Source organism: Petromyzon marinus, chromosome 4 (assembly GCF_048934315.1).
Source record: "Petromyzon marinus isolate PM22_M1 ecotype Great Lakes invasive population chromosome 4, UKy_Petmar_22M1.pri1.0, whole genome shotgun sequence".
In the NCBI taxonomy this organism is placed as follows: Eukaryota; Metazoa; Chordata; class Hyperoartia; order Petromyzontiformes; family Petromyzontidae; genus Petromyzon; species Petromyzon marinus.
Window position 1 is genome coordinate 1,558,974 of NC_133670.1, and position 489,524 is coordinate 2,048,497.

At 47.3% G+C, this 489,524-nt stretch overlaps 3 protein-coding genes across 9 annotated transcripts; 2 read left to right on the plus strand and 1 right to left on the minus strand.

Moving 5' to 3' along the window:
• The first annotated feature begins 226 nt into the window (after nucleotides 1-226).
• Nucleotides 227-114,941, plus strand: LOC116938842 (collagen alpha-3(VI) chain-like). The gene is made up of 41 exons (XM_076054492.1): nucleotides 227-307; nucleotides 745-832; nucleotides 2,390-2,757; nucleotides 18,432-18,654; nucleotides 19,175-19,753; nucleotides 21,253-21,885; nucleotides 22,547-23,128; nucleotides 26,551-26,894; nucleotides 28,786-28,864; nucleotides 29,852-30,000; nucleotides 31,447-31,539; nucleotides 37,335-37,388; nucleotides 38,069-38,140; nucleotides 39,574-39,600; nucleotides 41,091-41,135; nucleotides 42,148-42,201; nucleotides 42,344-42,406; nucleotides 44,870-44,935; nucleotides 45,424-45,477; nucleotides 46,049-46,084; nucleotides 47,105-47,167; nucleotides 49,501-49,563; nucleotides 50,148-50,210; nucleotides 68,830-68,892; nucleotides 70,568-70,618; nucleotides 72,119-72,154; nucleotides 72,697-72,759; nucleotides 74,049-74,111; nucleotides 81,011-81,043; nucleotides 81,942-81,978; nucleotides 91,054-91,553; nucleotides 94,821-94,917; nucleotides 96,628-97,224; nucleotides 97,553-97,625; nucleotides 98,919-98,950; nucleotides 99,471-99,746; nucleotides 105,284-105,553; nucleotides 107,951-108,220; nucleotides 112,301-112,351; nucleotides 112,649-112,825; nucleotides 113,425-114,941. Exons 2-41 carry the CDS (start codon nucleotides 748-750, stop codon nucleotides 113,490-113,492), a joined length of 6,552 nt encoding a protein of 2,183 aa, XP_075910607.1. The 5' UTR covers nucleotides 227-307; nucleotides 745-747; the 3' UTR covers nucleotides 113,493-114,941.
• A 63,535-nt stretch (nucleotides 114,942-178,476) lies between these two features.
• LOC116938841 (uncharacterized) lies at nucleotides 178,477-454,234 on the plus strand. Of its 7 annotated transcripts, XM_076054538.1 has the most exons (46): nucleotides 178,477-178,663; nucleotides 188,108-188,166; nucleotides 314,644-314,855; nucleotides 315,379-315,711; nucleotides 338,956-339,033; nucleotides 339,940-340,047; nucleotides 366,202-366,406; nucleotides 371,949-371,996; nucleotides 378,741-378,914; nucleotides 393,197-393,321; nucleotides 394,400-394,603; nucleotides 395,688-395,714; nucleotides 397,087-397,149; nucleotides 398,116-398,196; nucleotides 400,770-400,832; nucleotides 403,069-403,197; nucleotides 404,325-404,387; nucleotides 406,424-406,468; nucleotides 407,390-407,449; nucleotides 410,466-410,603; nucleotides 410,912-410,977; nucleotides 414,372-414,416; nucleotides 415,531-415,584; nucleotides 416,859-416,894; nucleotides 417,823-417,921; nucleotides 420,139-420,210; nucleotides 421,962-421,997; nucleotides 422,599-422,661; nucleotides 423,608-423,697; nucleotides 424,594-424,620; nucleotides 425,543-425,596; nucleotides 426,160-426,228; nucleotides 427,042-427,122; nucleotides 427,273-427,314; nucleotides 430,579-430,615; nucleotides 434,023-434,103; nucleotides 435,138-435,184; nucleotides 436,464-436,592; nucleotides 438,617-438,770; nucleotides 439,743-439,822; nucleotides 440,380-440,508; nucleotides 443,124-443,162; nucleotides 445,615-445,701; nucleotides 446,692-446,889; nucleotides 449,211-449,326; nucleotides 449,872-454,234. In XM_076054538.1, exons 1-46 carry the CDS (start codon nucleotides 178,656-178,658, stop codon nucleotides 450,095-450,097), a joined length of 4,380 nt encoding a protein of 1,459 aa, XP_075910653.1. In that variant the 5' UTR covers nucleotides 178,477-178,655; the 3' UTR covers nucleotides 450,098-454,234. The 7 variants fall into 7 exon arrangements, with proteins under 7 accessions (XP_075910653.1, XP_075910646.1, XP_075910614.1 ...); XM_076054499.1 differs by lacking the exons at nucleotides 178,477-178,663; nucleotides 188,108-188,166 and adding an exon at nucleotides 303,821-304,718; XM_076054518.1 differs by lacking the exons at nucleotides 178,477-178,663; nucleotides 188,108-188,166 and adding an exon at nucleotides 303,821-304,718 and having other exon boundaries at nucleotides 407,432-407,449.
• A 1,590-nt stretch (nucleotides 454,235-455,824) lies between these two features.
• LOC116938840 (caspase-8) lies at nucleotides 455,825-476,179 on the minus strand. Its single transcript, XM_032946551.2, has 11 exons — nucleotides 475,976-476,179; nucleotides 470,655-470,959; nucleotides 469,715-469,814; nucleotides 466,790-466,931; nucleotides 464,828-464,871; nucleotides 463,416-463,452; nucleotides 462,945-462,974; nucleotides 462,157-462,299; nucleotides 460,703-460,832; nucleotides 459,338-459,830; nucleotides 455,825-458,309 (listed from the first exon to the last, which is right to left on the minus strand). Exons 2-11 carry the CDS (start codon nucleotides 470,939-470,941, stop codon nucleotides 458,084-458,086), a joined length of 1,632 nt encoding a protein of 543 aa, XP_032802442.2. The 5' UTR covers nucleotides 470,942-470,959; nucleotides 475,976-476,179; the 3' UTR covers nucleotides 455,825-458,083.
• Between the last annotated feature and the right edge of the window lie 13,345 nt (nucleotides 476,180-489,524).

Here is a 489,524-nt window from a genome sequence, read left to right on the forward strand (position 1 = left end):
AAAGAAGTTCTACATACATATGTAAGGACAGTACGGGGCCTAATGGCCATAAATAAGGATTGCAGCTGAGGACAAGCAGGGTCAAGTGAGGTAACTGGGTGAGGAGTCACCGCGGGAGGGGTGGAACCCACGAGGTGTTAGTGAGGCTAAGAAATCTCTGACAGGAGAGAGTTCGGGAAAAGGGGTGTGGCCATGCCGAGGGGAGATAAAAAGGCAGCACGGAGTGGGGCTCGAAGCTGCCGCGGGGAGTCTGAGTCCCGACTGTAGTCGCTGTCATCGCTGTGGATCACCCTCATCGTCTTGGAAGGTTAGCGAAGGAAATTATATATCTACGCCATGGCTACTACATTGACGGCTCCTATATAATCAGTCAGCTATGTAGTGAACGTCATGTAGCAGCTACATAGTCACCCAGTTGTAACATAGTCAACCTGCGTCCATCTGATACACACGTCGGGTGGACTGTATTGTATAATGGATATATATATAAAACTTAAGAAGACAGCGTCTCTGAGTGCTACATTACACATACGTACGAGTAACCCTTGAAAAAAGTGCATCTTAGCTCAATGGGCTTTACTCGGAAAATAAACGCCTGATTCTAATATGTTTGCATGGCACTTGCTCAAGAGCATGTTGGAAAAAATAACATTCTTCATTGGTGACAATACAATCTCTACCGTATTTTAACACGTTGAAAGGACTGCTTGCAAAAGTTAATTGTGTATGCGTGTGTGTATGCAGGAAATGGAGGCAGGGATAAGGCTTGCGATGCTGGGATGCTTTGTGTTGGCTTCTCTCATGTCATCTGCTCAGTCCCAAATGTTACATGGTGAGGTCATCCATCACTGTATTTCCCTACAGCTTGCATCAATAGATTTTTTCATGGCAACATAATTAATGCCATTATTTTGTACTGTACTTTCAAAAGCAAATATTCTGTTCTACCACATTCATATTTCAAATGCTGCAACTTATCTTTTGTCATTTGATTAAATATTGTTTATTTTATTTCGTTAATAAGGCATGAAGTATTAATAACAAAAATATGTGTGTGTTTAACTTCCATTTTGTATCTCACGTAGAGCAAAACTTCTGAAAAATAATGAGAAAGACCTTTTGTAGATTTGCTCATGGCCCCATTCTCATAGCACAGTTTCCTCAAGAAGGTGCTGGCCTATTTCATATACACAGCCTGCAGTATTCTTAGCTCTTTCGGTAAAGTCACGTTGAAGGGAAACAATAGAATAATAAAATATATAAAACAATAAAAATTCTCACGACGTTTCGACCATAACACAAACGGTCGTCATCAGGTGTGTCGGTTTGCATAATGCATAATGCAAACCGACACACATGACTTTACCGAAAGAGCTAAGAATATGAATTACTGCAGTCACGAAAGCTTTAAATCAAAATTTTACAGCCTGCAGTAGTTTCTCAGTAGGGGGCGATGTTGCTGTGTGTAATTCCAATTGGGTCATTTGCAGATTAGTTTTCAAACTTGGCAAATTTGGACTGTGACACCGGACAAAGCGACCAACTCTCTTCGAATTACATCACAGGAAACATCGCCTTCTCAGATTTTTTCTAAATGTGTCCCATTACAGACCTTTCATTGATTGATTGAAGCAGACGGTGCGTAGTATTTTAGAGTTAATACACCAGCAGTAACGGCCACACGGGGGCCCGATGGGTGGATCCTGTTACCCACGTTCATCCGTGCATTTTCCTGGACTCCTTCAGCTGAAGTGCGAATAAACATAGATCGTAGGACAAATTCGCCGCCACTTCTGGGCACCTCTTACCCACGTGGAGGCTTGTGTTGGGGATACCGCATCCGGGTGACTCTTCTGGGAGAAAGTCTCTGATAATAGGAGCACTTTGCAGACACTTTGTGGGTCACTTTTTCCTATCCACAAGAGTGCTACGATAACAGGAAGACTCCAGCATACAGGTGATAAGAATGTGCGTGGCTCTCTTAGGGCGAATGGGCGGTACGAAGCGTGGATAGTAGGTAGTCGAAGTAGAGGATTTTTACTGATTATACATTGTTTATGAGAATCATAGAAAACCAAAGATTGGGGATTCTAGACACAGACCCAGCGTTTTGGCAATGGGAATGGCCATAGCAGCAGCAGCGCTGCACAACGCCGCACATGGCCTTGTCAGGGAGTGCGCGCAGTTTACATCGTCATTTAATCCACAATAATGCACTTCATTCAGCTCCAGTTGTCTTAACGTTTTTCAGATTATGTATGATGTGCCGCTTCCCGCGTCAAATGATGAGAGTTTTTGTAACTTGGACATCACCTTCAATTCCAGTAGCACAGTACTGTATATGTACTGTATATTAACCTAACACTTTGGTGACATTGTTTCGTTGCAGGATGCTTGAACGTAGAAGCTGACCTTGTCTTCCTGGTCGATGGTTCCTGGAGCATTGGAAGAACAAATTTCGAGGAGATCCGAAACTTCTTGCTGGCCATTGTGAGAGGCCTGGACGTCAGGCCCGAGAAGGTGCGGGTGGGCCTCGTCCAGTTCAGCTCCGAGCCGCGCACCGAGTTCCAGCTCAACAGCTTCTCATCCCAAGACGCCGTACTGGACGCCATCGCCAAGCTGCAGTACCAAGGGGGTGCCACCCGCATGGGCATGGCGCTCGACTTTCTGATATCCAACCATTTTGTAAATTCGGCAGGCGGCCGAGAAGGAAGTGTGAAACAGGTCATCGTTTTGATCACAGATGGAACCTCTCAGGTAAGACGGTTCGGAAAACTGAAACAGCTTAACGTATATTTGTGAAGGAACTTTTTGTTTTATTTAGTTGTTGCATGATAAAGCGCTCGTGAGTGGCCTTGAGATTAGGTTTATTGGAATTGCACCTTCTTATGGCTGGGGATGGTCTATCCATACGATGCTCCGATGAAGTGTTTCTCGTTTGAATGACCCTGAAGAGGCTGACTTGAAACTTGACCGGGATTTGAACTTGAGTAAAACACTCTACCCACAGTTTTCTACGGCTGTAAAATATCACGTAGCAATAATAATGTATTGATCTTAAGGCAGTAGGGTGGCGCAGAGGTAAAACTTGCGCCTCACAGCAAGAAGGGCCTGGGTTCTAACCACGATTTAGGCACCTGTATGTGTGGGATTTTGCATGTTCTCCTTTCACGGTTCTGCAAAGGTTTCCTCCCGGGTTCTATGATTTCCTTACCAAAAGCAAAAAGAAACACGTAAATGGTCTTGACAAAAACATGCCAATGTTGAACATGTACCTGCAAAATAATCGAGTTGGGATTACTTATAGCAGCAACATCACAACGTCGCTTCCTACTGCGAAACAGAGTCTGAAACAAGCGCGATAATAACAACGGTTGACCGTCTGACTTTGAATTGACGACCTCGGCTTGCCAGTTCAGTATATTGCCATGATAGCCTCCTGGACCATGCAACCATCCAAATTCAATATAGTTTGCTCCCATTGACATTTCATATGCTCAGCATGCTTTGAGACGTAGCATATACAATCAAAACAACAATTGGCATTTTTAAAAAAGTAACCTGTCATTAAATTTCAGCTGCTGATGCTCCATATATATACAGGTTGTTCTCCTATAACGTGGCGGTTGTAGTTGCGTTCCCGAAGAACACTGCATTGTGGTAAAATCGCATTTAAAATAAACTAGCGGGAAGTACCCGGAGTTGTCTGGGTCTTAAAATATTTCAAAACTACTCTTAAAAATCTAACAGCAGTGCGTACTGACTGTGGTGGTACCTGCTATGATTAAAGCAGTGCATACTGTGGTGGTACCTGATTTCACTGCAGCAGTGCATGCTGATTCTATAGCAGTATTTATCCACTGTATAGCACAAAGAACTCACCTGACAGAGTGGTGTGGTGAGGCCTAGTCCCGTGCAGAGCCTCCGGCCTCGCCTAGTTTGTCCAGCCGGCCGAGGTGGCACCTTGGCAGGCTGGGGCTGGGCTGCTACACCTGACCCCCTCCCCCCCCCCCCCCCCAGCCACGATCTCCCCGGCCGCTCTGCAGTAATATCTACGGTCTATAGTGGTAGCACCTAGCGACTGTATAGTAGTAATAACTGCACGCATCGGGGTGGGGGGTACATCACACAGTGAAGAATTAATGTCAGCGTTTAGTGTATTCTTATAGCATTTTTTACGCGAAAGAAAATGTCCCCCTCCCTCCCGCCAAAGGCGCGTGAGTTGGTATGGGCATGCACGCGTCATAAATAAATAAAAGGGAAGCGCATAAAAATCGCACTAAATCGCTAATTTTACTCATTTAAAGTTGACGGATGTGAAAAAGGAATAGCGCTTGCTCACCGTGGGGCTTACGGCGTGGTACCTGTCTATTTCTTTTTTACTTAAACCCCACTGTTGGAGAGGCAAATCGATCGCAAGCGCGGGAACACACACAAACCCACAAACAGATATTTTTTGGCTTTTACATATACAGATAATATACAGGGTGTTTGAAAAAAAATGGACCCGATTTGAAATTGCTATATCTCTGCAACCACGAACCACCCATGAATTAAACTCTTACCACTTGAAAGGATGGGGCATAGAGTTTGAAATGATTACTGCTAGATGCCTCTCCCAGCGCACAAACAGCCCGTAGCCTCAGCCATTAGCAAGACACACTGCCTCAATATTGGATAGCTAGCACGGGATCCTAAGACCCCCAGACATCACACCCTGCGACTTTTTCTTGTGGGGATACGTCAAAGACCGTGGTGTTTTTGTGCCACCATTAGCGACTAATCTGGATGACCTCAAAAACAGAATCACGGCAGCGGTGACTTCAGTGGAAGAAGACACTTTGAGAGGCGTTTGGGACGAATTCAACTATCGTCTCGATGTTGTCCGTACAGCAGGTGGAGGGCACATCGAGCATTTATAAAATCATTAGTAAAACGTGATAAATCATTAAACCATTTGTAACTTTTTGTGTAATAGTAACATGTTGCCATCGTGAAATATACTGCTTTGAAATTGGGTCCATCATTTTCAAACACCCTGTATAATACTTTTTTCGGTAAAGTCACGTAGGTGAAAATAAAGTAAAAATGAAAAACTAAATTAAATCACGACGTTTCAGAGGCAACACAGGTGAAACTGTTACAGCCAAAATCACTGTAGTAAGTGGAGAGAGCTAATAGAGATACGCGATTATATAGGGTAAGAGGGGGGGAGGAGCCAATGGGGACCGCAGGGTAGGGGGGGGGGCGCCATGTGGAGTCGGGGGGGGGGGGGATACACTGAGATAAGCCGGCGTGTGAACATGGGGGCGGAAGTTAAGCTGATAAATAAGAACGCTAAGTTCAGTCGATTGATAACATTTACTATGCAGGAGAGGGTGGGGGGGGGGGGGGGGGGGTGAGGATTGGGGTGCGGAGAATACGGGGGCGGAAGTTGAGCTGATTAATAGGAATGCTAAGTTAAGCTGATTGATAACATATATTTATTATGCAGGAGAGGGGGGAGGGTGAGTATTGGGGCACGGAGATTAGAGAGGCTTCGGGGGCACCATGTGGAGTCGGGGGGGGGGGGGGGGCGGTAAGCTGCATGTACCACGGAGGGGGGGGGGGAGAGTGAGATGGGGGACAATTTTGCACGATTAAAAACACTGTACGTCAAATTTCCTCGTGATGGTAGAGTGCAAAGCTGGGAGTAAAAGACTGGAAATATGGATATGAATATAAACTATAAGGCAGCCAACATTTAACTTGGTTGATGACATCCTTCCAATGATTGCTCAATTTGAATCCATCCTCTCAGTTGAAGTTATGTCTATGTTTGTATATCTGGATGGCTTCATGGACAAATCTTTGGTAGTATCCAGATGGCTTACAGAGTACCTTGGTATATCAATATCATGAGAACCTACCGCGTTGTAACAATGGTCAGCTACGGCAGAATAATTCGTCCTACCGTGTTTCAAATCTGACTTGTGCTCACGAATGCGGTCAGATACATGTCGTTTCGTTTCCCCGATATAACAATCACCACAAATGCAACTCAGTTTGTAGACACCAGGGTACTGTAAGTCAGGAATGACATCTTTTACGGATGGGATCAGATCACGGATTTTGTGTACTGTACTGAATTGGACCTGGATATTGTGTTTGTTTAGAATTTTGAAAATCCTTTTGGTAACGCCTGCTATGTATGGCAACATTAAGGTTTTGATCGGAGTCTCAGGGGGTTCATATTATTGGTTCTTTCGGTAAAGTCATGGAGAAGGGAAACAATAAAATAATAAATAAATACAAATCTCAGGGGGTTGTTTCTCCACGGTAGGAGAAACAGCTTTGCGGATAGTACGGTCCGAGTATCCATTCATCTTAACGGCCAGGTGTACATGTTCTAATTCACTGGCCAGGTGGTGTTGGTCAGAGATGCAGTGGGCCCTATGGTGTAGTGTTTTGATGAGGAAATTATTTTGTGCCGGATGGTGGTGGGAATAAGGCTTCAGATAGGAACTGTGTGGGTGGCCTTCCTGTAGACAGAATGTCCCAAAGAGCCATTGGACCTCCTCTCAAACAGAGCATCTAAGAATGGTAGCTTGCCATCCTTCTCCACTTCCATGGTGAATTTGATGTATGGATGTATGGAGTTAATGTGGTCGAGAAATTTGTTCAATGCTGGTAGGCCATGTGGCCAAATGACGAAAGTGTCATCCACATATATCTTCCATAGGAAAGGACACAAGGTGGATGTCTGGATGGCGTCTGTTTAAAATTTCTCCATGAAAACATTGGCTATCACTGGTGACAAGGGGGAACCCATAGGAGTACCCTCATTTTGTTTGTAGAAGGTACCATTCCAGGTGAAGTACGTGTTGGTGAGGCAGTGCCTAACCAGCGCAGGGACATCAGAGTTCAGTCCATGTTGGACTAAGTCTTCAATTATTGTTATGGTGTGAGGCCCTGGAACCTTGGTGAATAGAGAAACCACTTCAAACCTAAGAATATGAATTACTGCAGTCACGAAAGCTTTAAATCACTTCAAACCTGACGAGGACATCATCAGGAGACAGTGAAATGTCCTTAACTAGAGAGACCAAGTGAGTTGAATTAAGTACTGCTGAATTGGTCTTGCCAGTAAAGGGAAGCAGAGTATCCGATAGAAAACGGGCTAGTTTGTAGGTAGGTGAGTTGATTGTGGACACGATGGGCCGTAGTGGGGTACCTTCTTTATGGATCTTGGGAAGACCATAGAATCTGGGTGGTCTAGCAGCTGAGGATTTTACGGAGAGCCGCTTGACTGGTTTGATTAGGGAAGTCGAACTGGTAATGATCTTGTTGGTTTTAGCAGTAAGGCTGTTAGTCGGATCTCTATTCATTTTGGAGTAGCTGCCATCATTGAGTAGGTCCTGGATTTTGTTGTTGTATGTGGTTTTATCCATGATGACAGTGGCATTGCCCTTGTCGGCCGAGAGGATGACTATGTCATCCCTCTTTTTTAAATTTGCGAGTTTTTGTTGATGTTGCTAATGGGTTTCTTAGCATTTTTGAGGATAGTGGCTATTTCAGCTCTAGCAACGTCCATTGGGATGTGTTCTAAGCCTTTGAGGGCTACATCGACCCGGGAGATTATATCCTCCACTGGGATATGTTTAGGGGTAACTGCGAAATTCAGCCCTTCAGCTAGTACCGTTTTTAGATTGTCAGAAATTGGGATGTTACCCTGATTAGTAACAATCTTGTTGACATTTAACTTTGTAATGTGTGGCTCTGGCTTCTTCTTTGATAGGAGGTTGAATTTAGCGATCAGGTTAGCTTTACATTTGGTTGACAATGAATTAGCAGAGGAGGCTGTCATGTTGTCAACACGGTCCCAATCAGAAGGGGAAATTTTTTGTGTTAACATTAAATGTGATTGTAAAATAATCTTGTCTACATTATCGAGTTCAAATCGGAGCAATCTTATTTTCTCTGAGATTAGTGATAGGCTAGCTTTAAACAAAATCCATTTAGCGTTCGGTGAATACACAGCAGCAGATGTGAGTGTGAAAGCGATGGGTATTACCTTATTGTCGCGGCATCTCTTGAGGAAGGTTAGCGTCTCGATAAGCCCGTGACTTCTTGCCTCGTTGTCTGTTAAAAAACTCTAACAGGTAAGTGGAAATCCTCCCCGTCGAGGTTATTAATTCTAGATTTGAAGTGTTCGTGACTGCAAGGATCCATACTCTTTGTTTTTTTGGTAAAGTCACGAAGGTGAAAATAAAATATAAATGAAAAACAACTAAATTAAATCACGACGTTTCGGAGGCAACACAAGCTTCCGTCTTCAGGTGGAACTGTTACAGCCAAAATCACTGAAGTAAGTGAATAGAGCTAAATATAGATACGCGATTATATAGGGTACTAGTGATAAGTACCCGGCGTTGCCTGGGCGAAAAACGCAGATACACACGTGGATTTACACACAGACATCAATCCACACACATAGAAACACATCGACTTAGATGCACACACACACATATGGACTCACACAGACAGACATTGACTTTAGAGACACACACATGGAGTTACACACAGCAACAACAACAACAACAACCGCCATTCGCCACTAAGTGGCGGTGACGTCACCACGACGCTTGTGCCAGGCTATGTGCACCTTGAGGCCACGTGAAGTGTTGAACGCCCGCTGGCAGGAGGTCACGGGGCAGACCTAAGTGCCACGGGTCGACTGACTGAGATGACTGAGATGACTGGCTGATGCACCACCTGTGCCCCCTACTGTGCCAACCTGCTGTGCTTTAGGCACCCGGCACTCCGCTCGTTGTTGTGAGCGTTGCTCCTCCGCCCTCTGTTGTTGTTGGAGGGCGACTGCCTCCAACTGCCCAGTAGCGTCCTTCACGAGCCTCCTCCACAAAGGCCGATCTTGACACCGCTGGTACCAGTCATCGGCAAGTCCACTCAGCTCCACGTCCTCCTGTACCACATCACTCCATCTCTTCTCTAGCCCATGCCGCGCCCGTTTACCCCCCTTGATCCGGCCGAACAAAAGCTGTTTAGGCATGTGGTGGCTAGGGGCATGCGGGCTACATGACCCATCCAACACAACCTTGCCTGCCGGAGGAGCTCACCGATGGGACCTTGTCCAGATCTTTCAAGGATTTCTGAGCTCCTCACACAATCCAGTCTGGTTAAACCCAGGATGGATCGTAGGCAGGCTAGCCTAAATGTTTCTAACTGGCGAAGATGTTCCATTAGGGGGGTCCACGTTTTGCAAGCATAGAGAAGGGGGGGAATGACCGTGGCCAGGAAGACCTGAAGCTTAGTGCGGAGTGACAGACCAGGTAGCTTCCACACAGCGTTACGCAACCGATGAAAATATATTGCCGCTCGACTGATTCGGAGTGAGACCTCTGCTGTTAAACTGGAGCCGGTCATAAGCACACTGCCCAGGTATGGGAAACTCTCCACTCTCTCCACAACTGCCCCATCACCGATTGGGAGTTGTGGGGGTGGAGTGTCCGATGGTACAATATACCAGGGCAGGTGCTTAGTTTTGGTGGAACTATTGAAGGCTTCATGAACTACGTGGTCAAAATAGATGTTAAATAATGTGGGAGCCAGAGGACATCCCTGTCCCACCCCAAGGTGTACAGGGAATGGCTCTGACTCCTGGCCACGTAGTTTTACCTGGGCCCGCTCACCATTATGAAGGTCCTTAATGATCGTGAGCAAAGGATCAGGGACTCCGAAAGCACAAAGAACAACCCAGAGCCCAGGCCTACTGATGGTATCATAGGCCTTGACCAGGTCAATAAAGCAGAGATGTATGTCTTGTTGGAATTATCTATACCTCTGCTGTAGCAAACGGACAGAAAATATGGCATCTGTGCAGGACCGCCCTTTCCTGAAACCGCATTGGGGCTCCGCAAGCCTCTCTTCAGCATGCCTAGCAAGGCGATGTTGAATATTCCTTGCCAGGACCTTTCCCGGTACACTGAGGAGTGAGATGCCCCTGTAGTTGTTACAGTCTGTGCGGTCCCCCTTCTTAAAGAGGGTCCCCCTTCTTAAAGAGGGGGACCACCAGGGCATCCTTCCAATCCTGCGGAACCCGTCCAGTGGTCCAGACTGTTGTTATGATGTCATATAGGGCAGTCTGTGCACAAACGCCACCCTCCCTCAGCATTTCGCTTGGGAGATCATCTCTGCCCGGTGCCTTTCCTGGTAACAGACTCCGGATCGCCTTCAGTACTTCCTCAACAGATGGCACCTCAGCCAGCCACTCACAGGGGGAGACTTCTTCTAATATTTGAAGCACCGCAGCCTCAGCAGGGTCATCCCCACTTTGTGCCACGATGTTTTCCTGGCTGAGGGATTTCCCCTCTCCTAGGACCTCACAGAAATGCTCAGCAAATCTGCAAACCTGTTCCTGGGGGTCGGAGATTGGATCACCGTTTTTTCCCCTAATGATGGTAATAGGTGTGGTGCTGCAGGTTACTTTTTTGATGTAGTTAAATAGGGATTTGTAATCGCGGGCCACTGAGCCAGACTCCATCTCCTCAGCAACCCGCGACCACCACCCATCCTTGCAGCGCCTCACGGCTTTCTGAACCTCCGAGCGAAAGCTGCGGTAAGCCTCCTCATTCTCTGATTTGGGATGCTATAGCAGATGAGAGTGGGCGTGTCACTTTTTATCAACTATCCTGAACACATATTCTTGGTTCTTTCGGGAAAGTCACGTAGAAGGGAAACAATAAAAATCTAAAACAATTAAATTCTCACGACGTTTTGACAATCATCATCAGGTGTGAAAACCACAGCAAAAAAATTTGAAATTTTCTTGCTGTGCTCTTTGTTTTTTTCGGTAAAGTCACGTAGAAATTATAAAAAATAAAATTAGATAATAGCATACGACGTTTCGATTGCAACACAAGCAATCATCATCAGGTACAGAAGAGCTAAATTTAAGAGAGAGAGGAAACACATAACCGCAGATATATACAGTCCTTAAGTAGAGGGAATTAACACAGACACACCAGGGGATACAGAGATAGACGGAGCACACTAAATCAAACAGGGTTTAGCAAAATTTGGAAACTATATAAAGCAACACAGACGGTCGGTTAAAACACAATTAACGCATGGTCTGCTAGATTACGCTATTTCAAAGATTGCTGAATTGTAAGTTAAGTGTGCAATTTAAGAAAGTGATAGAGCACAGACCGTAAAGGGGAGAGACAGGCATACAGCGAAAAAGTAAAGCCGCATCTCTGTGACGACGCCTTAAATAGACAGAGACGGTGGGGCTGGGGCTCAGAGACAATGGGACGAAAATTAGCATGAAGAGAGCACATATCAAAAGATGGTGCGGGTAGGGCAAGAGTTGTCACACAGGGGGCTGCGGAGGCTGTCGCAGCGCCCACTCGGAGACACAAGGCACAAACACAGGCAGAGACAACACAGCGATACAAACACCAAGTCAAGACACAAAGGCAGATTCAAAAGCAGAGAAACACAAAGACACAGATTTCATACCTTCCCGTAAAGGTGGTTCGAACTTGATTAGGTGCTTTCGTGACTGCAGGAATTACGCTTTGTTTTTTTCGGTAAAGTCACGTAGAAATAATGAAAAATAAAATTATATGATAGCATACGACATTTCGATTGCAACACAAGCAATCATCATCAGGTACAGAAGAGCTAAATTTTAGAGAGAGAGGAAACATATAACGGCAGATATATACAGACCTTGAAATAGCGTAATCTACCAGACCATGTGTTAATTGTGTTTTAACCGACCGTCTGTGTTGCTTTATATAGTTTCCAAATTTTGCTAAACCCTGTTTGATTTAGTGTGCTCCGTCTCTATCTGTGTCCCCTGGTGTGTCTGTGTTAATTCCCTCTACTTAAGGTCTGTATATATATCTGCGGTTATATGTTTCCTCTCTCTCTTAAATTTAGCTCTTCTGTACCTGATGATGATTGCTTGTGTTGCAATCGAAATGTCGTATGCTATTATATAATTTTATTTTTCATTATTTCTACGTGACTTTACCGAAAAAAACAAAGAGTAATTCCTGCAGTCACGAAAGTACCTAATCAAGTTCGAACCACCTTTACGGGAAGGTATGAAGTCTATGTCTTTGTGTTTCTCTGCTGGTGAATCTGCCTTTGTGTCTTGACTTGGTGTTTGTATCGCTGTGTTGTCTCTGCCTGTGTTTGTGCCTTGTGTCTCCGAGTGGGCGCTGCGACAGCCTCCGCAGCCCCCTGTGTGACAACTCTTGCCCTACCCGCACCATCCTTTGATATGTGCTCTCTTCATGCTAATTTTTCGTCCCATTGTCCCTGAGCCCCAGCCCCACCGTCTCTGTCTATTTAAGGCGTCGTCACAGAGATGCGGTTTTACTTCTTCACTGTGTGCCTGTCTCTCCCCTTTACGGTCTGTGCTCTATTACTCTTAAATTTCACACAACTTACAATTTAGCAATCTTTGAAATAGCGTAATCTAGCAGACCATGCGTTAATTGTGTTTTAACCGACCGTCTGTGTTGCTTTATATAGTTTCCAAATTTTACTAAACCCTGTTTGATTTAGTGTGCTCCGTCTCTCTCTGTGTTCCCTGGTGTGTCTGTGTTAATTCCCTCTACTTAAGGTCTGTATATATATCTGCGGTTATGTGTTTCCTCTCTCTCTTAAATTTAGCTCTTCTGTACCTGATGATGATTGCTTGTGTTGCAATCGAAACGTCGTATGTTATTATCTAATTTTATTTTTTATAATTTCTACGTGACTTTACCGAAAAAACCAAAGAGTAATTCCTGCAGTCACGAAAGCACCTAATCAAGTTTCTTGCTGTGGTTTCACACCTGATGATGATTGCTTGTGTTGCAGTCAAAACGTCGTGAGAATTTTATTGTTTTATATTTTTATTATTTGATTGTTTTCCTCCTACGTGACTTTACTGAAAGAACCAAGAATATGAATCCCTGCAGTCACGAAAGCTTTAAATAAAAATATCCTGAACACCTCCTCTGTCAGCCACAGTCTCTGGGGAGGTCTGGACCGCGTAACCAAAGCAGCCATTGAAGCTGCATGAGTCACAGTCCTAAACCTCGCCCATTTACCCTCAACATCAGGAGGAGTGGTGGACGATGCCAACCCCAGCCGCAAGCGATGATGAAATTCTCGCTTGCAACTTTCATCAAATAACTGAGACCAGGCCACTTTAGGTTGGAATGGGGTCCTGGATGTACACCCACCACCGGAGTGAAAGAATGGCAGGCACATCTAACAGATGACTAGTCGATGGTCAGAGGGCAGATCAGCTCCACGGTAGGTCCTGGTGTCAAGGATATGGGCTTGCATCTGCTGGTCCGTCACTATGTAGTCCAGCAGATGTTTTTGCTTGGATCCGGCATGCATCCATGATGTTGTGTGGATGCGCCGATGCCGGAACAGCGTGTTGGTAATTACAAGCCCATGGGCTGCACAAAAATCTAGCAGCCTCCTAACGTTGTTATTGAGCTGATCTGGCCCATGCCCTCCAATCACTCCAGACCAGGTGCCAGCATCATTGGCATTGAAGTCACCCAACAAGATGACTCTATCCCGAGAGGTCACTTTAGCCAGGACCTGTGGCAGGAGGCCGATGAGTCAGGCATCTGACTCATCGGCTTTGCCTGCAGCCCTTCACGGATGTTCGTCTTCGGTGGGGGCATAAGTAACCACAACCACCACTCCTCGCCTCCGGTTGATGGGAAGGCGAGCCCAAAGTAGCCTAGGGCTTACAGCTTCCCACACCTCACCGCCACGCTCCCACGCCCCCTTCATTATTTTGTTCAAAAGAAGAGCCACACCCTGTTGTTTGGCAGTCTCCTGCCCCGAGTAGAGGACTGTCCACCCCTCATGGTGACAGGAGCCAGAACCGGTCCACCGGACCTCCTGAATGCCACAGAGATTCATGCGGTACTGGTCCAGCTCCCGACAGAGGAGTGGCAGCCTCTCCTCCGCAGTGAGCGTTCGAACATTCCACGTGGCCACACGAAGTGGCTTTTCGTTGTTTCTAGAGGAGCCCCGAGGGTAAAGATTCAATCTCCTGACTCCGCCAATTGGGGTTTGGCCAGGAGACGTCATAGATGCCTGTCCCCCTGGGGCCTCCGTCACACGCTTATTAGTTACATATTTGAGTCGTGGTTTATTGGTAATTAATTGAAGGTGTAGGGGTTACCAGACCCTCGCACCAGTCCAGAGCCCCCGTTTAGCCACTGTGGTCACAGACGCCATGAGAGGAGAGGCCAATCGGAATTGGCCCTCCCCCCACAGCACTGTCCACGACAGAGTTGCCCGTCCGGCACCGCGAGGAAGTAGAGGGTTGTTTTTGCCGGACACGTCAATGTACACACACACATTGACTGACACACATAGACACACAAATGCACATTGACTTACACACTCAGATGGAGCCATGCACACACATGGACTAACACACACACATGGACTAACACACACAGAGCGACTGATACGCACAAAAATGGACTGACATGCACACTGGGACTGACACACACACAATCACTTGGACGTACACATACACATCGGCGTTGTCCGTTCGAAAAAGACAGACACACACATGGACTTAAACACATGCATGGACCTACACGCATACACATATGGACTCAAACACACAAACATCGACTCACACACACACACGTCGACGTGCAGAGCAATCCCCGATGATGGCACAGCTATCAGCATCACAGTACTATGTATGAGTAAATAGCGTGATGTGAGCAATCGAAACAATAAAAATACATAAAAGAAAAAAGCTGAAAGAAGTGGAAATTAAAGAGCAGCAGTACGCACAGGTACAGTGAGGGAAACAAGTATTTGATCCCCTGCTGATTTTGTACGTTTGCCCACTGACAAAAAAATTATCAGTCTATAATTTTAATGGTAGGTTTATTTGAACAGTGAGAGACAGAATAACAACAAACTCCAGAAAAACGCATATCAAAAATGTTTTAAATTGATTTGCATTTTAATGAGGGAAATAAGTATTTGACCCCTCTGCAAAACATGACTTAGTACTTGGTGGCAAAACCCTTGTTGGCAATCACAGAGGTCAGACGTTTCTTGTAGTTGGCCACCAGGTTTGCACACATCTCAGGAGGGATTTTGTCCCACTCCTCTTTGCAGATCTTCTCCAAGTCATTAAGGTTTCGATGCTGACGCTTGGCAACTCGAACCTTCAGCTCCCTCCACAGATTTTCTATGGGATTAAGGTCTGGAGACTGGCTAGGCCACTCCAGAACCTGAATGTGCTTCTTCTTGAGCCACTCCTTTGTTGCCTTGGCCGTGTGTTTTGGGTCATTGTCATGCTGGAATACCCATCCACGACCTATTTTCAATGCCCTGGCTGAGGGAAGGAGGTTCTCACCCAAGATTTGACGGTACATGGCTCCGTCCATCGTTCCTTTGATGCGGTGACGTTGTCCTGTCCCCTTAGCAGAAAAACACCCCCAAAGCATAATGTTTCCACTTCCATGTTTGACGGTGGGGATGGTGTTCTTGGGGTCATAGGCAGCATTCCTCCTCCTACAAACACGGCGAGTTGAGTTGATGCCAAATAGCTTCATTTTGGTCTCATCTGACCACAACACTTTCACCCAGTTGTCCTCTGAATCATTCAGATGTTCATTGGCAAACTTCAGACGGGCATGTATATGTGCATTCTTGAGCAGGGGGACTTTGCGGGCGCTGCAGAATTTCAGTCCTTCACGGCGTACTGTGTTACCAATTGTTTTCTTGGTGACTGGTCCCAGCTGCCTTGAGATCATTGACAAGATCCTCCCGTGTAGTTCTGGGCTGATTCCTCACCGTTCTCATGATCATTGCAACTCCATGAGGTGAGATCTTGCATGGAGCCCCAGGCCGAGGGAGATTGACAGTTCTTTTGTGTTTCTCCCATTTGCGAATAATCACACCAACTGTTGTCACCTTCTCACCAAGCTGCTTGGCAATGGTCTTGTAGCCCATTCCAGCCTTGTGTAGGTCTACAATCTTGTCCCTGACATCCCTGGAGAGCTCTTTGGTCTTGGCCATGGTGTAGAGTTTGCAATCTGATTGATTGCTTCTGTGGACAAGTGTCTTTTATACAGGTAACAAGCTGAGATTAGGAGCACTCCCTTTAAGAGTGTGCTCCTAATCTCAGCTCGTTACCTGTATAAAAGACACCTGACAGCCAGAAATCTTTCTGATTGAGAGGGGGTCAAATACTTATTTCCCTCATTAAAATGCAAATCAATTTATAACATTTTTGACATGCGTTTTTTCTGGATTTTTTTGTTATTCTGTCTCTCACTATTCAAATAAACCTACCATTAAAATTATAGACTAATCATTTCTTTGTCAGTGGGCAAACGTACAAAATCAGCAGGGGATCAAATACTTTTTTCCCTCACTGTAAAATGAGAAGCAGGCTACAGTCTACAGTCGACATTAAAAGCTGCAATACGGGCAGCAGCTGAAAAAGCAGAATACAGTCGACATGAAAGGCAGACAGCAGGCCACATGACAGACTGGCAGTAGACCATCGCAGCGTCATGAAAACGCACCTAAAAAAGGGAATATTTAGCAGCCTAATAATGAAAAATTAGTTTTGTGCACACAAACATTATTGCTGTAATATCTGCCAACGTATTTGTTTAATAATAGTAAACAATAATACTACCACATGATAATTGCTTGTGTTGCAGTCGAAACGTCGTGAGAATTTTATTGCTTTATATTTTTATTATTGTATTGTTTCCCTTCTACGTGACTTTACCGAAAGAACCAAGAATATGAATCCCTGAAGTCACGAAAGCTTTAAATAAAAAAATAATACTACCATAATGCCATCCAAGGACATGACACTGTGAAGAAATATCCGCAGCGTCATGAGTGTATTTATTGCATGTTAAACGCGTGAAAGAAAATGTCGCCCGTGAGCTCGACCGAACGCGCATCACTTGGCAAGGTCGCGCAATAAATAAATAAAGCTAAATCCCACTAAATCGCTAATTTAACTAATTTAAAGGTGACGGATGTGAAAAAGGAATAGCCTATTCCCACCGCGGGGCTTAGGGCGTGCTGGCTGGCAAATTTGTTTCCACGTAAAGTCCACTGTTCGAGTGCCAAATCCCTCGCAAGCGCGCGCGGAAACTTTTATATATGAGAAGAAGGGGGGAGGAGCCAATTGGGACCGCAGGGTAGGGGGGGGGCCGTGTGGAGTCGGGGGGGGGGGGCGGTGATACGCTGAGTTAAGCTGGCGTGTGAACACGGGGGCGGAAGTAACACATTCCTGCAGAGGGAGCTGGTAGGAACGTTGGGTTGCTCGGTCAGTGGCCAGGGTCAACGGCGGCACCACGTGGTGTATTCCGCAAATATGCCCGACTGTGAGGGCTGGCACAAGCCGGCGTGAGTAGGTTAAACGTTGAGTTTTATAAGGGCACCACGGGGTGACCAGCCCCTCCCCACCCAGCCCTACCCCTCCCACCCAGCCCCACCCTCCCCACCCAGCCCCTCCCCACCCTCCCCACCCAGCCCCTCCCCACCCTCCCCTCCCAACCCAGCCCCACCCTCCCCACTCAGCCCCTCCCCACCCAGCCCCTCCCCACCCTCCCCTCCCCACCCAGCCCCACCCTCCCCACCCAGCCCCTCCCCTCCCTCCCCTCCCCACCCCTCCCATTTTTGGATGCACGACGGACGGACACAATAATCCCCTGTGGGCTGGTGTAACCAGGAGGTTCCTACGAGTATAAGCTGATAAATAAGAACGCTAAGTTAAGCCGATTGATAACATCTATTTATTATGCAGGAGAGGTGGCGGGAGGGTGAGTATTGGGGCACGGAGATTGGAGAGGCTTCGGGGGCGCCGTGTGGAGTCGGGTGATAAGCTGCATGTACTACGGGGGGGGGGGGGAGTGGGATGGGGGACAATTTTACACGATTAAAATCACTGTACGTAAAATTTCCTAGTGATAGTAGAGTGCAAAGCTGGGAGTAAAGACTGGAAATATGAATATAAACTATAAGGCAGCTAAAGTTTAACTTGGTTGATGACATACTTCCAATGTAGGGTAAAACACAGTCTGCGATAACACGTGACATGCGTACACAGGCTGAACAAAGGCTGAGGCGCGTGAGTAGCATCTAGAAGCATCCAGCAGCATCCCACGTTGTGTAATGCTACGCAGTAATCCTACTCACGTGACGTAGTCCTGCTCGATCGCGTTATACAAAAAATGTGTACCCTAACACCATTCATCGTGTGATGTCACATTCGCGTCATGAAAAGAGCACGTGTTTTAGGAGAAACAGAGCGTACGCATGGTGATATTTGAAGCGCATTAAGAGAACGACTCATGATTCTGAACGTTGGGTAAGCCCTTGCGATTTCCACCTGGCAGGATGACGTGAGGCAGGCTGCGAGCATCTTGATGCAGAGAGAGGTGACCGTCATCGCGCTGGGCGTGAAGCAGGCGGACGAGTTGGAACTCAAGTTGATTGCAGGTTCCAAGGTCTTCATGACAGACGATTACTCGGCTCTGAGCAGCTTCTCTCAAGAGGTTTTGATTGAAATCTGCTCTCAACCGGACGCGTTGGTCGTGAGAAGTCAAGTGACTATGGACCGTGAGTTGCTTGTTCGTTTATTGTCTTGCATTATTACATGTTAACCTACGAGGCACCCCCCCCCACCCCCGTGAGTCAATCCCCCCCCCCCCAGCGTGTCACCCCCTCCCCCCGCGAGTCACCCCCCCCCCCCGCGAGTCACCCCCCCCCCCATGGAGTCAGTCACCGCCCTGGAGTCACCCCCCTGGAGTCACCCCCCTCGAATCATCCCCCGCGAGTCACCCCCTCCCCCGTGAGTAACCTCCCCGTACGAGTCACCCCCCCTCGCGTGAGTCACCCCCCCCCCATGACTCACCTCCCTCCCCCCGTGAGTCACCCACCCAGCGAGTCACCCCCCCCCCTCGCGATTCTATCCACCCCCCTCGAGTCACCCCCCTCCAGTTACCCCCTGCAAGTACCAAGTACTATGGCCTACGACACAATGTTAACTTCAAAGACATTTTTGAGCAAAAATGTGCACCGTGTCACGATGCCCGCAAAATCACGTCGCTGCGGCCGTTGTGTTTCGTGGCTGCTGCAGCTTGCGAAATGAGCAGACCTGCCGACATCGTCTTCCTGATGGGAGGAGAGAAGAACGCCCCGACGCTGCAGAAGCTGCGAGCCCTCCTCCTCTACATCATCGATGCCCTGAGGGTCGGTAGCAGCGAAGTTCGCGTCGGTCTCCTCCGTTACAACGCCGACCCCAAGAACGAGTTCTTCCTGAAGACGCACAAAAGGAAGGAAGACGTCATAAAGGCCTCCAAGTCTCTGCAAGTCAGAAAAGGGAGCCCGAAGCTCGGCGCCGGTTTGAACTTCGCCGCCAAGAATCATTTCACCAAGTCTGCTGGCAGCCGCGAGCTGGAGGGCGTGCCGCAGATCGCAGTCGTCTTGGCAGGAGCGTCACCAGACGACGATGTGTTGGCGGCGGCGGAGGAGCTCAAGGGTCAGGGGGTCGCGATCTTCGTCATCGCGACCGAAGACGCGGACATTGCCGAGCTGCAGAGAGTTCCCAGCCAGTCATCGTTCTTGCTCACCTCCGTCGACCAGGCCACGATTTTGCAGCAATTGTGCAAGTACATCGACCTCCACCTCGCACCTTGGCCACTGAAGCCGATGGGAGGTAAAACATGTTTAATGCCACACGCTTTGCTCGAATTGAATCATTCCGCATTTCCTCGTATACGCTGCAACATTTATGGTCATGTTCTTGCTAATTATTATGCTGCCTGTGATGCAATGTGGCAACACAAAGAAGTTACAAGGTATACTTCAAATATTTTTCCTTTTCGAAAATGTAAATTTTGTATTGTATTTACAAAGGGTACACTTGTCGATAACATCCAATGCTAAAGCGCTTATACATATTACCATATTTTCTTCGATTATGATTTTATAAGGAACATTTGTATTGTTTTAGTACTGTGCAATGTAAGCAGCTCCAATCACACAATAAAGAACAAATGCTCTATTGAAGGTGCCTATAAAAAGGACATATCTTGAAACCACATTGCGCTGACTTGCACGGACGCAGTGGTTACCAGTATTGGCTGCCACGGTACATCCAGGACGAGCATTGGGCACCACGTTTGGCAGAGTGACCTCGCAGTGATCAGAGCCTCGGTTCAACTCCCTACTCGGACACATTTCTGCGTGGAGTCTGTATGTTCTCCCCCTGATCTGCATGGGGTTTCTTCCGGGCTCTCCAATCTCCTCCCAAAGCAAAAAAAAACTGGTATCAGCCAAACATCCCAATGCTAAAAAAATCCTGCAATTGACTAATTTGGGATTACGCACAGCAGCAGCAGGAACATTGCTCCCTAATGTGAAAACTTGGCAGGACCCTCCTGAAAAAAGTGATGAGACTCGGTAAGGCTTTCCTGAGCAACCGAGCATCAGAACAAAAAAATAATTACAGTTTTGTTGACAGTGTAAGGTGCCCAGCATAGCAAATCTAATTCTATATTTCAGCACAGCTCCTTAGGCTCTCACTTCTCAGTTGGTGATATCTTTCTCAGATCGTGTGCGAGTACTGCATAAGCACATGAAATTCGAGGAGGATCTTACCTTGCTTCGAAATCCCGTTTAGTTGTAGTGCATCCGATCAATAATTTTCAGCAAAGTATAAAATAAATTTAAATACCGATTTGAAGTGTCTTTAAGTCCAGGCCGACCAGATGTGGAATGATCCAATTATTCATCCGACAGGAATGCGAAGCACGTTTCACGCAGCACTGAAAATGTTAAGCCACCGAACACAGACTTGGGTCTGCTTTTAAATGTTTTTTTAGTACTTGCTTACCACTTAGTAGAGGCTTGAGTACAAAGAGGAAGTGCTGACTCAGGTCGGCACAATGCATCGATCGATTAGGATCCGGCATTTAGCTAACGACGCGCGCATCCAAACGCGCGCATGCGAATCGTGCATTTTAGTTCCACGCGTGTGGCGTGTGTTATGTCATCGCGCCACCCCTGCCACCATCTGCAGCCAACAGAAGGCGCTACCATATGCCAGGATGTAAAAAATAACAACCTAGTATTCAGAATAATGTTATTTATTCGTCACCAATGAACAATGCTGTTGCAAAGTGAGCAGTTGAATGTGCTGTTCTCCCTTCTCAGATTACATGCGTGCCCCGCCAATGGACGTGGCCTTCCTAATCGACGGGTCATCATCCGTGGGAGAGATAAACTTCCGCTTCATCAAAAACCTTGTCTACTCCTTCGTGTCGGCGCTGCCCGTCGGCGTCGACAACGTCCACGTGTCCGTGGTGCAGATCGGCGGCGCGCCGCAAATCGAGTTTACGCTCGATAAGTACTTCGACAAGGAGAAGGTCCTCCGTGCCATCGAGGGAGTCACGCTTCAGGGCGGCACGGGAAAGATTAGGCAAGCTATCGAGCTCTCCATCAGCAACGTGTTCTCTCAGAAGGGCGGCGGCCGGGCGCAGAGCGTTGTTCCACAGCTGGCTGTGGTGGTGTCCGGCGGAGAGTCCGCGGACGACCTCTCCGGCGTGGAGGCCCTGCTGAAGCGCGCCGGCCTCACGGCATTCTGCATCGGCGTGAAGGGCGGCGGAGTGGCCAACCTGAACCTGATAGCGTCGTCGCCGCGTGACGCCCACGTGCACCTGGTGCAGTCGTTCCAGCAAATCCAGCGTGTCATGAATGAGGTCCTCAGCACCACGGTCGCAGAAGTAGAAAGGAAAATGAACAAAGTGATTGTCAGGTCGACGAGTACCTCCTTTAATCCAAATATGCGTGAGTGCTTTTGTACCCTTCCTCATGAATACACTCTACATAGAGCTTTTCATTGTCATTGTCTCGTGTGCGAAGCTGATAAAAAAAAACACAACTGTACTGTAAATGCAGGAGGTTGCAGTGATGACACACAGAGTGCTTGCCACAAACCACAATAGGTTATTAATCTCGAAAAAAAACTCTCACCGTATCAGCGCTTTCAGATGTGCTTCTGCGGCGGTCTGGAATGCTCTTTCTTCTGATATTAGGAAGCCACTGGAGCTATGTACTTTTAAATCTAGATTGAAAACTAATTTACTTTAGAACCACTTTTTGTATTTACTTTGTTGTCCTTCCCCCGCACATCCGATTAGTGCGGTTGGCTACGTACTGTTCAAGTTGCATTCAGCATTGTGTTCCAGTGCCACTTCAGGTCATCGATAAATATGTGATGTAAACACTCATGAATTGGTCGATAACACTTTGATGAATAGATGAATGCAGAGCTTATGGGGGAATTTGGCGCTGACCCTTTCCACTCATCTATAGTTCCTCATGCCTCTGAGCCTTTCTCTTCAAGAGCGAGCAACAATTGTGCATTATTAATAATAGTATGATATAAACTGGGGTTGTGAATTTCATGACAACGACTAACAGCATCTCAACGATGTTTTCACCACAGAATGCGGCATCATAGCCGACGTGGTGCTGGTGATCGACAGTTCGACCAGCATCAGTCCACAGAACTTTGAGAACACGAAAGACTTCCTCAGCAAGTTGGTGACGAACTTCAGAATCTCGGCAAATGCCGTAAACGTTGGCGCCATCCAGTTCAGCACCAACCCCACGACCGAATTCCTGCTCACAGATTACGATACGCGCGAGAAAGTGGTGGCCGCCATCCTCGCTATCAAACAGCAGGAGGGCGACACCTACACAGACAAGGCGCTGTGGCACGTCAAGAACAACATGCTGGGCGATCGCAAGGTGTCCAAGGTGGTGGTGGTGTTCACCGATGGCGACCCCACCAACAAATACAAGGTCCCCGCCGCGGCCGCCGCGCTGCACAACCAGGGCGTCAAAGTGGTGGCGATCGGCGTGGGTGATGTCCGCTTCGAGAACCTCAAAGTCATCGCCAGCGAGGAGAAGCTCGTGTTCCACCTCGAGAGTTTTGAAGACCTGCCAAACATTCGGGACGAGGTGGTGGGCAAGATGTGCATCGGGGATGAGCCAGCGCCAAGCACGACGCCTCAGCCGCCACCGAGTAAGTGCGGTGGTGATGGTGGTGGTGTCGCAGTGATGACCGCTCACGCCTCACAGCAGCTAGCAGGGCCTGGGTTCGATTCCTGGCTCGGTTGTCTTTCAGTGTAGAGTCTATTTGACGCATTAAAAAAATATAATGGTGTAGAGTATGGTGTGGTGTTTTTGCAGTGTAATGGTAGTGTAGAAATATGGTGTAGCAAGCAGATACTGGGTTCGATTCCTGACTGTTGCCTTTCGGCGTGGAGTCTACTTAACGCATTTTTTTACTATTTTTTTTTCATGGTGTAGTGTAGGAATATTTTATAGTGGTGTGGTTGTGTGGCGTAGGAGTGCAGCATAGTGGTAAAATACATTCATGTTGTGGTGTGGTGGAGTGAAATCTCTGTGTTTCAGGGGAGTAGTGTGTCTGGTGGGTGTCTACCGAGTGGTGAGGTAAGGCCCACTGAGCTATGTAGCTCGTTTTCAGAAGTGACCTGGCCGCAAATGGTAGTTCATCAAAGTGACTTATCATCATGTGTAAATGTATAGCAGCCAAATACTCAAAGCGGGTAATGTTGATTCTAAACGTGTAAGGAGAAACCGGAGAACCCAGAGAAAAATCCACGACCACAGGGAGAGCACGCAAACTCTATATATACAGGTGTCAGGGTCGTAATCGAACCCACGACCTCCTGCATACCAGGCAAGGTAGTTAACATCTTGCCACCACGGCGTCTGTATTTTCTCCCCCTGCTCTGAATGGGTTTTCTTTAGGATCTACGGTTTCCTCCCAAAGCTGAATAAAAACCGCTGAAATATTACGTGAAAATTACTCAAATGGGATCACACACAGCAACAATATCGCCCCCCTACTGTGAAAACTTGGCCAGGACCCTCCTGAAAAAGAGTCTTGAGACTCAGGCTTTCCTGGATAATCAAAACGGAATAATAATAACAATAATAATACATACTCTTTGGTTCTTTTGGTAAAGTCACGTAGGTATAAAATAAAATAAATCACGACGTTTCGGGCGCAACACAAGCGTCCGTCATCAGGTGGGGAAGCATGGTCTGCTGCTGAGGCAGACTGTTTTAAAAGGTTTGAAATGGGTGTAGCTCAAGGGTAATAAAGAAGTGGCCGGGGCTAGTGATGTTAATGTGAGACATTAGCATGTAACTGTAATATAGGAGAGTGGCCTCCTCGATGAGGGCACAGAAGTGGCTATGTTAATGTGAGAGATTAACATGATGTTAATGTGAGAAATTAGCATGTAACTGTAATATAGGAGAGTGGCCTCCACGACGAGGGCACGGAAGTGGCTATGTTAATATGAGAGATTAGCATGATGTTAATATGAGAAATTAGTATGTAAGATAGGAGAGCGGCCTCCTCTTCATGACCCTTGGGCTACACCCATTTCAAACCTTTTAAAAACAATTCTAGATTTAAAGCTTTCGTGACTGCAAGGATCCATACTCTTTAGTTCTATTCGGTGAAGTCACGTAGGTAAAAAATAAAGCAACAAAAATCACGACGTTTCGGCCACAACACAAGCGGCCTTCATCAGGTGAAGGGACCAGGCTGTCTCGAGGACAGCGCTGGAGTGAAACACAGCCACGCTCAGACCGCGACCTTTAAGCAGTGTGCGAGGAAACAAGGTGCCTTGACAAAGGAATTAGCATAAAATTAGCATTTGATTGGCCGACTTAGCATGATGAACGGTGTAGAGGTGGTGTACATGCGGGTGAACATGCCGGTTGGAAAAGGGGGTCGGGGGAGTTTACCTATTGATGGTGTGAAAAGGGAATTTTTAAGAACTGCGAAAGTTTGGGGTACCACTACTTGAAAAATATACTGTACCATTGAAAATTAGTTTAATGTTTGGTTCGATTTAGAACATCTTTCCAATGGTTGCTTAATTTGAAACCATCTTCTCGGTTGAAATTGTGTCTGTGTTTGTAAATCTGAATTGCCTCGTGAACAAATCTCTGATAAAAACCTGTGGGTTTGCAAAGAACCTTGGTATCGGAGAAAATTATATCGTGATCACCCACAGCGTTGTAACAGTGATCAGCTATGACAGAAGAATTCGTTCTGATTTGTGCTTGCGAATTCGGTCAGAGACATGTCGCTTTGTCTCCTCGATATAGCAATCACCGCAGGTACAACGCCGGGGTACTGTAAGTCAAATTGAGTTGTACCTGCGGTGATTCCTATATCGGGGAGACAAAGCGACATGTCTCTGACCAAATTCGCGAGCACAAATCAGATTTGAAACACGGCAGAACAAATTATTCTGCCGTAGCTGATCACTGTTACAACCCTGTGAGTGATCACGATATAATTTTCTCCGATACCAAGGTTCTTTGCAAACCCACGGGTTTTTATCAGAGATTTGTTCACGAGGCAATTCAGATCTACAAACACAGACACAATTTCAACCGAGAAGATGGTTTCAAATTAAGCAACCATTGGAAAGATGTTCTAAATCGAACCAAACATTAAACTAATTTTCAAAGGTACAGTATATTTTTCAAGTAGTGGTACCCCAAACTTTCGCAGCTCTTAAAAATTCCCTTTTCACACCATCAATAGGTAAACTCCCCCTCCCCCCCTCGCCAACCGGCATGTTCACCCGCATGTACACCACCTCTACACCGTTCATCATGCTAAGTCGGCCAATCAAATGCAAATTTTTATGCTAATTCCTTTGTCAAGGCACCTTGTTTCCTCGCACACAGCTTAAAGGTCGCGGTCTGAGCGTGGCTGTGTTTGACTCCAGCGCTGTCCTCGAGACAGCCTGGTCCCTTCACCTGATGAAGGCCGCTTGTGTTGTAGCCGAAACGTCGTGATTTATTTTATTCTATAACTACGTGACTTTACCGAAAGAACAAAAGAGTATGGATTCCTGCAGTCACGAAAGCTTCAAATCAATAATGATACAGTTTTAAGAGTTATAACATGTGTTGTTCACGTAGTAATGCACTGTTCACTGTTATGTCTCATTAACATTGAGGAGGGGGCAGTGACACGGCCTGGCAGTTAGCGCATTCACTGCTTGTTGCAGAGGTTTATGGTTCGAATCTGGCAGGCCGCCCTGGTTATTCCTGTTCGTGTAATAATCGTCTTAATACCCCACGCATTCTGCGTCGCAGTGGATGTTAAAAATCTCCTGACGTCATTCGCAAGAGTATTCCATTGTGTGCCTGCATCATGATAAAAAATTTGCCAAATTCAAAATTTTAGCTGTAAAAGACTCAGCTGAGACTATACAGCTAGCAGCAATCATTGCTGACCAATGCCCCAGGTCACTCTTGCAATTTAGACTAATTTCCTGGTCTCTATAGTTCTCATCCTGGTTACACAAAATCAACTTAAAAGAGTGACTTTTGTGCAAGTCTAAACGCGCGCGAATGCGCACGCCGCCACCACGCCACGTCTAGGTATGACGGAGTGCTCGGTGGATGTCCTGGTCGGGGTGGACATGTCTACGAACAACGCGGCGGACTACCAGAAGTTGATCAACCCCCTGAATGATGTGCTCGGGGCTCTTGGGCAAGTTGAGCGCGTCAGCTGCGACATGGGAAGCACTCTGCCCACCCGGCTGGCGCTGTTGGCGGCAGCGCGCAACGGAAAAACGCTCGTAGAGACCGGCTTCATGCCTTTTGGCAACACGTTCAGAGAGGCGGTTGAGAAAATCAAGACGGCGGGGCCTTCCTTCCTGAACGAGCAGGTCCTGGGAGCCGCCCTGGAAAAGATGGAGAAGGATAAATATTCCAGACTGAAGGTACGTCGGAGTCCCAAGGATTTACTACATCGGGAGGACCTCTTCGTTCATCAAAAACTCTGAACATCTCGTAAATATAATTAAAGATATTAAGCTTAACCGTAATGATATTTGGCGTCCTCTGGTCTTACACCGTTTGAGACGAGGCTGGAAAGAAAGCTGTCTCTGGTGTGGACCAATCAGTTTCAAAGACAATGCATATATTATCAGTGTTTTTTTGCATTCTGACCACAAGTATTGTTGTTAATGCAGGCGTAATTCCTTGAAAAAGGTGTTTTTTTGTTGCCAGATAAAAGGGGAAAAAACCTATTCTCATATTTTGGTACTGGCAATGGAGGTCCGATGAAGTAAATATTATTTTAACCGTTTGGATAGCTACCACCTTAGTGCTGCATGGAAGCGAATCATCAAACAATACATTATTTAAATGCATGCCTATAAACGGCTGCATACTTCAATAGGGATTCCCGTTGTTACGCTATTTTAATACACACAATAGACAGGAAGGACAAATCAAAGGGCTCGAATTATCCCCCCCCCCCACTTTGCACAAGAACGCAGAAGTGTGGTCACCACTACTCTCCTCAGAATATTCGAATCAAAATCTTGATTTATCCAGGATAAATCCGATCAGCTATGAAGATCCTTTTCACAGATATCCAGAAGGGGCGGGTCAGAAAGTTACATAAACAAACAATACAAAAACACGATAGGAGTGCAAAGTATAGGAACAATGAGCGAACCACTAAAAATAAATAAATAGATATAGTGTATAGGTAAAAATTGCATGAGTGCGCCAATTCTCAAGCTTGGGAAAGGAAGCAAAACAGTAACAGTCCCAAACCATACCAAGACAACAACACACAGTCCCTCAATAAAATTGCACATTAAAATGTAACTATCGATATATGGGTAAGGATGAAAGTTACGAATCATATTTTGCAAATGCAGTTGTATCCACCACTAATATTCTGCCTTCGGATATTTTTTAAAGACAGATTTACAATGTTAAGGGAAGAAACAATGTTGTTTCCAAAACATTGGTACTGCAATGGCAAAGGCTTTGTCACCTATTCCCATTCTTGTTTTTGGGATAGTTAAAGGCAATTAGGTGGACGTCTGGGTGTGTCTTGAGTTAGACAATGGGGTTAAGGAATTTGCTAAGTTTAGCATAGATTTGCAATAAGGTTTTTTTTATGGATAAACATGGTCCAATGTAGATTTCTTATCAGCTCCTATCGGCTGTGACCCCGTGAGCTGCGACTGCTGCTATTCACAGCCAGAACTATTTGGAGGGACTCTTATTATCCACGGAGTAAATAACTGCCTGTTGAGCAGAGATAGTTTGCGGATAGAAGAAAAGTCGCCCACACGTGAAGCTGCCGTGTGTGTTAATCAGCGGCACAATGCTGCTCCCGCCAGTCACATCCGTTCCTCGTGGTTCTCTCCAGGCTCAGAGTTGCATGGCACTGTGGGATGATGATGATGATAGCGAGGCTAGTGATTGTTATGATGTTGGAGATTGACAGTGATGGTGATGATGGATTGGTGATGATGGATTGATGATGATTGTTTGACGATGATGATTGATTGCTGATGGTGTTGACGGATTGATGTCCCCGATAATGATAATGGATTGATGATGATTCGAGATGATGCTCATCAATTGATGATGGGTTGCAGATGATGTTGATGATTTGATGATGTATTGATGTTAATAGATTGACAATTATGTGTTGATGATGATGTATTAATGATGGATGATTGACAATGGTTGATGATGTTACTTTTGACATGTGCCATTGCTGGGCTGTGTGTCACTGTACTTCATTTTTTAAGCGACGTGGATCCCCACCATTTCCCCTTCGGCTGGTGTGTGCTCTGCGTGCAGGTTCTCATATATTTCACGGATGGATTGGATCAAGACTTGAGCAAGATGCAGAATATCATTAAAAAACTACACACCACAGGCAAGCGCTTGATTCTCTTTGGCACCGACAATTGTTGTCCGCATGCAGGTGCCGCCTCCTGAAATGTTTTAGCCTGGGCACTGCTTCCCCTAAAATCTTGATGATGAACGTGTGATGCATTGTTATGGGCCAACCAGTGGACGCGTGTGATCTTGAGCCCAAGCAATGCACTCCACAGTGCGATGCTGGTGCGTCTGTCGATCGTGGGGACAAGTTGTCATCGTTTGCAAATACACAAGCTGTGGCCAACAGAGCCATGCAATCCGTAGCAATAAGGGGACAGTTGCCTTGTATCGGAGTTAACTAGGTGTGTCTCAGAAATGTGAAACATGACAGATCTCTGCTAGTGCAAAGGATCTCTGCTATAAAATTAGCAAAAGGGCAGTCGTCGTCTCCATTAGTGGCCCTGGGTGAATCGGGAAATGTCCACATTGTCATGGTGGGGCCATTCCTTCCACATTATAATCAATGTTGAATTCCCACATGAAATGATATTCACTGTATTGATTATGATGATGACGATGATGACGATAGGCAAAGTAAAGCCTCAAATAGGCGGTAGGCTAGCGCACTTGCGCCTTACTGCAAGAGAAGCCTGAGTTCGATTTGCCTTTCTGTGAGAAGTTTGTATGTTCTCCCCCTGTTCTACAAAGGGTTTCCTCTGAGTTCTCCGGATTCCTTCCATAGCAAAAAAAAAAATGTAACTGGTATTGGGCAAAACATCCCAAAGTTAAAATATTACCTGAAAATTGTTCAATTGGGATTTCACACAGCACCAACATCATCCCCCACCTGCTAAAACTCGGCAGGACGCTCCCAAAAAGGAGTCTTGAGTGAGGCCTTCCTGAGCGAACGGGCGTAATAATGATGTGTTGCGAGCTCGACAGTCTGAACGGATGACTCGTTGCATCCTCACACTGGGCCATTCTCGACCGTGTTGTAATGGCGGGGTGGGGGTTTGCATGATGGCGCTTCTGCTGTGAGCAGGCATTGTGAAGGCCTTCATCACGGTGAGCCTGCAAGGTATGGCCCAAGAGGCCGATATCTCCAAGGTGGAGTTTGGCCGTGGGACGCGGTACAATCGGCAAATCGTGCTCGCTCGCTGGGACCTGCAAAACGAGCTGGCTGTGGAGCTCGTGAGTGGTTTTGACTGGGAGGCACTCCCACGTACACACACACAAATACAAATATCCCCCATATAGCTTCAACAAATTGTTGAGGCAAGTGCTGATAGCGAGCACCTATGAAGGCCGGCACGGCACACGAGGGGGTGGGTGGCCAGCGGCATGCCCGAGCGCCTTCGTCTCCCCAGTGGAGATGTTTTCACACAGCACCAGGTACTCATTTGAGGCTAAGTCTAGTGAGTGGAGGCCTAGAACCGGTTCAGATAATTGTCATTGGTGTTGCCCGTGAGAGCGAAAAATCAAACTCTGGTCACGGGGTTCATAGCGCCGCGCGCTAACCGCTGCGCCACGGTTCCCTCCAAACACACACACTATACTCTTGGCTGATGGATTCATTCCAGTTTCTAGTTTGCCAAAGCAAACAAAGCAATGTATTGGCGTGGTAATCGCCCACGGAGATGAAAAAGTATGTTGGACAAGTTAACCGTGGAGTTAAATAAGAACATGGTTGGCGAAAGAGAGATGGTGCAAAGCAACAACAAGGCCCCCCTAAAAGGGTAGCAAGACATTCAAACGTTGTAGGTAACATTTCACAGAAGTAAAATAGACACATATATACACACAGACACCGCACACATTTCTTACGAAATCACCCTGAAGTCTTTAAAACAAACTTTCCAACTGTGTTTTGCTCAATACATAACTAGCAATAAAAATGCATATATAGATATTCAAAAGCCTTTCCTGTATGATAATGAAAACATTTTTATATGCATTAGTCTTTTCTGAGTGAAAAGGCAGATTATAATGCCATTTAACAGAACATAATTTTTCATTTTTATGGAAAAAATCAAGTCATATTTGTCTTTCTGACAACACACGAATCAGGCTGCACATCTCAGAGAAGCTCTAAACTCACCCGTTTCCCTTCCGCTCGCGTGAATATGACATGAAATTAAAATCGCTCATCTGATTTGCAAACAACTTACTGTCAGGTAAAGTGTTGGTAACCTGTCTGTTATCAGCTGTTACCAAGTATGGTCATCACTGGCAATGCCCAGAGTGCTGGACACAACTAAAACCAGCCTATGTAGAGATCGTTTTTAACTTTACATTTTTTTTACTTGCAAAAATGTTGACCTCGCGTTCGTATTTACATGGCAGTGAAGTGTAAGTCGTCGTTTAGCAAATTCAATCTTATGCTCAAAAACATCTCAGGCAAGCTAAAGTTTCGCTCATCAATGTGAGAGGGAGAATAAACTCAAGTTGGCTTAAGCAGCCGGAGTAAAAGCTCACAGATAATGAGAACCACTCCTTAGTTATCTGAGCGCCCACGCGGCTGCGAACGGGATATGCCGACCTTGATTGCCGACTACGTAGCGATGTAAGTGCACTGCTCAATCTTGCCGTTGAGGCTGTTTCCTTTCGCTGTGCCCGCTGCTCTCCCCCCACCCCCAGAACAGCGTGGCGGAGCGCATCTGCTGCGGAGTGATGTGCAAGTGCAGCGGGCAGTCGGGCCCGCGCGGTCTACAGGGGCCGAGAGGCCCGCAGGTACGAGGAGGTTCTGCTGGGGGCCGGCCGGGTAGCCGGGTGGCTGGCCGGCATGGCAGTGACGGCCAGATGCCACTGCAACTCCGAGCATCGTGGATAATTCTTAGCGGTCCTCTCCGAACTCGAGCTGGCGTGGCTGGAGACAGGCTGGACGGGAGCCTAAATGCTACGTCTTGCGCTGCCAACAAAGAGGACATTGCAGATGTTTTTACGAAAACCATACAATGCGAAACTGCTTGCTACAAAACTTGCTACAACTTGCCCAGATTTATATAATTTGTGGTAAGATGGGCAATGAAATACTTTTTAAAAAGTTTTTTCTTTTAAACTGAAATGCACAACAGCAGTTCGTAGGTCTGCATCCAAGCGTGTGAATCCATGAAAGCATAGAGAGTATCCACACGTACATTCTTTGGAGATCTGCATAGCCTAACGCAACACGAGGCTCCCTTATACTGGCTTTCCAACTTGTGCTGCCTTGCCAGCTTGTTTATATATTAAACTGAGCAGTGTGGTGAAGTGTGGTCAAAACAACCCCATGACAGCCGTGGCATGGGGAAGCTTTGGTGTGGAAAAAGGCTGTCATTTATTATGATTGGTCTTTTCATCTTATTTAAATGAAATTGTTCATTTGGAATGTGTGTATTTTATCTTTGCAAATACGCTCTCCATTTAGACTTTTGCCTTTTATTTCAGTAAAATCCAATTTTTTGAAAAATATTCGATTGTTTTTTCTGAGAAATAGCTTTGGCGAAAACGTGGGTACTTGTTATAAATTTGTATTTTATTACTTGTTTTACGCAATATCAATGGACTTTATTATCTACGATCGAAGATTATATCTCTGTGACGAGTTATAGTTCCATCTTCCATCTCTCCCTCAGCATGACCACATTTTGCTGTTTTTAAGACTCTCATTGCTTGACATCTAAATTTGATGGCGCTTTTATTTTTGTTTTGTGATCTCTGATTTATTTATCTTCTCATTCGTACAGAGTTTGGTGTATTGACCCTTCAGTTTTAGCGTCTGTATCTACTTCCTCAGCAAGTCTTGTGGGATTTGAGATCATTTGTCCTCTGCTGGTGAACCTTCCCCCTCCGTCACCATGCTAGTTTATTGCGTTGTCCGTGGAGCACACGGTAAGCTGAGGAGCTGGGAATTATGGATGAGGAGAGAAAAGTGTAATGTCCTCGTCATTGTCCAGAGTGGGTCAAGTTTCTAGCCCGCAATACGGGCTACATGCAAGCTTCGGAATTTAAATCATTCTCTGCTGAAAACGTTGGAGTGGATAAGCAGACGGGATGAATGAGTGATTTTAAAGTTCATGAAATATTTTATTTAAGCCATAAACCAGGAATTGTGACCACTTGGCTCATTTTAACAATTATATACCATCTGAGGTAGAAACAGTGTATTGTGGGGGATGGGGGGGGGAGCTGATTACAGCATCACGAACTGCCCATGGAAACAGCTGGAGGGGTTGCTGCCATATGAACACATGGTACAGATTAAACAACCCATTACTCCGGGCCCCAGCGTAAACACACAAAGAGTAAAAAAAAAGCAGCCTTTAAAGGAAGGAAACCTCACATCGTTGATGGTGGAAATCGTACCTTTATGAAAGTTAAATCCCATTGAAAATTATTACCAAATGGCTGCGCAGACAGCTGTGCCCATCGCCGGCGACAAATGGCATCGCTGAGGTGACCTCGGGATTCACCGCTGAGTAGCCGCACGCATCTGGTCCGCCGGAGTGGCGTTCAGATTGAATGCTCTACGTGCTGTACACGATTACCAGCTAACGTGAACTCTCGCTTTCGCACGCGTGTTTTAACAACAACAAAAGCCGTTGTCTCTTTGCAAAAATAACTGCATCCCGATTTTCGTCGAGTTTGTTTCTGCGCTCTTGCAGACTTACGACTTTTTTCTGCAAATTCCATTTTAAAAAAAAACGGTTCCACCAAAATTCAAACGGCGGTTTCTGGCCCTCTTTTAAAATCTGTGGGGGATGGGTTGAGCCCTGCTCTGCAGAACGTGGTGCAACCGGCCAGCACTTGGCTGCTGAGGAACAGCCAGGCCCTCCCTGCTGATATCGGCACGCCTGCTGCGACAACCGGACAGGCCCAACGATTGGTGTCTGCTCCACCCTGGCCCGCTACTCTCGTGCTAAGCCACACCAACGTAGGGCTACTTGAAAACAATAATGATGACAAGTGAAGGTTTTCATGAAAGTGATGATGCTGCTGCTTCAACTAACTGATGATCCATCAACTGGCAATTCTACAAACCCACAACGCAAATTCTGCGTTGATCCATCAAACCTTATCACACATGGTACTGCTTTAAGGCATCTGTGAAAAAGAGCTTCATAGCTCATCGGATTCCCCCAGGATGAATTGCGATTCTCAATCTGAAGGCTGACTTGACCTAGGGCACGCTCAGGACCGCTTGGTTCAAAGATCACTCGCCAATCATGTTAACAGTGTCCAGGGCTCGTAGCACAGCAATCTAACCACTGTGCCGCCACTCTCCTCCCACACTTGCACGCAATCACAGGCAATGGCTTTGCAAAGGGCTCTCTAAATTTGTATTGCTCAATGTGAAGGATAGAGATTAAGGCAGTGTTAAAGACAATCTCCAATTAGCATGATTGGCTATGTACGGCACGAGACAAGTTCAACGTACATGCATAATTGGGCACCTGAGTGTACCTCGCACAAATCTGCATTCAATGCTTTGCCCCAGACTTTTCGGGATGCTCCGTCAATCGAAGTTTTTAGGGATGGTCTGAGATCCATCTGTGTAGGGTTGTTTGCCTCGAAGTTTGAGTGTAAAGGGTTGTTAATGGGATTATGTTGTAAAGCGCTGTGAGGCATTGTGTGATCGGCACCATATAAAACTGAGCTTTTCCTTGCCTACTAAGACAGCATGCTGGGTTAATAGAAATGCCTGTATTGTTTGTCAGAGCGTTGACAGGCCAAGGATGCTTACGTTTTCAATGAGACAAAAATATCAGTACATCTACTGCCCTTTTTTCAGTGCACTGTTGGACGAAGGCCTGTCGATGCAATGTCAGTTGTGGGGGTTCTTTGTCCATAGTTGACCTTGCTGGTCAGCGCGGTCTACTGAAAGCGGGGATGGTTTGGTTCTTGTATCACTCGCCAGTGACGTTAGCCGTGACCGGGACTCAATCTCAGACGGGCAGGTTCATGAGGCAGTGCTGCCGTTCCCCCCCACCCCGACACCGCCTCCACCGCTCAGTGACTTACATTCATAGTCCTGGAGGTTGTGGGTTAACCAGGAAAATACATTACGGAAAGTGGGTTCCTGAATCTGTCTGTGTGCACGTTGGACTACAGTATTGTCCCCTGCATGCATGGGTTTTATCTGCGATTCCTCCCACGTGCAAAGCACTCTTAGAAGCAAGACGTCTCTCCTCTTCTGAATCATCACCATTTTATTCATCCCAAATCTATGATCTTCATCATGATGTACATGTGCATTTGAATCATTATTATCATCATATGTACATCATCAGTTGTTCTTCCGATTCAGTTCTGATGACGTACACGCACATCATCGGAACGGAATCTGGAGTAAAAGGCCATGCGGGGGGGAGCTTGTGGCACAGTTTGGCGCCAGTTATCATACATTGCGGTCGTGTCGCTACAGTGCTGACCACGTGTGCGTTCCAAGATTGAGGAGTTAATGGGACCTGCCCTGCAGGCGTCTCAGAATCGGAAAGGTATAATAGCAACAACAAAAGCATTACAATCATGATCGATGTCATCAATATCATCATATCGTCCTCATATTCCTTTTCATATCGGCATTTACATCGCCATTGTGCGCGTGAGCCTCGATTCCAGCATTTGGTGGAAAGTTCAGGGAACCTAAACATTTCTGTACAAAAGCTGAGAAATGGTCGCACCAAACTGATTGTTTACCCCGGAAAGCCTCACTGAGTCTTAAGACTCTCTGTGAAGAGGGTCCTGCAAAGTTTATTTTCGCATTAGGGAGCGATGCTGCTGCTGTTGTCATCCCAATTAAGTTATTTTCAGGCAATATTACAGTGTTGAGATGTTTGGCCAATACCAGTGACATTGTATTTGTGTTTTATTTTTTATTTTAGCTATGCGAGAAAACTAGGGAACCTGGAGTAAACCCATGCAGAAGAGGGGACAACATCTAATGTTATATAGAGTTATATAGCAGCGCCTTATTCCAAGGCGCTTTACAACAACTGTAAAATTCTACCTAAGGTTTTATTGGTTGAGATAATAAAGAGTGGAGTTTTTATTAAAAGTGGTGGTGTAGTTATGGTGACAGGACAGGTGCGAGTGATAAAGCATGGATTGGGGTAGGGGTCGTGATAGGGGTAGGCCTGGTCATAGCTGCTGGACAGGGAGAAGCAGTAGTAGGATGGGCTCTGGAGAAGAGATGGGGGGGGGTTCTTTTAAGGAAGGAACAGAAGCAGTTAGAGAAGATGGTTGTTTTATGTGCATACAAACACCACACAGAAAAACATCCAAGTCGTTGAGTTTACAATGTTGTAAACATTTGTAGCACTTACAGATGCATCTGTGTGGATTGAGCCTCTCGGCACTCCGCGAAAACAAGCCACGGCTGCGAGATGTTATCCACCTCGCCTGCTATACCGGAGGTCTTGCGTTCAATCCCGACCCTGATTCCTGTATATTTGGAGTTTGCATGTTCCCCCTTGGTTGCTTTGACTTTTCTCCGAGTCCTCTGGTTTTTCCCTACACATTTAGAAACGGAGTATTTGTCTGCTATACATTTCCACGTGATAAGCCACTTCGTTGAGCTATAATTGGTGGCCAAGTCGCTTCTGAAAAAGAGCCACATAGCTCAGTGGGCCTTACCCGGTAAAATAAAAACATAGTAAGCCATATCTGCCAATCGTGAATTGGATCATTGCGCGTATTTGCCAGAAATTTTCCGCACATCGGCTGAATCCTTCCTCAGTTGTTGTTCTCTGTAACCCCGACAACCTGGGGGCCATTGCACAAATTTTCCATGAGTAGTGGCGGACTGCACTGATCTACAGGAAATAGTGCCACGTTATTTGTATGACCCTTCGGTGAATGTTTATCTTACAACACATGACCTCATTACTGAATTATCCCTTTGAACCAATCAAAATCTTTACAACAAATACCTCTCGACTGTCATTTATAACAACCCAAGGCAGTCATCGGTGGAGGTGTGAACATTTCCAGAGAGTGTTGTATTGTATTTTTGGTTGTCACAATGGGTGACTGCTGCTATTGGCTTTGTACGCTAACCCTCCGGTTGAGTGGCGATGTGGAAGAGGGCTCGGCTCACAATTAGAAGATTTTGAGTTCAACTCGGCCCATCAACCATCTGGGCTTAGTTAAAAATGCGTACCACTAAGTGGAAAGGAAACCATTTTCCTCTGAAAACAATGGCCCCTACCTTGGGAATGTATCTGCACAAATCGCTGCCTTAAATATTTGAACATTGACTTTCATACTCCTTGGTTCTTTCGGTAAAGTCACGTAGGTATAAAATAAAATAAAATGACTTTACCGAAAGAACCAAAGAGTATGGATTCCTGCAGTCACGAAAGCTTCAAATCAAGATTGACTTTCATATTTTCTTTGATTTACTGTCACCTCTGCTGCAGAGAACTGTGAAGTGGCGTTGCTGTCCCGTTTATATTGACAGCCTTGTGAATGCAATATTTAAATTAACCACCTGTGTGTGTGCGTGTCATCGCTAGTAACACATGTGATCGCCTGTCGTTTTTTAGGGCAACGTTGGACTACAAGGTTTCCCTGGCCACCCCGGGGAGGAAGGGCCCACTGTGAGTAAATGCTCATGAGCTCGCCTTTAAAGCAATCAGCCTTTCTCTGTTATAATGTTCCTTCATTTCAACCATCACCGATATATAAATATACACTGGCCCGACTCCACGGGACACCAGGGTGGGCCCTGCACCAGCGCACGTCCCCTAGGCCCAGACAAGTTCACTCCCCTCAGCGCTAGGCCCATGCTATGGTGCCCCCCCCCCCCCCCCCCACAGGCTCCCACATCCCAGAGGAGCTAGGGCTAGGCCTGACGATGACTAAACTATAAAAATACGTATTCTTTGTTGTGGTTTACGTTGTGTTCACGTTTCCTACGTTGCGTGTTAGGTGCCATGCCTAACAATTGACACGGCCTCGTGAGAGTGCATCATTTCAGCAGCGTTGTTGGTTCAATGTAAAGCGAGCTGTGGGCTCATTTTGACATTCAGTGTTTCATCAGCTTGATTGACTCAATGCTGTACACTGCCAAATGCTATAGGTAAGGGTCCCCTGTCTAAGATATGGTTCCTGGTTTGACGCAAAATTATAAATGCATAACAGTAATTTGCGTTGTCGTGGATAATTAATCATTACCCATGACTGCTCAATACTTTATGCAGTCATGCAAGGGGATTGACCTGCTGTGAGGTGATTGTACAGAGTGTGTGAAGACGTCTTTCTTGTTTCCCTCTGGCAGGGAGAGAGAGGCCAAGTCGGCTTGAATGGAACCCAGGGCTTCCAGGGCTGCCAAGGTGTCAGGGGTCAGAAGGTACAGGAGGACCGGGAGGACTTTCCCTCACGCTGGTGCCCTCGGTTTGTTTTGCGCCGAAAAATGTGCGCGGCCTGTACGGAGGACTTTTCTGGGCACAGGCCCGGCACCCACTGAGAATGTACGTATGTATTTTGAACTTCTTTCGCACCGTACATAGCCAGCCGTGCTAATCGGAGGTGCGGGGGAAGGACAACAGACTTAACACAAAAGCAGTTCTAAAGAAATGAGTTTTCAATCTAGATGATTTCAAAGTATATAGCTCCAGTGGCTTCCTAATATCAGAAGGAAGAATATTCCAGACGGCCGCTGAAGCGCATCTGAAAGCGCGCGATGCGGTGATCATCTTTTTTCTATGGCTAGCCAAAAGCCGCTGTTGCGAAGATGATGTTTTATGCTCCTTGATGAGATCAGCAAGGTATTGTGGTTCATTTGTGGCAAGCACTGTGTGCGTGTGTAATGAGATAGTGACATCTACTGGTTGGTAAAGGGAAGCACGGATAGAGGCACCATTATAAACATTATCCAATCCCCAAGAGGAAGGTATCTAGGCCAAAGGTGAAGGGCAGGGCAGGCCGAGAAACTCCGAGAACCGGCTAGAAAGTTCCACGAGAGGGCGTGGCCGGAGGCGGAGCCTAGCCGTGCCTGCGGCAATACAAGCGGAGGCAGAGCCTAGCCGCGCCTGCGGCAATATAAGCGGAGGAGGAGGAGGACTCCGGGTCGGTGTGTGAAGTCTTGGGTTCAGACTGCGTCGCTGCTCGCCGTCATCTCTCTCCATCGTTCGGCCACGTGGCGGATCTCTGGCGGAGCTCCACCACCCTCCCCGGCACGGCGTCAGCCAGCGGCGAGACCGGGAGCGGACGGGCAGAACCCGTCGTGTGATCGGCCGTGTGTGTAGTCTGTAGAATGTAATATCTAAGTGTGTACTTGGAGAGGAAGCCGATAACTTCGGCCTGTGCCGTGCCGTACGTGGAATAAAGAAGAGTACCCTCTACACGACGTGTCGTGGAAGTCGCTCATTATACTTGTAATGAGTGCATTAAGCATTGCCCTCACATTCATCAGCTGCCGGTGCCACAGAATTATAAAACCCGAGACGGGGCTCGGCACCTTTCTCCACCGGAGCCACGGCACGGCACTGCTCTGTGACACTGGCTTGCCGTGTGTTGAGATTAGTTTCAGCGATAATTAAAGTCTGAGTGGCGATGGAGAGGTTGTGTTATGGTAACAATCGTGCTCATGTGTGTGCACAAGCTATATGTTTCGTGCGGTATCCTGCCGTTGCTATGCTGACGCTGGGGGTGAGGTTATGTTTGGAAATGTTACATCTTGCAGAAATGTGCAACCGTAAAGCTTAAATGGGTGCCCTTGATAATCGGTCCATAGCATTGCTTGTGGTGAGAAGTGAAATAATGCCCTCGTTTCTTTTTCAGGGTTCACCAGGGACGTCAGGACAGTTGGTAAGGATCACCAGTATTAACAGTGTTGATGGCGTAAACTCATCACGTTCTCATGAGTATATTCTTGGAGTCATTAAACACTGTTTTTAAGTGGGAAGAAGCGATACATCAATCTTTCGTGTCCTCCCTGTCATCTTAGAGCATATTTTGGAAGTAAAACTCGTTGTACTAATCCATAATACAGGTTTTTTTTGTGGTTTAGATCTAACCCAAAATACGCTGTAAAATCCATAATACAGGTTTTTTTTTGCATTAGATTTAACCCCAAAAAACGATTATGGATGATATTGGTCGTGAAAGCCTTCGTTGTACCTATTACATCTTAAATGCAGGATATGACTATGTACAGGTTATTGTAACCGTATCAGAAATTCTACAGATTTTTTAAAACCGTTTCACAACGTTACCACTGCTCCCTCAATGATATGAATTTAAATGTAATAAATCATTGCACGTCAAAAAAGTGAATTGCTGGGGGAAAAGAAATCCCCGTCTCACGTTAAAGATGTTTGCACAGATACTGTGCGACCGAGCCCTGGTACACAGCATCTGCTGGAAATACAAATTCCACTTTTTAAATCATGTGACCATATACTCTTCATTATAAGACGCTCCGGAAGGTAAGACGCATCACAATGTTTGTTGTCATTTTGAATAGAATAATATTTCAGGAAATGTGACAGACATCTTGGGAAAGTCGGATTGGAGGATATAAAATACGAAGTCATACAAATATAGATTGGATGCTGGGAAGAAAGAGTCTGGAGAATGTTATGTTTTAATTGCCTCTGTGGAGGAAATAAAGTTATTCAAGTCTAATCAAACAAAGACTAAGATACCCCAGACTGTTGTGGCAAGTGCTGTTGGCGAGCACCTATGAAGGCCGGAACGGCACATGACGGGGTGGGTGGCCAGAAACACGCCCGGCTGAATTTGTCTCCCAAGTGGCAGTGTTTTTACACATCGCACGAGGTACTCAATTAAGGCTGAGTCGACCTAAGGGAAGCCCAGGACCGGTTCAGATAATCGTCACAGGTGATGGCTATGAGCGGGATTCGAACTCTGGTCGCTGGGTTTGTAGTGCAGCGTACTATCCGATACACTACTTCCACTCCCCACCAAGTCTGGTCTCGCACACACACATACACTGGGTTTTATACGCACCTCCAACTTTTTATTGCATCTTATAATGCCGAGAATATGGTACCGTACAGTATTGTAGATAATGTTTAGTTGCCTCCTCACAGAGGAGAATAGTAAACTACAGGAAATGGCATATACATACCGTATATCGTTTTGAATGTAATTGCAAGTAATTTTATGGAATTTATCATGGGCAAGTCAACAACAATGGCTTAAACAAGCACGTTGGCTTTCCCAAAAGTATAATAGCCACGCTCTTTATCTACAAATATAAAACGATCTTACTTGTATGCATGAGGCTTTGTGAAATGAGAACCTCCACCTCACCGCTTTGTTTTGTTTGACAGGGAACACCAGGTGAGCATGCGTTGGATGGGATTAATGGCCAAGACGTAAGTCTTAGCAGCACACCACGTGCACCATTACAGGTGTTTCTTGAACGTGCTCGAGCCGTATTCAACGAAGGTGCAACAATATTATCTCGTGGCGATGAAGAAAAATGTAAAAATGCATGCAAGAATAGGCTTTGCCCTTTCTGGAATTAATACGGGAGTGTTAAGATGTTCAAACACCAAATAAGACACCTATTGCAAGGCATCAAATTTGCATTAACCGCACATTCTTGTGGCAAAACATGCAAACAAACGCGCCTTGTCTCACTAGTGTCAGGCCAGAAAATGCCAAAAGGTGAACCATACAAAGGCAGTGCGAATATCAGAGCATTCATAGCTCGAGTTGAGCAGTTATATCTATGGGACCTTTTTGCCAGGATGAAAATTATGAAGTAAGAATCAGCTTTACCATCAAACAGTTTGCATGTTTTACCAATGGCAAAACATGCAAACTGTTTGATGGGAAACTTGAATTTTTTTCTCAAAGCCAGGATAAAATAATCATGCACGTTCATGCGATTCATCACAATGTCCAATGGGGGTTTGTCCTTAGAAGTATTACTTTTTTATAATGAGTGCGCGACTATCTGATATGGCTCGGATGAGGAAGATGGATAGTAACAGAATATAAAAATCGGCTTAATATAAATTCATTATAACATCTTTTGCTCTGACTGGATTTCCTTTTAAGAGGGTTACAGTGACCCTCGACTACATACAAACATAGCTCATGCATTAATGCCTTAGACCTGCATTTATAATCATAGGCAGGAGCATCCTAGTGACATCATTGCAGCGATCGATTAGAACGCTCAGGCGCGATGTTGTATGATGCCAACAGAGCGCACCTTGTCATGATCATAACATGTCAAAAGTAACTTCTTCTCACCCAGAGACTCACAGCTAAGCTACGCAACAGAGTCGCTCTTTATTTGGGGCTCTGTCATTCGCCACTGTGGTGGGCCCCCCTCCTGCCCATGCATAACGAGACCTCCACGTTGCACCTTTTCAGGGGGAGCGAGGGTTCCCTGGAGTTCCTGGAATCAAAGGCAGTATGGGAGGAGTGGTAAGACAATGCTGCCATCTCATTCCGACGACATCGAGATTACCTTGAACGTTATTGAATGGTCCGTTTTTTTATCATTGAATGGACTTTGCCAGTCAGTAAATGTGGCAATGTCGTCTCCGCTTCCCAATCCCCACCGCAGGGATCACAAGGACCTACAGGAGATGATGGAGCGCGGGGTCACCCGGGATTCCGAGGAGATGCCGTGAGGAAAACACTGCTCATAGACTCAAAACTGCCCATAGACTCAACACTGCCCATGGACACAACACTGCCCATGGATTCAATACTGCTCATCGACTCAACACAGCCCATAGACTGCCTGTAGACTCAACACTGTCCATATACTTGTAGTGGTCGACTTCACACGGACAACTTCTTCTTTTCTCCGACACAACTTTTATTACAAACTCTCCACATTACCCCTGTGGATTCATCATTTCTCTGCTCGCTCGCCGCGCTCCCTTCCCTCTCTCAGTCTCTCCGCGTCGTCCCTGTCTCTCCCTTCGTCGCCCGTTGTCTCTGTCTCCCTCCGTCGCCCTCTGTCTCTCTCCGTCGCTGTCTCTGTCTCTCTCCGTCGCTCGCTGTCTCTCTCCGTCGCTCGCTGTCTCTCTCTGTCGCTCGCTGTCTCTCTCCGTCGCTCGCTGTCTCTCTCCGTCGCTCGCTGTCTCTCTCTGTCGCTCGCTGTCTCTCGCTGTCTCTCTCCGTAGCTCGCTGTCTCTCTCCGTTGCTCGCTGTCTCTCTATGTCGCTCGCTGTCTCTCTCCGTCGCTCGCTGTCTCTCTACGTCGCTCGCTGTCTCTCTCCGTCGCTCGCTGTCTCTCTCCGTCGCTCGCTGTCTCTCTCCGTCGCTCGCTGTCTCTCTCCATCGCTCGCTGTCTCTCTCCTTCGCTCGCTGTCTCTCTCCGTCGCTCGCTGTCTCTCTCCGTCGCTCGCTGTCTCTCTCTGTCGCTCGCTGTCTCTCGCTGTCTCTCTCCGTAGCTCGCTGTCTCTCTCCGTTGCTCGCTGTCTCTCTACGTCGCTCGCTGTCTCTCTCCGTCGCTCGCTGTCTCTCTACGTCGCTCGCTGTCTCTCTCCGTCGCTCGCTGTCTCTCTCCGTCGCTCGCTGTCTCTCTCCATCGCTCGCTGTCTCTCTCCATCGCTCGCTGTCTCTCTCCTTCGCTCGCTGTCTCTCTCCGTCGCTCGCTGTCTCTCTCCGTCGCTCGCTATCTCTCTCCGTCGCTCGCTGTCTCACTCCGTCTCTCCGTCTCACTCCGTCTCTCCGTCTCACTCTGTCTCTCCGTCTCACTCTGTCTCTCCATCTCACTCTGTCTCTCCGTCTCACTCTGTCTCTCCGTCTCACTCTATCTCTGTCCCACTCTGTATCTCTCTCTCGCTCTGTCTCTGTCTCACTCCGTCTCTGTCCCACTCCATATCTCTCTCTCGCTCTGCCTCTGTCTCACTCTGTCTGTGTCCCACTCTGTATCTCTCCCTGTCTCTCCTTGTCTCTGTCTTGTCTCTATCTCTCTCTCGTCTCCATCTCTCTCCCTGTCTCTGTCTTGTCTCTGTCTTGTCTCTCCTTGTCTCTATCTGTCTCTGTCGCTCCTTGTGTCTGCTTGTCTCTGTCTTGTCTCTCCTTGTCTGTCTCTCTCTGTTGCTCCGTGTCTCTGCTTGTCTCTGTCTTGTATCTCCTTGTCTCTACTCCACTGCTAGCCTGTTCTGTCTCTTATGTCTTCTTTCCGTCTCTCCCCGACCTGCTCCGTTCCAGTCCCAGCGACAACAACAACTCCGCTCTCCCGTCCCCCGAATATATCTCCGTTCCCATCAACTACCAATTAATTAGGCGGCGTGCCCACGACGCCTCGTGTCCCTCGCACCTGTCCCTATCACCCCCCCCCCCCATCTCCAGACACTTAGGCGCCACTCTGCTCCTGACAACAACACCCGGCCAATCACAGCCATATATTGCACCAACTTAATTTGGCCGTTTCTCTCTCACCGTTCCCCGTTGCCGCACCTGCCCAGCCCGACATGACCCCACTGTCCATAACTCGCGCGTCTTTACCATCCACCCTGTATGCACGTGTTAATCCACTACATACTCAACACTGCCCATAGACTCAATACTGCCTATAGACTCAACACAGCTCATAGACTCAACACTGCCCATGGATTCAACACTGTCCATAGACTCAACACTACCCCTGTACATGAAGCAGTCCCCCTCCTTAACCTCCTTCCATACCTCTCTTTAAGCGTCACCTCTTGCCCATCACCCATTCCCTTCCTCTTCCCTGCCCTCGTCACTCCACTCCATCCCATCCCTCCCCTCTAGCCCTTTCATGACCCCACGTGCCCTCTGTTACGGTCATTAATTCCTAGGCCCTTGCACTGCCCTTGTCATCAAAATCACTCGATTTTTGTTATCGCTTTTATACTTTGTTATTGAGCGCTGTGAGTTAAGGGATGCTCTATAAATATAAAATTGGAAGATGAGATAAGCATGAGCAAGTTACTGAATCACAGACGTGAAAAATAAAGTTGGCGTTTGTCCCTGACCGTCACCTTGCTGAGAGTCCCCAGGTCCTGCAGTGCACCCTCAGCACTGCAAGGTGCCCCGTCACTCGGGAGCGGCGGTGGCGGCATTGTCGGAATGTTCATTTTTCCCTCCGGGATTTTGGTGTCCGTAGGGTGAGCCTGGAGTGGCGAACAATAAGCAAGGTCCAAACGGTGAGATCGGATACCCGGGACCTCAGGTAAGAACATTTATTTTTATTAGAGTTCATAACGATACCTGTTCACCTCTTGGCATTTTAGTCAAGATAAGTGACTTGCATCTCATCTCACACGTGTGAAAGGGCACCAACCCCCCATGGGCAGCTGTCCCTGTGGGCACAAGGTGACTCAGCACCTGGTCTGAGGCATCAGTTTGCCAGCAGTGGGGAGGCAATAATTGCTCTGCATGATCCTAACCGAGTAATGTGCGGTGTAATATTCAAAGTTTGGACCTTGACCCTGGCACACGATGGCCTACTCTTTCCAATGACGTTACAGGAATTTTTTTTACGTCCGCCGTAGAGCAGACGGCACACATTTTACGGTAAAGCTGCACCAAAGTAGTGACCAGGGCGGCCTGCCGGATTTCAACCGCGAACAGCAAGCGGGTGAGTGCGCCACCGCTGGGCCGTGTCGGTGCCCCATCCGATGTTTCTTACGCTGAGTTGCACTGTGAATGCACGCGCAGGGTGATATTGGCAAGAATGGATCAGATGGACAACCCGGTGATGCTGCATCAGTGGTGAGTGACACGTCTTCATGCCACAATATTGTCCATGTATAATTGTTTTCTGCATAACTTTACATTTCAAACATGTCAGCAGAGTTGTCTAACCCCCAAATCTTCCAAAGTGGTTTATGCAGTCCATCAAAACACATTCTCTTAATTATGATATTTCTTGAACTATTTCTCACAAGCTCCTGAACCCACAATATCCTCTTATCTTCAACATCTCACCTCCAATTTAACACCTTTGCAATGGCTACAAACATTTTAAAGGAAGATGCAAAGCATAAACCAAATAGCTACCAAAGTTGCTTGCTGCAGCTTGCTCTCTCTGTACATCTATTTAGTTATCGCGGGGTTAGTTTTGGCCCTTTGCGGGTATACACGGAAGTATCACTCGAGAAGCTTCTCAAGTGATAATTGCCAATGTGATTGGATAAAATGTATTTAGGATTGGCGTTGGGGAATATACGCTTTGTGTGCAGACAATTCCTAAACATGAACATGCTATTTATATTCAAGAAGTTTACTACGTTAAATATATTTCACGTAATATGTTCTAATAAAATGTCAATGTTTTACTCAGGGTCTTAAAGGAATGCGGGGTCCACCAGGAGAAAAGGTAAACCGATTATTCGTTACCATTCACATGCTGCTATTAAGATATTATTATTCTCTGGACATTCGCTGATGTCAGGAGCTTAAACGTTGCACAGAGCCACCCAGCGTGGTTGGGGTTGCGCTCACCTCCGTACCCTCGCCGGTGCTCGTGTTGTGTCACTGTCGTGTGTCTTGGGATCATTTTTCTACGCTAACGTGGGTTTGCGATATTCACCGTTTGAGATTCAGCTTGCACGAATGCTGCGGTATAAAATAATTACCATTCACTTATCTATTCATATCAGAGTTTTTATAGTGCGCTTTAATTACGACGGGATTAAATTACACGACTGACCCCCGACCTTTGCATGGGAGATGCGTTACATCTCGACACCGGTTGCAGAGTGAATGTCTCAAGGGGGTCTCGCTACCCCTTCCCCACTCCCCCTGCCTTCACGAACCCACTGACCAGTGTGGTGAAGTATGATAATTTTAATTCGCAAATTGTAACGGTCACTCTCACAGCGAGCGAGAATGATTCAGATGTGTAAGGCAGCCAAAACTGTTTAAAAATTGGTACGTTACCAGGTAAGGCCCACTGAGCTTTATAGCTCTTTTTCAGAAGCGACCTAGACACAAATGACAGCTCAACCAATTAGGTTATGTGGATTTTATAGCAGCCAAATACTCTAAACACATGTTTATAAATGTGGAGGGAAAAGCCGGAGGACCCGGAGAAAAATTCACACGACCTGTATACAAGGCAAGGTAGTTAACATCTTGCCACCGGTGCCAACATTTGCCCAAGCTCTATGGCCCTATATTGGGTTGTGTGGCCAACTCCATGACTATTTATGATCAAACAGGCCCCACGACTGAAAGGACCGAGAAGGCCTTGATCCAACAGTGGATTGTCGCAAACGTTGGAAATTATTATTTAAATAATAAAATCGCTGCATTTCCCGCAATAATGTTTCAACGAGTGTGCCAGCTTTTCAGAAACCCACACGTAGACTTCGCAATGAATTTGTGTGCGCTGCAGGGCGGACGTGGGGATCAGGGAGGAGCAGGCTTGCCGGGCATGAGGGGAACTGTCGGCGTGCAGGTAATGCCACTGCTCCTGTGCAATGCACCGTCCTCTCTTGTAGCACGCAGCTTCTACCCGGGAACAACTACTCCCTGGGCTCGTGTGCACTCCAGCACCCATGCACTTACCCTTTACATTATGTTATATTCTTGCCTATGGCAATATAACCAGGAGCGAAATGCCAACGTCAAGGTCTGCTAGCCACGAGAGGGCTTCAGGAGAGAGCCAATTAGTACGGTTTATCGCCGAAACAAAACTTGCCAATTAGTTACTAGTTCAGCACACCGATGTGTTGGAGAGTAAACCTACAACATTTACAATCAAATTATAATGAATTGGCTGTCAGGTGGTGGTGGGTTAAGAACACATTTATATTTAAGCAATCAAACCCATTAAAAACCGTGATTATAAATAAAATTGGTCGTGAAAGCCGACGTGTTAAACAGAGTTTGTGTAAGTTTGCTGTTCCTCAACGGATGACTTTTGCTATTCCTCAATGGAGGCATAGAAAAAAACGACACGACCTTTCTCTTGAAGCACTCTCGTGGCAAGCATGCATATGTTACACAGGTTAATATCGCATTATCTTGGTATCTTCTTGAGCAAACAGCAGATGAACCATCCAATAAAAAATTGAAGTGCACAACCTGCAGTGTAAACAAAAATCCTCTCGTAGCTGGACTCGAGTAAGCCATAATTAGGGGTTGGACCTTAATTGGGAGTTAGACAACATGATAGGTTAGTCAGAATGAGTGGTTAGACATAATTAGGGGTGAGAAAGGATTGGGGGTTAGACAGAATTAGGAGTTAGACAGAACTTGGGGTTCGACAAAAAGGCTGTCTGGGAGGGGAGAACGCTGAAAAGACACAAAACCCTGCATGCCACATGGTCGTCTGGTGATGGTGATGTGCTGTTTTCTTTAAATGATTCTGAATACATTTGTTTTATATATGTTTGTTTAGCTAATGAAAACAAATAGAGAAGGTTAATGACAGCGCAACTCCATCCACTTTAGCGATGTAGACAAATGCAATTGGTTAGCTTGCACCCTTGGGTGTGTGAATAATCAAAACGCGATGAATTGAAGACAGAGTTGAGAAGGGTTATCCTGGGCAGCCTTTTCTATCACAAGAGTGAAGAGTTGATTGCAATGATTCAGGTGTGGGATAGCAACATGTTTTAAAAGTCAGGCATGCAGCTTAGGGGGGGGGGGTGTTCTCAGTGACAGCTCAGCTCTGGCTCGGCCTCCCAACGCTCAGCCTCAGCTCAGGCTTGAGACGCTCGGTGGTTTCAAAGTCGCACGAGCGAGCGGCCCGGCCATGGCCTGGCTCAGGCTCAGCCTCCTGGGAATCCTGAGCGCGACTGGTGACCTTGCCCTGAGCTGGCTCGAGTTAAGCGCCACGGTGGCTCTGAGCCATGGCTCACTTGAGCCAAAACCTAGCCTGAGCCGAGCCATGGATAAAAATGTATAAAGGGCTGTCTCCATCTCTTTTCCACGACACCGCTGTGGCGTCTCTCTCACTCTCTGTGTACTGTGAAAGAGGGCCATTGCCCCGAATGTCACCTTCGTATTTACTTTTCCTTTTAAGGCCACAGTGTTGTTGTTGTTGTTGTTGATGAATGTGAGGGGTTTGTTTTGTTCTTTGTGCTTGTGCATCACCGTCAATGCAGCAGCATCACCGAATGATTTGTTGTATTTATTGTAAAGAAGCTTCAAATTTCATGCGTGACAGCTCAGGACACAGCCTCGGTTGTGTATCTAGGATATTAAGCACTGAACTTTTTGTAGTGAGTTTAGTAGTGATAAAAGTTTACATCCATGTGTAGTAGTGGAATTCAGTGACATGTTTCCATTGCAATGGTGTCAAGTCTATCGGAAAAACACGCGGACTGCTCGAAGAATCAGGGACCAGCTGAGTTGGAAACGAGATCTATCGAGAGTGAGACTTGCTCCTTGAACGTGAAAAATTCTTCGAAGCATTATTCTCAGTTAACTGGATGAACACTTCATTTGCACCGGGGATGGTCGCAAAACTGTGAATTAAACTCAAAGCTCGTATTAACAAGGGAGGCTACGTTAAAAATGTGAAGGGCAGCTAACAATCCAAGTGAGTATTTTATTTTGATTTAAAGCTTTCGTGACTGCAGGAATTCATATTCTAGGTTCTTTCGGTAAAGTCACATAGAAGAGAAACAATAAAATAAAAAAATCTAAAAAAATATAAAACAATAAAATTCTGAGAATTTAATTGTTTTATATTTTTATTATTTTATTGTTTCCCTTCTACGTGACTTTACCGAAAGAACCAAGAATGAGTATTTCATGTCTAAAAATGTCTTCTCTTTGCAGGGAGCCCAGGGTAATCCTGGACCTCCTGGCAAGAGAGGGGACCCCGGATTCCGTGGTCCCAATGTGCGTATCATCGCCACGCTTGCCAATCATCCCAGACACATTCGCAGTCTTACACGGCTCCCGGCGGACGTGTTAGGTTTACTAACTCGCAACACCCATACGAGGCATTGAACACCAGTTATGTACTTGTTCCTGTGACGTGAGTATTGTTATTCATGTAAATATTTGTTTAGATTAGATTGAGTGATATGCTTACATTGTAAAATAATGGCAAGAAAAATCTAAGTCGGTGTCGTGGTTATTCTTGCTGTGTTTTTCTTCTACCGAAGCCAGGTGACATCCAGTTTAGACATTATTGACAATTGATATGTGGACACGATATGTAAATAAGCAATGCCTGGAAGCCCAATGTGCCAGTAAGAATGCTATTCTGTGACGCCTGCCTCGTGAGCTGTATTGCAGTCACAGCATGTAGTGCTTTCGCAACATGGAATATATAAAATGCATAAACATGTGGAAGTCATCTTTTATAATGTAATTGTTATTGCAGATGTTGAGCTTTATTAACTGACATTTCTATCGCTAAGGCGCACGTTCGCAAGTGGTTTATGTGCACGTGTCCGTCTGTGTCTTGTCGATGCAAGGGTGTTCCTGGGACGCCTGGAGTCGGTGGAGATCCTGGAAAAGCAGGCCCAAGAGGCTTGAAGGTGAGAAGTGTACACACTGTCCCCACGGTAACACAAACTACAACCCAAACGCACCTTTTTTTTAATTAAATGTACAATAGTTAATATTTGAATGCAATAAAATTGCAATTTCAGTATTGATTGTTGTAGTGTTTGTGGTATCTGAATTATGCATATGCACATAAAACTTTTTAAAATTCATGTCTAGACTGCCCGGGCCTGTACTGACAACGTTTTTGTTTGTGTACATGGCGGAAGAACTGAAATAATAATAATCTAGCCAAATTGTTAACATACTTAAATTTTGATTTGACGCTTTCGTGACTGCAGTAATTCATATTCTTAGTTTTTTCGGTAAAGTCACGTTGAAGAGAAACAACAAAATAATATATATTTTTATTGTTTTATATATATATTTTATTATTTTGTTGTTTCTCTTCAACGTGACTTTACCGAAAAAACTAAGCATATATACTTAAATTTGTTTCATGCACACTTATTTTACAACATATAAAACCCCCACTAAGCATTCACAATCTTGTGTGTTTCATGAACTTCCTTTGTCTCAGTCAGTAACTGCAAACAAATGATGATGCAAACGAATACAACACGATAATAAGTACATTGAACTTCTTTCATGCCATACGCAGCCAAGCTGGAAGATGTTTTCAAACAAGACGCGAAAATGTGTAGACAGCCTTGTGTGTCTTTCACAGCGCACAGCCAATGCAAAATAACGATCAGCATTTCCTGAAGTGCATTGAAATTATTTGGGTGATTGCCATGAGCAGCTTTAGCTGGGTCAGCTTGCCCTGTGTCTTACTACTCTGTCCTGGCCCTGCAGCGCATCGATTATGCGAGCCACATGCAAATGATGATGATTGTGGTAGTTACCGGTGAAACGCCACGGTAATCAAATTGTTAATGTGGGTTTACTCTCCAGCACACCGATGGACTGAACTAGTAACAAATTGGCATGCTTTGTTTATGTGATAAGACTGGCTAATTGGCTGTGTCGGGTGGTGGCAGGTTTAACGACACATTTATATCTAGGCGACCTAACCCAACAAAAAACTATTATAGATAATATTGGTCGCGAAAGCCACCAATATTAAACTGAAAGAAGTTAGTTTCCCTATCGTTAAAATCTGAATCGGAAGTTTATTTCCCATGGAGGTCATTTCCAATGGTGACTCGGCCGGCAAACAACAGGAATAGGAATAGGCGACAAAGCCCTTTGCCATTGCAGCCCCAACGTTTTGGAACGACCATTGTTTCTCTCCCATTTAACATCGTAAATCTTCCCTCAACAAATATTCTGAAGCAGAAGACGAGTGCTGGTTACAACCGCTTTTGCAAATGTGATGTGCGTGACTTTGATCCTTACCCGTATATCGATAGTTGAATTTTGATGTGCTATTTTATTGAGGGACTGTGTCGTTGTCTTGGCGTGGTCTGAGACTGCCGTTGTTTTGCTGCCTTGCCCAAGATTGCATTTGGTCTTGAAAAATCGCCAGGAATTGATTTACTTGTGCAAGTTGTACTCCTATGCTTTATTTATTTGTATTTAGATGTAGTGCCTTAGCTTTCCTTTATTTTTCACTCCTATTGTGTTTGTTGTTGTAACTTTGTGACCTGCTCCTACTGGACATTTGTGAAAAAAAAGCTTTGTAGCTCGTCGGATTCTTCCAGTCTAAATAATTATTAACATTCTGATTCATACTCTTTGGTTCTTTCGGTAAAGTCACGTAGAAAATAATAATAGATCACGACGTTTTCGATCGCCACACAAGCGATCGTCCTCAGGTGGGATAGAGAAACAGGCTGCTAAAACAAGTCCTTATATATCAATGCCGTAGCAATGGAGTCACCATTGGGGGGGACCAAATCTTCCAGGGTGTCTGGGGGTCCCAACCCAGAAAAAATATCTAAATTTGAAAACTTATTTCCTGCCTAAAATATATTTAAAAAAATCACTAACACATGGGATGGACTTTTTATTTATTTTTGGCAATGTCTAATAGTGTATTGTATTACATTGCTCTGTTTTTACTTTTTTATTATTACATTAACTCACTGTCTGTTGTTGTATCCTCAAATCTTGTAACTCAATTTTTACCCACTTCGCAATGTGGTATCGACTGCAAACTTGGTATACTTATGTCATACTGGTGACAATACTATATTCTATCATTAAAAATAAAAATATATATTTTTAAACATTCTTTTTTATATTCTTGGTTATTTCGGTAAAGTCACGTAGAAGGGAAACAATAAAATAATAAAAAATAATAAAAATATAAAACAATACAATTTTCACGACGTTTCGACTGCAACACAAGCAATCATCATCAGGTGTGAAAACCACAGCAAGAAAATATAACGTCGTGAGAATTTTATTGTTGTATATTTTTATTATTTTTTATTATTGTATTGTTTCCCTTCTACGTGACTTTACCGAAAGAACCAAGAATATAAAAAAGAATGTTTAAACATATATATTTTTAATTTTCTTGCTGTGCAAGAAAATTTTCTTGCTGTGGTGAGAATTTAATTGTTTTATATATTTTATTTTTATTTAATTGTTTCCCTTCTACGTGACTTTACCGAAAGAACCAAGGACATCAATCCCTGCAGTCATGAACGCTTTCAATCAAAATTATTTTTCACGTTATGTTTCGGCTTGAGTCTAATTGTCCACGGTCAACTGACGTTGGCTGTAAATCACCACGGCCCCCTTACGTCATGGCAAGCTTCGGGGCCACTTCCTGGAGTCGTGGAGTTCTTCCATTACTAGTATGGTACATATTTGAAGCTTTCGTGACTGCAAGGATTCATACTCTTTGGTTTTTTCGGTAAAGTCACGTAGGTAAAATAAAACAACTAAATTAAATCACGACGTTTCGGAGGCAACACAAGCTTCTGTCTTCAGGTGGAATAGTCACAGCAGAATATCTGTGTCAAGTGGACAGCTCTGAGACAGCCGGGATTATATACAGGTTAAAGGGGGGGAGGAGCCAGAAAGGGACGTGGGTGGGGGGGAGGGCTGAGTTAAGCCAAGCTGTTTCTCCCACCATACTGACTGACAGTACCCCGGTGTTTACAAATTGAGTTGTACCTGCGGTGACTGCTATATCGGGGAGACGAAACGACATATTTATGACCGAATCCGCGAGCACAAATCAGATTTGAAACACGGCAGAACGAATTCTTTGGCCGTGGCTGATCATTGTTTCAACACAGCGGGTTCTCATGACATTGTTTTCTCCGATACCAAAGTTCTCTGCAAACCTCCCGGTTATGACCAAAGATTTGTCCATGAAGCCATCCAGATATACAAACATAGACACAACTTCAACCGAGAGGATGGTTTCAAATTGAGCAACCATTGGAAAGATGTTATAAATCAAGTCAAAGGTTAGCTGCCTTATAACTGTACAGCCATTTCCATCTCTCAGTGGGTTGTATGTCAAACTTTAGCTGCCTTATAATTGGACAGCCATTTCCATCTCTCAGTGGGTTGTATGTCAAACTTTAGCTGCCTTATAATTGTACAGCCATTTCCATCTCTCAGTGGGTTGTATTTCAAACTTTAGCTGCTTTATAATTGTACAGCCATTTCCATATCTCAGTGGGTTGTATGTCAAACTTTAGCTGCCTTATAATTGTACAGCCATTTCCATCTCTCAGTGGGTTGTATGTCAAACTTTAGCTGCCTTATAATTGTACAGCCATTTCCATCTCTCAGTGGGTTGTATGTCAAACTTTAGCTGCCTTATAATTGTACAGCCATTTCCATCTCTCAGTGGGTTGTATGTCAAACTTTAGCTGCCTTATAATTGTACAGCCATTTCCATCTCTCAGTGGGTTGTATTTCAAACTTTAGCTGCTTTATAATTGTACAGCCATTTCCATCTCTCAGTGGGTTGTATTTCAAACTTTAGCTGCCTTATAATTGTACAGCCATTTCCATCTCTCAGTGGGTTGTATGTCAAACTTTAGCTGCCTTATAATTGTACATCCATTTCCATCTCTCAGTGGGTTGTATGTCAAACTTTAGCTGCCTTATAATTGTACAGCCATTTCCATCTCTCAGTGGGTTGTATGTCAAACTTTAGCTGCCTTATAATTGTACAGCCATTTCCATCTCTCAGTGGGTTGTATGTCAAACTTTAGCTGCCTTATAAGCACCTGAAGAAGGCTACTTGTGTTGTGGCCGAAACGTCGTGACAATTTTGTCTTATTTTGTTTTATTGTTTTATTCTCATTCTACGTGACTTTACCGAAAGAACCAAGAAGATGAAACGACACCACATCGAGGGAAGGAGAGAGACACACACAGAGAGAGACACATAAAGTGACACACACAGAGGGACACACCCAGAGAGAGAGAGACACAGAAAGACACCTACACACAGAAACATACACACAAAGTGACACAGAGAGAGAGAGACACACAGAAAGACACACCTACACACAGAAACATACACACAAAGTGGCACAGAGAGAGAGACACACAGAAAGACACATCTACACACAGAAACATACACACAAAGTGACACAGAGAGAGAGACACACAGAAAGACACACCTACACACAGAAACACACACACAAAGTGACACAGAGAGAGAGACACACGCAGAAAGACACACCTACACACAGAAACATACACACAAAGTGACACAGAGAGAGAGACACACAGAAAGACACACCTACACACAGAAACATACACACAAAGTGGCACAGAGAGAGAGACACACGCAGAAAGACACACCTACACACAGAAACATACACACAAAGTGACACAGAGAGAGAGAGACACACAGAAAGACACACCTACACACAGAAACACACACACAAAGTGACACAGAGAGAGAGACACACGCAGAAAGACACACCTACACACAGAAACATACACACAAAGTGACACAGAGAGAGAGACACACAGAAAGACACACCTACACACAGAAACATACACACAAAGTGGCACAGAGAGAGACACACACGCAGAAAGACACACCTACACACAGAAACATACACACAAAGTGACACAGAGAGAGAGACACACAGAAAGACACACCTACACACAGAAACATACACACAAAGTGGCACAGAGAGAGAGACACACGCAGAAAGACACACCTACACACAGAAACATACACACAAAGTGACACAGAGAGAGAGACACACAGAAAGACACACCTACACAAAGAAACATACACACAAAGTGACACAGAGAGAGAGACACACAGAAAGACACACCTACACACAGAAACATACACGCAAAGTGACACAGAGAGAGAGACACACAGAAAGACACACCTACACACAGAAACATACACACAAAGTGACACAGAGAGAGACACACACACGGAAAGACACACCTACACACAGAAACATACACACAAAGTGACAGAGAGAGAGACGCAGAAAGACACACCTACACACAGAAACATACACACAAAGTGACACAGAGAGAGAGAGACACACACACACACGCAGAAAGACACACCTACACACAGAAACATATACACAAAGCGACACAGAGAGAGACACACACACAGAAAGACACACCTACACCCAGAAACATACACACAAAGTGACACAGAGAGAGAGAGACACACACACAGAAAGACACACCTACACACAGAAACATACACACAAAGTGACACAGAGAGAGAGAGACACACAGAAATACACACCTACACACAGAAACATACACACAAAGTGACACAGAGAGAGAGAGACACACAGAAAGACACACCTACACACAGAAACATATACACAAAGTGACAGAGAGAGAGAGAGAGACACACACAGAAAGACACACCTACACACAGAAACATATACACAAAGTGACAGAGAGAGAGAGAGACACACACAGAAAGACACACCTACACACAGAAACATACACACAAAGTGACAGAGAGAGAGAGAGAGACACACGCAGAAAGACACACCTACACACAGAAACATATACACAAAGCGACACAGAGAGAGAGACACACACAGAAAGACACACCTACACCCAGAAACATACACACAAAGTGACACAGAGAGAGAGAGACACACACACAGAAAGACACACCTACACACAGAAACATACACACAAAGTGACACAGAGAGAGAGACACACACAGAAATACACACCTACACACAGAAACATACACACAAAGTGACACAGAGAGAGAGACACACAGAAAGACACACCTACACACAGAAACATATACACAAAGTGACAGAGAGAGAGAGAGAGACACACACAGAAAGACACACCTACACAGAAACATATACACAAAGTGACAGAGAGAGAGAGACAGACACAGAAAGACACACCTACACACAGAAACATACACACAAAGTGACACAGAGAGAGAGACACACACAGAAAGACACACCTACACACAGAAACATACACACAAAGTGACACAGAGAGAGACACACAGAAAGACACACCTACACCCAGAAACATACACACAAAGTGACACAGAGAGAGAGAGACACACACACAGAAAGACACACCTACACACAGAAACATACACACAAAGTGACACAGAGAGAGACACACACATACACACCAGTGACGTGCGGTGAGGTCAATGGCTGGGGAGGCACTCGCTAGTGTCAGAGCCGGATTCACACACTGAGGGGGGCGTGGTCTCACGGAGGGGGGCGTGGTCTCACGGAGCGGGGCGTGTTAGACACGTCCCCCTCAGTGAGGCAGATGTGATAGCTGCCTCCCCTGGTGCTTTTTCATTGCAGTTTCATGACGAGACCAGCGAGCCTAAATATCTTAATACACATACGTGAAATAGGTTACCTGGAGTATGGAAAGCGAGGACATGAAATTAAGGGGTCTACAAACATTACAGTGGTGACATACTGAGATAGTAACAGGCACGCGCTTATTGCCCGCGTTCCATCCAGTTACTGAGGGGTTGCGCAATCAGAGGGAGGCTGAGCTCGTCGCTGCCTCACCTCTCGTCTCTCCCTGTATTTGCAGCGGAGCTCCGGAAATTTGGCGATTTTGACTATAAAAATGATTCGAATCGTACAGAAACAAATCAGTGGAAAGATCTTAATTGTTATTTGTTTTTTTTTGTAACAGCTATTTTCATTGGAGTATGACAGGTGAGGCTCTGCCTCCACTGACTGCACGTCCCTGATACACACAAAGAGACACAAGCGAGAGACGTAAGGAGACAAACACACAGAGAGAGAGAGACACACACACACACAAAACCGAGAGACACAAAGAGACACACACACAGAGAGAGAGAGAGACACACAACATCACAGCAAGTTAGCCGAGAGGGAGGGGGGGAGTTCCGTATCGGGCAAGAGGGTGGGGGCTAGAGATTGTGCCCAAGCGAGTGGGACATCCAAAGATGGGAGCCGAGATGGGGGGGGGGGATGAGAGAGCTGTGAGTCCGGAGGAGTGGCCATTGTTTTGTGAGATGTTAGCATTCAGTCTGCTCAACTCAACTGCTTTAACGAGGGGGACAGCGTCACGTTACCGCCAAACCCAATTAGGCGGTATTTTCGAACCTGTGTGCAACTAATTGGACGTTCCACGTGTTATTTATCAAGTTGCATGTTCAAAAAATTGCCATGCACTTACACTGCACATATGCTTTGATAATTATTTACAGTTTTTCAGTTTGTTATGATGGCTAAAAACTGTAAAAGAACATCTCTTTACGGATGTTTACATCAACTTGGTTCTACACATCTGGCAGTGCATTTTATTGGCCTTGCAAGAAATGGTCCTGCCAATTTTTTTTTAAATGTGAAACCATTCCTGCTGGATTCCCAAAGCAGCCTATTCCGAAGGGAAAACTCCCTTCCATACATTGTGAGTGTTTCAACGTAACATAAGAATAAGGTTATTTTTTATATTCTTGGTTCTTTCGGTAAAGTCACGTAGAAGGGAAACAATATAATAATATAAAACAATAAAATTCTCGCGACGTTTCGACTGCAACACAAGCAATCATCATCAGGTGTGAAAACCACAGCAAGGTCCTTTAAGCCGTGGCGGAATCTTGGACCGCAGATATGAATCTATTATCTTCTGTCAATGTGTGTTTGTCACAATGAATAACTATGCCACAGCTGTCATACATTAGCTCTATTTCAGCGACTTGTCTTCGACTGTACGAGTAAAGAAAATAAATAACGTGCCCAATGATTATTGCTGAGAAATTGGATGTAGCCTCGCCGTAATGTTTACATTTCACTGTAATGGAGGTTTTTTTTTTAATGGGGAGTGAAACCCGTTTCAGATTAATTTGTATACACACAGGCTTCATCAACAACAGTTGCTTTGTGAGCACTGATGAGTAGAGAAACTGAAGTTCACAACGCCCCCACAGTCTGCAACAACTCATAAATTCTGCAGGAGCGGAAATCCGCAAGTTCTTGCAGAATGTTAAGACTTTCGCAGTGCGGCAATTAAAAAAAATGTATATTTTCATCATAGTGTCTCACAACACTGACATACACCAGGAGACACAAGGATATACAGAGACACAAGGAGATACAGAGACACAAGGAGAGACAGACGGAGATACAGACACACAATGAGATACAGAGACACAAGGAGAGACAGACGGAGATACAGACACACAATGAGATACAGAGACACAAGGAGATACAGAGACACACGGAGAGACAGACGGAGATACAGACACACAATGAGATACAGAGACACAAGGAGATACAGAGGCACAATGAGATACAGAGGCACAATGAGATACAGAGACACAAGGAGATAGATACAGAGACCCAATGAGATACAGAGACACAAGGAGAGACAGACGGAGATACAGAGACATAAGGAGATACAGAGACACACGGAGATACAGAGACACAAGGAGATACAGAGACACAAGGAGATACGGAGGCACAAGGAGATACAGAGACAAAGGAGATACATAGACACAAGGAGATAGATACAGAGGCACAATGAGATACAGAGACACACGGATATACGGAGGCACAAGGAGATTCAGAGACACAAGGAGAGACAGAGACACAAGGAGAGAGACACAAGGAGAGACAGAAGGAGATACAGAGACAGAAAGAGATACAGAGACACAAGGAGATACAGAGACACAAGGAGAGACAGAGACTCAAGGAGAGACACAAGGAGATCCAGAGACACTGAGATACAGAGACACAAGGAGATCCAGAGACACTGAGATACAGAGATACACAAGGAGATAGAGACACAAGGAGATACAGAGACACAAGGCGAAGATATAAATACTCATTAAAGGCCGAGCCGACCTAGGGGAGCCCTAGGACCGGTTCAGATATTTTCACCAATATTAACTGTGACCGGGGAGCGAACTTAAGTCACCAGTACGCTAACCACTATGCCACGCTCGTATTTATACACACGTGATGGTGTGTTAACTTATCTATACAGGGACTCCTATACTTACGAACGAGTTAGGTTCCAGAGGTCAATTCGGAAAGTGATGTGTTCGTAAGTCTAACTTTACTCCTGTCATGTTGTACGGCATGTACACTAAACACGGGGAATAGCTTTAAAAGTTGTCCTGCAGATGTAGATACCACTGGTTCTTCACGTTCTGCAAGATCTAGATGCCCCTTGTTCTTCATGTTCTGCAGATGTAGATGCTAGTTCTCTTTGGTACTCGTGTTTCCTCTCTATTCTCTTGAAACACTTACCAAGAGATGTCTGCACAGTTGCTCTCTTCTTTTCTCCATAAATGAACTTGTATCCTTTTAAAAATTTCCAAACAGTCGAACTATTCATCCCAAAAGCAGGCGCAATGTTTATAATTTTCTCCACCTCTGTCACATTTCTTTATAATGTCCACTTTAGTTTTCATTGTAATAGTGCGCCTATTCTCATTACCACCCTCAACACTTTCACCACCCTTAAGCTTGTGAGACATGGTGGGGGTTAATAATGTTCGTGAAAAGCAGAGAGAACGACATAAAATGGCGGTGGCCCAGGTAAAAATGCTGGGAATGCTCGGTAATGACACCGGACAACCACCGCCATATATTGCGCGACAGTTAAACGTACGACTCTCGTACGTCCAAAAAGTCAACTGGACATACAGACAGGTTTGTTCGTATCTCTGAAAGTTCATAAGTCGAGTGCTTGTAAGTAGAGGAGTCCCTATATTGTATAAAGATCCCCCATATAGCCTTAACAGACTGTAGGGGCAAGTGCTGTTAGCGAGCACCTATGAAGGCCGGAACGGTACACGAGGGGGTGGGTGGCCAGCACCACGCCCGACCGCCTTTGTCTCCCTAGTGGCAATGTTTACACACCGCACCAGGTACTCATTTGAGGCTGAGTCGACCTAGGGGAGGCCCGGGACCGGTTCAGATAATCGTCACTGGTGTTGGCCGTGGGCGGGAATCGAACCCGGGTCGCCAGGTTCATAGCGCAGCGCGCTAACCGCTACACTATCGCTCCCCACTATATGGTTCTTCGACACACACATTCACGCATATGGCACGTATATCGACACGCACATAACCCAGTGACCTGTGTTCGTTTGCCATGGCTAACATCAGTGTGAGTGATAGCCAAACCCATGCTGTCATTGAGTAACTTCCTGCACTCACCCGCAGTGACTGGAGCTGGAGAAGTGTGGCCATACCCTACTAATGTAATTCCTCGCATGTGCCGAAAAATGTGAAAAAGCGTCAAATACGCAACTCTGTATGAATCCGGCCAGGAGTCCTGGAATCCCCTAAACAAAATCAAGGCTCCCTCGATGGTCTAGCTTCTCGGTTTGTTATATAATAATTTGCATCACCATACTCGCATGCTCTGCTCCAGCTCCTCTTGGATGGGGCCAGGAGAGCTGCGGTGTGGGGATCCAGCATCGCAGTGATTTAGCGCTAAGCACAATGAGTTTTTGTAATAGCTGGGATTTTTTTAAATAGCTGGAGGGCAAGCCCTTCCTACAAACGGGATTATATTCCCCATCAGCTCAGTCCCCTATATTCAACTCTTCTCCCCTTACTGGTTTATCCACCATCGGCACCACCACGCCTCTGTTGACGACTCTCAACACTCACCAAACACTGTTCACCGAATGGGACTGTGACCAGATAAGAGATACCATCTAATGAGGGTCAGGGGGATGTTCTGGCGCCTAGGTGGCGAGATGTTAACTACCTCGCCTGGAATTGCAGGAGGTCGTAGGTTTGATCCCGATCTTAAACGCCTGTATATTTGGAGTTTGCGTGTCTCTCTCCCTGTGGTCGCGTGGATTTTTCTCCGGGCCCCCGGTTTGTCCCTTCACTTTAGAATACACATTCGTATCGAGTATTTGCCTGCTATAAATTTCCGCGTGATAAGCCACTTCGTTGAGCTATCATTTGTGGCCAGGTCGCTACTGATAAAAGAGCTATATAGCTCAGTGGCTCTTACCTGGTATAATAAAAAAATAGTTTAGTTAAAAATGTGTAAATATAACTTGGCTCGGCCAGAGGGACATCTGGTGCCTTCGCGCCGCTAGCATCAAGCCGTGCTCCTCGCTTGGCCGGTTTTGCCACATCAAATCGACGTTGTTTCTGGTTCGACGTACGTAGTCACCTCAGTTAAATACAAAGTTTTCCCTCTTGAGCGTTTCGAGGCTCTCACGTGTTTATAGTATCACATACGACAGCATTGAGAAAAATGTATACACTATATTTTAGTTTTTTTTTTTAAACACGTTTATTAAGCATATTGTACAGGAATTATGTTGAAGCGGGAAACTAAAGTAACACAAATCGAAGTTTGAGAAAGGTTTGTGATGCATACAGTACAGAATTGTGTGCATTGCAGTTTTTGCTTTCATTGGCAAGGGTTCCTTTGCATGCTGTTTTACAAAGCCTGTACCATTTCTGGCATCGTGTTCTCTCTCGTGCCATTTGGGATATTGTAACCATGTCGTAAAGAGCTCCAGATGTTCGGCCCTGTGTCTATTCTTGAAATCTCTCATTCAAAACACAAGAACCAAGATGGGCAAAAAAAGAAATGAAACTAAATTAAATTTTAAAACCTGCACATCTGCAATGAAATCAACAAGTGGTGATCAGCAGCTGCCTCGTATCTGATGCGGCTCAGTTTGCGCAGCAGTGGGGTCAGGATCGGAAAATGTTGTGAGTTCCAGTAATTATTCACGTTAGACCGAACCCATCATTCCCGTGGGATCGACGAAATAAGGGCCCAGCTGGTCAGGACCACTTATGGAAAAGTCAGCAGCGGTCATCAAGTAGACACACTGGCCACAGGCACGTACGGAATTCCTATTCCTGGCTCGCTTGAAAGAGCTTGGATAACTTTGTTGAGTGTTTACCTTGGATACATTAATAACAGAAGTGGATGTTTTACCACGCTTCGCAACAGAGACTATTTGTATTACAGTATCATGTACTTGCCGTGCACACAGATTAATAACAACAAACATTCCGGGCATGAACGCTTTGAGAATGTGAGCTGCTACTTTTACTTCCTGACGAAGCTCCCAGCACGTCAAGCGAAACGTCGGACACCGTGCCGAAAATCATGCGGTACGAATCGAGAATACATCGGAGAGCTCTGCCAACGCAACCACAGTGGTCATGTTTTGCCAACTGGACATCTGCGAAAAAATTGCTTTTTTAGCTCAATGGATTCCTCCAGTATGAATAAATATTGTGATTCACTTTTTCAGGCTCTTCGTTGGTCAACTCTGGGATGTTGATGCTGTCAGCCTTAATTGTTTACCAACACACACACAAAATGCTAGAAATGACAAACACAGTGCCCTTTAATCTTTGGTTCTTTCGGTAAAGTCACGTCGAAAATAAAATCAATAATAGAATACGACGTTTCGGTTGCAACACAAGCAACCATCATCAGGTAAGAATGAATTATGAAACAGACACGGCAACAACATAGGCAGACACACATGCAGAGAGAGAGACACACAAAGACACACCGTGCGAGACACACACCAAGACAAACAGAAGGACAACGACTCTGTGCCGAGGCCTTAAATAGAGGGGGGGAGGGGCCGGAACAGAGAGAGGACTGCGGAGGACAAATGAGTGGAGCAGTGTGGAATTCCGGACCACAGAGGATAGATAATGGTTTAGAGCAAGAAAATCGAAAGTTTGAGAAAGCAAACTGAGTAAAATTAAGAAGTGCAATGCAGTGCAACACAGAGGGTCGGTTAACACACAGTTAACGCATAGCCTGGTTGATTAACGTTCTAACAAAGATTGCTAAATTCGAAGTTAAGTGTGGAACAGACAACCAAGGAGAAATTTAGAGAGAAATAGGAAGTTTGACAACAAATTTAGTAAAATTAGAGAGTGTAACGCAGAGTCGGTTAACACACAGTTAACGCACAGCCTGGTTGATTAACATTCTCCAAAGATTGCTAAATTAGAAGTAAAGTGTGAGTTGTGAGTAGTAAAGTGTGAGTTGTGAGTAGTAAAGTGTGAGTTGTGAGAAGTAAAGTGTGAGTTGTGAGAAGTGTGAGTTGTGAGTAGTAAAGTGTGAGTTGTGAGTAGTAAAGTGTGAGTTGTGAGTAGTAAAGTGTGAGTTGTGAGTAGTAAAGTGTGAGTTGTGAGTAGTAAAGTGTGAGTTGTGAGTAGTAAAGTCTGAGTTGTGAGAAGTGTGAGTTGTGAGTAGTAAAGTGTGAGTTGTGAGAAGTAAAGTGTGAGTTGTGAGAAGTGTGAGTTGTGAGAAGTGTGAGTTGTGAATAGTAAAGTGTGAGTTGTGAGTAGTAAAGTGTGAGTTGTGAGAAGTGTGAGTTGTGAGTAGTAAAGTGTGAATTGTGAGAAGTAAAGTGTGAGTTGTGAGAAGTGTGAGTTGTGAGAAGTGTGAGTTGTGAATAGTAAAGTGTGAGTTGTGAGTAGTAAAGTGTGAGTTGTGAGTAGTAAAGTGTGAGTTGTGAGTAGTAAAGTGTGAGTTGTGAGTAGTAAAGTCTGAGTTGTGAGAAGTGTGAGTTGTGAGTAGTAAAGTGTGAGTTGTGAGAAGTGTGAGTTGTGAGAAGTAAAGTGTGAGTTGTGAGTAGTAAAGTGTGAATTGTGAGAAGTAAAGTGTGAGTTGTGAGAAGTGTGAGTTGTGAATAGTAAAGTGTGAGTTGTGAGTAGTAAAGTGTGAGTTGTGAGTAGTAAAGTGTGAGTTGTGAGTAGTAAAGTGTGAGTTGTGAGTAGTAAAGTCTGAGTTGTGAGAAGTGTGAGTTGTGAGTAGTAAAGTGTGAGTTGTGAGAAGTGTGAGTTGTGAGAAGTAACGTGTGAGTTGTGAGAAGTGTGAGTTGTGAGTAGTAAAGTGTGAGTTGTGAGTAGTAAAGTGTGAGTTGTGAGTAGTAAAGTGTGAGTTGTGAGTAGTGTGAGTTGTGAGAAGTGTGAGTTGTGAGAAGTAAAGTGTGAGTTGTGAGAAGTGTGAGTTGTGAGAAGTGTGAGTTGTGAGTAGTAAAGTGTGAGTTGTGAGTAGTAAAGTGTGAGTTGTGAGTAGTAAAGTGTGAGTTGTGAGTAGTAAAGTGTGAGTTGTGAGAAGTGTGAGTTGTGAGAGGTGTGAGTTGTGAGTAGTAAAGTGTGAGTTGTGAGTAGTAAAGTGTGAGTTGTGAGAAGTGTGAGTTGTGAGAAGTGTGAGTTGTGAGAAGTAAAGTGTGAGTTGTGAGTAGTAAAGTGTGAGTTGTGAGTAGTAAAGTGTGAGTTGTGAGAAGTGTGAGTTGTGAGAAGTGTGAGTTGTGAGAAGTAAAGTGTGAGTTGTGAGTAGTAAAGTGTGAGTTGTGAGTAGTAAAGTGTGAGTTGTGAGTAGTAAAGTGTGAGTTGTGAGTAGTGTGAGTTGTGAGTAGTAAAGTGTGAGTTGTGAGTAGTAAAGTGTGAGTTGTGAGTAGTAAAGTGTTAGTTGTGAGTAGTAAAGTGTGAGTTGTGAGTAGTAAAGTGTGAGTTGTGAGTAGTGTGAGTTGTGAGTAGTAAAGTGTGAGTTGTGAGAAGTAAAGTGTGAGTTGTGAGTAGTAAAGTGTGAGTTGTGAGTAGTAAAGTGTGAGTTGTGAGTAGTAAAGTGTGAGTTGTGAGTAGTGTGAGTTGTGAGAAGTAAAGTGTGAGTTGTGAGAAGTGTGAGTTGTGAGTAGTAAAGTGTGAGTTGTGAGTAGTGTGAGTTGTGAGTAGTAAAGTGTGAGTTGTGAGTAGTAAAGTGTGAGTTGTGAGTAGTAAAGTGTGAGTTGTGAGTAGTAAAGTGTGAGTTGTGAGTAGTAAAGTGTGAGTTGTGAGTAGTGTGAGTTGTGAGAAGTAAAGTGTGAGTTGTGAGTAGTAAAGTGTGAGTTGTGAGTAGTGTGAGTTGTGAGTAGTAAAGTGTGAGTTGTGAGTAATAAAGTGTGAGTTGTGAGAAGTAAAGTGTGAGTTGTGAGTAGTAAAGTGTGAGTTGTGAGTAATAAAGTGTGAGTTGTGAGTAGTAAAGTGTGAGTTGTGAGAAGTAAAGTGTGAGTTGTGAGTAGTAAAGTGTGAGTTGTGAGTAGTAAAGTGTGAGTTGTGAGTAATAAAGTGTGAGTTGTGAGTAGTAAAGTGTGAGTTGTGAGAAGTAAAGTGTGAGTTGTGAGTAGTAAAGTGTGAGTTGTGAGTAGTAAAGTGTGAGTTGTGAGTAGTAAAGTGTGAGTTGTGAGTAGTGTGAGTTGTGAGTAGTAAAGTGTGAGTTGTGAGAAGTGTGAGTTGTGAGTAGTAAAGTGTGAGTTGTGAGTAGTAAAGTGTGAGTTGTGAGTAGTGTGAGTTGTGAGTAGTAAAGTGTGAGTTGTGAGAAGTAAAGTGTGAGTTGTGAGAAGTAAAGTGTGAGTTGTGAGTAGTAAAGTGTGAGTTGTGAGAAGTGTGAGTTGTGAGTAGTAAAGTGTGAGTTGTGAGAAGTAAAGTGTGAGTTGTGAGAAGTGTGAGTTGTGAGTAGTAAAGTCTGAGTTGTGAGAAGTGTGAGTTGTGAGTAGTAAAGTGTGAGTTGTGAGAAGTGTGAGTTGTGAGAAGTAACGTGTGAGTTGTGAGAAGTGTGAGTTGTGAGTAGTAAAGTGTGAGTTGTGAGTAGTAAAGTGTGAGTTGTGAGTAGTAAAGTGTGAGTTGTGAGAAGTGTGAGTTGTGAGAAGTAAAGTGTGAGTTGTGAGTAGTAAAGTGTGAGTTGTGAGTAGTAAAGTGTGAGTTGTGAGTAGTAAAGTGTGAGTTGTGAGTAGTAAAGTGTGAGTTGTGAGAAGTAAAGTGTGAGTTGTGAGTAGTGTGAGTTGTGAGTAGTAAAGTGTGAGTTGTGAGTAGTAAAGTGTGAGTTGTGAGAAGTGTGAGTTGTGAGAAGTAAAGTGTGAGTTGTGAGTAGTAAAGTGTGAGTTGTGAGAAGTAAAGTGTGAGTTGTGAGAAGTGTGAGTTGTGAGAAGTAAAGTGTGAGTTGTGAGTAGTAAAGTGTGAGTTGTGAGTAGTAAAGTGTGAGTTGTGAGTAGTAAAGTGTGAGTTGTGAGTAGTAAAGTGTGAGTTGTGAGAAGTGTGAGTTGTGAGAAGTGTGAGTTGTGAGAAGTAAAGTGTGAGTTGTGAGTAGTAAAGTGTGAGTTGTGAGTAGTAAAGTGTGAGTTGTGAGAAGTGTGAGTTGTGAGAAGTAAAGTGTGAGTTGTGAGTAGTAAAGTGTGAGTTGTGAGTAGTAAAGTGTGAGTTGTGAGAAGTAAAGTGTGAGTTGTGAGTAGTAAAGTGTGAGTTGTGAGTAGTAAAGTGTGAGTTGTGAGTAGTAAAGTGTGAGTTGTGAGTAGTGTGAGTTGTGAGTAGTAAAGTGTGAGTTGTGAGAAGTAAAGTGTGAGTTGTGAGTAGTAAAGTGTGAGTTGTGAGTAGTAAAGTGTTAGTTGTGAGTAGTAAAGTGTGAGTTGTGAGAAGTGTGAGTTGTGAGTAGTAAAGTGTGAGTTGTGAGTAGTGTGAGTTGTGAGTAGTAAAGTGTGAGTTGTGAGTAGTAAAGTGTGAGTTGTGAGTAGTAAAGTGTGAGTTGTGAGTAGTAAAGTGTGAGTTGTGAGTAGTAAAGTGTGAGTTGTGAGTAGTGTGAGTTGTGAGAAGTAAAGTGTGAGTTGTGAGTAGTAAAGTGTGAGTTGTGAGTAGTGTGAGTTGTGAGTAGTAAAGTGTGAGTTGTGAGTAATAAAGTGTGAGTTGTGAGAAGTAAAGTGTGAGTTGTGAGTAGTAAAGTGTGAGTTGTGAGTAATAAAGTGTGAGTTGTGAGTAGTAAAGTGTGAGTTGTGAGAAGTAAAGTGTGAGTTGTGAGTAGTAAAGTGTGAGTTGTGAGTAGTAAAGTGTGAGTTGTGAGTAGTAAAGTGTGAGTTGTGAGTAGTGTGAGTTGTGAGTAGTAAAGTGTGAGTTGTGAGTAGTAAAGTGTGAGTTGTGAGTAGTAAAGTGTGAGTTGTGAGTAGTGTGAGTTGTGAGTAGTAAAGTGTGAGTTGTGAGAAGTAAAGTGTGAGTTGTGAGTAGTAAAGTGTGAGTTGTGAGTAGTAAAGTGTGAGTTGTGAGTAGTAAAGTGTGAGTTGTGAGTAGTAAAGTGTGAGTTGTGAGTAGTGTGAGTTGTGAGTAGTAAAGTGTGAGTTGTGAGTAGTAAAGTGTGAGTTGTGAGTAGTAAAGTGTGAGTTGTGAGTAAACCTTCCCCGTAGAGGTGGTTCAAACTAGATTCGTGCCCTTTGTTTACAGTCATCACAGGAAGCTATTCACCCATCCTGTAATCCACGATATCATTTCCAATCGATTGTTGATTGGCAACTCCCTTGTGCCTGTTGTAAAGTGAGACCTGGAATATACTTCAGTTCGAGCTAATAATGGGCATTCCTAGTGACATGTCTATGGTATGTTCTGCGTTTACGATTATTAACAATCAGTGGAGGTATTACCACACTCGTGTAACAATCACAGAATAACAGCATATTAACCAAGAGCTACGTGATGGGCAATTATTAAAAATGTTTCCACAAATCTGGCTGTCGCCTGATGAAGCTAGTTGTAATTACTGGTGAAACGTCGTATTCAGATTTTAAATTTTCTGGATTTTCTCTCCAACACACTGGTGTGCTGTACTAGTAACGAATTGGCATGTTCTTTTTAAGTGACAAACCTTACTAATTGGCTGTGTCGGGTATTGACGTGTTCAACGACATTTATATTTGCACGATATAACCCAAAAACTATATTATGGATGATATTGGTTGCGAAAGCCTACCCGTTAAACTAAAAATGTGTGTTTGGCAACAGAATATGCAACGTGTTTGTCCCATCACACAACTGATTATCTCTGTTTATCTGCCGGAGTGATGCGCGTGCCACCATAGGTACACATATCAGCATCTGAACTCCCACTGTTTCCATTTAACTGCGATCGTGGTCTGTTTCCCAAGCACAGCTCGAAGATCCTCATTCCGCATGTGCCATATGGCACTTCTTAGCGATGGGCCGTGTTTTGTTGCATCCTATTTTTTGTGGCTTGTGGTGTCCTCTGCGATCATTCAAGTGTATGTGATTAAAATTTTGTTTTTTGAAGGAATCAATGATGGCATTAACTTGATCTAAAATGAAAACAGGATAACTGTATTCAATTTAAAGCGAGATGAAAGCCCTGTTAGACATAAACATGTACATGTTTTAAAATATATATCTCTTGAGGATCTTTTCTGTCCCACAGGGTCAACAAGGAATTCTCGGAGACGTGGGTCCCAGTGGTCTCGATGGAAACCGAGGGTCGACTGTGAGTGACGGTCCAAACCTCGCCACCTCACCGGCCTGCCACGCTCCTCATAGCCAGGCCACAGCAAGCCCAGCGTGTAGCCAATGCGGTCGCATCTGCAACTACAAATAATAAGAACGTTGCTCAGGTTCCGAAAATTAAACTTATTTTAATTATATATTTTTTTATTCACTTTGATTTTATTATAATTTTTATATCTCCGTGACTTTACCGAAAGAACCAAGGAATATAAAAACCTATTCAATTGACATTAGCCACACAAAATTAGTCGTGGATACAAAATAAGAGGCCCGTATTCTTAGTCACGGCTCAGCTCAGGCTTGGCCCAGGCTCAAATGAGCCGGCTCAAAACCACCATGCTTAAATTGAGCTGGCTCTAAGCATCGGTCCCATGTGGCTGAGCCTGAACCAGGTGGTGGCTTACCTCTTATCCCCTCGACTTGGTAACCAACCGAGCGGTTTAGGCCTGAGCTGAGCGTGAGCATTCGAGGCCGAGGCAGAGCCATGACTAAGAACACAGCCCCAATTTGTCTCTCTGCTTCCAAGCGAGCATTGTGGTGTTGCACACCCCATTTGGAAGACCTGGGTAAGCGATGCAAATGAGGTACCCTATGCCAATATCAAATCGCAAAAGGACTACCAATGTCAAATTCCCACACAGTTATACTCCTATTATTGACCCTGGAGGGATGATAAGCTAAGTTGACTCATGTTTAATGCTCTATAAATATCTTGATGGATCAAACCGTGTTGGTCATGGGGATTGTTTTATCATATTTCACCATGCCAGTCAGTGAAGATTGGTGAAGTGGTGGTGGGGGTGGCGAAGGGGTGGTGGGGCAGGACCAGCCAAAGATTTTAACTCGCGGCCTTTCACCTGTGACTCAAGGGTTGTAGACGCATCTGCAATGAGAACTGTTATGGCAGAGAGCTTGCAACAAAGATGAAAAAAGTGTTGTCCTGAATTCGTCCTAAGGCATGTGTGCTTGCATTTGTAACGAGTGCAGTTTCAGCAAACCGGTTTCCAGCTCAAGTGAAACAAGCACCACATAGTGCAGCTGGGAGAGAGGGCCTCCTCTCGCACTGACATCCGAAGCCATTCAATTCTCCAGTCTTATTTTGGGGGCTCTCTCCTGACGTAATATCGTGTTTGTTACGATTACGCTCAGTTAGCCAGCAACGCCGAGTCTCAAATCTCTTTTGAGGAGGGTCCCGGCCAGGTTGTCGTAGCAGTAGGAGGAGATGTAGCTCTGTGTGTAATGCCAGTTGAGTAGTGTGCGGGCCATTTTTCAGCATTGGGAATATTGGCCAAATACCAGTGATGTTGTTTGTTAACCTGAGCACTTAAGTCTGTGCCACTGCGTTGCCAGAAACAATCGAGTGTGCACCTCGTTGTGGTTGGGAGTGTTGGAGTTTTAGTCGGTCACAAAATCCCCTCGTCTCAATTTGTGCAACTGTGGGTTTAAAGAGTTGAACAAGCTAGCCTGTGTTTGGACGTTACTAATGTGTTCCAGTTTAGTTGTAATTATAATGAAAATATTAGAGGCAAATATTTAAGTACAGTATTGATTTTATCGTAAACGTGTAAGGAAAAACAACACAATTTTTTACGTTCAACTCACTGAAAATGTATTGGTTCACTCACATGAAGATTAAACATGACATTGTCTTTCAGGGTTACCCAGGGGCAGACATGATTGGACCCAAGGGAGGTGTTGGCAAAAAGGTATTGACTACTCATGCACAACACTGCCATAAGATATTTCTATTGGCATCAAAGTCTTGGTCTCTTAGCCATGGAGCAAGGTTTAATGTGTAAGCCCAAGAAGGATGCAGTCCAATTTTTCAGTGGTCTTTTTCTTCTATATAATGTGTCATATAGTCACGGTGTTGGTTACAGCAGGGATGCATTGCTTACTCATTTGTATACCTTTATTTTACTTAAAGCTTTTCCTGTTTACATAGTTTAGAGACTGCCATAACCATTTTGGCGAAGCCCAGATAAACACAATCGCCCGCTCACCCTGCCTGCAGTAGCCATGCGAGCAGGCAGTGTTTGGACGAGGAGTGGTGTACTTACTTTGCACGCGTGGTCTTACATCTTTACAAAGACTTGTGGAGAGCTCTATTTTTGGGGAGCGGTGGGACAGCGGGTTAGCACACTGCGCTGCGAACCCGGCGACACAGCGTTAGATTCCCACGCAAGGCCAACTTTGGTGGCGAATATCTCAACCAGTCCTGCGCCTCCCCTAGACCGACTCGGCCGTAAATGATTGCCTGGTGTGGTGTACAAACATCAGCACTGAGGAGAATGGCGGCCGGGCATGGTGCCGGCCTTCGTAGGTGCTACTTACTAACAACACATGTCCCAACAGTCTGTTAACAACTATATAGGGGATCTTTGCCTTATTTTGGTGTTACATTTATTGAGGACTAAATATAAACAAATGAACGTTGTGTTCTTAATGACATTTCAGAGCATGCCAGCACTTTGTGTGTGTCCCAGCTCACGTAAAATTTGGCCAATTGCCTTCACCAAACCTCAAGCTATTCTCGGAAAATATTCTCAACTTTTCATAGCAAACTTTTCCGCTACACCGAGTATCTGATTACAGAGCTCTGGAGTTCCTCTAAGAAGGTAGGTCCATCTTTTCTGATCAGAAGCACAGAATTCTAAAGACATCAATGCCAGCATCGGTCGGTGAGAGCAGCGCCTCGTATCTCAATCGAACGCGACGCTGTTATTGTGTTTAAATTATCCCAATCCATTCACTGTTTTGATATCGTACGTTTGCCAAAAAAAACTTTAATTCACAGCATTGTATTGCAATCTCTGTCTTAAATTGTTAGCATGGTTATGTATGTGCTGAAAAATAAGCTGGAGCAATTTTACAATTCATTGGAATGATACTTGAAAACTGATGAGGTGTGGAGGCATGGATACACATTAATAAAAAAATGATTGCCTCTCTTATGCACAATGTTGATTCGACACTCACATAAAGGTCTGGATAATAAAGATGCCTACATATTGAGATGTTCTTTTCACGAAAACTCAAGAGAAACATTTCACGAAGAAAGCAAAGTAGGGCGAGTTGCTTGAACCATCAATGTGATGCGTGCGTTAACCGCGCCTCCAATTAGCACGGTTGGCTATGTACGGTGCAAAAGAAGTTCAACATACGTACATACATACATACATTACCTGTTGCCATGTGTCTCACAGGGCGACGATGGCTTTCTGGGCTACACTGGCATCCAGGTAACGAGGCGCGCCTTCATCCAGTATACAGTCATTACACTTTCCAGCTAAGGTTAAAAAAAGTTTACAGGGCAGTGCCTGGATTTGACTCCTGACTCGAGGGTGGGGGGGGGGGGGGCTCTCTGCATCGAGTTTTTATGTTCTCCCCTCGATGAGCTCGGTTTCCTCTGGAGTTAGCTGGGTTCCCCTCCATAACTGGAAGTAAAAAAAAATGTACACACACAATGCAAATCTCGGTTAAAATTGGCAAAAGTTTGACAAAAAGGATTAACCACTATTCACTGGCAAGAAATCATCACCCCCTACTGGCAGACTAATTCCCATCGTGAGCCAAGTGTTGTGATCTTGTGCTGCACAGGGACAGCTACCAATAGAGGGCTTTGCACTCTGAGACGTTTCCAGTAAACATAATCAACTTCAATATGAATGCAAGCTCGTTCATTAAGGTCATTCACAGTTGCAATGCATTACATGTGGAGAGAAGCACATCAGTTCCTAGCTTTGATGAATCCTGCATCACGCCATTACCCTGTTCCCTGCAGGGTAATGTTGGTGACGAGGGACCAGGAGGTGACGATGGACCCAAGGGCATCAGAGGTCGCATGGTAACAAACGCAGAGACATGCTGCCTTAAAACCAATCTCATTCGCTTTCATTTTGCCTGCCAATCCAAAGGCATCACCAGGTTCCATGATTCTTCAGATCTGTATAACTTCCAAAAATCATTACCATCATCTTGTTAATTTATCCTTATCACGAGTACCGCTCTCATCGTTCTCATCGTCATCATCAATGAGTCCGATTCAAAACGCGCGACGAGTGGCCAACAAGGCCCCAGCGGAACCCGAGCGCCATTCTGCACAGACGTGTCTCCAGCCACCTCTTGACGGCCGCCGCCACCGCCGCCAACCACGCGCTGCCTACAGCCACAGGGAGCTTATTCCATTCACGAGCAGCGGAGATAGATAACTAGCATAGACCATTACCATCATCTTCGTACATGATCGTCACCAGCATTATTTATCATCTTCTACATCCTCTTCTTCATCATCAGAAGAACTGTCATCAACAAATATGGCCAATTACTAAACTAGCAGACCTGGGTGCAGGACGGAGCAGCTCTCGCACACAACAACAACAGCCGTCATTGGTCACTAAGTGGCGGCGACGTCACCACGGCACCCGCGTCATTTCAGGTGGACTCCCGAGGCCACTTGGAGTGTTGAAGGCTGGCTGACATGAGGTCACGGGACAGACCCAGCAGGTGCTTGCGATTGGCTGACTGAGCAACTGCCTGTGACCTCCACACGCGCGTACCTGCGATATTTGTGCAACAAGAGCCTGATTGGTCGGCTCGGATGTCAGCAGTTCCTGTCGGTACTCTGCCGGCCCGCTCGGGACCTTGCGGGAGTTTCTAGTGAATGGGGCCGTGGCGAGTCATGATAAATGTCGGCGCCTGAATTTTACGGAAGGGATTTTGCGCAATTCATGCGCTACGTTGGAATTCCGCCCATGTGCTCAAGCTCAATGCATATCTCTGTTTCATAAACACAATATCACAATTATAAATATATATTTTAAAACTCAGCGTCTGGGATATTGTACATTATCCACACATCGAATGTCTGGCTTTTCCGATAAACGATGTTTAAAAAATGTAAATGTGGCTGCTCTGTGTTTTGGCTGCAACTAGCTGCTGCTGTGTCCTGTCACCTATTTGCCTAGAATAATATTTAAAATTGCGGGACCAAAGCATTATTTTTCTGTTGTTACTGCCCGCATCCACTGATTAGCCATGCAGAGCACAAGCTACAGCCTCACATACGGCTGGCTGTATGTGGGGATGTCTGTCTCTTGGGTGCTGATCTCACATGCTGGCAACACTGTCCTGCAGGCAAATTCGGGGAAAAAAGGCTCTCCAGGAGAGGGAGGGGAACTGGGACCACCTGGTCCACTGGTAAGTCAAGCAACTGCAACAAAGCCCTTTCGCCTACAGAAACTACTCGACGCATTCATCAATAACACTGCCTCTGCATCGCCAGGATTCAAAGAACTGAACGCTTGTGGCCCGTTTGCACGTTTAGACCGCCAACTCTTCAGAAAACGTGTCCACCTTAGCAGACAGCAGTGAAACGAAGACACGTGGCAGCAGGGGTATGTGGCAGCAGTGATTGTACTTTACTGATGAGCCCAAATGAGGATGAAACCAACCCACAGTTGAGTCATTGTTTTTACTGTTGCCTGCTGGGATGGTCACGTTTTCTCCACTTGTCGAGTTGGTGGTGAAAAAGACAAAATAGCCGCATGCTCAGTTCTTGTGAGCTGGTGGTCTGGATAAGGCTTTTCTCATAAGTTTACAGATTTTAATGATCCATGCAACCTTGTACACAAGAGCCTCCAGTGGTTTCCTAATATCGGAAAGAAGAGAGTTCCAGACGGCCATAGAAGCGCATCCGAAAGCCTAAGTGTACCACCACGTGCTGCTCCTGGTTAGTCTCTCCACATCCATTCTAGACCACGTGACCAAAGCTACTGGGTCGTCGGATTTCCCCAAGCAGCGGTGCGATTTGACTCGGCCGTCCTCTTATTGCTCCACGTCTAATTGAAGCCGGTCCGGATGCTGTCAGTGTTCCTCACACAAAGCTAATTTCTATACTTGCAATGCTTTTCATTGGTCAGATCTTCTAATTTTTCCAGTATATATGTAGTGGTTGACTTGACGCAGACAACTTTATTGTTTTCTCCGACACCACTTTTATTACAACTCTTCACATTACGTCTGTGACTCCGTCATTCCGCTTAGCCGCAGCTCGCTCGCCGCCCGTCTCGCTCACTCTGCTTCCTCCCCTATCCCTCACTGTCCCTCTGCGTCGTCCCTGTCTCTCTCCGTCGCTCGTCGTCCCTGTCTCTCTCCGTCGCTCGCTGTCTCTGTCTCTCTCCGTCGCTCGCTGTCTCTGTCTCACGCTGTATCGCTGTCTCACGCTGTATCTCTGTCTCACGCTGTATCTCTGTCTCACGCTGTATCTCTGTCTCACGCTGTATCTCTGTCTCATGCTGTATCTCTGTCTCACGCTGTATCTCTGTCTCACGCTGTATCTCTGTCTCTCTCCCGCTGTCTCTGTCTCACGTTGTATCTCTGTTTCTCTCCCGCTGTCTCTGCCTCACTCCGTCTCTGCTTGTCTCTGCTTGTCTCTGCTCCACTGCTAGCCTGTTCTGTCTCCTATGTCTTCGCTCCGGTTCTCATCGACCTGCTTCGTTCCAGTCCCAGCGACAACTCCCCTCGTTCTTCCCGTCTCCCGAATATATCCCCGTTCTCATTACCAACCAATTAATTAGGCCACGTGCCACTCACGCCCCGCGTCCCCGCACCTGTTACTCTCCCCCTCTATCCCCAGACATTCTGGCGCCACTCCGCCCTTGACAACAACCCCAGCCAATCACAGCCGTACATCTCTTACCAACTTAATTGGCCCGTCATTACTTCACAGTTCCCCGCCGCCGCATCTGGCCGGCCCGACGTAACCCCACTGTCCATAACTTGCGCGTCTTTACCATCCACCCTGTATGCGCGTGTTAATCCACTACATCTATACAGAGGCACACGTCATGATGGTTTTGTACACCTTGACTTTTGTTTCTATATAAACATGGGCAGGGACTAGGAAAATCCATGTCACATGGCACACATGGGAAATGTTGTGATCATGAATGAGATTCCACATTTCCCATATCAGGCACTTGGTTATGTCCTGTTTAACACGTAAACTTTCACGACCAATATCGTCCATAATAGACGTTTTTTTTGGTTTAGATATATAAGTGTGTCGTAAAAACCTGCCACCACCCGACACAGGTTCTGTTCACGTGACAACCCTTACTAGTTGGCTGTTTCGGGTGGTGGCGGGTTTCTACGTGACTTTACGGAAAGAACCAAAGAGTAATTCCTGCAGTCACGAAAGCTTCAAATCAAGTTTGACCCACCGCTATGGGGAGGATTTCCACACAACTCACACTTAACTTCAAATTTAGAAATCTTTGGAAGAATGTGATCAACCAGTTAAAGTGTTAACTGTTGTGTTAGCCGACTCTCTGTGTTGCATTGCATTACATTTCAAAGTTTACTAGGTTTTTATTTAAAGCTTTATTTTTCGATTTAAAGCTTTCGTGACTGCAATGATTCATCTTCTTTGGTTCTTTCGGTAAAGTCACGTAGAATGATAATAAAATAATAAATTGATAAAATAAAATAACGCAATAATATTCTCACGACGTTTATTGTTTCCCTTCAACTTGACTTTTACCGAAAGAGCTAAGAATATGAATTTACTAGGTTTGTTTTATCGAACTTCCAATTTCTCTCTCCCTGCCACTCTCTAAATTTTACTAGGTTTGTCAAAACTTCAAATTTCTCTCCTACTGCCGCTCTCATTGACATGCTAATTTCTGTGCCCCCCCCCCATCTCTATACAATGCCGCGTCACAGAGGCGTTGTTTCTCTGTGTGTCTCTCTGCGTATGTGTCTCTCTGCGTATGTGTTTCTCTCCCCCATGTGTGTCTCTCTCTGTGTGTCTCTCTCTCTGTGTACAGTGAGGGAAAAAAGTATTTGATCCCTTGCTGATTTTGTACGTTTGCCCACTGACGACGAAATGATCAGTCTATAATTTTAATGGTAGGTTTATTTGAACAATGAGAGACAGAATAACACAAAAATATCCAGAAAAACGCATGTCAAAAATGTTATAAATTGATTTGCATTTTAATGAGGGAAATAAGTACTTGACCCCCTCTCAATCAGAAAGATTTCTGGCTCCCAGGTGTCTTTTATACAGGTAACGAGCTGAGATTAGGAGCACACTCTTAAAGGGAGTGCTCCTAATCTCAGCTTGTTACCTGTATAAAAGACACCGGTCCACAGAAGCAATCAATCAATCAGATTCCAAACTCTCCACCATGGCCAAGACCAAAGAGCTCTCCAAGGATGTCAGGGACAAGATTGTAGACCTACACAAGGCTGGAATGGGCTACAAGACCATTGCCACGCAGCTTGGTGAGAAGGTGACAACAATTGGTGCAATTATTCGCAAATGGAAGAAACACAAAAGAACTGTCAATCTCCCTCGGCCTGGGGCTCCATGCAAGATCTCACCTCGTGGAGTTGCAATGATCATGAGAACGGTGAGGAATCAGCCCAGAACTACACGGGAGGATCTTGTCAATGATCTCAAGGCAGCTGGGACCATAGTCACCAAGAAAACAATTGGTAACATACTACGCAGTGAAGGACTGAAATCCTGCAGTGCCCGCAAGGTCCCCCTGCTCAAGAAAGCACATATACATGCCCGTCTGAAGTTTGCCAATGAACATCTGAATGATGCAGAGGACAACTGGGTGAAAGTGTTGTGGTCAGATGAGACCAAAATGGAGCTCTTGGCATCAACTCAACCCACCGTGTTTGGAGGAGGAGGAATGCTGCCTATGACCCCAAGAACACCATCCCCACCGTCAAACATGGAGGTGGAAACATTATGCTTTGGGGGTGTTTTTCTGCTAAGGGGACAGGACAACTTCACCGCATGAAAGGGACGATGGACGGGGCCATGTACCGTCAAATCTTGGGTGAGAACCTCCTTCCCTCAGCCAGGGCATTGAAAATGGGTCGTGGATGGGTATTCCAGCATGACAATGACCCAAAACACACAGCCAAGGCAACAAAGGAGTGGCTCAAGAAGAAGCACATTAAGGTCCTGGAGTGGCCTAGCCAGTGTCCAGACCTTAATCCCATAGAAAATCTGTGGAGGGAGCTGAAGGTTCGAGTTGCCAAACGTCAGCCTCGAAACCTTAATGACTTGGAGAAGATCTGCAAAGAGGAGTGGGACAAAATCCCTCCTGAGATGTGTGCAAACCTGGTGGCCAACTACAAGAAACGTCTGACCTCTGTGATTTCCAACAAGGGTTTTGCCACCAAGTATTAAGTCATATTTTGCAGAGGGGTCAAATACTTATTTCCCTCATTAAAATGCAAATTCATTCATAACATTTTTGACATGCGTTTTTCTGGATTTTTGTTGTTGTTATTCTCTCACTTCTAGATTTGAAGCTGTCGTGACTGCAAGGATTCATACTCTTTGGGTTTATTCGGTAAAGTCACGTAGATAAAACAAAATAAAACAAATTTTTTATTTTATTTTATCTACCTGTCTCTCACTGCTCAAATAAACCTACCATTAAAATGATAGACTGATAATTTCTTTGTCAGTGGGCAAACGTACAAAATCAGCAGGGGATCAATTACTTTTTTTTTCCCTCACTGTGTCTCTCTCCGTGTCTGTGTGTGTCTCTCTTTGTATATGTGTCTCTCTCTGAGCTTGCATTCATTCACACCTGATGACGGTTGCTTGTGTTGCAATCAAAACGTCGTATTCTATTATTTCTTTTATTTTATTTCTACGTGACTTTACTGAAAGAACCAAAGAGTAATTCCTGCAGTCACGAAAGCTTCAAATCAACCCAAAAACCTCTATTATGGATGGTTATGTCCTGTTTATAATCAAAATCAAATGTGCTCCCACATTGGATACTTCGATTAGTTGTGTAATCCCTACCGCGCAGTGCAATAAGTTAATCTCTTGTTCACTTGACTTTGTTGTTGGCTTTTGAACTGTGGAAGTCATTATCGTAGCTTCACAGCCATTCTGATGGAATTCAGAATCTTTATTTGGAATGGAGGAGGAATCCGATGAGCTATTAAGCTCTTTTTCACAGATGTCCAGTATAGATGGGTCAGCAAATGGAGATACAACCCAAACAACCAACATCTACAATATTCTATCAGGTTTTTTTTTGGTGTTTACATAGCGTCACTCATACAAATTGGACCTCACAGTCGCTGAGCAACAATAGACTAAGCCGGAACGCAGCAGCCAAGCGGTGAGCCGGTGTTAACAATGGTCCAAGCTCTGCAGTTCTTTATTTAACAACATGTTTCCATACAATTAATGAGTGTTTACATATTGGAGGAAATAGGGAACAACCGGAGAAACGCCACTTGTGAGGGTGTAACACTCTCCTATAGAGAATGGAACGACGATGTTAGTCTCCACTTTGCTGTATCACCTCTTGGGAAGCCAGGCTATAACACCGCCACTCCTAAGGAAAGGGAGCTAGCAACATTTGTGCGATCCACAAACCAGTGCTGCCTCTACAGCACTGCATTTACAGGCATGTCCACCCACCAGCGCCCGGCTAATGTAGATTCATACCTCGGCTGTGCTCAGGGCTGTCCAACACACATTCTAATCTCTCATGAATGCGAACAAAATATGTAAAGTTTATTTCAAGATGACTGCCATGGTGCACTCCCGTGATGTCATAGTGGTCTTACTATTGTAAATGGTGTGCAACGGTGGCGAGATGTTAACTTCTTCGCCTGGTATAAAGGAGGTCGTGGGTTTCATCCCGACCCTGGCTCCTGCTGTATATTTGGAATTTGCGTCTCTCTCTCTCTCCCCGTGATCGTGTGGATCTTCCTCCGGGTCCTCCGTATTTTCCCTCCACATTGTGCGTTTAGAGTATTTGGCTGCAATACATTTCTACATGATAAACCACTTCATTGAACTATAATTGGTGGCCAGGTCGCTTCTGAAAACGAGCTATATAGCTCAGTGGGCTTTACCTGGTAAAATAAAAAAGTTAAATTTTGATTTAAAGCTTTCGTGACTGCAGTAATTCATATTCTTAGTTTTTTCGGTAAAGTCAATAATATTTTATTATTTTGTTGTTTCTCTTCAACGTGACTTTACCGAAAAAACTAAGAATAAAAAAAAGTTATTTTAATAGTAAATGTCTCACCTCAGCACCACGCGTGGTTTCAGCTCGTCTCGGTTGAGGGGGACCAGTCAAGTTGCTGTGGTGGTGGGGGGGGGGGCACCGTAACAACAGTGGGCTGGCACTAAGGAAAGTAAACTTGGCTAGGCCTACCTGACATTTGGCGGAGCAGGGCCCACGCCAGTGACCTGCTAGCACCGGCCCTGCTCAGGACTGTCGTCACTGCAGCACATTTGGTGTGTGCTGGGAGCCGGGCATGTTAAACTCATGGTGCTCCGTGCACCAGAGAAAAAAACAGTAATGGCAGCATGTATAGAATACACACTTGGACTGCCACATTACTGTGGATTTATGTTGCTTGGACATCTAAGTAAAACGAAACTGTTAATGAATGCATTAGCTCCGCCTATTCGTCTGTAACATGGGGGCACGATAACTCTCATGAGGATGGTGCTGTACAAACAAAACCTTTTTTTATCAAGTTGTGTTGCTATTGGTACCAAATATATCAAATGGTTGTCCAAAATTTGAAGACAAAAAACCAGCACTAAATGAGAGGCTTGAAAAAACGATGTCAGGACGTATTATTTCGTACGAACAAAAACACGTGAGACGAATGACACCGTCGCGGAACGTGGTCGATTTGTACCGTCGTTACTTTAATGGCACTTCAATTTATGTCATCAACATGTTCAAGACGTGGCACCAAAGCAGACGAGTTGAACAAAAACAAACGCGGGCCATGAGCCTGGCCGTGTAGCGGAGTGCCCACTGCCGACCTGCATTTTATTTTTCATTTTTTTTTCTCCATTTTATTTCCAAAAGAGAGTACTCTGTTGGAAAAAAATGCAGCAGACTCACCCATCACGCGGCTCATCGTGCTGTCGTGATGAGCACTGAGGCGGCGACATCAGCAGTGTCACATAGTTCAGCGGTACCTAGCGGCCCAACGTACGTTGTCATTTTCTAAAGCGCAATGGATCTATTTAAGCTTGTCTGATACATGTACGCTGTCTGTCATTCATGTTTCAGGGACTCAAAGGAAAAGCAGGCCATACGTTGTCGGTAATGATTTTGCAATAGCATGATACATTCCCTATGTATAAAATGTCGTTTTACTTCCAGCATGATGACACACTGAATACAATTTTTATTGTTGCTCTAAAGTGCAAATATCCAAACCCTAGATCTCATTACATACGTGGAAACCAGCTAGAACAGCAGTTTATGAAAACACTTGTGCACAGATTTGTATTGTTATGTGTGGGGGGTCTAGCAATTTCAGTGACCAACCTGAACATCAACACCTAAAGATATATAAGATTGTCACGACGGCTGAGAATTGCCATGGTAGGTGATAAAGGTGCTTATTCAGGACAGTGATTGTGGACCTGCGGTCGTGCGTTCATTGTTCGTTGCAGAGGTACGTGGTTTAAACTCGGCAGGCCACCCTGGTTTCACTACAGTGGTGTGGTATTAACCCTAAAATATTATGCGCTGTCTGCTTCACAAAGTGAACATTAAGGAAACCGTGATGTTATTGTGTTGCCGGCATCACGGTCCAAATATGCCAAACTTGATAATAACCTGAAAATTACTAAATTGGGATTAAACGCAGCAGAACCAGCAACATCGGCCCCCTTCCTGTGAAACTACTGCAGACCGTGTCCGTGAAACACAGCGCCTCGGTGATGGCCTTGCGCTTACGAAATTGATAGTGCCGACACCCAAACGTGCCTCGGTCATTGATTCGCGAGACAGGTTTGCGTGGCCGCGTGACTCCGTGGCGCAGACAGCCATGCCATGCCCGTGGCCTCGCAAACGTTACGCGACGCTCGGCGTGAACGAACACGAGCGAAGGACAAGGGGTGCCCACCCCTCGCTGTCTTGCTGTTGAACGAAGATGAGCACGGTTTCACCACCACCTCTATCAATGTCTGTCACGAACGCTCGTGTGTTGCAGAAGTGCGACGTGAGAAATTTCGTCCGAGACAGATGCCGTAAGTAGTGCAGCACGTGCAGGGCACAAACTAAGCATCATGCGGCGACACACACTTTTTTGTCCGCAACAGTAATTTTAATACTCTCAACACTTTGGACATCTCCTTTGGCACCATTGCATCTTATGGCAAGTTTTGTTTTAATTATTTTTTTAATTATTTTTACTCGATTGTCACGAGCACTCAATTCAAATGTTTTTTTCCCCCTCTCACACTTCATTCCATGTCTGAAATAATGTAGCGATTTCCTCTGTTGCCAAGCATGAGAAATGTATTTACCTTGCACAATGGTGACCTTTGGCTCTGTGGACGATTTCCCTTTTTGATGCCGTCGGATTGAAAACCCACTCTACCCCCTCTGGCAAAACCTTCCCAGCGGCTGGTGCTTGCTTTGGCCTTATTTTGACTTAGAAAGGTCAGCGTCCCCTCATTATAGGACCGAAAGATGCACGGGACATGTTGGGCCAGGCTTAGTAAGTAGCCCTGCCACTATTGCTTTCATCGCTAAAACTAGGATCCGTTATTTCTGAGGCTGTGCATGCAGGTTATTTACACGCATCTGTGACCGGATTTTTTGCTACCATTTTTAATTTGTATGTAAATAATGTATTGTTTATCCTGTTTGCAGTGAGCTCTGGCTTGGGTTTCATGGAAATAATATTCGTTTTTGCTCTCGTTTGCACATTCTCACCGTGCAATGTTCTGTAACTGCCGCTACTGCCGACAGTCTTGAGCTGTGGTCTACGGGTCTTTATATAACTCTGAATCTCAATGCAACTCTATGAGTCTCTATGTAACTCTATAGCTCTATGTAACTGTGTAACTGCAATGTCATGTAGCTGCCGCCACTGCCGACGGTGTTTGGCTATGGTCGTCCGGGTAACAGAGCTGCCTAGCTCAATGCGCCTCACCGGCTGAAATAAAGGTCGACTGAGTGTGAACCAATTTTTAACATAGCACCACAAACACTTGAGATTTATAAGAGCCTTAATTTAATCTCCATGCATCATGGCTTGTTTCACCCCTGTTTACATTTATAACAACAGTGATTTAAATAACAATCAATTTTTGAGTAACAGGAGCCATTGTATTTAAATATTAGGATGTAGTTTAACACGTAGGCTTTTGCGACCAATATCATCCATAAGAGTTTTTTTTGGGTTAGCTCGCGTAAATATATAAATGTGTCGTTAAACCCGCCACCACCTGACACGGCCAACTAGTAAGGGTTGTCACGTAAACAGAACATGCCAATTCATCACTAGTACAGCACACCGGTGTGTTGGAGAGCCAAGTCACAACATTTACAATCTGGGTACGATGTTTCGCCAGTAATTACGACTAGCTTCATCAGGCGACAGCCAGATTTGTGGAGAAGTCCACCTGTTTTGTTCCTTATATAGAGGCGTAGATGTGGTGACCACACTTCTGCACTCTTTCGCAAAATGTGGGGGGGGGGGATTAATGAGTCACCGTACATTATGCATGCGCATTATGCGAGCCCTTTGATCTTGTCCTTCCTTTCCATTGTGTGTATTAAAATAGCCATACCAATGGTAATCCCTATTGAAGTATATGCATGCACTCTTTGGTTCTTTCGGTAAAGTCACGTAGAAAGAAAATAAATTAAATAATAGAATACGACGTTTCGATTGCAACACAAGCAATCGTCATCAGGTAAGAATGAATGAGAAAACAAACATATTAAATACTCTTTGGTTCTATTCGGTAAAGTCACGTAGGTAAAAAAATAAAACAATAAAAATCACGACAACACAAGCGGCCTTCATCAGGTGAAGGGATCAGGTTGTCTCGAGGACAGCGCTGGAGTGAAACACAACCACGCTCAGACCGCGGACCTTTAAGCTGTGTGCGAGGAAACAAGGTGCCTTGACAAAGGAATTAGCTTAAAAATTAGCATTTGATTGGCCGACTTAGCATAGAGGTGGTGTACGTGCGGGTGGACTTGCCATTTGGCGCGGGGGGGGGGGGGGAGGAGGAGTTTACCTATTGATGGTGTGAAAAGGGAATTTTTTTTTAAGAGCTGCGAAAGTTTGGGGTACCACTACTTGAAAAATATACTGTACCATTGAAAATTAATTTAATGTTTAGTTCGATTTAGAACATCTTTCCAATGGTTGCTTAATTTGAAACCATCTTCTCGGTTGAAATTGTCTCTGTGTTTGTAGATCTGAATTGCCTCGTGAACAAATCTCTGATAAAAACCCGTGGGTTTGCAAAGAACCTTGGTATCGGAGAATATTATATCGTGATCACCCACAGCGTTGTAATAGTGATCAGCCACGGCAGAAGAATTCGTTTTGCCGTGTTTTAAATCTGATTTGTGCTCGCGAATTCGGTCAGAGACATGTCGCTTTGTCTCCCCGATATAGCAATCACCGCAGGTGCAACTCAATTTGTAAACCCCGGGGTACTGTAAGTCAGGAATGACATCCTTCACGGATGGGATCAGATCACGAATTTTGTGTACTGTATTGAACCGGACCTGGATCTTGTTTGTTTAGAATTTTGGAAATCTTTTTAGTAATGCCTGCTATATATGGTAGTGTGATGGTTTTGACCGGAGTATCAAGTGGTTATTTCTGTATGGAGGGAGAAACAGCTTGGCGGATGGTACAGTCAGAGTATCCATTCCTTTTGAGGGCCAGGTGTACATGTTTTAATTCACTGGTCAGGTGGTGTTGGTCCGAAATGCAATGAGCCCTATGGTATAAAGTTTTGATGAGAGCATTATTTTGGGCTGGGTGGTGGTGGGAATTAGGTTTCAAGTAGGAATCTGTGTGGGTAGGTTTCCTGTAGACAGAATGCCCCAATGAGCCATCAGGTCTCCTCTCAAACAGAACATCTAAGAATGGTAGCTTGCCATCTTTCTCCACTTCCATGGTGAATTTGATGGCGGGATGTCTGGAATTGATGTGGTGTAGGAAAAGGTTCAGAGCTGGGAGCCCATGTGGCCAAATGACGAAAGTGTCATCCACATATCTCTTCCACAGGGAAGGTCTGAGGGTGGAAGTCTTGATGGCGTCTGATTCAAATTTCTCCATGAAAATATTGGCTATCACTGGTGACAAGGGGGATCCCATGGGGGTACCCTCATTTTGTTTGTAGAAGGAGCCATTCCAAGTAAAGTAGGTATTGTTGAAGCAGTACCTAACCAGTGCAGGTGTGTCGGGGTCTAGTCCATGTTGGACCAAATTTTCAATTATTTCAATGGTATCAGGCACTGGGACCTTGGTGAACAAAGAGACCATATCGATGCTGACAAGGATATCGTCAGGGGACAGTACAACGTCTTTGACCATAGAGACCAATTGGGCTGAGTTAAGTACTGCTGAGGCGGTCTTGCCAGTGAAAGGCAGCAAGGTATCTGACAGAAAACGGGCTAGTCTATAGGTAGGGGAGTTGATCATGGATACGATGGGTCATAGTGGGGTGCCTTCTTTATGAATCTTGGGAAGACCATAGAATCTAGGGGGTCTTGCAGCAGAAGGTTTCTGGGAGGGACGTTTAGTTGGGTCGATTAGGGAGGTCGAACTTGTGATGATCTTGTTGGTTTTTATCACTAGGCTATTGGTAGGGTCATTTTTATTAAACTTAGAAATATAATGCAATACAACAGAGAGTCGGCTAACACAAGTCAACACCCTACCTGGTTGATTACGTTCTTTGAAAGATTGCTAAATTTGAGAGAGAGACAAGACACAGACACGGAGACACACAGACAGACACACAAGCAGAGAGAGACAACACAGAGACGCACCGAGAGAGACACACCCACCTAGGCACACAGAGAAACAACGCCCCTGTGTCGAGGCCTTAAATAGAGAGAGGGGGTGGCGTGGGGCAGAGAGAGAGGGGGGGGGGGTAGCGAAATTAGCATGTCAATGAGAGAGTTGTGTGGAAATCCACCCCGTAGTGGCCGGGGGAGAGAAAGAGCAAATGGACCTAAGACAAACAAGCCTGGAAAATTTTAGAGAGAAATAGGAAGTTTGAGAAAACAAACTTAGTAAAATTTGGAAATGTAATGCAATGCAACACAGAGAGAATCCACATTTACAGTTTGAGTACTTTTTGTGTCGTAAATGTGGATTCACTCTTCAACACACCGGTGGGCTAAAGTAGTGAATTATTTGTCTTTTGTCAACGTGACACTTTTTTGCTGATTGGCCGTGTCGGGTGGTGGAGGGTTACGACACATTTATAAATAAACGCGATCTAACCCAAAAACCGTTATTATGAATAATATTGGTCGCGAAAGCCTACGTGTTAAACCAACACAGAGAGTTGGTTAACACACAATTAACGCATAGCCTGGTTGATTACGTTCTGCCAAAGATTGCTAAATTAGAAGTTAAGTGTGAAATTTGAGAGAGAGACAAAACACAGACACGGAGACACATAGACAGACACACAAGCAGAGAGAGAGAGAGAACACAGAGACACAGAGAGAGAGAAAACAAACTTAAATCCTCCTCGTAGAGGTGGTTCAAACTTGATTTGAAGCTGTTGTGACTGTTTCTCTGTGTGCCTATGTTGTGTGTCTCTCTCTGTGTGTCTCTGTGTTGTCTCTCTCTGCTTGTGTGTCTGTCTGTGTGTCTCCGTGTCTGTGTCTTGTCTCTCTCTCAAATTTAGCAATCTTTGGAAGAACGTAATCAACCATGTAGGGTGTTGACTGTTGTGTTAGCCGACTCTCTGTGTTGTATTGCATTATATTTCTAAGTTTACTAGGTTTTTTTCTTATTCATTCTTACCTGATGACGAATGCTTGTGTTGCAATCGAAACGTCGTATTCTATTATTTACTTTATTTTATTTTCTAGGTGACTTTACCGAAAGAACCAAAGAGTAATTCCTGCAATCACCAAAGCTTTAAATCAAGTTTTTATAGGCATGCATTTAAACAATGTATTATTTGATGATTCGCTTCCACACAGCACTAAGTCGGTAGCTATCCGAACGGTTAAATTTATTTATTATTTATTTTTATTCCGATAGATTATCTAATTAGTATTGGCCAGTAGTAGCTAGTTTTGCACAGACTTCAAAATTATCAAAATGAATTGAGTGTCCTTGTTGGCACGCGTGTTCTACTACTACGGACGAATGATCGAGCTGATCATTCGTCTTGTTTGCCCAACATAGCATTTGCCACAAGTGCGGTTAATCCTGTACACACCTTCTGTTGATAGCTTCGGTAATACATCTTTTGTACCAGATATTCTTTTTTGTATTTTATGTACCGTGCCAAATCTGACCGCACAGAAATCTGCTCTTATCAAGACGCTCATCCATCAAGCTAAGAAAGTGTCAGATGGTGACAGTCTGAGAGTAAAATTGAACATGTTAAAGAAGCGCTGCAAATGAACGATTACAATTATGCACAAATCAACAGGGCATTGAATGCCAAAGCCAAATTAAATAACACGAGCATTGAAACTGTCCAAGTAATTAAAACGATCATATTACTGTACACTGCAGGAGTAACTGAATAAAATAGCTAGATGTTTGGAAAAACAAAACATCTGAGTCAGATTTGGCACGGTACATAAAATACAGAAATTAATATCTAGTACAAAAGATGTATTACCGAAGCAATCAACAGAAGGTGTGTACAGGATTAACTGCACGTTTGGCTAATGCCATGTTGGGCAAACAGGACGAATGATCAGCACGACACTAAAGAACATCAAATACATTTCGATTTAAAGATTTCGTGACTGCAGGGATTCATATTCTTGGTTCTTTCGGTAAAGTCACGTAGGAGGGAAATAATAAAATAATAAAAATAAAACTAAAAAATTATCACGACGTTTCGATTGCAGCACAAGCAATCATCATCCCTTCTACGTGACTTTACCGAAAGAACCAAGAACATAAAATAAATATTAAATACTCCCAAATACAACTGTCAGCAGTAGCAGAACACGCGTACCAACAAGGACACTCAATTGATTTTGATAATGTTGAAGTTATGTGCAAAACTAGCTACTACTGGCCAAGACTAACTAGAGAATCTATCTAAATTTAAATAAATATTTTTTTAACCGTTCGGATAGCTACCGACTTAGTGCTGCATGGAAGCGAATCATCAACTAATACATTGATTAAATTCATTCCTATACAGGCCACCATACTTCAATAGGGATTACAGTTGGCACGGCTATTTTAATACACACAGTGGACAGGAAGGACAAGATCAAAAGGCTCGCATAATCCGCATGCATAATTTACGTTGGCTCATGAATCCCCCCCTCACCACTTTGCGCAAGAGCACAGAAGCGTGGTCACCACATCTACGCCTCTATATAAGGAACGAAACAGGTGGACTTCTCCACAAACCTGGCTGTCGCCTGATGAAGCTAGTTGTAATTACTGGCGAAACGTCTTACTCAGATTGTAAATGTCGTGGCTTGGCTCTCCAACACACCGGTGTGCTGTACTAGTGATGAATTGGCATGTTCTGTTTGTTGGTTTTTTTGGTAAAGTCACGTATGTAGAAATACAATAAAATTATATTAAAACAAAAAAAACAATCACGACGTTTCGATCACAACGCAAGCGATCTTCATCAGGTGTCAAGAACAAATCATGGAGGTAAATACAACAAAAAGATGAGAAACGAGAATTCAACAAACCTGAAAAAACATTATGTGAAGCACATCCAGTCAGGCCAACAACACAGTTAAACACTTCCTGGCGGACCACGAATTTCAGAAGTGTTAAATTTCGTGTTCAACCTTTGGATTGCACATGCCAGCATAGATAGAATGGAAAATACGAGGTACACGGTCGGTAGAAATACATATACAAGTCCACCAAGAGGTAAGGAGGGAGGAAAGATGGACGGGGAGGCAGAGAGATGGGGGGGGGGGGGGGGGACGGAGGGATGAACAGAAGCTTAAATAAGAAATACGGTTGGAGGGGGGAGGGGCCAGAGCAAGAGCGGCAGCTCAAACACGCACATCTTACACATACAAAACGGCAGCTCAAAAAAGGACCACCTCTTGTGAATACAAACTGGCAGCTCAAAAAGGGCACATCTTACACATAATTACAACGGTAACTTCCCCGTAGAAGTGTGTGTGTGTTATTTTATTTTATCAATTTATTATTTTATTCTCATTCTACGTGACTTTACCGAAAGAACCAAAGAAGAAAAAAAAGGACCACCTCTTGTAAATACAAAATGGCAGCTCAAAAAGGGCACATCTTACACATAATTACAACAGTAACTTCCCCGTAGAAGTGTGATAATAAAGTATTAAAGCTTTCGTGACTGCATAAAATGACTCATTGTTTTTTTCGGTAAAGTCACGTATGTAGAAATACAATAAAATTATATTAAAACAAAAAACAATCACGACGTTTCGATCACAACGCAAGCGATCTTCATCAGGTGTCAAGAACAAATCATGGAGGTAAATACAACAAAAAGATGAGAGACGAGAATTCAACAAACCTGAAAAACCATTATGTGAAGCACATCCAGTCAGGCCAACAACACAGTTAGACACTTCCTGGCGGACCACGAATTTCAGAGGAGTGTTAAATTTCGTGTTCAACCTTTGGAAGATCGCTTGCGTTGTGATCGAAACGTCGTGATTGTTTTTTGTTTTAAAATAATTTTTCTTATTCTTAGCTCTTTCGGTAAAGTCACGTTGAAGGGAAACAATTAAATAATAATATATATAAAACAATAAAAATTCTCACGACGTTTCGACCATAACACAAACGGTCGTCATCAGGTGTGTCGGTTTGCATGACTTTACCGAAAGAGCTAACAATATGAATTACTGCAGTCACGAAAGCTTTAAATCAAAATATAATTTTTCTTGTATTTCTACATACGTGACTTTACCGAAAAAACCAATGAGTAATTTTATGCAGTCACGAAAGCTTTAATACTTTATTATCACACTTCTACGGGGAAGTTACCGTTGTAATTATGTGTAAGATGTGCCCTTTTTTGAGCTGCCGTTTGTATTTACAAGAGGTGGTCATTTTTTGAGCTGCCGTTTTGCATTTACAAGAGGTGGTCCTTTTTTGAGCTGCCGTTTTGTACGTGTAAGATGTGCGTGTTTGAGCTGCCGCTCTCGCTCCGGCCCCTCCCCTCTCCAACCGTATTTCCTATTTAAGCTTCTGTTCATCCCCCCCCCCCCTCTCTCTATCTGCCTCCATGTCCGTCTTTCCTCCCTCCTTACCTCTTGGTGGACTTGTATATGTATTTCTACTGACCGTGTACCTCGTATTTTTCATTCTATCTATGCTGGTATGTGCAATCCAAAGGTTGAACACGAAATTTAACACTCCTCTGAAATTCGTGGTCCGCCAGGAAGTGTCTAACTGTGTTGTTGGCCTGACTGGATGTGCTTCACATAATGTTTTTTCAGGTTTGTTGAATTCTCGTCTCTCATATTTTTGTTGTATTTACCTCCATGATTTGTTCTTGACACCTGATGAAGATCGCTTGCGTTGTTATCGAAACGTCGTGATTGTTTTTTGTTTTAATATAATTTTATTGTATTTCTACATACGTGACTTTACTGAAAAAAACAATGAGTCATTTTATGCAGTCACGAAAGCTTGAATACTTTATTATGTTCTGTTTGTGACAACCCTTACTAGTTGGCTGTGTCGGGTGCTGGCGGGTTTAACGACACATTTATATATTTACGCGATCTAACCCCCAAAAAAACCTCTTATGGATATTAGGATGCATTTTGCAAACCTCATTTCTGGAATGAATGTACTATTTATTCATGAAAAACAAGACAAGCTTAACTGATAACCACGGAATTCCGTTACAATTCAATCGAATAAAAAACAAGATAAGCTTCAAGTAATGTAAAAAAAACATCACCACTGTCTAGGGATTTTAACGTGACAATTTTAAACTGCATCTCTGTGCCAGCGCTATGATTTGTTCAAAGCCACAGCATTCCTTCTCAGTAGGGTGATTATGGGTTTGTGTTTGCAGCATTGATTAAAAAAAAACTCCACCGCATGCCCTAACAATGCCACGTTAAGACCGCCATTGCCTTGACTGTATCCGCAGCGTGCTGCAAGTCCGACTGCCCCATCTATCCCACGGAGCTGACCCTGGCGATTGAAACGTCTTCCAAGAGTACAGAAGCACTTTTCACCACGACCAAAAACCTCATAGCAAGCTTGCTGAGCAACGTCACCATAGCCGCTGCGACCTGCCCAAAAGGAGCCCGCGTTTCTGTCCTCCTGTACGACTCGGAGGTTCGAACCAAGATCCGCTTCGGCGAGTTCACCAACGGGAATGCTCTCATAAAAGAGATCGAGCAGCTGCCGTTCAAAAAGTCAAACAGACGAGCGAACCTGGCCAATGCAATTCAAGTTGTGCATAGGAATACGTACAAGAGGGTTCGCGGGGGGTCCATGATACAGAAGGTGGCGATATTTTTCACCGTGGATTCCGAAATGAACAACTACGACACCAACATAGCCATATTCAACATGGCCGTCAATCAGATCAACGCTGTCGTATTTGCCTATGAGCCATTGCCAAAATTGCTACCCGCTCTGCAGGTAAGGCACCGCTTTACGTTCCTAACGGGTTGTTGCATTGTTGTAGCCTGCCAAGAGAGTAGTGGAGCACACTGTGGCATTGACGGCAGCCTGTGCATGAAAATGCAAAAATAATGAATTATTTGCAAGCATATGATGCTTAATAGGTGTTTGCTAATAGTATTTGCCCCACCTGTGTGTTAAAGGCTGTATGTAGTGGTCTTTGTAAGCCTATGATGATTGTGCGTGTGTGGAACATTCCACCAATAATATCACTCCATGTCCATCTGTAAAGTCAGAATCACATCTCTATACACTATTTTTATATATGTACTAGCTTTACTACCCAGCTTCGCCCGAGACTTGGATTCTTGTCTTGGATTAATACACGGCCTACGCGGAGGGTGGGGGGGGGGATGCGTGACGTAAGCAGGCACACTGCGTGACGCATCACAGATGTGACGTCACCGCTCACTTGCCGTGCAAAATGCATTATTGCGCCCCCCCCCCCCAAAAAAAAATATACAAAAGTCTATTTTTATACTTTTTGAATTGTGTACAGTCTGGAAGCTACCCATATGCCAAAATTAAAGTTTGTTGCATGTCGGGAAGTATGCTAAACATTTCGAACAGACACATATTCACAAATGTCCCTTTTATATATAATTTAATTTCCAACCTTAATCGTAAATATATTCACAGTATACTCATGTATTGTGGGTCTGCATTCCCTCACTTCAGTTGTTGCTTTAAGTCACTTACATTCCACCCCTTCTCTGTAGACCACAGAAATATTACATTTAATCAATGTAATATTGACCTGGAAGAAAACCTTAAATCTACACTGCTCACCATTCAAATGTAGAAAATCACTCAAAATGCATCTCTAATATTACTACGACCTTGATTTGAAGCTTTCGTGACTGCAGGAATCCATACTCTTTGGTTCTTTCGGTAAAGTCACGTAGTTACAAAAATAATAGATCACGACGTTTCGATCGCAACACAAGCAATCGTCATCAGGTGGGACAACCACAGCAAGAAACAACTGCTGAAGTAGGCGAGAGATCTGCCGTGGCACGAGGTTATATAGTAGGCCTCGGCAGTAGGGGGGGAGGAGATGGGGGCAGAGAGGGGGCGGGGCAGAAAGTGGACCCCGCGGCAGCACTTGGAGAGATCTGAGAGATCGGCTGCAGGGGGGGAGAGAGAAGGGGTTGTCCCACCTGATGACGGTTGCTTGTGTTGCAATCGAAACGTCGTGATCTATTATTTTTCTGCCTACAGTGAGAGAAAAAAAGTATTTGATCCTCTGCTGATTTTGTACGTTTGCCCACTGATAAAGAAATGATCAGTCTATAATTTTAATGGTAGGTTTATTTGAACAGTGAGAGACAGAATAACAACAACAAAATCCAGAAAAAGGCATGTCAAAAATGGTATAAATTGATTTGCATATTAATGAGGGAAATAAGTATTTGACCCCTCTGCAAAACATGACTTAGTACTTGGTGGCAAAACCCTTGTTGGCAATCACAGGGGTCAGACGTTTCTTGTAGTTGGCCACCAGGTGTGCACACATCTCAGGAGGGATTTTGTCCCACTCCTCTTTGCAGACCTTCTCCAAGTCATTAAGGTTTCGAGGCTGACGTTTGGCAACTCGAACCTTCAGCTCCCTCCACAGATTTTCTATGGGATTAAGGTCTGGAGACTGGCTAGGCCACTCCAGGACCTTAATGTGCTTCTTCTTGAGCCACTTCTTTGTTACCCTTGCCGTGGGTTTTGGGTCACTGTCATGCTGGAATACCCATCCACGACCCATTTTCAATGCCCTGGCTGAGGGAAGGAGGTTCTCACCCAAGATTTGACGGTACATGGTCCCGTCCATCGTCCCTTTGATGCGGTGAAGTTGTCCTGTCCCCTTAGCAGAAAAACACCCCCAAAGCATAATGTTTCCACCTCCATGTTTGACGGTGGGGATGGTGTTCTTGGGGTCATAGTCAGCATTCCTCCTCCAAACACGGCGAGTTGAGTTGATGCCAAAGAGCTGACCACAACACTTTCACCCAGTTGTCCTCTGAATCATTCAGATGTTCATTGGCAAACTTCAGACGGGCATGTATGTGCTTTCTTGAGCAGGGGGATCTTGCGGGCGCTGCAGGATTTCAGTCCTTCACGGCGTAGTGTGTTACCAATTGTTTTCTTGGTGACTATGGTCCCAGCTGCCTTGAGATTATTGACAAGATCCTCCCGTGTAGGTCTGGGCTGATTCCTTACCGTTCTCATGATCATTGCAACTCCACGAGGTGAGATCTTGCATGGAGCCCCAGGCCGAGGGAGATTGACAGTTCTTTTGTGTTTCTTCCATTTGCGAATAATGGCACGAACTGTTGTCACCTTCTCGCCAAGCTGCTTGGCAATGGTCTTGTAGCCCATTCCAGCCTTGTGTAGGTCTACAATCTTGTCCCTGACATCCTTGGAGAGCTCTTTGGTCTTGGCCATGGGGGAGAGTTTGGAATCGGATTGATTGATTGCTTCTGTGGACAGGTGTCGTTTATACAGGTAACAAGCTGAGATTAGGAGCACTCCCTTTAAGAGTGTGCTTCTAATCTCAGCTCGTTACCTGTATAAAATATAAAAGACACCTGGGAGCCAGAAATCTTTCCGATTGAGAGGGGGTCAAATACTTATTTCCCTCATTAATATGCAAATCAATTTATAACATTTTTGACATGCGTTTTTCTGGATTTTGTTGTTGTTATTGTCTCTCACTGTTCAAATAAACCTACCATTAAAATTATAGACTGATCATTTCTTTGTCAGTGGGCAAACGTACAAAATCAGCAGGGGATCAAATACTTTTTTCCCTCACTGTACGTGACTTTACCGAAAGAACTAAAGAGTATTACTACTTCGATTTAAAGCTTTCGTGACTGCAAGGATTCATCTTCTTTGGTTCTTTCGGTAAAGTCACGTAGAATGAGAATAAAATAATAAATTGATGAAGGCCGTTTGTGTTGTGGCCGAAACGTCGTGAGAATATTATTGTGTTATTTTATTTTATCAATTTATTATTTTATTCTCATTCTACGTGACTTTACCGAAAGAACCAAAGAAGAGTATTACTACTACCATTCAACTTGTATGTCAATATTTACACACTTTCCTGTGAAAGTAATCATTTGTGATCAGGCCTAGCAACTGGCTTCCTTAGGAATGCTGCATTCATAACATTGTTTTTAGCATCTTATAAATGTTCGTGAGCATTTTCGCTTGTATTTTTTATACCAGATCGGACTGCCAACTTCGACCGTCATTCAGGTTCCGAGGAATAAGGTTCCATCGCAAACGGAAATTGATAAAATTCTTAAAAGCACTATTTGTCTTGGTAAGTAATTTATTTTAGATGTTATCTTACCTTGAAGTGTGGCAGGGTGGCACAGTGGCAAAGTGCATGCCTCAGAAACAAGAAGCACCTGGGTTGGATTCCTGACTCGTATGTGGAGTCTGTATGTTCTTCCCCTATTCTGCATAGATTTTAAAATAAAAAAATAATATTTTACCAGGTAAGGCCCACTGAACTATATAGCTATTTATAGCAGCCAAATACTCTAAACGCATCTTTCTAAATGTGGAGGGAAAAAAACGGAGGGCCCGGAGAAAAATCCACACGACCATGGGGAGAACACGTAAACTACAAATATACAGGCGTCAGGGTTGGGATCAAACCCACGACCTCCTGTATACCAGGCGAGGTAGTTAACATCTCGTCGCCGTGGTTCCCTGATTTCCTCAGAGTTTCCTCCCGTAGCTGAAATAAAACCCCACATAATGTAACTGAAATTAGCCAAATATCCCAATGTTGAAAACTTACAGTGAAATTACTCAATTGGGATCACACACAGCATCAGCATCGCCCCTTACTGCAAAAAACTCGGCAGAACTCTCCTGAAAAAGAGTCTTGAGACTCAGTGAGGCTCTCCCAGGAAAACAACCATCGTCATCGTAGTGATAATCACGTAATTGAAAAGTGGTGTCTCATTAGTTTTTCACTTGGTTGTACTGCAATACAAAAATATTGATTTACAACCATTTCCCAATGCGCTGCTGAATGAAGGTCTCTCCACACGATGTTAGTCATGGGGGTAATTTCGCCAGACTTCGCCACACTGGTCACTGAGGGTTGGTGAAGGGGTTGGGGGGGATGCTCAGGATCGGTTCTGATATCACTCACCACTGATATTAGCCATGGCCTGGAATCAAACTCAGGTCAGCGCATTTTGAAAACTACTGGCCCACTGCCGCTGTATCCCTTTGGATAAGAACTGAAGGCATTCTAACCAGTATGATGAAGCTGGGCAGTGGTGGCTACACACACGGCCCGTCATCCAGCACTGTGGAGGCAGCGATTGTTTGTGGATCACCGCACAAATGTTGTGAATCCCTCTTCCCGTGGGCGTCGAGAATAAGCTTGCCACAAATTAACCAAAATACCTTGCTGAACTCATCATACAAAAGTCATCCTCGCAGCAGCTTTTGGCTAACCATCGAACAAAGATGGGGTCACCGCATCGCGTGCTTTCAGATGTGCTTGTGCGGCCGTCTGGAACGCTCTTCCGTCCGATATTAGGAAGCCATTGGAGCTATGCGCTTTTAAATCTAGATTGAAAACTAATTTCTTTATAACTGCTTTTTGTGTTTAGTTAGTTGTTCTTCCACCATGCGGTTGGCTATGTAAGGTGCAAACGAAGTTCAACATATATCGCAGCCTTTCTTGTGCTCACCAGGAGACTGCGGTATCGCAAATGTGGACTTCCCCAGTTCCCGTGTGGGATACATTGCAGCCCCCTAACACACACGTGGGTCTTCTCTGGGTGCTCTGGTTTCCTCCCAGATGTAAACACTTAATGACTGGCCCATACCACCTGAATATTTAAAGGACCGCAGAGCTTATGGGGGAGAGGTGGGGGAATTAATCCTTTCAACTGATATTATGTATTCTGGACTTGGTAAGGATTGTGAAAGTTATTAAAATAAATGATTTCATTGCCTACAAAGATTTATACTGAAATAACCTGTGCATTTTTCCACATTTCAGACGTCTGTGCTCCACCACTAAAACCAATAGAAATACTGAATGTAGATTTAGCTTTTGTGATTGACAGCTCCGAATCGATCCGTCCTCCTGATCATCAAAATATTAAGGATTTCCTCAAACTTATTATTGACCAGTTCGAAGTGGTCCGAGGCAATAATAGCACTCGCATAGCATTACTTCAGTATTCGCCTCCCACTCTCGAATTCGATTTCACCTCCAGCTTAAAGAAGGAAGACATGAAGAAAAAGGTGGATGCAATGGTTCATTTAGAGAGCAATACTCTCACTGGCACTGCTATTAAGTATGCGCTGGACAACATTTTCCCCATTGATTTGCCTAACCCTCGCAAAGTTAAGGTTATATTTGTGCTCACGGACGGAGAGACGAATTTAAAAGATCAGAGTATATTGCAGAGGGCTGTTCTTGAGGCCAAATGCAAAGGAATTGTGATTATGACTGTAGGTGTTGGCAACTACAATCAGTCAGAGTTAGATTTCATTTCCAGCAAGCCTTCTACTCTGCATTCCATTCGCGCTGCTAGCTTCATTGAACTGCCAAACGTTGAGGACGTCATGAAGTTGTTTAAAGTCTGGTCAGGTAAGATACGTCTGCTTTATATGTGCAAGTTGCTTGCTTTATACGTAATCGCGTTTAATTATATTCTGTGTACCATGTTTACCTGATGACTCACACATGCCCTTGAGCTCTTTATAATGGAGTATTACACGTACTAAACAACACAGCATTTGTTTTATATGTATACTCTGTACTCTCATATTTTTGGTGCCTGCCATTGGTGAGTATTTGATATTTACCATTGTACAGTCTGCATCGGAAATGTAAACGTGTCATGTGTTACATTAAGGGGTAAATGCGCATTTAGACTTTTTACAGCACTTGTGCACAATGATTCACTATTACGCAGGAAATGTCATCAAATACCCAGATGAAGAAACACAAAAGAAGTGCACGGAGCTTTACAAGTCTCAAGCTGACAAGTGAGCCCTGATAAGTTTGAATAACTATTGCCTGCATTTGGTATTAACGCCATTCTTATCGTGCAAGGCCATCGCGAAGCAGGGCGCTGCCATGTTGCAGCAACATGGTAGTTTCACAGCGAGGGGCGACAGTTTCCAAGTGTGTTCCCAATTGAGGAATTTTTTTGTTGGGTAAATTTCGAATTTGGCCATAACGCCAGCACACGACGGCCTCCTCGTTCAAATGACGTCAGAGGATCTTTAACGTCCACTGTGAAGCAGACGGCGCATGGTGTATCCCGTTTAGCACACCCGCAGTATTAACCAGGATGGCCAACTGGATTCTCACCACGGACCTCTGCAACCAGCGGCAAATGCGCTACCACTGGGCCAGGTCGCTGGGCCAGGTCGCTGCACCAGGCCCCCTGGCTAAAGCTAACCCTTGCACCTGACAAGCCAGAGAGAGAAATGTTGAAATGCTGACAATGCAGTGTGTTTAAATTACATAAGATATTCCGTAAGAATGTAGGTTAGTTACGTGAGACTCCCAAATTGGAACTATCAGGCGATAAGCGATAGTTTTCATACAGCCAAAAAATTCACGTGTAGAATAATGATTATAAATGCTACTTCCGGCTGGTTGGTGCTATGGTGACAGTGCATAACTCACAATTTGAAGGTCACGGTTTATATTTCCAACCTCAGCCAACGGTTGACTTGGCCTCTAATTCAGTCAGGGCTGATAAAATGAGTTCCACTTAATGGGAAATGAGCAGTGGTTGTCCTCAGGAGAGACCGGGTCCCTGCCATTGACTCAGAGCTCAGGGCCCACCATGGAGATAATCTCTGCCTACGCGAGTGTGGAGTCACTGGCGCCAACTGCATCATGGTTGTTTGGGGGCTTGTTCTTCTATTTCTACACCAACGAGGTCTCTGAGATTATCGGATCACCTTCTTCTAAGTACTCCGACGTTACGGCTCTGTTACTGGGGTGATGGGGCTTTTGCCAGTGCAGCTCCCAAGCTTTGGAATGCTTTGCTTTGCTAATGAGACAATCAGAGTCGTTAGATGTATTTAAGTCTGTCTTGAAAACTCACTTCTTTAAACTGACCTTTACGCCCTAGTGCTGCCCATTTACACTGCAGGTTCTGTTTATTTCCTGCTTTCCATACATGGGGCACATTAGGATCTACATATGAAATGCACCTGACAAATGTATGTATTATTATCATAGTTGAATACTCAATGCCAATAACTGGAACACGGAGGAAATATTTTACACTCTGAACCTGGATTTTTTGTGTGTGTGTGCAGTGGCTATCAGGATATTAAGGTGACCATATCAGGTACGGTGATATATTTTTTAAACCTTTCCTTAAATTCTATAATTCTACCCACGATACTGTATTTTCATTTTGAGTTACGGTATATAAAAATGCACCTAAATTTTCTTTTGAGCATTTCAAACAATAAAATCCCGATTTTTCATAAGATGGCAGAGGATGCAGGTTGTGATGTAACACGCCTTAAGAGTTAAACATCCTGTTATTATAGGAAAATAATTGTAATAATTTAGTACATTTGGTATTCACGCCATTTGGAAGGCTTGGGGAGGACTTCCTCCAGCGTTGGTTTGATTGTCGCTGATGTTAATGACGATAGGTTTTAGATTAATTATATGCAATAACTTTACTTTGGTAAGAAATTGGTGGCATTTCTTTGTAACATATTGCTTAAATATTCCTATAATGGCAGACGTTAATCTGTTGTAAAGTGTAAGAAAGAAAATGCGGGTGATATTTCTCACGCGGTTCACGGTAATTCACCCGGCGAGCGTCATTGGAATGCACGTCTTTACCACCGCAGAGGACACTCCTGGGAAGGATAACGCCGTTCAGCAGATCACGACAAAGAACATCACGGAGAAGAGCTTCGTAGTGTCGTGGATGGCGGCCAGTGGCGCGTCAGAGTACGAGGTGGTGGTGATCGACGTGGACACACGGAAGCCCATCCTGAAGCAGCGCACCGTGGCCACTGAGATGCTGGTGTCAGACCTGGAGTGTGGCCACGAGTACACGGTCATTGTCAACTCCATCCGGCAGAGGCAGCATATCGAGAGATACATGGCGAGCCAGGCCACACGTATGGCCGACACATCACCACCACCATTCGCTCGCTCGCACACACCCAAAGGGAATGTGACAGCGTGTCTGGTTTCTGGCGGTGGATCTTAGGCATGTGACGATGTGTCGATTTCACCCCGTCAAAATAGATTTCCACATCCATTTTGTATGTATAAATGTTGAACTTCTTTCGCACCATATACGAAGCCAACCATGCTAATCAGAGGTGCGGGGAAAGGACAACAAACTAAACACAAAAAGCAGTACGTACACGTATGTGACTTTACCGAAAGAACCAAAGAGTATGGATTCCTGCAGTCACGAAAGCTTCAAATCAAGAGCAAAAGCAGTTTTAAATATATACAGCAGTCCATTGCACATTGAAATAGTGTGCGTGTGTGTGTGGCTCAGTGGTTAGCGCGCTGCGCTACGAACTTGGTGACTTGGCCACCAACACCAGTGACGATTATCTGAACCGGTCGTTGGCCTCCTCTAGTCTTAACAAAGGTCTGTTAAGGCTATACAGGGAATCTTTGTCTTTATGCAAATGATATGTGAATATTACATACATCTACAAACCAGAAAGAATAAACAACATGCAAAATATGTTGTAAGAATGGGACTAAGAGAATAGATTCATTTAATTTGTATTATTATACTTTGTATTACCCAAGAAAGCCTCACTGAGTCTTAGGACTTTTTTACGGGGGGGGGGGGGGGGGGTGCAGCTGCCTGTAATCCCAATTAAGTAATTTCCAGGTGATTTTCAGAATTAGGATGTTTGGCCAAGAAACCCATACAGATCAGTGTGGAGAACACACAAACTCTACACAGCAAGGCGCTCGAGTCAGAAGTCGAACCCAGGCCCTGTGTGATGTGAGGCTGCTAGTGTTACCGCCGCACCACCCTGCCGCCCAGTGCAAAAATTGATTGTGACAACTTCTTTGGTTCTTTCGGTAAAGTCACGTAGAATGATAATAAAATAATAAATTGATAAAATAAAATAACACATTAATATTCTCACAACGTTTCGGCCACAACACAAGCGGCCTTCATCAGGTGAAGGGGGCGAGACTGTCTGGTAGGACAGCGCTGGAGTGATTGGGACTGGTAGGACAGGTAGGACAGCGCTGGAGTGATTGGGACACTCCTGGGAAGGATGATTGGGACAATTCAAGATGTTCGCGAGTGGGGGTGAACTATTAGATGCCTCGTACAGAATGTCCAGCTAGTTGGATGGACTTTTGAGTCGAGGTGATGCTGCGTGGCTGGGTGGGCAAATTGTTTGAGACGTTGCTTCATCTTTGGAGGCGGCGGAGCAGGATTCCTCCTGTGACCGAGCAGGATACCCAGGCACATATGAAGAACTTCGATCGCAGGCACCCTGGTCTTCACAGGCAATGCGTGCAAATTAAACACAGCCCTTGGGGGCCCACAGTGAATTATATCTCAAATGTGGTAGAACTGGAGCTAGTGGGGAAAGCCAGCCATGTCCATCCACAATTAACTGTATAAAAGTTCAGGTGTGGCCACAGGAGCAGCCAAACCTTTATTCTTAGCCTCTAAGGATAAAGGTTTGGCTTTGGTTAGAGTTCGAGTGGCAGCCAAAACAACACTCCGTCTCCATCTACCATTGTGACGGAGCGATAAAATCCGCTCGGGTGCAGGAGCTTGATGGATCGTTACACCATGAGAGCATGACACGTGGTGATACCTTGCGGCGGTCTTCATCCAGCAGTACATGGAACATGGTTGCTGATGTGTGTCTGGTATATACATTTAGTATTCTGTATTCCATTTATATTGGCCTTTCACTGCTATGCACTTGGAATGCCTTATTATTGTCTGTTGGGAGCTGTTGTCAGTGGCAACAAATTAGGAAATTGGAGACAACTTATTTTCCATGCTGTCTGTGTACATATGTAAAAAAAACATTACCACTTTCTGCCACTCTGTTATGGGAAACGACAAGTGCGCTCTACTGTCTGGGACAAGGCCTAACCTCTTGTTAAAACTTCCTCGAGACCAACAGACAGCTAGACTCACATGAGTCAGTGTACTCCGAGAGCAGCAGGTTTACTGGCACAGGGTCTCGTTATCCTTGAGAAGAGCGAGTGTCAGAAACGATGCAATTACTATCTCTCAGACTGAAGGTTTTTGTTGCCTTAGGTTGGCGGTTGCCATATTTCTGAAAGTTGTATCTTATAAAACGTTGGCAGCGCGGTTGACGAAAAAGGGAAAATATGCTGTTGACATTTAACTAAACCACATTGAGTGCATTCTGAGATAATTTGGCATGTTCACTAGCTCGCCCTGGATTCTGACAAAAAATGTAGATGGATTTCACAATAGATAATTCGTGAGAAAAACGTGGATTCTGAATTTTGAAGAGTCGTAAGAGCCCAAATTACCTTATGGAAAACGGTAATTTTCCCATTGCATATCTAGGAAACCTTGCTATCTTCTCACTCCACATTAAAGAAATTCAACAAAACGATGTATTTCAGATGGTTAGAGTGGTGTTGTGTTTCGCGATATCCTGGTGGCTCAGGGGGTTAATACCCCCACACCTCCAATTAGCACGGTTAGCTATGTACGGTGCAAAAGAAGTCCAACATACACACGTACATGGGATGCCGTGTTCAGCGTGCGGATACCCATGTTGTCCAGCACAACCAGTCGAGAATCCCCCCGGTCACCAATGTACAAAATAATCTGAAACAGTGCCAGCGCTAGCGGCGTGCCGATGTGGGCCCTGCACCACCAAATCTCCTTTTGCGCCAACCACGCTCACTCTCCTGAGCGGTCATCACTGCTATACTGGTGCCCCTCATCCCAGAGGAGCTGGAGCCTGACCTTATCACAAAGGGTTGGTTTTCCTCTTGGCTCAGGCTATAGCTCAGTGAACAAGTACAACACGATTGGCCTGTTCAGGGAGCGCGGAGGAGCGCCTCGTCCTTAGCTGGGTTTAGAGGAGCCAGTGGCAGTAACACATTAAGTAGTGCGGTTCTCTGTGACCAAAGAGTGCCTGACTGATGTGATGTGCTTCCCGACTGCAGAAATTTTAGGATGTTTCTTCGCCCTTATAGTTTGATTCCCATACAATACTATTGCTAACAATTAAAATACAATTCTAGATTTGTAGCTTTCGTGACTGCAAGGATCCATACTCTTTGATTCTATTCGGTAAAGTCACGTAGGTAAAAAATAAAACAAAAATGACGTTTCGGCCACAACACAAGCGGCCTTCATCAGGTGAAGGGACCAGACTGTCTCGAGGACAGCGCTGGAGTGAAACACAGCCAAGCTCAGACCGCGACCTTTACGCTGTGTGAGAGTAATTAAGGTGCCTTGACAAAGGAATTAGCATAAAAATGTGCTTTTAATAGGCGGACTTAGCATGATGAAAGGTAGGGAGGGGGTCGACCTGTACAGGCTGGTGAGGGGGCAAGGTAGCGTCCACATGCTGGTGGTGTGAAAAGGGGATTTTAAGAAGCTGCGAAAGTTTAAGTAGTGGTAAAGTTAAAGTAGTGGTATACTCTTTGGTTCTATTCGGTAAAGTCACGTAGGTAAAAAATTAAACAAAAATCACGACGTTTTGGCCACAACACAAGCGGCCTTCATCAGGTGAAGGGACCAGGCTGTCTCGAGGACAGCGCTGGAGTGCAACACAGCCACACTCAGACCGCGACCTTTAAGCTGTGTGCGAGGAAACAAGGTGCCTTGACAAAGGAATTAGCATAAAAATTTGCATTTGATTGGCCGACTTAGCATGATGAACGGTGCAGAGGTGGTGTACATGCGGGTGAACATGCCGGTTGGCGCGGGGGGGGAGGGGGAGCTTACCCATTGATGGTGTGAAAAGGGAATCCTTAAGAGCTGCGAAAGTTTGGGGTACCACTACTTGAAAAAATATACTGTACCATTGAAAATTAGTTTAATGTTTGGTTCGATTTAGAACATCTTTCCAATGGTTGCTTAATTTGAAACCATCTTCTCGGTTGAAATTGTGTCTGTGTTTGTAGATCTGAATTGCCTCGTGAACAAATCTCTGATAAAAACCCGTGGGTTTCCAAAGAACCTTGGTATCGGAGAAAATTATATCATGATCACCCACAGCGTTGTAACAGTGATCAGCCACGGCGGAAGAATTCGTTCTGCCATGTTTCAAATCTGATTTGTGCTCGCGAATTCGGTCAGAGACATGTCGCTTTGTCTCCCCGATATAGCAATCACCGCAGGTACAACTGCTAATTTTTATGCTAATTCCTTTGTCAAGGCACCTTGTTTCCTCGCACACAGCTTAAAGGTCACGGTCTGAGCGTGGCTGTGTTTCACTTCAGCGCTGTCCTCGAGACAGCCTGGTCCCCTCACCTGATGAAAGCCGCTTGTGTTGTGGCCGAAACGTCGTGATTTTTGTTGTTTTATTTTTTACCTACGTGACTTTACCGAATAGAACCAAAGAGTATGGATCCTTACAGTCACGAAAGCTTTAAATCTAGAATTAAAGTAGTGGTACCCCAAACTTTTGCAGCTTCTTAAAATCCCCTTTTCACACCAACAGCATGTGGACGCTGCCGTGCCCCCTCGCCAGCCTGCACAGGTCGACCCCCTCCCTACCTTTCATCATGCTAAGTCAGCCTATTAAATGCAAATTTTTATGCTAATTCCTTTGTCAAGGCACCTTAATTACTCTCACACAGCTTAAAGGTCGCGGTCTGAGCTTGGCTGTGTTTCACTCCATCGCTGTCCTCGAGACAGTCTGGTCCCTTCACCTGATGAAGGCCACTTGTGTTGTGGCCAATACGTCGTGATTTTTGTTGTTTTATTTTTTTACCTACGTGACTTTACCGAATAGAACCAAAGAGTAATTAAAATACATTGATAAGCATAACACAGATGTGTATTCTTGGAATAGGCAATCCTGTATGCCTCGTAGTTGCTATGTCAAGTAAAAATGGTCAATGAAACGTTAATCTATAACATTGCTATGACATGGGTTTCATACATAATACCTGAAACTCTTTCTTGTGGCGCCGTACCTTAGCGGCAGCTTATTTGGCTGCCATCGTGTCCATCCTTGACCGTTCTCTGCCCTCCTCTTCATTCCCGCAAACGCCCCATCCTTCAGCTCCTCTAGCATCCCATCCTTCAGCTCCTCTAGCATCGCATCCTTCAGCTCCTCTAGCATCCCGATCCTTGGCCTCCCCTCTCGCTCTGATCCCTCCCATTCCTCCCTCTGTAACATCTTTCACCAATGTCCAATCCAGCTCTTCTCTCGCCTTCTGATGGCATCCACTATCATTGTTGTTTTGTTGATGCTTTTCAAGATTGCGTCATTGTTCTTCTTCTCTGTTCAGCTTACTTTCTGCTTAACACATTATTTATTCGTACATTAGGATATTCATTACACTGAACGATCAGCACACGGCGAGGTTTCTAAACAACGTCGCAAATCTGCAACGATAAGTACCCTGCTGCTGCTCTTACGCGGGCCATCGTCTCTGCGTTTGCAGATTGGCCAGCAAGCTTGTGCGGATGTTATGTGCTTCGCAGGGATGTCTCCGCCCGAGGCGGTGGTCTTGCATGCCGTCGGGGAGAAGAGTGTCACTGTCCGCTGGTCCCCACCGCGGAATGCTCGTCCCTCCTCGTACAACGTGTACATTCAGAAGCTCCCCGATGGCGAGACGTGGAGCGTGAGCTTGGATGCCGAGCGTGAGGTGCACACGTTTGATGGCCTGGAGCGCGGCACTCTGTATTTCGTGGCTGTGACGGCGCTGAGCGGTCATTCAGAGAGCCAGCCGGTCGGTGTGCATGCCCACACAGGTATGCCAGCGGGGACTTTCCATAATGACTTGTCGACACTGCGGGGGTATCGACTGTGCAGAATTCATTAAAATGATTCAAGAATTTAAAATAGCACTTTGATAATTGCATACAAGCCTGTTTAATCAACTGTACACGTAGGTTTTCGAATAAAGCTTTCGTAACTGCAGGGATTCATATTTTTGGTTCTTTCGGCAAAGTCACGTAGAAGGGAAATAATAAAATAATAAAAATAAAACAATACAATTCTCACGACGTTTCTATTGCAACACAAGCAATCATCATCAGGTGTGAAAACCACAGCAATAAAATTTTCACACCTGATGATGATTGCTTGTGTTGCAATCGAAACGTCGTGAGAATTTTATTGTTTTATTTTTATTATTTTATTATTTCCCTTCTATGTGACTTTACCGACAAAACCAAGAATATGAATCCCTGCAGTCAGGAAAGCTTTAAATCGAAATTTGGTCTCTGGCGTGTCAGATATCCCAGCCTGAGAGCACCGATTGTGGCATCTCACTTACCTTATCCGCTCATGTGCACAATCTGCATGATGCCAGCGCACGGCCTGGAGAATCTAGTCTATAAACATACATATTTTTTAAAGCTTGTTTGGCCATGAAAATATTAATCCCAGTACATATGATTTATGTATATTATGTTACGGCCCTTTTCTGACCATAGTTCTTTTAGCATGTCATCTACCCTTCTGCTCGTATATCTCTCCAACTTGCACCTCTGATTAGCATGGTTGGCTAGGTACGGTGCGAAAGAAGCTAGACATACATACATAGTCGCGACAAGTTATATGGAACCCTTACAAAAATTATTTTCTCCGAATTCCTTTCAACGAACGTAAATTATGGGTTTTCAATATAATTTTTTTTATTGTTTGCAGAACTTTTATCATTATTAACATTGACAGTAGCAAAGCCCTTAATTTATGACAGGATTGCATATTTCAGTAAAGGTTATTACAGTAATTGTGTGGTAAGTGTTGAACTTACAATGTTATCATCAAACAAGTAAACATTTCACAGCATTGAAGTGCAGAGTCCAACCACGTACATACAGACCAGAAGCGCTCGGTTACATTTATTAGCTTGGAGTTACAGAGGCGTTGCTCCATCGTAAGCTCAGTCTTGCATGACGATAGAGGGCACACAAACTTACAGAGAGGGTGATTGATACATTTGGTATTGGAGTGACAAGTGAGAGAGGTGAGCATATCCATTGGAGTTCACAGCACGGAGATGGAAATAATGAGTACCTTTAAAAAGTAATCTCAGACGTGGTAATGCAAGAGCCCAATTGGTGAAACTACACATTAGCTTGACTTGAACTTTACAAATAAACCTGGCGAATTCGCAAAACGAAGATTAACATAAAACAAATCTGGGTCGGCGCACAGCTGATTTAAGCCAACTCTAAGCAACATTTTCAAATGCCTGGAGGATCAGCTAGATGCATGATTGGAATTACATTTAGGAACAGAAAGAGGAACATGGAAGGGAGAACATACACAGGGTAATGACGTAATCCAACCTGTGAAGAAACTTAAGTGGAGCCTTGGGCAGGACGCGTTGCTAGAAGGGGCAATGGCCGGTTAAATCGGAGGATGACGGAGTGGCAACCAAAGGAGAGAGCGCATCTGAGAGTGAGGCCGTGACGTGGATGGAGTGCTTACAACGGATTATTTGATGGAATGGTATATAGCAGGTACAAAGCAGAATTACAGCAGGTACATAGCGGGGACACAGCAGGTACATAGAAGGGACAACAGGTACACAGCAGGACCATGAGGGGGCGAGATCCAGCAGTTGAATGATTATGGCTGACGAATATTGAAACTAACAGCTATCGATATATTTAAATGTGATTAGGCTGCTGTATGTTTGGATTGCATTTTTTTTATATATTTCTAGCAATTAAGACGGAAATAAATTCATATAACCACTTTCAACGTACAACAATCTATACCGCATTGAATACTGTTGACTCTTTTTGAGTAACAGTTGGTCATTTAACCTGCACTTGTAAATTAATTTGGTTCACATGCTTATTTCATACTAATCCTACGTTGTCATTAGGAGTAGTGTTTTACTTAATACTTAAGATACCATTTATCCCAATTTCTCGCACAATATTGAATAATCTTTAGACTTTGATGACTCATTATCAATCGCAAGCACTCGTTACAATGCTTTTCACAAAGCACAGAATCCATCAATGACCTGCTAAGATTGATGTGGAGAAACACTGCTTGCATGCGTGCCTTGACGAGATGTCTTGCATTGTCTCTGACACAATGCCTTTGTCCATGGTAGCACATGGATGGTCCAGCATGTACTTGGAATGGACAGCATGCCCGTGCGGATGTTATGTGCTTTGCAGGGGTATCCTCACCAGGGTCGGTGGTCTTGCATGCTGTAGGGGAGGAGAGTGTCACTGTCCGCTGGTCCCCTCCCCGGAATGTTCATCCCTCCGCGTACAATGTGTACATTCAAAAGCTCCCTGGTGGCGAGACGCGGAGCGTGGAAAAGGATGCCAAGCATGCGGCACACACTTTTCATACTCTGGTTCCCGACACGTCCTATTATGTGGGAGTAACTGCTGTCTATGGGCACGCAGAAAGCAGGCCCATCTGGATACATGCCCAGACAGGTACTACTTGCGGATCTTGCCGTACAAATGTTGACCATGAAACGTAAACCGCCGTGTATGAAGCAGAATACATTTTTCGACTTTAGTATTGGCGTTGAACTGTGCTCGCAAGAATCCCGGATTTTTAGGTAGTGGGACGTGCCTCGTTATATTTTTGCCACGTTGTGACCATCGGGGGGTAATGTTTTGAGTGTGGCAATAAATTAGCAGAACGTTGCCAATTCGACCAGTCGCTTTACAAATACAGTAGTCGGTTAGTTATGGCTTCAAATGTTCCTAAATACGGTTACAACTCCGCATTGTTTGAAGCATTGCCCGGGGAGTTCGTCCCACTACCTATTTGAGTTTTGTTGTATGTATGGTCAGTGCACCACTGCGAATATGTATGTTTGTATTTTTACATAATGTATGTTGAAAATACTTTGCTGAAACACACGTGATGTTAAAATGCCCATCTCCAGTATAACAATATCCTTTTCCTTGTCATCAGCGACCCTCTGATATCTCCAACACTTTGGGTTTTCAAAGTTAATATAGAAATGTTGTCAATTAAAATCGATCTGTAGAATTCCACATTCATGAGATATTAAACAACCCATTATGACCAACATGGCTCTACATTATTTCACTGTTAGGTGGAAGAGCAAATAATTTTGTAAATCGCGTGGTGGTTGAAGCGATTTAAAGTTGTTCATTTGGCACTTAAATGTGCGATTCCAAGTAAAATGTGAATGAAAATGTCAACCAAATATAACGATGTTAAATAGCAATACAACCTTTTGGATAACAGAGCTCCTAGGCTGATGTGCTCCAATAGAAGTTACGTAAATATTGACCGGGTTTGGCTTCTTTTAAAATGACTTTGCACTGTTCAAAACAGTGTCTCTTTCCTCTTATAGATGACCACGTGCACTCCAAATAAAATGCCACACTTTATACCAATTTTCAATCAGAAGGAGATTATGCATAAACAACTCTGCACCTGCGTAGTAGAAATATCCGGGGGAATAATTGTTCCATAACTGCCATTAGTCAAAATTGAGGTATATTTATTATCGAAAGTGTTATAAAACTGGCTCAATTAAAATATTCTAATTCTCAAAGGATGATAGATGTATCCCTGCGACAACATGAAAATGTTTCTGAAAATGTAATCACGATATATTCAACATACATTTCAGAAACCGAAGCCAGAATGTATTATTAATTTGGGGATGAACCCAGTTCTAATCTCCAGGATATAAAGCATCCTGCTCACACCGAGTTTCACTTCAGCTGTGAGCGATGGGGAGATCTAAAATAGCAAATATATTTCCTTCAACAACTGAAGACCGCGCTCTGAAGACTGGATTAAGGTGTCTATTTGTTGAAACACCGGGAGAGGCTTTCCCCGAAGTTAAATCACAAGGAAGTGATGTTTAAGTTGAGAGGATAAGCAGCTATGCGGCCTCATGTCGAGAAACCGAAGAGAGGGACGGAATGAAAGTGTTTTTGTCGAGGCTCAGCAGCATACCACTTGATCCCTTACTGCTACTACACTTGGCCCCTTACTGCTACTACACTTGACCCCTTACTGCTACTACACTTGACCCCTGACTGCTACTACACTTGACCCCTTACTGCTACTACACTTGGCCCCTTACTGCTACTACACTTGACCCCTTACTGCTACTACACTTGACCCCTGACTGCTACTACACTTGACCCCTTACTGCTACTACACTTGACCCCTTACTGCTACTACACTTGGCCCCTTACTGCTACAATACTTGACCCCTTACTGCTAATTCACTTGACCCCTTACTGCTACTACACTTGACCCCTGACTGCTACTACACTTGGCCCCTTACTGCTACTACACTTGGCCCCTTACTGCTACTACACTTGACCCCTTACTGCTACTACACTTGACCCCTTACTGTTCCTACACTTGGCCCCTTACTGCTACTACACTTGACCCCTTACTGCTACTACACTTGGCCCCTTACTGCTACTACACTTGACCCCTGACTGCTACTACACTTGGCCCCTTACTGCTACTACACTTGACCCCTGACTGCTCCTACACTTGACCCCTGACTGCTCCTACACTTGCACGGCAGAGGGTCGTCACGCCCTCCGGCCCGGCTAGCCACTCTCAGCACTCTCTGCTTACTGGGTCATAGAGGGCCCGTTTCCGTCTTGATGTGGCGTGGCCAGGTGTGAAGAGGCAGGTAAATTGGACATGCTTACAGTTGCCGCCTGCTGCTCTTGCTCCGCGCCTTGACGTGATGCGTAGCGGGGGGAGGGGGGGCAACGTGAGCCGGATAGTTCTCCGGCATGTTATTTACAAGAGCGATATAATCACCATCAAAATGTAGATGTGGCTTCGACCCCCTTGGCCACTGACAGAAAAACAGCAGATGGTGCGGTAGCGCAACCGATGGTTTTTGTGGTTTCGTCTCTTCTGCTCGGAACGTGTGTGTGAGAGCCGTAGTGGAGGGCCGGGCCACGTGCTCAGGCCTTGCATCGAGAAGACCGCACCTTTAGCGCAGTCGAAGCCGGTGAACGGGCTGTCTATTGACTGCATTACCAAAGGTGCCTGGTACATCTTGACATGATCCTGTCGATGGCTGGGCAGAAAAGGGACAGGGCGATGATGCAACCGTGATGGACGCCGGACAAAAGTGGATAAATGAGCAGACTGTTACCGATTTGAACACATGAGGTCGTGCCAGGCGAGAGATCCGAACCAGCTGGTGGTGTTCCAGTGGCTCTTGGGGCCTTCCACAGTGCTGCCCTGGCAACGGAAGTTAATTCTGCCGTCATGTCAATGTATGCCACTTGAAGGGGGGTTTTTGAACTCTCGATGCAGCTAGGCGACAAGAGGCAAGGCAGGAAATGCATTTAAAGTCGATAAACGCTTTGTGAACTCTGACCGCTGTGGGCAGCAACGCTGCTGAAGAAACGCTTTCAGCTTGGCCAGCAGGACACAAGGAACCTTGGAATTGACAGTCGCGATTCAGTCGGTAGCTCACGCGAATTGACCTTGGTTCCTTTCCCTGTCACGGAAAGGTGGATGGTGCCTTGCTTAAAGTTAGCTGGCAGAAGCAGATGGCGCTGACTTCCGCACGCTCAAGAAAAGATCATGGAAAGCAAAACTTTCTGGCTGTCCTGCACACTTGAGTAGCTGGAGAGATGCGATGCGGGCATGCAAGCGCGTCCGTTGCCCAGCTTTTTGTTGGCCTGCCGCACTTCTTGCAGTGTTGCTGCATCCTCAGAAATGGTTTAGGTTGGGTGTGGTGCCAGATGAGCAGACGTCCGATTCAATAGAGGAAGCGTGCGGGCAGACGGTTGTGCATATTCTGGTAGTAGTCACACTTGCAGTCCAGGATTTATTTTTTCACTATCCTGCATGCACAGCGTGGCGCTCAGTGCCACCTCACGTCCGCTTAGTGACACGGTAATCTGGGCGTCGTTTGTTATGCTGTATGCCATTCTCAAATTCATCCGCAAGCCTGGCCGTAGAACACTTTGGGTTCAGTCTTTTCCTTCTTCTTGAACAACTCCTGAAGTCTACGTCCCCCTTCCATGACCGATGAGGTGTTATGGAGGTCTTCATAAGATGCGCTTCTGTGGCACGTCTGGAATTCTCTTCTGATATTAAGAAGCCACTGGAGCTATGCACTTTTAAATATGGATTAAAAACTAATTTATTTTAGAACTTATTTTTGTGATTAGTTTGTTGTCACTCTCCGCACCTCCGATTAGCACGCTTGGCTACATATGGTGCAAAAGAAGTTCAACATACATCCAGCAGTGGATTGACAAAGAGCTGAACATTGTTACTTTTATTACGGTGAAAATATGGATAACTATTCTGTTATGAAACGATGATTCTAAAACCAAATACAATTAATACTTTACGACTGATAGAGACATTGGTTTTTAAGATGACTGCATACAGCCAGAAGATCTGACGTTCCATATGAGGCTTGCCATGGTCATAGTTTCGTCTGTAAAGTTTATTTTTGAGAATCTCTGCAAAATGTGTTCTCATGCAGCGTTGAATGCCGTATAAGTCGAGTTATTTTATTGCAGAGAGTGCTGGATCTGCCCAAGTACAGCAACATGACTTTACACCCAGTGCAGGTATGAATTTTTGTCAAGTTCCAAATACTTGACTCCCGTTTAAAATTATTTCGTATTTAAACCATAGTGCATTTCAATAATAAATACTGGATGTACATCAGGCGATTAAAATCTGAAGTAAACAAATCTCACTCTAAACCCATTGGTTGCAACGCTGTAGTTAAAAAAATTAGAGACCTGATGTGAAGTAGATGCAGCCTGCATCTGCTTTCAATCTGCCTTCACCACATTTAAAGCCAACACATTTAAGAGGTATGTAACATTTTATATAGGCTCATGAAATGTTGTCTTTCTCAGTGCATTCAGATATCTGCTCACTTCCATTGGACAAAGGCAGCTGCTATGACTACTCAGTGAAGTGGCATTACGACCAGACGCAGAGAAGCTGTATGCAGTTTGTGTACCGTGGCTGCACGGGCAACGCCAACCGCTTCGACTCGCACATGGAATGCGAGTCTGTATGCCTTACCACCGGTGGGTTCCCCACAGACACCTCAATCCACACCTCTACTCAAACAATACTCATTGTACAGTCTCCACATATCGGGTAAAACTGAAACGACGGAAGGTCAACAGTTGGGGCACGGCAGAGTTGCATGAGTGCCACCCAAGTTTGACATGAGGCATATTTGGTCAATTGAGTGTTGCCAACTGTGCTACCATCTGTATTGTGGACGTGTGAACCTCATTGCACGTTATTACACACAAAGTGGTTGTCATAATTGAACCAAACCACCTTGCTGATCTCGTCAACGAGCAAAAACCATGATCATGCAAACTCCGATCATCCTCGCAGCAGCGGCTTTCGGCTGGCTATCGAACAAAGACGGTCACCGCATCGCGCGCTTTCAGATGCGCTGCTGCTGCCATCTGGAACTTTCTTTCCGATATTAGGAAGCCACTGGAGCTATGCACTTTTAAGTCTAGATTGAAAACGAATTTCTTTAGGACTGCTCTTAGTGTTTAGTTTGTTGTCCTTCCCCCCGCATCTCCGATGAGCTGGTTGGCTACATACGGTGCGAAAGAAGTTCAACATACATACATACATATCAACCTGTCCGTGTTATTTCCAGGTCTCGTGGGAGCAGGGACACTCCGCGGTGACATGGGACCACAAGCCGCTCTTGTAAAGCACAGCTGAAAAGTGTTCTAATAACCTGCATAGCAGTGAACACAAAGTGTTACACGTTTGTGATATCAAATTGTTTCTGTGCCTGTTGTTCGTATCTCGGCTCAACGTATCCCCACTGATTAACCAAAGATATAGGTGCTATAATTCTTAAGAATTACATAATTATTTTAAAGTTAAAATTTTTACTTCTAATTTTCTAGTTATATACACATTCAGAGATTGGCATATCAGTTGCCTCGGACTCTCACGTTTTATGACTGCGTGTTGGACTCTGATGCTATTTTACATTTAAAAAAACGACTTTACATGAGCACAATACAAATTAGGAACTGCCCACATGGTCTTCATTGTATCTGTGTAAACTGTCCATTTTTATTGTGCTGTTTTTTTTTTAATGGCATACGTGGGATTTACCTAAAATTACTAGGCGTTTAAAAAAAATTAACTAAGTTAATTATTTTTATTATGATTACCCAGGAAAGACTCTGAATTTTGAGACTCTTTCTTCAAGAGGAGCCCCTGCCAAATTGTTCGCATCAGGGATGATCTCGCTCCGTGTAATCCCAATTCAGTAATTTTCATGTACATTTGTAGCATCGTGAAATTTGGGCCAATGCCAATTACAATGTTTTTTTTTGTTTTTGTTTAGCCATAAATTTAGCAATATCCAGACTGTTTGTCACAGAAGCACCCATGAGATAAACTGGTCTCTGTTATCAGAAACACCGCAATGCCATTACATTTATTTACGAACTGAAAAGTGTATTTATCAAGTTCCCGAGACACGACAACAACAAAGGGCTTCCTTCAGGGTGCAGGAGATTGAGATCGATGGAATCTGTTCAGGGTGTTTAAGCAATAGTATAACTTAACCGTGAAATAAACGATACAACTTTTAAAAATCCTCATACTTTTTGGAGTCATTATCATACGGACAAGCACTCCTGAATTAAACCACTTTGCGAACGCTGACAAATCAGCGGTTTCTTTGAGTTGTGGGTGGACTGCAGTAAACAACAGACTAAAGTACACATTTAGGAGCATATCTCTCGTGTCCCTTACCTATATGTATCCTGCTAAGATGTATAAATGTGCTGCATATCCGTAATACAGACAATCTCCAGTGCACGTTTATCATTTCCTGAGGAATATTTCACGTAATTCCTCTTGGTGCCAAGATTTCCCTCGTCTCTGCCAGCATCTCTTGCTACTCGGCGTAACAAAATAAATATACCAATGGTTTATATTGTTGGCTGGCGTAACACTCGCTCAGTTTTTTTCCCAGTTCAACAAAATTGGGTAAGATTTGAATGTACAACTATTCCCACGTATGTTACAAGTTGTATTTGTGCACTGTATTTGAGGGAAGAAAATAAAAAAAATGCATTTATATCAATGCAAAAAGTTTTTTTTTTATTTGAATATTAGCTTTATGAAATAAATATTGAAATAATTCGCGACGACCTCATTCATTTAGTACATTTGGTATTTTGCGCCGTTCTTATAGTACAAGGCAATGAAGAAGGAAGGTACTGCTGTGCTTCACAAACACAGCCTACAACCAGTGTCCAATCATTTTCAGATGGGGGGGGGGGGTCACTTTCACCATCATCACTGTGAGGGCCGCCACACATTTGTAACCATTGGGGTTTGACAGCACGATGGTGGGGTGTTTTCAAATTTGTGTATTGTCGGCAGCCGTACTAAAGGCCACCGGTGCCGCCAGTGGCCCGCGGGCTTTGAAATGAAAAACACTGCTCTACAGGAGGTTCACAGTAGGGGGCCTTGTTGCTGTGTGTCATCCCAATTTAGTTCTTTGCAGGTAATTTTCAAATTTTACATCGAATGACATCACGTGATGATTAACGTTCACTGTGAAGCAGTATTTCACATTTAAGGTGCACCGAAGTTATAACCATGATGTCACAGGATATTTGACGTCCACTGTCGAGCCACACCGTAGTAGTAACCATGGTGGCCTGCAGAATTTGAACCGCGAACCTCTGCAACAAGCGGGCGAACGCCCTCCCGCTCGGCCGTGTCACCGCCCCGCAGGGAATTGGCGTTATTCCTGGTTGGGTGGTGCAGTTGTTCAAATCGCAGGTCAGGATCATCTCACCCATCAAACCCCCAGGGTTACCCAAACGGCTACTACTGTGAGAAGTCAACACTCGATTGACTTGTCCCTGCAAATACGCATGTGTATTTCACACCCCTACCCAAAGCGGAGTTATTATTGCTATATGCTCAATAAAGGAATGACGGGATATTTTTTATGTGATACTGCTCATTAGAGAAGAATGTGAATATTTCATGCCAACGATGTCAATCTGTTTTTATGAACGTGTTGTGTTTTTAACTGTCGGGATAGCTGCTGTTAGGGTGCACCTTGAAGTGCACTTACCCTCAATTCCTGAAAACACTGAAACTCAGAGTATGGGGAGTCACGCCACAGCATTAATACTTTATTTCTGGCGGCTATGTTGCAGTCGTGTAAGTTAGTACTTATCTGATACAGATTCTCTACAAATCCTCATGGATCCACAAATTATGGGAAGAAATGTGGATCTTGTTGACAAAAATAGGATTTGCAAATGTAAAACAAATCAGACCAGGTGTCTCAGCGGTAGAGCGAGCGACTCATAAAGTTGCAAGCTCAAATCCTGGTTTGGGATTGATTAAACCCATCATCCCTCTGGGGTCACTAAGCTTCGTACCACTTTGTGGGGAATGCAACAGTGTTTTTAATACGGATAGACTCGTCCCCATAATATGAATGTGGAATATCCACCATTGGCTTGAGGGCTGTATACAGAGATCAGCACCGAACGCCTCAATGTTCATTGAGCAAAATATCACTGAGATCAGAATTTGGACAGGCTTTTTTCTGTATATTAGTTATATTTACACGCTTGTCATTTTGATGATCCATGTCACATGGATCAGCCTGGTCTCTTGAGTTCTCACGTGGTTAAACAAAATAAAATAGAAACGTGACAGATGTTAAGCAAATTCATAATATAAACCAATGCTTATTTTCTTGGACTCCCACGTCTTACTTGGGCTTGAATTGATACCTAAATCTTGTGTCCATGAATAATTATGAGCGTGTGGTAATATCTCTTCATGTTGTCACACCAATCGGACATTTTACTGATACAGTGTCTAACACTCAATGTGGGAACACGTAAAATTCCCACACGCTGATGTAGCAGCATAAAGATGGCATGTGATTTTCAACTTAACTTTAAGGATGTATTTATATCACTGCTCCAAAACAACATTTAAAACGGGCCGTAAATATTGAAGTTCATTGTAAAACAATAAGCTTTTCCATGTGGAACCAATTATTTCACGATAAACATTGTTGATCTTGGATTCATAATGGACTCTTGCCAGAAACATTTTGGAGCCAACTAAAAGCAACACTTGGTCACCACAGACCACAATGTCGCCAGCACCGTTGCTGAGAATTCAGTAATCACTGCCAAAAGCAAATGGTGAGAACAGCTGTAGACTCAATCGTGATATGGAAAATGTGATGAGATTGCATCCAGATTGCAGCTTGCCAGAGGGTTCATCTTTTAAGTCATTGTCCACTGTCTCATCATACGTTCCTCTCGTTATTATTTTGCTCGACGGACTACTCTTTGATTCAAGTTAATGCGCCATTGTGTTCAAGGCGATACAAAAACGCATAACGGGTGGGGCTCACCGTGCGGCGGCGACGCTTTGGTGGCCGAAATGGAGACCGCGACGGAGCATCGGCAGCACGCCTATGCGCACTTCTCCTTCATGAATGGGAAATAAACTAAACTTGTTTTTATGTTGCCAGGTAAGGCCAAATTAACTATATGGCTCTTTTACAGAAGCGACTTGGCTACAAAAGATAGCTCAACGAAGTGGTTTATCACGTGGAAATGTATATCAGCCGAATACTCTGAATGCACATTGATTCTAAATGTGGAGGGAAAAACCAGAAGACCTGGACAAAAATCCACGTCACCAAGGGGAGAGCATGAAAACTCCAAATATACAGGCAGCAGGGTCGGCATCGAACCCACGGCCTGCATACCAGACGAGGGAGTTAACATCTCGCCACCGCAGAAATTAAAGACAAGCCGCAATAGTGCGATAGTAGCCATGCAATCCAAACTATGGACTGTTCAGTAAACCCATAGAGGCACATAGACACTCAAAAAGAGATACATTAAAGACAAGCCACAGTACTGCAATTGTGGCCATGCAATCCAAACTATGGACTGTTCAGTAAACCCATAGAGGCACATAGACACTCAAAAAGATATACATTAAAGACAAGCCACAGTAGTGCAATTGTGGCCATGAAACCCAAACTATGAACCATATAGTGCACCACTGTAGTCTGCGTTCTTTCAACAGAGAACAGCAATACTACACGAACTATCTCCCGACGCCCTCTGGTGGGGAGCAGTCCTCGACATTGACATTCGGCTCCGGAACAAATTGCCATGCACAAGAATATAATATATTTATTATGATTATCTTTGCTATGTTCAATGCGAATTGTGTACATTTCAGGTCATTTCTTTACAGCTTTTGGATGTTTAGCAAATGGCAGTTACATTGTTTTTGGCCATATGAGGAAACCCATGCAGAACAGGGAGAGAAAATACAAACACCACACAAAGGCACCAGAGTCAGAAACGGAACTCAGGTCCTTAATACTGTGAGGCGTGAATATTTACCACTGCGCCAGCATGTCACTCCAGAAAAAAAGTGCATTGTGGGTAACGTGACAAATGAAGATCACAGCCATTGGTAGCTATGATCCTAAACACAGCACAAATATTCCAAGGCACCGATAAGAATGCGTTTCGGTTTCATCTAACTGCGTAAAGGTGGCATGTGATTTTTAAAGTAGAGAGAATAATCAATGTTTTGTTAATGACAAAAACTAAATACTCGAAATGGTCTCTCCGCTTGGCTTTAGAAATGCAGCCCTTCAAGCTTAATTGGTTCCACATTCAATGCTTTCAAATATATTCACCATTTGTTTACCGTGTTACAGTGGCATTGCATAACAGCGACTGTTTTGATTCTCGCAGTGCCATGGAATACCTTAAATGCATACAACTTAAATGTAGGTACATTTTAAGTTTGTGAAAATTGAAACCAAAAAGGTACACGTAATTTAAAATGTGTAGGTTAAACATGGCAGCCGTACAAGTATGACTTCACTTGGTATGCACATTTGGGGATAACAACTCTTGGTTCGAAAGGCAACTTTTCCAAACACCAGCTGCAGGGTTTCAGTGTAAGTGGTGGGTTTTTTGTGCGCTCAAATATTTCCATCTGACTCATTTGACCTGTTTGGGTGGCAGGGTGGCGGCAGTGGAGAGCCTGGGTTAACTTCCTGTCTCGGGCGTCTCTCTGAGTGTATTTTGTATGTTCTCTCCCTCTGTTCTTTGGGGGTTTTCTCCAGCGTTCCTCCAATAGCTTAACCTCCATTCCTCTCTTAAAGCTTCACCTCTTCTCCACTGTCCATTCTCTTCACTCCTTCCCGTCCATCCCCTACCCCTTCCTAACCCCTAGGTACCCCTCTATCGCGGTCACCCATTAACAGCCCTTGCACGCCCGTGCCGTGGAAATCGTTCGGGCCTTAACACTGTTGTTTTTAAACCTATGTCAAGTGCCTTGAGCAAAGGCGCTCTATAAATAAAATATTGCTAAACAAAACATAAAATTGTAGACAACTTACACTTATTTTGCCACAATGGTAAGAGGGACCGATCCGTTTTGGACAGTGAGGACAGAGCGATCATTTGAGTTAGAAATGAGGCCGTGCTTTGTGGTTGTTCCCGTTTTTCATTAATATTATTAAATAGTTGTATTGTTCAAAAGGCCATCCTGAGAACGATCATATTTGACTACACAAATTGGTAAGGTGCCCAATTAGGAAATAGACGACACAATGTATCCGAATCATAATATTCATTTATACTAGAGCAGTGGTTCTTAACCTGGGTTCGATCGAACCCCAGGGGTTCGGTGAGTCGATCTCAGGGGTTCGGCAGAGCCCCCGCCACGGAGGTCCGGACACACTTGAATTATTGTGTAAATTTGTGATGACACACACGGCCCGCTTGGCCATCACTGGCTGCAGATGATCATGCTACACTGCTTGGCCAATCAGCGCTGCGGGGAATTTAGTGCGTACTCAGTAGTCAACGTGTGACTGTTGTTGTCGTACGTCGTGTGATTTCTTTAATATTTTATCCATACTAACTATGTCGGGCAAAAGAAGAAAGTGGTCGGACGAATATGTACAACATGGATTCTCATGTATCACGGAACGTGATGGGAGTGAGCGTCCTATCTGCATGATTTGCAACGCCAAGTTGAGCAACTCTAGTCTTGCACCGGCAAAACTAAAGGAACACTTCTTGAAGCTGCATGGAGACGGGGAATACAAGAACACAACACTTGCTGAATTCAGGGTGAAGAGAGCCAGATTCGATGAAAGGGCCACTCTGCCTGCTCTTGGATTTGTACCTGTTAACAAACCGATCCTGACAGCATCGTACGAAGTTGCTTACCTGATCGCAAAGCAGGGCAAGCCACACACCATTGGTGAAACACTTGTGAAACCAGCTGCATTAAAGATGGCGAATCTGATACTCGGAACAGCGGCCAAAGGTAAATTATCCCAAATTCCCCTTTCAAATGACACCGTCAGTGACAGAATAGAAGACATGAGTAAAGACATCTTGGCTCAAGTAGTCGCGGATCTGATTTCAAGCCCGGCAAAATTCAGCCTTCAACTCGACGAAACCACAGACGTTTCTGATCTAAGCCAGCTTGCTGTTTTTGTACGCTATGTGAAAGACGACATGATAAAGAAGAGTTTTTATTTTGTAAGCCTCTTACAACAACGAAGGCAGCCGATGTGAAGAAGCTTGTGGATGACTTCTTCAGAGACAACAATCTTTCATGGGATATGGTTTCTGCAGTTTGTACGGACGGAGCTCCAGTCATGCTGGGAAGAAAGTCTGGTTTTGGTGCGCTAGTAAAGGCCGATGCACCACACATCATTGTGACGCATTGTATTCTGCACAGGCATGCGTTGGCAACAAAAACCTTACCTCCAAAAATGGCAGAAGTATTAAAAACTGTGGTGGAATGTGTGAACTATGTGCGAAAAAGTGCTCTGAGGCACCGCATCTTCAGTGAGCTGTGTAAAGAAATGGGCTCTGAATTTGAGGTACTTCTGCTCCATTCTAATATTCGGTGGTTATCCCGGGGACAGGTGCTGAATCGTGTTTTTGCCATGCGTGTGGAATTAGCCCTGTTTTTGCAAGAGCACCAACACTGCCATGCAGATTGCTTCAAAAATCCTGAGTTCATTCTCATTTTAGCGTACATGGCTGATATATTCGCAGCTCTCAATCATCTCAATCAGCAGATGCAGGGTGGTGGAGTCAATATCATGGAAGCGGAAGAACACCTGAAGGCTTTTCAAAAAAAGCTACCGTTATGGAAACGACGAACAGAGAACAATAACTTCGCAAACTTCCCGCTTCTGGACGACTGTGCAAGTAAGATCGAAGATGTGTCTGGAATCGGAGATATTTCTGTATCCACGGAACTGAAGCAAACAATTGCCACGCACTTAGATGAGCTTGCAAAGTCTCTCGACGGATATTTCCCTACAAGAGAGTCATATCCAGCATGGGTGAGACAGCCGTTCACGTTTGCTGTTGAAACAGCAGATGTCAATGATGAATTCCTCGACGAAATCATTGAAATTCAGCAGAGCCAGGTTCAACAGCAACTCTTCAGAACAACAACGCTCTCAACGTTTTGGTGTCGACAAATGAACAAGTATCCAGTTATTGCTAAGAAAGCCCTGGATTTTTTTATACCATTTGTTACAACATATCTTTGTGAGCAATCCTTTTCGAGGATGCTGGACATAAAAACGAAGAAAAGGAACAGACTTTGCTGTGAAAATGACATGAGAGTGGCACTTGCCAAGGTGAAGCCACGCATATCTGAACTGATCTCTCAAAGGCAACAGCAGAAGTCACGTAGATTTCCAGGTATGTAATTTGTTGTGAGTGTATGCATTGTGTTGGTTTTATTCTTTGAACAAGGTAATGTTCATGCACGGCTCATTTTGTGTACCAGTAAAAAACATCTATGTCTTGAATTTGAAAAAAATAACATTTTATTTTTCACTAAAGAGGGGTTCGGTGAATGCGCATATGAAACTGGTGGGGTTCGGTACCTCCAACAAGGTTAAGAACCACTGTACTAGAGGAATCCGATGAGCTACAAAGCTCTTTTTCACAGATGTCCAGTAGGGGCGGGTAAGAACGTTACAATACAAAAATAAAAAAACACAATAGGAGTGCAAAATACAGGAAATAGGAGTGCAAAGTACAAACATCTCAATGCTCGAAAATTGCCTTAAAATTATTCAATTGAGATGATACGTGCAAACATTTCCCCCGAATGCAAAACTTGGTAGGACCCTCCTGAAAAAGAGTCTTGAGGCTCAGTGAGGCTTTCCTGGGTAAACAAGCGGAATCATAATATATTTATATATGTTGAACTTCTTTCGCACAGTACATTAATCGGTGAGGGGGGAAGGACAACAGACTAAACACAAAAAGCAGTTCTAAAGAAATGAGTTTTCAATCTAGACGATTTAAAAGTGCATAGCTCCCATTCAATAAAGCTGGTTTTCATTCAAACCAGTTAACGAGGGGTACTAAGCATACAAAATATGAAACTTAACGGGAGGGAGCAGGTACAAGTCATAGTTTTGAAGCCCCAGCACTGGGGTCAAATCCAGAGTGTAACCCGTTTATAATAATGGAGGGAAGAACGTTCCAGACGCCGCAGAAGCAGCACATCTGAAAGCGCCGTGCGATGCGGTTGACCCGTCTTTGTTCGATGGTTCACCCAAAAAAAAATGAAATGTCAGCATACTTACTCGCACACACCACAACCCTGACTGCTAACCCTCTTCAAACCCCGTCCTCACAGCTGTTACAAATCAGCATAGCACACAGCTTCATAACCTCCAACAACGTACCTCCCTTGCAATGAACACCACATTTCCTTTGACCTCCACGTGCCCCCTCTTATAGCAAGGTTTGTGGTTGGTTATGTTTGTAAAATGTATACAGGCTGCTTCAAAAAAATGTGAACACTTCTGAGAATTTGCAACAACACCACAAGAATTGTGACTCGGGGCTCTGGAGACCACCTCTGGAGAACATTCCAGGCACGCGTTGACAATGATGGCGAACAAGTGGAGACTCTTTGACTTTTCGAAGCTATAACATACATTTGTTATCACGTTACAGTGGATTCTCCGTTCCTTTTGCCATTAAAAACGACAGGCCCATATAAGTATTACCATTTTTTGAAGCGCCCTGTAGTGCAGACGATGGCGCTCCCAAGCCTGCCATTGTCCGCGAATAGGGGCCTGGTTTTCGCCTCAGAGTTTAACCTTTGGTTGACGGTTTTCTCTTCCCCTCAGAGTCGAATTGTGTCCACAAAACAACCCCCCTTCACCGTGAGTGCCTGGTACTGCACGTGCTGTTGATTATTTATCTTTTTCTGGTGTTTTTTTTCTGCCCCTACGGCACTCGCCACGCTTGCAGGCTGCTCGTGTACACGGGCCTAGCTCTCCCAACTACCCCCCTCTCTTCTCGCAAAACTCTCTTTTTTCCCTTGATTTCACGTATTTTAATCTCTTTTCCTCGTCACTTTCGTTTCACTGGTGCTGCTTCTATATATATAATGGCACTTTACTCGTAAGAATGACCTCATCTGCTTCCCTTCAGCAGTAATCAGTGTCGAGGTCACAACAGCTGCATCTGCTGGCGCGAGTGCGTGGGTCCGGCGAGCGTTCTCGTCCCCTCGCACATGAACCGTGGTGGGGGTCTTGTTCCTGGCCAAGGTGGCATGCGTTGTGGGGACAGGCTTAAACATTTAGGGGAGCTGTTTGTGCAATTTACACCTCTGGCTTCCCCTGCTGTAAAAGTCCTCGTCTCCAACGCCCCACCCTTCCTCAAAAACGCCGATCTGCAAAAAAAGATGTACAGCGCTTTGTCAGAATCGTCTGCCGCATCATCGTGGTGCCCTTGCAGGGACGGCAACAGAAGCTAGCGCACATCAAGTCGTTCCAGCGCGAAACTTCATGATTTTGAATGCCAACAACACTGACCTCGATGGACGTGAACCTCAAGTGCACGGTGGACGGCCACGCCTACACCGTGTACGCGTCAACAGCATTGCGGCAGTGTTGCGTGTGCGGTGGTGTCGGTCACGCCTACAAACACTGACCAGAAAAAATACTGCGCAGCCTCTGCCACACAGCAGCAGCACCATCAGCAGCAGCAGCAGGCCACTGACTCGGTGGCCAACCGCGCAAAGCCATAAACTGACAGTAAGGACAGTTTCACCATCGTCGAGTCGCGAAAGCGTAGGGCAAACGGCGGCCCTGCCGCAGGAGGTCGCGGTGCCACGAGGCCCAAGTGCGCAGCCACCGCAGACGACGAGCCCGACCCACCAGATGCAGTGGATGCCGAAGAACGACCCCCAGTGAACGCCGTATTGGACGCCTCTGAGGGGGGTGCGACAGCAAATGCGGTCGATGGCGCCCTACGGGGGCTTGGCATGGTGGGAGAGGCACAACCGAAAGACGCTGGCTCGGCCGCCTCGGAGCAAGAGGGGCAGCAGGCCGGCGCCGCGTTTGATGGTGTCACAGCGTTGGAGGGCGCCAGCCAGCTCAACTCACCCAAGGAGGTAGCAGAAGAGAGCCACCAGGTTTCGGATGAGGCTCTGGCGCTTATGTCGACAGAAGAGGAGTCTTATTCTTGGTTCTTTTCGGTAAGAGGAGTCTGTCGAGCCACAAGCAATCGCGCACAGGGACTCTGACGACGAGTTGTCAGAATCCAATGAACATGAAAGCACGAGATGAGTTTCTCACAAATCAAGGGCGAATGTGAATATGCGCCCAATGTGATCTACTATTTTCACCTACAGAAAGTGTGGAGTGAAGATTGATGCTTTCTTCCCGGATGTAATGAGCTTCCTTAAGAGCTCGCAGAAAATTTACCAACAGCTCAGCAGCCCTTTTCCCGTGATGAGGGGAGTCAGACAGGGATGCCCTCTATCGTGGCTGCTGTACACCCTGTCTATTGATCCACTCCTACACCACCTGAGATAAACTATGTCTGGTTTCAAGTTTCTAGGATCTGAAAATGTAATCGTCTAGTACTCTGCATACTCCGAATGATATTTGCATGGTCAACGACGCGCAGGACGTCTCCGCACTCTGCTGGGCGGTGGCAGTGTACAAGAAGGCCTCTTGTGCCAGGGTGAACTGGCCCAAGTGGGAAGCTCTATGTTTGAGATCGCAGTGCGGCGTGCAATCTGCGCTCCTCCCAGGAGGGGTCAGTTGGCAGGCTGATGCAATCAAGTACCTGAAAGTCTACCTGGGGAAAGCACAAATCGCTCAGAACAGTTGGACCGAGCTGGCCGACAATTGACGGTAAATTGCTGGCATGGCACACGTTGATCCGCAGATGTCCTTCAGGGAGCGAGTGCTCATTAATAACCTGGTAGCAAATGTGCTGTGGCACAAGACCAAAGCCCTTCAGCCTTCGGACTGGCTACTCATGAGAGTGAACTGGTCACTCATGCACTCTGTATGGCACGGGAAGCACTGGCTGAGGCTGGGGTTTCTCTGCCTGCCAGTGGGTGAGGGCGGATCTCCTCTCTGTTTCAAAGAACAAATTTGACCTCAGGTCTTCGCTCATTTACCAGCTTCACATTCCCTATTGCCGTACAAAAAACTGGAGGAAGGGCCTTTGCTATGTATGCCCCCAGGGTCTGGAATGCTATTGCCAAAACTGCAACTTGAATCGCTACCAATGAGATATCTCAAAACTGCTCTAGAGGAGTTGTACACCCCTAGCTGCCACTGCTATTCATTGGCGTAAAATAAAATAAAATGTTTCGCTCCGGATGACGCTGGCAAGTATTATCTGTATTTTGATTTAGCGTGCTGATCTTAAAGGTGCATTGAAAAATCATACTCCGACTGATGCTTCTGTTGTTGTGGAGTAACTCATGCAGCCAGCTATGGCTCTAGTGTTTGGTGTTACATGTTATTTATGTAGTTTATTGTTAAAAATTCGGTCACGGTCCCTATGATCGCTGTTACATTGCAATTATGGCTTTATTTTTTGGTGATTTCGAAAAGTTATTTGGTTTGGACATGTATGTTTTGTTATAGTACGGAGTTAGACTGATGGCCTTAATCTAAGTTTTCTTGTGGTTGTTGTTGTTTGACTTGCATCCCACTGGGATTTTTGCACACAGCGTTGGTGTACTGTGCTTTTTCAGGAATATTTTGCTGTTTTTTTTCCATGGATTTTCTGTTTGCACAGTCACACATAATCACTTTAAGATGTTTTCTTGTTCGTGTTTTTGTTTGTTGTGGTTGCACCCGATTCAAGAGCCGAATGGATCACAGGGCTATACCAAATAAATAAATAAACTGAAACTGAAAAAAACCTGAAAAAAAACCGGTCAGGGCCTGGTGGGTGTCTCTGCCAGAGTGATGAACTTCAGGCGTATGCCCGTGAGGCGGCTGCTGTACGAACAGGGGGAGCTACCCTGGAAGTTGCCGGCCCTCAGCCTGATGAGAGACGCAGCAGGGAGCCTGGGGTGTGGAAAGGAGCTCATCTTGTTAGATCTGAGCCTGGTCGACGACACGAGCCAGCCAGGTTATTACCAGAGCCTTTTGGACACGTGGCGGAGCTTTGAATGGAGCAGGGTACGCATGTACTATGCCCTCAAACATTTCTTGAACGAGCCCTTGTTCTGCAATGGCCTCTTTAAAGGGATCAGCGCAGAGAGGACTTTGGCTCTATGTTTCACCTCAGTAGGGGTATTGACAGTCAGCAACCTCGTAAAGGGCCACCAGTGCAAGTGGAAGACCGCAGCTATGGTCGCCAGCACTGTGGGACTCCGCTCCATGCTCGCCGGTGAGAAGCTGCTATGGGACATGCTCTGAGCCATGCAGGAGCTGCGTTTGAAGCCCTGCATTTTCAGGACCTGACGAACCTACTAGACACAAAATGGAGAGATAATTTATCTCCCCTAATTGAGGTCGCCCCCCAGTGGAAGCAGATGTACAAGCCTCCCGTTGCAAAACGCTGCGGCAACCTCCAATGGAGGTTAGCGCACTGGATGGTGCCCTCGGCTGTGACTCAGCCGAATCTCCCCAAGGGTACCAGACTCTTGTGCGTTGTGGAGCCAGGGAAGATCTGGCCCACCAGTAATTGGGGTGTCCGCGGCTCAACCCAATGTTCCGCCTTTTGGGGTCCATTTGTAGGAGACTGGAGATGCCTTTTTACAAAAGCAGTTTAATATACCTGGCAAATAAGCGCCACAATCTTGCAAACTTCATCTGTGCCCAAGAAAAGTTGGCAGTTTACAAGACGAGGAAAATTATAGTGCAAAGGTGACACTGAAAACACTGACGGCTGCTCTGTGGTGGCAATGTTGAGGGGCCTGCTCAAGGCACAGCTCCACCTGCAGCACGCGTACCACTCCAATGACGACCTTATTCGTCGCGTGTGGTGTGCGTGACGATGTGGTGTTTGTGTTGTGCGTGGAACCTGCACTGCATGTGCCGCGGGTAGTGGTTCTGACATGAAGTTGATCTGCCCACTGACCATCGGCTTGCCATCCGTAAGATGTGCCTGCCATTCTTCCACTCTGGTGGTGGGTGTACATCCAGGACCCCATTTAAACCCACAGTAGTCTGGTCTCGGCTAGCTGATGAAAGTTGCAAGTGAGAATTTCATCATCGCGTTACAAGAAAATGAGCTGAGTGGACTTGTCGATGACTGGTACCAGAGGTGTCAAGATCAGCTTCTGCGGACGAGGCTCGTGAAGGACACTACTGTGCAGTTGGAGTCAGTCGCCCTCCAGCAACAACGAAGGGCAGAGGAGTGATGCTCACAACAACGAGCGGAGCGCCAGGTGGCTATAACACAGCAAGTTGGCACAGTAGGGAGCACAGCTGGTGCATCGGCCAGTCATCTCAGTCGACTCATGGAACCTGAATCTGTCCCGTGACCTCCTTCCAACGGGCGTTCGACACTTCCCGTGGCCTTAACGTACACATAGCCTGGCACAAGCGTCATGGTGACGTCACCGCCACTTTGTGGCAAATGTCATTTGTTGTTGTTGGTTGTGACGTGATGCTGTATTCGATGTGTTTTATATCGAAATCGGTTTCAGCGCTTTTGCTGCTGGCAGCAATAAAAGTGGTTTAAAGTCTAGTGTGTTTCGTTGCTCTGGGGACTGGGTAGATCGACGATGATTGATGTCCGGGTCGCCGCGTTGATGGCGTTCGTGACGATTTCTCACTTCACAGAGTAGGCCGCATGAAGGCTACCCACCTTCCAGTCCGGTGTGTACGGTAGTTGCACCGTGGCACTGTGATTGCGTTACAGCAGCCTGGATAGCACTGGGGGCTGTGCGGCATCCAAAGTCCCAGATCTGCTGCCCCCTCCACTCCGTCCCGTCCCTCCCCCATAGCCTTTTTCGTGACCCCCCACGTGGCACCCTGTTACGGTCACTCATTACTCAGTCCCTTGCACTGCCACTGCCGTATTAATCTCTCGATTTTTTGCGACTGCTTTTTAAACTCTGTTATGAAGCGCCACAGGCTAAGGTGCTCTATATGAATGTAAAATAAGATAGGGAAAGAAACGTATTTTCCCAGCCCGCCACCTCCCAGCAGCAAACCACCATCAGCCCCCATCCCCGGGCCCTCTCAACACCCTCGTTCACGCATGCACAGTAGGGCAAACGGACGCAGAAAAATAGATACATGCAAAGATCCCCCATGTAGCCTTAGCAGACTCGTGGCAAGTGCTGTTAGCAAGCATCTATGAAGGTCAACACGGCACATGAGGGGGTGGATGGCCAACACCACGCCCGATCGCCTTTATCTCCCTAGTGCTACTCATTTGAACCTGAATCGACCAAGTACAATGAATAAGGTACTAGTGTTAACTGTTCGCAGATATCGAACTCGGATGGCCAGGTTCATAGTGCAGCGCACTAACCAATGCATCACCACTCCCTACATGCAGACACACACAGAGACACACAGGCATAAACAAATATGGAGACAAACACGGAGAGACACATAAACGTAGACATTCATACGGGACACACACAGACATGGAGAGACACACATGGACACCAAGCCAAACACAGACACAGAGACATAGAGACACACAGAGATACGAAGACAAATACACAAATACACTCAAACACGGAGACAAGACACAGAGGCACAGACACGGAGACATGCAGTTTGGCAAGTTCTTGTCATGGGTTTTGGTAGCACAACTTCATGTCTTTGTTCTTGATATAACATCGGCATGAGTGAAGGATCGTGAATTCACTCTCAGCTACAACGCATTCCAACTCATCCACCCACCGACTCGGGCCCACAGTGTTTATTTGGTTTTGGTGTGTTGTGAAGATCGAGCGAACTCATTCAAAAGTGGACCGTGGCGTGTTGGAGGTTGAGGCACCGTTCTAGACAATGATGATAATTGCGATGTTTCTCTAGAAGATATGAGTTATCTCGACGTGGTCAGTGCAATTATTATCCACGTGAAGGTGTGGAAAAGCAGATTAACCACGATATATTTTACCTTGCTGCTCTCGTCAAGGAAAATAAACCATCACGTGAACTCCGGTCATCCTCGCGAGTGGCTTTTGGCTAGCCATCACACAAAGACGGTCACTGCATCCCGTGCTGTCGGCGGCGCTTCTGCGGCCGTCTGGAACATTATTTCGTCCGATTTTAGGAATATACTGGAGCAACGCACTTTTAAATCTGAATTTTTTTCAAACTGTTTTTTGTGGTTAGTTTGTTGTCCTTCCCCCACACCTCCGATTAGCACGGTTGGCTACATACGGTGCGGAAAAAGAGGCTCAACATAGACACATTTTCACTACATTGTAGTACCTGCAGGTATCTGTTCATCATAACCACCATTCATCAATCATGTATCTCCCAGAAGTACCTTATTCATTGTAACGTGAGTGAAAATAAGAGGACATTAAGTCGTTCCAATTTCACCCTGACCCGTGCATCTTTACACAAACAATAGAAGGCCAACTTCAGGCCAAGAGCAGTTATTTTATTGACCACCAATAGCACCACATAACTGGATAAGAGCAGTTATATTGTACACGTGTTTTGGTTGGAGGTTTAAATAATTGAAATGTTTTCCTGAATAAGAAATTCTAAAAAGTTGGATAGCTTTCCTTTGTAATTGATATCACTGGATCTTCAATTTAAGTGTCTCCTCATTTCTGTATAATAGTGAAATCTACAGTCCACTGTTGGACAAATATCTCCCCATGCCAGAATCAGACAAACAGGTTGTTTGACATTCATGATTTTAAATGGAATTCAGTTTTAAATCACATTTCCACTCTGCAGAAACTTATTCTTAATGTTAAGGTTGGAACGTGAGCAATAACCATAGACTTCATCGAAGCCGAATATAAATCTTGAAATCTACATCCTTAGACACGCAAACGACTTTAGGATAATGCACTGTTGATGTGTTCGCTAGATTTATCTGCGGTCTCCTTTAAGTTGTTTTTTCTTCCACCACGTCCGCGGACCATTCTTGTGACGCAGTTTACGGGCTGAATGTTTCTTACCCGCCTCAACAAATACAATAAAATCAAAGATGTACTGAAATACAATCAGCTGCATGGTGGTTGATGCCGCGTATTAAAAAAAATGTGTTTCAAATATCTCATTTGGAATAACATGCATTGGGAATATCAAAACATAACAAAATGTGTGGCCAGCTTCAGTGCCAGCTGCCTCAGTATCAGGATATACAGTATGGGATTTTTAAATGTTTTTTTTATTTGAGTAGCAAGTAGCCTAGCAAATGCTGCAAAGGGAATGTTCCCAAGCCAAGTCCGACACAGTGAAACTTGGCATGTATAATAGTACACTGTAGAACTGGAAACATTCAACTGGAATGTTGAATTTGTCCTATTAAAACATTGAGCACAATCACCTTGAAAGTGTCTTAAAATGAATCATTACAGTTTGGGTAAGCATTGCAATGTCAACACAATTTTGGAGTTCAAATACTGTACAATCAGATATAGAGATGTATGTGTAACAGTGGTATGGGAATGAATAGCTGAATTGGAGGGGGAGGGCAAGCGGGAGCATAGCAGATTCTTGCAAGAAAACAATATAAGGCCCGGAATTCACATGCAAAGCAGTAAATGATGGAGAAAAGAGAGTGAGTAAAAAAAAAACATTAAGGTAACATCTGGGAAAAATGTCATCCTGTTTTGGCAGAATAGTGACTGATTTGGCCCGTCGACCGAATTCCATCATTTGCCCTTCATCTAGCACCATCTCTGCCCAATGGGATCATATTCTGCCGCACCACATTCCACATTGTGCATTGCACCAGTGTGGGGAGGCCCACAGCACGAGCTGGAGACCGTGGAGTGGGCACAATGGCGGAGCAAGGATTTTCAGGCAGGGGAGGGGGCAACCCCTCCAGCAATGAAAAATTATAGGAGTTGTTAGTAAGGACTTGTCCCTTGTTTCTTATTCGACGCGTGTGCGGCGATGGCGCAGCCATCGATCGAGGGTCGAAATCGAACCGTGTGTGATCGGCATCGCGTTCGCTGAAGGTATGCCTTCAGGGAAGTCGTGGACTCTGTATACGGCACTATCACAAAGTGGCAGAAATTCTGCAACCAAAATTAAAATGGTAGCAATAAGTTCTCTGTGATGATGTTAGATGTTGCTAGTGGACATCCCGTCCGGCATAGTCCATAAATGCTCATGCATACACTCATAAGTACGAGCGACCTACATCAAATAACCTATACCCCACCAATCTTGATTTGAAGTTTTCGTGACTGCAGGAATCCATACTCTTTGGTTCTTTCGGTAAAGTCACGTAGGTAAAAAATAAATAATAAATCACGAAGTTTCGATCGCAATACAAGCAATCGTTATCAGGTAGAAAGATACAGCAGTAGAACTGCTGAACAGCAGAGGTTATATAGAGGTTTGAGGTGGGTGTCACCCAAGGGTAAGTAGGTGGGGTCAGAGATGGAAAGGAGTCCCATCGCCGCACGCACGTACAGCAGCTGCGTCAAAGGGAGAGATTGGCATGTTAATGTAAACGAGTTTAATGGAAAATGAGCCCCGTCGTCGCATACGAGCACCGTCGCTGCACGCACAGCCCCACTGTTTATACGTGTACAGAGTTCATGCGATGATACGTCAGGAGTGTGGGGGTCACGCAAAGGTCAAGGCACCATGGCCATAGAAGTAATTCAAGGGCGCTGGCAAGGAAGGTGTGAAAGTGTGATGGATATTGTGGGATAAAAAAAAACAAAAGATACATATTTGCAGATGTCATATACGGGGAAATAAATATTCACTGTGAGAATCTGTCATGAGACAGAGTAGATTTAGTTTTATTGGTGATAAATTGGACACCAAATGAGATTGCAGTTTAAAAAATGTGCTAATCTCCAAAGAAAAGCAAAAACACTTAAAACAATGCAAATGCGTATGTCTCGTTAACACCCAGCGATATTTTTCCCAACAAGAATCAAATTTTAGTTGTCTATCTCCGTAGAGAAGCATTTGACCCGTGTTAATCTCGTGTTTGACACTCCACACGATCACAAACCTACAGTGAGGGAAAAAAGTATTTGATCCCCTGCTGATTTTGTACGTTTGCCCACTGACAAAGAAATGATCAGTCTATAATTTTAATGATAGGTTTATTTGAACAGTGAGAGACAGAATAAAAACAAAAAAATCCAGAAAAACGCATGTCAAAAATAAGTATTTGACCCCACTGCAAAACATTACTTAGTACTTGGTGGCAAAACCCTTGTTGGCAATCACAGGGGTCAGACGTTTCATGTAGTTGGCCACCAGGTGTGCACACATCTCAGGAGGGATTTTGTCCCACTCCTCTTTGCAGATCTTCTCCAAGTCATTAAGGTTTCGAGGCTGACGTTTGGCACCTCGAACCTTCAGCTCCCTCCACAGATTTTCTATGGGATTAAGGTTTGGAGACTAGCTAGGCCACTCCAGGACCTTAATGTGCTTTTTCTTGAGCCACTCCTTTGTTGCCTTGGCCGTGTGTTTTGGGTCATTGTCATGCTGGAATACCCATCCACGACCCATTTTCAATGCCCTGGCTGAGGGAAGGAGGTTCTCACCCAAGATTTGACAGTACATGGCCCCGTCCATCGTCCCTTTGATGCGGTGAAGTTGTCCTGTCCCCTTAGCAGAAAAACACCCCCAAAGCATAATGTTTCCACCTCCATGTTTGACGGTGGGGATGGTGTTCTTGGGGTCATAGGCAGCATTCCTCCTCCTCCAAACACGGCGAGTTGAGTTGATGCTAAAGTTCTCCATTTTGGTCTCATCTGACCACAACACTTTCACCCAGTTGTCCTCTGAATCATTCAGATGTTCATTGGCAAACTTCAGACGGGCAAGTATATGTGCTTTCTTGAGCAGGGGGACCTTGCGGGCGCCGCAGGATTTCAGTACTTCACGGCGTAGTGTGTTACCAATTGTTTTCTTGGTGACTATGGTCCCAGCTGCCTTGAGATCATTGACAAGATCCTCCCGTGTAGTTCTGGGCTGATTCCTCACCGTTCTCATGATCATTGCAACTCCACGAGGTGAGATCTTGCATGGAGCCCCAGGCCCAGGAAGATTGACAGTTCTTTTATGTTTCTTCCATTTGCGAATAATCACAGCAACTGTTGTCACCTTCTCACCAAGCTGCTTGGCAATGGTCTTGTAGCCCATTCCAGCCTTGTGTAGGTCTACAATCTTGTCCCTGACATCCTTGGAGAGCTCTTTGGTCTTGGCCATGGTGGAGAGTTTGGAATCTGATTGATTGATTGCTTCTGTGGACAGGTGTCTTTTATACAGTTAACAAGCTGAGATTAGGAGCACTCCCTTTAAGAGTGTTCCTAATCTCAGCTCGTTACCTGTATAAAAGACACCTGGGAGCCAGAAATCTTTCTGATTGAGAGGGGGTCAAATACTTATTTCCCTCATTAAAATGCAAATAAATTAATAACATTTTTGACATGCGTTTTTCTGGTTTTTTTTGTTGTCATTCTGTCTCTCACTGTTCAAATAAACCTACCATTAAAATGATAGACTTATCATTTTTTTGTCAGTGGGCAAACGTACAAAATCAGCAGGGGATTAAATACTTTTTTCCCTCACTGTATCACCAGTTACGCCAACACAGAACAGGCTGATGACAAGAATGAAACACCAACATTTTCACTCAATATGTCCATCCTCTCAGTGTCAATATCTACATTTATTTAGCCTACTAACACTCTTGAGGTAATTATGTCTGTCTCAAATAGACCATGTATATATGTGTCTCAGCAGCTATATAATCTTATTCAAGTGCAGCATAACGTTATAACAAAACAGAATAACTTAAACCTGAAGCTGAAACGTGGAGTCCCAGCGATGCCGATTGTGCGAGTCAGTCCATTTGGGCCGTCGACCTCACTTCCAACCGACTCGAGGCCCTTAGCCAACCACAACCGAGCAAACACCACACGCACGGGACAATATGCAACGCACTCTGTAGATCAACTACATTATTACCAGAATAAACATGAACTAACAACACTTGACAACATTTAATGTAATAACTGTTAATTTGCTGTCGAGGTAAAACGCATTCCTCCATTCTTCAGCCCAGGTGGCTTCTTGAAGTTTAACCACGGGCAAGCTGATACTGAACTCCTGGCAGGGTGAGTCACATTACCTCGCTTTCCCAAACAGGTGAGTTGTTGAATTCGAACCACAGGTAAGCTGACGCTGAACTTCTGGCAGGGTGAGTCACATTACCTCGCTTTCCCAAACAGGTGAGTTGTTGAATTCGAACCACAGGTAAGCTGACGCTGAACTTCTGGCAGGGTGAGTCACATTACCTCGCTTTCCCAAACAGGTGAGTTGTTGAACTCGAACCACAGGTAAGCTGACACGAAACTCCTGGCAGCATGAGTCACATTAGCTCACTTTTCCGATCAAGTGAGTTGTTGAACTCGAACCACAGCACTGTAGTCTGCGCTCGTTCAACTAGAGGTGCTGGCAGGTTTTTTTTGCCGCTCCTGTTCCACTCGCATTTATCTTTGTCTTTTAACTTCATCTTTTTAATACTTATTTCAATACTTTAATGAAACGTATATTTTTTGCAAGTCGCCTAGTTTTTCAAGTTTTACCAAACACACCGCGCCTGCAGAACGCCGAACACACTGCGCCCCCCAGCGAACGCTGACCGCAACAGCGGGCCCACCGCTTCCAGAGGTGTGGGTTTTGGGGAATTGATCCTTGTGGCGGTACCCCGGGGTACCAAATGATACAGAATCGCCGAGGCAATTAAATATTTTATTTCTGGGACACTTTTTTTCCAGGGGTGTTACTTAACTCCGCGACTGGGGTACCAATCAATCCGAAATCAGTGCTACTCCACGATGTCGAAACGCCAAACAGCATAACAAAATCCGTTATCGAAAAATTCAACTTTGAATAGTGCATCGTGTACAGCTCGTCGAGATGTGTCGATTGCCGCATCGCCGACCATCAACAGACTTAAAATGACTGCATCACGGGCATTATGCGAGAGCCGGGTACTATGGTCCCTCGCGGTCGTGAGAAGGTTCAATTATTCTCCTATAACACGGTTGTTGCCTGGTAACACAATCCACTTTTCCATACTGGAAGAAACGCGGTATTTGCCGGAAACAAATTTGGGACCTGATCCTCTGCCTGAGAACTTTGTTTACTCTGCTGCGTAGGGCTGATTTTCTGTAAAAGCACAAAATAAGTGTGGTACTCAATCTGCTGCCTGGTAACACTGCTAGCTCAACACCGAACTGAAATACTACACCCAATGGAAATAAATTTGGGACTTGACCTTCTGCCTGATAGCACTGTTCACTCTCCAACATGCAACATGATATTGTATTTGCATACCAGAAATAGGTAGTTTGGAATTATGTTGATATACAGGTCCACAGTTCACATATGAATGCTGTCTTGCCCACAAGAAGTATGTGGTTGAGAATTCGGCTGGTAACGCGTCTCAACTTCAACACAGGCAAGGACTGTACTTGAATACCCAAAGCATGGAATTTGCATCTCCAATAAAACTGTGCTGACTGGAAATAAATCTGGGACTTGATCTTCGGCCTCAAAACACTGTTCCCTCTCCAACACTGGATATCATCTTCTTGGTTCTTTCGGTAAAGTCACGTAGAATGGAAATAAAATAATAAAAATAAGACATAATAAAATTCTCACGACGTTTCGGCCACAACACAAGTAGCCTTCTTCAGGTGAATGAACAGGACTGTCCAGAAGACAGCGCTTGAGTGAACATTGCTAAGCATGGATCGCGTCTTTTAAGCTGTGTGGGCAGAATTAACATATGAATTAGCATGTCACCCAGCACCACCACCAGATCGCAGGAGGGTGGCGGCTGGGCAGACAGAAAAGGAAGGTAAAAGAGCAGCCAAGGTGCGCTGCTCTGTCCTGTGTTGCGTTGTAACTCTGCTATAAACTGTAACTTATTTTAATGCAAAACGAAGTTGCCTCTGTGGTAGCAGCTATATTGGAGAAACCAAACGACATATCTCGGACCGCATCCGTGAACATAAAGCAGACTTGAAACACGGTAGGACTAACTCCTCAGCCGTGGCAGATCACTGTTATAATTCAGTGGGCTCACATTACATTGACTTCTCCAAGACGGAGGTTCTCTGCAAGCCATCCGGCTACCATGAGAGATTCGTTCATGAGGCCATCCACATATACAAACACAGAGACAATTTCAACCGAGAAGATGGATTCTGGCTTAGTAACCATTGGAAAGACATCATAAACCATTTAGGTTCTTAATTGATTGTATTTTACGGTGACCTTCAGACCACCGTCCATTCGCTGGCACTGCCTCTTAATACCTTTCACACGTCGGTCAATGGTATGGTTTATAGCATGTGGTATAATAGTATAACATTGTAATGTTTAACATAATTCATAAGGCAATATATAGTATCGTAATTGTATAGTGAATATACATCAGTATGGTATATAGTAGGGTTGATAGAATAAGACGTAGTGTAATGTTACAAGTCTAATACTTGATAGTCTAAAGTATAGGGTAGTGTATAGTAACGCATTGTATAATTCAAAGGTGGAATTTTGTCTATGGATATGATATTATACCATGTAGTTTAGATTGGAAGGTATAATATTGTACTGTATAGTAGTCCAGTTTATAGCAGAGTTACAACGCAACACGGGACAGAGCAGCGCACCTTGGCTGCTCTTTAACCTTCCTTTTCTGTCTGCCCAGCCGCCAACCTCCTCCGATCTGGTGGTGGTGCTGGATGACATGCTAATTCATGTTAATTCCGCCCATACAGCTTAAAAGACGCGATCCATGCTTAGCAATGTTCACTCAAGCGCTGTCTTCTGGACAGTCCTGCTCATTCACCTGAAGAAGGCCACTTGTGTTGTGGCCAAAACGTCGTGAGAATTTTATTTTATTATGTTTTATTTTTATTCTTTTATTTCCATTCTACGTGACTTTACCGAAAGAATCAAGAACATGAATCCCTGCAGTCAGGAAAGCTTTAAATCGAAACTGGACATCATGTTGTATTCGCATACCAGAATTTGGTATCTTGGAATACTGCTGATAACAGGTCTCATCTTCAACACGTATGAATGCTGTATCTGGCCACAAGAAATATGTAGCTTGGAATTCGGCTGATAACACAGTCGGCCTATCTTTTCATGAGGCTCCACTGTCCAGATCCTCGAGAGCACAGGGTATATTATCTGTACATTTTTGACAAGCAGCGGTTTGTTTTCTGCAACTTGCGAAGCTTGTTGTTGATTCCTGTTCAAACATCAGGTTCCGAACAAGATGGTCTCCCGTTGTCTTTGCCACCAAGACGCTCTTACCGCCCTGCCTCGCTGAACTCGGCCGTCTCTCTCCATGAAGGCAGTGGTCCCTGGATACGCTTCACTTTGATTGAGGCTGAGATTATTTAATAATTTAGAGGCACATCGGCTCACTGTAAATATTTTTCCTTTGAAAACGTTTTATCATTAAATTGCGTGCCGAACACAATTGCACTGCCTCCACTCCCTTCACCCACCCACCCCACAGGTGCTGGTGAGAGGGTGCGAGGGGCGGGTGGTGATGTGGCCTTATGGTTGTGGAGTGCGAGGCCACATAGTCCGGCAAAACAACCCCCTACCTCCTCGCGGTGACGGACGGGCAACTCTGTCGTGGACAGTGCTGTGGGGGGAAGGCCAATTCCGATTGGCTCCTCACCTCATGGCGTCTGTGACCACTACAGTGGCTAAACGGGGGCTCTGGACGGGTGCAAGGGGCTGGTAACCCCTCCATCTTCAATAAATTACCACTAAACCACGAATTAAATATGTAACTAATAAGCTTGTGCCGGAGGCCCCGGGGGGACAGGCGTCTATGACGTATCCTGGCCAAACCCCATTTGGCAGAGCCAGGAGATTGAATCTCTACCCTCGGGGCTCCTCCAGAAACAACGAAAAGCCACTACGGATGGCCACGTGGAATGTTCGAACGCTCACTGCGGAGGAGAGCCAGCCAATGCTCTGTCGGGAGCTGGACCGGTACCGCCTGGATCTCTGTGGCATTCAGAAGGTCCGGTGGACTGGTTCTGGCTCCTGCCACCATGAGGGGTGGACAGTCCTCTACTCGGGGCAGCAGACTGCCAAACAACAGGGTGTGGCTCTTCTTTTGAACAAAAGAATGAAGGGGGCGTGGGAGCGTGGCAGTGAGTTGTGGGAAACTGTAAGCCCCAGGCTACTTTGGGCTCGCCTTCCCATCAACCGGAGGCGAGGAGTGGTGGTCGTGGTTACTTATGCCCCCACCGAAGACGAACATCCGTGGAGGGATGCAGGCAAAGCTGATGAGTCAGATGCCTTCCATGATCTCCTGTCACAGGTGTTGGCTAAAGTGGCCCCTCGGGAAAGAGTCATCTTGTTGGGTGACTTCAATGCTCGAGTTGGTCATGATGCTGGCACCTGGTCTGGAGTGATTGGAGGGCATGGGCCAGATCAGCTCAATAACAACGGTAGGAGGCTGCTAGATTTTTGTGCAGCCCATGGGCTTGTAATTACCAACATGCTGTTCTGACATCGGCGCATCCACACAACATCATGGATGCATGCCGGGTCCAAGCAAGAACATCTGCTGGACTACATAGTGACAGACCAGCGGATGCAAGCCCATGTCTTTGACACCAGGACCTACCATGGAGCTGATCTGCCCTCTGAAAATCGACTAGTCATCTGTAAGATGCGCCTGCCATTCTTCCACTCCAGTGGTGGGTGTACACCCAGGACCCCATTCCAAGCTAAAGTGGCCTGGTCTCAGTTGTCTGATGAAAGTTGCAAACGAGAATTTCATCATCGCTTGTGGCCGGGGTTGGCATCGTCCCCCACTCCTCCTGATGTCGAGGGTAAATGGGCGAGGTTTAGGACTGTGACTCATGCAGCTGCAATGGCTGCTTTGGGCACGCGGTCCAGACCTCCCCAGAGACCCTGGCTGACAGAGGAGGTGTTCAAGATGGTTGAGAAAAAGCGACAGGCCCACTGTCATCGGCTACAGAATCCCACGTCAGAGAATGAGGAGGCTTACGGCAGCTTTCGCTAGGAGGTTCGGAGAGCCGTGAGGTGCTGCAAGGATGGATGGTGGTAGCGGGTTGCTGAGGAGATGGAGTCTGCCTCAGTGGCCCGCGATCACAAATCTCAATTTAACTCCATCAAAAAAGTAACCTGCAGCGCCACACCTATTACCATCATTAGGGGAAAAACGGTGATCCAATCTCCGACCCCCAGGAACAGGTTTGCAGATTTGCTGAGCATTTCTGTGAGGTCCTGGGGGAGGGAAAATCCCTCAGCCAGGAAAACATCGGGGCACAAAGTGAGGATGACCCTGCTGAGGCTGCGGTGCCTCAAATATTGGAAGAAGTCACCCCCTTTGAGTGGCTGGCTGAGGTGCCATCTGTTGAGGAAGTACTGAAGGCGATCCAGAGTCTGAGACCAGGAAAGGCAGCGGGCAGAGATGATCTCCCAAGCAAAATGCTGAGGGAGGGTGGCGTTTGTGCACAGACTGCCCTATATGACATCATAACAACAGTCTGGACCACTGGACGGGTTCCGCAGGATTGGAAGGATGCCCTGGTGGTCCCCCTCTTTAAGAAGGGGGACCGCACAGACTGTAACAACTACAGGGGCATCTCACTCCTCAGTGTGCCGGGAAAGGTCCTGGCAAGGATTATTCAACATCGCCTTGCCAGGCACGCTGAGGAGAGGCTTGCGGAGCCCCAATGCGGTTTGAGGAAAGGGCGGTCCTGCACAGATGCCATATTTTCTGTCTATCTGCTACAGCAGAGGTGTAGGGAATTCCAACAAGACCTACATCTCTGCTTTATTGACCTGGTCAAAGCCTATGATACCATTAGTAGGCCTGGGCTCTGGGTTGTTCTTCGTGCTTTTGGAGTCCCTGACCCTCGGCTCACGATCATTAAGGACCTTCATGATGGTGAGCGGGCCCGAGTAAAACTACGTGGCCGGGAGTCAGAGCCATTCCCTGTACACCTTGGGGTGTCAAGATCGGTCTCTGTGGAGGAGGATTGTGAAGGACGCTATTGGGCAGTTGGAGGCAGTCGCCCTCCAACAACAACGGAGGGCGGAGGAGCGACACTCACAACAACGAGCGGAGCGCCGGGTGGCTAAAGCACAGCAGGTTGGCACAGTAGGGGGCACAGGTGGTGCACAAGCCAGTCGTCTCAGTCAGTCGACCCATGGCACCTGGGTCTGCCCCGTGACCTCCTGCCAGCGGGCGTTCGGCACTTCACGTGGCCTCAAGGTGCACATGGCCTGGCACAAGCGTCGTGGTGACGTCACCACCACTTAGTGCCGAATGGCGGTTGTTGTTATTGTTATGGTTGTGGAGTGTGAGGCCACATTACCCCGTCCCTCGCACCCTCTCATCCGCACCCTTGGGGCGAGAGGGCTTCACCGCACCTGGCATAACCTCACTTGTTTTTCTCCCCTGGCTAGAGACAAGAGATCGGCAGTCATCGACTTATGAACGTTTCTTAAGTTTAACCGTTTGTAAGTTGGAACACAATAATCCAATAATGTACTGTATTTAAATGCACATACGGTCAGTGTTATAAAATGTGTTACTGTTCAACAGGGAAGCATTGTTAAACTCAATAATAAGATAAAATATTGTGCATTTGCATGTAATACTGTTGTACAATATTTCGTGCATGTAATACTGCAATAAATATGGCATAGTAAATGAAACAGAATAAAGTAACAAGTTGGAAATAAAATATTGTTTTATTTCGCTTACTTTGAGTCCCGATGTTGGCTTGCTTGTCAGAAGGGGCGCAATGAGACCTCACAATAGCGCACACAACGATGGTCCCCCATGTCGCTTTCGCAGAATATTAGCGAGGAGTGCCTATGAAGTCCGTCAGGCACACGAAGGGGTGGATGGCTAGCACCACGCCTGCCACAGTGGCAATGTTTACACACCACACCAGATACTCATCTGAGGCTGAGTCGACCTAGGGGAGGTTGAGGACCCATTCATATAATCGTCACTGGTGTTGGTCTTGAGTGGGAATCGAACTCGGGTTGCCGGGTTGGTAGCACAGCACGCTAACCATTGCACGACCTCTCCCCCACAAACACAACCGCCATTTGCCACTAAGTAGTGCTGACGTCACAACGGTGCTTGTTTAGGCTACGTGCACTTTAAGGCCACGCAAAGTATCGAATGCCCGCTGGTAGGAGGTCACTGGATAGACCCAGGTGCCATGAGTTGACTGACTGAGATGACTGACTGATGCACTACGTGTGCCCTCTAGTGTGCCAACTTGCTGTGTTTTAGCCGCCTGGCGCTCTGCTCGTTGTTGTGAGCGTCACTCCTTTGCCCTATATTGTTGCTGGAGGACGACTGCCTGCCTCCAACTGCCCAGTAGCATCCTTCACAAGTCTCCTCCACATTTCCATAGAAGAAACTTCATTGGGCTATCATTTGTGGCCAGGTCGCTTCTGAAAACGAGCTATATAGCTCAAAAGTGGGTCTTTCCTACTAAAATTAAATAGTTAAACAGTTTAAATAGTTCTCATGGTAAAAAATAACAGTATATAAAAACAAGTTTTTCAATGCACACACTTTTATTTGCACTCAAAAGCAGAACATTTATTATTTAGACCCCAAAATGAATACTATTTTATGCGGTGAACAAAAGTGTGTGGTTTTCTTAGTATATGTTAAACCTCGGATTGCGAGTAACTTGGTCTGCGAGTGTTTTGCAAGACGAGCAAACTTTTTAACTAAATATTAATTTGATAAACGAGCGAGGTCTTGCAATAGGAGTAGTATCGTATACGCTTTGTGTGCCGAGCGTCACGTGATCACAACTGATATACGAGTTCTTTGGATTACAAACACGTTTCCGGAACGAATTATGCTCGCAATCCAAGGTTTTGTATATGTTAAATTCAGCAATTTAATTTAAAGCATTTCTCGCAACAATAATTATAAAACATTTCCAATTAAAATAGCGATTCACAATAAAGGTTTTTGGGTGAGATCGGGTAAGTAAAAATGTGTCGTAACCCTCCACCACCCGACGCAGCCAGTAAGGTTTGTCACGTAAACAATGCGCCAATTAGTTACTACTTCAGCCCACCAGTGTGTTGTAGAGTAAATCCACAACATTTACAATTTTGATACGACGTATTGCTGGTAATTACATCCAGCATCATCGGGCGATTTGCCAGAATAGTGAAGCAATCCACCTGCTTCCGGTCTTAAACGGAGCAAGATGACGTCATCACTGAACCCATCAGGTGCAGAGATCAGAGGCAAAGGAGGGGGGTATTGCAATTATATAATACTAGTGAGAAGTACCCGGCATTGCCCAGGTCTTAAAAATATTTCAAAACTACTCTTAAAAAATGTAACAGCAGTGTGTACTGACTGTGGTGGTTCCTGCTATGATTACAACAGTGCATACTGTGGTGGCACCTGATTTCACTGCAGCAGTGCATACTGTGGTGGTACCTGCTATGATGACAGCAGTGCATACTGTGGTGGTACCTGCTATGATGACAGCAGTGCATAATGAATGTGGTGGTACCTGCTTTCACTGCAGCAATGCATACTGTGGTAGTAGCTGCTATGATCACAGCAGTGCATACCGACTGTGATGGTACCTGCTATGACTACAGTAGTACATGCTGATTCTATAGCAGTATTTATCGACTCTATAGCACAAAGTACTCACCTGACAGAGTGGTGTGGTGAGGCCTAGTCCCGTGCAGAGCCTCCGGTCTCGCCAAGATTGTCCAGCCGGGCGAGGTAGCACCTTGGCAGTCTGGGGCTGGGCTGCTACCCCCCCCCCCCCCAGCCACGATCCCCCCGCCCGCTCTGCAGTCATATCTACGACGTATAGTGGTAGCACCTAACTGAGATAGTGAAGAATTTACCTGAGCGTTTAGTGTATTTTTATCGGATTTTTTACGCAAAAGAAAATGTCCCCCTCACTCCCACCGAAGGCGTGCGACTTGGTATGGGCCATCCTCCCCACCAAAGGCGCATGAGTTGGTATGGTCATGCATGCGTCAGTAATAAATAAATAAATAGGCGCACAGAAATCACACTAAATCGCTAATTAAACTAATTTTAAGTTGACGGATGTGAAAAAAGAATAGGGCTTGCTCACCGCGGGGCTTACGGCGTGGTGCCTGGCTATTTTTTTTTACGTAAACCCCACTGTTGGAGAGCCAAGCACGCAACAACACACAAACGCACACACAATTTTTGACTTTTACATATATATGGACGAGCGGTAAGTACCCGGCGTTGCCCGGGAAAAAAAGACAACACATACACACATCGACTGACGCACAGACATCGACCCACACACATAGAAACACATCGACTTACACGCACACACACACACATACATAGACTCACAGACACATTGACCTACACACACACATATGGACTTACAAAGATAGACATATCGACTAAGACACACACACAGGGACTTACACACACACTTACACACATGGACCCACGCACACACATCGACTTACAGACACACATCGACTCACACATACATAGACTCACACACAGACATATGAACTTACACACACACACACATATCGACGCACACACACACACATGACTGTCACACATACACATTGCCATACACACATCAACTGACACACATAGACTCCCACACAAACATACATGGACTCATACTCTTTGGTTCTATTCGGTAAAGTCACGTAGGTAAAAAATAAAACAACAAAAATCACGACGTTTCGGCCACAACACAAGCGGCCTTCATCAGGTGAAGGGACCAGACTGTCTCGAGGACAGCGCTGGAGTGAAACACAGCCAAGCTCAGACCGCGACCTTTAAGCTGTGTGAGAGTAATTAAGGTGCCTTGACAAGGGTGGGGAGTGGGTAGGGAGGGGGTCGACCTGTGCAGGCTGCCGAGGGGGCATGGCAGCGTCCACATGCTGGTGGTGTGAAAAGGGGATTTTAAGAAGCTGCGAAAGTTTGGGGTACCACTACTTAAAAAAAAAAACTGTACCATTGAAAAATTAGTTTAATGTTTGGTTCGATTTAGAACATCTTTCCAATGGTTGCTTAATTTGAAACCATCTTCTCGGTTGAAATTGTGTCTGTGTTTGTAGATCTTAAAATCCCCTTTTCACACCACCAGCATGTGCACGCTGCCGTGCGCCCTCGCCAGCCTGCACAGGTCGACCCCCTCCCTACCTTTCATCATGCTAAGTCCGCCTATTAAGATGCAATTTTTTATGCTAATTCCTTTGTCAAGGCACCTTAATTACTCTCACACAGCTTAAAGGTCGCGGTCTGAACTTGGCTGTATTTCACTCCAGCGCTGTCCTCGAGACAGTCTGGTCCCTTCACCTGATGAAGGCCACTTGTGTTGTGGCCGAAACATCGCGATTTTTGTTGTTTTATTTTTTACCTACGTGACTTTGCCGAATAGAACCAAAGAGTATGGATCCTTGCAGTCACGAAAGCTTCAAATCTAGAATACATGGACTCACACACGCACATAGAGCCACACACACATGGACGTACAGTGAGGGAAAAAAGTATTTAATCCCCTGCTGATTTTGTACGTTTGTCCACTGACGAAGAAATTATCAGTCTATAATTTTAATGGTAGGTTTATTTGAACAGTGAGAGACAGAATAACAACAACAAAATCCAGAAAAACGCATGTCAAAAATGTTAGAAATTGATTTGCATTTTAATGAGGGAAATAAGTATTTGACCCCTCTGCAAAACATGACTTAGTACTTGGTAGCAAAACCCTTGTTGGCAATCACAGAGGTCAGACGTTTCTTGTAGTTGGCCACTAGGTTTGCACACATCTCAGGAGGGATTTTGTCCCACTCCTCTTTGCAGATCTTCTCCAAGTCATTAAGGTTTCGAGGCTGACATTTGGCAACTCGAACCTTCAGCTCCCTCCACAGATTTTCCATGGGATTAATGTCTGGAGACTGGCTAGGCCTCTCCAGGACCTTAATGTGCTTCTTCTTGAGCCACTCCTTTGTTACCTTGGCCGTGTGTTTTGGGTCATTCTCATGCTGGAATACCCATCCACGACCCATTTTCAATGCCATGGCTGAGGAAAGGAGGTTCTCACCCAAGATTTGACGGTACATGGCCCCGTCCATTGTCCATTTGACGCGGTGAAGTTGTCCTGTCCCCTTAGCAGAAAAACATCCCCAAAGCATAATGTTTCCACCTCCATGTTTGACGGTGGGGATGGTGTTATTGGGGTCATAGGCAGCATTCCTCCTCCTCCAAACACGGCGAGTTGAGTTGATGCCAAAGAGCTCCATTTTGGTCTCATCTGACCACAACACTTTCACCCAGTTGTCCTCTGAATCATTCAGATGTTCATTGGCAAACTTCAGACGGGCATGTATATGTGCTTTCTTGAGCAGGGGGACCTTGCGGGCACTGCAGGATTTCAGTCCTTCACGGCGTAGTGTTACCAATTGTTTTCTTGGTGACTATGGTCCCAGCTGCCTTGAGATCATTGACAAGATCCTCCCGTATAATTTTGGGCTGATTCCTCACCGTTCTCATGATCATTGCAACTCCACGAGGTGACATCTTGCATGGAGCTCCAGGCCGTTGGAGATTGACAGATCTTTTGTGTTTCTTCCATTTGCGAATAATCGCACCAACTGTTGTCACCTTCTCACCAAGCTGCTTGGCAATGGTCTTGTAGCCCATTCCAGCCTTGTGTAGGTCTACAATCTTGTCCCTGACATCCTTGGAGAGCTCTTTGGTCTTGGCCATGGTGGAGAGTTTGGAATCTGATTGATTGCTTCTGTGGACAGGTGTCTTTTATACAGGTAACAAGCTGAGATTCGGAGCACTCCCTTTAAGAGTGTGCTCCTAATCTCAGATCGTTACCTGTATAAAAGACACCTGGGAGCCAGAAATCTTTCTGATTGAGAGGGGATCAGATACTTATTTCCCTCATTAAAATGCAAATCAATTATAATCAACTACTTTTTTCCCTCACTGTACGCACACACACACACTCATGTACGTTCAGACACACACACATGGACTCACATGCACACATAGACCAAAACACACGCAGAAAGAAATGTATTTACACTGACTTACATGGAGCGACGCACACACAGCGATTAACGCACACGCACACCGACTGACACAAACACACAGACATATCGACTCACACACACAAACACATCGACTCTGACACACAGACTCACACAAACACACATTTACTCACACACACAGACACATCGACTTACACACACACATCGCCACAGACACGTACATCGACCCACACGCACACATGGACTTTGGCATTATTGTGAAAAGATGTAACTTAATTAAAAAAGAGTAGTTTTCTACACACACACACATTGACTAACACACACACATAGACTTACGCACACACACATCGACGGTATGCACTTTCACTACAGCAGTGCACACGGACTGTGGTGGTACCTGCTTTAACTACAGCAGTACAAACCGACGGTGGTGGTTCGTGGTATCACTACAGCAGTGCCTAGTGACTGTGGTGTAACCTGCTGTCACAAAGGCAGTGCATACTGACAGTGGTGGTACCTGGTATCACAAGAGCAGTGCATACTGACTGTGGTGGCACGTGCTTTCACTACAGCAGTGCATGTTGAATGTGGTGGTAGCTGCTATGATAACAGCAGTGCATACTGTGGTGGTACATGGTTTAACAGCAGTGCATACTGAATGTGCTGGTACCTGCTATGATGACAGCAGTGCATAGTGACTGTGGTGGTCCCTGCTATGACTACAGCAGTGCATAGTGTGGTGGTGCCTGCTATCACTACAGCTGTCCATAGCGACGTTGGTGGTACCTGCTTTCACTACAGCAGTGCATACTGACTTTGGTGGTACCTGCTATGATTACAGCAGAGCATACTGTGGTGGTAGGTGCTTTCCCTACAGCAGTGCATGCATACTGTGGTGTAGCTTCTATGATTACAGCAGGGCAAGCGACAGTGGTGGTACCTGCTATGATGACAGCAGTGCATAGTCACTGTGGTGGTACCGGCTAGCACTACAGTAGTACATGCTGACTTTTTAGCAGTATATATGGAATCTACAGCACAAAGTAGTGTAGTGTTGTAAAGACGGGTAAACTTCTTAGGAGGCACACTCTGTTTATTGTAACTGTTCCTTACACAATCCTTAACACACACAGAGGGATATTCAGTCCCCTCACCCGATACCCTAGGAAGGTACAGCCTCCTAGTTTGGCGGGACTTGCACGTCTACCACTAACCTCCTAGCTTTTGTTGGACTTGCACGTCTACCGCTAACCTCCTTGATACCTAAGGAGGTACAGCCTCCGGACTTGGCGGGACTTACACGTCTACCGCTATCCTAGCCTAGAGTCCTCCGGCTTGGACCTAGGGGAGGCTATCTGACCCACCGCTGGCCCGGTGGGTCCTCACCACTGGGTATGCCGAGCCTTAGCCCTCAAAAGGGCTGGAAGGCTGGTCCAGGGTCCTGGCTAGTCATCAGCCCAGTCTTCGTGTAGGGAGAGAACTCCCCGAGCTCTGTTGGGTCACCCTTCTTATACTCGTTCGTGGCCAGGTATAACCAATTCTAGATTTAAAGCTTTCGTGACTGCTAGGATCCATACTCTTTGGTTCCATTGGGTAAAGTCAAGTAGGTGAAAATAAAAATAAAATAACAAAAAATCACGACGTTTCGGCCACAACACAAGCGGCCTTCATCAGGTGAAGGGACGAGACTGTCTGGAGGACAGGACAGCGCTGTCCTCCAGACAGTCTCGTCCCTTCACCTGATGAAGGCCGCTTGTGTTGTGGCCGAAACATCGTGATTTTTTGTTATTTTATTTTTATTTTCACCTACGTGGCTACGATCCACTTCACCTCGTCTGACCCCAACAGTTATGTACCTCGAGGTAACGCTGCACTGACCCCTTGATACCTGGTGGCAATGCAGGTTACCGAACAGTGCGTAGTTAACACCTTTACATCACCCCCTCCTTCGGAAGCTCCAGCCGTCCCGGCTGCAACAATGCGAAACACCGAAATGCAATGACGGAAGAATTGTGAGTGTGCCTCACGAACAACAAGAACAAGAACGAGAACAAGAGAAAAACCCATATAAATACCCCCCTAACAACGTAACGTATATACAGGAAAGAGAGCATCATAAAAGCCGGCGAGATTTAGCGCGCGTGTGTTTCGCAGGGCCATCGTAGGGGATGGTAGGCTTCATCGGCGGTACAAGAGGAGGATGAACAAGAACATCCGGTGGGCCTTTAGGCATCTCCACGGGGACACCTGACGCTCCATGGTCCATCGAGGCCGAACATGGCCTGCACGGAGCTGTCAGTCCAGTGTCATCTGTGGGAGGAATGACACGCCTGCGCTGTGGGTTAGGCACCAACGGGGCAACATCCGGCTCGTCGGATGCGTCGCACACTCGGCCCCCATGTCGTGTGTGTTGTGGAGGGACGCGTGGCGTGACGAAGGGTTTCAACCGAGAGGGGTGAACGAACCAGCGACTCCGTCCCCAGCAAATTTTAATACATTGGGGACGCAGGACCTCCACCACCTCTACCGGACCCCGCCATGGCCTGAGGAGTTTTGCCGATGTGGACACCGGCACCTCGGGGCAGTGAAGCCATGCCCTGTCTCCCGGTGCCCACCGATGCGTGGACGTCCGAGGGTCACGCAGTCTCAAATTCGCTCATTGGCGGGAAGCCGAATTTTCAATGGCAGCCTCCCGTGCCTCGGCCAACTTACGGAGGTTGAATCGCAAGTGGGCTTTGATTTTTGCGATGGCTGTTCGATTTCCAGCCTAACGTCGGCAGGACGAAAGGCATCCCTGCTGTACATTAAAAAGAACGGGGAAAATTCCATCGCCGCGTGAGGTGCCATGCGGTACGTGGCGAGGACTCCCGGAACCTGCAAGTCCCAATCGAGGTGGGATTCATCGACCTGATGGCATAACATAGCGGTGAGAGTCCTATGCAGGCGCTCCACCATGCCGTCGGTTTGGGGATGGTAGGGCGAAGTGCAGACTTTCTTTGTGCCCAACAGGCGGAAAACCTCATTCAGCAGGACTCCTGAAAAATTTCTTCCCTGATTGATCAGCAACCATTCTGGTGCGCCCTTGTCCAGGACGTAGCCCTGAACAAAAGCGTCCACAACGGCTGCTGCCGACTGGTTGGGGAGGGCCCAGGCCATAGACCACCGCGTAAAATACTCCACCCCAAACAGAAGGTACTTATTACCCCGTGGCGTAGAAGGAAAAGGGCCCAAAATATTAAAAGCCACCAACTCGTTTATACGAGACACCGAAATGGGTTGCAGGGGTGGACATGCCGGTTTAGCCGGCGGTTTAAATTGCACGCAGTGGGTGCACCCCAGCAGAATGTCAGATACATCACGCAGCATGCCTGGCCAGAAAAATTGCAACCGCAACAACCGAATAGTTTTATGGACACCCAGGTGTAATAACTGCTCGTGCGCTGCCCATACGGCTTTACATCGCAAGGCGGAGGGCACAACGATTTTGTGTTGACACAAGTCAGCATCCCAATGCATCAGTAACCCACGCTTCATAACAGATGAATTAAATTTCCCCTGACGCGGAGCCGCATTATTCGCGTGACGACACAACCGCAACAATGACATGTCATCGTTCTGGTGCCGACCTCATTCGGCCAAAGTCAGCCCCAGCAAGTTGTCAGTGGTCGTTGGATCCATGTGATCTGACATCGGCGCGGAGGCAACGGGAAGGGCGGTGGACACCGTTTCGAGAGGCGCGACCCGCACAGGCGGTTTACAACGGCCCGAGCCCAAAAAGCACACACATTTTTGAGCCGGCGGGAGGCGAGACAACGCATCAGCATTTGTGTGTTGTGCACCCTTACGGTAAGTAACGTTGAAATCATAGTCCTGAAGGACTTCGAGCCACTGAGAAAGCTGGCCGGATGGTTAGTCACCCCGCAGAGCGTACTGTAATGCCGAATGATCAGATCGCACGGTAAAATGCTGACCATACAGGTACGGCCTGTATTTCTGAATAAAAAAAAAACAATGGCCAGCAGCTCACGTCGGGTAACACAGTATCTTTGTTCAGCAGGAGACGAGACTCTGCTACCATAGGCAACGACCCTTTCAATGCCATCAACTTTTTGGGACAGAACACCCCCAATCCCCGTATTGCTAGCGTCGGTGTCCAACACGAACGGTACGGAAAAATCGGGGTATGCAAGGGACGGTGCCGTCATGAGTGCGTTCCACAAGGAGTCGAACGCGGCCTGTTCTGCGTCCCCCCAATGAAACGCCACCCCTTTTGACGTAAGGGCATGGAGCGGCTTGGCAATCTTCGCGAAGCCAACAACAAAACGGCGGTAGTACGACGCAAAACCAATAAAACTACAAACATCGCCCGCAGATGTAGGGGTCGGCCATTGTTGAACACATTTGTTTTTTTCAGGGTCGGTAGAGATTCCCGAGCGGCTAACTATGTGGCCCAGATAGCGCACAGACTCACGCAGAAGGTGACACTTCTGCAGCTTGAATTTTAAGTTAGCGGCCCGCATTTTCAAGAAGACAGCACGCAACCGTTCGATGTGTTCGCCGAACGTGCGGCTAAAGACGATGACGTCGTCAAGATAAATGAGACATGAGTACCACTGGAGCCCAGCAAGGACCAGCTCCATGAGCCTCTGGAACATCGCTGGGGCCGAGTGGAGACCCATGGGCAATCTATTAAACTCAAAAATGCCCTGTGGTGTCCGAAAAGCAGTCTTAGGTTTTGACGCTTCGTCAAGGGGGAGTTGCCAAAACCCCGACAGAAGGTCCAAAGTGGAGAAATAGTGCGCCCCTGCCAGGGCATCCAATGACTTGTCCATACGAGGGAGAGGGTAGGCATCAGCTACCGAGATTTTATTTAGGCGCCGAAAAACGCAAAAACGAAGACTGCCATCGTGCTTTTTGACCAGCACTATTGGAGCACCCCAGGGACTAGTGGAGGGAGAAATGATATCGGCCTCCAGCATATCATCCACAGCCGATTTAACATACTGTTTCTCCGCCGGGCTAAGCCGAAACGGGTTTTGTCAAATTGGGGCAGCGTCACCAGTATCAATGTGGTGACGCAGTAGCTTGGTGCAGCCAATATCAAATTTAGATTTACTGAATACATCGGAAAATTCTCGCAGAAGAGCGCGCAATTTAATTTGCTGCGAACGAGACAGATCACCCGTGTCCGTGCAGAGCGCGTCCAACCATCTCTCATCCGATTCGGAAGGAGGTGGGACCTGCGGCGTGTCACTCACGTGTCCCGCGACTCCGGTCCCCAGTAGCACCGGGGTCGCGTGAGTGAGCACAGTTTTTTGAGGAATGACGGTTGTGGACAATCCGACATTCAAAACCTGCAAGAACGGCTCCCTCTCGGCTGCTACGAGGGTCTGTGCAGCCACCAAATCTAACCCCTTAGCAGCTGTGTTTGAAGGCCCCAGCAAAATGCCATGTGCCGAGGCATCCGGGGCTAGCGTTTTTTTTAGTCGCAAGGGCACGAGCATTTGTGTCCCTGGCGGAATGTGGACTGTGCTCGCCTGCACCAAGGCATTTGCTATGCGTGGATGTGAGGGTGTGGGCAAGAACGCCATCCGTTGACGCGACGGGAGTTTGATGCAGCCTTGATCTACAAGGATCTTAATAGGCATTTTTGCGAGAAATTCAGTGCCTAAAAAACACGGCACGGCGAGGGAAGAAGAGACCAAAATAGGCCCTGCCAATTTAATGTCACCAATCGAAATTTGCACGCGAATTTGCCCAATAATGCCCAGCGAACTGCCATTAGCGGCGAAACATGGGATAGAAACCCGTCCCAAGGGGCGGCATCGTACGGGCAGTATATTATAAATTAAATCAGAAATTATCGTAGCCGACGCACCAGTATTGACCAACACACGAAATTCCACACCCTCAATTGATCCGACAACCACGGATGAACCTGCCATCGCCGCGACTACCCTATGGGCCAACTTAGACCACTGCCCAGGTCCAAGTGGCCGTGAAGAACCCCCGGAACACCCCCCATCACACGCCGAATCGCGAGCCTTTCCTATGGTGCGTTGCGGTGTGTATGGTGTGAATGGGGGCCGAGCGTGAGAGGCGTCGCGACTTGCCTGACTGTGCCGCGATGTCGTGGGCGCCCTGTAGTCCTGGCCTCCGGATCCGGAGGGGCGTCGTCGAGGTGCACGGCAGTCGGAGGAGATGTGGCCTCGTCGGCCACAGTTGAAACACGTTATGTCGCCGCGTGGAGGAGGCCGACCCCGCTGCTGGTCGTCGCGGCGACCAGCATGGTCGGACGATCGCCGGCCCGTTGACCTGGTAGCCCTGAAGGCCCAGTCGGGGGAGAACTCGGCGTCCCCGTTCGAAAGCTCCGTTATCGAAGCCGAGGCGGCGATGGTCGATTCCGTGTGGAGCAGCAGATGTGCGTGGATGCTCCGAGTGGCTCGTAGCAAGCACATACTGTCGTCGTCCACCGCTTGGATGACGATGCGCAGCTCGCGCGCCAGCTCCAGCATCTTCTGGAAAATGATAGCGTGATGGCCTCGTCGTCCATGTGGGGGTAACCCGCTCTTGCCATCGCGAGTAGGAGACTCCTTAGGGCGGCGTTGCCTGTCGTAGAATCGGCTGCGGACGTCGGACGGCGGCCCGTAGACGTCGGACATCCGTCGGAGGGCCGATTGCAGAGTTGCCCTGTGTTGCCTGGGTATGGTGAGGAGCGAGGCGAGAGTGTCGTCGTCCAGATTGGCCGGTAGCGCTCGGAGCGCCTGTGCGTCCGACCACCCCACCATATCTTGGTGGCTCAGGAAGCGACGCTGGAACACCGCCCAGTCGCCACTTTCAGATGCGAATTCCCGGAAGATGGGCAGGCGCTGTTGGAGGGCGGACGTTGTCTCCTCCTCGGCTTGCACCGTCTCGAGTCAGAGATCAGTGATTGCTTGGCCGAGTGAGTCTACTGTACCCTGTTGGTACAGTGATGATGCGGCGTCCGCGGAGTATCTTGAATTTACAGCATCGCGCGCTGATGACGCTGCGGGTCGTAATTAGCCCCCAGCGTTCCCAGGATGCCCCTGGCTGCCGCTTCCGGCAGAATCACGTGGTTCCTCGGCGGGAAAATCAAAATGTCCACCTTGGCCGATGGCGGGAACATCTGCCGGCGGTTGATTCGGCCCGCCCGCGACCTCCGAGTTGATTTCATCGAGAATGGAGGCCGCGGCGTGTAGAAGTCGGGCGAGACGACTGTGTGCTGCCCAGAGTCCGTCCCCCATGGCAGGAGGAGCGACCAGCTGCTGAACCGGTGGCTGGGCGGTTGTCAACGTGGCAGCATTCTCAGCGGAGCTGGCGGTTCCCGCAGGTGAGGCAGAGTTATCTTCATTCTGGCTTCGCACGTGGGCCGAACTTCTCGTTTCCATTTCCAACCACTCCTGACACCAGTTGTAGTGTTGTAAAGACCAGTAAACTTCTTAGGAGGCACACTCTGTTTATTGTAACTGTTCCTTACACAATCCTTAACACACACAGAGGGATATTCGGTCCCCTCACCTGATACCCTAGGAAGGTACAGCCTCCTAGTTTGGCGGGACTTGCACATGTACCGCTAACCTCCTAGCTTGGTGGGACTTGCACGTCTACCGCTAACCTCCTTGATACCTAAGGAGGTACAGCCTCCGGACTTGGCGGGACTTACACGTCTACCGCTACCCTAGCCTAGAGTCCTCCGGCTTGGACCTAGGGGAGGCTATCTGACCCACCGCTGGCCCGGTGGGTCCTCACCACTGAGTATGCCGAGCCTTAGCCCTCAAAAGGGCTGGAAGGTTGGTCCAGGGTCCTGGCTAGTCTTCAGTCCAGTCTTCGGTCTTCGCGTAGGGAGAGAACTCCCCGAGCTCTGTTGGGTCACCCTTCTTATACTCGTTCGTGGCCAGGTATAACCAATCACACATTCCCATGTGGAACTGGCTGATTAGTTCTCCCTAAACTGGCTACGATCCACTTCACCTCGTCTGACCCCAACTGTTATGTACCCCGAGGTAACGCTGCACTGCCCCCTTGATACCTGGTGGCAATGCAGGTTACCGAACAGTGCGTGGTTAACACCTCTACAGTAGTAAGCTGATAGTGCCGTGTTGAGGCCTAGTCCCGTGCAGAGCCCCCGGGCTCACCTAGATTTCCCAGCCCGCCGAGGTGTGACCTTGGCAGGCTGGAGCTGGGCCAGTCCCCCCGGCTACGCGACAACAATGTGATGTAAGCGCTATAATAATGATATGTAGGGGCTCTATAGTAGTTGCAGGACATATTGGGGTATCATAGGGGTGTGGTGGGGAGAAGAGGACATCGCACAGTGAAGAATGTACGTGTTTGGTGTGTTTTTGCTGCATGTGTAAGGCATATGAAAATTTGTGGCGATTGTGTGTGCGTTGCTAGGGGCAACCCATGTGAGCAGTGCAATGTGTAATGAGATAAATGCTTAGAAGACTAATTTGTGGGACTTACGTCTTATATAAATGCATATAATACAAAAGTGTGCGAATAACCTCGTGGGCGCTCTGCGCAAGTGCAGCTGGCTGCGTTGTGACCCAGCGCGCGGCGAGGGAAATAAATAAGTAATAGCTAAACTAGGTAAATTAATTAATAACCTCTCCAAAAAACGCAAATTTTACTGATTTAAAGGTGACGGACGTGAAAAAGGAATGGCCTATTCCCACCGCGGGGCTTAGGGCGTGCTGGCTGGCAATTTTTTTTGGACATAAAGCCCACCGTTCGAGAGCCAAATCCATCGCAAACGCGCGCACGCGGAGACTTTTATATATGACTAGCGGTAAGTACCCGGCATTGCCCGGGCGAAAAAGACAAACACACACATCGAACTGCACACACAGACATTGACCCACACACACACAAAGACATCGACTTACACAGACACACATATGGACTCACGCACACACATACGTAGACTCTCACACACACATCGACCTAAGCACACATACACATATGGACTCACACACACAGACATGTACTTTAGATACACACACATTAAGTTACACACACAAATATCGACTGACACACACATTGACTTACACACACAAATATCGACTGACACACACACATTGACTTACACACACACATATGGACTAACACACACATGGACTAACACCCACACATATGGACTCACACACACACACATCGACTGACACACATAGACGCACACACACACAGTGACTTACACACACACATGGACCCACGCACACACATTGACTAACACACACATAGCGACTGACACAACAACAACAACAACCGCCATTCGCCACTAAGTGGCGGTGATGTCACCACGACGCTTGTGCCAGGCCATGTGCACCTTGAGGCCACGTGAAGTGTCGAACGCCCGCGGGCAGGTTACAGGGCAGACCCAAGTGCCACGGGTCGACTGACTAAGATGACTGGCTGATGCACCACCTGTGCCCCCTACTGTGCCAACCTGCTGTGCTTTAGCCACCCGGCGCTCCGCTTGTTGTTGTGAGCGTCGCTCCTCCGCCCTCTGTTGTTGTTGGAGGGCGACTACCTCCAACTGCCCAGTAGCATCTTTCACGAGCCTCCTCCACAGAGGCCGATCTTGACACCGCTGGTACCAGTCATCGGCAAGTCCACTCAGCTCCACGTCCTCCTGTACCACATCACTCCATATTTTCTCTAGCCCGTGCCGCGCCCGTTTAGCCCCCTCGATCCGGCCAAACAAAAGCTGTTTCGGCATGCGGTGGCTGGGCATGCGGGCTACATGACCCAACCAACACAGCCTTGCCTGCCGGAGGAGCTCACCGATGGGACCTTGCCCAGATTTTTCAAGGATTTGTGAGCTCCTCACACAATCCAGCCTGGTTAAACCCAGGATGGATCGTAGGTAGGCAGGCTAGCCTAAATGTTTCTAACCGGCGAAGATGTTCCATTAGGGGGGACTGACACACACACACATGGACTGACACGCACACTTGGACTTACACACACACATCGACGTACACACACACATCTAGCGTTGCCCTGGCAAAAAATACACAGACACACATGGACTTACACACACACACATGGACCTAAACGCACACACATATGGACTCAAACACACACACATCGACTGATACACACACATCGACTGACACAGCAATCCCCGATGATGCCACAGCTAGAACAATTTTCTCCCTCTGGCGAGCCTTAGCGAGGAGCAGGTTTTGTTTAGCAGTCCATGTATAGTATATGCCAACTTACTTGTTTCGTGATAGTAAACAATGAACCTGAGTTCTTATCTGCACACAAACATTATTGTAATATCTGCCAACTTATAAGTTTCATAATAGTCAACAATAAATGTGAGTTATTATCTGCACAGAAACATTATTGTTATATCTGCCAACTTATTTTTTTCATAAGGGTAAACAATGAACCTGAGTTCTTATGTGCACACAAACATTATTGTAATATCTGGCAACGTATTTGTTCATAATAGTAAGCAATTAACCTAAGTTATTATATGCACACAAACATAATTATTGTAATATCTGGCAACCTATTTGTTTAATAATAGAAAACAATGAACCAGAGTTCTTATGTGCACACAAAGATTATGATTGTAATATCTGGCAACGTATTTGTTTCATAATAGTGTAGTGTTTGACTTTACGCGGACAACTTCTGTCTTTCTTCAAACACCGCTTTATTTACATCATTCAACATGTCCTCCACACTCCACAGTATCCTGGTCACCACGGCAAGCTCGCTGTGCTCCGCCCGTCTCGCTCACCACCTTTGTCTCCCCACTATCACTTCACTTCTCCGCACACAGCGTCTTCGCACTCAGCGAGTCTCCATTCAGCAACTCGCACACAGCGTCATCGCACACAGCGAGTCTCCATTCAGCAACTCGCACACAGCGTCTTCATCGTCCAGCTCCCAACTCCAACCAACCTCTGTCTCTCTGTGTCTCCCCCAATTTATCCCCATTCTCATTATCGCTAATTAATTGGCCCGCGTGCCTCCGCACGCTTCGCATCCTCAAACACCTGTCCTTCTCCAGACATCCCCACGCCTCCTCACCCTTGACAACAGCCACAGCCAATCACCGCCGTTGCTGATCCTCTGTCTTAATTGGCCCAACCGTTACCTCATCATTTCAGCCTTTGCACCTGGCTATCCTAAGACGACCCACACTGTTTACGCCTTCTCCATAGGCTGACCCCAGATAAACCCACACTCTCCGTGTGATCATGCAATCGCGCAGTTTCCACAACACACATTCATACTCCACTACAATAGTAAGCAATGAACCTGAGTTATTATCTGCACACAAACATTATTTGTAATATTTGCCAACTTACTTGTTTAATAATAGTAAACAATTAACCTGAGTTTTTAGCGTAAGAAGCAAGGAAATTTGTGCTTAGCATAGACGTGGTGAGGCCTTGTCCCGTGCGGAGCCCCCGTCCTGGCCTACATTGCCGAGGCGGCGGAGGTGGCACGTTGCCAGGCTGGGGGCTCGGCCGCTACGTCCGCACCCCCCCTTCCCACCATCCCCCCGCCCGTGCAACAATAATGCTATATAAGCACTATAATATTATTATCTACGGACTCTCTAGTATTAACTGCACGCAACGGTGTTGGGGGGGGCGGGCGAAGAGGACATGACATTGTGAAGAAATAGCCGCAGTATTATGTGTATATTTATTGCATGTGAAACGCGTAAAAGAAAATGTCCTCCCTGAGCTCGACCAAACGCGCATCACTTAGCAGGGTCCCACCTCCACCCATTTGGCATGAGTTGGTATGGCCGATATCTCGCAATAAATAAATAAATGTCAACATCCCACTAAATCGCTAATTTAACTAATTTAAAGGTGACGGACGTGAAAAAGGAATAGCCTATTCCCACCGCGGGGCTTAAGGCGTGCTGCCTGGCAATTTTTTTTCGACGTGAACCCCACCGTTTGAGAACCAAATCCCTCACAGAGACTTTTATATATAAGGGGGAAAAAAGACGAGCGGGAAGAACCCGGCGTTGCCCGGGTGAAAAATATATTTCAAAACTTATCTTAAAAACCTTACATATACATACACAGATACTAAGGTATTATGAAAGCCCGATGGGCTGTTTGTGCATTTTCTGCACCAAATTTTTTATAAGAGGCTTGCACAAGTCCAAAAAGATATACAAAGTGTGGGGCAAATAGTTGATCTAAAAGGTTTCCGAAAGTTGTCGACCCCCCCCCCTCAGAAAATATATTTACACCCGTGTAGGTATATATACCTACACACCCTACATACAACAGAGTAAGTAGTATCTATTGACTTTGTTGTTGTATCCACTGACTGTACAGTAGTATCTACTGAGCCAGTAATAGTTACTGACTGTTTAGTAGTATTTACTCACCATAATGGTTTAGTATCTACTAATTCAATATAGCAGTATCTACCAACTCGATAGCAGTATCTACTATTACTACAGCAGTGCATACTGACTATGGTGGTACCTGCTATGATTGCAGCAGTGCATACTGTGGTGGTGCCTGCTATGATTACAGCAGTGAATATTGACTGTGGTGGTACCTGCTATGATTACAGTAGTACATACTGACTGTGGTGGTACCTGCTATGATACCAGCAGTGCATACTGACTGTGGTGGAACCTGATTTCACTACAGCAATGCATACCGACTGTGGTGATATGTGCTATCACTACAGCAGTGCATAATCACTGTAGTGGTCCCTGCTATGTTTACAGCAGTGCATACTGCTGTGGTGGTACCTGCTATCATCACAGCAGTGCATACCAACTGTGGTGGTACCTGCTTTCACTACAGCAGTGTACAGTGACTGTGGTGGTACCTGCTATCATTACAGCAGCGCATACCGACTGTGGTGGTACCTGCTATCACTACAGGAGTGCATACTGACTGTGGTGGTACCTGCTATCATTACAGCAGCGCATACCGACTGTGGTGGTACCTGCTTTCACTACAGCAGCGCATACCGACTGTGGTGGTACCTGCTTTCACTATAGCAGTGTATACCGACAGTGGTGGTACCTGCTTTCACTACAGCAGTGCATACCGACTGTGGTGGTACCTGCTATCACTACAGCAGCGCATACCGACTGTGTTGGTACCTGCTTTCACTACAGCAGCGCATACCAACTGTGGTGGTACCGGCTATCACTACAGCAGTGCATACCGACTGTGGTGGTACCTGCTTTCACTACAGCAGTGCATACCGCATGTGGTGGTACTCTCTATTACTACAGCAGTGCAAACCTACTGTGGTGGTACCTGCTTTCACTACAGCAGTGCATACCGACTGTGGTGGTACCTGCTATGATTACAGTAGTACATGCTGACTGTGGTGGTACCTGCTATGATAACAGCAGTGCATACTGACTGTGGTGGAACCTGATTTCACTACCTGCTATCACTACAGAAGCGCATACCAACAGTGGTGGGACCTCCTTTCACTATAGCAGTGCAAACCGACTGGGGTGGTACCTGCTACAATTACAGCTGTGCATACTGACTGTGGTGGTACCTGCTATGATTACAGCAGTGTATTCTGTGTTGTTACCTGCTATCACTACAGCAGCACATACCGACTGTGGTGGTACCTGTTATGATTACAGCAGTACATACTCTGGTGGTACCTGCTTTCACTACAGCAGTGCATACTTACTGTCGTGGTATCCTGCTATGACTACAGCAGTGCATACGGACTTTGGTGGGACCTGCTTTCACTACAACAGTTCATACCGACTGTGGTGGTACCTGCTATCATGATAGCAGTACATACCGACTGTGCTGGTACCTGCTTTCACTATAGCAGTGTATACCGACAGTGGTGGTACCTGCTTTCACTACAGCAGTGCATACCTTATGTGGTGGTACCTGATTTCACTACAGCAGTGCATACCGCATGTGGTGGTACTTTCTATCACTACAGGAGTGCAAACCGACTGTGGTGGTACATGCTTTGACTACAGCAGTGCATACCCACTATGGTGGTACCTGCTTTCACTACAGCAGTGCATACCGACTGTGGTGGCATCTGTTATGAGGACAGTAGTACATACTGACTGTGGTGGTACCTGCTATGATAACAGCAGTGCATACTGACTGTGGTGGAACCTGATTTCACTACCTGCTATCACTACAGAAGCGCATACCAACAGTGGTGGGACCTCCTTTCACTACAGCAGTGCATACTTACTGTGGTGGTATCATGCTATGACTACAGTAGTGCATACCGACTGTGGTCGCACCTGCTATCATGACAGCAGTGCATACTGACTGTGGTGGAACCTGATTTCACTACCTGCTATCACTACAGAAGCGCATACCAACAGTGGTGGGACCTCCTTTCACTACAGCAGTGCATACTTACTGTGGTGGTATCATGCTATGACTACAGTAGTGCATACCGACTGTGGTCGCACCTGCTATCATGACAGCAGTGCATACTGACTGTGGTGGAACCTGATTTCACTACCTGCTATCACTACAGAAGCGCATACCAACAGTGGTGGGACCTCCTTTCACTACAGCAGTGCATACTTACTGTGGTGGTATCATGCTATGACTACAGTAGTGCATACCGACTGTGGTCGCACCTGCTATCATGACAGCAGTGCATACCGACTGTAGTGGTACTTGCTTTCTCTACAGCAGTGCATACTGACTGTGGTGGTACCTGCTTTCACTACAGCAGTGTATACCGATTGTGGTGGTCCCTGCTTTGACTACAGCAGTGCATACCGACTGTGGTGATACCTGCTATGATTACAGCAGTGCATACTGACTGTGGTGGTACCTGCTATGATTACAGCAGTGCACACTGTGGTGGTACCTATGATAACAGCAGTGCATACTGACTGTGGTGTTACCTGCTATGATTACAGCATTGCATACTGTGGTGGTACTATGATAACAGCAGTGCATACTAACTGTGGTGGAACCTGCTATGATTATAGCAGTGCATACTGTGGTGGTGCCTGCTTTCAGAACAGCAGAGCACACTGACTGTGGAGGTACCTGCTATCACTACAGTAGTACATGCTGACTCTATAGCAGTATATATCTACTGTTTAGCACAAAGTACTCACCTGACAGTGTGCCATGGTGAGGCCTAGTCCCATGCCGAGCCCCTGGCCTCGCCTAGATTGCCCGGCCGACCGAGACTGGGCCGCTACCCCCTCCCCCTACCCCCCACCCCCACGCTACAATAATACTGTCTAAGCACTATAATTTTAGTATCTACTGACCCGATAATAGTAAGTGCACACATCCGGGTGTGGGGAGAGAGAAGAGGACATGACACTTTGATGAATTTACCTGAGCGTTGCGTGTCCATTTTTTTGCATTTTGAACGCGAATGAGAAATTGCCCCCACGCTCCAGCGACGGCGTGTGTGCGTTGCCAGGGGCAACTCCTGTCAGCGTTTTGCCCATGCGCAATAGCATGTTTTGTCCCGTGCCGGGCGGCAAAAGTAAATAAATAAAGAGAAATCACACAAAAACGCTATTTTAATACTTTACAGTTTACGGATGGGAAAACGGAATAGCCTATTCCCACCGCGGGGCTTAGGGCGTGCTGCCTGGAAAATTTTTTATCGACATAAACCCTACCGTTCGGGAACCAAATCCCTTGCAAGCGCGCGTACGCAGACGGACAGACAGACGGACAGATATTTCACGACAGCGACACTTACTCTGAATATCTCATCAAGTTCAACCTGCCTTAGAGCAAGAATGTGACACGTTTGTGGCATCCATGCCACGTTGACAAATGCTGTTTTGCTTGGGAATCCTGGATCTTAAAAACAGAATTACCGCATTTTGATTTTATGGTTTGCAAGCCATTGTTGGGCCAAATGCATGTGTAGAGGTGCTAACTACTCACTGTTCGGTAACCTGCATTGCCACCAGGTATCAAAGGCGCAGTGCAGCGTTAGCTCTGTGTGAATAATGGTTGGGGTCAGACGAGGTGAAGTGGATCGTAGCCACAGTTTGGTAAGAACCAATCAGACAGTTCCACGTGGGAATGTGGGATTGGTTAGACATGGCCACAAACGGGTATAAGAAGGGTGAGCGCGCAGAGCGCAGGGAGTTCTCTCCCTACACGAAGACCGAAGCCCGGGCTGAAGATAGCCAGGACCCTGGACCCAGCCTTCCAGCCCTTCTGAGGGCTCAGGCTCAGCGTATCAAGTGGTCAAGACCCACCGAGCCAGCGGTGGGTCAGATAGCCTCCCCTAGGTCCAAGCCGGAGGACTCTAGGATAGCGGTAGACTCGAGAGTAAGTCCTGCCAAGACAGGAGGCTGTACCTCCTTAGGTTAGCAAGAGACCTGTATGTAGGTCCCACTAAGTCCGGAGGCTGTACCTTCTTAGGGTATCGGGTGAGGGGACCGTATACCCCTTTGTGTGTTAGCGACTGTGTAAGAGAAGAAAGACAATCAACAGTGTGCCTCATAAGAAGTGTATTCGTCATTATAAACACGACACATGTTACATTATTTTAATAGGTTTCTTTCAGATAATGGACATCGCTGGGATGAGGTTAAGGGTGTATTGTATAGCTTTAACATTTATAGTATTCTATTGTGGGTTGTTTTATCTTGTTATACAGTAACCAATTAATACAATTTAAACATTAAAATTTTAACTATAAGCCGCATCACTTTTCAATAAGCAAAAATGTATGTAGAGACATCAAGACTACAGAGAGCAATATATCTCTTGACATCCCAATGTTTGGGGATGTTTATATTGTGTCAAACGACTAAGGGCCTAATTCAAGTATTCATTTTGGTTGTGATTCAATAACTTTTTTGCAGAATGGTGGCCAATTTCAGATACAATCAGAAACTTGTAGTATTTTACAATGTTTGTACAGCCAATTCGACAGTTTAATAAAATGTCCATGTGATCCACCAATTATTGCCTTAAAGGGACTGCAAGCAGTATGCGCACACCACAGCAGTCACTCATTTGAAGCTGAGTCGACCTAGAAGAGACTCAGAAGAGGTTGTGAAAATACTTGCCACCGATATGTGTGCCGTGGCTCGTAGTACATTCACAAATCATTGTGCTCCAAACCTTACACACACAAACATTAACAACAACAAAAGCTTCCCTTTGCCACTAAACGGCGGTGACATCATCAGGGTGCTTGTGCCAAGCTAGGTAAACTTTGAGGCCACATGAAGTATGGAAAGCTCACTTGCAGGTCATAGGACAGAGACAGGTGTTGTGGGTTGACTGAGATGACAATTGTCCACACACACAGAATAAAAGATGCACACTTACATACACGGACATTTGTACACGCAACACATGCCTATGCACACAAATACAATGATTCTCCATGTCTGTTAGACTTTTTAGATCAATTATGGAGTGGTGGGATGGGTGGTATGCAATAATGTCTTATGCACCCAGCGACCTGAATTAATGTACTGGCTCATGGCTAATGTGTCTCTCATCACTGGAATGACCAGCTTTAATTTTATTCGAACTTACCGCTTCCTGATGGCAGCACCATCACCCCCCTCAAATAACTTTCTCACCTACTTCACGGTCTCCCCAATGTGGCCCATCAGTTGGTGCTCGCAGGCAATTTCAACAGTTCAGACTCGACTGCAACCATCGTCGATAGTTTGTCTCGAGGCAATTTTGTCTGCCACAACCGGGTAGTCGCCAACGCTGACACAACCCAGGTATCTTCCACAGCCACCATGGGCACGTTCGATCTCTTCATTTAACCTGTCCTTGGCCGTTATCTCTCTCCAATCAGGTCAACCCAAGTCACATTCTGACCACCACATTATCATCACTTCTCTACACGCACGCAGGCTTCTCATGAAAACCGCTACTTGTGCAATCTCAAAGAACATCCATTTCCCTATCCTTCAGCATCCACTCGCCAACTCCATCTCCATCTTATCCTCTTCTTTCTAAACCCGGGTATTTGTGCCCATTATCTCGAAGCTGATCTGAGAGCAAAATTGGATGAAGATGGAACTTCTCAAACCTTGAACCATTCGGAAGTTATCACACGGTTCCCACTGCCCATTGTTGTATATATAGGCCTTTTTCCAAAATTGATATTAATAATGATTTTGCCGATATTTATATTTTTTAATCAATCGTGGTGTCACTTGGGGCAAAGGGGGATGATACAGCCCCCCTCCCCTCACACACAACAGGCCGCCGGAGATAAGCAATAAAAAGTAATAAGCCCAAAACAAAAAGAAGGGGGGGGGGGTTCCTAATGAGAAACAAAAAAAATTCCGACAGCTTCAAGCCTCGCCAGCTTCCAGGGCGGCGACAACCGGACAGAGCAGTTTAGGTTCTTTTAATTAACAGAAAGTCCAAGAAAAACTCAGTAACAAAAATAAGCTGACATTATAGGAATCTACACACTCATTATGATGAAAAAACAGACTACAATCTACATAGCGGGTTATTACTTCTCATACATAATATTAATACTAACGTTATTCACCTTAAATTACACTAGATCTTTCCGTTTATGTGACTTTACAAAAGCTAAAAAAATGAATTCCAGCAGTCGAGAAGCCTAACCGAAGCTTAGGTATACCTCTGGAACTCAGAACACCAAAAAATGACTCTAGTATAACAGTACGGATCTCAGGATACAGACGGGGGGATGAAATTAATAAACCCTAAAAAATATATGTTAAATCACAAATCTTAGGAAACATAAACCAAATAATATTTATGCAGTATTAAACCGAGGGTTATCGAGAAGGGATGAGGCGAAATAGGTCAGACTTACACAACCAAGATAAACTGTGTTCCACAGGAAAAGAGCCGCCCAACTGTCTTTGTCTTCCCGCAGCACGGGATAGCAAGGAATATAACACCCAGAGCGAGGGAATGACTCTATTTTATTGCAGGCGGGGGCATCTGTGTTCCACGGATGAAGGGATGGCTTGAGGAGGGCGACGGTGATCACAGGGAGAGACACAGATGGCTTAATAAATGACACACACACACGGACACACGTACAGCCCACCCCCCACAACACAGAGCGAGATCAAAGGAAGTTCCGGTCCTTTGTGAGAGGGCGAGCGGAGTAAGGAATTTTTTGCCATAAAAAGAGACACAAGCCAGCATTGACACAGCAGCTACCAGCAGCAGAAGACGGCGACCATCAGCTCGACAAGAAGACACACAGCAGCTCAGAAGAGGACAGCAAGCCAGCTCCAGGGCATGGCCTCGAGATGAACAATGCATGTGGTGCATCGCAGAGAAGAGGGGCGAGGTGATGCCCTGTGCTGAGTTCGGCATGGACTGACAGAGTATCGCTGAAGTTGTTCTCAGCGTCAAGCAATCAACCTCGAGAAAGGGCGGAGAGACGGAGAAAGAGTGAGCGCACAGCAGCGCCACCAGCGCCACCAAGCAAGGGTGCCAGCTGCCAGTGGACAAGCGTTGTGCCGACTCGGCTCATCCAGCAGGGGAAAGAGCCTGACCAGCCGCCCGTGAGCAAGAGTGTCAGCGACAGCGAGCGCGCCGTGGGTTCGACCCACACGCACGCCGACCAGCACCGGCTGGGAACCAAGACGAGAGCGAGGAGCTGCAGCCAGCGGACGAGCTGCGGGCGCTATCTGACGACGGGATCATCGCGCGCCGACGGCGAGCGTCGTGCCGACTCTTCCACCCAGCTGTGGACCGAAACTGTGGCCGCCCCGAGCAAGAGAGAGAACGAAGCCGTTCGTATGACCCTCCCCCACACTCACACCCGGCGTCTGCTTTACGCAAAGAATTGAACAAGTTTCGATTTAAAGCTTTCGTGACTGCAATGATTCATCTTCTTTTGTTCCAGACATACAGTACCCGGGCGTGTACAAACTAAAGTGCCTCTGTGGTAGTAGCTACATTGGAGAAACCAAAAGACATATCTCGGACCGCATCCGCGAACATAAAGCAGACTTGAAACACGGTAGGACGAACTCCTCTGCCGTGGCAGATCACTGTTATAATTCAGTGGGCTCACATGACATTGACTTCTCCAAGACGGAGGTTCTTTGCAAACCAACCGGCTACCATGAGAGATTCGTTCATGAGGCCATTCACATATACAAGCACAGAGACAATTTCAACCGAGAAGATGGATTCTGGCTTAGTAACCACTGGAAAGATGTTTTAAATCATTTCTGTTCTTAATTAATTATATTTTTACGATGACCTTCAGACCGCAGCTCCTTCGCCAGCATTGACTCTTAATATCTCTCACACCACGGTTAATGGTATGGTTTTACAACATGGAGTATAATAGCGCCTCGCAGCTGTCTCTCTCCCCCTCCTCTGTTCTGACCATGGACGAACTCGTCCGTCTGAACGGGGCCCGTAGCTATCCGTGTTCGATTTAGAACATCTTTCCAATGGTTGCTTAATTTGAAACCATCTTCTTGGTTGAAATTGTGTCTGTGCTTGTAGATCTGAATTGCCTCGTGAAATCGAACTAAACATTAAACGAATTTTCATTGGTACAGTATATTTTTTAAAGTAGTGGTACCCCAAACTTTCGCAGCACAGGCTGGTGCACTGCCGGTGCCGATCACTGTGCTACACCTTTCATCATGATAAGTCCGCCAATCAAATGCTAATTTTTACACTAATTCCTTTGTCAAGGCACCTTAATCCCTCTCACACAGCTTAAAGGTGCACTGCCGCGTGCTACACCTTTCATCATGCTAAATCCGCCAATCAAATGATATTTTTTACGCTAATTCCTTTGTCAAGGCATCTTAATCCCTCTCACATAGCTTAAAGGTGCACTGCCGCGTGCTACACCTTTCATCATGCTAAATCCGCCAATCAAATGCTATTTTTTACGCTAATTCCTTTGTCAAGGCACCTTAATCCCTCTCACACAGCTTAAAGGTCGCAGTCTGAGCTTGGCTCTGTTTCACTCCAGCGCAGTCTTCGAGACAGGCTGGTCCCTTCACCTGATGAAGGCCGCTTGTGTTGTGGCCGAAACGTCGTGGTTTTTGTTGTTTTATTTTTTACCTACGTGACTTTACCGAATAGAACCAAAGAGTATGGATCCTTGCAGTCACGAAAGCTTCAAATCTAGAATCGATTAAAGTCACAATGCTGCTCAAGAAACCAGGCCTCCACGTGACCACCCTGCAAGCTACCATCCTATAGCCAACCTCTTCACTGCTACAAACTCCGAGAATGGCTTACCCTGGCTATGTACGGTGCGACAGAAGTTCAATATACAGCTCAAGGTCCACCATACCTTCTCTCCAAACTCTTGCTCCTTCCAGTCCGCCTTCCGTCAGACCTACTCCACTGAGACTGCACTGAGAGGAGTCCCTGTTGACAATATCTCCATTGTGGACTCCATTTCAATCATCACACTCATTGGCCTCTACATTTGTGCAACTGTCGACACCATTAACCACTCTCTCGTTGGCCTTTCTAGAATCTGACTTCGATATAAGTGGCCCAGCCCTACAAATGTGTGAGCCTTCATCCACGGGATGCAAGCTTGTCATACGGATTCCCTCGGGGTTCTGTTCTCGGCTCCGTGTTGTTTGTAGACTGCACGGCTCTCATTGGTCACTGAACTGAGAGCTTTGGTGTCAAATTCCACTCCTATGCAGATGACACCCTACTCTTCACCTTTTTGCTTCCAGTTGTGTTGTCTTTTCCCCGTACCTCCGATGAGTACGGTTGTCTACGTACGGTGCGAAAGAAGTCCAACATACATGCATACTTCCATTGATTCCACCCGCACGTCGGGATTTGAGAGGCTCTCAGAGCCACGATCTCTCCTTGAATTCTTCCAAATCCGAAACGAACCTGATTGGCATCGGAGAGCGTCTCACCACATGCACACACTCCCTTCCAGCATATTCATCGCTGTCTGCAATATCCATTTCTCCAACCATTTCAAATTCCTTGACATCAGTCTCGAATCCCTCCCTTTGCAGCTGCACTAACCACGTCATACATGACCATAATACTGTTTATTGGAGTTGAACACGCGAAACTAAAAGACAGCTTGGATGTGATTTGCAAAATACACTTACCTGCTATAGCTATGTGCTCTGCATATCATTGAAAAAACCGTATAAAATAAAATGCGTTTCAACTGCAGATATTTCGTATTAATATTTGAGGTCTTAAAAGTGGCAAATTTGCATCTAGCCTTTTGGAAACATGTTTCTAAAAGATAATATTAAAGAGTACTAACTAACAGGCCGGTGGTAAATGAGCTCAGTCGCTCTACAGGAGAGCTCCCTTTATCTGCGACCCTATTTCCCATGACCTCTTGTACACCAAAACCTTGCCCATCGCGGATTTTCCCATCGCGAATTTGACCATTCGCTCCAAAATGATTGAGGTTATAGATCGACGATTGCGCCTCTGTGACTCGATCATTCGCGGTTGACTGCGAGATCTCCTGTACAGTTACATATCGTCAAGTACTCTCTCTCTCTCTACTTTTCACCGCACTGCTCGCGATGATGCTGATGAACACACGCGGCATCTCGTCTCCGTCTTGTCTCCCGGTGACCCATTGGGTGATTGTCGTGATCAGTCCTGTACGCTACATTAATATTTACATTTCTGTACATTGATTGTACGACTTGTATTCAGCACTGTAGAAAACATTCATCATAATGGACATTTCTTCCTGTGTCATGTTGGGCTTGATGTAGGGTAACATAAAACAAAGAGAGGGGGGTGTCGTATTACGAACCATGAACCCGAACCATGAACCAAGCCCTCGTTTTCCCATTTGAGTTTGCAGTTCGCGGATTTATGGCTGTTTTCAAGAACATAACCCCCACGATGGACAAGGTTTTGGTATTTTCACTGGAATGTAAAACTGATTTAATTAAAGTTTCCACGACATTGATCCTCCACAACAAGACGGATAAGTTATCCTGTATAGGAATTTAGACTTTCTGTGGTACAATAAATACTATATGTTAATCATGTGCAGGCGTACGACTGTTTGTTGTGTACATTACATATCATGAGAATAACGCATACGATAGTACGCAATGTAAAAAGTACCTTCATTGTATTCTCATTTGAGATACTGATTTATGTGCTTTTGTGCATGCTGTAAATGCGCCGACATCATCAAGAAGCAGCAACAGCACATGTCAAATAATTGTATTATTAATCTGAGATCAATTTTACCCGTTTATATTAAGACAATGAGATCAGCCCATTCATGTTATGATTAAGAGAAAAACACAATTCAGATACTCCATTATTGAGTGTACCAGTCGATCGGCAGGCCAGCATGGAAGAGTAGGCCAAATACATTCTACTGTTCGCCTTTTGGCGTTCTCTGCCCTGGGGCAGAGCCGTGCTCCCTCCACTGCTGCCCTGAGTCAGGGTCGTGCCCCGTCCACTGCTGCCCGGAGGGAGCCCCGTGCTCTCCACTACTGGCTTGAGGGAGAGCCGCGCTATCTCCACCGCTGCCGTGAGGGAGCCAGACTCTCTCTCTTCTGCTGCCCTGAGGCAGGGTTGTGCTCCGTCCACTGCTGCCCTGAGGGAGTGCCGTGCTACGTCCACTGCTGCCCTGAGATGTCGCGGGTGCTGCCCCAGAGCAAGGAGGCGCTGCTGCAGTCGTTTAACAAGCGGCTCAAGGCAGACGTGCGCTCCATCCTGTAAAACTTCACGGAGATCGTCGAGACGGTTAAGGGTCGTGAATGAAGAGTCCCCTGTGTGGGCTTCAGTGGGGCCGTCTGGTCGGGCCCGCAGCAGAGACACGAGAGGCCAAGAAACGACATTCCAGTCGTGGGCTGAGCTCAAGGAGGGCTAACTCGAGCACCATCCTGCGGCGGGGAAAGGAGATGGTGCAAGCGGTTCAGCCGAGCCCACAACAGCCAAAAATCTGCTGTCTGGGGGGGGGGGCGCTGTTAAACCCTAGCACATGGGCGAGAAGCCATGCATGTGTGACGAGTGCGGTTACACGTTTTTCTCACGCTCGGCCTACAAGTATATATATATTTCTATTCCACTTGTGTGTAAATCTGTGTATACCCCGGATATTTTAAAGATGGCAATTCTCCTGCTGTGTATCATACTGCTGTCCCTCCCGGCCATATCTAGTGCCACACTCAACTCTACAAACGGCTACCCTCGTTATTTTGCGTCAATACTTGTTGCTCGATTTGCCACTACACCAGCAAATGAAACAGCTCATAGACACTTCTACACTCGATCATTGTATCCTTTTAAACCCTATCTTTGTCCCATTACTTCACCAGCACTCATTCCAAACTTCATTCTGCTCTTAAAAATAACACCATCTGCGAGCTGCTGCTATTCGTCCAAGGTTTACCGCTCTTCATCTTTTCACAGAAAATACTTATGCAAACTGTTAATTCTACTTTTCTTATTTTTGGGTGGTATTGAGCTTCATCCTGGCCCAAATGAAAAGGACTCGTATAATTCTGTAGATTTTTCTGGCAGGAAAGGTGTTGGTGTTCTACATGTCAACATCAGATGGCTTGTGATTAAATTAAGTCAACTAAAACTAGAAGTGGCAAATCTTTACCCGGACATTTTTTGCCTAACAGAAACATTTCTCACTCCTGCCGTCAATGACTTGCAGATTACGATTTTAAACTACAACCTTTTTCGGCTTGACCGAGGATCTAAAGGAGGTGGAATTGCCATCTATGTTCGTAACACTATTGCATGTTCACCAGCTCACTCCTTGTTTAAAAAATGTTGCTTTGAAGGTTTGGCTCTCAGAATAACTCTCCCAAATAATCAACAGATATTGGTAGTGTGCTGCTATAGACCGCCTTGTGGGAAGGATGTTGAAGCTGCATCAGCACTAAGAGAGCTTTTTGGGGGCCTCCCTAGGGGTGAAATAGTTTTAGTGGGTGATCTAAATTGGAATTGGCTAAACCCGCCGGCCGTGGCCACAAATTTAAAGATGAATTTAACCTGTTTCAATTAATAAATGTCCCCAAAAGATCCAACCTAAAAAATCCGGGACAGTCAACTCTGCTTGACGTCCTATTGACAAATGCCCCTCACAATTTCGCACTGACTGGTGTTCTGGGTAATAACCTTAGTGATCACTCCTTCATTTTTGGGGTGAGATCATCAGCCATACCCAAAGCCCCCCCTAAAATTGTTGAGAAGCACTCTTTGAGGCACTTCAGCACTCAGGCATTTACAAATGATGTGCTTCACACGGATATTGATAAGGTCTGTGATATCCCCAACTTGACTACGGCTTGGGAGACTTTCAGGTACACGTTTCTCCAAATTCTTAACAAACATGCTCCGTTGGTTAGATTTAAAACTAAAGGCAACCGCTCACCCTGGTATGATCCTTTGATTACAAAGCTCATGAAAACTAGGGTCAAGGCTTGGGCATGTGCTCAGAAAAGTAATTTGGTAAATGACTGGCTAGAATACAGGATTTTAAGGAATAGATGCGTAAAAAAATACGACATGCAAAAAATGCCTACTTTTCCTCCACTCTCCTGGAATCACATGGAAATACAAACACAGAGACAATTTCATCCGAGAAGATGGATTCTGGCTTAGTAACCATCGGAAAGACGTTATAAACCATTTCAGTTCTTGATTGATTGTTATTTTACGGTGACTTTCAGGCCGCAGTCCATTCGCTGGCACTGCCTCTTAGTACCTTTCACACGACGGTCAATGGTATGGTTTATAGCGTGTTGTATAATAATAAAATAGTATAACAGTGTAATGTTCAACATAATTAATATAGTATCGTAATTGTATAGTGAATATACAGCAGTGTGGTGCACAGTAGGGTTGGTAGAATAATACATAGTATAATATTACAAGTCTAATATTTTATAGTCTAAAGTATAGGGTAGTGTATAGTAACGCATTGTATAATTCAAGGGTGGGGTTTGTCTATGGCAGTGTATATTAAGGTGTATAGTCGTGTAATTTAGAAAAAAGTTTAGTTGGAGGCATATCAATATAATGCATAATGTTAGAGCTTACATTGGGCTGTGTATACGATATTATACAATGTAGTTTAGATTGAAAGGTATAATATTGTAATGTATAGTAGTCTAATTTGTAGCATAGTAGTAACACAACACAGGATAGAGCAGCGCATCGTTGCTGTTTCTTCTCTCCCCCACCCCCCCTCCGTTCCGAGCATAGATAGACTCGTCCGTCTCAACAAACCTCGTCGCTTTCTGTGGTGCCAACCACAGTGGTGCTAACGTTGAAAAGAAAAAAGAAACCGCCACTTTTTCCGACATAGTTCCGACAGTTACATGCTAATCCCTCACACTAACATCATTGCTAATCCCCCAGTTACATGCTAATTTCTGACTTTAACATCATGCTAATCCAACACATTAACACAGCTACTTCAATGCTAAATTCTTCTGTTGATATGTAAACTCCTTAGTCAAGGCGCTCTGCTCCTCCCACCCAGCTTAAAAGATGCGGCCAAAGCTTGGCTGTGTTCACTGAAGCGCTGTCTTCCCGACAGTTTTGTCTCTTCACCTGAGGAAGGCTACTTGTGTTATGGCCGAAACGTCGTGAGAATTTTTATTTTATTATGTTCATTTTTATTATTTTATTTCAATTCTACGTGACTTCACCGAAAGAACCAAGAAGGTGAATCCCTGCAGTCACGAAAGCTTTAAATCGAGGTGTTATGATGTCAAATCACCAAACTGAAACCTTTTACAAGGTATCATGTCTGCATTAACCACAATGCTTGTGGTCAGAATGCAAACAAAAAACATACTCTGATAATATATGCATTGTCCTTGATATTGATTGGTCCACACCAGAGACAGCTTCCTTTTGAGCCTCGTCTCAAACGGTGTTTGGCGAGAAAGAGTAGAACCTATTCTTATTTTTCATACCTTCTAGAGGGGCTGTTTTAGAACATCATCTACTGAGGACGTTTCTGCCAGCAGTGGCGTGAGCAGGCAATCACAGTGCTGCGCCTTTACCTTTTAGTAGGTGCTGTGCACGAATTAATAAGCTGTCACGCAAACGATGTCAGCGAAGCAACAGCAGTGGATGCCCCCGGACAGGTCTGTCTCGCGTGCCGACCACCCAGTGACCGCCAGATGGTGCTGTACACACACGACGTGAACAGGACGTTGGTTTAAACTTAATGGCTGTGGTTAAATTTAGATACAGTGCCGGATGAAGCTAGTGCGGGACCTGTAGCATATGTTATAAAGGGGCCCTAAATAAAAAAAACACATACATATTAAAGCACAACATTTTAACTTGAACAGCAACGTAATTGTATTTTCATTTACCATACATCCAGATAATACGACAAATCGATAACCTTAAACACACAGTCGTTCATAAAAGTTGAAGGCAGTATAGTACTATTGCAATAGAAAAAGTGCAGAATCACTTTATCGAATTCATAGCTTGAACGCATTTAGCGCGGCTCCCTTAGCATATGTAGCTACTTTTGCTACTAGGATAATCAGGTACAGTAGAAGTCTTGGTTGGACTGATAGTAGCATCTGGGTACTAATTTGGTTCAGGCTACTGCTAGAGTTCGGCTGAATAACTTGGTTAGGGATAATACTCGGGTCCGAGGGGATAATTTGGTTAAGGCTATTTCCTTCATCCAATTGACTCTTTCGGTTCTAACAAGTACGTATGTTATTTTGAGTGTTTACCATGACTAAGGCAATTTGAAACACTGGCAGGTAGTATATAAAGTAGCTTGTTTTATATAATTACATATTTTAAGTTCTAGGCCATCTAAAGTGTTAGTTTTCTTTGATTAATGCAGCCTCCACTGGCACACACTTCGCATTAAATTCCACGTGTTTCGTCAATCGCCACACTGTACACCATTGCCAACGAGATGTTCCGTCTCAATGGATTTTTCCAGGTGAAATATTTGAGCAAATAAATGAAAGACGAAACAACATCAACAACCAGCTCGCATGTTTTAGATAGGTTCCTCGGCTACGCCATGCGCGATTTTGTAAGAAATTATACTTTCAATTTTAATTCTAGATTTGAAGTTTTCGTGACTGCAATGATCCATACTTTTTGGTTCTTTCGGTAAAGTCACGTAGGTAAAAATAAAAAATAAAGTTAATCAAATCACGACGTTTCGGAGGCAACACAAGCTTCCGTCAGCAGGTGTAACTAATTTTGCTGTGCTAGTTACATCTGATGACGGAAGCTTGTGTTGCCTCTGAAACGTCGTGATTTGATTAACTTTCTTTTTTATTTTTACATTTTAATTCAGTGGGTCACTATCTAATTTATATTTACTGAGCACCTTCACTCACAGCGCTTGACAAAGCTTACAAAACAATGACAACGGAATGATGTAGTTGACTCGGGTGGACAAGGATTGAGGAATGAGTGACAGAGATCGAGGGCACTTGGGGATCACGAAAGGGTAGGGGAGGGACGGGAAGGAGTGGAAGGAAGAAGATAATGGGCACTGCAGTCACTTCCCTAGAATAGGGCTCTGCCTGACAGACTAAACCGTGGTTTTAATATTTATACTTTCTAATGAAATAAATTATATTCATGTGGGGCAACCCGGAGCACACATACTGTGGGTGACTTTTGTCAGGAGCTGTCTGTTTTGGGTTGGGTCTCCCACGCATTGGCCAGAGGTCCGCAGCGAGTGATAACGCTCGGCAAAAAGCTTTGCCGGATGAAATGCTAATGTCACCATCACAATGCAAGCCAGGGACACAATTCACGGGCGGTTCGATGAATTGTCGCAATTCGTGGCCGCGATTCAACAATCTGTTTGTGTTTGTGTCTCGTTTTCACCGTCTCATTTGCATTCGGTATTTTTCAAGTACCTTTCAAACATTATGTCCGTTCTATAAGGGGCCGTCCATAAATGACGTCACGCACCTGGGGGGGGGGGGTCAGACATTTGTGACGATGTGTGACGAGGAGGGGGGGGGTTGAGAAATGTGACGTCACATCAAAATGCGCAACTTTAAATAAATGCAGACAACACGTTGTACTTAATGAAATAGACTTTTTGATAAAAGTTTTCTCCTACAACATCAGAGTGCAGTGGCACCTTAAATACGCACTACAATGACAATAGTTTAAAGCGATTTAATTTTTTTTGGGGGGCGCAGGGCTTTGTGACGTCAAATTTGAGGAATGGTCTGACTTTTTGTGATGCCGTGTGACGAGGGGGGGGGGGGGGTCAAAAATCGTCCAAAATCGCGTGACGTCATTTATGGACGGCCCCTAAGCCTACTCGCTAATAGAACTTGCCCAAACAGTGCTTTTAGTTTTATATATTTAAAAAAATCGATTCTTACACATGCTGTCCGCGCAGTATGTATCGTGATCCTCAAGGATGTACAGTGAGGGAAAAAAGTATTTGATCCCTTGCTGATTTTGTACGTTTGCCAACTGACAAAGAAATTATCAGTCTATGATTTTATTGGTAGGTTTATTGGAACAGTGAGAGACAGAATAACAACAAAAAATCCTGAAAAACGCATGTCAAAAATGTAATAAATTGATTTGCATTTTAATGAGGGAACTAAGTATATGACCCCCTCTCAATCAGAAAGAGATCTGGTTCCCAGGTGTCTTTTATACAGGTAACGAGCTGAGATTAGGAGCACACTCTTAAAGGGAGTGCTCCTAATCTCAGCTTGTTACCTGTATAAAAGACACCTGTCCACAGAAGCAATCAATCAATCAAATTCCAAACTCTTCACCATCGCAAAGACCAAAGAGCTCTCCAAGGATGTCAGGGACAAGATTGTAGACCTACACGAGGCTGGAATGGGCTACAAGACCATTGCCAAGCAGCTTGGTGAGAAGGTGACAACAGTTGGTGCGATTATTCGCAAATGGAAGAAACTCAAAAGAACTGTCAATCTCCCTCGGCCTGGGGCTCCATGCAAGATCTCACCTCGTGGAGTTGCAATGATCATGAGAACGGTGAGGAATCAGCCCAGAACTACACGGGAGGATCTTGTCAATGATCTCAAGGCAGCTGGGACCATAGTCACCAAGAAAACAATTGGTAACACACTACGCCGTGAAGGACTAAAATCCTGCAGCGCCCACAAGGTCCCCCTGCTCAAGAAAACACATATACATGCCCGTCTGAAGTTTTCCAATGAACTTCTGAATGATTCAGAGGACAACTGGGTGAAAGTGTTGTGGTCAGATGAGACCAAAATGGAGAACTTTGGCATCAACTCAACTCGCCGTGTTTGGAGGAGGAATGCTGCCTATGACCTCAAGAACACCATCCCCACCGTCAAACATGGAGGTGGAAACATTATTATTTTGGGTTGTTTTTCTGCTAAGGGGACAAGACAACTTCACCGCATCAAAGGGACGATGGACGGGGCCATGTACCGTCAAATCTTGGGTCAGAAACCTCCTTCCCTCAGCCAGGGCATTGAAAATGGGTCGTAGATGGGTATTCCAGCATGGCAATGACCCACAACACACGGCCAAGGCAACAAAGGAGTGGCTCAAGAAGAAGCACATTAAGGTCCTGGAGTGGCCTAGCCAGTCTCCAGACCTTAATCCCATAGAAAATCTATGTAGGGAGCTGAAGGTTCGAGTTGCCAAACGTCAGCCTCGAAACCTTAATGACTTGAAGAAGATCCGCAAAGAGGAGTGGGACAAAATCCCTCCCGAGATGTGTGCAAACCTGGTGGCCAACTACAAGAACCGTCTGACCTCTGTGATTGCCAACAAGGGTTTTGCCACCAAGTACTGTCATGTTTTGCAGAGGGGTCAAATACTTATTTTCCTCATTAAAATGCCAATCAATGCATAACATTTTGATATGCGTTTTTCTCGATTTTTTTGTTGTTATTCTGTCTCTCACTGTTCAAATAAACCTACCATTAAAATTATAGACTGATCATTTCTTTAGCAGTGGGCAAACGTACAAAATCAGCAGGGGATCAAATACTTTTTTTCCTCACTGTATATTCAACATGAATGTAACCTGCAGGACAGTGGTTCTCAACATATTTTGCTAATCTACCCCCCTTGTTGAATTTTGTTTCAACCGAGCATCCCCTTGCCTGACCTAACATGGTTCTGAGAAATAAATGTATGAATAATGAACATCAATATTTTAACCAATTCTTCATTTTGTGAGGTATCCTAGCGAGCTAGTAACTGCAAGGGAATACAACAAAATATACGATCTGCATGCGTGACATAATTTATTAGCGCTTGCTGGCAACTCTTGGAAACCGCATTGTTAGCGTTCAACGAGTTTAGGTTACCATATGGATTTAAATCTTATTCTAGCTATTATATATTGGCAGATTCATACGTGATTATTCACCAATGACTCTCGCGTATGATATAATGTCACACATTTATAAATCACCTCACGGTACCCCCTTGGGACATTGCCCATTATCCCGAGGGTTCCGCGTACTCCCGGCTAAGAGCCACTGCATGCCACGTGTCCTCGTGACGCCTCTGCTGACGCGTATCGTCGTGTGTGCGTGTCCACTGCGCGCCGTTAGGGGGAGCGATTCCCGTTCAGGGCCAACGTCAATGACGATTATCTGAACCGGTTTCCGGCCCTCACCTAGCTAGGCTCAGTCTCAAATGAGTACCTGGTGCGGTGTATGAACATCGGCACAAAGGAGACAATAATCGCCGAGCGTGGCGCTGGCCACCCACCCCCTCGTCTGCTATTCCAGCTTTCATAGGTGCTACTCGCTAACAGCACTTGCCCCAACCGTCTGTTAAGGCTATACGGGGGATCTTTGTCTTTCTCCTGCGCGCCACACAGCACTGGGGCGCAGTGGACAGCGACTCCAGCCCCCCGCCCACGTGCCTAAGCCCCGCCCCAAAACATTGAGCCCAGCCTACGCCTGAGACTACCCCGCCCACTCACCACCCTGCCCCGCCCACTCCTCCACGTGCTCCGCCCACTCATCACCTTGCCCCGCACACTACCCCCGTGTGCCTCGCCCACTTCGTCCCCCCCCGCTCTGCTCCCAGACCCCAGTGGCCCCTCCCAGTTATAACCCCCGCCCCTAGCCCCGCCTTCTTTAGATCAGTGCCCGGCCCCGCCCCCCTGCGCCCAACATGCGAACGCGCGGCTGGGAGAGAGCGGCAGCGGAGTCGCCGTCAACTTGTGGAAGAGGTGGAAGGGTTCCTGCTCCCTGCGCTCCACGTGGAGACTCGGACTCTCCCTTCCCTCGCTCTGTCGCTCTCTCGTGCCCGGGGGAGAGGGGGTGACACGGAGCGGGCAGCATGGCCAGGTGAGCGGCGGGGGTTGGTGGCTGGGGCGAGAGATTGAGTGGCCGTGAGTGAATGAATGGGGAGGGTGAGTGGAGGAGAGATTGAGTGGCCGTGAGTGAATAAATGAATGGGGATATGAGGTGCGTGGGGTAGGCAGGATAGGTGAGCAAGTTGGATACTGCCCTGTAGACTGGGAGGTAGAGATGATTGGTCTTGGTTGGAGATGAGAGTGGATGGGCGCTTCGGCTGTGAGGCGGGGAGTTGATGAGTGAGTTGGTGAGTGGATAGTGAGGTGAGCCGAGAGATAGATGGGGAGTTGAGTAGAGAGGTGAACGGGGAGATGAGTGAAGAGTTGGGTTCAGTGCTGAGTCGGCTGAGTATAGAGGTTAGTGTCGAGATGAGTGTGGTAAGTGAAATGTGAATGAGTGGAGGATGGAGTTGCTGGATGGGTGTGGTGTGTGGCGAGGGTGCGGTGTGGTGAGAGGGGTGTCCAGCCGGGTGATTGTGAACGGTCCGTTCATTTTGAAGTTTAAGCCGGAGTTCGTGGTGTTCATACCAGTGGCACAAGCTAGCGTCACACAGATATGTTCCGTAATGACTTGCCGTTATTGCATTGCATACATGAGGGCGTCACGGTGGCGAGATGTTAACTACCTCGCCAGGTATGAGAAGGTCTTGGGTTCGATCTCGACCCCGATGCCTGCTGTATGTATATTTGGAGTTCTCCCCGTGTCTACAGAACTCTCCCCGTCTCTACAGAACTCTCCCCGTCTCTACAGAACTCTCCCCGTTTCTACAGAACTCTCCCCGTTTCTACAGAACTCTCCCCGTCTCTACAGAACTCTCCCCGTCTCTACAGTACTTTCCCTGTGGCCGTGAATAATTTTTATTCGGGTCCTCCGGGTTTTCCCTTCGTAATTTAGAATCAACATGCATTTAGAGTATTTGGCTGATATAAAATTCCACGTGATAAGCCACTTTGTTGAGCTATCATTTGTTGCCAGGTAGCTTCTGAAAAGCTCAGTGTTAAAATAAAATGTTTTAAAAAATAGTACTGTAGTATATTATGAAATCCTTGCAAAAAATGTTTGCCAACACCAGCTACGCGTGGATGGAAATACCTACGCTCTGCACACATGTGCGGGCATATATGTTTTTTTCTGTACTTGACCAGATTGGTTCACTAAATTGTGGTTGCAATGCTTCCTTAACTGAGCTTGGGAGTGTGCATTGCCCTGCTTATCTGGGGAGTGTGAAGGCGAGTGGGCAGGGAAGTGGGCAGGGAAGTGGGCAGGGAAGTGGGCAGGGAAGTGGGCAGGCGAGTGGCAGGCGAGTGGCAGGGGCGTGGGCAGAGGCGTGGGCAGGGGCGTGGGCAGGGGCGTGGGCAGGGGCGTGGGCAGGGAGTCGGCAAGGGAGTAGGCAGGGGCGTGGGCAGGTGAGTTGCCAGGCGAGTTGCCAGGCGAGTGGGCAGGGTTAGTGGGCAGGGTTAGTGGGCAGGGGAGTGGGCAGCGGAACGGGCAGGGGTGTGGGCTGGTAAGTGGATAGGGGAGTGGGTAGGGGCAGGAGTACATGCGATTGATCTCTCTGTTTTTCACACTCTAAGTTATATAAATGGGTTTTTGTTGTATGTGATGCGTTCTTTTAGCCTTGTATTTTTGTCCTAGTTGTACCGTTTTGATGCACGACTTTTCCATTCGGAACTTGACCGTGTACAGTTGTTTTTGGATGGATTTGTTCGTGTTGTTTTTTTGCTGGAACCAGGTTTCCATGGTGTAACCAGGTCCTCATAAAAATTAGCATCTATTGCCCAATGGGTTTTACCTCTGCCAATATAAATCTAATAAAACCTAGGCGATTGGGCAAGGGAGTGGGCAGGGGGAGTGGGCAAGTGAGTGGGCAGGGGACTGGGTAAGTGAGTGGGCAGGGGAGTGGGGAGGGGAGCGCGTACGGGGATGAGCAGGTGAGTGGACAGGGGAGTAGGCATGTGAGTGGGCAGGCGAACGGGCTGGTTAGTGGGTACGAGAGTGAGCAGGTGAGTGGGTAAGGGAGTGGACAGTGGAGTGGGAAGGAGAGTGAGCAGTCATTGTGGTGGGTGTTTTTTTTCCAGCTCGGCCTTCTTCCTGGGCAGCACGAGCAATGACTGAGGTTGAGCTTGTGGGCCTCATTGTCCCTGAACCCAGACCAGTGGCTGTTGGCAGTCACATAATGTGTGAAGATTTCCCATAGTTTCCTACCCAGGTCAGTGTAAAGTATATTTAGACCAAAATAATTGTACTGAAGGATGCATTTCACTTGGGGAGTGGGCGGAACAATAGTTAGCATACTGTTTTATTAACCTGTTGACCTGATTTAAATTCCCGACCATTGCTAATGTAATTGGCGAGCAATATTTGAATCAGTGCTTCCCCCCCCCCCCCCGCCCGCCTCTTCACCAACCTGCATTGACCAGCATGGTGAAGTATGAACAAACAATCCCCATGCTCAATACTGCATGAAGAGGCCTTCATCCAGCAGTTGATTGGCACAAGGATGTAAGGAATTACAATTTGTTTTATATATCACTTGTCATTTTGTAATTTATCAATCCAATCATTCTACGTGAGTCTTAACACTTTTCGATGGCTGGTTATTTCGTTCTAATACCTGGGGCGGCAAACCAAGGTGATATATTAGGGGTATATACCCGTCAGCCCTTTTCGCAGACAGAACTTTGTCAAAACATGAAACAAATGTAATCTATTTGGTTGGTTTGCTACAATTTGTTAACACCTGGTTTAACATAAATGGTCTAGGCAGGTCTGTTGCACCAAAGTAGTTTCCTTTCTGCAAACAGGGCTTTGAGTTTTGTGTGAATGTCATAAACATTGAAAATGGTATCTCTTTTATTGTCTACACAAACACAATGACCCCACTAAAGATGGTGTCACATTCGGTGACATCGGTTTGTGGTCTAGCCCATGGACTGTGGCCTGAGTTCTTCATTTGATTCGGAGCAGCAAACGCGACATTAGAGTACGATGAGGTTTCACGAACGTTTTGTGCTTCCTGTTTCCTGGCAGATTGATCTACCTCAAAGTGTGCGTGTCGTGCTTCCTGGGCGGACAGTGTAGCAAACAGCTCTCACCCTTTGCTTGTGATGCTCAGATATCTGTTTCTCCTTTTCCAATTTTCTGCAAGAGTCCTATCACTCTCATGCTGTGTTGTCGCATACGACAGTATCTAGGCTGAAGTGTATGATGCATTGAAAACACATGACAAGAATGGCATGCATATAATGGACTTTTCCCTTTATACACCGAGAGGATATTAATTTCACATTCATCCCGCCCCCTATGTAAATGTGTGGGAGGATTGAGTAGTCCAGAATTGAGCCCATAATGTAGTGTACTGTGTATACACATGCTTCTGTTATGAGTAATTGCTAATGCAAGTAAGCTTATTATGCAATGATCCCTAACAAAGCACCACAGTTTTAAATCATCAGAGAGCGACCCTTTGTAATGCACGCTCACTGACCGCATGGGCGACCCTGCTCACATTGACAAATCGTGCTTTGTCACTTGTCTCACCTATGGAACTACGCATCCACTCTCCCAAATGCCGCTCGTCAGTGTCGAGATCAAGGGGTAAGGCCACGGCCATGTGTTCAAGATGATCGCACCAATTCTGACCCTTCGGTACAGAGTCTCCATTGTCGTCCCTTGGGTCTCCCCTCGCGAGAGACATCCGTGTCAGTGCGCTGTGTCACCTGGTCACGGATGAGGTTCACGTGTGAGACCTGGCGTTGGACCACATGTCCAACCATCGCTAGGCCACGTCGATGCGGGACAGCCTGCGGTGCCCGCGGTCCCCGCGCGTGTCGGGGCGAGGCGAAGCGTGGCGCCGTTGTTCCCGGTGTGAGCGTGCGAGCCCCATGCGGTGCGTGCATCAGACGAGTTCGCAACGGAGGATTTTTCAGGCATGGAACCAGGGACTCCCCCCAAATCCCCCCCACCACCCTCATCCCCTCAACCCCCTCGCCCGTCCGGTTCTCCATCCCCGAGTGTCTGCCACGATTCAGGGCCGCAATGCAATTTAATGATCGACACTTATTTGGTGTAATTTCTATCTTGGCGTGTGTTGTTTACCATTATTTTCTGTCTCGCTTGTGTGCTGTTTGCGAGTTATTCGACTTAAAGTAACATTGTCGTCTATTTGCCCGAATCCAAAATACAGTTATCTCTCGATTTCTTAAATCTAAATGGCTTTGCCCATTAATTTAATAATACAAATTAGGGATGTGATTCAGTAATTCCAACTCTACTCCTAACATAAAAAATATACACCAATATCACTGTTCACAATATAAAAATAATAGTCATAAAGAAGAAATATTAAAGCGATTGAATAATAGTTAATGAAAAATTACACAAATTTACCTTTTCAGTGAACTCACCAAAAGATGTGATGCATGTTGGAATGCCTGTAAAGGTGATGTGGAGGCGTCACTGTTGCATTGCAAGGGCACCGTGACGCTGTCGCGGCCTCCCGGGTAGCTTCTTGTTTGATGATCTCTAGGCGCGTGACCGCAGTGAAATTTCTTTAACACGGAAATTGGATTTCGTTTGTCAAAAAGTGTCCATAATTTGTCCATTTCGCGAATGCGAAATTTCGTAAACCGGACGTTCGTAAATCGAAGGATACCTGTAGTTGATTCTCACATGACGCACAATCCGTTGCATGTATCCTGAGTGTAAGAATTTATTTGGAATCATTAACCATTTTATCGTTGCATGCCGGTCACTTTCATAACGGCACCCATGACCTCACCGTCAGAAACGAACCACCAGATTACCGCACACAAGAAATATTCAACGTGGCCCAGCTCCCGTATGGAATTTGACCCAAGCGTGTGTGTCACGAGCGACCGGGCTTGGTAAAGCTGTGCATCACGGGGAATCCCAATGCCGAGTGCTTACTGTGAATGAAACATTCGTGTAAATTATATTTTATTCAACTTGTTGTTTACCCAGGAAAGTGTCAAGAAGTCACCAGTGACTTGTTCAGGAGGGTTTTTGCCATGTTTTCGCAGTGGAGTGCAATGTTGCTGCTGCGCAATCACAATTGATTTACTTGCAAAGTAATATTTTGCCAGAACCAGTTTTATAGTGTGGGGGGGGGGGGGGGGTTTAGCTGTGGTAGGAAATGAAAAACGTGATTGTAATTTCTAATTATATCGAAAGCAGAAGAGGATGCGTTGTATTGTACACAGTAACGGTGATGAAGCGGGACACGTATTGAACCGGTTTAATTTTTGTAAATGTTGAAAATTACGATTTTCTTTTCGAATAAAATCTCCTCAAAACCTCGTAACGGTGCCGTGTTTGATTCGGTCGTTGCCACGTTGCCCACGACGGCTCACAAGGCCCTCACAGCGTTCGCAGCGACCGTCCTCACGTCCTCATTCAATAATGTCAGATGCAGAGAATACAAATCTGTGAAGGAATGGACACAAATCTCTGGGTTTTATTTAAATTATGCAAAACTCTCGAAAATTACAAACACAGTGCTGTACCATATATGCACCAATATCACGAAAGTTACAAATCTAAGAGTGCTGTAGCATTTTATCATCTGGCCAGCCAAGAATCAAGGCATTGTTAACAACATTTCTCTTAATCTTGGCCAAAACGCCTGAAAATACTAACTTTTCAAATGTAACTGTGAATCTAAAACAAACCTCTTTCAAGACCACCCCTTTGATTGTCTCTCATATTTTTTGTTTGCGTTTAAAGTTCATCAGCGAAGCGTCTGGGCGAAGAGGTGAAACCTCTGATCTGGTATCGCCGCACTCATTGCATACCATGCCTGGTGGTGCGTGTGGTACAGCCTGTGTAGATGAAAGGACCCCGTGGGAAAGCGGTCGTATGTATTAACTCAGATGCGACTGACATTAATTGAAATGATGAAAAGTTTCCGGTTCATTGGAAGCGTGGAGTTAAATCAATGGGATATATATTTTTTAATGAAATAACCTGCACGTCGCTGTAATGGAAAATTATGCTTTTACAAATTGGCGAATGCTGGAGTGTGAGTTTGCTGGCACATGAGTGTAGATTATCGGATGCATTTTCTTAACAAAATACTCATGCAAACCATTCCTGTGTATAACAGAATGAATAGTCATGCATATTGGCCTCAATATACAATAATGGGACGGTCTATATGATGCGCATTTGTAAACAATTTGAATAATGACATAGATTAGCGAACAGCAAAGATGCATCAATGTGTAAACGTACTTCTATTATAAACGCCCGGCGTTCCATTTGTCCCGTCAACTAAATTATAAGAGCCTTTCAGAAGGGCCGATTCAAAAAGTGAAATAAAGTGGACCCCGCCCATAGATGTGGGGGTAAAAAGTTGATCCAACGGGTTTACAACAATTTTCGACCCCCCCCCCCAAAAGTATTTCTACATACAATATAGAAAGTAGTATCTGCACACATTTGGGGGGGGGGGTGGCGGGGGAAGAGGACATCAGTGGGGGCGATGGGCGAGGTGCGAAGTGCCTAGAAGCCCTCCACGGGAGCTAGAATAAGGCGGCCACAGGTCACCGAAATTCTAGTTTATAAAATCTTCTCGGTGTGAAATGAGAATCTGCAAAGAATGATTGATCGATAACATGAAAATGTGACCGTGACTTGGGCGCTGTATTTACCTATAATAATGATACATTTACATGTATTAATTGCAAGTAGCTTCTTGCAATGTCACTCTTTTGTCCATCGACTGCTGGATGAAGGCCTCCCCATCCCATGTCCGTCATGGGGCTTATTGGGCCCACACTTCACCACGCTGGTGAATGTTTGGAGGAGGTGGAAAGGACGCGTTTAGATATCGCTCGCCACTAACTTGAGCCGTGGCCAGGAATTGAACTCGGCGCGCTGTGCTCTTGACGCCGTGCTCTAACCACTGCGGCCACGCCGCATTCCAATCTCATAGCTTGGCGTGGAGTCTCTTTAAACAGCCACAAACGTTTGTTGGAGATATTGTCCACACGTTATAGAGCAGTGGTGCTTAGCCTTTACTGTTGTAGATATTGTCCACACGTTATAGAGCAGTGGTGCTTAGCCTTTACTGTTGGAGATATTGTCCACACGTTATAGAGCAGTGGTGCTTAGCCTTTACTGTTGTAGATATTGTCCACACGTTATAGAGCAGTGGTGCTTAGCCTTTACTGTTGTAGATATTGTCCACACGTTATAGAGCAGTGGTGCTTAGCCTTTACTGTTGTAGATATTGTCCACACGTTATAGAGCAGTGGTGCTTAGCCTTTACTGTTGGAGATATTGTCCACACGTTATAGAGCAGTGCTGCTTAGCCTTTACTGCACCACTTTGGTTCTTCAATCGTTAAAAAAGTATAACCTTAATAAACACATATGTTTTATTAAACAAAGTAGTTGTACGTACGTGCCCATGCTTGATTTGTGCTTTTTATTATTTACCTTCTGAAAAAATATGGCCATGTCTCGCACCCTCAGGAAGGGCATCTCGCACCCCCAGGGGGTGCGTGCACCCCCAGTTAAGAAGAGCCACTGCTGTAGTGTGAGTGTCTGTGTCTGTGGAGGGCTTTTGATTGGGAGGACCTTTGCACGGTTTCTGCCGGGAGGGTGGGGGGGGGCTTGTCCTCATCAGTGGTGCCTGGACCCCTGGCAGGGTGTCGAATGCTTCTTCATGGAATGTTCTCTTTTCACATTGATTGAGAACTGTGCAGCCGAAGTGATTCTGAAGGAATTCCAATATGTACGTATGTATGGCTGGCTGAAGGAATCCTGGGAGTATGTTAGTTTAATGGCCATAGTAAAATGCTGCTGCTTTTACTGTTGGGGACTGCAGAGCTCAACTTGAGAGTAATTGATTGGTCTGGTCTTTGTCTTGCAGAGGAGCCTTCCATGTTCTTTATAGCAATGCGTTAGTGTTGGCTGTCGTTATGGGGCGGCAGGGTCGCGCAGTGGCAACACTCATGCCTCACGGCAAGAAGGGCCTGTGTTCGATTCCTGATTTTAGTGCCTTTCTGTGTAGAATGTCTACATTTTCCCACCGTTCTGCATGACTTTCCTCGAGTATTCTCTGATTTCCTCCCGTTGATAAAACAGCAACACAGTGTAGATGGCATTGGCCAAAATCCAGAAAAGCCTCACCGAGTTTTGAGACTTTTTCAGGAGGGTCCTGTCAGGTTTTCACAGGTAATTTTTCAACACTGGGATTGTTTTTGGCCATTACCAGTCAGTTGTTGTTTTTTTACGAGGAAAAAACTGGAGAACTCGCAGTAATCCCATGTAGAAGAGAACATACACACTTGTCACCCGAGTCAGAAATCAAACCCAGGCCCTACTTGCTGAGACACGAGGGTCGCGACCACTGCGCCACCCTGGGATGAGTACAACATTGTTGGTGCTGCGGTTTCTCAATGAGTTATACATATATATGGGGTATTTTCCAGTCTAGACAGCTGTCAGGAACAGAAGAGAGGGAAAGCTGCAGAGACAAAAGAGTGAACATGCATGCGTGCACAATTTATAGTGTTCGGCGGTGGAACATTTATTCACTGCAAACGTAAACAGCAGGCCCCGATGTTATTCCAGCTATGTCCCAGAAGCACACAAAAAAACTTCCAGAGATAATACATCACCTATGTCCTTGGGTCAATAAACATGCTCCCTTGAATAAAATACACAGTCCTTGCCACGTTAGGTACAAGCGCGTGATGAGAGAGGCTTCCAGGTTGAATGTTTACCGCGCGTGTAATGCGTTAAGATCGTGAGTGAAAGTGCCTGTTACGGAAATAATAGTTGTGCAGGGCTCGCCGCTGTGGTGTGTCCTTCGTAGCCCGTGTGACACTGCACACATGTCCCAGCTTTTATTTTGCAGAGAGAACCCATTGCAGTTTGTTTTTGATTCCTCTTGGTTTCAGCTGGCAGGTTCGATTTGTTGTTACTGTTGAGTGTAGTGTGTTACTGCTTTCCTATGCCTTCAGGTTTTTTGGGCGTCTGAGTTTTTGGGTCTCTGTTTGAGTGTGTGTGGGTCTCTGTGTGAGTCTGCGGATCTCTGTATGAGTCTGTGTGACGATTATCTGAACCGCTCCTGGGCCTCCCCTAGTCCGACTCAGCCTAAAATGGGTACCCGGTGCGGTGTGTAAACATGAGCACTGGGAAGACAATGGCTGTCAGGCGTGGTGCTGCCTCATGTACCTTCACAGGTGCTCGCAAAAATGATGTCAAGGCTATGAGAGGTATATTCTGTGTTTGTATGGGGGATGCCTCTGGGATTTTCCCCATCGCTGCACGCAATGCTCGCACTCCAGGGAATTTCAACCCAATTGTCTCATATTCATTCGATTGGAGATTTCGAGCGCTGCTGTTGTGCTTTCTGCAGCAGACGCACGCAGGCTGACCGACTGCTGCCCGCTTGTCATTGCAGGTGGTTGCTGTTGCGGGTAGCGGTGCTGGCACTCGTGTCTACGGCTCGCACACAGCACAGTAAGTCTGCGCGAGCGGGGACAGGGTCTTTGCAGGATGCGGCTTCGTTTGTCGTCGAAGCCAAATTGCGGGGCGTCTCGCGCCACGTCATACGTTCATTGAAGCCGTCGCGTGCGCATCAAGTCGCCCTGAAGGACGGCGGCACGGCGGCGTCTGTGCGGAAGGTTTGACAAGGATCCCCACCGAGCCACTTGCGCGAGTTATCGAGGCATGAGATCAAAAACGTCGATCGTTAACGTTGCGCACATTTTAGGCGCGGCGATTTTGTTACGAACGATTCAACACGTGGGGACGTTTGCTGGTAAGCCGAATTCCCCCCCGTTCCCTTCTCAAAATGGATGTTTTTATTATTATTATTACTACTACTACACACTTTCTATTAACTCACTCTGTCTGTTGTTGTATCCTCAAATCTTGTAACTCATTTTGCACCCACTTCCCAATGTGGTATCGACTGCAAACTTGGTATACTTATGTCATACTGATGACAATACTATATTCTATCGTTACAAATTAAAAATATATATTTTAAAACAATATTTTTTATATGTTATGTTTCGGCTTGGGTCTAATTGTCCACGCTCAACTCACGTTGGCTGTAAGTCACCACGGCCCCCTTACGGTGCAAGCTTCGGGGCCACTTCCTGGAGTCGTGGAGTTCTGTCATTACTCGTACGGTACATTTCATTAAAGCGTGTTTTTAAAAAAGTTTTTTTTTAAAAATATGACTTATTTCAACGGTTTTACTTAAATTTTGATTTAAAGCTTTCGTGACTGCAGGGATTCATATTCTTGGTTCTTTCGGTAAAGTCACGTAGAAGGGAAACAAAAAAATATTTTTTTATTATTTTATTGTTTCCCTTCTACGTGGTCTTACTTAACTTGATTCCTGTGTCGTGGTCAAATCTTGTAATCAAAGTTTAGTCCACTTCCCGTTCTCCAATCAATTTTAATATTTTGCACACGTACTCAGATACGGTGACAATGCATGCCTGTATCAAAATGGGCATCAATGAATCAATTAATTCGCTACTTTAAAGCAATTGACATTTTGAATGGACGCCTTATTATATATTTGTGTAGGTAAAAAAACGCCGGGTCCCCTAAACTGTGGAATCGCCTGTTCCGTGTGACCTAGTAACGGAAGTAATCAATTACCGTATTTCAAGTAAGCGTCATTGACATACTTCGTCGACCGTGAGTTAAACGAAGTTGTTAATAAAACCGTTGCTGTAAAAAAAAAAAAAACACTTTTTTTGAAGTTTATTGTTCTTTCGGTAAAGTCACGTTGAAGGGAAATAATAAAATAATAAAATATATATTTAACGTGACTTTACCGAAAGAGCTAAGAATATGAATTACTGCAGTCACGAAAGCTTTAAATCAAAATTTGAGTTTATAGTTGTTGTTGATGGAACCTCGGCGTCGCGGCGAGGGTTACTTTCGGGTTCTGATCGTCGTCGTTGCCGTCCCGCAGGGGGGGGCTTTTCTTGACCTCCCGTACCTTTAAAAATGCCCACGCCGGGTGAGGCTCTACTCCTTGCGCCCGTGAGTGCCGGCAAAGTTACCGTGGCTCGTGGTGACACTGGCACGCCCGCGCTGCTGCCGCCGCCGCTTATTCAATATGCAAGGGAGAAACAGTTGTGTCAAAATGTGTTCATGATCAGCGATGAAAACGGTGGACTATGTGTTGTCTTTTTTAAGGGGGTACTTTTCGAATATTATTTAAGTGCCTGCATGTGGATGATACTCGTTTACTGTTGAATAGCTGCCGTGCTATTTGGCTCTGTGCTGTACTTGGGAAGGTGGCAACTATGAGCAGAGGTTCTGTGTGTTCAAGGCGATCGCAATACTGATTGTTACCATCGCCAGCGGTGCTTGAACACTCTGCTTCACAATCGCACCTCCGATTATTCCAGTTGGCTAAGTACGGTGGGAAAAAGAAGTTCAGAATCAGAATATGTATTTCTACTGGAGCAATCTGATGCGCTATAAAGCTCTTTTTCACAGATGTACAGTAGGGGCGGCTCAGACCTTAACAACAACAAGCAATACAGAAACATAGGAGTGCAAAGTATAGGAAAGGTAAAAAAAATCACTTATACAATGTATACAAATAAAACTAATCAATTATTTTTATCATTCCAGGCAAAGCTCAGTAAGCTATTAGCTTATTTTTCAGAAGCAACCTTGCCACAAATGATAGCTCAAAGAAGTGCCTTATTAAATGGAAATGTATAATAATCATCAGCATCATAACACTGGTGCGATGATAATTATGGTGACTTCATAGGGCTCACAGGAAGAAAGACTTCACGCAGCTACAGACAAAATGAACTCTGTAGCTCAGCAGAGTCTTCCTGCTTGCATAGAAACGGTGAGGTTCAGTGAGCTATATAGTTTTTTTTCAGAAGCGACCTGGCCACAAATGGTAGCCCAACGAAGTGGCTTATCACGTGTAAATTGATAGCAGCCAAATACTCTAAACGTGTGATGTTAATTCTAAACGTGGAGGGGAAAAACTGGAGGACCAGGAGAAACATCCACGCGACCAGGTTCACGGGTTCAGAACGGGCATGCCACCCTGGTTGTTATTCCTGTGGTGGGGCTTAATGTCAAATGCGTGCCGTCTGCTTCGCAGTGGACGCTAAAGATCCCATGACATCATTCGAAATGAGTAATAATAATTTGCATTTGCAAGGTGAATTTCATCTGTAGATCCCACCAATGCGCCGCCGCGTATGGAAAGCAGGAAATAAACAATTTGCAGGGTAAACGGCCAGAACTAGAGGGTAAAGGTCAGTTGAACGAAGTGAGTTTTCAAGACGGACTTCAATATAGCTAACGACTCTTATTGTCTTATTTGCAATGGCAAAGCATTGTTCCAAAGATTGGGAGCTGCACTTGCAAAAGCCCCATCACCCCAGGGAACAGAGCTTTGACCTTGGAGTCCTTAGAAGAAGGCCATCTGAAGATCTCATGGACCTCGCTGTCCACTGTGTGCTGGCATCGTGTTCCAGGTTTTCCAAATTCGAAAAAAATACCTGAAAATGTCTCAATTGGGATTGCACAGAGAGCAGCATCGCCTCCTGCTATGAAACTACTGCAGGTTGTCTGTGAAACGCAGTGGGGCCTTGGTGAGAGCCCTTGCTGACCTCTTCATAAACCATCATCACGCGGTCATCCTCGCAGCGGCGGCTTTTGGCTAGCCATCGAACAAAGTCGGTCACTGCATCGCACGCTTTCAGATGTGCTAGAACGCGCTCTACCTTCCGATATTAGGAAGCCACTGGAGCTATCCACTTTTAAATATAGATTGAAAACTCGTTTCTCAGAACTGATTTTTGTGTTTTTAGTTTGTTGTCCTTCCCCTGTACCTCCGATAAGCACGGTTGGCTACATACGGTGCGAAATAAGTTCAACGTACACACATAAGAACGGCGCAAATATAAAACGTTCTGAATTAATGTTTTTTTTTAAATTAAAAACTCCAAGCTCGGTAGCTCCAAATTTAACATGGAAATGAAGTGGCTCAGCGCTTCTAATCAGCCAAGGTTGTTGCTATACAGCTGCTTAGGGGGGCAGCCCGTTGGTGCTGCGAGTGGCAAGGGGCCTGGTCTGCCGCAGGCGACCCAATTAGGCGCTGCGCGTTCCCCACCAGCCCTTGCAGCCCCCATTTCAGCGACACATATTTACTGCGCTCCGTGATTTTTAACACATTTGCTTGTTGGAAATGTAACTTCCACGCATACCTGTTACGGGATGGGGAATTCGTTTGTTGAAAAGCACGAAGGGAGAGGAGAGGGGTCTTTGCCAAACGCGCTGATAATTTTTTTTATTTTATGAACGTCGCATGCGACGACTGCGTGCAGTCTAATGTGCGAACATATGTATGTTGAACTCCTTTTGCAACCATGCTAATTGAAGGTGCGGGGGAAGAACAACAAACTAAACACAAAAAAGCAGTTCTAAATAGGTGGTAGAGTGTGCTGAATGCCAAAAACCGCCTAGATTAAAATATTAAGTCTTTTTGAGAATCTAAGTTTACCTTCATACATGTGTTTTAGGGCAACAGTATTGGCATTATTCTCGTGATTAGCATTCTTTAAAAGTGATTAAAGACCCTGAAAATTAAGAGCCGTCTCAGGCGTGCGCCGGAAATTCCACAAATGTGACTTCGGGGATTGTGTCGCCGTGGGGCCGGCCGACTTCGCCGTGCGGTTTGGGTGGAGCTCTCATGACGTAAAACTCAGCAGTCGTTCAATACCTGACAGGGGTGGTGGGGGGCAATGAGAATGAATGAATGCATCACGGTGGCTAGGAGATGTTAACTACCTCGCCTGGTATACAGGAGGACGTGGCATCGATTCCGATCCTGATGCCTGCTCCCTGTGGTCGCGTGGATTTTTCTCCGGGTCCTCTGGTTTTTCCCTCCAAGTTTAGAATCAACATCACGTGTTTAGAGTGTTTGGCTGCTCTAAATTTGAACACGATGAGCCACTTTGTTGAGCTGTCATTTGTGGCCAAGTCAATTCTGAAAAAGAGCTACATAGCTCAGAGGGCCTTACCTGGTAAAATAAAAGTAGTTTAAAATTTGTATTTTAAATAGTTTTTATCGATCCTACGTGTTGTATATTGCGACCTCTATCACATAGCGGCGGCACAAGGTCACTCAAAACCTGGCTCTGCGATGGGCGCTAGTCTGACATTTTATGTATTTTGTATTTTCGTTTCGGGGGGGAATGGCGTGTGGGAGGAAACTTGAGTGTCCAGAAAAAAAATCCCTGCATGTGATTGGGATATCACTTGGACATCTGCAGAGTGGATTCAAGAATCAATTTGCAGTATCACTATCTCCTGGCCTCTCTGCGGGCTAAAGCTACAACCACCAGTATTCCCAGGTCGTCTCCCATCCAGATTAATCCGGTTTAACTCTCGAGATCTGACAAGGGTGGACGCATCCAATTTGACTTGGTCGTAAACTGAAGGAGAAGGTTTTGCTCTTTTGGAAACTTGGCCCCAACAGCAGCGTGCAACAGAGCAACAGAAATACTGCAGCACCGAAACACAGTCTCAATTTAGGACGGCATGCGTGTCTGACCTCGACTCATTCCTCGTGATTGATGCGCGGCCAACAGAGTGCACCACTCCAGCCTCCGCTCCAGACCTGCTTAACACATCCACAGCATTGCACACTCTGTGCCACGTTTCAACGAAGGTATGCAACTCCACGAGGTGAGATCTTGCACGGAGCCCCAGGCCGAGGGTAGATTGACAGTTCTTTTGTGCTTCTTCCATTTGCGAATAATTGCACCAACTGTTGTCACCTTCTCACCAAGCTGCTTGGCAATGGTCTTGTAGCCCATTCCAACCTTGTGTAGGTCTACAATCTTGTCCCTGACATCCTTGGAGAGCTCTTTGGTCTTGGCCATGGTGGAGAGTTTGGAATCTGATTGATTGATTGCTTCTGTGGACAGGTGTCTTTTATACATGTAACAAGCTGAGATTAGGAGCACTCCCTTTAAGAGTGTGCTCCTATTCTCAGCTCGGTACCTGTATAAAATACACCTGGGAGCCAGAAATCTTTCTGATTGAGAGGGGGTCAAATACTTATTTCCCTCATTAAAATGCCAATCAATTTATAACATTTTTGACATGCGTCTTTCTGGATTTTGTTGTTGTTATTCTGTCTCACTGTTCAAATAAACCTACCATTAAAATTATAGACTGCTCATTTCTTTGTCAGTGGGCAAACGTACAAAATCAGCAGGGGATCAAATACTTTTTTCCCTCACTGTATGATCTTATTGGTTCTGGGTAAAACATTCAAAGTGAAAGTTATCATTTGTAAAATGGATTACGATGCTCTAAAGGTCGCATTCTTTGACGTAATATATTTATGAATTCATTTCACTTTCAGTTGGAATTAATCATTCGAATGATAATTCAGCATTTAGTACGATTGGCACTTAATTTTTTACAGACGACATTAGTCTTCCAGTAGTAGGGGGCAGTGATTGCTATGTGTAATCCCAATTGAGTAATTTTACGGTCCACATTTTAAAAAACATTTTTTAGAAAAAATGTGGACCGTGATGCCAGCACGCGATGACCAACTCGTTTGGAATGACGTCGGGGGAGGGGGGGGGGCGGCACCCCATGCAATTAATATGCCCGCAGTGTTAACCCGGGCGGCCTGCCGGCATTCGAACCACGAACCACTGCAACAGCGCATGCACGCACGCATGCACGCTGAACTTCTTTTCGCACCGCCGTACGTGGCCAACCGCGCTGATCGGAGGTGCGGGGGAACGCGCTGCCCTCTCGTTGTCAACGCCGAATGGCCGTCGTGAGGGGCGGCGAGTGAGAGGGGCCCGCTCCCCTTCCCGCCGTCGGTGCGGCGGGAGGACAAAGCGGTCGAGGCAGGGGAAGAGCGGCCGCTCGAACAGCGCCCGCTTTGTGCTCGGAGCAGCGGCGAAACCGCCGAGCGGGTTTCGGACAGTTACGTGTTGTTGTTTTTTTTTGGTTTTGGTTTTTGCGCGTTAATTTTTTTCGTTTGGGGAAAAAAGGAAAAAGGCATCGTCAAATGTCGTAATGTTTGCTGTTTTAAAGCGTTAACTGCTTATGAGACCTCAACGTTGCAGTTAAAAGAGATGCAGCGGTGTTTAGCGCAGTGTGTACCGCATCCGTACGTGTGAATACACAGTGGGATCTATGAAGCTCAATGAAGACAGTTGCCTTTTGTACTAAAATAGTCTTGTTTGAATGTGGTATACAGTATCAGGGTTGACTGCACCCAGTATTTTAATGTCAAAGCTCATTACTCTGGATACAAAAGCAGGGGTTGAACAGTTCCGCATTGATTTATTTTCTTAAAATTCCAAATTAGGCGGCCTTTTGTAGTGTCCTTTTCGCACAGACTTCTGAAGACGCTTTGCTTGGCACACTTTTCCCCATTGTATCGTCGTCCGTCTTTAAAGGGCGGAGGGCCAACACGCATGCCAGGCTGGCTGTCATCGGGCACCGCGCGGTGGGGGGAACGTCCGTCTGTGTGTCGCCTGGACCACGTGCGAGGGAGAGGATCACCTCCATGTTTGGTGACTCGCCAGCGAGCAAACAATCGGCAGAAGCGGGCACGGTCCGTTGAGTTCACTTGACCCCGTAACTCCTTGCCGTGTGGCCCGGCCGTCGCGTGTTTGCGGACCGTGGAAGGATGCGAAAAATGCGCACCAGCCACAAAGAGAAATTATACCTGTAAATGACGAGCAGAAACGATTGTAACAGAATAATAGTGCGGGCTGGAAATGCGTGAGTTTCAAACAACACACAGAAATGTGTAGAAAGCACAAGGGCGTTGTGCCTACATGTCCACGAATGATAAATATAACTCAACCTTGGCAACACTTGGCGATGCTGCTACATGTAACCCAACTTGAGTATATATTTTTAAATAAAGCATTGCATCCCAATGCAGGTACATTTTCAGCATTGGGATGCTTGGTCAATAGACGTTACACTGTGTGTGTGTTTCTTTTAGCTGTGGGAGGAAACTGGAGAACCCAGAGGAATCCCATGCAGAGCAGGGAGAGAGAGAACATGCAAACTCTGCACAGAAATGAACCTGAGTTGGGTATTTCAAACCCAGGACCTTGTTGCTGTGAGGCGCGAGTGTTCACCACTGCGCCACCACTCCAAACGCAGTCTCGAGGTCTAAACTGCACGTGCGTGCGAAGTCGGTCAATCTTTATTTAACGTTCCAATATCGCCCTCAATAGCGTGGGCATCGGTGCACATTACAGCGGAACGGGAATGGTACAGGGGGCACAGCGGTACAGGAATGAAAAAGAATAGACCCGTCACGCCCTCAGCGGCTAACCCCGATTGAGCAGAGTAAATTGCAACCGTGCGCAGAATGAAGTGCAACTGTGCGCAACGAATCGCGTAAGAAAGTTAAGTAGTAAATAAAAATAAATGAAAAGTAAAGCGATGGATTTTTTTGTGATTTTATGTCTGAATAGGTGTGTGTCTTGCACAGAACTGCAGGGATGACGAAGGTTGGCTGCAGATGAGGGGTTATCTTACGCCCCAGGTATGACTTGAGACAGGATGGCGAACAGTATATTTTGGCACAGCTTTTTACTTTCCAGCCACAACAGCATTTTGAAGCGTGCCGATCAAAAATTGTCATAGTCATCGCCTGGGAATTCAATTTTTGTTTATTCTGAAACGATTGCCAAAACCTGTATAATGGAACCGCCGCTTGTATTTTCCACTGTGATGCCCATGTAGGCGGGCGGGTGGGTGGCCTTGCAAGGCAACAGAGCCCTCGCCTGTCACCGGCCGCCGCGTGTATCCCATGGAAAATCTCGGCCGGATTGCGCTTGTTCAAAGAGAACTCGCGCCGCAATCTCCGTCGCCAAGCGATGCGTTCGGAGGCTAGAGGATAGGGGCGCGCAGGAATGAGCCTAGTGTCAAGTGCGCGTGCGCCGTTCTCATTCGTGGCGGGCGAAACAAGCGAGCGCAACGCCGCCAGCCCGGCTGTGGCTCATCCCGGCTTGCGTGGTGAGGAGGAGGGGGGGGGGGTCCCAAGAGTTGCAGGGTTCAGGTGCAGGGGCCCCCCACTCAGTGGCCCGGATGCGGGCGGCAGGTGGAGCCAAGAGTTTGTCGCGTCGAGTGAACGCCGCTTCGTCGCTCCCGTGCTGGCTGTAACGAAGGTGACCCCCTACCCCCCATCGTCCCTGAAGGAGCCACTCTTACCACAACGTGGACCACACCCCTCCTCCTCCTCTGACAGCCGCGCAGCTTCACTGCGCTGCGACGCAGTGACCCATGGTTTATATTTAAGGAGGCGACGTTTCGGGCAATGTTCCTTCTGGTCGTTTTTTTGTGCCGTGAAGGAGCGCAATTTGACGAAACGTCGCCACCGTTATAATTCATTCCTTTTTGGGCTACGATGTTAATGATGATGATGCCTGTTTTGAGCGTTATGTTATTTGTGTTTGCTGTGCACCCCTGGTAACACGGTATCACCAATATCATTTGTTCACACTTTACACGTTTTCCATTTGGTATTGGTTATGGGAAAACATGTTCATATCTGGTCTCAGTGCGCATATTTGGTAGTTCTAAAATCTACATGTGTGTGTGAAACCCAGCCGCAGTAGTTCCAATGTTCTGGGAAAGCAGGTGGCTGTCTACTTGGGCTGAATGATTAATCGATTTCAAATCGAAATTGCTATTTGAAACAATGCGATTAGCAAATCGCAAAGGTTGCGATTTTTTGCGATTTGAAAAGTCCTATTTCTTTCTTATTGGAATTGTGTTATTTTTTTATTATTATTCTAACTTTAGTTATTTAACTTAACAATTGTTATATTTTATTGTTCGATTTCAATACAATTTTTTTAATAAATACATGTTGGAAGCAATTCATATTTTTTTAAGTTCTCATTCTTGCATGAGAATATATAGAGCAGTTAATATTTTGATGGTATCATGTGGTAATGCTCCATCACGTGTTTTACATCTATTACACAGAAAAATCGCAATTAGATATTTTCCCCAAATCGTTCAGCCGTACTCGCCTACTGGATCATGTACTCACACAGCGCCGGGCCACCCTCGCAAACGAGGACTTGTCCCGGTCCCTTGATCCCTCACCCGGGAACACGTAATGAGCATAAACCATCGCATGGGCCCTGGCTGCTACGATCTGTTCACATCGTTTGGCACTCACTACTCACGTTATCACAAATTACCAGAGCTTACAAACGAAAGCGGCAATTCTGCATTGCTGAGCGGCCGTACATCTCTTTTTTTGGTTTGCGCGGAGCGAAGACGTGCAGCTAAAGCCATGCAGATTCTCTGCTCTTGTTTGTTTTACCCGAGGTCATGTTAGACTGCATGTGGTTGTTATGCCATGTTCGTTGGCTATGATTAAGAGATGCAGATAGGCCTTCGCTTTGCACGCATATGCTTTTGAACAAGCAGGCACACACACAGTGTATGCTTGTGGTTGTGTGCCTCCTCTCGCATCTGCTCCACGACACACATGGGCAGTAGCCACACCGCTGTGCACCCTCGCCCATGCACGTGGACACAAACACTCCGGTACTCAAACACCCATTCCTTCACTTGGAATACAATATCATCATTTGGCGTCATTGCGGAGGATATAAGCGATGACAGATGAGCAGGCACAACGTCTCCTTAATATATTATAAATCCGTCTGTCCACGTAAAAAAATTACTAAAGTATTTTTTTATACGACCCATCAGCGCCACGGCCTTCTGGGAGTGCTTCATTTCTGCAGCGTTGATTCGGTACCGTACAAACTCTGGGACGGTTTCGACACGCACGCGTCTCATCAACAGTCAGGCTCACTGTATATCGAAACCGGTCCAGAGATGGCTTGTTTTGAATCAACGCCGCGGGAATTATGCATTCCCAGAATGCTGTGGGGCTGATGGTTGTGAAAAACATGTATTTTTTTATTTTTACATGAAGAGGCTGATATATCAAAAAGATGTGTTTTCTGCTTAGATTATAATGTTTGGTGCCCAGTGTAGAAGTTTAATGTAATAAACACTTTTATTTTTTGTGGACGGACAGACATGGGAAGGAGGCATATTTGTTGGGTGTCTGCTTATTTTTATTTTTGTATTACTTATACGTTTAATGCGCTTGCGTGGCCAGTGTAAAGGTAACGCATTCACGCGGCAAAACTGAGGATTAGCTCGCTCTTCTTGCCAAGTCATCGAAACGAGATAACATTTTGGACTCTTCGCTGCAAAATCTGAACAACAGGTGATAAACCGATGAGTCACTGGCCTGAGTGTGCATCACCAACGAACGTATCCTTAGGCTTTTGTTCAGACTCAGGTTGTCAGCAGTAAACGAAATTAATACTCTGTAAACGACGTGCCTGGATTGCCACGTTTAATGGTTTTAACACGAGCGGGCGACATTTTGCCGTAACAGCTTCTGGACGATGGTGCCCTCACCTGCAGGGAGGCTGCTGTCTGCATCCATGAGCCCTCTTTATCTGCAGCTCTTATCCATGGCTGCAGGGTCCAGCTGAACTGAGCCTCATTCCGTTACCCACCCCATTTAGCCTTTCTCGTCTGCAAATTGGTGGATGAGAGGAAGTCTGTGCGGTGGACTCACAGACTTTATGGTCCCAATGGGCCAGCTCATTTCTTCTATTATATAAGATCCCGGCATTGCATTTGTCCGTTTATCAGTCAACAAAATGTATTAAAATGATGAATGTTCCTGGTTCAATGGAAGCATGGAATTAAAACAATGGGATACATTTCATGAAATAACCTGCATGTCGCTATAACGGAAAATGATGATTTATAATTGGCGAATGCTGGAGTGCGAGTTTGCTGGCACATGAGTGTAGGTTATCGGGTGCATTTTCTTAACAACATACTCATGCAAACCATTCCTGCGTATAACAGAAGGACTATTCATATATATCGGCCTCAAGATACAATAATGGTATATATAATGCGCATTTGTAAAGAATTAGAATGATAACATAGATTTTCGAACAGCTAAGAGGCATCAAAGTGTCAACACACGTCTTCTATTATGAGCGCCCGATGATCCATTTGTCCGTTTGACTGTCAACTAAATTATAAGAGCTTTTCAGAATTCTTGAATCAGAAAGTTATAGAAAGCGGACCCCACCACAGATGTGGGGGTAAAAAGTTGATCCAACAGGTTTACAAAAATTGTAGACCCCCCCCAAACATTTTTTTTACTCCCCCCCTACATTTCTTGTTCATTTGTCGGCATATTTGCCTACACACCCTCGATGCAATAGAGTCCAGATTTCTGTTACAGGCAGGAGCTAGAATAAAGCGGCCATAAACAGAAATTTGTCTGACAATCCAGACATCAGCCTGGCCCAAATTTGTCTCGTTTGTGCCAGCCTTTGTGGCAGATGAAGCAAGCGTGAACATTTCCTGTTATCCATGGGTCCAGTTAATTCAAAGCATTCGCGGACCTGAGGTCATATTGATGACAGCGAGCCACGTTTATTTGGTCCACAGAGTTGCTCCATACAAACATAACAGCCCTGCACTCACCGCCAGCTCTCAATTGCAGGCCTGCAGCATACGCGTAAATGCATGCTTACATAGCTGAATGATTTAAATTGGTTGTTAGGACTGTATAATAGGAGTTGAAAAAAATAGTGATGGAGACACCGAATTGTTACTTTACAATTGATGCCTCTTACTCCTCTGCAAATGCTGCTATACTCAGCATTGGATGTTTTCTGCCGGCACCAATTCATTGCAGTTCTGATAACGCAGCTGTCGTGGAGTTTTCCGCGTTACGATGTGGCTTCCCCGTGTGCCCTGGCAACACAGACATCACATCCAGGGGGAATCGGAACTACCGTTCATCTTGACATCTGTCTGAGTCACGTAGTGGACACGTGTAATGTGGTGTTGGAGCATCCCTTTAGTGGACTTTGTAAGAAAATAAATACAAAGCAAAATTCTCTGTGAACAGCATTTGACCTCGGTACAGAATATCGTTTTGCTTCCTGGGGAGACCGGCTGGGTCTGATGACCTCCATCCAAGCTGAATGCCACAGCAAAGTTCCCGGGTCTTCTTCTTCTTCGTAGTCAAGTTATTGCAGTTCTGTAGTTAATATGGCCATTAAAACATCACTCAACTCACCAGTCCCATGGGAACACACGGGCAGCGATAAGAGTTCTGCTGTCCGCTAAGAAGAAGTGCGTTATCCAACTCAAGTGATAATTATTGAAGAGAAAGCAAACGCAACCCTCGTCACTGTGCCGTTATAATCGTGCAGTTATTATACCCTGTCGTCGAGACACTGCGACGTCTCTGAACCCCCTGCTTCCTTATCTCACGACTAAAAAAATGGACTGTAAACACAGCAGGGCAAAATATTTACAGCGTGAGAATGAGGAGGTGCACTCGAGGTACTGGCAAGAGACAAGGTGCAAAAAATGCCGGATCTGTCTGTGTCGCTGGCTTCGAGGGATTGGAGGTGAAGTGAATACAAATTGGCACGGCTGTCGGTCGGTGTGAGTAATGTTATCATCTCAGTGATGGGTATTTTTCCCAGTTTTAACTCTGCGCGTTGCCAAACCAGAACATGACACTAGAGTTCATTGTGCGGCATTTGTGTTCTTTGATTCTGTTGCCGAGCGACCTTTACCTGTTTCCTCCGAATCTTAAATCCTTGCGGGTGTCGCACTCAACAACGTGCACAACCCTCACTATCATGCGAGCATCGGATAGGATCTTTAACATTACATCATAGAGGGCAGAACGGAGTGCGGGTATTGAATTGTGTGCCACGTGAATTGTGTACCACGCGAATTGTGTACCACGCGAATTGTGTACCACGCGAATTGTTTACCACGCTAATTGTGTACCACGCGAATTGTGTACCACGCGAATTGTGTACCACGTGAATTGTGTACCACGTGAATTGTGTACCACGTGAATTGTGTACCAACACAGGTTGGGAGAGTGGCCCCGTGGTAGCGCTTGTGCCTTAAAGCAAGATAAGGCCTGGGTTTGATTCCCGACCCGACACCTTTGTGCGTAGTGTCGGTCCGCTCTCTCTCCCCATGTTCTGCGTGGGTTTCCTCTGGGTTCTCGGGCTTCCTCCCATAGCAACAAAAACATCAAACAAGGTAACTAGAATTGGCCATACATCCCACTTTCGGAAAACGACCGACAAACTTCTCAATGGAGATTACGCACAGCAGCAACATCGCTCCCTACTGCAAAACCTTGGCAGGACCCCCCCCTGAAAAAGACACCTTGAGACTGAAGTGATGCTTTCCTGGGCAACGAAGGGCTATAATTGTTAATAATATCAATGCTGTTATAGTAGGCAGCTATTTCAATGCGAAGCTTTTTATGCGTACAGTACAGTATAGAGCACTGCATCTTGTGCCTTTCACCGCACGTGATGCCAGGTCACTATCTCTGCTGGACGTTGTCAAAGGTGTCGCGCTAGCTCGTGGGCTCAGCATTTGGCTGCGAGTGCTCGGATTTAAAATGTGGCCGATCTGACCCCCATCGTGGCTAAACATTAGCGGCTAACTCAACGAAGTTTGTTAACAGAGGGGCACATACGTGCAACAGCCTCAACGACACAGGCAACGGTAATGTAAGACCCAAACGCGCCCACGCATTACTCCCCTCCACCTGGCCATCTGGACAGTCGGGTATAAGATGCTGTCCATTTCACTTTGGCCGTGGGTTCGGCCGAATACCCAAAATGATTAACTTGGCCAGTCCAAAAAGTGCAATTCATTACGATAACCATTGCAGATTACAATTACATTGGACGTTATCGTTGTGTGTCACGACCCCTGTGCCGTATAGCAGATCTATGGCATGGGAGACATTAACCGGAGACCCCTGATGTATGGCCTGAATATCTTATCTTATAGAGATGTATATAGTGCCTAAATTCCCAGGGGCCATGCAACAAATATAGAATTGTACATGAGTTGATAAAGAGTGGTTTGGTTATTAAAAGTGGTGGTGTAGTTATTGTGATAGTTAGAAGAGGTGGGAGAGGTTAAGGAGGGGTTGGGGTATGGTTACAAGTAGTGATAGGGGTAGTGTTAGTGATAGGGGTGGTGTTAGTGATAAGGGTTGGGGTAGGCATGGTCGTAGTTGGAGGGTGGGGGCAAGGGAGTAGCAGTAGCTGTAGAATAGGCTAGGGGAGAAGAGAAGGGCCTTAAGAAAGGCGAGTGAAGATGATTTTTATGTGAGTTACTGCTGGAGCCAGGCTTGTTCCTGTTTCAACACTCCACGCCTCCAATGGTCGACCATCAACCGAATCGGGACCGGGCACGGCCGATGTGGCCACCCGATGCATGAATGGCGCATCGAAGATTCGGCGGCCTGCGAGTAGTGCGGCCACGAATCCCAAACCATCGACCGCCGCATCGTAGACGAGGTCCACTCTGCTTCTGAACAGACAATTGCATCTTTAATCTGCTGCTATTAATCCATACGAAATGAAAAGACAGCTGGAGCGTGGAGGAGCGGCTGGCTAATGAGCAGAACATTGAAAAAGGCTCGCTTGAGCGACGTTCGGGCCAATACATTTCCTTAACCGCTACGTTTCTGTAGAGCTACCGCTGAGGTCATTGCATCTGTTGTGGGCCGGAGAAACGAACTCGGAACGCTTCGAGAGAACGCGCCGCAGCTCTGCCACCACCATTCTCTCGCTCTCTCCGCTTCCGCGCACGAGAGGGGGGTGGACGATCCTCCACGATCACTCGTGGCCGTCTTTCCCGAGCCCGAGCGCACAGATTAGGGCCATTCTAAACACATTCCTCATGCAAACCTGCCCAGGAGAAAAACGTGGCAAAAAAACGCAAACCGCAAGTTGAGGCTACATTTTCATGTTTTGATAATGTTTCAATGTTACGTGGTTCAATCTCCTCCCATGAATGTAACAACATCTGGCCTGCATTGACTTAAAGTCATACTGCTTTTCTGCTTGTCGGGGGGGGGGAGAGGTATTATTTAGTAAATTCCTATAGTGTTCAGTTTTTTTTTCCTATTGAAATATGATAGTGTGCTAGATAAGCACGAGTTTGGCAGAATGGATCTAAAAGCTGGTACAGCCGTGGTGCACTCGTCCTGCACTGCCAATGCGAACAAAACCTGCTGGCTGCCTTAGATCTGTTAACATTCCTTAGCCTTTTTTTTGCCATCGTAACTAACATTGTCACGTATCACACGAAGAAGACGAAGCACGATTATCTAAAAAGCGAACACGAGCAGTCAGATTGCATGCATGGGTCTCAGGCAATGTGATCAACGTCCTTTTGCCCTTTGAGAAAAATGTTTGCCAAGTTAGTTTTGGCATTCTCTGTGGTTGGTAAAATGAGTACTACTTCTTCGGCTATCCATCACGAACGACGATGACTGCAGAGACCAGCTAGCAAGCAGCATTTCCCTGCGCGCCGGTGGGATGAGAGGCACCGGCCCCTTGAGCGGAAGCATTGGCCGCACTGTGGCCCAGAGTGGCAGCTCGTCTGCTGAATGGGATTTGTGTTGTGCCATTGCTGCTGCCGGTGTTGATGCTGATAGGTTTTTTTTTTTTCCTCCCCCTTTTTTCCTTCAACTCTCTTGGCCTAGTCGGCCACAGCAGCCACTTCTCCACTGCTTACGACGAAACGAGTACCACTTAGTGAGGAGTGCACATTGTTTATCCCATGGGAATGTGGAATTCCCACCGCTGGCTCAACGGAAGGATGAGAGCCGCCCCCAGCGATCGTTTGAGGAAAGAGAAAACTTGACGTGACCAGGCCTGTCACGAGGTCCTCGTGTGCGCATCCTTGCAATTCAATCTTTGCCGTTCATTGCGAATGCAGCAGTCCCTTGGTTAACGCTTTTAATCCGTTCCGCGGAAACTACCGTTAACCGAAATAACTGGGAATCGAAATCGCTTATACATTGATAAAATAAGTAATAATCACTGAGTCTGCAAGAGAGCTGTTTCCACTGCCAAAACAGAGAACATAATGTTAAACAAAACCAGTCGAGGTCTAAACGCTCATAAATGGGCATCGCTGATTGGCTGAGGCATGCTCAGCCCACTTACGATTGGATGAAATTGGTACCCGCGTGCATAACGTAAACATACCGTTACATCAACATTTTAACGTTAGTCGAAACCATGGGTGTCACTATGGGATGCAAAAACGTTAACCGATGTCACTGTTAACCGAGGGACCACTGTGTGAGAGAATCCACGACGAGCAACGACGTGTGTGCGCGCGTCTTGGTGCAAGCTCCATCTACCCGCGAGTCCCTTCCACCGTGAGATGACACTGAGATGCGCAAAGGGGAAGCACACCAGGCTGATCGGTGCGTCGGTAGCACCGTGGCGTCTGGCATGGCCAATGGCTCTGCGGCCGGAGATGGCTCGCGCAGAAAACCCGAAGTATTCTGGGGAAAAATGTGAAGCATGACGGGGGGTTTGTGCAGCCATGCAAAGGTGGCGTTCTCTTCCTGACGGCTGTAGGAGACGAGGCTTTGCCTAGATTTGAAGTTTTCGTGACTGCAGGGATCCATACTCTTTGGTTCTTTCGGTAAAGTCACGTAGGTATAAAATAAAATAAATTAAATCACGACGTTTCGGGCACAACACAAGCGTCCGTTGTCCCACCTGATGATGGACGCTTGTGTTGCGCCCGAAACGTCGTGATTTAATTCATTTTATTTTATACCTACGTGACTTTACCGAAAGAACCAAAGAATATGAGGCTTTGCCTGTTACGTGTGCAGATGGACGCGTGTAAACGCGACTTTGTTGCTATTTGCCGTCAACCTTGGTACCCATTCTATCTGTTATTTCATCACGGTGCCTGCTGTCTCCCTCAAGCTGATGATCATTAATGTTGTTTCATTTTCACGTTGTGAAACAGGCCGTTGTCTGTTTAGTCATTGTTTTAACACCGATAATCTACCATGATACTGCATTTTGTACAAAGTTGGTGTTTTACACTTAATGGGCTCCATTGCATTCATGCAGTGCTCTTTGCTATAATATCAGGGCACCGACAACACATTTAACAGGCCGGACACTGATGATCAGACTCGTTAAGTCAAGACCTTTTGAGAAATTGCATTTAACAAATGCCATTCGATTGGGACCAAAATGTTATTTTGATGCAGCTAACATGGATTCTTATTTCTCCATTTGTCGTTACTGCTACATTCATGTTGCCTGCCAGGCGTCTTGGAAGAGAGCTAGGAATACCCACACTTTACCCCACCATGCACAAGATGCCTAACGTATAATTATGGTGAACCCATTAGTACCACTGGGCCAACAGAGGCCGGTGCATTTAGGAAACTTTCAGCCATTTTTTTTTACTGCCATGCCGGGAGATGGAATCGAATCGGCGACTTCTGGATTGCAGCTCCAGCGTGCTAATCCATTTCACCGCGGCAGCGTGTTTCTCCGCGTGCGAATGTATGTACGTTGAACTTCTTTCACACCATACGTAGCCAACCACGATAATCGGAGATGCGGGGGAAGGACAACAAACTATAAACACCAAAAGCAGTTCTAAAGAAAATGTGCTTTCCATCTAGATTTAAAAGCTCATAGCTCCAGTGGCTTCTGAATATAGGAAGGAGTGTTCCAGACGGCCGCAGAAGCGATGCAGTGACCGTCTTTGTTCGATGGTTAGCCAAAAGCAGCTGTGAGGATGACCGGAGTGGGCATGATGGTTTATGCTCCTTGACAAGATCAGCAGGGTATTGTGGTTCATTTGTGGCAAGCACTTTGTGTGTAATGATGAGTGCGTTCTTAGGACCCATGGGATATTCCCACACAAGTTGACTGTGCAGTGGTGATGCTTTGCTGTGAGTCCACTCTTCCACTCGCTTGGCTATAGCAATGTTTCCATACCGTGGAAACTCCTCCGTGCTTCCTGCTGATATCCCCAGTGGGGGCTTAAATGGCATGGGACATCCTCGTGCTAAAAACGATTAACAAAAATAAACACAGGTTTTATTGCTTATGATTTTGCCATGAAATCCACACGTAGGGGATTGTTTAACTAAATTTGTGACTATTATATAAGGCAAATTCTGAAAAGCCTCCATGAGGTATTATGGGCCAGATGACCTACTGGCTTTGCTAAAGCAATCATGTCATTTATATGGCCTGCAAAAGCATTGTTTAATAGTCTTACGATTGCTGACAATACAATACTTTGAATACAATTCTCAATCAAAGTCTTAACCTCCGCACATGTTGTTTCATTTAACGAGGAACGTCGTGGACCGGAAGAGGTTTCTGGTTTGCTCAGCGAGTGTGTTGTCTTAAACAGTCGCGCACACTTTATCATAGTTTCTGTGCAACGAACAGTCATGTCTGAATGTTGCACTCAGAGCCAAGGGTGCAGCGGGCTTGGCAGCTCCTTGCCGCTCGAGCATTCTGGCCATAGAGTCGAGGGGACGCTAACAGCACTCCCCCCGGCATTTTAAAGGCAGGTGGGTCTCCTGCCAAAGTCGATTAAGTAACTTTTTGAGAACCACAGTTTAATAAATCTCAAAGATTTAACAAATCTCGAGGATTTATGAAAGGCTAATTGCTCCTCCGCATGACCCCTATCTGTTTTTACACAAGCTGTACGCACGGGATTTTAAAGAGCAAATTCATTGCATGTTTTTTTTAATGTTTGAATAGACCACTTAAATTATGAGAAAGAACGCTATGTTTAGAATATAAGACGTGTTTATCATTTTGACTTGGAAACGCGATGTGTTACGGTAAGTCGAGTACACGGCCTGAAGAATGCTTCACGTGAAAGTGCTGCATTGTTGGACGTCCGTGTGTAGGTGGCTGATGCACAGTAAGCCTGTAGCGTTCCCCACAGTGGTGGATCTAATGGGGGGGGGGGGGGGTGGGAGATGGGGGCGATTTCCCTCCCCCCCCTCCTCCTTGAAAACCTAGAAATTGTTTTTTATAGATATTTACCAGAGAAAGAAAAGTGAATGTGTATTAATAATTTAGGGCCTAATTTAAACAACTTGAAATTTCAGGACCCCCCTCATCCTTAATATGTTTCTAGACCATTCAAACCGTTCGATCTCCAAACAGACATTGGTGATTGAATCGACGGACATGCAGCCGTGCGTCATTGTGGGTTTTGTGGATATGGCTAATAGCGCGCATAGTGCGCGGTAGACGTTTTGCTCTTCTGAATTACAGTGCTGTGACCTAGCGTGTCCATTATGCACCATTGTTGTGTGTGAACGAGCGCAGACCGGACAGGTAGCATAATACAAACTTCCACAAGGCCAACGGATGTCCCAATTTTATATATTTTTTTACTGCAGAAACAATGGGGAGCGGTTTGGAGCAGCTGCGTTTCCCCAGGGGACGTAACGTGCGTAGGGGTGCGCCATGGACTTACCTAACGGCAAGACGCGGTTGCCTCCTCTGCCTTTACGACAACGCTCCGTTCGGGTCATGGGAAATAGCCGTAACCTGCTTGGGGCATAATCGGTGCAGCTGACTTGTAATGTGAAGGATGACCGTGGGTGCTTCTCGCTATTGTGGTAATTGTAGATAATTTCCATCTAGCAGTAACAACAACAAAAACGTTTGGAAAGCCCGGCGACACCGCCCTTTGGCAACTTCTTTTGAATAGTTTAACACGCAGGTTATTCGCGATCAATGCCATCCATAATAGAGGTTTTTTGGGTGAGATTATATGTGTGGTCACCACATCTACGCCTCTATATAAGGAACGAAACAGGTGGATTCTCCACAAACCTGGCTGTCGCCTGATGAAGCTAGTTGTAATTACTGGCGAAACGTCGTACTCAGATTGTAAATGTTGTGGCTTGGCTCTCCAACACACCGGTGGTGCTGTACTTGCGACGAATTGGCACGTTCTGTTTACATGACAACCCTTACCAGTTGGCTGTGTCAGGTGGTTGTGGGTTTTAACGACACATTTTTAGATTCTTTTCAACATTCAGCCTTCGCTCTCAGTTGTCCCCCACCCCGTGCCGTGCTCGGTGTCGCTCTTTGCCGCCTGGCGCCTCGCGTGAGCATCGCGGGAGGTGCGAACGTCGCGTTTTAGCCTCGTGCTCACCTTGTCGCCGTTCACGGCTGCCGCTGGTGCAGCAACCTCGTTGATCCTTGCTAGAGGCAACTTGAAGAAATAGTCGCTGAGAGCTTTGAGACACGCACGAGTAGATTATTTGGTACATTTTTGCACTCGTTGATTTGCGCAAATTTAAAACCATGCAGAATTCACCTCTGCTTTTGAAGACCTATTGGGCTTATATTATAATTGTTATTTTCCTAATGCTTCCTGGTATTGTGAATACAATATGAAAGGCATTCCTGCCATGCTTGATCCATATGCGGTACTTGCCCGGTCGCCAATGAAATACATTGCAATTCATAAAATTGTTTTGAAATCTGTTACAAAGATTCTGCTGAATTGCTTTTTCCTGAAGTGGATGAAAACCTGTGGTCCCTTACCCTGCGCTTACCGTCATTTCGACTCTAGCAACATGCTTCCACTATTTTTGAAAAGGGCACGGTTCAAATGACGATGAATTAAAGTTGACATTTTGTTGTTTTACAACCTACAATTGGACTTCTTCAACAGCTGCGATTCGTTTGCCCTGAACTGAAGGTGTCACCACGGTTTGCCCGCGTGCTGTTCGCCGCGTGAATGGATGCGTTGCTTCGCGTGCTCGTTCGCGTTTTTGGCAGTGGAACCCCCCCTCTGATGCAGGGTGCGAGTAAGAGGAGAAAACAGGGCGTCGAAGAGTCCATTCACGTTCGTAAAAATGTGAGACTATGTTTAGCGATGTGACTACAGTGCATGGATCGTTTACTCCTTGACAAGTTTTTGCGCCGCGTAGGATTAATGCTTAATGTCACCGTTTGATGCTTTAAGCAAAACACAGCATGGTTAAAAGTCTTCCTTTTTAACTGCAATAAATATTACGAGTGCCATTAATGTAGAGACCTGCGAGTGTGGAGATTTTAGTGTTGGTCGGTTCGAAAAGTTGCCACCTTAAACCCGTGAATGTGTGCAGGGTCAAATGACACTTGGCACGAGAGGCGTTTATTTACTTAATTCAGTAATTATAATAATACACATTTACACGCACACATTCTATGTTTTGAGCTGACATTTTATCAATCATCTTCAGCAATAAACATCAGAATGTTGATATTTACTTTAGCTAATTTACGGTGCACACTATAATGCCACATTTACAATAACTGGAATGTTGTCCATGACACTGTATTTAAACAGCACAGATAATATGCGGTAATGAACAGATTGGTAAACCCCAAAAATACAATTGCATTACGAAAAAAAACACAATTTATTCACAGATTTGTGATGCTGTGCTTTTCATTGACTTCAGAGGCACAGAAACCACCAAGGATAAGGAAGCCAGAACCGGCGATCCCAACAATCGCTCAAGCTCTGTGGTCCTCCATTTGGACAGCGTGCACTGTGGCCTGTACTTGAGTTTGTGTTGCGAGGCTGTGTTGAGTGCTTTCCTTTCACCTGTCACACTGCAGCCCTCAACAGTCTCTCTGCGGCCACATGGCTTCTCGATGCCCGGTCCCTTTTGTCACCAGAGGCACGGCGTAAAAGTGCCTTGTTGTCCACTTGCTCTTGACAACTTGAGAACACAAACAAATTTGGTTCACGTGGGATGCGAATTAATCATTGCTGCATTTCCTGCATCATTTGCAATCAGTATCGGCTGCCTGTTTATTACTGAGCTCAAAATGTATGTCTCTTGTGGAAACATTGCCTTGAACTTATTTTTTTTGGGATAATTCAGGAATGTAAGCTTTGGCGGAGTGTTTTGATCTAAACTTAGGAGTGCATTTCTCAAGTTGATTCCCTGTAGAATTGTGACTTTGTGTTTTAAATGGTGATGCAGATTCAGCTCGTAAAATGAGCTGTTATGTTCACGATGCTTGAATTATCGTGCATATGAGAGGCAGTTGCTTGAGTTTTGAAAAAAATGATTCGTATGTGAACGATTATTAAAAGCCTTATTGTGACAAAGCATTTTTTGAGAGTAAAACCGTGTCCTCTGATCATGTCAGATCACGTGATCACGTGATCACTCGCGGCGACATGACACAGTGACGTACTATGAATTGACTCCACGATTCCTGGCCAGCGCGTGAGCTGTGATTGGTTGCGCTGTGGCACGCTCGGCCCTCTTTGCCTCCGTCTCCTGCGCGAGGGGTTTTGCACCGTCCTCTCGGGCCGTGTTTTGCTTTAACACAACCGGTATTTACGCCTCTAATGACCCAGATGGATTGGATTACAAATATCTATGTGGGCATAAATCATTTTCCTTCAAAGACACGTGGCGGATGCATACATGTGTGTGTATATTCAACTGTGGAAATTGGAAGCCAAATTCGCGCAATTTGGTGACAGATATTTTCATTTGGCAAATCTCAAGCATGCCCTGAAATGACCTCTTGCAGGCATGCTGCGTCTTTGTGTTACACAAACTGTGAGTGCAGAATCTACAAACCATGGATTTGTCACTCATGGACGGATAGATTATTTAAAGTTCAACAAGGTGAGAACCTGTTAGGCAAGCTAATGGCTCCCGAGAGTGTAAAAGAGAGGTACGTCCTTCCATATATGGGGCACCCAGTGGCAGATGGCAGCATCCAACAATTGGCGACTGTACTGATGAGTCCTAATGAGGATGAAACCAGGCCACAGTTGAGTCCTTTATTTCACTGGTTGCCCACCGGGATGGCCACATTTTCTCAACTCGTGAACACATTGTGGTGTAAACAACAAAAAATGGCCACACGCGTTCAGTTCTTGTGAGCTGGTGGTCTGGACAAGGGCAGATAGCTTGTGTGTGCGTGCAGTGCTGCACACCTGCGTGCGTGCCACTACCTCTGCACGTGAGGTACCCGTTGAGACATTGCAACGAATGTACAATAATAAACATTCTTCAATGCAGAAGGAAATGTATTATTACCGAGACGTATTTATACGTTTTCAGGCAGGGGGTAATTGCACGGTAAACGTAACCGTTTGCGCGCGTGCGTTTTCTCACCGTCACCAAAACTTAAACAAGCATGCGGGGGGGGGCGTGGGGGGGCGTTCATGCGCAAACGCGAGCTTAGTTGTGATCACTGCCGATAGAGGCAGAGCATGGGTCCTATTTAGTCCGGGGGATTTTACGAGATTTGCTTCCTTTATAGCTTTTGGCAAGCTTTCACGTGAAGCATAACATAGCGGCACTGACACCATACCTGTTGCCACAGGACGTTGGATTACCGAGCGTGCTTACCTACAAAACAAGCACGCAACGCTGCATGTCTGTCTGTGTAAAATACATAAGAAACAGGATATATGGACCATTGTCATTTCCATGACTGTGTATTTGAGTTTTGAACGAAGTAGATGTTCTGCAATAAACAACAATCAGAAGAGACATCACTGATGCCTCTGTTGCTCCTTCCGCTCCGCAGTGCAAGGCCACTTGCTGCTCGTTTGTTTGGCCCACATTCTCACCACTCCTACAAACCAGGCATTCTGCATCTTTGTAGTTTCACGTCCTCGTTTCGCAGGCTTGATACTCCCACTATGGTTTGCTTTTGCACGTGCTAAATGATATTCTGCGAGCAGATTTTTTTTGGGGGGGAAAGAAAACGAAACCTATGCACAGTGCAAAAACAGAACACATTGTCCCTTTGTGTTCAGATTTCTTTGCTTAAAAATAAATACTGTATAACGTCTCGCTTAATGCCACTGTGGCGAGATGTTAACTATCTCACCTGGTATACAGGAGGTTGCCGGTTCATTCTCGACCCTGACGCCTGCTGTATGTTTGGAGTTTGCATGTTCTCCCCTTGATTGCGTAGGTTTTTTTTTCCCTCCACATTTTGAAACATGCGTTTAGAGTATTTGGCTGCTATAAATGTACACGTGATAATTATAATACGCCACTAAGTTGAGCTATCATTTGTGGCCAGGTCGCTTCTTAAAAAGAGCTATATAGCTCAGTGGCCGTTACATGGTAAAATAAAATAAAAGTTTAGTTTATACTTTTAAATTTCGTCTAGTTTTTAGCTTAATAGTTTAGTTAATAGTTTTTAGTCCGCTTAATGCACTGGCACCATCATTCCACCCAGTGCCTGGTGATGTCCTTTTGTACATTTTATAGATGTGTGTTGCGTGGTGGAGCTGCGTGTTACCTCGGTCATGGAGAGACAGGAGTGGCACGTGCACTGCTCCCTCGCACGGCTTGAGCAGCGTGGCACCACACACACCACACACACCACTCCTCGTGTCACCACACACACACACCACACACACACACCACACACACCACTCCTTGTGTCACCACACACACACACCACTCCTTGTGTCACCACACACACCACACACACCACTCCTTGTGGTACCACACACACACCACTCCTTGTGTCACCACACACACCACACACACCACTCCTTGTGTCACCACACACACCACTCCTTGTGTCACCACACACACACACCACTCCTCGTGGTACCACACACACACACCACTCCTCGTGGTACCACACACACCACTCCTTGTGTCACCACACACACCACTCCTCCTGGTACCACACACACCACTTCTCGTGGCATCACACACACCACTCCTTGTGTCACTACGTGGGCCCCTTTAGGACTTCTGCCGGGGCCTAAAGCAGCCTACCCCCTTCCTCCCACCAATTGGAACGCGTGTCAGCAGGAATGTTTTTCAAGCTAAGGTTTGAATTGTGGCCGTGAATCATCGTTGGGGATTTGCATCTGCCATGTAAATGTCAATGCTGCTAACAACTTGGCGATTTCATAAGATAAAGAAGTAGGCGCACTGCAAACATCCATTGTGAGCGTGCAATAAGCCATGCGACCCATGAACTGGCTGAGTGGCGCTGCGGTTACATCATGGGCAGGGGTTAATTTCTTGTTGTGTTGTATTGCCGCCATTGTGTCTGAGTTCACATCTGAGTTCTCTCTATTAGATCCCTCGTCTCCCTTGCACCATAGCAGTGTTTACATAGGCGCTCATCATCATCATCAGCCATGGTCAATCCACTGCTGGATGAAGGCCTCCCCCAGCCGCTGCCACCTCTCGTGATCCTTTTCATCGCTCCGTCTCCTCGGTGGCCCGAGGCCCTCGGATGCGTTCCGTTTTTTTTCCGCTGGCACTCTGTCATTTTTATCTTTGACTGTCGGTGGTCATCTCTTCTCGCTATGTGTCCCACTCACTTTTCTTAACAGCTATTACGATATTGTTATTAACCGGTGTGTGTTCTCTAATCCATGTGCTCATCTGTCTGTCTCTCAATGCAATTGCAGGCAATTATTACCTCTGTGATATAAACTGGGTGGATTTGAGCTCAAAGCTTCCATATTGCAATACAAGCAGTGAAGCTTGAAGATGGTGATTGCTTGGTATGATATGCGATCGTTCACTGGTAGTTTGCGTGCCGTAAAATGTAAACAACACATTGCAATGTATGATTGCTATGCCTTATTATTGGAAACTCATTCCTCACACATTAGAAGTTTTTTTAGACGTGGTGATAGAAAAAAATTCTGACCATTTCCATCATGATCGAATAGGAGACGCAAGAAAGATGTTTCTTGGCTGACATATGTCAGTGCTATACTACCGCAGGAGACATGGCAATCAATGGTATCTACATGAAGTAAAACATTATAACTTTGTCATGTCCCAGTGATAACATTTCCAACGTTAGGGGCACCGTGGTGGCAAGATGTTGACTACCTCGCCCGGTGTGGGTTCGATCCTGACCCTAACGCCTGTATGTTCGGAGTTTGCATGTCTCTCTCCTCGTGGTCACGTGGATTTTTCTTCGGGTCCACCGGTTTTTCCCTCCACATATAGAATCAACATCACGTGTCTATAGAGTAGTTGGCTGCTATACATTTCCACGTGACAAGCCACTTCGTTGCGTTATCATTTGTGGCCAGGTCGCTTCTGAAAAAGAGCTATGTAGCAGCTCAGTGGGCCTTACCTGATAAAATAAATAAAAAATAGTGTAGTTTAGAAGATAAAAAACGTAGATTCACTTGCAGCACTTTGGGCCTGAAAGAGGGACATTGTTTTCCTGCAACACAGAGACGCGGGACTCAGCGAGGGTGTGGGGAACGTCGTCGTTCTCCCCAGATGTTTAACTTGGCAGAGTGACTCATCCCAAGGGGAAGTTGATCAGCACACAGCACTTTTTCATTTTCGAGGCCTCCCTTCCCATGGTGCAGGCTGGGTTAAGCGGGAATGACGTCACTGTGGAAATTGGAACGCATTATTGGAGCACCTGCTGTGCAGAGAAACTTGTAGAAAGCCACTGGAACAAACGGCTTGCCTATGGCATGTTCGTACGAACGGCTTGCCTATGGCACGCTCGTGCTAACCCCTTGCCTACCGCACGCTCGAATTAATCGCCTGTGTGCATGCGGCAAAAATGCTGACCGTTCTCCGTGCGCATGTGGACGTGCTGCCCATTGGCACCGGCCAAAAGTCGGTTATTCCCCCTTCGCGGCCTGGTAGTTCACAACAGTACCACAGTTCTATCCGTGATCCATTGTCATCGCTCGTTGTACAAAGTATTTTGTAACGCTAGGCAATGATGCATATTTTACTAAATACACATGTTTTAGTTTTGCTGCAAATAGTCATATCAACATTTTAATTTAGGATTCGAGGAGGTTTTAGATAGACATCAGCAGCTGGTCTTGAGGCCTCACGGAATGCACAATGGAACCTTCGGTGCAATTTTAACTCTTAAATAAATATTTATTCGTGGAGATCGTAGCAAACATGATTATTCCAGGAGACATTCGAAAGCCATTGCTCGAGCAAATCCGCTCGGATCTGCATTCTATTAAATTCCAAACATGACGTGCTCTGTTCTGGGTTGGCAGATTCAAAAAGACACGTTTCTTAAATGATAATGCTCTTGTATCGAGTCCGCTCCACGACTGGCCTGTCGGGCTGACCTCACAGATCTACAAGGTGAGTAGAAACTCTCGGCCGGCAACCAGGAGCCCACGTGTGGGGCAGGCGGGTGGCCCTTGCGTCGCGGCCTGTGCTGTCGGCACTGCGAGAATTTGTGCAGATGCTGCGCCAGTGCAACTGATTTGTTCTCGGCGCGCTTGTTTGTCCCGTAGAATGCGTAAAAAATTATATTCAGGATGAAAGGGGTTTCCCACTGAAATAACTTGCAGCTGGTGCTCATATCCAGGTTTACATTCCACATTCTTATGGCAGGGGCCAGTATATCCATAGGACGACCACTCTTGCGCTATTCGTGTTGTTACCCTAAAAAAAAATGGACGGCCCTGCGTCGTATCCATGATGGCCACGGCAGGTGCAGTCACATTTTCCACAAATGGAAAGTAAACATTCGCCAAAATTCAACTGCGGTGCACAGCAACAAACATAACTTGTGTCTGCTGTGAGTCTGTATGTCTATTTGTGAGCCCGTGTGTCTCTTTACGAGTCTGTGGGTCTGTGTGAGCCTATGGGTCTGTGTGAGACTATGGGTCTCTGCAAATGCTTGTCCACTGCAATTATTCTCCAAGTGCATGAATGGTGTTCACATTTGCTGTGCCAGCAGCTGAATGAAACAACCGGGACATGGAGTGAAAGTTTCTACTCAACTCGTATCCACGGGACAGAAGAGCCGTAGAAGGCTGAAGGACTGAGTTGACCCCCAAGTGAGATTTAAAGTAACAACCTTCCGACTCCATCCATAATATAGTTTTTTTTGGGTTAGATCGTGTAAATTAATAAATTGTCGTTAAACCCGCCACCATCCGACACGGCCAATTAGTAAGGTTTGTCACGTAAGCAGAACTTGCCAATTCGTTAATACAGCATACTAGTGTGTTGGAGAGCAAAGCCACAACATTTACAATCTTTGCTATTGGCCGCGAAAGCCTACATGTTAAACTTCCGACTCCGATCTGCACACTCCGATCACCGCACAGCCCGACCAAACCTTCGTCGAATATCTGCAGTTGGATTTTAAATACATCAGTTATTGTAATTAGCATTTTTTATTTATTTTAATAGATGAAATGCACGTTGGAAATTGTTAAAATACTTTGTATTCACATGTCATGGGCAAGTGACTGGACATTTTGAAATGAGTATATGGCCTGCCTTGAACAATGGAGTAGTTGATTTTGATTTGTACAATGCAGGGGTCTTGGGTCTTATTTTTAAACTGCAAGGGCCACGTTGTTAGTCATGGCTTGGCTCTGGCTCGGCCTCTATTGCTCAGGCTCAGCTCAGGCTGGAGCCACTCGTTTGGTTTATCTGAGACGCACGAGGGAACGGCTCAGCCACGGCCTGGCTCAGGCTCGGCTCCGTGGGAGCCACGCTCAAGAGCCAGCGCAAGTTAAGCACAGTAGCTTTGAGCTGGCTCACTTAAGCCTGGGTCGAAGCCTGAGCCGAGCCGTGACTAAGAATAGGAGTCTAAAACTGGCCTCAAGAGTGAACACATCTCTGAACTGGTCCGTACTCTGAGGAGCAAGATGTGACCACGCTATTTATCATTGCTGCATGGCATTTAGCACAGGGGCACTGTGAAAGTGTGCGTGTAAGTGGTTGTGGCACATTGAGAATGTCTCTCATGCGTTGAAGTGAAAGGCAAAATGCAAGCTGGTCTTCATTTTATCGCAATCGTTTTTTAGGCACTTTCATTTATTTTTCCTGCATTGCCAAGTATAAAGAGTGTTATTGAATTACAACAAGAAACAGATGATTAAAGTAGCAACAATGGTTCATGTGAAATTGGACAATCAAATAATTAAAGATGTATCCCTTTTTCAATCCACTGCTGGACGAAAGCCTCCCCACACCGTGTGAGTCATGGGGGTTGTTTGACCATACTTGACCGTGCTGATCAGTGCGGGTTGGTGAAGCGGGGTACCCAAAGACGCTCGGACATCACTCGCCACCGATGTTGTTTTAAAAGGCCGATGTCTCATCATTTTGCTGTGGCTACTCGGGGAAGGGATTCATGATGGCAAGAGAGGCTGTGGAAAGTGTGGCGGTGCATATCATAATTTGTGTGCAATTCAGTTCGTTGTGGGTATATCCATAATGCACATCAGGCCCATTGCTGAGCTTAACAGAAGCAGATGTGGGTGCCTCTGCCGATGAGTATCTAGGGAGCGCGTGAAATGGCTGGAAGGGACGAGGGAACCGTTTGTGTGTGGTAGGACGCGGATTGATCACGTCACGCTCAACCTGTACAAAATCACGTATTCAGTCCCAGAGTAATAGTGATGAAGTACTGAAAGATTAGTTTTTTTTTTTATCAGACGAACATTCCTCGACAAAGATAAAGTGCCTCTATGCTCAAATGAGTGTGGGGTGGTTCTCTCCTCTGTAGGGCGGCTCTGAGCCAGGACTGGCAATGAAAAAAAAATGCTTTGGCAGGGTGGCAGGGTCCATTCTCTCTCCGTTGGACACCCACTGCTGATCTCTACAAGTGGTTACACATTTTGATCAGTCTCGGAGAGAGATGATGGGCTGAGTTGACTCCCTGAACTGCGATGAGACTGTCCACTTGTGCATTGAGTGCATTGCCACAGCGCCCAATCAGGCCGAATGCTCGTGCAGTATCTTGAAAACCAAGTCAGATCTCATACAGCCTCACACTACCACATTTTTGTCGACAATAATCGCAGATTAACACTAAATACCCTCATGTACGACAACTAAGCTGCTAAACGTTTGTTTAATCCGATGAAAGAATTTGCCGCAGATTTAAAGAGTTGTACGTGTAACGAACCGTTACGATATATGTTCAGCATTTGCTGTGGAGATGAGTATCTCGCCTGGGAAAGTTAGGAAATCGGATGTCGATGGTACATAAACTGAGCAGTTTTTCTCTGCTTCAGACCCACATTCCATCTGCATTCAAGTACATTGAAGTGTATTTGTTAGACATTATAACCTGCTCACGTTTTCTTTGCAATAACTCCTGGATGTTATCTGCCTGCATGCATTTGACCATTTACTATCAAATAATCAAAAACTGCTCCCTACCCACTGCTAGGTGAAGACGTATGTATGCGTGTGTGTGAACTTCTTTCGTACTCCGTAAGTAGCCAACCGTGCTAATTGGAGGTGCAGGGGAAAGACAACAAAGACCACTCTGTGTTGTGAGTTTTGGCCATGTCGAATAGTTATTCACTTAACTTATGTGTGCATCAGCAGGCGAGTTCACGGTGATAAATGACAGCTGCTGGCTCCGGACAGCGTGAGGAGATTAGTGCTGCCCACTACTTGCTTGAGCATGTCAGACGTTTTACATCGAAGTAATAATATGAGTGTATCCATTACAAATAGTGCAGTCCCTGGAGATTTCACGATTTAATATATTTTAATGTTCGCCGCCTTTCCGAACTGCAGAGTACAATTTGTCATTGTTCTTCCTGAGTCGGAAAACAATCTTACTTGCCGTCCCTCGAGGCGGGGGTGCCATTATTTCCACAGAGCAAACCCGGACGTATTTCCCAGTCAGCACGAGGTCCCTCAATATTTGCGCAGTACCATGACTGTGGTAAGATTCGGTCAGTGCCAGATCTCGGCAAAAATATATTCCTGCCACCAGGACACAGTCGCCAATTCCACGGATAGGCCGGGTTTGACCCGGTACTGGTGGCGACCCGAGCCAACCTCTTTCCAGCTTGAAATGCCTCAGATGAAGGGGCGGTTAATGATAAAAAGTGCGGCTCTCCAATTGCTTGCTCACGCCACTGCTGGCCAAGATGGCGTCTAGCTAGAGAAGGAGAAGCCCCCTCTAGAGGAATTTCGGCTTACTTTTTCCCACTGGCCAGATGTCCTGGAACTGTGGTTGAACTCACCTACACCGCTGGGAGGACAGGAGCAGGGCAGGGTGGGGGGGGGGGTATTTTATTTTTGATTGCGAGAAAACGCAAGCACGGTACAATACGCCGATCGACATCAGAGGGGGGCAAGAAACGTGCGCCATCGTTTCAACTGCCAGCGCTGGAAAATTCGAATTGAATGGAACCGGCGACCTTGGGTTTGGGCCTCTGGCACAGGTTTCTTCTCACTTTGTCCACAGAGCCTCAGCCTCACTGTTGCTCCAGCCAGAAGTCTTCACACGGATAGAGGGGGCTCACTGGGAATACGCATCGGGAATGATCCCCACCTGCAGGATTAAGCAGTGAGACTGGAAATCCCCATTGCCACATATTACACAGACACAGACGATGTGAAATTCTAGGCTAGACTGCAGCCATGTACATAGCCTCGAAGGACAGGACAAGCGATGTTCTGGGCCAAGTTGTGCAGCATTGACCACGTGCACACGGCCTGTCCAAGACTTTCACTCACGTGGTGTTTCTCGGGGTGACATTGTATTTCAAGGCACCCGTTAAGATGTGATCAATACCGATGTCTGTGTACATTATTTTTTGCAGTGCATATAATTATTAAAGACTGTTGCATCCCACAATGGCTGTCGAACTTGAAACGTGCACAGACTTCATGGGAGAAGCCACAGATAAAGGCGGCCAGAACCGGAGCCAACAATTTCCCAAGCTCTGCGATCCTATATTGGGATATTTGGCCAACTTCACGCTTCGGAGCAACTAAACTAAACGGCTGCCCGTTAAGCAGAACGCCACATGCACGTTCTTACGTGTTCAATTGTCACTTTGAGCGCTCCCACGCGTTGCCAAATGTGCATGGTATTCTTGACGTGCGCATATGTGCTCGTGCGCCCGTGCCTCGGTGCATGTTCAATTGCATTCCAGCGTTCACCCGCTGCCAATATTTAAGCGGAGGAAAGCTGAGTGTTTGCGTCGCATATGTCCGCTTTGTAGCCCTAAGCGCACAAATTTGTACGGTGCAGAGAGGAGTGTCCACACGGCGCGGACGTTCCCACGATCGTGGCACGCCGCCGCCGCGGTGCAGCCACCGCAGCTTGCGACGGTCCGCGCGCTTTAATTATTTTTTTTAAACATTTTTATTACACAAGAGGCCCAATACAGAACGCACACGGTCGGGCGAGGGAGAACACAGCAAGCTACCTGCGAGCAACAAACGCGGGGCCAGGTTGCCCGCGGAATCGGGACTGGCAAAAGGTGACTGGACTCGCTGCCTTACGCTCGTCGGGATGACAAATCGGGAACGTGGTATTTTTAGATAGGGGGAGAGGAGGGGAGCAGGAACGTTTTTTGTATTATTGCTATGCTTGCATACCGAGGAGAGCCTCACTGAGTCTCAAGACTGGTGCTGGAGGGTTTTGTCAATTTTTTTGGGCTGTGTGAGATCCCAGTTGAGTAAAGTGCGGGTTTTTTTTCAAGCTTTGGGATGTTTTGGCCAATACTAGTTATGTTGTAAAATTTTGTTTTTATTTTAACTATGGGAGGAACAAGGTAATCCCATGTGGAACAGGGGGAGAGAACCTACACTCTCCACCGAGAAAGGTGCACGAGTTTGGGAAATGGCCAATACTAGTTATGTTGTAAAATTTTGTTTTTATTTTAACTATGGGAGGAACAAGGTAATCCCATGTGGAACAGGGGGAGAGAACCTACACTCTCCACCGAGAAAGGTGCACGAGTTTGGGAAATTACCCCAGGCCCTGATTGCTACGAGGTACAAGTGTTACCACTGTGCCATCCTTAGCAACTGATGGATGAGCCATCTGTGGGGTCCCCCATCGTGATTTCACTTGAGGGGTGCCAAGTCATGTGTCCTGCATTTGCTGATTCTGAATGCACGTTTTTTTATTTCTAATGTCTCTCAGGGTTCCCTGCTAAATGTGCTCCCTGATCAATAAAACTCCCCTGCTACTAGCTGCAGCCATGGCAGCGACAAAAAATGCAACAGACAGGACGGTTATTTGGTTTAGAATTTAATTTACTCCACTTCACTGCAACTGCAAGGAGGAGGGGAAAAGGGCATCCGAGTCACATTTCAAAACACGCCACGCCGTGTTTGTCAGAAAACATCACTGAAGAATTGTTTTTGAAAAGTATTGACATAAAAACCCGCAAAAACGCGCGATACGTAACGATGGAAAAATGCAACCATCGCGAGATGAGCACGTGACCCGCATGATATCACTCCGCTGACACGGACTGCCACCCGTGCGATTATGCTGGACCGTCGTCCACGTGTTGTGTACGCATTTGCCAAATGTTACGGGTCAGCCATACACGAGCTTTGATTCATATATATGGGGGCTTAATGTGATCAAATCAACTCTGCTTTTTGTATGAGGGGACACGTACCATTGGCAGCGATTACAAATTGTAGAAATTGTTTACATTCTGTAAAACAATATCTATGTAAAGCAGAGGGCCCAGCATTTTCTCAGTGGCTTCGTTACTTGGTAAATAGCCCGATGTATCGCTTGTTTCACCTCCCTGTCGACTATCGTTAAGGGCCGGGCCGTCCAAGGCATTGATGGGAACCAGGGCGCAAAGGACACAGAGGAACCCTTTCTTTAAGGGCCGGCATTATCACGTGCAAGTGTTGCCCCTTTTGGTTTTTGCGCGAACAATCAAGTGGAAGAAGAAATATTTGAGGGTGGCAATTAACCGAGGCTGATCACTTTGTGTTTACTGAGCTTACTTTGTTTCGTGTGGCCCATCGGGAATGTGTTCCTCGGCGGTGTTTGCCCACCACGGCGGTAGTTGTTGTTTACGTTTGGTTCACTCCTTTTGGTGGAAGCCTCAAAACTTGATCGAACAGCTGTACAAACACGGGGGAGATGTTTAGCGGCGGAAGGGGGCTGTGGTCAGGGGCCATCCATTTAGTACGTACGCATGGAGAGGGGGTTAACCCAAATGCGTTCGCTTGTGTATGGGGGGGGGGGGTCTACTGGCAATGTACGAATAGGAAACGGGGGGGGGGTGAAGCCTCGATAATAATTTGTCTACATTGGCCTTCAAATGAGTTAGATAGTCCGGCGGTGTGGACTATCTGTTTGCTTAAACACGTCAATCCTTGATCGTTTCTGCGTAGATTAAATATCGGCCATTCTATAGGATTCGGGGGGGGTGGGGGGGGGTGCGTCAGGTGTACGTAATCAGGTGTACGTACAGGGAGGGGGGGGAGTAAAGTTTTGACAGATTTTTGGGTACCTACTAAATGGATGGTCTCTTAAGAGATGCAGCTCTCTCTCTCTACTGCTGAAATCCTTCCCCCCCCTCCCATGAGGCACGTGACTCACGCTGCGTTCTATTTACGCTGTCGTGTGCTGAACGCGAGCACACGTACTCCAAAACTTCCCATATCAGCCTTCGCAAGATAACCGAATATCAATCGATATTTGGCAATAAATTCTGAGTGCCACGCATTTAACTTTGCGGTGGCGCGTTCGCTGCTTTGTTTACGGTGGAAATCCAGCGACCGCCCTGGGTATCGCTGCGTGTGTACGAACCGCGACAAATATGAGCACCAACCACTTCACTGTGGACGTCATTCGCAAGAGTAGGCCATTGTGTTGGCTTTTTGTGTTTAGTTTGTTGCCCTTTCCTGCATACCTCCGATTATCACGGTTGGCTATGTACGGGGTTGCGATAAAAGTTCAACATACATACGTCCATATCTCAGGGTCAAAACTTGCCAAAAATATGAAAATTACGTGCAAATGATTCAATTGGGATGATACACATGGCAATTAGTATCCCCTACTTTGCAGAGTGGGCGCCATCGTGGCAAGATGTTAAATACCTCGACTGGTATACAAGAGGTCATGGGTTCGATCACGACCCTGACACATGCTGTTCTCCCGATGGTTGCATGGATTTTTCTCAGGGTCCTCCGGTTTTTCCCTCCGCATTTAGAAACACGTGTTTAGACCATTTGATAAGCCACTATCAGTTGTGGCCAGGTCGCTTCTGAAAAAACTATATAGCTCAGTGGGGCCTAAACTTGTAAAATAAAAAATAAATAGTTTAGTTTAGACGAATGCCCCAGGTTACGCTTGCAAATTAAACTCATCTTAGTCTCTGGTTACACAAAACCAATTTGAACTTTAAAATCTGAACTCTCCTGCTGTCCTCCTTCGCTCTTCATCGTCCCACGCTTTTCCTGCCAACTCGCCCCTACCCTTCGCTACAAAGCCACCATCCTTGTTCACATCTGCCTTGTTATTTCGGGTATTTGAGTCGTCAATTTCATCAAGCCACCATGTATACATTCATGCATTTTGTAAGCCACATGTGCTGTGCCAATATTTCTCGAACACTTGGGCTGATAATAACTATGTTGCAGCTGTGATCAAAACATCTGTGAATACAATATAAGCTGGAATTGCCTAAAAAATGTAGTTATTTCCGCTCTCGTTAATTATATAATTATTCTACTTATTTTCCTGGAATAACTTTCCTGAATCTCAAGAAATTCGTTCAGGAGGGTCCTGCAAAGATTTCCCAGCAGGGGACGATGTTGCTGCTGTATAATCCCAATTGAGTAATTTTCAGTGTAATTTTTCATCATTGGGATGTTTGGCCAATGCCATTGTCTGAATAGGAGAGCCAAATATGGATTGCATGCCTCGGGAAAAAAAAGAGCCATATCAACGATAAAACGACGAGGATCGGCCGTGGGGGTGGCCGTGGCTGCGATGCGTCGACAATGTGGCGGTCAGGATTCCCAGGGAAGTTCCGGCGATGTGGCCAGAAACGGCGGTGGCGGCTCCCACGGCCGCTCCCCGGCCCTCGGCGCCGCCACCAGCTGCCCCACACTCCGCCACCAGCTACCCCACACTCTGCCACCAGCTGCCCCACACTCCGCCACCAGCTGCCCCACACTCCGCGTGCGTTCGCTCCCCTCGAGAGAAACAGCTCGTCCCACCGTGTCGCGAGAACCAATTATGAGGAGGGAACTTGACCCCAGCGGCGTGCAGCTTAGGCCCCCACTTGAGCTGGCCCAGCGGTCCTCAGGCCCAACGGATTGACGTAAGGCAGGTAATTTCACCAAAGTTTTGCGCGCTATAGTGTTGCTTTGGCGCCGTGAGGCGAGATGTTAACTACCTCGCTGCTGTATATTTGGAGTTTGCATGTTCTCCCAATGGTTGTGTGGATTTTTCTCCGGATCCTCCGGTTTTTCTCTACACATTTAAAATCATGTTGCGTTTACAGGACTGTATTTGGCTGCTATAAATGTCCACGTGATTAGCTGCTGCGTTGAGCTATCATTTGCAACCAGGTCGCTTTCTGAAATAGAGCTATACAGCTCAGTGGGGCCTTATCTGGTAAAAAAAAAATAGCTGCAGTGTTATAAGGGAAGCTCATTGTAGACACGAGGCCTTTGGAGCGCGTGGCCCTTCACTCCGTGTCAGCGGCAGGGTGTGATTCACTGCTGCTCACGGTTGTGAGACAGTCTCTCTCCGTGCTGCCGCAGGTCCAGCGCCCCAACAACCGTAGCCTCCGCAACACACAAGCGCACATTGTCGCACAAGCTGAGAGGAATGTTCAGCATGTGCACGTCACTGTTTGAAACTCAGATTATTTTCATACTCCTCTTCTCCAGCTGTCATCAGGCCACGATTATATTTTGGAAAAACCCGCCGGAACGTCTCGTGCCCTCTCCGATGCCCTTGTGGTGGAAGGGGTGCGCATCGCGCTGCACGTTCGCCTCGGATCCTTTCCCACGTAATTAAGCGAATGTGGACGTGGAATTGAAGAGGCCACGGAGAAACGTGCGCTTCTATTCCGTTGGCACGTTCAACATCGCGGATGCTACACTCGCTGGTGAAGTCAAGGGTGTGAGCAAGTGTGTCCCTCGTGGCACTTGATTTCACAACGAACAATACCACACGCTCTATGCATATCAGTCCTACTCGCTTATCCTCACTCCACGACTACCCAGCAGCCTTCCTGTAGGACCAGTCTTTCTTGCCTGTTCAAACCCGCATTAGCACGGTTGGCTACGTACGGTGCCAAAGAAGTTCAACATACATACATCCATCCCAGCCTCCTCACCTTGCCTGCCCATCCTCCTAGCTTCTGCATCATCGCTCTTTGTTGAGAGCCTCCTGTCTCCTGTCTGGGCCTCATAGCTTACTTCTACTATTTTTATTTTACCAGGTGAGGCTCACTGAGCGATATAGATATTTTTTCAGAAGCAACCTGGCCACAAATGATAGCTCAATGATGTGACTTATCACGTGGAAATTTATATCAGCAGCCAAATGCTCTCAACGCACGTTGATTCTGAATGGGGAGGGGAAAACCAGAAGACCTGGAGGAAAATACACGCGACCATCGGGAGAACATGAAAAAATATACATCAGGCATCAGGGACGGAATCGAACCCACGACCTCTTGTACACCAGGCGAGGTAGTTAACATCTCCTAGCCACCGTGGCACCCCTTGCATTTCCCATTCCCAACCGAGTGCCCTCCCAGCCCCAAACGGTTGTCCCGTGGCCTCGTGCCAGAGCCTCGCTCATCATCTCAGCCTCCCACTCGCGAGTCTCAGGCTTCCGCTGAGCCCTCACTTCTGTTGGGACCTCCTCGCTTGTAGCTTTCATCCTTCCTCTGTCGACTCACCTCTCTCTTGCCTGGGCTTCCTCCTCTGCCTTTCCCCGTTTCCCGCAGGGACCTAACTTTCTCCAAATGTATTTTCCAGCCTCGTGCTATTGTGACAGCCTGCCCATCACGGTGATTCATGCCCCATGAGTTACTTGCTTTGTTGTTTTGTTTTTGTTATTCAACCGATTTGAACGCTGGTTTGTAAACATCGGTTCCAAAAAGTTATGATTTAAGGTGTGTAACTTTTATTTTTGATCGTAAACCCTTGTGTATCACTTACATTATTTTTTTATTATTGATTCAGGCTGATTCAGAAAATGACGAATACTTTACTGAAAACAACAACATGAAACTTTACCGTCAACAAGGTACAATGTGTTCCCCCTGCGGAATTTCCACGAGTTAAGGCAGTAAGCTAGCGTAGTGGTAACACTGGTGCCTCGCAGCACACAAGACCCTGGGTTCGATTCCTGACTCGGGTGCCTGTATGTGTGGAGTTTGTAGCTTCTCTTTTCTGCATGCGCTTCCTTCTGCTTCTTTGGTTTCCTCCGAGTTAACTGGTTTCCTTCCATAGTAAAAAAACAACAACAACATAATGTAACTGCGATTGGTTAGTCATCCCAAAACTAAAAAAATACTCAAATGGGAGTACAGAGGCAAAGATCCCCCGTATAACCTTAACAGACTGTAGGGGCAAGTGCTGTTAGCGACCATCTATGTAGGCCGGAATGGCACACGAGGGGGTGGGTGGCCAGCACCACGCCCGGCCGCCTTTGTCTCCCCAGTGGTGATGTTTACACACTGCACCGGGTACTCATTTGAGGCTGAGTCGATCTAGGGGAGGCCCAGGACCGGTTCAAATAATCGTCACTGATGTTGGCTGTGAGCGGGAATCGAACCCAGGTCACCAGGGTCGTAGCGCAGCGCGCTGACCGCTACACTACCGCTCCCCACAATTGGGAGTACACGCAGCAGCAGCAACAGCAGCAACAGGAACATCACTCCCCCTCCTGTGTAAACTTAGCAGGACCTTCCTGAACAAGAGTCTGGAAACTCAGTGAGGCTTTCCTGGGTGAGTCACTCCGTTGTGTTATATATCATTGTCCAGTTTGTCCTGTATGATTACAGATCGCCGCAAGTGATATGTGTAGACATTCATTGTTTGAAACTCTCTTCTTCTAATGAAGTACTGCATGCCCTGCAAACTTAGCACTGACATCTTTGTTGTTTAACACGCTTCAAATACTTACTTTTGTTTTGTGGATTCACACAAAGTCTGCATTTGATGTCAGCCAAATGGTCATTCGAAATGCCATTTGTTTAGCCATGAGAACATCAGTAACCATACTCTTTGGTTCTTTCGGTAAAGTCACGTAGGTGTAAAATAAAATGAATTAAATCACGACGTTTCGATTGCAACACAAGCAATCATCATCAGGTGGGAAAACCACAGCAAGGAAAAAATTCAGCAAAAATTCATGGAAGGTTAGCGTACGGTCCAGCTTCACTCCGAGATAGGCCGTGTTGCACACTTTTGCCGCAGAAGGTCACTTTTAGAGTGCGCTTGGTGCTCCTCTTATTAAGATGAAATGCAGTGACTGTGTCGATATGTGGGGATTTGGCTTGAGCCTCCATTTCCTTAAATATTCCTTAATGTGTTTAGGTCTTTGTTCAGAGTCGATTCAATGTCGTTGAAAGTTGAAGTTGCTGCTTGCATTGCCAGGGTAAGGTCATCCAGATAGACAAATTTGCGTGACCCGATTGGCGGAATGTCAAGAGCATTGGCACGAGTGCTGAACCTAGTGGCAACCCACTATTGACGAACCAGGGTGAGCTACCTTTGTTGCCCATATAGACGCGGCAATGTTCATGATATACATCGTGATGTAAATCTCCTCCTTACACCAGACCACTTGTAGCCCCCCCCCCCCCTCGAGGCACGTAGCATTTAAATGTGTGGTAACGTCAGGATGCTTGCCAATCTCGGCTCTTCCCTCCAATATTACGAAGTCACTGGAGCTATGCACTTTAAAATCTCGATTCAAAACTTTTTTTTTAGAACTACTTTTTGTCTTTAGTTTGCTGTCCTTCCCCGATTAGCACGGTTGACTGTGCAGGGTGCAAAATAAGTTCAACATCCGTGCTATACAACAAAGATGATAACGAAGAAATCAGGATGTGCAGGCAATTCAAATGGTTTAAACTAGCGCATTCACAATTCATATTGGCACTTATTTGCAAGGAGGAGAGGGGATAAGGATGCATCTGTGAGACACTTATCTCAGAGAGCGCCGTGGAGACGTCAGTTTATTTTCGCGAGTTTAGTTGTGATTCGAAGGGGGGGGGGGCGATGACATCTGCAGTGCCGACAGTAATGGGGAGAAACATCCAAACAGCAGGGGCAGCTGAGGAGAAAGTGGGGCAAGATTCGATCTGTGGCCGGCGATGCGGTTACGTGGGAGTCGAAGACAAGGCTTGTGGCCTCTTCAGTGAAGCTTCTCACAAAGCTGAGATGAGAGATAGCAATGGGCAAGGCCTTGAAGAGTCTCGTGTACAATGGCAATCTCGAGGTGCATCTCCAGGTGGATTAGGAGCCAGTGTTGTGGATCAGAGCGTGTTTTGTCTCTTTCAAGTTCGCACAAATAGCCCAATGCAGGAAACAATTAAAATAATGTTCACACTTAAAGCCCCCCCCCCACCCCACCCGTTACGTCTGCAACCAATGGCATTTGAATACAACAGCAAATTGCTTGATGCAGCAAGTTTGTTTTCCCAGAGACAAAACACAGCTACAGGGCTCTGTAGGTGCTCTGTAAACATGTCCCGCCAGACACAGAGGCAATGAGCTGATAGCATCCGTCAGGGGTTACAAATACCAGCGTTTGTATTGTCTAAGTGGTCGCCAGAGGTCTCGTGCACCTATCCGATGTACACACGTGATGCCAAACCATTAATTTTATTCCACACACTCTCCGCTGCTCCCTCTTTCTCTCTTTTTTATCGCCGTTTTAGAATATTGCATTTTATTGGTCACCAGAACTACGCAAAAAATACCACAGAAACAATGGCCGCTTCCCTTGACTGTTGCGGATATAAAGTTAAGTCCAATGTTCCGATCCTGCCCGGGTACTGTATTCAGGAATTCTCAGCAACGTTTATGTCACTTTGAGGCCTGCGCTGAGCCTCTCCTTTGGATGAATCCGTGTCGCGGTTTTCTGAAGCGCTTTCCTCCATGCACGGAACAGAAGCCAATCTTTGCTGCACGCTGCAATAACAGCCTATTCATGGCGGGTAATTCTAGCCCTTAATCAGCCCTGTCACATGGCATAATCTGCACAATCGCAAGCATTCTCTTATACCTGGAAATCCTTCCACCCATCACACACGCTAATGCTCTCATATGCACACTGGGGGAAAAACCACCGCACACTGTGGTTTTGTGTGCAATACCTTCGCACACGCCGGCACGCATTGCCACACTCTTTTGGGGCTTGCGTGTGCGGCTTTTGTCAACGGAGTTGTTTTCGTAGCCGGCCGGACGGACGGACGATGGACGGAGAGGGCCGCGACGCTCGGGGAGGGGCGTGTGTGCCGTACCTGAAGGCCGACCGAGAGGGGGGCGCCCGTGCCGGACGGCCGGGGGCTCTGCCGGGCCATGAAAGGGGGGCCTCGTTTGAGGCCAGCGCCGACACCCGACACGCAGCCCACTTGCTCGGCAACAGAACCTGTTGGCATTGGCTGGGGCAACAGTATAATGCCGACGGGTGACTCGCCCTGAGCGTAACCCAACGACGATGAACGGTTTGAGTGCAACTCGTAGAGGTCGGAGAGAGAGAGGCCACTCACTGCGTTTCTCCGTGTACACCGTCTTCGAGCTGAATTTGAAAACGCAATGGTCGAGGTTTAAAGTGAGCTCGTGTCAGCTTATAAAATTGTAAAAATGTTGATTTCTCCTCGATACAATTGCTTAACCCGAGCTATTAATGCTTTGGCGTTTGCCTTTCGGCGTTCTTTACTTCCATAGCACAGGTGAGAGACAAAGCCATAAAGGAAGGCTGTCTCTGGTGTAGGCCAATCCGTTTTAAGGACAATGCTTACATCTTTATCAACGCATATATGTTTGCCACAAATCTGTGTAGTTAATACAAACATGATGCTTGTTATAGGTGTCTATTTGGTGTTTGAACATCTTAACACCTCCTGTATTTATGCCAGAAAGGGTAAATACTTTTATATATAAAGGTGAGGTCTTATTATGTTTATGTTATTATTGGTTGTTATTTTGTGCTATTATTGCCAAGGTATATGTTAATGCATGGCCCGCTAAATATATCTGCCGGCCCTATTCTGCCGTTGGTGAGGAGAAGGTTGCGCACCCTTGCATCACACGGAATCTACGTTGCTTGTAATAATAAACAACTCGGGGCGTGAAGGTGGCTCTTGTAATTTGTTGGTACAAGAGCCCTCCAAATGAATGTTTTTCATCAGAATTCTCCAAGCAAGACAACATTGTACTGGCCTTGATTTACACTGACCCCTTGCAAGCATGACCTCAGCCACTAAATATTGCCACTGAGCACCATTTATTGTAGTCATATCCTATTCATAAACAACGCCAGAACCAAATTTGGCCACGGCATTGTGCAGCAAATACAAAAAAGGATATTCTGCCTAAGCGAAGTTATATATAAATTACTGGTTGTATTTATTTGGGCGGCAGGGTGCTGGCGCAGTGGTAACAGACGTTGCCTCACGCCAAGAAGGACCTCGGTTCAATTCCGGATTTGGGTGGTGTTCTGTGTGGAGTCTGTATGTTCTCTCCCCCTGTTCTGCATGCTTTTCCTCTGGGTTTTTCAGTTTTCTCCAATAGTTAAAAAACCCTCATACAATGTAACTGCGATTGGCCAAACATCACAATGCTGAAAATTATCTTCAAACTACTCAGTCGTGAGTCCAGACAGTAGCAGCGTCGCCTCCTGTTGCGAAAACCCTCGCAGGACTCTCCTGAAAAAAAGTCTTGAGACTCAGTGAGGCTTTCTGACTAAACAAGCATCATCACAATAAAATAAATGTTGTAATATTTGTCGGTATAAGAACTTCCTTTTCTGAGCTCTAAGGGTTTCCACTTAGCCAAACAGCCACGAGGTATGGTATGTTGGTGGTTAACTGAAGGAATATTTTTCTCTATCCTAAGCCTTCATTATAATCCCGTGGATATATTAGGATAGAGTAACTGTGCTCAAGCCGGATGTATGTCTGTCTGTGCAGTTTCGTGTGACCAGATAACTAAACAGTGAAACCCTACAATAATAAAGCCAATCCATCATGCGTGGAGGCCTTGTGTATGTGACGCCGTTTGTCGTATCTTGAAAACTGTATTCCAGCATTGCATTTTTTTTTACCCTTCCCTGCTTTTACAAAAATGTGCGATAACGTCGACGAGTTGACAGCCGGTATCTAGACATTGCTTATTCACAAGTAAATTACAAGTAAATCATTTGTTCATTTTTTTGCGGTAATTGCACCGTCAAATTTTCGCCATTCTTTTCGATACCGTCTGCTCTGGCCACCGATAAATTCTTGTAACCTGAGATGTGACCCAGCATTTCTCTTGTCGCATTCCAAAACCGAATGCAAAAATCGGTTGAAGATATCTTTAATATCGCACACTGACCCGAGATGACGTTGTGGACTGTGAGATCCTGCTGCCGACCTACAAGGCACTCAATGGGTTAGCCCCGCAGTATTTAAAGGAACTTATCCATCTGTACACTCCAACGAGATCCCTGAGAACTTTTGTTCGTCTTCTTCTAAGGACTCCAAGGTCAAGGCTCTGTTCCTGGGGTGATGGGGCTTTTGCAAGTGCAGCCCGCAAGCTTTGGAACGCTTTGCCCTTGCTAATAAGACAGTCAGAGGCATTAGATATATTTGTCTGTCTTGTAAACTCACCTCTTTAAACTGGCCTTTAGCACCTAGTTCTGGCTCTTTACCCTGGTTCTGTTTATTTTCCACTTTGCTGAATCTACGGATTAAATGGAGCACTTTACAAGTGTAAATTATTATCACAGCAATACATTTGTATTTCAATTAATTGGCAACCATGGATGTAAACGTCAAAAGAATGCACACGTTGGCAGAGCCATGGGGCTCACTCGCCAGAGATGCTCACCGCAGAGGCTCACCGCAGGGCTTGTGTAACATAAATATTACTTTAATAAAAAAAAAACCTTGTAATACCAAAGAGAAACAGATTATAATTAATTGAAAATATGATGATTTTGCCTTCATGTGCCTCGTTGCACCTATCCTGTGACACCTACTGAACCGCCTGTATCGTAGGTGCGTGTACAGACTAGTAATACAGTTTTCACCGCAAACATACGTCCACTTCCCAGTGGACGTGAGAAATCCCGCGACATCATTCGCAAGAGGAGGCCATTGTGTGTCAATGTCAAATTACTCGATTGCGATATACATCGGAATTATCGCCCCCCCCCCCCACCACTGCAACACCTAGGTAACACCATCCTGAAAAAGAGTTCATCAGACTCAATGGGTGAATAAGCTTAATAATGCAATTGTCAAGATGCAGGCCTCTGAGCAATGTCTAATTTCAGAACGTGGGTCTCCGGTGCACGATTCAGCCGTGAGACCCCACAGCAAGCACCCAGAGCGAGCGTGGGTGGTTGGAAGAGAAGCATCCACAGCGGTGAACGGGACAGCCACCCTGCCACTTGCAGTTGTTTCCGAATGGGAAAGGCATAACGCTCAGTTGGTCAGCCATAAAATACTACGCGCCATCTGCTTCACGGTGGACGTTAAAGATCCCTTGACATCGTTCCAAACGAGTGGGGCCATTGCGCGGCCGATGCCATGGTCCAAATTGGCTCCTGATAACTCATCGGGTTTACACTCGGTAACGGCACTGCCTCCTGGGAGACGACACCCCTCCCATATCCGCCCCGTGCGATAAGAGTGGCGCGAATACTAAATTAACGAAGTTACAATTGATTATTTTTTTCATCATCATCATCATCTTCTTGTGGTTGTATACTGTGCCGTGCATAGTCTGTACACACAACTGCCGTACAGGCGGCTCAGGCTAGCACACACGACACGTCCCACAAAGGGCTGGCGAGGTTGTCCGTAGGTGTCACAGGATAGGTGCAAAGAGGAACACGAAGGCATAATCATTCCATTTTCAATTGCTTATCAACTAACTGTTTCTCAGTTTAACACGTAGGCTTTCGCGAGCAACGTCATCCATCATAGAGGTTTTTGGGGTTAGATCGCGTAAATATATTAATTGTACTAGTGACGAATTGGCACGTTCTGTTTACGTGACAACCCTTAGTTGGCTGTATCGGGTGGTGGCGAGTTTTAACGACACATTTATATATTTACGCGCTCTAACCCAAAAAAAAAACCTCTTGTGGATAACTGTTTCTCTTTGGTATTACAAGCAAGAAGGTTTTTTTTTAAAGCATAAAAGTAACATATATATGTTACACAAGCCCAAGCAAACAGGATGCTTAATTCGTATGCGGATTTTAAGCCGATCTTCCTGAGGCCAACGTGCAGCGCACAAGGATTCCATCCTGTTGCGGGTGTTTGTGCAGGGATATGATGAATGAGGGCCGTGCCATGCGAGGACTGCGGCATGGTAGGGGTGTAAATATACCGCGGATTTCTTGAGAAAAGAAACAAAGGAAGTCGACGCATCCACCCCCCCCCCCTCCCATAGGAGTGTCAGAGCGATGTCATATTTCTCGTAAATCCGACGGAGAGGTCGGGGGGGGGGGGGCTGCTCGAGCAGGCTTTGAATCAGAATCCTTTATTATTTAGACTGCAGGAGCAATCCGATGAGCTACGAAGCTCTTTTTCTCACAGATGTCCAGGTAGGGGCACGGGGGTGGTGCTCACCTCCATTCGCGGGGTCGTAAGTCGCTCGGTCACATTTGGGGAGGTTCTTTTTTAGACGGTTTGACAAAAACGGTTACCGGTTCGCTGCGCTGTACATAGTGTAGAAATGTCCAGAGCGACAAACGTGCCGTGTTCACCTTTTGAAACTGAGAAACGGAGGCAGCTGCCTTTGTGTGTTCAGTCTGTTGTCCCATCTCCCCGCTCCTCCGATTAGCACGGTTTGGCTACGTACGGCACGAAAGAAGTTCAACATGCACGCACTTACAGCTGCCCCCGCGGTGTAACGGGTCGGCGCGCTGGGTTTGCCATCCAGCGGCGGTCGGTTCGATTGCCACCTTTCGGCTGCTCGGCAGGTGAAACAATGGGACAAGTTTCTCATTCTTCTCCCATCCCCTCGCAGTATCAATGGATTCCCCACCGTCGATCAGCAGGTTGCGTCTGATGGGGTAAAGTGTGAGTATGCCCCCCTCTTCCCTGTCAAATTGCACTGGAAAGAAAGACAGGTTTCTGACTTACCGAACCGGTGATCGATCCTCATACCGGTTATCGGCTGTTGTTTAACTCCCCTGGTCTGAAGGCAGCGGTGGAATCTCCACATTTCTTGAAGTCAAAGGTAAAGATGCAACCCTGCGTTTGCTCGTTCACACCACTGCTGGCGGAAGGGCCTCCACTCGGGGAAGCTCTGGAGAGCCATTCTGCAGAGGGTATTTGGCCTACTCTTCTAGGGCGGCCACACTTCTTGGAAGAGGCGCGAGTAACCCCCGCAAGCGACCTGCAGGCGGACTAACTGTGGTGCACCCATTCACATTGCTGGTGAAGGGGGATTTAAGAAACTTGTACCACCGTTTCAACCACCGTGCCGGGGAGATGGAATCGAACCGGCGCCCTCCAGGCTGCACGCCCGGTGTGCTACCCACCATTGCACCACCGCTGTTGCTGCTCCCTTCACCTAGTCGATGTTAATTAAGTAAACGTTAATGGGCACCACCGTAATTGGAATCACCGCGCACTAAACAAAACCATTGCTTATTCATAATCGGTTTGCTGTTGGGAGAGTAAGCACCTACGGTTTACGTGAAGGCCTTTTCCGCATATGGTTGCGTGCCTCAGAACATGTGCATCAGTAGTCGCATGCGAACCGCAGTAACGGCAATCTAACTTTGGGCTCTGATGTCGAAGCCTTTAAATAGATCGTGCATCAGAAGCCAAACATAACCGCACGTTGCCAGCCGGTTTGCAGACAGACACAACAACGTCGGTGCAGCCTCCCAGCACCTTGTCAGCGCACCTCGTCCACGCGTGACTCCAGGTGCACCACCGCCTGCCACCGTCTCGTTCTCACGTGCCGCCTCCTTTGAAGTCTTCGTCGGTGTAACATTCATTTTCTCTGTAATCTTATCTCTGCTGGCTGGAAATGACAGCGAATTTCTCGCTGTAAATGTTTACGTTGCCCGATGCACAGGAATGACCGATGCAACAGACTACCGTGACAAAGAGTCGCAACAATTTATAACAGGCGATGTAGCAAGATATGGTTGATGTTGATACACTGCATTATTTAAATGTCTTTGTTCACTCTAGATTCAGCAGCGACCCTGTCCCTGATGAGCCGTTGTGATAGGGGCGCTGCGATGGCGAGATGTTACCTACCTTGCCTGGTATACAGGAGGTGGTGGGTTAGATCTCGACGCTGATGCCTGCTATATATTTGGAGTTTGCATGATCTTCCCGTGTCGCGTGGATTTTTCTCCGGGTTCTCCAGTTTTTCCCTCCACATGTAGAATCAACATCACGCGTTTAGAGTATTTGGCTATGATAAGCCACTTCGTTGAGCTATAATTTTTGATAGCAAGGTCGCTTCTCAAAAAGAGCTGTATAACTCAGTGGGCCTTACCTGGTAAAAATAAAAAGAGTTAAGTTTAGACATCTCCGGCCGTGTGGAGGAGGAGGGCAGCGCCCTGGCGCCCTGGCGCGGTGCTGCCCAGCAGCACGAGGCCTGCAACCCGGACACAACAAGCACACTGTCCACCACAGCCAGGAGTCTTTGTCTTTGTAATATTTTCCCCCATTTGATTCTGATCGTGATACCCAGGCGACTCTGGCAAATGAAGATATCCTGGTGTCTTGAACTCTCACCCGATAAAATGTATAAACTTGACTTGACTTGATATTTGACTTTGATTTAAAAAAAAAATAACCTTCAAACCGGTGCGTCTCAGAGTGCTTTATGCACACGATAAGTGACTTACAATTAATCTCATCTCAAACATTTCAAAGGGCACCCCCATTGGCAGCTCTCACTGTGTGGCACAAGGCGACTCAGCACCTGGCCTGCGAGTGGGCATTCGTCAGCCAGTCGGGTGGGTGGATGATTTCTTCCGTGCATTATCCCAATTGAATGACCGTGTGTTGTTAGACTAAATAGCCATTTGGATCTCTCTCAGATAAGGGCCGAGACCCTTTGCGGTAGAGAACGGCTCACCAAGTGGATGTTACGAGGCCCAATCACGGCCAGGAAGTTATTAAATTAATTCCTAATAAGAACCTGCCTTGTGACATCTAAATATGGCAGATGTGGGGACAGTGTTATATCATGGGGTCAGTGTGTGAGAATTTTGGACAAAAAGGGTGAATTGATTTCTGGTTGCACCAACTCTTGTTTATCAGATGAAGAGTAAGGAAAATAACCAAAACATTACGTTTTCTTGAGAATAGGTTTTCCCCTTTTTCTGGCAACAAAACAGGTGTTAAGATGTTAAAACACCAAACTGAAACCTTTTACAAGGAATCATGTATGCATTAACCACGTTACTTGTGGTCCGAATGAAAACAAAAAACATACTCTGATAATATATGCATTATCTTTGAAAATGATTAGTCCACACCAGAGATAACTTTCTTTGGAGCCTCGTCTCAAACGGTGTTAGACCAGAGGACGCCAAAAGGCGTACAGCACAAAGACAATGCCGCTATCAGAGTAATGAGAGCTCGGGGTGAGCAGCTACATCATGGGACCTCCTTTGCCAGTACCAACATAAGAGAATAGGTTTTCCCCTTTTTCGTCTTCTTCATTAACGTTAGACATTAACAAACATTAGCAAACATGCCGAATAGAGTTCAAATGTTGCTTTTGTTGTCACTAAGAGGAAATATGACTGAGGAAGCATGGAGAGGTGCATGCTGGGAATTACGCTGAGAGATGCATGCTGGGAATTACGCTGAGAGTCAAAACTTATCGCACGGATCCAGAGAACAAACACAAATCATACATCTAATTCACATTCATAGAACGCCTTCACTCTTGACGAGCTGCAAGCGACCTTGGGCCAGGACGCTCTGTGGCTAGAAGGGATGATTCCCCATAGACGGGCGATGGAATGTACTTCGACGGAGAGCACACGCCGCAGAGTACGACCACCGTGGAGATGGAGCGATGAGATCGGCTCGTGCGCAGCACGGAGGTGGCTTGTGATATCGCAGGACCACGAGGCTACGTTGATGGAGTGGGGAGGCCTTCATTCAGCAGTGGATAGGTAACGTACTACGATTATTTTAATCTCTTCCAACTCTTGTGGTCCAAACGTTGCACACATCGATGCCTCACAAACCCGTGCCATGTTTTGTCCTCATTATGACAAATTACAAGCCAAATGTCATCTGATATGTATGCCTGCTTGAAACGAATGGTATTTTATTGTTTACAATGGCAAGAATGTGTTCGAAGAGTGATCGGCAGATTTCAGTGTGATAAACATCAGAAAATAGCTTTAGGAGTCGGTGATTTGCAAGTCAAAAACCCACACACGCAATATAAATCTGCGTGAGATGCTCGTTAAGTAAAGCAATTGTTCATGAAGGTATTACCCCGTGGGTATGCAGGTTGCGTGTGTGTCGGGGCAAAGGGTGGCTCTACTCCCACCCCTTCGAAGGCACCTCGTCCGCACCACAGCGTCTATGTAACGTGCGAGCTGCTCGACGACGAATCTAATTGGATTCCTCCAGTCCAAATAAATATTCTGGTTGTGCTAATCTGCAGTGTAAGGATCACTGATCGTGATTAACCAAATTATTTGTCTGTCGCTGGCGCGAAATAAATTCTCGATGCAAGAATACCTCTCTTGAACCTGCGGCCGCACGACAGGCGCTGCCCGCGAGCACGTTTGGGGCACCCATGCCTCCCTCGCGCGGTGGCGCCAGCAAGACTGGGCACGCGGTGTATGTCCCTGTCCCTGCCCCGTGAAGGTACAGTGAATGTATTTTTGTGACAGAGGAAATGGCAATGCCAGCGCACGAGTCACAACGAAGGGCCACTTGTTGGTCACCCTTTCTCCACGCACACAACAAAAACACCGCATGCAATTTCCCACCAGTAAGTTGATGAATTATCGTGATTGGGGATTTCAGTCCAATTCTAAAATATTTTTTCGTATTTATTTTTCTTTGGGGTGAATGTTGCAGCCCCGAGTCGCTTTCAAGGGTCATGCGAACCAAGTGGCGGAGGAGGAAACCAGATAACCTGGAGGAAACCCGTACAGAACAGGGGGAGAGAATACAAACTGCACACAGAAAGGCGCCCGAGTTGGGAATCCAAACATGACCCTTATTTATCTATCTATCAAGTCGGAGCGTGAGTTAGCTTGTGCGAAAGATAAAAGGTTAATTAAACATGTTTTTCTTCGAGGGGTGTTCTTTATACTATCGCTGAGAGAAAAGGAAGATCTTGACATTTTGGCCGACCACCCTAAAGCTGTGATGTTGTCGTTATCGGTCAGTTACCCCGCAGGCAGGGCAGGGCAGGGTAGCGCAGCAGTGGCGAGACACGCCTCACAGCGAGGAGGGCCACGTTCGATTCCTGACTCAGGCGCCTTTGAGTGAAGTTTTTGTGTTCTCCCCCATGTCTGCATGGGTTTTGTTCTGGGTTCTCCTGGCTTCCTCCCATAATGAAAACACATACACATGTACTGCAGCTGGCATTGGCTAAACATTGCAATGCAGAGCAGTTTTGCCCCCTTCTGCAAAAAAATTGGCAGGACCCTCATGAGAAATGTATCTTGAGACCCAGTACAGTTTTCCTGGATAAGAAAGCATATTTAATAATACTAATAAGAATGTGCACATTTCCAGTTGGGCCAAGAGTAAGGTTAGGTTGAGCCACTGAAACGATTGTTTAAACCATTTCGGTGAACGACTCCATGCGCATGCTTTGGGCAATGAATCTTCATCTCCAGCAGCTTACAGTTAACATTGTGCGTGGCAGAATGGGATTTTCAGATTACAAGGGAATTCATGACATTCTGTACCGATCCTGCGTGTCATCTCAGGGGACAGCAGGTCAGTCATTTTGCCATGTGGGTGTCTTTCTCACAATGCCTGGATTTCACCGTCACCAGAGGTGGCTTTAAGCACGTTTGCCCGGGCAAGTCTCTGCCAGTGCATCAGCGCTGATCATGTGACAATCGAGAGAATGCTGGCTTTATGAAATTATTGTTGATTTATAGCTTCTGCATCAAAAATATTGGGTGTATAGACCAAAAACATTATATTTTAAATATTTTCATTATTATAAAATAAGAAAAAAATTAAACATAATAAAATCTAATGTTTTATTTTATTATTATTTTATTTCCATTCTACGTGACTTTACCGAAAGAACCAAGAAGATGCAAGCAACTTGATTCTGACATATAGTTTCTTGATGGCTAATAGATGTCTTAGAATTTGTTGTAATTCAAGTTCACAAACTAAATTAACCTAAATTTCGATTTGAAGCTTTCGTGACTGCAAGGATTAATCTTCTTTGGTTCTTTCGGTAAAGTCACGTAGAATGAGAATAAAATAATAAAAGGTGCCTCACTTCTCCCAACCATCTTAAAAGTCGCTACGAATCTTAACATCGTTCATTGAATCTCTGTCGTCCCGACAGTTCTGTACCTTTCACCTGAAGACGGCCGCTTGCGTTGTGGCCGAAACGTCGTGAGAATTTTATTGTGTTATTTTATTATTTTATTCTCATTCTACGTGACTTTACCGAAAGAACCAAAGAAGATAAATTAACCTATCCGGAGCTGCATATTAACCTATAAATAATTGTCTGACAATTTAGTCTGATGTCAGGACGTCTCCATGCACCTCATTCTCCCACGGCCTAGAGCGCAGTTTAATGATTAGCTTCATGTGGCCCCATTTCTGAGCCAATATTTCCCAGTGTTGGGTTCACTAAGGCATTCAGCTTTAGATAGTTAAACATTGAAATGTGCAATGTATGCTATGATTGGTTTCACACGTAGGCATTCGCGATCAATATTATCCAGAATAAAGGGTTTTTTGGGGGGTTAGATTGTGTAAATATCAATGTGTCGTTAAATCCCCTGCCACCCGACACAGCCAATTAGTAAGGTTTGCTACGTTAACAAAACATGGCAATTCGTTCCTCTCAAACACACCGGTGTGCTGTATTAGTAACTAATTGGCATGTTTTGTTTACGTGACAAACCTTACTAATTCTCTGTGTTGGATGGTGGTAGGTTTTACGACACGTTTATATTTACGTGATCTAACCCAAACAAAAACCTCTTATGCTATGATTGTTTGCACTTAATAACCAACAACACTGCCTCCGGCCATACATAATTATCTTAATGCCCTGACACGAGACTATATATTGTTACTATGCATTATAACCCAAGAAAGCCTCACTGAGTCTCAAAACTTTTTTATGAGGGTCCTGCCAAGTTTCCACAGTGGTGGGGTGATGTTGCTGCTGCTGCTGTGTGTCAAACCTCAGTGAATAATAAGAATAATTTACATTTGTAGGGCGCATTTAATCTGTCGTAGATTTCAATGCGCCACCTTGTATCCAAAGCAGGAAATAAACAGAACCTGCAGGGTACACCGGCCAGAACTATATTTAACGACTCTGATTATAGTTTTAGTAAAGGCAAAGCGTTCCAAAGTTTGGGAGCTGCACTGACAAGCCCCATCACAACAGGAACAGAGCCTTGACCTCGGAGTCCTTAGACAATCCGAAGATCTCAGGTACCTCCTTGGTGTTTAAAGATGGATCGTTTGAGTAATTTGCAGGGATTTTTTTTTGCATTGGGATGTTTGGCCAATACCATGCACATAATCTTACGGGGTGTTTTGCAGAACAGAGGGAGAACACGAACACTCCACACAGAAAGTCACCTGTTGGGAATTGAACCCAGGCCTTTATTCATAGCAATCATTATGTCTTGCTCACTGCCCCACCTCTGCTGTTCTCCTTTCCGCTCCACTCTTCTCCCTGCTCTACCTCTCTTGCCCCGTTCCTCTCCTCTCATTCCTCCCCCATGGCCTCTTACCCCTCACTCCGTCCGTTGTGCCCTTTCTCGTCATCTGCCCCCCACAGCGGCAGTACCATGTTTAATACCCCGAGTTATAGGTTGTAAAAGTATCAAAATAATATTGTGTGGCCGGTGATGAGACTGCAGAACGCCAAACAGCGAAATTGTCTGCTCGCATAATACAATGAAGTGCTTCTTCCACAGAAGCCATTGGACAAATACGCAGGCACGCACGCACGCACACGCACGCACCAACAAGCTCTGTACACGTACTTGTGCGCACGCAACCAATGAGATGGAAACATTCGTACCCATCCATAAAGAAAGGCTTTTCTTCTCAATGGGGACATTCCTCGCCATGGAATTTGCTGCCGGGAGAGGGTGAGGGGGGGGTCTGGACCGCCTGTTGAATTATCTCCAGAGAGGTCATGTGCACATCGTACAGCAATGGGGAGTTGACTGCGATGTACGAATTCCTCCCAGCACTGCCAACACTGCAGAGCTCGATGGCTCTGAGGAAGGGGATAATGCATACACAGCAGCACACACCGCTGGTGTGTTTACACGAGGGCTGGGTCACTGATAAAGCAGCAGTGCAATGGGGGAAAACTTAACAAGTTATTGTCCAAGCCTTGGGAAAGTGTTTAATTCCTTTTCTAGATTTAAAGCTTTCGTGACTGCTAGGATCCATACTCTTTGGTTCTATTGGGTAAAGTCACGTAGGTGAAAATAAAATAACAAAATATCACGACGTTTCGGCCACAACACAAGCGGCCTTCATCAGGTGACTTTACCCAATAGAACCAAAGAGTATGTTTAATTCCTCACAATCAGCTGTTGAGCCCTTACAACGTAGGGTATGTGTATCTGCAGAGTAAAGAATGTAACCGTGCTTTAACAACACGCTTGTGCCTGTGTCGCTTTGAGTGCAGTTTAGATTGCGTGCCTGAATGCACAGCGGCCCCGTAAGTGTGCATGTTTGCTCAGCGCGTACGGTTTCGCATTCGGTTTTACTTCACCTCTTTAGAATCTGCGTCGTTCCGTCACTTTCGTCGCTCCGAGGGAAGGGCGTCCTTGGGGGGTGCAGGGAATTGCTCGCTCTGTTGGTTCCCTCTGGAATCCATGCACGATTCCTAAAAACTAAACCATACCAGGGAAGGCCCAATGAGCTATATAGCTCTTTTTCGGAAGCGACCTGGCCACAGATGATAAGCTCAACGAAGTGGCTTATCGTCATGTGGAAATGTATCGCAGCCAAATACCTTAAATGCATGTTCATTCTAAATGTGGAGGGAAAAACCGGACGACCCGAAAAAAACATCCACATGACCACAGGGAGTGAGACACGGAAACTCCAAATATACAGGCGTCGTCAGGGTCGGGATCGGGCCCATGACTTCTTGTATACCAAGCGAGGTAGTTAACATCTCCTGGCCACCGCGGCGTGCACGGTGGCCAGGAGATGCTGCTCACCTGTAGAGAACACAAGACCCCTGTTTGCCTCTTCGGTTCATCCAAAATGTTTTTTATTGTTTGCTGTTAATTACCTTAATTGTATTTGTCATCGTAATGGCTATGTTTACATGTGTGAAACACAGGGCACATAAAACAAGGTGGCTAAATGTGGAATCCACATGAAGTTAATTATTTTTAAAACATTATTATTACACTTGCTTATCCAGCAAAGCCTCACCGAGTCTCAAGATTATTTTTAGGAGGGTCCTGCCAAGTTTTGTTTGGAGGCAGAGCTTGCTATTGTGTACACCAATGGAGTAATTGGCTGCTAAACATTACCACGTGATGAGCCACTTCGTTGAGCTATCATTTGTGGCCAGATCACTTTTGAAAAAAGAGTTACAGTATAGAGCAATGTGGGCCGTGCCTGGTAAAACAAAACATAGTTTTAGCCGTTTTAATTGCTTCAAAGTCATGCTTCTGTCCTTTTATTAAAAACTAGCCTTTTGTCCATCCAAGGATGGGTGTGTTGCATGGGTGTATAAGCGAAAAGCAGACTGCGACGTGATATTCATTGCATCAATTCGTGTGCAATTTGTAAGGCCGCGGTGACACAGACCTATTTCATTGTAAGGTTATAATCCCTTGTTCATCACGACGTCCTTTTTACTTTGATGTCTCAACAACAGCGTTAGGGAGATCACGTGACGTGAGGGTTCTGCCTTTGTAGTGAGGGTTGTCAGTTGACACCGAGGAGGGGGGAGGAGGCGCCTCGCCCCCCCCCCCCCATGTGGAGTGACGTCACCCGCTAATTATTATGATGGGGGGGGGTGTCCATTTGGAGAACGTCACCTGTTAATGATTATTAATGAGGGGGGCTGTTCGATGTGGAGTGACGCCACCTGCTCATGATTATTAATGAGGGGGAGGGTGCTCAATGTGGAGTGACGTCACCTGCTCATGATTATTAATGAGGGGAGGGGGGGTCGACGTGGAGTAACGTCACGAGCGTTGCACACCGACATGATTGGCTCATTATAGGAGGTAATAATAATGGAGGGGGGTCCATTTGGAGGAGGGCACCTGCTCATGAATATTAATGAGGGGGGCTGGTCGATGCGGAGTGACGTCACGAGCGTTCAGGACAGACATTCCTGGGTGATTATAGTAGGCATAGAGATGACATGAGCTACTCAACAAATGTCTGACTCCACCATAGCTTCTACTTAACTCGTAAGCGGCTCTGCCAACAGCGTTGCTTAGCTCCCCCTTTTAGCTTCGCGCGACACTGTTTTGTGTATTTCTATTCGCGTTAAAACAATAATAAACGTGACGTTAGCCCGAGACGCCCTCTGACGACATGGCGCAGCCGTTATGTGTTTTTTGCCGCTTGTTGCAGAGTTTCCTGGGTCAAACCTGGCAGGCCGCCCTGAGTCATTCCTGTGGGTGTATTCACCTGAACATTTTACGCGCCGTCCACTTCGCAGAAGGTCGGGAATACCAAATGTACTAATATCCGTAAGTAAAGTTCGTTTACAAGCGAATTTTGGACCAGATTACCAAACTCTTCGTAGGTGAAATTTCGATTTAAAGCTTTCGTGACTGCAGGGATTCATCTTCTTGGTTCTTTCAGTAAAGTCACGTAGAAGGGCAATAATAAAAAAATAAAGCATAATAAATTAAAATTCTCACGACGTTTCGGCCACAACGCAAGCAGCCGTCCTCAGGTGAAGAACAGAGCTGTCGAAAAGACAGCGTCCTAATGTGGCGGTGCTCTCGCGGGTGATGTTGCGGCTGCCGCCAGACCTGTTGGCTTGAGAGTTCACCTGCAGTCGCATGCACGTGACTCGGCTGCTCCAGGTCGTGAGCGCTGGGCCTGCTCCGTACAACACTGCTGGCTACCTATCACAGGCTCGCTGCTGCGCTTAACGCAACTGGAGCTAGGAGCCCTAACAAAAATGTGGTTTGCTTCCCATGGCCGCTGTCCAAGGGACCCCAAAATAACTGGGCCTTTTATTTATGTAAACACGAGGCAGTTGTGAATGGCTTGCTGGGATGGAGAGTGGAGCCATATAAAGTCAGGCATGCTAAGTTTTCAAAACACGGCTGTGTTTGTTATTAGAATATTTTTTGCAGTATAATTTAAGTCAACGTGAAATATATTTCCCATTTGCTATAATTTAAGCTCCGAGTCCGACGAGTTTTTCTCAAACACGAGCTCCTCAAAGTCAGCGAGTCCTGGACAGCGTCCCTGGCTTCGCAGCCGGTGCAGTGTGATGGATATCCTCTTCGTTTCTAGTGGCATGAGTGTTGTTTTCAATTTACTGCCCTGGGCCTGGTAAACTTTAAACTTTAACAGACCCGGCCATATCATGCATAACCGAAGAGTTGTGATCCCATGACCTCGTACAACAACAAGGGAATCGACATGGCATATCAGAGAGAGCTTCTAATCTTGCTGATTGGAAGCACTAATTGTTGTCCTTGCCTGCAGAGAGAGGTAATGCCACTGGGGCCAATCGCTCGCAGGGCGTTTTGGCGCTGCCGCTCACGGCTGCAGATGTGTCCGGGCTGAAGGAGGGAGCTTTTATTGTGACCGTTCACAGAGTTCATGAAGAAGGGCCCTATATTCTTGGTTCTTTCGGTAAAGTCACGTTGAAGGGAAAAAATTAAATATATATAAAACAATAAAATTTATATATATTTTATTATTTTATTTTTTCCCTTCAGCGTGACTTTACCGAAAGAACCAAGAATATGAATCACTGCAGTCACAAAAACTTTAAATCAAAAAGAAGGGCCCTATTTATTAAATATATGCTGTATTTCGAAGTCTGGTGGCATTTCCCACAAGGAAATAATTTGAAAAACGCCAACCACCAAATGTGGCGTTCACACAACTGCCACCGCAAACGGCACGCGTGCACGCGTGCCGTTTGCCAAATTGGCAGTACTTTAACAGGATTTAACTCCGTAATTAAGGCAAAATAAGCCATTGGAAAATTTTAATTACACCAGACCAGCAATGTCCTTCGAGGCCACTGACGTTGATTACACCGCAGGTAACTTAAATTTCAGCCCGTATCAGTTAGTATTATTGTTCGCCTTGATTGCTGCACGTAGGAGTGAGTGTATTCAAGCAGTGATGCGGAGGTGAATGCCAGGAATGTAAAGATCCCAGCAGTTGCTCGAAGTGACATTTGCTGGGAGAAGTTTCTTCGGTTCGAGCCTGACGATGAATGCATTTGGTATTCGCGTCACTGTTTTACCACAAGGCTTATGATGACAAAGGAAAGCCCTGCTGTGATGCCCAGACACAGTCTGCAGTAGTTTCACAGTAGGGGCGTGTGGGGGGGGGCTGGGCTGTTGCATAATCCCAATTTAGTAATTGGCAGGTACATTTTCAAACGTGAACCATAACACCGGCACGCATTGGCCTACTCGTTTCAAATGGCATTAGGGGGTCTTTAACGTCCACTGTAAAGTGGAAGGCACGTATTTTACGTCGATACACCCGCAGTCTTAACCAGGGCGGCCCGCCGGATTTGAACCGCAAACCCGCTACAGCAAGCGGCGAACGCGCTACCGCTGGGCCTTGTCACCGTTGGTGATCCACTACTTCCGTGTTGAAATGTTCTGACACCCCTGCTGTCTGCACGATGCATGAGTTTAGGTGTGTTAAAGGTGGGCATGCTATGTGGCTATGACAGCTGGAGTAGGTGAGGAAAGAGCTGCAATGTTAAGTGTTGGCTGCCCGTTTGAAATTCAAGATCCCCTTGGCGTCATTTGAAACGAGCAGGCCATTGTGTGCTGGCGACTCGGTCCTAATCTGTGCAATTTGAAAAATGACATCACAAATTACTCCATTAAAAACTATTACGAAATAGAATTTTTATTTTTTTATTTTACCAAGTAAGCTCCACTGAGCTATATTGCTATTTTTCAGAAGCGACCTGGCCACAAATTATATATATATTAAAAAATGGCTTATCACGTGGAAATTTATAGCAGCCAAATACTTTAAACGCATATTGATTCTAAATATGGAGGGAAAAACCAGATGAGCCGGAGGAAAATGTACGCAACCCCTGGGAAAACATGCAAACTCCAAATATACAGGCATTGGTTAGGTTGGGGATCGAACTCACGACCTCCTGGATACCAGGTGAGGTAGTTAACATCTCGCCACCGTGGCGCCCTAAATTGGAATAACACAGCAGTAACATCGCCCCCTACTGTGAAACTACCGCAGACCCTGTCTGCGAAACACAGCGGCGCCCTGCGCTGCAAGAACGGCACGAGCATGAATTGTGATAAATTATAAACTTAATTTGCCTGGAGAATTGTATCCATATTTTACTTTTATGATTGTGCAGCGTTCCCACTCGGAGTCTTGGTTTCGCGTGCCGTTGGCATCAGCAGCAGGCAAGGCCCAGCCAGCTAGGCCACCTGCACCCCCTGTGTGTGGAGACCGCATGCAGCAGCAGCAGCTGTTGTGGCAGCTGCTGCTGCTGCTGCTGCCCCACGCAGAATTGTGATGAGCCCCGGTGGGTTTCGGCTCAAAACAAATAAACTTAACAAATCAAGTTTGAGCAAACGGGTATTTAGCTATTTCATGTTTTTAAGGGATTCACTGCGAAAGATATTAATTTGAAAAGTCCAGTGAAGATCTCCATCCTGGGATTACCATAGTTTGTGCACATCCGTACGGTACGCTTATAAAAAGTAATAATACGTATTTAGTTATTTTGAAATTGCTTTTCGAATGTGACATGTGATGGGAATCCTCAATAACTTCCCATGGACATTTTGTGACTTGGTTTAAATCATTTTTACTTTGTTTAACTTTAAAATACAGACAATGCAGAAGAGTTGTGCAGCCATTGACGACGAGAAGCAATTTAAACCCTTTCATATGTGGCCCCGTTTACAGCTGGAATTGAGTCGAGTTTCCTGTGCAGGACAGCGTTATGAATGTGTTTTGTGATTCTACGCTTGGGCTCACAGATAAAGGCTCTCCCTAAAGGGACCGTGAATGATCGCATACAACTGACAGACAGGCCTTCGCCAGGGCTCACCACAGTGGTGAGATGTTAACTACCTCGTCTGGTATACAGGTGGTCGTGGGTTCGATCCTGATGCGTGCTGTATATTTGGAGTTTGCATGACTCTACCCGTGGCCACGTGGATTTTTCTCCGGGTCCTCCGGTTTTTCCTTCCACATTTGGAAACATGCTTTTAGAGTATTTGGCTGCTATACATTTCCACACGATAAGCCACTTCGTTGAGCTATCATTTGTGGCCAGGTCGCTTTTAAAAAAGAGCTATATAGCTCAGTGGGTCTAACTTGGTCAAATAAAAAATATATAATGACGTTTTTTAGTTTGGACAGTGCTTAAGCGATAATTTATGCCAAAATTTTGAATTTTTTCTTCACTGGAAATATTAACTGTTGAAAAAGTAACATCTGCAGATTGAAAACAACAGAAAGCGGTTGATCAAACTAGGGTGGGAATAATTCAGCCCCCTCCGCTGAATTGTCACAAATTCAGGGCCACGATTATTAATGGTTGACGATGCATAGACACAGCCCTCATGCAAACCCATGTTTTGCGCATTGCCTACATATTGTGAGAATGGACAAGGAACATTTGTATTATTTTTTGTCACAATGGCTCCCAGCGAAGGAGCAAGCATAGGTTAAGCCGTTGTCACTGATCAAACACAGTGGCCTAATGACTATTTGAGGTTTAAATGTTCAGCCCTATTAATCATTAAACGAGGCAATCAAGTTACATTTTTAAATGTGTGCACTCTGGGACAAGCTTAGACGTGACCTTGGATGCAGTTATAAGTTTACGTATGTATGGAGGGCTGGCCATTACTGCTTTAATAATAATAATGATTAATTGTCTAAACTTGTTTTTAGATGGGTCCTACATTGGGATGTTTGGCCAGTTTCATTTGAATTGGCGTTTTTCATGTGGCAGGAATTCAGAGTACTGTGCTCAGAAAACATATAAGGAGACGCACTTGAAAGTCTGCACAGATGGGTTCACAAATCCATTAACCCAGCTGCTAGCCCATGGCCACCTCTCAGCCCCGCAGATTTGGGAGTTCCACCACCTGTGTGTGATCCATCAACCCTGACCTGGAGTGGCCTGGATTAGCGGTGTGTGCCACCGCAGTGCGCCGTAACATCACCATAAACCGAGTCCGTGCCTTCAAACTAAACTACCGTAGATATGAAATACCTCGCCAGGTATACAGGAGGTCGTGGGTTCGATCGCAACCCTGACGCCTGTGTATTTGTAGTTTGCATGCTTCTCTCCCCGTGCTCGAATGGATTTTTCTCTGGGTCTTCCGACTTTTCCCCTTCACACTTAGAATCAACATGCGTTTAGAGTATTTGGCTGCTATAAATTTCCACATGATAAGCCACTTCGTTGAGCTATCACTTGTGGCCAGGTCGCTTATGAAAAATAGCTCAGCCGGCCTTACCTGATAAAATGGAAAAAAAAAACTAGTTTACAGATTTGTTTGGAAAATAGTTTAATAGTTTATAGTTTCAGTGACTTTCTAAAATATGTGTGGCTGTCAAACTCTATACTTCGGGGTTAAGCATAGCTTACACGAAGGGGTTTATCTAAATCTGTAAAGTAAGGCAATTATCCTCAATCCAAAATCTCTGAGTGTATGAATCCCCCCTGCAATGCGAAGAAGCTACCATCAAGCTGAAGCCACTGCTATTTGCTCTCTGGCCGTTATCACAGTGCCGTAAATCTCCCGTAAAATGCAAACACCAAAGGCAGAGCTGAGAACGTGACTTGGCATGCAGATGAGATAACAGATGGAATACGAAGCCCGGACTGTGTTTTACAACCTGCCATTGTGATTCATTTTCAATATATGTAATATATCATTCTCATCCCATTGGATTTTCTTAAATAAAAAAATGGTCAAGCATGCCTGATAACAAAGACGAGTATAAATGTGTGTTTATTTAGAATATAGGTTGCATACCAACCACCCGCTAGAGTAAACTAAATGCTATGTGCATGTCCATCACAAGCTGGGTATGTTGATGCCTAAGTCGCTTGCGAATGGAAGTGGTTTAGGTTGCGTGGTTGTGTTTCATCACTTACCCATGCATAACAGCATCTTCCCTGCCCTCGCCCCTCCACTTCTTCCCATCCCTCCCCTACCCCTCCATAGCCCCCTGCGTATCCCTCTGTCGCGGTCACCCATTCCTCAGCCACATGAGTGGAAGGTGCGGGCAGCCTTCACGCGGCCCATCTCTTGTTAAGTGAGAAATCACGACGAACGCCATCAACGCGGATACCGAGCATCGATCATCAATCTCTCCCACTCTCCAGGGTGACAGGACAAGTCCTTGCACGCCCTGCCATCTAAATCAGTCCGGCATTGTACCGTTTTTTTTTAAACTATGTTAAGCCCCTTGAGCGAAGGCGATCTATAAATATAAAATAAGATAAGATAAACTAATGCCAAAGTTTACAAAAAAAACATTTGTTTTGAGCAGGACACGTCTTACAGGTGGCTGTGGGTGTGCACTGATAAAGGGCTCTCTGTGCTTAATCGAGATAACAATATTATTTGTTCTCGTAGCACGCTGTTTTCGTGAAAACGTGGACTTGTTAACCACGTGCTTGCTCCCTCCCCTCCGTTTGTTGGGGGTGCGGTTTGCGTGGTCAGTATCGATGCTCCAGAGTGGAGGGGGGTTTTGTTGTTGTTAAACAACAATGCAATTAAAGTTCCACAGCAGCTCCAGCAAATTGCTGTGTCATCAATAATCGAGTGTCAGGCATACGATGTGACGAGTTCGTGTAGCAGCAGCCCTCTCTTTGGTGAATTCTTCTCATTATCGGCACCGTTGCTATGGACGGTTATTGTGCTGGCGTGTAAGCAACACGCTGTGTCGTGCCTTCCCCTAAAGGTGACTCTTTCTTGTTCGACAACTCCCATGGTATCACTCTTCGGAGGTCCTCTGCTCTCTTGTTTTTCCCATGAACTCCCGATGCGCTAAGACTGTGTTTATGCACATTTGTGCATTCTCGCTGATGTGGCTGTTTTTTTTAGGCCCTCGGATAAATGCTCGGGTTGTGCTTTTTCGACTTGAGATAATAAAAAAAAATCATAATCTCTGAATGCCCGCCTCTTGGGGCTTTTGCTAGATTTTTTGTGTTTTCACTTCACTGCTGCGAGGTGTGTACGTGATGAAAGGTGGAACATCCTTTTCCGAATGCAGCTCAGTTACATGGTCACCGTTTGGGTTCCTGGATGTCCATAATTCAGTGTTGGTATTTGCGAACGCGTTATGGTGCTTTATTATTACCTCTTACGCTTGTTTATCCGAGAAAGCCTGACCAATCTCAAGACTTTTTCTGGCGGGTCCTGCCAATTTTTGGCATTGGGGTGCAGTGCTACTGCGTGCACTCCCATCAAGTAAAAGTCGGATGTTTGCCCAGTACCAAGTTACGTGTTGTGTTTTTATTTCAGCCATGGGACGAAACCGGCGAATGTGGAGCGAGCCCGTGTAGAACAGGAATGAAGGGATGAGCTTGCCATCTATCTTGCGCTCTCTCACAGAACAAAACGTCCCACGGCGCAGACCCCCCCCTCGCCGCCCCCTCGATTGGCAGCTGTTCCTGTGTGGGGGGGGGTGGTGAAGACGATACAAACTCCGCACAGAAAGAGATTCAGGATTCAAACCCGGACCCTTTTAGTCTGAGGCGCGAGCGTTACCGCTGCCCCCACCCTGCCGCTCATGTCTGAAAAAGAGGTTGATTGTTAACTGCAATAGAGGTTTTTTTTTTGTTCAACTATTATTCTGTGTTTGGATGGCAACAACAGCTCCAGATGTGAAATGAGATTCGTGGGGGATTGTATGTAGCCAGGACTGGACCGACAGTCATGTTTTTCAAGGTCAGGAAGTAACACCCATGCGAGTAGGCGTATCCGTATGTTATGTCTCGATGTGCATGGCGTTTGTAGTCGTATCTGTGTCGATGTGTGTATGGCATTGTGTGGTGTCGAGCGGTGGTGCAGCGGTTAGCGCGCTGCGCTACGAACCCGGCGATCCGAGTTCGATTCCTGCTCACGGCCACCAACACCGGTGAGGATTATCTAAACCGGGCCTGGGCCTCCCCTAGGTCGACTCAGCCTAAAATGTGTACCTGGTGCGATGGTGTGTAAAACATCGCCACTAGGGAGACAAAGGCCGGCCGGGCGTAGTGCTGGCCACCCACCCCCTCGTGTTCCATGCCGGCCTTCATAGGTGCTCACTAACAGCACTTGCCCCAACAGTCTGTCAAGACTATACAGTAGAGGGAATTTTTGTTATGGGATTGTGTGGTGTCGAGTGATTGTGTAGTGGTTAGCGCAAAGCGTTACGAAGCTGCTGATACGAGTTCAATTCCCACTCACGAATTGTCAGAACCTATCCTGGGCCTCCGCTTGGTCGCCTTAGCCTTAAATGTGTGGTGGGTAAACATCAGCATTGGGAAGACAAAGGTGGCTAGGCATTGTGTTAACCCCCCACAACCTCATGTGCTGTGCTGGCCTTTAAAGGTACTCGTTATTATTAGTTTCCCAATCAGTCTGTTAAAGGAAATATGGGAGATCTTTATCTTTGAGTTTTTATGGTGTGCTGTGGGTATGATACATGTACGATGGGTGTGTGAGGAATTATTCACGTCAAATTAAAGTGTCTCCACGCTCGGAATGAGAACGGGGCAGTGCCCATCTTGGGGTTTGGTGGGCTTGAGACAGTGGTGGAAATTCCACATTCCTACGATGCACCTGTTGATATTTTGGTTCGATCCCGACCCTGAGCGTACGCCTGTATATTTGGAGTACGGCATGTTCAACCTGTGGTCGCGTGGATGTTTTTCCTCCGGTTTTTACCTCCACAATTTAGAAACACGCGTTTCGATTGTTTAGATTATTTGGCTGCTACAAATTTTTGCATAATAAGCCATTTCGTTGAGCGATAATTTGTGGCCAGGTCACTTCTGAAAAATAAGTTAATCGCTCAGTGGACATTACCTGGTAAATGAAAAAGGTTTTTTTTCGTGATTTGTTTACCTTTCCTATACTTTGCACTCGTTGTTGAAATGTTCTGACTCCACCCCTACTGGACATCTGTGAAGAGGAGCTTCAAAGCTCATCGGATTCCTCCAGTATAAATAAATATTATTACTGATGTTAAATAAAAGTTCATATACAAGCGCAATGTGAATTTCGAGTGCACCTGAGCAGGACCCTCGCTGGGAGGGACGATGGCCGGTGGTCGAGACTACGGACGGAGTGGCAGCCAAAGGAGCGAGTGCTCCTGAGAGAATGTCAAGCGTGGGAATTTGGGCGATGAGATCGGGTTTCGTGCAGGAGCTGAGTGGATTGCCTTGGGGGGGGGGGGGAGGCCTTCATTATGGCTGATGATGACAGTGATGAATCTTGTTCAAAGCTTCCCAATGTTTTCAGGCACCGCGTCATCTCCAACTGCGAGTCAATCTTTCCACTGTCACTATTCTAAAGAACAGCCCCTGCCCAAACATTGACTTGCTCTGTGCTGTTACAATGATAGTGGCTATTGCACCAGCCACCACAGCCTCACAGTTGATGTCCCTTTGCCACACCGAATGAATGATGGATGGTGCGCGCTCCCCACTCACTCTGTCCTTCCCTTACTCGGACAAGCGCCGCTGTGCGCTCCTCTGCTGTTCGCTCATCAACATCGATTGCTTTGCGGCTCGCAGATGGCAGTAAAGCAGTGGTCGATGAGCTGTCAGTTTTTTATATTTAATGTTTGTGCCTGTTTTCGAGGTCAGGTCACGCCCTCAAAACACACACACACACATACGTGCACTTTTTTTAAAGGGTTTATTTTTACAGATTTTCTTTGGTGCATTGCTCATCCTTCGTTGTACCACATTTGGTCGTGAGGCTATAAGCAGTGATGGTGATGATTCACATCTACAGGGTGCGCATGTGGCCTGGCCTCCCGAGATCGTGAGAGGCCATGATAAGCACCACCGGGGGAGAGGGGGAGGAGGATCGGGCCTAGTTTATGAAAGACAACTGCGAAGGCGCGGTGAGGGAACGTGGTGAGGGAGTGTGGTGAAGGAGGGGAGTGGAGGTTGCTGAAGCGAGCGGGAGTGGGGGCTGGGATAGGGGGGGCTCGGTACCGCGTATGGCTCTCTCTGCGGGCCCGCAAGATTCCTTTATGTTTTGGCAGAACGGTAGTTTAATGCGTTTAAAATGTGTCTCGCAGGGATATACAGAGCTTTGCCCTGATTTTGTGTCAGCTCAGCACGCGATTGAAAACGTTGTGACTCACTATACAGTTGAAAACTGGTTTATAGTTGCCGTTTTTTTTTTATCACGTGCCAATGTACATTTTCACACGAGTACACTTGTTTGAGGTCGTGTGGGTTCGCGTGTGTACGTTGTGCGTACACGCGCGCGTTTGTGTGCTTGCGTAGTTGCGGTGGTGTAACGGCTCACGCACTCTGCGACGAATCGCTGCCACCCAAGTTCAAATCCCCGCTCATGGCCACTGACGATTATCTGAACCGGTTCTGGACCTCCCCTAGGTCGACTCAGCCTCTAATATTGTGTAAACATCACAACTCGGGAGACAAAGGCGGCCGGGCGTGGTTGCTGGCGACCCACCCCCTTCACGTGCCGTTAGTGCCAGCCTCCCATTAGTGCTCGCTAACAGCACTTGCCCCAACAGTCTGTTGACGGCTACCCGGGGGATCTTTGCAGTTCTGCCGTGAAAGTGCTTGGACATGAGACACCGCGCGGTGCCCTCACTCTCCCAGCTCCCCCGCCCTGTGCGGCTATTCTAGTTTAATATCCGATACAGCGTCGGGCTAAATATTTCTTCCTATTTTTTTACTTCGTTTTTTTTTGTGCCATGCAATCGCATGTCGCGTGCGTTTATTGGCCTTACCGATTGTTACGACTGAAATTTGAAAAAAATATTTCGCGGGCAGGATTGGTGGCGCGGTGGTGACGTGCGCCGCGCCTCGCAGCAAGAAGCTCCCGAGTTGGAATCCCGACTCGGCTGCCTTTCTGCATGGAGTTTGTATGATCTCCCCTTGTTCAAGGCATGGGTTTCTTCCGAGTTCCCCGGTTTCCTCCCATAACTAGAATAACCCGCGCAATGTAATTCGTATTGGGGCAAATATCGCAATGCTGAAAAAAACTGCGTGCAAATTACTGAATTGCACGTAACGCTGCCGCTCCGAGTGAAACAAACTTGGCGGGGATTCCTTGGAAGGAGTAGAGTCTCGAGACCCAATGAGGGGTTTTCAGGGGAAACAAGCTTAACAGCAATAACCAACAATGATTATACGTCTACATTAGCTGGGCCTCTTTTTGTCAGAAAGAATGGCCGTGGAGCAGCTCAGTGTGTACGAACCGCCGCACGGGCAGTGGCAGCATCGACCCGGCGCCCTTGTCGGTTGTGCGCAGTTGTGGTGATGGCTCCGTATGTATGTGCAGTACGTTGAACTTCTTTAGTGCCGTACGTAGCCAACCGTGATAATCGGAGGTGCGGGGGAAGGGCAACAAACTAAACACAAAAAGCAGTTCTGAAAAAAATGAATTTTCAATTTAGATGTAAAAGTGCATAGCTCCAGTGGCATCCTGATATCGGAAGGAAAAGCCTTCCAGACGGCTGCAGAAGCGCATCCGAAAGCGCGCGATGCAGTGACCGTCTTTGTTCGATGGTTAGCCAAAAGCCGCTGCTTTTGTGTTGAAGGAGCGCGACCTGACAATGAATTCGTCCGGCCACCGGAAGCCAATGCGGCTCGGCGAGCACCTGATAGACACGGTCTGGATCTCGCAGCGGCCCCGTGACTACGCAGAGAATTGACACGTGCCAAAGACTCGGCGCAGCCTGGCTCGGCGCGACGCCGCGTCTCCGCCGCACGGCGTCTGCGCGGTGCATTCCGCCCGTCAGATTGGCGCACGGGGTCGCAAGTCGTGCCAGGAGTGCGTCCTCCACGGAGTGCCGGTGCAGATTCCGCAGCGCGATAATATGAAACGCGCGAGCCGCGCGGTGCCGTGAGTTTCCCCTGGCAGGTTAGCCGCGTCGCTGTCGGACCCGGTTACATTCGAACTCTAGCTTTGACGAAGGGTAGCGCACTGCCGCTAAAATGTTTACACTCGGCAGCAACAAGGGATAAGGCAGGATAGCGCAAGATTATGACTTCACGTGGGAAATTTGACTGGGATGACAGGAGCAGGCTTTTTTTTTGTTTTGCCAATTCCTGCACAACCATCATCAGCCGTGATGTATCCACTTGCGGGATGAAGGTCTCCCTATTCCATCACGATCCCTCACTATGCCTCACGATCATCTAGCGATGCCACAATCGATTCCGCTCCCGCTGTAATGCGAGCTGATGTCATCGCTCCGTCTCCACGGGAAACGCCCTCGCGCACTTTCCTTCCATTGGCTGCAGTTGCGCCACCGCCTCATCTACTGTCTTGTCCATTTATTTTTCTTAACACTCACGAGAAAGTGACCTTTTGATCCCAGACCGTCTTCAGTAACTGCCCCCGAGGTATGGACACCTTATTATTTTACCGTTATGTTTCTCCAGCGGTTAACTTCTCTTGTTCACCAAACGAGTGTGTGGCTTTTGTGTTGCTCATAACTTGTCTTAGGGTCCAAATTTGCAACAATATGTTTCCATTTCATGAATTTTTGTAGCTTCCACGCAATGCTTTTGTGACCTTTGCCATGGGGAAAATCTTCTTACGTTTATACCTTTTCCGTTTTGTCACCACTAATGTTCTGCAACAGCTTGAAAAGTTAGACATTGCCACAGAACTGATTTTTCATTGGCGTAAAGTTGCCGACCACTTTAAGAACTGATTTTAGTCATATTCATGGTTCTTTCGGTAAAGTCACGTAGAAGGAAAATAATAAAATAATTCCCTTCTACGTGACTTTACCGAAAGAACCAAGAATATGAATCCCTGCAATCACGAAAGCTTCAAATTGAAATTTGATTTTAGTTTAGTTTGTTGTCCTCCCTCCGCGCCTCTGGTTAGCACGTTTGGCTACGTGCGGTGCCAAAGAAGTTCAATATACATGCATAAGAAGCTGATGTTGATGTGGCAACTGCCCATTGCAGACCAAGCACGATTCACCACTCTGTGTGGCGTGTGTTAGGGGCGGTCAGTGCAGCACCGAGCCCTGCGGTTTGATCCCTAAAACCCTGGGAAACAGACGGCCCCTCTAACCTATTTATCGGTGACTCTGCCTGGTTAAATATTTGTACCTGACTGCAGTTGATGCGTGAAACGTTCCACGAAAATGCTCTGCTCTCTTGCATCGTGTGCGGTATCGAGTGATGGGGTAGAGTGTCACGGCAGAGATTTGACAGCCGAATGGTTTTGCGGTTTATTCAGTGGGCTAGGCAGGTTTCAGTTCGATACAGGCAAGAGACGGCAAGAGAGTGCGCATAGGCAGCAAGAAGTGCCAGATTTTAATTCCCCTACTCGGGCACCTTTCTGTGTGGCGTTTGTATTCTCTCTCCCCTGTTCTGCATGGGTTTCCTCCGGGTTCTCCAGTTACCCCCCCGCCCCCCCCCCCCCCAATAGATTAAATAAACATATACATTATAGTTTAACACGTTTAACCTTTATTATGAATATATACATTGTAATTGGTATTGACCAAACATCCCAATGATGAAATATTGCCTGCAGATGTCTCAATTGGGATCACACACCGCAGCAACACCGCCCCCTACTTCGAAACTGTGGCAGAAAAAAAAAGTTGTCTTGAGACTCGGTGAGGCTCTCCTGGTTAATCAAGCGTAAGAATAAAATAAAAATATGAACACAATAGACCCGTTGGTGAAGTGTTCAGAAGGCAGTGCAGGTGGTGTGATGTTTGTCTGAGGGATGAAGCAAGCACTCTAAAAGGGAATGCAATTGCAATGACATTGCATAGGATAAGGAATGACGCACGTGACTAACGACTCTGTATGGACAGGCCGTTAAGCTCGCATTGAGTGCATATTGAACAATTTGCGAAGTTTAAAAGACTCTGTAAGTTCTAGTGCGGAGATTCGGTGCTTCCGACTTCTTCTTGAGTCCCAGACAACAGAAATTAACTTTTTCTAGAGTGATTCCCTTGGCTGCCTGATTAGAGACTCAAGGAGAACACCACAATGCACGATTCAAACCCATGAAGGTTAAAGTGAATCTCGGCTAAAATTAGCATTAAGTAATTTCCATTTCCAATAGTGGTCCAGAATGAGTGGTGGACAGTCTTTGCAGATAATTTTGAAACATTCGGATGTTTGGCCAATGCCAGTTGCACTGTGCGTTTTATTATCTACAGGAGGAATCCGGAGAACCTGAAGGAAACAGGAGGAGAACATACAAACTCCACATAGACGGGCATTCGAGTTGGGAATTGAACCCAGATGTTTCTTGCTGCGATGCACAGGTGTTACCACTGCGGCTCGTGATCTGTGATGTAGTTTGGAGCATTTGATCTTCAGTTTGTTCTTGGCTTTGCATGAAATTAAAGGAAAAGAGATTGTCCTAACTAACCAACAAGTGTACGTTTCCACGTGGTGACATTCAGGCACGCCGAGCTAATTAGATACGGCGATTACGTTTCAGCTGCTTGCACAGAGCCTCGGAACTTGGTCGACACATTCATCACGCAAAGAGAACTCGGTCCGCCGAGACTCAGCCAGGAGTTCAACTCAGTCCCGAAAGAAGCGTTCCCTTACAAACAACTAGCTCTTCAGATAACTCGTGCCAAGAACCGAATTTCTTCCGTAGGAACTTCGCGACTGTAATTCCCCTACCCCAGAGAGAGCGTGCGCATTGAACATTCACTCCCCAGGCATATCATTCACATCAGGAATTCACTCCGCACAAAGAATGTTTCACATCAAAGTTCAAACACCGCTCGTCCCAACCAATGTGTCAGGCTATGGTCCAGCAGCATAATTGTTGCACTTAGGGGAAGGCGTAATGATTTTTTGTTTCATACAGCCTCTAAGTAGGGGGTAACATTTGCAATATAAAGAACATTTACTTTATACTTTTTTTTTCAAAACGTTCTGCTATGTTTACTCACATTATAATGTTTATTTCGTTATTGCTATTCAGCGTCCTTACCCAGGAAAGCCTCACTGAGTCTGAAAACTTTTTTGCAGGAGTGGGTGGTGGGGCGTGCTGCTTCTGCTGTTGCTTCTGCTGCTGTTGTGTAATCCCAATGAGTCATTTGCAGGTCATTTCTCAGCTTTGGCATGTTCTGGCCATTGCCGGTTACTGTACATTGTAAGAGTTTTTATTTTAGTTATGGAGGGAATCCAGAGAACCAAGAGGAAACACATGCAGAGCAGGGAGAAGTAAGAACCTACAAACTCCATGTAAAAAGGCACCCGAGTCAGGAATCAAACCCATGCCCTTCTTGCTGTGAGACGCGAATGTTATCGCTGCACCATTTTGCTGTCCGTTGTTGGCCATGCCATTGAAATACAGCAGATGTCTCATGCGTGGATGTCACAGTAATAGGCGTGCTGAGCAAGCATTGTGTGTGTGTGTGAGTTTGCTGTATGTCGTCAGTGTCATGAGCTAAAGTGCCGGGGTAGATTTAGCCCGCGCTAAGAATACAATTTCCGTCGCTGGGGTGATTCATTAGGGTTCCAGAGGGCTTGGTGTCAGGTCCTGCACAACCACACATGCACGGTATTTATTGACGCTGCAACATACTCCCTTAAGTGATAATTATGTCACGACTTTATTTTGAATAAAAAATTCACAGTTAAGGAACCAGATGAAAAGTTGAAATCAAGTACAGTGTTGAAAACAATTGGTGGGCTGTGGGTAGCAACCTGAATCATGAACAAGCAAAAAAAATCTGTTTCACGGAATGTAAAATACAATAAATAATATTTACGTCCATCTGCTGGGAGGTCTTCACAATGAGTACTTCACAGCAGGATTTGTTCAGGCAGGACCGTTATCAACTTTCCGAGTCTCATATCAGCAGGGTGTGCGCTTTGTCACACAAATACTGCTGTGTTTCCTGTTCTTATAGACAAAGAGCCACCCAAGAACGTTGTGGAGTTCATTTAGTGCAGCTGAGGAAAATTGTACAAAATAATTACGTGGCGTCTTGACAGATGGTAAATCATTAAAAAAAAAACAATGATTTGTTTCAGCTTGATAAAAAGTCACGTTAAATCCAGTGGATACGGCTATAGTGGGATAATGATATTTTATATGAATATGTAGCGTATACCGGACTGTGAGTTTGTAGAGGGCAGGGATAATGATGTAATTGTGATGTGTGCAGTTGTGGGCTGGATGCTCGTAATACTCAACAGGCGGGCCTTGCAAAACACAGGTCAATAACATCTCTGCCTCCTGCTAATTATTGAAAGAGACCTGTGACCTGAGACCATAACTTTTTGCTCAGGGGGGAGTTTAGCTGTAGTGCGAATATAAAGATATGAGATATCCATTAAAAACAACATATTTTCATCATAACCGCCCTGTAACACTCTCACCACATCAACGGTGGCGCCCACATCACAGCATAAGCAGAATTGTCTGCATCACGCGCACACACACACACACGTGTCAGACTCCCCGTATCCTGCATCACACACACGCGTGTACGCCGCTGGGTGAACATGGCTGCTGCTGCTCTCTGGCCGGTGCGGCTCGTTGGGCTCGCCGTCCTGCCGGCTTGTGACAGACAAATGGCCAGACAGATGGACATACAATACCAAGCCTCGCGTAGGGTTTAATGCTCTCGGGCTATAAATGTACTCCCCCACACCGCTGATGTATTTGTAGGTGTGTACACACGCGCCGTATCTGGCCATGTGCCACTGTGGCATGAGTGCTCGATTCACAGTTGGAACGCTGCGAGTTTCAAGTCTGTTCGGAGTCGTCGGCCTCTCATCGCTATGGGATCATAACATTTGTACCACTTTGTGGGAAGTCAACAACAGTGGTTGTGTTAAGGAAAGACTGAGCCCTGCCATGGGATTGTTGAGTAGCTGCTGCTGGCTGAGGGCCGTTAAAGGAGAGGAACACTGTCTCATGGACGTCCGTAATAAACACCTCGTTCGAGGTCCCAAACATAGCACCTCCTAGCTCTGACATTCCCCCTCCTACGCTGGTGAAAACTATCATCCCTCGTCAGGACACCAACAGACCAGTTCATACATCACCTTCATGATTAGAACATCAAAGACACAATTTTACAGCAGCGCATGTATGTACGTATGTTGAACTTCTTTCGCACCGTACGTGTCCAACCGTGCTCATCGGAGGTGTGGGGGAAGGACAACAAACTGAACCCAAAAAGGAGTTCTCAAGAAATGAGTGCAATTGTGGCCATGCGACCCAAACTATGGCCCATATAGTAAACCACTTTAGCCTGCGCTCCTTCAATGGATCAAAAGTAAAACTGCACAAACTCCTCTCCCCCTGAAGTCCTCTCATGGCGAGCAAACCTCGATATTGGCATTTAGCTCCTGAACGTATTGTCATTCGCAAGCGTAGGTAGAACTCCATCGTTAGCTTTTCCTTCATTCGGCATCAGCCCTGAAAAATTACGTAGGAGCATTCGTGAAGGCCAAGCTGTCCCCTTGCTCAAGTGATGCATGGTACAACATTCACATTGTGCGTCGCCCTTCCAAGTACTATCCTGGCTCCAGCCTGCTTAGTTTCCGAGACCTGACAAGCTGGGATACATTCCAGGTGGTTTGGTCATACGCACACACACGTGTGTATATATATAAACTTTAATATAATTTTCCTGAATTAGAACATTGAAATATTTTCCTTGGTGTGATTAAACTGCCAATTGAGTGTGCCATGTACAATAAGTGTGACGTATCCGTGAACAGCGAACACAGGGCCAAGAATCGGACGGTAAAACCAGGGGAAGGGGTGCCGGGGGGAGGGTCCTGGTCACGGCTCACTGAGACCGCCATTCTGGGTCGGATGTGAATCAAAATAATAGTATAATCGTATTGAACTCGGTTTTCTACGGCGCAATTGGCGCACAAGCCCTCAAAGCGCTTGAGAGGGAATGTACAACCAGGTGAGTTTTAAGGCGCGATTTTAGAAGTGTAACAGAACCAGATTCCCTAATGAACCGAGCAGGAAAACTAAACAACTACACTTATTTTACCAGGCAAGGCCCACTGAACTATGTAACTCTTTTTCAGAGCGACTTGGCCACAAATGATAGCTCAACGAAGTGGCTGATCGCGTGGTAATGTATAGCAGCCAATTACTCCATTGGTGTACACAATCGCAAGATCTGCCTCCTACCAAAACTTGGCAGGATCGTCCTGAAAAATAATATTGAGACTCGGTGAGGCTTTGCTGGGTGAACAAGTGTAATCATAATAATAATCATGTGGAGATTTATAGCAGCCAAAATACTCCAAACGCATGTTGATTCTGAATGTGCAGGGAAAAACCGGAGGACCCGGAGAGAAATCCACGCGACCACGGGGAGAGAGAGAGAGACAATCAAACTCCAAATATACAACAAGGCGCCAGGGTCGGGATCGAACCCACGACCTCCCTGTACACCAGGCGAGACAGTTAACATCTTTGCCACCGCGGGCGAGATGGGAAACTCCTGGCTGAACCCAGCTTCGTCTGAATGGACTCGATGCGGCTGAGGAGGGGGGCGGCCGCTGTGAGCCGCAGGTGGCAGGATGGGGGGGGGCCCAAGGCGCCCGAGGGCAGCACGGCCCTGGCTGCCTGTGACGGGTTTTTTTGTTGTAAAAAAAAGTCAGATTGATAACTTGAATAGAGAAAAAGTTTTTCTTTGAAGATCCTTGGGCTGCGCAAGTGTCACAAATTCAGAGCCAGAGGCAACGGATGCTTGTTGAGGTAGTGTTCGACCGGAAATGTTTGATGAAAATAATAGCATGGCGCAGTATGTTAACAGCGTATGGAAATATATATTGAGAATGTGAAATTTTGACATATACATGGCCTCCTACGTGATTGCTGTGTTATTTAATTGTGCACAGGCGTTTAAATCAAGGTGCTTTTCACAAAATGTAATGTTACATATGTAGACATGCATACTCTAAGCTGGTAAAAATATATATTGTATGTACACGTACAGCCCTTTTGTCAATCCACTGCTGGATGAGGGCCTCCCCACGCCGTGTTTTTGTGTGGGTTATTTATCAAATTAATTAAAATTGCCACGCGGTGCACGCGTTTAACAAGGCAAGAGTCATCATTTTTTCAGCTCACCGGTAATTTTAAATAATAATCCTCATAACCAACAATCCTCGTAACCAATTACGTGTACATATTTCAAATATTTAGTTTGTTCCATTGTTTAAAGAGTCTTAAGTGGATGAGTCAAGGGAGGAGGGTGATGGTGGTGGTCCATGGGCTTCAGTTTCTGGGAGGCATTGTATGTCTTATGAACTTCTTTCACACCCTACTTAGCCAACCGTGTTAATCGGAGGTGCGGGGGAAGGACAAAAACTAGACGCAAAAAGCAGTTCTAAAGCAATTATTTTCAATCTAGATTTAAAAGTGCATAGCTCCAGTTGCTTCTTAATATCGGAAGGAAGAGTGTTCCAGACGTCCGCAGAAGCGAATCTTAAAGCACACGTTGCGGTAACTGTCTTTGTTCGATGGCCAGCCAAAAGCCGCTGCGGGTAATCGTTTATGCTCGTTGACGAGATCAACATGGTCTCGTGGTTAATCCGTGGCAAGCACTTTGTGCGTAATGAGTGCGACCTTATAAGGAGCAGCACAGTCGGAGGAGGAGGAGCAGCAGCACAGGGGCAATGCGACTCCCATCCGGTTGCACAGTTTGTTCAACGAGGGCATCTGCCGCGTTCTGTCCCATGCCGCGCCGAGGGACAAGCGCGCGCCGCCCAACGCTTGCTTCCATTCGTAGCCCCTGGCCGAGGTGGGAGCCCCCCCCCACTCCCCCCCTTGTCTTCGCCGCTCCCTGCGAGTCGACGCGACCCACGGCCGCGGTCTTCCCTAGGCCGGCGAGCGCCGCTGGACGCGCGCGGGGGCCAGGCGCTTGGTGTGAGGCCGCGCGACTCGCGCACAGCCGGAGCCTTTGGCGTGAGTCTCGGGGGTCTGATTGGCTGGGCACCGATTCCTCTTTCTGTGGACACGACGGGAGTGCCATCCAAGACGATGTCTCCGAATGTGCCATAAATTACGCCGTGGGTTTCGAAGGGTTAGAGGTTCACTTGGAACGTCCGGCTAAGTGTTGGGCGAGTGTTTATTTGGGAATTGGTTTGCATGCGCCGGCTGCAGGGCCGCGATACACGTCGAATAGCGTCAACGTCAAAATGCGTTGCAGTACGCGGTGGGTCGAGACGCTGAGGTTTGCTTATGGAGAAAAGGGGGCTTTCTTTGTTGTTTTGGCCAGTGAAGCCATAATGGCAGTACTCAGTAAATGTCACTGAACAAAAAAATAGAGGAGCATTCTTTCCCTGAAGCGAGCAAGGGCAGTTTGCTGTTGAGGTACGAGAGCTTAATTTTGACTAAAGCTGAACACGCGTGAAGATGGACATAGTGGCATGGGGTTTGTTTTCACAGCGCGGGTGTTTGACGTGAAAACACGGCAATGGACAGAATTAGCGTAGTTACAGACAGACTCCTGACTGAGTCTTCTTATTCCTAATCTGACCTACAGCTACTCCTGCTGTAGGACAAGTCTGTGTTTACCTGCACAAACAAACCTTGGAAAATGCTCTTCTCCAATGGCTGCTTTGAATCAGTCCCTCATTCATTCTGATGGGGACGATCTCTGGATTGCACAGCTATTGTTGACTTCCCATTAAGTGGTCTTCCTTTTATGAACCCTGCAGGAATTATGGGCTGAGTTGATGCCTGACCAGGGTTCGAGCTATCCTCTTTCTGATTTGGAGCCGAGTGCCCTGCCACAGACAGCACAGCACGCAATCAAACAAACTTCTCCCGTGGACCCCACCAACCCCACATAACCCTCATGTCAGGCCCTGCCAAAGGCACAGCCGTCTCAAGGGAAGATAAAATTATATACATATCCCAGGCTTTGTCTCTCATCCATACCACAGAAGCCGGATCAAGTTACATTTTTATGTTTCCATGTTACATCAATGAGCCCAGATATAATTTTTAATAAATGGAATAAAAAAGGATAAATGTTTGCAACTGTAAACAAAAAAAAAGATTCTGTATTTCCGAAGCTGTTAAGTTTATCATTTCTAAACTCGGAAGGACTGAACTCGACAATGATCATGAAAGTGAAGCGTTGCAGCGTGTCTTGTTTTTCGTGCTGGTTTTTTTGAAACTCAATGGTCGGATTTTTTCATTCAGAAGTGTGCGTAGCTCACCGCAGCGCGGCTCAGAGAATTCCTGCTTTAATCGCGTCCGGATTTTCAGGTCAACGGTGCGTTATGTTAACCCGTGACACTGTGTGGAAATACTTGCGCTGCATGGGCAACATGAGTCCTGCACATCACCACAATGAATCGGTCTTACTCCACACCTCGTTTTTAGTTTCAGTTACGTGAGCATTGAATGTCATGGTAAACGCTGCACATGCAAATGGGTCGGTGGTGATGTTGGCCCTGCAGCCTTGCGAGGAGCCGGTCGGAGCGCCACGCGCGTACAAGCCTGCTCGATGCGCTGCGCGTACCTCTCGCCTATTAATGTTGACATTTAAAGTGCCGCTCGCGCTTCTGTTGGCTGCCGCCTTGTTGGCGTCACGTTTCAAAGCCTGGCACGAGTCGAGTTTTGGGTTGCTCAGGTGACCGATTCCCACGCCAGGGTTGTCGCGCCAGCACTCCTCTTAAGGTCGCGACTGGAGACGTGGGTTGGCACCGCACGCGAACTAAGCCTCTCGTGTTTTACGTTCTTACGCTCTGCTAATTATTCCGTCAAACCTCCGTAATTGTGTTTGCTCTGCTGTCCTTGGCGGTACGAACCGGTGGCAGAACTCCTCCGACATTGCAGTTGTTCAGGCCTGTCAGTTATCCACTCACAGTCTACACTAGAGGTTGGCGACCTGCCGGCTCCGGAGCCATATGTGGCTGTGTTTAAAGACTGCTTCGTGACGTTATTTTATTAAGGGCCACCGTCTCGTATTCACATTCATTGTGACTCTTGATATATTGAGGTTTTTTTATATCGAATTCGAAAAAAAATGCTCTTATTGTTATATTGCTTGCCGACCTCTGGTCTACACCATCTATTGCCTGATGTACCACGACGTTAATAACCCTCAGACCCCGAGAGGTCATCCATTTGGCCTTCCAACCATTCGCTGCGATCACACTGAAGAGTCCTTAATCAAAAGGGCCCTATTCAAGTGTAGATAACTTTCACCCATTATAATCACTCAGCCCTAGGCACATTTGTGCACAGGCAGTCGATTGTTGTTATTTGTTATTTATTCATGAATTTGCTCGTATGTCTATATTGTGCCTATATTGCGCGGTTGGGTTACGTAAGGTGCGAAAAAATTTCAACGTACATAAAGCGCCTACTCTCTTTTAGAAACGCTGAAAAATGTAAATATTGCTTTCTATAGGAAAGTCAAACTTTAAATGAAGTATTTGGCTACGTCTCTTCCCGTATTGCTTCAGAGACACGGCCTGCGGGAACGTGTTAATGTTGTCAAGGGAAAGTGTGAAGAGTGCTTTGCTTAGTCACCGATGCCAGTAACATATTTGGCACAAGCACCGAACAGAGACAATTGGACAAACCAAACGCGAGCAAACTCCAATACCCTCTTGCGGCTCCGTGTTAATTAAGAAAAAATTAATTGGCTGTAGCAGACTGAGCAACAGGAGGGACGCTCGCAGACGCTGTATGAGACAGGCGCTCAGTGAGTGAATTGTTGCAGTGTTTTGTTCCTGCAGACAAAGTAATCGTAAAGAATCCGACTGGCCGTAGAAGCCTTTGAGTCCCTGCTGCTGGCCAATTGACTTGCCCAACGCCGAACGCGCAATTCTTTCTGCGGGCCAGCGATCACGATGCCGAAAAGAACGCAGCCAACCAAGGTCGCGGTCCAGCGTTTGTGTTGCCCCGTTTCCAGGGCACGTTGAACACACGCGAGTCTCCTCCGGTCACGCCGGGATCCCGTGCCAAGGGCCGTGGGCTCCCACGTCCGTGCACGACAAGCAGGCCTTGAGTCATCATCGCTTCAACCGCACCGTGGCCCGGGATCACGGTTTTTAAAAGGGAGCTGTGCTCTGGCCAGGCACCTGAGGTGACCTTGAAAAAAACGCCGTGACGTTGCGTTGTGACCAACGCACGGGAAAACAAATGGCGTTCTGGCACGACGGTAAAATAATTCGGTTCTCTCAACCGGAGCTACATTAGTTGATAAGCAACAAGTTGCAACATTTATTTTTTGCTTTGTATGTAAAATATCCAAACCTTCCATTCGAGTGACTTTGGTAACGTTATATAACACGTAACATGCATTTACTTAACTTCCTCAGCCTTGCCTCGAACGCCGGCCAGTGAAGGTGCAGTCGAAGTGGGACAGTTGCTTCGGCAGATGTGGGGCGAGCAAGGGATGGAGGAATGGAACAGGAGGTCGGGACGGGGGGGGGGGGGACGAGCGAGGCTTAGACCACTGTCCCATTCGGCGCTAAGTGAGGTTCAGGCACACGTATGGTCAAGCATGGGCCTGTTTAAATGGTCTGAACCAGGTAACGAATGATGCACCGTTGGTTGGCACGGTTGGCTACGCATGGTGCGAGAGAAGTTTAGCACGTACGTACATCAAACCCCCACACACGACTCGTATATTTGGCACAAGTAAACCCATTTAAAAGTAAAGGACTGCTGTCGCTAATTGATACAAAGAAGACTTTAAGTAGTGGTTTCAGTAAGCACGGTTTATTAAGTTAACTGAAAGCCACTTGTGTCTGCTTGTGCAATTGGCCTTGACCGTAATTATCCATATCGGCTGTTTTGTAATAACTCTGCCACAATCTTTCTTTGTCCGTCTGTGAAAATGAACCTTAACTTTCAATATAAATTCAGAGGCACAGGGTAAAAGGGGTTGTCATTCGATTTTTTTACAATGTATGCCTAAAGACAAAACAACATTGTTCAATTCAGCATGGTCAATAATCTCCGGTTAACACGGATACATACCAGCAGCGTGTCACCTGCACACCTGCACAATGACCCTGAGACTGGACCGCACAGCCGCCTTGGTGTTCGCGCTGCTCCAGGCCGGCAAGGGCCTCGGCAACTCGGGAGCAGCTCCGCAGCTGGATGAGAACTGCGTGCGAGGCTGCGGTGACCCGGCAAACCGAGGGGATTCCCAGGCTATAAAAGCCTCTGGCTGTGGTGAGACCGCGTGCGTGCGCGCCTCCCTCGGCGATGGAGCCCGCGTCGGCTGAGAGCACCGTGGGGTCACTTCCCTCGCTGGCTCCAGCTGACAACTTGGAAACGGGACTGCACAATGTCATTGTCATTGTGATTGCTTTGGGGATCTTGCATTTAGACATTTCGAAAGCAGATCGATCTTAATATTCTTGGTTCTTTCGGTAAAGTCACGTAGATATAAAATAAAAGATAATAAAATTAAATTAAATAAAAATAATAAATTTAAAATAATAAAAGCCAAAGATGGATCTTTGCTTAAGAAGCAGCTTAACTGGTAATATTACGGGCGAGTCTGAGACAGCTTATGAAGGGGTTTATAGCGATGTCTCAAATGTGACTGATTAGAAAACTGACCGTTACGACCTCCAAAGGGGTATTGGAGTCGGTATTAAGAGATGCACTTATATTATTACATGTGTGTGACCTGAGTAACAGTACTAGGATTGGAGAGTTTATTTTAGTGTTTCCTTGTTTGGTCATTAAAAAAATGAGCTTTAGACCCTGCCTCTGGTGCACAACAGGCCACTCTTGAGAACGGTGTTCAATCAATCGTGTCTTCTCTCTTTCAAAGAGTTGGGCAGCCATGGAATCTCATCTTTTCCTGTTCTCTGTTCTTCTGAAGCACTTTTCGTGGATCGAGACCACTTAATTATCTGATGCTATCAAATCCATGTTTGTCTTTGTTGCCCTCCTTTGATGACGCATGTCCTTTTATTTTCACTTCGCAGGCTCATGTCACGCCCGGTCAATATCCTGCAGATCAATCTGCCGATTACGTAAGGAGAACCATCGTCCATCTCTGTTTAAATCAGATGGATGCGTGATAATGACCAATGGCTCGCAGTAACAGAGCTAGTATTTAATTTCTAGTGATACAGTCAGTGTCACGTGCCTCGCAATGAGAGAGCCACTCCAAAGTTTCTTGGATAGACAGCCACTCCAGGTTGTGGCCCAGCGTCTCGTGTGGGGGCGATGCTGAACTCAGCTAGCCCATATGTTCGGCTGGGATCTGTTTTGATAGAACAAAACAGGACCGACGGGAAAGCAAACCACTCGTATGCATGATGGATTTCTTTCACACCGTACGTAGCCAACCGCACTAATCGGAGGTGCGGGAGACTCGTGCCTATAAGCCAATGTGTGCATCTGATAACATGCATTCATATGTTTCGTATTTGCCATTCAATCCTAGAGTCATTTGTTCAGCACATTTTTACCAACATTTTTACAATTCTACCCATAATAGCTGCAGTGTACGGCGGTGGAAATATCTGCGCATCACGTGGTGGAAAGCAGTGAATCATTGGCGCAATTGTGTGGAGTTAAAACAGAGTAAACATACAGGAAACAAAATATCCGTGAACGCATCGCTGACTCTTGGCCATGGACGTGGAGAGGGCCAGCGAGTAATTACTGCCCCCTATGAGATGGCCCTTTGTGAGTGGTGGGGGTATTGATGGCGGCAGAGCCTTGCCCTTCAAGGGGGAGGCTTGACGAGCGAGCCACCCCACTCCGATGGGAGCCAGAGAAAGGCCTCTTGTTGTTGGGCGGATAGCACTTGGGCTGAAAGGGGCCTTTTGTGGCGGGGGGGAGATCCAGGCTTCACAATTACACAAGACCCAGCCACGTAGGCATGCCAGGAGACAGTGTGCACCGGCGCTATGAATGACAGCAATATTCCAAACTGTCGGCTAGGCGAGGGCACGACCATAGACTAGCGGCGTAATTGCATTCCTGGAATCCGCAGTGCCAGAGGCCAGATACACTTTAGGTGATCGCTGATTTATGACGAGGCATTGAACGCTTCATGAATATCTTTAAGGATTTGTAGATTTTCACGTGTTCGCCAAGGTGGTCATTGCAAGCGTGCAGTGGCCACAGGCCCGTTGCATCGTTTGGCATAGGCCAATGAATGGTCGAGTGAGCACGAGTGAGCGGGTTTCGCACGACACCGCCGTGTCCCAAGAGGACTGCGGTGCCTGGGGTAGGCCTGCGATCTTTTTGTTGGGATCCCCCTTTTGAAACGCGCCACGTCCAGAGAGCTAAGGGTTGGTACCGCCACATCGAGACCACACTGCAGGACGCGGCGGTGCCTTTAGGATTGCCACTGTTGCGACGGCCGCAACTGACTGGCGGTGGTGACGATCGGAAGGGCGCGGTGGGGGGAGGGGGGAGGATGAGGAATCGGCGTTGTCGTTTGCATGGAACCGTAAACGTATGCAGGAAATATATCCAACAAACAGTGGTGTTGATCGTCCATTCTCAATCCACTGCTGGACAAAGGTGTCCCAAAAATCGAGAAGTCTGGAGATGAAAGCCTTCTCTCTTCCCACGTATGCCTTGTTTTAATGTCTTCTTTGTTGCCGGTTTCCTAGGCGGAGTGTTTTTTGCTCAGCAGTTGCCATCCTTTGCAGCGGCACGTCCTCCCACGAGCCGAGCTGCTTTCTAATCCGATCGTTCTTCCCCTTATCTCTTTAAAGTTTTTTCCAAACACACGTCTCCCCTGCTGCTTTGAGCGGGTTTTCTGCTTTGTAACATTTATTATTGTCTGTGGCGGTTTTCATTTCATGTTTTGGACTGTCTCTGTGCATCGATTCATTATTTTATGTTACTCTTTAGGTCATTGGTATGGCCTATGGTGCTTTGGAAGCATTTGTCCCACACGATGATTGTACCGTTGGATCTAAACAATTTCCACCCCTAACGGTGTCACTCGTGTGGGCAGCTTTCAGCTCACAACTGATTTCCTCACATTGGTTCCCATCCATGCTTGTGAACAATCGCGTTTGTTATCCCAACCGAGAGGTGCCAAGGGCTGACAAACGTTGCCAGAGTTGGTGTAAAAGTGCCTAATTCACCAATACATTATTGATAAATAAAATATATATATATCATGTCTATAGCTACTTATCTATGCATCTTTACCTTCCTCCGGGCTTGCTGGAGTGATTATATCTCTTTGTCTGCCGCAGCTGTTGAGGTTGATGGTCACCGCATTCATGGAGTGCTTTTGCCAAAAGCACCAGGCAACTCGGCGGCTGTCACCAAACAGCTACCTCACCCTGCCCATGAGCCTCAGAGAGATCAAAACTGGTCCAGGGTTTCCCCGCTTAAATGAATGCTGTTGTCAAAACTTAAATCCAGAATAAAAGTTAACGTTATGAGAAGCGTTCAATCATATTGTTTTCCTCGTCCATGATCTGTTGGGACGGCGGCTCGTAATGATTTCGCATCAAGTTAACGTCCTTCCAAGTTTTACTTTGCTCTTCTGGGAATGACCTGGCTGACGAATTTAATGCAATGCCTGTGTATGGCAATGCGATTTTCGTCAGAGTGGATTCGATACAGCATATTTAATACACGTCAAGAAAGGTTCAGAACCAAGAGCAGTGAGCTCGAGCAGAAAAAGCAGAGGTGCAGGACCCCAGTGGAGTGCGTTTTATGTACAATATATGTATAACTTTTTTCGCACCGTACGTAGCTAACGTGCTAATCGGAGGTGCTGGGTAAGAACGGCAAACTAAACACGAAAAAGGCGTTCTAAAGAAACGAGAAGCGACAACGCTTGCGAATGGAGGCAGATTAACAAAGCAGAAGCGGTCACAGTTCAGCTCCATCTCCGATTTCTTCACCTGGGCTCCAGAGATGCACCACAATCCACCCCACAGCTTTGGATCCAATCCAGAATGAATATTGCCAATAAATGAAACGTGGGCCTTGACGATGAGGATGTATAAACGGTCGAGGCGCTTTTCAGTTAAGGTTGGCAACTCGTAAACGTTGGTGCATTAGATACATTTTAGATATTTTATATGTACGTCTATGAGAATAAGGAATGTTGGAAGGAGGGGGGAAGAGTTGGGTTGCAATAGTTCTTGCTGACCCGCCCACACTGGACATCCGTGAAAAAGAGCTTCATAGCTCATCGGATTCCTCCTGCAGTCTAAACAAAGATTCTGAATCGCCGGCGACATGCAACTCCCAAGTCTTTCCCCAAATATTCCCGCCGCCCCCCCCCCCCCCCCCCTCCTTGAGAATATGGACAGTGACATGTGGACTGTGTCTATCGGTGCCGTTGCTCGCGTGAACGTTAAGTTGGGGACGATGACGCGGAAGCAACGATCCAGATGAGGACGGGCCCTCCGTGCGCCCGCCGGTGCTCCGTGTGGCTCCAACGAGCGGCCACGCGACTCCCACTGCAGGCCACTTCACAAACGAGCAAAAGGGGCAGCCGGCAGCTGCACGGGGGAGCACGCAGAGCAGTGCTCTCGAGCGCAGGGACTTGTGCAGTGTGTGCGTTGAACTTCTTTCCGCACCGCACGTAGTCAACCGTGCTAATGGGAGGCGCGGGGGGAAGGACAACAAAATCGAAACAACACTAAGCAGTTCTAAATAAGTGCGTTTTCATTCTAGATTTCAGAGTGCGTAGCTCCAGTGGCTTCCTCATATTGGACGGATATTTAGGAAGCTACCTGCTCCCTCACTCGAGGGATTGCAAACTGTTAACCGTGAAGGAGGAACGCCCCAGCCTGGGATTGAACTGTGTGCAGCACCGCACGCTGCGTGACCGTGACTCGCGCATGAATGACATTCTTAAGCAGGTTATCCCTGACATGCCACCGTCTCTGGGATTTTGTTTTGTGTGAATTTCTTGGAAACTGTCACAATGATTGATTAATTGGAGCTGTTTTGTCAGCGCAATAACTACCAATCGAATGTGCATTTCTGAAAATGGTTACTGCAGAATAAGAGTAGTACACCAGATGGTATCCCTTATGTGAACATTCCCAACGAGGTTTTCTCGGATGTTTGAAATAAAAAAAAAGATCTTTCTGCTGAAACAAACTGTGTGAATGAATGTACATGCAATTATTTTCCAAGAAAAGTGGAGAACATTTCCACATGGTTTGGGCCGATTCGTTTAAGTCTGGTAAATAAGCAATGCACTGATACAGGTTAATATTTTTTTTGTGTTGCAGCTAATTTGTGCAAAGGCAGGGTCTGCAGCAGGATCAGCTGGGCACATGGTATCAGAGTCTACGTCTTCCTTGCATTTTTAACACAACTTGTAACACAACCTTGTCTATTGTGGATAACCCTGAAGCACAATATCATTATTATTACTACTACTTTTCGCAAGGAATCATTTACGGCCTTCGGCCAGGAATGTCATGAAAAAAATTGCACACGAATGACACATTCACGCAAGCACCTGATGCTCCGTATTGAAGTTTTGAAATGAAACATATTTTGAATTGTATTATGTAGTGGGGAATTTTTTTGTTTGTTATAAAAGTAAAATGGAGAATCCGGACGAGACCGATGCAGAACAGAGGAAGAATATAAACACTCTACGCAGAACGGCAGCCGCGTCGGCACCCGAATCCAGGCCCTTCTTGATGTGAGGCATGAACGTTGCCCACAAATATGAACACGGCAGGTTCACATTCACAGTTTCACACAAGTGCTTGTAGGAAAGAGTCGCGCAGTAACGATGTCACAAATATATAAAGCTCCACACCTTCATGAAGGCCCAGCCCCACTATCAATGACCGTTGATCAGTAGAACATGGGACCTTTCCTGCCAGTATCAAAGTATAAGAATACGTTTCACCCTTTACGGCAGTAAAACAGGTGTTAAGATGTTCAAACACTAAACAGAAACCTTTTTGCAAGGAAGCATGTCTGCATTAAAGAAGGCTGTCTCTGGTGTAGACGAATCGTTTCAAAGACGAGGCATACATTACGAGAGCATGTTTTTGTTTGCATGTTCACCGCAAGTATATGTGGTTTATGCAGACATTATTTTTTTGCAAAAGCTTTCTGTTTGGTATTTGAACATCTTCACACCTGTTTTATAGCCAGAAAGGGTAAGACCAATTTTTATACGTTGAGCAGTAGGCGAGTGTCTTGATCAGTGGTCCTACTCCACACCAAGACGTGATTGTCCCATTCGAGACATTTCCTTTGGAGATTTCCAATTGGTGCAAATTCGTGAGGCTTCTTAATACGTGTCAAATGTTCGCTCGACACGGTGCTGCGTGAGTAACGTTATGAAGTCAAGGCTGTGGTGACCGTCACAAGACGTCGTTTGTCACGTTAACAGACAGTCCATTGAGTGCGAGACAAAGGGGGGGCACACTGAAAAGATCAATATTTACCGTTTCTCAGGGCACTGTTACACCAATGGCACTCAACATTACCCCACGGAGATTTCCCCATGCTCTTCATCTACAGTGGGTTTACTTCGCGGTCCGTAGTTTGGGTTGCATGGCCACAGTCGCACTACTTTGGCTTGTCTTTAAATTCCCCCGCAAACCAGCGTCGTTCACGACGTATCTTGTTCGGACGGTCCTGTAGGTTATGTTGAGCAAACCAGGATTTTCTACGTTGACACCGGTAAGCGCAGGCATCCGTCATCCGTACCTGTTACACTGGAGAAGAAGATCCGATTTGCACGGTCAGCTACGTACGGTGCGAAAGACGTTCAGCATACATACGTAGATATGCAGATGTCATAAGTGGGTGGCGTTCAGGTGGGGCGGCAAGGTCGGTACCTGTGGTCGGGTAAAGACGATGTCCAAAGGGTGATTTGTGCGAGTGGTGTTGTGACCCCCTTCACGGCTGTGATGCAGCCCGTCAGAGGCAGGGAGGAGTGCGATCCCACAGATTTGTGCAAACTCCATAAACTAGTGGGCAGCACGGGTGGCTGGGATAGGGCAGCAATAGCAAGTGTGATCGAGATCGTCTCCGTGCGTGCCTCTTGAGTGCCATCCTCTTTTTAGGTGCGGTGTGTTTTTTCTCTGGGTCCTCCGGCTTGCCAGAATCTGAATCTTTAACTATAGCGTAGGAATCCGATGAGCTGTGCAGATCTTTTTCACAGAAGTCCATCCCACATGCAGAAAGGGAAATTGACCAAACATCCCAGTGCAAGACCCAGAAAGAGTCTAGTGAGTGTATTGATAGATAACGTCTTGATTTTTGGATGTATGTTGAACTTCTTTCGCACCCTACGTAGCCAACCGTGCTAATCCGAGGTGCGGGAATATTTTGTTTGGTCACGATCAAGAGTTAATTGCGGTGATCAATTTAATGAGTAACTCCGTACCTTGGCGTTGCTCGGTTACGCTTCTGCATCGTGAAGAGTCTGGACGGATGACAGGACGCTGACAGGATGCTGACCGTGCACTGCGAATGAAATGGAGGAGGAGGAGGAGGGGGGAACGGTAATGAATAACAATTTTTTGAAAGTAAAGAAAACGCTGAAAAACATTTACAATTGTGATCGGCAATAAGCGATCAAATGAGTGAGTGAATGAAGGCGTGAATGAACAACCTTCACTGGGGTGCAGCAGAGCCGCGTTCAGTCATCAAATCCTCGTTACCATTCCAGTAAATGGAACTCGCAGTCTGCAACATAACACGTTAAAAATGTGTTTAGTAAAACAGAAATTCGATGCCGGGGGTTGCTCGCAACGGCTGTCCTGGGGTTCACCCAGCAGAGCGCCACCGCGTGAGTTTAATTGCACTCCGGGAACCGCGCGCTCTTACATGGGCATTTAGTAACAGTCGTAATGATAATACTGGTAGGAACCTCCTGGTTACTACACCAGCCCACAGGGGATTATTGTGTCCGTCCGTCGTGCAACCAAAAATGGGAGGGGTGGGGCTGGGTGAAGAGGGGAGGGTGGGGAGGGGCTGGGTCGGGAGGGGCTGGGTGGGGGGTGGGAGGGGTGGGGCTGGGAGGGGGGTGGGAGGGGTGGGGCTGGGTGGGGAGGGGCTGGTCACCCCGTGGTGCCCTTATAAAACTCAACGTTTAATCTACTCGCGCCGGCTTGTTCCCGCCCTCACAGTTGGGCATATTTGCGGAATACACCACGTGGTGCCGCCGCTGACCCTGGCCATTGACCGAGCAACCCAATGTTCCTACCAGCTCCCTCCGCAGGAATGTGTTAATAATGATGATGCTGTAATAACGCGCCACGTTTGGTGTTCACGCCATTCTTAACACGAAGGAAGGCGCTGCGTTTCACAGACTTCGTCTGCAGGAACTTCGCAGGCGGGGGGGGGGCGATGATATTATTAATACTACGTGTAATCCAGCACCTGTATTGTGCCCTAATGTAGTTCTGTAGTAGTAGTACTGTAGTAATAATTGACAAGCCGTGGGAATTGGTGTTGCCAGTGTGTATTTTTTTCGGTGGGTTGGAGGGCCCACATGGGGTCACTTGTGTTTCGTTTGCCATGCCGTGAATCTTGGTCGAACGCTGTTGCTGTGAGGGTTTCTAACTTTTCATAGCGTATCTCCTACCAATCACGCAGCTGTTCAAGCTATTTTTTTAATGTGCTGCTGCATTCGCGTGCCCCCCCACCCACCTACCCACATCTCTCATTTAGCGCCAAGTGCTCTGCCAGAGCCACGAATGTTTCCAGACGCCCCCTCCTGGCTGACCGTCTCCTGTCCTGTGCCTGGCACTGAACGATTTGGGGAAAATATATAATTTTGCTGACAGATGTTGCGATTACATTTTTTAAGTCAAACTTCAGTTAAATATTCACTGTGTAATAGATTTACAACATGTGATGGAGCATTACCACGTGATACCATCAAAATATGACTTTACCGAAACACCCAATGAGTATGAACTGCTCTATATATTCTAATCAAAAGATGAGAACTTAAAATATATTAATTGCTTCCAACATGTATTTATTAAAATGTTTTAATTTAAATAGAACAATCCAACATAGAACAATTGTTAAGCTTCATTAAAAAAAAGTTAGAAGAATAAAAAATAAAACAATTCCAATAAGAAAGTAATAGGACTTTTCAAATCTCAGCATTTGCGATTTGCTAATCGCATTTTTTCAAATTGCGATTTCGATTTGAAATCGATTAATCATTCAGCCCTAGACAGGAGACCGGCGACTGGTTGCTCAGTCGCCATCGCCGCCGGTGTTGTAACGGAGGAGGCGGGGGGTTATCACCGAGGCTGGACTCGGATGCACCCAGGTTTTTTTTTATTGCTGCGAGCGCTGCAGCCTCTCGCTGATGTGCAGAGAGATGTGGCGATGGGGCCCTAGGGATGCTGGTGGCCCGTGTGATTTCACTCCCAACTCCTTGCGTTTCTGATGCCGTGGCTTGCAAGCGTGCCTCGTGCCTTCTTGATCAATTCCTCCAAAAGCATTGGACACGATCACGTGTCCAATGCGGTTGTCTGAGCTTGACCACCTGAACGTCAAATTGAAGTTGTTGCTCTGCATCTACATCAGCAGCCGTACGAAAGAAAATAACATGGTGCAGTTTTCTACGCAAATATATTCAAATTTACAACAATAGTTTTTGTTGGATAGAACAAACATAACATCTGCTGAAAAAAAAGTACAATTTCAACCATAATTGTTAAGGAATTAGAGGGGTTATTATTATTATTGCACATGGCCTTGTATTTATCTTGTCGAAAAAGTCCGGACTCGTAACGCAGTGCTCCATCACGTTGAAAGTTCCACTGGACCCACTCAACATTTCAAGCCGGATGCCCATTAAATAAAGAAGATGTTAGACCAGCGAAGGAACTTGCGTTTGGCACTTGAGTAAATCAACAATCGCGAGCCCTGCAGTGCAACTTTCACCCGGCATGGGGGAAGTACTGCTCGTGTATCCGTTTGCGACCGCTTGACACCTCAACAGAACATGCGTGCATTGGTAACGTCAAGTTTTAATGATAAAATCAAATTCAATACTACATCTGCTTTCAAGGACGTGTCATTCTCACGATGTTCAAGCGAGGTACCTGCAAGTTTGAAACCTTTTGCGAGCAGTTGATCACTGTCCACAAAGAAGGGCTCACGTGGTGGTTTATGTTTTGTTTTGTTGTCAAGGGAGTTGTTTGGATGGTTTGTGCGGGTTATTTATTTTACGCGATGCCTTTATTTAAAGAAAACACAAAGAAAGTTGGGCATGAACTGTGGGATGATTGATTACACCCACGAAGTGCTCTCCTGGGTATCACAGCTTCTCGTAATCCGGCGCCCAGCATGATATTGTTAAAACGTTCTGTGTTAGTCGTCCGGTGTTAGAAACTGACTTTTCTTTCTTTATACACGTAAAACATGAATGCGATTTGACAAATGGCACAACCCTGGAGAAGTGAGTCATTGCAAAAGTGTCATTCAGACTACTCAGCTAGAATTGTTATCATTATTCTGCTTGTTTACCCAGGAAAACCTCACTTGAGTTTAAGGCTATTTTTCAGGAAGATCCTGCCAACTCTTTGCAGGATGCGATGTTTGGCATTGCATGTTTTCTTTAAGTTATGGGAGTAAACCGGAGAACCCATGTAGAACAGGGGAAGAACATACAAACCCTCAGCAGAAAGGCGCCAGAGTTGGGATTCGAACCCAGGACCCCTCTTGCTGTGAGGCACGGCTGTTTGCACCGCGCCACCACCCTGCCGCCCGAGAACGAGCTGCAAACCCTCTCGCTACCACCCACAGCCGTTCCACGAGGATCGTACCGAGCGGACTGTACCGTGGGTTCCACGTGGGCTTGATTTGGGCAAGCCCTTCGCTGGGGGGAGCGCGGCCGTGCGTGCAGGAGATGCCGCGCGGTGAGTTGGTGCCGCGGGCAGTTTGCCGTTCCCCCGGTTCCCCCGGGAGCATCGAGAGCCCACCAATCAAAGTCCCCCCCTCCCCAGCGGCAGCTGCCCCCAAGTGAGTTCAAGGGGCGACGGTTGAAGATGCTCGCCGAGCGACCGAGCAAGCACTGCCGTCGTCGCCGAGGTGAAAATCATCGTCGCGAGTGCCGGGAGGCGTTGATACGTTTCGTGTGCGCGAGCCAGCATTGCCCTCCATTATGATTCTCACATTCCATTGAAACGTGAAATGTCAAAGGTTCTCTCTGAACTCACCCCCCCCTCCCCTCCCACCACGATCTGGATTTTTTTCCTTCTCCGGAAAGAGTTCAGTCCAATTAATCTGGATTAGCGGGCTTCATACTCTAGTCAGAAATTATGTGCAGCAATTAGAAATCTAATCTTTACTAAATGTCTCTCCGTGGGCCTCATTGTAAAGCGTATGATTGTTTTTACACATGCATGACGTTAGGAACACACACGCACGCGCGCACGAGTATTCCACTGAAATGAACACCCTCTACCAGGTAATCACATCACAAGAGGCACCGCGTAGGAGAGCTCGGCTCTCTTGGGAGGCAGGTTAATGAGTGTTCAGCAGATCAGCCTGTTTGCAGCGTTGCATATCCCTCCAGTTCCTAGAAACGCTTTAGAAGCGCCTTTGTGCCTGCCAATGTGAAACACGCCACTCAGTGTGCTCCCCGTTACGGCGATTTCATGCGGTTGCAGAATTGAGTGATTGGCTGCGTAGCCACAAATCCGCATCAGGGTGGAACAAGGTGACTGAAAGAAGGAGAGGTTCGCGGCCGCTCCAATTCTCTGTGCAATGGGCCGTCCGAGGTGAGGCTGAGCTTTTTTATTTATTTATTTCGGGTGATAGTTGACGTGGTAATGATTCTCCATTTACATTCCAGGGACGGTGGAAATCCGAGTGGTTTTTGCTCTCCCAAAGCACTATATTTAGGCGTCTAACGATGTTTTCGACTCGTCAATTAAAATAGATTATTATATTCACAGCACATTGCACGCGTTGATTATTTGCATCGAATGAACATTCTTCGCAAATGTTATCCTGCTGTTGCGTATAGAATGAACTCAACCGACGAGGCAGTAAATTCATCATCATTGTAAAAGTGAATTCAATTGTGCCCGCGAATTGTGACAGTTCGAATTGTCACTATTCGGCCAGCGCGTTCAACAGCTTCGTGACTGACACCAGAGCACAGTCAGCGATGTCACCGCAGCGAGCTCGTCGAAGGGAGCGAGCGCTCCGACTTCGCCAGAACCATCGCACCGGCATGCCTGAAGAAAGACACTTTTTGGAAGTATTTTTGTTCCCCATTTGACAACGTCAAAACGTGTGCGAGGCACGCAAAGACGAGGTATGGCGCCTCCGAAACTCTTCCTTTGTTTGGCTTTTGCTGTCATCTGAATGTACACAGACCGCCTTCGCCCTCCGGCAACAAAAAACGAGGCAGACGCTTTCATTCTCGTCAGGGCGTCACCGTGGAGCCTGCAGCCGTTTTTTTGCGTGCCACCTTGCGTGTGCCACACTTCGTGAGCCGGAGTTCACCTCGCGTCACCTCGGGCCCCGAGCGGAGTGTAAGGCGATCCTCACGTCAGATTGCCGTCACAAGTGCGCGCCCTAAAAAAAAAATATATACACAGGCGAGAAAGTAAAAAAAACGAGATCTCCGTTGCCCCCCGCAGCAGACGTCGCGCGGATTATTTGGCCCCAGCGCGTGATTGTTTGATCGCTAAGCCGAGTGTGCTGCATCCGAAAGGCAGTGGCCATGCTCCCATAGGAACTCGGCCGTGTCCTAAGCGACGGGGGCAGTCTGTGACTACAAGGCCGATAAAGTTTGTGTGTTCGCGTCTTGAAAAATGCACGCGGGCTGCACATAATGATTTTAATATACGAGCTCTCTTACCGCCGTCTAAATAAATACGGCACTGTAATCGCCTGCTAATCGTCACAAAATTGGTCCGCTTCCGTTGCGGGTGAGTTAAAACAAGAGTCGAGCCAGACTGCCGCTGCCCTTTTCGGGCGTTCGGCTTTAAATGCTTCGGAGTGAACACCGCGTGAAGTACAACACCCGCGTGTGCGAGTGCAGTGGGCGAGCGGTTGGTGCCAAATGTGTGACAAAAACGGTTGATTACAACGGATAGCCGGGGCTTTGTGCTGTCAGCGAGATCAAAGGAGGATCGCGAAATGTTGTTCATGACGAGTGAAAAAAAAACACTCGGATTTCCACCGTGGAAATGCAGAGTCGCTACCGCGTACTTTTAATCGGACGCCCATTGCACAGAGGATTTGAGCGCCCGCGGGACTTTCCTTCCTTCAGTCACCTTGTTCCACCCTGATGCGGATTGTTGTGGCTACGCAGCCGATCACTCAATTCTGCAACCGCATGAAATTCGTGAAGTTCAGGAAATGTGCGCCATGCCAGAGGCTGTTTACCCCGGCACGCACTGATTCACCACTGGCATTCCCCGGCGATTGCCAAATTAGCAGGATTCGCGTTCGCCGTTGGATTCAAGACTCAATTGTCATTGTTTTCGACTCGTTTTTACCATCCCGATTGTATCGTCTGTATCATTTGCTCTATCTCTTTTGTATAGTTTTTTTTGTTAGGATAAGTCGCCATTTAATGTGCATGTGAATTACTTATATCATAAATAATGCATTTGAAGACACCATGTGTGACCATTAGAACATCAACAGGCCGATGCCCACATCTCATAAGCGTAATGCGATTGTGACCATGCAACCCAAACTATGGGCCGTATGGTAAACCCATAGAGACACAGAGAAACTCAAAGAGATACAGCATATGAAAGACAAGCCACAGTAGCGCGATTGTGGTCACCAAACCTAAACTATATACCGTACGGTAAACCACCGTAGTCTGATCACCTTCAGCAAACCGACACAAACTCTCTCCCCTGTAGCCTTCGCGTGGCGAGCGGACCTCGGTCTTGACATTCAGCTCCTGAACGTATTGCCATCTTACGCAAGAGGAGAGCAGAATCCGTTCATGCATGATTTGCATCTTGCGATGAACTTCAAGCGACGCGTTGATGGCTGCGCGCTTCACAAACACTGCCCATGCCCTGCGTCTGATCTGCCTCTGCTTTGTTCTCACACTGCCGGCCGTGCTCTCGGCTGTAAATGCCAAATAGTCTGGACGTGGGAGTCACGAGTCTAATGCTGAATGGAATCTGCTGGATTTACCTCCAGACTTCCTACTTAATGCATTCTCGGCCGGAGAGCATTGATGTGAGACTCCTTTTAATCACATTATAAATGTTGATCCTAATCCTGCTATTATTATTATCATCTTTACACATTGGTTTTGACTTTTTGACACGTTAATATTTTTTAAATGTCTGGCGAAGCAGACACGTATGCGCTATTTCTACACTCACCAAGCTATGAAATGAAACAAATACTTGTACTGTTCCAGTATTCGTTTTGAAATAAAACTGAAAAGTATGAATTTCTAGTTTCCCTGAAAATTACTCAAATGTGGTTATACAGCAGCAGCAGCAACATCGCCCCCCTAAGGTGAAAACTTTTCAAGAGCCGCCTGATAAAGTGTTGAGGCTCAGTGAGGATTTCCTGTGTAATCAAGCTTAGCCGTAGTAGTCGTAATAATGTTGGCATGCGACTGCATGGATTTGAGCCCAGGGTTCGAGCAGTGTCAGCTTAGGGCTCTGATAGCCATGATGCACCCGTGTGTACGTTGAGCTTCTTTCACACCGTACGTTTAGCCAACCGTGCTAATCGGAGGTGCGTGTCGCGACGTATGCTCGAAGATCCGACCGTGTCCGTCCAGTGCTCGCCGAGCTGCATTGGCTTCCGGTTGCCGAACGAATAAATTTTAAAGTGGCACTCGTTACACACAAAGTGCTTGCCACAAATTAACGACAGTACCTTGCTGATCTCGTCAAGGAGCATATACCATCACGCAAACTCAAGTCGTCCTCACGCCGGCTTTTGGCTAGCCATCGAACAAAGACAGTGGTCACTGTATCGCGCGCTTTGTTCGGCCGTCTGGAACGCTCTTCCTTCTGATATCAGGAAGCCACCGGAGCTATGCACTTTTAAATCTAGATTGAAACTAATTTATTTAGAACTGGGTTTTCATGCTCTTTGGTTCTTTCGGTAAATTCATGTAGGTAGAAGAAATAATGGATCACGACGTTTCAATCGCAACGCAAGCAATCATCATCAGGCAGAAGAAATAGAATGGAAGCTGCTGATGCAGGCTGCTTTTAAAGGTTAGAGATGGGCGTAGCTTTTTTATGTTTAATTTGTTGTCCTTCGCCCACACCTTCAATTAGTACGGTTGGCTACGTACGGTGCGAAAGAAGTTCAACATACATGCAAGGACAACTAACTAAACACAAAATAAAATCAGTTTTGAACCACTTGGCCACCTCCACACGCATACCGTCTTTAGCACCCACATTTAAGCGAGACCTCTACGCTGATACATCCGAATGTTTCAAGCTTTTACAATTTTGGCCCCACATTGATAAAACATAGAACATGTGCAATGTATTTCCTCTGGTGAATATCAACATGCCAAATCAATCTCTTTGGTTCTCAAGGCGGGGGGGGGGGGGGATTGCCATTCCCGACCCCACCGAACCTGCAACTGGTTCAGGTGTCAGTATTGGGAATGATTCTGCGTGGCTGAGGGGGATGCCACCTTTGTAAAGACTGCTCTCCAGACACAGTCGCCCTCTCTTGGCACGGGGGTGGTGGTTTCCCCCCATGTAAATGCCAACGCTATTTCCCCCCCCCCCCCCCCTCCCGTTACGCCCGTGCCTTATGTTGTGTTTTGGGAATTCGCATTGACTTCTTTCTGTGGCCGACAGAAGTGGTCTACCAATCATTTTGGGAGTTGAGTATTTGGGGGCATTTGGCTACTGCTATACATTTCCACATTGATAAGCCATATCGTTGAGCTGTCACTTTTTGGCCAGGTCGCTTCTGAAAAAGAGTTATATAGCTCATTGTTGGCCTTACCGAGTAAAATAAAAAGTTATTTAATAGTTTTAGTTAAAGGCTCTCCTAGTGAGACCGCTGATTTTCTGGCAGAAAGATTCTGCCACTTTCTGTCAATGTAGCCACTTTTACATAAAACAATCCAGAAAACAGTGGTTCAACAGCGTCTGTTGCATAGCGAAAAGTTCAAATTTGACAATGCAAGCGCCATGAAAGAAATACACACGCTTACTGCGCGTAGATAAAAAGCCTATCTAATTTGTGACAGGTGTATTAAGGCTACCGTACTCGTGTAATTATGCTGAATCTTCTAAGTGGCGCTCTGGCGCAATGAATTCACCTCGCAATGGAAATTGTGAGCCCTGTTCTGGTCCGCGGTCACCTGAGCCCCACCCTCCTAACAGGATGACTGCGGTCGGCCTAATGAGACCAGTTGGTTGGAAGTCACCGGTGGCCGTACTATGCAGAAAATGTATCTGCCATACGACCGTGGAATTTGCAGCTCTGACTCAGGGCCACTGACGGATATAAGTACCGCACCACATTCGTTTGACCCTTTCAATGACTTAAGACACCCAGGGCTTAATTATCCACTGTAAACTCTGCACTCTGAATTCCTGCCCGCCCCATCAAAAAAATAATAGCACAAGGATTGTGACGCACGCTTGGAATGACAGAAAGAGGGACGCATGTTTTAGAGAACTTACGCAGGTTAATGACATCTCCCAAACTATTGAGAGACGTTGTCTTGGGCAGGACGCGTCGTTGCGGGAAGGGATGACGACAGAGGATGGTCAAGAATGACAGCGGAGTGGCAGCCAAGGAATGGAACGCCTCATAGAGGGTCACGGCCACCAGGGAGATGGAGCGATGTGAGATCAGTTTGTGCTCAAGTGCTCCGTGGATTATTCCTTGGCAGGATCGCGAGAGGTGGCGGCGGCAGGTTGGGGAGGTCTTCATCCACCGGTGGATTGATCATGAGTGATGATGACGATGCGTCATTGCGATGGATTAAAGTCTCATTGGGATAAACTGCAACACCGTTGGCTTTGCAGCACAAACCCACATGGGCAGAGTCTGACATTCATGTTCGCCCTGGCAACAGCAGCGATACAGAGACGTTAGCGGCTCATTGCTGTTACAGGGTCCTTTCTGAGTGCTTGGAGTCCACGTTGTTTCCAGCAGAGGGCAGTGTGGAGCTGCAGAGGCAGGCGGCTGTCCGCAACCGCCCCCCCCCCACCCGCCCATCATTCAAGGCACCCCGAGGTGCCTTTGCAGGCGGTCTCACTTGTTGATGAATTTACTTGGATGGGCAGGTTACAGTTGTTAGCTGTAAACTGGGCGGCAGGGTGGTGACGCAGTGGTAACACTTGAGCCTGACAGCAAGAAGCACCTGGGTTTGACTCCAAACTAGGGCGCGTCTCTGTGTGGAGTTAGTATTAATCATAATAAGTGTTTTTTAGGTGAATGTGGATTTACTCTCCAACACACCGGTGTGCTGAACTAGTAACTAATTGGCACGTTTTGCTTACGTGACAAATCTTACTAATTGGCTGTGTTGGGAGGTGGCGGGTTAGCGACGCGTTTATTATACTTGCACAATCTAATCCAAAAAAACCTTTATGATGAATAACATTCGTGTCAAACTGTTGTTTGTATTCTCTCCCCCTGTTCTGCAGTAGGTTTCCTCCGGGTTTTTTGGTATCCTCCCGTAGCTAAAACACACACACACACACAATGGTAAAACAAAAAAAAATGTGCTCCCGGTTACCGAGTCGAGAAAAACGCACAGCGACGTCGTCCTCGAATTGAATAAACGAAAGGTCTTGAGACTCGGTGAGGCTTTCCTTGGTGAAGCACAGCGAGAGCAGCAGGCCCACTGGGACGCACGGTCATAGAGATACGAGCCCTTTCAGACACACGGTCTATTGTTATCCACGTCTGCACTTAACACGAGCATATTAACACACTGAGAGACAGAGAGAGAGAGATGTCTATCAGTGTTACAACACTGCGCAAGGTCGCTTGCGTTGTCGGCTTTTACATGTGGCCTTACATTGCCATTGCTCAACTAGTCTGCTGTGGCAAGGCTTGTGGAAATGTGCATTCCAGAATAATGAAACCTGATGGATGCGACTGCAAGGTCATAAAAAAAAAATTGTTTGTGACCGCATAATGCACGTCACTCGTTGTGCCGCGAATTCATTGATTCTGAAGGTCATTTGTTTGGCTGGTCCGCCCCTGCCACCAACTCCGTGCCACCAACACCGTGCCACCAACGCGCAGACGCGTCTGCACACCCTGCCGTCCGCTGCAAGGGGTCATTCTCCACAGCTCAGTCTGGTTTGTGGATAGAGGGCAGTCAGTAGTCACTGCAAGGCTTCAGTCTGTAGCCACATAATATTAATTATTGCTGTTTATAATAAAAAAAGCCTCACTAGATCTCTCTGTGAGGAGAGTCCTCCCAAGATTGCACAGTTGGGGGGGGGGGGGCGATGTTGCTGCTGGGTGAGATCCCAATTGAGTGCAGGATTCCCTATATTCACGAGGGAAACGTTCATTCCGGAGATGCTCCTGAATAGAACATGTCATGGATAATTATATGGTCTACGAAAACCTATACTATTGATGAAGGACCTTAATTAAATACGTAAATAAGATTTCTCTCTCAGCACTGTATCTCATCACTTCATCACTTCACATTCTCTCTCAGCACTTTATCTCATCACTTCATCACTTCACATTCTCTCTCATCACTTTATCTTATCACTTCATCACATCACATTATCTCTCATCACTTTATCTCATCACTTCATCACTTCACATTCTCTGTCATCACTTTATCTTATTACTTCATCACATCACATTCTCTCTCATCGCTTTATCTTATCACTTCATCACATCACATTCTCTCTCATCGCTTTATCTCATCACATTATCACTTCACATTCTCTCTCAGCACTTTATCTTATCACTTCATCGCTTCACATTCTCTCTCATCACTTTATCTTATCACTTCATCACTTCACATTCTCTCTCATCACTTTATCTTATCACTTCATCACTTCACATTCTCTCTCATCACTTTATCTCATCACTTCATCACTTCACATTCTCTCTCATCGCTTTATCTCATCACATTATCACTTCACATTCTCTCTCATCACTTCATCACATCACTTTCTTTCTGTCTCGCTCAATGCAGCCGCGTTGCGTTCCAGATGCCATTAGCGCACAGCCAAAATCGTTGATCGTAAGTTCGTGAATAACGTGGGACATACTGTAGTTTTCAGGACATTTTTCAGCATTGGGATGTTTTAGCAAATTAACCTCATGGCGGTACCCCGGAGTACCATAGTACCCCGGCTCTCGCACAATGTCCGTGATGCAGTCACTTTTAGTCTGTTGATGGTCGGCGATGCGGCAATCTCGACGAGCTGTACTCACGATGCACGATGGTGCATCGGGGTTCAGCACAATCGTCCTCGCTGCGTTTCGACATCACGGAGTAGCACCGATGTCGGATTGATTGGTACCCCAGTCGCGGAGTGAAGTACACCCCCTGGAAAAAATGGTGTCCCTGAAATAAAATATTTAATTTCCTCGGACATTTTGTATTATTTGGTACCCCAGGGTACTGCCATTAGGATCAAATACCGGTTACATTGTGGTTTTTTTTTCTACGATAGCAAACTGAAGAACCCGGTGGAAACCCATTGGCAAATAGGATTGATTCCAGCAATCTGGTTTCCTCCAACGCAGCGTTAGTTAATGGGCTACACATCCCAATGGGAGTTGGAGCCTGGCATTTGGAAACCATTCTTGGAGCCTTCTTTCCCCGCGGACATCTCCGCGTCTTATTGCCTCGTCGGTTTAAGCGGAGCGAGCTACGTTGCAGAGGGAATGCTCCGATGAGATCCCTTTTGCTGAAATAAACGACTCTCGGTGTGAATGTACCTTCGCCCTTGGCTCCAGTGTTGCCGTGTGCCGGCGATTAGCCTCGGCCATTGCACGCGACGGGGCCCTGAGAGTCTCGTAGCAGCCACAGTGTAGGTCGCATCGCTCTTCACGTTGGGCCCTCGGGATGTAATCGTGGGGGTTGATGTCGAGCGTATGCACAGCCTCGCGCAGTGCCGGCCATCTCCTTTGCCGTGGCGGGAAGATGGAAGAATGTATTGTGCATATGTTGAACTCCTTTTGCAACATACGTAGCCAACCGTGCTAATCGGAGGTGCGGGGGGGGGGGCATGGGGGAGGGGAGTACAACAAACTAAAACACACACGCACACAAATCGAATGGATCACGTGCAAGTTCCTTGCTAGCTGTGTTAAAGCACCCAAAGGTGGCCCAGAGTCATCATGGTTGAGTTAGGCCATGCGGGGTCAGCAGTTCAATTCCCACAATTACCCGGCAATTTCTTCAGGGAGTCACCAACAAGCGACATATGTTGTGAGGTAAATGTTTAAAAACGTTGTCAAAACACAGAAAGAGCCCTATGGGTGGTGATGTCACGTCTCATATCCGAGATTTGTAAACGACCACCTGAGAAAATGTACATATATACATATATTTTTTGCTGTGTGATGATAATACATCTGGACATGCAATGAAATACAATACATTTAATTGGTTGTGCATAACTATATCCTTTGTATTTGATGGATCGTGGAATATTTTTCAACTGAGAGTCACCCAACTGCTGCCCATATTCAACCGTCCTCTTCCCTAAACTAAAACTAAACTGTTTATTATTTTAATAGGTAAGGCCCACTGAGCTACAATATACAGTGAGGGAAAAAAGTATTTGATCCCCTGTTGATTTTGTACGTTTGCCTGCTGACAAAGAAATGATCAGTCTATAATTTTAATGATAAGTTTATTTGAACAGTGAGAGACAGAATAACAACAAGAAAATCCAGAAAAACGCATGTCAAAAATGTTATAAATTGATTTGCATTTTAATGAGGGAAATAAGTATTTGACCCCCTCTCAATCAGAAAGATTTCTGGCTCCCAGGTGTCTTTTATACAGGTAACGAGCTGAGATTAGGAGCACACTCTTTAAGGGAGTGCTCCTAATCTCGGCTTATTACCTTTATAAAAGACACCTGTCCACAGAAGCAATCAATAAATCAGATTCCAAACTCTCCATCATGGCCAAGACCAAAGAGCTCTCCAAGGATGTCAGGGACAAGATTGTAGACCTACACGAGGCTGGAATGGGCTACAAGACCATTGCCAGCAGCTTGGTGAGAAGGTGACAACAATTGGTGCGATTATTCGCAAATGGAAGAAACACAAAAGAACTGTCAATCTCCATCGGCCAGGGGGTCCATGCAAGATCTCACCTCGTGGAGTTGCAATGATCATGAGAACGGTGAGGAATCAGCCCAGAACTACACGGGAGGATCTTGTCAATGATTTCAAGGCAGCTGGGACCATAGTCACCAAGAAAACAATTGGTAACAGTACGCCGTGAAGGACTAAAATCCTGCAGCGCCCACAAGGTCCCCCTGCTCAAGAAAACACATATGCATGCCCGTCTGAAGTTTGCCAATGAACATCGGAATGATTCAGAGGACAACTGGGTGAAAGTGTTGTGGTCAGATGAGACCAAAATGGAGTTCTTTGGCATCAACTCAACTCGCCGTGTTTGGAGGAGGAGGAATGCTGCCTATGACCCCAAGAACACCATCCCCACCGTCTAACATGGTGGTGGGAACATTATGCTTTGGGGGTGTTTTTCTGCTAAGGGGACAGGACAACTTCACCGCATCGAAGGGACGATGGATGGGGCCATGTACCGTCAAATCTTGGGTGAGAACCTCCTTCCCTCAGCCAGGGCATTGAAAATGGGTCGTGGATGGGTATTCCAGCATGACAATGACCCAAAACACACGGCCAAGGCAACAAAGTAGTGGCTCAAGATAATGCACATTAACGTCCTGGAGTGGCCTAACCAGTCTCCAGACCTTAATCCCATGGAAAATCTGTGGAGGGAGCTGAAGGTTCGAGTTGCCAAACGTCAGCCTCGAAATCTTAATGACTTGGAGAAGATCTGCAAAGAGGAGTGGGACAAAATCCCTCCTGAGATGTGTGCAAACCTGGTGGCCAACTACAAGAAACGTCTGACCTCTGTGATTGCCATCAAGGGTTTTGCCACCAAGTACTTAGTCAAGTTTTGCAGAGGGGTCAAATACTTATTTCCCTCATTAAAATGCAAATCAATTTATAGCATTTTTGCCATGCGTTTTTCTGGATTTTTTTTGTTGTTATTCTGTCTCTCACTGTTCAAATAAACCTACCATTAAAATTATAGACTGATCATTTCTTTGTCAGTGGGCAAACGTACAAAATCAGCAGGGGATAAAATACTTTTTTCCCTCACTGTATGGCTCTTTTTCAGAAGCGATCTGGCCACAAATGGTCGCTCAACGAAATGGCTTATCACGTGCTAATTTATAGAAGCCAAATAATCTTAAATGCAAATTGATTCTAAACGTGGAGGCAAAAACTGGAGGATCCAGAGAAAAATCCACACGATCACAGGGACAACATGCAAACTCCAAATATACAGCAGGCGTCAAGGTCGGGATCGAGCCCACGACCTCCTCTATACCAGGCATGGTAGTTAACATCTCGCCAACGTGTGTCGCCCTTGGTGCTACCTAGATGTGACGAATGAGCTCCTCACAAATGATGCAGCCACTGGAGCTATGCACTTTTAAATATTCTTGATTGAGAACTCGTTTGTGGAGAACTGCTTTTTGTCTTTAGTTTGTTGTCCTTCCCCCACAACTCCGATTAGCACGGTTGGCTACGTACGGTGCGAAAGAAGTTTAACATACATATTCAGCCTGGCTATTTACATAATGTGGTTGGTGTGTGTATAATAATTTTGGGGAAGCGGTAGTGTAGCTGTTGGCATGCTGCGCTCCGAACCCCGGTAGCTGAGTTTGATTCCCGCTCACGGCAAGCGTACATACAGGAGGTTTCATTCACGGGACACTCGGCTCTCTATAAAAGTGGGTCCTCTCCTCCAATCCACTAATCAAGCAATATTTTATTTTTGGCACGATTCTGGTGTTTTAAGCAAGGGCACATTTCAGCCTTCAGAGGTTTAACATCCATTTCCCATGGAGGATAAGACCTTCAGCAGGAACCGTGCGAGCACAGAGACTAAGGTCCCCGTATAGCCTTCAAGATGCTGTTGGGGAAAGCGCTGTTAGCGAGCACACCCACACGTGTATCGGCGCACGGTCTGTCACCATGCTGATAATGGAACTGGCTTGTGATAGAGAGGTTTTTTGGCAATGCACGGCGTTGGCTCGTAGCACCACTCCGTGAACAGTTGCCACCAGATGGTCCCAGGGCAGGTTGCTGGTTTCAAACCCACGTCTAAAGGGTCGTGTTGACATCACGGGAATGGGTGACAGAGCACTAGAGGGTGGTAACTGCCTTTCTAAGCTTGTCCTGGAATGGAGGTGAAACTCTCACCTGAAACAATACATCTTCACAAAGCCTCTCTTGACTCAGTCGTCTCGTGCACTTCAAGTACAGTCACTACATTTTTAATTGTTTTAACACAATAATAATGAGCTAGATTTTTTCACGTTTCCGTTGTAATCCCGTGCCTATAGTGCCTAGTTAACGCGTTCATTAAAGAATTAAAGATTTAAAAACATTTTGTATATTTTTATTTACCCAACTGAAATAAAGGTGAATGATGTTCTGCTGCCATCTTTCTGGAAATGTCGCGGCTCACATTGAGAAGTTCCGAGCGAGGATGGATTGAGTTGGGTTCATGCTGTTATTATTATTCTGCTTGTTTACCCAGGAGAGCCTCACTGAGTCTGAAGACTCCTGTTCAAGAGGGTCGAGCCAAGTTTGTTTGCATTAGGGGGCGATGTGGCAATGTGTTTAATCCCAATTGGGTAAATTGTGGGTTAATGTTGAGCATTCGGATGTTTGGACAATACCAGTTACATGGCGTGTTTGTTTTAGCTTTTGGAAACCGAATAACCCAGAGGCAATTCAAACAAAACAGGGGAAATAACATACAGGCTCCACACTGAAAGGTTTTCCGAGTCGGGAATCCAACCCAGGCCCTTTTGCCGTGAGACACGAGTGTTACCACTGCGCCATCCTGCCGTCCCAATTGATTGTTGACGTTGATCGGTGGATACAACAACAATCGTTAAAGGGTGGAGATGTCCGATCAGGTGGAGATGTCAGATCAGGTGGAGACTCACAGCAGTGCAATGAACTCCCTGACGTTATCCGTAAAACTGACTTTAAATTAACCTGTGGAAATATTCGTTGTATGATTTCACCTGTGCAGCAACACTATACGTTGCTTATACCCAGTGTGAGTCGAGCGTGAAGTTCTGTGTGGTGTACCTGCACGTAATGTGTAAGCAGCATACGACAAGACAAAGATCCCCCGTATAGCCTTGACAGACTCTTGAGGCAAGTGCTGTTAGTGAGCGCCTATGAAGGCCGGCACGGCACACGAAGGGGTGGTATGACCAGCGACACGCCCGGCCGCCTTTGTCTCCCTAAGTGGCGATGCTTACGCACCACACCAGGTACTCATTTAAGGCTTGAGTAAACCTAGGGGAGGCCCAGGACCGGTTTAGATAATCGTCACTGGTGTTAGCCGTGAGCGCAGTGCTCTAACCGCTACGCCACCATTCTATGTCTCACACCAACACTGTCACTGCCCTGGCTTTTAGGGTAAAGGACTCGCACCTCTCACTGCCCCTTGCACAAAACAAGTCTACCTCAAGAGGAATTGCTCAATAATAACAATAGTGTACTATTCGTGCCATTCTTATAGTTCAAGGTTGCCACAAAGGTGCTGTGTTTCAAATCAGAATCAGAATATTTATTCATACTGGAGGTATCCGATGAGATGAAAAGCTCTTTTTCACAGATTTCCAGTCGAGGCGGGTTAGAACGTGACAACAGCAACAGTAGACATACATAGTCTTCTGTATTTGACAACTAAGTGATTGAGTAATTTGCGGGCGATTTCTCAGATTTGGTAAATTCTGGAGCACGGCACGGGTACGGGATCTGTAACGTCCACCGTGAAGCGGACCGGCGGATGTTATTGTCGATACGCCGAGCACCATGAATGCGTGCAGCCCACCGGGATTCGAAGCGCAAACCCTTCGCAACAAGTGGCAAAGTGCTCCGTCTCTGGGCCCAGATCGGCGTCAAATATACCAAAGCGGGTCCCTCCTGTAAATGAGCCTTTACGCCCGTTGTGGCTTTTCTGGGCGAATAGGGGGGCAATTGTCGTTAAACGTGTCTCATACGCGTGCCCCGCTTCTCCATTAACACTCTGCCCCTGGCAATCTCCTTTCCAGTTCCGATCCAACTGGCAGCTCCCTAGCTCCCACCTCCCTTCCCTGTGAAGTCCCAGGTCTCTTTATCAGTGGTGTCCCCATTGCCAAGTCGACGTGGCGCAGAGCCAAATGTGAGCAAAAGGGGTTCCTTTGTGCACGGTCATTTATTTTGCCTGCCGTCATGGGCACGTCTCTGCGAGCCCTTCGTGTCGCCGAGTGCCGCGCGTAAAGGCCACAGGTAAGCGAGCAATCCTGGATGTACGGCCGCGTTTCATGAAACGATGACGCTCGACAACGCGCGGATCGCGTGCGCACGCGTACGTTGCACTTGAGCGTGCGTCCTTTCGCTTCTAGCCGTGGTCGCAGCGCTTCGATCGCCACTTGTTGGTACCCTCGGCGTGCCGAGGGTCGCTCTCCAGCAGACCGATTGCCGTGAAGCTGGGGATAAATTCCATTCCGGAATCTTGTTTTTTTGCCATCTCATCAATGCTGTTCTTGGTTTTCTTTCTCAGTCTTGTTCGTACGGATTTGTTCATTTTCCAATTTGATGTGTCCGTGTAATGTGTATGTAATTTGTAAATACTACTTTCTCAAGCACACAATTTGATTCACGTATTGTGAGTGTGAGAATCGATGAATGTATCATTTAATGCCTAAGATGGCGGAGTTGTAACATTCGTGCTAGTAAGAAGGGCATGGATTTGATTCCGAACTCGGGCGCCTTTCTGTGCGTAATTTGTATGTTCTCCCCCTGTTCTGCATGGGTTTAATCCGGGTTCTCCAATTTACTTCCATTGCTAAAAACGTGTACAATGTAACTTGGATTGACCAAACTTGGCAATGCAGGATCCTCCTGCAAAATAGTTTTTGGAATCATTGTGGCTTTCCTGGGTAAATAATTGTATACTAGTGGTACTGATTTTCGTGCATGTGACCTACAATTAGAAAAATGCAAGTTCAAATGCCGGTCATAGGTCGACTCAGGATATCATCCCTTTGGGGCTATTAAAACTAAGCACCGCCACATGCGAAGTCAGCAGTGATCATCATACGGAGGGACTGGGCCTCATTATTGAGACTGACTCAGGGCTGCCAGTGGAGTTGAGCATCAACCCACCGCGATGGGCCCCTACACTACTAAAATGTCCCGTAGGGCCATCTAAGGCACTGCTATGGTTGCCCCCCACGCAACGGCTCTATTGCCAGAGGAGCTGGAGGCGGGCCTGCCACCGGCTCGTCGCTCGTGTGAGCACAGAGAGACGGTTTTTTCACAGCTCCTGGACTGGCGGGCTGTGTGCACGTATGGGGGGACATTCGTAGAACTCAGCAGTGGGGTGGCAGCAACAACATTTAAATGAACCTCTGCTCAGGTCTGGATTTGTACAGAGAAGCGTGTGAATGATATATTGGTGCGATTCACATCATCCTTCTGGAGTTGTTAAAACGAGTACTGTTTTGTGAGGAAGTCAAAAGTGGTCATCCTGTGGAGCTGACTGGTTTCTGACACGGGAATGTGTAATGTCAACATTATCAACCAATACCGCAGGGAGACATTTAGAATTGGTGTTAAATAGTGTATATGGGTGAAGCATTGCATTGGGACATTGTATTTTAACTTTTTTTTATGTGCGGTATGGAACGCACGGGACCATGCCGTCAACCAATAGACCCCTCATAGGAGTTATTGTCGAATTAGTTGTTTTCTTGTGAGTTTGGTTTAACTAAATATATTGCGATAAAAGGTGCCATAACCACTCTGGTTACAAAGGAGGTGAGGTTAAGTAAGGATACATTTGCTTCGGGGTACGTCCAAAAGTGAGTGCTCGCACATTAGATCAAAGTGAAGGAGCAGAAAGTCAAATCTAGGAGCCTGGACTGGCTCCAGGCCCCCGTGTCCTCCTCAGATGGGGCGTGCGCCGATTGGCAGAGACACTTTTATAAGTTCTCAAAAAATGAGAGGGCTCCGAGACCTTTGTGGTCCCAACAGAGGGCCAATCGTTATGACTGCTGCGTCGCCGCGTATCCCATTGCGCCTGTTGTGAAACCGAGCGGTTTTAACGCATTGCACATTTCTCCATATCGCACGTTACACACAACTTAATTGCTGCCGTGCATCAGTATTGGTACCAGTGGGGCATTGCGGTGGCCGTGGCAAGGTTCACGAGTCCACCGCAGCCCTGTCCTACTCTCTGTAATGCTGACAGTGTCATTGCAAGCATTAATTTCAAACCCATTAAATTGTTTCTAAATATGGACCGATCATGTAGATTTATTATTATTGCAATTGTGACCGTGGTTATGATGCAGGCTACTGCTGGTGAAGTGGGCATTTTACACTCTCACTATACCACCAAGAGCTATGATGCTCTCTGACAGTGTGACCATGTGAATTAAATTAATATATCCATTTATACTTGTCTGACATTCGAATCGCATCTAGAATAGTTTATTTGTGGATCGTAAGTGAATGTTTATTTCTCAAAAAAACAAACACGCATCCTTTAGACCGAGAGAGCTCCAGATTGAGCAGTAGACTCAGACTTCTGAGCAAAGCAACAACAGCGATCCCTCGTCTCACTTTGTCTTGTCCTGGCACACGTGGATGCCACCTCCGCACGTCAGAGTGATTGTGGGTACACTATAGCGCTCTATGGGATTTGCCATACACGATAGTGCTCCCTGGGATTTCCCATGCACTACAGTGCTCTTTGGGATTTACCTGTATGGGAGCAAGGCAGGCCGATGTTCTGATGTTTGGATAAGTCGCATCGAGCCTGCGAATACGTGATTTTATTGGTGGCAGGGTGGCGCAGTGCTAATATGCGTGCCTCACAGCAACAGTAACCTGGGTTCGATTCCTGACACGGGTGCCTGTCTCTGTGAAGTTTGTATATTCTCCCCCTGTTTGGCATGGGTTTCCTCCGGGTTTTCCGGTTCGCTGCCATGGCTAAACAAACATACATTGTAACTGTTGTTGACCTAACCACATCTCAATACTAAAAAGTACCTGCAAATTACTTAATTGGATATAAACAAAGCAGCAGTATCGCCCCGTACTGTTAAAGCCTGGCAGGACCATCCTGAAATAGAGTCTTGAGACTCATACTCTTTGGTTCTTTCGGTAAAGTCACGCAGATAGAAAATTAATAGATCACGACGTTTCGATCGCAACACAAGCGATCGTCTTCATGTGAGAGAGAGAGAGAGAGGGAAAGATTAAGACTCGGTGAGGCTTTCCGAAGTAAACAAGCGTAGTAAATAAAACGAATATTCATACCCACATGACCCCATGCGCGTTTCCTGAGCTCGCTTCCTTTCCTCTACCAGGGAATCTGTAAATTATTTACACATTAAATGACGTGTGCTTTTACCATTTCTACTGTGTGAATCACGTTCCAATTTATGTAATCCCCTACAACAGGCACACTTAAACGTCACGCTGGGGAGTCACCATTAAGTGTCAGCACATGCCGTCACACGTATCCTGTTACAGAACCACGAGACCGCTGTCAATGCCTGTACACACTGCAAGTATAAATTACGATTTGGAAAATATCTGCCGAACAAAATAAGTGAAATTACAAACTCTACAAAGTTTACGTGTTTTGCGGTCACCGGTGACCAATTACAGTAATAACCCGATGTACAGTAGGTCTCCGCCTTTTGCGTCGTTTCGCAAACACGTCGCCACTTTATTAACACCGCTACCTGACTAGCGTCAACCCACACTTGCAACGTCCGTCCTTTCTCGTTATCCGTCGCCTCTCAGCCTTCGCCTCCACCAACTACCCTGCAAACCGCTTCAATTCACGTCGTTTCGATATTCGTCGTCGTCGCACCTGTCGGGAACGCATCCCCCCCCGACGTAAACCGGGGTATTGCTGCATCATCAAACCCACTGCACTCAGGAACCTGCTGTGAACTCGGTTAGGGTCCTGGTTGAGAACAGAGGTACTCGTAGATACTGGCTCACACTCTCACGCACACAGTCTTTCAGCGCACCGTCCTGAAGGTGCTTTTTATGTTCATTCGTCCATCGCAATTTAACATAATTTCTCCAGTCACCAGTTTGAGGTTCAAGTACTTTTTTGTACTTTTTTTATTTTACGAGGTAAGGCCCCCACTGAGCTATATAGCTCTTTTTTCAGAAGCGACCTGGCCACAATTGACAGCTCAACAAAGTGGCTTATCACATGGAAATTTATAGCAGCCAAATACTCTCTGACCCAGGGGTTGCTAACCAAAATAACAAGAAGAGCAAACTTTTTTCGAATTCGAAAAAAAAACCCTCCATATATCAAGAGGCGGTGGTCCTTAATACAAAACGTCACGAAGCGGTCGTTAAAGAGCCGGTTGCCGACCGCTGCTCCATACTCTTGATTGTAAATGTGGAGGGGAAAAAATGGAGGGCTCACAGAAAAATCCTCGCCGACCACGGGGAGGACATGCAAACTCCAAATATACAGGCAACGTCGGGATCGGGATCGAACCAAAGACCCCCTGTATACCAGGCGAGGGAGATAACATTTCGCCACCGCGGCAACCCTTCACCTTCCCCCCCCTCCCCAACCCGCCACTGGGTGGTGCTCATCCTCCGTTTGTGATCCCGGGGAGGCCACGCGGCCGGAGTAATCTTGTGCACCATTTTGTTGCAGAAGTTCGCGGGTTCGAGTCCGGCGTCCAACCCGGTTAGTACCGCGGTGCGGTGTTAACCGTAAAATACCACGCGCCGTCTGATTCACAGTCTACTTGAAACATTGATTAAAACGAGTGGCGCATCGCGTGGTGGCGTCGCGGTCCCAAAATCTTCCAAATTGACCAAATTAGAAAAATTACACCACAAGTTGCTCAACTGGGATTGCATGCAGCAATTATGGCCCCCAACTGGCAAACTGATGCTCAATATCAGCCAGATACTGAGTCACCTTTTTGCCCACAGGAACAGCTTCCATTGGGGGCGCCCTTTCAGATGTTTGAGATGAAATGCAAGTCGCTTATCGCGCGTAAAGCTCTCTGGGGTGCTCCGGCATGAAGGGTACGCTCGATCAAAAACGTCTCATTATTATTATTAACCAGAGGTGGGAATTCAACATTCATGTGGTTGGGACAAGTACCTCCACTGGTAGACGTCCCACAAAGTGGCACGCTTTCCATTGATCCCGCAGGGACGACAGATTTTGTTGACCGCCGACTGGGATTTGAACTCACAACCTCGTGACTGGAAGTCAAAGTGGTCTGCCACGGTGCCACTTGGCCGGCATATCACGCGGCCACAATAAGGACTCTGCTTACGCTTCCGTCATGGAAAGATGAGAAATGTTGACTGGGGCAGGCGTAGCACTACACCTCTGCACCTGCACGTAACACGAAGATGGCGCGTCGGATTTTTGCCGAGTTGAAGTGAAATGACCCAATTGTTAGAGTGTACTGCATAGTCATATTGGAATGTGAAGCAGCCATAACAGAGGCTTTGTCTCGGCCTGGCACAGGGGCCCTGTAAACTGTGGCAGTGGAGAGTTTCAGCCATCACAGTGTTTATTGTGGTGAACAGGTTCAACAAATTCCCTGGAGGGATTTGATGAAGAGAGGCGTTGCTGCTTGACGCGTCACCTCTTGGCACGTGACCTTTTTTTCCGAAATGGAAATGGAACGCACAGATCTATGCACGGTCGCCACTGGCGGTATCCTGAAAGCCGATTTGGGTTCTGAATGTAAAACAGTGTTTTTGCCATCTGAAGCCTGCACGGGGCAATTATTTACAAATACTACATTGTAACATGTTTGTTATGTTAAAGCACTCCGCAAAAGGCTGAGGTCTTTAACATCGTTATCGGGCAGGAGAGTGATGGTGCAGTGGTAACACTCATGCCTCACAGCAAGAAGGCCCTGGGTTTGATTCCTGACTCTGGCGGCGCATTTCTTCTCTCCCCCTGTTTCCAGTCTCCTGCCATAACAAAATAAAAAGCCCCAGACAAGATGTCACTGGTATTTGCCAAAACATCCCAATTATGAAAAATTGCCTGGAAAATACTCAATTTGGATTTCACACGGCAACATTTTCCCACGACTGTAAAAACTTGGCAGGACGCGCCTGAAAAAGAGCCTTGAGTCTCAATGTAACTTTCGTGGTTAAATAAGTGGACAAATAAAGGGTAGTATGTTGAGAAGGTAATGCGCTGGCACTGGTTACCCAAGTGACACCGGATCAACAGGATATCTCAGTTCGGTCAGGGTTATTAAATAACATAGGGCTGATTTTATGAAGACCGATCATTTTAAGACTGTATATAATATACAATGAGATTTATCGTTTTGAAACTGTATATGCATGCATGACATACCTCCAAAGATATTTGCGTCCTATAGGAAACATAATTTTCCAGTCTGATGAATAAACATGCAGAGGAGGAGAGGGGAGGATGTTTCTTGGCAGAAATTGGGCATGATGTGCATTCCAGCAGGTTGCATCGTGCCAACCTGGCCTGGCATCGCCACCGCCTGGCGGAGGCTAACACCGCCCAGTGGCCGTGCAGCTTATCGGCACACCTCACTTGCCAGCCGTGTGTGTGTGCCCTTCTCTAGAGAATGCAGGTGGTCAACTCACATTTGGGGGTTTGTCAACCGGTAACCATTTTCAGAATCGATTACCGGTCCTGGAAGTGAGAAACCTGGTAATCGTTTCCAGTGGAATGCCAGAAAGGGACGGATAGTTTGACGCTCACGAGAACGGACAAGCCGCGCTTGCGTGGTACATTTGCCGTTGTTTCTCAGTGAAGGCGCGCCTCTGCAATTGCTTAGGCGACTGCTGGCAAAAAAGGGCCTCCACTCGAGCAAGCTCTAGGGGGTAATTTGATCTTCCCTTCGCCGCTAACCAACACGTCCTCCATCGCACGCGACCTGCCGATCGACTCTGGCGAACCCGTTTATACTCCTGGGTGGACAGAGGCGGGTTTTTTTTAAAAAAAAACTCGTCCAATCCTTTGAACTTCCACCACCCGGAGTGTGCTGAGCGTCGCACCACTGTGGCTGCTCTTCTTCGTGACACGAGTGTATTGGCAACAGCAGCAAGAGGGTGCTGTGTCGGGAGAGGTGTACTCGGTACCGGTGGAGGAGGGCGTGCGGAGAGAGGACGTTGCCTTGACCTACATTAACGTGGAGACAGCCCCCCAGCCCAGCTCACCCACGTGTCTACTTGCGAGCGCTCTGGGCGGCCTCTCGCCACTCTGCATTGGACATTAGCAGCACTTTTATCTCGACATGTGTGGATTTCCACTCGCTTGTTTGTGCTGTGTGTCTTTGTGTACCCAACTTGGTTGCGGGCGGGCATTGGTGGAAAGGCATTTCATGTAAGCACGGAGCATATGGGGTTCCTTTATTTTATTTTATTACGCTGTTTTACCCAGAAGATCCTCAAGACTCTTTTTCAGGAGGGTCCTGCCAAGGTTTTCGCAGTAAGGGAGCGATGTCACTGCCGTTTCTGTGCGTAATCGCAATTGAGTAATTTGCAGGTAGATTTTTCAGAATTTAGGACGTTTTTGACCAGTACCAGTTGCATCGTGTATAGGGCTGCTTATTTGCGTGTGTTTAGCTATGGGAAGAAACGAGAGAGCCCGGATGAAACCCATGCAAGAACAGGGGAAGAGTCCACACAGAAAGGCGCCAGAGTCAGGAATACAACCCAGGCCCTTGCGTGCTGCTTTGAGGCACAAGTTTCACCACTCCGCCACCACGACCCTGCCGCTCAGGAGAGCGTGCTGGCAATGTCATGTAGCAGTCATTCGTGTTTGTCGCGAGGAAGCCATGTCCGTGGAAATGTTTCCGGACTCGCTCTCTCCGTTTGTGTCGCGGCTATTTTAATGCCCCTCGCGCTTTTGCTCGCACATCGGTTGGGGATTCATGAAATGCCCCCGAAGACGCCAGAAACACCTGGGGACACTCAAAACATGTGAACGCAAGTCTCCGGGTTTGTTTTGTGTGCACACTTTGACGTTCTGGTTAACAGTGCAAAGGTGCGCCGTGTGTGTTTGTGAATGCGACGCAGTGTATGCGTGTCTACTACCCCTTGACCCCAGTATGCGCAGCATGCACACGACTGCAATGTGACTCTCTAGAGTATGACGTCGCATAGCTGCGGTTCTTTATTGCGCATGGGAATGTGGCCTCTTTAAGCCACCAGAATTTTGGGCACGCCGTCGGAAAGGCCTTATCAAGATCTGGAGAGACGAGGTGTGTTGTCCCCCGGCGGTTGCGTCTCAGAGACCCAGGGAAGCAGGAGTCACTGGATCCACCGCTTCATGGGTCTCACTTGTGGCCGTGTGGCGGGAGTGAGCTCACCCCAGGTCTCACTACCCCAGGTCTCACTACCCCAGGTCTCACTACCACAGGTCTCACTACCCCAGGTCCCACTACCACAGGTCTCACTACCACAGGTCTCACTACTCCAGGTCTCACTACCCCAGGTCTCACTACCCCAGGTCTCACTACCCCAGGTCTCACTACCCCAGGTCCCACTACCACAGGTCTCACTACCACAGGTCTCACTACTCCAGGTCTCACTACCCCAGGTCTCACTACCCCAGGTCTCACTACCCCAGGTCTCACTACCACAGGTCTCACTACTCCAGGTCTCACTACCCCAGGTCTCACTACCCCAGGTCTCACTACCCCAGGTCTCACTACCCCAGGTCTCACTACCACAGGTCTCACTACTCCAGGTCTCACTACCCCAGGTCTCACTACCCCAGGTCTCACTACCACAGGTCTCACTACCACAGGTCTCACTACCCCAGGTCCCACTACCCCAGGTCTCACTACCACAGGTCTCACTACCACAGGTCTCACTACCCTAGGTCTCACTACCCCAGGTCTCACTACCACAGGTCTCACTACCACAGGTCTCACTACCACAGGTCTCACTCGTGGCCGTGTGGAGGGAGTGAGCTCACCCCAGGTCTCACTCGTCACCGTGTGGAGGGAGTGAGCTCATCCCAGGTCTCACTCGTGGCCGTGTTGGAGGGAGTGAGCTCACCCCAGGTCTCACTCCTGGCCGTGTTGGAGGGAGTGAGCTCACCCCAGGTCTCACTCGTCACCGTGTGGAGGGAGTGAGCTCACCCCAGGTCTCACTCCTGGCCGTATTGGAGGGAGTGAGCTCACCCCAGGTCTCACTCGTCACCCTGTGGAGGGAGTGAGCTCACCCCAGGTCTCACTCCTGGCCGTGTGGAGGGAGTGAGCTCACCCCAGGTCTCACTCGTGGCCGTGTTGGAGGGAGTGAGCTCACCCCAGGTCTCACTCGTCACCGTGTGGAGGGAGTGAGCTCACCCCAGGTCTCACTCCTGGCCGTGTTGGAGGGAGTGAGCTCACCCCAGGTCTCACTCGTCACCGTGTGGAGGGAGTGAGCTCACCCCAGGTCTCACTCGTCACCGTGTGGAGGGAGTGAGCTCACCCCAGGTCTCACTCCTGGCCGTATTGGAGGGAGTGAGCTCACCCCAGGTCTCACTCGTCACCGTGTGGAGGGAGTGAGCTCACCCCAGGTCTCACTCCTGGCCGTATTGGAGGGAGTGAGCTCACCCCAGGTCTCACTCGTCACCGTGTGGAGGGAGTGAGCTCACCCCAGGTCTCACTCGTGGCCGTGTGGAGGGAGTGAGCTCACCCCAGGTCTCACTCGTGGCCGTGTGGAGGGAGTGAGCTCACCCCAGGTCTCACTCGTGGCCGTGTGGAGGGAGTGAGCTCACCCCAGGTCTCACTCCTGGCCGTGTTGGAGGGAGTGAGCTCACCCCAGGTCTCACTCCTGGCCGTGTTGGAGGGAGTGAGCTCACCCCAGGTCTCACTCCTGGCCGTGTGGAGGGAGTGAGCTCACCCCAGGTCTCACTCGTGGCCGTGGGGAGGGAGTGAGCTCACCCCAGGTCTCACTCCTGGCCGTGTGGAGGGAGTGAGCTAACCCCAGGTCTCACTCCTGGCCGTGTGGAGGGAGTGAGCTCTTAGCCCCATTGGCTCATATCCGAGTTCGATCTCTGAACGCGTGAACCCCCCAACTCCCCACTCCCCCCCACAAGAAGCGCCGAGCCCGCTGTTAATGGTTAACTCCTCCGGGAGTCGTATAGGGGAGGGGTGGTGCGCAGTGTGTGGGGTGTTGCTCACGAGCAGGGGACGGTGGTGGCTGGAGGGGGGAGCCTGGCTGTGTGGGGTGGGGGCGGGCGGGCAGAGAGCACCGCAGGCCGTGCCCGACCGTGCGATTGGACAAGCGCGCAGGTTGGCTCCGTGAGATCACCCGGCCACTGGGGGAGGAGGAGGCCCCGCGCGTTGAGTGCGGTACAGCCGCGCGCGTGGTCTCTATCGACGCCCACCACCACCGCCCCCCCCACCTCCCCTCTCTCTACATAAATACGGCGAGAGGCGGCTGGGACAACTTTTGTCATCGTCCCAACTACTCTTGCTGGAATTCCAGAGAGGGGGGCCTGGCAGCGTGACGTGTGACCCCGAGTCCGTGAGCTATCCACGACGTTTTTCTTGGTTGCCGGTAGCACGTGACCGCTGCTGCGGATTTTGCTGCTGCCCTGTGATCCGTAACCGGTGTGTCTCGGGGAGATTATGGGTTTCTTTTTTTATTGACACCTCCAAAGTGTTTTGGGATTTATTCAACCCCACGCACGTCTGTGACATGGGCCGGTGGCTTTTCATCTTCTCGCTGTTATGAGAATGCCGCAAAGGTTAGGGCGCTACCTCGACTAAGTTCGTGTTGGTCTCAAATAGAACGAGGGGAAGAGAAAAAAATAGCCCCATCTCCTTTCCGTCCGCTTGTTGGATTCTCCGTTGACAATAATGGCGAGGCAGAATTTACTGTGCATCGCCGTCCTGTTGCTGGGATGTGCTGCTCCGCTGGCATCTGCACAGTGGGATTGGTTTTTCCGTGGCAAGAAGACGACCACAACGCTGGCCCCGTTCGTGTCCACCGCTCCGGCTGCGATCTCCACCGCTCAGGCTGCGATCTCCACCGCTCAGACGCAGTCGTCGTCCTCAGCCCAGGTCGGCGTGGGAACCACCTTGGCGACCTTGACCTCTGGTCCTTCGCTCGCCCCTGCCACCTCCTCCGCAAGCAGGAGCCTGCAGAAATCGAGCGTCGCCACAGAGGCTCCTCCAAAGCCACCCACGGCTGCGACGGAAACCCTCGCCACCCCTCAGGGGCAGGGCGGGACCCCAACCTTGGGGACAGAGGCCCACAGCAGCGAGCCCAGCGGTGCGGGCCCAACCACCACCCCACCGCCCACTCACTGGCTCACTGCTAACGCAAGTACAGGTAAACGCACCGCTGGGTAACCTCTGACCGGATAACGCAAAGTAGCAGCTCTTGGTTCTGAGCCACCCGACGTTTTCTTTAAGGGATTTGTACGGTTCCGAAAACGTTTTCCTAATCTTCACACTTTTGCTCGTCTCGTTCCTGTGCTTCCTAATGGTAACGTGATACTCTCACTTTTACAGCATGCAAGCTGTGCGTTTGAATAGAGCATACAACATGAGCACAACCTGAAACTCTGCCAACAGACACAAATAATCTCCTAAAGCACGTGCGGCCCGACACAGCTGATGGCATTGTTAGCGGAGGCATGGACGCCCACTATTCCCATTAACACGGAGGAAAAAGAATGACGTTACCGAAAGAACCAGGAATATTTATTTGATATTGACCTCTCTGTTCCTCTGTTATTGCCCTCTCTGGCCTCTTTGTGCGCTGTATCGAAGGACCATTGCCCCAAACGTCACCGATTAAATAATTTTCATTTTGTGGCAACACACTTTTTTTATTGACGAGTGTGTTGAGGGTTTTTTTTATGTTAACTGTGCTTGTGCACCAACGCCAACGGCATCGGCAGCAGCAGGAATTGTCGCAAGTTATTTGAAAGCAACATTTTTCAAGTTGAGTAAAACATTTAAAGTTGAGTAATATAGCGCTTACAATATGGAATTGAGTCTCGAGCAGCTACTACTGGTTTTGTGTAGCATGATTTATGCGCTTTATCTTTCAATAGCATCCATACTTTACTTGTCACACATAGTGTATCCACTTGCCTCAAATGCATTTACCTGACAAACACACGATGGATAAATATAAATACCTTTTAATCCTGTACGTGATTGACACATTTTTGTAAATTAATTTTGATCCACCTTATCAATTTTCCACGTAGAATGCATTTTATTGGAATAAGTGCCACTTATACAATGCTTATTTTATAGTGAACGACCAATGAGTGGATTTATAATGACGCTGTAGTTTAACTATTCAGCTTCAGAGCATGGGCCCGGAGTGGCTGTCACAGCCACATTCACGACCCAACTTCCCCCTCTTCAACCGAGCATCCACACTAATTATCACCCTCATTGCAGCAGCAGCAGCGAGTATATGATCCTTATGGTGGTATCCCGGGGTACCAAATAATACAAAATCGCCAAGGCAATTAAATGTTTTATTTCTGGGACACATTTTTTTTACAGGGGTGTTACTTAACTCTGCGACTGGGACACCAATCAATCTTAAATCAGTGCCACTCCGTGACTGGGATACCAATCAATCCGAAATCAGTGCCACTTCGCGACTGGGATACCAATCAATCCGAAATCAGTGCCACTCCGCGACTGGGATACCAATCAATCCGAAATCAGTGCCACTCCGCGATGGCGATAACGGATTTAGTTATCATAAAAAAATTCGTTATCGAAAAATTATACTTTGAATGGTGCATCGTGATCACAGCTCGTCGAGATGAATCGTTGCCGCATCGCCGACCATCAGCAGACTAAAAATTACTCCCTCACGGGCATTATGCGAGAACCAGGGTTCCAGCACCCCGGGGTACCGCCATAAGGTTCACATGTAGAGTCATGCAGAAGTGGCGTCATGTTTCCAGCAAGTGGATGTTGTGTGTGTGTGTTGCCTGCAACAGTCATCGAAACTCATTCACCGTCGTAAGGAGTTTGGCAAATGTGGAAATGTATCTCACCTGTGCACACCTGCTGGTTAGGTAACTTTTTTCGGGGGAATTTCTGTGAAAATGGTTGTCATGCATATTGACCGTATTATCTGTTTTGGCCTCGCCTTTTATTAATGATAAAGTGATTCAACTCGTGTGGATTTTTTTTCTCTTCAATACAAACGTTTGCAGAAGCCCATCTACTTGGCGTACTGGGAAATCAGACATTATCATTTGCATGTGGGGATACTGTTCTTCATGCCAAGAGCATCATTGCCAGTGCAATGAAGAGTCCGACATTGGCCCTGTTGGGCAACATATTCTTGTTATTATTTTTTTATTTGTAATTAGCTGGTTGATCTATGCATGTATGTATGCATTGGCTGATATACTGGTGTGAATGATGCACACGAACAAACGTGAATTGAATTAAAGGTTGCACAACATTCATGTCTCGCTGTCGCAGCTACCAGCCTGGTGGTGCCTTCCCACTAATCACTTCCAGACACAAAAATTTCCCCATTTACAACGACCGCGTTTTGACCAAAAACGTCACCGTTGGCACCCAGAAACAGTGCAGGCAAACAGGGCCACATCATTTCACAATTGCTCCCAGGGGGCCAAAAAGGCCAGATGATGCGAATGGGAGTTTGAAGCCCTCCTGTTGTTCATAGTTTCTGAACTAAGGCTAAGTAGTGCTGAAGCAATGAGAATTCTATGTTTTGTCGCATATATTTTCCTGGTAAAATGTCCATCCTTGTGAAGAAACCAGATGGCCCACCCAACACCTTTGGTTTCATTGTCACCTTGCGGTGAGGAGAAGAAGAAGGCGGCCACGCTGCCCGGTTTCATGGACAGGGATCCACGAGGACGCGAGTCGGCAGCCCTGCGAGCTTTAGCCCGGTCCGCGTCAGATCCCGGCGCGTAGCCTACGACGACGTCGTTGCCGCTGCGACATTGCCCCGCACGCGACACGCTAGCTCGGCCCGCCGCGGGTGAAGCCTCGGTTACTCCTGTGCGTGTGTCGTCGTCGTCCCTCCCCGACGAGCTCGGATTTTTGCCGCGTGCTCGTCCTCGCCGAGATGAGACTTCCCAGTCCACCTCAATCACAGCCAGGCACTCTACTAGGGCCGGCTGCTGTCTGCAGCGCCGTACCACTGCCGTCTCGCTCTCTTCCTGTGCACCCTCGCGGCTCCGCCGAGCTCCACCGAGCTCCACCGAGCTCCACCGAGCTCCACCGAGCTCCACTGAGCTCTGCTTGCCGTGCGCAAACCTCCGCCGGAACGTCGAAGACTCCCGCCAGCGATAGGCGCCTGGTGGACTGCCGCCGATTGCTGCCAGCGAAGCCCAAGTGCACGATGCCCCTTGGCTTTGACGAGGGCTCTGTTGTTGAGGTGGGAAGGTAAAGGCGCCGTTGGTGTCGCGTGAACTCCACTGGTGGGATCTGTCGGCGGGAGGGCATGCGGATTTCCTGGAATGGCACGTCTAACAGCTGTGTCGAAGCAACCGCGTTGTCCACTAACTCGTTCCACACGACTTCGCGGAGGGAGACGGCGTGTTTAGAATGTCAGATAAGCGTGGATGCAGTGGCGTTGACGGGGTCACTTTATCTTGGAGCGTTTTTTTTCTTTCCTGGGCGTTTGCTTTTATTGTGGTGTCTCCTGCATTCTTGGGCATACATAAATTACCGAAGAATGTGTTTGCGACTGTGATTTATCCTGTTGCGTTTGTGGAATCAATGCTCTTTCTTTATGACGTGAAAGCAATACGAATATCATGACTTAAAGCTTTCGTGACTGCAGAAATTCATATTCTTTGGATCTTTCGGTAAAGTCACGTAGATGGGTTGAAAGAAAATAACAAAAACTACGACGTTTCGATCGCAACAAAGACGGTCGTCATCAGGAGGAGTCGTTCAGCTTCATACATTGGCGCTTAAGCCAACATTAAAAGAGCTTTTCCGTGTTTTTTTTTACTCCCCATTAAACGGCAGGGAAATTATTAACATGTTAATTAAAATATCTTTGCAGCGCTTTGTCTTTGGTTCCGGAGGCGGCTCGCTCCCTACCTGAATGGAAATTCTTCAAAGGGGGCGCAAAAAGCCCCATGCATGGCTCGCCCTGTCGCGATTCATCACCAGTTTCCCGGCTCCCTGCGTGGAGGAGGGCCGCAGGCTGGGGAGCTGTGGGTTTGGGGTCACGAGTCAGTTTGTGTGTGGGGGGGGGGGGTGAACAGTGAATGACCATGTCTCCTGCTTTAATCCCTCCCCAGGGCTTCAAGGGATCACTCGATTGAAAGAGTTGATCAAGTGCAGCTGGGGTATTAAGAGGCAGGGCAGTGCTTTGTTGCCAATCGCACGTTGTTACTGTGATAAGTAGTTATTGTTCGTGTGTACCTGAGAAGGTTTGTTTCACAGTAATTGTAGTTTGAACTGCAGCGATTTTTAAACCAATTACCCGGACACATTTTTGCACAGTTAACTTGGTGTGATTTTATTACTTTAAGCACAGCCTCCGCTCTGGGGACCTCCCGCCGGCCTCCGTGTGACGGGTGGGCCTTTGTCTTGCCCTGGCCCCTTGTCTTGCCCTGGCCCCTTGTGTTTGAAATATCATTCTCCTTCTGATTCACGTGATACAAAAATAACGCCCATATTGTCGACCACACGATTCGTTATTTTTTTTTCATCAGACTTGTTTCTGCGGCCATCCCAAACATTCTTCCTTCCCATATTAGGAAACCAGTGGAGCTATGCACTTTCAAATCATGTAAATTGAAAACTCATTTCTTTAGAACTGCTTTTGGTGTGTTAGTTTGTTGTCCTTCCCCCGCAACTCCGATTAGCACAGTTGGCTACATGCGGTGCGAAAGAAGTTTAACATACATACATATCCAACATGGGTGTATAATCATTATGGGGAAGCGGTAGTGTAGCAGTTGGCGTGCTGCGCTTTTGATTCCCGCTCATGGCCAACACCAGTTATCTGCACCGGTCCTGGGCCTCCCTTAGGTCGACTCAGCTTCAAATGAGTGCCTGGTGCAGTGTGTAAACATCGCCACTGGGGAGAGGAGGTGGTCGGACGTGGTTCTGTAGACCGACCTTCTCGCATGCCGGCCTTCACAGGAGATATTTGTCTTTGTATAATCATTGCATTATTTGTAAACAGCTACCTATTATTTGCCTCCCCTTCGGAATGTTTAAAATAATTTGCCAATTTGATTGATGTATAAGGCAGACAGCAGCTGGACTTTTTTCATGTGCTGAGTTGAATGCGATAAACGGGTTCAGATTTCCACACAATCCACGCATTTATTGCATGACGGATTGGACTGTGTTGCCATGCAATTAGAACAGAAGTTTTTTTGTAAGAAAAAATAAAAAAATGGTTTGTTTTTTTATATCACTCCCGCTACGCCGGGGTATCTCAGTTCACTTCACGCGCGACATATCAGTGGACGTCGAGCGATCTAATTATTTTATAAGACGATCATTTTTTTGCAGACTGGAAATGAAATAGTTTTCGTAATTTTTTGCCTCTCAAAATTGTATTTATTTATTTATACTATTTCGTTTTCCAGCCTTTTTCCACCTAAGGATTGGCCGTGAACGTGCACAGGACATTTTTATCATAATAATTTTATACGTACTGCTTGAAAAAAATATAATGTTGCATAACAGTCACAACACTGATTGCTAAGGTGCGCTATAATCACGGTTGCGAGCCAGTTGTGTGTGTGTGTGCTCGTGTGCAAATAATGTGAAGGGTTTACGACTGCAACCTTGTAAGGTTGTGTGAACTTTTACCACAGAGTGCACTTCTAAGCAGAGAGCAGAGTTTATTTTTTGCTTTGCAACTGTGATAATAACATCTTACTGGCATGCTGTGAATTCTGTCTGCAAAAACCACGTGACAAATCATGAGCACCACTTAAAGAGCGGAGAGGGCAGTGGTGCTTGAAATGCGTAGCTGTGCGTCCCAGACGGCAGAAGAGGCACTCACGAAGGAGTGGGGCTCGACCACACCTTGTCGACCACACCTGGCCCGACCACACCTGGCCCGACCACACCTGGCACGGACCACACCTGGTCAACCACACCTGGTCAACCACACCTGGTCGGGACCGCTCGTTTTAACTCACGCGAGTGAACTTCGCCGCCGTTTCTCTCCACAACGCTGCGTCCGCCGAAGCATCGAGAGTAATGTGACTCGATAAACATTTTTCCAAAGTTGGGACGAGATATTTTGACCGAAGTGTCGTGGGAAAATGTTCTTTATTGAATTGCAGCTTAATATTTTGACGTGAAAGAGGATATGTAACCTTGCCCGTAATTCAGTGGCGCTCTGTGCACAGTTTTCACAGCCGGATCGTGTGCTCGGCGCTCAACTCTGTCGCTCTCTTAATTCGTACAGGCCTTTGAGCGGTGATGTCAGTACCTGCAGAATCTAAGGCACTGGCTTGTAATGATGTGTAGTACGTTCATAGAAAGTACGTCCTTAAACACGGCTTTTTCATTATCACCTATTCTCTATCCACCGCTGGATGAATGCCTCTACGTCGGCGCTGTCGTGCATGACTCAATGCAGATGCAATCCGTACGAGGTGACTGCGTTATGTCGATGCCACTGGCTCAACCTGTTTCTCAGTCATCCTTTCTGAGCGCAATGCTCTCTCTTCTACCGTTCAATCACAACGTTCGTTTCATCGCTTGTCACTTTGGCAGCACCGTTCGTGGCCGAGTCCACCTGGGTTTGTTTTTGTTGTTGGTCCCACGTTCTTCTTTTCGCCCTCGTCCATATTCGCCGCCTGTCTGTGACGATCTGCCCAGGTGCGCATCCCTTTTGATACCGCACCAGATTTTGTGAAAAGAAAAGTAAGTGTCCTGCCCTTTCGTTGGTCATGGTTCCAAGCTAAATGTAGCAATTGTTGTTGCACTGCGATTCACAACCCTCTCCCATGGGTGGCGTTTTCCTGAACTTATTGTAATTATTACATGCATATTATCCTCACAGTATACACAGTATATAACATGTATATTTTTTCTCATGGTATACACAGTTTCTAACATGTATATTGTTTCGATTTAAAGCTTTCGTGACTGCAAGGATTCATCTTCTTTGGTTCTTTCTGTAAAGTCACGTAGAATGAGAATAAAATAATAATTTGATAAAATAAAATAACACAATATTTTATCAATTTATTATTTTATTCTCATTCTACGTGACTTTACCGAAAGAACCAAAGAAGATGAATCCTTGCAGTCACGAAAGCTTTAAATCGAAATTTAACCACCTCTACGGAGAGGGATTCCACACAACCGTAAGATCATTCAACAGACTCCGGGATAAGAAGGCTCAACTAATCGAGTCTCTCACCTTTCTGAAGAGATGCCGCGACTCTAAGCTTAAAGGTCGCGATCTGAGCGTGGCTTTTTCACTCCAGCGCTGTCCTCCAGACAGTCTCGTCCCTTCACCCGATGAAGGCCGCTTGTGTTGTGGCCGAAACGTCGTGAGAATATTATTGCGTTATTTTATTTTATCAATTTATTATTTTATTCTCATTCTACGTGACTTTACCGAAAGAACCAAAGAAGATGTATATTGTTATCACAGCATACGTGACACAACTTCATTATACAGGGGGTGGAGGGGAGGTTGCAGTGGTGACACTCGTGCTGGCCAGCAACAAGGTGGCTCGGTTTGGTTCCTGACTCGGGTGCCTTGGTGTGTGGGCTTTGTAAGTTCTCCCCCCTGTTCTGCACGGGTCTCCTCTGGGTTATTCAGTCTCCTAGCTGGAACAAAACTACACTTTGAAACATTTCCTCTGATTGTGAAAACTTGTCAGGACCCTCCTGAATAAGTCTTGAGACTCGGTTAGTAATCGTGTAAATTACACGTCATAAGCTAGACTGTCGTGAAGTTCTCCATGAATAAGAATAACTTATAAATATAAATGTGAAACTCACTTGTCAAGCATTTTAAGACTAGATAATTGGAAGATAAGCTCTCTACAGCCACAGATTTATGCAGCAATGATTGAAACTCTAGGTGCAGAGACGCATAGGATCCTGGACGCGTTATAGATTACATTTGTTACAGCCTCTCTGCAGATGCTTCTGTTTAGCACACATGCTGTCCAGCCACATCACAATGTGCTTCTGGCTCTTGGGTTTTGCTAAATACTAGATGTCGTAAGTCAGACTTAAGAGTCCAGCAAATAATTCTGGCCGTACAAAGAAATCCGTGGCATAAGATGCGTCCCTCAGCAGCAGTAGCAGCAGCAGCTGTGGCTAAGTTCTGGCTGCGTGCGATATTCTTTGGAATCCCCTCGTGCGGACACATCTCGCTCCCGCTGCCAAGATCCACTGCTGGCTGGGGACTGTGTCCTGGACCGCACAGAGCGGCACGGACGTGTGTGTCCACCCCGCCTCAGAGCAGTGTTCAATAAAGCGCCATTCGCCCTTGGAAACGTTGAACTAGTCCCGACGCGATTCATATTCTCCAAGCCTATTTGCGTCCACGCTGACGATCCCCGAGCAGCGTCCCCCATTGTACGATAGGCGAACGCTGCTGTTTATGTTCAGAAGATCAGTGCATTATTACTTCTCTACGCTTGCAACTGGAACTTATTGTGTGTGATGTTTGGGTAGCAGAAATATCATTACTTGGCAATGTAACGTTTGTTTCACTTCAGTTTAACGATCAATGTGGAAACCATGGAGAGTTGCTGGGGGGTTATTTGGGTGGTGCGGTGGTACAGTGGTTTTACTCCTTCCACTGCAGCAACACGGTTTAGTTCCAACGGCCTGGGTTCGCGAGATGATGAGAGTCACTTTTTTGTTTGATGGCGTTGTGCAACCCAATGTTCTATTTTTTTTTTACCTTTCACTGACCAATATATGCGGATGTGGAACTTTTGATACGAAAATCGGTTGCAGCCAATGCTGGGTGCAGTAAAGAAATGGAAAAATAGGCCATTCAGCCAGTGTGGTTGCTCTGAGGCGTTTTCAATTTAATGTCTCGTGTAAGAAAAAATGTGTGTCTTATGTAAAGTTCTAATCTGGTCATAAGGAGCACATGAAGGGAAACTTACTGCAGACACTCATGCCAAGCATGGAAGTGCATTGGCTAGGGTAGTGCCATTTCATCTACCAGATTACATAAGCTCATGCATACCATTCACCCTAACCTATAAATGAGCTATGTGGACTTTGAAGGTCTAAGTAATTACGGAATAAATATATAAATTAACTGCCACATGACCAGGCTGAACTTTTCCAAATGTCATTGTGTGGTGTTAATCGGTGATCATGCTACCGTGGGTGACAGAGGTTTGCGCTCGACATTCAAGTCTAAATCACCGTATGACCCACGAGCGCGAATGCCTTGCACCTTGGAATGCTCTCTCCTGAGTGAGACGCGACTTTTAGGGCGGCAGAGTGGTGGCGCGGTGGCATCGCTCTCGTACTTTACAGCCAGAAGGGCCTGGGATCTATGCCCCGAATCGGAGCCCCTTGCTTTCCGTCTCTCCCCCTGTTCTGCGTGGTTTTCCTCTGCGTTTAACCGTTTTCCTCCCAAGGGAAAACAATACGTATATAATGGTAACTGCTTTTGGACCAAACCTCCTTAATGCTGAAAAGATTTATTTCAAATTTCTCAATTGGGATTACACAAGGCATCAACATCGTGGACGTTTGGCATGACCCGACTGTTAAAAGATTATTGAGACTCGGTGATGTTTTCCTGCCAGACTCATCTGTGTCACAGTGCACTACATGAGAACGGGGTGCACGAGAGAAAACGACGATTCACATAGCTACTGTCACATTGCTTTTATTCGATGGGAGAGAGCAACGGATGCGTTGCCCTCAATACAAATGCACGTTGATATATGAATGTATGCTGAACTTCTTTTGCACCGTACGTAGCCAACTGTGCTTATCGGAGGCGCGTTGATCGCTGGTTGTCCAATGTCCAAAGAAGCTGTTGGACCCATAGCTGTTTCCTTTGATCGTGATAGATTGTTCTCATCCTTGTAACCAGTTGTCTGAACAACGTCTGAACAGTTACTTGTTCGAGGTGTTGATTAACCATTCTATCACGTGCATTGTCTCATCCACTTTACATGTTTGAACGTCAATCAATGCGCGATTTAAAACTGCCTAAAGGTATTTTTTTAAACGCATTGGTCACCACCTGCCGTCACTTGCCCGTTCCATCTCATTGACCGTTCCCCCGCCCGTGCGTGTCTACGCAGACGACGCTTCTTCGGCCCACGGGATCGACCTCCTGAGGCTGATTGGAGACCCAACGCCCAAGTCGGTGTCCGTAGTCGCCGGGCAGGATGATCGCTCGGCCTTCTACTTCCACCGCGGAGCCGAAGTGGCCAAGCGATTCCAGGGCTTCTTCACCAAGCCTCTGCCCGCAGACTTCTCCATCTTGGTCACCATCACCCCCGCCACCAGCCAGGTGCCGACGCGCCGCCAGGCATTGAGAACTGCCACCCCTCGCGCATGCCCACCGTGCCCGTTCCCGTACGCCCGTCTGCACACACACGCCTTCCCGAACGTCTACCCGTTAGCTGAAATATCTCCGAGTCTGCTTATCCCCGTAGCTGTTTCTTTGCCTGTGCTCGCTAACGGCAATTGCCCCAAAAGCCTGTTGAAGCTATAAGGAGGACCTTTGTCTTGTTTCCCTGTCTGTTTGTCAATTTTTTCGCCCGACCTGGGTGTCAGCTTACTTGTGTCGACGATCGGCCATCTCCCTACACACGACTGCTTGTCGATAAATGATTCCACATTCTCGCATGTCTGTTTGCCTGTCTGCAAACCCAGGTCCCCATATGCCCGCGGCCTTCCTTCGACTCTCAGTGAAGCCTGCCCACGAGCCTGCGGGAACGCGTGAACGTGTTGTGGGAGACGCTTGCGGGCTGACCCCGGGGGGCGCGCACGCGTGTGTGCGTGTGTGCGTGTGTGTGTGCGCGGCTCCACAGGGCGGCTTCATCTTCTCGGTGATGGACGCCCTGAAGCAGACGGTCTACCTCGGCGTGAGCGTGTCTCCTGAGCGCCAAGAGCTGCAGCTGCACCTCACCTCGTCGCAGGAGCGCCGCACGACTCCCGTGGCCACATTCCGGCTGCCTGCGCCCGCGAAGCAGCTGACGCGCTTCGCCCTGCGCATCCGCGGCACCGAGGCCTCGCTCCTCGACTGCGAGGCCGAAGCCTCCGAGCAGAAGGCGACGCTGGAGCGGCCGCCGGGGGAGCTGCGATTCCCGCAGGGAGGAGGGTTCTTCTTCGTGCGGGGACGAAACGAGCAGCCGCGATACGAGGTCGGTGTTTTCCCTCCCCCTCGGTGGATGCGTCGCGCGCGGTGCCGACTCCCCCCGGGGTGGTTGGGTCAAGTGGGTGCGACGTGGTCTTCGCGGTTTTGTTTGCCGTCGCTCGGTTTTGCCGAACTCGCTCGTAACTCGGCTTACAGAAATGAGAGGAACCGGAGGTCGGCGTGCGGACGTGTTTTGGCGTTAGCGGTAGTAGTAGCGCCGCGTCTTCTGGTACTTGTTGTGCGGGACACATGGTTCCTCCGTTTGCGGCTCGGATTTGGAATTGGTTCCTACTTCAAAGGTTCTGGCTTCACATGAAATGAAACGTGGCCATGGAACATCTGACATCGTTTTGCTTTTTATTGACGGTTTTTTTTCTTGTTTGATTTTTTTCTTAGTTTTATTTAAATGTTCAAATGTTTTCGACTTAAAATACAGTACTGGAATAGGTGATTTTATATTTGCCCTTAATTTTGAAGAATTCTAGTCATTTTGAACTGAACCTGAACATGTTGTGGCTTGTTTCTTTATCACTAAAAACGTGTGTGCTCTCCACACCAGTGACAGGGTAAGAGCTTGATTACGTCATATTCTGTCTGGCATTCCAGTCAAACAACACTGCAGGCTGTCTCATCGTGAGTGAATCAATAGGCCTCTTGATCTTCCCAATGCTAGCTTTTCCCATCACTGACAGCACTTCTGTTCACGCGGAGCTTGGTATAGCTGAGTCGAGGGAAAGTTATGTTTAGAATTGGTTTTGTGACATAGTTGTCGATGACAAAAGTCGTCCACACACATGAGGACATTTTTACTCTTGGGTCAAGGTCAAGGTCAAACGTTCATCATGCTGGTGATGCCACTGCGTCCCCCGCCGCTGCTAGATCCTGCAGCTGTTGCAAAGTGGACACCTGTCCTTGGGGTCTGCTCTCGCAGTCTTCGAGCATCTGACGTTAGGCCTAGCCTATAAGTACCACTCCAATGCCCGTCTCGGTAACCTACCGTCATCCATCCTTCCTGCATTACATCATAAGAGTAATAACTACAACTTGTCACGTCCGCACATTTTGCGAAACGTGCCACTGTCATCTGTTCAACATTTGTACGCCGCTTGCTCTTGGGAGGTCATGCCAATTTTATCAGCAGGCCCCCCTCTTCAAATGTTGGGTTCAGTCTCCAACTGAGAACTGAAGGGAAAAGATCTCCACCCCCCCCCCCCCTTCAGACGATGCACTCCCTTGTGTAAGAAGCATTGTTTTTCAATGTGTACTTGGGGTACACAACGGGTTTCCACGAAGTTTAGGGAACTGGAGGCTGCTACATTTACCCGATTGTTAAATAAGAAAATTGAATCGAATTACTGGGCCTGATGGTTCATTCAGTCACGGTTACCTCTGAGCGATTGCCATTCCTAATGCAGAGTGGTGTTGTACGATGTCTATAATGATATTGTACATGTGATGCATTCTCTTCTTTGGTTCTTTCGGTAAAGTCACGTAGAATGAGAATAAAATAATAAATTGATAAAATAAAATAACACAATAATATTCTCACGACGTTTCGGCCACAACACAAGCGGCCTTCATCACCTAACCCTGATGAAGGCCGCTTGTGTTGTGGCCGAAACGTCGTGAGAATATTATTGTGTTATTTTATTTTATCAATTTATTATTTTATTCTCATTCTACGTGACTTTACCGAAATAACCAAAGAAGATGAATCATTGCAGTCACGAAAGCTTTAAATCGTGATGCATTCTGTTTGATTTTTTTGGCATTGGGTACAATTGTGAACAATAGCCATGTCAGACATTAGTACATCTAATCTGCATAATTATTGGTTCACTGCAGCGCAATCAGGCGAAAGCTCACTTAGATTATTTATTCAGGCCTTCTGACACATTATAATTGCGTAAAATACATCCTGTTATGAAATCCTAACGATATTTTTGTATCAATTTGTACGGTATTTACCATATTTATGCTAATATTTGAATTTAACTTTGGGCTTTATATATATAGTGTAGCCATACAATTAGTTGGGGTTGATGATGCTGTTAGTCTTCAAGTCCACTGAACACGTGTGCTTTCCTCATATTAGCAAGAGCATTTAACGAGGCTTCCATCACCGCGGCAGATTTAATATCACGCATTATGTTTTCGCTTTGTATAACAACAACAGCGTTATTATCGATGCGGGCAATAAGATGCCTGCTCTGGTTGAACGCTCGGCCAAATAGTTCGTTGCTCGGCCTAATTAATCATAGAGCCCCACAATTAGCCGGAGGGGTTTGCGAGAAGTTTCGGCGCTCGGGGTTTTCGGCAGCTGCGGTAAGTTGATCCGCGCGTTCTCACGTCCGCGTCTCTTCGTCGCGTGGAGGGGCCGTCGCTGTGACCGGAGAGAGTTCGCGGCGCCCGCTCGCTCACGGCGTCCCCGGGGGGGGGGGGGTGGCGAGCAGCCCACGCTGCCCGGCGCAGCTGTTGGAGGCACAAGGGAGTAAAAAGCGAAGTTGCGCTTGACAGCCGTGGCTCTCGGCGGGGGGAAATCTAAAGGGGATTTGCGCTCGGAGTTCTGTTAAAGCCGTAAGTATGCGGGGAAGCATTTTTTGTTGCTCATCAAAATACAATGCGAGTTCGTGCCGCATGCCCGGGTGCAGCAAGCAGCAGCAGCAGCAGCGTGCAGGCTAGGGCTTGCGTGTGTGTGTGGTGGGAAAAGTTGTGTGCGCGCTGTTACACCAGAAATGCGCCGCATGAATCGCATGCCCCCAGATTAGTTTTGGAAGAGTTTGCGGGGGAGGAGCAGCGCCTAAGGGGCCTCTCAAAATGCTTGATGCTGAAGGCTCATGGTGTAAACAGAGCGATGTTGATATCCGAGGCTGAACTTCAGAAGGGAGCATCGAGTGATTTTCAAAGCTGTGCTCACGGTCGTGCCCGAGTGGGCAAACACGGCAATGTGTACAGCACGCACGCTCGCACACGAAATGCACCTTTGTGCCCCGCATGCACTCGTGAACATTCACTTGAACGTACATGTGAGCAAATCACAAGTGTGCACGCAGATATGGGTGTTTTGGCGGCAGGTGATAAGATGTGTTTCCCAAGCAGGGTACAGAACTTGTGAAATATCTTAGCTGACCAACAATAATGTTATTTGATGTCGTTGGTATTATTAACTACATTGTGTTTTATATAATTTAACTTATCACATTTGTCAGCAAATGTTATCATTTAAAATTGTATGAACACATTTCAGTCATTGGATATGTGGCACCACGGTGGCGACATGTTAACTACCTCGCTTGGTATACAGGAGGTCGCGATTTCGATCCCTACCCTGATGTCTGTGTATTTGGAGTTCGCATTTTCTCCCAGTGGTGGTATCAATTCTTCCCTGGGTCCTCTGGTTTTTCCCTCCACATTTAGAAACATGCGTTTACAGTATTTGGCTGCTATAAATTTCCACAATGTAAGCAACTTCGTTGAGCTATCATTTGTGGACAGGTCGCTTCTTAAAAAGAGCTACATACAGTGAGGGAAAAAAGTATTTGATCCCCTGCTGATTTTGTACGTTTGCCCACTGACAAAGAAATGATCAGTCTATAATTTTAATGGTAGGTTTATTTGAACAGTGAGAGACAGAACAACAACAACAACAAAATCCAGAAAAATGCATGTGAAAATGTTATAAATTGATTTGCATTTTAATGAGGGAAATAAGTATTTGACCCCTCTGCAAAACATGATTTAGTACTTGGTGGCAAAACCCTTGTTGGCAATCACAGAGGTCAGACGTTTCCTGTAGTTGGCCACCAGGTTTGCACACATCTCAGGAGGGATTTTGTCCCACTCCTCTTTGCAGATCTTCTCCAAGTCATTAAGGTTTCGAGGCTGATGTTTGGCAACTCGAACCTTCAGCTCCCTCCACAGATTTTCTATGGGATTAAGGTCTGGAGACTGGCTAGGCTACTCCAGGACCTTAAAGTGCTTCTTCTTGAGCCACTCATTTGTTGCCTTGGCCGTGTGTGTTGGGTCATTATCATGCTGTAATACCCATCCATGACCCATTTTCAATGCCCTGGCTGAGGGAAGGAGGTTCTCACCCAAGATTTGACGGTACATGGCCCCGTCCATCGTCCCTTTGATGCGGTGAAGTTGTCCTGTCCCCTTAGCAGAAAAACACCCCCAAAGCATAATGTTTCCACCTCCATGTTTGACGGTGGGGATGGTGTTCTTGGGGTCATAGGCAGCATTCCTCCTCCTCCTCCAAACACGGCGAGTTGAGTTGATGCCAAAGAGCCCCATTTTGGTCTCATCTGACCACAACACTTTCACCCAGTTGTCCTCTGAATCATTCAGATGTTCATTGGCAAACTTCAGACGGGCATGTATAGGTGCTTTCTTGAGCAGGGGGACCTTGCGGGCGCTGCAGGATTTCAGTCCTTCACGGCGTAGTGTGTTACCAATTGTTTTCTTGGTGACTATGGTCCCAGCTGCCTTGAGCTCATTGACAAGATCCTCCCGTGTAGTTCTGGGCTGATTCCTCACCGTTCTCATGATCATTGCAACTCCACGAAGTGAGATTTTGCATGGAGCCCCAGGCCGAGGGAGATTGACAGTTCTTTTGTGTTTCTTCCATTTGCGAATAATTGCACCAACTGTTGTCACCTTCTCACCAAGCTGCTTGGCAATGGTCTTGTAGCCCATTCCAGCCTTGTGTAGGTCTACAATCTTGTCCCTGACATCCTTGGAGAGCTCTTTGGTCTTGGCCATGGTGGAGAGTTTGGAATCTGATTGATTGCTTCTGTGGACAGGTGCCTTTTATACAGGTAACAAGCTGAGATTAGGAGCACTCCCTTTAAGAGTGTGCTCCTAATCTCAGCCCGTTACCTGTATAAAAGACACCTGGGAGCCAGAAATCTTTCTGATTGAGAGCGTGTCAAATACTTATTTCCCTCATTAAAATGCAAATCAATTAAAAACATTTTTGACATGCGTTTTTCTGGATTTTGTTGTTGTTATTCTGTCTCTCACTGCTCAAATAAACCTACCGTTAAAATTATAGACTGATCATTTCTTTGTCAGTGGGCAAACGTACAAAATCAGCAGGGGATCAAATACTTTTTTCCCTCACTGTAGCTCAGTGCGCCTCACCTGATAAAATAAAAAAAACTTTAGTATTATAGCTGTTCTCCTCACTGGCGACCCAATTTAAACCCCTCCCCAGCCTCTCGCTTTAACGTTAACTTTTGACCGCAGTCAACTGTCGCACGACCGACGCACAGATTTCGTCCGACATTAGTGGGACGTAAAGGAGAATTACACCTGCGGCTGCAAAGTGGAACAAATGACAGAGTACGTGGCCACCTGCTGATGGCCCATGACGACCATTCAGTGGTTTCACCGGAGCGTTTTATAGTTCACGCAGTAATCTGTAATCAACAGACGGGCAGTATTTAGCCGGGGGGTAGAGATATTACGTAATTCTGCTTGTTGCCCGTGGCGTTGAGTTCACGCAGCACACATCGCACGCCGTTCTTGCGCGTTCATCACACTCGCCATGGGGCGGCTTCCCCCACTGCTTCTTCAAACATTTCATTGCTGCTGCGTAAACCCCCCCCCCACCCCCCAGGTGCCACCCACTTTGCCACTGTGACTTGCCAGGCGTGACAGTGCCAATGTGTCCCCTTGGCAGTCGTTTTCAATAAGTAGGGCTGCCCCGTTTTCAGCTTGAACCAAATCAGGTGCAATTACCTTTTGCTATGAACATGTTTTCTGGCTTTCAATGAAATATATCTGTGAAAACAATGTAACTTGCCTGACTTGCATTGATTGAATGAAGGACGATCTTATTCTTTCCGCTGTGAATGAAGTTTTTAAATAGTATTATAGAATCCAAAACTTGGCATTTTTCATTGTGCCATTTTCTGCTTAAAAAAAGAAATAATGCGTGTGAATACTTTGGCATTTGTGTCTGACTTTCTAACAATTACCTCGCCACTCACACCGATCTCATTCTCACCGGATACTCTCTCCATTGTTGTATTGCTGTGTATGGGTGCCGCGGGGTGGCGATCTCCCTCGCCTGGTATGCAGGAGGTCGTGGGTTCAATCCCGACCTTGACGCCCGCTGTATATTTGGAGTTTGCATGTTCTCCTCGTGGTGGTGTCGATTTGTCTCTGGGTCCTGCAGTTTTTCACTCCACATTTAGAATCAACACGTATTTAGAGTCGTTGTCTGCTGCTATACATTTACACGTGCATACAGCTCAGTGGGCCTTACCTGGTAAAATAAACTATTTTTAAAGTAAAAAATAGTTGAGTTTATAGTTACACCAAGATGGTGAATAGGATAAAAATGTATAGCTTATTCGGGGATTTTCTTTTATATTTTGAGATTCTTATATCACACTTGTAATATTACAACATCTTTAATAGTTTACTATGCAGAACACGGTAAATTTATGAAAATATTAAATTTCTGCAGATGCACTAAAGTTTGCTCCAGTCATAATTGCTAAGTAGCAAATCAGCCTCCAGGATTTACATCAATAAAGATCTGTGCATCGCCAGCAGTAAAGTATAATTACATGTAGTGCTTTGAGACTATGCACCTTCTCGTCCAACAATCTTGTCGCAACATTTATTTAATCAGAATCTTTATTCATCCTGGATAAATCCGATGAGCTACGAAGCTCTTTTTCACAGATGTCCAGTAAAGCCGTCAATTGGATCGGTTTCCACTTTCTGAGTCATATCAGCAGACTGTGGCCTATTAAAAGAAATGCTACTGACCTGCCTGATGTTACAGGCAAGAGCCCTGGACAAATACTCTACCCACTTCACGCTCACACAAGGATTTCAGCACTATCAATGCAAACACAATCAGAGATCGCTTTCTAAGTCATCCATAACATCACCATTCTATAGCTGGATTAAAAAAAAATGTAAGTCGTTGGTTCTTGGCATGTTTTCAGATATGCCGCACCATCAATAACCACCACGTTTTTATACCAAGCACCGTTTAGTGATGAATTACCTTGGAAAACTCCACTTTTCAGCCTGCAAGTAGGACACAATTCTAATTGCTTTGTTACATAAATTTGCCCAAAAAAGTCATCCAACTTTCAGACAGTTTTTTTTTGTTAGTGTACAACTCAATGTTGGTGTAAGCTGTGCAGTTACAGTTTAGTCAAAATAAAACAAGAACTCTTTTGGGGAGCTCTGAATAATAAGCGTAGAACCACGTGCCACCCAGCATTGGTGAGGAATCGTCTTGCCAAATTGGTTATGACCAATCTTAAGCGTAATGTGCATGGCAATTTTATGACTTTTCTACAGGAATTTTTGCGACAACGATGAAGCATATAACATAGGAAGGGAAAGTCCATAGTTCGAGATGCGAACCTCAGAATGTTCAAATGTTTGACACTTACACTCACCGAAAACATGCCCACGGGAGCGCAAGTGTCAAACATTACCGCCGTCCACGAGTGCCGGCCTGCAGGCCACTTCGGGAAGTGGCCTGCAGGTGCTGTGAGCACGTGACGGTGACAGGTGTCGTGCAGGCGTATACCGTGCGCGCTATTTTACAGAGTGCATTGTCCACTTCTGATATTTCCGATGGGAGGTGAGGTCATGCTGAGCGTGGCAATAAATAGCAATCGCCGAGCCGTTCCACGTGACCGCCGGGCACTGCCACCATGGCTCTAGGACGCAAATAAAATTGCGGTGTGCCGCTTGTTGTTGAGAGAGTGCTCGCAGAGACCCGGCGACGCTCGTCTCCCCCGGTGCGGCCTCGCGCACCCGGAGGCTCTCGCCGGCCGCGGAGATCCACGCGACGGGATCTGCCGGTGCCCAGGGCCACCCCAATGGCCGCTGCACACGGTTACGTCGACGACTCTAAGCACTGCGAGCGAGGCAGGCCGGTTTAGATGAAATGCAGGTTTGGGCGATAAAGGTGCAGTTAGCATTCGGGTGCCCCTCCCCGCCCATTCTGGCCCGAGGTCTCTGGGTCCTTAGATGACTATCGTTACTTATCGGGAGGTTTAATGGCATTGCTGGCATAACACAGTCGACGTGTTAATGATACCGAGTTTGATGGAGTGACACCGGTGGTATAATTGATGGCAAAGCGCGCCTGTGTCTGAAAGAGCATCCACGTTGTGAACTGCCGCGCCCACGTTCCCATGCAGGCGTGCGCGACCGCCATGGCACCTGTCTCCTTACACGCCAACGTTGGCTGGACAAAAACAAAGACCCCCCAGGGTACAGCCTTGTACAGACTGTTGGGGCAAGTGCTGTTAGTGAGAACCTATGACGAGCGGAACGCTACGCGAAGGGATGGGTGGCCAGCACCACACCCGGCCGCCTTTGTTTCCCCGGTGGCGATATTTACACACTGCACCAGGTACTCATTTGAGGCCGAGTCGACTTAGGGGAGGCCCAAGACCGGTTAAGATATTCATAACTAGTGTTGACCGCGAGCAGGAATCGAACCCGAGTCGCCGGGTTCGTAGCGCAGCACGCCAACCACTACACTACCGCTCCCCAGAGACAGAGAGACGCGCGCGTCCCCACCGCAGGGTTTCTCTAACAAGGCGGGTGATCGTCTTTGGGTTTGCGCATTTGGTTCTCATGTGGTGGCTTCCGAATGTCGACAAAGGGCCTCGTCGTCAGCTACTGAAACATCCGTGTGCCGTTCGCTCGCACGCGTTCGTGTCCCGGCGATGTTTACATGCGAAGCAACGTGGCAGTCACCGTGCTTTCCCTCGCGTCTGCTCGAGACACCAGGGCCCAGCTCACAGGTGGGGCTGCCCCTGTGTCTGCACCGTGGGGGGAAAAAAAAAACTAAGCTAAACAATATTGACCTTCTGCTCCAGCCAATTTCGGGTGAATTAATCATTTACGTTGGAAAACAAACATCAATGTAATTGCCACATCTTTTCATTAACCAGCTTCCCTTAAATTTTTAGACGGGAGCGCAAAATGAATCCCTGAGTAATGTAGATTGTTGAACAATTTGCGATCACTTCTTTTGCGCGTGTAAATTGTGCTGCACAATTATCCGCGTGAATAAACAAAAGGGGGCACATAACTGGCTCCCGAGACTCATTTACCCGAATCACTCGGAAGGCGGTCGTCTCCTTTGGATTCTCTCCGTCCACAGGCCCGGATACATCGCCCAGCATTCACCTGCCGCACCACGTAACACGCGGACCCACGCCTCGACGCGGCCGCTAGCTGGACGCGGTGCGAGCTTCAGTCGCGCTGTCCGGTTTTAGCTGCCGTGAGCCTTGTCCGATCATGTCCCGCTCCACCGTTAGCTTTGGGTTTGGTGCCAACTTGAGAGCGGCGGTGGATGCCCCCACACCCCCCCCCCCCCCCGCGAACTAATTTAAACTTCAGGATTGGTTCGGTTTGGAGCCATCGTCCCCAGGAACCTTCGTTGGCCTTGTTTGTACGTATGTTGAACCTTTTTCGCACCGTACGTAGCCAACCGTGCTAATCCGAAGTGCAGTGTGGTGGTGATGATTATGTATGTTGAACTTCTTTCGCACCGTACGTAGCCACCCGTGCTGATCCGAGGTGCGGGGAGGAAGGACAACAAAGTAAACACAAAAAAGCAGTTCTAAAGAAATGAGTTTTCAATCGAGATTTAAAAGTGCATAGCTCCAGTGGCTTCCTAACATCGGAAGGAAGAGCGTTCCAGACGGCCGCAGAAGCGCATCTGTTTGTCACTCATCTTAATATTTAGCTTTTTGTCAAATCATAAGAAAGCATGCCGCTTAAATTACTTTTATAAATAAATGGTTCGAGACATTTGTGGTCATGAATGTCTCGAATACCGATGAGGCTCACCTAATGGAGCCAGCTCTGTGGCAAGCAGTGCATCTCTCGGGCCTTGCGTTAATAACCTCACTGCTGACTGAAGGTTAGGTCAGCAATGAGGTACAAATAGAAAGAGCACTCAATGAAAGCAGAACTCTCAATTTTCCCAAGGGCCAAGCAAGGGCGAGCCGTGGGTGTAAATCTAAGTGCCACTGTTTAACGTTAGCACGCTGAGTGTTGGGACTGCGATTTAAGGATTGCAGGCCATTGATGAATCTCGTGTGTGTTATTTGCATTCCTCAAACACACAAACGGCCGGGTGTCTCATGCACATTGTTATATATTTGATGAGTTTGCTTATCCTGGCATTGTATGATTGTGCATGGATTCCCACATACTCTGAATTCCACATTTAGGAACATCAAATGTAACTGGTTTTGACCAAATATTCCACTGCTGAAAGATTAGCTATGAATGACTCCATTGGAATCACAACCAGCAGCAACATCACCCCCTGTCAAAAACCTGCCAGGACCCTCCTGAACAAGAGCATCGAGACTCAGTAAGGCTTTCCTGGGTAAACAAACTTAAAAATAACAAAAGTAACTTCAATTTGTATTCCTCAATATTTCCAGTGTACAACAGCATTCTCAGTTTTTCACTTACCTTCGTAACATTTGTTCGTTATATATGTTTTATTGAAAGTAGATTTTCTAGGAATTATACCACCCGTTTAGGTATGTGGGATGCCGTGAACTCCTGTAGCATTCCCGTGAAAGAGCAAGCGAGAATTTATTAGGCCAGGTTATTGTTCAGAGTGCCCTTTTAACAGACTGTCCTGAGGGTGGACATTCTTGTGGTCATGAGGTCAGTCCTTTATGACAGAGAACAGACCCACTAACTATATTTTTCCAAAGGCGATCCCATTTTCGAGCGTTGCTGCTGCGTGTGGCTCTATATTCATGGGGTTAAGTCACTCACGGGTTGCACGATTTATGTGGTTTTCTTTCACTGCAAGGGGACAGTCCCCCTTCAGTTTAAGGCAAAACAATAACAACGATTGGAGGACTTGTCAAGCGTGAATGGGGCCTGACGCTGCCGGCCAAAGCTTGCCATTGGGGCTCGGCTGAGAGAGAGAGAGAGAGAATAGAGACTCTCTCGGGCTGCCTGACTATATCTCCCCATTATTTAGTCTCAAATGTTACCGATCCCACATTGCGATTGTTTTTGAATTGCGATCTGTGTGTTCGACCATTTCTTGCCCCGCTTCTGCTTCATGACCCGCTGGTTACACGTGTGCGTGCTGGAATCTGTAAAGGACAGTATCCACATTGTTGACGTGCATTGTGTGTTGCGGGTAATATTTGTGACAACCGTCCCTCGAAGAATTTGAACGAGCCTCAAGCTCCCATTTAAGGCAAAACGAAGGGCATTTACCTAATATGGAAACTACTAAGTCTCTGCAATTATTCTGAATATTATCAACTGGAATGTTGAGCGCTTTATATAAACATTACACGAGTTGGATCAAGCTTTGGGGGTGGCGTTGTGTCAGAGCACTCTGCTCACAAACGGAAGTACGTGAGTTGGAATCTAAGTCGGGACGAAATTAGAGAGACTTGTCCTGATTTAAAGCTTTCGAGACCGCAGTGATTCATATTCTTGGTTCTTTCGGTAAAGTCACGTTGAAGGGAAACAATAAAATAATAAAATATATATAAAACAATAAAATTCTCACGACGTTTCGACTTTAACACAAGCAGTCATCGTTGGTTTTCACACCTGATGATGACTGTTTGTGTTACAGTCGAAACGTCGTGAGAATTTTATTTTTTATATATATTTTATTATTTTATTGTTTCCCTTCGACGTGACTTTACCGAAAGAACCTAGAATATAGACTTGTCCTGGTCAAAAAAACCTGGAATGTCCACCACCAGCTGAGATGTAAATGAGCACCCAACTCTCAGCTCATCTCAGAATGGAGAGACTGAATCTCGACTTGAAGCTTTGGTGACTGCAGGAATTCATATTCTTTGGGTCTTTCGGTAAAGTCACGTAGATAGGTTCAAAGAAAATAACAAAAAACCACGACGTTTCAATCGCGACACAAGCGGTCGTCATAATTTTTACACATACAGTGAGGGAAAAAAGTATTTGATCCCCTGCTGATTTCGTACGTTTGCCCACTGACAAAGAAATGGTCAGTCTATAATTTTAATGGTAGGTTTATTTGAACAGTGAGAGACAGAATAACAACAACAAAATCCGGAAGAACGCATGTCAAAAATATTATAAATTGATTTGCATTTTAATGAGGGAAATAAGTAGTTGATCCCTCTGCAAAACATGACTTAGTACTTGGTGGCAAACCCCTTGTTGGCAATCACAGAGGTCAGACGTTTCTTGTAGTTGGCCACCAGGTTTGCACACATCTCAGAAGGGATTTTGTCCCACTCCTCTTTGCAGATCTTCTCCAAGTCATTAAGGTTTCGAGGCTGACGTTTGGCAACTCGAACCTTCAGCTCCCTCCACAGATTTTCTATGGGATTAAGGTCTGGAGACTGGCTAGGCCACTCCAGGACCTTAATGTGCTTCTTCTTGAGCCACTCCTTTGTTGCCTTGGCCGTGTGTTTTAGGTCATTGTCATGCTGGAATACCCATCCACGACCCATTTTCAATGCCCTGGCTGAGGCAAGGAGGTTCTCACCCAAGATTTGATGGTACATGGCCCCGTCCATCGTCCCTTTGATGCGGTGAAGTTGTCCTGTCCCCTTAGCAGAAAAACACCCCCAAAGCATAATGTTTCCACCTCCATGTCTGACGCTGGGGATGGTGTTCTTGGGGTCATAGGCAGCATTCCTCCTCCTCCAAACACGGCGAGTTGAGTTGATGCCAAAGAGCTCCATTTTGGTCTCATCTGACCACAACATTTTCACCCAGTTGTCCTCTGAATCATTCAGATGTTCATTGGCAAACTTTAGACGGGCATGTATATGTGCTTTCTTGAGCAGGTGGACCTTGCGGGCGCTGCAGGATTTCAGTCCTTCACGGCGTAGTGTGTTACCAATTGTTTTCTTGGTGACTATGGTCCCAGCTGCCTTGAGATCATTGGCAAGATCCTCCCGTGTAGTTCTGGGCTGATTCCTCACCGTTCTCATGACCATTGCAACTCCAAGAGTTCAGATCTTGCATGGAGCCCCAGGCCGAGGGAGATTGACAGTTCTTTTGTGTTTCTTCCATTTGCGAATAATTGCACCAACTGTTGTCACCTTCTCACCAAGCTGCTTGGCAATGGTCTTGTAGCCCATTCCAGCCTTGTGTAGGTCTACAATCTTGTCCCTGACATCCTTGGAGAGCTCTTTGGTCTTGGCCATGGTGGAGAGTTTGGAATCTGATTGATTGATTGCTTCTGTGGACAGGTGTCTTTTATACAGGTAACAAGCTGAGATTAGGAGCACTCCCTTTAAGAGTGTGGTCCTAATCTCAGCTCGTTACCTGTATAAAAGACACCTGGGAGCCAGAAATCTTTCTGATTGAGAGGGGGTCAAATACTTATTTCCCTCATTAAAATGCAAATCAATTTATAACATTTTTGACATGCGTTTTTCTGGATTTTTTGTTATTCTGTCTCTCACTGTTCAAATATACCTACCATTAAAATTATAGACTGATCATTTCTTTGTCAGTGGGCAAACGTACAAAATCAGGAGGGGATCAAATACTTTTTTTCCCTCACTGTACGTGGCCCTGTATTGTAAGTGCATCTCACCTGATTTTGAGTAAACAAATTCAAACTCGCACATATCCATTTGTGAGTTAAAAAAACACTAAATCAGTAACACAAGTGGTGTTGCGATCGAAACGTCGTCGTTTTTGTTATTTTGTTATTTTCTTTGAACCTATCTACATGACTTTACCGAAACACCCAAAGAATATGGAGAGACTGACTTTACTGATTTAGTGTTTTTTAACTCACAAATGGGTATGTGTGAGTTTGAATTTGTTTACTCAAAATCAGGTGAGATGCACTTACAATACAGGGCCACGTATGAGTAAAAATTATGATTTTTGAGTATAAACAAAAACAATTCTGCCCCATTGCAGTATAAACAGGAGATCCTCAAGCCATGTGTTGGTGAATGTCCCTTTTCATCAGATTTTTTTGGTGAAAATGTGCCAATGCCTCACCGTCACCAGGCCACGGTCGCAAATCTCTCATCGCGAGGGGACGTGGCCATCCGCTCAGGGGCACAGGTGACCACACCTGGGCAATTGCTCTCGCCTCGTTAGCGCTCACAAAACGCACCGCCACTCCCTCCGAACGCCCCCTTTTGCAAAACCACGGCAGCTGCAGAAACCACCTCTGTGCTCTCGACCGTTCTGTGTGCACCCTCGCATGGAGATCAAAGCGGAGGGCGTTCCAGCGTTTTCTTTAAGCCTCGATGTTTCGTTATAACTTTCTCATTTGCAGAAAATCTCCTATCTTCATCTCTGAACCAATTTCCCATTTTTTCGTGAAGCATCAACGGTCATTGAAACCCCCCCCCCCCCCGTCAATCCACACACCTCGATGACCTTCGTAGTCAACTCTTCAGATCTCCTTCACATCCAATACTGAATCGCTGCCACTGTGGTTGACACACTTGCATTTGGGAAAAGGTAGGCGACTGATCATCGGCCAAATAGGCAACTATTCATCATCACCTCTGATTAGCACAGTTGGCTACATACGGTACGAAAGAAGTTCAGCATACACACATTTACAAAAAATGTCATTCTTATCAGGTCCCACGGTGTAAATAAGTGCAGTATCCAACTATTGCTATCCACTCGACCTCTCTGGCCTCTGTCTATGCAACGTCATCTATTATATATTTTGCTCTTCTAAGGCCACACAGTTGTTGATTAATATGTTCAGATCTTTTGTTCATTGTGCTCATGCACCACCGCCCATGTGGAATCTCAAAACATCTTAAAATCAATTATTACCCTGTTTCCCGTTACCGCTCTCGTTAAACAAGCTCCCACTTTCATCCTCTCTTCATTTTCTATCTTCACGCCATGGCCTTGCCCTCACGGCCTTGCCATTGCTAACTGTGCGTGTCTGTTATTCACCTGAAGTCGAGAAATAATTTCTGTTAGAGTTCATACGTATAGGTCTCCCTTATAAAATAATGCTTCTTTGTCTCAATGGACTTTTACATGGTCATAAAGATCTCCTTTTATATGGTTTTCTCTGGACCTCCCACGGTGGCGAGATGTTGATTCCTTCGCCTGGTATACAGGAGGTCGTGGGTTCCATCCCAGCCCTGATGCCTGTATATTTGGAGTTTGCATGTTCTCCCCGGTGGTCACGTGGATTTTTCTCCGGGTCCTCTGGTTTTTCCCTCAACTTTTAGAAATGTGTGTTTAGAGTATTTGGCTGCTATAAATTTCCACGTGATAAGCCACTTCATATGGCGATCATTTGTGGCAAGGCCGCTTCTTAAAAAGAGCTATATATAGCTCAGTGGGCCTTACCTGGCTAAATTAAAACTATGTATAGTTTAGTTGATTATAGCCATTCACCTCACTAGCGACCAAACCAAACCCCTTCCCAGACTCTCGATTCTCCGTAAACTTTTGACCCCGGTCAACCGTTGCACAGCCGACGCACAGATTTCCTCCTGCTCCCAGTGGGACGCAAAGGAGAATTCCACCTGCGGCTGCAAAGTGGAACAAATGACAGAGCACGTGGCCACCTCCTGATAGCCCATCACGACTATTCAGTGGTGGCACCGGAATGATCCACCAGCTTACAACCAACGCCTTCAGATGGCTGAAGAACCAAGACATTGATTGATGACTTGTATTGCTCTTCCAATACTCGTTGTTTATCTCTTTAATGTACCATATTGAAAGAAGAAGACGAAGATTATAGATGCTGGTTGAATTTGACAGAGCATAACATTCATAATTGTTCTCTGCAAATTCCCTATCCCTGCATCAATGTGATTATTCTGTTATCACTGTAGTAGTGTCTGATGTCTATATTGTCACTTGTATTTTAACCCAACATAAGAACAAACTGTTTTACTGCTAAGCCTGCTCTTGTGAACGATGCCACCAAATCCTTAGTATCTGCGACACAAGGCGAGTTTTCTGTACAGCTGCCGTAATTACAAGTCAGCAGAGCAAACCAAACTTCTCTCTCCATTCTTAAGGGGTCAGAGTTCATTGGGTACTTGACTATCTAGCTACCAAAACATCGAATCATCGTTAACCGGGCAGTGGCGGCGCATGCCTCTAATCCAGCACTGGGGGTGTGGGTTGTTGGATCACTGCACCAGTGTTGTGAAACTCTTTTCCCGTGGGCATCGAAGTGGCATACTCTGACTCGCCAGGAGAAGGCGGTACAACAAGTGAACTAATCACCGCCTGTTTCCATCTTTACGTGGGATAGAGCATTGCCCCTGTCATGCAAGGCATAGGTTATCTCCCAGGTGTGCCAGTTTCCACCGACTTGGTACAATAAACACAACTTATCAATACATTATTGATAAACCCAATCCAGGGCCCTCATAAAAAAAGAGTCCTATGACTCAGCGTGGGTTTGCCTGGATAATCAAGTAAAATATTATTATAACCAATGAACCCTACACTAAAATGTAAACTTCACCTCTGCACTGTCTCAATTTGTGCTAATGTTTCAAAACTATTATCATTAAATGTATTTTTTAGAAAAGTTTGGAAAATAGAATAGAAATTGAATTAGATAATCATGCCCACATTTAGATTGCGTATGTGTGACCACTAGTTTAATATAAATGTCTGACCTATATTAGAAATGCCTCTGACATATGCAACTCATGAAGGCATGCGTTATTAAATTATGAGCCAGACTTGGCATTGTAAACAGGCAGAAGTTGCTCGTACCAAATAGATAGAAAAATCCTCTTGCTTAACTGTCGGTCATTATTCCGTAAATCCTGAACAGATGCCAGAGACCAGACATCGAGAGACAGCCATGAAAATCTGTAAATGTCCTATTCACCGGGTCAGCTGACTTTCAGAACTGTTTACAATCCGTGACAACCTTTATCAATAAATGTGGTCTTTCCCAACTGTCAGTTTCTATTAATGGTGCAGTTTTTTTGCAGCGGTGTATTTATTCCAGCTCTCAGCTAGATATAATAATACAGCTTCATCTGGACCACCAGTCACTGTGTGGCAGCCTTTTAGGACGTTAGTTCATTGAGAAGCGTATGAGACACCATTGGACGTATCCGACCACGGGAGACTCTAATAATGAAACTCATCACACAATATAAAACGGTTGCACAGCACCGTCATGGAATGCAGAAAGTCGACATTTGTTGGGTCCAGCATGAATGGTTGCTGGTGCCAGGGACATGTTCATATGTGAATTTATTTGTGCTGCATTAAAAAAGGCAGCGCATGTGGTGCCACCGTGGTGTATGCAGAGAGGTAGAGAGATAGTGCAGGGGAAGGGGAGGTGGTGTTGTGGAATGTATGTATGTATGTTGAACTTCTTCCGCACCGTACGTAGCCAACTCTGCTAATCGGAGGTGTGATGGTGGTGGTGATGATGATTTAGGGCCTAGTTGACCACTGAATCTCTCCGGAGAGCTTTTCTTCGGGTGGCAATGGTGACTGGGGGTTGCCAGTGATTTTGAAGAAGATGCTGCGATACTTTCTCTGTTAATTTCACTGCCACGGCAAGTCTATATTAATTCTATCATCTTATGGGAAATGTTATTGTGTGGAATTTTAGCTTTTTTCCTTGATAAATGCATTATCTCACAAGTTATTATCAGAGACGAGGCAAACTTCATTCAGGCATCGACTAGGAAAGCACCACTGCATGTATAATGAGGCTGTGTTAGCTTAAATGGAATTTGCAATTAATCCAGTGGAAGGCACCATTCGGCTTGTTAAATTGAAAGGGTTTGAGTTTCGTTGTTCGGTATTGGCGAGCCCAATATTTACCACCTTGCACGTTCATGTTCATTCGATGTTACATTTTTGTTTTTTTTGCATTAACATGCGGGCCTCCTCTCCAGTCGGAGAGAATTTAAAATTGAAGGCTGCTGAAAAGTATGCACATCGTGGGACGTGTTTAAAAGGATATATCTTTCACTTTCGCATGCGCTCGTTGACATGTCCTTGCCGTTAATGATCTCTAGCCTGCATAACTGCCCTATAGATGTAGCTTCGCTAATTGAACGGTCTGCCCAAAGGTATTCAAACAGCAATGCGAGCCGTGTCGTACGATGACTTTACTCGCGCTTTAAAGTCTCATTATCAATAGCAACGAGTGTGGGAGTTTTTTGTATCAAACATGCACTGGATTCCTTTTGCGGGAAATTGTATCCCTGTAGGGCTGTCTCATTAACTTTCCACAGCTGCACGTAAAAACAAAACCTATTACCACAGTGGCTATTAAAGCGCTGCTAAGCAAGCTTTTTGGGCAAACACACCATTTCTATCCCTCATAAGGTTTCAGAAATGTTGTTTTGAAATTCGCTGTTTATGGAGGATTGTGTTTTTGGTAAATGCAAGAAGTACAGTGTTGCTTCTGTTTTCGAGCACAAGAAAGAGCCCTGCATTTCAAAATGGCAGTTAGTTTTGGAGGGACTGCGGAAAGGGCGCACAATCGTCAGTCCGTCGGTCGTATAATCTGGAATTTGATGTTCACATGGCGCAGAATGTTGACGGGGGTCACAGTTGTCAGTTGAAACATTCTGGCTCAATTACAGAAGGCGGCTGAGCTGTGTCAGGGAAAAGGAGACGGACAACAAGGGGGCAGTTGTGTGCTGCGGGGCGTATGCACGAGGGTGGGGATTGACACGAGAAGTTTGAAATCTCACGCGAAGGCCGCTGTTTAAAATGCAGCGGTACAATTCTGAGGGTAGCGCGAATGACAAAGTCAGAAAAGGCCACGAAATGCAGCGATGGTTTGCACGGGATCTATCGCCCTGCGCAAATTGCATTTTCAAGATGGCTGCACCCAACATGCACTGCAGATGACTTTTGGTGGCGTGCAATGCTCCGTGCGGTGATGTTGGTCGCAACATCCAGGCAGTCTTTCACTACGGAGCGTGGGACGAGTGAGTGACGGAGTTCCATAGCTTCGCCGCTTGGTCGACGGAGAATTATAATTTAGACAGCGGCAAAAAAAAAGCAAAAGTGGCTGTGCTCGCCGATGCTTCTACAAAAATGTAACGCGTAAATAATGAACTTTCAGACAGAAAGCAAATGCATGCCATCAGTGAATCGGAGGATCATTTATTCCATTTGCCCATGACCCTTCAAGTTCTGTTTTTTATGCACTGTATAATTTAACAGTAAATATACGCTGTATGTTTATTTTCTAAATAACACAGAGGCAGCCAGTCTTCTAAGTTTATACGGAGACTGCTAGGCCATTAGCTGCACAAAGCTGCCTTTATCCTCATGGTTAGCTGCCTGTGCTTGCATCTGCTGGTCGGTGAGGGAGCAATGTGGCTCCCATTCGCGTTGGCCACAAAGCCTGCAATAGCAGTGCACCTCCCCAGGGCCTGCGCATTTGCTCATTATGCTGCGTCTACAATTTATTGCATGAAAAGTTACAGCACGATGAACTAAACAACGTTTATTCTTGGAGATGTTTTTTTTCCGGTTGGGTTTTCAGGTTGGCGTTAACCCGCGAGATCCCTGAGCCTGATGCTTGAGCCTCGTGTGAGCTACGGAAGATGAGAAGCTAAACTATGAACTAAACAACTTTTTTATTTTACCAGGTAAGGCCCCACGGAGCTACGTAGCTCTTTTTCAGAAGCGACCTGGCCACAAATGATAGCTCAACGAAGTGGGCTTACCGTGTCGATATTTATAGCAGTCAAATACTCTAAACGTATGTTGATTCTAAATGTGGAGGGGAAAACTGGAGGACCCGGAGAAAAGTCCACGTGACCACGGGGAGAACACGCAAACTCCAAATCTACAGCAGGTGTCAGGGTTGAGATCGAACCCTCGACCTCCTGTATACCAGGCGAGGCAGAAAACGTCTCGCCACCAGGGTACCATTGAGGATGTCAGTGTGGCCGTGACACATTCAAACCTTTGGCACATTACCCATGATTCCTTTAAAATCATGATTGTTACGTTTGCTTACCTGGGAAAGCCTGAGTCTATTTTTCAGGAGGGTCCTGCCGGGTTTTTCACTGGAGGGGGAGATGTTTCTGCTGTGTGTAATCTCCAATTGAATAATTTTGATGGATTATTTTTTTGCATTGGGATGTTTGGTCAGTACCAGTTACCTTGTACGTTTTGTTGCTATGAAAGGAAATTGAAGAACCCAGATATACAAACTCCACACAGAAAGGCGCGAGAGTTTAGGAATTGAACAGGAGTGTTACAACTGCACCACCGTGTAGCCATGTAATATGCCACACATAACACACGGTATATGGTATAGATAACTGTGAAGCTATCGATCGTAATTATTCTCTGCATAAGTCCTCTTTCGGAAGAAGTCGGTTGCCAACTTGCCACTCATATAGAGTGCATTCACATCCAACCTGTATTATTCTGCACTCTAGTCTAATGTGTAAGCAATATACTGTATGTTGATCATGACTGAATGCTCTATCGTAGCCTCAACATGCAGTGTTTGCAAGCAGACTTGTATGTATGTTGAACTTCTTTCGCACGATGCATAGCCAACCGTGCGAATTGGAGGCTTGCATCCTCTCTGGCAGTGTTCTTCACTGCAAGGCCCGTGGCCACTGGCGGCCCCTGGTGGCCTTTAGTGCGGCCCCTGACCTGTGGCCCCAGACAATACACAACATAATGTGAAAGCACCCCTCCCCCCCCCCCCCCCCAAAATATCATCGTGCTGTCGAACCCCAACGGTTTCAAATGTGTGGCGGCCCTCGCTGATGATGTCTTTTCGGCGAAAGTGCCTCCCCCTCCTCCACCCCCTCTGAAGATTTGTGAAGAACGCTGCTCTATGAAGTTGCAGAGAGGACTCGCTTGTGGGAGTGAGGGTTTGTTCGTGGGATGTGCAGGGATGTGTTGTTGGTGTGTATACCGTCGGGTTTTTTCGCTGGCTAACTCATTAAGATGTGACAGGCAGTTCATTAGCGTTCTACGGGGCGGTGACGCGGCCCAGCTGTAGTGCGGTTTTTTTCCGCTTGTTGCAGAGGTTCGCGACTTGGGTCGAGCGGCCGCCCCCTGGTTTTTACTGCCCGTGTGTGTTAACCGAACAATGCTTCGCGACGCCTGCTTTACAGTGGACGTTAAAGATACAGTGGCATCGCGCAAAATAACGGCAAAAATCTAAAAATGACACTGCGAGTTACGTACGCACTTGGGATCACGCGTAGCAACATCGTCCCCTGCCTGTGCAACTCCTGCTGCAGACTGTGCCTGTGTAACACGACGCCGTCCTTCCTGATATTGCTGCGCTACAACAATGCTACCAATACCAAATGTACAAAATTATTATTAACTATATATTTAAATTATGTCCTAAGCTCTTGGGCTGATCTCCCAGTTAATGTCCCTCTCTCCCTTCCCCTTCCCAGCCCTGTATGAGACTGTGTTGTGTGGCTAGGAGATGTTAACAACCTCGCCTGGTGTCTAGGAGGTCGTGGGTTCGATCCCGACCCTGACGCCTATATATTTGGAGTTTGCGTGTCTCTCTCCCCATGGTCACATGGATTTTTCTCCGGGTCTTCCAGTTTTTCCCTCCGCATTTAGAATCAACACGCGTTTAGAGAGTATTTGGCTGCTATACATTTCCACGTGATAAGCCACTTCGTTGAACTAGAATGTTGTCAGGTCACTTCTAAAAAAGAACTGTATAGCTCAGTGGGCCTATGTGGTGAAACTTAAAATATTTTTGGTAGTTTTTAATAGTTGGTATACTGAGTTGTAATATCATAGGGCATCTTCTACTGATAGGGCACAACTCACTTATTTTTATTATTAAATTTATTGTGATGTCTTCACCTCAACGTAACACATGGCCACACTTTGTGAGGAGGTTAATTTATCAATATTTGCAAAGGAATATTTGTCAATGTTGATCCAAACATGCAGGGAAGAGAGTAAACAAAACCAGTAGATAGACATTAATGACCTGGTGGCTGGAGTTGGGAGTTCATTCTTACGTATGTATGATGTGGGTTGTGTAACAGGAGTTGTTGGGCACTGTTTTCCTGCAGTGTTTTGGTATGGTAGGTGTGCGTAATGCTTTAAGCATCCCAATGACTAAGCCGGATGTGGGTTTGCTCAGGCATGTATTTGCTTTGTTAAAATATAATTTGTATATACTTTGTTCACATTAGTTTGACTTGCACTGATCTGAGCAATAATTAACTTGGGAGGTAAAACATTGGCCTCCCGTCATCAGCCATTCCGCTTCTGCCACGTGGGGTAGCCAAGAGGTACCCAGAGCCCAGTGCTCTCGTGGCTTAGCGGGGACTTTGAGACCGGTTTGCAATTTTTGGATGAAGCCAACAAACATACATTTTGGCACCTAAATATTTCGGATTATCCCAAAACTCAAAAAAATGTGCGTTTTGGAATGATACGACAGGATGCCAAAGCGGTGTCGGGTAACATCGGGTGACATCACTTTCGTGAGCAAAAAATAAAAGTTTGACGATTATGTAATGTAAATGATCTGCAATGCAATCAACAATCGATATGAATTATATGACCATCGCACAATCACTAACAATAGCTTATGAGGCTGCCAAACTAGTGCCGAAGAAATCTGCATTCCAAACCACTGGGTTATTTAAAAAGAATATAGCTTTTAGGGTGAAAATCCCAACGAAGAGCAATGTGTGGGCTAGGACAATTTCTTTCACAGGCAGATGGAGCACAAGGGTGCTGTAAGGGTTGGCGAAGTACGGTGCGAAAGAAGTTCAACTTATGGGCAGCATCTCGCCACTTGAGAAACCCACGTGGTGGCTGGGCGAGGCGTTTCTCAGACATCTAGCATACACTTGATGTTCGTTTTGACCTATAGAAAAGGTACCTGTGGTTTCTGTCAAAAGCATGTAAATGACATGAGGAGCCAATTTACCGCACCCAAGCGACCTTCCCTTCCCACACACCAACACTCACACGCGTTATAAATCACGGTCAAAACGGATGCGTCTAGGAGGGCGTGTATCATTTAAAAAAAAACGTTTAGCGAGGTGCAGTTCGCGTTTGGAAACACGAATTTTTCAACTTGGGAAGTGCGAGCGGCCGGGTACGACGCTGAGCGGTCACCGTCGTTGCGCGTGTCGCCGTGGTGATAAAACGCACGGTCTCCGCGGAGACGCCGAGCGGGAGCGTGCGCCCGCGTCATCGCCGTGGCGACGGCAGCGGCGGCTCCTGTTGCCGTGACGAGTGTTTCTGCGCGCGCCCCGTGTCCGTGCGTACGCAGGGAGTCATCAACGACCTGAGGATCAGCACGGAGCCATCGGCGGCCAGGCAGCACTGCGAGGATGACGACGTGCTGGAAGTGAGTGCCCCGACGATGGCCCCAACAATGACCCTGAACGATGGCCCCAAGGGTGGCCCCCGACGATGGCCCCAACATTGACCCTGAACGATGGCCCCAAGGGTGGCCCCCGACGACGGCCCCGCGATGCGCCGCCCGGCCAACTTTCTCTCGGAACGAGAGGCGGTGGTCGGAGCGCCCGGTGACGCCCCTTCGTGTGCCTCGTGTGGGCCGCGATGTCGAATTCACCCGTCGGAGAGCCCTGCGTGCTGCAGCGCCGAGTTCGATTCACGGTCGCCAGCTAACCAGTGCGGAGAAGTTTTGGTCAAAGCAACCCCTACGACCGACACGGTGTGGGGAGTCCTTTACCCAGCAGTGGATTGACAAAAGGCCGTAAATTACGATTATATTTTTGTTCAAACAGTGTCCATGGCCTTGGTTGCCAAAATGACTAAGTGAAACAAACAAAACAAAAAGTACAGCAACCAAGCAAACACAAATCAGAACAAAAATTTTGCATCGCATGAGCAGTTGCAATTAGTGCACAAACACAAATCAATGCCAATGAATAGACTCCCTGCAGCACATATTGGCTTGGGAAGAATATCCCCAGACTGATCAGAGTACAGTTACAAAGTAGGTTACGGAAACATCAACCAGATATAAGGTGACAGTTGCACTAACATGTCAACAGACAAGGATTAATGTCAAAAGCAGGGCACAGCTGCAAGCTATTTAGCGACTGACCTATTCCAACTTGTTGTAGATCTCTTTTACGAGCTCGATGAATTCTGGAAATCTTCAAAATACCACGAAAAATACAAACGGTGCCGAGTGTTCCTGCCGGTAGTGTGAAACGGTGCCGAGTGTTCCCTCTGCGAGCACCGTTGTGTTTGGTGATGGGCTCGCTGTGCGGGACGTGTCCAGGCCTCTGGGGGTGACCAGAGCGGAGATGGCGACATCGATGGGGACACGCCCCCCCTGCCTGCACCGTCCATCGACAGCCCAACGCCAACCGCGCCCACGGTGCCCAAGGTGAGGATGCCCGGGGCAGAGAACAACTCGGACGTGTCGGCATCACACGTCGCCCAACCACCCCGTCGGTGGGGGAACAGACGAATGTATCTTGAGATTCATAAATGTTTATGCATTTTTTTCATTTCATGAAATGCAACAATCTTCTGAAAAATGATAATGATTCTAGCAATGCTCATTTGCATCAGTACACTCCGATACACGAGGTTAATTCGCAAGAGACCGCATCGGAATTTCACACTATAGTGTGCTGCTGCACATGTTGTACTGCAGGTGTGCATTTATAAAGATACTCGAGGGAAGTACCCGGCGTTGCCCGGGCGAAAAAGACACACACACATCGACTTACACACACACACAGACATCGATCCACACACACAAACACGTTGACCCACACACACACACATCGACTCACACACACATACATAGACTCACACACACATCGACCTACGCGCACACACATGGACTTGCACATGGACTTACACATGCACACATATTGACTAACACACACACATTGATTTACACACACACATGGATTTACACACACACATGGATCCACACATGCACATAGAGCCACACACGCATACACATACAGCGACACACACACACATGGACTTACACATACATGGACTTACACACACACATCGATGTACACACACACAAACACATTGAATTACACACACGCACATGGACGCACACACACATCGACTTACACACATACATTGACCCACACACACACACATCGACTTGCACACACACAGTGACTCAAGCACACATCAATCTACACAACCACATCGACCCACACACACACACATCGACTTACAAACACACAGCGACTCACACACACATGGACTTACACACACACATACATCGACTCACACACATCGAATGACACGCACAATATTTTTTTTAATTTTCACTTACACACATACATCGACTCGCACATATCGATTTACATGCACACACAATTTTTGTTATTTTCACTTACATACACACACATCGACTCCAAAGCACACATGGACTTAGACACACACATTATTATTGTAAAAAATACTAACTTCATTGTTAAATATTAGTTGTCTACACACACACACCACTCACACACATTGACTAACATACAACAACAACAACCGCCATTCGCCACTAAGTGGCAGTGACGTCACCACGATGCTTGTGCCAGGCTATGTGCACCCTGAGGCCACGTGAAGTGTCGAACGCCCGCTGGCAGGAGGTCACGGGGCAGACCCAGGTGCCACGGGTCGACTGACTGAGATGACTGGCTGATGCACCACCTGTGCCCCCTACTGTGCCAACCCGCTGTGCTTCAGCCACCCGGCGCTCTGCTCGTTGTTGTGAGCGTCGCCCCTCCGCCCTCCGTTGTTGTTGGAGGGCGACTACCTCCAACTGCCCAGTAGTGTCCTTCACGAGCCTCCTCCACAGAGGCCGATCTTGACACCGCTGGTACCAGTCATCGGCAAGTCCACTCAGCTCCACGTCCTCCTGTACCACATCACTCCATCTCTTCTCTAGCTCGTGCCGTGCCCATTTAGCCCCCTCGATCTGGCCGAACAAAAGCTGTTTCGGCATGCGGGCTACATGACCCAGCCAACGCAGCCTTGCCTGCCGGAGGAGCTCACCGATGGGACCTTGCTCAGATCTTTCAAGGATTTGTGAGCTCCTCACACAATCCAGCCTGGTTAAACCCAGGATGGATCGTAGGCAGGCTAGCCTAAATGTTTTCAACCGGCGAAGATGTTCCATTAGGGGGGTCCACGTTTCGCAACCGTAGAGAAGGGAGGGAATGACCATGGCCGAGAAGACCTAAAGCTTAGTGCGGAGCGACAGACCAGGTAGCTTCCACACAGCATTACGCAACCGATGAAAAGATATTGCCGCTCGACTGATCCAGAGTGAGACCTCTGTTGTTAAACTGGAGTCAGTCATAAGCACACTGCCCAGGTATGGGAAACAACTGCCCCATCACCGATTGGGAGTTGTGGGGGTGGAGTGTCCGATGGTACAAAACACCCAGGCAGGTGCTTAGTTTTGGTGGGGCTGATGGTAAGGCCCCACCTCTTAGTGGCACGCTCCAGTCTCAGCAGCAGCGTCTCCAACTCCTCCCTTGAATGAGCAGCTATTAAAAAATCATCAGCATACATAACATGGTTGAGCAATAGGGAGCCATCCCTTGACCACACCCGGGCATCGATCAGCCTCCCATTATATCTGTACCATATGGAGATTCCCCCGGTACAGCTATTGAAGGCTTCACGAACTACGTGGTCAAAATAGATGTTAAATAATGTGGGAGCCAGAGGACATCCCTGTCGCACCCCAAGGTGTACAGGGAATGGCTCTGACTCCCGGCCACGTAGTTTTACCCAGGACCACTCCCCATCATGAAGGTCCTTAATGATCGTGAGCAGAGGGTCAGGTACTCCAAAAGCACGACGAACAACCCAGAGCCCAGGCCTACTGATGGTATCATAGGCCTTGACCAGGTCAATAAAGCAGAGATGTAGGTCTTGTTGGAATTCCCTACACCTCTGCTGTAGCAGACGGACAGAAAATATGGCATCTGTGCAGGACCGCCCTTTCCTGAAACCGCATTGGGGCTCCGCAAGCCTCTCCTCAGCGTGCCTGGCAAGGCGATGTTGAATAACCCTTGCCAGGACCTTTCCCGGCACTCTGAGGAGTGAGATGCCCCTGTAGTTGTTACAGTCTGTGCGGTCCTCCCTCTTAAAAAGGGGGACCACCAGGGCATCCTTCCAATCCTGCGGAACCCGTCCAGTGGTCCAGACTGTTGTTATGATGTCATATAGGGCAGTCTGTGCACAAACGCCACCCTCCCTCAGCATTTCGCTTGGGAGATCATCTCTGCCCGCTGCCTTTCCTGGTCTCAGACTCCGGATCGCCTTCAGTACTTCCTCAAAAGATGGCACCTCAGCCAGCCACTCATAGGGGGTGACTTCTTCCAATATTTGAGGCACCGCAGCCTCAGCAGGGTCATCCTCACTTTGTGCCACGATGTTTTCCTGGCTGAGGGATTTTCCCTCCCCCAGGACCTCACAAAAATGCTCAGCAAATCTGCAAACCTGTTCCTGGGGGTCGGAGATTGGATCACCGTTTTTTCCCCTAATGATGGTAATAGGTGTGGTGCTGCAGGTTACTTTTTTGATGTAGTTAAATAGGGATTTGTGATCACGGGCCACTGAGGCAGACTCCATCTCCTCAGCAACCCGCGACCACCACCCATCCTTGCAGCGCCTCACGGCTCTCCAAACCTCCGAGCGAAGGCTGCGGTAAGCCTCATTCTCTGATGTGGGATTCTGTAGCCGATGACAGTGGGCCTGTCGCTTTTTCTCAACCATCCTGAACACCTCCTCTGTCAGCCAGGGTCTCTGGGGAGGTCTGGACCGCGTACCCAAAGCAGCCATTGCAGCTGCATGAGTCACAGTCCTAAACCTCGCCCATTTACCCGCGACATCAGGAGGAGTCGGGGACGATGCCAATCCCAGCCGCAAGCGATGATGAAATTCTCGCTTGCAACTTTCATCAGATAACTGAGACCAGGCCACTTTAGGTTGGAATGGGGTCCTGGGTGTACACCCACCACCGGAGTGGAAGAATAGCAGGCGCATCTTGCAGATGACTAGTCGATGGTCAGAGGGCAGATCAGCTCCACGGTAGGTCCTGGTGTCAAGGACATGGGTTCGCATCCGCTGGTCCGTCACTATGTAGTCCAACAGATGTTCTTGCTTGGACCCAGCATGCATCCATGATGTTGTGTGGATGCGCCGATGCCGGAACAGTGTGTTGGTAATTACAAGCCCATGGGCTGCACAAAAATCTACCAGCCTCCTACTCTTGTTATTGAGCTGATCTGGCCCATGCCCTCCAATCACTCCAGAGCAGGTGCCAGCATCATGACCAACTCAGGAATTGAAATCACCCAACATGATGACTCTATCCCGAGGGGCCACTTTAGCCAGCACCTGTGACAGGAGGTCATAGAAGGCATCTGACTCATCGGCTTTGCCTGTATCCCTCCACGGATGTTCATCTTCGGTGGGGGCATAAGTAGCCACGACCACCATTCCTCGCCTCCGGTTGATGGGAAGGCGAGCCCAAAGTAGCCTGGGGCTTACAGCTTCCCACACCTCACCGCCACACTCCCACGCCCCCTTCATTATTTTGTTCCAAAGAAGAGCCACACCTTGTTGTTTGGCAGTCTGCTGCCCCGAGTAGAGGACTGTCCACCCCTCATGGTGGCAGGAGCCAGAACCGGTCCACCGGACCTCCTGAATGCCACATAGATCCAGGCGGTACCGGTCCAGCTCCCGACAGAGGAGTGGCAGCCTCTCCTCCGCAGTGAGCGTTCGAACATTCCACGTGGCCACCCGTAGTGGTTTTTCGTTGGTTCTGGAGGAGCCCCGAGGGTAGATATTCAATCTCCTGGCTCCACCAATTGGGGTTTGGCCAAGAGACGTCATTGACGCCTGGCCCCCCGGGGCCTCCGGCACAAGCTTATTAGTTATATACTTAATTCGTGGTTTAGTGCTAATTAATTGAAGGTGGAGGGGTTTACCAGCCCCTCACAGCCGTCCAGAGCCCCCGTTTAGCCCCTGTGGTGGACACAGATGCCATGAGGGGAGGAGCCAATCGAAATTGGACCTCGCCCCACCGCAATGTCCACGACAGAGTTGCCCGTCCGGCACCGTGAGGAGGTAGGGGGTTGTTTTTGCCGGACGACTAACATACACACATCGACTCACACACACACACACATACATAGACTCACACACACATAGACCTACGCACACACACATGGACCCATGCACACACATCGACTTACACACACACATCGACTTACACACATCGACTCACACACACATCGACTATCGACTAAGACACACACACGGACTTAAACACACACACACGGACTTACACACACACATGGACCCATGCACACATCAATCTACACACACACATCGACCCACACACACACACATCGACTTACAAACACACATCGACTCCCACACACACACATACATAGACTCACACACACACATCGACCGACACACACACACATATGGACTTACACACACAGACATATCAACTAAAACACACAGACATATCGACTAACACACACAGACATATCGACTAACACACACACATCGACTCACACACAACAACCGCCATTCGCCACTAAGTGGCGGTGACGTCACCACGACGCTTGTGCCAGGCCATGTACACCTTGAGGCCACGTGAAGTGTCGAACGCCTGCTGGCAGGAGGTCACGGGGCAGATCCAAGTGCCACGGGTCGACTGACTAAGATGACTGAGATGGCTGGCTGATGCACCACCTGTGCCCCCTACTGTGCCAACCTGCTGTGCTTTAGCTACCCGGTGCTCCGCTCGTTGTTGTGAGCATCGCTCCTCCGCCCTCCGTTGTTGTTGGAGAGCGACTGCCTCCAACTGCCCAGTAGCGTCCTTCACGAGCCTCCTCCACAGAGGCTGATCTTGACACCGCTGGTACCAGTCATCGGCAAGTCCACTCAGCTCCACGTCCTCCTGTACCACATCACTCCATCTCTTCTCTAGCTCGTGCCGTGCCCATTTAGCCCCCTCGATCTGGCCGAACAAAAGCTGTTTCGGCATGCGGGCTACATGACCCAGCCAACGCAGCCTTGCCTGCCGGAGGAGCTCACCGATGGGACCTTGCTCAGATCTTTCAAGGATTTGTGAGCTCCTCACACAATCCAGCCTGGTTAAACCCAGGATGGATCGTAGGCAGGCTAGCCTAAATGTTTTCAACCGGCGAAGATGTTCCATTAGGGGGGTCCACGTTTCGCAACCGTAGAGAAGGGAGGGAATGACCATGGCCGAGAAGACCTAAAGCTTAGTGCGGAGCGACAGACCAGGTAGCTTCCACACAGCATTTCGCAACCGATGAAAAGATATTGCCGCTCGACTGATTCAGAGTGAGACCTCTGCTGTTAAACACACACATCGACTCACACACATATATTGACTCACACACAGACATCGACTTACACACACACATAGACGCACACAGACACATTGACTTATCGACTCATATACACACATATCGACTTACACACTCACATATCGACGCACACACACACATAGACTCACACACACATGGAACTACACACACACAAACATATGGACTTACACACACACATATATCGACTAATCACACATGGACTTACACACACATATCGACGTACAGACACACAGTGACTCACACATACACACATCGACTTACACACACGGACTTAAACAGACACATACACAGAGTCAAAAAGACAAAGATCCCCCATTTAGCCTCAACAGACTGTAGGGGCAAGTGCTGTTAGTGAGCACCGATGAAGGCCGGCACGGCACACGAGGAGGTAGGTGGCCAACACCACGCCCGGCCGCCTTTATCTCCCCAGTGACGATGTTTACACATCGCACCAGGTACTCATTTGAGGCAGAATCGACCTAGGGGAGGCCCGGGACCAGTTCAGATAATTGTCACTGGTGTGGGCCATGAGCGGGAATCGAACCCGGGTCGCCTGGTTCATAGCGCAGCGGGCTAACCGCTACGCTACCACTCCCCACACACATGGACCTTCACACACACACACACACACATATGGACTTACACACACATATCGACTAACACACACACATGGACTCGCACACATATCGACGTACACACACACATATCGACGTACACACATCAACTGACACACATCGACCCACACACAAACACATCGACTTACACACACACACGTCGACTTACAAACGCACATGGATTCACGCAGACACATTTCGACGTACACACACACATCGACTGCCACACATGGACCTACACACAAACACATCGACTTAAACACACACATACATAGACTCACACGCACATGGAACTACGCACACACATATGGACTTACACACATCGTCCAAGACACACACATGGACTTACACACACGCATCGACTTAAACACACACCGCACACACACACATGGAGGTACACAAACTGCGACTGTCACACACACACACACATTGACGCGCACACACACGGACTCGCACAGACACAACGCGCACACATATATGGACTCACACGCACACATGGACGTACACACGCACACTCTAACTTTTATATAGACTAAATAAGTTTGTAAGTACTGTAATAGTTTTCTATGGACGTGACTTTAGCGAAAGAAGCAAGGGAAAGGGGAAATGCACGCGTGTATAATAAATCATTAGGAGCGACCACGAGGGTGTTCCGCCATTTTGGTGCAAACATTTGCTGCAAGCAAGAGCGGCAAATGAATGAAAGTCAACGAATACAAAATGAACCGAACCTACCTGTAACTATGAGCAGACGCGCACCAATCATAACGTCACTGCTCAACCCCCCCCCCCCCCCCCCCCTACTGAGGGGGCAAGTGTAAATATCATAGAATGAAGACGTAATTGAGTATATTTATTGGCTTGCAGTAAGTGATATTGCGTGGTTGCTTATGCCTCAAGAGTATAGAAAAAGGCAATTTCTTCATAAACATTAGTTCATCCCTGTCATTAAATCTAACCTATAACAGGCAATTTGTAATGAGTAAACAGTCATGGTTTTAAATGTTTGAAGGGAGCTGTAAATCTGTGTGTTACCTTGCGCAGTGTCCACACGAAAGAGAATTCCCCCCTCACCGAACGCGTGTGAGTTGGGTAGGGTCGAGCACGCGGTAGCTAATAAATAAATAAGCAAAAACAGCACTAAATCGCTAATTAAACTACTTTAAAGGTGACGGCCGTGAAATTTGAAGAGCGCTGGCTCAGCACGCGGATTATTGCGTGGTACCTGACTACTTTCTTTAAACGTAAACCCCGCGGTCTGCGAGCCAAATCCTTAACAAGTTTCGGCCACACACGCAGACACACATACAGAGAGACAGACAGACAATGTCACCTATAGGTAAGATTGTAAACAGAGTGTCTCTTTTATGGGTAAAACTATTTGGTACATTTTCTTTTTTTGGGGGGGGGGGGCACAGTTTCTAAAGAATCCAATGATTAATCACACACACAAATCGAGAGGAAGTGCACTTCACATGGAAGTCGTTGCGTGGCTATAATTAACATTCTAGACGGTGCCTGTGAAATTTCATTGGTACAACCACCCCACCTGCAAACCCCAGGGCTGGTTTACACGGGCCCTAGAGATCACTGGGCTCTCCCTCACTCGCACTCACTGCTCACAGGTGCCCCAGGACAGAGAGCTTACTCAGCCTGGTAGGAGCTCCACATGGGGAATTGCAGTTTACAAAGGCCTACTTTTTGGGGCTGTAAACGGAAAACATGTCCACTGGTGTTGGACCAGATGACGCCTTTTGGCGTCATCTGGTCCCACACCAGTGGAGACTAGCCTCTAAAGAAAAGCCGTCTCGGGTGTGGACCAATCAATTTCAAGGACAGTGCCAATATCATTATCAGAGTTGTCTCTTTTTGTTTGCATTTTGACTGCTTGTGTTGTGGTTATTGCAAACATGATCCCTTGTATAAAGGTGTCAGTTTTGGTGCCAGATAAAAGGGTAAAAACCTATTACTATGGCAAACATGTCATTGAGACATTACAAAATAGATTGCATTGAAATTATACTATAAAAAATTATTCTATAAAAAATTATGCTATAAAAAATTATGCTATAAAAAATTATACTATAAAAAATAATGCCAGCAGCTTTTTTAATGGGTAAATCCCCGTGTGCCATCTGTGTGATTAAAAATAGCGCACGCCACTTTAGTTTTACATGGCGCTGCTCTGACACTTGTCTCTGCCGTCAATGCAAATTAACTCCTTATTACGGTATTTGTTGCATACCCGTCGGGCGCACACAGACTTGGACTCCTGCATATTGCGAGATTAGTTGGATGGGCCTTCTTTAAACAGCTGATTTTGTTTGCTTTTAGCAGAGCCCGAGTTTGATGTTCCGAATCAAAATCATTATCACTTTGACTTTACTAAATACAAGTGTCGTTGCGCTTATGGTGACAGCTGGAGTAAATGTAAGTGTCAGTATCGAGGACAACCACTCTGCCATGTAATCAGTATTACGTTCATAGCCTGTAAGAAAGAGTACTGCAGCACAGAGAAAAGCCTTTGGACATTAATTTCCGTTTTGGATATGCAGATGTAAAAGTGTGAAAAGAAAGTTGTTCCTCCAGTGCTTATTTCCAGCCTGGACATATGGACTGGAAACACGGTACAAAAATGTTAAATGGAAAAGAAGTTGAAAATCACACGATATGCATGGTAACAGACTTTCTTTGAATAACACACGACATATACATCAGAGAGCAAATAAACACACTCGTGACTTCACTCGCTGTTGAGAAAATCAAACAAAAAGCAGCTCGAATGAATAATAACTGATCAGTAGACTTGCTGATGGAATGGCGGAGGGACGAGTAGGGTTAGGGAGAGATGGGGCAACACAGTGATGTACGTGAGGACTTATGATGCATTGTTACTGTAATAGGGTGTCAGGATGGCACAGTGGGGACACTCATGGTTCACATGAAGAAGGTCACGGGTTCGATTCCTGACTGGTGCCTTTCTATGTGGATTTTTTTTTTATCTTTTCCTCCTGTTCTACATGGGTTTCCTCCAGGTATTAAAGTTTTCTCCCATAGCTATAACATCATAAACTGTAACTGGTATTGGCCAAACATCCTAATGTTGAAAGATTACCTGCAAACAATTGGAATCACACACAGCAGCAACATTACCCCCTTACTGTGAATAACTTGACAGGACCCTCCTGAAAAAGCCTTTAGACTCAGTGAAGCGTTCCTGGGTTAATAAGCATCATATATTCATCGGACAGGAAGTGATTATTGTAATAATTGGGCTCTGGGGTGGTGAGATGTTAGCTACCTCGTCTGGTATACAGAAGGTCATGGGTATGATCCCGACCCTGACACCTGTATATTTGGAGTTTGCATGTTCTCCCCATGGTCACGTGGATTTTCCTCCAGGTCCTCCGGTTTTTCCTTCCACATTTAGAATCAACATGTGCTCATAGTATTTAGCTGCTATAAATTTCCACGCAATACGCCGCTTTGTTGAGCTATCATTTGTGGCCAGGTCGCTTCTGAAAAAGAGCTATACCGCTCAGTGGGCCTTACCTGGTAAAATAAAAAGTAGTTTAGTTTATCATAGGATGATCTTCATCCGGCAGTAAATACTCTACTGGATCGGCAAAATGTTTGGAGCACACCAACCTTGTTCTTCGTCGTTCAGCGATTGCACACCGTTGTGAATCGGTGCAATTGTGGTGGGGCCCGTGGCCAGCATTGGGTGCTGTCGGCACAGTCTGTGCGGCCGTGGGCTGTGGTTATGTCGAGTCCACGTGGAGGAGGCACAGCCGCTGCGCTTGGAGGCAACACCACAGCTCCGTTGCGCAGCGACATGTCGTTTAAATGTTACTCGTCTGGTGAAACTTGGTTTCGGTCAAATCTTCATCCACACTCATATCACCTAACTGCCAATTTTATGAATTTACCACATCTACTTTTATGGTGAAAGACCCACCGCTGAAAATCCCTGGTTTTGACATTACGCGAAGCTCATGGCCCACCCTTAACCGCATCCGCACAAACCATGGCGAATGCAGATACCTGATGCACAAATTGAAAATGAAAAACTCTCCAGTGTGTGACTGTGGTCACCCAGAACAGACCATATAATGTATAACAACGCAATGCCCGATTCACAAACACGATGGAGACATCACAGCGATGATACAATCTCCGCTGCTCCTGATGTGGTTGTCTGGGTTTGACCACCTGAATGTGAAAGTATAGTTGTTGCTCTGCATCTACATCAGCAATGTAAAATAAGAAGATCTACTTTATTGGTGAATCATTGCTTTGCGGCTTAGTGGAGTACTCCAGACATTCCGTCTGGAAGAAAAGCAACGTTTAATTCGTGTGGACCAGCTTCTCGTAATCTCACCGAGCGTGGGTAACTTGAGGTTGCTATTATTTCCCAGTAGCCAGGGCTGGCACTGCATGTGGTTAATCCATGATGCCACGATTGTCGTGTCACGGTGCAATGTGCAGCCACAAAACGACACTTGGCAAACTTTGGCTTATACACGCTTGTAATCTCACAAGCCTGAATGGACATCGAAATTCAACGTCTCTGACTCTGCCAACTGTCTTGAAACCTTGTTAGCAAAGTCCTTTGCTGCATAGCACACGACTGCCTCGTGTGCGATTTGATATATGATATAAATATATACAGTACTTGCAATTGCTTATCATCTATGCAGGCCCCTACGCTTTTATTTATTTATTTTCTCTGTAATTTTGATGTGGCTGATGCCCACTTAGCTCATTAAAAAGCACATGGAAAGTTTGTTCGGGCGGAGTTCTGACTGGACTGCTATTTTCCACGTGTTCTTATTCAAGTACTTAGCCAACAGCTTCATTGGAATTTAAGGCGAGAACAGCATCTGTGGAAATAGGAAACAAAAACATTCCTCCACACAGTGCCCATGCACATACAGACTGCCCTTTGGACACGCATTTAACGGGGCTTGGCTCTTCCGCTACCGTCCTTCCTTCTTAGTCTTAGCTCTTTCGGTAAAGTCACGTTCCGTCTGTAAAATATGTGATTCCGGACATACAGTACCCTGGCGTCTAGAAACTAAGTTGCCTCTGTGGTAGTAGTTACATTGGAGAAACCAAACGACATGTCTCGAACCGCATTCGTGAACACAAAGCAGACCTTAAACACGGTAGGACCAACACCTCGGCCGTGGCAGATCATTCTTATAATTCAGTAGGCTCACATGACATTGACTTTTCCAAGACAGAGGTTCTTTGTAAGCCATCTGGCTACCATGAGAGATTCGTTCATGAGGCTATCCACATATACAAGCATAGAGACAATTTCAACCGAGAAGATGGATTCTGGCTTAGCAATCATTGGAAAGATTTGATTAACCATTTCAGGTCTTAATTGATTGTTCATGCTTACAGTGGCTTTCAGACAGCATACATTAATTTTTCGTCTCCCCCCTCCTCTTTTCAGAACATAGATGGACTAGTCCTTCTAAATAAATTGCCAAATCGCTGCGCGTGGCGCTGACGTTTTTTTAAATAAATAAATACACCGCTTAAAAATTAAAAAAATTAATGCAAACCGACACACCTGATGGCCTACGTGGTGAGAATATTTATTGTTTTATATATATTTTATTGTTTCCCTTCAACGTGACTTTGCCGAAAGAGCTAAGAATATGAATTACTGCAGTCACGAAAGCTTTAAATCGAAATTTCGTCCTTCATTCTGTCGAGATGCTCGTTGGCTGAGGCGTTCCGTTGCTCAGCGGCTCCGGAGTTTCCTCTGTTGCCTTTAACTGCAGTCGGTGCACTACCACGGCATGCTTGGTAAACATTTCCACTGGGCTTCTGAAGCGAGGGATATAAAACCTCGTTTGTCAAAGTAGGATTTGGAGAGAGTTGGCAAACTTGAGTCATTCTGGAGGAATAATTTGGCTGTATCTGAGATCTCCTTTTCAGATGACTTTTCGTCTAGCGATGAGGATCGTTAACAGGCTCGGAGCAGGTGGCGTGGATACGCACGCAGAGAACAACAGCCATCCCAGGCTGCGCCAATGGACCCGAACACTCATTGAAATATATAAACCCTATATGCCATGGTAGAAACCTGGAATCTGTCTCTTTCGAACTTCCCTCTTTGGAGAGAAGACCCGGTGGATCATGTGTTGTGACCCTCCGGAACCTACTGGGCAGCAAGGCAGGCAGGAAGTTCCATAGATGTAGCTGCTCAACCAGAGCTATGAACGCTTTGATACTTGTATTGCCTTTGTGCTGTTCACATTTTGGCATTCTGTGGTTCAAAGCTGGTGAGAAAAGGCCATAAAGAAGACTGTCTCTGGTGTAGGCCAATCAGTTTCAATGACAATGAATGTATTATCAGAGCATGTTCGTTTCCATGTTTTGCCACAAGTACGTGTGTTTAATTCAGACTTTGATGCCTTTGCAGTAGGCGTGTCTATTTTGGTGTTTGAACATCTGAACACCCCCTGTCTTATTGCCCGAAAGGGGTAAACGCATATTCGTATTATTTCACCATTAATTTTTAATGCTGGCAAAAAGGGTCCCATAGATAGGAGGTGGCCTCGCAGATGGTCGGTTCATTAGCCTGTCTGCTTGGGCCCTTTGAGTGTCTCACCCCCTTCGTGGGCTTTCCTCAATATGAAAAACACTTCTTAAAAAAAGATCGAATTGGCCCTGCCATCTCCATGCAGGATCCTTCTAAAGCAAGCTTGACACTCCGTGGTGGCTTTTGCTGGAGAAAGAAAAACTGACATTTATTCTGCTTTGGGAATTTGTATGTTGTGTGCATTAATGACAGCTCGATAGAAACAATGATGAATGCTAATAATGTTCCCAATATGGAAATGAATTCTCTGAACCCGCAATTAAATTATTATTCAATTTTTTTTTACAAGAAGGGGTGCGTAGGATGAAAGGCCCTAATTGTAATTATAATTTATTGATGGTGATGAATAGATCGTTATTGATGTAAATCCTGTGGGCTCATTTTCTTCTTAGGAATTATGATTGGAGCCAACTTTACAGTATCTGTGGAAATTGAATATTTACAGAAATTGACTGTGTGCTGTAAAGTTCATTGTTAAATATTATGTAATATTACAAGGGTGAAAAATGAATCTCAAAATAAAGAAATAAATCCCCTAATAAACTATAAATGATGATCCTATTCACCATCTCGGTGTAACTATTAATTAAACTATTTTTATTTTAAAACTATTTGTATTTTACCAGGTAAAGTTCACTGAGCAATGTAGCTCTTTATCAGAAGCGACCTGGCCACAAATGATATCTCAGTGAAGCGGCTTATCATGTGGAAATGTATAGCAGCCACATACTCTTAAAGCATGCTTCTAAATGTGCAAAGAAAAACCAGAAAACCTGGAGAAAAATCCACGCCACTACGGCGAGAACATGCAAACTCCAAATATAGAGTGTCAGTTTCGGGATCGAACCCACGACGTCCTGTATATCAGGCGAGATAGTTAACATCTCGCCACTGAGCAGTACACACGATATACAGCTCAATAAAATAATTATTAATAATATTCCCAAAATTGTAATGAATTCTCTTAACCTGTGCTATCAACGAGCACTGATATAAAGCCATGTGCGCTCATAGTGCACACACCCTGCCAAGTGGTGTTGCCTCTTCTGCCCCTCCTACAGCCTACCCTCTATGCATACACATACACCCTTTGGGAGGGTAACGTAGCTATTTCCATGTGCGCCATGACTGAGACAGCTGCTGATATGAATTTAGGGAGCAAACTGCAGCATGGCATGCCGGCTCAGATGGTTTGTGAGGGGCCTGTCCCGAGAGCACATGGTTCTCAGGCTGAGCACGTAGAACAAGATAGACATTCCCAGGGAATGGGAGAGGGGGCTTTGTGTCTGTGGAGGACTTAAGGGAGGAGCCGAGGCTTGTGCCAGCTTTTGGGATATACAGTTTGTAATTGATTACTTTGGTTTCTGTTTCAGGTCATGGGAAAGTTTTTAAACCGTGTTTTTTTTTTTAAAATAGGCCACTAGAAATGGCGTTTAGTATGGATGTATGCGATACAAATCACAATCAGACTCTTTATTCGGAATGGAGGAATTCGATGAGCTATGAAGCTCTTTTTTGCAGATGTCCAGCGTGGGCGTGAGTCAGGAAGTGCACCCCACGTGCCCTCTCCCACAGACACCTGTCCTCTGACCAGCAGCGCGTCCCCTCGTGCACAGCGTGCGTTGCGCGCGACTCTCCTCTGTGGTCGCCGTGCCGACGCTGGCGAGCTCGGTGCAAGCGCGGAGCTGTCGCCTCGCACTGCGAGCTGCATGCCGTGGACCGCACCGCCCGGGCGCCGTCCGCCACGTCTGCGTTGCGCAACTGTTTCCCGCCGCTGTGCAGTCCCTCGGCGGAGATGTGTTTCGTTTGCATTCTTTGACAGCGTCGCCCTTTCTGCACTAACATATATGTATATACATTTAGCGCGCGTTTAACATTTACTCGTACGATTATTTATTTGGTTTACTGAAGATCCCTCTGGGCTTCTGTGTAAGAACATGGGGAAAACAGATGCTGCGAGACCACCTTGCCAATTCATTCGCAGTAAAATGCGCACAAACTGTGCGTAAACGCTCGCAAGTTTGTCCATACATCTGGGGTGCCTGCTGTTCGAGGTAGATAGCAAGTTGGTCTAAATGTCGATTTAAAGCTTTCGTGACTGCAATGATTCATCTTCTTTGGTTCTTTCGGTAAAGTCACCACGTAGAATGAGAATAAAATAATAAATTGATTAAATAAAATAACACAATAATATTCTCACGACGTTTCGGCCACAACACAAGCGGCCTTCATCAGGTGAAGGGGGCGAGACTGTCTGGTAGGACAGCGCTGGAGTGAAAGAGCCACGTTCAGATCACTCCTCTCACACAGCTTAAAGGCCGTGATCTGAACGTGGCTCTTTCACTCCAGCGCTGTCCTACCAGACAGTCTCGCCCCCTTCACCTGATGAAGGCCGCTTGTGTTGTGGCCGAAACGTCGTGAGAATATTATTGTGTTATTTTATTTTATCAATTTATTATTTTATTCTCATTCTACGTGACTTTACCGAAAGCAAGTTGGTCCTTCAGGACATGACCCAGCTGAGTGGAGGCCTCGCAAAGCGAATGCTCTCTCACTAACTTGGGTTGCGTATTTCTGAAGGGAGGGCAGCACTTGCTTGGGACAATAACCCGATGAAAACACAACATCCACAAAAACGGCAAACACAAACTACGAAGCACAAGCGGCCGTTCATTGATCTTGCAGGAGTGGGATGTTATTTTCCAGAGTCATGGCCAGTTGGTCCGTAGACCACTGGACTGCCATCAGTCATTTCTGTGCGAGTCTGAATTGTTTGCCAGAAGAGCTCACGGCTGTTGAGGGGGCCCATTACATGAAGGAACAATTCTTCTCTGTTTTAAGTCATCGTCCACGAATTTGAGCGGCATAAATGGCACGTTGTGTTCACTCGCATGCACTGAATAATGTTTTAGTCTAAAAACTGAGAAATGGATCCCATAGGCTACGAAATACAGTTAGGCAATTGTACGGGAATTTTGTCTCTCATTAATTCAGTGCCCTTGTCACCAGCCTTTCGAGGCTAGCAAGTCTCATGCATATGTATGTATGTATATATGTATGTTGAACGTCTTTCGCACAGTACGTAGCCAGACGTGCTAATCAGAGGTGCGGGGGAAGGACAACAAACAAAACACAAATCTAGAGTTAAAAGTGCATAGCTCCAGTGGCTTCCTAATATTGGCAGGAAGAGCGTTCCAGACGGCCGCTGAAGCACATCCGAAAGCGCGCGATGCGGTAGACTGTCTTTGTTCGATGGCTAGCCAAAAGCCGCTGCTGCGAGGACGACCGGATATTGCGTAATAGTTTATGCTCCTTGACGAAATCAGTGAGGTCTTGTGGTTCATTTGTGATAGTTTATGCTCCTTAACAAGATCAGCGAGGTATTGTGGTTCATTTGTGATAGTTTATGCTCCTTAACAAGATCAGCGAGGTATTGTGGTTAATTTGTGGAAAGGACTTTTTATGCAGTAAAATGCAAACATTGCGTGCAGGTGGACGAGGTTTTTTTTTTCTTGCTCCATACATGTGGTGCGAACTCGTCGTCTTGAGCAAAATGAGCGTGCGTATGAGCGTGCGGCAAAGCGGTGCTTGATGCAAACAAACATCACGAGTTTGTAGCAACAAGCGATATCTTTTTACAGCTGCCCATGTCGTGAGTTAACGCGCATAAGTGGTGCGGTTCAATAAAAGGATCCAATGTTTTGAATAAAAAAAACGATAGCCAATAATAATAATAATGTGACATTTGGGCCTCTTGATTTCAGGAGCGTAGAAAGTCATCTCGGCAATGTTTTGAACCTGGCTGGGTGGCGCTGAGGCAGGTAAAATGAGGGCCATATTTGGGGAAGTCAGCAGTGCTTGTTGAGTGGATGTACTGCCTCCTGCCATAGGAACGTGGAATTTCTACCATTATCTCAGGCCCATTGAAACGTATATTGCAAAATGGTCATTTGAAAATGTAGAATAACATTAACCATCGCATGGTTAATTTTTGACATTTCTAAATGTTAACTTAGAATGAACAATCTAGATCTGAAGCTTTCGTGACTGCAGGAATACATACTCTCTGGTTCTTTCGGTAAAGTCACGTAGGTATAAAATAAAAATAAATCACGACGTTTCGATTGCAACACAAGCAATCATCATCAGGTGGGAAAACCACAGCAGTATTTTTTGCTGTGGTTTTCCCACCTGATGATGATTGCTTGTGCTGCAATCGAAACGTCGTGATTTATTTTGTTTTATACCTACGTGACTTTACCGAAAGAACCAGAGAGTATAGAATGAACACTGTTGTTTTGCACAGCACCTATCACCTGAAATTCTAATTACAGCTCCTAAGGTTAAACAAAGTGTCATCCAGTGCCATATTATTTTGCTTGACTTTGTGTTACACAACAACTGTTTGCATTAAAGTAGGTGTTGTAGTAAACGTGAACCCAACTGGACTATACGTAATCAACATTGGGTAATTTTATGGGCTCAGACGTGTTCTTACTGTAATGTTGTCTCAGTTTGTTGTCCAAAGGACCATACTAATATCGTCCGGGCGACAAGAGATTCAAGCAAAGTGGAGTTTACGAATGTTATTCTAACAGCTACACGTTGCATATTTCAGGACAGACATCCAGGAAGCACGTTGCACGAGTTGGGAGAGTGATTTCGGAGCTTTGCTGTGCGATTAAGGCATTGAAGTCGGTGCCAGAGCTCTCCGCGAGTTTCGAGTGCCTGGGTATTTTTTATTCACTTACTTTTCATCGAATCAGATCTCTCACGCGGAGCGAGTTGTTTTCCTCAGCCTGGTGGTGTCACCTGACTGGGCACAACACTGCTTTTGCGGGTGCTTGATCTAATGGAGTACAAGACCTTCGACGTTTATGTGCGATGACAATCGGATGGCCTCGATGCAATCCCTTCACGCAGCACGCCATTGCGTCGCCAGCCCCTGTGCCGTAGTTCACGGCCGTTGCGGCTCAGAGCTGCTATCACGTTGCGAGCGTTTGTTTTGTTTCACGAGGCGAGAAACTCAGGAGGCCTAAGGTATTCTCGTTTGACAGAGATGACCCCCCCCCCCCCCCGCTCACCAAAATGACAAAAGGAAACACCAATAAGGCATACTCTTTGGTTCTATTCGGTAAAGTCACGTAGGTAAAACAAATTGCTGCACCACTTGGTGCAGCGATTTTGCTGTGACTGGTCCCACCTGAAGATGGAAGCTTGCTTTGCCTCCGAAACGTCGTGTTTTAATTGTTTATTTCATTTTATTTCAATTTATTTTAATTTGTTTTACCTATGTGACTTTACCGAATAGAACCAAAGAGTATGAATCCTTGCAGTCACGAAAGCTTCAAATCTAGAATTAACAATAAGGCAATTAGACATTAGAGCTAAATCCACCAAAACATGAATCTGAGGTAAAAGAAACAAACACGTCACCGAAGAACTCATAAACGGTGCACAAACAAAAGTCAGTAATTAAATGTCATACATTTCGTTAAACAAAAGTCGGCTGGGACAATTAACTTAACATTGCTAGCAATGCTTCCCCGTTCACAAAGAGGGTTTGAATTACCTAGCCATAGTTTCCCCGACACGGCATAATAATTAGGTAATCGTGTTCTTCTGCTTTTTTGTGATTTAGTATCTATTGTTTCTTTACAAATACGGGCATGGAACAAATGCTGTAGGTGCGGGGGAGAATGGGCACGGTGATTTGGAGACAGCTCTAGTTATACACTTTGATCCCATGATAAGACTCATGCCCAATAAAGTTACATATTTGTTTTGCGCAATTTCCTTAGATTCAGAGGCGTGGGAAACCACAGACGAGCGCGAAGGCAGCCAGAGCCAGCGCAAGCAATTGCCCAAGCTCTGTGGCCCTATATTGGGATGTTTGGCCGACTCCGTTTATGAGTAATTATACTTGTGGGAGGAAACCGGAGAAAACCCACAGAGGTGAGTGGGGCAACACTCTATCCCCATACAGATGGAAACAAATGGAGATAAATCCGCGTGCTCTACTGCCATCTTCTGACAGGGTATGATGACCAAATGGCCCACTGGAAGGTCGGTTCGTGGCATTGGTGCGATCCACCAACCCCCGCCTCAGCACCGTACCTAGCCAACCGTGATAATTAGGGGTGCAGGGGAAGGGCAACAAAGGAAACACAACAAGACGTTCAAAGGAAGAAGTTCTAAAGAAATGTGTATAGCCAACACCGCCCAGCCGTAATAGTGTGCGTGGGTGCGCGTGAAGAGCGGTAGTGTAGTGCTACGAACCCGGCAATCCCAGTTACGACGATTATCTGAACCACTCCTGGGCCTCCCCTAGGTCGACTCAGCCTCAAATGGGTACCTGGTGCGGTGTGTAAACATCACCACTTGGGAGACAAAGGCGGCCGGGTGTGGTGTTGGCCACCCACTCCCTCGTGTGCCATGCCGGCCTTCTCACAAGCTCGCTAACAGCACTTGCCCCAACAGTCTGTTTCAGGCTATACGGGGGATCTTTGTCTTATATTGCCTCGGGGGAAACCGTAATCCTAAAGCAATAAAACGAGAACTTATTTCAAAGCCGGATGTGTTTTTGTCACCTTTAACATTGTTATGACACCAACCTTTGTACCACTGAATGTTACTGGTTGCATTACCTCTATCGCTGCACTACTTTCCACAAATTGCTAAATATCATATTTTTCTCGAGCATGTTGCCTTACAACATTCCACTGCTCTTATTTTTTGTTAAAAAATTATGTTAATACATGTAGAGCTTAGTGTGTTTTAAGGATCTTAGATAATTACGAGACTTGAATGGGTCCGGGGAGCGGTGGTGCAGTAGTTTGCTCACTCCGCAATGCACCTCGCTCCCTAAGCTCGATTCCTGGCCACAGCTAACAATGGCAGGTGAAATTCCAAGTGGCTGGCCAACATGGTGAATGAATCATGGTTCGTGACATGTTACCGAGTGCTAAGCGTTCCAAGAGCATCCAGATTGGGAAAGTTGGTCAAACGCTTACCGTTACCTTTGTAGGTAAACATAAAGTCACGTTCTTTCTACGTGACTTTACCGAAAGAACCAAAGAGTAATTCCTGCAGTCACGAAAGCTTCAAATCAAGTTGAATGATGGTACTAGTACAGCACACCGGTGTGCTGTACTAGTGACGAATTGGCATGTTCTGTTTACGTGGCAAACCTTACTAATTGGCTGTCGGGTAGTGGCGGGTTTAACAACGCATTTATATTTACCCGATCCAACCCCAAAAACACCTCTGTTATGAATAGATGAGGCATATATGCAAACCTTACCCTGTAAATTTTTGTCCAATGTCCATTCCAGACAGCCATTTGAAAATTGTTGGGTAGCAGAGTTGTGCAGCGGAAACGCTTCTGCCTTACAACGAGAAGGGCCTGGGTTCGATTCCCAACTCATGTGTTCCTATGTTCTCCCCCTTTTACGCTTGGGTTTCCTCCAGGTTTTCCGGTCTCCTCACAAACAATGTACATAATTGGTATTTGCCAAAATATCCAAAATGCTGGAAAAAATCACCTGCAAAAATTACTCAATTTAGATTACAAACAGCAGCAACATCGCCCCATCCGCTAAAACCTGGCAGGACCTTACTGAAAAATAGTCTTGAGACTCATGTGCAGATGTCCTGGATGTGTGTAACGTCCACAGAGGAGCACGTGCGCACGCCAGCCATAATTCCTTGCGCGGGAGCAGCTTTTAATTCATAATTTAAATGTTGACTTTAAACGTTTTGTAGATAATTTTCCTCCGTAAGCAACGGGGAAGGCAATGCAAACATGCCTATGTTTGGGGGGGGGGGGATGCAAGGCCACAACCGCCACTAGTCCACTCTCGCCTCGCCTCTATTTTGGGCAGCGCATTCTGAGTCCTTGCAAGGAAGGCTGGTGGGAGGGAAAATGGAAAAAAATGTTATTTTAGTCAGCAAGACCTCTGATCCCCCTTTGGCGTTGAAGTCAGATTGTATACATGCTGAGTCCAGCACCTCCACCCCCCCCCCCCCCGCGCGTGTGTGTGTGTGTAATCACGTGTGTGTGTGTAATCACGTGTGTGTGTGTAATCACGTGTGTGTGTGTGTAATCACGTGTGTGTGTGTAATCACGAGCCCTGGTCATTTTGTCACGAAGGTCGCGTTTCGGCTATGAAGCCGTCAGTCCGTAGCATTAGCTGTCGATTTAACAACAAAAATTATCCTTGTGTGACCGGATAAATCCTAATCGTGCTTGGCATGGGGAACCGGATTTCCCGGTATTGATTTGAGGCGTTATCAGATGGAGCTGGGGCAGCGTGACTGACAGAGCGTTGCGAGTTCAAATCGAATCACAGTCAGGGGTTTACTCAGCCCACAAACCTGGTGGGGGTCAATTAAATTAGTTCCACTTTGTGGGACATCCACGGTGGTTAGAGAGAGAGACTCACTCCACCCATACGAATGTGACCTCATTGTAGTTATTCATTGGCCACGTTTACACCGCAAGTGTTTGTCCAATAAATGTATCCGGTTAAACAAATGAAAGTGCAACTAGCTCGGTGAAACGGGATTAATTTTCTTACCTTATACTTTTTGCGTGAATTTACGAGATATGCTGTAGTTGGTTAAATTTTTTAACGCAAATCAACATCGTCCTCATGCGCACGCATTTAATGGAAACCGGCTTCTGCGCATAAAAATCGCCCACACAATCAATGTATCCATGATCAGATATCTTTATGTGACTCAAGAAAGCAGATGGGAATCCTAACGTTACGTATTATGAGCCTGGTACCTACAGTGTTGAGGTCAGAGGTGGCGGTACATGGTTAGCACAGCGACCCAAGTTTGATTCACGCCTACGGCTAATGATATCAGAACCAGTTCTGATCAACAAACCCCCGTGACCAACATGGCATGGAGAGGCATTCGCCCTATTGGTTGATTGAAAACGTCTGGAATGTACATTATTATATGTTTTTTTAAATACAGCACCGGGAACCAGTAGATGTTTAGTCTGCGAGAGGAATGCAAACACAATTTCCCTGACCCTTTTAGGGTTTTTTACTGAAGCCTAGGAATCTCAACATCGTCATTTGAACCTTATTATGGCAGTACCCTGGGGTACCATAGTACCCCGGCTCTCGCACAATGTCCGTGATGCAGTCATGTTTAGTCTGCTGATGGTCGGCGATGCGGCAATCGACTCATCTCGACGAGCTGTACACGATGCACTATTCAAAGTTGAATTTTTCGATGACGGATTTTTGTCTGCTAATGTTTGGCGTTTTGACATCACGGAGTAGCACCGATGTCGGATTGATTGGTACCCCAGTCGCGGCGTTAAGTTACACCCCTGGAAAAAAATAGTGTCCCAGAAATAAAATATTTAATTGCCTCGGCCATTCTGTATTATTTGGTACCCCGGGGTACCGCCATAAAGATAATTTGCCCGTGTGTTGTTCTCAAACTGTAAAACAAAAATGGGCTCAATTTGTTTTGTGGCTATAGGCCAGTGGTTCTTAACCTTTACTGCAAGCTTGCACCCTTTTGCTTCTCAACCGTTAAACATCTGATAATGTTGATAAATACACACAGGGGTTGATACAACAAAGTAGTTGTACTTACGTGCCCGTGCTTAATTTGTGTTTTCGATTGTTTACCTTCTAAAAAAAAATCTGGCCATGTCTCGCACCCCCGAAAGGGCATCTCACACCCCCAGGGGGTGCGTTGCACCGCAGGTTAATAATAAGAAGAAGAACCACTGCTGTAGGCCAGCAGGCGACTGCTGTAGGCCAGCAGGCGAATGCTGTTGGCTGGGTGTCTGCCATCGCCTTTTATACCTTTTGGTGGCATCACTGAGAAACACCCGTGCAGGCAGGGCTGAGAAGCAAGGGGCTCGTGTGGGAAAAGTGTCCTCAATATTCAGAGTAAACGTTGAGGTGTCAACGGCACCTCAATTTGATTGGTATGCAAACTTGAAAGGAAGCCCAATAGATTTATCTATAGGACCTATAAATGTTGGAATACTTTCATTGTCTTTGTACTGTTTAACATATTGGTTTTCGTGACCAATAGTATCTAAAATAGAGGGTTTTTTGGGGGGGTTAGATGGCAATAATATAAATGTTTAATAATAAAAAACAGCAGGCTGTACAAGCACGATGTGGATGCATAATGTATGTTGATCACCCTCTGAATAACCCAACCGGTAATGGATTGTAATTTATATATTTATATGCATACATTAATGCCCCCCGCCCCCTCTGGCCTTCACACCTGATTGGCTCACAAGTGACGACGTCACATTTATTCCTCTATTTAAGACCGAAACAGGAGGATTTCTCCACAAATCTGGCTGTCGCCTCATGATGCTAGTTGTGCTTACGGGCGAAACCTCATACTCGAATTATAAATGGTGTGGGTTTACTCTCCAACACACCGGTGTACTGTACTAGTAACGAATTGGCATGTTTTGTGTACGTCACAAACCTTACGAATTGGCTGTGTCAGATGGTGGCAGGTTCAACGACACATTTATATTTAGGCAATCTAACCCAAAAAAAACTCTTATTGATGTTTTTGTACTGTTTTTCATTTTCCCATTCTCTGGACTTACACTGATGAGAGATAAGGCCTTAAAGAAGGCTCTCTCAGGTGTGTATGCCAGTCAGTTTCTAAGACAATGCATATATTATCGGAGCATGCTTGTTTGCATTTTTTGCCACACGTACGTGTGGTTAATGCAGACTTGATGCCTTGCAAAATTTATCTATTTGGTGTTTGAACATCTTAACACCTACTGTGTTATTGCTAGAGAGGGTATCAAGTATCTTATTATTTTTCATCGCCCATTCGATTTTCTCTCGAGACGATGGCCGTCTTTTTCCTTTGGTCCACTCGTCAGGGAATTGTGAGCGGCACGCCCGCCTGCGTTGCAGGTGATGTGCGCCATCGCGCAACCAATTTACTGCACAGAGAATAACTGGCCACACTTCAACGATTGAAGGTTTTTCTTCGTTCATCATTTTTTTTTATTGAGTATTGAGAAGACTCGGCAAACAATTTAAATATTGAAAATTACAAGTTTCATAAACATAGCATCTAAAACCAGATGTGTTTAGAAATAAGAAATTCATAAGCTACATTCATCGTACACTTTATGCATACACATTGTTGAGGTTATTTGTCACTTTTATAAGATGATGCGTGAATATTCCGAAACAAATGCATGTTAACAAAATGTGACGTGTTCAAAATCTACTCCAGATTGTTATAAATGTATTTACCCACATATTGTAATTGTCCTTTTTAAATGTAAACATATGTTACTGAGCTTGCTTTAATCGTATTGTTTTTAGTTTACGGCAACATACTTCGAACCTTTTTAAACCTTTAAAAGTCACGTCAAATATCAACAACTGACTTGTTCACTGTACCGATTGGCCTGAGACGATCACAAACGCAATGTCAACAAAACCACAAACTTGGGCAGTTTTCTTCTCCTCCTGTCATTTTAACAATCGGTATCTTCAAAGAGAAAATGCTCTCAGGCGGTGGCCATTTTGAGGGTGGCCCTCCGGGCCATATCGACAACGTCCGGAAGGCACTCGCGAGTCACGTCAAGGGCGGCTCCTAATTGTGGGTGGGCCACCTTGAGAGAGGTTACGCGCGCCATCGGGTAATTTTGAGGCGTGTGATATCATTCGCCGTGGCCTTGGAGGTGACATCGCCTCTGATTTCTGTTTCTCTATTGCGGTAGGAGAAAAAAGTATCAGTTTTTGTTTGTGTAGCGCGATAGGATTGAATTGAGGGCCTCGAAGTGCAGCAGTTTTTAGAGGTCGGCCATATTTGCAAAAAAAGAGTAAGTATTAAAAGTCATATGATACTGCCTCTGTCGTTTCCGGAATATTCCGCATTGGCATATTGTAAGCCAAGGGAAATAGAGCAACAGAAATAAAGTACAGCGACGGCATCGCTCGCAGTAAATATAAACAGATGGAAAATCGTGTTGCATGTTGAGAGGCAAAAGCTTTTGAGATCTCTCATTGCTGTGGTTTTTTGAGTAACCCACATCATCAACGACCATTCTCTCAACACTATCAGTTCTTAAATAAGGGGCTTAAACAACGAAGTTGCATACGGTTGGTGAGATTATTCATTTCAATGGCACGTACAAGAAACTCGCCCTTCTGGTCCCTGCGGATAGCGAAGTGTGCGATTCCTCACGCTAGGAAACAACCCTCGCTCCCCCTGATTCTGTGCAGGGATTGAGAGAGTCAAAATTCAGCACCACAGTGTTCATGTTACACTTTGCATTGTCAACTTGAAATGAAGCGCTAAATGCGTGCAAAAATAATTGTGATTCGAATGTAAAAATTGCCCGCTGACATTTCACAAGACCAATTGTTATTGGGATGACCGTTCACCCAGAATGTGCCCTATCTCATCCAGATCTCGAAGAAAGTGAGCACAGCTTAGCCTGGATAGTGCCTGGATAGTTGACCACAATGCATAGCAGGTGTTGTGAGCACCAGTTGGGCAGTGCAGCAAAATGCATTGTCACATGTTACTTCTATGTCCCCACGTCCGTGCTCTGCCTTCACAAACCCACAATGAACATCGCGGCGAAGTATGGCCAAACAACTCCCATCACTTGCATGACATGGGGAGGCCTTCATTCAGCAGTGGATTTACAAAGGGCTACACTACCGGTTTCTCAATGTCCATTGAAATTAGGCCCACAATTCAACCGACGTGTTCAAACTCTTATTTTAATGTCATGTTCAAACTCTTCATTTGCTGTCAGTGACAAGTAAAAACAAAAACCTTTGTTGTTAATTTTCATTGAGCCCGTGGTGCAATGTCCTTCCCTTTGGCTGGCCCTGCAGGTCACGCTGCTGGAGGAGCCAGGAGAGAAGGAGGACTCCGAGGTGCCTCCCGGGCAGGGCCACATGGCCCCGAGCACCCCACACTACACGGACGAGGTGGAGATGAATCAGGTGGCGGGTGTTGAGAGCGGCCCGCCCGGCGTGCCAGTGCCCAGACAACCTCTCACCCCCAGCGCCCACGAGACCTCCGCCAAGCCAGCCGAAGGTATGGCGGAACTGGGCAGAGGCGTCAGGAGAATTTCCCCCGAGAAGCATCTCCTGCGCGCTCCGGCGAGCGTCGGCCGGTGCTGCTCGTCGTCGCATCTGGTGATGCTCAATCAGTGCCGGCAGTTCCACAGGTGTGGGAATGAATCTTGACTTAGAGCTTTCGTGACTGCAGGAATTCATACTCTTTTTGGGTCTTTCGGTAAAGTCACGTAGATATAAAAAAAAAAAATTTGCATATCATGACGTCGTTTCGATCGCAACACGAGCAATCATCCTCAGGTGAAAAAATACAGCAGGCGGACTGCTGAGGCAGGAAGAAATATAGCGAGAGAGCTACTGCAGCCAAAGGTTGTATAGGTTTGAGATGGGTACAACCCAAGGGTAAGTAGGCGGGGCTGGAGATGGAATTTGCAAGTAAATGTAAGATCGCAGAGCTAGCTATACCTCGGCCATTGTATTGCTCGAGATTAGAGATTAGCGTGTCAATGTGAGACGGCTGCCGCAGCAGCGGCTGTGTTAATGAGAGACATTCAGCCTATTAAACAACGAGCGCCACCGCTGCATCGAGGAAAATGGAGCAGCAGCTTTGTTAGTGAGACATTTAGCCTGTTAATGTAAAGGCATTTAACAAGGTAATGTAACTCAGAGAGTCGGAAATAACTGCTAACATAGGCAGGTAGGATGGAAGCATCACAGCTAGTTATGATTTTACCTGGTGAATAACGTCTTTCCAATGATTGCTCAGTTTGTACCCATCTTCTCAGTTGAAATTGTGTCTGTATATATGGATGGCTTCATGAACGAATCTTTGTTGATAGCCAGTGGGTTTGCAAAATTACCTTCGTCTTAGAGAAATCAATTTCGTGTGAGCCCACCGCATTAAAACAATGATAAGCCACGGCCGAGGTATTGGTCCTAACGTGTTTCAGATCTTCCTTATATTCACGAACACGGTCCGAGACATGTCTCTTAGTTTCCCCAATTTAACTACTACCGCAGACTTAGCTTTATTTGTAGACGCCGGGGTATTGCATGTCAGGGATCACATCCTTCACAGATGGGATCAGATCTCGAATTTTATGTACTGTGTTAAATCTAATCTGGATCTTGTGTTTGCTCATGCTTTTGGAAATCTTTTTTGGTGACCCCTGCTATGTATGGCAAGGTGATGGTTTTGATTGGGTCCTCAGATGGGTCTTTACCAACGATTGGGGTGACTGCTTTACGGATTGTGCAATCCGAATATCCATTCATCTTGAGGGCTTTACGGATTGTGCAATCCAAATATCCATTCATCTTGAGGGCTTGGTGTACGTGCTCCAGTTCACTGGCTGGGTGGTGATGGTTGGAAATGCAACGAGCCCTATGGTGTAGAGTTTTAATGAGGGAATTCTTCTGGGCTGAATGGTGGTGGGAGTCAGGTTTTAGATAGGCATCCGTGTGGGTGGCTTTCCTGTAGACAAAGTGTCCCAATGAGCCATCTGGTCTCTGTTCGATGAAAACATCCAAGAATAGTAACTTGCCATCCTTTTCCACCTCCATGTGAATTTGATGGCTGGGTGTATGGAATTGATGTGGTTGAAGAATTGGTTCAGAGTTGGCAGGTCATGTGGCCAGATGACGAACGTATCATTTACGTACCTCTTCCACAAGGAGGACGTAGGATGGCTGTCTGGATGGCATCTGTCTCAAATTTTTCCATGAAAACATTAAGTGTGGGAATCATTAATTGTCACAAATTGTGGTCATGGTTCAGATACGCTCCTGTGACTGTCTGGAACGCTATGCACTTGTAAACGTAAATTGAAAACTATTTTTTTTAAAGAACTGCTTTGTTGTGTTTAGTTTGTCCTTCCTACTGCGCCTCTGATTAGCACGATTGGCTACGTATGGTGCGAAAGAAGTTCAACATACTTATATACATGGTTCGATCTGAGAATGAATATCAATCATTATTTTAATAACCTCATTTTAATTATTTCATTTTGTCAATTGATTATTTATCCAAGGGAAGAATTGATACATTATTTGCATATACTGTTCTTAAATTGTAAAGAATAAATAATATTATACATGCACGCTTTGTTGTGCGTGTATCACGAGCGGTATGATTTAATCAGGGGACGTCGAAATCACTGCAGGCCTGACAAATGTGCCTCGTGATTTACCCCAAGTGTTGCAGCTTGGTCGATCGGTTTCGCAAGTACGAAGGGACACATGGACCCATTACCCGCACCCGGAACTCACAGCCTTTCACGTTGTGGGACAGGTGGCTCCTGCATGGGGCCTCTGTAGGGAGGTCTGAACGTTCATGTTCAGACCTCCCCATAGACTTGCGGGCCTCGAGTGATCTTCACTAATTTTTAGAAGGGGAGGCCACTTTTTGCCAATAAGACATTATCAGTGTGAGGATTGCCACACATTTTAAACCATTTAGGTTTGACAGCAGCACGGGGTGTTTTCGCATTTGTGTTTTGTCAGGGGCCACACATCAGGGACCGCACTCAAGTAAACGAAACTAAAAAAATAAACTATTGTTTATTTTTCCAGGTAAAGCCCACTTAGCTATATAGCTTTTTTTTCAGAAGTGGCCTGGCCACAAATGATAGCCCAATGAAGCAGCTTAGGTGGAAATGGAGAGCTGCCAAATACTCAAAACGCGTGTTGATTATAAATGTGGAGGGAAAAACTGGAGGACCCGGAGAAAAATTCTCGCGACCACGGGGAGAATACATGAACTCCAAATATATAGGTGTCAGCGTTGGGATCGAACCCTGTATTCTAGGCGAAGTAGTTAACTAGGTCCGTGGGCATTGCGATGAAGAACACTGGGTTAAGGGAAGAGGACTGCGGTAAAATACAAAGTCGTTTCAAAGGAACATGAAATACATTGTTACATTTTTAAACACATGGACATGATATTAGCAAGAGATGATGCCAATTATTTTTTTCACGTAAAAATAAGGAGCAAGGCTTTGAAATTCATATCGAACAACAACAACGGTACATTTGCATTATTGACAAACATAAATGTGAACTATTGGTGTGTGGTGTATGTAATGTTTTAAAGCAACCAGATATAATGGATCACTTTGGGTAATACCTTGCACATGTACAGCACCAAGACCCAGCTACAAATAACCTTCAACATTCTGAATGGGATCACAACGCATTTGTTGTAAAGGTTCCTCTACATACACTTGTACATTTTCACGTAATTTTTGTTACACACATTCACACAAACGAAATAGAGGTTACAGAGATCCGGGCCTTTAACAGACTGTTGGGGCAAGTGCTGTTAGCGAGCACCCATGAACTCCAACACAGCATACGAGGGGGTTCGTGGTCAGCCCCACGCCCAGCTGCCTTTGTCTCCCCAATGCATGTTTACTACACCAACGCACCAGATACTTATTCGAGGCTGAACCGACCTAGCGGAGGCCGAGGATTGGTTCAGATATTCGTCGCCGGTGTTGGCTGTTAGCAGGCATCGAACTCGTGTCGCCACTGACCACTACACTCCCCAGTTCCCACACTCCCCTCCTTCGTGACACATGCAGAAATGCAAACGTACATGCATAAATGTATATTACACCCATTAGCTCTGTATCGATTCACTTACCTTGCAATTGCATGCACAGTCACAATTCAGGATTGAGATTATATTCCAGAATCATTTTTTTTTAAACATGATGGTGCATTGCAGCACCTTGTGGCTGCAGGGTTCATCCAAGCAAATTGCATGCAACATATACAAGAACAGAACAAACCTGAACATCACACGCATGGTTCAATTCAGTCACCATAAGCGCATGAATCCCTTTCAGTGGATGAATACACGTATTGTTGCACCACCGATAGATAGACGCACACGCGCACACATACCTACGGATACATCGACAAGTACGGAGGTACCTTCATTTATAAAGAGTGGTTGCGATGATCTACCATTGTTATCGGTGTGCAGCCCAGAGTATGTCAGCCTTAGACATGTGAAAGACTACTAATCGGAAATGCAAACTCTCAAAAGAGGAAATCCTTCCACATGCATTGGCATGAGGTTTGTGGCCAGACCACACATCTACCGAACGCTGTGAGTTATCCATTTAAATACAGCGTGTTTATCCATCGGGATTTTGCAACTCAGAAGCTACTCGGTTAGTTTGAGTTGCCACAAAAAGGCCACAGCGGTTTGCTGCTTGGAAAAGTAGGTTATTGCTTATCTTCTTTACACCTCTTTGCCAGTGGCGACAATTCAACATTCCGATGCCAGCCGAGGGGGAAGGAATCTTTTTTTTCACGAGACCAGCTTTTTGGTGACTTCCCAAGAAGTGGAACTTGTTTTGTAAACCCCTCGCAAAAAGATGCGCTCTGGGCGGGCCCTCCGTGTAGACGGTGCGCCACGAATGCCAGAAACGAAATGCAGCCAAGAGCGGAGAAGGCCACGGCGTTGCATTGGGGATGAAGGAAAAGCCGCGAGGGGGGCAGCTGGGCGCTTAGCCAGCCAGACGATAACCCCCCGTGCCTTCACCGAGCCAACGAGCAGACCAGACGCGAGTGCCGAGTGGTGCTTACAGAGTGCACAGCGCCACCTGGTCGGGGCAGTTTTAAGTTGTGGCGCGTTCAACAAATTTAACTATTAAAAAAGAAATTTCACCAGGTATGGCCCACTGAGCTATGTAGCTCTTTGTCAGAAGTGACCTGGCCAGAAATGACAGCTCAACGAAGTGGCTTATCAAGTGAAAATGTATAGCAGCCAAATCAACTACACACATGTTTCTAAATGTGTGTGTGGGGGGGGGGGGGGGGGGGTAGAAAGACCCGGAGAAAAATCCACGTATCCACGGGGAGAACATGTAAACTCCAAATATAAATGTGTCAGGATCAGGATTTTACGTAGGACCACCTGCATACCAGGAGAGGGATTTAACATCTCGCCACCGTGGCGAGATGTTGACAGTGATGCAGAAGCACACACAACACCAAGCGCCACGGGCGGTCGTCAATAGCAGTGTGGCCTTAAAAGGAAAAATGTAGAATCGGTAACATTTATGCAAATTGGCCTTCATCCATAGCTCATCAAAGAGAGCATCATGCGCTGTGAAGAAAGGCCATTGCTCGGAACGTCGCCGATTTTATAATTTTCCGTTTAAAGCTATGGTGTTGTTACTCTTTGGGTCTTTCGGTAAAGTCACGTAGATAGAAAAATAATTTTGTAAAAAATCACGACGTTTCGATCGCAACACAAGCATGGTGTTGTTGACAAATGTGTTGAGTTTTTTTGGTAATGTATCAAATGACCTTGGTCTCATTGCTACACGGACACATATCCTAATGTGTCTATGTATGTTGAACTTCTTTCACACCATACATAGCTAACCGTGATGATCGGAGGTTCGTCTGGCCCATGTAAGAGTGGTGGTGCTGGTGTTGACGCGTCAATTCCCGCCCGTGCGGTTTAGACGCCGTTGTGCGCCGAGCGCATCCGAGATGGGCTGCGGGTGCCGTAACGGTGGGGGCGCGTGTGTTGTGTGCCCTAGGTGAAGATGCTGATCAAGGATCTGGCGTCGGGGAGCTTCCGGACACAGGTGAGGTATAGCAACACCCACACGCGGGGGTGGTGTCATTTGCAGAGCAGTCTGCCATGTTGCTGTGTGCTTATTGGTGGATACGGCGTTGACGTAGTCTTAGGAATCTGCCGCGGTGGTGTAGAGGCCGCCCCTCTGGACTTACAAAACCAGAGTCACGGTGGCGAGATGTTAACTACCTCGCCTGGTATATAGGAGGTCGTGGGTTTGATCCAAACCCTGACCCCTGTATGTTTGGAGTTTGCATGTTCTCCCCACATGGATTTTTCTCCGGATCCTCTGGTTTTTCCCTCCACATTTTGAATCAACGTTGAGAAAATTTGTCCGCTATAGATTTCCACGTGATAACCCAATTTGCTGGGCTTTCAATTGTTAGCCAGGTCGCTTCTGAAAAAGAGCAACATAGCTCAGTGGGCCTTACCTGGTAAAGTAAAAAAATAGTTTAGTTTTAGACGTTCTGGGTTCCATCCCATCCCATGGTGTGGCCGTTGAAACGATGGGACAAGTTTCTCAAACTCCCCCTCCCGACCGCCGCTGTCCACCCAGCAGCGTAAAGTGTAAAGAGACCATACGATCGGCTTGTCGAGGTGCGGTGGGGTTCAGCGTGGTGTACGCCCTCCCCTTCCATTACGTCTGGTCAACGAGGAAGAATAGACGAAGTACCCTCTAGAGGTCCCCTCATAGTGGAGGCCCTTTCTGTCGGCAGTGGCGTCGGCGAGCAAACACAGGGCTGCACCTTTTTGCCTTTTGCATAGTTGACACGGATACACTCGACGCCGTATTTGGCAAGACACTGGTGACTTTGAGCGGTGCGGCGTAGAACAACGTACGAACAACAGTGGACTGGACAGTGGCAGCATTTGAATGAAACCGACGCCGCCGCCGCCACGCTCGGCAGACTTGTTCGCACGATCGTGTTACGTGAGCTGGGTCCATTAGAGGAGCTCAACTGACACTCCTAATGCTGGAGGACGCTACGTCGAGGATCTGTTTTTGTTATTCCCATCACCTGGCAACCGCAGGGGACACGAACCAGATAGAGAGAGCGGTGGGTGGCACGGGAAGGATTTTGAGGGTTCTGGCAACAGCGGGATGCAATGTGACCCTCTGGCGATAAGCAGGAGCGGGAGCTGGAAGTGTCAATCGCAGTGACAATGAGATTGGGAAATTCTCCAAAGAGCAGCTTCTAGAGTCGAACATCGCACACGTTGGCGAGCCCGACGGTGGCCACAGAGCTCCCGTGTGCCGTGAGAATGATGGGGTTTTTTTAAAAGTCTCTTAGCAATCGATACACAATTAAGACATTATCGCATGTCGTATTTGCATCTCGTTTGATTCACTGGGCTGAGCACAGTGGTCACATGCCTCTAACCCAGTGCTTTGGAGGATATAATCAGTGGATCATACAGCTTTATTAAGCTCCCATACCTGCTCGGCTGCTAGGTGGCCAGGAGATGGCAGTACAGCAAATGGGGTCGTGAACCCATCTGTGCAAACCTTTTGAGTATTATCCCCTCGTATGCATGGCTTTTCCCTGAGCACTGTGGTTTCCTTCCAGAACACTCCTTCGGGGCAGCAGGGTAGTGCAGAGGTCACGCTTGCGCCTCACAGTGCCTTTCTGTGTGGAGTCTGTTCTCTCCCTATTCTGCGTGGGCTCCCGGGTTCTGCAATTTCCTTTTAATAGCTTAACATCAAACAAAGTAACTGGTATTCGCCAAACATCCCAGTGCTGAAACATTTCCCTGCAAATTACTCAACTGGGATCACACAGCAGCAAAATCACCCGCGACTGCGCAAACTTGGCAGGACCCTCTGTAACAAGAGTCCAGGATAAGCAAGCGTCACAACAATACAAAATATTGATAACTGGTGAAAAAAATGCAAGCATGAACATTTTAAACCAAGGCTACTCATCCGAAGCACTGTGAATTTTCTCCAGCATTTGCCGTTACACTTGGACGTCTTGCTGCGGCCTAAAGCGAGCGGTGAATTCTTCGGTGGGGAACCTCTCGGTTCATTCACGTAAATCGTTAGAAAATGTAAACGTCTCCCACGTTAAACGTTTACGCCGCGGTTGCCATCTGGCTCACCTCTTGAAAATAGATCTCAACTCCTGCTTATACAACACCCTGTCATGTAGGAACCCGATGTAGAGGATGACTGTGACACTTGCTCGTGAACATCCCTCCACAGGATCGCATGCCCAAAAGCCACACCCTCCTTGACCTGCCCACTACGTTACATCTGCCGACACGCATTCTACTTCTACATTTGCGAAGGAGTAAGAAACTCGGACTTTAGTCTGTCCGCAGCAGAGCGCGTGACGCTTCAGGGAGTTGCCCCGTTCAGGCGCCGCCCCGAACTCCGTCTCCTTGCATCCTCTTCCCTGTCCTTTCGTGAACTTTCCCCGACTCTCTACCGACTCTACACCGATCCCCTTCATCTCTCCCAACGGTCTCACAACCGACCCCTCATTTGCATTTGGTCCCCCCCCCGTGCTCATTCGAATTCACCCAGATGACCAATCGGATTTGAGTGGTTCTCCACCTTCCAATCGGATTGAGTTCCCAACATCGGCTCCTCCCCCTGTGACAGCTCCTCACCAATGAGAGTCGGGCGCACGACTTTGAACTCACGAGCCATTAGACTCGGCGAGTATTTATTTATTAATAGGGTCCTTTAGACATTTCTAGACTGAAATGGCTTCGCTGTTTTTATGGCAACTTGGGCAGTGATAAACGAGCCCGACCCTGCGCCAGCCAAGCTCAGGGTTTGATTCTCTTCGCTCGCGGTCGCTTACCTGGCATGCTGTTGTTGCTGAAGTGAGCCGCCCGCCGTCAAACAGGCAGCGGAAGAAAAAAAACCTCGTGACAAGATCAGACCTCCCGTTTGCGCTTGCATAGTCGTTCACATACGTCTCTAACGACCCTCAGCTTGAACGACGACATCGTGACCGTCACCTGTGTGCGACTGTAGTCCGTGCTGTGAGAGGCAACAGCCCGCTGTGCTCTAGTTTACCTAAATTACGTCCCGATTTTTCAATTCACTTTTTTTCATGCCCGACTTCGTTTTAAATGTAGAAACGTTCACCATTTCATTCAAATTTCACGCGGATCCCCGCCGTGATTCCCTCGGTCCGGTCTAGGACACCCGACTCAGCCTTCTTGACCACGATGCTCTTTGACTTAAGTCATCTTGTCATCCAGCGGGCAGCCTGGCGTTGTAAGAACGTCGCAGAATGCCAAACGTAAGGAATGATCGACGACTCCCCTTAGTTGCCGCCCCACGGGTGCCACCGTGCAGTCTGCCCTTCCCACGTGGCACACATACATGAGGGCCTGATGTGCGTTGACGTTTTTCCATCGCATGTTCAAATATAAAATGCACCGCGCAGGTGCTCCTGTAATTAAACGTCTCGTGCCAATGTGAGGTCCTCCCACGGAGCAAGCGGCAGCGACGAAAGGGAACGCGGAGCCCCGAAGCATCGGTTCCCAGGCCTGCTTCTCTCCGTTGACCCGGCGTCAGTCCCAGCGTGGCTCGCACAGACTTCCCACAACAAATAAACTTTGGTTGCGAGAGCCCCGTTCTCAAGTTCGGATGGGAAGGCTGCGGCAGATGCCTGGCTCTCATGATTTTTTAGCGTCCCCCCCCCTCCCTCCACCGCTGCCTCCTCCTCAAAGCCGATGCGCAGCTGCATTTGTGAAGCCTCCCACGGGCGCTCGCCTCTTGGTGCCCTGTGGGTTCCCTTCGACGACGCGCGGAAGTGCCCGATCTGGTGCGACCTTCTTATTGGTCACAGCGATGACTGGCCCGCATTTTTTATTTTTATTTTCGTAGTGCGTGAAACCATTCCGCCTGAAAATGACCGGGAGGCGCTTTGGCTTCGGACGTGACGAATCACCCACGCGCGACACGGTACCGTGTCGCGACGGGCCGCGGAGCAAGTGTTGGCCTCGCACCGTGATCGCTCGGTGCACGGCTTGCGTTGTTGCGCAGTGTGCTAAGATGCAAGAGCAGGAACGGTCATTCACTGAAGTAGAGACGTTATCATAAAATGTATTTATACTGGGGGAGGAATCCGATGAGCTATTAAGCTCTATTTCACATGTCCAGTAGGGGCACGGGGTAAGAACTGTACAACAACAAACAACACAAAAACACGATAGGAGTGCAAAGTAAGAGAGAGGTAAACAATTCACGCAAACACAAACAAATACAACCCTAAACCATCCCCATCCTACCAGGCAAAGCCCACTGAGGTATAAACTTATTTTTCAAAAGCGACCTGGCCACTAATGATAGCTCTACAAAGTGGCTTGTCATTTGAACATCTCAATGATGTGCGCAATGAACAACCACGAGCTGCCGAGGCTAAAATGAGTCATATTATGGACTTGCCGGATTTAGTGGAAATGTCCAAGGCTGAAAAGTTTTAGGAAACCTTTTGGATAACTCCCATTGCAAGAAAAATGCAGAATATCATTCAGAATTTAGCCATTTGTGCCATTTGTGCCATTCCTATAGCGCGAGGCTACCATCACGAAGCAAGGCGCTGTTGTCTATCACGGACACTGCTGTAGTTTTCACAATAGGGAGCAATGTTGCTACATGGCATCCCAATTTCACGGGATCTGTAATGTCCACTGTCAAGCAGATGGCGTGCATTTTATGGTGAATACACCGCAATAATAACCAGGGCGGCCCGACAGGTTTGAACTGAAGCGGCAAACGGGCTACCTCGGGGCACGTCACCGCCCCAGTGTAGAATTAGTGCCGCAGGGATTCCGTGCCTCTCTCTGTCTATCCTGCGGGTGCTGGAGTGTGTCTCGGGCACACGCCAGTGAACGGGTGTCTCATTAGCTGAAAAAGAAAAAAAATCCTCCTTGTAAAAGCAGCTGTCACCCTTCCAGAGTGTGTGCACGTGTGCGTGTGTGAATTCTTCTCAGTAAGGTGGAACCCATTGAGTGTGCCACAGGGTGAACTTTAAGGACGCAGAAATTGTAAGAGGTGAAATGTGACAACGACTCGTCACGCCGCAGGCCATGAAACAATATGATGGGACTGACTTGGAACTTGGGGCGACGACTTCTGACCACCGGCTCTGTGTACAATGCGGCATGCCGGCTATGAGACACGTGGTAATCGCTGTCACCCGTGGTGAGCAGATTGAGTGTAGCACTCTGAAGAATGCAGCTGTACCGTTGGATCTAAGAATTGCGATCTGTGACGTTAACGAGATGGAGTTGTGTTTGACGGAGCTCCCTTTTTACGCTGGGGCGTCTCGGAGCGCTTTGCACGCGGAGGCAACTTCCATCAAATCTCACCTCAACCACTTGAAAGGGCACCCACAGTGGCAGCTGTCCCCGTGCAGCGCGAGGTGACTCGGCACGTGGCCTCCAAGCGGGCGTCAGTCTGCCAGTAGGGGGCGATGATTGCTCCGTGTGATCCCAATCTGTCTGCATGCTGCACGACCGACCAAGTGTAGGTTTACGTGAATGTTTACATATGTACCTTTGGAGTGATTTATTGTCCGGGATATTTGTATGTATATATGTAGGGGATGCATCAATCAATATAATTAACAAAACACCAAAAGGGCACCGAAGGATCGTGCACCACCAACGGCAAGCCAAGAGGGACCTCCTTGTATGGTCAAAAGCTTTTTACAGCTGTCGTCATAACCATATATTTATATAGCAGTCACGTAAACCTCACAGCTACACCCGGGCTAAGAATCTCCATCGCCGTACACTACAAGTCAGCTTATGTGTGTGTATGTATATATTCGTCTTTGGGGAGCGGTAGCGTCGTGGTTAGCGCACTGCGCTACGAACCTTGGCTACCCGGGTTCGATTCCCACTCACGGTCAACACCGGTGACGAATATCTTAACCGGTCCTGGGTCTCCTCTAAGTCGACTCAGCCTCTTCAAATGAGTACCTGGTGTGGTGTGTAAATATCGCCACTAGGGAGACAAAGGCGGTCGGGTGTGGTGCTTGCCACACACCCCCTCGTGTACCGGCCTTCATAGGTGTTTGCTAACAGCACTTGCCCCAACAGTCTGTAAAGGCTATTCGGGAGCTCTTTGTCTTTGCATGTGGGAGTATGTATGTTGAATGTCTTTCACACCGTACGTAGCCAACCGTGCTAATCGGAGGTGGGAAGCGGTGATGCTGCATTGGACTGCACGCTGCACTAAGATGCCCAGCCACAGACACCATGGAATCCCATTAGGTCTGAACCGGTCCTGGGTCTCTTGTAGGTTGGAGCTGCCTTTAATGGGGCCTGGGCGGCAGGGTGGCGCGGTGGTAACACTCACGCCTCACACCAAGCAGGGCCTGGGTTCGATTTCACATTTGCATGTGGTTTCCTCCAGGGTTTCCAGTTTCATCCCATAGCCCCAAAATAATAATAATCGCACAATGTAACTGGTATTGGCCAAACATCCCAACGTAAAAATAAATACCTGCAAATCACTTGGCCCCCTACTGCCAAAAACCTGGCAGTACCCTGCTAAAAATAGTTCTGTGCGACTTTCCTTGGATAGCTATAGGAATAATCATGGAAACACCAGCACTCGGGAGACAAAGGTGGCTGTCCGCTAACTTCACAGGCAGAATGCTGGCCATAGCATGCCCCCTTATGTGTGGCGTGGCCTGAGTAGGAGCTCGCTCGGGGAAACTTGGCCCCTTTAGTCTGCTGGGCTACACCGGGGATCTTTGTCTTCGTTGCCGCGTGTCCGTAGAGCTTTGCACGCTGTTACCGGACAAGGGCCCTTGCAAGAGCCGGTTGCAGCGCTGGTTCTACAACCCCAAGAAGCACGGCTGCGAACAGTTTGAATACGGCGGGTGCCTCGGGAATCAGAACAACTTCGTCGCCATCCTGGAGTGCCTCAAGCGCTGCACATCGGTGCCAGGAGGTGAGCACAGTAGCAGGGTCTCTTTAAGACGAATGTTTACGCGCCGGCATCAATCACCTTTACACTTTGTATCCTCCTTCATGGCACTGTTTGGTTCGGGAATAATTAACTCAAACGGGGTAGTTAATGTCGTGCTGCGGGGATCTGCCCCACTTCCTGGCGAACTTTGGCACGTCGGCAGTTCACCGCATTCCCCAGGGCGCACTTCTTCTCCGCAAGGGGCCCTTGCGCACGTGGCGAGACGTTTAGTGCCAGGAGGACGTCAGCGCGCAGCGGGGAGTCGCGCGGCGACCGGAAGACTTAGCACCGCCGCCTCTGCCTGAGCCGTGACAGCTCTTCGCTGCCCTTAAAGCACGGGAAAGATGCTGCTGCTGCTGCTGCGGCACGGGTGGCAGCAATCGTGAGGCGGTTTCATCGACGCGGCAAGAGGCCCCGGTCGTGATCACAGGGGTCAGCGGTCCTCTAGCCGTGCCCTTTGCGCCTCACGTGACATCGCCGAGATTTTGGGTGTCGTTTTAGGTTTTTAATTTTGCACCGCTGTTCAAAAGCGCTTGCGATTGCTTGGGATGTGGACACATGGTGTGTCAGGCCAATGGCGAGGAGAGTTTCTCTGTGGTGAAAAAACCCAATTGTGACTCAAAAAACACATTGTGACATTTCTGGAAGGAAGGTGTACGATGGTTTTATAAAGAAAGTGACTGCTTTCTTCAAAATGTTACTTGTCCATCATCTGCTAAGTTCATTCTTTGGGCTGGTATGCAGCCTGTTATAGCCGTCTTTAGTTGAGCAGTTTACAACCTGTGCTGTGTGGATAAAATGGTTGAATAAAATGGGATAAGAATGGACTTTAAATTATGACCACAAACCACCTTTGGGGCACCAAACATATACAATTGTGAGAATCATACTGTATATAATTACTAAACAAAACTGCGGCACTGTCCATAAATGTATCATGAATTATTAAAGCAGTTTCATTAGGCAGCATGTGCTACAGCTGCACCATTAGCACTGTCAAAGACAAAGATCCCCCCGTGTAGCCTGAATAGACTGTTGGGGCAAGTGTTGTTAGCGAGCACCTACTAAGGCCGGCACGGCACACGAGGGGGTGGGTAGCCAACACCACGCCCGGCAGCCTTTGTCTCCCCAGTGGCGATGTTTTTACACACCACACCAGGTACTCACTTGAGGCTGAGTCGACCTAGGGGAGGGCCCAGAACCGGTTCAAATAATCGTCACCGGTGCTGGCCGTGATCGGGAATCGAACTCTGATCGCCGGGTTTGTCTGTGGAGCGCGCTAACCGCTACACTGCCGCTCCCCATCATTGACACTGTATGCACACACACACACACACACGTAGTCGTGTGAAGGTTTTATGGGAAACCTCATCTCTCAATATCTCAGCATGTTCGCCGTGGCAGCGGTTGGTACGCGTCATACTTATTGAGAGTCCCAGGTGGGCCCCAGCTTCTAGGCTAGGTGACCGTCTCAAATGCTCTGGCTAGGCGCTGTCGCAGATAGACTCAAGCTTTTAACATAGGAACCTGTTGCCAATATTCCAACGACCCTGTTGAAACCGCCGTGTAAATTATAATGGCTTCATGATGGACGCTGCCTTCATGGGTATCCTACCAGTCGTGGTCTGAGGCTAATTTAAAGAGCATAGATTTTGAATTGAAGCTTCCGTGACTGCAGGAATCCATACTCTTTGGTTATTTCGGTAAAGTCACGAAGGTAGAAAAATAAAATAAAATAAAAATATATCACGACGTTTCGATCGCAACACAAGCGGTCGTCCTCAGGTCGTCCTCCGTGACTTTACCGAAAGAACCAAAGAGTATGAACATAGATTTATCGCTATGTATTGTACATGTTTTGTGTACGTGATGTTTTCTAGGATGGTGAATTGGTATTAACGTATTTAATGTAAGCGATTATAGCCGCGCAGCCGGTACCGCATGCAGTTAACATTTTGAAGCCAGTGGTGCATTTCTGACAAGTTTACGCGATTTCTGTGCACATCAGTGTTCTGGCCAGAGAGTGGTCGCAGGCTCCATTCTCTCCTCCAAGTTGCTCGGACTTCCACTGCCCTCTTCATTCGCCCATACATCCTTCCTTGATTAACGTCGTCCGGCATCGTCGTCATTTCCCTTCCTCTTCGTCTTTTATCCAAATGATCTTCCTTCGATCTCTGCCTTCAACTCATTCCCTCTCACGACACCTGCCCACTCACCTCCTTCAACTCATTTTCTCTCGCTACCACCACCTGCCCACTCACCTCCTTCAACTCATTCCCTCTCGCTAACACCACCTGCCCACTCACCTCCTTCAACTCATTCCCTCTCGCTAACACCACCTGCCCTCTCACCTCCTTCAACTCATTCCCTCTCGCTACCACCACCTGCCCACTCACCTCCTTCAACTCATTCCCTCTCACTACCACCACCTGCCCACTCACCTCCTTCAACTCATTCCCTCTTTCTACCACCACCTGCCCACTCACCTCCTTCAACTCATTCCCTCGCACTACCACCACCTGCCCACTCACCTCCTTCAACTCATTCCCTCTCACTACCACCTGCCCACTCACCTCCTTCAACTCATTCCCTCTCGCTATCACCTGCCCACTCACCTCATTCAACTCATTCCCTCTTTCTACCACCACCTGCCCTCTCACCTCCTTCAACTCATTCCCTCTTACTTGCCACCTGTCCAATCTAGATTATCTTACAAATCGATCAAATTATTTCACGTTTCTTATCCCCCCCGCCCGAGTCGTGTACACAAATATTAACATACAGAGTCACTCAATGTCATGTTCTGGTACAGCAACGCGGATGCGCGCTTGCTGTCGTGACAGGTAAACCCCTCCTATGGCGTTGAGAATTGGAAGGAGCTTGTCACCTGGCGATACGTTCAGGGAATACAGGTGGTGGGGGGGGGGGGTGATGGTTCCGTATCAGTTGCACTTGCTCTTCCGCTGAGGGTTTTGCGATTGAGTCGCCAGGATCATGAGGCCGCATGTGATGATTTAGCGGCCAGAATACCGGGAGCAGCGCACGCTACTGAACGTACCCCGTGGTCTTTAAGATGTGCCCACTTTGACACCGGTGGCTCACCGACCACCCCTTTCTTCATACATGATTGGGATCTGGATCGGCTGTGCTATGCACCGTGGGTATCTGCAAGGCCTCGCTCACTATTTCCACTCTGGGCTAATGTTGCATGCAGGTGGATTCTGTTGGTGTTTGGGTTTCGAAAGCGTGGTGGTGGTGGTGGTGATGATTGTGATACTCCACTGATGGGCAATCACGAGACCAGTTCTTCAACTGTTTAGCACGTCGGCCCTCGCGACCAATATTGCTCACAACAAAGGTGTTTTTGGGTTAGATTGCATATATATAAATGTGTCGTTAACCCACCACCACCCGACACAGCCAATTAGTAAGGTTTGTCACGTAAACAAACGTGCCAATTAGTTGCTACTTCACCACACCGATGTGTTGGAGAGTAAACCCACAACAGTTACGATTCGAGTACGACGTTTCCCTGGTCATTACAACCAGCTCCATCAGGCGAGTTGCCAGAACTTTGAAGAAGTCTTCCTGTTTCTGGTCTTAAATAGAGTGGAGAAAGCGCTGAGGATGGAGCCACTGCCATCGCTGTAGAATGATCACGAGAATGACGGTGCGTGGAGAACCCCTAGAGGGAGAACTGCGTCGCCTCCTCACACCGGAGCCAACCAGCACCGCTGCACGCGTACCAAGCGGAGTAAACTCGTCCGCACGAATTCACAGTTTGGTGGTGCGAGTTCACGCTTTCGCAACAGGAGCAAATGATCCGAACCCAGCAGAGTGTACGTAAAAAGGATTACCGACAACTTATTAAGTAGTAAACTGTTGTTATTTTGCTTAGTTGCCCAGGGAAGCCTCACTGGGTCTCAAGACTCAGTGAGGAGTCTTGGGGCGCCACGGTGGTGAGATGTTAACTACCTCGCCTGGTATACAAGGAGGTCGTGGCTTCGATCCCGACCCTGATGCTTGTATATTTGTATTTTGCATGTTCTCCCCGTAGTCGCGTGGATTTTTCTCCGTGCCCTCTGGTTTTTCTCTCCACATTTAGAATCAACATGGGAGTATTTAGCCACGAAAAATCTCCACGTGATAATCCACTTCATTGAGCTGTCATTTGTGGCCAGGTCACTTGTGAAAGAGAGCTACATAGCTCAGTGGGTCTTACCTGTTAAATTATTATTTTTTAGTTTAGTTTAAGACTTGTTTTCAAGAGGGTCCTGCCGAGTTTTTGCAGTAAGGGGGTGATGTTGCTGCTGTAATCGCAGTTGAATAATTTGCAGGTTGTTTTCAGCATCGAGATATTTTCACCAATACCAGTGAGCTGGAATGTTGTTTTATTTCTTAGCTATGTGAGGAAAACTGGAAAACCCAGAGAAAACCCATGGAGAACAAGGGGAGAACACACAAACTTCGCACAGAACGGTGCTCGTGCTGGGACTCAAACCCAGGCTCTTCTTGCTGTGAGGCAGGCTGGGAAAAAAAAACATTAATTTAATAACACAACGAAAGGTGTGCATTGCACAGCAGCTCTCAGCCTGACAGTATCTCCATATTTGGGCCATATGGCAACAGGGAATACTGACGGACTTGTACCATGCTGATAAGTCCTAAAATGAGGACGAAATCGGCCTACAGTCGTCCCTGTTTCACCGCTGCCCGTTGGGATGGCAGACATTTTCTCAGCTCTTCGAGTCGGCAGTGTAGACAACGAAATGGCCACGCGTACAGTTCCCTTGCGCTGGCCGTCTGCGTAAGGCTTGACAGCTTGTGTTAAGTGCATTGCTGCACACTCTGGGCGTTGTTGAATCTTCGCTCTGCTCACAGTGCAGGGAACGTCAACGGTCAGAACCACTGTTGGCCAAACACACCGTATGCGAGCAGGCCGGTGATGTTGCGCTGGAACACGTACGTACGTGTGTACGTAAAACTTTTTTCGCACAGTACGTAGCCAATCGTGCTAATCGGAGGTGCCGGGGGAAGGACAACAAACTAAAAACAAAAAAGCAGTTCTAAAGAAATGAGTTTTAAATCTAGATTTTTAAAGTGCGTAGCTGCCAGTGGCTTCCTGATATGGCCGCAAGAGCGCATCTGAAAGCGCGCGATGCGGTGACTATCTTTGTTTTACGGCTAGCCAAAAGCCATTGCCGTGATGATGGTTTATGCTACTTGGACACGTGGCGGTACTGGGGTGAACGGGCGAGCATTGTGTCCGGAGGTGCTCCGTGACAAAAGGGGCCGTGCGTTTACGGTGCAGTGGTTCTGACCCACTGTCTATTCTTACGCTGCCACGTGCAGATTAGGACGAGTGTCCTTCAGTGCGTTGGGTCACGGGTGAGCGTAGTTTGGCAGCGCAGAGAGCAGGCGGGTGTTTGAGATCGGTCGTCCAAGCGTGGTTGTCGCACATCTCTAATCAAAGCGGGCTCTTGGGTAGGACAAGTTGATGGTCTCAGCCCAATCGTCAATGACTACGCAAACAAAAAGGACAATATATTGGGAGGGGGGGGGTTTCCCCCTTCATTTGGTTTAAATGTCATCTCTGAGAATTTAAAAAAAATGCCACGTGATGGACATTTTTCTCTGTACAGAGCACGTGGGAAGATGCACCCTCCCTCCTCCCCTTGTGTGTGTGTATAAAAATATCACTGAAGGGATTTCAAAAATACTCCTGCGATATCTGCTTCCACAGGCCATGGCTCTAACACATGGGCTTGCACAGCTACACGAGCGTTCCGATTGGATTCTTTGTCTCGTGGCATGACGCGGATAGCACAAGTGGAGTAAAAAAACCGAACCGTTATCTTCAAGTCCACGTGCCCAATGCCTCGCTTGTCAGTGCCACCTGAGGTCACGTAACTCTAGGGGTTCCAATTTCTTACGTGATGACCCCTGGATATTCGTCGGTTTCAAGTAATTTCACTCTTACCGTAGGAACTTTTTGCCAGTATCAAGGTATTAAACATGAGAATATGGTTTACCTTTTCTGGCAATACAACAGGTGTTAAGATATTCTTGGTTCTTTCGGTAAAGTCACGTAGAAGGGAAAGCAAGAATATGAATCTCTGCAGTCACGAAAGCTTTAAATCAGGTGTTAAGATGTTCAAACACCAAATAGAAACCTCTTGCAAGGAAGCCAGTCTGCATTTACCACGTATACTTGTGGTGAACATGCAAACAAACTCAATCTATGCATTGTCTTTGAAACTGATTGGCCTACTCCCGAGACAGCCTTCAAAGAAGGACAGCCTTCAACACCTGTTTTATTGCCAGAAAGGGTAAAACCTTTTCTTATTTTTCATAATTCACTCTTATTGGCCGTACAAATAAATGGGCACGACTAAAGTTAGGTGGTAGCAATTGTTTTTTTTTGCTGTGGCCCATGGACTATTCGAGAGTGTCAAGCAAAGCTGGGGTTATTCTGTAAATGTTGTGCGCTGCCCTCCAGTGCAAAAGGACGGTTGTAATCTTCTTCTAGCCCCAAGGCCATTCGGGCCATTGGGGCCAGAAGTCTGTTCCCTTCACGCAGCTACAATCTCGCTACAAAAAATAGTGACGCGTCCCGCGACGGTGCATTTTTCCGCGGCTTCTCGTGCGCAAAGTCGCTCGGTTTGTTACAAAGCCGGCATTTCATCGTCCACAGCCTTGCGCGCCTCGTGGTGCGTGCCATCGCTATTATTTGGCTGCTGGGTGGCTGGTCTGTCTCGATTGCTGACGCAGTCTCCCATTTGTTGTTTCCCAAGCCCGTCGGTTTGGCTCGCCGCCGTGTGGGTTGTCGCGGCGCACGCCATCACGCGCTTCCCAGCCAGCCTCTGCGTCGGGGTGGTTTAACAAATCAGGCAAGAGCTGACGGGGCAAGCCACGGGGCCAGCGCTGGCTGCACACGCTTCACGCACCCACCCAGCAGGCCCCAGCGCCCGGTCGCGAAGTCACACCTCGTCGTCACACCTCGTCGTTACACAGGCGCAAGGTGCAGTGCCACCACAAGATTATGGGGTGTGAATCTGTGAAGCACGACAAGAGTTGAACGGAGAGGCACGGAGCGGCTCATCAATTCACAGACTGAAATCGCTGTTCCTTGCGACCACAATACGAGCATCGTATACTGTGTGTCTAAAGAATAAATTTTTCACAATTTACTCAAAGTGTAGTGTTAAAGTACCTTGGAACAAAGCAAACACATTAAACAGTATGGATGGGCTGGAATATTATGACACAAATACAAAGCGGATAGTCCCAACCACACAATGAACTGGCCAATTCTCCTTCGACAGAGCCAACACAAATTTTATTGTTCCATCTACAATTAATAAATCTTTGTAACTCTAAATTAATTAATGTTACTCTAAATCTACAATTTATAATTGAGGTTCGTGGGTTAGGTCGTGCAAACAATGTGTTGTGAACCCTCCTCCACCCGACACACATATTTTTTACCCGACCTAACCGAAAAAACTCACTTATGAACCATAATCTTGGCCGTGAGAGCCTGCGTCCGAATGTAACCAAAATCTGTTATGAATCGCAGAAGCCTCTGTGTTAGGAGAGGTACCATTTTGTGCTTACGTTGTCACTGAACTGTTAGCTGCAGAGACCATGCCCGCAGCCACGGTGGCGATGACGTCGTCAGAGAGGAGGACTGCCTGCCCAAGCCCTGAGGCCTGCTTGAGTGAGGCTTCGTTAACCCATGGGGCATTGCTGCCTGCGTCGCTTGCAGCCACTCACATCAACCCCTGATGGGCTCTGTCCTGGCTTCAAAAGCGCGCTCTTTCTTAAGCAGACTGATCGAAAATATCCACACATTCGCTTCCCATCCATGCTGAGCAAACGATTCCACTAACTCGCGTTTCCATGCTGTGCAAGCGTCTTCTGTGTGTGCATGTATATGCATTTTCATATCAATACATGTAATGAGAACTTGACCTTGGCAGGACTCTCCCGAAAGAGAGTCTTGAGACTCGGCGAGGCTTTCCTGAGTCGTGAAAACTTCTGCTCTTCAGGAATTGTAAAGACATTTTATACCAGCGGTGTCAAAGTAATTCGACCTGTGGGCCATTGCTGCCAACTGGCCACAGCATTCAGGGGCATTCGTAAGTTGGCACGAGCACCACGAACTCTCCTGGCGCACCACACGGTGCCACGTGGCATGTCGCCCGTAACACGCCTGCTCTATGCCACGTGCATTGCGGCGGTGACGTGCACGGCCGTAGGGCCTTCCCCACTTGTTGCAGAGGCTTCGGGGTTCCCATCCAGAAAGCCGCGCTGGTGAATACCTGCGCGTGTACTGGCAATCGACGTTAAAAGATCCTGTCACGCCGTTAGAAGAAAAATAAAAAGGTCGGACATTGTGTGCTGGCGTCAAGGGCCCAAATTGAAAAATTGCTGTACGTGCAAATTACTGAACTTAAGATCCACGCACAGCAGCATCGCCCCCGACTGTGAGACGGCTTTGCAGGCGGCGTCTGTTAAACGCAGCGGCTTCCTTCGCCGCGGCAGCCCTGAGCTTTTAAAACGGCGATGAATACGAAATGTACTCGATTTTACATTCGCACCTTTTACATTTGTTAGTCAACTCGGCACATCAGCTCTGCTGTGTTGATATAATGAGTGCCACCTTGTGGTAGGTTCAACGTTATTAGTCCTATGCAGACTGGGCCCCACCATGGGGAATGTGGAATTTACCAACCTGCCTCAGGGCTGCCTATGGAGATGAGCACCTCCTCCAAGTTCTTGTTTTAGCACCGAGACGCTTTGAATTTTCCGTTTTTTTAAGGTGGCATTAGTGGTACGTGTTATGATAAAGATTAAGTAAATGGTATGGTTACAGGATATACTGTATTCGTATCATGAAATGAGCACGTGGTGAGGTTCGGCTTAAAAATGATGGTAAGATTTTTCGTTAGAATGTATGCTATTTAAATGGCTGCATTTTATAGTGGCGTTAAAGGTTAGCATGCGCTTCTGAGTTTTGCGTAGGATTCTGCGTTGCAGCTCAATTAGAGGAGGGCATGCGATGCAGCGTTGCAGTTAGGACAAAGGCGTGAACAGTCGCCACATTACAATTGCCATGAAGGGCACACAAGGAAGAGGCTGCGCATCGGTGGAGAGAAGGTGGTGGGGACAGGGCCCTGGGGCGGGCACTAACCCAGAACGTGTCCCTTGTCCCACCCAAGGTCATCCACTCTCCCTAGCGCGATACCACTGTTGTTAGGATGGCCCTCCCCCCAAAGACAAAGATCCCCCGTGTAGTCTTAACAAACTGCTGGGGCAAGTGCTGTTCACGAGTAGCACCTATGAAGTCCGGCACGGCATACAATGAGGTTGGTGGCCAACACCACGCCCGGACGCCTTTGTCTCCCCGGTGACGATGTTTATACACCGCACCGAGTACTCATTTGAGGCCGAATCCACCTAGGCGGAGGCCCAGGACCAATTCAGATAATCGTCACTGGCATTGTTGGCCGTGAGCGGGAATCGAATTCAGATTTGGGGGGGGGGGGGGGGGGGACAGCTCTACTCGGCCCATCGCAATCTGAGTAGCACTTGAGGTGGTCGAGGCGCCAGGCCCCGTAGTGGGACGCAGGGGGCTGGGTCACAGCAGACCGCCCCAGGGGTGCTGGTCACGCGCTGGGTCACAGCGGGTCGCCCCAGCGGTGCTGGCCACGCGCTGGGTCACAGCGGACCGCCCCAGTGGTGCTGGTCACACGCTGGGTCACAGCAGACCGCCCCAGTGGTGCTGGTCACACGCTGGGTCACAGCAGACCGGCCCAGCGGTGCTGGTCACGCGCTGGGTCACAGCGGACTGCCCCAGTAGTGCTGGTCACATGCTGGGTCACAGCGGACCGCCCCAGCGGTGCTGGCCACGCGCTGGGTCACAGCGGACCGCCCCAGTGGTGCTGGTCACACGCTGGGTCACAGCGGACCGCCCCAGTGGTGCTGGTCACACGCTGGGTCACAGCAGACCGGCCCAGCGGTGCTGGTCACGCGCTGGGTCACAGCGGACTGCCCCAGTAGTGCTGGTCACATGCTGGGTCACAGCGGACTGCCCCAGTGGTGCTGGTCACATGCTGGGTCACAGCAGACCGGCCCAGCGGTGCTGGTCACGCGCTGGGTCACAGCGGACCGCCCCAGCGGTGCTGGTCACACGCTGGGTCACAGCAGACCGGCCCAGCGGTGCTGGTCACGCGCTGGGTCACAGCGGACCGCCCCAGCGGTGCTGGTCACACGCTGGGTCACAGCGGACCGGCCCAGCGGTGCTGGTCACATGCTGGGTCACAGCAGACCGGCCCAGCGGTGCTGGTCACGCGCTGGGGAGAGAGCAGCCCCAGAAATGGAGGAGGCAGCTGACGAAGCGAGCCGCTCTTCTTGGCGTGTGCGCCGTGTGGCCATCGAGTGCTCCACGCTGTCCGCAGTGCAATCAAGTATCTTAATTTAATCCGTTTAACACGTTGTAGGCTTTCGCGACCGATATTATCCACAATGAAGTTGTTGTTGTTGGGTTAGATCGTGTAAATATAAATGTGTCGTTAACCCACCACCGCCCGAAACAGCCAATTAGTAAGACTCGTCACGTAAACAAAACGTGCCAATTATTTACTACTCCAGCACACCGGTGTATTGGAGAGTAAACTTCGAACATTTACAATTTGAGTACCGTGATGTTTGCTCAGGTGATTACAACCACCTTCATCGGGCGATTTTCCAGAATTGTGTAGAAGTCTTCATGTTTCTGTCCTTAATTGAATCCGCTTTGTCACAAGCACACGTGTGTTGTGTCTGGTATTTTCCACGACGCTTGGCGTGTTTTAAGTTCTGCCTGACGTCCTCTGTCCTGTCTCCTTTCCTAATGTCCGTCATGTCTTTCATAGTTGACCGTGTTATCATTCGTTCCGGCTTGTCTGTTCAGTCGCATTTGTTCTCTAGCTTGGACCATTGTCCCAAAATGTGACATAAACATTATTTTGTATATCATTAGATGAACATTTTTTTTTAAGTTGATTCCTGCACACACGATTCAGGGTATGTATCGTGAGCACGATAGTCAATCGCGATCAGTTAATCGTTACGAGCTTGGAAGTTAGGCTGCGTCGCAGACTGCCCCACGCGAATTAGAAGTTTTTGCAAATAAGGAAACAGGACTTTAACATTGCAGTCAATGCACCTCTTACAGCACTGGAGTGATGTCACTGTATCGTTGATGTGTTGTAAGTTTGATGTCACAGTGACATCACGAGAGTACAAAATGACATAACCTGTCCACAATGTCACAGTCCGTGTGCCCCTCGTGAACGAAGCTTTGACCCATCAGACAGCCGAGGAGGGCAACGCAGTCTATTTGTGAATGAAGCAGACACCACATTTGGTGTTTGGGTTCAGCCCTCCTTTGAAGATGAGAACTTTATACGACTTCATTCAACCAAACCAGCCGCCCGCTGCAGGACGCGAGGCGCAGATGCGTGCCTGCATGCGGCAGAGTCTGCCACGTCTCTGAAAATGAGACCTGTGGAATGATGCACTTTTAACTCCAAGGTCTGTTGGGTGTATTATCTGCCATTTGTCTAAATGTGTCAAGGGAAGGACGATGGTAAGGAATGCAACTGATCATCCTGCCCGTGATGCACGTTTACAAAGTGTGCATCATAATTCATATCAAGAATCAATCCCTTTTACTGCCTCGCCTCCATTGTTTATTGCAGTTCAATTGCATTCAGTAGCTAGACAATGCTATGTAATGCATTCGCATGTTAATACAAATAACCATTATGTACGTATATATAACAACGATTTCCAAGTGATGCCTGGTAAATGGCAAATATGCAACCATTAGTTTGAACAATGACCCTTGTGTAGACGAGGAAGGCAACCTCCAATGCCATTGCAGTTCACGAGGGAGTGTTTACTAACTTCCACGCGGTTGGGTTCTTTTTTTAAACACCTGCGATCATTGTACATGTGGCCGCCCTCCTCGCATGCATATACAATATATCAAAAGATCAAGTAGTGGGAATTCAACTTCCCCATGGCAAGGGGTCAGTATCCCCATAGGACGAACATCGATACGGCACAGCGTGTTAAAGTGGATTGACGTGACAATAATGGGAATGTTGACGCATACCAGGCTGCGTGTTGACACGCGAGGCATGTTAACGGACAACTTGAAAGCACAAGACATTTACCGATGTTTGTGGCATTGTTGCCTTATCTTAACTAGTGGGGACCCGCGTGCCCTGCGGTGCTTTTGCCACTGCCGCTGATGTTAATGTCCCTGTGATTGAAGTGCTCGGAAAGCACGGAGCGAGACCTTGTCTCATCACAAGCATCTCTTGCCTCATCATCACAAGCAGCCGCAGGCCGTAGCGTCGGGAGGTTTCGTTTGTAAATGAACACCGGGGTGTATCCTCTCACTTCATCAGCCGAATGTCAGTCAAGCGGGCTTTTGAAATTACCGTGTTTGCGCGTGCGTGTGCGTGCGTGTGCGTGCAGTGGTACAGTCCGTTTCAGCTATACAGGGGGATCGTTGGGTTTTTTGTTGGGGAGCGGTAGCGTGATGGTTAGCGCACTGTGCTACAAACCTGGCGCATCGAGTTTGATATCCACTCACGACCAATAACAGTGGCGACGATTTAAACTGTTCCTCGGCCTCTACAAGGTCAACCCGGCTTTAAATGAGCAGCATCTGGTTCGATGTGTAAACATCGGCATTGGAGAGACGAAGGCAGCCTGACGTGGCTTTGGCCACCCACTCCCTTCGTATGCCTTCTTGGGCGCTGCTGAATCACTGTGCCAGACTAAAGCCAGATATCCCCAGGCAATCTCCCATCCACGTGCTTTGGCAAACTTGGCTTCGCTTCGTTTCCGATATCTGACGGGATCGGACCGATCTAGTGTGCTTTGGGCCACAGGCGTACCAGCCTGCACTGCCGTCAGCTGTGCAGCGCCGTTAGAGATCCGCTGACGTTGACATTGCCGGCGCCCCGTCCTAACCAAACGTCTCGCATGGGAAAGCCAGTTGCAGCACAAGAGGTAAACAGGCAAACGTAGTCCTTTCTTAGCCAAGGTGCTCTGGGCCTCCCTAACCACAGAGATGCTGGTGCTTGCTGTGCTCAGCTCTGATCTTAGAAAGGACGTTCAAAGTGAAGGTGAGCTAAGCAGGGCTGAGCCTGGATGTTGCTGGACCAGGTCGCCACCATTGTGCTAACCCAGTTCCCATCAGCCCATGGGCCTTCGTTGTGGGCTGTAGACGGAAGTGCAGGAAAAAAGCCGTTGTAGTACTTTACTTCTGCGCGTCCACATCCACGCTCCTGGCTATCTCCAACCCGCAAATGGCTGAAGTGGTAAAGCATGGTCAAATAACCCCCCGGCTCGTAGATGAGTGAGGGTGCCCCCCTCGCCCGGCAGTGGACCGACGGACGGGGCTGCGCCCTGCTGCGTGTGTTCATGCTGCAGGAGGAAGTTATTGAATAACAACACATAGGGGGGAGGGTTTGATTTTTTTTACGAATCAGCCTAAGAAGGACTTGTAAGCAATGCCAGGCGACTGAACAGAACTCTTGACAGAGTGGTGCTCTGGCTCTGGAGAGAATGTAACGGCCGAGGGGTCGCAAGCGCTGGCAACCTGTCGCACGATGGAACCAGAGGTCAGGCAGCTCTGGCAACTCAGAGCGAGGCCTCCATCGCGGCCGTGTGTGGACATTGGCGATGGCGTTGAGGGCCCTTAGAGGGCACCGTGCACTGTGGGTGAAGTCAGAGAAGGCTCACCTGTCGACTGGTGTAAAAATACCACCTTGGTATTTGCGTGCTGCCAATTAGCAGTCATCCCCTGTGGTCAGTGCCCCTCTTTCTGTTTCTCAATTTCACTCTCACTGTCCTTCTCTGAGGTGATTACCGCTTTCATTATTGCCATGAGGGATTTCTTAACGGCCAGGGGTGTACTTAGCCCCATGGCATGCGATCATTTAATCTCTACTCCAATCCATGTGCTGCTGCGCTGCTTTTGATCCTTGTACTTTGCACCGTCGCTGTGCGACCTCTTCTGATCCATCTGCCGACCTCGGCGCTGGGATACCCCGCACCGTTGTCTGCGCCGTGCGGCCTTTGATCTGCGTCAATTAGCACGCCCCATCGCACGCGCGCACGTTGCGGGCTGGCACGGGCGCGGGCCGATCCCCCTTCCACGCCGCGCCGACGTTTGACCTCCGCCCGTGACGCCGCAGTTGCTGCGGAGAGGCCCAGAGTGGAGCCGACGACGCCGGCGGGGGGCGAGACGGCGGCAGCGGGGCCGGGAGACGACGAGGAGCGGCCCCCTGTCAAGACCGAAGCAGCGCGGGTGGAGGGCGCGGTGAGTGAGGCTCCCGCCAGTGGCGTGCGCGGCGCCGAGGACGCGACTGGCTGGTGCACCGCCCGCTGCCTCGCGACGGAGGGCCGTGCGTCACTGCCCGGAATGCTTTTCCGCCGCTGAGGCCCCACGCCGTTTTCAGCCCTTTCCACGCAAACGACCCTCAGGGTCGTGCGCACCTCCGCCTCTGCTGTTTGTGTTTCGCATTCCAGTTCTGACTTTAATTGCTCACAAGGGGGGCTTGAGAGTTTAACGGTGTTTCCAACAAGCGCGGTAAATAGCAGTCGGTCGTGTTGATTCCCAGGTGCATCAATGAGATTTATTCATCCACAAAACCGCGACTCTTTTGACCAAATTTAAGGAGTGCGTTGCATGTGTGAGGATACTGGATGGGATTAACACTCAAGAGTCCACACACAGTTGGGCGAGGAACCCACTTGCTGTACTGCCATATCAGCCCACCTCGCCGCGCAGCAGGCCCGGGAATTTCACAAATCGGTGTCATCGATCAACCGCGGCATGCTACACCCACTCTTGGCTCGTGAAGAGAGAAAATATGTAACCATGTTACTGATATGGGCCGCAGGGTAGTGGCATAGTGGTAACAATCGTGCCTCACAACAAGAAGGGCCTGGGCTCTATTCCCAATGTGGGCCTCTTTCTGTGTGGAGTCTGTACGCTCTCCTCCTGTTCTGCATGGGTTTCCTCTGGACTCTGTTTTCCTCACATAGCCAAAAATGTACAATGGTGCTGATATTGGCCAAATATCCAATTGGTGAAAAATTGTCTAAAAATTACTCAATTCAGGTTACACTTAACAACATGGCCTCTTCTAGCAACAACTTGGCAGGACCCTCCGAATAAGAGTCTTAAGACTTTTCTGGTTAAATAAGTGAAATAAATAATAATATAAAACTAGATAAGCGTTCCCATAGTGTTCATTTTGCCAGTCTTGGAAGAATTCTCCATTGCGAGAGCAGAGAGGGTCTCCCTCTGTCAGCGCTACTCATCACTCGGCCCTTGTGTCAGGCTGTAAGTTTAAGCCTGCTCCGCTCTCCCTCCCCCCCAACGTGTGCTGCAGAGCGACGGGCGAGTGGGCCTCACCGGCCCGAAGGGGGACAAGGGAGATCCAGGGCCTCCTGGACCCCGCGGGCCCCCTGGCCCGCCAGGCCCTCCCAGCCCCACCGCGAGTGTACGCGTCGACGCAGCGGCCGCCAAACCCGGGCTGCCGGGACCTGTTGGACCCGTGGGACCGCCCGGCCTGCCCGGGCCCGTCGGCAAGCCCGTGAGCGGCGCACGTCCGTGCAGCGCACGCAGCCTCCCACCGTGTTTTTCATTTTTTATACACAGGCGTTGCGCGGCCACGGCAACAATACAAAGATCCCACCAGTTCACCCCGTTCACTGTAGGGGCAAGGTGCTGTTCACGAGTCCACGTTCGGCCTGGCACGGCGTGCGAGAGGGCCTTGTGGCCAGCACCCGCATTGGCCCACATTTGTCTCGCCGGTTGTGATGTTTACACACCAGATCGGCTAGGCCGAGCTGACCTCGAGGAGGCCCGGTACAGGTTCAGATGTCACTTACCACTGGTGTGCATGACCTGGAAATGGAGCGACGTTTATGGGATTGTAGCACTCTGTGCAAAGCACTACAACTTGATTGCATGCCTATACACACGACAACACACATCCACACACATCACAATAACGCACACAGAGTAGAACACGCACAAGCAACATGAACACACGTGCATACCAATCCACACGCTAACCCGTGCACCACGTCACAGCAGTGCACATAGAGCAAAACACATTCACCAAAATGTACACACTGCTCTGATCCAAATACACATACACACACGGCTCTCTTCTGAGTTCTGTTTTCCTCCCACAGCCAAACGCACACAAATCGTAACTGATGTTGGCCAAACATCCTGACGGTGAAAACATACTTGCAAATTACTCAATTTAGATTACACCGCCTCATCCAGCGAAGACTCGACAGGAGCCTCCTGAACAAGTGTCTTGAGACTCGGAGTGAGGCTTCCCTGGTTAAACACGTGTAATACATAATCATATACAAATATGTACGTGCCCTCCTAACGTTCGCTCTGGCAGATTGTAGAGAAGTCGAATACACACACCAATGAATGTACAGTTTATGGTTGAATACATAATACTAGCGCACACTCCACGAACACGTACGCACCAGTCAATAAACGATATTGAACCTCTGCGTACGGGCAGGTGTAATTAACGAGGAGCAGGAATTCCCTTACTGTGTGCGTCACGGTGATGATGATGACGACGTCGACGACGATGATGATGATGATGATGTAATTACCTCGTTTGATTTTTCTCTTCCATTCAGGGCATTGCGGGGAAAGGTGGCGCTAAAGTGAGTATGGGACATCCGCGTGCGTCGGCCATCCCTCAAACAGCACCGTGGCAAAAGGGGTTCTATTAGAGTAGCAGTGGACCACCCTTGCGCGTTCGCATCTGCTCCATTCCGCACCTCCGGGGGAGCGAGAAGCAGGGAAGGTGTTTTGTTGGGTCGCTGGTGAGGTGAACAGCTATAGTACTAAACTGTTTAAAAACTATTTTTGTATTCTACCAGGTAAGGCCCGCTGAGCTATGTAGCTCTTTTTTCAGAAGCGACCTTGCCACAAATGAAAGCTCAACGAAGTGGCTTATCACGTGCAAATGTACAGCAGCCAAATCATCTTAACGCTTGTTGATTGTAAATGTGGACGTAAAAACCGGAGGACCCGGAGAAAGATCCACGCGGCCACGAGGAGAACATGCCAACTACAAATAATTCAGCAGGCTTCAGGATCGAGAGCGAACTCACGGCCTCCTGTATGCCAGGCAAGGGAGTTAACATCTCGCCACTGCGGTATGTCCAGAGAAAACCATTTAAAAGGAGATCTTTATGACCATGTAAAAGCCCATTGAGACAAAGCAGGATTATTTTATAACGGAGGCTGATACGTATGAACTGTAACAGAAAATATATCACGACCTCAGGTGAATAACAGACAAGCACAGAGAGCAACGGCAAGGCCATGGCATGATGATAGCACATTCCCGCACCTCCGATTTGCATGGTTGGCTACATACGGTACGAAAGAAGTTCAACACACATCATCATCACCACACCGCGCCTCCGATTAGCACGGTTGGCGACATACAGTGCGAAAGAAGTTGAAACATAGATACATTTCCCAACACCTGCGTCCCATTCCCATGCAGTCATGGCTACATATCTGCTCCCTCAATGCCTGGGATACACAAGGCCCACTCGTCAGTGATTCGACACCTAGAATTGTTTTAATCACTTATTGTTTTTTGTTGTTGCGATTATTATTTTTATTTGCAAGGCCAAAGCTTGTTGACCCAGAAAAACCTGACTGAGTCTCAGGACTCTGTTTTTTGGAGAGTCTGTGAGTTTTAGAGATGTAAAGAGTGAAACGTACGGATTATTGCAAGGGGTAGAACTGTTCCACATTGACACAGCAGCAGCAGCACACAGTGACCAACCTCACATCATGCAGAGATAAATGAGAGGTTAATAGTATTATTATTAATTAAAAAATGGGTTTTATATTCAAATATACATATTTATCTCTTTTGCAAGCAGAGGAACAATGTGAGAAATGCCATCGTAAGGAACCGCTGATCGGGTTCTTCTGTTCCGGGACAACAGTGGCTACGGCGCTGCTGCTGCTGCTGTTGGCGTTGTTAATGGTGCCGGTGGCTGTTGGTTGCAGGGAGACCGAGGGTCACGAGGATTCCCCGGGGTGCAGGGAGAGTTGGGAGCGAAGGGGGACAAGGTGAGCCCCAGCACGTGCGCACGCCGGGGGTCATCCGCCCGGGTCCAGGGGTCACCCGGCAAACGGGGGGGGCGGGGCCGGGGTGGAGGTCAATCAGCTCAGCCTGGGATCACAGCCCAGGCTTTGAGTTTCACGGCTCGTGCTCCGCGTTGCGATCCGGTCGAACCCTGCCATAGGTGCTGCTCTGCTCGTGACTTCACTCGCCGTGTGAGGCTTTGCGATTGAAAATGAAGCCTTCGAGGTGGCCGGGTGAGACCGCCTCTGTTCGACAGCGCGCCGAGTGTCCAACGCCAACAGCCTCCCGAGAGGTCTCTGGGCACGCGCGTTGTGGTAAAACACGCCGAGGGGATTCTCGGCACGGGCGCGCTACTCATCACAACGCGCGCAATGCTGAAGCAGAGTCAACGGCAATGACTCTCACCACCGGCCAGTGGAGATGAGCGCTGCCTCTGCGTGTCGTTGTGTTTGACTTTTGGCACCAGCTATAGCAGTGGAGAGTGTACGTGAAGCAAAACTTTCAAGGGGAATTTAACGAGGAGTTTATTAAGAAGCTGGTAGAACAAACGTGTTATCTTGAGCCGTACGATGGTGTCTAATCGGAGATTGTTTTAAAAAAATGTTCTGAGACACATGAGTGCTTCACTGCAATTCGTGGGGCTTGCTAAACCTGCAGTGCTGACAGGGAGTGATCACTCCCCATGCCCTGTAATTACTCAGCACCCTACAGGGGAGTATCAGGTGAGTGTTAGGAATGGTTTTCATTTTGAAAATTCCCCAGCAGCGTCGGCGCTAATTCCACTCATACATTCACAATCCTGTTCTTAACAGGAAGAGAGAAGCCTCGCTCGTGCAATCTGCTGTCGTGGAACCTCGTGACGGTGACGCGCAGCTCCAGCGCGGCAGGCTCCCGAGCCTGCCGCTTCTCCCCCGGCTGACTCTCCCTGCACCTGTTTGTTTTGTCACTAGGGCGACGCTGCTGTGGGCCTTCCGGGACCGCCAGGTCCACCCGGACCGCCTGGGCCCCCCTCATCGAGGCACGGCGAAAAGGTGACGGGGCCCTCGCTCGGTCGTCGCACGCCACAGAACACGGATGATGCACTCGCAGCTGGCAACGTGTTTCCCGTTTGCGGTGCGCCGCGGAACACGTGGGCCACTGCAGACGTGGGGGGGATTTGTGTCTTTGTCTAGGGCTGAAACTCGCCTGTTCCTCTAGCCGCAGGCCTCCAGGGACGCGTGGTGAAAGCACAGATTTTCCCAACAAAAGCGAAACGCGCTTTGATGGGTTCGCGTAGAGTGCTCCACTTCAATGGGCTGCTTCCTGCTGTGTTTGTGGACACTGCCAAGCCTGCTGTGGTCATGTTTCGTACAGCTTCATGCAAACACTGGCCTGTCCAGGGGAAAACACGCATTCCCACTGCCCCTGCAAGACGTTTTGCATGCCAGGTATTTGATGTTTACCGAAGAAAGCTGTCGTGACCGCAAAGCTAAGCACGCGTGTGCGCGCTTACGCGTCCTTACGTTGCATTGCCGTAGATCGCACCTCTCCCGGTGCACATATCGTGGTGAAGTCCCTGCCGCTTGGTGGTGAATGGTTGCTGTTGTTGTTGCTGTGTATGCGTGTGTGGGGAGTGGTAGTGCAACGGTTATCACGATGCGCTACGAACCCGGTGGCCCCGAGTTAGATTCCCGTTCACAGCCAACGCCAGTGATGATTATCTGAATCGGTCCCGGGCCTCCCCTAGGTCGACTCAGCCTCAGATGAGTACCTGGTGCGGTGTGTAAACATCGCCACTGGGGAGACAAAGGCGGTCGGGCAAGGTGCTGGCCACCCACCCCCTCGTGTGCCGTTACCGGCCTTCATTGGTGCTCGCTTACAGCACTTGCTCCTGGAATCTCTTCATGGTTATATGGGGGATCATTGTCTTTGTATGGGAAGTAGTAGACTATACTGGGGATCTTTGTCTTGGTTAGTATTGGAAGCAGTAGAAGTTCAATGCATTGAGATTGATGGTTCCCTCGGTCTTATTTCTGCGAATCTTCAACATCCTTGACAAATTGGTATTTAAATCTGTCATGGACCTTTGCTTGACTCAGCTTTAAATTAATTTCTTCCGTGTAATTATTTGTTTTTATAATCATACAACTTAACTGGGATTTGCAAAACGTCCCAAAACTGAAAATTACCTTCAAATTACTCAATTGGGATCGCACAGCAGCAGCAGCAGCAGCAAAATCACCCCCCCCCCCTACTGCGGAAGCCTGGCAGGACCCTCCTGAACAAAGAGTCTTGAGACTCAGTGGGAATTTGCTCGGTCAATAAAAAGACGCGTGTGGGCCCTGGGCCTGGAGAGGCTGAGAATCCCGACTCCTTCATAATTACCAATTACCGTCCACTCTCCCCTCGCCGCCACGGAAGAGGTTTCCACTGTTTCAAACGAAGAGCGGTTATTGCTTCTAGGTTCTTCCCCGCCTTGCCGGGTCCAGCTGCGGTCTCGGCAAGCGACTCCGCGTTGTGTTGCCGGCCACGCAGAGCGGGTTCCAGAGCTCTCGGGGAAATTATTATTATTATTCTTTGGTCATTAAAAACAGCGGAGCAAGTTCCCACTGAAGAGGGAGGATTTAATCAGCGGATCGTATCGCTTGCTTTGACACATCCTCACAGCGCCTTCTGGCTGGCCATCGAACGACATCGGTCACTCCATCGCGCGCTTTCACACGGCGTGCGTCTGCAGCCGTCTGGATATTCGGGAGCCACTGGAGCTATGCGCGCTTTAAAATCTGGATTGAAAGCGAATTTATTCCGAACCGCTTTTTGTGTTTTAGTCTGTTGCCCTTCCCCCGCACCTCCAAATTAGCACAGCTGGTTGGGCCGCGTACGGTGTGAAAGAAGTGCAGCGTACGTACGTACGCATCCGGTGTAAACGTGCAGACGAACAAAGCAATTAGAACAGCACCTGAAGGGTACGCGAGCGTGGAGAGATGCATGCTGGGAATTACATTGACGGACAGAAAGAAAGCGGAACACATGGCTCGGAGAACAAATTCGCTCGAGACATCGCAATGACGGTTTAGGAAGTGAGCGGGCTTGGGCAGTACGCGTCGATGGTTGATGACCGATGGACAAGACTTGTGACGGGAATGGCAATCGGAGTTCGGGATCGCGTCTGAGAGAACGATCGCCGCTGAGAAGGAGCGATGAGATGAGGGAGTGAGGCAGTGAGAAGGGGTGGTGACTTACGTGGGGAGGATATCATCCAGCAGAGGATAGAACTTGGCTGATGATGATGATGATGATGCCGGCGCCACCACCCACTTATTTTGATAGCGCTGGCCCTAATGGGCGCTCGCGAGCAGCAGCAGAAGCCAGCCCAGCTGTCTATTTGAAGCTAAAGCATCTGTGTGTACACATTAGGTGTACCCACAGTAGATGTGGGCACAGGTGTGTGGTGTTTAAGTGTTTGGCTGTGTGCGTGTGTGTGCAGCGTGTGGCCACCCACCCCTCTCGTGCGCCGTTCCGGCCTTCATAGGTGCTCGCTAACAGCACCCGCCCCAACAGTATGTTAAGGCTATATGAGGGATCTTTGTCTTTGCATGCTTGCTCGTGTGCGTTGCGCGTACAGGCGGAAGGCTCTGGAGATGACGAGAATGATGATGAAGATGACATTGCTGACGGCACCACCAGCGTGAGCAGCAACCCACACAGCTATGCAGTACACTCAGGGTTTACAGTTTACAGAGATAACAGATATGACTCCAGATGCATCTTAAGTTACACAATGGGGCAGAGGCAATTGGTGGTAGGGGTAGACAGTAGGCGGTGTACAGAGGACGATCGTGAAGTCTTTTGTTTGGACTTAGACAGAAAGATGGAGTCAACAGGGTTCAATTGGAGGACTCTGAAGACGATAGATCTTATTAGTTGTGTTCTTGGTTCTTTCGGTAAAGTCACGTTGATAGAAAATAAAAATAATAAAACAAAATAATAAAATTCTATTTGTTATTTTTACTTTTAATATTAAATTTGATTTTATTATTTTAATTTCCCATCTACGTGACTTTACCGAAAGAAACAAGAATATAGTTACACACAATGTAACGGGTATTGGGGCCAAACATCCCAATTTGAAAAATATCCCTGCAAATTACTCAATTTGGTTCACACAGCAGCAGCAGCATCGCTCAACTGCTGCGAAAACTTGGCAGGACTCTCCTGAAAAAAGAGTTGGGGGGGGGGGGTGGGGATTCGGTGAGGCTTGTCAAGGGCATGAAGGCAAATAAAACAAATAACTTAAATGACGATGTGAAAGCAAGTAGCGATATCAACTTTCCGACAAAGAGCACACCAGTGCAAAGGGCGCAGGCTTTAAGCGTTTGCGATCAGCATTGCCACGGGAAACCCCAAAAGGTTTTCTCCGTGTGGCAAAGCTCGGTCGTGAATCGCGAAGAAGAGCTCTGAAACGCGTGCTCCTCTGGGGCAGTTTTGACAGGCCCCGTGAGTTATCTCACTGGTCCGTGACCTCGTGTCTCACTCGCGAGCGCTGTGCCGGAGCTGGTAATCCTCACCAGCTGGCCTGTGATTTTTGTTAAAAGGCAGCTTAGCCTTCGTGTGTAGGTGTTGTTGCTGTCAAGTACTGCTGCAAGAGCGGAACTGTGAACAAATCTATCTCATGTATTTTTTTATGACTTTTGTTGACTTCCGCCTTTGCTCTCTGGAGCAATCTAATGGCTTAATTTGGTTGTGAGAATTGTTCTTCAGCTCCACCAGTGAGTGGATGACGATATTATGGGTGCCACGGTGGTGAGATGTTCACTACCTCGCCCGGTATACAGGTGGTCGTGGGTTCGATTCCGAAACTGACACCTGTTGTATATTTGGAGTTTGCATGTACTCTCCGTGGTCACGTGGATTTTTCTCCAGGTCCTCCGGTTTTTCCCTCCACATTTAAAAACACGCATTTAAGAGTACTTGGCTGCGATAATTTTCCACGCGATAAGCCACTTTGTTGAGCAATAATTTTGTGTGGCCATGTCGCTTCTGAAACAGAGCTACATAGCTCAGTTGGCCTTACCTGCTCAACTTAAAATTTGTTTAGTTTACAGTGAGCTGAAACGCTAACCATTGGCGTGTTGCTAAACCGCTCGCGCACTGCGTTACAATTAAATTTGTTCGGCTGTGCTGGGTGGTGGGAAGCCTACATGCTACGTGACCTGTGGGGAGTCACTGGGACGGGTGCGCCACCATGTACTCTGAATAGAGTTTCTAACCATTCTCTTGAGATGCGCAAGGTATTTGGCTTCAGTTTCTCGCAGCTCCAAATCAAATTGCGCCTGTAGAGTCTGCCTACGGCTCTGGGCCGCCAACAGTTGTGACCACCTCGCGATTGCCCATGTGACCGACAGAGGACACCTCTGGCTACGGTCCCGGCTCGAGAGGCGTCAGCTGGTTGGCACAAGGGGTCAGGGCACCGAGCCGGCAGCGATGAGTTGCCTGGGGTTGAACCCAGGTGGCCGCCCCCCCCCTCCCCCCCCTCTCATTGATCATCTAAACCGGGTCACCAATGACCGCACAAGAAGCCATCACGTGAAATCTGATTTTAAAACATTTGGTTTTTACTGCCATATGACAAGTATTTCGACAGCAGAGCGCATGGGGAAACTGCAGCGCCATCCACGTGTGGATAGCAAGTCAGTTGAAGGGAGCTCGGATGTAGTTCTGTGACATCTACCCCCACGGACTCCGTCTAACATGGGGTGGATCATGGCTCTGCGACGGTCCCCAGGGCCACTTTGTGCCGGGTGACGTGATGCTGAGAGCACAGTTGTAACAGAATTGGAAGATACACATATTTTTTTTGAATGAAAAAAAATAAAGTCCCCGTTGCAAAGATTGCTCGCGCTGTCGCGTGTTCCGTTTCCCAGGGCCGCTCGCGTGTGCCTGGGCCCCCGGGCCCCCCCGGTCCTCCTGGGCCCCCAGGCCTCCCAGGGATTCCCGGGCAGCCAGGAAGCGCGGGAGAGGGAGGCCAAGCACAGGGAGGCAGCGGCGAGGCGGTGAGCTGCCCGGCCTACGCCCCGCCTGACGGTCACTTCCCAACGCTGCGCTCGTTAACATGACTAGACACCCGCTGTCGTTTGGTAACCATGTGCAAAATATAGTCAGGCCCTGCAATGTTCATATCGGGCCTCTACAACACATTCAACCACTATTGAGTCGTGGCATATCCAACACGGTAGCGTGTAGCATAGTATCGGCGAGGCTCGATTATTGCAACTCCCTACTCTACGGGACGTCTGGCGAAAAACCACTACCAAGCTGCAGCGCGTGCAAAATTCTCTGGCACCTGTCGTGACGAGTACTGCAAGATCACGACCATGTCCATCCAGTGCTAGCCGAGCTGCATTGGCTTCCAGTTGTCAAACGAAATACATTGAGGTCGCGCTCATTACACACAAAGTGCCTGCCACAGATGAACACCAGTTCCTTGCTGATTCCGCAAGGAGCATCAACCATCACGAAAACTCCAGTCATCCTCGCAGCAGCTTTTGGTTAGCCATCGAACAAAGACGATCACTGCGTCACGCGCTTTCAAATGCAAGTCTGCAGCCGAATGCTCTTCCTTCCGATATTGAAAGCAACTGCACTTTCAAACGTAGATTGAAAATTTCATTTATTTTGAATTGCTTTCCGTGTTTAGTTCGTCCTTCTCCCACACCCCCGATTAGTACAGTTGAGCCAAGTGCTGTTAGCGAGCACCTATAACGGCAAGAATGGTACACATGGGGGTGGGTGGCCAGCACCACGCTCGACCATCTTTGTCTCCCCAGTGGCGATGTTTACACACCGCACCAGGTACTCATTTGAGGCTGAGTTGACCTAGGGGAGGCTCAGGACCGGTTCAGATATCTGTCACCGATGTTGGCCGTGAGCAGGAATCGAACTCGGGATCGCCGGGTTCGTAGCGCAGCGTAGCGCAGCGTAGCGCTAACCGCCGCACTACCGCTCCCCACACACAGGACGCACACTTACTCACATGGCACACCTTACATTCACTCTCATATGCAAAACAGCCTTACACGTGACATGTGTGGCAATCGCCTTGTGTGTAATGAGTGCGAATCAATGAGCAATGGCAAATATGAGAGTGATCGCGTGCTCTGTATTGTCCCATGCGTTGTAGGGTTCTTCAGGCATCCCAGGCCGAATGGGCCTCCCAGGATCCGATGGGCCTCCTGGTCAGAAGGTCGGTTTTTGGGTGGCCGGTCACTCGATGTAAATGAGATCCGAGGCTCTGGGTCAGTGCAGCTTCCCAGCGCACTTCACCATGGCTCTGACGTCCGTCTGGCTGCACGGCTCCCTGCGCCCCCCCCCCCTCTTTCCCCTCCCCCCACCCCCCGTGATGGATACTCACCACAGCAGAGCGATCCCCACCCTGACAGGCCGGGGTTAGAGGAAACGGCCGCCAACCGGATAAAGACATTCTCCGAGCATGACAACGGGTCACCTCGTTCGTCTGCTCCACACACATTAGACTTTGCATGCAAAGAACATCACGTCGTATCATAATAACCGCGATATTTGTTATGTGTTTATATGCACGAGAGTAAAATGTTTAGGAGCAGTCTGGCGTCATGAAAACAACTACAATACCTTGCGAGCCACGTCACAACACATGCGTTGTCTGCTTGATTTAGACATCCACGTAAACATCGAGAAGTGTGGCGTTTTAAACTCCACAGGGTTAAAGAAACACAGCCAATGTGCCCTGGTTTCACCCATGTCAGGAAGCATCGGTACAATGTAATAATGCAGCTTTGTTGACGACCATACTGCTTGAATAAACTAAACTAAAAACGATGTTTATTTCACCAGGTAAGGCCCACTGAGCTATGTAGCTCTCTTTCAGAAGCGGCCTGTCCACAAATGATAGCTCAAAGAAGTGGTTTATCGCATGGAAATCTCTAGCGGGCAAATACTATAAACGCGTGATGTTGATTCTAAATGTGGAGGGAAAAACTGGAGCATCCAGAAAATAATCCACGCGACCACGGGGAGAGAGACACGCAAACTCCAAGTATACAGGCGTCAGGGTCGAGATCGAACCCACGACCTCCTGTATACCAGGCGAGGTAGTTAACATCTTGCCACCATGGGGAGATGAAGCGCATCTTTTGGTACAAGCTGGTGTGTGTGTGTCCCACTTGATCTGAGTTCTTACACACCGGTCTAGACATTGCCCTCTTGAGCCTCACCCAGTGGAAATTGTCATGGGTTTAGGCTGAGAGCTCATCTTAAAACAGTCTTGCAGATGTGAGTCATCATTTCACCCCTGTTTTAAAACACATCAGAATGCAGAAATGAAGAGCTATTGTGATTTCAAGCAGACATTTAACTGGGATGTGGTTTAGTTGGGAGTAACATGGGCTCTTTATCCCTCCAGCACGGTACCAGCTAGTAGCATATAAATAGGCTGCTCCTTGCCATAGGAATGGGGAATTTTCACAGTTGAGTGCAGTCAAATAGAATTTGGTCGTGAATAAACTTTTTACTAACAAAAAATTGTGATGTAAAAATCTATTTAGTGGCTGTGCCCATTTGTTTGGAAGACTTGAGTCAAACATATGTTTTGTGATAAGGCCATGAGTAGAATTGTTTTAATCCATTTCTGAAACGCTGGTATTTTCCACCAAAAATATTCAGACACGGCCACACTGGCAATGCGTAACACCAAGCCCTTTGACTTCAAAGGTGACCTGGAGAAGCATTTGAAAACTGTTTATTTTTTTCTATTAAAAAAAATATTTCCCATTCTTGCAACGCTCACAGGCACTGGGACGGCTATGAGACTGCATCACTGTTTAGTCTCGAGGGGGGGTTTTATCTTTCAACTGTTTCCCCCCTGCAAGACGAGAGCAGCGCAGTGTGCACCAGCCAGCCAGCCTAGCCCAGCACACACGCGCGTGGCCTTGGTGGCTCTGCAGGTGCTGTGGTGTCACGTGGGTCGGGGTGCCCTCTGCCCAGCGCTCTGGATTGCACGTCCAACCGCACCGCGTGACGGGACACCCGAGCCAGAGGGCAGGCTTCCTCCTGGGCCCCAACTCTAGGACTCACTTGATGGGCGAATTCCCAGGGCCCAGGTGGCCCAGTCCAACCCTACCAGCGGCTGAGAACATCCTGCCGTTGTTGCCAATAGGTTCGCAGAGACTTGCTCCGTCGATTTGTGTCCCTGGTTTGTTTACGTGTTATTCCGTGGGTGTTTTTTTTTGTCTGGCTGTGCAGGGTGACAGGGGACAGATGGGCGTGTATGGACTCCCTGGGTTGCAGGTAAAAAAAAAACGAGCGTTGCCCTCCAGGGTATGCACTGAGAGACCAACGTTACCCACGCACACCACCGTGTCCAGTGATGCACTTGGGTGTAGCCTGGTCAGTTACTTCCCATGATGTGACCTCGCTGAGAAACTCTGCGAATTATGTATTGAATTATTCGCTCCCAGCGACTGTGGAAATGCCCCTTGTAGCCACGTATTTCCTTGTTGCATCTGCTCACTTGTCTGCTTGCACCCTAATTCTCACTTTGCCCAAAGTGATGCCTTCGTCTCTGTCTATGATGCTGTCTCTGCCACTGTCTGTCTTTATGTCTCCTACCCCTGACTTGATCTCTGTGTCTCCATCATTGCCTATCCCTCTCTCGCTGTCTTCATCTGTTTCTGTCCGCCTGTGTACCTGGGATTTCTGTGTGTGCGAATGTCTGTGTGGATTTGTTGCGGTCCTGCATGTACGAGTGTGAGTGCATGCATACATACGTATGCATGCACTATGTGTGCGTGTGCATGTATTTGAGCATTTGTGCATGTCTCGGTGCACGCATGTTTGCGTGTGCGTGCGTCTGCGTGCGTCTACGTGAATGCTGTGCGAGTCCGTGTGTGCGTGCACACTGTGTGTACGCGCGTGTGCGTGTGTGCACGCCGTGTGGGTCCGTGTGTGCGTGCACGCTGCGTGTGCGCACATGCGCATGCATGCTGTCTGTGTGCGCGTGTGTGTGCACGCGCTCTGTGTGTGTGCGCGCGCTGTGTGTGTGTGCTGTGTGCGCGCGTGCTGTGTGCGCGCGCTTTGTGTGCGCGTGCTGCGTGTGTGCGTGCTGCGTGTGTGCGTGCTGTATGTGCGCGTGCTGTGTGTGTGTGCGTGCTGTCTGTGTGTGCGCGCTGTGTGTGTGCGTGCGCTCGGACTTTGTTCTTCATTTCCCAGCCTGATTTCTCCACTTCCTTTTCCCCGTGGTCCCTGTCGCAGCATCCGTCGGCACCACAGGTACCACCACGCACCGCCCCCTTCCCCACCCTCTCCTCGCTGTGCCTTCGTGTCTCACGGAAATCCCCAATCCACTCTTGCCGCAAAACTTTCGCCGTGTGGATTTCAAATGAGCAAAATGGGCGGGTGACAATGAGCCCTTTGTATTAGAGAAGAGATAATGTAAACACATTTTCAGGGGCATTGTTTTGCATTCATAGAGTACTTTGGGGTTAGCTTCTAAAGGCAAACTGGTTATAAAGGTTTGAAATGGGCGTAGCCCAAATGTCAGCAGCCAATGAGAATGTAAGTGGTGGGCAGCGACCACGACGGTGGTGGGTTTTCCACCAATCAACGGGCTGCCAGGTAAAAATTAGCATGTTAATGAGAGAGATTAGCATGTTAATGTGAGAGAGTAGCGCGTTAATGTGAGAGATTAGCATGTTAATGTGAGAGAGTAGCATGTTAATGTGAGAGAGTAGCATGTTAATGTGAGAGAGTAGGGTGTTAATGTGAGAGATTAACGTGTTAATGTGAGAGATTAGCGTGTTAATGTGAGAGATTAGCGTGTTAATGTGAGAGAACAGCGTGTTCATGGGAGAGATTAGCGTGTTAATGGGAGAGATTAGCGTGTTAATGGGAGAGATCAGCGTGTTCATGGGAGAGATTGGCGTGTTAATGGGAGAGATTAGCGTGTTAATAGGAGAGATTAGCGTGTTAATGGGAGAGATCAGCGTGTTCATGGGAGAGATTAGCGTGTTAATTTGAGAGATCAGCGTGTTAATGTGAGAGATCAGCGTGTTCATGGGAGAGATTAGCGTGTTAATGGGAGAGATTAGCGTGTTAATGTGAGATTAGCGTGTTAATGTGAGAGAGTAGCATGTTAATGTTAGAGAGTAGCGTGTTAATGGAAAATCTCAGAGCAGCAACCTCGAGATCGGCGTGCGAGGTGGCTGTGTTAGTGTGAGAAATTTAACCTGTTAATGTAAAATCAGAGAGCCTAAACATTTTTTATATCGGAAGGTAGTAGGATGGGAACATCACAACCAGTTATGACTTAAAATGGTGAAAAAGTCCGTCCAATGATTGCTCAGTTTGTACCCGTCTCTCGATTGACGTTGTGTCTGTTTATGTGGATGGCTTCATGAACTAATCTTTGTTGATAGCCAGTGGGTTTGCAAAGTACCTTCGTCTTAGAGAAATACATTTCGTGTTAGCCCACCGCATTAAACAATGAGCAGCCACGGCCGAGGTATTGGTCCTATCGTGTTTCAGATCTGCCTTATATTCACGAACACGGTCCGAGACATGTCGCTTAGTTTCCCCAATTTAACTACTACTGCAGACTTAACTTTATTTGTAGACACCGGGGTATTGCATGTCAGGGATCACATCCTTCACAGATGGGATCAGATCACGAATTTTATGTACTGTGTTAAATCGAACCTGGATCATGTGTTTGCTCATGATTTTAGAAATATTTTTTGGTGATCCCTGCTTTGTATGGCAAGGTGATGGTTTTGATTGGGTCCTCAGATGATTCTTTCCCAACGGTTGGGGTGATAGCTTTTCGGATTGTGTAGTCTGAATATCCATTCATCTTGAAAGCTTGGTGTACGTGTTCCAGTTCACTGGCTAGGTGATGATGGTCGGAAATACATCGAGCTCTATGGTGTAGAGTTCTAATGAGGGAATTCTTCTGGTCTGGATGGTGGTGGGAGTCAGGTTTTAAATATGCATCCGTATGGTTGGCTTTCCTGTAGACAGAGTGTACCATTGAGCCATCTGGTCTCTTTTCGATGAAAACATCCAAGAATAGTAACTTGCCATCCTTTTCCACCTCAATGATGAATTTGATGGCTGGGTGTATGGAATTGATGTGGTTGAAGAATTGGTTCAGAGCTGGTAGGCCATGTGGCCAGATGACGTGTCATCTACGTACCTCTTCCACAAGGACGGACGTAGAGTGGATGCCTGGATGGCATCCGTCTCAAAATTTGCCATGAAAGCATTGGCTACAACTGGAGATAAGGGAGAACCCATTGGGGTACCTTTAACTTGTTTGTACAATGTTCCATTCCAGGTGAAGTAAGTGTTGGTGAGGCAGTGTCTAACCAGGGCCGGTACATCAGCATTCAGTCATTGTTGGACCAAATCTTCAATGATTGCAATGGTGTCAGGCACAGGAACTTTAGTAAACAAAGAGACTACATCGAAACTGACGAGAGAATCACCTGGAGATAGTGAGTAGAGACCCAGGGAAACGTGAGCCAACAGAGACATACACGGGTAGAAGACGTATGAGGGGCTGTGATGTGATTGGGCAAAAGGGAAGTGAAGTTATTAGGGGGAAATATGCGAGTTAAAGGGGGTGAGATGGAATGAGAGGGTCAGTGAGCAGGGAAAAAATACATCTAAAATTTAGCTGAGGTGATCATGAAAGCATGGTCATAGAGAAGCAGCCATGGCCAGAGGCCTTGAGCAAGAGAATGGAGTTGGGCATTGCGGATGGCCATGGGAAGGGAGTTCCATACACCAAGCGCTGCGGAAGAGAAGAGACGACCTTCCTGCGAGTGGAAGTTGTCTGGGTGATGACTGTAGGCCTGCAGCAGGCTGCACATGGACGAGAGAGGCAGGCAGGGGCGAGTCCAATAAATAACTTAAAGGCGATGAGGGTGATTTTGTAGTTTGTGAGAGGTTGGATTTGGATACCAGAGGATGTATCTGAGGTTTGGATTGATGTCACATTTACAGATACGTGTGAAAGTCTTTGCAGCAACGTTGTGCCTGACGTAAGCCATGGCTGAGTCACAGGGGAGCTTTTCGATTGTCCTGGCACAACTCTATTGCAGCGCAGATATTTCGTGTTGTTTTTCATTCAGCACGGCTTCTTGTTCTAGAAATGTGGGGAGGGCATTGGGAAGGAATGTGCTGCAGGGTTCCGGTTTGTACCTGTTTGAGATTTTTCCTGGCGCGCCGTGTGGATGCTGTGCCGCTATTTCCGTCTCACGCTCTGGGTGTTTGACTGTGCCTGCAGGGAGAGAAGGGAGACGCGGGCCCAGCAGGGCCTCAGGGCCCGCAGGGCCCACAGGGAATCTCCGGCCTCACCGGGCCACCCGGTCCCCCGGGGCCCCCTGGCCCACCCTCATCTGCCAACAGATTCAACTCTGACTTCGTGAGTCTTACCACACGAAGGGTACCCACTGACGTCTAATCACGCGTGTGCTTTGGCAGAGTAACTCCGCTCGTGCCACTGTGGAATGTGGAATGGGAAGACCTGCCCATAGGCCTCCACATTGGCGTGTTATTTGTTTTTTGTTTTACCACGTGCGTCGTCATACCGCGTGTGTCGTCATACCGCGTGTGTCGTCATACCGCGTGTGTCGTCACACCGCGTGTGTCGTCATACCGCGTGTGTCGTCATACCGCGTGTGTCGTCATACCGCGTGCGTCGTCACACCGCGTGTGTCGTCTCGCCCGCAGAGCGACATGGAGGGCTCGGCTTTCGGCGACGGGGAGCCGGGCACTGTTGGCAAACCTGGGCCCAAGGTGAGCGGCGTCACACGGAGCCCTCGCGTGTGGCGCTGCCTGTGTACGCGCGCGTCGCGACGACGCACCTCGACAGCCCTGTCGTACCCCTTGCACAGTATCGCCATATGGGTGCTGGTTTTTTTTTACTTAAGTGTTTAACTTACTGTCATAAGAGGTTGGTGCCAGCAGCATGTGGCACTACTTGAGCATATTGGCACAGTAGACAGAGAGGAGAGTGGAATCAAATGACGAAATGTGCAGCGGACAACCGTCGGGATATCTGCCCATGGATCGTGATGATGATATGATGATTCAATAAGTTACATTATTAGTTTGAGAAATGCTTTTTCGTAGATAGTTACAGCTTGGCTCTCGTTTACCACAGTGATTTTATAAGCGCATCAAATGTACGTATTTCTTACGCAACCGTCAGCGTGTGTGCTCGAAGCATCATGAAATGTAAAGTCACAATGATTAGAAGACTCGTGGCAGGCGTACGCCCGCCGAGTGAACTGCAGGTGAATAACTTTTTGAGTAAATTATCTATTCCCACTGGAGGTGCAGAAAAGCCAAGGAACAATGCAACAACAGTAAATGTGAAATATTTGTTAAGAAACTGATGTGGCAAAAATTTCCGAATCACGGGAATTGACATTGTACCAGAGCGAATTGTGAAAAATGCAATTAAGTCAACCCTACTATGGACACACGCACTTCATATTCACTCTCCCTGGCCTACAAAGATAAAGGTCCCCGTATAGCCTCAACGACTTTTGGGACAAGTGCTGTTAGCGAGCGCCTATGCAGGCCGGCATGGTACATGAGAGGGTGGGTGGCCAGCACCCCGCGCCGACCACCTTTGTCTCCCCAGTGGTGATGTTTACACACCGTTCCAATTACTAATTTGAGACTGACTCGACCTAGGAGATACCCAGGACCAGTTCAGATAATTATCGCTTGGTGTTTGCCATGAGCGGGAATCGAACTCGGATCGCCGGGTTTGTAGTGCAGCGCACACGCACACACAAGGTCTCGTGCTAACCCGCTACTCTACCATGCCCCGCACACACGCACACATACCTGCATACGCGTATACACGCATACAAAGTGTACATAGCTTACACGAGCACCGGCATAAAGCACACGCGTGTGTAGACACGCGCGACACCGAGACTGGTAACAGCAGGCTTCACGCAGCCGCAGCGACTTTTAAAGTGGCGGGTGGTTGTCGCCTGTGGGAGCGCCGTTGACGCTAACTAATCGATTTAATTCGCCGAGAGAACAAACGAGAGCGGCGAGGCGGTTTAACCTCTGACCCTGCCACTGCCGCCGTTACAAACCGGTTCGCCATAGGCAGCGAGCGCTGCCGGGCGTGGTTGGAGGTCAGGTTGTCGGGCGGCTCGGTGGGGCTGATATTCGCTCCAGCGTTGAGCTGGCATTGCACAGAATGCCGGCTTCAAACTCAAGCACGTACGTTTCTTGAACTTCTTTCGTACGTAGCCATCCGTGCTAATGGGAGGTGTGGGGGAACGATGACAAACTAAACACGAAAAGCAGTTCTAAGGTATTGAGTTTTCAATCGCGATTTCAAATTTGCATAGCTCCAGTGGCTTCCTAATGTCAGAAGGAAGAGCGTTCCAGACGGCCGCAGAAGCGCATCTGAGAGCGTGCGATGATGACCGTAGTTGGTCAATGCTCCTTGACGGGATCATCAAGGTACCGTGGTGCACGCGTGGCAAGCGCTGAACCACAATACCTTGCTGATCTCGTGCAGCGAGTTCATGGGCTCAGCTCAGTCACCAATGACGACGCAAAAAAAATTCACAGTACGTTTGATTTGTGACTGCGTTTGGTATATTCTCCGTGGGTGAGCTATAAAAAAGAAATTGGTTTCAGTGTCACGTAGCGAGCACAGGCATCATAGACATGATGCATCGTAGACATGATGCATCGTAGACATGATGCATCGTAGACATGATGCATGGTAGACATGATGCATGGTAGACATGATGCATGGTAGACATGATGCATGGTAGACATGATGCATGATGGACATGATGCATGATGGACATGATGCATCGTAGACATGATGCATCGTAGACATGATGCATCGTAGACATGATGCATGGTAGACATGATGCATGGTAGACATGATGCATGGTAGACATGATGCATGGTAGACATGATGCATGGTAGACATGATGCATCGTAGACATGATGCATGGTAGACATGATGCATGGTAGACGTGATGCATGGTAGACATGATGCATGGTAGACATGATGCATGGTAGACATGATGCATGATGGACATGATGCATCGTAGACATGATGCATCGTAGACATGATGCATGGTAGACATGATGCATGGTAGACATGATGCATGGTAGACATGATGCATGGTAGACATGATGCATCGTAGATATGATGCATCATAGACATGATGCATCATAGACATGATGCATCGTAGACATGATGCATGGTAGACATGATGCATCGTAGACATGATGCATGGTAGACATGATGCATCGTAGACATGATGCATGATGGACATGATGCATCGTAGATATGATGCATCGTAGACATGATGCATGGTAGTCATGATGCATGGTAGACATGATGCATCGTAGACATGATGCATCGTAGACATGATGCATGGTAGACATGATGCATGGTAGACATGATGCATGGTAGACATGATGCATGGTAGACATGATGCATCGTAGATATGATGCATCATAGACATGATGCATCATAGACATGATGCATCGTAGACATGATGCATGGTAGACATGATGCATCGTAGACATGATGCATGGTAGACATGATGCATCGTAGACATGATGCATGATGGACATGATGCATCGTAGATATGATGCATCGTAGACATGATGCATGGTAGACATGATGCATGGTAGACATGATGCATGGTAGACATGATGCATGGTAGACATGATGCATGGTAGTCATGATGCATGGTAGACATGATGCATCGTAGACATGATGCATCGTAGACATGATGCATCGTAGACATGATGCATGGTAGACATGATGCATGGTAGACATGATGCATGGTAGACATGATGCATGGTAGACATGATGCATGGTAGACATGATGCATGGTAGACATGATGCATCATAGACATGATGCATCATAGACATGATGCATCGTAGACATGATGCATCGTAGACATGATGCATGGTAGACATGATGCATCGTAGACATGATGCATCGTAGACATGATCCACTGCCTCATGTTAACGAGAGGCAACTGAAACACGTGTGTGGGGGGGGGGGTGGGAAATAACTGACCTACTTTATTCGTGGCTTCCCAGCGCAGCTGCAAACACTTAATTGTAGGTGTACACATTGCCCACGTTGCTGCACTTGCTGACGCAGGCTTCTGTCGACAGGGCATGACAGGAGACCCGGGTGCAGACGGAACGCCAGGACTGCCGGTACGCCTCGTATCTTGCTCATCTCCTCACGGGATCCGTGGCCCTCGGGGGAGTGGGGGGGGGGGGCCTTGTTAGGCACCTGTCAATCAAATCTGTCTCCTCAGCGAGCCTTCAACTCGACGCATCTCTCCTAACTCAAACGAGCACTGGGAGGGTGGCATCTCCCTTGGCGGCCCTGGCCCGATGCTGGAAACATTTCTGTGATGGTGGAGCGTGTTTTGTTTGTAGCACTGCCACTTGCTGATGTCGCAGTAAATGGTATTTTCTCTGGCGACTCCCTCCCACGGAGGTAAAGGGCCCAAGGCAATCCCTCGCTGCCAATCCCTCCCCGGCAATCCCTCGCCGTCTATCCCTCCCCGTCAATCCCTCCCCGTCAATCCCTCCCCGACAATCCCTCCCCGACAATCCCTCCCCGTCAATCCCTCCCCCTCAATCCCTCACCGTCAATCCCTCGCCGTCAATCCCTCCCCGACAATCCCTCCCCGACAATCCCTCCCTGACAATCCCTCCCCGTCAATCCCTCCCCGTCAATCTCTCCCCGTAAATCCCTCACCCTCAATCCCTCACCGTCAATCCCTCGCCGACAATCCCTCCCCGACAATCCCTCGCCGACAATCTCTCCCCGTAAATCCCTCACCCTCAATCCCTCACCGTCAATCCCTCCCCGTCAATCCCTCACCGTCAATCCCTCGCCGTCAATCCCTCGCCGACAATCCCTCGCCGACAATCCCTCGCCGATAATCCCTCGCCGGCAATCCCTCGCCGGCAATCCTTAGCCGACAATTCCTCCCCGACAATTCCTCCCCGTCAATCCCTCACCGTCAATCCCTCACCGTCAATCCCTCGCCGACAATCCCTCGCCGACAATCCCTCGCCGATAATCCCTCGCCGGCAATCCCTCGCCGGCAATCCTTAGCCGACAATTCCTCCCCGACAATTCCTCCCCGGCAATCCCTCACTGGCAATCCCTCGCCGGCACTCCCTTGTCGGTGAGGGATTGTATGTAGGTACATTTGCTCGGAGTCTGAGACGGTGAGTCCCGCTTGCCGTGCCAGCCCCCCACATTGATCGTTGCTGATTTTCCCGCCGCCCGTTTGAATTCCGTTTTTTCCAGGGACCTCCGGGGCCTCCAGGCTCCGTCGGACTCGCAGGCCACCCCGGGCCCCAGGTGGGTCTCACCTTCGGCTGCCTCGGCTCCGTGCAGAATCGACGCCAGCGTACACATTGCTCGTGCGGCCACGATTCACGGGGTTGTTGATTCCATTCGGTGATTTTTAAAAAAAATATATTTTGTTTATCATTTGCTCGGACTTGTTTTTTTTTTCATTCCCGTACCACCGTTTAGCACGGTTGGCGACGTACGGTGCGAAACAAGTTCAACGTACATACATACATACAAGGAATAGACCTGCCCATAGACTTCCACACTTGCGTGTCATTTTTCACGGTGAAGCAGACCCTTGTCTGAATTGTTTATTTCCCCCGATTCTACAAAGACAGTGCGTAATATACTTTGCACATACAACTCATCGTACTTTCTGAATTAAATTTGGTGAGTGCTTGTAAATAAACAAATAAATATACCTTGGCAGTGTCGGATTAAGCTAGTGCGGGGCCTGTTGCATATGTTATAAAGGGGCCCGAAGTAAAAAAAAAACACGGAAATATTAAAACACAAATTTTTTACTTGCATAGTAAAGTAATTGTTTCTTTTTTATTTGCTATACAGCCAGATAATACGACAAATCGCTAACCTTAAACACCCAGTCGTTCATAAAAGTTGAAGGTAGTATAGTACTATAGTAATAGAGCAAGTGCAGAATCACTGAACCGGAATTGAGAGCTTGAAAGCATTTAGTGCGGGACTGTACCTCCCAGCAAATACACTTTGACATGCAATTTTTCAAAAAGAGCCTCGGTCTCCTGGCTGATTTGCTGCCCCGGGGGTCAGCAAGCCCTGGCTGTGGAGCCGCGTGTGGTGGCTCTTTTAAGGACTGCCCCTTCGTGCCGTTCTGTGTTGAAGACCCACCATCACGTATTCACCACAATGCACTGCCGATATTGCAATGTAGATTTATTTTGACCGAATTCGAAAAAATGCCTCTTCTTTTTACGTACGTTGGTTGCCAACTCCCATGCTACGCAAATAGGAACGTACGATCAATATCCTGGCCTTTCTTAAAAACGGACTTTTACCTCGGTGGGCTCCCACGTCGTGAACGCAAACGCATTCTCTCTTCACAACAACGTCACCACCACGTTTTCCTCTCTTGCAGTTTTAGAGAGTACAGTTTTTCACGACCACCTACACAGTTTTTCCAATTACTGTAGGCATCGTTTGCACCTTAAGGCCATCACAGCTATTTTGAGTATTGTTATTTGTGCATAAACTGTGTTTGTCATGGCAACATGTGTATGGATAATTGGTTCCCCTTGTTGCAGGGCCCGACGGGTGCCAAGGGCGAGATGGGTCTGCAGGTGAGTCACATCTGCTCTGAGAGTCGACTTTTTCACCTGCGGAATGTAGACAGTCACAGAGTTCACCGCGTGTCGACGGTAGATGCGTTCCCTGACAACGCCTATTGGGGCCGTGGTAGTGGCATGACTGCTTGTACCACCGACACCCAACGTCTGCCACCACCGTGATACCGGCTGCAAATGCCATTGCACCCAATGGGGCACCACAGTGGCGAGATGTTAACTACCTAGCGTGGTGTGCAGGAGGTCGTGGGTTCCATCCCGACCCTACTGCCTGTATATTTGGAGTTTGCATGTTCTTCCTGTGGTCGCGTGGATATTTCTCCAGGTCCTCCGGTTTTTCCCTCCGCATTTAGAAACATGCGTTTATAGTATTTGGCTACGATACATTTCCACATGATAAGCTACTTCGTTGAGCTACCATGTGTGGCCAAGTCGCTTCTGGAAGAGAGTTGTATATATAAATAGTTTGAGGTGTAATGCTCCTACGCAGGGATTATCCCCATAGGCAGCACACAGTCTGCAACACAACCCAGCCACCTGTGGACTTTTTGCTTTCACTCGAGAATTTAATCACTACTTTCTGCTCGATCAACACGTCCATTTCAGCCAGCGTGCAAACGACTACCAAAGCAGTAACGTCCACCACAAAGGCAGATACCCCACGCTCATTATTCAGCAAGGTTGACTTTTAACACGAATGAATGTCGCTACACACTGACAGAGATCGTACCAGCTATGATGTTACTTTTAAAAGGACCATTACTTCATGACTATATATCAAACGTTCTTAATGTTTTACCGAAAAATGCGATCTTCGTATGACGGTGCATTTTTTGTTACATTTGGTAATGAGCAGGCAGGAGGGGAATGGAGAATGCAACTGTGATGCAGGCTCGATGGACGGGGTGCTGCTGTGTGTCTACAGGGGCGACCGGGCGTGGACGGCGTCGGCATTCAGGGACCGCCCGGCCTACCCGGTCCACCTGGGCCTCCTTCCTTCTTCCATGGACCAACCTACGATGTGGTGAGTGGCAGCGGACACCCGCGTCAAGCCTCGGCCTGAGAGACTCGATTGTGTAATCACACACTCACACGCGCGTGGGGGGGGGGGGATTTAGGACCTTTGTGTTTCAGAGTTTCGTTGCAAGTCGGCAGTCTTCCTGAAAGCTTCTCAGTGCACGTACTGCATGTACGTTGAATTGATTTCACACCGCACGTATCTAACCGTGCGAATCGGAGGTTAGCAGTACTTGTAAATAGGGAACAACAGAACCTAAATTGAGGTGTGTTCTGTGTGTGGTGATATTGGGGAATCTGTGAGGCTGGAGTATAAATATTTGGAGTTTTAATGAACAGTTGGCAGCATCAGGAGTCCTTAACCCCCAAGTATTCGTAGACACTGTCCCCTGCTCAGAACCAGTATGCAATGGAGCAAAAGCCCAACCCTGCGTGAGGTACACCTTTCCTACCAGAAATCTCAGCAATGTTTTGAGGAGCTTGGTTGTGAATTACCCAAAATATTGTCTTTAATATTATTGCACAGTTTCTATAATGATTAAAAGACGCTGTGAAGTGAGAGAACAGAAAATGAAACTTTCGGTCACACTTGGGCCCTGTCGTCTTTCTTGTTGAAAATATGGAATGTACTCAACTGGCACCTTCCTGGCAGCTTAGGCTGGATTTCTAATCTACAAATAGGCTCACTCTTATCACGTTCCCACGACCAATGTGAACTATGCCTGTCCATTGTTTGAACCGGGCTGGAGCGAACCGGTCTCAAGCTCGCTGGCCCAAGGGGCTCCCAGACTCGGCTAGAGAAGCGCACCGCTGCCTTCTACCCGGGCCGACCCTGGCACCGACCGTGATGCCTGGGGGTCGTCACAGACGCGAGATGCGTGCGTCGTGACGTTGCTCGCTTGGTTACACTTTGCAGCGGTTCTGTTAAAATCACGTGGGCGCAATATTATATAAATTGTGTATTCCCGCTTTAAATTGCCTACCGTAACCCCCATGTCTACGTAAAAAAACATTGCTAAACACAAACTTTATTTAAGATCGCTTCACATACCCGGTAGAGGGCGGGAGATCCACGAAGCCCCAGGGCTCACGGGGCGTGGAGCACGGACCTGGGCACTGCTGCTAATCTTGGGTCACATCTCGGCCAATACTGGGCTTACGGTCCCAGTACCCAGTAGCCGTTGGAATGAGAGTTGTGTTGGGAATCCGGAGCAGTTTCGATGAGAAAGGGATTAAAATAAAGAGTTCAAACGGTGGGTGAGATTGTGATAAAAAAATACATGTTTTGTAAAAAAAAACATCCACATAGCTACTCACGTGCATACGGATGTCATACACTTATCACTGTGGCCATTAATGAATTAAACCGGGTCATAAATGGGCACCGGATTTTAAGAAGCGTTTAGGCTCTGACCTCAATAACGTCTAATTACCAGGTTCCCTAATCAATGAAACATGAAGAGACGTCACTCTGCGTATTGTGGGAAGCTGAAATAATCATTCTTGGCACGAAAACATAACATTCTGCCCAGCTTGCAAGAATTAGGATAAGATTTAGATCGCTCGTGATTGATCATATTTTGGGAAATGTTTTAAATATTCGCATACACAGCCATAACAGTTTTTAATGACCACAACACACGGCAGTACTTTGTTAACCTGTTCTGTGTAGTTCAAGGTCATGTTTATTGACATTTAAACAACCTTTGCAGTAAATTCTGTGCTGCTTATGAGTTTACATTGACTCGGAGGCCATTTTACATTCAGTGCTATTTTGCGACCGCCCAATCACGCGAGGGAGCAAACCATTATGGCGTACGCAGTGTATCTATTATAGGAAGAGCTGTGCTTTGTAACGAGTGTGTCTTGCATTGGGTAAAGGAAAATCCCTGGCTGCTCTATGCAGACCTTTGGTTTGTACTTGCAGGCCTTGTCTGTGCTGTGGGTGTAAGACCGTGCGTGTCCTATGTTGTGGGGAGCTGTGGGGCAGCGGTTTGCACACTGCGACCTGAGTTCAGGTCCCGCTCACGACCAATATAACAGCGATGATGATCTGAACTGCTCCTGGGTCTCCCCGAGGTCGACTCTGCCTCAAATGAGTAACCCTGATGTGGTGCGTAAACATCGCCACCCTCGTGTTCCATGCCGGCTAACAGCACTTGCCCCAAGAGTCTGTTAAGGCTACACGGTGGGAGAATCATTGTCTTTGTCCTCTGTGTGACAGGAGTCAGGGGGTGTGGCAGGCCAAGCAGGACAGCCAGGGCCCCCAGGCCCCATGGGACCCCCAGGACTCCAGGTGAGCACAAACGTGGATCGCACGACCCGCGAGCCACAGGCGGGGCTGCGGTGGCTCAGCCACGTACGTACGCAACGGGCTAAACAGTGCGTGTCCCGGCGTGACCAACGTCCCGACTCCGCGGGAATTCCATTTTTGATGCGGCGGAGGCGAGGATGGCCTCTCGAGTGGACGAAGCCACTTTGCTTCTCCGCGTTCGCCTCCTCCTCCTGGCCGCGACGCTCGTTTCCATGTGGAGCGCGTGGCCAACGCGCAGCGCCAGGCGTCAGGGGTGGCGGGTCGCCGCGCCCTCCGCGCGTCCCGAGGGCGCGGCAGCGAGCTGCGCACGCAGTGTTCACAGTTCCTGCCCTTCGCGGCAACAACCAACAGACGCAACGGTGCATGGGAGCGAGGCGCAGGGCGGGAGGCGCCGCACGGCCTGCGCCGTCTGCGACGCCCCGCGGCCCCGTTCTTATCTGAAGGCCAGAGGCGAACGTTTGCCTTGGAGCGGACCGCAATTCCTGGTGCGGAATCGAGAACGCATCCGCCACTGCGTCGGATGTTGTCGTGGTTCCGGGGTGTATTGACACGAAACGTCACCCCCGTCACCCTTGGGGTCGCAACGGTCTATTACGGGTCAAGGGAATCACAACGGAATCAGAATGTTTATTATTTCGACTGGAGGAATCCCATGAGCCATCACGATGTCCCGTAAGGGTGGCAGGTCAGCAAGTTACAGCAACGAACAATACACTAAAGGATAGCGGGTGGAAACGAGAGAAAAGGTAAGCACGTTGCGGAAAATAAGTAAAAATAAACAAAGTATATGAGTAGAAATTGCATGAGTACATATATTCTTGCCAATATTTCAGCACTAAATGCAAGAAATCACCGTGAGGACTTTCAGCTCGATTGCAGCAACACGCAATCCACAATGTTTGTAAGAGGGAGGTGGAGTATTGATACTCTGCATGAATTTCTCCTTGAATTACAGTTTCTTCAGACGCGCTTAAAACACTTAAAAGTGTGACTTGGCTTGCACATTCCAAAGCGGCGCCCATTTGACAGTGGATGTTGAGACGCGGTGGGTGAAATAACCACCGAGACGACAGGTTCAGTCTGATCTCAACTTCCCATTGTGAATCGAGGCCCTGTCCCTGAAACGCGCGACACCTCGTACGTGCCTCGCGGCGGTGCGGTGCCGCGCTACGGGCCCTGCCACACCACACAGGCCCTGCCACACCACACTGGCCCCGCCGCACCACACGGGATCCGCCACACCACACGGGCCCCGCCATACCACACGGGAACCGCCGCACCACACGGGACCCGCCACACCACACGGGACCCGCCACACCACACGGGACCCGCCACACCACACGGGACCCGCCACACCACACGGGACCCACCACACCACACGGGACCCGCCACCCCACATGGGATCCACCACACCACATGGGATCCACCACACCACACGGGATCTGCCACACCACACGGGACCCGCCACACCACACGGGAACCGCCACACCACACGGGATCCACCACACCACATGGGATCCACCACACCACACGGGATCTGCCACACCACACGGCCCCGCCACACCACACGGGATCCGCCACACCACACGGGATCCACCACACCACATGGGATCCACCACACCACATGGGATCCACCACACCACACGGGCTCCGCCGTGCAGCGCGGGTTTGCGTGTCGAGAGGGGCCCTGAGGCAGGGGTGACTCGTGCGTTGCCGCCCCACTCTGCGCACAGGGGCCTCCGGGAATGGTGGGACTGGCTGGACACCCAGTAAGGCCTCTCTCGCCTCTCTCCCTTGTAGCCGCTTATCCATTTCCACGTCGGCCTCAGTCGAGGAGACCCACGTCCCCTGCCCATATCTGCCTCCCTTTAAACCATCGTGAGCGTTCGCCCTGGTCCCCGAGTCCCACTGTGCCGGCCCGGTCCGTGCGGGACTGAGCCTTCCCAGCCTCCGCGGATGTTTGTCGCCGCCCTCCTGTGTGTGCGTCAGCTCCTTGACCTCCTGACAGCGTCGCATCTCCATGACTAATGACCCCCTGTGTCAGTTCCAAACCCCGTCACGTTTTTCCGAGCCGAGTCCAGACCATGACACCACAGCGTGCGCGCACAAGCCATATGGAAATAATATTGCGGGGCACTTTGCGGTGAATGTCAGTGCCCATTCCTTGAGTTATGATGAACCGGTTGTGCCATAACCGCTGGTTTGCGCATTTGCTTAGTGTGAAGGGTCTTGCCTCAGCTCAGGCCATCGCGTACGGTCCCTGCTTCCGCATCCCGACAACATCCACACGTACCCCCACGTTCCCCCACGAGCGTCCGCTGACCCCGACGCCACCGCGTGGCCCTCACCGGTGTTGTGGCTCCTCCGCAGGGGCTGCCTGGACCCCGCGGGGAGAAGGGAGCCTCGGGCATTCAGGGACCCACGGGGATGAAGGTGAGGACCACGTCCACCCGCAGGCACGAGAGGAGCCGCCGACATCCGGCGCTCCCTTCGCTTATTGTGTTTTTGGGTTCTTACGAAATAAATAACAGGAATCATATTGATGAACATATTCACCCATTCAGTCGGAATTTAGCATCTGCTAATAGTCCTAGAAATAATTCTGTGGCCTTACAGTAGAAGTGGTGCATGAATAAATATTGATGTTCAGCCAAGCATACACTTTTTAAGTTTTGCCACAAATTCCACATGCATAATACTGTTTTAACTGAAAAATTGGGATTTTTTTTTATTATTTTAAATCCAAAGAAATGTAAAAATAGCGGAGATAATTCAGAGAAATGTAGAGAATCCACATGTGGTAGAAGTGGCTGGCAGTGCCCTCCGTGAGTCTCCACAGTTGATGAATCGATCACCGTTATTTAAATTAGGTGAGAGGCCATCGAGACCGGAAATCTCTTTATCGAGTTAGAGCGTGAGTTCAGGAATAGTCTTAAAGGATCTCTTGCTTTCCTTATGATAGCTGTTGGGATATGCATCTCTCAAACCAAGTAGCTTGAGACCTGAGACAGAGAGTTCTTCTTCAGGTGAGGGATTGAGGATTTTAAACATCGATAGACAAAGTGCACTGCACTTGCAGAGGATCGTGGAGAAAAACACATTTCCATGAGGGCCACTTGTCACTTTCCATGTCAGGACAGACTCCTCAGTCACACTCTGTGCGTAGTGTACTACCTCGGAGGCCAGTTACGCTGTAAAGACCACACCACTAACGTCTCAAATTGCATTGCAGCGGAATACCGAGCGATGCAGCTAATGGGGAAGCAGTGCGCGGTGTCGATGTCGCAACGTTCGCCCGACCGTGCAGTTAAAAGGGGCGTCTGCTCGGTGCGCACGCCTCTGCGTGCGCGCGTTTGTTTCCTGCGCGTGTCCATCGCAGGGTGAGAGGGGGGAACCCGGGGTCATCATTGCTGCAGACGGCTCCCATCTGGCGAGCATGGCAGGGCCCCAGGGACCCAAGGGTGACAAGGTGAGTCATGGCAGCAGCAGCAGCAGCACCTGCGACCTGTAGGCCTCATCCCAGCGCTGGCAGTATCATGGGCACAGGCCCCCCCCCCCCCCCCGCTCCGCCCAGGGATCAGCTCACGGTCCGTGCTCGGAGGCGGCTCAACAGTGAGAGTGCGGGGAGGGCAGGGGGAAGAGAGACTGGGGGAGAGAAGCTTTAGCCCAGCCGAATGTAGCAACGCTAAAGACAAACGCCGAGGAAGACGCGGAGAGACTCAGAGACGCAGAGGAAGAGACGGAACAAGATAGGCAAACGGGCACGGAGAGAAACAAATGCAGAGAGAGAGAGAGAGACAAAGACAACTGCTAGCTGGAGTAGTTGGCGGCTGGGCTAATGGAATTCATGGGCCCACTTGTGTTAGCGTGTGTGAGCCAATTAAATTAGTGCCGCTCGATAGGAAGGCAGCAGTGGTTCTCCCGTGGTTCATGGAGTGCCCTTTCACTCACCACCGGCTCGGGGCCACCGCGGGAGATGAGTGCTGCCCCGTTGCACGTTTAGGCAGCGGAGACGCTGACAATTGGCCTCGACCGTGCTTGGTTGCTCCAACCGTGTGGACACCTGGAGCAGAGCGCGTGAGCACTGGCCACTGGGGAAACGGAGTTTTGTCACGTCGCACTCCGAGTGAACGCTGGCTTGCGCGAAGCGCAAGTTACCGCCGCTGTCTGCGAGCGTTGCCAACGGACGCGTTACACCGTGTGGAAAATGCCGCTGTAGTCCAAGCGCAATGTGATTGGGAAAAAGTGAAAAAACAGTGTGGCCGCGTGATTTGTGCCACATGCAGAAATCACTGCTACTGTCACCTGACGGTGACGATGATGATAGCGGCGTTCACCTCGTTCGCTCTTCTTGCTGTGTTGCAGGGCGATGCCGGCTCTCCTGGATTGATGGTGAGTTCCGTGCAACCACGACCGAGCACCTCCAATTAGCACAGCTGGCTACGTACGGTGCGAAATAAGTTTAACATACGTACGTGCATAGCGAGTGAGTCTAGAAGCAGCATGCATTCGTGTGCACGCGAGCCGCTGTGTCTCTTGGGGGAAATGAGTACTTGCTGGCCGTGGTTGATTTGTCCAGCGCTTGCCTTGCCGTGCTGCACTACTCCATCTGCACAAATAAATAATAATTGACACCGCCCTAATGCTTAATAGCAATAATATTAGTTTATACTTTTAGAGCACCTTTCACCCAGAGACTACAAAGTGGTGTGCAGAGCGAATAACAGAAATAACATTTCGAGCAATTCAAATAAGAGCAAAAAAAAACATAACTAATAAAATCACGCATTCTTGTGGTAAGAACACCCACCAAATAAAATAACCAATCCATAGCGGAAAAATACTGAGGAAGTAAAAGGGGGCCTTCGAGGGCGGACGGCGCTTCGGGGTGGGAACCGAATCGTGGCCGAGAGACTGGGCACCGCCAAAGCCGAGTGGATTCCACGCGGCGAGAGTCCCCGTTGAGCGGAGAACGGAGGGGGAGCGCCGCGATCTTTGGGCGTGCACAGCGGCAAGCGGCCACTGTCGGGGTACCGGAGGAGAGGACTCGCGGAGGGAATCGCTGCGTGGCTCCCTGGCAACGGGTTTCTGCGCCGCCGCGTCCATTGAACCGGCAGCGTTTCCTCGGGGGCTCGCCGCTCCGCGTTCGCCCTTGGGCTCGGCGCTTCCCCGCCTGGGATCCCACGCGGAGCCCCGGGGGGCCGGGGCGGGCTCACGGGGGCCGAGCGCCCGCGCTGGCCGCACGCTGGCTTGGGCGGGGGCCAGCGAGGCCTCGCGATGTCCTCACCGTGTCCCTCTTGTCCTTGGTCGCCAGGGTCCGGCGGGTCACGCCGGAGTCAAGGGGGAGTACGGCATGCCGGGGCGGCCCGTAAGTCCTCTTCTCTGCCGTCGTCGCTCTGTCCGCGTTTTTTGATGCTGACGTGAATAGGGCCTTGGCTCTAGCGTTGAACGTGTTTGTGCGTGTGGTGCAGTTCACGTGAGTATTACGTTGGTGTTACAATGCAAGTCACTCGATTTATATATACACGGCAATCATCGCCCACTACTGCGAAAAACCTTTTAGGACCCTCCTGAAAAAGAGTGAAGAGACTTGGTGGTTAAGAAGCGTAATAAAATATTACAATAAGTACGGCTTCTACACACAGCAGAATTGTCACAATCGCGCACAATTCGTTGTCTTAAATTTTGCATACATAAGACTTCATAATCCACCTGGATTTGAACCCAGGCTTCACTATTTGACGCCAAGATGTTTGCCTCGCAGAGCCACAAATCCACTCGATGCACTCAGTGCCTGGAACTCTCAAATACTTCCAGGCTTCACAGGATATCTTTATGAACATCATGAAGACATCAAAAACGAATAGAACAGGTGCATCGTTACACTGCCTATGTCGTTCCATGGTTGGATTGCTGACTTTGTGTTCTCAGGGTCGGCCGGGAGTTAACGGCTTCAAAGGTCAGAAGGGCGAATCTGGAGGAGGTGTTGGCCTGGGCAATGTGAGCACCTCTACCGTGCATCCTCACAACTCTATCACACGGCACACACCGCACAGGACAACAACCTGCACAGCACACACCTCGCACAGCACACACTGCACTGCACAGTAAACCGCACCACACACACCTCGCACAGCACAGCACACCGCACCGCAAACACCGCACAGCACACAGCAAACCGCATAGTAAAAATCACTCCACATCGCACACCACAGCACACCCCACAGACCACATATACTACACCACACACACCCTACTGTTAGACCACACGTATATAACTACACCTACCACAGCACACCACATAAACTACACTTGCACTACACGTACCACCCCACACACACCCCGGACATCACATATTACACCACACACAGACACTCCACACATACACTACACATACCACAACGCACACACTACACATACCTTGTGTCTTCCGGCATCGTCTGTTTTGGCAGAAAACCCAGAATCGGTTTTGAACTTCTCACGTTTCGTCAGCAGTCTGTGTCCTGTCGAGCGGATGCCGCCGAGTTATTCTGGAATCATAGGCAAGAGCACTCCACGAACACCGGAGTGCCCAACCAGCGTGGTGCAGCGACATTGTGCACACGTCATGATGCCCTCTCATGTAAATTGTGGGCAATACAATAACAAATATGTTAATATATCTAAATAGGTAACCGTGCGGAGGAGGGGCTGTTTCGTCACCGAAGCGAATAGAGTAGCGACATCCGCGCGGCGTCCGCTCGTCGTAGCGACGCAGCGAGCGTTCCCCCGCGTTTCACCGCTTCACGGGAGTTGGCCTCTCTCTGTCCGCAGAGCTTCCCCGGCCCTCCCGGACCTCCCGGCCCGCCTGGCCCCCCGGGCCAGCCGGGGTTCCCCGTGGACGTCAACAACAGAGTAAGAGCGCGGAGTGCGGTCACGTGGCCCCCAACCGCCGCTGCCGCCGCCGCTGCCTGTGCCGCCGTGTTCCCATCCTCGTGTTTATCGCGTCATCGCGCGTTTGCTGCCCGTCACTGTGCTGTCTCTTGTCTCTGTCCCCCCTTGTAGCGAGTAGTTCCACCACCTCCTCGCCCCCACTGCAAAATCCCTGTAAGTCATTGCGCACCTTGGAACGGTCCGCACAAACGGTGAACAAGAGGAGGAATTAAATGGGTCGGTGACCAACAATGACAATGGATGTCAGAGGCTCACAAATGTCAATTTTTTTTTTATATATATATGCATTCGGGCATCTTTACTCATTAAATTGGCTAAGACACCATTTGATATTTATACTTTGCAGAGCAAAACAAAATGTACGGGAATAATTGTACTCTTTACCAGATTTTGTTATACTTCTGCTTATGGCCGATGGAGAGCAACGGCTGTCGTGTCACGTTCAGATTGTTGAGCCAGATGATTGGGTCAGGAGTAGCGGAGTGGCGTGTCGCTGTGATGATGCCTCATTTGTATCTTACCGGGGAATGTGTAGTTACCTGGGGGAGGTTATAAAAAATGTCATTTACATTTTGGCTACGTTCCAAGTTTGGGAATTCAGCTGAAGCCACTGCTCGCATATTTTTGACGACTGCCTTCCGGAGTTCCGGTAAGGCAGCTACTGGGATTGAAACATCGAATTTATACCAACTGCCTCAGGAGCAAGCACGCGAATATGGCTCTTCAGCCATATAGAAAACTATTATTACCTGTACATAAGTAATTTATAAATGCGGATTGACAAAGTAAGCCCGAATCAATCAGCAACTGCAATTTGTACGCAGACTCCTCCTCACGACTGAGTAAGCACCCCACATTCACCGCACGGAGTGAACTCGTTTGAGCACCCTTGACAATTGCACTGAGGAGGGCTATTCGAGTACAGGCGATCATCAATTACCCAACTGCTTTGGGGGGCAGAGGGGTGCCTGATGAAAAAAAAAACCGCCGGATAATCACTAAATCGTTATTTAAAATATCTTATTTTTGCACATTCTTGCGTAACATGTTTTTAGGTTTCGATTTTAAACTTTCATGGCTGCAGGGATTCATATTTTTTGGTTCTTTCGGTAAAGTCACGTAGAAGGGAAATGATGAAATAATAAAAATAAAACAATAAAATTATCATGACGTTTCGAATGCAACACAAGCAATCATCATCAGGTTTTCACACAAAGAACATGTTTTTAGGTGTTGGGTATATGTTAGTGATTATTATGAAATAGGCATCAATAAACATACAAATAGACACAAATAAATATTCTCATGTCCAAAGCACTGGAGCCGCCACTCATTGGGTCTCCCTCATGGGGTGCATCGCGTAGGAGTAGTGGCGCTATCGAGGCTGTTCCAAGGAAAGCGTGCAATCGCTCTTCGAGTGTTGAGTACACCTCCTAGAACAACCCGGCATATTTTCACGCTCAAGGGGACGCGACGGAGCTGTGATCGTAAAGGAAATCCGTGAGAGCCCAGGTCACTGAGAGGTGCATGGCCCAGTGGGGCAGTGGCCACGAGGAGCTCGTTTTGTCGGAGTCCCAAGTCACTCGGCCTGTCTTGTGCTGCACTCACCCTGTCTCAGTGTCTCCGGCATGCCACCCATTAAAGGCCTAGAGCGTCAGGCTGCATTTGTTATTTGACGGCACGTTTCCCAGATACGCAGCTGCAAAGCAAAGACAGTGAGATCAGCGCAACAAAACTACGGTGGTTGTTTCCGGAATGTGGGGCATAGGATCACAAGGGGGGTACTCTATGGCCAAACGCAAATCCTTGATTCCACGTGAAAAAAATTTACTTCTTAAAATGTAAAACACAATTTTAACGTAGGAAGCAGCGGCATGGAGTAGGGAAACGTGCTTGCAAACGCAAAAGCAGCCGGGCGTTCATGATGTGTTAGCGGTGCCCTTTGCACCCATGAAGCTGCAGCGCTGCCTGCCATGTCACGCTGTTACCAGCTGCCCTGTGCTGTCACCCCCTGCCTTGTTGTGATGTCACCAGCTGCCCTGTGCTGTCACCTCACTGTCGTGTCACGCTGTCACCAGCTGCCCTGTGCTGTCACCCCACTGTCGTGTCGCGCTGTTACCAGCTGTCCTGTGCTGTCACCTCACTGTCGTGTCACGCTGTTACCAGCTGCCCTGTGCTGTCACCTCACTGTCGTGTCACGCTGTTACCAGCTGCCTTTTGCTGTCACCCCACTGTCGTGTCGCGGTGTCACCAACTGCCCTGTGCAGTCACCTCGCTGCCTTGCCATGCATGCACACAGTTCACGTTGAGAATTGAAAAGTGCTATTAAAGTAGCGCTCTTCAAGCCACTTTTTCCGAGTTATTTTCTGCACGAGCACCGGATATGATTTCCTTGCCTTCCACGTAATGTGTTTATATGCGCACAGAAGCCTAGCATGTTCAGATGTCTGAATGCCACTTGAATGGCGTGGCACTGTTTACATTTATTAACAGTGTAATTGTCAACAAACTTACTCCTAAGTTGTCATAAAAATATACTAAGTTTTTTTGCTACATTTCACTGATTAATTTGCACAAATGAAGTGACATTGTTGGGACTTCGAATTAAATATAACAATATAGTGTGAGAGTGCATTATTTTGCCAACTGTTTGTAATTGTTAGCTAGATGCCTGCAGCAGCATTATATTTAGCTGATTCACTGGCATTACGAGCATCTGTTTGTGTCCAAGGTTTGGCCAGAGTAAATTAAATTGGCAATAATTGTCCTTTAAATAGCGTAACTTTTCTATCTATACCTGACGCTGTCAATGCAACCTGCCGTGCAAATATGAGCGTGACCCCAATTGGTCATCAGAATCAGCGCTCAGAGCTTATGAGTTTTACTTATTTAGTCCTTGAGATCCAAAATAAGCCGCTATGTTAACCAGAGATCCATTCCCTCACAATTAAAAAAGCATGAATTGTTGTTTACGATTCTGAGATCAGGAATGTGCGACCACTTGATGCCACGCCATGAGCACATATTGACTTGATAACCACAGCAGTCATGAAACGCGACTTTAAAAATGAATACAGTTCCCCTGTGTTTCTTATTGCCACTGAAAGCAGTCCGGATTTCTCTCTGCCAGCCGCAGCTCCTTCATTACCAACAAAAGGGACCTGACAAACGTGACTAATGTACCTGTGCTCAGTAATGGCCCTCATGTATAACACACTCATCATTAATGGGGTTAGCCAAACATCCCACTGTAGGATCACAGAACTTGGACAAGTGTCGGTGCCAGTGCTGGCTGCCTTGCCAAGCGCTTGTCCGTGGGTTCCCGCGCCTTCGAGCCGAACAAAGTCTACGGCGCGTATCGAGCGGTGCGTGCGTTTATCGATGTTTACTGTTTGTTTATTTTGTGTGGGTATGCAGGTGGACCACTTCCAGCCGGGGGTGCATTCAAATTTCGGTGAGTGGCCGCACTGCGGCTGCTTCTGCTGCTTGCTGCTGGTGGTGGTGATGCATCGCCGTCACGTGGTCGCGTGGTCACGTAGTCACGTGACCACGTAGTCACGTGGTCACGTGGTCGCGTGTTCGCGTGGTCACATGGTCACATGGTCACGTGTTCACGTGGTAACGTGTTCACGTGGTCACGTGGTCGCGTGGTCACATGGTCGAAGGTCTCGCCCGCAGGTCGTGTCGTGGGCAGAGCGCTCGATAGGCTGCAAGGAGGGAAGAGAATGTGTGGAGGGGGAGGGGCGGTCGTTGATGTTGCCCAGCGGGAGCTGAAGGAACCGCAGTTGAGACTGGGTCACAGAGACGAGTTTGATTGCGAGAGACGTAGAAGAGGTGGAAGAAGCTGACCCACCCAGCCAATGGAACAAATAAAGAGAAGAAATAAAGTTAATTTTATTAATAGTGAATAGTGGTCAAACAACCTCCACGGATGAACAACATGGGGAAGCCTTCATCAAACTGTGGAGTGACAAAGGCCTGCAAATTATTATTGTTATGATGATCATATGCAGTCATGTATAATAACATGACTTTCAACATCCATATATCTCTCATACATACAAGCAAACAATCACATGTGTGCTACATTCATTGGGTCTTTCAGTAAAGTCACTTAGATAGGTTCAATGAAAATTAAAAAAACGACAACGTTTCGACCACAACACAAGCGATCGTCATCAGGAAGACAAAAGAGGGGGAAAGCTGCTGAGTCAGACTGTTTTAAAGGTTTAGAATGGGTGTAGCTCAAGGGTCATAAACGAAGTGGGTGGGGCTAGTTATGTTAATGTGAGAAATTAGCATGTTAATGGGGGGTCAGAGGGCGACATCCATGGCGAGGCCCTGGAGGTGGCTATGCTAATGTGAGAAATTATCATGTTAATGTGAGAAATTAGCATGTTAATGGGAGAGATTAGCATGTTAGTGGGATAGATTAGCATGTTAATTGGAGATCGCAGAGCAGCAACCTCGAGATTGGCGAGCGAGGTGGCTGTGTTAGTGTGAGAAATTTAACCTGTTAATGTAAGATCAGAGAGCCGAAAATAACAACTAACATCGGAAGGTGGTAGGATGGGAACATCACAGCCAGTTATGACTTGAACTGGTTAATAACGTCCTTCCAATGATTGCTCAGTTTGTACCCATCTTCTCGATTGACGTTGTGTCTGTGTCTGTATATGTGGATGGCTTCATGAACTAATCTTTGTTGATAGCCAGTGGGTTTGCAAAGTACCTTCGTATTAGAAAAATCTATTTCGCGTGAGCCAGCCGCATTAAAACAATGATCAGCCACGGCCGAAGTGTTCGTCCTGCCGTATTTCAGATCTGCCTTATGTTCACGAACACGGTCCGAGACATGTCGCTTGGTTTCCCCAATGTAACTACTGCCGCAGGCACAGATTAGTTTGTAGACGCCGGGGTATTGCATGTCAGTGATCACATCATTCACAGATGGGATCAGATCATGAATTTTATATACTGTGTTAAATCTAACCTGGATCTTGTGTTTGCTCATGATTTTGGAGATCTTTTTGGTGACCCCTGCTATATATGGCAAGGTGATGGTTTTGATTGGGTCCTTAGATGGTTCTTTCCAAACGGTTGGGGTGATAGCTTTACAGATTGTGTCGTCCGAATATCCATTCATCTTAAGGGCTTGGTGTACGTGCTCTAGTTCACTTGCTAGGTGGTGATGGTCGGAAATACATCGAGCTCTATGGTGTAGAGTTTTGATGAGGGAATTTTTCTGGGAAGGATGGTGGTGGGAGTCAGGTTTTAGATATGCATCTGTATGGGTGGCTTTCCTGTAGACAGAGTGTCCCATTGAGCCGTCTGGTCTCCTTTCGATTAAAACATCCAAGAATGATAACTTGCCATCCTTTACCAACTCCATGGTGAATTTGATGGCTGGGTGTATGGAATTCATGTGGTTAAGAAATTGGTTCAGAGCTGGTCGGCCATGTGGCCAGATGACGAACGTGTCATCTACGTACCTCTTCCACAAGGACGGACGTAGAGTGGATGCCTGGATGGCATCTGTCTCAAATTTTTCCATGAAAATATTGGCTACAACTGGAGATAAGGGAGAACCCATTGGGGTAGCTTCAACTTGTTTGTACAATGTTCCATTCCAGGTGAAGTAAGTGTTGGTGAGGCAGTGTCTCACCAGGGCCAGTACATCAGCATTCAGTCCTCTTTGGACCAAATCTTCAATGATTGCAATGGTGTCAGGCACAGGAACTTTGGTAAACAAAGAGACTACATCGAAATTAATGAGCAAATCACCTGGAGATAGTGAGATGTCCTTAATTAATGATACCAAGTGAGCTGATTTAAGTACAGCTGAGGTGGCCTTACCAGTGAATGGTTGTAAGGTCTCAGACAGAAATCGGGCCAGTTTGTAGGTGGGTGAGTTAATGATGAAGACGATAGGACGAAGTGGTGTATCTTTTTCATGGATTTTTGGTAAGCCATAAAATCTGGGTGGTCTAGCAGCAGAGGGTTTTAAGGAAAGCCGCTTGGTTGGTTCGATTAAAGATGTTGAATCTGTGATGATATTGTTGGTTTTCGTAACGAGGCTGTTGGTGGGATCTCTTTAAATTTCTGTATTGCTACCATCATTAAGTAGGTCCTGAATTTTGTTATTGTATGTGGTTTTGTCCATAATGACAGTGGCATTGCCCTTGTCGGCTGAGAGGATGACGATGTCCTTACTGATGTTTCTAATAGGTGTCTTAGCGTTTTTGAGGATTTCAGCGATTTCCGATCTTGACCCAGTCACGAAAGCTTTAAGTCAAGATTTTTCACGTGTGTGCTGTTCTGTGCATCTATGGGACCGTTGGTGTGGCCCACGCGGTGGTATTGCAGCAGTTAGTGCTTCAAACCCGGGGACCCAAGTTCAATTCTTGCTCCATGCCAACACAAGTGACGATTATCTGAACCAGTCCTGGGCTTCCCCTAAGTCGACTAGGCTTCAAATGAGTCCCTGGTGCGGTGTGTAAACATCGCCACTGGGGAGACAAAGGTCGTGTGCCAGCCTTCATAGGTGGTGCTCACTAATAGCACTTGCCCCAACAGTCTGATATGGTTATACGGGGGGATCTTTTTTATTTTACCAGGTAAGGCCCACTAAGCTATATAGCTCTTTTTCAGATGTGACCTGGCCACAAATGCTAAACGTGGAGGGAAAAACCGGAGGAACTGAAGAAAAATATATACGCGACCACGGGGAGAGAGAGAACACGTAAACTCCAAATATACAGCAGGCGTCAGGGTCGGTACCGAACCCACGACCTCCTGTGTACCGGGCGAGGGAGTTAACATCTCGTCTTTTGGTGTGCTGTGTGCTGTGAACGTGAGCAGCGCTGAAGGGCGAGAAGGGCTCCATGGGCTACCCAGGACACCACGGCTCCAACGGGGAGAAGGGAGACCCGGGGCCTCCAGGTTCCCTGGCGCTGCGCGGCGCACCATGCATGACACAGACTGTGCTGCTTCTTCTCTTGCTGCCGTGTATTCTGGGCTTCACCACACGGACACCGCGGCGCTGCCGTTGAGCACGAGCCCGTAGTCACGCTCTCCTCGAGGCGTGTGCTGTCTCGTCATTGTGTGACACCCCCAACTCCTCATCGCTCACCGCTCACGCTCGCTCGATCGTCAAGCAGATCCCCTGCGGGACTTTTGCCGTCCACATTGAGAATCGTCCCCTACCTTCCGTTCTTGTGTCTTGTTTCCTGTTGCTCCCTGCTGATGCTGCTTCCTTCTGCTGCTGCTTTCTTCTGCTGCTGCTTCCTTCTGCTGCCGCTGCTTCCTGCTGCTGCTTCCTGCTGCTGCTTCCTGCTGCTGCTTCCTGCTGCTGCTTCCTGCTGCTGCTACATCCGTTCTCATCTTCCCGCTGCTGTCCGATTTAGTCAACGGCCTTCCTCTCCCCGTCTATCCATCACCCGTTGCCTGCATGAATATCTTCACTCCACCACCGCTGGCTCTTTTCATAAATACTCTCAAAGTAACGCACGCTTTACGTGGGCTAAACTCGAAGCCCCGTATTCTTAGTCGGGCTCCGACCTCAGGGAAGCCGACTCAGAGCCACCGTGGAGCTTAACTTGACAAGTTCTGAGTAAGAACCCTGCAGTGCTCAGCATTGGTCCCATGAAATTTGATATAATTTCTATATTTTTGTATTTATTCATTTGTATTATTCAGTAATTTTTTTTTTTTTTTATCTGTTATGTCTGTCACCGAAACGGTGTGTGGTGTTTATTGATGAAACCCGACTTAACAGCTTCTTAGCTCACAGGGCACTTCGGAATAAACTGAACTGAACTAAGGCGGAGCCAAGCCGTGGCTGAGCCGCTCACCCACGCGACTTTGAAACCGACCGAGTAGCCCAGACCTGAGCTGATCCTGAGTGGTCGCGGCCGAGCCGGAGCCCTGAGATGGCAGCGATGCAGCTTAACTCACCGTGGCGATGTTTATTCCAGGGCCGCCCGGATCCATCACGAACATAGCACAGCTTGCCGGGATCAAGGTGAGGGCCCTTGGCTGCGTCGTCTGATAGCAGGATCAGTGCAATACAATGTTTCACGGTGCGATACTGTATTAAACGTTATGATGTGACGATTTTTCGGGATATCAGTTCCCATAACTTTGTAGTCGTAATTTGTTGCATTTGTTATTGTGTTGTTTTTTTGTCATTTACTGTACTGTACGTCCAGTATAAGGGTACTTAAAAGTTACTCAACTCCCATTAACATGTAGGCTTTCGCAGCCAATATTTTCCATAATAGAGGTTTTTGGATTAGATAGCATAAATATAAATGTGTCTTGACTTAAAGCTTTTGTGACTGCAGGAATTCATAGTCTTTGGGTCTGTTGGTAAAGTCACGTAGATAGAAAAATAATCATAAAAATTACGACGTTTCGATCGCAACACAAGCAATCGTCTTTAGGTGGAAAAATAAAAATGTTTATATTATTTTTCTATCTACGTGACTTTACCGAAAGACCCAAAGAGTATAAATGTGTCGTTAAACCCGCCACCACCCGACACAGCCAATTAGTAAGGTTTGTCATTAAACAAATTATTTACGCGATATAACCCAAAAACCTCTTATGGATAAGCCCCCCATGCATTTCCTCATGATTGCGACTTGATAATCTAAAGCAAGACAAAATTATTTAATGAAACTACAGAAATGATGGCATCATGCAGTCGCTTACTCCGGAAGACGTTTTACAAACATTCACCGGGTAATATATATTTTTAGTGTAATGACTGCATCGTCGTGAACGTTAGTTCTTGTTCATCAGGGATAAATCTCAAGCTGATTCTCAGGTCAAAGGATTTGGCCGGTGTCCGTGAGCAACGCCGCCTGGCTGTTGGCGCATTCACCGAAGCCTCATCCCAGAGATGTGAAATGTCGGGTGAAGATCGTGGAGAAGATAACAATCAAACTTACAGGGTGACAATGACCCTGCCGGACATGTTAACCGAGTTGGGCCAGAAAGATGCGGTGACCCACGCGCTCAAGTGACGGCGGTGTCTTTAAATATCTCTTTTGCAACAGAAGGCACACGCTTTAGTAACCCTGCCGTGAATTGCTGGTCAGAGCGCTCGACCGTAGGAAGGCATCGTGAGTTTGTTTTGCCGACGAGCGACGTGGCTTCGCACGCGACGGACCGTCGTTTGCCGAGCGTGTGCGATGGGGCAAAACCTTTGTGGAGGAAGAGCTTTGTGGCTCGTCGGATTTCTCCGGGGTGAATCAAGATTCCGATCGATTGCGGTACTCTGTGCCCCTCGACTGCAGGGGGAGCGCGGCGAGCCCGGCATGAAGGGCGAGCCTGGCACGGTGGTCTACGGGGACTTCCCTCACGGGATTCCCAGCGTCCCCGGACTCCCAGGGCCCCCAGGCATCCCAGGACGGCCGGGCCTCGTGGTGAGAGATGGCACTCTGTTGAGAACGCTCACTCGCAGACGTTCGGCGAGGGGGCGGCATCACCAAAATCGAATGACAAGTCGCGCCGGCAATCGGCCGCTTTTCTGTTGTTGTTGTTGTTGCGATGTGCTAAAGCAGTATTGATGGCGAGCGTGTGGTGGGTGCGTATGAGGAAGTGTACCCTGCTGTGAACAGCGACGATTTGCCTGCGATGCATTAGCGCGCGCCCTTGCGCACGTCCAGGGTATGCGCTCATTTGCCTCGAGGGGCTGTGACTCGCCTTGAAAATGTAAACGTTAGCCCTTTTCTTAACGCTGTTATCACTGGTAGCCTACACGCAGAATGATGTCTCGCCTGCATCGTTACCTGTAAATACGTGGTATACAAAAGAAACAGCTAAGACGATTAATTGCTTTCAGTCTCTTGGTTTACATTCTATTAAATCATGATTGCTAAGCGCAGGTCCAAATAACAAAAACGCCTGGTGGGCAGGAACAAACAGCACTACCAAAGTTCTAATCGACAAGAGTTAACAGGTTTCTTGATTGCGCAAGGTTAGATGAAATCAGGGAAAGAGACGGTGATGGGAGGAGGAAATTTCAAAAGTGGAGCAGTGCGAGGGTAGAAGCTGAGAGAGAGAGAAGTGAGGCGGCCTGCAGTGTGGTGAGTGGGTGGGTGGGTGACCGAGTAGGTGGGTGAATGTGTGGGTGGGTGAGTAGGTGTCTAAGTGATAGTGTTGTAGGAGGAGCGGTGGCGCAGTGGTTAGCGCATTGCGACCCGAGTTTGATTCCCGCTCACGGCCAACACCAGTGATGATTATCTGAACTGGTCCTGGGCCTCCCCTAGGTCGATTCAGCCTCAAATTAGTACGTGGTACAATGTGTAAACATTGCCACTCGTGAGAGAAAGGCGGACGGGCATGGTGCTGGCCACCCACAACCTCGTGTGCTATGCCCGCCTTCATAGGTGCTTGCTAACAGCTCTTGCCCCAAGATTCTGTTAAGGCTATATGGGGGGATCTTTGGGTGAGATGAGTGGGTGAATGAGTGGATGAGTGGGTGAGTTATTATCACGTGCAGTGTAGTGGTTGAACACAGTGCGGATCAGACATATAAGTCGTGTCTATCGAGCCCTTAGCATGGGATTAGGAATTGACGAGTGACGTTCATGGGAGCAGTAGCCATGGTCATGGCAAATGGACATGCCAAGACCACGCCTCGCGGTTTGCACACACAAACCCACAACGCTTACTCAATATTTTGGTGGTTTGCCAAACACCTTGTTTTCTGATATTCCAGCTGGACACCCACGAATGAGCTTCACCTTGAAGCTAACCCAGTTGCTGCACTCGTGCACGGGAAGAATGTTATACACGGGTGGACAGATTGAATGGTTTATACGCATCATGTGCAACACGCCCATGCAAATCTTAATTTATATTTATAAAAGGGAAATTTGTAAATACGTGTGTCTCTTCGAAATGTTTAGCATACTTCCCGACATGCAACAAACTTTAAATTTGGCATGTGGGTAGCTTCCAGACTGTACACAATGCAAAAAGTATAAAAATAGACTTTTGTATTTTGGGGGGGGGGGGGCGGTGGCGCAATAATTGGTATAATATTTTGCACGGCAAGTAAGCGGTGACGTCACATTTGTGATTTGTGATGTCACCCGCACGCGGCAGCGTCACGCAGTGTGCCTGCTGACGTCACACATCCCCCCACACCCTCCGCGTCGGCCGTGTATTAATCCAAGGCAAGAATCCAAGTCGCGGGCGAAGCCGGGTAGTAAAGCTCGTGTATTTGTATAGAGCGCCCTCACTCAAGGCGCTCTACGCCAAGGCTTACAAAGCAGTGACAGAGGGGAATGATGTCGATGGTGGGGGTGTGCCACAAGGATTGAGGAACAAGTGACAGCGATAGAGAGGTACTTAAGAATGACGACAGGGCAGAGGAGGGGACGGGAAGGAGTGGAGGGGCGAGAGAATTTGACGGCGCTGACTTGGTGTGCTTCATCGGCAGGGCCCCAAGGGAGACTCGGTGGTGGGTCCGAGTGGCCCCCCGGGCAGCGCTGGCCCCCCTGGATCTCCGGGATACGGTTACGAGGGGCCCCAGGGCAGGCCAGGCCCCCCTGGGCCTCCAGGGCCCCCCGGCGGTCAAGGGCACACCTCGCCAGGTATTTTCACAGCGATCTGACCCCTGCTGCTGTATTTTTGGAGTTTGCGGCGTCTCTCTGTTTCCCCGTGGTGGTCGCGTGGATTTTTCTCCGGGTCTTTCGGTATTTGCCTCCACATCACGCGTTGAGGCTGCCATAAATTTCCACATGATGATGAGCCACTTTGTTGAGCTATCAATTGTGGCCAGGTTTCTTCTGAAAAGAGCTATATAGCTCAGTGGGCCTTACCTGGTAAAATAAAAAATAGTTTAATAAATCTTGTAATCCACCAGCATGTAGCAAGCGCGACTCTGCTGACGAGACCCATAAAATCAAAACTGGTCCAAAGTTCGATAATTTAAACATACTGTATGCTGCTGCATAATATTGGTCTGGAAAGCCAATAGGCAGATGGACTGAAACATATTCAGGTATCCCTCGATTTACAAAAGGGATGCCTTCAAAAAACACACGTAAAATGAAATTTTGTAAACCAGAATGGCTTTTCAATGTAGTACAAAATATTTGGGATGTTTTTCGGACAGTCATTCCGACTCTACTCCTAACCTTTTCACCTCATAAAGAACATGAATATTGAAACGATTGAATAATAATTAAAACCAATAAAAAAGAAACCTGTTCAGGGAACTCCTTCACCTTCACAGGGATTCCTGCGTGTAGGAATCCCTGTGAAGGTGATGTGGAGGCGTCACTGTTGCACTGCAGGGGCACCGTGACGCGACTGAAGCAGCCCCCGGGTGCCTCTTATTTGACGATCTCGTGGTGCATGGCCACAGTGAAATTTCGTTCAAGCGGAAATTCGATTTTGTTAATCGAAAATAAAACGTGTCCAGAATGCTGCTTATATACACACACACAGACAGAAGAGACGCGCAGTTGCCTGGGCTCGTTGGCGACCTAAACGAGAGAGTGACCCTGCCGCCCATGCTGCTCCCCCCCCCCCCCCCCCCCGCCGTGCGCTCTCTCTCCCAGGAGGCTCCGGTCCCAGCTACGTCCTCCAGGGAGCGGTGGGGCCCCCCGGGCCACCGGGACCCCCCGGCTCCTCCAGCGGGGTGCGTGACGCACGCGCGAACTCACGCCCACGGTCGCAGTAGGCAGATAACGCGGCCTCCGGGCTGGGTGACACGGTGGAGTGGGATGGGGGGGTTTCTACTCTGAGCCAACACTGCTTGGGTTGAAGCCTAGGATCCAACTTGAGATTAAACGGCACTCTGATGTGTATGTGCGCCATGGCGGCGAGATGTTAACTGCCCCATGGGTTTGATTCCAACCCTGACACCGATCTTTTTGGAGTTTGCATGTTCTGTCTCCCTGTTCTATCTCCCTGTTCTGTCTCCCTGCGGTTGCGTGGATTTTTCTCTGGGTTCTCCGGTTTTTCCCCTCCACATTTAGATACGTCCCACTAGAGCCACGGCTTACCGCTACGGTCACGGCGTTCCGCTACGGCCACCGCGTTGCCCCACGGCCACAGCGTTCCCCCATGGCCACCACGTTCCCCTACAGCCGCCCGCGTTGCCCTACGGCCACCGCGTGCTGCTATAACCACGGCGTTCCGCTATAGCCACCGCGTGCCGCAATAGCTACCGCGTGCCGCTGGGCCGTGCTGCAGGTGACGATGACGAACTCCGTGGAGGCCATGCTGCAGACGTCGCGGGCCACGCCGGAGGGCGCGCTGGTGTACGTGCGCGAGACGGGAGACGTCTACATCCGGGTGCCCGGGGCGTGGAGGAAGTTACAAGTGAGGCCACACACATACACACACTTGTGATTATGATTCTACACAATCAGGAGAACAACTTTAACCAAACTAAGGCAAACAAACGAGCCAACCGTGGACTGCCGTTTGGGCGGTTGGGGCATGCTGGTGTGCGAATCTACGCGTCACACTACGCGTCACACGCTGTATCTACGCGTTACACGCTGTATTTCCACGGCCATTGGAAAGCAGCCCTGGCCTTCTTGGGTCGTTCCAAGCAGGCCTAACGCGACTCGGAGCGGCCCAGCACCGCCAGAGCCGCAAGGATCCTTGGCCTCGGCCCCCACTGTCCCTCTGACCCGCGACCCTCCCCGTCTGCATTGTGTGAGTGGAAAAGCAATGTTTAAAGTGCCGGTAATTCTCTAACAACGTATATCAAGGCCATGGCTTCGTCTAGAGCAGGGGTCGGCAACCTGCGGCTCAGGAGCCGCACGTGGCTCTTTGAGGACCACTTCGTGACACGTTACTTATTAAGGTCTACCACCGTCTCGTATTCACATGGATTGCGGATCTTGAGATATTGAGTTTTTTTTTACCGAATTCAAACAAAAAATGTCCCCTTGTTATTTTGGTTGCGAAACACCCTGGTTGAGACGATTAAAAATGAACAACCAACGCTGCCATAAGCTTATGCCGTTGTTTTAAACGAGAGACAACCACAAGGTTTGAACGAGCGAGCGGCCGACAACCACGTTTCACGCGTCTCACTTCCACGTTGAACCCCGCGACATCCCAGCAAGCTTCTGCCACTGAATTCACGCTGTGTTTGTCACAACAACAACAAGTGCTGTCCGCACTGTTGCCGGGGTGGGTTGCAGGCCCTGGCTGCAGCTCAAGGTGGTTGGGGCCATAGCGGAGGAACGATTTTGCGACGCGATTTTCTTTTTTTTTGCTCCGATTTCTATTCGCTTTCATCCCCGTACGTTTCATTTGTTTTCCTCCTGGTCATGTTGGTGGCCCAGATCACTCTGGCGAGATGTTAACTACCTCGCCTGGTATACAGGAGGTTTGTAGGTTCGATCTCAACCCTCACGTCTGTATACAGTGTTTGGAGTTTGCGTGTCGCTCTCCCCGTGGTAACGTGGATATTTCTCCGGGGTGCTCACGTTTTTCCCCCCAAATTTAGAAACTTGTGTTTCGAGTATTTGGCTACTATACATTTCCACGTGATAAGCCACTTTATTGCGCTGTAATTTGTGGCCAAGTCGCATCTTGAGTTCTCACCCTGGTTACGCAAAACGAGCTGGCTGCAGGGTGACACAAGCCCATGGCATAAAACATAGACATGGAGAAAGGCGGATTCTTAAGCTCGTTATTGGATGCGTATTAAACGTGTTAAATCCTCGATCATGTTGCTTCTTTACTCTCTTATGGGGTGACCTTGCATCCCTGCACTGGTGAAGGATCTTGGTTTATGTGAGTGAGCTGGGCCCTACATTATTGGCTCAACTCTGCTGCTTAAAGGCAGCTCGTTTCTCGAGCGGTCTGTGGCCAGTGGAGAGCACTTGATTTGCTATTTTGAAATCACGTTCAAGGGCTCATTTTTATCTTGCACTTCCTAATGTTCTTCTAGATATCCTTACATTGTGACATTAACTAGTTTTAATGACTTGCGATAATTCATAGGGATCCTGTTCAAATGTTGTTTCAAATTGCGTCTGATATCGTCTTCCTCACTGTGAGGCACTGCGGTTAATCCTGTGAAGCCATTGGGAGGTTTTTTTTTTCCTGTGGAGCTCTTGGAGGTGATCTAACAGGACAGTGTAATGTATGCATGTGTTGAGGTTAATTGTGCTTGTGCACAATGGCGGAGCCAGGATTTTCAGGTAGGGGGGGTAACCCCTCCAGCAATGAGAAACGATAGGGGAGTTGTTAGTAAGTAGAGACTTGTCCCATGCGTTTTATTCACCGCGTGTGCGGCGATGGCGCAACCATCGATCGATGGTCGAATTCGAACCGTGCTGTGTGATCGGCATCGCGCTCGCTGAAGGTGTCGATGCCTTCAGGGAAGTCGTGGACTCTGTATACGCAACTGCGCACAATTCTGTGAGTCGCTTATAACTGCTTTGCCGTTGCTTATTGCCAATTATGGACTCAGACTATTGTACTATCATCTCATAGAGTCCTTGGCACGTAATAATATGCTACACAGTGGCAGTGGGGGTCGCAAAATGCCGATTTGTTACTAATAAACCCCAATTATCCGAGAGAAATCCCAAATTTCGATCGGATCATTGGGGGGGCACACCAAATAGGAACCTGTTGCAAGGCATCAAGTGCTGCATTAACCACACACAGTACTTGTAGCAAAACATGCAAACAAACACGCTCTGATAATATAATGCATTGTCCTTGATACTGATTGGCCTACACCAGAGACAGCCTTCATTGTGGTCTAGTCTCTCCAGTGTTAGAACAGAGAACGGCAAAAGGCGAACAGTACAAAGACAATGCCGGTATCAGAACACTTATAGCTCGGGTCGAGTGGTTAGGCCAATCAAGGCCAATCAATGTTGTCGTTTTGTGATCGTAGTGGCATGATGTGTGTCGTGTAATCTTCGTCTTTGTCATCGTCGTCGTTGTTGTTGTTGTTGCAGCTTGGAGACACCATTGCCATCCCTGGCAGCAACACCCACGTGAGTCCCCCGCTGCTCCCCAGACCATCGCGATTCCCTTCCCCTGCTCGTGGCACGAGCAGTGGGCCGCGTGCAGTCACCGTCTCCACAGTTGGGAAATCAGAGAATTGCCTGATTGCAGCTGCGGAGCGGTGCAACAATCAGTGGAGCGCGTCGTTAGCTCACGTCCGCTGCGAGTCTGTGGGCCTCTGTGTGAGTCTGTGGGCCTCTGTGTGAGTCTGTGGGTCTCTGTGTGAGTCTGTGGGTCTCTGTGTGAGTCTGTGGGTCTCTGTGCGAGTCTGTGCGTCTCTGTGTGAGTCTGTGGGTCTCTGTATGAGTCTGTGGGCCTCTGTGTGAGTCTGTGGGTCTCTGTGCGAGTCTGTGCGTCTCTGTGTGAGTCTGTGGGTCTCTGCTCGAGTCTGTGTGTCTCTGTGTGAGTCTGTGGGTCTCTGTGCGAGTCTGTGGGTCTCTGTGTGAGTCTGTGTGTCTCTGTGTGAGTCTGTGGGCCTCTGTGTGAGTCTGTGGGCCTCTGTGTGAGTCTGTGGGTCTCTGTGTGAGTCTGTGGGTCTCTGTGCGAGTCTGTGCGTCTCTGTGAGTCTGTGCGTCTCTGTGAGTCTGTGGGTCTCTGTGTGAGTCTGTGGGTCTCTGTGAGTCTGTGGGCCTCTGTGTGAGTCTGTGGGCCTCTGTGTGAGTCTGTGGGTCTCTGTGTGAGTCTGTGGGTCTCTGTGTGAGTCTGTGGGTCTCTGTGCGAGTCTGTGCGTCTCTGTGTGAGTCTGTGGGTCTCTGTGTGAGTCTGTGGGCCTCTGTGTGAGTCTGTGGGTCTCTGTGCGAGTCTGTGCGTCTCTGTGTGAGTCTGTGGGTCTCTGCTCGAGTCTGTGTGTCTCTGTGTGAGTCTGTGGGTCTCTGTGCGAGTCTGTGGGTCTCTGTGTGAGTCTGTGTGTCTCTGTGTGAGTCTGTGGGCCTCTGTGTGAGTCTGTGGGCCTCTGTGTGAGTCTGTGGGTCTCTGTGTGAGTCTGTGGGTCTCTGTGCGAGTCTGTGCGTCTCTGTGCGAGTCTGTGCGTCTCTGTGTGAGTCTGTGGGTCTCTGTGTGAGTCTGCGGGTCTCTATGAGTCTCTGGGTTCTATGTGAGTCTGTGGGTCTCTGTGTGAGTCTGTGGGTCTCTGTGTGAGTCTGTGGGTCTCTGTGCGAGTCTGTGCGTCTCTGTGTGAGTCTGTGGGTCTCTGTGTGAGTCTGTGGGCCTCTGTGTGAGTCTGTGGGTCTCTGTGCGAGTCTGTGCGTCTCTGTGTGAGTCTGTGGGTCTCTGCTCGAGTCTGTGTGTCTCTGTGTGAGTCTGTGGGTCTCTGTGCGAGTCTGTGGGTCTCTGTGTGAGTCTGTGTGTCTCTGTGTGAGTCTGTGGGCCTCTGTGTGAGTCTGTGGGCCTCTGTGTGAGTCTGTGGGTCTCTGTGTGAGTCTGTGCGTCTCTGTGCGAGTCTGTGCGTCTCTGTGCGAGTCTGTGCGTCTCTGTGTGAGTCTGTGGGTCTCTGTGTGAGTCTGCGGGTCTCTATGAGTCTCTGGGTTCTATGTGAGTCTGTGGGTCTCTGTGTGAGTCTGTGGGTCTCTATGTGAGTCTATGGCTCTCTGTATTAATCTGTGGGTCTCTGCGTGAGTCTGTGGGTCTCTGTGTGAGTCTGTGGGTCTCTGCTCGAGTCTGTGTGTCTCTGTGTGAGTCTGTGGGTCTCTGTGTTAATCTGTGGGGCTCTGCGCGAGTCTGTGTGGGTCTCTGCTCGAGTCTGTGGGTCTCTGTGTGAGTCTGTGGGTCTCTGTGTGAGTATGTGGGTCTCTGCGCGAGTCTGTGGGTCTCTGTGTGAGTCTGTGGGTCTCTGCTCGAGTCTGTGGGTCTCTGTGCGAGTCTGTGGGTCTCTGTGCGAGTCTGTGGGTCTCTGCGCGAGTCTGTGGGTCTCTGTGTGAGTCTGTGGGTCTCTGTGTGAGTCTATGGGTCTCTGCTCAAGTCTGTGTGTCTCTGTGCGAGTCTGTGGGTCTCTGTGTGAGTCTGTGGGTCTCTGTGTGAGTCTGTGGGTCTCTGCTCGAGTCTGTGGGTCTCTGTGTGAGTCTGTGGGTCTCTGTGCGAGTCTGTGGGTCTCTGTGTGAGTCTGTGGGTCTCTGTGTGAGTCTTTGGGTCTCTGCTCGAGTCCGTGGGTCTCTGCGCGAGTCTGTGGGTCTCTGCGCGAGTCTGTGGGTCTCCGTGTGAACTCGTGTCCACTGTGAGCATTCTCAGAGTACACGAGTGGAGTTCACACCCGCTGTGCTCTGAAGCCAGCGGCTGGATCCACAACCTGGACGTTGATTTATAGTTGTTACTCAACTCATATGGGTACGAAAAAAGATGAAGAACGCAGCATGAGTTTGAGCTGCACAATGCAGCTGCACTTTGATTTGACTTGCTTTGGGGTCACATGACTGCCGCCGTGACCGAGTGTTTGTGTTTCCACCCAAGGCTCTTCTGCCCCCGAGTGAGGTGGTGCAACTGAACCCCCAGCCAGCGTGGCCTCCCCGGGCACCCAGATACCACAATGGACACATGGTATGCAGCGACGTCAGACTGCTCACACTCAGAGCTGTCTCCACTCAGGGAGGGGGGGCTCATGTACATGGGAGGAAGAATGGCCCGAGAGATAAACGCAGAGACACACGGAGAGGGGCACATGGAGAGAGATACATCAGCACGCAGAGAGAGAGAGAGATAGACAGTTACTGTAGGCTAAACAACGATTAACTATTTTTATTTTATCAGTTAAGGCCCACTGAGCTATATAGCTCCTTTTCAGAAGCAACCTGGCCACAAATGATAGGCCAACGAAGTGGCTTATCATCGTGTGTACATTTATAGCAGATAAATACTCTAAACGCACTTTTCAAAATGTGGAGGGTAAAACCGGAGGACCCAGATAATCCACGTGACTACGGGGAGAGAGACATGCAAACTCCAACTATACAGGCGTCAGGGTGGGGATCGAACCCATGAACCCTCATGTATACCAGGTGAGGTAGTTAACATCTCGCCAGCCTTACACAGAGAGAGGAACATGGACAGAGAGGAGAGGTCACAGAGACGCACAGAGGCACATGGAGAGACACGGAAGGACATAGAGAGCAACAGACAGACAGATATGTAGAGGAAGATTGAGAAAATAGACAGACGGACATGCCATCCAGAGTGGGGGGCGAGGGTGGGGGGGAGAGGGACTAAACGGATGAATTTACCTAGGTGGGCCTCACACAACAGAGAGTCCCACATTAGGCCAGTTTTTGGCTTTCTGCCCTGAGTCTTCATGAACCTCTGGGCTGCCCTGGAGACGGGCACAATGAGGGACAGCCACTCAACACCCATTCACCACACTGCAGGTCACAAACACTCCTCTTGCCGCATCTTCCCCTCGCGCGGCTCCACTCTGGCATTCCCTTCCCTCGCGCCTGAACTCGACCACTGTGCTCAACATCCTCGTTCAAGTCGTTCTCACGGCTCGCGTCGCGTGCCCCCCTCCCCCCCCGTGTGCCATTGCCGTGCCCGCAGCTCCACCTGGTGGCGCTCAACAGGCCAATGACGGGTGACATGCACGGCATCCGAGGCGCAGACATCCTGTGCTTCCAGCAGGCGCACGCGGCCGGCCTGCAGGGCACCTACCGGGCCTTCCTCACCTCCCACGACCAGGACCTGGCGGCGGTCGTGCGCAGGGCCGACCGCGACAGCGTGCCCATCGTGAACCTCGTGGTCAGGCTTCCTCAGGGCACCCCCCCACCCCACCTCTTCCCTGCTCCGCTGCCTTCACCCCGAGCTCTCATTACTCTGATAGTGGCATTGTCTTTGTGCTGTACGCCTTTTGGCGTCCTCTGGTCTAACACCTTTTGAGACGAGGCTCTAAAGAAAGCTGTCTCTGGTGTGGACCAATCAGTTTCAAGGACAATGCATATATTATCAGAGTTTGTTTTTTGTTTGCATTCTGACCACAAAGCATTGTGGTTAATGCAGACACGATTCCTTGTAAAAGGTTTCAGTTTGGTGTTTTAACATCTTAACACCTGTTTTGTTGCCAGAAAAAAGGGGAAAACCTATTCTCATATTTTGGTACGGGCAAAGGAGGTCCCATGATGGTGGTGAGATGTTAACTCCCTCGCCTCGTATGCAGGATGGCTGTGGGTTCGATCCTGACCCAGTGATCGTGTGGATTTTAGTCTGGGTCCTCCGGTTTTTCCCCTCCACATTTCGAATTATGTGCTTAGAGTATTTGGCTGCTATAAATTTCCAAATGATAAAGCTACTCGTTGAGCTATCATTTGTGTCCAGGTCTCTTGTAAAAAAAAGGGCTACATAGCTCAGTGAGCCTTACCTCGTAAAATAAAAAAAATTGTTTAAAATAGTAAAAACTTGCGCTGTGCCCCTCGCTCCATTGCCTTCAGCTCTACGTCTCCGTTAGTACTTTAAGTGCATGATGGAGAACCTCCGTGGGCCAGGTTGCTTTTACGTTTTGTAAAAGACATTTAACGAGCGAGCCAGATGATACAAAGTGCCGTTCAGTGATGACGTCCAACAGTGCACGTTGAAAGTCAGGGAAACACGTGACACTTTGGTCAATGTTTTTTTTTGCAGCCAACTTGAAGGGGAATGCCATAATTGGTGTCATTGTATATGTATATAAATCAATGCTATTGATAAGATTTGATCTTCCACAAAGCTCGTGGTCCACCCTAAACTGCATCCGCACAAACCATAGCAGATGCGGATACCTGATGCACAAATGGCAAATTTAAAACTCTCCATTGTGTGACTGTGGTCATCCAGAAGAGACCCTACAATGTATAGCGACGCAATGCCCGATCCACAAATACGAAGGAGACATCACAGCGATGATGATACACTACTCCGCTTGCTCCTGCCACGGTTTCTGGCCTCACCACCTGACTGTGCAATTTAAGTCGTCGTTCTGCATCAACATCAGCAGCCGTCAATCAAATCAAGTCACGTCATGGGCGAATATCCCGAGTGAATTGTTTTTTTCAGCGAACTGGAGGAGAAACAAGCAAAACGTGTTTGACAATTGTACTCGGCGCTCGGCTGGAGATTACATCCGGCATCATCGTAGACATAAAGTCAACCCTTGTTAATTCGACACATATGCGGCTCTGGCTTTGCCGAATTATGTACAATGGTACTCCCCAGTGCCTCCTGCCCCAATTAAAAAAAAAAATTGTCTTCGAAACTCTTAACACACCATACGAATTGGCACACACCCTGCATCCATTCCATCCAAAACTGTGTATTTGTCTCGCGGACTAAGGGATTTATACTTCAGTCCCGTTCTATTACGTCTTGATGTAGGTGTAGACGACATTTCTGCGAGGGTTGGCTTGCACAGAATGCATAAACAAGGTAGAGTCTAAAGCGACGTCACCGTCTGCACCCGACGCTGACCACGCGCGCCGCCACCAGACTGAGTCGTTGTTTTGGTCGTGGTACTCGGCGTCACTCCACGTGCATGCCGATATTGGACCATTCGGTACGGCAAATTCGGCTCATGGTGAATTACTAATATACTGTGTATTTGCCGAAAGCGCAGCTGTGTCCAATTACCCCCAATTACGAATGATCAAATACCGAAATAACGAGGTTTTACTGTAATGTTGCATTCCTTTGGTGTGCATGTGTTTATATATATGTATTGGGTTTATTTGCCTTTGAGCGGTCGTGTAACATTTCCCAATGTAAGTTGCATTACGCGGCAGTGAAACATCGGCACTGACAGTGCCACGCGTGCGTGTGTAGTTGTAGCGGTTAGCGCGCTGCGCTACGAACACGGCGAATTCGAGGTCGCTACCCGCTCACGATCAACACCACTGACGATTGTCTGAATCGGTCCTGGGCCTCCCCTAGCTCGACTCAGCCTAAAATTAGTACCTGGTGCGGTGTGTAAACATTGCCACTCGGGAGACAAAGGCGGCCAGGCTGTGCCGGCCTTCATAGGTGCTCGCTAACAGCGCTTGCCTCAACAGTTTATTAAAGGCGATGTGGGATTTTCTTTGTTTTCTGCCATGCAGGGACAGAAGCTGTTCCAGAGCTGGGAGAGCCTGTTCGACGGCTCCAATGGCAACTTCGACACCAGCATTCCCATCTACTCCTTCGATGGGACCAACGTGCTGAGCGACCCTCGATGGTGGGTGCTGTCTCTGTGCGTGTGTGCGTGCGAGACGCGGTGAGCTGCAGGTTCTGCGTGTGTGTGCGTGCGAGACGCGGTGAGCTGCGGCTTCTGCGTGTGTGCCCCTCCTAGCGCAAGGCGTGGATGATGCACGGTTGGTTGAAGAGCTCTCGCTCGGAGTCACCTGCAGTATGTACGTTGAACTTAATTCGCGTCGTACGTAGCCAGCCGTGCTAGTCGGGAGGTTCGGGGGAAGGACGGCAAACTCAACACAAAAAGCAGCTCTAAAGAAATGAGTTTTCAATTTACATTTGAAAGTGCATAGCTCCGGTGGCTTCCGAATATCGGAAGGAAGAACGTTCCCGACGGCCGCAGAAGCGCATCTGAAAGTGCGCGATGCAGTGACCGTCTTTGTTCGATGGTTAGCCAGACGCCGCTGCGAGGATGACCGGAGTTTGCGTGATGCTTCATATCCCGTGACGAGATCAGCGAGGTAACGTAATAAATCGTGCAAAACTTCCCTCGAATGTGCTGACCGTGGGTTCCCCGTCCCCCTGCCACAGGCCACAGAAGATGCTGTGGCACGGATCGGACAGCAGCGGCAAGCGGCTCATGACGAGCCACTGCTCATCGTGGCGCGTGGGCGACACGTCGGGCGGCCCCGTGGGCCAGGCCTCGCCGCTGCAGCAGGGCCGCCTGCTGGAGCAGCAGGCGTACAACTGCAACAGCCCCTTCGTGGTGCTGTGCATCGAGAACAGCTCCGTGCAGCACGCGCGCCGGCGCCGCTAGCCACGGGGGAACCGGGCCCGGCACCGCGCCCGTGCCGCTTACTCAGCTCCAGCCATACCCCCCCCCCCCCACCTTCCCCGAGTGCCCCCAGGGCCCCCCCCCCTCCCCCCCGGTTTCCGTGCTCCGGCGCGAGGAACGGCCGAGTCTAAACGCGCGTGGCCGTTCTGACGCTGCTCGTGTGAAACCTGCTGCATCGTATCGGAGTGATTGCCTTCTGCTTAAGTGAGTGAGGAGTTTTATATTTAAAAGGAGTAACCTGGGCCCAGCCAAGGCACCGTCAGTGTGGCATGTGGATGGGTTTCGGTTACTGTGCCTTTAGTTCTCAGTAGACGAGAGTAATTCTCTCCCGACTCTCGCCACCAGCGATTCGGAAGCGTCGGAAAGGTTCCAGCTGGGTGCAACATCTCGTCCACGAACGGCCCCTTGGGATTATAGTAAGCGGCGTTCCACGTTCACAACTTTCACCGGCGAAACATAGCGTCCGTTCGGGTCGCGGTGGCCTCCCAAGTGCTTGGTTTTTTTTTTAAATCTCACGGGTGCTTTCTTTTTACAAGCGTCGAACATCATCGACTCTCGCTCCTGGGTCCTTTTTTGTATTGTTGTAGCAATGCAGCAACGCCTGTTAATCAGAACAACAGATGCCCGTCAAACTGGGCTTTTGTTTTTGTCTCTCTCGTGCCGGAACGACGCACGCAAAACGCTCGCTCCGACGCTTCACCACGTTTAGTTCGAAGCGTACTTCACCCGCCACGATCGGCTCGTCCAACGGCGCTTCAGTTACAACCACGCAATGGCTCACGAGCGAGCTAGCGCTCGGGATCGACACACAAAGCAGGGGGCTGCAAGGGAGCAGTAGGCAAGGAGGGGGGGGGGGGAGATGATGACGACGCACCCTGGGGTAAGCGACGTGCATTCGAGTGACGGGTGGAGGAGTGAAGACCGGCTGACCGGCGTTGCGCAACGGAGTCCGCCAAGGTTGTTTTAAGGGTGGCCGCCAGGGAGTGCCACGCGAATTCTGAGCCCACCGAGGGGTCGGTTCGGAACGTTGGGCGGCCGTGTTGAGGGGCGGGGCTGGAAGTCGCCCCCCCCCCGCTACCACCTCCCCCCCCCCCCCCCCTCCACTGAGTCTCGCCCATCGCTCACAATGGGGGCTTCTACTGTAACGATAAGCTTCATCGGCAATGTTAACCCGTTTTCAATTAAAACAACAAACCTTTAATGTGTGCACTAAGTAACTATGCAGTTTGTATCCACTATGTCGCTGTTTGGTAGTAGTAGTAGTAGTGAAAGCGGGCAGATTCTGCTGTACCATTTCACTCATTTGTAATAATAACCGACGTTTAAACCATGGCTCTTTTGCGGGCAAACTCTTCTCAAAAGTAAACGCGGGAGATAAGCACAATGACTAGAACGTCAACGGCCCTCTCTCTCTCTCCCTCGACGAACTCTCGGCTCAAGAGGTCACGGCAACTGACCCTCAATGAGGCGTCCTAAGTCTCCGTGAGCGTTGAAGCAAAGCCTCTAAAGTCTAAACGGACGCTTGCCTCGTACAATAATAATGAATCAGCCTTGGGGTGACACCGCACATGGCCTCCAGCGCACATAAAAGGGGGCGCACAATGATGGCCCATCGTGTGGTTGAAACGCTTTGACCGCGTCAACGAGAGAGAGAGAGAGCTGCTAACTCGGCACGCGGTGCCTGCCGAGTGGTGCTTGGTGCCACGTAGTTCGACAACGTTTTACCGTGCTCCTGTTGACAGAATGACCCCCCTCTCTCTCTCTCTCTAGAGCTCTACGGTATATACAAACATTGTTCTTTGTTAATCTTGTAATGGCCATGTATGCTTCGAGCTATTGAAAGCTGCTGCCGCTTTTTTTTTTTACAAAGCATGCAATGTCTTGACTCTGGAGCTTGTTACAATAATCTTTGCGACAGTGCCGAGTGGCCGTGTCGAGACACGTAGCAGTGCCTCGCCGCTCTCTCCCTTCGCAGTGTTACCGTCCAAGCCCCCTTTGCGCTCGGGCAGGTGGTGGCATCAGCCCACATCAGCAGCAGCGGTCGCGGCGTGCGCGCATGCAGATGGGGGGGTGGTGGTGTCGTCCTTGGCAGCGGCAGCAGCAATAGCAGCGAACGCACAACTTCCCAGCATGGCACGAGCGCACGTGTGCCACACACGGGAGCAGGAAGAGGGAGGCCCATCACCGCCGATGGGTGTCGACGCACTCTCTCGTGGTTTTTTTTCACCATCGCGTGAGCCACTAAACATGCGCCCTCTTCCCTGCTAAGGAGGTGGCATCGAGTTTTTTTGGCGCAGCGCGTTAACCTTGCTTTGAACTTAGTAAGTCAGTGTTGTTCGTGTCAATCCATTGTGGACACGTTCTGCAGAGTGCGGACGTTTGGTCAACACAGCCCTGCTTTGCGAAAGCTTCGTTTGGTTTTTTTTTGTGCATTGGAGCATTTTCTGATGAAGTATTTAAAGGAAATGCGCACACATTGTCAGAATGATTTGTAATGAATGAAATGTCAAGGCTTCCTGTATGCCAAAGATGCCATAGCCTTGCATGGCCATAGCCGTTAGCGTCTCAGCTGCTGCAGTGAATCTCCTACAAACTGGGTAGTGAATTGACCAGAGATGACGTTTTTAAGTAAATTTCAATAAAATGTAGGTCATTTCTCACTTATATAAACATGCATATATCACGAACAGTTTTGAATACTTTTATAAAGCTAATTAATGAATCATGTTTTTAGAGATAATAATTTTAACCACTTTTTCTAAAATCAAAGGGTAGAGTATGTTATACGGGCTCTTTCCATGGATATGTAGACATTACATCTGGTTGTCGGTAACATAGATGTTTTTTTTCCACGTAGGGGGAGCTAATGTGGAGGCAGACCAACTGTCACTGCTGATAGAAGGGCCGCCCACATCGGTGTTGTGCACGGGAATATATATTTCTGATATCATGACGCATTTGATCGTTAGGCACGATCATGCTTTTATGGAAAAAAACCTGGCCACAATAATTTAATCTGAGACTCAAGTAATTTTTCACTTTTAATTGAAGTTCATATTTCATGCGATTATTTTTATTCACATTAAGTTTCTCCCTTTAAATATTCGTGTAAACGTAAGTATTCACATTCAGCAGGGGATTGATCATGGCTGGTGGCGATGATGTTGATAAACTCTGGTAGTAGCTTGGGCTGTGGGAGATCTGTGTCTCCCATGGAGCAACACTGACCCAACACTGGCCCAATACTGGCAACCAGAGACGAACCTGGGCTTCCCACCTCAGTGCACGTGGCGTTTACATGTTGCCTAAAAGCGTCATCTGTCACTCAGGACAAACGCCACTTTTGATCAAACCCACTTTTAAACGTCCGGTTACCTAGCGTACGTTTTTGTGGCTTTTCATTTAATATGACTGTCTCATGAAATGGTAATTTTAGAGTCGGATTGATCAACCTGAAAAGGCATGGGCATTTATCAGCAGTGACTTGATCTCACGAAAGTGACAACCGACTTCATGGAAAAGCCTGTGGGTGCGAGTTAATTGGGTCACATGGACCTCTTAGGATTAATCAACTTAAATCGCGAGCGTGTAGGTCGTAGTGAAATTGGTAAGGCAATATTACGTTGACATCTAACTTATTGACATGGCGGTTCTGAATTAATGCATGGAAATTGGTCAAATGTACTTTTTATATTGAGCATAAAAATTTATTCCAAGCAATGCCTCAACGTAGGTGGATGCATAACAATGCAGAAGCATCACATACATACGTGCATTTTAAAGGTTTTCTGAGGCTTACAGCTGAGGGTTTTATTTATTCAGATGTATCGCTTGAAAAATTAATTGCCCATTAAGTGTTATATTTTTGTATTTTGCTGCTTATTTCAAGTAGACTCTTTAAGGTTGTTTTTTTTTTCCCTGTGTAAGTGAATGGTGCTACTATTGCCTGCTTCGCAACATTAGGAATTGGAACGCAGCCACAATGAAAGCGTTGCCATTGTGCAGCAGTCGTGCTGCCTCATGCAGGTCAGATGTCACGTCAATTTTTTTTTGTTGTTGTTGAAATCCTTCGCTCATGTACCTGTTCCTTTAACGTCGCACAGTAAACCATAAACACCACTTTCTCGTGTCCGCTTGTTGAACGTTAGACATGAAGTGTTGTCACTTGGAACGTACCCTCCCACTTGCCTGTAAACCTTCAACTTACAAGTGGACCACCTCGTAGCGCAGTGGTACCACACTCATGTTGCCCGCTGCTCCATCCCCTCGGTGTAGTAAGTCAATATTGTACGCGCTCGTTTTAGCCAGGAGGGTCCTCGCCCATCACTACCGAGTGCTCGCTCCCCCACTTCCCACAACCTCCATTCACCACGAAGTGGCGGTGACGCCACCCCGGCGCTTGTGCCAGGCTTTGTGCACCTTGGGGCCACGTGAAGTGTCGAAGGCTCGCTGATGGCAGGTCACGGGACAGACCCAGGTTCCATGGGTTGGCTGACTGGGATCCCTGGCAGATGCCAAAGTAAACTGTTTTATACGATTTGGTTCTTTCGGTAAAGTCACGTAGGTAGAAAAATAAATATCACGTTTCGATCGCAACACAAGCAATCGTCATCAGGTGAAAAAGATACAGCAGTAGAACTGCTGAACAGGAAAGGTGAGCGACTTGATTAGGTGAGCCTTCTTGTTTCGCAGTCTGTTAAAAGATCTAACAGTTGTGTGGAAACCCTCCCCGTAGAGGCGGTTCAATCTTGATTTGAAGCTTTCGTGACTGCAGGAATCCATACTCTAATCGAGTCGCTCAACTTTCCTGCTCAGTTCTACTGCTGTATCTTTTCACCTAATGACGATTGCTTGTGTTGTGATAGAAACGTCGTGATATAACACATTCCTGCGGAGGGAGCTGTTAGGAACGTTGGGTTGCTCGGTCAATGGCCAGAGTCAACGGCGGCACCACGTGGTGTATTCTGCAAATATGCGCGACTGTGAGGGCGGGCACAAGCCAGCGTGAGTAGGTTAAACGTTGAGTTTTATAAGGGCACCACGGGGTGACCAGCCCCTCCCCACCCAGCCCCACCCCTCCCACCCCCCGCCTGCAGTCACGAAAGCTTAAAATCAAGATTAAACTGTTTTATTTTACCAGTTAAGGCACACTGATCTGTATGGCTCTTTTTCAGAAGCGACCTGGCCACAAATGATAGCTCAAGGAAGTGGCTTATCACGTGGAAATGTAGTGTAGCAGGCAAATACTCGAAATGCATGTTTCTAAACGTGGAGCGAAAAACCGGACCCGGAGAAAAATCCGCGCGACCACAGGCAGAACATGTAAACTCCAAAAATATAGAGGCGAGGTAGGTAAAATCTCGCCACCATGGGACCACTAGTGTCCACTACTGTGCCAACTTGCTGTGTTTTAGCCGCCCGGCACTCCGATCGTTGAGCGTCGCTCCTCTGCCCTCCGCTATTGTTGGAGGACTGCATCCTCCACCACTATCCCACTTCATGCTATTTCAGACATCAACAAGCCACCGCTTGCAGTGTCGGTGTGGTTAACAATTATCATTAATGGCATCTATTTTTAAGTCAATAAAATAGCATTTTTTCATATAGCCCACAGAGGTAAAGTGTGAAGATGTCTTTTCAAATACCACGTCAGCCAGCGATTGCTGCATATAAACACTCCCGACTCATCAGGACACCGAAACACAAGTGTAACTATCGCGAACATCGCCATGCATTGTTTAATTTCATGTTCCAAAATACACCTTTTTATAATTATTACGTTTTGAACATGTTTAATTTCAAAAGGTATCTATTTGATCACATTAGGTATAAAAGCTATCTTTAAAAGGTCGCATTATATTAAATTCCACAAACTGTCGCTAAGGACAAAATAAATCGATTAAGGCTGGTTGTGATTCTATTTGGGGACACGAGTACACACATCGCTGTACAGTTCGTCCTTGCTCATTGCAAAGTATTAAGCCTGAGATTGATCTGAAATTTGTTTTCCGTTTAAACATTACCACGCATACTACTCGTAACTGGCTACATGTAATATTTGTCAATCGCTGTATAAAAATCACAAGCTCGTTCCAGAATGGAGCCGATATTTATCAGCACGGTTTGGCAAAGATAAGACAATTCACTAGTTGTAATTACTGGCGAAACGTCGTACTCCGATTGTAAATGTTGTGGCTTGGCTCTCCAACACACCGGCGTGCTGTACGAGTGACGAATTGGCATGTTCTGTTTACGTGACAACCCTTACTAGTTGGCCGTTTCGGGAGGCTCCTGCCTCTCCAAAACACTTGCTTCCAAATGGGTGGCTTCTATTTGTGGTTTTACATCGAGCCTTTCCACTGTCACAATTCATGCCAGTGAGATGCACAATGAAATAGCATGGCAGATGTACGCCCAAGGGGAGATTATTTTCGTTTCAAGATCATGGATTTTAATTATTTAACCGCAGATGGCGAACTTGATATTGTGTTCATGTGCCAGCTGACTTGGTAGTTAACACACTCACTACCAACATGTCCCACTGTTTTCATATTCAATTCTAGGTTTGTGCTATTAACTCAGGCAGCTTGTGTTAATCTTCATAGCACAAGATACAGTTCGCACTATAAAAATATACATAATCTAAGTGTTTATCAGTCCACACAGCAGTGCGTATGACGTCGCAGTCCAAAAGTCACGTGGCAATATTGCGCTATAAGTGGCCGGGAGGTCAACCAAGGCCTATTGAGACTGCGTTATAGCAGCACGGAAAACTCTTTCCCCGAGCCATTGGTTTAGGTTTATTTTGGCACAGGTAAAATATAAAATCCATGTTTCAATGGGAACCTGGTTTTACAAAGTGCTTGCCACAAATGAACCACAATACCATGCCGATTTCGTCAAGAAGTATAAACCCATCACACAAACTCCGGTCACCCTCGCTGGCCATCGAACAAAGACGGTCACTGCATCGCACGCTTTCAGATGCGCTTCTGCGGCCATATGCAGTGCTCTTCCGATATTTGGAGACCACTAGAGCTATGCAGTTTCAAATCCTTCCCTCGTACCTCCGATGTGCATGGTTGGATAGGTGCGGTGCAAAAAAAGTGTAACATACATACATACAGCAAAGATACATGAAACAATCCAACTACTGTACGTGGTTGATAGTGCGCGGGACTCTTCCGGGGATTTGATGTCTTGAGTGGTGGCGACCTGGCTGGGACTCTTCCAGGAGGGGGTTCTGGCCCCTTTGGGAGCTGCGGGATCTGCCCTGTGGCGACTGTTGTGGTTGGATGGATGTTGGTGATTAAGCAGGGTGCCTGTACGGGAGATTGGGCTAGGCACATTATTCTATGAGTGTTGCTGAACTGTTACCGATGCTCGGGTTTGCAGTGGTTCTTGTGCCCCAATGTGCTTGCTCGTGTTATCGTTTTCCCCTTAATCCGAGTCATCATCTTGTTGTGTCCATTTTCCCTGCCGTTTGCCATTATTGTCCTTATGGTTAGGTGGACTGTGTTTTCATGTAACACACTCTGGGATTGTGGTATTTAAGCAATATATCAATGAAAACCCATACCCTTAACATAATTTTAAAAATATACATGAGAGTACATGCACATGTAAAACTAACACATTTCAATGAGTTAATGAATCAAGATAAAAATGTCACGAGGAAAAATGCACTTGTGAAATGAGGTGGTTAAGTGGGGGTTACCTAATTGTCCCATGAACCAATCAGGTTCATTTAAAGATCTCCGTCAGCATAAGCCATGCTGAAATGCGCATCTGGTGAGAGTGGCAAAGTCCACACTAAAGATGCAAATTTGCATGTCTTTGACCCAACAGTAGATCCATGATTTCGTCCAACAATAAGTTATTGTTAGGGTATTTAACATTCTATTACTGTGAGCATGTGAGCTATGTAGACTATTTGAGAAATGGGAAATGTGAAAGCCATATTCTTGGTCAGGATATCCAGTCCACAGCATTCGATTCAGACGGGGGGTGGTGATCTTGGACAGAAAGGTCGTCATTGGGGGGGGTTAAGAACAGTTTCATGCGCAGGCTGAATTTGGGCTGCGGCATCTGCTTGGTCGATTCTCTTTTGTGTGTGTATGGGTTCTTCATACGAGCTGTTTTTTCAGCGACGACTCTGTTCACATCAGTTAAAATGGCCAGAATGTCATTTTGCCTGTAGACAAGAAAAAAAAACAAATGTGGTCAAATTGGCACATTTATGTCATAGAATATAGCCTGAAATACAACTTTGAAGCTTGAAATACAACTTTCAATTTAGCTTGAAATACAACGTTCAAGTTTACGTTGTTTAACCAGCTGAGAACTCAAGATACCATGATAGTGTCATTTACAAGCATGACCTGGGGCATTATTAGTCTGCCAGTAGGGAGGGGGTGGTGATTACGTTGTATAATCCCAATTGAGTAATTTCAATTCTAGAAATGTATACTTAATGCACGAAATAAGTATTAATTCCCTTACTCTGTGATTAGCTGACAAGGTTACATGAAGCATTTTGAATGACATGTTAGAATGACAATCTGTTCGTTCATTTGGGACCCATGATGGTGAGGAAAGAATGGAGAGTTTTATGGCAATTCAATGTGAAATGCTATGGATGTCTACCGATGAACGATTATTTCAGGTCAAAATGATGCATCAATAAAAAAACAATTGACCCAATTAATAATTAATCGAATTTCCAGCCTGACAATCGATTAATTTAAATAATGCACAACATGTGCTAATTGGTGTTACTCTAATATTCATACCCAGACCTATGTTACATTGTCTCTCTCAGTAGAGAGAGACAATGTAACAGAGACAGAAGACACACACTATGGGACAAATACATTTCAATTGCCACCAAGGAGTGCCGATGTGATCTTGAATCAAATCTTTTTTTAGCAATTCAATGCACAACATCTATAAGGATTGAGGCTAGGCATCAAATTGTTTTTAGGCCAAACTTGTATACAGTGCACGCTGCAAGCCACCCGACTATACCCCTGCAAATGAATAAAGATAGTTCCAGATGGCTCAGCATCTTGGCATGTGTCACGATACATTTCATGTGGAAAATTACCACGTGACGACAACATGTGGTGTACATTCATTTGTTTCTATATTGGTTCCCCCCAACTTGACTAAAAAATGCGTGTAAATGCGTCATAATAAGCGATGTGAAAAAAATGTACCTACCCATTACACTTTTGCTCCAGGAGGTTGCAGAGGGTCTGGATATACCACGAGCCTTCCCTTCGGTGCCGAAACGACAGATATCCAGACACAGTGGCCATCCCTAGCAAAATGTCAGCCTCATCTGGTATGGAATAGGAAATGGGACTCACAGGCCCATCTGCATCGATGTCAGCGTCTGCAGCAAGGTGGCATTCAGACTGTTTTTCGTGGCCCTGGCAAGCTTGGATAAAAAACAGTTTGGGTTTGCCCAACAAAGATTTGCAGGCTGAGCCATTGAAGTAGGATGTCACCTCTGTGATCAACAGGGACTTTCCATCTGATCCAAAGACACAGTTAATCTCTCCATGTGTCAGGATGCAGCAAACAAAGACATCGTGATTTTTGTGATTCATTTTACTGCAGCTCATCAGGGTTTCTATCATCTGGCCCACAGTCAGGTTGTTATGTAGCAGTATTTTAAATCCCAAGTATTTAAACACCTTTTCAAGTTTTTCTGTAAAAAAAAAATACTGTGCATTAATTACAACAACATGACATCTGTGATCAATGCAATCTCTATTAATATGCATTAAACAATATAATATTGGGTTTTAAATATAACAGTGAAATAAAAAAAATACTAAGTTATATAAACCGTTAAATAATATTATTAGCCTGCTGAAAACACAATAAAAACGTGACATCCTTTCAATGCTTAATTTCACAATGAACACACATTCAATGTTTTCATGTAATCGTGACATGTAATTTCATTCCCAAGCCCTCCATCCACTACGATTTGATGAACCGTCATGATGATCTGGGGTCACAATTTAATTCAGGAATCAATTGTCTCATTTGTACCATATTATTCTGTCTCAAACATAACAGTTGCATATGATGTGCAAATAATTTGCATACATTACGCTATGTAACACGATTTTTGTCCCTGGGTAGTAAGTGTTATTTTTTAATTGCTTATGCCTAAAAAGAATAGAAAATGGCTATTATTATTCCCCACAAACCTTGCTATTGTGACCAGGACTTTACGTGAAGGAATGACACAAATGCACACCACGTTTTCTCATTGAAAATAGGTACATTTCAAAATATCACTCTCCTGATCACAAAAGCAAAGTTTGTGGGGAATAATAGCCATTTTATGTACTTTTGAGGCATAAGCAACTAGGAAATAACACTTACTACCCATGAACAATTTCTTTTTTTTTACAGTGAATTATGTGAATCTTCCAAGTACAATTCAAGTATTATCAACCTGGACGCTGCTCTACATTTTGTCCAGGTTACTGGAATGGATGATTGAAAATGGATGATGAAATGGCGAAGTGAATGTGTAAACGTTAGAGAATGAACCCGCACACTGACCTGCATCAATATGCGTTCCTTCCCGTTTCTTTAGTTTGGGGCTGGTTTTGAAATCAGATGAAAACTCTTCATTGTTTATAATAAGGCAGATTCCCCTTGGATTATTTTTGACTGGATAGGCAGGAAGATCCTTTGAAAAGACAAACACTTTTGGTATTTAGTATTGCAGCCCCTTATTCCCTTCCTTCAACCGTACACACAGAAGCCAAACAGCTTGCAGACAAAGTCTGGGACTCCCTTCCCCCAGCCATCTATCCTGTCAGCTCACTTCTGTTCAATCCTAGACTTAAGACCTTACATTTTTCCTCTGCCGATGACGATGGATAAAATAAATGCGCTCACTATTCTGTGCGGTGATTCCTGACCTTTTGCTTGGCACGTACCCCCCTCTAGACCTCTCAACTGTCCATGTCCCTACCAGCAATTAGTTTGTATAATTAATTAATGTATAGAAAATATGAAATGTTTATATGTGTGCATATGTAATACCTAAGACGTTCAGTTAATACTGAACCTAATAACAATTAACTAAATATTTACAATGTACTTACAATTTCATAACACTTAAAAATAACAACTTGTACAGTTTAAGCCGAGTCCCTAACATAACCATACAGCAGGGGGCAATGCTAGATATTTTCTAATGGGTTTGAAGATAGTATGTATTGAGTTACTTATTATTTTGTGTTTAGGTACTTGTAAACTTTACTTAAAATAAACATGATAAATGAGGGTCAGCGCACAGCTGTGGAATCAAAGCATACGGTAAGAATATATGATTTATAATCAGTTCATTTTTGGGTTAAATCGTGTTAGTACAATGGCAATTATCTGCTATACACTCCACAACTCTACAAAGCCAATCAAAGCAAATATGCCAACTACTTTGGTTTTTCAGCAAACCAGAATGTTGAAAAGCAAGCAAAAAATTTAAATTGTATACAAAGTTATCAAATTATAAATCATATTGGTAGTGGTGCAACCTACGTATAGAATTAGTGTAAAAGTAGATAGCTTTATAACTGCTAGTGCACACACTGCTAGCACTGCTCAAATTATAACTGTCAAATCTCATAAGAGCGGTCACGATGCAAAAAATGTAAAACAAGTGATCTATAAGATCATTGTGACCCATATCCTTTAATTATAGATATTATATCATGTATCTGCCTCTGTACTGCAATATGACTGACATCTCCTGAAAACCTTACAGATTATTTAACTCGGTAAATTGATGGCATTATTTATCAAGCTTTACCCCGTGACAAGAAATCACTTACACATCCTAACATTTAAATAAATTATTTACTAAATTTTTATTTGTCCAAAACTTGAATATTTATGAAAGAAATGTGAAGTGTCCTAAGGACATTTATCTTTCCAAATGTGGACAAAATGACAGCAACTGTCAGATGCAGAGAGTTCATAAAATCCCATGGCTTGGCTATACGCACCGTGGAAAAAGTTGTTGGGTCATCCATGTGGTCTCTTTGTGCTGGCGGTGAAACTTGGTGGATAATCAGGTCTTGTGGTCCTTCACGAACAGCATCCTGAGACATCCGTGATGACTCCTCACCCTCATAACCAGACGAAGGAGCTTTAAACCAGACGGATAAAGACATTAATTAGCTTCGTTTTTGTATGCAATGGGACAAATATACATTTGCAACTCTCAACATATGCATTATGGATGTAATTATGGCCATCAATTCAGCAATTATCGATTCTTACACTCATGACACATGCATTGACTCATATATGTAAGAATGATTTTCAACTCATGTGTCTATTCAAAATAGATTTTTGGGGTTTGGTATCATGTACAGACAACTATATATGCATCACAATGGGAAAATTTTACAATTTATCAAATCACAGAGGTGGTCAATGCAACTTGCAGCATGCAGTTATTTTAAGTTAATGTCCAAATTGTATCAAACAGCTAAGCGAGACGAGTGACGTGACTTCATATGCATCCCAGTGCTGCAGTAAAACTGTGACACTTCAACTGATACGAGGCTCAATCTGTTCAGAGGCAGCAGCCAAGCTTGGAGCGATCTAATCATCAACGAGCCTAGCAACGCGGGCTGCCGTGGGGACAGACGACTCTCCGGCCTAGTGCCAAAATGGGATTCGTGGACATGAGGAATTAGTCTTTATCTTCTTGACGTATCAGTTAAGCAAAAGGCTGTTCTAATGTTGCCATATGAAAAACCCTGTGAAGCTTCCTAAATTTCCATACCCATGCTCTCTTGCAAGTAGGGACCGGGATCTGTAGAAACAAAATAGAACAAAATGTAATTGTTACACCTATATGTGGTAATCTTTTTAACAGACAAATTAAAAAGTAACATACACTACCAGTGTAAGGTAATTCATGTACCCAATTACTTACGAAAATTGTTGAAACGTTTTACATTTTCACATTTCCATTCAAAGAAAACAAAAAAATTTCAGTTTAAGTTTAGTCCCAGTAAAAAATTTTTTTTACTAATTTTCTCCTTTTTTACAATCTGTTATGAGGAATAAAAAAATATTGTCTCAATATTTTGTTTGACTATCAATGCACAATGCTCATCAAGAGGTGGTTTGTGTGAGTGATGCATCTTGGGGATAATGAAAGTTTATTAAAAGCAATAAAAGTAACTGAAGCTGTTACTTAACATACTATACATGTAACATCGTTTGATGGGTAATAAGAATGTCCACTTACATGGCCAAGATGCCTGTTCATTGCGTCCAAACGGTGTCTGGGGTAGAAAAGTACAAACACAACTGCACTCAGTGAAAATTTTATGAAGAGCTCAAGTATTACCTTTGAACATGACTTTTATCCGAATAAGTGAACATTGTTATTAAAAAAAACATCCCTCCATCTGATGAACAATGAGTAAATAAGGGTCTTAAGTTATTTCACTGGGAGCAAGGTATGTTCCGTCATCTGTTTATAGTCCGTAGGGATGATGAGTTGTCATTTGACCCCAAGTGAGATTTAAATCCACATTCCTCCAACTGTGTGATCTGATTAATGCCTGTAATTTAATGGCTAAACTTGAAGCATTTCATGGTTACAACACTAAAATCAATTAGCAGTCAAGTGCTATGATGGCAAAGGTTAGTAGATCATGCTGATTCGCTTTTGAAAACACAGCATCAATTAAAAATGTCTACAATATTAAAAAAAATCACTTAAAAAGTCACACTCGTTATACTTTTTCCTTTGAACATGGTGCAGCTTTTAAAAAAAACCTTGCATTGAGCGAGTTTGTGCTGTGAAACTAATAACCCTTTGCCACGAGCAAACCAGAGCCGGCGTGGGGCCCTCAAGCTTCAGGTGGTTTTCCACTGGCTATTTGTTGTGCCTAGACAAAACCAAACTGCGATGCTCTGGCCTTACAATAGATCATAATCTGGCTCTGGGCCAAGCAGAGATGGGGTCAGGGCTAATGATACATCCGTGTTCATTGTGTGTTCATTGTGTGTTAAGTTAGTCAGTATGCAACTCAAACAGTGTTACCCCCAGCAACCATAGAAATGCATATATCTATGGAGATGTGTGGAACGTCCCTATTCCCATGTATTTAAATGACCCAGTCGAGCATCTGAAGCAGGGTTAAACCTTTGCACAAAAGTGTACTTTAAAGAGGCTACGCTTAAATCGGCGAAATTGGAGGTAGATATTAAAAATTCACAAAGTATCCGTATTTCTATCATATGCAATACCAATAATTGCCCTCCACTTTTCCAAATACAGCGGCAATCCATGACGTACAGGTACGCATGCACAGTAGAGACCAACAGTGGCAGTGGTTACCACAATCCCAGGCAGGGGCAGCCCATAGCACCCGTTTTAAGAGACAACTCCCGCCCCAGGTTCTCCAGCCTCGGTGTAATGCATGCGGATGGCAATGTGTGAAGATAATGTGTCAGTGCTGGGCACCCATGAGACCAGTTCTATGGGGAAGCTGCTTGGACTGCACGTGCCTGCCCGGTAAACAAAACGCTGACGAAGCCACTGCTATGTGGCAGTTTCTAATTTAATCCTGCATGTGTCACAGAGGACTGGAAAAACGAAGTAGAAGGTTTCAGCCGCATCAACCCAGAACCACAGAGCAATACTGGTACCAGACGGCTGTGTGATTGTTGTTCTCGCGACTTCTCTTGAATTTCTGCACGCATACACAAATTACGATCACTGTTAAAGGAATGTGCTATTGGAAAACTATAACGACATTGTCACGTAGGATATTGTTTCATCAAATAATCATTCACTTCAATATTGTTTTAATGCTTTATATTTCACTGACTCGCCAATTACAATTACAGGACATTTTTATAACAATTATATATTATGTTGAACTTCTTTCGACCGTAAGTGGCCAACTGTGCTAATCGGAGGTGATAGCCCTTTGTCAATCCACAGCCAGATGAAGGCCTGTCCACGCTGTGTCAGTAATGTGGGTTATCTCGGCATACTGTGGAGAACACTGGTCAGTGCAGACTGGTGAAGGGGCCCAGGATCGGTTCAGATACCAGTCGCCACTGATGTGAACCATGGCTGGGGATAAAACTCTGGTCACCGGTTTCATAACAATATCGAGTAAACCAGTCCACCCACTATTGTTCCACGCTATTGCATTTACAAGGGACCAAACCAAACGCATCTTAAAACGCAACTCCACTGTTATACTATTCCAGTCTATAATTCAAGTGGATAACGGCAAAATAATGTAGATATCTAATAGAGGTAAGTGATCTTGTGCAACATCATCTCTCATGTTTGAGATGTGTCTAAAAACAACACTGGGAATACAAAAATGTGCAATCATATAAAATGTGATCTTATTTTGTGATCTTTATATAATTTTAATGTAGTGTAACTATGTGTGGTTAAACAAGGCGCACATAGCCTGGCACAAGCACCATGGTGACATCACTTGCTGGCGACTAGCGGTTGTTGTGGTGAAACAATGCATGTATATTTTTATATCACTCTTGAAAATAAGACTATCCTGGTCTCTTGAGTGTTCAGGGTAAAACAAATAAACTTAAATTGAAAACGTAAAAGCAATGCAAACTGACTCGAAGACAACAGAACAAAATAGTTTCCAGGAAGGAAAACTTGAGAAGCCATTAATCTCAGTGTCGAGGAGTAGGCTTTTGTTAAAAGTAGGCGGATTAAGCAAATATTTATGATATATTATTGTATTACTGGAGTACGTGTTTACCCTGTGCCTATCTTTAAATAATTAAAATGTACGGCACAATTAACTAAACAACATTTGATTCTAGAAAATGCTTTTTTTCTAGGAATGTTATTTTGGCAAGTCTTAACCGGTGAGTCCCTGAGACTTGAACGTTGCGTGAATTGTTGTAGATTAGGAGAGCAATGAGGCCATTTTACACACGAACATTAAGACACATTACCCACGATTTGCTTTCAAATTATTATTCCGCTTGGTTACCAAGGAAAGCCTCACTGAGCCTCAACTCTTTTTCAGGAGGGTCCTGCAAAATTTTCGCTAGAGGGCGATGTTGTTGCTGTTACAATCACAACTTAACTTGCAGATACATTTTTCAGCATTGGCAAGATTTGGCCAATACCAGTTACACTGTATGCATGTTTATTTATATATATAAACAAATTCCGTTTGTTATGCAGCCAGAAAAAGTGGATTTAAGTGTTCCAGGGAAACCCTCATGGTTTAACTATTACCAAGTGTTTCAAGGACACTGACCCCTCAATAAAAAAAAATGATTTGTTTTTCAATACCTAAAGATGTAGCCAGCCAGCTGTTTTTTTGTAAATACAATGATAATGTGATGTATGATTTAGAGGGCTGGAATACATTTCTGAGCAGTCAGTCTAAATACAAAGGGGAAAGTCATACCTTGAATGTACAGCACACTGACGTATAGCCCCATAGAGCCACAAGATAGCAGTGCAAAGACAGGGGGAGAGACTAAAATAATAATGCTACCCATTGTATTGCCTTTGGGGAGAACCGCAAGCGGAACCCACGGTTATACCCGCTTTATAAATCATTTATGTTGTCACCAGCTTGCAATGGTTGTGCATATAGTTACGTGTATATTTGTCGATTCTTTTGACAAGGTCATTGCGCAGCAGGGACTCCAAACCTTCTTTCAGCTTCAACACATTTTCGGAGCAAATAGTGGCCCGTTTCTCTAGCTCCACAAACAGTTCAAATGCGCACTGCAAGACACACTGTTGCAGACACAGCGTTGTTAAGCCAAATTGATCACTGGAAACAACCACAACAAGAAACACCGTCTATATTTCAATGAGTGAAAATGAGATGTCAACAGAAAGCAGATTATCAAAGGTTATATGGATTTTCGGGAAGCATACCTTTATTTACAAACAATGAACAGCAATTAATTATCATTGATACTTAAATCTGTATGAAGAAGTGAGAGGAAGACTCAAGGTGGGAGAAATCATGCTGAGAGACAACAGGAATATTACGTGCGTCAGAAAGTGGAAGTGATGTAAAGTGTAAGGAAAGAGATCAAGAGGAAGGCAGAAAAAAGGTGGGGCGATGTGGTGCGACCGGACATGGTGAACCCGAGGAGCACAAAGAGAGATGGCGCAGGACAGGGCAATGTGGAGAAAGTTGGCAAGGACAGCGGACCCCACGTGAGTGGGACAAACGCGTGGAAGAAGAAGACTTAAATGTCCATTGCAGCATGTTCAGCATGTTTAGTGTCTTCCCTTTTCTCTCTTTCATCTCCCTACGCCCCGCCCCACGCACCCCCCACTCTGTATCTCCTCCTTGGCTCCTCCCACCCCTCTTATTTATATAGCGTCTTGTTTCACTGCAGATTTCTTGCCCAGTTCAGCAGTTTGTTTCTAACTGTTGTGTCCCACCTGATGACGGGCGCTTGTGTTTCACCCGAAACGTCGTGATTTAATTTAGTTGTTTTCATTTTTGTTTTATTTTATTGTTGCCTTCGTGACTTTACCGAAAGAACCAAAGAATATTTAAATGTTTATGTCGGTGATGCATGTAAAAATGCCTATTTCTGCCAAGTATAATGTAGTGAAACCATTGTTCAAAATAAAAATATTCAATGAAAATGTATTTAAATGTGACGTACAATTGTGGAATTTAGGGATGAAATGCCCTTTGTTTAACCACGAAAGCCACCACGAAAGCCACAGACTCTTTTTCTCGAGGGTTCTGCATTGGAAGGTTTGTCCAGTACGGACCTTAAAACAAGTGTTTTGTACGTGGGAGGTACTGGAGCACCTGGAGAAACTCCACAAATACAAGAGATAATACTCAAAGCTCTAAACAGATAAATTCAATAATCCATTGCTGAACTGCCATCTCCTGGCCAACTTTACAGCGCCATTCTACAACATCTGATACTCCCAAGGCAGCCTCCGACTTAATATAATTTACTTATTTATCCAGGAAAGCCAAACTGAGTTGTAGGGCTCTTTTTCAGGAGGGCCCTGCGTTACAGTTAATTACAGGCACTCCTTGACATACGCGATCGATGCATTCCTGGAAAAGCACAAGCATTTCAAAATCGTGTATGCCAAAAGCAATTTTCCCATAAGAAATAATGGTAAAGGAGGGGGTTAGGGAATTTCACTCACACTCGCAGACATAAACGCCTATATTATCCTAGCATATCTACAAAAGCGCTTACATCGAGGGTTGCCTGTATTTTTGTTACGATGTTTTCTGCAAATTATAGAGGAGTGCTTATACAGCAAACCCTCGCTATGCACGAGTCCTGAATTTGCGAGTTTTACATATTCATGAGTTACTAAATATCTCCTAATTCCCTATTTGCGAACTGCAGGACTCCAGTATTCGCGAGTGTGCATAGTGCCAGACCACCAACACCGGGAAGGTGCGTGCAGAATGTTACCTTTGAAAATGTCTGCGAAGATTAGGTGCCCCTCTCGACTACCCGCTTAGTCCTCCGTCCCGTAGTAATCCCGCTCTGAGCTCGTTATTCTGGATATTTTTTACCATATTCGTACTTACGGTCCACTCGTTTATACATTTTTGGATAAACAAGTCGACTGTGAGAATGTAATCATGGAAAGTGGTGCAGCTAGCGCGCCCCAGTGCTAAAATTATAACTGTGCGTTATCAAATACCTGCATCTTACGAGTCATCCTCCTGAATTCCTCACCATCATGGTCGTCAAATCATCAAAGGTAGTAAAAAAAACCATCGTTCTTAACAAATTATTTATTTATTGTAGTCATTGTTATTAAATATTTACCATTTCCCCCTTAAGTTTAATCCTAACCAGGAATGTAACCCAATTTTTACCATTGGAACGAGGTTTCTAGATACTCTTTGGTTCTTTCAATAAAGTCACGTAGGTATAAAAATAAAATAATAATATATCACGACGTTTATTTTATTTTTCTACCTACGTGACTTTACCGAAAGAACCAAAGAGCATGGATTCCTGCAGTCATTAAAGTTTCAAATCAAGATTGAGGTTTCTTACATTCGCGAATTGTGCATTTGCGAGCATTTTCAAGAACATAACCCTCGCGGATGGAAGAGGGGGGTTTTATTGTGCAAAGTGGGAGGAAACTGAAGTACCCGGAAAAAACCCACGGACACGAGGTTGGGTTGGAGGGTACAAAACAGTCATCGTACAGATGGAAACAGATGGCAATTAGTCCAATTGCTGAAATGCCTTCTCTTGGCGATCACCTCTCGATGGCCACAAGAACAACCTCTGCGCGATCCACCAACCCTTAACTCCAGTGCCGAATTACAAAGCCACGTGCACAGCTACCACCGCCAGCCTTAGCCTCGAAGATGACACAAGACCATGGGCGATCAGGGCGATTCAGTTGTAGGATATTGCTTGATAAGGATGTTAAAATAATAAATTATTTTAGAAATAAACAATGTTGGTAGGTAAGCAATTGCTTTTCGTCTACAAATATGTGATACAAAAGTGGATGTAAAATGTACAATGCAAAGAGTAATTTTCTTTTCTTACTGTGTTGTCTGGTGATCTTGATCGAGGAATTGCAAAATAGAACACAAGCTCCTGGTAATTTGTGATTGTTAAATTGTTGGCCAGCGTGTAAAGCAAGAGCCTGAAAAAATATACAAATGTCAAGCACTCAACGTATTACATTCAAAGGCACAAATTACAATTTGCTACCATCTACAGCTGCGTGCTGTAGATGCATACATTGGCTAAATGCAAACAAGATTCCACATTCAAACAAAGAGTTTTAACTTGGGATAAAACTTACGTTTGGAAAGTGTTATGATCTTCTGTCTCGTCACAAATTGACTATGCAACATAACTCAGTAAAAAATATTATTTCACACGCAGGTTAATGGATTTGTTACAATCATAACAATAATCGTTCAAATTGATAAACCATTAATGCATAAAATAACTACCTTAGAAAGCATAATCTGTTTAGAGACACACACACACTAGCTACGCATTGATGACTATACAAGCACCACGTAATGCCAATGCACAATTAAATTACATTTTCTATGCCGGATAGTAGGCGGGCAATGAATTCACCCTCCTCACAATTTCTCACAATTGAATAATTTGGCATGGTGAGGGAATCACAATTTTCTTAAAAGAGTCAATTATTTATTGTCATCTTTGACAGTAGAATCTCTCGTTTACATGAACGTCTTACAGTACACCTATTCCTACGTGCACAGCAATTCCTGCATGCACGATTCTATGTCACGAGCATAATAATCTATTGTAATCGATGACTCAACAATTTGTTAGATGTCTATCGGATAGTGTGCCGATATAGCTCTTAGTCAAGAGATGCAGAGGGGCTAGGAAACACATAATTACGTGTTCAGTATTTGGTCAGAGAAGGGTGCTATTCAGTGCATCCCTAAGCCCTTCCTTTAAATGCCAAGGCCCAGCGTGGTGTGTTGCTTGAATTCACCTGAAGTCACTTATGTACCCCCGCTCTTGTTGCAAATTCTCGGCGAGGTTGAACTTCTTCAACAGGTCCTTGCGTTGCAGGTGGTACAGCAGTTCCGCCAGCAGAGTAGTGTCGTTTTTGCTTAGTTTATCACGCTTCTCCAGCAAATCGAATATCTGTAAGGCTGAAGCATTCTCAAGTAATGACGATGAAATCATGTCCTTGCAGAGAAAGCGCAAACCTTGCAGGTCCCTTTGGACAAGTTCACCATTAATGGCGGTCAGCACCTTGCGATAATTTAAGGTCATTTTTTGTTCCTGCCACCGCTGGGGATTACAGAGACACACCAAGTGTTAGTATACGGTATTCTATTATTTAGTATTATTGAAATAATTTCACTGCCAATGTCACGGATTACATATGCAGTGAACAACTTCCATTGTCTGTGTCTCGCAGCATTTGCTGAAATAATTTTCATCACAAGGTCCAATTAACTTGGAGATTCACATCTAGCACACATAAACAGGTACATTTCTATGAATCGATGTTGCATTGGTAACAAGAATAATACAGTGCAGCATCCTTTCCGGTGTTCCGGGTTGTACCGCATGTGGCAGTGTTGAAGAAATTAAACTGACGCAAGTGACTGTGGACTAACAAAGAACACAGGAATTTTGTGTTAATTTACGCTGTGTGCCACCACAGGTACATTTTTCTAATGTAGCCCGAGTCAACGAGAGGTAGGAAGTATTTATAGTTCGTGCTCAGATCTTGTATGGTACGGATAACGCTATGTGGATATACTCTATCTGCAGTGCTATTTTTGTAAAACTCAAGAACACATGGTACAACTCAAAAACACATCAGAGAAAAATACAGCACTGCCAAAACCTATGCAGTACAAAAACAGCAGTTAAGTGTTTGTTGGGTTGCGAGTTCGTTATCTGACTGGTTACACAATCTGAGTCCAGTGCATTGCATAGGTGGATTTCAAAACCCCACCATACCATACAAAGATGTGAGCACAAGTTATAAACAATGTGTCCTGACTCAAGCTAAATAAGAGAAAAACACATTTGATGACACACCCATATTGGTTAGCCCAAAAGAAAAGCTAAAACACAATAACTTAAACCATGATACCAAATTCTGATCAAGTGATACCTGTGACAACCCATTATAGTAGGTTATCCCTAGATAACCAAGTGATGTCCATGATAGTAGGTTAACCGGTATTCCTATGACATCCCAGCACGTCAAAGCAAGATCAGGCTTATACAAGACTAGCTGTACTACCCAACTTCGCCCGGGACTTGGATTCACCACGCCCGGCCGCCTTTGTCTCCCCAGTGGCGATGATCACACACAACACACCAGTTACTCGTTTGAGGCTGAGTCGACCTAGGAGAGGCCCAGGACCGGTTGAAATAATCGTCACAGGTGGTGGCCGTGAGCGGGAATCAAACTCGGGTCACTGGTTTCATAGCGCAGCACGCGAATTGCTACACAGTCGCTGCCCCCACACATACGCAGGATAACGACAAAATTATTCGTGTAGCCTGTAGGGGGCAAGTGCTGTTAGCGAGGACCTATGAAGGCCGGCACGGCACACGAGGGGTGGATGACAGCACCACGCCCGGCCGCCTTTGTGGCAATGTTCACACACCACAGCAGTTACTCGTTTGAGGCTGAGTCGACCTAGGGGAGGCCCAGGACCGGTTCAAATAATCGTCACTGGTGGTGGCCGTGAGCGGGAATCGAACTCGGGTCGCCGGGTTCGTAGCGCGGCGCGCTAACCACTACACTACAATGCGTTACGCTTCCACATACGCGGGTAACGTGACAGATTTGACGTCACAGCTCACTTGCCGTGCACAACACATTCCTGCGGAGGGACCTGGTAGGAACGTTGGGTTGCTCGGTTAATGGCCAGGGACAACGGCGGCTTGGTGTATTCCGCAAATATGCCCGACTGTGAGGGCGGGCATAAGCCGGCGTGAGTAGGTTAAACGTTGAGTTGTATAAGGGTACCACGGGGTGACCAGCCCCTCCCCACTCAGCCCCACTCCTCCCACCCCTCCCACCCCCCACCCAGCCCCACCCCCATCCAGTCCCACCCTCCCCACCCAGCCCCTCCCCACCTTCCCAAGCCCCTCCCCACCCTCCCCTCTCCACCCAGCCCCACCCCTCCCATTTTATCCGGGTGTCCGTATACACGTGGACAGACATCCACAATTAATCCTCTGCCTCCTCTGATAATCCCGGTTGAGCTTCCAGTCCACTACGTTTCCTACCAGTAATGCCCACTAGGAGCGGATTTTTTATATATTCGGGTGTCCGGATACACGTGGACAACAATAACAACCGCCATTCGCCACTAAGTGGCAGTGACGTCACCACGACGCTTGTGCCGGTCCATGTGCACCTTGAGGCCACGTGAAGTGTCGAACGCCCGCGGGCAGAAGGTCACGGGGCAGACCCAGGTGCCACGGGTCGACTGACTGAGATGACTGGCTGGTGCACCACCTGTGCCCCCTGCTGTGCCAACCTGCTGTGCTTTAGCCACCCGGCGCTCCGCTCGTTGATGTGAGCGTCGCTCCTCCACCCTCCGTTGTTGTTGGAGGGCTACTGCCTCCAACTACCCAATATCCTTCACGAGCCTCCTCCACAGAGGCCAATCTTGACAACGCTGGTACCAGTCATCGGCAAGTCCACTCAGCTCCACGTCCTCCTGTACCACATCACTCCATCTCTTCTCTAGCCAGTGCCGCGCCCGTTTAGCCCCCTCGATCCGGCCGAACAAAAGCTGTTTCGGCATGCGGTGGCTGGGCATGCGGGCTACATGACCCAGCCAACGCAGCCTTGCCTGCCGGAGGAGCTCACCGATGGGACCTTGCCCAGACCTTTCAAGAATTTGTGAGCTCCTCACACAATCCAGCCTGGTTAAACCCAGGATGGATCGTAGGCAGGCTAGCCTAAATGTTTCTAACCGGCGAAGATGTTCCATTAGGGGGGTCCACGTTTCGCAAGCGTAGAGAAGGGAGGGAATAACCGTGGCCGAGAAGACCTGAAGCTTAGTGCGGAGCGACAGACCAGGTAGCTTCCACACAGCGTTACGCAACCAATGAAAAGATATTGCCGCTCGACTGATTCGGAGTGAGACCTCTGCTGTTAAACTGGAGCCGGTCATAAGCACACTGCCCAGGTATGGGAAACTCTCCACTCTCTCCAAAACTGCCCCATCACCAATTGGGGGTTGTGGGGGTAAAGTGTCCGATGGTACAAAATACCCAGGCAGGTGCTTAGTTTTGGTGGGGCTGATGGTTAGGCCCCATCTCTTAGTGGCACGCTCCAGTCCCAGCAGCAGCGTCTCCAACTCCTCCTCTGAATGAGCAGCTATTATCAAATCATCAGCATGCATAACGTGGTTGAGCAATAGGGAGCCATCCCTTGACCGCACACGGGCATCCATCAGCCTCCCATTATATCTGTACCATATGGAGATTCCCCCGGTACAGCTATTGAAGGCTTCACGAACTACGTGGTCAAAACAGATGTTAAATAATGTGGGAGCCAGAGGACATCCCTGTCGCACCCCAAGGTGTACAGGGAATGGCTCTGACTCCCGGCCACGTAGTCATGAAGGTCCTTAATGATCGTGAGCAGAGGGTCAGGGACTCCAAAAGCACGAAGAACAACCCAGAGCCCAGGCCTACTGATGGTGTCATAGGCCTTGACCAGGTCAATAAAGCAGAGATGTAGGTCTTGTTGGAATTCCCTACACCTCTGCTGTAGCAGACGGACAGAAAATATGGCATCTGTGCAGGACTGCCCTTTCCTGAAACCGCATTACACGTGGACAGACATCCACAGACACACAATTAATACTGGTAGGAACGAAGTTGTAAACTGAGTGTACCAGCCTGCAATAGATTAATGTGTCCGTCCATCCGTCCGTCCCCTTTCAATACTTTAACGAAGTGAAATCTCGTGCTGTTGGGTGTAAAATCAGCAATAGACAGCGCAGAGACTTGTCCTACCAGCCCACCCTGCAGGGACCTGTTCCCCTGCCTCCTGTGATAATTCCATAGTTTGGGTCGCATGGCCAGTCACACTACTGGGGCTTGTCTTTAATGTATCTCATTAGGTGTCTATGAGTCTCTACGGGTTTACTATACGGTCCATAATTTGGGTTGCATGGCCACAACCGCACTCCAGTATTGATCTGGGGCGAGATACCGGGGGATCTGGAGCGAGATTCAGGGGGATGTGGGGCGAGATTTAGGGGATCTGGGGTGAGATTCGGGGATGGCGCGGTAACATTGTTGAGCACACGCAGCTTCGTCTCAACAAAGTCCGTTTTCGCCACGATGACGCCCATTGGGGGTTGTGTTTAAGAAACAAGTTGGTGTGGCCACTGCGGTAAGGCCACCGTCTCTTCCCACCCATTAGACATTCACGCGTTAATACAAAATAGTTTTCATGAAAACTACTTCAACATTTTTTTACTAAGCTATGCATCTCTTTTTCAGAAGCGCCTTGGCCATCACGAACGATAGCTCAACTTAGTGGATTATATTAACGTGGAAATGTATGGCAGCCAAATACTCTAAACGTGTGATGTTTATTCTAAATGAGGGAAAACCCGGGATGGCCTGGAAAAAAAGCCACGCGAACACGCGGAGAGAGAGAGAGAATATACAGAGAATATACAAAATATACAGAAGGCGTCAGGATCGGTAGCAACAACAACAGCCGCCCTTCGGGGATGCAAACCACGGCGGCTTGTGCCAGGCTAGGTGCACACTGAGGCCATCAAGTGTGGAGGGCTCGCCGCTCGGCAAGGAGGTCACACGGGGGCAGACCCAAGCAGGTGCCACGGGTCGACTGAATCGAGATGAGTGGCACGCACGCATGGCGGCGTTGCGAGAGAAGTTCACGTAAATAATACCGCCGGGACATTCCCACAACACGGACGAAATTAGGCGCCGCCGCGTTAACACGTGAACACGGCATAAACGTGAACAACCACAACCCGACGCGTTAACACGTGAACACGGCATAAACGTGAACAACCGCACCCCGACGCGTTAACACGTGAACGCGCATCGTTGACGCACTGCCAGCGGCAGCAGCTTGCGCCCGCCAATAACATTCGTTGACATTTCTTCGCACCGAACGAAACGAAACACGTAAAATGCATCGTCATCGAGCAAAACAACGCCGCAAAACACAGCCCGTGAACGGCGACCGTAGCGCGGACACTCCGTCGGATTTGTCGTGGGTACGGGGGTGAGGAGGGGAAGAATTCGTGAGGACGTGTCGCCTCACAGCGCCTATACCTGGGCCACGACGAGACACAGAGCCTCAACACCACCTCTTCACAACTTCTCTTCACAACTTGACTTCACCTCCTCACAACTTTACTTCACCTCACCTAACGAGCAACGGCCTAACCAAGTGACGGGGCTCCGGAGGGTGGAGGCGGTGTCTCCGAGCCCTCTTCCGTGCCCGCCTCCCCAACTTTCCCCCCCCCCCGAACACCGCCACCGTTGGTTTGCTCCGCGATCGTCCTCGCAAAACGGACGGGAACCGCCGGACCGTACCAAGTGGGACGAAAAAGGGGGGAATGAGGCGGCGCCAAGCGCGAGACGACAGTAAACGTCACCGGGACTGGATTTTGGGGAAATTCCGCGGAGCGTCCCCGCGGCGTCACGCGGCAATGGCGGCCGCTCTACAGCCAATCAACGTACAGCAGAGGTCCAGATGTCTTGTGACCCCGCCCCTCCCCATCACACCCCCCCAAACATTGTGTTAACATTCGCATATTAATTTCTGTTTAAAATATGGGAAGCGCCGCGGTGGTGTGACGTTTCGGCTTGTATGCAGGGATGGGTGGGTGGGTGAGTTCGATCTCGAGGCTAACGCCTTGTGTGAATTTGTAGTTTGCGGTGTCTCTCTCTCGCTCTCTCTCCCCGGGGAATCTTGCCCGGGCAGCTCCAGGGTTTTTACCCTCCACGTTGGTGAGCAACGTCACGCGCGTGTCTTTACGAATATTTGTCTTGCTGCTATAAATCTCCAGGTGAATACACTAAGGGGACGTTCATGAATGACGTCACGCGATTGTGGACGGCTTTTGACCTTGCCCCCCAACCCTTCGTCACACGGCGTCACAAAAAGTCAGACCCCCCCCCTCAAATATGACGTCACAAAGCTGTGCCCCCCCCCTCCAAATAATAAAACATGCTTCAAATCGCTTTAAAATAGTGTCATTGTAGTGCGTATTTAAGGTGCCACTGCACTCTGATGTTGTAGGAGAAAACATTCATTAAAAAGTATATTTCATTAAGTAGAACGTGTTGTTTATATTTATTTAAAGTTAAATAAAATTTCAATCTAAAGTTGCGCATTTTGATGTGACGTCACATTTCTCAACCCCCCCGCCCCTCGTCACACATCGTCACAAATGTCTGACCCCACCGCCCCCCTAGGTGCGTGACGTCATTTGTGGACGGCCCCCTATGTAACACGATTTTTGTTCCTGGGTAGTATTATTTTCTAATTGCTTATGCCTCAAAAGTATACAGTGAGGGAAAAACATATTTGATCCCCTGCTGATTTTGTACGTTTGCCCACTGACAAAGAAATGATCAGTCTATAATTTTAATGGTAGGTTTATTTGAACAGTGAGAGAGAACAACAACAACAAAATCCAGAAAAACGCATGTCAAAAATTGTATATATTGATTTGCATTTTAATGAGGAAAATAAGTATTTGACCCCCTCTCAATCAGAAAGATGTCTGACTCCCAGGTGTCTTTTATACAGGTAACGAGGTGAGATTAGGAGCACACTCTTAAAGGGAGTGCTCCTAATCTCAGCTTGTTACGTGTATAAAAGACACCTGTCCACAGAAGCAATCAATCAGATTCCAAACTCTCCGTCATGGCCAAGACCAAAGAGCTCTCCAAGGATGTCAGGGACAAGATTGTAGACCTACACAAGGCTGGAATGGGCTACAAGACCATTGCCAAGCAGCTTGGTGAGAAGGTGACAACAGTTGGTGCGATTATTCGCAAATGGAAGAAACACAAAAGAACTGTCAATCTCTCTCGGCCTGGGGCTTCATGCAAGATCTCACCTCGTGGAGTTGCAATGATCATGAGAACGGTGAGGAATCAGCCCAGAACTACACGGGAGGATCTTGTCAATGATCTCAAGGCAGCTGGGACCATAGTCACCAAGAAAACAATTGTTAACACACTACGCCATGAAGGACTGAAATCCTGCAGCGCCCGCAAGGTCCCCCTGCTCAAGAAAGCACATATACATGCCCGTCTGAAGTTTGCCAATGAACATCTGAATGATTCAGAGGACAACTGGGTGAAAGTGTTGTGGTTAGATGAGACCAAAATGGAGCTCTTTTGGCATCAACTCAACTCGCCGTGTTTGGGGGAGGAATGTTGCCTATGACCCCAAGAACACCATCCCCACCGTCAAACATGGAGGTGGAAACATTATGCTTTGGGGGTGTTTTTCTGCTAAGGGGACAGGACAACTTCACCACATTAAAGGGACGATGGACGGGGCCATCTACCATCAAATCTTAGGTGAGAACCTCCTTCCCTCAGCCAGGGCATTGAAAATGGGTCGTGGATGGGTATTCCAGCATGACAATAACCCAAAACACACGGCCAAGGCAACAAAGGAGTGGCTCAAGAAGAAGCACATTAAGGTCCTGGAGTGGCCTAGCCAGTCTCCAGACCTTAATCCCATAAAAAAATCTGTGGAGGGAGCTGAAGGTTCGAGTTGCCAAACGTCAGCCTCGAAACCTTAATGACTTGGAGAAGATCTGCAAAGAGGAGTGGGACAAAATCCCTCCTGAGATGTGTGGAAACTTGGTGGCCAACTACAAGAAACGTCTGTGTGATGCCGCCGCCACGGAGCCGATCGGCGGGTGGCCCACCTGCGATCTCGCCGCTCCGAGCGGCGAGGCCGACATTGCTCCACCCCACCACCTCCCCACCCCCCCCCCCCACCGGAACACACACGCACGCACTCCCCCCCACCATTAGAGCGCGTGGGGAGACACCCTGGCCGACAGGTTTTCACCCAGAAGCCCTCGTAAAGGGATAATCTTCACGGTTTCCTGCAGCCAGGGAATTGGACGGTCTCCCCCGACGCTAACACCCACCGCGGCGCCGTGACTTTGGTTGTAATTACATGGTCACGACGGGGCTGCCGAGCCACCGCGGGTAGACAGCACACACAACACACACGGGTCAGCAGGCAGGTAGCAGGGCAGAGCCACGAGCGGCGGGAAAGCAGGGTCGCCCTCTGGCTGGAGGGTCGCTGAGCAGGTAAATTTAGATGCGGACGTCGCTGAAAGCAACGGCCCGGGGGATGCTGGGATACAGATGGGCCTACCGATTGGCGGGTGATCCCAGCGAGCTGATTGGCCCGCGAGTCGGCACCAGGTAGCCCCTTTGATGTAGAAAGAATAAAGCGGGTCAGGGCGAAGGAAAAATGGTCTCTGGCTACTCGAGTCGACCCCAGGTCCGTCAACTCCCGAGTCCAGCCGCGCGAACGTCCGTGGGACGTATCGACGCGCCGCGAGGACCAGACGGCAGTGACGACGAACCGTGAGTAAGAGAGAGAGAGGGAGTTGGGACTTAGCTTAAGAGCAAAACAGGAGAGGGTAAAGGGGAGGACAGGTAGAGTGTAGTGCCGACTATCGAGAGATAGATCGGTCCTGCCCCGCTGATCCCGACTGACTCGGTTAAATAAGGGCTCGCCGACGCGGTGGAATAAATCGTCGGCGGTTACATAACGGACTGGTGTGGTTTTTGTGGAAGCGTGGGTGCGCTTGCTGTCGCGGTGGTCGTTACATAACAGACTGGTGTGGTTATTGCGGAAGCGTGGGTGCGCTTGCTGTCGCGGTGGTCATTACATAACAGACTGGTGTGGTTATTGTGGAAGCGTGGGTGCGCTTGCTGTCGCGGTGGTCGTTACATAACAGACTGGTGTGGTTATTGTGGAAGCGTGGGTGCGCTTGCTGTCGCGGTGGTCGTTACATAACAGACTGGTGTGGTGGTTTTTGCGAGGGTGTGGAAAGAGAGTGGAAGCGTGGGTTCGCTTGCTGTTCTCGGTGGTCGCCGCGTGTGTGGAGCGGCGCCGCGTGGATTGTGTGCGCTACGAACCGTCGGCTGCGGACTCCTGCGTTGCGAGCGGATACCCGTCTCGCACGCATGCCCATCGCATAGCCCTTTAAACCCGTTTAAACCAATCCCCCCAAGCGTCGGAGTGAGCACGAACGACGTCGCTTACCCTCCGACCTTTGACCCCCTGTTACCCGCGTGTGATTGGTGCGTGGGACTGCGCGGGCGGGGAGCATCGCGTTTGGGTGCCGGCGAAGCGCTAGCGGGTCCCAGGGAGGTCGAGTGGGATGCCCCACCGGCAGGAGTCCCGGACTCGGGGGGGGACGGCACAGGGGGGGGAACAGGAGCGCGACGACCTTTCCCCGCCAGGGGAGGAGTGCGGCGGCGGCAGCTCCCACACTAGTGGAGAGTCTGGGAGCGTCGGTACTTCGCGGACAGGGTCGCAGGCAGGGGAGATCCCGGGGGCCGGCGACCCTAACAATATGGTGTCAGAAGCGGTACGAACCCCCGCGTTACCCCACGCGAAAATAAGGCATATATTCACTGGCCGGGGTACACCTTCGTGGAGAGCATTTGCCCGCAACGTCCTAGGGGCTAAGGAAATTAATGGGTGGACGGACGCGCAGACGCTACGTCAACTTAATATGAATCTGGATGGGCGGGCAGCCGATTTTGTGGAAGCCCTACCCGCAAGCGCGCAGACACAGCTAGAGGAGCTGATGCGCCGACTTGATCTGCGCTTCGGTACGCACGATGAGGAGGAGGCAAAAGCGGCCTTAGAGGCACGCCGTCGCCAACCCGGCGAGGACCTGCGCGATTATGCCGAGGATGTGCGTGAGCTAACAAAGATCGCACGCCCGAGGCACACCACGGAAGCGATTGAGGAGCTGGCCACAGAGAAAATCCAGCGATACTTAATGCGCACGGCGTGGTGGCAGCCAGACGTGAACTGTACGCGCCTCTCCTTTGATGCCCTTGTCGAGCGCGCGCGCAAATGTGAAAGAATTTCTAGCGAACGCGCACAGCTCCGAGGACTGGGACGGGAGCGCACCATCGCAAGTCTGTCCACCGAGGAGGAAGAGGAGGAACAGGAGCTCACCAGGATGGTAGGGGGTCGGGAAAGGGGGCCTCCGGTATCCCGCGAGACCACCCCGGGATGGGTAGCGGGGATACAGGCGGGCATCGGGGGGATCGACAACAAAGTAACCCAAGTGGACAACAACGTAACCCAAGTACGGGCACATGTGACTACGCTGCAGACTACGGTAGAGACGATTCAGACCGAGTTGGGAGGGCTAGCTGGGAGGGTAGCCCGACTAGAAGCAGAGTCTGGGCAGCGGCGCACGGGGGGGAGAGGGAGCGGGCAGGGTGCCCACTATGGAGCCGCCACCCCCCCCCGGGCGTGTTATATGTGCGGCCGTCAGGGGCATCTCATGAGAGACTGCCCACAGATCGCCCGCGCTAGATATACCGAAGGGTTAAACGCCAACGCCCCCTAGAGAGTGGACCACCTAGGGGTGCAATCACCGAGGTCCCGAAACAAAACGACGATAATAATAATAATGGTAAGCAAGTGACACCCACACAGGTCACGGCCACAACACCCAAGGACGCGGTGAGGACGGGCGACTGGCTACGGGAGCTGGTGGCAGGAATCACGGGGGCCACGTCACTGGTGGAAGGACAGGTGAACGGGCAGCGCACCCGGATCCTACTGGACACGGGGGCCGTGGCCTCACTCGTGAGCGCCGCGCACTGCAGCGTGCTCGGGGTTGACGTGAGCCGCCTGCCGGCCCCGGATTGCGCGCTGCACACGGCGAGCGGAGCCGGGATGGGGTTGCTGGGAAGGATCTCCCTCGAGGTCCGTCTCGGAAACGAGGTGTGCACTCAGGAGTTCTACGTCTCGAGTGTGCTGTGCCACGAGTGTATCGCAGGTACCGACCTCCTGGAAAAGCTGGGGCTCAACGTGCAGCCCCGACAGCGGTGCGCCACCGTGGAAGGCAGCGGGGAACGGATTCCATTCCTGGGACGGGAGCCGAATCGCCCCCGCTTCACACCTGTGGCCGCTACCCTGACGACGGCCGTCACCATCGGGCCGCTCGCCGAGATGCTGGTACCTGTGGCGACACCCTCCACCGACCCCGCGCACCGACCATCGGGGGAGGTAATGCTAACTCCTCACCCGGAGTTGGCAAAACGATACGGGGTTGTGGGGTCAGCCACGTTGGTAAACGCCGATGGGGGCCGATTGTTCATGCGTGTGTTTAACCCCCACGGCACCCCAGCAATACTACGACGGCGCACCACAGTAGCCACCGTGCACCCCCTACACGCGCGCCACTCCAGCGACTCGGTATTCGCACTCTGGGCGGAGGACCCCGGTCGCCCCGAGGACCAACAAGACCTGGCCTGGCGAGTCGGCCCGACTCCCCACGCCGAGGTCGTCCCCCTTCTTGACGCGGTACACGTACCTTGGGCAGATTTACCCAAGGGAGAGGCCGATCAGCTACGCGGGTTACTGCGGGAGTACGCCGACGTGTTCAGCGAACACGATTCAGACGTGGGTCGCACAGATCTCGTTAAGCACCAAATCGACACCGGGGCCGCCCGACCCATAAAACTCCCCGCGTACCGCGTGGGCGCACCCGAACGCGCCCAGATCAAAGAGGCGGTCAGGGACATGCTCCGCGATAACATAATTCAGCCCTCGGCAAGCCCCTGGTCTGCCCCGGTGGTGCTAGTAACAAAAAAGGACGGGTCAACCCGGTTTTGCGTCGATTACCGCAAACTAAACGCAGTCACCCTCGGCGACGCCTTCCCCATACCGCGCATCGACGACACCTTTGACAGCCTCGCCGGAGCGCGGTATTTTTCCACCCTCGATCTCGCGTCCGGGTACTGGCAGGTGGAGATGACGGAGGAGGATCGGCCAAAAACCGCATTCACCACCCCGATGGGGCTATTCGAGTTTCGAGTACTCCCGTTCGGGCTCACCAACGCGCCCGCGACGTTCCAGCGGCTGATGGAGTTGGTGATGCGGGGCTTGCAGTGGGAGCAATGCCTGATTTACCTGGATGATGTGATCGTGTTCAGTAGATCTCTGTCTGAGCACTGGTCCAGGTTACGGGAGGTGTTCCAGCGACTGCGAGCGGCTCATCTCAAGCTCAAGCCGCGTAAGTGTTACATCGCACAGCGCGAGGTGGGGTACCTCGGACATCGCGTCAGCGAGGCGGGGGTGCGCACCGATCCGGACAAGGTACGCGCCGTAGTGGATTGGCCACAGCCAAGAAACCTGTCGGAGATAAGGTCATTCTTGGGGCTCGCCACCTATTACCGTCGATTTGTAAAGGGATTCAGCGAGATTGCACGCCCCCTCACCCAACTCACTTCCCCCAAGAACCCCTATCAGTGGACGGAGGCCTGCCAGACGGCCTTCACCACCCTCAAAGACCACCTCACACACACCCCCACACTGGCTTTCCCCGATTTCACCACCGACTTTATTTTGGACACCGACGCCTGCAGCAGCGGGCTGGGTGCGGTGTTGTCGCAGGTGCAGGAAGGGGTGGAACGGGTGATTGCGTACGCCAGCCGGACCCTGAGCGGGGCCGAGCTGAACTACTGTGTGACCCGTCAGGAATTGTACGCTGTGATCTTCGCGTGTAAACAGTTTCGGCCGTATTTATACGGCAGGAAATGTCGAGTGCGCACGGACCATTATGCTCTGCAGTTCCTCCTCACCTTCAAGGAACCGCGGGGGCAGATGGCCCGATGGCTGGCGCAGCTGCAGGAGTACAACCTGCAGATCGAATACCGGGCGGGGCGGACGCATGCAAACGCGGACGCATTATCACGGCGACCCGCGGTGTGTGCCGAGACGAGGGCGGAGGAGGCCTGCCCGTGCTTCACGGGGGGACGTTGCCGACAGGCAACGGACCCCCGGGAACCCGCTGAACCTAACCCCCCCCCGGCGAGAGAGAGTGCGGTATGCGCCACAGAGACCCCCACAGGTGGAGGCGCGGACCCAGTCGGCCGCCCGGCGAGCGCAGGGCCCACGACTCGGGACCCCGTGGACCACCCCGCCCCGATCGGACGGATCCAGGAGGACGTCGGCTGCGCCTTCCCGGGCCTGAGCGACGAGCAGCTGAGGCAGACCCAGCAGCGGGATCCGGATCTGGCGGCGGTGGAAGCGGCCCTGCGGGAGGGGAAAAGCACCCTACCAGGGCCCTGGAGCGGTTTGTATGCCCGGTTGTGTGTGCAGAACGGGGTGGTACGGGAGTTAACCGAGGCCGGCCAGCCGGGGTGCATCTGTGTTCCCGCCCAGGTGCGACCCCAGCTGCTACGGCTGGTACACGACCACCCGCTCGGGGGCCATGACGGGGAACGGCGCACTCGGGAGACTCTGCGTCGCCAGTATCTCTGGCCCAAATTGACGCAAGATGTGGCCGCCTGGGTACAGGGCTGCCGCGCTTGTCAGCAGTGCGGGCCGAAACCGGCACGATACCAAGTACCCCTAAGGCCGTTCCGCGTCAGTCGGACTAACCAGCTGGTCGGCATCGATCTCCAGGGGCCATTCCCACGATCCCACCGGGGCAACCGCTATATCCTCGTAGCGGTGGAATACTTCACCCGCTACCCCGTGGCGGTGGCCATCCCCGATAAAACGGCCCTGGTAGTAGCCCGGGCGTTCGTGGAGCACTATGTACTTAAGCACGGGATCCCGGAGCGAGTCCTTACCGACCAGGGTAGCGAGTTCGAGGCCGAGTTGTTTCAGGCGCTGTGCCGGGAGTTCGGGATCCAGAAAGACCGAACCACGGCGTACCACCCCCAGGCGAACGGTATGGTTGAACGTATGAATCAGACTCTGGCCGGAAAGCTCAAGCGTATGGCGGCCTCAAACCAACGGGATTGGGACGAACACCTCCCCTACGCCCTGTTCGCCTACGCCACCACGGTGCACACATCGACGGGCCAAACCCCGTTCCTAATGATGTTTGGTCGTGAGTCTCGTCTACCCGCAGACTTGCTGTTCGGCATTCCTCCACCCCAAACGGAGGAAGGAAGTCGCCCCGTGGAACATCTGATGGAGACCCTACGAGGGGTCCGGGACCGGGCCTACCCGCAAGGGGAGGCCGCGCATCGGCGACAGGAACAGAGCACCCGACCCCGCGTGGAGCCCCCCCTTTTCTTGACAGGTACCAAGGTGTGGCTACACACCCCTCGCGTCGGGGCCGGACAGGTGGGGAAGCTGACCACCTACTGGCGGGGACCCTGGACCGTGGTACGGCAGATCTCTCCCTGGACGGTACTAATCCAGGGTGGAGAGAGGGGCCGAGAAACGGTGGTTAACGTCCGCCGCTTAAAACCATGGAGGGCAGCCCCGGCGGGGGAGAACCTCGCTGCCCGAGTACCGCGAAATCCCGGTGCCCCTGCGCCACCCGTGCTCTGGGGCCTCGCGCACTACATGGGCCCCGCCGTGCCCCCAGCCCCGAGGCGTCCCGGCCCCGCCAGAGGACGGCGGGGACGCCGCCCCTTAAACCCCGCTGCCGCGGAGTTTGTCCCCCAGCCCCCAGGTGCCGAGGGATCGGAGGAGCCACTGGAGTGGAGAAGGAGACCGCTGCAGGAAACCCCGAGGACGGAGCCACCTCCCCCGAGGCCAGCCACGAGATCCGGGCGGATCCCCCGGACCCCGCAGCGCTACCTCGTGGGCGCGGCCCAGGCGAGGTGCTCCAGTCAACCCGGGACGGGGACTGGCACCTCGGGGGGCTATGTGATGCCGCCGCCACGGAGCCGATCGGCGGGTGGCCCACCTGCGATCTCGCCGCTCCGAGCGGCGAGGCCGACATTGCTCCACCCCACCACCTCCCCACCCCCCCCCCCCACCGGAACACACACGCACGCACTCCCCCCCACCATTAGAGCGCGTGGGGAGACACCCTGGCCGACAGGTTTTCACCCAGAAGCCCTCGTAAAGGGATAATCTTCACGGTTTCCTGCAGCCAGGGAATTGGACGGTCTCCCCCGACGCTAACACCCACCGCGGCGCCGTGACTTTGGTTGTAATTACATGGTCACGACGGGGCTGCCGAGCCACCGCGGGTAGACAGCACACACAACACACACGGGTCAGCAGGCAGGTAGCAGGGCAGAGCCACGAGCGGCGGGAAAGCAGGGTCGCCCTCTGGCTGGAGGGTCGCTGAGCAGGTAAATTTAGATGCGGACGTCGCTGAAAGCAACGGCCCGGGGGATGCTGGGATACAGATGGGCCTACCGATTGGCGGGTGATCCCAGCGAGCTGATTGGCCCGCGAGTCGGCACCAGGTAGCCCCTTTGATGTAGAAAGAATAAAGCGGGTCAGGGCGAAGGAAAAATGGTCTCTGGCTACTCGAGTCGACCCCAGGTCCGTCAACTCCCGAGTCCAGCCGCGCGAACGTCCGTGGGACGTATCGACGCGCCGCGAGGACCAGACGGCAGTGACGACGAACCGTGAGTAAGAGAGAGAGAGGGAGTTGGGACTTAGCTTAAGAGCAAAACAGGAGAGGGTAAAGGGGAGGACAGGTAGAGTGTAGTGCCGACTATCGAGAGATAGATCGGTCCTGCCCCGCTGATCCCGACTGACTCGGTTAAATAAGGGCTCGCCGACGCGGTGGAATAAATCGTCGGCGGTTACATAACGGACTGGTGTGGTTTTTGTGGAAGCGTGGGTGCGCTTGCTGTCGCGGTGGTCGTTACATAACAGACTGGTGTGGTTATTGCGGAAGCGTGGGTGCGCTTGCTGTCGCGGTGGTCGTTACATAACAGACTGGTGTGGTGGTTTTTGCGAGGGTGTGGAAAGAGAGTGGAAGCGTGGGTTCGCTTGCTGTTCTCGGTGGTCGCCGCGTGTGTGGAGCGGCGCCGCGTGGATTGTGTGCGCTACGAACCGTCGGCTGCGGACTCCTGCGTTGCGAGCGGATACCCGTCTCGCACGCATGCCCATCGCATAGCCCTTTAAACCCGTTTAAACCAATCCCCCCAAGCGTCGGAGTGAGCACGAACGACGTCGCTTACCCTCCGACCTTTGACCCCCTGTTACCCGCGTGTGATTGGTGCGTGGGACTGCGCGGGCGGGGAGCGTCGCGTTTGGGTGCTGGCGAAGCGCTAGCGGGTCCCAGGGGGGTCGAGTGGGATGCCCCACCGGCAGGAGACCCGGACTCGGGGAGGGACGGCACAGGGGGGGGAACAGGAGCGCGACGACCTTTCCCCGCCAGGGGAGGAGTGCGGCGGCGGCAGCTCCCACACTAGTGGAGAGTCTGGGAGCGTCGGTACTTCGCGGACAGGGTCGCAGGCAGGGGAGATCCCGGGGGCCGGCGACCCTAACATCTGACCTCTGTGATTGCCATCAAGGGTTTTGCCACCAAGTACTAAGTCATGTTTTGCAGAGCGGTCAAATACTTATTTCCTCATTAAAATGCCAATCAATTTATAACATTTTTGACATGCGTGTTTCTGGATTTTTGTGTTATTATTCTGTCTCTCACTGTTCAAATAAACCTACCATTAAAATTATAGACTGATCATTTCTTTGTCAGTGGGCAAACGTACAAAATCAGCAGGGGATCAAATACTCTTTTCCCTCACTGTAGAAAATGGCTATTATTATTCCCCACAAACTTTGCTTTTGTGACCAGGACTTTACGTGAAGGAATGATACAAATACACACCACGTTTTCTCATTGAAAATAGGTAAATTTCAAAATATCACTCTCCTGGTCACAAAAGCAAAGTTTGTGGGGAATAATAGCCATTTTCTATACTTTTGAGGCATAAGCAATTGCAAAATAACACTTACTACCCAGGAACAAAAAATAGTTTTTGTTAGTCACTTGGTTGAGCTATCATTTGTGATAGCCGGGTCGCTTCCAAAAAAGAGCTGAATAGATCAGGAGGGCCTTACCTGGTAAAATAAAATAAAAAATTGTTAAAGAAGTTTAATGTAAACTATTGTATTAACGTGTGAATGTCTAATGCAGACATGGGCAAAGTTCGGCCCCCGGGCCGTATACGGCCCATTGGGCTTTTTAGTCCGGCCCGCCGAACTTGTCCAAATATTATTATTAAATTAAATTTTACCTTTCTCCTGTAATGCCCCCATTTCCCCATTAGATGGCGCACTTTGACCGGGAGTGTGGTATATAGGGCTCGAAAGGGCACATGATCTCGCAATGCATTGTGGGCCGTCAGCGCCATTTTCAGGGTTTGTTTACATTGCTGAGTTAGATACGGTTCTCCCTTCACTTTTTCGCTTTGCCCTGTGAGCCCTTCTGTAAAATGAGCGGATCATTCTGTAAAATGAGCGGATCAAGGAAACGAAAAGTGGACAATGAGTGCCGAGTGTTTAACACGGAGTGGACAACAAAAAACGTTTTCACTGAAGTCCAATCGAAGGCTGTATGCCTGATATGCCGAGAAACTGTCGCAGTTTTCAAGGAGTACAACATCAGCCGTCACTTTGCTAAGAAGCATGCTAACTACGCTAGCAAGCAGTCAACGCAAGAACGGATGGCTACGGCTCAGAGGTTGGCAGCTAATTTACAGACTCGGCAAAAAAAAATTCACCGACAAACTGCGATTCAAGAGTCAACTACCAAGGCAAGTTTTTTGGTGGCATTCGAAATAGCAAAAGCTAGCAAGCCTTTCTCCGAAGGCGAGTTTGTAAAAGAATGCAGACATCTTGTGTCCGGAGATCAAAAGCAAATTTGAAAAAGTCAGTTTATTACGCAGGACTGTGACTCGCCGTGTGGAACTGATTGATGAAAATATAGCCAGCCAATTAAACAAAAAGTCTGATTCCTTGGAGTTATATTCACTAGCACTGGATGAAAGTACGGACGTAAAAGACACTGCTCCGCTCCTCATTTTTATCCAAGGCATTGACGACAGTTTTGCGAGAGGCACTTTAGTTTGTAAACACCCGGGTACTGTATGTCTGGAACAGCATCTTTTACAGATGGAACCAGATCACGGATTTTATAGCTGTGGTAGCAGCTACATTGGAGAAACCAAACGACATATCTCAGACCGCATCCGCGAACATAAAGCAGACTTGAAACACGGTAGGACGAACTCCTCTGCCGTGGCAGATCACTTATAATTCAGTGGGCTCACATGACATTGACTTCTCCAAGACGGAGGTTCTTTGCAAGCTAACCGGCTACCATGAGAGATTCGTTCATGAGGCCATCCACATATACATGCACAGAGACAATTTCAACCGAGAAGATGGATTCTGGCTTAGTAACCATTGGAAAGATTTTGATTTAAAGCTTTCGTGACTGCAGTAATTCATATTCTTAGTTTTTTCGGTAAAGTCACGTTGAAGAGAAACAACAAAATAACAAAATATATATAAAACAATAAAAAATTCTCACGACGTTTCGACCATAACTCAAACGGTCATCATCAGGTGTGTCGGTTTGCATAAATTTTTTTTTGAGTTATGGTCGAAACGTCGTGAGAATTTTTTATTGTTTTATATATATTTTGTTATTTTGTTGTTTCTCTTCAACGTGACTTTACCGAAAAAACTAAGAACATTGGAAAGATGTTTTAAACCATTTCGGTTCTTAATTAATTGTATTTTACGGTGACCTTCAGACCGCAGCCCCCCCTTTTTCGCTGGCATTGCCTCTTAATACCTCTCACACCATGGTTAATGTTATGGTTTGTAACATGGAGCATAACAATTAATAGTATA

What these genes read in the sequence shown, in the direction of transcription:
- LOC116938840 (XM_032946551.2), bottom strand. Translation starts at nt 470,941, where the DNA reads ATGACCTTAAATTATCGCAAGGTGCTGACCGCCATTAATGGTGAACTT. An exon ending in CTACTTGCAAGAGAGCATGG is followed by an intron (nt 462,300 to 462,944) that starts GTATGGAAATTT and finishes TCTGGTTTAAAG; the next exon opens with CTCCTTCGTCTGGTTATGAG. An exon ending in ACCCAACAACTTTTTCCACG is followed by an intron (nt 460,833 to 462,156) that starts GTGCGTATAGCC and finishes GTCTTTTCAAAG; the next exon opens with GATCTTCCTGCCTATCCAGT.
- LOC116938841 (XM_076054499.1), top strand. Translation starts at nt 304,244, where the DNA reads ATGGCGAGGCAGAATTTACTGTGCATCGCCGTCCTGTTGCTGGGATGT. An exon ending in ATGGACCAACCTACGATGTG is followed by an intron (nt 417,922 to 420,138) that starts GTGAGTGGCAGC and finishes TCTGTGTGACAG; the next exon opens with GAGTCAGGGGGTGTGGCAGG. An exon ending in GCCCCCACTGCAAAATCCCT is followed by an intron (nt 427,315 to 430,578) that starts GTAAGTCATTGC and finishes GTGGGTATGCAG; the next exon opens with GTGGACCACTTCCAGCCGGG.
- LOC116938842 (XM_076054492.1), top strand. Translation starts at nt 748, where the DNA reads ATGGAGGCAGGGATAAGGCTTGCGATGCTGGGATGCTTTGTGTTGGCT. An exon ending in CTCCTTTAATCCAAATATGC is followed by an intron (nt 21,886 to 22,546) that starts GTGAGTGCTTTT and finishes TTTTCACCACAG; the next exon opens with AATGCGGCATCATAGCCGAC. An exon ending in CTGGATACATGCCCAGACAG is followed by an intron (nt 108,221 to 112,300) that starts GTACTACTTGCG and finishes ATTTTATTGCAG; the next exon opens with AGAGTGCTGGATCTGCCCAA.